This window comes from Pristiophorus japonicus, chromosome 14, assembly GCF_044704955.1.
Source record: "Pristiophorus japonicus isolate sPriJap1 chromosome 14, sPriJap1.hap1, whole genome shotgun sequence".
NCBI classification, from domain to species: Eukaryota; Metazoa; Chordata; class Chondrichthyes; family Pristiophoridae; genus Pristiophorus; species Pristiophorus japonicus.
In genome coordinates this window covers 158,921,858-159,498,573 of record NC_091990.1, presented here as the reverse complement: position 1 = coordinate 159,498,573, position 576,716 = coordinate 158,921,858, and the positions used below count along the sequence as shown (strand labels likewise).

At 45.5% G+C, this 576,716-nt stretch overlaps 2 protein-coding genes and 2 pseudogenes across 7 annotated transcripts; 3 read left to right on the top strand and 1 right to left on the bottom strand.

The window, feature by feature from the left end:
- Window positions 1-45,319: 45,319 nt before the first annotated feature.
- Window positions 45,320-45,520, top strand: LOC139280320 (U2 spliceosomal RNA; annotated as a pseudogene).
- Window positions 45,521-197,143: 151,623 nt separating this feature from the next.
- htatip2 (HIV-1 Tat interactive protein 2) lies at window positions 197,144-231,537 on the top strand. The gene is made up of 6 exons (XM_070899718.1): window positions 197,144-197,298; window positions 200,947-201,136; window positions 202,354-202,461; window positions 210,586-210,723; window positions 220,676-220,737; window positions 226,697-231,537. Exons 1-6 carry the CDS (start codon window positions 197,174-197,176, stop codon window positions 226,920-226,922), a joined length of 849 nt encoding a protein of 282 aa, XP_070755819.1. The 5' UTR covers window positions 197,144-197,173; the 3' UTR covers window positions 226,923-231,537.
- On the bottom strand, window positions 197,955-198,133 carry LOC139280482 (U2 spliceosomal RNA; annotated as a pseudogene).
- A 14,898-nt stretch (window positions 231,538-246,435) lies between the features above and the next one.
- Window positions 246,436-570,084, top strand: prmt3 (protein arginine methyltransferase 3). 6 transcript variants are annotated; one of them, XR_011596499.1, is made up of 17 exons: window positions 246,437-246,669; window positions 263,944-264,067; window positions 292,785-292,867; window positions 293,047-293,096; window positions 303,934-304,036; window positions 312,577-312,748; window positions 315,900-316,044; window positions 321,490-321,555; window positions 346,531-346,652; window positions 357,680-357,779; window positions 422,408-422,486; window positions 438,189-438,376; window positions 448,493-448,579; window positions 492,437-492,487; window positions 496,601-496,688; window positions 568,565-569,147; window positions 569,782-569,828. XR_011596499.1 is itself a non-coding variant. In XM_070898648.1 (16 exons), exons 1-16 carry the CDS (start codon window positions 246,654-246,656, stop codon window positions 543,833-543,835), a joined length of 1,509 nt encoding a protein of 502 aa, XP_070754749.1. In that variant the 5' UTR covers window positions 246,436-246,653; the 3' UTR covers window positions 543,836-543,850. The 6 variants fall into 6 exon arrangements, 5 of the variants coding, with proteins under 5 accessions (XP_070754749.1, XP_070754750.1, XP_070754746.1 ...); XM_070898648.1 differs by lacking the exons at window positions 568,565-569,147; window positions 569,782-569,828 and adding an exon at window positions 543,801-543,850 and having other exon boundaries at window positions 246,436-246,669; XM_070898649.1 differs by lacking the exon at window positions 568,565-569,147 and having other exon boundaries at window positions 569,759-569,797.
- The last annotated feature ends 6,632 nt before the right edge of the window (window positions 570,085-576,716 follow it).

The window sequence follows — 576,716 nt, the reverse complement described above, 5'->3', positions numbered from 1 at the left end:
ATTCCAACTGCTTCATGTTCACTTTTGCTGATATAGGTTGGAGCTCTGTGGTCCAGCACTCTTGGGACCTGACCGGTGCCGAAACAGAGGATTTTTCCAACCACGGGAAATCACGCCTAGCCTAGGCTTACATGTAGCTGTAGACAGTACCCGGGCTCCTGAACATCTCCACCACGCTCCGGCTCAGGCCGCAAAACTGTGGCCTCGCTCTCTCTCTCTGTGAAGAAATCTCCCAGCCACATTTATTAATTAACGCACTGGTTTGGTGCTCTTTAGTTTTTATAAACCCTCCTCCCCTCAGGCCCAGCTTCTGTGCCTCAGTCAGCCAGCCACCTGTCATTCCCTTTCCTTGCCAGGCCTGGTTACCTCGCTGAACACTGATAGCCAGGAAGCGCGGGAAACCGAGACTAATGTCGAACCACGGATGTTTCTGGACCAGAGAGGTCCAACCTGTTCCAGATTTTTATTTCCAGGTTTTTTAAAAACTGAACTTAAATTCTCAAACTGTCATGGTGAAATTTGAACTCATGTTCTCTGGGTTATTAGTTCAGGTCTATGGGTTGCTATTCCAGTAACATAACCAATACACTAGCACCGTACAGTAATAATGGCCGGAATGTGTCCAAACGGCACACAACCATTATGCAGGCCATACAATATTAAACCCTTCAAACTTTATTTGCATCCCTAATCCCAATAAAATGGTTTTTACTAACTTGTGTAAATCGCCTCAGATCAAAACAACTGCCCAGATCCAGAATTCTAAGGGTTACTATTAACATGTTTGGTTTGAGATCAAACCAGTAATCTTCTTTCATCTTTTTTTTTCTGTTTTATACACAGAAGCCACATCAGGGAGCAGCAGCTCTCCTGCATGTGCCTGATTGACATTGAGTATTATATGGGCCAAGATGCCTGCTGACTTTTGGGGGGGTGAAAAGCAGTGTGTGCCTTTTGCTATTCTCTGTTTTTTTGTTTGTTGAGGAATAATCACAAAAGTTAATCCCACTTTCTGATCGAGTTCAGTGCTCTTCATATCTTGATGAGGTGGGAAAAGCTTTGGTCAGGTTGGGTTCCAGCTGCCTCTGTTTGAAACCATGGCAAAAGTTGATCTTTTTTGTATAGAATTAAAGTGGGATAGGTCATTATATTTTTATCTCCGTAATAACGTTATTCTTCGTTTGTCACATTTGATGCTTTAACATCGTTAGGACACAGACCCATATGTTTCTGTCAATTTAAATTCAAATCTATATTAAGCCTTTGTTGATTTTCTGCAAAAGTTGTTCTTGATCATTCTGCTTTCAAAGCTTTTGAAACGTTGCAGTTATTTTCTTATTTACAGGATCACCCAAATTAACCTCAGTGCATGAAAATTGCTGATGGTTTCATTTTGATTTCATGTAGTGTGTTTGAAATTGAAGTCAAGGCGATCGGATGCTGCATTTTTATATTTTCAGAGGAAACTTTTGTTTTTGCTGGGCAATATTGTGATACTGTTTCCCCAGATGTGGCATGGCCTGATTCTCAACAAACCTTGAGGCTTTCTGATGGGATCGACCTACTCTGTAGAAGTAGTTATCGTGTCAATAAAAAAGAATCAGGCTTGTAATTTTCTAGGAGATGTTTCCACTCTAATATAGTGTCACATAATGGACTACTGCTCCATCTAGTGGACTACTGTGGTAATGCAGCCATTGCTGTTTACAAGAATAAAAGCATCAGGTGACACGTCACCTGACAAGTTCCTGAGTTAACAGCCATCTTTGGAGTCTGTGTGTTGTGAGGTCATGAGGAATATATAACATTGGCGATTAAGGATGGGTTAATTGGATTCCCTCGCTGAAATTTTTGTTGGTGGATGATTCCAGCCAAACAACAGAGAGACTAAAGAGGTCCTTTGTTTGCAGAACAGCTAAAAATCCAAGGTAAACTATAAGTACACTTGGCTGAACTGCCAGAGTCCAGATGGCCGTGGCTATGGGAATAATAGGGTGCTTGGGTGAATTTCATCATAACCGTGAGACTTTCGGAGCATATGTGGAGCGGCTAGAAATGTTTTTTACTGCGAATGGTATCATCGAAGTCCCCGATGATGATCAGCCGAGAATAAGTCTAAGTTCGACACCATGTTTGGAAGGTTCTGTTCGAGAGCAAAGGTATCCGCTTCGAAACTGAAAACTAGTGATTAAGTTTGATTTGTAAATATGGCACAATAAGTCCATATCTTTTGTTATGTATAACCATGCAATTTATGTATGATGATTGCTTGTTATAATTACTTCTTCATTAAGGAGGGAGATGTTTAATATAGTTCCACCTAATGGACTACTGCTCCACCTAGTGGACTACTGTGGTAATGCAGCCATTGATGTTCACAAGAATAAAAGCATCAGGTGACAGGTCACCTGACAGGTTTCTGCGTTACCAGCCATCTTTGAAATCTGTGTGTGTTGTGAGGTCGTGAGGAATGTATAACACACTCCTCTGCTATTACTTCGCCAGAAGTGCGGTGAAGTTATGGCGATGGAGCAGGAGCAACTCTGAAGGAATTCACAGTACAGAATGTTACGGACAGAAGGAAGCCATTCAGCCCATCGGGCCAAGTTATGGCAGAGGAGTGGAAACATCTCCCAGAAAATTACAAGCCTGCGATTCTTTTTTATTGACATGATAACTACTTCTATAGAGTAGGTCGATCACATGAGAAAGCCTCATGGTATGTTGAGAATCAGGCCATGCCACATCTAGGGAAACAGTGTCACAGCATTGCCCAGCAAAAACAAACGTTTCCTCTGAAGATATAAAAATGCAGCATCCGATCGCCTTGATTTCAATTTCAAAATCAAAATTAAACTACAGGTATCAGCAATTTTCGTGCACTGAGGTTAATTTGGGTGATCCTGTAAATAAGAAAATGAATGCAACATTTCAAAAGCTTTGAAAGCAGAATGATTAAGAACAACTTTTGCAGAAAATCAAAAAGCTTAATATAGATTTGAATTTAAAAGAGCTTTGTAAGAGTTTGAAAGAGCTATCTACTTGGTCCCCTGTTCTAAAATGAAAGTAGAACACATACCAATGGAGGAAAAGAGAGCTGATCTCATAGAAATATCTGATTTGTTCATTTGCAAGTGTAGATTTTAGTACTTGCTCGAATATGTGGTTATACCGTGTTTTACTTTTCACTTGCTATTGGATCCAATCTAGCCTTCTCACCTTGTTCATACTTAATAAATTCCCTTTAAAATGATGATGTACTATATTGAAATGTTTCTCAAAATGTTAATTTTCTGATGCACACACTGTTCAGAGTCAACTCAAGAAGAAAGTCATAAGGCTAAAAATTCAGTACAGCCCGGTTTGAGGTGGCGGCACTGCCTGGTCACTAACTTTAGTGCCAGGTGATATTTACTGCCTCCAACCGGGATATTCATTTTTAGTGCCCCTAGAGAGGAGAGGAGCACTAACTGAAGAATTCCACACTCCTCTTCGGGCACTAATGGGGCGGGAGCGTGGAAGTGCTACTGAAGTTGAGGTGCTAGGATACTGGCATCCTAACTGATAAAGAGGAGGTGAGGTGGAACAGGCAAAAACTGCAAGGAAATGGAAGAAACATTAGCAAGTGTGTTCTAGAGGTCAGAAAGGTAAGTAACTGTAAATAAAGTACAATCCGAACACTTACCTGGTCAGTCCTTCAGATATCACCCCGGGGTCCTCTTTGCAGTGTCTGCCTTCCCTTTCTGTGAACGCAGCGCTATGGGGGCATTGCACGTGCGTGACGTGGGTGGCGCTAGAGTGTGCAGAGCTAAATGACAGCGCTGCCGCTAAACCAGCAATAATATTCGCGCGGCACTCGGGCGGTAGGTGCTTAGCGGCCCGTTAGCGTCGCTCCCTGGCACTAATGGGTGGCGCAAAGCCAAGGAAATTCTAGCTCATAGAATCATAGAATGGTTACAGTACAGAAGGAGGCCATTCGGTCCATTGAGCCCGTACTGGCTCTCTGCAAGAGCACTTCAGCTAATCCCACTCCCCCTGCCCTCTCCACGTAGCCTTGCTAAATAGAATCATAAGTCAGTGTTGTAAACATCTGCTTTATCTCATATTTTATCATGTCTCTGATTTGCATTATACAGGTGTACAGACAATAAATATGGCTAAAATATTTCTGATTAGCATTTATCTCTATCAGACAGCACTTAACTTCTAATGCTTCATCACCAGGAAAGTGCAAATTTAAATGTAAATTAGGAAGATGTTTAACCAATTAGCACCAGCAATGGCGCAATGTGGATGGCACTCAGTTTCGCGAGAGGACTCAGCGCTATTATTCTCAGGGGACAAAGACAGTTCGCGTCATACTCAAGTCAAAGACAAAAGCATGTTTCAGCAGGTGCTAATGGGTGAATGTTCTACCCTTCAGCCAGTAAAGGTTCCCCTATTTGTACGGGCACATTATATTTCAAAAGGCTCATCCAGTAGCATTATAAAAAGTAAAGCATTTTCCAATGTTTTGACTGATAGGCTTTTTTGGGGTGAGAAAGTGATTAAGAAAAATATTTTTTTTTAAAACATGCTTAAATAGGAAAGTTGCTTTAAGAACTACGATGAATCAAAAGTATTTTCAGTTACACATTCTTAGCAGTGTGCACGTTGTAGATGAGATTTTAAAAACTTGGAATCATCCCTTAATAGCCTGAAAAAAAGGTAGTCAAGTATTTGGAAATATTGAATCTGGTTTAGAGTTTAATTTGTGCTTGTTTCACATGTCCAAAACATGCCCATTAAAAATAAATGGAGATTATCTTTTTTGTGTGTGAAGAATTGAAGTGAAATTACATTAAAGTGAAAAGAAAAGCAACTAGCTCATTCAAAAATTCATAATCGCAGAGTAAGAAAACCCTTACAAAAGGACCTCTTGAGTTAATTTACTGAACAGTAATCACTGGTAAATAAAGGGAACAATAGTGGGGAAGGTGTAGGTATAACAGGGTGCAAGGAAAGATAGATGAGGTTAAAGGCTTCAGATCATCTTTTTAGACTTCAAGAAGGGAGCAGCCACACTGCTTCAGTGGCATTTGCTCCTGCTCTCAATTGGTCAAGTCCGGGGGCAGAAAGGTCTCAAACATTCAGTCAAGACCTTTTGAACTCTGACCACTCTATAAAGATTTCCTTTGAATGGCGCAGTTCATTCACCAGTCCCTTAGACAGGACTGATACTAAATTAAGGCTGTAAAACCAATTGGCTACTGTCTTTGTCCACCTCTCTCTGTTGTCTCACTCTAAACAAGGGGCCCAATGGCATCTTCCTCCCGTTTCAAATGGCAATAAAATGGAGTGCAGACCAGATAAACTATCTGCTTGCTTTTTTTCCAAGTGAATTCAGCGGGTACACTTTCTCTCTGTCAGAATCCGCGGAGGGAAAGCCTCCAGGATGGCTTTGCACAAAACCCATCCATGAGTGAAGGGGGAGCTGAACACTTGGCCTCTCCAGCTGTCTGTCAATGAATGGCTTTTCCGAAGCACTGAATGGTCTCTGTCTTCTTGCATACAATGTAGGTGTTACTGCACTGAGCGAAAATAACAGAAATACTCACTTGAAGGGGTAGAGCTCAATCTTTTAAGTGTTTTTCATTTTCAGTCAGTCATGAAATCATGCCTCATTCAAGATAAAAAGAGAGAAACTATATCAGAAAAAAATCCTCAAAAGAGCACATAAGACATCGAGCAGTGCTGTTTCCCGGAATAGAGGTTTTCTGTGCTCTTTGGCGATTTTTATTTCAAATGTGATCTTGACTTAAAATGTGCACTTTCGTTCCCTTCGCGTTGTATTTAGTGAGTGGTTCACTCGAGATCATGACAGCAGCGTTTTCAGCAGATTAAAAAAAAGGGAATGAGTTGAATAGCCAAGAGAATTTATCTCCTGGCAGTTAGAGGCAAAGGAAGTAGCGTTGCTTGTTACTGGAGTAATTAAGCAGATTAGGGCAAGGTTTAGAAAGTTTACTCAGTGCGATAATATTCTGTTGGCGATTTTGATAGTTGGCTTTCAGGTCCTATTTGCATAACTTACTTGTGGCTTGGGGGGCTTTTAGGTGGCTGAGGACAAAAGGGTTAGTTGCGGGGCCTTCTGTGGCAATAAACCCTTGCTGGGTCACAGCAAAATCTGAGCTTTATAGGACCACAGCCACACAAAGGGTTTGTGGGGGGAAATTGTAAAAAGGAAGCCTTTTTTTCTTTGGGCTGAATGCAATGTGCAGATTAAAAGTTTCATTTGAGATTTTGCTGTATTCATAATACCACAGCTCTGAATGGGCTCAAGTAAAAGCCCACAGTGGTAGTGTGCCCTTTTATTCTTTGCCACATTTTCAGACACAGGTTGTTTTGCACTTGAAAGAGGTGAATGAGGGAAACGTGGGATTTTGACAGCTGATATTGGCCTCCAAGCTCTTGATGGGGATTTTCTAATTAACTCCGAGGGCCCATCAGGTGGCCCGATTTCAGCAATTTCTGTCAAAAAGGCCAAGAAGTTGGATTTTGTTTCTGTTTCAGTTGTTGCAAAACCACAAATGAGAAAGTAAGTGCAGAGGTATAGCAGCAAAGTATTTGTGTGCGCCGTTTGTGTGTGTTTGTCTGTGTCTCTGTATGTATGTCTGTGTCTGTGTTTGTGAAGATATATCAACCTCGAAACTGTTCTACAGTCATAAAATTGGTGTCGAGGGGTCCAATATGGCGGATGGCGTGTGCGCGCTCATTCAGCGCCAGAATTGGCGCCGCCCGCCATATTGGTAAAGGCTCCTCCCTAAGCATCCAGGGCGCACGTCTGAAACGGGCAATTGACCCTTTGCATATGCAAATGGAGGAGAGGGGTGGGGAGGTCATAATGCCTGTATAAGGCCCCCTTTGCAAAATCCGATTGCACATGAACGCAACAGGCCCCGTCCATGCTGCGGTCAGTCTCTTCCTGTGTCTGGCCATGAAAGGGACTGCTGGAGGCAAGTTTAAAAGGTAAGTTTGAACTTCCCAGCTCCATGTTGTAACCTTGGGTCGCTGCCGACCACCGCTCGCCCCCTCCCGGACTCTCTTAAGGGCCTCGCCGGCCGAACTTGCTGTCTCCCCCCCCAGGTCTGGCAAGCTGCCTCTGGGGCCGCAGCACCTGGCGCTCACAGTTCGCCGGTAACGTGAAACCGACCGACCAATTTGCCGTAGTCTTGCCACCAGCCTCATTAGGCGAGTGCCACAATTTGGGTGCGATCTTATTCCGAGACCACAGTTTTTAAACTTCACCAAGTCAACTGCTGCACTTCAGCATTGCAAGAATCAAATCTGCTACGGATATCTTGTTCAAATGGCATAACCTTTTGAATACAACTCCTTGTAATTTTTCAAATATTCATTTTATTCCGCAACACAAGTTCCCTCAAACTTGGATATTAGATTTAGTGCTTTTTATTATTTGCTAAAATTGGTTTCCTGTAAACTGGTTTAACCTAAATAGCTTTGAACATTATTGAAGGCGCTGGGATATGTAAACGAGTCAGGTTGTGCCCTGAAAGCTGAAAGATTTAAACTCTTGTGTTTAAATTACTTAAATGCCATCCATGTTTTTAAAAAAAGTCACTAAGTTGTATCACCAAATATTTGAAAGCACCCCCAGTATAAATACCGTTTTACGACATGTCGCTGCTGTCTAACGACAATGGTAATGCAACCTCGCCTCCACTCATTGAAATTCTCTCTGGGGTCACCGTGCTTTATTCATCTGCCAGTCCCCCAGTGAAGAATTTCACCTGTTGAAAACTGCCACCAGAATGCTTACAGATGCAGACTAAAAACCAATTTGTTTTGTTTCCCCCTCTTTACTCCATGAACAGACTGTAATTTTATCAATTTTTCATGCCTTTAGTTTTCATGAATGCTTGACATTTCCACATCTAAGCATTGACAATAAGAAATTTCATGGCTGCAAGTTTCATGAATAATGCCCTCTGGTTAAAAAAGGGAAACATATTGGCCACACAATAAATGATGAGTTTTACAGTACTAGTTGCATTGGTAACGGCTAGTGTGACAGTAAAGTTTGAATGGGAATTGTTCATTGTAACCTTAGGCCCCAAATCAAGAATTTTACAGTTTTTCATCTGAAAGAATTAAGAGCAAATGTATAGTTACACTTATATTTTGTAACAATTAAAGACGAAAGTTAGCATTTATGCTGATCATGCAAAGTTGATCAATAACAAAAGCTGATCTATGCACATCTTAATTCAAATTTGCAATGTTAGGTTAGAAAGAAAGACTTACATTTATATAGCGCCTTTCACGACTACCGGATGTCTCAAACAGCACTACAGCTAATGAAGTAACTTGTTGGAGTGTAGTCACCATTGTAATGCGGGAAACACAGCAGCCAATTTGCGCACAGCAAGCTCCCACAAAAAACAATGTGATAATTGACCAGTTTTATTGATGTTGATTGCGGGATAAATATTGGCCAGGACACCAGGGGAGAACTCACCTGCTCTTCTTCGAAATCGTCCCATGGGATCTTTTACGTCCACCTGAGAGAGCAGATGGGGTCTCGGTTTAACGTCTCAGCTGAAAGACGGCACCGCCGACTGTGCAGCACTCCCTCAGCACTGCACTGGAGTGTCAGCCTAGATTTATGCGCTCAAGTCCCTGGAGTGGGACTTCAACGTACAACCTTCTGACCTGGAGGCGAGAGTGCTACCCACTGAGCCACAGCTGACACTTATGCATTGTAATTTTTAGAAGTCAATTGAGATAAATGTGTGCATTATTGGAAAATGTTCAATAATCCAGAGAACATGAATTGAAATCCCAGCATAGCAGTTTGAAAATTTGAATTCATTTTTTTAAAATCTGGAAATATAAAGCTGGTCTCAGTAACAGACCATGAACCTGTCAGATTGTCCTGACAAAAAAATGCTGTATTTTACACCCCATTCCCAAATAGCACTACTCTCTAAACGCATTTAAGGGATTCTTAAAGTTACACTTCTATTTCTCCTGTCATTCCATTGTAAAATAATCAATTTACTATCAATCCTATCACACAATTCCATGCAAGAGGATGAAGATCAGCTGACACCACAGCTGGATTGTCCACACTTACCCATTATGCCATCAATGGATCAACAGGTCCAGGCACGATGTCCTGGTAATGGCAGAGGGATCAGCAGAGAGTCAGTTGCAGACCTGTGTAATCTGCTGCAAAATGGCTTGCAGCCTCCTCCATATAGGGACAACAATGCCATTGGCACTCAAAGCCATCTCCACCCTCAACCTCGATGACTTTATCTCCTTACATATTCGCACAGGTATTCACAGAGTCAGTCATATCTCCCATCCACAGATGTATCAAGTGGGTAACTGATGCACTGTTGAGTGGGGCCAGACTTTGACCTTTCCTTCCGAGGCCCCATCTGCTCTCTCAAGTGAACTTAAAAAATCCCATGGCACTATTTTGAAGAAGAGCAGAGGAGTTAACCCCGGTGTCCTGGCCAATATTTATCCCTCAATCAACGTAACAATAAAAAAAGTGATTATCTGGTCATTATCACATTGCTGTGTGTGGGAGCTTGCTGTGTGTAAATTGGCTGTCCCGTTTCCCACATTACAACAGTGACTACACTCCAAAGGTACTCCATTGGCTGTAAAGTGCTTTGAGACGTCTGGTGGTCGTGGAAGGCACTATATAAATCCAAATCTTTCTTTTGTTCCCACTGAAGAACAAGAGCACAACACGACTGTCCAATGTCATCACAATGCTGGATTTCCGAAATTACAGCGGGCAATTGATGGCATCCATTAGACCATCTAGGTTCCAGATTCCTGGTCCTCCTCTGGCATCACCACTTGCTTGTCCTCACCTGTGATTCACCAGGTCTTACCTCCTCAAACTCACTATTTGTTCATGTGAGGTGTGTCTAGCTGTGCTGCTGCTTTCTAGCAATAGGGAGGGTAATGCAGGGCATCGTGAAATGCTGGCTTGCTCGGGGTCATTGGAAATTCCGGCAGGTCTATAATGACAGAAAACATGGGTATCTGCAGAATCAGTCAGTTTCCTGGCCACAGCTGTATAAAATGTACTTACATCTCCCTTCAAACAGGGTCGGTATGGAGAGAGACAAAAATTAAGGAGCATGGTATTTGTTGTGCATCTGTAAAGCATGCATTCCCATGTTCCGCCACCAGGGAGTGCATCCCCTGAAGTCCCAAGGGATCCCAGCATCCCTTGGGAGCACTGTATATAAGCCGACCCCTAAGGCCTGTTCCTCACTCTGGAGTGTCTTAATAAAGACTGAGGTCACTGTTACTTTAACCCCCTGTGTGCAGTCTCATCTGTGTTAGGAACACAATAACTGGCGACGAGTATACGAATCCAACGCAAAGATGCAGCAAACTGTGGGCATCCTGGAGAAGTTCTCAGAGGGTGAGGACTGGGAAACCTATGTCGAACAGCTAGACCAGTACTTTGTAGCCAACGAGCTGGACGGAGAAGGAAGCGCTGCAAAAAGGAGAGCAGTCCTCCTCACGGTCTGCGGGACACCGACCTACAGCCTCATGAAGAATCTTCTGGCTCCGGTGAAACCCACAGATAAGTCGTATGAGGAGCTGTGTACACTGGTTCGGGAGCATCTTAACCCGAGGGAGAGCGTGCTGATGGCAAGGTATCGGTTCTACACGTGCCAGCGATCTGAAGGTCAGGAAGTGGCGAGCTACATCGCCGAGCTAAGGCGACTTACAGGACAATGTGAGTTTGATGGCTACTGGAGCAAATGCTCAGAGACTTTTTTGTACTGGGCATTGGCCACGAGACCATCCTACGAAAACATTTGACTGTAAAGACACCGACCCTCAGTAAGGCCATTGCGATAGCACAGGCGTTTATGTCCACCAGTGATAACACCAAACAAATCTCTCAGCACACAAGTGCTAGCAATGTTCATAAATTAACTGGAACTGTGTTTGCGAGCAGAAATGTACAGGGCAGAACCCACGAGTCTGCAACTGTCAGCAGGCCTCAGGTGACCCAGATGACACAGAGTCTGCAACAAAGGATGAATGCATGGCAATTCACACCTTGTTGACCTGGTGGAGGCTTCCATTCAGCCTATTCATGCCGCTTCAAAGGGTATGTTTTCAAGAGCTCTGGAACAATGGGGCACCTCCAACGAGCTTGCAGCTCTGCAAAACCTGCTAACCACCACGTGGCAGAGAAAGATCGGTCCATGGTGGATCAAAGCAATTTCAAGCCTCAGAGAGGAGGCAGATGCTGAAGTACATGGGGTGCACACATTTTCGATGAAATGTCCACCTATAATGCTAAATGTAAAATTGAATGGCTTACCCATAGCCATGGAATCGGACACTGGCGCTAGCCAATCCATCATGAGTAAAAAGATGTTTGAGAGACTGTGGTGCAACAAGGCACTCAGACCAGCCCTGAGCCCCATCCACATGAAACTGAGAATGTATACCAAAGAGCTTATCACTGTCCTGGGCAGCGCCATGGTCAAGGTCACCTACAAAGGCATGGTGCATGAACTGCCACTCTGGATTGTCCTGGGCGATGGCCCCACACTGCTTGGAAGGAGCTGGCTGGGCAAAATCCACTGGAAGTGGGATGACATCCGAGCGCTATCACATGTCGATGAGGCCTCATCTACCCAGGTTCTTAACAAATTTCCTTCCCTTTTTGAGCCAGGCATTGGAAACTTTTCCGGGGCGAAGGTGCCAGAGGCACGACCCATTCACCACAAGGCACGAGCGGTACCTCACATGATGAGGGAGAGAGTGGAAATCGAGCTAGACAGACTGCAACGCGAGGGCATCATCTCCCCAGTGGAATTCAGCGAGTGGGCCAACCCGATTGTTCCAATACTCAAAAGTGATGGCACAGTCAGGATTTGCGGCGATTATAAAGTAACTACTAATCATTTCTCGTTACAGGACCAATACCCGCTACCTAAGGCAGATGACCTATTTGCGACGCTGGCAGGAGGCAAGACATTCACCAAGCTCGACCTGACTTTGGCGTACATGACGCAGGAGCTGGAGGAGTATTCGAAGGGCCTCACCTGCATCAACACGCTCAAGGGACTGTTCATCTACAACAGATGCCCGTTTGGAATTCGGTCGGCTGCAGCGATCTTCCAGAGAAACATGGAGAGCCTACTCAAGTCGGCATCACGCACGTGGCTTTTCAGGACGACATATTGGTCACGGATCGGGACACCGACGAGCACCTACAAAACCTGGAGGAGGTCCTCCAGCGACTGGATCGCGTAGGGCTGCGGCTGAAGAGGTCGAAATGCATCTTCATGGCAACAGAAGTGGAATTTTTGGGGAAAAAGATCGCGGCGGACGGCATTCGTCCCACAGACGCCAAGACAGAGGCTATCAGGAATGCACCCAGGCCACAGAATGTCACGGAGCTGCGGTCGTTCCTGGGACTCCTCAACTAATTTAGTAACTTCCTACCGGGGTTAAGCACCCTCTTAGAGCCCCTACATGTGTTATTGCGTAAAGGTAAGAACTGGGTATGGGGAAAAAAACAAGTAATTGCTTTTGAGAAAGCCAGAAACATTTTATGATCCAACAAGCTGTTTGTATTGTATAACCCGTGTAAAAGACTTGTGCTAGCATGTGATGCATCATCGTACGGAATCGGGTGTGTATTACAACAAGCTAACATTGCGGGGAAGTTGCAACCTGTCGCCTATGCCTCCTGGAGCTTGTCTAAGGCCGAGAGGGCCTATAGCATGATTGAGAAAGAGGCATTAGCGTGTGTGTTCGCAGTAAAGAAAATGCATCAGTACCTATTTGGCCTCAAATTTGAGCTGGGAACCGATCACAAGCCCCTCATATCCCTGTTCGCTGAACTATGGGTGAACTTTAACTATGCAATCAATAGCAGTTTCATAAAAGCGTTGTACCCAGCACAACATATTGCTCACAACATTTGGATTAATCCATGAAATCTAGTGTAACAAACAATATGACATGGTCTTAAGCACTTAACAGCACTTCTAAATACATAACATTGCAATTTGATTGGCATTATGTGGATAACTGTTTTCCTTGGAGCTAGTGGCGCGCTTTCTTTACTTGCATGCCTTTAATCAGAAGCATCTGTTTGACGCTGTCATTCATAGAATGGAACAGCTCTGTTTACATTGGGACAGACTGGCTGGAAAACCAGTGTACTGTCTTCGATGGATTTTGAATAGTGCTTGATTTTTAGTACTAATCAAACCGGCTGTAGGAGCTTAAAGTAACACTTAGTACAAGCTGCGGCATCGAACGATTCAAATTTGATGGAAAAACGAATGAATCAAGTATTATGCTGACTTTTTGTGTGTGAATGGAGAACTCACCATCTGTGCAGTGCAGGATATGGTTTTCAGATCATTTTTTTTCAATCAATTTTGTTCGGATGAGCATTAAAAGGAAGGCTTACTGAATCCCAAGACAATGCATTGTTAATTTGAAAATGTTTCCTTACAAGTTCCAGTCATTCACGTTAGTTTCCTTCCTCTCCTGAATGCACTGGCACTTGATGGGTTACAGATTCACAGGTGTATCAGCCCTCCAAAACTTTGAGCAAATGAGAACCCTTCATGGGTTAATCTGGACAACAGGGTACTCAACAGTGGAGGTTATCACAACTGAGGCTGATTTTTTGCTAAAAATCAGAAATCTGATGATGTGCTTGGTTTGGATGGTTCAACTATATGGAGAATCCTTTGAGGAGCTATGAGGAAAGACTGGATCAGCTGGGTTTGTTTTCTTTGGAACAGAGGAGGCTGAGGGTAGACCGTATTGAGGTGTATTAAATTATGAGGGGCTTAGATAGAATGGGTAGGAAGGACCTATTTTCCTTAGATGAGGGAGTAACAACCAGTGGGCATAGATTTAAAGTAATTGGTAGGCGGTTTAGAGGGCATTTGAGGGGACATTGTTTCAACCAGAGGGTGGTGGGGGTCTGGAACTCACTGCCTGAAAGAGTGGTAGAGGCAGAAACTCTCACCACATTAAAAAAGTACTTGGATGTGCACTTGAAGTGCTGTAACCTACAAGGCTACGGACCAAGAGCGGGATTAGGCTGGATAGCTCTTTGTCGGCTGACGCAGACACGATGGGCTGAAATGGCCATCTTCCTTGCTGTAAATTTTTATGATTCTATGACTCTTTGCTTCAATTTTAAAACTCTCATCCTTGTTTTCAAATTCCTCCATGGCCTTGCCCCTCCCTATCCTTGCAACCTCCTACAACCCTCTGAGATCTCTGCGCTCCTCCAATTCTGGCCTCTTGCGCAACCCCGGTTTTAATCGCTCCACCATTGGTGGTCGTGTCTTCAGCTGCCTTGGCCCCAAGTTCTGGAATTCCCTCCCTAAACCTCTCCGCCTCTCTAACTCTCTCTCCTCCTTTAAGGTGCTCCTTAAAGCCTACCTCTTTGACCAAGTTTTGGTCACCTGTCCTAATATCTACTTATGTGGCTCGGTGTCAAATTTTGTTTGATAATGCTCCTGTGAAGTGTTTTGGGATGTTTTACTACATTAAAGGCACTATATAAATGCAAGTTGCTGTTGTTGTTGCTTGGAACAGGCTGTTAAAAGGAAGTTTAAACAAAGTTGGAAAGTGTGAGATTTAAAAGTAATACTGCTTGAAATGTGACTATGGCCGGGAAGTTAGCGTGAGTGATTTTATTGTACAAATGCTCATATTTAATTCTTCTCGCCAATGTTTCAAGGGGGCATTAGCATATTTTAAATGGGTTAACACCTTTGTTAAAATAGTAGAGAGAGGAATTTAGTTTGAATGCATTAAGTCTTTGAATGATATCATCGTTTAAATTCCCAGGCTTATGTGTGCACTTACAAAATTAGAAATGAGCTGGACTGAATTCTTTGCTTTATCCTTGATTTGTCTGTCCTATCCTCAATTTAACAAGACCATACCAGGTTCAAACGTCATTTCTCAGTTGTAGAATGCTTGTAAATTTACTGTGCTTGCTTCTCTGTAATGAACTCTAGAGGAATCACGTTGTCTGTCGCCTCTTTTTCTCAGCCTCCCAACTCTGGAAGCTTCACAGTCATATAAACAGGAATGTTGTGTCCAGACAGGCGCCATGAATCTCAAGAGGCACTGCACCAAAATGACAGTGGTCTCATTATTCCAGTGAGCCGGTGAGTTTATAAATCACATCAAGCCAAAGATAAAGTAGACAACAGAAAATGGGAACGAAAGCCACAGGACAAAAAAAAAAATCCTCCCAAATTATTTTGGAGTTTGGTTTCCCTTTAACAATCTGATCGGAGCGTTGCCTTTTCATGCTCTGCGATTTCCTTATACCATCTTGTGTAGACAACTGACAGTTTTTAATTTTAGTTCCTTTTAAAAAAAATGCATTTGGGTTTGCTTTCGATGCTTTGGCAAAAAAATACTGTATTAGCAGTTAAAGAGAGTTCAGTAAAGATGTGAAATATGAAGACCAAGATAAACAAAGGGGCTATTGTGTCGATTTTGTTGTTGAATGGTTTGAGATAATTAATACATCCAACATTCACCAACAAATGGAAAACTGCTTCTTTAATGTTCTTCTGATGTGCAATAAATTGGTCAAGATGCACTTACTTCAAAGATGTCCTATAATTGTAGTTCTGTAGTGCGCTCGCTAGATTGTATGTGGAGAGCATGGAGGGGATTGATATGTGTTTTTAATGACTTGCGTTGAGTGCGGCAGTCAGCAGAGAGGCTTATCAATTCTATGAGGCAAGCATATCTGTTGTAATTATTTTTACACCAGTAGAGACACATTTCATCTATACAGCACGCTTTTGTTTGCTGCTTTACATTTGGAAACAGATTTAGGTATTAAGTGTCTAATGTCTGGGCCAGGGAATCCTTTCCAGAATTTGTAATACTGACCAGAACAGACTGCATTACACTCTCCAAATGGTGCAGTTTTGCATTTGAATGTCCGAATTATCCTGGTTTCTTGGAGACAGGCACAACACCAACATCTTAAATCCTCAAAATATTGTCAGCTTCATTGAATGCTTGTGATCTAAGCATATGTGTAATTATTCTGTAATTCTTCCCAAAATGTGATTTCTTGGGTTAGCCAATGGATTTTCATCATTGTAACACAGATGATTGTTTCTTTGTGACAGTTCTTTAAAAGGTAACAATCGAGACTGTGTCCACCACGTACATATTGACAATTTACATATTGACAATTTTTGCCCCCCCCTTCTCCTTCTGAAAGTGCTTGATTTGTTTGAGGGGGCACAGCACGGTCATGAAAGACAACTTAAGATAGGATGCATTGAACAGCAACTCTCACAAAATGGACCTAATGTCACGTATAATAGACTTCTAGCAAGTCATGTATAAGTAATTAGAATCTGCAGTTGTTGCGAGGCCTGTTATTGGCAACGGATGCATAGAACTGGTTGCTACAAAGAACTCAGTGTGGTCAAACAGAGCTAGTTCCAACCCCAGTAGTGAGTTGACATGGCACTGGTATTAAGTCATTATTATCCCTGCAGTTTTACAGACAAAATTATTACATCACCTTTGCTAAACTTGGTTCCCTTAGTACTTGTAATTCAAAGGTACTGAGTAAAGAAGGAACCGACCAAGAAAGTCATTGGCAGGGTCATAGAAAATATGGATTTTTATAATGATATAAAGGTTTCTAGTGCGCAGCAAAGAAATATGGGAAAGAGACAGATTTTCTTTTCTTTTGTTATTGACCTTGACCCAAGGGTCCTTGGGCCTCAGTGAGAACTTAAGCAAGCTTAGATCAAGGAAGGATTTTAAAATTGAATTTATTCGGTTCAACAAAACCTTCCATGAGAGGATTTACTCTGAACAAGCTGTTGCCAGGTTGGAACCTTCTTAACTCCTTCAAGACTGGTGATGTTGGATACACTTTATACTTGTTAACTAACTTGTGGTATTCGTAACAAATATTGTGTTGCAAGGAGACTTCTTCTTTCAATTGGTAAATATGCTGTTGGAAATTGTTCCAAACCAAATTTTTTGTAAATCTCGAAGAACAAACGGGAAATGGGAATTGTTTAACAAAAATGTGTCACGCAGAATGAGAACTCCCAACCTTTAAGGGGTTAATGGGGAGTTGAGACTCTGTAATTTGTGATCATGGTTCTAAAAATTTCTATAACTTTCTCAAACACATTTTACTTATTTTTAAGGTAGAACTTGTCTGTACATGTGAAAATAAGCAATTTTGAAACAATGGCACGTGACATTTTCTGAAACATGGACTGAAGTGGTGTGCCTTTATATATAAAAAATTGTCATCATTCTTCAACCAATTTATCAGAAGCATAACTGTCTGCATTTGTATGATAAACTTTATAACTCATATACATACATTAAAAAGTACTATGCTGGAATAAAATGATGTGACATATGTATCTAGTGAACAGACTGTGTATTCAATTTGGTAAGCGTGTCTTTGATCAGCAATAGGAATTTACAATATGTATGGGACATCACTGTAAGAAAAGATTCACACTGTGCTGCTGCTGGTATGGAGCCATTAGCCTTTTCATGCTGATGGGTATCACTGCACACTGTGTACTATCATTCTAGTATTAGCTATTTCAAAAACAAAAAAGTCTTAATCTTATGGGATTTTGTTGGCATTCAAATATGATGTGATTCAGCAGACATGCACCGACTTAGTTCTACTCAAAGATTCTTTCAGTTGTCAAAGTAAACATTTCTTCGCTTATTATCTGAATTATTTAAGATAATTGACAAAAGTGCCAGAGATGAGATGAGGAGAATTTTGTTTTACACAGCGAGTTGTTATGATCTGCAATTCATTGCCTGAAAGGGTGGTGGAAGCAGATTCAATAGTAATCTTCAAAAGGGAATTAGATAAATACTTGTCGGGAGAAAATTTTATGTGCTATGGAGAAAGAGAAGAGGAGAGGGATGAATTGGATAGCTCTTTGAAAGAACTAATACAGGCATTGTGGGTCAAATAGCCTCCTTCCGTGCTGTAAGATTCTATGATTCTATAAAATATATATAGCTATAAAGAAAGACTTGCATTTATATAATGGCTTTCATAACTTCAGAACGACCCAAAGTGCTCTACAGCCAATTAAATATTTTGAAGTGTAGTCATTGTTGTAATGTAGGAACTGCAGCAGACAATTCGTGCACAGCAAGCTACCATAACCTGAAAGCAATGAAATAAATGACCAAATCATCTGTTTTTTAGGTGTCGGTTGAGGGATAAATGTTGGCTCGGACACTGGGAAGAACTACACTGCTCTTAAATAAAATAATATGTAAGACTTGGATTTATATAATGCCTTTCACAACCCCAAGACATCCTAAAGCACTTTACAACCAACCCCTCACCCCTGTCTCCACCACACTCACCTCCAACAACAAGTGTGAGGAGCTCATGGACTTCTTTGTATCAAAGATCAAAACCATCCGATCAGCTGCCTCTGTGAATTCCCTTCCTTCACCGAGCTCACAGGACCGAACTTCACCTGATGCTCCCACCTGCTCTAACCCTAAACTCATATAATTCTCCAGTTTCTCTTTGATATCCCCTCTTAATCTCTCCAAACTCATCTTATCCATGAGACCCACTTCCTGCTCTCTTGACCCTTTTCCCACTAAACTGCTGACTATACAACTTCCTTTTCTGGCTCCCATGTTAGCCGGCATTGTTAATGGTTCTCTGTCCTCAGGTTCTGTTCCCCTATCCTTCAAATCTGCTGTCATCACCCCTCTCCTCAAAAAAATAACCCTTGACCTCACTTTGCTTTCTAGCTATTGTCCCATCTCCAAACTCCCTTTCCTGCCCAAGTACTTGAATATGTTATCGCCTCCCAAATCCGTGACCATCTTTCCATGAATTCAATGTTTGAATCCCTTCAATCTGTTTTTTGGATAGATTATCAGATTGCTTGTCCGATATCCACTACTGGATGAGCAGAAATTTTCTCCAATTAAATATTGGGAAGACCGAAACCATTATCTTTGGTCCCCGCTACAAACTGTGTTCCCTAACCACTGACTCCATCCCTCTCCCTAGCATCAATCTGAGGGTGAACAAGACTGTTCGCAACCTAGGTGTCATATTTGACCCTGAAATGAGTTTCCAGCCACAGTATAACTAAAACCGCCTTTTTCCACCTCTGTAACAGTGCCCGCCTCCGTCCCGCCTCAGCTCTTCTGCTGCTGAAACCCTCATTCATGCCTTTGTTACCTCTAGACTTGACTACTCCAACTCACTCCTGGCTGGCCTCCCACATTCCACACTATGTAAACTTGAGGTCATCCAAAACTCAGCAGCCTGTATACTAACCCTCACCAAGTCACAATCACCCATCATTCCTGTTCTTTCTGATCTACATTGGCTCCCAGTTAAACTACAACTCGATTTCAAAATTCTCATCCTTGTTTACAAATCACTCCATGACCTTGCCCCTCCCTATCTCTATAATCTTTTTCAGCCTCACAACCCCACAAGATGTCTGCGCTCCTCATATTCTGGCCTCTTGAACATCCCTTATTATAATCGCTCAACCATCGGTGGCCATGCCTTTAGCTGTTTGGGCCCTAAACTCTGGAACTCCCTCCCTAAACCTCTCCGCCTCTCTACCTCTCTTGCCTCCTTTAAGATGCTCGTTAAAACCTACCTCTTTAAACAAACTTTTGGTCATCTGCCTTAATTTCTTCTTTTGTGGCTTGGTATGAAATCTATCTGTTTTGTCTGTAACACTGTTGTGAAGCGCCTTGGGACATTTTACTACGTTAAAGGCGCTATATAATTAAAAGTTATTATAATGCTCCTGTGAAGCATCTTGGGAACGTTTCCTTCTTCAAAATAGTGTTGGGGTATCTTTAACGCCCACCTGAGAGTGCAGATGATGTCTCGGATTAACATCTCATCTGAAAGACAGCACTTCCAATGGTGCAGCACTCCCTCAGTACTACATAGAATTGCAAGCCAGGTTTCTGAAGTATAAGTCCCACTCCATGGACTTAAGCACAAAAAAATCTAGGCTGAGGGAGCGCTGCACTGTCGGAGGCCGTCTTTCGGATGAGATGTTACACCGAGGCCCTGTCTGCTCTCTCAAGTGGATGTAAAAGATCCCATGACACCATTTCGAAAAAGAGCAAGGGAGTTATCGCTGGTGCCCTGGCCAATATTTATCCCTCAATCGACATAACAAAAAAACATATTATCTGGTCATTATCACATTGCTGTTTATAGGAGCTTGCTGTGCGCAAATTGGCTACCGCGTTTCCTACATTATAACAGTGACTACACTTCAAAAGTACTTCATTGGCTGTAAAGCGCTTTGAGACGCCCGGTGGTCATGAAAGGCGCCATATAAATCCAAGTCTTTCTTTTTATTTTATATATATATATGTGAAATAGACCTCATCAAAATAAAACTACCAACTTTTCTCAAAAAATGATGAATTAAAACCAATGGCTCTGTGCCCCTGCTCCCTTTGGCTCTGTGGCTACATAACTGCTGAAATTAAAGTAGCTCTATTGTCTGAGCACTGCTACCACCGGCCTGCTAACTATTTAATGGGAAATGCCTCCGGTGCCCCTCTGCCTCAAACTGAGTGCCTTATAAATCACAAGGTCCTGCTTCCGCTTTGTTTCTAACTTTAAATACCCCACGACTGAACTGAATGGCTCTGCAACTTCATCCGCGCTCCTGAAGTTTCATTAAAAACCCACCAACTCCACCCAAACAGCTTGTCCTTTCATTTACTATCACTAAGGCAACTACACTTACACTTACTTACAAAACACAGTATCATCTGAGCAATGTCACAGGAGATCTACGAATACATACAGCTCACATTTTATCTGGACTACATGCCCACGTAAAAAGTTAATTTCAGTGTCGTAATGTGTGCACCTGTGAGTATGCTCACAGGTTTGTAGAGCTGTTGAACCCCAAAAGAGTTGTAGAGCTGTTGAAAAACCATGGGCGCGGACGGGGCCTTATCAAAACCAGAAAAACTTGAGTTGCGCCGGCTCAGAACGTTCCTCGCTGGGTTGATCAGGGAGTGGAGGTCATCAAACGACTCTGCTCCCCCTCCCACAGTAGTTTAAGTTAGAGGTTGCACTATGCTTTTGCCATGAAGATACCCATAGCCAGCCTCAACATCAACGGCGGCAGAGAGGCACGCCGTAGATTTAACAATTTTTCGCTCCTGCGGGAGGGGAAATATGCGGGGTGCTTCCTGCAAGAAACCCACAGTTTTCTGGGAGATGAGGCCACGTGGCTCCTGGAATGCCAAGGAGAGGTCCGCATGAGTCACCGCACTGCCACTTCTTGTGGGGTGGCTATCTTGCTGGCCCCACATTTTCAGCCAGAGATCTCGGGGGTCGAGGAGCCTGTGCCAGGCCACTTGCTCCATGTCACGGTTCGCCTGGGGGACGTGCCACTCCATCTCGTGAACGTGTACTCCCCCCAGCCCGGCCCGCAGCAAGTGCGCTTCTTTGAAGAAGTGTCGACTGTTCTTGGCTCCATTGACGTCGGCAACTGCATTGTCCTCGGGGGGGGGGGGGGATTTTAACTGCACCCTCGAGGTGAGGGACCGCTCCGGTGCCCCGAGAAGTTGAGGGACCTGGTCGGGTCCTTCGACTTGGTGGACGTCTGGCAAAATCTCCATCCCGACTCCAGCGCCTTTACTTGGGTGAGGCCTGGAAGAGGATGGTTCAAAATCGACCGCCTTTACATGTCTTGGGCGTACGTCTCCTGCATTCCGGCGGCTTCCATGTGGTCAGCGCGTGTTCGGACCACCACCTGGTGTGGCTGGAGCTTGCTTTGCTGTCCTACAGGAATTGAGCACTAGTCATAAACCAGCTAGTGTCTGCTATGCTGTGGTACCGGCTGGTCACTTTGACCCCTCGCCCTGCGTTTGTCGCCAAGATACAGAAGAAGCTGGTGGACTTCTTCTGGAACAACAGGAAGCACTGCTACGGTTTTGAGTCTCCTGCTTAGGGAGGGCAGTCAAGCGTTGCTGTCTGTCAGCATTCAGCATGCGACATTCCGTCTTCAGACCCTGCAGAGATACCTCTACATTGAGCACTCTCCTAGGTGGTGTGCGCTGGCAAGGTATTTCTTCCGCCAGCAGTACAGCCTCAATTATGACACGCAGCTCCTGTTTGTGAGCTTGGGGAGCGTCAGGACCGCCATGCGGAGGCTGCCTGTCTTTTACCAGGATCGAGAGCAGAGTCTCCACCAAGCGTAGTTCTCCCCCATCTGGAGTGGCGGCTGTCCTGCAGGAGCCGCTGCTCGGGAATCCGTACCTCCACGACCGCGGTTTTAGGTGGCAGGCGGACGAGAGGGCTGTGGCTGGCGAGGTGACCAGGGTCGGGGTCCTGCTCGATGGTGGAGGAGCGGGCTGGATGGTGCCAGACATGCTGGCATGGCACCTAAACTGGGCCGACGTCCGGCGCGGGGCCAATACCATCGAGTCGCTAAAAACAGCACTGGCCCCTGACTCCGTTAGGTGTGTCAAGGAGGCTCAAGCATGTGGGGCGATCCCGTCCAAACTCACCCCCGTCCGGATGGAATTCCTCATCGGCGCCAGGCCCCGAAACCTCCCTCGGGAGCCGGGGCCTCATGACTTGAGCCTCCTCGGGGAAATCCCCTCCGTGCCTTTCAGTTCTGCGCGGAGGGGATTCCTGTACGGGCTGCTCTTGCACACTCTCCACATTGCCATCCTCGTCTGCCGTCGGGACACGCCATGGCGCACCATCTTGCCGTCCGGAGGAGGCGGGGGTCCCCAGTGAGTGCACTCTATGCGGGAGTCCTCGCCCTATTTATTGGGGACTTGGCCTGGAGGGTGGTGCACGGAGCAGTCTTGTGCAATAAGTTTTTAAGTCAGTTCACGGGCTCCCAGGCCGCCTGCAATTTCTACGGTCTGGAAGAGTCCGTGTTCCACGTTTTTATTGAATGTGCGAGGTTGAAGCCCCTCTTCCAATATTTGAAGGGGCTGCTCCTCAAATTCTGGTTGCACTTCAGTCCCACAGTCCTGATCTTTGGGCACATAAGAACATAAGAATTAGGAACAGGGGTCGGCCATCCAGCCCCTCGAGACTGCTCCGCCATTCAACAAGATCATGGCTGATGGCATCCAGTGCGGAGTGAAGTGGGCAGGTTGCAAGGCCTCCTCATAGGACTGCTCCTGGGCACGGCCAAGGGGACCATCAGCTGGTCCAGACAGCGGGCGGTCGAGGGGGTCGTTCAGCCCGACTTCCTGCCTCTCTTCCACGGTTACATCTGAGCCAGGGTGTCCCTGGCGATGGAGCACGCGGCATCCACCAGTACACTCACGGCGTTCCGCGAGAGGTGGGCGCCAGAGGGACTGGAGTTCATCATCACCCCCGGCAACCAAATTTTGATTTGATTTAATGTCCAAAATTTAAATTGTTTATTGTGTCGTTTTTAGTGCCCCCCCTCCCCCACCCCCCTTTTAGGCAGGGGGCACTTGTATAATTTGTGTGTTTGTGCCCTCAAAAAAAAACAAGGGGGCACTTGTTTGAAAGTTTCTGTTTTAGTGTTCTTCCCCTTTAATCAGGGGACATTTGATTTGACGATTTATGCTTTAACAGAATACAACAAAATAGTTGTAGAGCTGTTGAGTTGGGAGTGACTCAGCCAGTCATGTGATGTTTACAAGACTCAATAAAACCCCAGCCAGTTGAGTTTGGGGAATCCACGATGAGGCCGGTGGTTGTGAGCCTGGTGGATGAACTGGTAATGTGTAGTGTGATTGTTAAATCTTTTGCTAATAAACCAACTTGTTCTTAATAGCAATGTGTTGCTATGAATTCTTAAGCAAAGATCCTATGGAGCAAATACATTACAAGTGTGACACGTTAACTAAAACCCATTAAAAGAAATAAAGGCAGTCACTTAATGCTGGGTCTTTGTAACTTGCAGTCTGAAACTTTCAAACAGTTGACTCAGTGGCAGCTTGGTTCGGTTGGTAGCATTCTTCCCTCTGAGTTAGACGATTATGGGTTCAAGCAGGAGTGAAGCACATTTTCTAGGCTGACACTTCTGTGCAGTACTAAGGCAGTGCTGCCATCTTTTGGGTGAGATCTTAAACTGAGGCCACATCCGCCTGCTCAGATCGATGTGATAGGTCCCATGGCATTATTTGAAAAAGGAACAGGGAGTTCTCCTGTTCTTCCCTCAACCAACACCGCCATAAAGAAGTTATCTGGCCATTCAGTCCATTTGTTGGATCTTGCTGTGTGTGCGTTTGCTTGCATAACAACAGTGACTGCACTTCCAAAGGTAATTGGGTTAGCCAGATGATATAAACAGCGCTCAAGAAAGGCAAGATCTTCGGCTTACTCATTTGTAAAGTGCCTGCACCAAAAGCACCAAAAGCAGGGTCGACCTGAGCCTGTGCTTATTTAACAACAATTAGACTTTATGACTTTAAAGCCACTTTAGCAGTAGGATAATACATTGGGCATTACAAGGTATAACACTCATCTCCATGCAACACAATTCATTCTCGTACTTACTGTGAGCAATGCCACTGGAGATCTGCCAGTATGAATATAAGTATCCGTCACACTTTAAATGCCATACTTCAAGGTGTGAAAAATATAAATAAAAGAAAAAGAAAAGTAGCCAGCTGATATTAGTTACATCTGATCTGAAGCTGGAAATATACTGGAAACCTTCCTTTGAAAAAGCAATTGAACTCCAATTCACCACAGTATATTTAATCTGCAGCAATTAGGCTTCATGACTTTAAAGGGACAGGTCACTTAAAGCTTAACTTGACCACATTGGCCAATTATTACAATTTTGTTGTTCGATTGCAGTTAGTATATCCAGTTTTAGGCGTCCCATTTTAGGAAGGATGTCAAGGTCATGGAGAGGGTATAAATGAGGTTTACTAAGACGTTTTCAGGATTGAAAGGCTCTAATTGTGAGAAAATGCAGAAGAAACTGGGGTTCTCTCTCGATAAGACAAAGAATATAAAGATATGATAGAAATATTCAAACATTTGAGTGATAAATCAGTTTAAAAAAAACTATTTCCACTGGTTGATGTGCTTTCTATATTTATTCTCGAAATGTGGGTGGCACTAGTCAAGTCACAGTTATTACTCCTTCCAGGTGAAACAGCAATTTACTTGTACTTCTTTCAATTTAGTATACTGTATTCGCTGCTCATGATGTGGTCTCCTCTACATTGGTAAGACCAAACGTAGATTGGGTGATCGATTTGCGAAGCACCTCCATTCAGTCTGCAAGTGTGACCCTGAGCTGCCGGTTCTCCACTCCATTCCCACTCTGACCTCTCTGTCCTTGGTCTCCGACACTGTTCCAATGAAGATCAACGTAAGCTCAATGAACAGCACCTCATCTTTTGTTTTGGCACTTTACAGCCTTCTGGACTCAACATCGAGTTCCAAAATTTCAGCGCGTAACCAGTGCTAATCTTTGGCTCCCTTTCCGCCCCGCCCCCCCCCCCCCTCCTCCCAGAACCTGTTTCTTTTTCTCTCCTTGTCTCGAATGGCAGTTGGTCATTATCCTACCATTCACATCCTATCTTGACTAATGTTTTTCTAATTCCTGGCATTACCATTTAAATTCGGCCCATCATCCCATTTGTCTCTCTAATCTCTCCTGTCTTCCAATCTATCACAGACCTTCCTTTTTGTTCTTTCTTCCCCTCCCCCTTTCAGTGCTTGTGAAGAATCTGTTCTTTTTGAACACTCTCCAGTTCTGACGAAGGGTCATCAACCCGAAACTTTAACTCTGCTTCCTCTCCACAGATGCTGCCTGACTTGATGAGATTTCCAGCATTTTCTGTTTTTATTCCGGATTCCAGCATCCGCAGTATTTAGCTTTTGTTTTACAGTTATTTCTCATTCTGAGTTGACCTGAGAAGTGATGTTGGGCCTTCTCCAGGAACTATGATAGTTCTTGTGCTGCTGATGTTAGGTAGGAAATTCCAGGAATTTGACCCGGCAAGGATATACATCCAATTCAGGATGGTGTGTGACTTGGAGAAGCAATGGGGCTTCCATGATCTAACCTTGTCCTTGGTGATAGAGGTTGCGAGACTCAGATGTGATGTTTACGTGAGCTCAGTGCTTAGTTGCTAACTAGAGGGCATAAATTCAAGGTCAGTATCAAAAGAATGAAGGGATAGGTTAGGAGAAATATTTTTACATCTGGAGCTGTTGGGCTATGGCGTGTTCTACCAGAAATAAATGGTGGAGGCAGAATCTGTATTAGCATTTAAAAGAGAAATGGATAAATAGTTTAAATAAAAATTCAAAAGGGTATGGAATGGGCCAAAGAGGAGACATAGCACACGTTCTGACTGGCCTTCTGTGCTGTAAAATTCTATGAAACCGGCATATCATCTAACTTACAGGAGACCTACTAGTCTGAAATTTTAAAAAGTGAAGGTTATATTAACATCACGGTTTCTCAGTGCTGTACGGCAGACATTACAGTTTTGTTGTATGGTGACAATATTCAGCAGTTCTCGTTATTTTAAGACAAATGATTAACTTTCATCAATATTTTAGACAGTTCCACACTAAGAACAAATATCCATGCCTCATCTGTTATTTTATTGTGCAGAAATTCATACAATTCTAGTTAGTAGATGCTGAACTGTTTCAAATCATCTTATTACGAATTATAGTGACATATTTAGGCTAACCTGTTTCACTTTTTGAAAGATTAACTTGCCGACCTGGGCAGCACAATGAGCCAATTAGCTAGCTTGAGGTTAGCTGGACAAGGAGCCAAGATAGCTGACCAAAGCTGCTTAAATGAGAAGTGTTTTCTGTTGAATTGCCACATAATCCTTAACTGTTGTAAAGGGAGAAACCTGACCACTTAATAGTGCTTCCTCAGTCTTTCACAATTGTTCTGATTCATGCTTTAATTTTGGAGCAGACATTTTACACAGCATTCTCTCTTCCGTGGCATCATGATTTGGAAGTTCTCTGCCTTCATCCACGGTGTCAATGGACAGCAACTTCATCATCATGTCATTGAACAGAGCATTGCACGTTGCACGCAAAATATCTGCTCCCATATATGATGCCATTCAATTAGATGACCATATTTCCCACTTCACTTTGCTCTTCTACTCTGCAGAGAGATTCTTAAAGCTTGGCTCTCGGCATTCTTCTTAGGCAGTCCCTCGGAGTCGAGGATGACTTGCTTCCACACTAGTATGAGTTCTCAGGTGACTAATGAGTCCAATGCGGGATATACAGTCTCTGTCACAGGTGGGGCAGACGGTGGTTGAAGGGACGGATGAGTGGGGTGCTTGAGTTATTGTGTGCGCCTTCCGCTGTTTGCGCTTCGCTGGCGCGTGCTCCCGGCGAAGAGACTCGCGGTGTTCGCCGCCTTCCCGGATGCTTCTCCTCCACTTTGAGCGGTCTTGGGCCAGGGATTCCCAGGTGTCGGTGGGGATATTGCACTTTTTCAAGGAGGCTTTGAGGGTGTCTTGAAATGTTTCCTCTGCCCACCTGGAACTCACTTGCCATGTCGGAGCTCTGAGTGGAGCGCTTATTTTGGGAGACTAATATCGGGCATGCAGATGATGTGGCCCGTCGATCGGAGCTGATGGAGCGTGGTCAATGCTTCGATGCTGGGGATGTTGGCCTGAGCAAGAACACTGATGTTGGTGCGCCTATCCTGCCAATGGCTTTACAGGATCTTGCGGAGGCAGCGTTGGTGGTACTACTCCAGTGCTTTGAGGTGCCTGCTGTACATAGTCCATGTCTCTGAAGCATATAGGAGGGCGGGTATCACTACTGCTCTGCAGACCATGAGCGTGGTGCTGGGTTGGAGATCCTGGTCTTCAAACACCCTCTTCCTCAGGTGACCAAAGGTTGCACTGGCACAATGAAGGTGGTGTTGGACTTTGTCATTGACGTCTGCCCTTGTTGACAGTAGGCGTCCAAGGTATGGAAAATGGTCCACGTTGTCCAAGGCCTCGTCATGGATCTTGATAATCGGGAACAGTACTGTGTGGTGGGGGCAGGTTTGTAGAGGACCTTTGTTTTACGGATGTTTAGTGTAAGTTCCATACTCTCGTGTGCTTCGGTGAAGGTGTTAATAATGGTTTGGAGTTCGACCTCTGAGTGTGCGCAGAAGCAAGCGTCATCTGCTTACTGTAATTCAGTGACAGAGGATGGGACGACCTTGGATCTGGACTGAAGGCGATGGAGGTTGAACAGTTTCCCATTTGTTCTGTATATTAACTCCACTCCAGCGGGGAGCTTATTGAGGGTGAGATGGAGCATTGCAGCAAGGAAGGTCGAGAAGAGCCTTGGTGCGATGACACAGCCTTGCTTGACCCCAGTCTGCACGTGTATTGGGTCTGTGGTGGATCACTTAAAGACCCCTCTTGGCATTAGTTCTCTTTTTAAATCACAATAATGATTCATTTAACTATTTATTTTTCTGTGTCTTGGAATTTTTTTGGTTGAAATAGTAAGAGTGAGAGTCTCACTTTAAATAAAAATCTCACCATTATTTCAATCTTCAGCTAAAAGCTGGAACAGAGAGTGTCAGAGATATTTGTACATCACTCATTTCTCCAGCATCGGTGTTCCCCTTGGTGCTTCACGGTCGATCATGGAAGTCATTATCATCATAGGCGATTAGTGATTGGAGCGCGGGCAGGTACAGCAGGAGTGGCGAGGTCGGGGCGAAGGAGGGGCAAGAGTTCATAGAGAGATGTGATCAGGACACAGGAGAGGCGTGAGTTTGGGACCCAGAAGAGGCGAGGGCAACACGAGGATGACTTGCTTCCACGCCAAAAAAAGGGATGAGTTCACTGGTGTTTCAATGAAGGACCTAATATTCCAGATCCCAAACTACATCTTGAAGGGTGGAAGATGCCTGTGCGGGGATTTTTTTAACGTGCGGTGGCCGTTGCACACCAGCCACCACATGGGCTTCACAGAGCTTGTTCTTGGTCCCGTGCAAGGATTAACCAATGCGACTGGCGACCAGAGCTCTGCTGCACGGATATAGTGCACACACATATCTCAGTGTGGGCTGGCCCGTGCTACCCTCACTTCTCCTGGGTCCCAAACTCACGCCTCTCCTGGGCCCCGATCACATCCCTCTTCGAACTCTTGCCGCTCCTTCGCCCTGACCTCGCTGCTCCTGCTGTACCAGCCCGCGCTCCAATCACCAATCTGGATTTGGGGGGGCGGCCCAGCCCAGAAATCGGCGCGGTCCCAGCCTGCAAAAACAATCATGGAAGTAAGCTGGCAGCGTCAGAAATATCCTCACAGTCACTGATGCCAACACACTTGGGTCAGGGAATGATTTGGGCCATTTTTCTTGGCATATCAAACACTGTGCTTCAAATTGGAATCCCATTTTCAGATAGCTAACTGAGGCGAGCAGACGTGGGAGTAATTTTAACTTAACCTGCCCGGTGGGAAACTTATGCAATCACACCCCATGCCCGTTTTCACTTTCCACTGACTTAAAATCGGGTGGTGTGTAAAATGCACAGCCGACTTGATCGAGTTTCTCCTTGGGCGGCAAAGGTTAAGATTTGCTCCGCAGTAGCGGTTAGCTGCCCTCAGAGTCAACTAGATTGTTACAAGGAATGAGGATCTTAAACTATCTGCTGTCTCATCATCAGATGGTTCTACTTTATTCAGTGAGCTGGTATTGTCAGCAACTGCTGTCCAAACAATTGAAAGAAAGTGCTTGGGAAGAAATGAGTGGAATAACAGTGCAGCACAATATTTTTCTGGAAGTACAGGCCTATATCATAACTTTTTTTTAACAAAAAGTTACATATAATTAGACTTCACATTTCTGTGTGCTCAAATTTAGACATGGAAAAGCTGCTCTCTAAATAAAAGCAGACATCCACATATCGACAGAAATGATGAGAAATGCAAGGTTTTGAGATCGTTAGGAAACCTGTTAGTGGCACCATTAAGAACCAGAAGTTTTCTCTTAAGTTCCCTCATGTTGCATAATGTGCAGTAAGCTGGGATAATCCGCAGTGCATATTAATCGGAGAGATCAGACAAGCAGATAGATATGCATTATATTTATTTTGGAGTAACCAGTTTGAAAATGGAAGAATGTGTAAAATGATAATCTTCCACCAATTAATTTTCCTAACTATATAAGTAAGAAAGAACAACAATTAAAAAAAATTGTCATTAGTATGTCTGGAGTGACCGGTCCCAATTACTCATATATTGGTACCTTGAATTTGTCTATGAAAATGCAGAAAATATATTCTAAAAGAAAGCAATTTTATTTTAGCAATATGGCGGTTAATGCCTCAGTACTCAGTACCTCAGTACTGACAAAATAGTTTTACATAGGATTCCATAGCATAGGAACAGGCCATTCGGCCCAACTAGTCCATGGCGGCATTCATGCTCCACTCGAGTCTCCTCCCGTCTTTCTTCATTGAACTCTATCAGCATAACCCTCTATTCTCTTCTCCCTCCTATGCTTATCTAGCCTCTCCTTAAATGCATCTACACTATTAACTTCAACCACTCTTTGTGGTAGCGCATTCCACATTCTCACTGTTCTCTGGGTAAAGAAGTTTCTTCTGAATTCCCTATTTGATTTCTTGGTGACTATCTTATATTGATGGCCTCTAGTTATGCTCTTCCCCACAAGTGGAGACATTCTCTCTGTATCTACTCTATCAAAACCTCTCATAATTTAAAAGAGAAAAGCGATGCAAGCCTGTTTGTGCTTTCCTGCTATGTATACCCTCGCATTTCTGGTATCATCCTAGTAAATCTTCTCTACCTCTCCAGTGCCTCTATAGCCTTTTTATAATATGATGACCAGAACTGTATACACTACTCCTAATGCGGTCTAACTAAGATTTGATACAGGTTCAGCATAACTTCTCTACTTTCCAATTCTATTGCTCTAGAAATAAACCCGAGTGCTTGATTTGCTTTATTTATCGATGTAACTATTTGTACTGCACTTTTTTTGACAGACAGGTGTCTGTCCAGCCCTGCCCCCCTATGCCCATACTGCACTTTTTTTGACAGACAAGCGACAAGCCCCGCCCCGACAAGCTCCACCCCCCCTCCCGGCCCGAAACATTCCATCCACGTGGTGCCGAGAAGCAGGACCTGAGCCTCAGACTCTCTTCACCCGCTCAGGCCCTCTCCCCCTCCGACTCTTCCCCCCCCCCCCCCGCCCCCCCCCCCCGCCCACCCTGGCGCGCCTGGGGCCGAGAGCAGCAGGCTGGGGCCGAGAGGGAGAGAGAGACTGGGGAGAGAGAGAGAGACTGGGGAGAGAGAGAGCGAGGCTGGTGGGGGGAGAGAGGCTTGGAGAGCGAGAGAGACCCTGGGGGAGAGAAAGAGATGCTGGGGGGGGGGGACAGAGAGACACAGGTGGGGGGGGTGGGGGAGAGACACGGGTGGGGTTGGATCAGAGGGGAGAGAGGGAACTCAAGGAAGACGGATCATGTTCTTCCAACCCCTACAAGGGACATTGTTGGAGTGGATAATATCCAGAAGTCATGACACTGTCACTATTCATTTCATACCCAATAAATCTGTTAACAGTCCGTACACAATGCCCCATCTATGGTGGGATGGGAGGGGGGAAGGATGCACTTGCGCTGGGGTAAGGCACTTTGGTTGGGGGAGGACAGATGCAGTATAATGTGGATAAATGTGAGGTTATCCACTTTGGGGGCAAAAACGCAAAGACAGAATATTATCTGAATGGTGGCAGATTAGGAAAAAGGGAGGTGTAACGAGACCTGGGTGTCATGGTTCATCAGTCATTGAAAGTTGGCATACAGGTACAGCAGGCGGTAAAGAAAGCAAATGGTATGTTGGCCTTCATAGCTAGGGGATTTGAGTATAGGAGCAGGGAGGCCTTACTGCAGTTGTACAGGGCCTTGGTGAGGCCTCACCTGGAATATTGTGTTCAGTAGTCTCCTAATCTGAGGAAGGACATTCTTGCTATTGAGGGAGTGCAGTGAAGGTTCACCAGACTGATTCCTGGGATGGCTGGACTGACATATGAGGAGAGACTGGATCAACTGGGCCTTTATACATTGGAGTTTAGAAGGATGAGAGGGAATCTCTTAGAAACATACAAGATTCTGACGGGACTGGACAGGTTAGATGCGGGTAGATTGTTCCCGATGTTGGGGAAGTCCAGAACCAAGGGACACAGTCTTAGGATAAGGAGTAGGCCATTTAGGACTTCTTCACTCAGAGAGTTGTTAACCTGTGGAATTCCCTAACGCAGAGAGTTGTTGATGTCAGTTCATTGGATATATTCAAGAGAGAGTTAGATATGGCCCTTACAGCTAAGAGGATCAAAGGGTCTGGAGAGAAAGCAGGAAAGAGGTACTGAGGGAATAATCAGCCATGATCTTATCGAATGGTGGTGCAGGCTCGAAGGGCCAAATGGCCTACTCCTGCACCTATTTTCTATGTTTCTATGTTTACTTGGACTGGGGTAAGGCACTTTGGCTGGGGGAGGGATGGACTTGGACTGGGTAAGGCATTTTGGCTGGCCCTTGCTGTCTTCTGGGGAGCTCTATCCACTGTCGCTTCAGGAAGTCAAAGTGGATCGAGTTACAATTTGCAAAGTCAGTGAGACCTTGGGATGGGCGGTTCCAGTTACATATTCCAGTGAAACTCCAGGGTGTGGCTTATCCTCTAAGGGGTCCAATCATAGGCAAAGAGTGGAGCATGGTGGCCATTTTTGCAGTACAAATAAGCACGTCCTTTTTTTATGGCCTTGTTAACCTGTGTCACTACTTTTAGTGATTTGTGTATTTGTACTCCGAGATCCCATTGCTCCTCTACCCCACCTAGACTTGTACCCTCCTGGGAATGTGTGATCTTCCTATTCTTCCTACCAAAGTATAACACCTCACATTTATCTGTGTTGAACATCACTTGCCACTTATATGCCCATTCTGCAAGTTTATTAACGTCCTCCTGTAATTTGTTGCAGTCCTCCTCAGTATTGAATATTAAATAAATTGAAGGTAAAACTTTAAGCATTAGTATTTCTCATGACTATACCGCATTCAAATAAATTCAAAGTCTGAATACTAGTGGCCAATATTTAAGTTCTGACGCGGATCATTTTTTTTCGGTTGTGATGCTGAAAATACACTTTCATCTCATTGCAAGATGAATTTTGAAAGGTCTTGTTCTTGATAGGCTGTGCAGCATGTTGTATCTATTATCTGTTCCGATCATGGCAGCATTGGCACAGGTCATCCAACAAGAAAGGAGCAACTTAAGGTATGCATTTGAATTTTCCAACATTTGGTTTCATTAAGATAACAATTAGCCACTAGATGTATGAGCAGGTCACTGTTAAATCGGGGATTTGCTTAAAAAAATATAGGACAAATGTAGGAAATCTATGAATATGTAAAATGTTAAGTATCCAGCTCTTTTCATGGGTTCGTATCCCTAATGTCTTGCCATCAATCCCTGGTTGCCTTCTTTTCTCTTCCTGCTCTAAGCTCAATCTGTTAACGAAGATTCCTTATGTTATCTGTGCAATAAAACTGAAAGAAAATTGGTTCTTCTTTATTGGCGACATATTGAAGACACATTGAAAAATAATTCAAAACAAAGTTTGTTCTTTTTATCTTTTTTAAAAGCAAATGCCTTGATAGGACGTTAAACTCTTTTGGGAACCATGCAGGTATTAAGCTGTTGTAAGCAGTGTCTTGCAGTCAGCATTTTGTATGCTTCACTATAAAGGAGTCATAAGGAGAGTGTTACACAGTTTCAGAAGGCATTATCAGTGTGTTACAATGAGGGGCTACTGTAACATGGCCTTTCAGATTGATGTTGAAAGTCTGATTTGTAGCACGTAACATAACGCACCATCTTTATGCAAATAATTGCTTTTCTGTCCAAGCTGTTTATACAGCTAGTAATTCACATAGATGTGAGCTTTGTTAACAGCTTGAGCAGGAAGTCTTTATTACCATAAAGTATGTACAGGAGGCACAATGGGGAATAGTGGAATAGTGAGCTTTGACCACAAGGGAAGAGGACCTCATAATGAATAACCTGATGAGTTATAAATTATTTAACATGAGCAGAATAATTTTAACTTGGTGTCCCCACAATTATCCATTTAAAGTCATATTGTGTACCATGAGGAAAGTTAAGACACCAATTAGTTTTAGATTTGATACAACGTAGATTTCATATTTTAAATGGACAGATGATGGGTCAATGACATTCAATTGGATTGTTATGGTCTCCCAAATCGTGATCTAATCTTGACTAGAAGATATAAGGAAAAGGTACCAGGTAAAGTGCTTTCCGAGAGAAAAATAAAGGAAATTTTAGCTATTCTTTTGTGATTCCTATTAGTCAGTTGGAGAGCAATATTAGCAAAGGCATGGAACAGGTTGTTTATCGGTTGACTTGGTTGCAAATCTGCAGGCCATGGGATTGGGGAGAGTAACCTTAAGAAAAAGAAAGACTTGCATTTATATAGCGCCTTTCACGACCACTGGATGTCCTAAAGCACCTTACAGCCATTGACGTACTTTTTTGGGGGGGTTTAGTCATGGTTGTAATGTAGGAAACACAGCAATTTACACACAGCAAACTCCCACAAACAGCAATGTGATAATGATCAGATAACCTGTTTTTGTTATGTTGATTGAGGGATAAATATTTGCCAGGACACCAGGGATAATTTCCCTGCTCTTCTTCAAAATAGTGCTACAGGATCCTTACATCCACCTGAGAGAGTAGACGGGGCCTCAGTTTAACATCTCATCTGAAAGACAGCACCTCCGACAGTGCAGCACTACCTCAGTACTGCACTGGAGCGTCAGCTTAGATTTTTGTGCTCAAGTCTCTGGAGTGGGACAATGAACCCACAACCTTCAGACTCAGGGGTGCGGGTACTACCAACTGAGCCACTGGCTGACAAGGAACATGAGGGAGAGTCCATGACACAATGGCATTTATTGTCATATCATTAAGCATTGTTGCTTTCATGTTGGATATGACAAGGTGCACGATTATAATTTACTGCAACAGAAACGAAGTAATTTGCAGATTGAGCCTGCCTTGGTCATAATCCAATAAATCGGATAAGATAAGCAGATCTTTACAAAACAGTTGCCCCTACTGCCTCAAAAAGACATTAGTTGCTGCTGTAAGGCTTATGTTGAATGTTAGCTTGGCTCAGTTGCTGGCATTCTAACTTCTGTATTAGCAGATTGCTGGCTCAAATCCTACTCTATGACTGGAGCATATAGTTTTGGTTGACAATCTAGTTAGTGTTGAGGAATGTTGCATTATTCAGGCAGATATAAAAGATCTCATTTGAAGGAATGATTTGAAGAAAAGCTGGGTGGTGTGGCAACATTTCTCTTCCCATTGTTAAGCCAATGAATTACTTTTTTTTTGGAGTGTTGTCACTGTTGTAATGTAGGAAACGTGGCAGCCAATTTCTGCACAGCAAACTCCCACAAACAGCATCATAGGCAGTCCCTCGAAATGAGGATAACTTGCTTCCACGCCGAAAAGGGATGAGTTCACAGCTGTTTCAATGAAGGACCTAATATTCTGGATCCCGAACTATATCTTGAAGGGTGAAAGATGTCTGTGTGTGGATTTTTTTAACGTGTGGTGGCCGTTGCACACCAGCCACCACACGGGCTTGACAGAGCTAGGTCTTGGTCCAGTGGCAAGGATTAACCAGGATGACTGGAGACCAGCTCTGCTGCACGGACCTAGTGCGCACACATATTGCAGTGTGAGCCTTCGCCTCTTCTGGGCCCCGAGCTCTCGCTTCTCCTGGGCCCCGATCTCATCCCTCTACGAACTCTTGCCTCTCCTTCGCCACAAACAACAATGTGATAATGACCAGATAATCTGTTTTAGTGATGTTGATTGAGGGATAAATATTGGCCACGACACTTGTGGGATCTTGCTGTAAGCAAATGCCTGCCTGCAGAACAACAATCACTGTGTTTTAATTATATTTTATGTACCTGGCGATGCTATATAAATACAAGTTTCTCTTCAATTAGCCTCATCACAAAATTATTGTTTGAATCACTACTTCAATGTTTGAACAAAAGTTTCCAATCCCAGTCCAGTAATGCCGAACAGCCTAGTATCTCCCTTCATATTCCAATGACAAGGTAAAACGTTTAGAGGGTATATTTCCATGGGGTTCTCCCGCTCATCCACTGGAAACATTCATGATGTTTTTTCAGATTTTCCACATCTTTTCCACCTTGGACGAGCAGGAAATTCACCCTCATCATTTTTAGTGTAAGTTTATATGTAATATATTAATATTAGGGCAACCATATAGAAAATCATTGATTGAATAAACTCTCTGCCACTTACTGTAGAATGGCCGACTGTATTATTTATTTACAAAAGTGTCTGGAGCTCTAAATCTTCTTGTGTGATTCTGTTTTTAATGAATTGTTTATAGTGTGTCAGCTGTGGCTCAGTGGGTAACACTCGCACCTCTGAGTCAGAAGGTTGTGGGTTCACATCCCACTCCAGAGACTTGAGCATAAACATCAATGTGGACACTCCAGTGTCGTACCAAGGGAGTGCTACACTGTCAGAGGTATTGTCTTTTGATGAGATGTTAAACCGAGGCCCTATCTGCTCCCTCAAGTGGATGTTAAAGATCCTGTGGCACTATTTTGAAGAAAAACAGTGGAGTTATTCCCGATGTCCTGGCCAATATTTATCCCTCAATCAACATCACTAAAACAAATTATTTGGTCATTATTATATTGTTGTTTATGTGAGCTTGCTGCGCACAAAATGGTTGCTGCATTTCCTACAGTACAGCAATGACGACACTACAAAACAACTTTGCTGGCTGTTAATTGCTTTAGGACATCCAGTGGCCATGAAAGAAGCTATATAAACGCAAATCTATTTCTTGATATGTTTCTATTCTATCATAATCCATTTATTTATATGATTTCTTTACTTTTTTTATGATTAAGTGACAACAGCTTTATTGCATTTTTTTTGCAATAAATTTGATGATTGGCCCCTTTCAAAGCCCCACTGGGGTGATAGACAGAGATGTAAGAGTTGAAGGGACATAAGATAGTTCTGACGAAAGGTCATCAACCTGAAACGTTAACTCTTTTTCTCTCTCAACAGATGCCGCCTGACCTGCTGAATATTTCTCGCATTTTTTTGTTTTTATTTGAGATAGTGTGGGAACTGGGTCAGCTGAGCATGAAACAAATATGCTGCTTCAATACCTTGCACTGATGTCCTTGCATTGTAAGAAATAGAAAACCAAATGTAAAACTGACCAATTTTTATTTTCACAAATCAGGCTTGAAGATCTCAGATTTTTAAAAAAGGAGGGAGAGAGAAAACAGGGAATTACAGACCGGTCAGCCTGACATCGGTAGTGGGTAAAATGATGGAATCAATTATTAAGGATGTCATCGCAGTGCATTTGGAAAGAGGTAATATGATAGGTCCAAGTCAGCATGGATTTGTGAAAGGGAAATCATGCTTGACAAATCTTCTGGAATTTTTTGAGGATGTTTCCAGTAGAGTGGACAAGGGAGAACCAGTTGATGTGGTATATTTGGACTTTCAGAAGGCTTTCGACAAGGTCCCACACAAGAGATTAATGTGCAAAGTTAAAGCACATGGGATTGGGGGTAGTGTGCTGACATGGATTGAGAACTGGTTGTCAGACAGGAAGCAAAGAGTAGGAGTAAATGGGGACTTTTCAGAATGGCAGGCAGTGACTAGTGGGGTACCGCAAGGTTCTGTGCTGGGGCCCCAGCTGTTTACACTGTACATTAATGATTTAGACGAGGGGATTAAATGTAGTATCTCCAAATTTGCGGATGACACTAAGTTGGGTGGCAGTGTGAGCTGCAAGGAGGATTCTATGAGGCTGCAGAGCGACTTGGATAGGTTAGGTGAGTGGGCAAATGCATGGCAGATGAAGTATAATGTGGATAAATGTGAGGTTATCCACTTTGGTGGTAAAAACAGAGAGACAGACTATTATCTGAATGGTGACAGATTAGGAAAAGGGCAGGTGCAAAGAGACCTGGGTGTCATGGTACATCAGTCATTGAAGGTTGGCATGCAGGTACAGCAGGCGGTTAAGAAAGCAAATGGCATGTTGGCCTTCATAGCGAGGGGATTTGAGTACAAGGGCAGGGAGGTGTTGCTACAATTGTACAGGGCCTTGGTGAGGCCACACCTGGAGTATTGTGTACAGTTTTGTCTCCTAACCTGAGGAAGGACATTCTTGCTATTGAGGGAGTGCAGCGAAGGTTCACCAGACTGATTCCCGGGATGGCGGGACTGACCTATCAAGAAAGACTGGATCAACTGGGCTTGTATTCACTGGAGTTCAGAAGAATGAGAGGCGACCTCATAGAAACGTTTAAAATTCTGACGGGGTTAGACAGGTTAGATGCAGGAAGAATGTTCCCAATGTTGGGGAAGTCCAGAACCAGGGGACACAGTCTAAGGATAAGGGGGAAGCCATTTAGGACCGAGATGAGGAGGAATTTCTTCACCCAGAGAGTGGTGAACCTGTGGAATTCTCTACCACAGAAAGTTGTTGAGGCCAATTCACTAAATATATTGAAAAAGAAGTTAGATGAAGTCCTTACTACTAGGGGAATCAAGGGGTATGGTGAGAAAGCAGGAATGGGGTACTGAAGTTGCATGTTCAGCCATGAACTCATTGAATGGCGGTGCAGGCTAGAAGGGCCGAATGGCCTACTCCTGCACCTATTTTCTATGTTTCTATGTTTCTATGGTGACAGCTGAACTAGTTTTATGCCGTGGATTCATTTATTAGTTTATAGGATGTGGGCATCGCTGGCAAGGCAAGAATTTATTGCCCATCCCTAATTGCCCTTGAAAAGGTGGTGATCAGCCACCTTCTTGAACTGCTGCAGTCCGTGTGATGAAGGTACTCCCACACTAACTTGGTCGTAGTGGTTTGGTACAACTGAGTGATTCGTTAGGCCATTTCAGAGGTCAGTTAAGAGCCAACCACATTGCTGCGGGTCTGGAGTCACATATAGGCCAGACTGGGTAAGGACGGCAGGTTTCCTTTCTAAAAGACATTCGTGAACCAGTTGGGTTTTTCTGACAATCGGTAGTTTCATGGTCACCATTACTGATATTAGCTAAAGTGGAGCAGCGCAGTGATTACATCAAGTTCTCACATGAGCTTTCCCACATCTGAGTAACAAACAACCTCTCAAACCACTGTGGTTAATAATGGTGCTGAATAGACCGGTGGGTATTGCTGAAGGAATATGGGGCTAGGCTTTCCACTTCACATCGCCCATCTATGGCCCATCTATCGCCCAAAATGGACTTCTGTCGCCCATTTTGAGCAAAAAGTGGAAACTATGCCCAAAATATCGCCGGAAAAATAGCCCCCCAAGTTTCCACTTTGATTACTGAGATGATTGCCCAAATGATCGCCCACACAAGGCCCATCCCAAGTTTCAGCACTTAGCATGCACTTCGCTGGACCGATTCAAGGCTCAAAAGAGTGCTCAAAAATAGTTGCATTTTCAGGGCCTTAGGGAGGGAAATGGGCACTACGGACGCCATTTTTAGGCTCTGAGGAAGGGTGGAGAATTGTTCTGAGTTATTTAGAGAGTAAAATTGAACCCAATTGTACTCAGAAATTTGGGACAGGGAATATAAATAGGTATTATCACATTATCTATGCTAAATAGATCTCATTGGAATTATTTAATAAATGGTTTTTACACACTGAAGTTATGTAATGATATTCTGTGGTGAAACAGAATAAACAAACAAATCTGCATGAAGAACTGTATATTGTAAAACTTATGTAAATAATAGAAAAGGTACAAAAGTTGTAGAAAGTTTTTTTTATTAACAAAAATATATATTTTTTAAGAACTAATGAACAACACCCTCCCTCCAACCCCCCACCCCCCGCACCAACCCACCCTTCCCTCAAAATCCCCAAATCGTTAGAAGAAGAATAAATTGAACATTTTAAAGAACGAGTGGCCATTTCAGTCATGATAACAAGTGACCATTTCAGTCAAGACAACAAGTGACCATTTCACTCATGATAACAAGTGACCATTTAAGTCATGCTAACAAGTGACCATTTCAGTAACGATAACAAGTGACCATTTCAGAAAGAATGGAAAGTGAACAGTTAAGTAATGATAACAAGTGAACAAGTGAACATTTACCTATTGAATACAATTGGCCAATTTAGTAACAATAACTAACAATAACAATAACAATAACAAGAGTATACTAGATTGATAACAGCAAGTGAACATTTTAAAACAAGTGAACTGTACAGAAGGACTCCCCCCTCCCTACCTGCGGCCACGTTTCCCTTCAGATCCTGTCCCACCCCGTGTTCGCAACCCACCCGCCCGCTTTGGTCTACGCAGACCGACACCAAGACATCGTGCAGAGTGGGATGTCAGGACTTCCTGCCGTGGTGGAGGTGACGGAAAGGAAGCCGAAGCCTGAGGCTCTTCTTCTGAGTCCGGAGGAACTTGTGCCCTCTGTACTCGCTTGTGTGCTAGGGGTCTCGGTGCGAGCAGACGCGACACCTTGGGGTGCAGCGCCGTGTCCAGCCAGCAATGCTTGCCGTCGGGCATTGGTTGCGGCTGTCTGCTGCCGAATAGCCTCCAAGTCTCCCTTGCAGTCAGTGACTGCTCAGAAGACCAGTTGGAGAAGTTCTGGCAGAACTCGCTCCAGGATGCTGGAAACTCGCTCCAGTTCGCAGAGAATCCCTCGAACCCGTGGATAAGGTCGCGACCAATCACGACCGTCTCCCTGCACAGGGAAATCAAGCTCTCTGTCTGGCCCTCCAAGGCAGGCGATTGCTCACCACGCTGACCAGACCTCCGTGGGGTCGGCGTTTGCAATATGACGCGCCTTGGCGTCGCCACCTGCACACCGCTTGGTCCTGGTGCTTCTTCCATCTCAACCGAGATGGCCGCAGGTTGTTCACCCCCCGCAAAAAAAATCTCTTCTTTCGTCTCCGTCTCCTCCTCCTCCTCCTGCTAAAACACAGCAGCAGGAGTCTGTAGTGGTTCCTCTTCATCTCCAGCCTCCTGTGATACTGGAGACGGTTCAGTGGTAGTGGACTCCACTGACTCGATGACCACTTGACCTTTAATTTGATAAACAACGATTAACTATTCAAATTATTGCATTACAATTTTTCTAGAAGTCAAACATTGCAATGTTTTCCTTTACCCCATAAGCACAGGTGATCACAAGCTTTAACATGACCTAACATGACCTCATTCAAACATCAATAGCACATCACCATTATATACCAGATTATATTATAATTACATAAAAATACATTGTAATTGCATAACATTACATGCGTAACTACGATATTTTCAGTATTTACTAATGATTCACACATTGAACAATGCACATTTCTCATTACTCACTTGTCTCAAGGGTGGGTTTGGCCACACCACGGCTTTCTGACCCCACCAAGGCCACCGCGAGATCCCCACCGCGAGATCCTCGTCGGCAGATAGAGTTATCATCATGGCAGAGCCCCCGCCCGTCCTTCGTGGCTCCCGATTATTGATCGAGATCTTCCTCTGTAAATGATCCGATAATATTGCACGGCATAAGCAAATGGAGCAGGCGATTTAAGACATTGAAGACATTTAAAACTGACAGATTAAAATGTTCTATTACAAATTAGCATTACGTCGCATATTTCACATTGCAACATTTAACTTTATACTGGGTTGCATAAATTTATTAATAATTTAGTTATGTTTAAATGCAAACAAATAACATTGCAGATTCTTGTTACTATTTGGATCATTATAAATTTCAACTTACTCTCGCAGCTGCAAATAGGCTGCTCCAACGTTTGCGGCACTGGTCCGGTGTCCGGGATCATGTCAGCAATCTCTGCCCATGTTTTGTGGCATGAATTTTGCTTGTATGGAAAATGCTCAGTGTAAAATTAGTGCGTAGCAGTTATTTCAGGAAGGAAAAGAAACTCAATAGACATGAAGTTGGTGACGAGTTTTTGCGGTCTTCCTCCAGACTTTGTACCACTCTCTTCCATAATTATGTGTTGGGGGAGCGGGCAGGGAAGTGGAGCTGAGCCCAAGATCAGGTCAGCCACGATCGTATTAAATGGTGGAGCAGGTTCGAAGGGCCAAATGGCCTACTCCTGCTCCTATTTCTTATGTTCTTAAATTCTTATAATTATCAACAGTGAGAGTGCTTTAAAGTTCAGCACACATCTCCGTGCCGGCTCTCAGATAGTCCTCACACCCCTGCCCTTTCCCCGTAGCCCTGCAAATATTTTTCCTTCAGATACTTATCCAATTTCCTTTTGAAAAATAAGATTGCATCTGCCTCCCCCACCCTTCCAGGCAGTGCATTCCAGATCTTAACCACTCGCTGCGTAAAAATGCTTTCACTTACGTTGTTTTTGGTTCTTTTGCCAATCACGTTAAATCTGTGTCCTCTGGTTCTCGACTCTTCCACCAATGGGAACAGTTTCCCTCTATTTACTCTGTCCCGACCCCTCATGATTTTGAACACCTCTATCAAATCTCCTCTCAATCTTCTCTGCTCCAAGGAGAACAACCCCAGCTTCTCCAGTCCAAGTCCAAGTCCTACACCCATGCCCAAGTCATTAATATATATCAAAAAAAGCAGTGGTCTTAGAACACCACTGTATATCTTCCTCCAGTCCGAAAAACAACTGTTCACCACTACTCTCTATTTCCTGTCACTTCGCCAATTTTGTATCCAGGCTACCACTGCCCCTTTTATTCCATGGGCTGGCAAGCCTATTATGTGGAACTTTGTCGAACGCCTTTTGGAAGTCCACGTACACCAAGTCAACTGCATTCCCCTCATTAACCCTAGATGTTGCCTCATCAAAAAACTCGATCAAGTTGGTTAAACACGATTTGTCTTTAACAAATCTGTGCTGGCTTTCCTTACTTAATCCACCCATACCCGAGTGACTGTTAATTTTGTCCCTGTTAATCTTCGTGAGTGGGGATAAATGACCAAATGTGTGGGGCCACCTCGGTCCCAGGGTGTACCACAGCAAAGATCCCTGCAGCTAGTGCGGTTTTAGCAGCATGACTCTGTGTGTAAAGACAAAGAGATTTAAATAGCCTTTTTTTGTAAACAGAGCCCACTGCACTGTAGAGGGCTTGCTGCTTATGGGATTGAAACAGTGAAAATCCATTCTAATTCTGCACAGTAGGTGAAACTCCAATTTGAAATCCTTTCTCAATGAATGCAGCTTCTATTTGGAGATAATTGAAATATAATATTTCAGTTGTTGCTCTTTAGTTCTTTTAATGTGTCATTAAAAGGGTTTCAATCCGATTCCATTCTCTGGGATTATTACTGTACTTTGTTTTACGATGATGATTCTTCTTTCATCTTTAATGAATTTAGAAGAGAATGCTACAGACCGGATAACCAATTGTGGGTATCTTGTGGACATGTTCTACCATACTGTTATTCAAATTCATAATTTAAATAGCAGAAGTTTTGGCCACTTCTGTCATAAGTGAAGTATACAATGGAATAAAATCCCAACAAAAAGCTGAAGAGGGGAGGTCTTTATTTAGCCCAGTATCTCAGGACATTTTGTCACATTATATTAACAAAGAACATGAGACTAATTGGTAGAAATGACCATTGTTCATGGTATTTGACACTTTGACATAGTCCTATGTTGGAGAAAAAATGAGGTCTGTATTTTCTATTTAAATTACTAAAGGGATAAACATGCCTCATTTTTATGATAAGGGACCTCCTACAAAACAAGTTTATTATTATGTTTAATGATCCCAGCAAAATAGTTTAACATTTTGCCTTAGAAAGCTTCCAAGTTGAAAAAGACTTTTGTTTCAATGCAATGACAATTGAAATCCATTGATTGAAAGGTTTTACCTTACAGCTAAACCAGGCTTGGTCTTTTGTTGTACAAAGTCAATTTAAAAATAAAGTTTGTGACTTTTGTCATAACAGTTGAATCTATTTTAAAGCAAGGGTTGCTGTCTCAAGCAGCTTTTTGGGCATTTTACTTCAACAAGGTTTAAATTGTTGACAGACTGGTATCTTTACATACAAGTGTTAATGGAGAGTGCATTTGATTTAGGATGAATGAGGAAGCAGGCCAAAATGACTTTCAGATTAGCTGTAACAGATGGAGAGGTCACAGTTGAACAACTTTACACAGCAGCATAAAGAGGATGTTCAAGTGAAGTTCATTGCCTGTAACAGATAGTGTCAATCAAAGGTAGTTTAGTCCCTCAGTGAACAGTCAGCCAGGCCTCAGACATGGTGTCATTCAAAGATTTTAAAAATGCATTGTGAGGCAAAGTCTGAAGTCTATCTGTTCTCTGTCAAAGCATAAATTATACAAAGCAGCTCCAGTGAGTATCAAAGAACACTGCGGCTTATGGACATTGCAGGTAAATTACAACAGAATGTACCGTTCTAATTTTCTCTCCGATTACCTGGTCAATTATCTAACTTCTTGTTTATGAGACCTTGCTGTGCGCAAATTGGCTGTCATATTTGCCTCCATAACAACAGTGACTGCACTTCAAATAAGTAATACATTGGCTCTGGGATATCCTCAGTACATGAAAAGTACGATGCAAATGCCAGTTCTTTCTTTCTTTCTTGTATGCAACATATGTTTTGAAAATTTTTTTGTAACTTGATTTATTTAAGGATTGACCAGTTATTGGGAACTAACTTGTATTGTGGAGTTTTTGTTCCTTTGATAAAAAAAGTACTTTATAAAAACAAACTATGGTGAAATCTCTAATTCAATTATTTTTAATTCTTGAGTCTGGTCTTAATTACTTTTGTGATTTATATCAAATCACAGGATGCACATCATATATTTCCTTATATTATCCAGTTCTATCTTGCAATCTTTGTAGATGATATATTATTCAAAATGGATGCAGAAAAGGACATTTTAGTTGTGAAAAAATTAGTCTGTTTTTGATGTAGGACAGTCCTTGGGTTTTTAAAAATGATCAGTAACAAACAATTATAGTTAAAATAAGTATGAAATGTTTTTGGCCCCCTGATGTTCCAGTGAATGCTCTACATGATATGATACTGAATCACACAACCAACTAGGTCCCTGGTCTGTGCTAAAATAGCTGATCTGAGCCAATGGTCTCAGTGTCTTCTCGGCCTTTTGGCTAAGATCATGCGTAACTGACCTGACAGGGGAGTAACCATGACCAGAAAGTGGTTCTCCCTGGATCAGGAAGGTGGTTCTCCTATGCTTTTTGGAAATAGGAGGTGGGTGGGGGGCCTGCCCCGTCCACCTCCATGGCACGAACCTGGTATTGCAGTACTTCCAGGAACGGTGCAGCTTTGGCTCTAGGCCTTTTGGCTAAGACCAAAATCATTGGCGCAGAGTGATCTTTGATGGGTGCAAGGTGACCTTTGGCGTTTATGATCTGACAAGTTGATCTGACAAAGAATTGGAAAGATTGGCAACGAATAAAACATTAAAAAAAAAATTCCTTAAGCTAGAGAAGGGAAAACATGAAGTTCCTCACTTGATTGTTGTCCCGAGATGACTACAGGTTGGACCTCTGTGGTCCGGCACCCTCGGGACCTGACCGGTGCCGAAACAGAGAATTTTCCCAATCACGGGAGGTCATGCCTAGCCTAGGCTTACCGGTACCTGTAGACAGTGCCCCGGTTCCTGAACGCCTCCATCACACTCCGGCTCAAGCTGCGAAACTCTGGCCTCGCTCTCTCTCGGTATGTAGAAATTTCCCAGTCACATTTATTAATTAATGCACTGGTTTGGTGATTTTTTTTTTATAAACCCTTCTCTCCCTCAGGCCCAGCTTCGATGCCTCAGTCAGCTGCCTGCCCTTCCCTTTCCTTGCCCGACCTGGTTACCTCACTGAACACTGAGAGCCAGGAAGTGGGGAAACTGGGACTAATGCCGAACCACGGATGTTTCCAGACCAGAGAGTCCCAGACCAGAGAGGTCCATCATCAACATCACAGGCAGTCCCTCGAAATCGAGGAAGACTTGCTTCCACTCTTAAAAATGAGTCATTAGGTGGCTGAACAGTCCAATACGAGAACCACAGTCCCTGTCACAGGTGGGACAGATAGGCGTTGAGGGAAAGGGTAGACGGGACAGGTTTGTCGCATGCTCTTTCCGTTGCCTGCACTTGATTTCTGCATACTCTCGGTGACGAGTCTCCCAGATGCACTTCCTCCATTAGGGCGGGCTTTGGCTCGGGACTCCCAGGTGTCAGTGGGGATGTTGCACTTTTTCAGGGAGGATTTCAGGGTGTCCCTGTAATGTTTCCTCTGCCCCCCTTTGGCTCATTTGCCGTGAAGGAGTTCCGAGTAAAGCGCTTGCTTTGGGAGTCTTGTGTCTGGCATGCGAACGATGTGAAAGAGGTCCAATCTGTAGTTGGAAATGCATATGGAATCGGGCATGGTTAAGCTCGACTGTATTATTCCGTATGATCAAATTACCAACTAACATTCACTTTTGAGGTTCACATGCCAACAGTGGGACAGTGATCCCTTGCTCCTGTCACGTCCCTTACCCCATTCATTACCCTATTATCTTGTTCCATTCCTACCATCCACTCACTCTTCCCCTTTGAACTGTCCACCTCCTTTTTGTGCTGTCGCTGATCTTACCCCATATCCATCTCTCCACTCCTATTCTTGACCCCAAGGGTGGGTGATGAGAGGCCAAACCCTATCGTCCTATCTATTTCTCTCAAAGAGATGTTGTTTGCTTTCAAAATTCAACTTGCTTGTTATTTTTTTAAGAAATCACGTTAGAATGAGGAATGATACTGTCTGTATGTCTTTCTCCCTCTCTCTGCCTCAGAGGTGTTACCAGTTAGGATCTCAGTCTCACAGGATAAGGGATACATTTTCTTAGTGTCAGCAAAGCATAGGTGTACTATTAATTGCAGAACATGAAGTCTCCGCGGATAATTTTAACTTTTGCCGATAGTGTAAAACAGGCGATATTAGATTGGCCGTCCGTTATATACCTCTCCCGATTTTCCTTAAATGAAAACAATCTTTAAACCAAATAGAACTTTATTGGGTCCAAATATGCATAATAGATTTAAACTTCAATAATCCTTGCATTACAAAGTCAGGATTTATCCTAAGACAATCTCTTGGGCACAGTCACTTCCATAAGTAGGCAAAAAACAAAAAGGGCCACTGAATACAAAGGGGCTGCAGGAGGGGTCAAAACTAAAAATCACGGTTTAAAAACTAGTATTAAAACACTCTACCTAAACGCACGCAGCATTCGAAATAAAGTAAATGAGTTGACGGCACAAATCATTACAAATGGGTATGATGTGGTGGCCATTACAGAAACGTGGTTGCAGGGTGGCCAAGACTGGGAATTAAACATACAGGGGTATCTGACGATTCGGAAAGATAGACAAGAAGGGAAAGGAGGTGGGGTAGCTCTGTTAATAAAGGATGATATCAGGGCGGTTGTGAGAGACGATATTGGCTCTAATGAACAAAATGTTGAATCATTGTGTGTGGAGATTAGAGATAGTAAGGGGAAAAAGTCACTGGTGGGTGTAGTTTATAGGCCCCCAAATAATAACTTCACGGTGGGGAGGGCAATAATCAAGGGAATAATGGAGGCATGTGAAAAAGGAACGGCAGTAATCATGGGGGATTTTAACCTACATATCGATTGGTCAAATCAAATCGCACGGGGTAGCCTGGAGGAGGAATTCATAGAATGCATACGGGATTGTTTCTTAGAACAGTATGTTACAGAACCTACAAGGGAGCAAGCTATCTTAGATCTGGTCCTGTGTAATGAGGCAGGAATAATAAACGATCTCCTAGTAAAAGATCCTCTCGGAATGAGTGATCACAGTATGGTTGAATTTGTAATACAGATTGAGGATGAGGAAGTAGTGTCTCAAACAAGCGTACTATGCTTAAACAAAGGGGACTACAGTGGGATGAGGGCAGAGTTGGCTAAAGTAGACTGGAAACACAGACTAAACGGTGGCACAATTGAGGAGCAGTGGAGGACTTTTAAGGAGCTCTTTCACAGTGCTCAACAAAAATATATTCCAGTGAAAAAGAAGGGCGGTAAGAGAAGGGATAACCAGCTGTGGATAACCAAGGAAATAAAGGAGAGTATCAAATTAAAAACCAATGCGTATAAGGTGGCCAAGGTTAGTGGGAAAATAGAAGATTGGGAAAATTTTAAACAGCAGCAAAGAATGACTAAGAAAGCAATAAAGAAAGGAAAGATAGATTACGAAGGTAAACTTGCGCAAAACATAAAAACGGATAGTAAAAGCTTTTACAGATATATGAAACGGAAAAGAGTGACTAAAGTAAATGTTGGTCCTTTAAAAGATGAGAAGGGGAATTTAATAATGGGAAATGTGGAAATGGCTGAGACCTTAAACAATTATTTTGCTTCGGTCTTCACAGTGGAAGACACAAATACCATGCCAAAAATTGCTGGTCACAGGAATGTGGGAAGGGAGGACCTTGAGACAATCACTATCACTAGGGGGGGAGTGCTGGACAGGCTAATGGGACTCAAGGTAGACAAGTCCCCTGGTCCTGATGAAATGCATCTCAGGGTATTAAAAGAGATGGCGGAAGTTATAGCAGATGCATTCGTTATAATCTACCAAAATTCTCTGGACTCTGGGGAGGTACCAGCGGATTGGAAAGCAGCTAATATAACGCCTCTGTTTAAAAAAGGGAGCAGACAAAAGGCAGGTATCTATAGGCCGGTTAGTTTAACATCTGTAGTGGGGAAAATGCTTGAAACTATCATTAAGGAAGAAATAGCGGGACATCTAGATAGGAATAGTGCAATCAAGCAGACGCAGCATAGATTCATGAAGGGGAAATCATGTTTAACTAATTTACTGGAATTCTTTGAGGATATAACGAGCATGGTGGATAGAGGTGTACCGATGGATGTGGTGTATTTAGATTTTCAAAAGGCATTCAATAAGGTGCCACACAAAAGGTTACTGCAGAAGATAAGTGTATGCAGAGTCAGAGGAAATGTATTAGCATGGTTAGAGAATTGGCTGGCGAATAGAAAGCAGAGAGTCGGGATAAATGGGTCCTTTTCGGGTTGGAAATCGGTGATTAGTGGTGTGCCACAGGGATCGGTGCTGGGACCACAACTGTTTACAATATACATAGATGACCTGGAAGAGAGGACAGAGTGTAGTGTAACAAAATTTGCAGATGATTGAAAGATTAGTGGGAAAACGGGTTGTGTAGAGGACACAGAAATGCTGCAAAAAGATTTAGATAGGTTAAGTGAATGGGCTAAGGTTTGGCAGATGGAATACAATGTCGGAAAGTGTGAGGTCATCCACCTTGGGAAAAAAAACAGTAAAAGGGAATATTATTTGAATGGGGAGAAATTACAACATGCTGCGGTGCAGAGGGACCTGGGGGTCCTTGTGCATGAATCCCAAAAAGTTAGTTTGCAGGTGCAGCAGGTAATCAGGAAGGCAAATGGAATGTTGGCCTTCATTGCGAGAGGGATGGAGTACAAAAGCAGGGAGGTCCTTCTGCAACTGTATAGGGTATTGGTGAGGCTGCACCTGGAGTACTGCGTGCAGTTTTGGTCACCTTACTTAAGGAAGGATATACTAGCTTTGGAGGGGGTACAGAGACGATTCACGAGGCTGATGCCAGAGATGAGGGGGTTACCTTATGATGATAGATTGAGTAGACTGGGTCTTTACTCGTTGGAGTTCAGAAGGATGAGGGGGGATCTTACAGAAACATTTAAAATCATGAAAGGGATAGACAAGATAGAGGCTTAGAGGTTGTTTCCACTGGTCGGGGAGACTAGACCTAAGGGGCATAACCTCAAAATACGGGGGAGCCAATTTAAAACCGAGTTGAGAAGGAATTTCTTCTCCCAGAGGGTTGTGAATCTGTGGAATTCTCTGCCCAAGGAAGCAGTTGAGGCTAGCTCATTGAATGTATTCAAGTCACAGATAGATAGATTTTTAACCAATAAGGGAATTAAGGGTTACGGGGAGCGGGCGGGTAAGTGGAGCTGAGTCCACGGCCAGATCAGCCATGATCTTGTTGAATGGCGGAGCAGGCACGAGGGGCTAGATGGCCTCCTCCTGTTCCTAATTCTTATGTTCTTATGTTCTTATAGGCTGAGTATCTGATGTTTAGGGATGTGCCCATACTGCCCTATATCTAGCTATACAAGAGTGCAGCCCAGGGGTGTAACAATGTGATCTAAACTGGATAGTAATGTCTTTCACTCATTAAGGGTGGATGAGGAAAACATTTGATGAGACCAGGCTAGCTACGAATTGTTATGTTGCATTTTTTCACAGCAACTGAATATATAGAGCAACATTTATACTCAGATTTACTTTGTTCAATAATACAAAATAATGAGAACATAATGGGGCCAAAATTGTCTCTTTCTTTAAGGCCTATTACCACCGGGAGCAGCGTGGAGGCATGCCACTTCAGGGAACAGCATGAGCTTGTTCAGTAGGGCTATGGCAGCGAAGAGTGACGTCATCAAGGCCCAGGTCAGTGATTGGAGCGTGGGCAGATACAGCAGGAGCGTGAGAGACGGTGGAGGGATGTGATCGGGGCCCAGGAGAGGCGTGAGTTCGGGACCAGGAGCCCTGGGGCAGCACGGGCCCAGCCCACACTGCGATATGTGTGCGCACTAGGTCCATGCAGCAGAGCAGGTCTCCAGTCATCTTGGATAACCCTTGCCACTGGACCAAGACCTAGCTCTGTCAAGCCCGTGTGGTGGCTGGTGTGCAACGGTCACCACACGTGAAAAAAATCCACGCACAGGCATCTTCCACCCTTCAGGATGTAGTTCAGGACCTGGAATATTAGGTCCTTCATTGAAACACCTTTGAACTCATTCTTTTTGGTGTGGAAGCAAGTCATCCTCGTTTCGAGAACTACCTGTGATGATGATGGTTACCACCGGAAATTGGCGGCCATGCTGCGGAGTGCAATGGCTGCCATTATCAAAATACCGCTCCTGCGGTATCCCGGCTGTGACGTGCTCTCCCCCACCACTCCACTGCTGCCGATCCATCCTAAGTGCACCATCAGAGTGTGCACCGCCGATGTTCCCCTCCCCCGATGGCGAAGTTCGCCGTGAAAATCTTCCTCCTGCTGGGTGGTGCCAAAAGCTACTTTTTTCAGACGGTGCACTGAGGCTGCGGCCTTCTGAAATGGTGGTGCGGCTCCCATTAAAGGGGAAACGCACTGACGTAGCTGTCGGCCGACAATTATGCCTCCTGACCCGACCAAAACCCTCCTTGGTGGCCCAGTGGACTGAACTTTAAAAATTGCGCAGGCTCTCCCCTTTAAGTGAAGGGGCGAGCCATGGTGACGTTATCAGCGCTATGCTGATAACTGAAGACGGTGAACACTACCACCCCCCCCCCCCCCCACAACTTCCGCCCCTCTCGTGTGTTCACCACCGTATAGCCGCCCCCATTGTGAGCGACTTCCGGTCCGCCGAAAAAAAAGAGCCATAGAGCAGAATTTCGCTCAAGAGGCCACCGCATCCACCACGGCGGTAAAAACACTAGAAACGCAGTGTGTGCGCCCCGTTTCCAGTGGTGGGCAATTTCGGCCCCTATGTCTTGCCACATTAGTGGGTTGTCTTGCTCAATTTATACAGAATAATTCCTAACTAACCTCTTGCCTGGTCAAAGCCTAGCAGCTTTCCCTTTGCAAACCTGATCGACTCCTGAACTAGAAATTCGATCACGCCACACCTGTTTTTCAGGCATTAAAAGGACACTGAGTCCGATATGGTGAATGGCGCGTGTCTGCCTGTCCGTGCCAGAAGTGCAACAACACCTGCCATATTGGATCTTGCACCTCCACAGGCATCCAGGGCAGGTACTGAAACTTCTCAGGCAGCCTATTATAATATTTAAATAAGGGTCCCAAGCTGGTTGTAAGATCACATGGCAAGATTAGTTTATCCCAGTGCCTGAATTGCCACGTGATAAACTTGGCAAAGCAACTCATGGCTAACAGTCAGCAAGGACCTTGCAGGAATACTATTTAAAGGGTTCCTCCCCTCCATACAAGCTAGTCACTGGTTTGTTCCCTTAAATTCGATCTTTTCTTTAACACTGCCTGTTCACATCCAGAAGTAACTAGGGTCTTCTCAACACAATGGGTATGAGGTGTGCAATGATTGCCAAGACAGGCTAACAAGTCGTTTATTATTTAGTCTATAGGTAACAATGTCAAAGCTTAACTCATGAGCATTTAAACCACTTACTGTATCAACATTTAAAAGTAACTATTTTTTCCCAAATCCTTTCTGACGAGAAATGGTCAGAAAATTCATAACGTTCCACCTTGATACCTGATATTAACAGAGAATCAATTGAGTCTCAACCTCAAAGTGTGTCCAATTGGATGTTGGTATGACAAAGCTTTGCAGAGGGCAAGATCGGGCACTGACTTCCAACATCACAGATTATACAGTGTGCCAGCAGATTTTAATAGGATAAACATTACAGTCACTATGTTGAAGAACAACAAGTTACAGAGTACTTCCTGTCCTGAGCCACACTGAGCTTTTGGTCTCGGTGCATTTTGAACAGAGATAAGATGGATCTTATTTGAAGCCTGTTGTTTATTTTCATTATCTTTCGCTGTGCTAATCAGAACTGACCGTGAAAGTTATTAGTTATTGCACCATTCCTCCTTCAATTTAATTTAAACATTGAGGTATTGTCCATCACTTGGGTTCCTACATTACAACAGTGACTCGACTTTTAAAAAAGTACTTCATTGGCTGTAAAGCACTTTGGGATGTCTGATGCTTGTAAAAGGCGCTATATAACTGTAAGTCTTTCTTTTTCTTCTGTCCTTTCAGCAATATTCACTTTTCAGAAAATAAACTACATTAAATTAAATGTTTTGTTTCGTGGCATAATGCAAATATATGAAGCTTATGATGTTTCCTAACATTCATAACAGTGCACTGTGAACCATAATACTGGCAGGTATCCCATCTGGGCAGCAGTGTATGTTAATACATTTTCTTTTCTTAAGTAGCTACACAAAAGCTTGGTAACAGTCAGCTTCTGCCACAGCGAAAGAGGATCAAATAGCTCCTGATGTGACTTCCTAATCCAGCGACCATGTCTCTTTGACAATTTAGTATCTGTCAAAACTGATCAAGATAATGAGGTGTGACTGTCACACAGCATTTTGGTAAATTAAGTCAAATAACACATTAAATAAGAATCAAGTGTACATTTCAATAACAGCATGTTAGAGTCAGGTCCCTTGCACTTACTAATATTTCATCTTGAACCACGTTCGATTTTTTACCAAGTCTTCAGTCCTCGATCGACTTAATCACTCAGTTATGATATATTATTATGCTGTATCCATATCAAAGATATTATTAATTTTCAACAGAAATATTATATTTTTATTTAGAAGTGTGAACAGTCAATTTCAACATTGTTACACAGATTTTAATATCTATCCATCCATGTATGAGAACCAACCTATTTTGTTTGCTTATTCGATGTTCATAGCCATGTATAGCTTTATTTCAGTTCTTGGTTTGCAGTACATTATAACACCATCTTAAAACAGCTGTTCTGTTAAGATCAATATGCAGTCAATTCAACATTTAATAATCTTCTTAGAGGAAAAATCAATATCATTTGGTCAACTTAAAACATCTATATACATAAAAACAGTTGAATCAAATTCCTATTGAATGACCTGACTTTATAGTTTAAGGATAAGCTGTGGAAACTATTAAAATCCAAACTGAAATCAGACATTCTTTTACCATATCTATTGAGACTCGTTATCAGGAATTGTTGACATAAAACAACTCATTTTGCAAAACAATAGTAGCCTTCAAAAGGGAATTGGATAAATACTTTAAGGAGAAAAAAGTGCAGGAACATGGGGAAAAAGCAGTGGAGTTGGACTAACTGGATTGCTCTTTGAAATAGCCGGCGCAGAGTCGATGGGCTGAATGGCCTCCTTCTGTGCTATACTATTCTATGATGCTATGAGAAATCACAATCGCGTTACAGACAGATTTTCAAATTGTTTTAGAATCTTATGTTCTGATACCCTAATTCATATAAAGGTATGGATTATTGATTAGCCAGCAGATTAAATGTTAAAGAGCGGTATGTAGCTGAGCTGTATGGACCAGAAGATCCCACATTACATTTTCAGTCTGTACCACATTATCTGATCTCAGCTTTGAAGGTGGTTAGTGTCATGTATCTCACACTACTGTATATAACTGTATCTTACCATGCTATACATGACTGTAACTGGATATGACCTGTAACCACAAGCATACTTTACCACCAGGGGTGCACTTGCAGGAGACACTGCATACCTGTTCCACACAGGTATATAAAGGCAGGTCTCAGGCAAGTGTGGCACTCGAGAGCTGTGAAATAAAGGTGCAGGTCCAGAGTGACCTTGACTTCAGCATGTGCCCCGTGTAAATCTATACTGCAGGGTCAGGACTTTACAGTTAGCACGAAATATAAAAACAGATAGCAAGAGTTTCTATATTAAAAAGGAAAAGAGTGGCAATTGTAAATGTTGGTTTCTTAGAGGACGAGACCGGGGAATTAGTAATGGGGAACATGGAGATGGCAGAAACGCTGAACAAATATTTTGTATCAGTCTTGCATTAGAGGACACTAAAAATATCCCAACAGTGGATGTGATGTATTTGGACTTCCAGAAGGCATTTGATAAGGTGCCACATAAAAGGTTGCTGCACAAGATAAAAGTTCACGGGGTTGGGGATAATATATTGGCATGGACAGAGGATTGACTAACTAACAGAAAACAGAGAGTCAGGATAAATGGTTCATTCTCGGGTTAGAAACATAGAAACATAGAAAATAGGTGCAGGAGTAGGCCATTCGGCCCTTCTAGCCTGCACCGCCATTCAATGAGTTCATGGCTGAACATTCAACTTCAGTACCCCATTCCTGCTTTCTCGCCATACCCCTTGATCCCCCTAGCAGTAAGGTCCTCATCTAACTCCTTTTTGAATATATTTAGTGAATTGGCCTCAACAACTTTCTGTGGTAGAGAATTCCACAGGTTCACCACTCTCTGGGTGAAGAAGTTCCTCCGCATCTCGGTCCTAAATGGCTTACCCCTTATCCTTAGACTGTGACCCCTGGTTCTGGACTTCCCCAACATTGGGAACATTCTTCCTGCATCTAACCTGTCTAACCCCGTCAGAATTTTATATGTTTCTATGAGGTCCCCTCTCATTCTTCTGAACTCCAGTGAATACAAGCCCAGTTGATCCAGTCTTTCTTGATAGGTCAGTCCCGCCATCCCGGGAATCAGTCTGGTGAACCTTCGCTGCACTCCCTCAATAGCAAGAATGTCCTTCCTCAGGTTAGGAGACCAAAACTGTACACAATACTCCAGGTGTGGCCTCACCAATGCCCTGTACAACTGTAGCAACACCTCCCTGCCCCTGTACTCAAATCCCCTTGCTATGAAGGCCAACATGCCATTTGCTTTCTTAACCGCCTGCTGCACCTGCATGCCAACCTTCAATGACTGATGTACCATGACACCCAGGTCTCTTTGCACCTCCCCTTTTCCTAATCTGTCACCATTCAGATAATAGTCTGTCTCTCTGTTTTTACCACCAAAGTGGATAACCTCACATTTATCCACATTATACTTCATCTGCCATGCATTTGCCCACTCACCTAACCTATCCAAGTCGCTCTGCAGCCTCACAGCATCCTCCTCGCAGCTCACACTGCCACCCAACTTAGTGTCATCCGCAAATTTGGAGATACTACATTTAATCCCCTCATCTAAATCATTAATGTACAGTGTAAACAGCTGGGGCCCCAGCACAGAACCTTGCGGTACCCCACTAGTCACTGCCTGCCATTCTGAAAAGTACCCATTTACTCCTACTCTTTGCTTCCTGTCTGACAACCAGTTCTCAATCCATGTCAGTACACTACCCCCAATCCCATGTGCTCTAACTTTGCACATCAATCTCTTGTGTGGGACCTTGTCGAACGCCTTCTGAAAGTCCAAATATACCACATCAACTGGTTCTCCCTTATCCACTCTACTGGAAACATCCTCAAAAAATTCCAGAAGATTTGTCAAGCATGATTTCCCTTTCACAAATCCATGCTGACTTGGACCTATCATGTCACCTCTTTCCAAATGCACTGCTATGACATCCTTAATAATTGATTCCATCATTTTACCCACTACCGATGTCAGGCTGACCGGTCTATAATTCCCTGTTTTCTCTCTCCCTCCTTTTTTAAAAAGTGGGGTTACATTGGCTACCCTCCACTCCATAGGAACTGATCCAGAGTCAATGGAATGTTGGAAAATGACTGTCAACGCATCCACTATTTCCAAGGCCACCTCCTTAAGTACTCTGGGATGCAGTCCATCAGGCCCTGGGGATTTATCGGCCTTCAATCCCATCAATTTCCCCAACACAATTTCCCGGCTAATAAGGATTTCCCTCAGTTCCTCCTCCTTACTAGACCCCCCGACCCCTTTTATAACCGGAAGGTTGTTCGTGTCCTCCTTCGTGAATACCGAACCAAAGTACTTGTTCAATTGGTCCGCCATTTCTTTGTTCCCCGTTATGACTTCCCCTGATTCTGACTGCAGGGGACCTACATTTGTCTTTACTAACCTTTTTCTCTTTACATATCTATAGAAACTTTTGCAATCCGTCTTAATGTTCCCTGCAAGCTTCTTCTCATACTCCATTTTCCCTGCCCTAATCAAACCCTTTGTCCTCCTCTGCTGAGTTCTAAATTTCTCCCAGTCCCCAGGTTCGCTGCTATTTCTGGCCAATTTGTATGCCACTTCCTTGGCTTTAATACTATCCCTGATTTCCCTTGATAGCCACGGTTGAGCCACCTTCCCTTTTTTATTTCTATGCCAGACAGGAATGTACAATTGTTGTAGTTCATCCATGCGGTCTCTAAATGTCTGCCATTGCCCATCCACAGTCAACCCCTTAAGTATCATTCGCCAATCCATCTCAGCCAATTCACGCCTCATACCTTCAAAGTTAGCCTTCTTTAAGTTCTGGACCATGGTCTCTGAATTAACTGTTTCATTCTCCATCCTAATGCAGAATTCCACCATATTATGGTCACTCTTCCCCAAGGGGCCTCGCACAACGAGATTGCTAATTAATCCTTTCTCATTACATAACACCCAGTCTAAGATGGCCTCCCCCCTAGTTGGTTCCTCGACATATTGGTCTAAAAAACCATCCCTTATGCACTCCAGAAAATCCTCCTCCACCGTATTGCTTCCAGTTTGGTTAGCCCAATCTATGTGCATATTAAAGTCACCCATTATAACTGCTGCACCTTTATTGCACGCACCCCTAATTTCCTGTTTGATGCCCTCCCCAACATCACTACTACTGTTTGGAGGTCTGTACACAACTCCCACTAACGTTTTTTGCCCTTTGGTGTTCTGCAGCTCTACCCATATAGATTCCACATCATCCAAGCTAATGTCCTTCCTAACTATTGCCTTAATCTCCTCCTTAACCAGCAATGCTACCCCACCTCCTTTTCCTTTTATTCTATCCTTCCTGAATGTTGAATACCCCTGGATGTTGAGTTCCCAGCCCTGCTCATCCTGGAGCCACGTCTCCGTAATCCCAATCACATCATATTTGTTAACATCTATTTGCACAGTTAATTCATCCACCTTATTGCGGATACTCCTTGCATTAAGACACAAAGCCTTTAGGCTTGTTTTTTTAACACCCTCTGTCCTTTTAGAATTTTGCTGTACAATGGCCCTTTTTGTTCTTTGCCTTGGGTTTCTCTGCCCTCCACTTTTCCTCATCTCCTTTCTGTCTTTTGTTTTTGCCTCCTTTTTGTTTCCCTCTATCTCCCTGCATTGGTTCCCATCCCCCTGCCATATTAGTTTAACTCCTCCCCAACAGCACTAGCAAACACTCCCCCGAGGACATTGGTTCCGATTCTGCCCAGGTGCAGACCGTCCGGATTGTACTGGTCCCACCTCCCCCAGAACCGGTTCCAATGCCCCAGGAATTTGAATCCCTCCCTGCTGCACCATTGCTCAAGCCACGTATTCATCTGAGCTATCCTGCGATTCCTACTCTGACTAGCACGTGGCACTGGTAGCAATCCCGAGATTACTACTTTTGAGGTCCTACTTTTTAATTTAGCTCCTAGCTCCTTAAATTCATTTCGTAGGAACTCATCCCTTTTTTTACCTATGTCATTGGTACCAACGTGCACCACGACAACTGGCTGTTCTCCCTCCCTTTTTAGAATGTCCTCCACCCGCTCCGAGACATCCTTGACCCTTGCACCAGGGAGGCAACATACCATCCTGGAGTCTCGGTTGCGGCCGCAGAAACGCCTATCTATTCCCCTTACAATTGAATCCCCTATCACTATCGCTCTTCCACTCTTTTTCCTGCCCTCCTGTGCAACAGAGCCAGCCACGGTGCCATGAACTTGGCTGCTGCTGCCCTCCCCTGATGAGTCATCCCCCTCAACAGTACTCAAAGCGGTGTATCTGTTTTGCAGGGGGATGACCACAGGGGACCCCTGCACTACCTTCCTTGCACTACTCTTCCTGCTGGTCTTCCATTCCCTCGCTGGCTGTGGACCCTTCTCCTGCAGTAAGACCAACTCGCTGCACGTGATACTCACGTCATTCTCAGCATCGTGGATGCTCCAGAGTGAATCCACCTTCAGCTCCAACTCCGCAACGCGGACCGTCAGTAGCCGGAGGTGGACACACTTCCCGCACATGTAGTCGTCAGGGACACTGGTGTTGTCCCCGTGTTCCCACATGGTACAGGAGGAGCATATCACGTGACCGAGCTGTCCTGCCATGACTTAACCCTTAGATACACTTAAATTGCCGACAACAATGTTAAAAGTTACTGACTAATAAAGAAAAAGAAAAACTACTCACCAATCAGCAGCCAATCACTTACCACGTTGGCTGTGACGTCACCTTTTGATTTCCTTCTACTTCTTTTTTGCCTTCTCTCCCAGCTGGAGCTGCACCGCTACGCCTCTCTGGACTCCCGCCTCTCTCGACGCTCCCCGGACTGCTGAGCCTTTTATAGGCCGCTGCCTCTCTGGACTCCCGCCTCTCTCGACGCTCCCCGGACTGCTGAGCCTTTTATAGGCCGCTGCCTCTCTGGACTCCCGCCTCTCTCGACGCTCCCCGGACTGCTGAGCCTTTTATAGGCCGCTGCCTCACTGGACTCCCGCCTCTCTCGACGCTCCCCGGACTGCTGAGCCTTTTATAGGCCGCTGCCTCTCTGGACTCCCGCCTCTCCCCGGACTGCTGAGCCTTTTATAGGCCGCTGCCTCTCTGGACTCCCGCCTCTCTCGACGCTCCCCGGACTGCTGAGCCTTTTATAGGCCGCTGCCTCACTGGACTCCCGCCTCTCTCGACGCTCCCCGGACTGCTGAGTCTTTTATAGGCCGCTGCCTCTCTGGACTCCTGCCTCTCTGGACTCCCGCCTGGCAATCAGTAACTAGTGGGGTGCCGCAGGGATCAGTGCTGGGACCCCAACTATTTACAATCTATATTAATGACTTGGAAGAAGGGACCGAGTGTAACGTAGCCAAGTTTACTGACGATACAAAGATGGGGGGAAAAGCAATGTGTGAGGAGGACACAAAAAATCTGCGAAAGGGCATAGACAGGCTAAGTGAGTGGGCAAAAATTTGGCAGATGGAGTATTATGTTGGAAAGTGTGAGGTTATGCACTTTGGCAGAAAAAAAATCAAAGAGCAAGTTATTATTTAAATGGAGAAAGATTGCAAAGTGCTGGAGTACAGCGGGACCTGGGGGTACCTGTGCATGAAACACAAAAGGTTAATATGCAGGTACAGCAAGTGATCAGGAAGGCCAATGGAATCTTGGCCTTTGTTTTAAAGGGGATGGAATATAAAAGCAGGGAAGTCTTGCTACAGTTGTGCAGGGTATTGGCAAGGCCACACCGGAATACTGCATGCAATTTTGGTTTCCATATTTATGAAAGGATATACTTGCTTTGGAGGCATTTCAGAGAAGGTTCACTAGGTTGATTCTGGAGATGAGGGGGTTGACTTATGAAGAAAAGTTGAGTAGGTTGGGCCTCTACTCATTGGAATTTAGAAGAATGAGAAGTGATCTTATCGAAGCATATAAGATTATGAGGGGGCTTGAGAATGTGGATGCAGAGAGGATGTTTCCACTGATAGGGGAGACTAGAACTAGGGGGCATACTCTTAGAATAAGGGGTCGGCCATTTAAAACTGAGATGAGGAGGAATTTCTTCTCTCAGAGGGTTGTAAATCTGTGGAATTCACTGTCTCAGAGTGCTGTGGAAGCTGGGTCATTGAATAAATTTAAGACAGAGATAGACCGTTTCTTAACCGATAAGGGAATAAGGGGTTATGGGGAGCAGGAAGGGAAGTGGACCTGAGTCCATGATTGGATCAGCCATGATCGTATTAAATGGCGGAGCGGGCTCAAGGAGCCGTATTGCCTACTTCTGCTTCTATTTCTTATGTTCTTATGTTCTTATGTTCTTATGGTGTACTCCTCAGTACATTTTGGCTCGTGAGGTAAGCTGTCCCAAGCAATAGCCTGATATCGTTGTACACACAGATTCATATCTATTAGCCCACATTCTAGACCCCTTTATCACCATCCCTGGGGTTATACTCTCGCATGGGCAAGATAAGCTGATCAGAGGTGGGGGAATGGTTGGGCACCTACTGCCCCTCTCAATTGACAAATCAATACTGCTCCATGTCGAATAAGGGAAACAAAGGCACAAAATGTACACTGCGTGGGGGAGTTGAGTGTTCAATGTTCATCACTAAGTGTGGTTTGGTAGTACCAGCACTGACTGAGCTGCTGAATCAAGTAATGAAGAGCGACCGCTGTCAGATCCAAACAGGATGGGTCAATGTAACAACAGTACTGTCATGATATTTTCTGCTTCTGATCACAACAGCTCATTTTTAATTGTCGAACGAGATGGAAATAAGATGAGGACTGTTACATTTCTAAGTTTATTGAAGATCAGATTGAACTTAACCAAATTCAGGTCGTCTGCAGATTTCAAATAAGAAAGGCTTGGATTTATATTGCGCCGTTCACAATCACTGGACGTCTTAAAGCGCTTTATAGCCAATGAAGTACTTTTGGAGTGTGGACATCGTTGTAATGTTGGAAATGGGCAGCCAATTTGCACACAAGCAAGCTTCCATAAACAGCAATGTGATTATGACCAGATAATCTGTTTCTTTTTGTTAAGTTGATTGAGGGATAAATATTCGACAGTATACCAGGGATTTATCCACTGCTCATCTATGAAATAGTGCCACATGATCTTTTACACCCACTTGAGAGAGCAGATGGGGCCTCAATTTAACGTTTCAGCCAAAAGGTGGCACTTCCAACAGTGCAGCAGTCCTTCAGCACTGCACTGGAGTGTCAGCCGAGATTTTTTTGTGTTCAAGTCCCTGAAGTGGGATTTGAACTCTCAACCTTCTGACCTAGAGGCGAGAGTGCTACCCACTGAGCCACAGCTGCCACTATGATGAGCTGAAATAAGTCCCATGCTGCATTTGATCTAACATCATGACATTCCTTTTATAACGCAGTTCCGCACTGTTCTCAGTGTTGCATACAGGGCACCCTTCTATCTTTCTTATCATCATTTGGGACGCAATAGATTTTTGTTCCAGGAACATGTCCAATTTCTTGTCAGAGAAGTGAACTCATTCTCACCACAGAAGGAATACTTGCTCACTGTGATCAATCTGTGAAAATTCGATTAAACCAAGAAGTGTAGTTTGTGAAGCAAGGCTAATGTTTAGCTTAGCTGTTCTTTTTGTTCCTTTTTATTTATGCTATGTAGCTGCATGAGCTACTCAATCATTATCTCATTAAACACAGTCTGTCACTAGCGTTTACGAGTCATGCTATATTGGACTGATGGTGATTAGCACAAACACCTTCAGAAAGCTAGTTCTCAGAGTTTAGTGAAAGAATTGAAAGCTAACACATGTCATGCACTGCTTCTAGCTGGACTGGCAGAGAGGAATTATTTTAAACAGCGTGCTGTACATTTGTTGGAATGCACCTAATTCTTGAACTTTACAAAAATCATCAGCGGATTCCTTATTGTAAAAGAATAATGGGCATTGATGCACGATAAAGCCCTGAATTTCAGATTAAAAGCAGTACCATGCAAGATATTAAGCTGCTACAATTAACTTATTCTTGTACTTAAACCTATCTATTCATAAAAAATTTCCATGTGTGTTTAATGCCAGAATAGAGGACTCTCTGTCCCCTGTTCCAAAACAAACCTGACTGGAAGATTCAACAACAACAACAACAACTTGTATTTATATAGCGCCATTAAAGTAGTAAAACGCTCCAAGGCGATTCACAATATTTATTATAAGATTTTAAAAAACTGACACTGAGCCACATAAGAAGAAATTACAGCAGAAAGAGATAGGTTTTAAGGAGGAAATAGAGATAGAGAGACGGAGAGGTTTAAGGAGGGAAGGGCCCAGGTAGCTGAAGACAGGGCCACAAAAATCTAGGCTGACACTCCAGTGCAGTGCTGAGGGAGTGCTGCACTGTTGGAGGTGCTGTCTTTGGGATTAGATGTTAAACCTGGTGTTAAACAAGAGTCTGCTCTCTCGAGTAGATGTAAAAGATCCCATGGTATTATTTCAAAGAAGAGCAGGGCAGTTATTCCCCAATATTCATCCCTCAATCAACATCACTAAAACAAATTATCTGCATATTATCAAATTGCTGTTTGTGGGAGCTTGTTTTGCACAATTGGCTACGCATTTCCTACATTACACTTCAAACCATCATCATAGGCAGTCCTTCAAAGTGAGGATGACTTGCTTCCATGCCAAAAAGAAATGAGTTCATAGGTGTTTCAATGAAGGACCTAATATTCCAGATCCCGAACTACATCTTGAAGGGTGGAAGATGCCTGTGCTTGGATTTTTTTAAAGTGTGGTGGCCGTTGCACACCAGCCACCACACGGGCTTGACAGAGCTAGGTCTTGCTCCAGTGGCTTCATTGGCTGTAAAGTGCTTTGGGCTGTCCTGAGACCGTGAAAGACGCTATATAAATGGAAGTCTTTTTAAGTTTTTCTTTCATTGCGAGTCGAGAGACGGGTGATAGCGAATCAGTAGCTCGTTTTAGACCTGGTTTTCTTTTCTGTTGTGGTCAACTCTGTGTGTAGGGCTCTGCTCCAAATCTCTGACCATCCTCTGCGCCCCCCAGTCTGAATTGAGGCTTTCTGCCCTCTCCAGCCTCAGGAATTTCAGGGCCAAGAGGGTGCATCAGCATGCCTCAAAGTGTCACACCTATCATTGTCGAAGTGCAACACATGCAAAGTGTATATTGCACCAAAAGCCACAAAAAGGTCCTGGGTTAACCGTCCTCAGTCTGTCATGAGCTGGCCAACTTCAGTTGGGATGGTGGTAGGGGAATGACAATTCAGCCTTGGTGCCCAGAGTCAAAGATGTGAATCGGCCAAGGTTCCTGCTCCTGCTTGTTATTCAGTGACTTTGCTGTGTGTGTGGGAATGTTGTTGAGAAGAGAATCAAGCTTGGCTCTGTTTCCCGCTGCAGTGGAATAGACTTCCAGTGCTCCTCAGCAAATTTCACAATGGATAACAATTATTTGATGAGGGTGGGAGCACCCCACAGGCCAAGTTTTCGAAAGGAGGGGAGAAAGCCATGGAGGCAAAAAAAAATAATTCTTTGTCTTCGTAGCCTGCAGAGAAACAATTAAGTGGAGCGTCCAATTTAGAGCTTCAAGGATCCTGTACTACTCAACATAATGAAAATTGTGTGATCTTATGCAATCTACAAAAAGAAAGTATTTTTGTAAATGATCAGCACCGCGAGTGACTTTGGTGAACTGTCCCCAACAGAGTCTTTCAGGTAAAACTCTTTGGTAAAATGGATAGGATGTAGCACTGGAGGTAAAATCAGCCATCCTTCATAATGCTGTCTTCTGGATGAGACGTTAAACCGAGGCCCCGTCTGCTCTCTCAGGTGGGCGTAAAAGATCCCATGGCATTATTTCGAGGAAGAGCAGGGGAATTATCCGCAGTGTCCTGGTCAATATTTATCCCTCAAGCATAACAAAAACAGTTTAGCTGCTCATTATCACATTGCTGTTTGTGGGAGCTTGCTTGTGCACAAATTGGCCGCCGCATTTCCCACATTACAACAGTGACTCCAAAAGTACGTCATTGACTGTAAAGCGCTTTGAGACGTCTGATGGCCATGAAAGGAGCTTTATAAATGCATGTCTTTCTTAAAGCATGCAGACAGTGCTTACATTTTCCACGTGTACAAATTGTAGGTTTAAATTCTGCCCAAAGTTTAGCACACCAGCAACACCAATTTATATTTATACAGCACCTTTGGCGTAGTAAAACGTCCCAAGACACTTCACGGGAGGGTTATCTAATACAATTTGACCGAGCCACATAAGACGATATTAGGGCTGAGTAAGTTTTAAGGAGCGTCTTAAAAGAGGAAAGAGAGGTAGCGAAGTGGTTTAGGGAGGTAATTCATGCACAAGTTTTAACAATTTTATATAACCACCATAGTCGCAAAAGTAATAGCACCTATCCGACATTCTCCATATAGATTCATCTGTAGATAGGATTTTTTTTGCTGTTTCAATTTCATTTTGAAGCACATCTGTGTAAATTGGCACTGGAGTAACAAATATAGATAAGGGCAAAACCCTTTGGATTGCAGAAATTTGGATGAGCTAAATCCGAATCTGAAGTCCATTAAAAAAATAAATGCTGATGGTGGGAAGTGTTTGGGACATTGTGCGAGTGTATGATCCTTTCACCTCAGGGACCTGGATTTAAGTCGAGGCCAGGCTAATCCGAGGAAAGTCGCCTCTCTCTGATTGTTGTCCCTTTGGACAAATAGCCATTTCGTCCAGCAAACAACTGAACACCTTCGAGAAATAGTCCCCTGGGAGTTGCACAACTCGGCATGTCAGAGAGATAACCATTTGGGAACCGATCAGCTCAGAAGGATCGCCCATTCATCGAGCAGGGAATTGAACACCTGAGCTACATAACCGCATGACTACATAACTACCAGAGACTTGTGTACCGCAGACACATATGGCTGGCTTCTCCTGCGCACCCCTTCCCAAAATGGGGTGCGATCTCAGTGGTCAATGAAGCAAAGCCTGGCAGTGAGGCCTACAACCTCGTTACTGTCGTGACCTGGATTTGCCTCTTCCTGACCCTACTGGAACAACTTGTACAAAAGCAAAATACTGCGGATGCTGGAATCTGAAATAAAAACAGAAAAAGCTGGGAATCTCAGCGGGTCAGGCAGCATCTGTGGAGAGAAACAGAGTTAAAGTTTCAGGTCGACAACCTTTCGTCAGAACTAGCGAATGTTCGAAAAGAACAGTTTCTTAAGGAAGTGCAGGGGCACTGAAAGGGGGAGGGGAAAATGGAACAAAAGGGAAGGTCTGTGATCGGGTGGAAGGCAGGAGAGATTAGAGAGACAAAAGGGATGATGGGCCGAACTGAAATGGTAATGGTCGGAGTTAGAAGAAGGTTAATCTAGATCGGGTGTGAATGGCGGAATAATGACCAGCTGCCATTGGAGACAAAAAAAAACATAAGCTCAAGGGACGGGGGAGGGGGGTGGGGGAAGGGATCCAAAGATGGGCAGAGGTTATGCTCTGAATTGTTATTACTACTGGAACAGCTGCTGGCTGCCCCTTCCCCACCTCATCTCCTGAAAACGGCAGCAGAAGAGGAGGGAGGCTGGGATCTTCAGTGGATTTTTCTGATATCAGCCCGAGGTGATTGCCACTTCCTAATTGCTGTTGCTGTTGTTCATGTACACGTGTGCAGACCATCTCAGCCTGGTGAGAAGGAAATGGGGGGATGGGATATCTTAGCTTTTTAAGACTTTAAGAGCTAGAAAGAGACCAATGAGTATATTTTGCTCAGTTACGACATTAAAGGCGCTATATAAATGCAAGTTGTGCTTATCAAGGACAGGGATATTTGCACTGGGAACTGCAATATGTTAGCATTAGTCACAGGCAATATGTAGTGGTCCTTCTCCACTCTCCACCAACTCCTAACTTGTAATTGATGGAGCCAATTTATTTGCTCATTTTTACTGCTGTCAAAACATGCACATCTCACCACCTCCTCAAAAAATGTGACTTTTATGTTGCCGTCTGTTAACACAGGTCTACTGGTGATTTCAGCTGGAAATTCACCCTCGGCACTTGCATTGGTTGGAAAATGTGACACCTCCCAGTGGATGAGCTGAATTGAGACAGCTACAACAAAACGTCTGGTTGGGATCGCATTCAGTGCCAGACAAGGGTAACCCAATGCAACCTATCTCGAGCAGAAAGTTTAAATGGGGCTTAAATACTGGTTACCTCTCGAAGGTTTTATTGAATGCTGCGTCTGGGATGCATCACGATGCATATGCATGGATGATGTAATCATGAGTCGCACTGTCCATATGTCAGTCGCTGAGGGGAGAAAAAAAATCCAGTTTAAATACATGCCCTGTGTAAACAAGGAGGCGAATGTAGTGAAGTTAATTAATTAGGATCATGCCAATCCGATTCATAATTCGATTTCCTTTGTAAATAAGGCTAAAGAGCAGGAAAAGGTTGATATAGCTTGTATATGGCCTTTGTATATGGCACAATACCATCTTTGCGATTCTTAAAAGCCTATTATTTTCACCTGAAAGAAAGAAGTGATCGCAATGAGGAGGTCTTGGCATAAACAGCGCACTTCCAAAAGATTCACGGTGCGATTAAAAACTGCTGAAGCCAGGCATTCGCTTCACCTGCTGAAGAAAGTGCGATGATCTGAGGATGGGCCCTTTTTTAAAATCCTGGCTCTGGTTTTGTCTATGTGTTGTAAGGAGGGGTGGGGTTGTTCGTCTTTGATTTAGAACAGGGATGCATTCAACAGCATCCTCTTGCCAGGCTGAGAGCTGTTCACATCCCCGGAAAATTCAGTGGGAGAAAAAGTTTATGGAAGCGAGTAGGAGTTTATTCACGAGTGTCTGCTGCTTTTCAGAGTTGTGACTGAGTGTCTATAAGGGGGCAATCAAGCATAGGGTGGGAATTATCTCTACTGGTTGCTTACCTGTGACAGCTCTTCAAGTGCAGCTAAGAGGTTCATTCACAGCAATAGAACAATAGCTGAAGGGGACAAACAATTCTGAGGAGTCTATCATTCTGTATGGTGTTATCTTTAGCACTGAATAAACCGGAGTTCCCCCTTTCTGCCTCATAGTCAGCAGCATTTTCAGAACCAATGGCACTTTCAACTTTCTTTCAGCACTTTTTAACAGGTTCACAAGGGCACGAAGTGCAGTATATAAAAAAAGGATAATAACATCAGCTGGCTGTGGGCAACAGCCCAATGCAAGTGAGCAGCCAGGCTTGTGAAGGAATAAAGAAACGGAGGACTTTTTTTTTTGTTAAGAAGTAACTGTACACACACACACACAAAAAAATGTTTATTTCAAATGCTCAGAATGAGTGAGAAAAATTAAATAACGGAGAAATATTCTTGGCCTGAAAGAAAGTGAATTTGTCACTAAGTCTGAAATTGCAGTCGGTCAATGATCACAGAATTCCTCTCAGTGTATTCAGTCTTTTTCAAGTGTAAGACACGGATGACAAAAAATGGTAATTTCGGTATTTTAGTTGTTTTTTTCTCTCTCTTGTATCGAGGAAAGTTTAAAAGTTGCCTTTTGTGTGAAATGCACAGTAGAACCCTCATTATTACAAACTCTCTTATTGTTGCCCTGTGCTGGTAAAACTTTCCTCGGGTTTGATCGGAAGATCCAGCGTGTCAGTAGAGGAGCTGAAACATTGATGAGGTGAAGCGCTGGTAAGAAGGATATTACCAGCTTGTGACGATGAAATTCAACTGTGTGAGAGTAAGATGCCATTTCTTTAAAGAGTGCAAATTAAACAATGGCAAATGAACCCTATGTGCTGTATTAATGGCATTATCTTTGCAGATGAAATAAAACAACATTATTTTATTGCTGGGACTAGCTTTTTAAGTTTAATGCTTATACATTTTAAATACGTCTCTCTGTTCAATAGATAGGATGAAGTACAGCTTTAATCAATAATTGTAAGTTGTATGAAATTAATAGTAAGTCCTGGTTGTTATCTATCACTGCTTTAACCGTCAATTATTTTCTATCTAATTAAATATTAACACTCTGTATAAGCATCAATGTAATCTCTCTGGCCTATAAAAATGTTAACCAATACTCTATACTGATGACTTCAATGGTGTGTGTGTCCAGTGATTTAAATGACAGTTTAAACAGTTCCTACATTCCCTTGGCCACCAGAGTTTACCTCACAGATGCAGGGCCCCGGCCTGTGGGAAAGAGGAAACCATGACTTATCTGAACATATGGTTTCTTAATTCAAGTTAAAATGTCTGAACCCTGTTGCATCTGGTGCCGTTTTAGTTTGTTAAAAATGCCACACAAGGCTGTGACTAAAGGAGAAGAAACCGAGAAAAAAATACAGTTATTACACACTCAAGAGCAGTTTTGCGGCTCATTAACCAGTGGCCTCCGTGACTAATTAGGGTTTTGTCACCAACGCTGGGTCATTATACCTTAATTTTTTTGCATAGCTATTCAGCCGTCACAGAGGAAAAATGAAGAAGAGGAATAACTCCCGGAATCAGTCAGGCTAAAACACCAGGCCCCAAAAAAAAAAGACCGAGCACCCTAAACTGATGAAATGATCATTTTCTACAAAAGGACAACAGAGTGTTAGTGGATTAAAGCGATGCTCCTTTATACAGGAGCAAAGAGCTTTATTGACCAGTAGAAGGCACAATTCTGGGTGGAAGATAATTAACTTTGAAGTCAGTCATCCAAAGATAATGTTGTTCCTTGTCTATTGTTCGTAGTCTGGCCTCCTCAACCCTGCTTTAACTCATCCTTGAAAACGGCAGAGAAATGTGTCATAAAAAAAAAAGGCCCTGGCTTTGGCTTTTGCTTTTGCGACCCTCAGAGGCCCTCAGTCTTGGTTAATTTTCCAAAAAAAAGGACAGAAAATTGGGAACAACATGTAGAACCATAGCCCTAACTCAGTGGTTCCTGTGTAACTAAATGGACCCATGGGGCGAGGGAAACACTGGTGTCAATCACAGGCACAGCCTCCACAAAGGCCAGTAATTGGCGTTGGCCCACCTTTCACTTCTGTCCCGCTGAGACTGCAGCCCAAGGCCCAGTCTTTAGCTCCGTCGCTAACAAGTAAACAATTTATCAGGGGAAGAACTCCTGCGGATTCCCCCATCATGCACTCCATTCAAGGCCTTTCTACCCCCTCCCCTGCCAGCACCACCACACACAAAATTTACGTATACCGTGCAATTTGTGGCAGACGCACCATGTAACAACAAATTTACAACAGGCAAACCATGAAAATGGCTGTGTCAATATAACGACAAACTGCGGCAGCACAGCAGCTGACACGACTGCAGGGAACCCATCAGAAGGTCATTCCGCTTCTTCATACACCAACTCAGCCATTGCTGATAACCGTGATTTGTTCAAAAGCGTCTTTTAAATTTGAAACAAGTTCTTTGTTTTCATAATTTCTGGGTAGCGCTTTTTTTTTGCGAGCAGAGAATTTTGTTCAGTAGGCGTTGTTAGTAGGTTATTTATTGTTGACACCATCTTCTTTTGTGCAGCACAGAGTCTCAGTGCAATTTTTGGTGACAAACATAATTGCAGAGTTATATTATTGCAATGTGGTATCAGAAGCTCTGTGGTTAGTTATAGCAAAAAACCCACAATTTGTCCTTTTATTACAGTTGCTTGGCAATAATAGCTAATTAATTGTTTGTTTAATTCCACTTATCCTAATATCTCATAGTCTGCGATTTAATTAGTGTATGATAGAATTGACGATGTAAGCAACACCAGTTATTGCAGTAGAATTATATGAACACACTTCTTGTATGGCTTTAGAGAATGCGTAAGGTCACAGTTACACTGCCTGCTTCACAGTGCTTCAAAGCAGTTTTGAGTGTGCACTGATGCAAAGTTGGCAATATAGCTCTGAGTCATATTCTGATATGATGCCCAAGTACTCTAAAGCCCCCTCCAGGTGCCCATTTCACACAGGTCTGAGTTCTCACGGGGTGCAGTATAACTGCAACACAATGCGCAGCCTCAAGCGTGGGACCACCTCGGAACTTGGAAAACTTTGTACCTAATCCTTTTAATATTGGAGAGAACGAATGCTCTCACCCACCTGCTCTTTGCTAACATTAAACGTTAGCACCTTGGGTAACAGAGCTCTATACGTGTCCACACATTCACGGAGCTGTCTTGTGGCTGACCTTACTGTGACCTGGAACATAGCACTCTGGTGTGATGGCTGTGCATTGTAAGAAAGTGGTTGAAGCGAATAGTATAGATGCATTTAAGGGGAGGCTAGACAAGCATATGAGGGAGAGGGGAATAGAGGGTTACGTGGATAGATTTAGATGAGGAAAGACGGGAGGAGGCTCGAGTGCAGCATAAACGGCGGTATGGACTGGTTGGGCCGAATGGCCTGTTTCTGTACTGTATATCCGGTGTAATCTTACGTAAAAGTACTTGCATTCTTATAAAGAAAGAAAGACTTGAATTTATATAGCGTCTTTCACATCTCAAAGTGCTTTATAGCCAATAAAGTACTTTTGGAATGCAGTCACTGTTGCAGCATAGGATACGTGGCAGCCAATTTGCACACAGCAAGCTCCCACAAACAGCAATGTGATAATAACCAGATAATCTGTTTTTGTTATGTTGATTGAGGGATACATATTGACCAGGACACCGGGGATAACTCCCCTGCTCTTCTTCGAAATAGTGCCATGGGATCTTTTATGTCCACCTGAGAAGGCCAAGATGACTTCGGTTTCACGTTCCATCTGAAAGGCAGCATCTCCGACTACATTGACTTTAAAGCGCTTTGGGACATCCTGAGGTCGTGAAAGGCGCGATATATATATGAAAGTGTTCCTTTCTTTCATAAGGAAATCTCTCTTCACCTCTCTCCTTACTCTTTTAGTGATCATTTTAAATCGCTGACCACCTCCCCCCTCGTCCCCAACTCCCCAACCAGAGGAAATTGTCTTTCTCGATTTAACTTTTCAAAAGCCTTCCGCCAGCTCACACTCCCCCTGCCCAGTGCAGTGCATCTCTTCCGTGATCAGCTCAGAACCACGACAGCAGTCGTTTGTAGCTGCGTTACTTTTTTCACCATCTTATAGAATAGAATCATATCAATAGAATCAGAAGAATAGGAGGAGAACTTGGGTGTTTTTGCGCCTCCTGTTAGCGCCCCCAGCTTTGCGACCGGGCGCGGCGCTGACATCGACTCCCGCCATATTCGGTGGGAGATTTGCAGCGGCGCTACGGCGTTGCGCCCTGATCTCCTGCGCTCGGAGATCGTGATGTCATCGTCGTGAGCATCGCCCCGGTAGCGCCCCGGAAACTAAATTGAAGTCTGCCCTCTACTGCAGTGCTGCGGGAGCAAGCAGCACCGGCAGCTGCAAGAGGCATACATCAGGCAGCCGGCAGCTTCGGGGGCGATGATTAAAGACGAGGTGACATTTCTTGTTGCCGTTTTTTTTGCCCGCGATCGTTCAACCCGGCCGTCTGCTTGAGTGCCAGGCTGATCCTATGGGTTCGCCACTCGCTGGGTGGTCCGATTAGGCACCTTTTTATATTGCGGAGCCTGCAGCCATGGGCCTTCCCTTTAAAGGAGGTAAGGACCCTTTGAATGTGGCAGCGTTGCTGAAGTCTCTGCCCGCCTGCTGCCATTAGCGCTCGAGGAAGGAAGTGTCGTGCTTGATTTAGCGCTCCACTTGCTTCTTGGAGCACAAATGGCAATTTAAAAAAAAATTTGATATCGTTAGTGCCTGCTGCTAACTTTTCAAACTGTTTAAAAATTAACGCCTCAAACGGGCAACAGTGAATTTCTTCCCCATAGAATCTTACAGCACAGAAGGCAGCCATTCGGCCCATCGTGCCTGTACCGGAACTTTCCAATAAGTCCCACTCCCCTTCTCTTTCCCCATAGTCCTGCAATTTTCTCCCTTTCAAGTATTTATCTAATTCCCTTTTGAAAGTTACAGATAGAATTAACAGAAAATAACTCCTTTTCCCAATGTTATACATTCTGTAGCTTTTCTCTTTCAAAAGCAGTGATACCTTCAGTGAATACAATGGTGGTCGAACTGCCTTTCTTCCTTTAAGGATGTCTGTGAAATAAATTTCAAAATTGAAATGGGAATTAGTGAAAATTGCAATAATATATATTAGTACATTTTCCTTCGTGAAATTAAAGCCCTGATTTTAACTTGGTACGTGGGGTGGGGGGAGCAGGGGTGCGGTTGGGTGGGTGAATGCGAGAGGCAAGTGGCAAAACATCCTGACCTCAGCAGTCTGAGACCAGGGAGATTTAAACTCCCGAGCCTCAAGTGCATAGCCTCAGTCAGTCTCCCGCCCAAAACCAGCAGGAGGCGGCAAGTGGCTGGCAGGTAAGAACGGAATATCGGGTAGCAGGAGCCATCACCGGGGCTGAAGGGATGGTCGGGGCTGGGGAGGGGGAGGCGGGGGTCTGTGGGAGTCGGGGTGTGGGGAGAGGCCTAATTTAGCCTTTTGGAGGAGAAAAGTCCATAAAGTAAAATGATTTATCTGTTTTCAGGCCTCTTATGGCCATGGCTGCTCTTCCCGCTAGGTCGACCTGGAAGGAAAGCCACAATGGCTTTCGCACACAGGTTTCTGGTTAAAATAGCAGTCAAGCCCCACTGACGTCATTGGATTCCCGCCCGACCTCTATATTTAAAGGGCTCTGCTGGTTTCTGGTGGGTATCCTACCCACCTGTTCAGAAAAGCAGGTTAAAATCGGAACTTGTGTGAGCCCCACAGGCGATTTTATCTGCTCGCCTCTTAATTATTAGCTCTTTCAGAGAGCTGTTGTAAGCAAGGTGAGCTGAAGGGAGTCCTTCAATGCTTTAAAATTCAACGGCCAAGAATTTCCTGAGAGCTGCTCCCAGTCACCCATCATAATTTCGCTTGGGAGTGTGACGGAGGTCCCATTTATGTGTATCAACGGAATTCAGCTGCACTCCCGCTGGAGCTGAGGCAGGAGCAACACCAAGGAAATTCCAGGCACTACTTGCCTCACTTGCTCCAATTTAGCCCATGGATCTATTTCATAAATACAATATAGCGTCATATTCCATGTAAGATTTTTGCTCTGCCAGGCATAAGGTTATACAAGAGCTGGAGCGAGGTTATCATGACTATAAGTATGCCTAGTTCAGATTTGGCAGCTTGTAAACATGAAAATAGTCCAGTAATCTGCTTCCCTTGCCTTTGGAACTTCCATGGTGGAAAGTATACCTTGCTGGTTTCTGACCTCAGTCAGTGTTTGTGAGACAGTCGTGGCCAACATGGCTGCTCTACCAGGGGACCCAGGTGGGCAGAGGAAATGTTTCAAGGACACCCTCAAAGCCTCCTTGATAAAATGCAACATCCCCACCAGCACCTGGGAATCCCCGGCTAAAGACTGCCCTAAGTGGAGGAAGAGCATCCGGGAGGGCGCAGATCACCTCGAGTCTCGTCGCCGAGAGCATGCAGAAATCCAGCGCAGACAGCGGAAGTGGCATGCGGCAAACCTGTCCCACGCACCCTTTCCTTCGACCACTGTCTGTCCCACCTGTGACAGAGACTGTAGTTCCCATATTAGACTGTTCAGTCACCTGAGAGCTCACTTTTAGAAGCAAGTCTTCCTCGATTTCAAGGGATTGCCTATGATGATGATGACCAGGAGAGGATCTGCCCCAGGCCATGGTGAAGTCATCCATCCCTGGTATTGGTAATGCAATGAGCAATTGATGCCCATTTCATCTCCCTGGTAGACATCTGCAGTGCAACAGTACTCTCCCCTTCTCCCACATGCTCACTAACTCAGCTGGCAAAAACCAGTCTGATTCACTAACACCCTCAGTGGGTGTACCTGGGTTGGTTCTGAGGCAGATAAGGTGCTGTGACACATTTGCTGAGCATGACAACATGATGGGGACCTGAGAGCAAAGGTTGGCAGTCAAGCCATGCTTGTGGCTAGCCAGTGTCTGGACAATCGATAATCCTTTCCAATGGTAAACACGGGTGGAACACATTCAATCAACTTTTCGAGTTAATGATGACAGGTAACTTTGGGCATCTTTTAAAGTGATTATAACACTGGCCTGAAAATTGCTAGGCTCCTGCTCTGCAGCACAGCACGGCCCTTGCCCGCTCATGCCCAAGGCCAGAGACCTTGTCCCAAATCCGAGGAATGGGATAAATTGCACATCCAGGGTGGATCGCCAATGCCTGCAAGGCTGCCCTCACCCAAAAACTGATTCGCCCATCTAAGGTGGAGCAGGGTCCTCCTGAGGCCCCCAAACCTTTACATCCGACAGCGCCACTCAGAGAAGGTAATCAAGCATTTCCGGGATGAATTACTTTACTCGAACAAAGGAAGGAATTTTCCGGGCAAGCCTGGAAGCCAATCCCACCATACCCACTTGTTGAAATGGGGCACCGATGGAAGATTCATGCATGCCACCATCCCCCGCCTCCCCTCGACTGGAATCTAAAAGTCCCATCTAAATGGGACAGAATCCTATCAGGGTCATGAGCCATCCCATATTCCGGCAGTTCTCCCTCCACATTATGGGCAAATTGGTCTTACACCCTCTCCAGTCCCAGGAATTACAGGGCCATTATGTTAGTCATACAAGGGGTGTTTTTTAATAATACCAATTTCCAAAATATTCAGTAAGATCCATTGGTTCAATCTTTTTCATCAGAAATGAGTTTGTTTTGGCAATATCTGTAGAGAATGCATGCTGCCTGTGGTTTGTTTATAGTTTCATCAGTCAGTACTGCAGCTGTTTTTACCATTGGGCAGTCCATGACAATGTTTTAAAAAAATAAAGTGTAAAGAAAATTGGTTTGTGACTGCAAGCAATTAAGAAAGCAAATGGTATGTTGGCCTTTATTACAAGGAGATTTGAGTATAAGAGTAAAGGGAGTAGAAGTTGCCCCCCGCCCGAAACGGAGCACTCCCACCCCGTTGCGATGGTTTTTATAGCACCGGCGGTTCAGGTCAACTCTTGCGTGGTATTCGGCTCTTTGTTTTTTTTTCCCATGCATCCAAAACTCGATCATAATGGGAGCGGTGACAACACTTGAGGGGCAAAGACGCAGCAGTGACGGCAACTGAGGGGTGGAAGTTGGTGGCGGAGCGGAGTGACTGCCGCGATGATGCCATCACGGCGCCGCGTCACCACGGTCCCCCCCCCTCCGCTTAAAGGGGAGAGCCTCCGCGATTTTTAAACTTCGGCCCACTGGTCCACCAGGGAGGGTTTCAGCCAGGCCAGTGGCTGGGCATCCAAGAGGGGGCGTCAGGCTGCCTGTTGGTGGCCCGGTCGAACCCGGAGGCATAATTGTTTGGCCAACTTGGCAGTCGGCCAACCAAAAAAAAACATGGCGGGAGCAGCAGTGCGCCCAGCCCTTTAAGGGAAGCCGCACTGCCGTTGCAGAAGGCCACAGCCTCACCGGACCATCAGGTGAAAGCTTGTTTTGGCACCGCCGGCAGGCAGAAGATTTTCAGAGGGGAATGTCGCCCTCGACGGGGGGGGGGGCTGAGAGGGAGGGGGGTAGATCGGTGGCATGCACAGTGATGACGCGCTTAACACGGATCAGCAGCAACGGAGTGGTAAGGGGGGATAGAGGCACTGCCGGGAACACTCAGGAGGGCAATTGGGCAAGCAGCGGCCATTCCACGAAAAGTCGGTAGCCACTTCACCGCAGCGTGGCCGCCGATTTGTGGTGGTAACAGGCCTTAAGGAGAGGGGCAATTTTGGCCCCAAGATGTCTTACTACAATTATATAGGGCCCTGGTGAGGCCACACACCTGGAGTATTGTGCACATTTTTGGTCTCCTTACCTAAGGCAGGATATACTTGTCATAGAGGGAGTGCAACGAAGGTTCAGCAGACTGATTCCTGGGATGGGAGGATTGTCCTATGATGAGAGATTGAGTAGACTAGGCCTATATTCTCGAGAGTTTAGAAGAATGAGAGGTAATCTCATTGAAACATACAAAATTTTTACAGGGCTTGACAGGGTAGATGCAGGGAGGATGTTTCCCCTGGCTGGGGAGTCTAGAACCAGGGGTCACAGTCTCAGAATAAGGGGTCGGCCATTTAGGACTGAGATGAGGAGAAACATTTTCACTCAGAGGGTGGAATTCTCTACCCCAGAGGGCTGTGGAGGCTCAGTTGTTGAGTATATTCAAGACAGAGATCAATAGATTTTTGGATATGAAGGGAATCAAGGGATATGGGGACAATGCAGGAAAGTGTCGAGGTAGAAGATCATCCATGATCTTATTGAATGGTGGAGCAGGCTCGAGGGGTCAAATGGCCTACTCCTGCTCCTATTTCTTATGTTCTTAAATGCAGTGGCTGCTGTGGTACTGAGCCACATAGGTCAGGAAGATCCCAGTTTCGATGTCTGAGTTGGACGATCAAAATCAGGGTCGGGGTAGGGACAGTGCAATTGGACTTCGACCCCAAGAGTGGGGAGTGGGGCGGGGGGGGTGTCAGCCAAAGTTCCTTCTCCTTGCTATCCAGTCATTCTAGCTGGACAGTGTACGTGTCTGGGCATTGTTTGTGTGTAAGGACAGGATCAGACTCAGCCATCATGCCCCCAGCAGTGGAATAGCTTGGTGCTGTCTAACCTCCAACATGCAGAATATTGACTTGGCATGAAATCAGAAGACTGCCAACGTCCAAGGGATTTTGACCAAGCACAGGTCACCATCTTTTGGAAAATAGAAGAGACTATTCGAAAAAGATTGTGCCAAGAGTACATATCATGGTAAATCCAACCATAGTAAAAAAAAAAATGTATATCCAGCAAAGTAGACCGAGTCGGCAGCAAAAAAGAAAGACTTGGATTTATATAGTACCTTTCACGACCTCCGAATATCTCAAAGTGCTTTACAGCCAATGAAGTACCAATGAATACATGTGGCAAGGAAAATAGCACTTTAAAGTGGGTGGTGGTACACACAGCACTTTCTATTAGGCAAGCTGGTGCACATAAAGGATTACTGTTTTCAAACTACAACTTCTCCAATGAGCAATGAATATTACCGCCCTTACGCTTTCAACAAGAATAATGTTTGTCCATATTGCGCACAGCGTTTTTGCAGTTCCAAGAAACAGGGTCCTGCTGAAGAAGATGTGCATGAAGAATGTTTAAAACATTCGCGTGGCACTTAATAGGCTTTTTTCTCGTGTCGGGTCTCTGTGGTTTGTAATGGGGTCTGACACTAATAGGGTTAATGTAAAATATGCCATGCTGCTTACAAAAAACGATATTTGCATTGGCTTTAATCTCATTTGCCGAGCTGAAAGACTGACAGTCAAAAGTCAGCGATCTTTTATACATCTGTTGTGTACGAGAGAATTGATGCTGCAATCAATATTCTCAATAAGTTTAAATAAAGCGGATCATTATCCGTGGCAGCATTATGCCAGAAAGTAGCAGCATAAAAGTGATCGGCCATATCAATGAAAGAATAGCGAGCAGCTTTATTAACAAATGATTTATCAAAATGAAAAGATCTGTTTAACACCCCCAACTAAAAAAAAACACAATGAATAGGCTGGAGAGAATAAAGGAAAGATTCATTCCGCAAAGAGAATTTCTACGACTTTGTGACTTTACAAAACATTGAGTAAATTGGAAGACAGATCAAAGGTCAGCTGTCTTGAAGTAGAACAGTTGTGAGGGAGGGGAGCAGTGGCAGGTTGGGACAGGGCAGAGCAGCAGTGCCCCTTTTGCTGACAGGGCCCTGCTTAGACACACCACCTGCTCCTCCATTCTTCCAAGACCAACCGATCATGACAGTGTGTGCAGACAGCCATTAACTTCAATACTCCTGACACATGGCACCAGACGGTGCTGGATGAGTTAAGAAAAGAGAAATTAAGTGGTCAATAATGAGGAAGGTCAAGAGGAGCTCTTTACCAGTAAATGATGGCAATAGACCAGAAAATTCTATCAAAGCCGATGAATTAGACTCTTTTGTGCTCTGAGGTGGAAAATCTGAGATAGAAACAAATTATTACTGGTGTCGACAGAACAAAAAGTGACTGTTGCACTATTCGCAGAAGTTGCTGCACTTTTTACCGAAGTTGTTGCTGATATACAGATGAGTCATAAATAATTGTAGCACTATTGCTGGTGATGGAAATATTGCATGTCTTAATGAGGTCCAATATCTGAGTCTTAGTCAAAACCCAATTTTTACCAATAAGGGGTACTACCTTTAGAAAATTGTTTGTTAAGATGCCTGCTACATTTCTTACAGGCACACAATGCACGGAGACCACATTATCATGTAACCTATGTGTGATAACATCATGGTGTAAATAACGCAAGGCTCTTCCCCCTCCACAAAAAAAGAAATTGTCAAAGATCTTTTGCGAAGATGGAAGCCCTTTTGTGGTAAAAACTTCCTGTGGTAGTGTAATCGGGATGTTACGCCCGTTCGTACGCCAGTTTTGCCAATGCTAATTTACACAGAAATTTCCTGTACACCTAATTAGACTACACCAGAGCATAAATAACCGGCGTGATAAATAAATGCGTTCTGCTTCTGTGATACATCAGATGGTTGCAACTCTTATTGAAATTGAATCTTGGAAGGAATCAACTCATTTATCCCATTACACAATGTTGTTTAATAATGAATTAATAAAATTGTTAATACGAGGGTTGAATTAAAGGAGTTACCATTTAGTTTAACTATGTAAATGTTCGGGGCTTATAGTTCAGGAATGGTTGGATTTGCAGAATGTACAATACTCCATTCTCGAATGTAAATTTGGTCCTATGTTTGCACCTTATTTAATTAATTACCAAGAAATTTTTGATATTTTAATTAAATACTGGGCAAGTCTATTGTTGATCTCCCATCGGAAGCCAATGTCCTAATGGAAAGAAAAGTATACACTACTGTCATTTAATTAAATATACATGTAACAAAAAAAAAATACACAGAGTAATTATTTTGAATTGCATCTGGATCAGGTGAATGACTGCAAGTGCCTGCGCACCTGAAATGCTTGGCCTAGTTTTACGCCTGTTCTGAAGCAGTGTAATTGCAGGAAATTTGATTTTCTTTAGCCTGCGGGCGGAGACACTATAATGAGCTATGATGTATCCGGGTGCAGGGCTCAACAAACAGACTTAAAATATTGAGGCAATTCAGGCATAGCGCAAGTGCGTGCGTAACACACATGCCCGAATTTCCTCAAACTTTTACCCCAGGAATTGGCTTTATGCGGCTTTGAGCACAAGATCACAGGAAAATCTGTCCCACCACCATGCAAAATTGGTATGGTTCTAATTATATGTAATGGCCTTGGTTTAACATCTTATCTGAAAGACCGCACCTCTGACAGTGCAGCACTCCCTCAGTACTGCATTGAAGAGTCAGCCTAGATCATGTGTTCAAGTCTTACCTGCGAGTTTGTGTTGTCTGGCCTCACTGTCGACATTATCATATTCCTGGACCAAGAGCTTTCTGGCACTGTCCAGACTACACCTTTCAGCAGAGTAAGGCTAGATTCCAAATATATTTGTTTGATACTTTCTAAAGTTACTTCAGTGGTCAGTTCGGAATAGCCTCCTGAGGCCCAGTTATGTTGAATGGTATGTTGAACTCTGTACAATACAGTAATTATATTAACTGTACTAATACAGGTTACTACCTCCATACATCCCTAATACTAGACTTGTATTCCCTTAAGTTTAGAAGATGAAGGCATGATCTAATTGAGTTGTATAAGATGAAGAAAGGAATTGATACAGTAGATAGAGAGAAATTATTTCCTCTGCTGGGCTGGTCCAGAACAAAGAGCATAACCTTAAAATGAATCCAAGGCTGAACAGGGGTGATGTCAGGAAGGACTTCTTCACACTAAGGAAATCTGGGACTCTCTGTCTAAAAGCTGTTGAGAAGAGGTCAATTGAAAATTTCAAAATAGAGAGCAATAGATTTTTGTTCGGCAAAGGTATTAAGGGTTATGGAACCAAGACAGTCAGATGGAGTTGAAATATAAATCAGCCATGATCTCATTGAATATCAGTATAGACTTGAGGGGCTGAATGGCTGACTCCTGTTCAAACGTTCCTAGGTGTCTGCTGCTACTTTAGCCTGTCTCCTGACAACTGTAAACTTCCTGCTGTCCTGCCGACACTAAAAGGGGTCTGAGCCATTTTGTAACTTCTGGGATTGTGCTTGATTCGGGATGGATTCTGTTTGTCCCATACTGAAGCTGACTGCCGAACTGGAAGAAACAATGCATGTGGAAATACAACTTCTCAGGCTGACCTGAGTGAGGAAAGCTATACCTGGCATTCTTCAGAACTTGACTTTACAGGCCATCCTTCTTCTGATTGCTGAACTCAGATACACAAGTCATCTAGTTTTCCACTGTCCTTTCCAGCTGTCTGGATCCACGTCCATGAGGGTGGAGGAAGCAGATTCATTAATAACTTTCAATAGGGAATTGGATAAATACTTGAAGGGAAGAAAATTGCAGGGCTATTGGGGAAAGAGCAGGGGAATGGGACTAATTGGATAGCTCTTTCAAAGAGCCGGCACAGGCACGATGGGCTGAATGGCCTCCTTCTATGCTGTAAGATTTTATGATTTTGTGAAAAGTAATCTATTTTGAATTTAAAATTGTGAATGTTCCTGAATTGCATTATCTACTATTTAAAGTTGATCTTTTACGTTAATTCTTTGAATAACTAACAAAAAGAAAGAAGGACTTGCAATTAAATAGCACCTTTCATTACTTCAGGATATCCCAAAGCATTTTACAGCCAAATGAAGTATTCTTCAGAAGAACATAAGAAATAGGAGCAGGAGTAGGTCATTTGGTCCCTCGAGCTTCCACCATTCAATAAGATCATGGCTGATCTGATCATGGACTCAGCTCCACTTTCCTGCCCACTCCCCATAACTCTTGACTCCTCTATCATTCAAAAATCTGTCTATCCCTACCTTTAATATATTTAATGGGCTAGAACCTCCATTTTATTTTGCATGCTTAACACCCACTTAACGCCCATTTTACCGCTGAAATGACGCATAACGGCCATGTATCGCCCATTTTGGCACAAAATTGAAACTGACGGGCATTTCCAGTGAAAAAGAAGGGTGGTAAGAGAAGGGATAACCAGCCGTGGATAACCAAGGAAATAAAGGAAAGTATCAAATCAAAGACCAATACGTATAAGGTGGCCAAGGTTAGTGGGAAACTAGAAGATTAGGAAAATTTTAAACAACAGCAAAGAATGACTAAAAAAGCAATAAAGAAAGGAAAGATAGATTACGAAGGTAAACTTGCGCAAAACATAAAAACAGATAGTAAAAGCTTTTACCGATATATAAAACGGAAAAGAGTGACAAAAATAAATGTTGGTCCCTTAGAAGATGAGAAGGGGGATTTAATAATGGGAAATGTGGAAATGGCTGAGACTTTAAACAATTATTTTGCTTCGGTCTTCACAGTGGAAGACACAAAAACCATGCCAAAATTTGCTGGTCACAGGAATGTGGGAAGGGAGGACCTTGAGACAATCAATATCACTAGGGGGGTAGTGCTGGACAGGCTAATGGGACTCAAGGTAGACAAGTCCCCTGGTCCTGATGAAATGCATCCCAGGGTATTAAAAGAGATGGCGGAAGTTATAGCAGATGCATTCGTTATAATCTACCAAAATTCTCTGGATTCTGGGGAGGTACCAGCGGATTGGAAAGCAGCTAATGTAATGCCTCTGTTTAAAAAAGGGGGCAGATAAAGGGCAGGTAATTATAGGCCGGTTAGTTTAACATCTGTAGTGGGGAAAATGCTTGAAACTATCATTAAGGAAGAAATAGTGGGACATCTAGATAGGAATAGTGCAATCAAGCAGACGCAGCATGGATTCATGAAGGGAAAATCATGTTTAACTAATTTACTGGAATTCTTTGAGGATATAACGAGCATGGTGGATAGAGGTGTACCGATGGATGTGGTGTATTTAGAGTTCCAAAAGGCATTCGATAAGGTGCCACACAAAAGGTTACTGCAGAAGATAGAGGTACGCGGAGTCAGAGGAAATGTATTAGCATGGTTAGAGAATTGGCTGGCGAACAGAAAGCAGAGAGTTGAGATAAATGGGTCCTTTTCGTGTTGGAAATCGGTGGTTAGTGGTGTGCCACAGGGATCTGTGCTGGGACCACAACTGTTTACAATATACATAGATGACCTGGAAGAGTGGACAGAGTGTAGTGTAACAAAATTTGCAGATGACACAAAGGTTAGTGGGAAAGCGGGTTGTGTAGAGGACACAGAGAGGCTGCAAAAAGATTTAGATAGGTTAAGTGAATGGGCTAAGGTTTGGCAGATGGAATACAATGTCAGAAAGTGTGAGGTCATCCACCTTGGGAAAAAAAACAGTAAAAGGGAATATTATTTGAATGGGGAGAAATTACAACATGCTGAGGTGCAGAGGGACCTGGGGGTCCTTGTGCATGAATCCCAAAAAGTTAGTTTGCAGATGCAGCAGGTAATCAGGAAGGCGAATGGAATGTTGGCCTTCATTACGAGAGGGATGGAGTACAAAAGCAGGGTGGTCCTGCTGCAACTGTATAGGGTATTGGTCAGGCCGCACCTGGAGTACTGCATGCAGTTTTGGTCACCTTACTTAAGGAAGGATATACTGGCTTTGGAGGGGGTACAGAGACGATTCACTAGGCTGATTCCGGAGATGAGGGGGTTACCTTATGATGATAGATTGAGTAGACTGGGTAAAATGATGGAATCAATTATTAAGGATGTCATAGCAGCGCATTTGGAAAGAGGTCACATGATAGGTCCAAGTCAGCATGGATTTGTGAAAGGGAAATCATGCTTGACAAATCTTCCGGAATTTTTTGAGGATGTTTCCAGTAGAGTGGACAAGGGAGAACCAGTTGATGTGGTATATTTGGACTTTCAGAAGGCTTTCGACAAGGTCCCACACAAGAGATTAATGTGCAAAGTTAAAGCACATGGGATTGGGGGTAGTGTGCTGACATGGATTGAGAACTGGTTGTCAGACAGGAAGCAAAGAGTAGGAGTAAATGGGTACTTTTCAGAATGGCAGGCAGTGACTAGTGGGGTGCCGCAAGGTTCTGTGCTGGGGCCTCAGCTATTTACATTGTACATTAATGATTTAGACGAGGAGATTAAATGTAGTGTCTCCAAATTTGCGGATGACACTAAGTTGGGTGGCAGTGTGAGCTGCGAGGAGGATGCTATGAGGCTGCAGAGTGACTTGGATAGGTTAGGTAAGTGGGCAAATGCATGGCAGATGAAGTATAATGTGGATAAATGTGAGGTTATCCACTTTGGTGGTAAAAACAGAGAGACAGACGATTATCTGAATGGTGACAGATTAGGAAAAGGGGAGGTGCAACGAGACCTGGGTGTCATGGTACATCAGTCATTGAAGGTTGGCATGCAGGTACAGCAGGCGGTTAAGAAAGCAAATGGCATGTTGGCCTTCATAGCGAGGGGATTTGAGTACAGGGGCAGGGAGATGTTGCTACAGTTGTACAGGGCCTTGGTGAGGCCACACCTGGAGTATTGTGTACAGTTTTGGTCTCCTAACTTGAGGAAGGACATTCTTGCTATTGAGGGAGTGCAGCGAAGGTTCACCAGACTGATTTCCGGGATGGCGGGACTGACCTATCAAGAAAGACTGGATCAACTGGGCTTATATTCACTGGAGTTCAGAAGAATGAGAGGGGACCTCATAGAAACGTTTAAAATTCTGATGGGTTCAGACAGGTTAGATGCAGGAAGAATGTTCCCAATGTTGGGGAAGTCCAGAACCAGGGGTCACAGTCTAAGGATAAGGGGTAAGCCATTTAGGACCGAGATGAGGAGAAACTTCTTCACCCAGAGAGTGGTGAACCTGTGGAATTCTCTCCCACAGAAAGTTGTTGAGGCCAATTCACTAAATATATTCAAAAAGGAGTTGGATGAAGTCCAAGGGGGATCAAGGGGTATGGCGAGAAAGCAGGAATGGGGTACTGAAGTTGCATGTTCAGCCATGAACTCATTGAATGGCGGTGCAGGTTAGAAGGGCCGAATGGCCTACTCCTGCACCTATTTTTTATGTTTCTATGTTTACTCATTGGAGTTCAGAAGGATGAGGGGTGATCTTATAAAAACATTTAAAATAATGAAAGGGATAGACAAGATAGAGGCAGAGAGGTTGTTTCCACTGGTCGGGGAGACTAGAACTAGGGGGCACAGCCTCAAAATACGGGGGAGCCAATTTAAAACCGAGTTGAGAAGGAATTTCTTCTCCCAGAGGGTTGTGAATCTGTGGAATTCTCTGCCCAAGGAAGCAGTTGAGGCTAGCTCATTGAATGTATTCAAGTCACAGATAGATAGATTTTTAACCAATAAAGAAATTAAGGGTTACGGGGAGCGGGCGGGTCAGTGGAGCTGAGTCCACGGCCAGATCAGCCATGATCTTATTGAATGGCGGAGCAGGCTCGAGGGGCTAGATGGCCTACTCCTGTTCCTAATTCTTATGTTCTTATGTTCTTATTTTCTTATGTGTGTGTGCAGCTCAGACATCAATGGTGCCTTCACCTTGGTGCCAGTTAAAGTTTACATTGATTGATGGTAAGTTTTATTTAACCCTTTCACGTTAAGGAATCAACAGTGTGTAATGGTACAGCTATCTGAGACAATGCGCAACAAGCTTATGTTCAATAACAAAAATTTTATGCCAACATTGGTCTGAAATCATAAGTATCACAGCCAATCACACCCAACCCCTGCCCACACCCCACTTTTTTCACCATTGACAACAATCAAATGTTCAACATATCCAGCAACACAGAATACAAAGGCAAAGCAGGAGGGTGGTCTCTAGCCCCCCATACATTAAACAAATTGCATACACCCAGATGGAGATATAACACAGCCATCACCTGCGGACATGCACCTCACTTTCCTCCCTCCCTCTCCTTCTTCTCCCCACCTCTATCCCTTCCCCTCCTCGCTCCACAGTGCCTGGCCGAGGAGCTCCTCAGGCGGTGCCTCATTGGGGGGGGATGAAGGCAGATGCGGTCATTGCACGGGTACGGGAGCGGGGGACTGTGGGGTTGCCGAAGGGGCAACATTCTCTGATGCAGAAGTAGGATCTTGGTCCTTGCTCTCATCTGTCGTTCGCAGTGGTGGTGCGGCACCTAGGGGTGGAATGCCGCCCCCAGGGGTGGAGTGCCGCCCCCAGGGACCACTGGGAGGCCTGTGGCAGCAGTGTTCCAGGGCCTCCGCCATCCGCGGAATGTACTCGGTCATGGTGGCCAGCTGTCGGGATATGCCCCCCAATGCTTTGATGAGCTGGTCACCAAAGTCTACAGTCCCCCTGGACAACTGTACCATCTCTCCGCTGCCTACACCTGCACCTATTTTCTATGTTTCTATGTTTCTATGTTACATGTGGCGTTGGTGGAACAGACCTGCCACGTCCACGAGATCTCCGCAGGGTCGGCGCCGTCCTGGGGACAAATGGGGTGCCCTGTGGCGAGGTGCTTGGGGCCGGTACTTCCAGAGTGGAGGCGGGAATGACCGGAGGACCACTATATGGTCTTGGGGTGGAATGGCTTCTGGAGCGTGGCAATGCAGGTTCCTCGAAGTCCCGCTCTCATCCGTGGAGAACAGACCCAGCGAATTGACGGGCGAGAATCGGAGCTCCTCAGCACCAGATGTAGGATCGTCCGGAGAGTCGGGCCCCACGCCCCCCACCTTCTAGCCTCTGTGGTCTTGCCTTGGGACGTGCTGCTGGCTGAGCTGCAAAACACAAATGAGGTTATTAGAGGAGAAGTGGGTGCTCGGGTGACAAGGTGAGTCCAGCGCTACACACAGCATATGCACGACAAAAGCACCACCGCTCTCAAAATCAGCGCAGACATCACATTTCATGACCATCAACGTATTTGCATTGTAATGATTTTCATTAGGCCATCATTATTTATATGACAATTTTAGAAATCATCTGTCATATATGATTGTTCGGATATGAGTGGGTGTGGCATCTATTGACTTGACATCATGCAATGGTGTAAGCTTTACTCATGTGGCATCACTTCAGGGTCTGCAGATGTGTCCGTGGTTGTCCGGGGGTACTTCCCCACGAGTGTGAGCACCCGCTCCTCCATCTCAGTGATGTCGCTGGGGACTGGTGGCCCCCTCACCCGTTCGCCTCTGCACGGACCTCATCCCCGATAGCTTCTTCTGTAAAAGGTGACAGGACAACATGGCATGAGATCATTGTGGGAATCATTGCTGGGTACTGTCACAGACACTGATACAACACATAACCGACAGATGTAATCATGATTATTATGAAAATTATCATTCTTTACCTGAAGACATACACCGTGACCGCAGGCTTTGAGTAAAACATTCCCGGTAAAAGTGGAAGACCTCACATCTACTGATAGTCACTCATGACTGTTACAAATCAAATTATATAAATACATAAGTACATGCAAATAAATGTAATACTTACTCTTGCGGATCCCACAAGGTCGTTCCATCGCTCACGAACCTCGTTGGTCGCTGACGAGACCACCTCTGCTATCTCGGTCCATATCCTCTGGTGTACCTTTTGGGATGGGCTTCCCACACCCTCCCTCAATCACCCCAGTGTGACTCGACCTCCTGCAGGAGGGAGGCAGTTGCCTCGTCCGAGAATCTCCTGGCTCTTTTGCGTCCTCCAATGTGCTCCTCTCCCACCTCACTGCTCTCTCCAGCGTCAGTCTCCACAGCGTGCTGTGATACCTCCTCCTCTTTCTCCATTATAGGCCAAATTTGTGCAAATATGTGGCTGGTAACAGCTACTTTTTGTTTGCCTACTTGCTGTGAAGCTCTAAAGTCTCCCTCCTTCCTCCCAAAGCAGCCACACCACACCCAGACACGCCTTCAGTCCCTCTGAGCTCCATCGCTCACTGTCTCCTCTTCTGCGCATGTCATGATGACCCTTGACCTCCTGAATCGCGGGAATCAAGTGTTGCTGCTAAGGATGGCCACACTTTACAGCAGGAGGTCAAAAAATGTTAACGCTACCGCCCATTTTATATCGCTCGCGGTAACGCCCATTTTCAAAAATGGAGACTAGGTGCTTTGAGAATGGGCAAGAAGCCGGCGATCTGAAAACCCTTTTTTAATGCCCACACCGGAAATATCGCCCATTTTTGAGCGAGAACCACAAAAGTGGAGCTTCTAGCCCAATGACCCAGCCTCCACAGCTCTCTGGGGTAGAATATTCACTCTTCAAGTGTAGTCACCTGTTGTAATGTAAAAATACATAAAATTAGTAATTCATTGGTTCCCTGCACATTTGTTAACAGTGAATGATTCCATTTTAACTATTTATATCTTCAGCGGTGTCGATATTAACCATTCGAGTGATTCCATTGTAATATGCAGCAGGAATGAGGATTTGTGTTTCTGCAGGGATTTTGAGGTAATAAAAGTTGAGTAACCACAAAGCCAAATCGGGAATCCAATTCCAATCCCACCTACTAATGTCCAAGTGTCTATGGATAGATTTCACCGTCACTACCACCAACTCCCACCACACAGCTGGGAAAGGCAAGTGGATTAATACACCAGCAGGGTTCTGTATTTTCTTAGATCTGCCTGCCAATACATCACATAAAATAGATACACATTCCACCATTAGACCATCAGGGAGATGACAAAAGTAAAAAAATAATCGGGTATAAAAATAAAATCCCAGTGCTGCTTCAGCTCCAGCCACAAATGGCAACCATGTTGCACAGTAGAGCAAAAAGCCAGACTTGCAAAATTTCTGATGCTCCTATGCAACGGATTATTTTTGTCCCGCTGTGTATCTATGGCAACAATTTTAACATAAATAGAAGCAAATTTATGGTTAAGCCTAAATGGTCCAATTTATGTTGCTTCTGATCCGATGTGTGTTTGGGCAATTTATCCTTCGTAAGCACCGGTGCAAAGATTCAAGGGATCTCGCAAAATTGTATCTCAATTTGTGCGCATTAGAAGAATTACATTCGTGTAATAGTATGAAGCTTGAAGAGAATAAATGGCATAATATTGTAAATGGTGAAAACAGGTAACTCAGTACCTCTGCATATTTATTTGCACCACTGTTTGTTGTAGAAATACCATTATGGTTTAATGGGATGAGTGATGAATGGAATGATCCTACCCACCCCCTATCCCCACACTTTCCTATGCCTTGAATTGAAAATCACATTCCAGAATTTCCACAACCTTGTCACAATAACTACACACCTGCAGTTTGGTTCCCTTATCAAACAGACGTTCTTGGATTTCCCCAGCTCAGCTGAGTGTTGGATCTGTCCAGCATTTAGATGGCACTGTGCTATCACATTAAGTACACACACCAACTAAACCCTTTGCTCAAGTTGCTGTGGAGAACTGGAAATCTGCTAAAAGTGTTTGGCTTTTTGAAAGGGGCCATGATTATGTGTCAAGAAATGCAAGTACAGTGTTGTCCAAAGTTTACTTGTAAATCAACTGGATACAGGTTGTATTACTGAGGGAAAATGTAACCTTTGCTTAGAAATTCTGGCCTGTTTATACATAGAATTACATAGAAATAGATCATTCACCCAACCAGTCCGTGTCAGCATTTACTCTCTGCACAAACACATCATCGAAACACATTTATCCACCCTGTTCCCTTATCCTTTCATCTCCTTCACCTTCAGCCACCTAGTCAATCTAATCTTGAATGTTGACATAGTTTCTGCCTCAGCCACTAACCCTGGAAGTTCCACAGCCACACAACTCTCTGTGTAATGAAGTTTCCCTTAGTATCTGTTCAAAATCAATTACATTTAATCTTCTGTTTATGACCCCTTGTTCTAGGCCCCACAACAGATAAAACCTAGAATTCCATTAGCTTTATCAGACTTTAATGTCCTGTTTGTCTGTGCCACTTTCTGCAGCATCCACAACCTCTTTTACCAATATTGTCATTCCATAGGGCTGGACTGGCCATATGGGAAATCAAGAGATTTCCAGAGTGCCCTCACGGATGGTTCCATAACGCTGTATTATGCTCCAGTGCGCCAGCGCAGCCTTCAGTCGCCTGAGGAAGAGAGTGTTCGAAGATCAGGCCTTCAAATCTGGCACCAAGCTTATGGTCTACAGGGCTGTAGTGATATCCGCCCTCCTGTATGGCTCAGAGACGTGGACAATATACAGCAGACACCTCAAATCGCTGGAGAAATACCGCCATTGATGTCTCTGCAAGATCCTGCAAATCCACTAGGAGGATAGACGCACCAACGTCAGTATTCTCGACCAGGCCAACATCCCCAGCATCTGACCACGCTCGACCAGCTCCGTTGGGCGAGTCACATTATCCGCATGCCTGACACAAGACTCCCAAAGCAAGCACTGTACTCAGAGCTCCTACACGGCAAGCGAGCCCCAGGTGGGCAGAGGAAACATTTCAAGGACACCCTCAAAGCCTCCTTGATAAAGTGCAACAGCCCCACCGACACCTGGGAGTCCCTGGCCAAAGACCGCCCTAAGTGGAGGAAGAGCATCCAGGAGGGCGCTGAACACCTCGAGTCTCGTCGTCGAGAGCATGCAGAAAGAAGCGCAGGCAGCGGAAGGAGCGTGCGGCAAACCAGACGCTCCACCCACCCTTTCCTTCAACGACTGTCTGTCCCACCTGTGACAGAGACTGTAATTCCCATATTGGACTGTACAGCCACCTGAGAACTCACTTTTAGAGTGGAAGCAAGTCTTCCTCGATTTCGAGAGACTACCAGTGATGATTATGGGTACGTCCCCTTTTTTGTGACAATCCTGAAAAATTCCGTGCCCTTTCAGGGGAGCCAGTCCAACCTCGCCATTCCATCTCCTTCCCTAACTTTTCTATCCTTCCTAAATATGTTGCAACCCGATATATCTATTTTCCATTCTTTTCCAGTTTACTGCCAAGTTACGGTTACTAGTATTAAGTCTAGATAATCCTGTAAAATAATTGCTTCCAGTTATCTCCATTTATTTCTCACACTCTGCACATTGCTATACCTATTTTTGCATTTTTTTTGCAACAGTAAATATACTAAGCTTTTTTCTCGTGATTTTTTTTTGTCCAAGTTACTTCCAATCTTGTCCATTTGGTTTGATGACACTGCGCTGTATCTCTTTTACTGAATTGTTTTCTGCATGAATATTGTCAACATCTATTTCTCCCTTTGCTATTAACTGATCCTGGTTGCTTTTATTTTCCCAGTGCCCCCTCGTAGTTTAAATACTTCACATTGGATCAAACTGCATTTGTAAAAGGGAATTATTTCCCTAATTTTCTCCCCTACTTTCCTCCAAGGCTTTAACCCATGTTGTGGAACAGTTGTGTGAGTGACAGCCTCCCTCTGGTATTTTGCCCATTCTTCATGTGTGAGCCTTGACGTTGAGGACATCATAGTAAGCATTAATCCTCACAAGCTTGGTTTTCAGCCGAGGCTACTGGACAATGATCAGATGTGTGACCTTTGGCTTATTTATTCCCTCCCTAGCCCAGCAAGAACCAAGGCCAGTTACAGTACCCATACTGCTACCCTGCCCTGGTCACCTGGCCCTCAATGTGGAACGAACCTGCAGCCTTCGGGATTTGAATGGCTTAATAGCACATCAGGCCATTGGGGAGACATGGGGAAATAATCTTAAATCCAGCTTTGTTAATGCCTGAACTGCAGTCATTATTTTTGTACAATTTAACAATACTGAAACGTGTCATTGGTATCTCAATCTGTTTGTGTGGCACAGTTTCAGGTATATTGCCAGATTGCCATTTTGTTCACTTTGCACCATCGGCATCAGAATCCTTTGATACTGTAATTCCTCCAATGCCATGCACAAATGCCAATAAATAAAATGTACAGAAATATCGTTGTGAGTCCCACTCCTGATACAGATCAACCATGACAAAATCAACAACAATAACAACTCGCATTTATATAGCGCCTTTATCATAGTAAAACGTCCCAAGGTACTTCACAGGAACGTTGTCAAACACTGACATATTTGACATAAGGAGATTTTAGGACAGATAATCAAAAGCTTGGTGAAAGAGATAGCTTTTAAGGAGCATCTTAAAGGAGAACATAAGAACATAAGAATTAGGAACAGGAGTAGGCCATCTAGCCCCTCGAGCCTGCTCTGCCATTCAACAAGTTCATGGCTGATCTGGCCGTGGACTCAGCTCCACTTACCCGCCCGCTCCCCGTAACCCTTAATTCCCTTATTGGTTAAAAATCCTGAGGGGTGGAGACGCGGAGATGTTTAGGGAAGGAATTCCAGAGCTTAGGGCCGAGGTAGCTGAAAGCACGGCCGCCATTGGTGGAGCGATTAAAATCGGCGATATCGAAGGCCAGAATTGGAGGAGAGAGGTCTCGGAGGATAGTAGGGTTGGAGGAGATTACAGAGATAGGGAGGGGCGAGGCCATGGAGCGAATGGTGGAACATACTCGAAAGGCTGAATAGCCCACTCCTGCACCTATGTTCCTATGTGCTGCATCAGTGCTGCCATTTTGAATATGGGCGAGCTGAGTAGACCACAGCTGCTCATTGCCGCTCTCTTGCAAGCTTGACCCCATTCCCTATGCAGCCTGTGCTACCGTGACAGATTGCGGCCTCAGCTTTCATTGCCTGAAGCTAAATGGTATTGTGCTTGATCTCTCCAGCCGACTACGAGATGGGCTCGAAGAAAGTGGGATCAACTGGATTATGAAATTGGTTGTCTAATTGTAAAAAGATAAAAAAATAATATACTTTAGTGAAAAATAAAACAAAATTGAAAGAGAGATGTAAAACTCATTTAATAGGCAGGGTATTAGAAAACTGGAGGAATTAACAATGTTCTTAACAATGGGATTTTTTTTGAAACAGGTGCTGTATAAATGGCCCAATTAGTGAGGGTCCTCAGACCAGCTGCAGTTCGGTTTGATGCTTCATCTGGATGTGAATGGGATAAAGATCCAAAATTTAAAGCCAGAAATGGGTTAGAAGCAAAATGAAAATGACTTCACTATTGCAACTGATATACATGACATATGGTATTGCTTTGCCCTACCGGCACTGTGTAACAACTACACACTTTCCCACATCATGTGGATTTTCACATCACTCCGCATTTTTGTTTTGGCAAGAACTCAGGATTGTCTCATTGATCTGCAATTCCTTTGAAACTTAACCATAGCTGTGAAGCCCATTTCTGGCTTGATGTGTCTTCACTGACCTTGGTTATCTGCACATCTGGAGCAATGAATACAATGGCAGGAATGTTTTTTGTTGAAATGTGTTTAAAGGGGTATGCGCTGCAACATATACATCCCATCCAGTCAGAAAACATCTTTTTTTTAATGACTTGCAATGTCCCAATCTCTGCAATCTCCTCCAGCCTCACAACCCCCCACAACCCCCCCCCCCCCCCAAGATATCTGCACTCCTCTAATTCTGTCCTCTTGAGCATCCCTGATTATAATCGCTGAACCATCGGTGGCTGTGCCTTTTGTTGCCGAGGCCCTAAGCTCTGGAATTCCTTCCCTAAACTGCTCCGCCTCTCTTTCCTCCTTTAAGACACTCCTTAAAAGCTACCTCATTGACCAAGCTTTTGGTCATCTGCCCTAATTTCTCCTTATATGGCTCGGTGTCAAATTTTTTGTCTTATAATACTCCTGTGAAACTCCTTGGGACGTTAAAGGCACCATATTATTGCAAGTAGCTGTTGTTGTTGCAATGCACTGAGGTGCATCTGCCTGTGATTTGAAGACCTTTTAGATAAGTGATTTAATCTTAGGTACTGGTGTGCATTTAAACAGTCCAGTGAACTTGACATCGAGCTCAACTAACTGTTGTTACAAAATCTGTTCACCATTGGTGAGAGATTGCAATCCTTCTACAGATTTATCATTGATGCTATTTTTGACGAGATCAAGCAGCGCAATGGTCACATGTAGAAGCTTTTATAGGAACTTCACAATATTATCAACACGGCTCTACAAAATAGTACTGTTGCAAAGATTCTGATGAACGCTTTATTATTTCAGGGTCGGTAATACCAGGTGTTGGGTTTCTTTACATTTGGAATTTATCCTTTGCATGCTAGAAATTTCTTAAGAGGATACATGGGGAACATGAACAGTTGGACATAAGAAAGAAAGATATACATTTGTAACACCTTTCCCTGGCCACTGGACGTCCCAAAGCACTTTAAAGCCAATGGATCTCTTTTCTCTTGAAAAAGGAAGGCTGAGGGTTGATCTAATAGAGGTCTTTAAAATTATGAAATGTTTTGATAGAGTGGATACAGAGAGAATCATAGAATCCAAGAATAGTTACAGCACAGAAGAAGGCCACTTGGCACGGCGAGCATGTGTTGACTCTCAGCTACTCACACTCCCTGCCCTTTCCCCGTAGCCCTGCAATTTATTTTCCTTCAGATCCAACTCCCTTTTGAACGATAAGATTGAGTCTGCCTCCACCACCCTTTCAGGCAGTGCATTCCAGAACCCAACAACTCGCTTACATCGCCTTTGGTTCTTTTGTCAATCACCTTAAATCTGTCCCCTCTGGTTCTCAACCCTTCTGCCAATGGGAACAGTTTCTCTCTATCTACTCTGTCCACACCCCTCATGATTTTGAACACCTCAATCAAATCTCCTCTCAGTCTTCCCTGCTCCAAGGACAATAGTCCCAGCTTCTCCAGTCTATCCACATAACTGAAGTCCCTCATTCCTAAAATCATTCATGTAAATCTTTTCTGCACCTTCTCTAAGACCTTCACATCCTTCCTAAAGTGTGGTGCCCAGAATTGGACACAGTACTCCAGTTGGGGTCAAACCAGTGTTTTATACAGGTTCACCATAAATTTCACACTTTTGTACTCTACGCCTCTATTTATGAAGCCTAGGATCCCGTAAGCCTTTGTAACTGCTTTCTCAACCTGCCCTGCCACCTTCATAGAAACATAGAAATATAAAAATTTATAGCACAGAAGGAGGCTATTTCGGCCCATCGTGTCCACGCCAGCCGACAAAGAGCCACACAGCCTTTGGTCAGCAGCCCTAAAGGTTACATATAAACCTATGAACAATGATGTAAAGGCAAAAAGCACCCAGTCCAACCAGTCCGCCTCACACAACTGCAACACCCCTTATACTGAAACATTCTACACTCCACCCCAACCGGAGCCATGTGATCTTCAAAGATTTTTGAAAAGAAAGAAAGGCTTGCATTTATATAGTGCCTTTCACAACCACCAGACGTCTCAAAGCACTTTACAGCCAATGAAGTACTTTTGGAGTGTAGTCACTGTTGTAATGTGGTAAATGCGGCAGCCAACTTGTGCACAGCAAACTCCCACAAACAGCAATGTGATAATGACCAGATAATCTGTTTTTGTTTTGTTGATTGAGGGATAAATATTGGCCAGGACACCGAGGATAACTCCCCTGCTCTTCTTCGAAATAGTGCCATGGGATCTTTTACGTCCACGTGAGAGAGCTTCGGTTTAATATCTCATGCACACATACCCCAAGATCTCTCTGTTCGTGCACCCCCTTTAGAATTTGTACCATTTAGATTATATGCCTTTTTCTCATTCTTTATTCCAAAATGTATCACTTTTCTGTGTTAAATTTCATCTGCCACGTGTCCACCCATTTCACCACCCAGCCTAGCTATGTCTTCCTGAAGTCTATCATTCTCCTCCTCACTGTTCACTATACTTCCAAGTTTTGTGTCATCTGCAAATTTTTAAATTGTGCCCTGTACACCCATGTCCAAGTTATTAATATATATCAAGAAAAACAGTGGTCCGAAAACTGATCCCTGGAGAACACCACTGTGTATAGAAACATAGAAACATAGAAAATAGGTGCAGGAGCAGGCCATTCAGCCCTTCTAGCCTGCACCGCCATTCAATGAGTTCATGGCTGAACATGAAACTTCAGTACCCCCTTCCTGCTTTCTCGCCATACCCCTTGATCCCCCGAGTAGTAAGGACTTCATCTAACTCCCTTTTGAATATATTTAATATATTGAATATATGTATCTTCCACCAGTCCGATAAACCACCGTTCACTACTACTCTCTGTTTCCTGTCACTTAACCAATTTCGTATCCATGCTGACACTGTTCCTTTTATTCCATGGGCTTCAACTTTGCTGGCAAGCCTATTATGTGGCACGTTATCAAACACCTTTTGGAAATCCATGTACACCACATCAACTGCATTGCCCTCATCAACCTTCTCTGTTACCTCATCAAAAAACTCGATCAAGTTGGTTAAACACAATTTGCTTTAACAGATCCATGCTGGCTTTCCTTAATTAATCCACACCGATCCAAATGACTGTTAATTTTGTCCTTGATTACTGTTTTTAAAAGCTTCCCTGCAACCGAGATTAAACTGACTGGCTTGTAGTTGCTGGGTTTATCTTTACACCCTTTTTTGAACAATGGTGTAACGTTTGCAATTCTCCGGTCCTCTGCTCCACCCTCCTCCATATCTATGGAGGATTGGAATATTATGACCAGTACCTCCACAATATCTGCCCTCAATTCCCTCAGCATCTTAGGATGCATCCCATCCGCTCCTGGTGATTTATCTACTTTAAGTACAGCCAGCCTTTCTAATATTTCTTCTTTAGCAATTTTTATCCTATCAAGTGTCTCCGCTACCTCCTCCTTCACTATGTCTATGGCAGCAACCTCTTCCTTGGCGGACAGATGCAAAGTACTCATTTAGTACCTCAACCATAGCCTCTGCCTCCATGCATGGATCTCCTTTTTGATCCCTAATCAGCCCCACCGCTCCTCTTACTACACGCTTACTATTTATATGCCTATAGAAGACTTTTGGATTACCTTTTATGTTGGCTGCCATTCTATTCTCATACCCTTTCTTTGCCCCTCTTATTTTCTTTTTCACTTCTCCTCTGATCTTTCTTTACATAGCCTGACTCTCAGATGTATTTTCAACCTGACATCTGTCATATGCGCGCTTTTTCTGCTTCATCATATTCGCTATCTGTTTCCTCATCCAGGGAGCCCTGACTTTCGTTGCCCTGCCTTTCCCCTGAGTGGGAATATACCTCAACTGTACCTGAACTGTATCCTTTTTAAAGGCAGCCCTTTGTCCCACTTGCGGGGAAGAGCATAACTAGAGACCATCAATATAAGATAGTCACCAAGAAATTCAATAGGGAATTCAGACGAAACTTCTTTACCCAAAGAGTGGTGAGAATGTGGAACTCCCTACCACAGGGAATAGTATAGATGCATTGACGCGAACAGTATAGGTGCATTTAAGGGGAGGCTAGACAAGCATATAAGGGAGAAGGGAATACAGGGTTAAGCTGATAAATTTAGATGAGGAAAGACAGTAGGAGGCTCGACTGGAGCATAAATGCTGGCATGGGCTGGTTAGCCTGAATGGCCTGTTTCCGTGCTGTATATCCTATGTTATCCTGTGAAATACTTGGAAGTGTAGTCGATATTATAATGTAGCGAATGCGACAGCCAATTTGCACACAGCAAGCTCCCATGAACAGCAACATGATAATGGCCAGAATAATCTGTTTTTGTGATGTTGATTGAGGGATAAATATTGGCCAGGACACCAGGGATAACTCCCCTGCTCTTCTTCGAAATAGTGCCCTGGGATCTTTTATGTCCACCTGAGAGAGCAGACGGGGCCTCAGTTTAACGTCTCATCCGAAAGACAGCACCTCTGACAGTGCAGCACTCCCTCAGCGCTGCACTGGACTGTCAGCCTGGATTTTTGTGCTCAAGTCCCTGGAGTGGGACTTAAAAATAAAACATATTCAAAAAACCTAAAATTGAAACTTGGTTGGAGATGCCTGTGTGTCCATTTGCTCTTCAGTTCTTGGAGTGATCTTGATGGATGTCATATCAGTCGATATTTAACTCCTTTTCAGATGCAACCAATGGTACATATACAAAATCAGCAGGACTCATCCATATAAAGCGCACAATCACAAATGTAATATTTCCCGGTGATGTAGTGCATGTTTGTTATACAAAAATGCAATGATTTGGCTGACTTGAACAAAAGCCTCGAAATTAGGGCAGAGATTATGCTGCCACTTTTAGGCTGCTATGAAGCAAAGGTGACAATGTAACTCCAGAACCATTAAGGTGATCTGATTCCTTCAGGCAGCTGCATTGAAATAACACCCTTCAGTCTGGACTGCAAATGTGACATCCAGGTCACATCACAAGCTGTGGTTAACTCAGGTTTCTACGAGTTCGGTTGCATCTGTTGAACACAATGCATCACGATGTGGGGAAGGCATGATCTTAAGGCCATTAGAAGCACTACACAGCACTACACAGTTGTCTGTTTCCCTCTCAAATGTTCCAGATAAAGAAAAAAGACAAGCATTCATATAGCACCTTTCCTGACCTCAGGATTTAGAATTGTAGTCACTGTTGTAACGTAGGAAATGCAGTAGCCAATTTGTGCACAGCAAGCTCCCACAAACAGCAATTTGATAATGACTAGAATAATCTGTTTTTGTGATGTTGATTGAGGGATAAATATGGTCCAGGACACCAGGGATAACTCCCCTGCTCTTCTTCAAATAATGCCAAGGGATCTTATACGTCCACCTGAGAGAGCAGATGAGAGGTTTAATGTTTCATTTGTCTGACAGTGCAGCACTCCTTCAGTACTGCACTGGAATGCCGACCTAGCTTTTTGTGCTCAAGTCTCTGGGGTGGGACGTGAGCCCAAAACCTTCTGACTTAAGTGCGAGACTGCTGCCCACTGAGCCACAGTTGGCACACATCAACAGTACGTACATGACCTCAGTCCTGTAACTGCCTTTTTCAAACTCAACGAAATAAAGAGAGCAGAGTGGCTTTATAACTCCAGCCTGTACAGGTGCTGCACATTCAAAGGACAATTTCTCCAACATTCTTTCTGTATTTTACAAGAAGGATTTGTGTTCAGGCTTTCTAATGTGCCTAAGCTTTCTGGTTTAGCGACATTCGTAGGATTCTTCAAAATACATCAGTTCTGCAGAGAGGCATTGTTAGTCGGCGTGTCCAATATTGTGATATTAAACAGTCCGTGACAGCTAAAAGGTTTAATAAAAGAAATGGAAGAAAGAACTAAAAGGAAAGAAATCAAAGACTATTTGATGACATCTGCTAAAATGGGTCAAATAAAGACGTGAGCATGAGAAGGTTGAAGCAGTGCTGCAGAACAGGTGTGAAGGGATTAAAGGATTAACTCAATGGTTTAGGGTTATTCAGATGCTGATGTGCTCATGAGGAGAATGATCAAGAAATTCACATCTAGGCCAGGTGTGAAAAACTGAGGCATGTTGCATAATCAACTTCCTCCCGATGAGCTGCAACGCTTTAACCATAACAATGGCCTGGTGATGCAGGATATTGGTGCTTTAACATGCTGTGTCATGGACTCTGAAGATACAGGTTCGAAACCACATATCCAATCTTGGCCATGATTTCAGGTGCAGGCATCACGTGTAGCTAATGAGCTTTCCTATAAGCAGGAAAGGGGTGAAAAAATGTCATGGTCAAGTCTACCAGCAACAACTTGTATTTCTATAGCGCCTTTAATGTAGTAAAACGTCCCAAGGCGCTTCACAGGAGTGTAAAACAAAATTTGACACCGAGCCATTTAAGGAGAAATTAGGGCAAATGACCAAAAGCTTGGTCAAAGAGGTAGGTTTTAAGGAGCTTCTAAAAGAAGGAAAGAGAGGCGGAGAGGTTTAGGGAGGGAATTCCAGAGCTTAGGGCCGAGGCATAATTTCTGCAGGCCAGTTGCAATGGCTTCTGATTTTAAATGCCTGAGGTGAGACCGCTATAAATATAGTTTATGAGTCTTATTGCTGCCACTATGTGCTGACCCATTCTTCTGAAGATAATATGTTTTTGTTTGATTCATCAAAAGAAAAATTCTGGATTCTGCGATGTTACCAATATTGTCCTGCTTGCAATATTGTATGTTCTTTCTTTCCCTCAATTAGTTACAAGGTGAAGGTTTTTTTCTTTCATCTATTTATCAAGAGCGTTATGTTAGTCACACTGCCTGTGTCACAGTATGACTGTCACACTTTGGTTGGGTTGGAATAAAACAGCAGCCAATCAGAACTGAAGAAATAGGGAACTTATGAATCAAAGATGAGAAAAATGGCTGAAAAACTGCCAGTGAGAAAGTATGGAAAACTTAAGAAAACAATTAATCCTAGTGGAGCAGTCATGATTATTTTGAGTTGTAACAATAGAAAGAAAAAAGACTTGCATTTATATAGCACCTTTCATGACCTCAAGATGTTCGAAAGTGCTTTTCAGCCAATGAAGTACTTTTGATGTTTAGTCACTGTTGTAATGTAGGAAACGTGGCAGCCAACTTGCGCACAGCAAGCTCCCACAAACTATAATACAATGAATCTGGGGTTTGTCCAATCCCACAGGATAAAATATCACTACAAGTGCCCTCTTTCTGGTGTATCCTGCATATCCTGAACCTGTAGATAAAAATCTTAATGAGCAGTCGGGGAAGGAAACTACCAGGAACAAAAAAAGGTAAACAAAGCCAATCACTCAAAATCATTGCAACATTTATGTTTTGCAAAACGATTTGGAGAAAAACCAGGACTAATTTCCAAAGCTTTATTCAGGTATAGTTAATTAGAGTTTATTTTCTTGTCTCATTATCACCTCCCTGTGCCTTGCATCATCATCATTGCTGTCATTGAATCCCTTCCCCCGATCACAGACCTCTTCCTGTCGTTCCTATCCTGTGCCCCATTCCCCTGGCTCTGTACTTGCTTAAAAGCCGTTCATCTCGAACATCTTCTGGTTCTGATGAAAGATCATTGACCTGAAACGCTAACTATGTTTCGCTCTCTGCAAATGCTGCCTCACCAGCTGAGTATTTCCAGCATTTTCTGTTTTTATTTTAGTCTATTAAAGGGTTTTGATGAAACAGAGAAGCTGTCTGCATGTATGAGAGAAAGACAAACCAAAACAGGCGGTGAAGTATGACGGGCTGTACTGATTACTCGCCAGTTTAATGTTCAAAGGATAAACGTTCTACTATTTATTTTTCCTCGTGCAAAATTCGAATCGGGTTTTGAGGAAATTCAACATTGTTTTGTGCTATTTTTGGCCATAACATAAAGTATGGGGGATGAATTTCAGGTCCCGATATCCTGCATCCAATGTCCCTCGGAAATACGGCAGCCACCAAATTGGAAGCTACCAACTTTTAGCTGTGCAGGGCATCCAGCTGAAATAGGTGCTGTATACCCTGCATATGCAAATAGGTATCCTAATGCCACGTGTAGGACCTCAATTGAAATTTGTGTACAAATGTGTGCAGCTTACATTAGGGAATCCTAAAAAACATAGCCAGAAAACTTTGTACAAGTGCTCTTTTTAGAAAGGCTCCTCTTGGCTCCACAACAAAAGTCCTGGCCACTGCCGGCCTGGGGTTCGCCTACCTCCCCCCACTCCCGGCCCCTGCCAATGACCGACCTACAGGCAGGCTCGGTGTCGGAGCCGGCCGGAATTGGTCAGGACCCGACCTGCATCAGGACACTCATTTGGCATCCGCAACTCGTCTGTTTAATGCAAATGGGGCCCAAGGCTGCATGTTGATTGGGCCTCAGGTTATCGGGGGACCAGTGAGCAAAGTGATCGCTTTGTTGACTTGACGTCCGATTTCACCTGGTGTCCAATTTCTCTCTCTTTGTGCATAATATTATTTCAATTAACGCATTTTTGAAGACGATTTAAATAAAATAACTACATGATTGTTTATAGTGCTGTAATGTAGTAAAAATGTCCCAACGCACTTCACAGGAGCATTATCAGACAAAATTTGACAACGAGTCACATAAAGAGATAATGGGACCGGTGACCAAAAGCTTGGTCAAAGAGGTAGCGATTTAAACAAGGAGAAAGAGGTAGAGAGGCAGTGAGGATCAGGGAGAGAATTCCAGAGCTTGGGGCCTAGACAGCTGAAGGCACAGCCACCAATGGTGGAGCAATAAAAAATATGTTTGCGCAAGAGACCAGAATTGGAGTAGTGCAGAGAAACTGTTCAATGAATTTGAGTACGTTTACAACTCAACTTTTAAATATAAGCTAATGGGCTTTGTACGAAAGCCTCCGACCCGAAAAAAATTCTACAAAAGTACCTGGTGGTCTCGGAGGAATGCAAAATCCCGATCAGAGGCCTAGGTTCGATGCGCAGTGCATGGGGAGATGCCTTTCAGGTACATAAGTCCAAGTTGGAGTCACGTGGGCCTGGCCAACCAATCACGATGTGCGAATTCCCATTACTGTCAATGAGAAAACCCCCTAAAACATCCGAAGACAGCATAATAAATAAATAAAATACCTTACGTATTTGAAATTAAATGTAATTAAATGTTTCAGAAAAAATAAAAATATTTTTTGGATTTTTTAAAAATGTGTTTTAATAGTGTTAAAAATAAACTTACCTTAATGGACAGGGTTTTTATTCTAGAAATGTGCATTTAAATTTAATTTTTATATAAGTTTTAAAACTCTTACGCTGGTAAAAGTAAGCTATTCACATGCTTTTACCAGGCGTAAAAGTTTGAAGGACATTCGCTGGGCATGAGTTTGGCAAATAGTCCAATCTCTCCCACGTAGATGTCCTTCTCCCAGGGATGCGGAGGATCTGCCAAGAGAAATCATTGACAGTTCTGAAAAGTTGGTTTTCGGCGCATGAGCATAGCGCCCTGAAAACCGGCTTTTGCGAGGCCTCGCCGGGTCGGTGCACACTTTGTACGGGCCCGACGAGGCTGGAATTTTAGGCCCATTCAGTTTTTACTTCAGAAAGCCAGTCAAGCTAAGACAGAGAAATGGCGAGACACACACACACTCAGAGGGAGAGATATTGAGGAAGACTTTGATGTTCCTTTGCCTGGGGATAATGGACAGAAAAATGAGTGGGTTCCCTTCATGCCGTAAGCTCCTGCCCTCCTGATTTTCCTCTCTCTGCTGCCGTGATGCAACCAGGTGTAGATATTGCTGGATCTGCCTTATACACAGCAGATCCAGCAATATCTACAAAGAGGAAAAGCAGGTTAATGTTTTCGATGTACAGAAGTTTGGACTTGACAATGATGCCTCAAGAGTCAAATGGTCTGCCATCTTTGGTCAGCAACTTAGGTGAGAAACTGAAAAACCACAAATACCGATGGAACTGTAACCTCCTAGATAAACAATCACCATCATCATCATAGGCAGTCCCTCATAATCGAGGAAGACTTGCTTCCATTCCAAAAGTGTGTTCTCAGGTGACTGAACAGTCCAATACAGGAATTGCAGTCTCTGTCGCAGGTGGGACTGACAGTCGTTGAAGGAAAGGGTGGGTGAGGGGTCTGGTTTGCCACACGCTCCTTCCGCTGCCTGCGCTTGTTTTCTGCATGCTCTCGGCGACGAGACTCGAGATACTCAGCGCCCTCCCGGATGCTCTTCCTCCACTTAGGACGGTCTTTGGCCAGGGACTCACAGATGTCGGTGGGGATGCTGCACTTTATTAAGGAGGCTTTGAGCGTGTCCTTGAAACATTTCCTCTGCTCACCTGGGGCTCGCTTGCCGTGTAAGAGTTCCGAGTAGAGTGCTTGCTTTGGGAGTCTTGTGTCCGGCATGTGAACAATGTGGCCCGCCCAATGGAGCTGGTTGAGTGTGGTCAGTGCTTCGATGCTGGGGATGTTGGCCTGATCGAGAACACTGACGTTAGTGCGTCTGTCCTTCCAGGGGATTTGCAGAATCTTACGGAGACATCGTTGGTGGCATTTCTCCAGCGATTTGAGGTGTCTACTGTATATGGTCCATGTCACTTAGCCATACAGGAAGGCGGATATCACTACAGCCCTGTAGACGATAAGCTTGGTGACAGATTTGAGGGCTTGATCTTCGAACACTCTTTTCCTCAGGCGGCCGAAGGCTGCGCTGGCGCACTGCAGGCGGTGTTGAACCTCGTCGTTGATGTCTGCCCTTGCTGAGGTATGGAAAGTGATCCACGTTGTCCAGGGCCGCCCCATAGATCTTGATGACTGGGTGACAGTGCTGTGTGGTGGGGTCAGGTTGGTGGAGGACCTTTGTCTTACGGATATTTAGAGTAAGGCCCATGCTTTCGTATGCTTCGGTGAAGATGTTGACAATTACTTGCAGTTCAGCCTCTGAATGTGCGCAGACGCAAGCATCATCCGAGTACTGTAGTTCGACGACAGAGGATGGGACGGTCTTGGATCTGGCCTGGAGACGACGAAGGTTGAACAGGTTCCCACTGGTTCTGTAGTTTAGTTCCACTGGGGGGGAACATGTAAACGTTGGAGGAGGAGAAAATCCATTGCATTGTTTTGTTTTACATGTGAACTGTGTTAATGGTGTAATAAATCCTACATTTCAATTCTTATAATCTTCAATTCTTAGATAAACTAAACTGATTCCTTTCATAAGAACAATAAGGGAAAGACACTGCCAGCTATAGTGGCATTTCCACAGATGTGCTCGTTGTTTATTAAAGTACGTAAAATGTACAGATAGTTGCAAAAAAGCAAACTGTTTGCAAACACATGGATTAGACTCCAAGATAGAGTAGTGTTGTGAAAACCCTGGGACCATTTTAAGAAACAATTGAAGGGCTAGAAATTCGGTATTGCCCATTTTGAGGCGTTAATCCTATCGGGGTAGTAACTATAGCGTTCCTTAAAAGTTTGTGCCATCTACCGCGAAATTAGGTTTCTGCACCCCAATCGTTGCACAATTCCCTTAAGCTGGTGGAACCAAAAATATCAGCGCTAAATTCCAGAAGGAATGCGCTTGGTGCGAATGTCGGCATACCTCGGTGGAAGAGCCAACGTTCCTGGGGTACGAAGATTCTGAGGTTCCTGGCCCTAGTGGCCTGAAGCAATGCCCAACACGAGGGGTAGCTCAGGGGCCAGCTCCCTGGAGGGTGAGTCAGTCCATGAGCCCTGCTATCAGACATTCAGCTGTGGATCTGGACTTGGAGGCTATGTCCAGAAAGCCCATGCAAATGCATTCGAGCTTATGGGTGCATTGCAAAGGGTCCCGTAGAGCATGGATGCACTTGCTCTGAGGTTGGGGGAGGCCGCCTCAAGCATTGTTCATGCCTCTCAGCAGCACAACAAGCCCATCCTTGCCCGGCTACAGAGGGAGATGGACTCAACGTGTGACAGTGGAGTGCCAGAAGTGATGGTGTGTGCCATGGTTGACATGGCAGCAGCTATCACATCACAAGCCGATGATGTGATGTGACGCAGTCACTGATTGCTGGCACCAATTCTCAGACTGCTGCATTTCAGACTTAGTGTGCTGTGAGTCAGTCTTAGATGGATGCCATGCAATCACTGACTGCTGCCATCCTCTCTGTGCTCCCCACAGTCTAACGGGGAAGTGACGGCGCCGAAGCAGGCCAGTAATCTGTGCTCCCACAGATTGCTCCAGATGCTGAGGCTCCGCCCCGGGGGAGGAAATGGAAGGTGCTATCCTTGCTCAAGATGACAGCATTCTGACTCCTACCACTGTCACTCCGCCTTTTCACCTGCCGCGGTCTACACCCCAGACATCCGAGACTGCTGCCGCCAGTGGTGAGGTGGTGCAGTCTGCAGCCGGGCCTTCCAGGCCTAGGGCTGGTCCAGGGCATCCGGCTAGGCCATCTGTAGTGTCTGCCCTACAGACACAGCAGCCCTCAAGCAGCCTTGCTGCAGGCACTGCGACCACATTAAGGAGGAGCAGTAGGCGTGGGAGGGGGTTTAAGGAAAGGGGTGGCAAATCGCTGAACAAGTCTCAGTAAAGGCTTTGCCCACCATGGAGAGATAGTCTCATCCTGTAAATATCATTGTAAATATCTTGTTGCTGTTGTTTGATACCTGCTATTGGTCTATGGGTCTGCGCCTAATATGACACATGGAAGCTGATGTGGCATTGCAAATGGCAGTGGCGTTTGTATATATATTGCTGAAGTTGATTGTGTGTTCTGCTGTTTCAAGGGGCATTTATTATATTTTTTTTCATTCCTGGTGAGGGGATGTTGGTGTGATGTTTGAGACGAGACTTTTGATGCCACTAACAAAATGTTATTTTGACTGTTTGCATTCCCGTCTTGTGTATTTATGTTTAATTTCACCGAGATGCGCCATTATTGTAGCACATAGCCTGGCCAATATCAGCTGCATCCGTCAGCTTCCTCCATTTTTTTTTTAAATTCGTAGCCAATCTTTCCAATTCTTTGTCAAATCACAAACGCCAGAGGTCACCTTGCACACATCAAGGATCACTCTGCGTCAATGCTCTCAGCCAAAAGGCCTAGAGCCACTGCACCATTCCTGGAAGTACTGCAATACCAGGTTCGTGCCATGGAGGTGGATGGGTCAGGCCCCCCACACACCTCCGTGGAGGTGGATGGGTCAAGCCACCCCACCCACCATTGAAGAGAAGCAATGCATTATGAGCCACTGTTGTGTGGCCCTTGCAGCAGCAGCATTGTCACGGTGCTGCCGCCGTAGCTGCTGCTCCTCCTCTTGGTCTGGCTGGCCATTCGGCCTCGGCAGGCTCCTCTTCCTCTTCCTCTTCCTCCTCCTCCTGAGGCAGGGCTGCTGTTACTGGCAATGCCTGGGCCCTCATAATGGCCAACTTGTGCAGCATGCAGCACACCACAATGAATACACCACAGTGAGTGGGCAAAAATTTGGCAGATGGAGTATACTGTTGGAAAGTGTGAGGTCATGCACTTTGGCAGAAAAAAAAATCAAAGTGCAAGTTATTATTTCAATGGAGAAAGATTGCAAAGTGCCGCAGTACAGCGGGACCTGGGGGTACTTGTGCATGAAACACAAAAGGATAGTATGCAGGTACAGCAAGTGATCAGGAAGGCCAATGGTATCTTGGCCTTTATCGCAAAGGGGATGGAGTATAAAAGTGAGGCCACACCTGGAATACTGCATGCAGTTTTGGTTTCCATATTTATGAAAGGATATACTTGCTGTGGAGGCAGTTCAGAGAAGGTTCACCAGGTTGATTCCGGGGATGAGGGGGTTGACTTATGAGGAAAGCTTGAGTAAGTTGGGCCTCTACTCATTGGAATTCAGAAGAATGAGAGATGATCTTATAGAAACGTATAAGATTATGAGGGGGCTTGACAAGGTGGATGCAGAGAGGATGCTTCCACTGATGGGGGAGACTAGAACTAGAGGGCACGGTCTTAGAATAAGGGGCTGCCCATTTAAAACAGAGATGAAGAGAAATTTCTTCTCTCAGAGGGTTGTAAATCTGTGGAATTCGCTGCCTCAGAGAGCTGTGGAAGCTGGGACATTGAATATATTTAAGACAGTTTCTTAAATGATAAGGGGATAAGGGGTTATGGGGAGCGGGTGGGGAAGTGGAGCTGAGTCGATGATCAGATCAGCTATGACCTTATTGAATGGTGGAGCAGGCTCGAGGGGCCGTATGTTCTTATGTTCTTTTAGCGACACCCGTCGAAGGCAGAACTGAAGGCTGCCTCCAGAGCGGTCCAGGCATCAGAAACACTGCTTGAGCAACCCTATTGTCTACTCGATGATGTTGCGGGAGGCCGCATGGCTGTCATTGTAGCAATGCTCCGCTTGGGTGGTGGGGCCTAACAAGAGCATGTAGAAGGCGATGCTGGCGTGCTAGTAATGCAGCTTAACTTGGTAGGAACCTGTAAGGTCAGATAAATCTGCCGCTGCCAAGTAAGAGGTTCACGCACCGTGCTCTGTCGAAATGTTGCACTCACTGTGACCTCCGATTAATTTGGTTGCTCCTCCCTTCAAATAGCCTCCAGGTATTGCCTAAAGAAGTTGGGACCGCCTGGTTTCTTCGGCGTGTTCAGTGGCGGACGCTAAATGAGGCGGAGATACCTAATTTTGCAAGCGGGGCACTAGCGGGTTGTTGCACGCGTACTGACATCATGATCTGACTGAAATTACACGGCGAGGCAATAGCGAAATGCGCCGCCGGTAAACCTGAAATAAATTTCCCTGTGGGGCACTCCAACCTGTGGGAACAGATGGTGAGCCATTCGAGGCGCATTACTGCCCCTCGGGGCGCTAACTGGTCTTTTTCAATGGATAAAATAAGAAATGCCAAATAGCCTTGTTCATCTGCAATAACCGTATAATTTTTGTTGTGCTCCCTGAATTATTGCGTAATCTTGTTACAATAAAGTATGATCCTTCCTACATTATAACTGTGACTACACTTCTAAAAATGTACTTCATTGGCTGAAAAGTGCTTTGGGATTTCCAGTGGTCATGAAAGGTGCTATATAAATACAAGTCTTTCCTTTTTTAATCAAAAAGATTTAAAAAAACAGGAATAGTGATTAGCAGTAGATCTCCAAATTGATGTACAGTGCTGTTAACTCGTATTGCTTTAAGTAAAGAAAGCTATAAATCATAATGGGGGGAAAATTGCGGTCGGAGGCTTCTTTTGGGCGAACGCCTCCGACTGGTATTTTTTTAACGACAATACCTGGTGATCCTGGAGGAAAGTAGGATTGTGGTCAGATAGGCTGAATGGCCTACTCCTGTTCCTTATGGGCTCAAATTTTCCCAGGAGTTGCTCCGTTTTTTTTTGAGCAACTTGATTTTTCTGGAGTATCTTTTTACTTGCAATTCTGGCCATTTGCAATAGTGTAAGTGAGTTCGTTTTTTTTTAGTTTCGTTTCTTTCTCAAAAGTGGGCGTTACCAGTCACTTACACCTATTTTGGCCATTTAAGCAAGTTTAGCCAGCTAAAAGTTACTCCAAACTAACTTAGACCAGCGTAAGTGGGCACTCTTGTACGTTCAGAAAAACCTTGCGGTGACTTAAGAAATCAGTACAGGCAGCCAGAGATAGCGGGGTGGGGGGGAAGGGGACCTTGCAAAGCACTAAACACTTTCACAACAACATTAAAGAAGCATAAATACATTTAAAGCACCAAGCACTAAACAAAACAGTACATTTGCACCAAGCACAAAAAGTAATAAGCAATTAATTAACAAATAAAAAATAGAAGGAATCCTGCACCTAAAGCACCAAGACCAAAGTAATAAGCAATCAATCAATCAATAAATAACAAATAAAAAATAGAAGTCCTACCATAGGGAATGCAGTGGGCCGCCGATGAGGGAGCCCAGTCGGCCAGGGCGAGGGACGGCGTGCTTCGGGCTCCTCCCACACAGCCTGCAGCACGCAGTCACAGATTCGGCCTGCCAGGAGCTACTGCACATGCGCACAGACTCTAGCGCGCATGTACAGAGGTCCCGGCACTGTTTTCAGCGCCGGGACCTGGCTCCGCCCCCAATCCACTATGCCACCACCGAGGAGAGGCTGGGGAGCGGCCAGAATCGGGAGGAAGATTTTCGGCACGCTTGGAGGCGGATAAAAGCGGTGCACCTTGGGTGAGGCTGCCAGAAAAAGGGGTTGGGGAAATTTGAGCCCATAGTTTCTATATTGTGTATGCTACAGGAACATGTCTTCCAGGTATGTATTCATATCCTGGGATCACGTGGGCCTGGACCACCAATGAACATCTAGGGGCCGAAATTGTCCCTCTCCTTAAGGCCTGTTACCACCGAAAATCGACAGCCATGCTGCAGAGTTGTGTGGGAGCTGACTTTACGTGAACTGGCTGCTGCTGCTAGCCCAATTGCCCTCCCAAATTTTCCCGCCGGTGCTCCGATCCCCACCCAACCACTCTGCTGCTGCCGATCCATGGTAAGTGCGTCATCATTGCCTATCTACACACTCCCCCTCTACCGGCGGCGACATTCCCCTCCGAAAATCTTCGGCCTGCCCGGTGGTGCCAAAACCTGTTGTTTCCCAGTGATCCAGTGAGGCTGTGGCCTTCTGCAGCGGCGATGTGGCTTCCCTTAAAGAGGAGGACGCACTGCCGCTATCGGCATGTTTTTTTGTTGTCGGCCGACTGTCAGGTTGGCTTGACAATTATGCCCCCCGGTTCGGCCAGGCCGCCAACAGGCAGCCTGGCTCCCCCTCTTGGGTGGCAGGCTGCTGGCCCAGCCGAAACCCTCCCTGGTGGCCCAGTGGGTCGCAGTTTTAAAATCGTGGAGGGTCTCCCCTTTAAGTGGCGACGCGGCGCCATGATGTCGTCATGGCGGCGGTCACTCCACATCGCCCCCAACTTTCGGCCCTCACGTGTTGCCACTGCCCCGTATCTGCCCCTCAAATGTTGTCACCACCCCCATTAAGAGCGACTTCTGGAGCCAAGGAAAAAAAACAAAGAGCCGAAAGTCGCTCAAGAGGCAACCTGAACCGCAGCTGCGGTAAAAACCATCGAAATGGGGTGAGGAGGAATTTCTACCACTAGTATTCTCATTGATAATAATAGAAGCTCAATTTGTACAAGCTCCCATTGCTATCAATGAGAATGCCCCCAAGAACAAGAAACACAACACAATAAATAAAAAAACACCTCACTTATTTAAAATGAATTGAAATTGAATGTTTTAGAAAAAAAAATATTTTTTTGAATCTTTTTTTAATGTGTTTTGATGGGGTTAAAAATAAACTTACCTTAATGGACAGGGTTTTTAATATAAAATTTATTGATTAAATTAAGTTTTTCTATGTTTTAAAACTCTTATGCGGGTAACAGTAGGCTATATGCCTGCTTTTACCAGGTGTAAGAGTTTGAAGGGCATTCACTGGGCAAGAGTTGGGCAAATAGCCCAGTCTCTGCCCCGCGTATATCCTTCTCCCGGGGATGCGTGCGATCTGTCAAAGGAAATGTTGACAGATTCTCGGCACATGCGCATCGCACGCCAAGAACCAGCATTTGCGAGGCCTCTTCGGGTGCATTCTCACATAGAAACATAGCAAATAGGTGCAGGAGTAGGCCATTCGGCCCTTCGAGCCTGCACCACCATTCAATAAGATCATGGCTGATCATTCCCTCAGGATCCCTTTCCTGCTTTCTCTCCATACCCCTTGATCCTTTTAGCCTTAAAGGCCATATGTAACCCCCTCTTGAATATATCCAATGAACTGGCATCAACAACTCTCTGCGGCAGGGAATTCCACAGGTTAACAACTCTCTGAGTGAAGAAGTTTCTCCTCATCTCAGTCCTAAATGGCCTACCCCTTATCCTAAGACTATGTCCCCTGGTTCTGGACTTCCCCAACAATGGGAACATTCTTCCTGCATCTAACTTGTCCAGTCCCATCAGAATCTTATATGTTTCTATGATATCCCCTCTCATCCTTCTAAACTCCAGTGTCTAAAGGTCCAGTTGATCCAGTCTCTCCTCATATGTCAGTCCAGCCACCCCGGGAATCAGACTGGTGAACCTTCGCTGCACTCCCTCAATAACAAGAATGTCCTTCCTCAAATTAGGAGACAAAACTGAACACAATATTCCAGGTGAGGCCTCACCAAGGCCCTGTACAACTGCAGTAAGACTTTCCTGCTACTATACTCAAACCCCCTAGCTATGAAGGCCAACATACCATTTGCCTTCTTCACCACCTGCTGTACCTGCATGCCAACTTTCAATGACTGATGAACCATGACACCCAGGTCTTGTTGCACCTCCCCTTTTCCTAATCTGCTGCCATTCAGATAATATTCTGCCTTCATGTTTTTGCCACCAAAGTGGATAACCTCACATTTATCCACATTATACTGCATCTGCCATGCATTTGCCCACTCACCTAACCTGTCCAAGTCACCCTGCAGCATCCTAGCGTCCCCCTCACAGCTCACACCGCCACCAAGTTTAGTGTCATCTGCAAACTTGGAGATATTACACTCAATTCCTTCATCTAAATCATTAATGTATATTGTAAAGCGCTGGCGTCCCAGCACTGAGCCCTGCGGCACTCCACTAGTCACTGTCTGCCATTCTGAAAAGGACCCGTTTATCCCGACTCTCTGCTTCCTGCCTGCCAACCAGTTCTCTATCCACGTCAGTACATTACCCCCAATACCATGTGTTTTGATTTTGCACAGCATCTCTTGTGTAGGACCTTGTCAAAAGCCTTTTGAAAGTCCAAATACACCACATCCACTGGTTCTCCCTTGTCCACTCTATTAGTTACATCCTCAAAAAATTCCAGAAGATTTGTCAAGCAAGATTTCCCTTTCATAAATCCATGCTGACTTGGACTGATCCTGTCACTGTTTTCCAGATGCGCTGCTATTTCATTCTTAATAATTGATTCCAACATTTTCCCCACTACTGATGTCAGGCTAACTGGTCTATAATTACCCATTTTCTCTCTCCCTCTCTTTTTAAAAAGTGGTGTTACATTAGCTACTCTCCAGTCCATAGGAACTGATCCAGAGTCAATAGACTGTTGGAAAATGATCACCAATGCATCCACTATTTCTAGGGCCACTTCCTTAAGTACTCTGGGATGCAGACTATCAGGCCCCAGGGATTTATCGGCCTTCAATCCTATCAATTTCCCTAACACAATTTCCCGCCTAATAAGGATATTCTTCAGTTCCTCCTTCTCACTAGACGCTCGGTCCCATGGTACTTACGAAAGGTTATTTGTGTCTTCCTTTGAGAAGACAGAACCAAAGTATTTGTTGAATTGGTCTGTCATTTCTTTGTTCCCCATTATAAATTCACCTGAATCTGACTGCAAGGGACCTACGTTTGTCTTTACTAATCTTTTTCTCTTCACATATCTATAAAAGCTTTTGCAGTCAGTTTTTATTTTCCCGGCAAGCTTCCTCTCATACTCTATTTACCCCCTCTTGATTAAACCCTTTGTCCTCCTCTGCTGAATTCTAAATTTCTCCCAGTCCTCAGGTTTGCTGCTTTTTCTGGACAATTTATATGCCTCTTCCTTGGATTTAACACTATCCTTAATTTCCCTTGTTAGCCACGTACGCACCTGGAGAAGCCGCAATTTTCGGCCCAATATAATAACTTTCAAAAAACTGAAGCAAAATCTATTAGAGAGGCGTCTCTTTAAAACATACCATAGGGATTCAATGTGCAGATGGAGGGGCTGAATGGCCTACTCCTGTTCCTATGTTCCTATATTGTGTATGCTATTATTTTAAAGGGCAAACATTTTGAATTAATTGGTTAGATTTAATTTGGAAAATTAATTCTGTGAAATAGCTAGTTGAAAAGAAACAACCAAAATACCACAACTAAATGATAACCCTTCCTGCAGAAAGCACCACCTGTGTTCCTGGTGGAAGCTCATCCAACTGAGCTCAACAGTGAGAGTCCGTGCTTCCACTCGCCAGGTGTCTGACTGATGAGCAATACTATCTGTCAGGGCATTCTGTGAATCAATCATTAAACTCTCTTCTGCCACTTCTTAGTTACCTGCCGTGCAAAAACCACAAAATTCTTCACCTGATAGAACTTGTAAACCCTGCTTTTACTTTGTTGAGTGGAAGAGAACATCATCGCAAGTGGTGAGGTGAACGCGATTGCCCTCTAGAATGTGATAATGCTCCGAAAGGAACTATTATGTTGTTGCAAACCATTACTAAAGCTATTGGCCTGTGTGAAAATAGTTATTTATGGGAGCGATAATAATAAATAATGCTGCCGATTACAGCTGATTTTTGGTAAGTGCATGCAAATCTAAGCAGAGCCCCTAGAATTATTCCCGGACTCCTGCCTAATATTTATCCCTCAATTAAGATCACTAAAAAACAGATTATCTGGTCATTGCAGGAAGGGTTATCATTGCTGTTTGTGGGAGCTTGCTGTGTGCAAATTGGCTGCAGTGTGTCCTACATTACAACAGTGACTACACTTCAAAAAGTACTTAATTGGCAGTAAAGCGCTATGGGACGTCTGGTGGTTGTGAAAGGCACAATATAAATGCAAGTTTTTCTTTCTTTACAATTCTGAACCAAGCATAAAATTCCAGTTCACCATATCATTTCCTATCCCTTAAAGAACACTTAACAAATGCTTATAATTCTGAACCCAGGATAGCATTTTGTACAGTTAGTTATTTATGTTTTTATTTTGGCAGAATCTTAACCTTGTAGACTGTGTTGTTTTCAATTAGATTCACCGACTGAGTGAAGGAAGAACACTTTGGGGAACTTTGAAGGTGTCAGGAGAGGTTGATAAGACTGTTAAAAAACACACCGGTTCCTTGGCTTTATAAATAAAGGTCTTGGCGCATAATTTGAATTAAAAGAAAATGTAGCGCCCGGCGAGATGGGCGCCTAAATCACGCGGAATTGGGGTCTTAGAGCAAAAAAATGTATGGGGCGGTTACGGGATGTGATGACATCAGCGCGGCACTGACATGTCACAACATCCCTCCCCTTCTTTTAAAGGGGAGGGCCGCTGCGAACTCTGCAGCCACTTTAGCAGCACCCACTGCGCCACCAGGGCAGGTATTAGCCGGGCCAGCCAGCCGGCACCCAAGAGGAGGTGCTGGGCTGCATGTTGGCGGTCCGGCCACACCAGCAGCGCCATTGTTAGGCCGACTGAAAAATTGTCCGACACAGAAAAGATGAGGGCGGCAGCGCTAACACCGCCCCTTTAAGGACGGCCAAGGCGGCCCAGCCACCACAGCTTCTCGCCCCAACATTGCATCACGCGAGGCAATTTCACCCGCGGGTCGAAAAGGGGTCGGCGTGGGGCGATAAGGGGTCGGCACACACGACGATGACATCATCCTCGTGCTTGTGCCACGCTGGGCCGCTAATCGCGGGGCGCGCTCGCAAAGCCCTTTTCACACACCAAGCCCCAGGGGCAATTCCGAGAGGGTGGCGGGGGTGTGTGCACGGGCAAAAACCCTTTAGCGCCGCCCGGAGGTACTTTCTCAGAGGGGCAATTTCGGCCCCATAGAGTAGAAAAGCAAGAAAGTTCTGATAAACCTTTATAAATCACTGTTTAGGCTTTACCTTGAGTACTGTGTCCAATTCTTGGCACCATATTTTTGGAAGGACGTCTAAGCCTTGGAGAGGGTGCAGACGAGATTTGCTAGAATGATACCAGAGATTTATTAGAATGATATCAGAGTTATGTGTAGAGACTAGAGAAGCTGGGATTGCTCTCATTAGCGTAGAGAAAGTTAAGGGAGATTTGATAGAGGTGATCAAAATTATGAAGGGTTTTGATAGAGTAGATAGGAAGAAACAGTTTCCACAGGCGGGAGAGTTGACAACCAAAAGGCCCCAATTTTAAGATAATTGGCAAAAGAACCAGAGGAGAGATGAGGAGAATTTTTTTTTTAACACAGCAAGTTGTTCGTGATCTGGAATGCACTGCCTGAAAGGGTGGAGGAAGCAGATTCAATAGAAAATTTCAAATGGGAATTAGATATATACTTGAAAAGGAAAAAGTTGCGGGGCTGTGGGGAAAGCGCATGGGAATGGGACTAATTGGTAGCTCTTACAAAGAGCCTGTACAGGACGATGAGCTGAATGGCCGCCTTCTGTGCTGTTATGATTCTATGAAGTAAATGAGTTTCTAACTTGTAAGAAATTAGCACCATATCTGATGTGTTTATTTTACCTACATTAAGCTTCTGAAGAAGAGAGCTGACAGTAACAGCATATAATGAGCAGAATGTGCAATGGAATTGACCAGTTCTCTGCTTTTTCCAAGACTATTGCCTCTTTTAAATGTATTTTTCTGCCCTCAGTAGGGCCCTTTGGACAATGAATCACGCACTCGTTGAGAGAATGAGCAGGCAACCAGGAAGAAACTAGACTGAATGGATTCAAACATGCGTCGTGGGGCAGGTGAGCATGAAGCTGGGTGACGATGATGTGTTCACGTAACGAGGAGAGGTAAGTTTAAAATTAGAGACAAAAAAGAACTTGCACCTCCCTACATTACAGCAGTGACTACACTTTATAGCTACTTCATTGGCTGTGAAGCACTTTGGGATATCCTGAGGACATGAAAGGTGCTATATAAATATAAGTGCTACCCGTGGCTAGGTGGTAGCGACCTCGCCTGTGAATTGCAAAGTTATAGGTTCAAGTTCAAGGGATGGTCTGAGGTTGTCAAAGGTGTTAAATGAATGAAAGTTCTTTCTTCTTTCTTTTATTGGTACCTGTCACATGCTCGTGACATCCCAAAACACTTTACAGCCAATGAAGCACTTATGAAGTGTAGCCATTGTTGGAATGCAGGCAAATGTGGCAACCATTTTATGTACATCATGGTCCCTGAAACTGCAATGAGATAAATGGCCAGCTAATCTCTTTTAGTGATGTTGGTTGAGGGATAAGTGTTGGCCATGACACTGGGAGAACTCCTTTGTTCTTCTTTGAATAGTGTCCTGAGAGTTTAGATGGGATCTCCGTTTTAACATCTCATCTAAAGACGGCACCTTCGACAGTGCAGCCCTCCCTCAGTACTGCACTGGAAGTATCAGCCTGGATTATGTGTGCTACTCTGTGGAGTAGAGCTTAAATCCACAACCTTTTGATTGCAAGGCGAGTGTGCTGCTACGAAGGCAAAACTAAAGTCTAATTTGTTCTTGAATATTTCACTCGGAAATTTAAAATGTAATCTACCCGATGAAAGGTGAAAGCTAAAATGTTACAGAATAAAAATATTTCATATCTAAATTGAAGTTATGTATAACAACAGTAACAACTTGCATTAATATAGCACCTTTAACGTAGTAAAACATCCCATGATGCTTCACAGGAGTGTTTTAAGACAAAACAAATACATTTGATACCGAGCCACATAAGAAGAAATTACGGCTAATGGCCAAAAGCTTGGTCAAAGAGGTAGGTTTTAAGGAGCGTCTTAAAGGAGGAAAGAGAGGTAGAGAGGTGGAGAGGTTTAGGGTGGGAGTTCCAGAGCTTAGAGCCCAAGCAGCTGAAGACACGGCCACCAATGGTTGAGCAGTTATAATCAGGGATGCTCAAGAGGGTAGAATTTGAGGAGCGCAGACAACTCGGGGGGGGGGGGCGGTTGTGAGACTGAAGGAGATTACAGAGATAGGGAGGGGCAAGTCCGTGAAAGGATTTGTAAACAAGGATGAGAATTTTTGAAATCGAGGCGTTGCTTAACTGGAAGTTGATGTAGGTCAGTGAGCACAGGGGTGATGGGTGAACGGGACTTGGTGCGAGTTAGGACACAGGCAGCCGAGTTTTGGATGATCTCAAGTATACGTAGGATAGAATGTGGGAGGCCAGCCAGGAGTGCGTTGGAATAGTCAAGTCTCGAGGTAAAAAAGGCATGGATGAGGGCTTCAGCAGCAGATGAGCTGAGGAAGTGGGCGATGTTATGTAAACAGAACAAAGACAGGTTCCATGGGATCTCAGATTTGTACCCCTCTTGTATTGTTCAAAACACAAAAGAATTGTAGCTTCCCTCCTGCAATGATTCGTTTCAAGAATTCCGGCAAAACTGTATAATTGTTACAGACCCAGTAACTACACCAGCTGTGTAAATAATAAGGGAAAGACTGGCACAAAATTATTCAGCTTTCGTAAATCTTCTGAGAATCCCATCCCCTTCTAAAGAATTATAAATCTTTCAATTTTCTTGTGAGTAGATGGCGGCGTTTTTGATGCCAGGTCTGTCGGCCTCAAAGTAAAGAACTAATAAAAAAGGAAAAAAAGGCTCCAGAGGTGTTTATGGATTTCAATTATCTCTTGCTTTCTATCCCAGGATTGAGATAGGTCTGATTGAGTTGCCCTCAAGAGGCCCTTGAGACAAGACTGCATTTTTACTCACTGTCTTGCAATGGGTAAGTCGTCTTTTTTTTAGTACAATCTCCCATAGTTTGGTCAGTGTACAGAGTGCTCAGGGCTGGCCCAGACAAAGCAGGCCTACTTAACAAAAGTAAGGAGCCAAATGGAAGCAAAATTGGAAATCCAGTACCCAACTCTAGAGCAAACAGAAAAAACTAATGGATCCGCTATTTCTCCTCCCATCCAATTACTGTTATCTAGTGGAGAGAATATGGTCGAAATGGTTCACACAAATTCTAATGCCTTTAATCCCTTCCATACATATAAACCTCACAGTCACTTTCATTACTTCATTACCGAACCACCCAGGCAGCCGCGTGAGTGCTGGAATGGGCCCACCAGCTGCGAAACCTGGCTCCTTCAGGTTTAATCAGCTAATGAGGGATATGTAAATGAAAAGCTTATGGGATTACTGCTTGTCCAACAGCAGTCCACCCCACAGTGATACAGCACTAATACAGGTGTTAGCAAACGGGCATTAGGCACCGGCTAATTTAGTTCCATTCATGCTGTGATTGTACACTCAGCCCTTCTATTTGCAGCAGTGTTCTGGCCCAGTGGGAGCCCAGTTTAGTGCTGTGGTGGGTCTGACATGACTCGTTTTACAGTAAGCATGCAGTGACGTCCTGCTCTGGGTATATGACTGACAGCTCTTGTGAAGGTTTCTGAGTTGAACCGCCACCTCACCCACTGAAACAACTGATAAAGTACCCATATCATTAAAATCAGATGCTCGTATAAGTGTTAATTACTTAGAATTCAATTATCTGCGCAATGCTTTCTCTTTTCACTGGTTACGGCCACAAAGAGATTTGATCAAAAATGCCTTCAGGAAAAGAATTCCCCCCGTGGTTTTGTGAGATTTATTTTCTTGTGCAATCCACACAGCACGAGCACATGAAACTTGTTCAGTTCTGTGAAGCTTTTAACAGAATCACAACATAAATTCAGACAACTGTGAATTAATAGTAAACTTTAACTGCATTCGCCACAATTTAGCACTGTTCTGAGATCTTTTGCATAAAACAATTTTGCACTGAAAGTTTAGTTAAGTAATGGGGGTTTAAAGGAACATTAACCACGCTTAGTACTGTTAATAAATTCACACAGGAACTACTGGGTGTATTTTGCTCTGCTGCAGATTAAAATGTTCGAATTATCACCTAGTTCTGATGGTTTATTAGAACAACAATTGTGAGTGGAAAGTCGAATGAGGGAACAAGTGTCGGCCATGTTGCTGAAAATAATATTTATTTATTGCAAGCGCCCCTTCCCTCCCAATGCCATTTGAAAATGCAAGCAGACTCCTGCCCTACAGATGTCAGGATTTCTGCTGTACCCAAGAGGAGAATGACTGGTTTAAAAACAAAAATCGGTGGACTGGAAATAAGGCCAACTTTACCTTGGCTGAACTCCTGAAAAATGAGAAATCAGGAGCCACTCAATGAACCAGCTGCACTGCCCCTAATGTACGGTATGGTAGCATAGTGGTATTGTTACTGGACTAATAATCCAGAGGCCTGGATAAATGGTCTGGAGATGTGAGTTCAAATCCCACCACGGCAGCTGGGGAATTTAAATAGAGTTAATTGAATAAATCTGGAATTAAAAAGCTAGTATCAGTAATGGTGACCATGAAACGACCTGATTGTTGGGAAAAACCCAACCCGGTTCACTAATGTCCTTTAGGGAAGGAAATTTAGATAGTTGCTTTTCAACTGGCCTATATGTGACTCCAGACCCAGTGATGTGATTGACACTTAACTGCCCTCTGTAATGGCCTGGCAAGCCACTCAGTTCTGCCAAACCACTGCAACAAAGTCAGCACTGAGGGAGTACCTTCACCACCTTCTCAAGGGCAACTGGGATTGGCAATAATACTGGCCTTGCCAGCGATGCCCATATCCTGTGATCAAATAATTAAAAAAAACTCCTCTCCATTGTTGCACTTAACTGCTGTTACCAAGTAAAACGCTCAGTAGTTGCAATGGGTACCTAATGGAAAATATGGGCCCCAAGAGCTTTCCATGTCAGATTAATATATTCAGTCATGTCAGATGACTGTGAGTGATTCATCTGGATGAAAATGATTAGCGTGCAGATTTAACATAAAATATTAGCACAGGTTTAGTCGAGTTCAACAATTGAAGCTTTATAAATGGTAAAGGAAAAGGCACAAAAAATAATATTTAATAGCAGAAACATGAAAATTACATTTATGTGGTTGTCAAGAGATGTCCTGAATTCTGTGAGTGATCCAAGAATGACCTGTTAAGCTGATACTACTTGTGCAAAATATCAATCTGTCTCGCTTTTTTAACAGTGCACTTCTTCAAAAGCAATGAGCATAAAGATTGCACCATAAAACAATTATTATTTTAACGAGCGCAGCGACTAATTATCTGCACATAGAATTTCCTCTCATGGATTTGTTTTGCAATACGATACTCGATGAATGTAACAACAGAATAAATATTCAGCCAGCGTGTGCTGGCACTGTTAGCTTTTAATTGAAGGTTTGATTGTTCAAGGTACCCATATTGTTTACATGGTGCTTAGCTTCTATTTACATCAAATGTAAATAAAAAGATATTGCTGATTAAATGAAAAAGCACTCAGGCATCACATAACATTTGACTTTATTTCAAGACCCTGTTTGAATATGTATAACAAGTCATTCCATTTTAGCTGTGGTATGATGATGATGATGCTGATGATGATGATGTTTGGATTCAAGTTGGAGTGAAGTCACATTGGAAAGTAGTGTTGAAGAAATAATAGTTGTATGTCTCCCTCAATCTGCTGTATCTCATATCTGCTAATTAAGAGATACTTTTTGTGTGCACGAATTGGCTGCCGCGTTTCCTACAGTGACTACACTTCAAAAATTCTTCATTGGCCGTAAAGCACTTTGGGACGTCCTGAGGTCATGTAAGGAGCTATATAAATGAGAATTCTTTTTTTCTTTTACTTGACATCTGCAATCATAAAGAAAGAAAGACTTGCATTTATATAGCGCCTTTCACGACCACCCGACGTCTCAAATTGCTTTACAGCCAATGAAGTATTTTTGGAGTGTAGTCACTGTTGTAATGTGGGAAACGCAGCAGCCAATTTGCGCACAGCAAGCTCCCACAAACAGCAATGTGATAATGACCAGATAAACTGTTTTTGTTATGTTAATTGAGGGATAAATATTGGCCAGGACACCGAGGATAACGTCCCTGCTCTTCTTCGAAATAGTGCCATGGGGTCATTTACATCCACCTGAGAGAGCACGTTTCATCAGCACTGCATTGGAGTGTCAGCTTAGATTTTATGTGCTCAAGTCCCTGAAGGACATTCTGACTCGCAGGCGTGTGTGCTACACACTGAGCCACAACTGACACAGACGTTGACTGCCTGTTCTCCTCGTATGGTGAGTGCCCATAAAGTTGGTGAGAGATTCAAAAAATTAACTTGTTAAATAAAAAGACTGTCTTGTAAGACCTGAATTTGTCCATTCCCTCAAGAATATATGCAGTTAAGCTGTACCGGACACTAAATATATGGGGTGGTTTAGGTCTAATAAATGCCCTGAGAATCTGCACGATGATCTTGACTTGTTTTGCCTACCCTCTGCCCAGGAATAATTGAACTTAAATAATATACTAAAATGTTCACAGACATTATCATGCAGACATAAATGGCTACCGGTAAAAGTTTTAGTCAAACCTAAATCATCTGCCCAATGTATTACCCCATCCAGTCATAAGTAAAGTAAACCTTAAAGCTCCAAACCGAGTGGTGTCTTTTTTTATTCTTTCATTTTGTTCTATCACACCACAGATGTCTGAATTGGCCTACATCTTTCCTTATCGGCTAGACATTCCCAGGGCAAACTGAGCAAAAAGTTGGAAACAATACTGAAAGAGAGAGAATTGTTTCAAAATAGATACAAAAAGTATCACCTATCATGAAGGATAGCCTGGGCTTAATGGTCATGACTGCAACAATTGATTTGAGAAATAAAGGCTGAAAGGGCTTTACAAGAAGAGTTAGCATGGCAATATAAAGGTCAAAGGTTAATTGCCAACAAATTTGCTAAGCATGAATATAACTTATTTTTTAGTGCAGAAAGGGTATTTATTGAAGGACATTAGCAATACAAAGAAATAATGACTCCTTTCAACAGGCGAATACAAGCTTTTAATCTGCAAACAGTATTCTAGGTCATAACTAAACATATGTAGATCTGACCTCTTTACATGTATATAGTGTTAAACTATCCCTTTTTCTCATGGGGTCGGACTATTTGCTGTTAGATTGTCTACATTTACTTCTCACTGCTAATTGTACCTAAAGGGGTTGCAGATCTGAAATGGATTGATATAATTGATGTGGAACTGTGTTGTGGATCAAACAACAATGGGGGAGCAGGTTAAAGGTTTTCAAATAATTATATACTTTTAAAAGGGAAAATTAGTCTAAAAATATCATCTTTTCTTAATAATTCCCTTATAACCACAACTACAAATGTACTTTCCAGTAACATGTTTTCCATCCATTGGAATAAAAGGTATTGTATATTACTATGCTATGACAATCATTGTAAATGGAAAATACAGAAAGAGTTGTGGAAAGGGCATAAGGATTATCACAAGGAAGATTTTAATTATTGGAACTGAGCTAACCAGACAATACTTTTTACTTCTGCAAGAAGTAACTAGTCATCAAAAGAATCTCAAAAGAGGATTACAATTTGTTTTTGGGCTAGGCATATCAAATGATCAATAATCAATTTAAGTTTAATAGTGAAAACATAAATCAATAGGAAGGGAGGGGTCCCTTGATCTGGGACATCTGAATTCAAACTCCATTCCCAATTACTGTCTATGTTTGTGCATCTCCCAGTCAGCACGTTTCTGATCTTAGCTGATGCAGCACCAGCAAAGTCATGGGGGTAGAATTTCCTCACAACCCGCCAGCGCCCGATTGCCGCCTAAAATACCGCTAAGTTTCCCAACATTATTGCCGGCGAAAGATTCCCCCCAAAAAATAAAAAAATCCGCCCAGCGGAAAAAATGAGCGTTGCACCCCGATTCTCAGCGAAATAGTGGAATATTGGCCCGATTGGGCTGTTCTTAAAGAAAATGGGCGATAATTCATAAATTTACTAAAAATTTAAACCGAGGTTGCAGGTTGGACCTAGGAGGAGACAAACACAAACAATATTTTTTCAAAAAACATAAAATAAAAAATCATAAAAACATTCTCAGGACCCTTTTCACTTAAATCACTACAAGAAAATTGAAAAATAATTAGTAAAAAACCAATTACTTACCTTTTTCTTGCAGGGCTAATCACCTACCGCCCAGCTCCGCTGATTCTCGTGGGCTTTTTTTTTAATACTTATCTACGGGTCACCACTGAGCCAAAAATCGTGCCAGGGCGATCTGTGGACAGTGCACGCCGGCGGTCCGCACCCCAGCGGCACTTCGAAACCGCCGGCGTAACTCAGCTGGGGAATTTCTCACCAACCCGGTTATCGCCCAAAACAACAAATACCGCCGCGCAACCGGGTGGTGAACCACTGGAAATTCTAGCCCATGGTTCCTGGTCAATGGAAGTGGGGGGGGGGGGGGGCGGGTGCGGGGGAGTGACTGAGCAGGAGTTTCACTATGGGTCAAACAGCCGCAATCACATTTCCTGGCCAGAGAGTACAGAGGCTCACTTTGGTCTGCAATCCACCCTGTAAGTCAAGTGGGAACTTCATTAATAATATTAAAATAAAACTGGAATGATTTCAGTTTGTCCTGTATGTTATTTCCTGATGTTTGTGTGAGCAGGACATTGTGTGATCTCAATGCTTATATGTAATGGGTATCCAGGGCTGGTAGGAAATAAGTTGTATACCAAAGTAAGTTTAAAGGTTTCAGTAAGAAAAGCCAGTGAAGAATTTTCAGGACATTTAGCACTTTTTCGCTTGGAAATTTCCCCCTTCTACCACTTAGGTTTTCAGGAGCCTTTTTGGCAATTGTGCTGCTGCTGCTTTTTGTTTCCTACAACTGCACTAGTACCCTCATGGAACATAGGAACAGGAGTAGGCCGTTCAGCCCCTCGGGCCTGTTCCAAAGGGTTCCTAATGGATTTCCTAATGGGGCTCACTTGATATGAATCTTTTAGGGGAATAAGTGGATCAGTGGAAAGATGCCAGGCAGATCAGACATTGTTCGAGTTGTCTGTGCCTACCTACTAGTGCCCTCCTGCCCACGGCCACAGACAGAGGTGCACAAACCTTGCCTTGCCAGGGAATTAGTACATGTGGAGGTTCCAATTCCCAAAGGAGGCTTGGCAGCTGATGTGGTGGTGCAAATATAAGATGTGCAGGTTCAACGTTGGATGGCTCTTCAGAAACACCCCAATCACAGTATGTAAGTGGATCTTCATGGAAGATGACATGCCAGGGTGATCAACAGCGGCAGAGCCTGAATGACCACACCTGCCTTCAGATGCCACCAACCACACCTGCAGAGCTGGCATAGCTACGTGCCAATGACCACGGGGAGCTGCCTTCACAGGTTGCAGATCAGCAGAAATCTGCCTGCAGACAACTTGCACCATAGGCCTGGCGCAACCAGTGACCGTAAAGGTCAGCTGCGGGATCAAACAGCCCCCACCTTCTCCCAGGCGTGTCGCAATGCGCTCTTGATTGGCAAGCTGGGCCATCCCCTTTGCAACCACCTCATGCAGCACAACAATAACAGAAGCACCCCCTCCACCTCACCAGCCACAAACAGGAGGTCAGGTGCCGAGTTCCTCTTTCACAGTTGTAATAGAGCTCCCCCTAGTGGATTACGGCACCGCCTAGTGGATTATTGATGCAAATATAATAAAAGGCTCATGTGGAAAAGTCACATGATGACAGTTTCTGCTGAAGAGCCATCTTGTGTGTGTGCTGTATTAGTGATGTCATAAGAATATATCACAACAATGGTTTTCCTTTTACTTCATTTTTGCCTGACATTTCTTTTGCTTCTGGCCTATCAACCTTGCCAGAAGCTGCGAACTCATTGAAATGACTGTTAAGTCTTTCCAAAGGCTCTAAGAGACGTTGACTGCTCGACTAGCCTTTACCTTTAAGTATCCAATCTGAATGGCAATTTCCTGTCCCACCATTAATCTACCAACCTGCAAACATCCAAAGTTGGAACTGGAGCTGAGAATAACTACGCCAATGAGCTGACCCCATAATTATGTGCTGTTAACTCACTGCACATCTGGCCACATTTGGAACATAAGAAATAGGAGCAGGAGTAGGCCATTCGGCCCCTTGAGCCTGCTCCGCCATTCAATAAGATCATGGCTGATCTTCTACCTCAACTACCTCAACTACACTTTCCTGATATCCCTTTATTCCCTTAATATTCAAAAATCTATTGATCTCCATCTTGAATATACCCAAAGATTGAGCTCCAGTTCTCAACCCTTTGGGCTGAATTTCACCATCAAGATGGCGACAGGCACCCACCTCTTCCCCTCTCCCCCTAAATTCTCTTTGCCCGTGACTTCTCCTTCTCGATTTTACCTAATGACTTGCTGAGATTGCTCTTTCCTCCTCTCTGCATATTGAAGGTCAATCCCTCTGCATTGTCTCTGAGATCCATATAATTGCTCTGCGTTTCTGAGGTCCCTCATTTTATGAAGTTCAGTATTCCCAAATCATGACCAGTCCTTTCCTGTGTAAGAAAGAAAGAAAGACTTGCACCATTCATGACCACTGGACGTCTCAAAGCACTTTACAGCCAATGAAGAACTTTTGGACTGTAGTCACTGTTGTCTTGTGGGCAAGCTCTCACAAACAGCAACGTGATAATGACCAGATAATCTATTTTTGCAATGTTGATTGAGGGCTATATATTGGCCAGGACACTGGGAATAACTCTCCTGCTCTTCTTTGAAATAGTGCCATTGGATCTTATATGCCCACCTGAGAGAGCAGACAGGGCCTCGGTTTAACGTCTCATCCGAAAGATAGCCAATTCCCTTCGGATTCATTGGAATGTCAGCCAAGATTTATGTGCTTAAGTCTCTGGAGCAGGACTTGAACCCACAACCTTTTGATCCAGAGGCGAGTATGCTACCCACTGAGCCACAGCTGACATAACTTGTGTATGTGAAAAGGGCATTGTAAACAATGTTAAGACTACTGGAAACCAAAATTCATTCAAATATGAAGGATCATAAACATAAGTAATTCGTATATCAACTATTTTTACCTAGCATTCAACAGATTTGCTTTCTTGAACCATTATATGACCTATATTGTTATTTGAATTTCAAATTAAAAATGAACCTGAAAGGAAATTAACAGAAATTTGGAAACTATTTATTCTTGGGATGTGGGTGATGCTGCCAGGACAACATTTATTTCCCATTCTGGTTAACCGTGCTCCATAACTGGGTAGGCCAATTCAGAATATCGTGAAGAGCTGACTACGCAGTGTAGGACTGAAGTCACGTGAAGGCCAAACCAGTTAGGTGTGTTGGGTTTCCTTCCTTGAAGGACATTACTAAATAAGTTGGGAATTTACAGCAGTGCTGCATCTTTCATGGTCCTCAAATGATGATGTACTGAATTCAGTGTCACAACTTGCGATGGTGGGATTTGCACTCATGGGGAGAATTTTAACATGATACAACAGGTGGGTTGGGGCGGTGGGGGCAAATTAAAATATTAAAAATCTAAATCCCGACCCCAACCTGCCTCCAACCCGCCCACTTTTGGCTTTTACTCAGGCGGGAAGGGGGACGAGTTGTCATTTTAAATATGGTAATGAGGCCATAAAGCAGCTGTTTTAAGCTGCTGTGCAGGTATTATGGTGGCCGGCTGGAGTTCCCAGGCCTCGGGATTCCCGTTTGCTGCAGTGAGGCAAGGACAGCCTCGGGGAGCAATCCTTGTGGGCCAGGACAGGCAGGAGTGCTTCCCCCCGGCCCCCCAAGCTCACCCACCATCAACCCGCCCCATACAAACACTACCACTCCCCCCACCCCTGGGGTAGGGGATCAGACCCCGCCCCCCCGCGGGCTTGGAACCGCTCAGCACCCCCCACCTATCTGTCCTGTCCAGCATTCCCTGCCCGACTGGAAGCCAACCTGTCAATCAGACTGGCTTCTAGGCAGGGACCCTGCCCATGACGTTAAAACTCCACAGCTCGTGGCGCTCTATCACCCCCAGCATCCCCCCCACCCTGTTCCGGGCGGATCAGAAACTTCAAAATCCCGGCCATGACCTCTGGAGTGCTAGTCTAGCACCATAATCACTACATTACAGTACCCATGAAAAGGCAAAAACAAGCAACAGTGTGCTGCTTTACAAAGCATGCTTCACAAAAGTTATTTCAGTTATTCTGTTACTATTGGTCCGAGACTATGATATTGCTGCATGTTTAGAAGCTGATAAAGGCGTTTCACACAACTCTTCAAGAAGACAGTTTAGGGTCAGCTTGACGGCTCACCTCTTCACTCCTGCAGATACTTAGGGGGCTGAGTTTTACACCTCGCCACCAACACCCCCTCCCTGGAAGGAATCCTTGCACCTCCCTACACCAGCATCTTTTTGGACACCGCCCAAGCACTCACCTTATGCCAGGGACCATTTCCTTTGGTCTCTGTTGGCAGCCAGCTCCTGCCCCAATCCCCGTTCCCACCCATCGGCTTTGACTTCATTCCAATCGGCCGGGCAGCAGAACGACTTTAAGTATTGAAATGTGACCCGGCAGCTAACATCAGTTGGAGGAAATTACAGCTCATCTAAGGCCGGCTGTGGAACAAACAGTTAGATAACGGTGGGGCAGTGGCGGTGTCGAGCGCAGTGGTGGAGGTTTAAAACTGGGTATCGTTGGCATACATTATTGTTGTGAGGGGCCAGCCGGTAGAGGAGCAGGCCAAGGATGGCCACTTGCTGGATCCCTGGGGTTTCGATGCTGGGGTGAGATGAGAAACCATTGCTCGAGGTGTTGTCGCTACAATCGGACAGATAAGTGACATCAAGTGAGGGCACTTCCACCGACCTGGCGACAGAGGAGAGGTGTTGGAGGATGATGTGATTGGCCGTGTTGAAGGCTGCAGAGAGGTCAAGGAGGGATAACATCATTGATGGTCACTGTCACCAAGAATGTCATTCGTGAAGGTTTCTCAAACTGATCAGGTACAATATACAAATTCACAGAAAAGCTAAGGTGCCACCATGGAATAAATCGACTGTAATTTTTTTTCCTGAAGATGATTTATTTTCATAAAATATGCTTTTAGAATAGGACTAGCTAAATGACTAATACAAAATGATACACTTTTGAGGCTGTTATTAAAATATTAAGTTCTCATTAACTTCCTTTTGTATTCTATGGACTGGATTTTCGGGTCTTCTGTGCTTTGTTTTTCACCCCACTGCGGCAGCAATGGCAGCGGTGAGGTCTTCTGGGCGGCTGGTCAGCCTTCAGCGCCCGGCAGCGATCCTCGGGTCCGATTTTGTGGCGGCGCGGAGCAGCACCGCCTGGTGTGCAACGTCCCTGGTTGCAGGTTTGAACTCCTGCCGGAACCGCCTGCCCCGAAGCGTGCCTTGCAGTGACCGCCCGGGGAAATCAGGGCGGTCCAACCATCCTGTCGGTGAAGAGGTGAGAAATGGACTCCTAAAGTAAGTGTGATTGTTTTTGGTTTTAATTCTTTTAGCGCTTTATGTTGTGGTGTGGGCAATGTTTTGGGAATGTTTTTGTGGCGTTATTTTTAAGATTCCCCCCCCCCCCCCCATCCCCATCCCGCAGACATCTCTCGGTGCGCTCCCGGGCCGGTTCTTTAGTTCACGAGTTTCCCATCCGAGCACCAAGTGAAGTGTACAACGCCCCCCTTACTGCTGCGCTGGGCCCAGTTGCCCAAACTTACATACTGAGGCGCAAACTATTTCTGGCTGCTAACTTTCCCGCCCCGCCGCCATTATTGCCGCAAAAAACATCAAAGCATAAAATCCAGCCCTATAGCTTTGGTTGTCAGATGGCCTAGAAATGTGGTCTGCCTGCTGATCAGCTCAGGTATGTATCTGAAGCCTCTGAACGTTGCACTCAATTCTTCTTGCTGAATTGATGAAGTTATTGTTCTTGAATAATGGAAGCCTAAACAGGCCGCATCCGAGATCAGCAGAGTGGTCAGTAGCTAAAGTGTCGACATCAGGGACAGATTTAGCAAAGCTGCTTGAATCGAAAGCTTAGCTCGTGTGTATTGGCCCTTTCTTCTGGATCCGACTTTCACCCCAGGCTTCCTCTTAGATCCTTGTCCACTGCAGACTTTCACTGACCACAGGGACTGTCCAGACCTTCTGGATTAAATGACAATAAAAAACAAACTGGCCGCTGTGAATCCTGCAAAGAACAAACTGAATGCAGTGAACATCTGCTCATGGACCCCATACAGTTTCTCTTGACATGCCCAATTCCCCTACATTACGAGATATTAAAAGAGACAAATATCTGTATTATTGGCCTTAGCTTTATATCAAAAAGAATAAAATTATCTCAAGATAACAAAGACAGTGAAGTAATCATAGAATCATCGAATAGTTACAGCACAGAAGGAGGCCATTCGGCCTGTCGAGCCCATTCCGGCTCTCTGCAAGAGCACTTCAGCTAGTCCCACTCTCCCGCTCTTTCCCTGTAGCCCCGCAACTTTTTTTCCTTCAGGTACTTATCCAATTCCCTTTTGAAAGCCACGATTAAATCTGCCTCCACCACCCTCTCAGCCAGTGCATTCCAGATCAAAAAGTTTTTCCTCATGTCGCCTTTGGTTCTTTTGCCAATCACCTTAAATCTGCGTCCTGAGGATTACTAACTGCCTCACTGAATTGTTAATGCCAGATTCATTGATAAATAAAATGTAGCTAATTTGTAACATACATATTGATAAACACAGTATACATGACTAGCACATTGGTTTAATTCATCAATGACCACCCTGTGACTGTAAAATCATAGAATTATAGAATGGTCACAGAATGGAAGAAGATCATTCAGCCCGTCAGACCCGTGCCATCTCTCAGCTAGTCTCACTCCCCCACCCTTTCCTGCAATTTATTTCCTTCAGATACTTATCCAACTCCTTTTTGAAAGATAAGATTGAGTCTGCCTCCACCATTCTTTCAAGCAGTGCATTCCAGAACCCAACCACTCGCTGCGTAAAAAAGTGTTTTCTTATGTCACCTTTGGTTCTTTTGACAAATTCTTAAATCTGTGTCCTCTGGTTCTCGATTCTTCTGCCAGTGGGCTCAGTTTATCTCTATTTACCCTGTCCAAACTTAGCCAATCACGTGATCTTCACAAGATTCAATAAAACCCCAGTCAGTTGGGTCTAGGTCATCCATGATGAGGCATATGGCTGTGAACCTAGCGGATGAACTGGTAATGTGTAGTGTGATAGTTAAACCTTTATTAATAAATCAACTAGTTCTTAATAGCAATGAGTTGCTATGAATTCTTAAGCAAAGAACCCATGAAGCAAATACATCGGGGATAACTCCCCTGCTCTTCTTTGAAATAGTGCCACGGAATCTTTTACATCCATCTGAGAGGGAAGACGGGGCCTTGGTTTAACGTCTCATTTGAAAGATGGCACCTCCGACAGTGCTGTACTCCTTCAGTACTGCACGGGAGTGTCAGCCTGGATTTTTGTGCTCAATTCTCTGGAGTGGGACTCGAACCCACAACCTTCTGATTGAGAGGCAAGAGTGCTACCAGCTGAGCCATGGCTGACACTTAAGTTAATATTGAGGAGCATGCCTGGGATTTACATAATTTCTCCTCAAAAAGTAAGGTCTAGGTTCCTCTGTGTGTTTTGCAGTATTCCCAAGGAAAGGTTTATTAACAATTCCTGATGTGCTGCTTTCTACAGAAGCATGGTCCGCTGGGCAGGTCACATTGTCCACATGCCAACCACGAGACTCCCAAAGCAAGCGCTCTACTCGGAACTCCTTCATGGCAAACGAGCCAAGGGTGGACAGAGGAAACATTACAAGGACACCCTCAAAGCCTCCCTGATAAAGTGCGGCATCCCCACCGACACCTGGGAGTCCCTGGCCAAAGACCGCCCTGAGTGGAGAAAGTGCATCCGGGAGGGCGCCGAACGCCTCGAGTCTCATCGCTGAATGCATGCAGAAAACAAGGGCAGGCAGCGGAAGGAACGCGCGGCAAACCTGTCCCACCCTCCATTACCCTCAACGACTGTCTGTCCCACCTGTGGCAGAGACTGTGGCTCTCATATTAGACTATTCAGCCACCTAAGGACTCATTCTAAGAGTGGAAGCAAGTCTTCCTTGATTCCGAGGGACTGCCTATGATGATGATGGTATTACCTGAGAATACAGACCAACTTAAAGGAAATGTATGGAAAGAACAAGAACAAGTAGATATCAATGAGATTAACAAACTCCTCATGATCCTATCTTTGATCAATACCTAAATGTTAAGAAACAATCATTGCATGGTATTTATAGGCAGTGAAAAGTTAAGTGAGTATTAGCATTTTACCATTGTAATCCATACGTTTTAAATATATTAAATTGTTCTCAGAATGTGGGCAATGCTGGCATGGCAAAAGTTAGTGTCCTGAGAAGGTGGTGGGCCTTGTCCTTTATGTGATGGTGTTCCCACAGTTAGGAAGGGAATTCCAGGACAGTGACAAAGGAATGGCAGTAAATGTCCAAGTCTGGATGTTGTGTGACTTGGAGTCGAACTCGCAGGTGATGGTGTTCCCATAATGTTGCTGCTTTTGTCCTTTGTGGAGGTCAGGGGATGGGAAGTGCAGTGGAAGTAAGCTTGGTGAGTTGCTGCAGTGCACTCTGTAGATCATGTCTACTGAAACCATAGTGTACTGGTGGTGTAGGACTTAGATACTGACGTCAGTGGTATGGTGAGCTGATCAAGCTTTGTCTTGGATGATGTCAAGCTTCTTGGGAGTTGTCGCTGTTGCAACCATCTAGGTGAGTGGTGAGTATTTCATCACACTCTTACTTGAGCCTTGCAGCTGATGACGAGGCTTTGAGGGGGTCAGAAGGTGAGACACACGTCTCAGAGTACCCAGCCTCTGCCCTGCAATTGTAGCCACGATGTTGATATGCCTGGCCGAGTTAAATTTCTGTTCAGTGGTGACTCCACCCCCCTTCCCACCTGCCCCCTGCCTACCACCACCCCACCCCTCCCCCGCCCCCTCCTCAGGATGTTGGTGAAGGTGAAACTCAGCAATGGAGCTCCCCTTGAAGGTGTTTGGCTTTTCTTGTTTGAGATGTTCACTGCCTGATATTTATGTTACCTGTCACTTATTAGACCAAGCTTCAGTGCTGTCTAGGTCTTGCTGTAGGCTGTTTTAAGGCAGCATGAAGCTCGGCTTGGTCGCAGGTACGCGGGTGTAATGTATTTGCTTCAAGGGTTCTTTGCTTAAGAATTCATAGCCACACATTGCTATTAAGAACTAGTGGGTTTATTAACAAAGGTTTAACAATCACACTACCCATTACCAGTTCATTCACTAGGCTCACAACTGCATGCCTCACCGTGGACGATCTAGACTCAACTGGCTGGGGTTTTATTGAGTCTTGTGAACATCATGTGCAGTCTTAACCACTCCCAATTCGCCAGCTTCACAAACCTATGAGTATCCTCACAAGTGCATACATTACACAAGGATGTTGCTTAACACACAGTAACAATTAGTTCTAGTTATTGTGATCTAGATATCATGGATACTCATGACCCTCTATGTTTCTGGCAGTGCAATTGGTACACTGGTATATATGTATTTTCAATACCCCAGGATTATCAAATATTGGACAGGAATATGAAAATGCTTTTTTTTTTCCAGTGCCTCATGATCTACATTTTGGAAAGTTTTTCACAGGTTCAAGCTTTGTCTTGCCTGAAGTGTTTCCTAAGTTGCAGCCCAAGAATCATCAAACTTGGAGGAGTCAAGTTGACTCACAGTTAAAGTTGTGGTACGACATGATTGACCTGGTTGCTTTAGAAGACTGGTGTTCAGGTTCCAGCAGGTTATTTCAAACAACAACCACAATGACTTGTATTTATATAGCGCCTTTAACATAGTGAAACGTCCCAAGGCGCTTCACAGGTGTATTATGAGATAAAAATTTGACACCGAGCCGCATAAGTAGAAATAAGCGCAGGTGACCAAAAGCTCACGGAGGTATGTTTTGAGGACCAGCTTGAAGGAGGAAAGAGAGGTAGAGAGGTGGAGAGGTTTAGGCAGGGAGTTCCAGAGCTTGGGGCTGAGGCAGCAGAAGGCACGGCCACCAATGATCGAGCGAATATAATCAGGGATGCTCACGAGGGCAGAATTAGAGGAGCACAGACATTTCGGGAGGTTGTGGGGTTGGAGAAGATTACAGAGATAAGGAAGGGCAATGACATGGAGGGATTTGAAAATAAGGATGAGAATTTAAGTGTCTGCAGAATTTAGTTTTTCATTGGTGCTTCACAGTGTTTACTCCCCATTTTTCTGTGGTGGAATAATGCATGCTTGCTGGTTGTCCAACAGTAGACATCATTTCACCCCGGATTTTCTGCCCTCTTGCTGAGGTACAATTTAATTGGTGCTGGACTGCCTCCAATACCTCGTATTTTGGCCATTTTATTTTGTGTGAATGTCGACGGCCTATTTGCCTGTGGAGGGCATCGGAGCGGAGGCCAATATTCCCCTTACCTGAGATCTACATACTCACATCTTTCAGCAAGAGTCACTGGATAATGATTTTTTTGACCAATTTTATTACCCCCACACTCTCCCCTGAGACAAACTGAAGTTAAAGAAAATTAAAATCGGCAGAGAGGCATAATGCCCAAAGTCAAAATTATTGCCACTGCTTTCTCTGACTAAAATTCAACCTATTGAACCCTTTGTCATGTCTTTGGTCCAGCTTTATTTGTTGTAGTTCTCAAGAAAGTTAAGCAAAATACTTAAGAAATTAGTTCAATTGAAAATTTCACATTGCAACTAAGTTTTAATGTTAAATTTAGATTGAATAGTTTTGAAGCATATTCCCTACAAACGGTTAGTTCTACAAATACTGACAGATCTGTGTCATCAATTGAAAGATGTCTTAAAATGTCACAACCACTTTAAAAGCCAGATGACCAAACAGCGCTCATATTTATGAAATCCCATTCAATATAATAAATCCTTTCTCAGTTGCCTTTGAAGACAAAGAGTCACACTAATTAATCTAATCCTTGCTGTTTGAGTGAGGGGATCATCTGTACACAGACCACCTCGCAGCAGGCTCTCATTTACACCAATCTGTCTCCCATCACCTAAAGCCAGTGAATGCGATCAGTAGCTGCCTCTTATAGAACAATGTGAAACAGATTGTTCTGTCAGGCCCCATTAATAACTGTCATTAGTATTCCAGCATGGAAACAGCAAGTCCCTCCTAACTCCTCAATCCAGTCTTTTCTTCTTCATTAAAGGTTATGTCCAGCTGGCAAAATTTACAGCTCAAACAGGGTCACTGTGGAGGTCATGTTCACAATCTACAGTGTTAAACTTAGTCCTTTCGTGAGCACTTTGATGCAGAGGTGTAGCATTGGCCTTTTTATAAAATGAAGTTTGCTGTGGATGTCATTGTTAAGCATATAACTGTAAATTAGTTCAGCATTTAAAAAATTATAGCTCTATAATTCAGCGTACGTATTTGAAAAATGGTACAGAAAGTGTGGCCTTGTCATATCTTATGCCTGACAACAATATATTCGATGTGCTGAAACTATTATGTTGCCTTGGTTTTATTTTTGGCTCTTTTCTACCCCTCTTTTGCTGGGGTATGGATTCCCAACCACGCCTTCACGAACTGAGCCAAGTGCTCACGGGTTTGTGTGTAAATCTAAAGATTATCAGCAAGCTGTTGTATGGTGGGAGCATCCTGGCTCAACCTGCCCCTGTCCTCACCTGAATTAACACGAAAGGATCGGAAGATGGTGATAGGGGCAGGGAAGCCATGGATAATCTTTCCTTTCTGTGCCCCCTAGAGGTACTGCGGCTAGATCGAACCAAGGAACTTCCAAGGCTACAAGGGTCAGTCTCACACTGAGCAGTGCACTGATAAGCTGCCATCATTTTCTAAAGCAACCGCCCAGTGGCTGGTTTAAGAATAACATTGATAGAAGCCCGGCAGCAAGTTAGCTGCCTGATCGCTTGGACAGGAATGAAAGAAAACATAAAAATAAAAAAGGAAGAAAGACTTGCATTTATATAGCGCCTTTCACAAAGCGCTTTACAGACAATTATGTACTTTTAACATGTAGTCGCTGTTGTAATGTGGGAAACAGCCAATTTGCACACAGCAAACTCCCACAAACAGCAATGCAATAATGACCAGATAAACTGATTTTGTTATATTGATTGAGGGATAAATATTGGCCAGAACACCAGGGATAACACTCCTGCACAATAGTGCCATGGGATCTTTAACATCCATCTGAGAGAGCAGACGGGCTCGCTTTAACATCTCATGCGACAGCTGGCACCTCCGACAATGCAGCACTCCCTCAGCACTGTACTGGAGTGTCAACTGAGATTTATGTGCTTAAGTCCCTGGAGTGGGAATTGAACCCACAACCTTCTGACTCAAAGGTGAGTATGATACCCACTGAGCCACAGCTGACACAAAATGAAACAGAAATGAAACAAAGATGATTTACCTCTAAGTGAGAAAATCAAAAATATGCCAAAATATACCATCAAGTGGCATTGCTTGTAGAAAACAGCATTATTTCCACATCCTGAAAACATCAGGGAGGAAAACCACAAAAAATGTGGAGTGAAATAAGATAAGGGGTACTGAAGTTGCATGTTCAGCCATGAACTCATTGAATGGCGGTGCAGGCTAGAAGGGCCGAATGGCCTACTCCTGCACCTATTTTCTATGTTTCTATGCGGCAATAGAGCTAGACAGTGGAGAGATCGAACTGGATAATGGATAGTGGAGAGGTAGAGCTGGTTAATGTAGAGGTAGAGCTAGTTAATGAAGAGGTAGAGCTGGGTAATGGATAGTGGAGAGATAGAACTGGATAATGGATAGTGGAGAGGTAGAGCTGGTTAATGTAGAGGTACAGCTAGTTAATGAAGAGGTAGAGCTGGATAATCGATGGTGGAAAGGTAGAACTGGATATGGATAGTGGAGAGGTAGAGCTAGGTAGTGGTTAGTTGAGAGGTACAGCTGATTACAGGAGAGGTAGAGCTGGATAATGGATTGTGAAGAGGTAGAGCTGGATAGTGGAGTAGTAGAACTGGGTAATGGATAGTGGAGAGGTAGAGCTGGGTAGTGGAGAGGTAGAGCTGGGTAGTGGAGAGGTAGAGTTGCATAGTGGAGAGGTAGAGCTGGATAGTGGAGAGGTAGAGCTGGGTAGTGGAGAGGTAGAGCTGGATAGTGGAGAGGTAGAGCTGGATAGTGGAGAGGTAGAGCTGGGTAATGGAGAGGTAGAGCTGGATAGTGGAGAGGTAGAGCTGGATAATGGAGAGGTAGAGTTGGTAGTGGAGAGGTAGAGCTGGATAATGGAGAGGTAGAGCTGGGTAATGGTGAGGTAGAGCTGGGTAATGGAGAGGTAGAGCTGGATAGTGGCGAGGTAGAGCTGGATAGTGGCGAGGTAGAGCTGGATAGTGGAGAGGTAGAGCTGGGTAGTGGAGAGGTAGAGCTGGATAGTGGAGAGGTAGAGCTGGGTAATGGAGAGGTAGAGCTGGATAGTGGCGAGGTAAAGCTGGATAGTGGAGAGGTAGAGCTGGGTAGTGGAGAGGTAGAGCTGGATAGTGGCGAGGTAGAGCTAGATAGTGGAGAGGTAGAGCTGGATAGTGGAGAGGTAGAGCTGGATAGTGGAGCGGTAGAGCTGGATAGTGGAGAGGTAGAGCTGGATAGTGGAGAGGTAGAGCTGGGTAGTGGAGAGGTAGAGCTGGGTAGTGGAGAGGTAGAGCTGGATAGTGGAGAGGTAGAGCTGGGTAATGGACAGTGAAAGAGGTAGAGCTGGGTAATGGAGAGGTAGAGCTGGATAGTGGAGAGGTAGAGCTGGATAATGGACAGTGGAGAGGTAGAGCTGGGTAATGGAGAGGTAGAGCTGGATAGTGGAGAGGTAGAGCTGGGTAATGGAGAGGTAGAGCTGGGTAATGGAGAGGTAGAGCTGGGTAATGGACAGTGGAGAGGTAGAGCTGGGTAATGGAGAGGTAGAGCTGGATAGTGGAGAGGTAGAGCTGGGTAATGGACAGTGGAGAGGTAGAGCTGGGTAATGGAAAGATAGAGCTGGGTAGTGGAGAGGTAGAGCTGGGTAGTGGACAGGTAGAGCTGGGTAGTGGAGAGGTAGAGCTGGATAGTGGAGAGGTAGAGCTGGGTAATGGAGAGGTAGAGCTGGGTAATGGACAGTGGAGAGGTAGAGCTGGGTAATGGACAGTGGAGAGGTAGAGCTGGGTAATGGAGAGGTAGAGCTGGGTAATGGACAGTGGAGAGGTAGAGCTGGGTAATGGACAGTGGAGAGGTAGAGCTGGGTAATGGAGAGGTAGAGCTGGGTAATGGACAGTGGAGAGGTAGAGCTGGGTAATGGACAGTGGAGAGGTAGAGCTGGGTAATGGAAAGGTAGAGCTGGGTAATGGAGAGGTAGAGCTGGATAGTGGAGAGGTAGAGCTGGGTAATGGACAGTGGAGAGGTAGAGCTGGGTAATGGACAGTGGAGAGGTAGAGCTGGGTAATGGAAAGGTAGAGCTCGGTAGTGGAGAGGTAGAGCTGGGTAGTGGAGAGGTAGAGCTGGATAGTGGAGAGGTAGAGCTGGATAGTGGAGAGGTAGAGCTGGGTAATGGAGAGGTAGAGCTGGATAGTGGAGAGGTAGAGCTTGGTAATGGAGAGGTAGAGCTGGGTAGTGGAGAGGTAGAGCTGGATAGTGGAGAGGTAGAGCTGGGTAATGGAGAGGTAGAGCTGGGTAGTGGATAGTGGAGAGCAATGGTTCCCTTTAATTTTATCTGGGTGCATGGCCCATTCTATATACCGTGCATGCACAGTTTTTGCTATTTAAAAGCCGGTGAGCTGACTACACTGGAGCTGCAGAGCGCAGCTTAAAGGGATTATTGGTAGAGAGGTCGAGCTGGATGCTATCAGTGTACATGTGGCAACTGCCCCCATTTTGGTAAATGATGTGGCCATGCAGATGTGGAGGAGGAGTGGGATAAGGATGGCCCTTTGAGGGAAGGTCATGGAGTGAGGGACTATCATTGGAAGAACAAGTAGGAAATGTTATTTTCTATAAGTAATGCCATAGGAGACCAACTAATTCTTTTACATTTCATTTGAAATAAGTTTGCCTTTTCAAAATGTAGCCAGTTTCTTTGAAAATAAAGTGTTTCTGTTCTCAGGCCAGTTGTCAACCCTTATTGAAAACAACCAAAAGTCAAACTGATTTATTTGATTTTTTTTTGTCCTAGAATCAACATTGATTTCTGATTCGATTATATTAATTTGAACTTGGTGAAATAGGGAGACAGCATCTTTACATATTTATTTAGAAAATAATGCAGTTTTTCTCTTTTTGATTAAACATGATCTTTGGTAAACCCATTCCTCACTTTCTTTGGATAAATCTGTTATATTTTGAAGTTCATAGAACAAAGCTGAAGTAATAAAGTTAACTTTAAAACTTTCAATAAAGAAATTCAGTTTTCAGTAGGAAGTTTTATTTTCTGCAGAATAATTGACCAAAATGTTATTAACGATGATGCAGATAGGTATAATTTGTAAACCAATGAGATTAAAAGGTGCATCACGTTATTATAGACTGAAGAATTTCAGTCACCAAAGCTATTTTCAAAAACAAACTTGGTGTTCCTGACTGAAATCTGTTAGCTTGAGAAATGTTTCTCAAAAAACTAGCAAATTAAATGAAATAAATGCACACCACAGTGTTAAATGGACCATTTCAGACTGATGCAGATAAGCACTAACTAAATATTATTACATCAACAAACACACTAAGTAGACAAGAATTTCACAGGGTTGAGTAAGATGAGAATCAGCGTTCTAAATCCTCAACTGTTTACGGCTTCAAAAAGCAGATCAAAACCAACAACCTTTGGTCTCTCCCAATTCTGTGAATCAGTCTTTTCAGGCACTAAGGATTGTTAACCGTATTGGATAAATCAACAAACTTAGAGTGTAACGCACGTGCATTTATCAGTCCACTCATTTCAAAGCAAGTATGAAAACATCTCTTTGAATGTATGGTTATGACAGGAAGGTCATGCCTTGTGTCATTATCTAATCCCAATAGTAAATACAAGCTGGCTGTACTGATCAATGCTGCAATCCTCTGTCCTATTCTACAAGTAATGTGAGGAAACAATTTGCCTTTCATCCGATGCAGGTTGCAAAGCTTACACTGCTGACTGGAGAAGCTGTCAATAGACCTTGTGCGCACCTGTGCAGTGAGCATTTGAGGCTCTGGTAATTCTTGGTCATGTCGGAGGAAGCTGTTAATGACATTTCGGGGCTTGTTGTCATACATAGGTAAATATGACAAAGGTAATTTGATTACCAACAGTTAACTGCTCTTTGGTGCTTAAAATGCGCTTTAGATATCCTGAATGATAAGTCCTTATAATTTCTATATGATCACAAGTAACAAATTAAAGGATCAAAAAAGTTATAAACTATTCTGAAAATTATTTAATTAATTTTGAACATGACACTTCACCAGAAGGCACTTCAGTCTCAGATAAGTATTTAATACACGTGCAAGGATACAAAATGCAATTCACTTGAAAATAATTTCAACTAATATTGTATAAAGTAGTTTGTAGCTGTAAGACACAATAAACTATATACAGTGATTTAGAGCACCAAAACTGCTTCCAAATTTATAACAAGAGCTGCAAAGTCTTTGGGCTGGATTTTCAGGTCCTTTGTGCTCTGGGTTTAGCCCCGGAGCGGTGTGAAAGGTGGCGTTGAGGTCTCCTGCGCCCCGTCGTGATCCTCTGGGTCCCATTTTGCGACAGCGCTGAGTAGCACCGCCGGGAAGTGCTGCACCGGGTGTGCAGCACCTCTCACCGGCAGGAGTTTGGACTCTTGCCCGATCCATCCGCCTGGAAGTGCATCTGCAATGACCGCCTGGGAAATCAGTGTGGTCCAGCATAGCCGGCGACGCAGAGAAGGTAAAGTACTCCAAAGGTTAGTGTGAGTGTTTGTTCTTTTGATATTTTTTAGCGATTTTTGTTGTGGTGGCGTGGGCAATGTGTTGGGAATGTTATTGTGTTTTTTTTTTAAGTTCTCCCCCGCCACCCCCAGGCCTCTCTCGGAGTGCACACGGCCCAGCAGTTTAGTTCGCGAGTTTCCCATCCTTGCACCACGAAAAGTGTACAACGCCTACCTTTGCGCTGCGCCCCCTGACGCAAGGCCCAGATGCCCAAACTTCCATACTAAAGCGGAAACTATTCCCGGCCAGTAACTTTCCCGCCCCACCGCCATTAGTGCCCCAAAAAACAGAAAAGCCTAAAATCCAGCCTGTAGTGTGTCACAGAATAAGCTTTGGGCTGGATTTTTGGCTATTTTGCACCTCGTTTAGCACCCTGATGGGGTGTTAAATGCTGTTTCTGGGCGCGATGTCAGGAATCCAGGATTTAGCGCCCGGCTGGAAGATTTGGCTATTGGTTTGCACCAGGGCAAAAACTTACCGCCCTGCCCTCCGTTTTCAGTGTGATTATGACGTAAATCATTGTGGAATGCTGCACTAGCACCCCAGATGGAACTTTCAGCCTGAACACCTCATTTAATGACCGCCCCAGGAAACGCTTGAAAAAACCAGGCAGCAGCAGGCGCTACTGGCACCATATTTAAACGGAGGCTGGAGGATTTTATATTGCAGTTGTCAATTATTGTTACGGTTGCGTGCAGAACTCTCAGAAAGCGCGAGAGCCTTGTAAGCAAAATGTCGCTTTAATGAGCCATGACATTTTGCTTACAAGGTCAGTGAGAGATTTCAATAGGGGCAATACTAATTCACCAGCCTATCGTGCTGGATGCTATTGGCTGGCGGCTTCAAGCTGGAAGAAGGGTTCTTGGCCATGTTGGGCCATGGATTCAAAGAGGTCGCAGTTGTATGGGGAGGAGGCCTTACCCTCTATGAGTTTACAGGGAACATCACTCATACCTCCACATCTCTGAGGCACAATTCGTTAGAAGGCTGTGCTTCCGAAAAGAAGTGCTGACAGAGATATGCCAGCTCCTACAGCCTACCAGTGCTGCTCGTCGAGGTGAAGGTGATTGTGGCGATGGCCTTCTATGCCTTCAGCTCCTTCCATCAGCAGCAGGGGACATATGTAGCATCTCTCAGCAAACTGTACATTGCTGCATTCGCCAGGTTACAAGGGCACTGTATGCACACAGAATGGACTTCATAAAGTTCCCAATGGGCAGGGACAGCCAGAATGAGAGGGCTTTTAGGTTTGGACACTTTGCTGGCTTCCCCAAGGTTTAAGGTGCCATTGACTGCACACACATCGCCTTGCGAGCCTCATTACACAATGCAGAGGTCTTCAGAAATGGAAAGGGATACCACCCCCTAAATGTACAGCTGGTCTGCGACCACATTCAGCGCATCTTCACACTATCCAGCGCACTATCCAGGCAGCACACATGATGCTTTCATCTTGCGTGAGAGCAGCGTCTCATGAATATTTCAGCAACAAAGACAAGGCCAGAACAAGGCCAGAGGATACGGCCTGGCTACCTGGCTCATGACTCCCCTCCGGAACCCTCAGACAGAAGCCGAGCATTGCTACACCGAGCAGCAACCACCTACAACATCATCGAACAGACAATTGGTGTGCTTCCAATGCCTGGGCCGCTCTGGAGGCAGGCTTCAATAGTCCCCTCAACAGGTCTCCAAATTCATTGCAGTGTGCTGCATGCTACACAACTTATCCATCGTGAGGGGCCAGACATTGCCAGTGGGGATTGCAGGACCACCTCAGGAGGAGGAGAAGGAGGACGACGAAGAGGAGCCTGGCGTGGAACCCATTGCAGTGAGATCACAACCACATGGGGAGGCAGCATGGAGATGTGGGCGCAACAAGAGCCTTATGTCGGCAGCTCTTCATTTGCTTGAATGGGGAAGGTGGGGTTGCAGCGTTGACTCGCTACGCTATGCCACCATGCTGGCTAATCTGCACTTAATTCTGCAATGAGACACAAGATACCAATGGCAAAGGCCAAATAAACATTTTTATGCACATGAATAATTAACAATGTTCCCCCCACAAAAACCCAAAACTATGCAATGGGTAAAGTAAGACTAAATAAACACAAAACTGTTTCCTGCAGTAAACAAAATGTAAATAAACAGTAAACTGCTTCCTGCAGCAAGACAGTTCAAGATATCACAGAACTATGTAATTTTTACAATACTACATACAGCCATGTGCACCCCCTTTGCCTTCAACCCCCTCCCACGCCTGCTGCTCCTCCTCAATGCGGCCTCAGTGCCTACAGCAAGGCTGTTAGAGGGCTGCTATGTGCAGTCAGTGTCTGAGGATACCCTGGACCAGTTCTTGGCCTGGAAGGCCCGGCTGCGGACTGCTGCACCTCATCATCGGTGGGAGCAGTCACTGGTGGCAGGGGTGTCAACCGTGTATGGTGCATGGCTGTAGTGGTGGGAGCCAGAATCCTGTCATCCTGAGGAAGGACAGCACCTTCCATTTCCTTGGAGCCACTGACTCTCCAACGGGGCTGGGCCTCAGCATCCGGAGCACGATGTGTCTCCATAACTTGCTGGTCTGCTTCCGCATCGTCCCTTCCCCCGTTGAACAGTGGGGAACGCAGAGGGTATGGTAGCAGACATCGACTGCATCACATGACCAAGCTGAAGCATAGCTTGTGCCTGCGATGCTCCCAAATCTGCGACGTGATCAAGGGCACGCGCCACACACTCTGGAACGCCGCTGTCGGTGCTCGAGGCCACCAGCCTCTATGTGTGGGCAATGATGGCCTCGCTGGACTCCCTAGTCACACTGGCAATCTGTGACGCTGCCTCTGCACCAGTCACAGTAAGCTTGTCGATACTCTCTGAGATCCATAAGCTCATTCCTGTGGTTTCCCTGGACATTTCCACCAAGTCCAGTTCCATGTCTGCCTGTTGTTGAGCAGACCGACTTTGCCGACTCACCCTCCAGAGAGCTGGCCTGCAAGATTCCCCTCTTGCACTGTGTTGCTGTATGCAACTGGGGCCAGGAGCCCCCAACTCCTCAAACCCCAGGAAATCCCCTTTAAACGCGGAGTTTTTGAATGTAATGTTTTCAAATCGTTTTTGACTACACAGCACATTACATGGAAAACACTGGACAGCAAATTGATTTATTTTCATTATCCTTGGTTCATTGGAAAATCTGGTGAAACCAATAGTGAATAGGAATAGTCTTACTTGAATAAAAACAGAAAATGCTGGAAGTATTCAGTGGGTCAGACAGTGGAGAGAGAAACAGAGTTAACGTTTCAGGTTGGTAACACTTCTTACTTGAAACTGGCTTGAAAAACAATTCCATTGAATTATTAGCAAAAATGAATTATTTTTCTGATGTTCTGGCACTATTTGTTAACATATTTGTTAGATATCGTAAATAAAGAGAAACTGTTTGCAATGGCTGAAGGTCGATAATCAGAAGACACAGATTTAAGGTGATTGGCAAAAGAACCAGAAACGACATAAGGAAAACTTTTTTACGCAACGAGTGGTTCGGATTCAGAATGCACGGCCTGTTAGAGCGGTGGAAACAGATTCAATAGTTCCTTTCAAAAGGGAATTCGATAAATACTTGAAGGAGAAAAAATTGCATGGATACGGGGAAAGAGCGGGGGTGAACTGGATTGCTCTTCGAAAGAGGAGGTGCAGACTCAATGGGCCGAATGGCCTTCTGTGCTGTTCTATGATTATGTTGCATCATTTAACGCATTAAGAATCGAGCATTAATAGCATGAATGCCTTGTTTGCAGTATTTATTACTGTTAGTTCAGTAATTTAATCTTGAAAATGTAGCACCTTTGGGGATGGACGCTCCTTCAGTTCGACCGACCACCCACCCACCCATTTAAAATAACTCTTGACATTAAGACCTGAAATTCCCTCGTGATCAGGTGGAATAGCAGCAGGAACATTGGCTGTGGAGGCTCCCTGCTCCAAACTTAAATCACACCCCCCCACCTACAAAAATAAATGATTACTTACACAGATGTTTTAGCATAAATCTGTTGTGATTGTCAAGCAATGTGACCCGATTTGTTACATATCCATTAAACTAAGTAAAAACAGAGTAGGTAGCTCTGTGGTAGCACGTTCACCTCTGGGTCAGAAGGTCATGGGTTCAAGCTCCACTTCATGGACATGAACACCAATCTGGGCTGACGGTACTGAGGGAGTGCTGTACAGTTCTCATCGGATGAGATGTTAAACCGACACTCCGTCTTCCCTCTTAGGGCACTATTTGAAGAAAAGTAGGGAGTTCTCCCGGTGTCCTGGTAAAGATTTATCCCTCAGCCCAAAAACAAATTATCTGCTCATTCATGGGACTGCTTTACAAGTACTTAATTGACTGTGAACCGATTTGGGGCGTCCTGAGATATTAATGTAACTTCTGTGAATCCGCCTGCCACCCTGACCCTGTCATGAGCCGGCCCAGTTTCTTGGGTCAGGAGCCATTATGTCTCCACGGTGGGCTCCCGGCAGGATCCCCATCAGCAAGCTGGAGCCTGCCAGTGGCCCCAAGGAAAATCCAGGTGTTCCTAAGTGGGCCCACAACTGCAGCAGCAGAAGAGCTGGGAAGCCAAATAAAGGGGCAGAGGACTGCCGACACAAATCTTCTATTCAAGGCCGGAGCGAGACTAAGGCCTTCAGCAGGTAAGGGATCAGGCCGAAATAAAGGGAGAAGAGGCTGTCATTCGGCCCTCTTCCTCTATCAGTCATAAGATCATAAGAAATAGGAGCAGGAGTAGGCCATTTGGCCCCTTGAGCCTGCTCTGCCATTCAATAAGCAACATGGCTGATCTGATCATGGACTCAGCTCCACTTCCCTGCCCGCTCCCCATAACCCCTTCACTCCCTTATCTCTCAAAAATCTGTCTATCTCTGCCTTAAATATATTCAATGACCCAGCCTCCACAGCTCTCTGGGGCAGAGAATTCCATAGATTTACAACCCTCTGAGAGAAGAAATTTCTTCTCATCTCAGTTTAAATGGGCAGCCCCTTATTCTAACTCTATGTCCCCTAGTTTTAGTTTCCCCTATGAGTGGAAATATCCTCTCTGCATCCATCTTGTTAAACCCCCTCATTATCTTATAAGTTTCAATAAGATCACCTCTCATTCTTCTGAACTCCAATGAGTATAGGCCCAACCTGCTCAACCTATCCTCATAAGTCAAACCCCTCACCTCCGGAATCAACCTAGTGAACCTACTCTGAATAGCCTCCAATGCAAGTATATCCTTCCTTAAATACGGAGACCAAAACTGTATGCAGTACTGTAGATGTGGCCTCATCAATACCCTGTACAGTTGTAGCAGGACTTCTCTGCTTTTATAGTCTATCATCCTTGCAGTCGAATTTTAGCCCCTCCCACCACTACCCAGGACCTATTGCCAGGCTTCAGTAAGCGGCAATAGATGGGTGGAGAGGAGGGAAATGTGGCAGCAACCCAGACCCTGCTTCTCAGGTGGCATTTGCAGTGGCAGGCATGAAAGGAGTGGCCACCAGCAGTTCTGGCAGCAGCGGCAGGGGTGAAATTAAATTTGGGGCAGGGAGGCAGCAATAGGCCTTGCTGCCTGATTCCCACCACTATCTTGCACTATTTGGAGGAAAGTCCAGGCCTTGCTGCCAGTAGTTTATTTTGAATAGGGAATCATTGAACTCAGAGAGTTCAAGATATCCTGGCCCTGAAAATCTGTGAAGTAATTTACTGGTAGTGAGGGACTTCCACCTGCCAGTAAAGCACATTGCTGATCCTGCCAGAATTCACAGGCCATGTCATTACCATATTGGACATTGGGCCAGAAGCATAACTCCCGTGTTGCATGGAAGCAAATCACCAGAGTTGGTGGGGAGGATACTTGAAAGGAAGAAGGACTTGCATTTATATAGCACCTTTCAATGACCACCGGATATCTAAAGCTCATTACAGCCAATGAAGTACTTATTGGAGTGCAGTCACTGTTGTAATGTAGGAAATGCAGCAGTCAACTTGCGCACAGCAAACTCCAACAAACAGCAATATGATAATGACTAGATAATCTGTTTTTTTCTGTTGATTGAGGGATAAATATTGGCCAGGCCACCGGGATAACTCCCCTGCTCTTGTTCGAAATAGTACCATGGGATCTTTCACATCGGTTTAACATCTCATCTGAAAGACAGCACCTCCGACAGTGCAGCACTCCCTCAGTACTGCACTGGAGTGCCAGCCTAGATTTATGTGCTCAAGCCCTTGAACCCACAACCTTCTGACTCAGAGGTGAGAGTGCTACCCACTAAGTCACAACTGATAGACACTTGCTGCTGCAGGATTTAAAGCAACAACTTCCTGGAAGCACAGCTGGTAATTGGCGTGAGTTTGGTCCTCCAGCTTTGCGAGGATGTTCAGCTGCAGTGGGTTTATTACCAAAGGATTCCTTTGTGGTTTCTCCAGGCTTCTACTTCACACATTGGTGGCCCGCAAGGAAGGTCCTAGGCAAGCGGTGGCAGATCCCGACCAATGGATCTTCTTGGATGGGATCTGCCAGAGGAAAAGGTCACCTACAGGGCTCACAGGGAAGGAGGCCACCTGAATCGGTCACTCGAGCCACCTGGAGGGAAGTGGCAGTGGTGCTGGGCGCCACATCTCTCACCCGCATGAGAGCGGAACACTGCCACAAAAGTTATAGTGACCTTGTGAGGGCCGGCAAGGTAAGAGAACCTCTACCTTCGCTGTTCCAATTTGGCAGCAGGGGACCCCACACACTGACCACTCATTTCTAAAAGGGAATGATGTCTTCATTCAGTGCCTTGACTTGCTATCTCACCCACCAGTATTAGGAAGTCCCCTTTCAAGTCCTTCTTTCATGTGACCAACTCCAACCTCTCATGTTACAAGGTCGTTATAGCAGTTATTACATCAGCTGTCTGCTGCCACTTGAGCGAGACATGCTTCACACGCTTGCCTTCCACCTAATGCTGTTAATATTGTTCTGGGAGGAGCTGAAATACAACGACAACTGCAACACCTTGCATTTATACAGTGCCTCTAACGTAGTAAAGTGCCCCAAGGCGCTTCACAGGAGTATTACGAGACAATGCATTTGACACTGTGTCACATAAGGAGAAATTACAGCCGATAACCAAAAGCTTGGTCGAACAGGTAGGTTTTAAGGCGCGTCTTAAAGGAGGAAAGAGTGGTAGAGAGGCGAGGAGGTTTAGGGAGGGAGTTCCAGAGCTTAGGGGCTAGGCAACAGAAGGCATGGCTATCAATGGTTGAGCGACAATGGCCAAGAGAAGCTGGCCACTGGTGTGGGGGAACACCAGGTATAAGGGGCCGCACTGATTTTTGGAGTAGGCAATTGAGCTCCTGGGGAGGTAAAGCCTCTTTGCCAGTTGGCAATGGTGAGGTTGCTAGGCCAGTGCCAGCTGCAGGTGTGTAAGTACAAAGCAGAAGATGCACCTGCTAAAACTCTTTAAAGACCTAAGCTGCAATTGAACTCCAGAACTGTCTCGAGGTTATCATCCTCCCTGGGTGCACGCCAATGTTCCCATTCATTTTATTTTAGGTGCGCGGCCCCTTTAAGGAACTGCATGGCCCATTCAAAATATAGCGCATGCGCGTTTTTCTCAATTTAGAAGCTGGCTGCGCAGGAGCGGCAGAGCACCGCGCGGCCGGGCAGCTTCAAGGGAAAATTGCTGCACACTCATCATTACAGGTTGAACCTCCCTTATCCAGCATCCTTGGGACCTGGTCTGTGCCGAATAAGGGATTTTGCCGGATGAGGGGAGGTCGGCGCCCCGGGCAGGCCCGAAGTGTCGGCAGGGCCCTCGGCGGGCTGAGTGTCGGAGTGGCTCCAGCGGGCCGAGTGTTGGTGCGGCCCCAGCGGGCTGGTTGTCGGAGAGGCTCCAACGGGTGTCAGCGCGGCCCCAAAGTCGGGGTGCAGGCCGGCCGCGTTCTGCACATGCGCCCCCCGGCCACTGGAATCATGCCGGATGAGGGGTGGTGCCGGATAAGGGATTCCTGGATAAGGGAGGTTCAACCTGTATTTTGTTACTTCTTCCGCAGGTCGAGCACAGCAAGAAGTAAAGAAAGAACTTGCATTTATATAGCATAGGATGTCTAAAAGTGCTTTTGTAGTCACTGTTGTAATGTAGGAAACGCGGCAGCCAAATGGCGCACAGCAAGCTCCCACAAACAGTAATGTGATAATGACCAGATAATCTGTTTTAGTGATGCTGATTGAGGGATAAATATTGGCCAGGACACTGGGGATAACTCCCCTGCCCTTCTTCAAAATAGTGCCATGAGATCTTTTCTGTCCACCTCAGAGGGCAGACAGGGCCTCGGTAGTGAAACTTGAACCCATAACCTTGCAATTCAGAGGTGAGAATGCTACCACTGAGCCACAGGTGACACCGATATTTATATGGTACCTTTCATGTCCTCATGATTCCTAAAGTGCTTCACAGCCAATTAAGTACTTTTGAAGTGTAGTCACCTTTGTAACATAGGCAACAGAACAATCTTTACATAATCAGACATACTAGCATGTTCAGGATGTAATTTCAGGTCATAGGTTAATAAGGGAGTCTGTAACTGCAACTTAATACACTCCTGCAGTTTGACATACAGCCTTTCCAAGCTGAAGTCCCATTAATAAGAATATAAGTGTTCCAAATATAATGCTTTTTTTTATTTTAAGGAAACAGACTGCAACACAAGTGCAAACATTCAAATAAGTAAACAATTTTTACTTGCCACAGTATATTAACCAATTTTATCATATCTCTATGTGATTGTAATTGTATTGATATCCATATTTTTTTTAAGTCATGCCTTTAATGTGTGATCTGCTCTTCCAATCTCATCAAAGGAGGACTTAAAAGCTGGAAGGTCATAATATAAACAGCCAAACGATATTTTAATGTACATTTTAGGATTCATTAAGCTGAAGTTAATGTATTTAAGGTATTAGTGAGGCAAGTAATGAAGGAGGACAGTGTTTTGTATTGAGGAAAATAGAATAAAGAAGGTTTGGCCTATTGGTGATTGACCTGTACCAGTGACCTGGGAGTTGCTACAAAGCAGTGCACCACCACCTGTGGGCCCCATATATCAGTGAGCTCAGTTATGACTCCATCGTGAGATATCAAACAAAAGCCAGATCTTTCCATTCCCATAGGAGTCCCAAGGTCACAAGTTCCCGATCTCTGTCGGATAACGTCAAGAAATGAGGAGACGAGAAAGCCGGAAGACCTAGTCAACTCATTTTGGAGACTCCCCAAAGCAATACCCGTGTCACTAAGGAGCAGTTTCTCCGTCAGAGCTGAGAGCATGATAGATGGGACGGAAAGTAATAAAGAGGATCAAAGTACTTGAAAACAAGACTAAATCAATAAATAAAATAACATTGCATTAAATCAAGCCAAGAATCACTGATTCAATAATGCTGTAAAATTGCCAGGTGGTATTTCTAAATATCAACCTGGTTCTAATGATAAAGATGTTCTTGATCTAAAAAATTTTTAATTCCATTCATTCAGGAGGATTTGAGCGCACATAAAAATCGCATTGTTATTTGGTAAAGAAGGTGTAGAAGGTTTCCCAACTGACTGACTTAGTTAAGGCCATGAGTAACTGAGCCATTGAGACCAATTTCCACCCTTCCCTCACCTTCACATGATCCATCTCTGACTCTTGCCTTCCCTTCCTCGACTTCCCTGATTCCATTTCTGTGGATAGACTATTGACAAACATTCACGATAAGCCCACTGACACCCGCAGCTATCTGGACTACACTTCCTCATCCTGTAAGGACTCCATTCCATTCTCTCAGTTTCTCCGTCTCTGTTGCAACTGCTCCGACGACGCCATCTTCCAAACTAGTGCCTCCGATATGTTTTCCTTTTTCCTCAACCAAGGATTCCCCTCTGCCGTGGTTAACATGGCCCTCAACCATGTCCATTCTATTTCCCACACCTCTGCTCTCACCCCTTTCCCTCCCTCTCAGAACCATGACAGGGTTCCCCTTGTGCTCACCTTTCACCCCACCAGCCTCAACATTCATAAGAACATAAGAAATAGAAACATAGACATAGAAACATAGAAAATAGGTGCAGGAGCAGGCCATTCAGCCCTTCTAGCCTGCACCGCCATTCAATGAGTTCATGGCTGAACATGAAACTTCAGTACCCCCTTCCTACTTTCTCGCCATAACCCTTGATCCCCCGAGTAGTAAGGACTTCATCTAACTCCCTTTTGAATATATTTAGTGAATTGGCCTCAACTACTTTCTGTGGTAGAGAATTCCACAGGTTCACCACTTTCTGGGTGAAGAAGTTTCTCCTCATCTCGGTCCTAAATGGCTTACCCCTTATCCTCAGACTGTGACCCCTGGTTCTGGACTTCCCCAACATTGGGAACATTCTTTCTGCATCTAACCTGTCTAAACTCGTCAGAATTTTAAACGTTTCTATGAGGTCCCCTCTCATTCTTCTGAACTCCAGTGAATACAAACCCAGTTGATCCAGTCTTTCTTGATAGGTCAGTCCCGCCATCCCGGGAATCAGTCTGGTGAACCTTCGGTGCACTCCCTCAATAGCAAGAATGTCCTTCCTCAAGTTAGGAGACCAAAACTGTACACAATACTCCAGGTGTGGCCTCACCAAGGCCCTGTAAAACTGTAGCAACACCTCCCTGCACCTGTACTCAAATCCCCTCGCTATGAAGGCCAACATGCCATTTGCTTTCTTAACCGCCTGCTGTACCTGCATGCTAACCTTCAATGACTGATGTACCATGACACCCAGGTCTCGTTGCACCTTCCCTTTTCCTAATCTGTCACCATTCAGATAATAGTCTGTCTCTCTGTTTTTACCACCAAAGTGGATAACCTCACATTTATCCACATTATACTTCATCTGCCATGCATTTGCCCACTCACCTAACCTATCCAAGTCACTCTGCAGCCTAATAGCATCCTCCTCGCAGCTCACACTGCCACCCAACTTAGTATCATCCGCAAATTTGGAGATACTGCATTTAATCCCCTCGTCTAAATCATTAATGTACAATGTAAACAGCTGGGGCCCCAGCACAGAACCTTGCGGCACTCCACTAGTCACTGCCTGCCATTCTGAAAAGTACCCGTTTACTCCTACTCTTTGCTTCCTGTCTGACAACCAGTTCTCAATCCACGTCAGCACACTACCCCCAATCCCATGTGCTTTAACTTTGCACATTAATCTCTTGTGTGGGACCTTGTCGAAAGCCTTCTGAAAGTCCAGGAGCAGGAGTAGGCCATTTGGCCCCCCAAGCCTGCTCCACCATTCAATAAGATCATGGCTGATCTGATCATGGATTCAGCTCCACTTCCCTGCTCGCTCCCCATAACCCTTTACTCACATCGCTCAAAAATCTGTCTATCTCCACCTAAAATATATTCAATGACCCAGCCTCCACAGCTCTCTGGGGCAGAGAATTCCATAGATTTACAACCCTCTGAGAGAAGAAATTTCTTCTCATCTCAGTTTAAATGGGCGGCCCCTTATTCTAACTCTATGTCCCCTAGTTTTAGTTTCCCCTATGAGTGGAAATATCCTCTCTGCATCCACCTTGTCGAGCCCCCTCATTATCTTATAAGTTTCAAGAAGATCACCTCTCATTCTTCTGAACTTCAATGTGTATAGGCCCAACCTACTCAACCTATCTTCATAAGTCAACCCACTCATCTCCGGAATCAACCTAGTGAACCTTCTCTGAACAGCCTCTAATGCAAGTATATCCTTCCTTAAATACAGAGAACAAAACTGCATGCAGTACTCCAGGTGTGGCCTCACCAATACCCTGTACAGTCAATGGATCATCCTCCACCATTTCCGCCACCTCCAGCATGATCCCACCACCAATCATATCTTCCCTTTCCCTCCTCTTTCAGCGACACCCTTGTCCATTCCGCAGTCATCCCCAACACCCCCACCCCATCCCACCGCACCTTCCAATGCAAGCGCAGGAGATACAACATCTGTCCTTTTACCTCCTCCCTCCCCACTATCCATGGCCCCAAATACTCCTTCTCGGGGAAACAGCGATTTACTTGTACTTCTTTCAATTTAGTATCCTGTGTTCACTGCTCATGATGCGGTCTGCTCTACATTGGGGAGACCAAACACAGATTGGGTGACCGTTTTGCGGAACACCTCCGTTCAGTCCGTAAGCGTGACCATGAGCTTCCGGTCACCAGTCATTTTAATTCTCCGCTCCGGTCCAACTCTGATATCTTCATCTTTGGTCTCCTACACTATTCCAATGAATTCTCAACGCAAGCTTGAGGAACAGCACCTCATCTTTCGTTTAGGCACTTTACAGCCTTCTGGACTCAACATTGAGTTTAACAATTTCAGACCATAACCTCGGCCCATATTTTTCTCCTTTTCCTTTTCTTAATCCCCATTTCCTGATCTTATATAGTTTCCTCTCTGTTTCCCATGGCAGCTGGTAATTATTCTGCCATTCATACCGTATCTAGACTAATCTTTTTCTACATTCACCCATTACCACCTCAAGTCATCCCATCACCCCTTTTGTCTCTCTAATCTCTCCTCTCTTCCACCCTATCACAGACCTTCCCTTTTGTTCTTTCTTCCCCATCCCCTTGCAGTACCCCTTCAGAATCTGTTCATTTCGAACTTTCATCAGTTCTGACGAAGGGTCATCGACCTGAAACGTTAACTCCGTTTTGTTTGTACCTGTAAAGCATGCACTCCCATGTTCCACCACCAGGGAGCGCATCCCCTGAAGTCCCAAGGGATCCCAGCATCCCTTGGGAGCACTGTATATAAGCCGGCCCCTAAGGCCTGGTACTCACTCTGGAGTGTCTTGATAAAGACTGAGGTCACTGTTACTTTAACCTCCCTGTGTGCAGTCTCATCTGTGTTAGGAACACAATAACTGACAACGAGTACACGAATCCAACGCAAAGATGCAGAAAACTGTGGGCATCCTGGAGAAGTTCTAGGAGGGTGAGGACTGGGAAGCCTATGTCGAACGGTTAGACCAGTAATTTGTAGCCAAGAGCTGGACAGAGAAGGAAGCGCTGCAAAAAGGAGAGCGATCCTCTTCACTGTCTGCGGGGCACCGACCTACAGCCTCATGAAGAATCTTCTGGAACCCACAGATAAGTCACAGATAAGTCGTATGAGGAGCTGTGTACACTGGTTCGGGAGCATCTTAACCCGAGGGAGAGCGTGCTGATGGCGAGGTATCGGTTCTATACGTACCAGCGATCTGAAGGTCAGGAAGTGGCGAGCTATGTCGCCGAGCTAAGGTGACTTGAAGGACAATGTGAGTTTGATGGCTACCTGGAGCAAATGTTCAGAGACCTTTTTGTACTGGGTATTGGCCACGAGACCATCCTACAAAAACTTTTGACTGTAGCGACACCAACCCTCAGTAAGGCCATTGCGATAGCACAGACGTTTATGTCCACCAGTGATAACACCAAACAAATCTCTCAGCACACAAGTGCTAGCAATGTTCATAAATTAACGGGAACTCTGTTTACGAGCAGAAATGTACAGGGCAGAAACCACGAGTCTGCAACTGCCAGCAGGCCTCGGGTGACCCAGCTGACTCAGAGTCCGCAACAAAGGATGAATGCAAGGCAATTCATACGTTGTTGGCGTTGTGGAGGCCTATTCATGCCACTTCAAAGGGCACGTTTGCAAGAGCTGTGGAACAATGGGGCACCTCCAACGAGCTTACAGACGAGCTGCACGCTCTGCAAAACCTGCTAACCACCACGTGGCAGAGGAAGATCGGTCCATGGTGGACCAAAGCAATTTCGAGCCTCAGAGCGAGGAGGAAGATGCTGAAGTACATGGGGTGCACACATTTTCAATAAAATGTCCACCTATAATGCTAAATGTAAAATTGAATGGCTTACCCGTAGCCATGGAACTGGATACTGGCGCCAGCCACTCCATCATGAGTAAAAAGATGTTTGAGAGACTGTGATGCAACAAGGCACTCAGACCAGCCCTGAGCCCCATCCACACGAAACTGAGAACATACACCAAAGAGCTTATCACTGTCCTGGGCAGCGCCATGGTCAAGGTCACCTACGAGGGCATGGTGCACGAACTGCCACTCTGGATTGTCCCGGGCGATGGCCCCACACTGCTTGGAAGGAGCTGGCTGGGCAAAATCCGCTGGAACTGGGATGACATCCGAGTGCTATCACATGTCGATGAGGCCTCATGTACCTAGGTTCTTAACAAATTTCCTTCCCTTTTTGAGCCAGGCATTGGAAACTTTTCCGGGGCGAAGGTGCAGATCCACTTGGTCCCAAAGGCAAGTCCCATTCACCACAAGGCGTGAGCGGTACCTCACTTGATGAGGGAGGAAGTGGAAATCGAGCTGGACAGGCTGCAACGCGAGGGCATCATCTCCCCAGTAGAATTCAGTGAGTGGGCCCGCCTGATTGGTCCAGTACTCAAAAGTGATTATAAAGTAACTGTTAATCGTTTCTCGCTACAGGAAAAATGCCCACTATCTAAGGCAGACGACCTATTTGCGACGCTGGCAGGAGGCAAGATGTTCACCAAGCTCGACCTGATTTCGGCCTACATGACGCAGGAGCTGGAGGAGTCTTCGAAGGGCCTCACCTGCATCAACACACACAAGGGACTGTTCATCTACAACAGATGCCTGTTTGGAATTTGGTCGGCTGCAGCGATCTTCCAGAGAAACATGGAGAGCCTACTCAAGTCGGTACCACACACGGTGGTTTTTCAGGACGACATATTGGTCACGGGTTGGGACACCCTTGAGCACCTACAAAACCCGGAGGAGGTCCTCCAGCGACTGGATCGCGTAGGGCTGCAGCTGAAGAGGTCGAGATGAGTCTTCATGGCAACAGAAGTGGAGTTTTTGGGGAGAAAGATCGTGGCGCACGGCATTCGGCCCACAGATGCCAAGACAGAGGCTATCAGGAATGCGCCCAGGCCACAGAACGTCACGGAGCTGCGGTCGTTCCTGGGACTCCTCAACTATTTTGGTAACTTCCTACCAAGGTTAAGTACCCTCTTAGAGCCCCTACATGTGTTATTGCGTAAAGGTGAGAACTGGGTATGGAGGAAAAACCAAGTAATTGCTTTTGAGAAAGCCAGAAACATTTTATGCTCCAACAAGCTGCTTGTATTGTATAACCCGTGTAAAAGACTTGTGCTAGCATGTGACGCATCGTCGTACGGAGTCGGGTGTGTATTACAACAAGCTAATGTTGTGGGGAAGTTGCAACCTGTTGCCTATGCTTCCAGGAGCTTGTCGAAGGCCGAGATGGCCTACAGCATGATTGAGAAAGAGGCATTCGCGTGTGTGTTCGGGGTAAAGAAAATGCATCAGTGCCTGTTTGGCCTCAAATTTGAGCTGGAAACTGATCACAAGCCCCTCATATCGCTGTTCGCTGAAAACAAGGGGATAAATACTAATGCCTCAGGCTGCATACAAAGGTAGGCACTCGTGCTATCAGCGTATAACTATACCATCCACCACAGGCCAGGCACCGAGAACTGTGCGGATGCTCCCAGTCGGCTACCATTGCCCACCACGGGGGTGGAAATGGCGCAGCCTGCAACCTTGTTGATGGTAGCGCAGCCCGCAGACTTGTTGATGGTCATGGAAGCATTTGAAAATGATAAATCACCTGTCAGGGCTCGCCAGATTAGGACTTGGACCAGCCAAGATCCTCTGCTATCCCTAGTAAAAAACTGTGTACTGCATGGGAGCTGGGCCAGCATCCCCGTTGAAATGCAAGAGCTAATCAAGCCGTTCCCGCGGCGAAAGGACGAGCTGTCCATTCAGGCAGATTACCTGTTGTGGGGTAACCACGTAGTGCTACCCAGAAAGGGCAGGGAGACATTCATCTCGGATCTCCACAGCACACACCCGGGTATAAGTAACGATGAAAGCGATAGTCAGATCCCACGTGTGGTGGCCCGGTATCGACTTTGACTTAGAGTCCTGTGTACGGCAATGTAGCGTGTGTGCTCAGTTGAACAACGCGCCCAGAGAGGCACCACTAAGTTTGTGGTCCTGGCCCTCCAGACCAGGGTCGAGGATCCATGTCGACTATGCAGGCCCGTTTCTCGGTAAAATGTTCCTGGTGGTGGTGGATGTTTTTTCAAAATGGATTGAATGTGAAATAATGTCGGGAAGCACCGCCACCGCCACCATTGAAAGCCTGAGGGCCATGTTTGCCACCCTCGGCCTGCCTGACATACTGGTCAGTGACAGCGGGCCATGTTTCACCAGTGCCGAATTTAAAGAATTCATGACCCTCAATGGGATCAAACATGTCACCTCGGCCCCATTTAAACCAGCCTCCAATGGGCAGGCAGAGCGGGCAGTACAAACAATCAAACAGAGCCTCAAACAAGTCACAGAAGGCTCACTCCAAATCCGCCTGTTCCGAGTACTGCTCAGCTACCGCACGAGACCCCACTCGCTCACAGGGGTGCCCTACTCATGAAAAGGACACTTAAAACCAGACTCTCACTGGTTCACCCCAATCTGCATGATCAGGTAGAGAGCAGGCGGCAGCAACAAAATGTAAATGATGGTCGTGCCACTGTGTCACGGGAAATTGATCTGAATGACCCTGTGTATGTGCTAAACTATGGACATGGTCCCAAGTGGATCGAGGGCACGGTGATAGCTAAAGAAGGGAGTAGGGTGTTTGTAGTCAAACTAGACAATGGACAAATTTGCAGAAAGCACCTGGACCAAACGAGGCTGCGGTTCACAGACTGCCCTGAACAACCCACAGCAGACACCACCTTTTTCGAGCCCACAACACACACCCAAAGGATCAACGACACCACGCCGGACCAGGAAATCGAACCCATCACGCCCAACAGCCCAGCAAGGCCAGGCTCACCCAGCAGCCCTGCAGGGCCAACAACACGCCAGCCCAGCGAGGGCACAGCCAACACACCAGAACAGACATTTGTACCGAGGCGGTCCACCAGGGAAAGAAAGGCTCCCGACCACCTCACCTTGTAAATAGTTTTCATTTCGGGTGGGGAGTGACGTTGTGTATCTGTAAAACATGCACTCCCATGTTCCGCCACCAGGGAGCTCATCCCCTGAAGTCCCAAAGGATCCCAGCATCCCTTGGGAGCACTGTATATAAGCCGGCCCCAAAGGCCTGTTACTCACTCTGGAGTGTCTTAATAAAGACTGAGGTCACTGTTACTTTAACCTCCCTGTGTGCAGCCTCATCTGTGTTAGGATCACAATATGTTTCTCTCCACAGATGCTGCCTGACCCGCTGAGATTTCCAGCATTTTCTGTTTTTATTTCAGATTCCAGCAGCCGCAGTATTTTGCTTTTATATTATTATGACTAGTCTGTGTTGAGTTAGCTGATCAACTGGGTCAGTGGCAAGCGGGCGACAATTAGCCTCAGCTACTGGGTTACAGAATCCTGATGGAATTTTTAAAGACGTGGCTGTAATGCCCCCTGTGGTCAAATAGCTTGTTGCAGTCACTCTCCAGGATCACGCATAAAGGAATAGCCACGAGGAGGGTATTGGGCATGGGTGAGACCGTACTGAAGCAAGGAGAAGAAGATGGGAGGTGAGAAAATTGCCACATAAAGGAGGGTCGGGAATGGGGTGGTGTGGGGGGAGGGGAACTATAAGTGTGGTCTCATCTCTAAAGGCTTAATAGGCCCGATTCCTCAATTCCATGGTCTCAGCAGGGAGACACACTCACAGGGAGTGAATCGCAGGAAATTGCAGCCTGGAATTTTTAATTTATTAATTTTACTAGGATGAATATCACAGGCTGAGTTGAGATGAATAGCATAGATGCATTTAAGGAGAAGCTAGATAAGCACATGAGGGACAAAGGAATCGAAAGATATTCTGATAGGGTTGGATGAAGAAGGTTCCTGTGGAGCATAAACACCGGCATAGACCAGTTAGGCTAAATGGCCTGTTTCTGTACTGTAGTCTCAATGTAACTTTATGTGCTGAATGGGAGCGAGGGTTTGGTCCTCATGAATAAATGCACTGCACAGTGCAATACTGAGCCATGCAGTCCAGGTTCAGTCCCTGGTCTGTCTGGGATAGCCATTCTCAACCAGGCAATGGAATAGGAGCTGCACTTGGCCTGAGTATCCAGCTGATCAGGATAGGAAACATCCGTCTAGTGCACCATTACAGATTGGTGTCTTGTCCGATCTTTGCTGGAAAATTCCCTGGGAGGACAGATGCATCAACATCAGTGTGCTCGATCAGGCCAACATCCCCAGCATCAAAGCACTGACCACACTCGACCAGCTCCGCTGGGCAGGCCACATTGTTCGCATGCCCAACGCGAGACTCCCAAAGCAAGCGCTCTACTTGGAACTCCTACCACGGTAAGCGAGCCCCAGGTGGGCAGAGGAAATGTTTCAAGGACACCCTCAAAGCCTCCCTGATAAAGTGCAACATCTCCACTGACATCTGGGAGTCCCTGGCCAAAGACCGTCGTAAGTGGAGGAAGAGCATCCGGGAGGGTGCTGAGCACCTCGAGTATCGTCGTCGAGAGCATGCAGAAAACAAGTGCAGACAGCGGCAGGAGCGTGCAGCAAACCAGACTCCCCACCCACCCTTTCCTTCAACCACTGTCTGTCCCACCTGTGACAGAGACTGTAATTCCCGTATTGGACTGTTCAGTCACCTGAGAACTCACTTTTGGAGTGGAAGCAAGTCTTCCTCGATTTCTAGGAACTGCTTATGATGATGATGATGCTGGAAAGTGTTGATGTACAGATTTGGGGTAGCAGCTGATTGTGATAAAACAGCATAGCCGCGATCACACCTGGAAAAGATGGGTGAGTGAGCGAAGGAGTCCCTGGTATTCATGGAATTTTAAACCATCACCTTTAGGATAGGAGGGATTGGGGAAGAAAAATGGAGGGGAAAATTATGTGGTTAGGTGACAGATAACAATTAACGGATGTGTTATCATAATTCTGGAGAAGAATTATCTGTTAAAGAAGAAATTAATCACGTCTTCCCACCACTTGAGTTAATTTTTGTTCCTATAACAACATTACCGTTTATTTGCCCGAATCTCCCAAGTACATTCTTAGTTCTACCTTATATATGAGCTGCATGGATTGGAGAACCAACACTGAATTTTCAAGATGATTTGGAGCTTCTGTAGATGTAGGCGCCTGTTAAAAGAATGTTATTTGTGCTTGTCCATCGAGTGTGTAGTCTGGCCTGCCCTCTAGAGAGTGTAAACTGCAATTGCAAGTCTATTTGTTACTTGGAATAAGCCACTAAACTGAACATTCACTTTCTGTTTTCAAAATGTCCTGCACTGCCAAATCAGAATTTGATGGTGTTCTAATGTAGTCAATGTACTGTAGATGTGCAAATAAGATAAATTCTGTATAATGTAAAAGCTGTGTTGGATATCTCAACACAAGACCATCAGGTAGCACTGCACCCCTATGGAGTTTGGTACCCACATTTTAATTTCTCTATTTTTTCCATCTTTTTTAATTTAAAAAAAAAATCACAAAAATAAAGCTTTCAATTACCATAGACATGCTGGCCCTGAATTTACGGTCAGAGGCTTCCCGCGGGGAAATGCCACCGATCCACAAATAAAACGTGGTCCTGGGCCTCTCCGGGTATGCACGGGAAGAGGCCCACTTCGGTCATTCGCTGGGCTGACCCACATGATCCCGGGGCGCAGGTGATTTGTGAGCGTCCCTGGGATCACGTGGGTCAGCCCAGCGAATGACAGAAGGGGATCCTCATTCATGGTTATGGGCATTCCGTATGTAAGGAACCCCATAAGTATGAATGGGAATACCCCAAAATACCTCTACATTTCAAATAAATTTAAAAAAAACCATCACGTATTTAAAACTAATTAAAATGGCATTTAATTAAAATATTTTAAATGAAATTTTAATTTTTTGAAAATGAATTTACATGTTTTAAAGGGGCTAAAAATAAATTTACCTTATTTCACAGGTTTTTAAATGTATAAATTATTGATAAAGTTTTCTGTTTCTGTTTTTTAAAACTCTTATGCTGGTAAAAGCAGGCCTTATGTCTGCTTTTACCAGGCGTAAGAATTTCACGGGCATTCGCCTGGCAGAAACTGGGCAAACAGCCCACCTCTGCACCCGCAGAGGCCCTTTATCTGGGGATTTGTACAATACAGCACATACCTAAACCTGGAACTTGCCTGGCTCTTACGGGCACATGCACACCTCTTCATAGAATATATCATAGAATGGTTACAGCACAGATGGAGGCCAGTCGGCCAGTTGAACTCGTGCCGGCTCTCTGCAAGAACACTTCAGCTAGTCCCACTCCCCCGCCCTTGTCCTGTAGCCCTGCAAATGTTTTTCCTTCAGGTACTTATCCAATTCCCTTTTGAAAGCCACGGTTGAGTCTGCCTCCAGCACCCTTTCAGGCAGAGCATTGCAGATCCTAACCACTCGCTGCGTAAAAAAGTTTTTCCTCATGTCGCCTTTGGTTCTTTTGTCAATCACCTTAAATTTGTGACCTCTGGTTCGCGACCCTTCCACCAATGGTAGCAATTTCTCTCGATCTACTCTGTCTAGACCCATCATGATTTTGAACACCTCTATCAAATCTCCTCTCAACCTTCTCTGCTTCATGGAGAACCACCGCAGCTTCTCCGGTCTATCCATGTAACTGAAGTCCCTCATCTCTGGAACCAATCTTGTAAATTTTTTCTGCCCCCTCGCTAAGGCCTTCACATCCTTCCTAAAGTGCGGTGCCCAGAATTGAACACAGCACTCCAGTTGAGGCCAACCAGTGTTTTATAAAGGTTCAACATAACTTCCTTGCTTTTGTACGCTTTATGAAGATCAGGATCTCCTATGCTTTTTTAACCGCTTTCTCAACCTGCCCTGTTACCTTCAACAATTTGTGCCCATATACCCCTAGATCTTTCTGTTCAGGCAACCCCTTTAGGATTGTACCCTTTAGTTTATATTGCCTCTCTTCGTTCCTACCACCAAAATGTATCACTTCGCATTTTACTGCGTTAAATTTCTGATCCGTGTCCGCCCACTTCAGCAGCCTGTTTATGTCTTCTTGACGTCTATCACTATCCTCCTCACTGTTCACTATACTTCCAAGTTTTGTGTCATCTGCATATTTTGAAATTGTGCCCTGTACATCCACGTCCAAGTCATTAATATATATCAAGAAAAGCAGTGATCCTAGTACCGAACCCTAGAGAACACCACTCTATACCTTCCTCCAGTGTGAAAAACAACTGTTCACCACTACTCTCTGTTTCCTGTCACTTAGCCAATTTTGTATCCATGCTGCCACTGTCCCTTTTATTCCATAGGCTTCAACTTTGCTGGCAAGCCTATTATGTGGCACTTTATCAAACGCCTTTTGTAAGTCCATGTACACCATGTCAACCGCATAGCCCTCATCAGCCCTTTCTGTTACCTCATGAAACAACTCGATCAAGTTCGTTAAACATGATTTGCCTTTAACAAATCCATGCTGGCTTTCCATACTTAATCCACACTTGTCCAAGAGATTGTTAATTTTGTCCCTGATTATTGTATCTAAAAGCTTCCCCACTACCGAGGTTAAACTGACTGAACTGTAATTGCTGGGTTTATCCTTACACCCTTTTTTGAACAAGGGTGAATATTTGCAGTTCTCCAGACCTCTGGCACCACTCCTGCACCCAAGGATGAATCGAAGATTATGGCCAATACCTCCACGATTTCCACCTTCACTTCCCTCAGCATCCTAGGATGCATCCCCTCCGGTCCTGGGGACTTATCTACTTTAAGTACAGCCAGCCTTTCTAGTACCTCCTTTTTATCAATTTTTATCCCATCCAGTATCTCCTCTACCTTCTCCTTTACTATGTCTATTGCAGCATCTTCTTGGTGAAGACAGATGCAAAGTGCTCATTTAGTACCTCAACCATACCCTCTGTCTCCATGCTTAGGTCTCCTTTTTGGCCCCTAATCAGTCCCAACCCTCCTCTTACAACTGCCTCTAGCTAGTCCTATTTCCCCAGTATTGCTCATCTAAAGTAATTGCAGATCTGATAAATGGATCAGGAAGCAAGTATCACGATACAGACTGTATCAACAAATGATGTACGGTAGTGTAGTGGTTATATTACTGGACGAGTAATACAGAGGCCTGGACTAATAATCCATAGAACATGGGTTAAAACCTGATCTTAAGAATTTGAACTCTGTTTAAACAAAATCTGGAAATAAAAAAAACAGTACAGGGGTATCAGTAAAAGTGTTGATGAAGCTGTTAAAAACCCAACTGGTACACCCATGTCCTTTAGGGAAGAAAACCTTCCGCCCTGGTCTGGCCTATATGTGACTCCAGTCTCACACCAGAAAGGCTGGCTGTACTTAAAGTCATCATCATAGGCAGTCCCTCAAAATCGAGGAAGACTTGCTTCCACACCAAAAGTGAATTCCCAGGTGATCGAACGCGAATTACAGTCTCTGACACAGGTGGGACAGACAGTTGTTGAAGGTAGGGTGGGTGGGGAGTCTGGTTTGCTGCACACTCCTTCCGCTGTCTGCGCTTGTTTTCTGCATGCTCTCGGCGACGAGACTCGAGGTGCTCAGCATCCTCCCGGATGCTCTTCCTCCACTTCGGACGGTCTTTGGCCAGGGTGTCGGTGGGGATGTTGCACTCTATCAAGGAGGCTTTGAGGATGTCCCTGAAACGTTTCCTCTGCTCACCTGGAGCTCGCTTGCCATGTAGGAGTTCCGAATAGAGCACTTGCTTTGTGAGTCTTGTGTCGGACAAGTGAACAATGTGGCCCGCCCAACGGAGCTGGTCGAGTGTGGTCAGTGCTTCGATGCTGGGGATGTTGGCCTGATCGAGAACACTAACGTTGGTGTGTCTGTCCTCCCAGGGGATTTGCAGGATTTTGCGGTGACATCATTGGAGGAAGTGCATCCGGGAGGGCGCTGAGCACCTCGAATCTTGTCGTCGAGAGCATGCAGAAAACAAGCGCAGGCAGCGGAAGGAGCGTGCGGCAAACCAGTCCCACCCACCCTTTCCTTCAACGACTGTCTGTCCCACCAGCGACAGAGACTGTAATTCCCATATTGGACTGTACAGTCACCTAAGAACTCACTTTTAGAATGGAAGCAAGTCTTCCTTGATTTCGAGGGACTGCCTATGACGCTGATGATGGTGGTAATTCTCCAGCGATTTGAGGTGTCTACTGTATATGGTCCACGTCTCTGAGCCATACAGGAGGGCAGATATCACTACAGCCCTGTAGACCATGAGCTTGGTCAGATTTGAGGGCCTGATCTTTGAACACTCTCTTCCTCAGGCGGCCGAAGGCTGTGCTGGAGCACTGGAGGCGGTGTTGAACCTCGTCGCTGATGTCTGCCCTTGCTGATAATAAGCTCCTGAGGTATGGAAAGTGGTCCACATTGTCCAGGGCCACGCCGTGGATCTTGATGACTGGGGGGGCAGTACTATGTGGCGGGGTCAGGTTGGTGGCAGACCTTTGCCTTACGGATGTTTAGTGTAAGGCCCATGCTTTCGTATGCCTCAGTGAAGATGTTGACAAAGACTTTGAGTTTAGCCTCTGTGTGTGCGCAGACACAAGCGTCGTCGCGTACTGTACTTCGGCGACAGAGGATGGGACGGTTTTGGATCTGGCCTGGAGGCGACGAAGGTTGAACAGGTTCCCACTGGTTCTATAGTTTAGTTCAACTCCAGCGGGGAGCTTGTTGAATGTGAGGTGGAGCATTGCAACGAGGAAGATCGAGAAGAGGGTTGGCGCGATGAAGCAGCCCTGCTTGACCCCGGTCTGTGGTGGATCCGTTGGCCAGGATTGCATGTCGTCGCTGTTAAACGCTGTTAAAAAGCCAACTGGTACACCAATGTCCTTTAGGAAAGAAAACTTTCCGCCCTGGTCTGACCTATATGTGACTCCAGTCTCACACCAGAAAGGTGGCTGTACTTAAAGTAGATAAGTCACCAGGACCGGATAGGATGCATCCGAGAATGCTGAGGGAAGTGAAGGTGGAAATCGTGGCGGTATTGGCCATAATTTTCGATTCATCCTTAGGTGCAGGAGTGGTGCCAGAGGACTGGAGAACTGCAAATATTCACTCTTGTTCAAAAAGTAATGTAAGGATAAACCCAGCAATTACAGGTCAGTCAGTTTAACCTCGGTATTGGGGAAGCTTTTAGAAACAATTATCAGGGACAAAATTAACAATCTCTTGGACGAGTGGTTGATTCTTATGTGTCACTGGAAGTAGCAAGCTACTCAGTTATATCGAACTGCTACAAAGAAAAAATGATCTTCACCACACGGACTGCAGCGGTTCAGGAAGGTGGCACACCAGCACCTTTTTAGGGCAACGAGGGATAGGCAATAAATTCCAGCGATGCCCACATTCAGAGAATGAATAGAAAGGGGTACAACTTGCCCCCCCCCCCTGCCTGAAACCACCCCGTTTCGGTGGTTTTTACCGCAGCTATGGTTCAGGTCGACTCTTTTGCGAAATTGCGCTCTTTGGGGTTTTTTTTTTGTTTCCATCCGGATGTCGGTCATAATGGGGGCGGTGACTCCACCTGAGAGGCAAAAACGCGGCAGTGACAGCAACTGAGTGGCGGAAGTGGGGGCAGTTCAGTGTCACTGCTGCGATGACGTCATCATGACCCGGCATCACCACGGCTCTCTCCTTCACTTAAAGGGGAGAGCCTGCGCGCTTTTAAAACTTTCCACCCACTGGGCCACCAGGGGAGGGTTTCGGCCGGTCCAGCGGCCTGGCACCCAAGAGGGGGTGCCAGGCTGCCTATTGGCAGCCCAGCCGAACCCAAGGGCATAATTGTCGGGCCAACCTGGCAGTCGGTCGACAAAAAAAAAAAGATGGCGGCAGCGGCGGCAGGCGGCAGGCATTCCCTTGTAAGGGGAGCTGCACCACCGCTGTAGAAAGCTACAGACTCACTGCACCACCGGGTGAAAGCTTATCTTGGCACCGCTGGGCGGGCCGAAGATTTTCGGAGGGGAATGTCGCCGTCGGGGGGTTAGATCGGCAGATCGGCAGCGGCAGAGTGGTAAGGGGAGGGGGATCGGAGCATCGCCAGGAAAACTCGAGAGGCCAATTCGGCTATCAGCAGCCATTCCACCAAAGATCGGAGGCCACTCCACTCCGCAACGTGGCTGCCGATTTGCGGTGGTAACAGGCCTTAAGGAAAGGAGCAACTTCGGCCCCAAAATCTTCTTTGCAGTCCTGGGCATTCATTTTTGCTGGCTCTACTGTATGACAGTTGTGACAACGTCATTTGGTACCGATTTATACCGTAGTTTCTCAATGTTAAATGTTGAAAACCCGTAGCACAGCGTGGTAATCAGACTCCTGAGAAGCCGTTTGCACGGGAAAAGTAGAAAGAAAGAACGACTTGCATTTATATAGCACCTTTCATGACTACCGGATGTCCCAAAGTGCTTTACAGCCAATGGAGTATCTTTGGAGTGTAGACACTATTGTAATGTAGGACGCGTGGCAGCCAATTTGTGCACAAGCAAGCTCCCACAAACAGCAGTGTGATAATGACCAGATCATCGATTTTTTAGTGATGTTGATTGAGGGCTAAATATTGGCCAGGATACCAGGGATAACACCCCTGCTCTTCTTCGAAATTGTGCCATGGGATCTTTTATATTCACAGAGAGAGCAGACGGGGCCTCGGTTTTAACAGGCCAACAATTCCGGCCTCCCCGGCTCCGTACGGAATTCCTATGGACCCGGGAAGGCATTGGAAATGCCAGTTTCCAGCGCACAATGCGCATGCACTGGAAGCCAGCATTTCCGATCTGTCACGTTTCTGGCTTGACGGATGGCCGCATCTCGGGAGTGAGGACATTTGTAGTGGAACTTTCCGATATTTACGCTTACAAATGTCCTCAAAAATCTTGCGCCTGAAAAAGCAGGCGCATAGCCTACTTTTGCAGGCGCAAGTGTTTTAAAAAACACATATAAAAATAAAGTTATTAAAACATATTTTATCATTAAAAACCCTCCCCACAACAGTAAGTTTATTTTCAAAAACTTTTTTAAAAATCTGGAATTTAAAAAAAAACATTAATTTAAATGAATGTAGTGTAATTATTTTCTATTTTTTATTAGTGTTTTGGGTGTTTGGGGCTGTGTTTTGGATGTTTCGGGTTCTATCACAATCATAGTAATAGGAGTTTAGGACCCTGTGGAACTCCCATCACTATGATACTTTACCTGATTGGCTGCCCAGAGCCATGTGACTCCAGCTGTAGGCCTGCGCATGAGGCGACGTGCACGCGCTGTGACTGGCAGTCAGGAAAGGCCTCAGCATCGGAAAGTCGAACGTGGGCAGCAGCTTAAGGTAGGTGCGTATTTTTTCCCTAAAATGCTCGCGGGAAGGCCAAAATGGAATTTCAGGGCCAACGTCTCATCCGAAAGACAGCATCTGTGACAGTGCAGCACTCCCTCAGTACCACACTGGAATGTCAGCCTAGGTTTTTCTGCTCAAGTGTCTGGAGTGGGACTTGAACCCACAACCTTCTTACTCAGAGGCAAAAATTAGATAACACATAATACACAACTATATGGAATTACTCCTGCATTGATGAATTTGTGAACGAGTTTAAGATACCAGAGCCTAGAAATTACAGTTGGTAACATTAGTAGACAAATTCTCAACACATTTTTACATGATATTTCTCTGTCCGCCAGTTGAATGCAGGTTTTTATGCCCATTTATTTTACTTGTCAGGCTGTGTTTCACTGTAACACACACAACTGCCAACAAAATGAACACAAAAGCTGCCACCGCATGCAACACGCGCAGTTTGCACTGTGGTTGTTTGTGATACTAATCACCCATTTTGAAAGGGTTATGACTCTCATTAAATAGATGACAGAGGAATGTCATACATCCACATGAAGCTTGTGTCTACTAATATTGCTAACATAATTCCTAGGCTCATCTACCAGAGGCTTGAATCTATATACACTGAAATATTTTTTTGAATGAGCTTATATTTGACTAAGTTGGTATTACCATTTTGGGGTTTATATGTTAGATATTCTCCTTGGGTTCACTGACTATCCACTGACTAAGCAGAGCACACATCCCCGACAAAGCAGAGTAAGACCTGCCCAATATCTAGGTAAATGTAGGTGAACCGAGAGCCCTGGTCACCAATGTCCCCTGTAAGCCGCATTGCCTCCGACATGGCCTGCCTCCTCCAATGCACGGCCCATTCAAATTTCTGCGCATGCATGGCATCTACAATGTACAAGCTGGTGAGTGGCCTGCACGGGACCTTGCAGATCACTGCACGGCCACGCAGCTTAGCGGGAACATTGATTATCAGTGTACTGTGGTTTATTGGAATACATTACGTTCTCCTTGACTTCAGACAGCAAAAGAATATGTGGTCTATATGGCTCAGGCAATAAGCTAACAGACAAATTTATTGAACATTAAACTGGTAAACGATCAGTACACGGAATAAACAGTGCATTCACAATAATTACAAACCACTATTCTCCTCTAGGAACAGGAGAAGGCCATTCGGCCCCTCAAGCCTGTTCCGCCATTCAATTAGATTGTGGCTCATCTGTGTCTCAACTCAATTTGTCCACTTTGGTTCCATACCCTCACCATAAAAATCATTTATGAATCACAACGATGCTGTTGCCTGAATTTATGTAGCGATTTGGTGTGGTAGCATTAACGCATTGTTGATCATGCTCCGTCGACTGAATCAGTTTAACGCACATCAACACACAGTTATGCTGATAATGTTTTTTTTTTAACTTGTTAAGGGCTTGTTATCATCAATTAAAAGTGAATGTCCAAATGTACTCATGTTTCCCTTCCAGACCACAGTGCTATGAAGGTAGCAAAGAGAGTCAGAAGCATGGAGCAAAGCAGAAGATATTCTAAAGAGCTACTTGACAGTTTCAGTGCACACAGCAACATGGTATTTCAGCAAGTCTTGCTTTTCTGGAAGTATTCAGAAAAGAGGAGCAAGATAATGATGAGGGCAAGCCGCAGAAGAGGGCCAGTGAGGATCAGGGTCAATGCAAGGGGACCACCAGGCAATATGTCTCATGCAGGTGACAAAGCTACCTAATCTTACTGAAGAACAATGTTTGAGGAGGTTCTGCTTTACTGAAGACCATAGGTGAACTGTGTCACCTGCTGGAATCAGATCTGCAATCAAGGCCAAACAATCAGCACTGCAAGTAACCTCGTCCTCACCAATCTACCTGTCGCAGATGCATATGTCCATGACAGCATTGGTAGCAGTGACCACCGCACAGTCATTGTGGAGATGAAGTCCTATCTTCACACTGAGGACACCGTCCATTGTGTTGTGTGGCACTACCACCATGCTAATTGGGATAGCTTCAGACCAGATCTAGCAGCTCAAAGCTGGATGTCCATAAGGCGCTGTAGGCCATTAGCAGCAGCAGAATTGCATTCCACCACAATCTGTAACCTCATGACCCGGCATATCCCTCACTCTACCGTAACCATCAAGCCAGGGGACCAACCCTGGTTCATTGAAGAGTGTAGAAGAGCATACCAGGAGCAGCACCAGGCATATCTAAAAATGAGTACCAATCTGGGGAGGCTGCAACACAGGATTACATGCATGCTAAACAGCGGAAGGAACATGCTATTGACAGGGCTAAGCAATCCCACAATCAACGGATCAAAAAAAAGAAAGAAAGACTTGGATTTATATAAGTCTTTAACGACCACTGGACGTCTCAAAGCGCTTTACAGCCAATGAAGTACTTTTGGAGTGTAGTCACTGTTGTAATGTAGGAAACACGGCTACCAATTTGCACACAAGCAAGCTCCCACAAACTGCAATGTGATAATGACCAGATAACCTGAGTTTTTCTTTGCTATGTTGATTGAGGGATAAATATTGGCCAGGACACCAGGGATAACTCCCCTGCTCTTCTTTGAAATAGTGCCATGGGATCTTTTATGTCCACTTGAGAGAGCAGATGGGGCCTGGGTTTAATGTCTCATCCGAAAGACGGCACCTCCGGCAATGCAGTGCTCCCTCAGTATTGCACTGGAGTGTCAGCCTAGACTTGTTTTTTGTACTCAAGTTCCTGAAGTGGGACTTGAACCCACAACCTTCTGACTCACAGGCAAGAGTGCTACCCACTGAGCCACTGCAGATGGTCACTCAAAGATCAAAGCTCTCCAGTCCTGCCACATTCAGTCGCGAATGGTGGTGGACCATTAAACTACTAATGGGAGGAGAAGGCTCCATGAATATCCCTATCCTCAATGACGGTGGAGCCCAGCATGTGAGTGCAAAAGAGAAGACTGAAGCATTTGCAACCATCTTCAACCAACTTGCTGAGTGGATGATCCATCTCGGCCTCCTCCTGAGGTCCCCACCACCAGTCTTCAGCCAATTCGATTCACTCCATGTGATATCAAGAAACGGCTGAGCACACTGGATGCAGCAAAGGCTATGGGCCCCTACAACATCCTGGCTGTCGTGCTGAAGACTTGTGCTCCAGAACTAGCCATGCCTCTAGCCAAGCTGTTCCAGTGCAGCTACAACACTGGCATCTGTCTGACAATGTGGAAAACTGCCCAACTATGTCTTGTCCATAAAAAGCAGGGCAAATGCAATCTGGCCAATTACCGCCCCATCTGTCTACTCTCAATCATCAGCAAAGTGATGGAAGGTGTCGTCAACAGTGCTATCAAGCAGCACTTGCTCACCAATAGCCTGCTCACTGATGCCCAGTTTGGGTTCTGCCAGGACCACTCAGCTCCAGGCCTCATTAAAGACTTGGTCTAAATATGGACAAAAGAGCTGAATACCAGGGGTGATGAGGTGAGAGTGACTGCCCTTGACATCAAGGCAGCATTTGTCAATGGGATCAAGGGGGAAAACCCTCCACTGGCTGGAGTCATACTTAGCACAAAAGAAGATGGTTGTGGTTGTTGGAGGTCAATCGTCACAACCCCAGGACATCGCTGCAAGAGTTCCTCAGGGCAGTGTCCTAGGTCAGTATCATATTCCTCGGGGCAGTATCATATTTAGCTGCTTCATCAATAACAATCCTTCCATCATAAGATCAGAAGTGGGGATGTTCGCTGCTAACTGCACAGTGTTCAGTGCCATTTGCAACTCCCTAGATAATGGAGCAGTCTATGCCCGCATGCAGCAAGACTTGGATGACATTCAGGCTTGAGCTCATAAGTGGCAAGTAACATGCGTACCATACAAGTGCCAGGCAATGACTATCTCCAACAAGCGAGAGTCCAACCACTACCCCTTGACATTCAATGGCATTACTATTGCTGAATCCCCCACCATCAACATCCTGAGGGTCACCATTGGACCAGAAACTTAACTGGACCAGCCACATAAATGTTGTGGCAACAAGAGCAGGCCAGAAGCTGGGTATTCTGCAGAGTGTCTCACCTCCTGACTCCCCAAAGTCTTTCCACCATCTGCAAGGCACAAGTCAGGAGTGTGATAGAATACTCTCCACTTGCCTGGATGAGTGCAGCTCCAACAACACTGAAGAAGCTCGACACCATCCAGGACAAAGCAGACTCGCTTGATTGGCACCCCATCCACCACCTTAAACATTCACTCCCTCCATCACCGTGTGTATCATCTACAAGATGAACTGCAGCAACTTGCCAAGGCTTCTTCGGCAGCACCTCCCAAACTCGCAACCTCTATCACCTAGAAGGACAAGGGCAGCAGGTGCATGGGAACACCACCACCTCTTGGATGAAGGAACTGAGTGTAATGTAGCCAAGTTTGCTGATGATACAAAGATGGGTGGGAAAGCAAATTGTGAGGAGGACACGAAAAATCTGTAAGGGGATATAGACAGGCGAGGTGAGTGGGCAAAAATTTGGCAGATGGAATATAATGTGGGAAAATGTGAGGTTATCCACTTTGGCAGAAATAATAGAAAAGCAAATTATAATTTAAATGAAGAAAAATTGCAAAGTGCTGCCGTACAGAGGGACTTGGGGGTTCTTGTGAATGAAACACAAAACCTTAGTATGCAGGTACTGCAAGTAATCAGGAAGTCAAATGAAATGTTGGGCTTTATTGCAAGGGGGATAGAGTATAAAAGCAGAGCAGTTCTGCTACAACTGTACAGGGTATTGGTGAGGCCACACCAGGAGCACTGCGTATAGTTTCGGTCTCCGTATTTAAGGAAGGATATACTTGCATTGGAGGCTGTTAGGAGAAGGTTCACTAGCTTAATGGGGAGGTTGACTCATGAAAATTGGTTGAGTAGGTTGGGCCTAAGCACAGTGGAGTTCAGAAGAATGAGAGGTGATCTTATTGAAACATATAAGATAATGAGGGGGCTCGACAAGTTGGATGCAGAGAGGATATTGCCACTCATAGGAGAAACTAAAACTAGGGGACATCAGCTTAGAATAAGGGGCCACCGAATTAAAACTGAAATGAGGAGGAATTTCTTCTCTCAGAGAGTTGTAAATCTATGGAATTCTCTGTCCCAGAGAGCTGTGGAGGCTGGATAATTGAATATATTTAAGGCGGAGATAGACAGATTTTTGAGCGATAAGGGAGTAAAGGGTTATAGGGAGCTGGCAGGGAAGTGGAGCTGAGTCCATGATCAGATCAGCCATGATCTTATTGAATGGCAGAGCAGGCTTGAGGGCTGAAATGGCCTACTCCTGCTCCTATTTCTTATGTTCTTATGTTCTTATGTTCTCCACGTTCCCCTCCAAGTCACACTGACTTGGAAGTATATCGCTGTTCCTTCATTGTTGCTGGGTCAAAATCCTGGAACTCCCTCCCTAACAGCACTGTGGGAGTACCTTCACCACACGGACTGCAGCGGTTCAAGAAGACAGCTCACCACCATCTTTGCAAGGGCAATTAGGTTTTGGGCAAATAAATGCTGGCCTTGCCAGCGACACCCACATCCCATGAATGAATTTCTTTTAAAAGGGACAATGCAACTCATTATCGTGCTTCTTCAGGAAGTAAAATGGGGGCAGAAGCAAAAGATAGAAAGAAGAAAAGAAAAAGTGGAGGGCAGAGAACCCCAAGGCAAAAATCAAAAAGGGCCACATTACAGCAAAATTCTAAAAGGGCAAAGTGTGTTAAAAAGACAAGCCTGAAGGCTCAGTGCCTCAATGCGAGGAATATTCATAACAAGGTGGACGAATTAACTGCGCAGGCAGCTATTAACGAATATGACATAATTGGGATTACGGAGACCAAGGGTGACCAAGGCTGGGAACTCAACATCCAGGGATATTCAACATTCAGTCAGGATAGACAGAAAGGAAAAGGAAATGGGGTAGCGTTGTTGGTTGAAGAGGAAATTACCGCAATAGTAAGGAAGGACATTAGCCTGGATGATGTGGAATCTGTATGGGTAGAGCTGCGGAATACCAAAGGGCAGAAAACGCTAGTGGGAGTTGTGTACAGAACACCAAACAGTAGTAATAAGTTTGGGGACAGCATCAAACAAGAAATTAGGGATGCGTGCAATAAAGGTACAGCAGTTATCATGGGTGACTTTAATCTACATATAGATTGGGCTAACAAACTGGTAGCACTACGGTGGAGGAGGATTTCCTAGAGTGTATTAGGGATGGCTTTCTAGACCAATATGTCGAGGAACCAACTAAAGGGCTGGCCATCGTAGACTGGGTGATGTGTAATGAGAAAGGACTAATTAGCAATCTTGTTGTGTGAGGCCTCTTGGGGAAGAGTGACCATAATATGGAAGAATTCTTTATTAAGGTGGAGAGCGACAGTTAATTCAGAGACTAGGGTCCTGAACTTAAGGAAAGGTAACTTCGATGGTATGAGACGTGAATTGGCGAGAATAGACTGGTGAATGATACTTAAAGGTTGACGGTGGATAGGCAATGGCAAACATTTAAAGATCACATGGATGAACTTCAACAATTGTACAAGAGATTAGTGTGCAAAATTAAAGCACATGGTATCGGGGGTAATGTATTGACTTGGATATAGAACTGGTTGGTAGACAGGAAGCAGAGAGTCGGGATAAATGGGTCCTTCTCAGAATGGCAGGCAGTGACTAGTGGGGTGCCGCAGGGTTCAGTGCTGGGGCCCCAGCTATTTTCAATATACATCAATGATTTAGATGAAGGAATTGAGTGTAATATTTCCAAGTTTGCAGACGACACTAAGCTGGGTAGCAGTGTGAGCTGTGAGGAGGATGCTAAGAGGCTGCAGGGTGACTTGGATAGGTTAGGTGAGTGGGCAAACGCATGGCAGATGCAGTATAATGTGGATAAATGTGAGATTATCCACTTTGGTGGCAAAAACATGAAGGCAGAATATTATCTGAATGGTGGCAGATTAGGAAAAGGTGCAATGAGACCTGGGTGTCATGGTACATCAGTTATTGAAAGTTGGCATGCAGTTACAGCAGGCGGTGAAGAAGGCAAATGGCATGTTGGCCTTCGTAGCTAGGGGATTTGAGTATAGGAGCAGGGAGGTCTTACTGCAGTTGTGCAGGGCCTTGGTGAGGCCTCATCTGGAATATTGTGTTCAATTTTGGTCTCCTAATCTGAGGAAGGACGTTCTTGCTATTGAGGGAGTGCAGAGAAGGTTCACCAGACTGATTCCCGGGATGGCGGGATTGACGTATGAAGAGAGACTGGATCGACTGGGCCTGTATTCACTGGAGTTTAGAAACATGAGAGAGGATCTCATAGAAACATATAAAATTCTGATGGGACTGGACAGGTTAGATGCAGGAAGAAAGTTCCCGATGTTGGGGAAGTCCAGAACCAGGGGACACAGTCTAAGGATTGGGGGTAAGCCATTTAGGACCGAGATGAGGAGAAACTTCTTCACTCAGAGAGTAGTTAACCTGTGGAATTCTCTACCGCAGAGAGTTGTTGATGCCAGTTCGTTAGATATATTCAAGAGGGAGTTAGATATGGCCCTGGCAGCTGAAGAGATCAAGGGGTATGGAGAGAAAGTAGGAAAGGGGTACTGAGGTGAAAGATCAGCAATGATCTTATTGAATGGTGGTGCAGGCTCAATGGGATGAATGGCCTACTCCTGCACCTATTTTCTATGTTTCTGTTTAAATCCCTGTCTGGAGTAAAAATAAAACGGAGAAGGTGGTTCAACCGTGGCTAACAAGGGAAATTAGGCATAGTGTTAAATCCAAGGAAGAGGCATATAAATTGGCCAGAAAAAGCAGCAAACCTGAGGACTGGGAGAAATTTAGAATTCAGCACAGGAGGACAAAGGGTTTAATTAGGAGGGGGAAAATAGAGTATGGGCCCAAGTTTCGGCCTCAGTTGCTCCTGATTTTTTTGGAGCAACTGGTGTAGAACGGAGTATCTTAGAAATTCAAATTCTCGGCATTTAGTTTGCTCCAGTTCTAGTCAGTTAGAACAGTTTCACTTTGGAACAGAATTTTTTTTTCAAAAGGGGGCGTGTCCGGCCACTTACGCCTGTTTTCAAAGTTTTGGCAGTGAAAACTTACCCCAAACTAACTTAGAATGGAGTAAGTGAAGATTTTTGTACGCTCGAAAAAACCTTGTCTACACTTTAGAAAATCAGGCGTAGGTTACAAATCAGGTGTAGGGAATGGGGGGAGGAGGGTTTAAAGGGAAGTTTACAAACATTAAACACTTCAGTTTTACAAATAAAGAGCCATCAACAATAATAAATGATAAAAACATCAATAAATCAAACAATAAAATCAAAAAAAATTAATAAGAAATAATTTTTTTTTTTAAATCAATAAATAAAACATTTTCTACTTACCGACTGCAGCACCAGGAGCCCTCCAACAATGTGCTGGGATGCCCCCCCCCAGTGTGTCTCTGTCAGTGTCTCTATCTCTCTCTCTGTCTGTCTGTGTGTGTCTCTCACTCTCTGTCTGTCAGTGTCTGTGTTTCTGACAGCGAGGGGTGGAGGGGAGGGGGAGGATGGGGAGGGGAGGGGGAGGAGGGGTGGAGGGGAGGGGGAGGAGGGGTGGTGGAGTGGGGAGGAGGGGTGGAGGGGAGGGGAAGGAGGGGTGGTGGAGTGGGGGAGAGGGGGTGTAGTGGGGGAGAGGGGGTTGGGGGGAGGGGGGTGACAAGGGAGGGAGGGGGAGGGGGGTGACAAGAGAGGGAGGGGAGAGGGGGGTGACAAGGGAGGGGGGAGAGGGGGGGTGAGAAGGGACGGGAGTGGGGGTGAGAAGGGAGGGAGGGGAGGGGGGATGAGAAGGGAGGGGAGGGGGGGTGAGAAGGGAGGGGGGGTGAGAAGGGAGGGGAGGGGAGGGGGGTGTGAGAAGGGAGGGAGGGGAGGGGGGTGAGAAGGGAGGGAGGGGAGGGGGGTGTGAGAAGGGAGGGAGGGGAGGGGGGGTGAGAAAGGAGGGAGGGGAGGGGGGAGAAGAGGTAGGAGGAGAGAGGGGAGGGGGGAGAGAAGGGAGGGAAAGGGGGGGTGAGAGAAGGGAGGGAGGGAGGTGAGGGGGGCAAGAGGAGGGAGGGAGGGAAGGGGGGCAAGAGAAGGGAGGGAGGGGAAGGGGGGAGAGAAGGGGGGAAGAGAGAGAAGGGAGAGAGAGAGAAAGAAAGGAGAGGGAGGCTGAATGGGCCGTGCCCGGCCGGGCCCAAGACTTCGAGCTTAGACTTACCGGATTGACAGGTAGGTGGCGTCGGGTCCGGGGTCCGGGGGGATCGGGAGCACGGATCGGGGGCGGAGATCGGTCGGGGGGGGGGGCAGAGATCGGTCGGGGGGGAGGGGAGATCGGTCGGGAGCGGAGGTCGGTCGGGGGGGGGGCGGCGGGGGAAGGTCGGGAGCGGGGGAAGCGGAGGTCGGGTCGGGGGGGAGGAGGGGAGGTCGGTCGGGGAGGGGGAAGGTCGGGAGTGGGGGAAGCGGATGTCGGGTCGGGGGTGGGGGGAGGGGCGGTCCGGTGTGGGGGGTGGGAGTGGGAGTCAAGTCGGGTTCGGTCGGGAGGAAGCAGGAGCTGGGCGTGGGAGGAGCCTTATTCACGCAGCCCCAGTGAGGCCATTCGGCCAGGGCTTGGGGCTGCGTGCTTCGGGCCCCTCCCACACAGTTTTGGGCGCCTGGAGCTACTGCACATGCGCGCCCACTGTAGCGCGCATGTGCAGAGGTCCCGGCACTGTTTTCAGCGCAGGCACCTAGCTCCGCCCCCCACAGCTCGGGCTGCGCCGCGCCATAGAAACATAGAAACATAGAAAATAGGCGCAGGAGTAGGCCATTCGGCCCTTCTAGACTGCACCGCCATTCAATGAGTTCATGGCTGAACATGAAACTTCAGTACCCCATTCCTGCTTTCTCGCCATACCCCTTGATCCCCCTAGTAGTAAGGACCTCATCTAACTCCTTTTTGAATATATTTAGTGAATTGGCCTCAACAACTTTCTGTGGTAGAGAATTCCACAGGTTCACCACTCTCTGGGTGAAGAAGTTCCTCCGCATCTCGGTCCGAAATGGCTTACCCCTTATCCTTAGACTGTGACCTCTGGTTCTGGACTTCCCCAACATTGGGAACATTCTTCCTGCATCTAACCTGTCTAACCCCGTCAGAATTTTAAATGTTTCTATGAGATCCCCTCTCATTCTTCTGAACTCCAGTGAATACAAGCCCAGTTGATCCAATCTTTCTTGATAGGTCAGTCCCGCCATCCCGGGAATCAGTCTGGTGAACCTTCGCTGCACTCCCTCAATAGCAAGAATGTCCTTCCTCAGGTTAGGAGACCAAAACTGTACACAATACTCCAGGTGTGGCCTCACCAATGCCCTGTACAACTGTAGCAACACCTCCCTGCCCCTGTACTCAAATCCCCTTGCTATGAAGGCCAACATGCCATTTGCTTTCTTAACCGCCTGCTGCACCTGCATGCCAACCTTCAATGACTGATGTACCATGACACCCAGGTCTCTTTGCACCTCCCCTTTTCCTAATCTGTCACCATTCAGATAATAGTCTGTCTCTCTGTTTTTACCACCAAAGTGGATAACCTCACATTTATCCACATTATACTTCATCTGCCATGCATTTGCCCACTCACCTAACCTATCCAAGTCGCTCTGCAGCCTCACAGCATCCTCCTCGCAGCTCACACTGCCACCCAACTTAGTGTCATCCGCAAATTTGGAGATACTACATTTAATCCCCTCATCTAAATCATTAATGTACAGTGTAAACAGCTGGGGCCCCAGCACAGAACCTTGCGGTACCCCACTAGTCACTGCCTGCCATTCTGAAAAGTACCCATTTACTCCTACTCTTTGCTTCCTGTCTGACAACCAGTTCTCAATCCATGTCAGTACACTACCCCCAATCCCATGTGCTCTAACTTTGCACATCAATCTCTTGTGTGGGACCTTGTCGAACGCCTTCTGAAAGTCCAAATATACCACATCAACTGGTTCTCCCTTATCCACTCTACTGGAAACATCCTCAAAAAATTCCAGAAGATTTGTCAAGCATGATTTCCCTTTCACAAATCCATGCTGACTTGGACCTATCATGTCACCTCTTTCCAAATGCACTGCTATGACATCCTTAATAATTGATTCCATCATTTTACCCACTACCGATGTCAGGCTGACCGGTCTATAATTCCCTGTTTTCTCTCTCCCTCCTTTTTTAAAAAGTGGGGTTACATTGGCTACCCTCCACTCCATAGGAACTGATCTAGAGTCAATGGAATGTTGGAAAATGACTGTCAACGCATCCACTATTTCCAAGGCCACCTCCTTAAGTACTCTGGGATGCAGTCCATCAGGCCCTGGGGATTTATCGGCCTTCAATCCCATCAATTTCCCCAACACAATTTCCCGGCTAATAAGGATTTCCCTCAGTTCCTCCTCCTTACTAGACCCCCCCGACCCCTTTTATAACCGGAAGGTTGTTCGTGTCCTCCTTCGTGAATACCGAACCAAAGTACTTGTTCAATTGGTCCGCCATTTCTTTGTTCCCCGTTATGACTTCCCCTGATTTTGACTGCAGGGGACCTACGTTTGTCTTTACTAACCTTTTTCTCTTTACATATCTATAGAAACTTTTGCAATCTGTCTTAATGTTCCCTGCAAGCTTCTTCTCATACTCCATTTTCCCTGCCCTAATCAAACCCTTTGTCCTCCTCTGCTGAGTTCTAAATTTCTCCCAGTCCCCAGGTTCGCTGCTATTTCTGGCCAATTTGTATGCCACTTCCTTGGCTTTAATACTATCCCTGATTTCCCTTGATAGCCACGGTTGAGCCACCTTCCCTTTTTTATTTCTATGCCAGACAGGAATGTACAATTGTTGTAGTTCATCCATGCGGTCTCTAAATGTCTGCCATTGCCCATCCACAGTCAACCCCTTAAGTATCATTCGCCAATCCATCCCAGCCAATTCACGCCTCATACCTTCAAAGTTAGCCTTCTTTAAGTTCTGGACCATGGTCTCTGAATTAACTGTTTCATTCTCCATCCTAATGTAGAATTCCACCATATTATGGTCACTCTTCCCCAAGGGGCCTCGCACAACGAGATTGCTAATTAATCCTCTCTCATTACATAACACCCAGTCTAAGATGACCTCCCCCCTAGTTGGTTCCTCGACATATTGGTCTAAAAAACCATCCCTTATGCACTCCAGAAAATCCTCCTCCACCGTATTGCTTCCAGTTTGGTTAGCCCAATCTATGTGCATATTAAAGTCACCCATTATAACTGCTGCACCTTTATTGCACGCACCCCTAATTTCCTGTTTGATGCCCTCCCCAACATCACTACTACTGTTTGGACGTCTGTACACAACTCCCACTAACGTTTTTTGCCCTTTGGTGTTCTGCAGCTCTACCCATATAGATTCCACATCATCCAAGCTAATGTCCTTCCTAACTATTGCCTTAATCTCCTCCTTAACCAGCAATGCTACCCCACCTCCTTTTCCTTTTATTCTATCCTTCCTGAATGTTGAATACCCCTGGATGTTGAGTTCCCAGCCCTGCTCATCCTGGAGCCACGTCTCCGTAATCCCAATCACATCATATTTGTTAACATCTATTTGCACAGTTAATTCATCCACCTTATTGCGGATACTCCTTGCATTAAGACACAAAGCCTTTAGGCTTGTTTTTTTAACACCCTCTGTTCTTTTAGAATTTTGCTGTACAATGGCCCTTTTTGTTCTTTGCCTTGGGTTTCTCTGCCCTCCACTTTTCCTCATCTCCTTTCTGTCTTTTGTTTTTGCCTCCTTTTTGTTTCCCTCTATCTCCCTGCATTGGTTCCCATCCCCCTGCCATATTAGTTTAACTCCTCCCCAACAGCACTAGCAAACACTCCCCCGAGGACATTGGCCAGAGGACCAGCAAGGAGCCGGAGAATCTGAAAGTTTTTTTTAGGCGCACTTTGTGGCGCGAAAAACGGGGCATCCAGGTCGGGGCTGCGCCATTCTAGGCGCGTCCCGAAACTTGGGCCCCTGTGAGAGTAAACTTGCTGGGAACATAAAAACCTGATTGCAAAAGCTTCTATAGATATGTGAAGAGAAAAAGATTAGTGAAAACAAACGTAGGTCCCTTGCAGTTAGAATCAGGTGAATTTATAATGGGGAGCAAAGAAATGGCAGACTAATTGAACAAATACTTTGGTTCTGTCTTCACGAAGGAAGACACGAATAACCTTCCGGAAATACTTGGGAGCCGAGGGTCTAGCGAGAAGGAGGAACTGAAGGAAATCCTTATTAGTCAGGAAATTGTATTAGGGAAATTGATAGGATTGAAGGCCGATAAATCCCCAGGGTCTGATAGTCTGCATCCCAGAGTACTTAAGGAAGTGGCCCTAGAAATAGTGGATGCATTGGTTATCATTTTCCAACAGTCGATCGACTCTGGATCAGTTCCTATGGACTGGAAGGTAGCTAATGTAACACCACTTTTTTAAAAAGGAGGGAGAGAGAAAATGGGGAATTATAGACCGGTTAGCCTGGCATCAGTAGTGCGGAAAATGTTGGAATCTGTTAGATCTCTTAATTTCCAATGAAATACGAACTCCGATTGTAGTTTTAACTTCTTTATTTTTGGCAGACAGCAGTAACAAGTTCTTGGCTTTAAGCCAGGTCTTTGTCCTTCTGAGACCACATGGTCAAAATGGCTGTACTTATACCTGGATCAATTTACAGAAAAGAACTCGCCTTCTTTGACCTTATTGGCTCAATTGATAGTCTTTTAACCTTTTAATTGGCTGGCTACCCAAGGGTCCTCAAATGTCAAGTTGATTGATGACTTAATGCAACATGCTACCACTCACGTAGCATCTCTGACTTGTTGTCTGTGAATTTTCACAGCCTGTCTAAATGCAGCCTGTTCGAATTCTCTATCAATCCCCCCTTTGATTCTTTTACAAACTGAATCATAAAACATCAGGTATCACTGGTTAAACATTCTACAAAATAATTTCATACATGTTAATATAGTTTCCTTCTAAAATTTGTTGATGTGTTTCGCCACATGTCCGGACTAGTAGCTTCCACACAAATTTACACCAACCCGAGTTCCATCGTGGCCACAATGGAAGTCTGGTTTTAGTAGGTTTATTAACCTGATTCCAATTTAATCCAAATCAATATCTTAGTTCAACCAGTAAACAACCTTCCCTTAAGCATAATATACCCTTGTGCCACGTACAGACGGTCTGCTGGGACCTGCAAGGTGTCTCACCTGCGGGACAGCAGCTACAACCGCCTGGTCACAACAACATTTAATCAACATAAACAAACAATATAAAAGTAAAACAATTACAACAAATAGAATTAAACCTTCCACCAATGAAGTTCCTATTGAACCTAGCCATTCAGTGGCTCCGCTCCACAAAGTGAATGATGGGGGTTGCTTAAGTTTTTCTACCTCCTTTTGGATATGCTCCGCTAAGTGGGTAATTTTTTCGGAGCTATCTGGGATATACGTGCAACACTCAGTTCCGAGTAGGGTGCAAGTACCTCCCTTTTCAGCCAGGATGTAATCAAGGGCCAGTCTATTCTGTAGTGCTACTGTGCGGATTGCTACCATATCTGCATTGATTTTAACTAGGGCCTCTGAGGTATCATTGGCTACCCGTTCCACAACGGATGCCATTTTAATGGATTCCCTTGCCAGTCTGGCGGTCCCATACCTGGTGATCCGAATGGCAAAGAACCTCTCTGTTTCTGTGATAGCTCTCTTAGGATGGTGTAAATGTTCCAACAGTGACTTTATATGATACATATAAGGCACAATTTAGGCTAAATAGCAGGATCCCATCTAATTCTGGGGCAGCCAAGGGTAGGCCTTGTGGCCACACACCCAATAGGTGTCATTATAGGCAATGAAGGTTAGCTGTTTCTTTGTCAGCAACACTGCGGGTCCTGTCCAGGCTTTTCCATCTGTTTTATTCAGAATCCCCGTTACGTTAAGAATTCCCACATCGGCCCAGTTTGGATGGTTCCGTGGCTTGATTATATTATAATTCCGGGAGCAGTTACTGTACCCCATATTTTGGCCTCCTTTGATGTTTCTAATCAGACAGACTGATTCCCCCGGTCTTTCTATTCCCGTTGTATTAGTGATAACAAAAAATGGGGGCCGTTTGGAATTATTGTAGCACGGTTGGTATCCCCCTTCAAAGGTAGTCAGATTGTAACCTACTGACTTCCATTTACCTGCCCAGTTTTCCGTATCCTGAAACGCATTGCCTGTTTTGTTTTGATTAATTATCCACTCAGCCATTTCCGAGATATTCAAGGGAACTGGCCTCAAGGGAATCCCTCCCTTTGAGTGAATAGGAATATGCGCACACACCCAACAACTAGAAATGTTACCTTGTTTGGCATAAATGTATGACATATATAAAAAGGTATTTACATGTAATTCCCTTGCTACCCTACTATTTCCCTTTGGTGCAGAAGGTCGGCTAGTAAGAAGTAGGCCTATGCCTAGAATACCTACAATCAATAATACAGTAAATTTATACATTTTCGCAAAAAGTAATTGTCCTTATTAGATTTCAGCTTCAGTTACGGGTGCTCGCTTAAAATGTGAAGCGTGGATCCAGGCTTTCTTTCCTTGGACTTTAACAGCTGCCTGGGTGGTCAATAACACTTGATAAGGTCCCTCCCACTTGGCACCCAAAGGTTCTTTATGCAACTTTTTCACATACACCCAGACTCCCGGGATGATGTCGTGTCCTCCTTCCGGTGGATTACCCCAAGCTACCAATAGCTGTCGGGAAACAGAACTAATAGCATTGGTTAAGTTCTGACAGTATGATAACAAAGTGTCACTCATTAAGTGAACATCAGCTTTCCGTAAATCGATAGTTCCTGGCAGCGACATAGGTCTTCCTGTTATAAGTTCAAATGGGTTTAGACCTGTTGTTCTGTTCGGGGTTGCGCTAATGCTACATAGCACTCGTGGTAGTGCCTGGGGCCATGGTGTTCCTTCTTGGTGATATTTGGCAAGCCGTTGTTTCAGAGTTCGATTCATTCGCTCTACTTGTCCTGATGATTGTGGATGATAAGAACAGTATAAATCCCACGTAATGTTCAGTAACCTACAGACTTCTTGGCAGACAGCACCTGTGAAGTGTGTTCCCTGATCTGAGTCAATGTTACTCGGGACTCCCCATCGGGGAATGTAATCCTTACACAAGACCTTTTCAGTGTGATTGGCTGTGGCTCTTTTAGTTGGGACAGCTTCGACCCATCTAGAGAATCTGTCGACCATGACAAGAATGTTAGTGTATCCTTGGCATGAAGGAAGAGATATATAATCAACCTGCAGATGCTGGAATGGTCCGACAGGGGTAGGGGGCCTCAGTTGGGGCATTACCGTGATGGGTCCAGAATTATTTTTCTGGCAGACCACACAGCGGTCTGTTACCAGCTGGGCATGTTTTTTAAATCCCCGACCCCACCAGCTTTTCTGTAACTCTGCCGTCATCTGTTGTGAGGCCAAGTGTCCCCACGAGTGGGTCTGTTGGGCTTAAAAAAGGCATAAGCGCTTGTGGTGCGACTGGCTTGTCGGTAACTCTTTGTCTCCAGACACCATCTTCACATAGCTTAATTCCTGCCTCAATCCATGTCCATTTTTCCTCTCGGGAGCACTCGCCTTGCATTGTTTGAAGGTCTCGTGTCAGAGTCCTGAGTGCTTTCAATCTGCACATCTGTGTTGGTTCTTCTGGAGGAACGCCTTGTGAGGCGGCATCTTTAGCTGCCTGGTTGGCTAGGGCATTTCCCTGTGCTTCCGTGGTATTTTCCTTGGTATGGGCCTTACACTTCAGGATGGACACTTCCTGAGGCCTCCAGTAAGTCTCGGACTTCTTTTCCATTTCGGATAGATGTACCAGCAGCAGTGAGGAATCCTCTTTTTCGCCATAACATACCAAAGTCGTGAGCGACTCCAAAAGCATAACTCGAATCTGTGTAGACATTAGCTGTCTGTTCTTCTGCTATTCAACATGCTTCTGACAGGGCCCGTAACTCGGCCTGTTGTGCTGACGTTCCTGAGGGTAAACATCCTTTTGCCACGACCTCATATAAGGTTGTAACTGCCCATCCTGCTTTTCTGGTACCATTGTCAACAAAGGAGGAACCATCTGTAAACAGGATGAGGTCTGGGTTATGCAGAGGCTCCTCTGCTGCTAAGGCTGCTTCTTCTGTTTCTTTTAAAATCTCCACGCAGTCATGCTCTTCACATTCTCCCCGCTCTTGCTCCCTCGATTCTGACATCGGGAGCATAGTTGCGGGATTAACCGGGCTGGCCCGGACGATATGGAGATTAGGAGCTTCCAAAACTGCTGTCCAGCGGGTCCATCTTGCTGCCGTCACCTGAGACATTCTATTCATAGACAGCAAAGTGCGTACGGTGTGGGGACACTTGACAATCAGCTTTTGGTCGAGGACTCGACCCGCAGTGGTCATTACCGATCGAGATGTAGCTACCATGGCCCTTAGGTAACTTCCCCATCCGAGTGCTACCGCATCCAGTTTTGCCGAATAATAGCCAATAGGTCTTTGCCAATCCCCATGTTCTTGTGTCAGTATAGCTGTCATATATCCTTCTTTCTCATGGACAAACAGGGTAAATGGCTTACCACTGTCGGGGATTCCCAGAGCCGGTGCCAAACACAAAGCCTTTTTCAAACTCAGGAAGGCCTCTTGTTGTTCCTTAGTGAGGGTGATGGCTTCTTTAGAGGCACGTTTCCCTTTTAAAATATCATTCAGTGGCTGAGCAAGCTGTGTGAAGGAGTGAATCCAATTTCTGTCAAAGTTACACAATCCCAAAAAAGACCTTAGTTCCTGAATAGTGGTGGGTTTTTAGCAGCCCGAATGGCTGCAGTTCTATCCTGGGTAAGTTCTCTCTTTCCTTGTGAAATCTTTTGTCCAAGATATACAACCTCTTCTTGGGATATTTGTGCTTTGTCGATGCTGGCTTTATGTCCTTTCAGCCAAAGGTGGTCCAGCAAAGCTCGTAAATCTTGTTCATGCTGTTCTTCCGTGTTTGAAGCTAGCAGGATATCATCTACATATTGGATGACTGTGGATGACAGGGGAGGTAATTCTCGCAAATGGCTTTGTAAAGCCATGTGGAATACCGTAGGGCTGTTGTGGAAACCCTGCGGTAACCGGGTCCAAGTATACTGTTGTCCTTGGACCGTGAAAGCAAACCACTGTCGAACCTCCGGTGCCAGAGGCACCGACCAAAATCCGTTGGCCATATCTATAACCGAGAAATATTTATGTTCCGGTTTGAGGGCATTAAAAATGGTGGAGGGATCTGTGACCAAAAGAGCTTTTTGATCAATACACTGGTTAGCTTTCCTATAATCGACAGTCAAACGCCAAGTCTCATTAGATTTCTGTACCAGCCACACGGGGCTATTGGAGGAGCTATGCGTTTTAATAAGCACCCCTTGTTTCTCCAATTGCTGAATAACCGGTAAGATTCCTGCGATGGCAGTTGGACTGATGGGATACTGTTTAGTGCATGGAGGCTTGGTCCCGGTAAATGATGCAGGCTCCATCTGGAGTAGGCCACAATCGTTCTTATCTTTAGCCCATATCGGGTGTTCCTTCAATTCTTCTTTCTTCAAAGTTCTAATTGACCATGTCACCCGACCATCCTCGAAATGCAACGATGAATCTATTTGGATTAGAACGTCCATTCCCAAAAGGGGTTGATCTACTGGGCCTGTCCAGACCGGCGTGGTTAGTTCATGTGGACCCAGCCCTATAAGTACCGGTGTTGTCCTTTTAATTTCCATTTTATGGCCCCCAACTCCATAGGCTGTACGTGCCCTACCATCCAACGGCAAACAGTCTCCATATTGTAGGGGTAAGCATGTTAATTCCGCCCCTGTGTCTAAAAGACAGTCCACATCCTTATCGCCCATCCTCACAGTTATATATAGCCCATCTCCCCTTTGTTGTATTAGTGCGAGGAGGGGGGCCAGGGTGGGCTCTAACCGTTTTTTGCTATCCCAAGTAACTCCTTCTGTTGTTGTATTGTCAGTCGCTTAAATGCTTCTATGAGGTCATTATCTAGTGACAAGCCTGGTTTGTTGGCTGAATTGTATCCCTGGCTGCGTCCTCTTCCCCAGCCACGACCTTTCTGTTTTGCCCTGCACGTCTTGGTCCAGTGACCTTCTCTCCCACAATAATGACATTTTCCGGGTAATTTTCCTAATGACTGTTTATCGGAATCCTGGGATTTCCATCCCATAGCCTGTACAGCTTGGACTTTAGCTCCCATATCCCGATCTAATTGGTTACATCGATCCACCAATGCTGCAAAGGTAGTTCCTCTACCTTCCCAGTCCGGTAACACCATCTTCAGCATTTTGGACAGTTCTGGCTTTAGACCTGCCACGAAAGCTGCTTTCAGGGGTCCAAACACTTGTTCATCCATTTCCTCATCCGTATTATTCATACCCGAATGTTCTAGCCACGTGCATCTAAACCGCTCGTCATACTCCAGGACCTCCTCTGTTCCTTTCTGTTGGCAGGCTGCAATTTTTCCCCAGTCTGTCTTAGCTGGACTGAAGGCTTGCAGCCAGTGTTTAATCGCCTCCCATCCTGCATCTAAATCTTGCTCATCCTGCCCCAAAGCTTCTTCTACCTTGTCGTGCAATTTTCTTCCCTATGTTTTTGGCACCATTATGGTCAAAATTTGCACTCCGTCCCAGGGATGAAGTTGATATATATTTCTTAAGCGGTCCAATTGGTCCCACATTTTTACTCCCCCTTTCTTTGGATTGGGCAATTTCTTGGACCATTTATCAATTTTCTCTGGGTCTGCCGGATCATGAAATAAGTATTTATCGTACACCCTTTTATTTGTTTTTTTGGTTCCGCCCTCATCCGCAGTCTCTTCTGATTTGACTGCAACTCGTCTTTTTTTAAATGGGGCAAAGCGCACCCCTAATTCGTCATCCTCCGACACTGTATTGTCGGAGGATTCAGAATTCGTATCTATTCCTCGGTCGTGTCTTCGGGTTTGCGCTTTTAATTTATCCAAACATGGGTATCCTGGGAATTGATCGATACATTTTCCTTTTCCTATTACTGTCTCTTGACCTAATGATTTTTTCCATTCTTTAATTTCACCTTTAAGATCTTTAACTTCCGCTTCCAACTTTTTAAGTTCAAGCTTTTTCTGTCGCAGCTGCATACAAACTGCTTGCAATTAATCCTTTGTACTGGTCAGTTCTCGATCATGTTGGGAACGCATTATAATTTCATTCCGGTTTCGGATCTTTCCCATAACTGCTAGGGACCATCTAGTTCGCTCTTTATTTTTCATACGGGTCGTTTTTCCCCAGAACTTTTTAATCTCATCCAAGGACCATTGTCCTTTGGAGGTTCCGTACTTTTGTTCGATCTTAATACAGGTTTTAGATAAGTTGAATTGTTGCTCTATGTATTCTTTCAACTGTTGGAGAATTAAATCTAGCGAAACTTCAGGTGGTGCCTGCCCACCTTTAACAGTTGTAGGCAATTCTTTGCTCTTATCTCCTGCTGCCATAATACTGATTTCTTTACTGGGGTCTCGAGTCGTAGGCTTTCTAGCCGATCAATAGGTCGGTGATTAATTAACTAACACACCGCTGAAGTTTAGACGTCTATGGGACCTCGAGCCGACTACCAACCGGAGGGTTCGCAAACCGGAGGCTTTCGGAATCGCGTAGAAGGAGACGCGAATTTAGACTTTTGACCAAGGACTTTTTAAAAAGAGGTGTCCTTACCTCAGTATGTAGGTCCGATGTCCAAAATTCAGTTTCTTTCCTCAGCGATCGTGTTCGTGACGCCAAAATTGTTAGATCTCTTAATTTCCAATGAAATATGAACTCCGATTGTAGTTTTAACTTCTTTATTTTTGGCAGACAGCAGTAACAAGTTCTTGGCTTTAAGCCAGTCTTTGTCCTTCTGAGACCACATGGTCAAAATGGCTGTACTTATACCTGGATCAATTTACAGAAAAGAACTCGCCTTCTTTGACCTTATTGGCTCAATTGATAGTCTTTTAACCTTTTAATTGACTCGCTACCCAAGGTCCTAAAATGTCAAGTTGATTGATGACTTAATGCAACATGCTACCACTCACATAGCATCTCTGACTTGTTGTCTGTGAATTTTCACAGCCTGTCTAAATGCAGCCTGTTTGAATTCTCTATCAGAATCAATTATTAAAGATGAAATAGCAGCGCATTTGGAAAGCAGTGACAGGATCGGTCCAAGTCAGCATGGATTTATGAAAGGGAAATCATGCTTGACAAATCTTCTAAAAATTTTTGAGGATGTAACTAGTAGAGTGGACAAGGGAGGACCAGTGGATGTGGTGTATTTGTGGTGTATTCAAAAGGCTTTTGACAAGGTCCCACACAAGAGATTAGTGTGCAAAATTAAAGCACATGGTATTGGGGGTAATGTATTGACATGGATAGAGAACTGGTTGGCAGAAAGGAGCAGAGAGTCGGGATAAACGGGTCCTTCTCAGAATGGCAGGCAGTGACTAGTGGGGTGACGCAGGGCTCAGTGCTGGGACCCCAGCTATTTACAATATACATTAATGATTTAGATGAAGGAATTGAGTGTAATATCTCCAAGTTTGTAGATGACACTAAGCTGGGTGGCGGTGTGAACTGTGAGGAGGATGCTAAGAGGCTGCAGGGTGACTTGGACAGGTTAGGTGAGTGGGCAAATGCATGGTAGATGCAGTATAATGTGGATAAATGTGAGGTTATCCACTTTGGTGGCAAAAACATGAAGGCAGAATATTATCTGAATGGCAGCAGATTAGGAAAAGGGGAGGTGCAACAAGACCTGGGTGTCATGGTACATCAGTCATTGAAAGTTGGCATGCAGGTACAGCAGGTGGTGAAGAAGCAAAGGGTATGTTGGCCTTCATAGCTAGGGGATTTGAGTATATAATGCAGTTGTACAGGGCCTTGGTGAGGCCTCACCTCAAATATTGTGTTCAGTTTTGGTCTCCTAATCTGAGGAAGGACGTTCTTGCTATTGAGGGAGTTCAGCAAAGGTTTACCAGACTGATTCCTGGGATGGCAGGACTGACGTATGAGGAGAGACTGGATTGACTAGGCCTGTATTCACTGGAGTTTAGAAAAATGAGAGGGGATCTCATAGAAACATATAAAATTCTGATGGGACTGGACAGGTTAGATGTAGGAAGAATGTTCCCGATTTTGGGGAAGTCCAGAACCAGGGGTCACAGTCTAAGGATAAGGGGTAAGCCATTTAGGACCGAGATGAGGAGAAACTTCTTCACTCAGAGAGTTGTTAACCTGTGGAATTCTCTACCGCAGAGAGTTGTTGATGCCAGTTCGTTAGATATATTCAAGAGGGAGTTAGATATGGCCCTGATTGCTAAAGGGATCAAGGGGTATGGAGAGAAAGCAGGAAAGGGGTACTGAGGTGAATGATCAGCCATGATCATATTGAATAGTGATGCAGGCTCGAAGAGCCGAATGGCCTACTCCTGCACCTATTTTCTATGTTTCTATGTGTCAACCTTGGCTCAGTGGGTAGCACTCTCACTTTTGAGTCAGAAGGTTCTGGGTTCAAGCCCCACTCCAGAAATTTGAGCAAAAAATCAAAGGGCTGAAATGTCCCCTTCCCATAAGGTCACTGGCTGCCTTAACATCTGCAGAGGGGCAGCCATTTTGGAAATTGCCCTACCTCAGTTTTGGAGCGGTGTCGGGGACCGCTCTGCCCATTCCTCCGCCGTGGCATGCATGCGCCAATCCCTTAGCGACTGGCAGGGACCCCTTTGCGAAATTGCCCTGTCAGAGTGGCCCAGCCGCAGGTCGGTGACCCCGACAGCTTTTGGTTAACAATTATGGCCGTCTGGCACCTCCTCTTGAGTATGCTCACAGGTTTGTAGAGCTGTTCCATGTTTGTTTGGAGTGTATGAGGTTGCAGTCCCTGTTCCAACATTTGAAGGGGCTGCTCCTCAAATTCTGGTTGCACTTCAGTCCCACACTCCTGATCTTTGGGCATCCTGTGCGGAGGAGAGCAGGCAGTTTGGAAGACCTCCCTGTAGGACTGCTCCTGGACATGGCCAACGTGGCTATTAACCGGTACAGGCAACAGGCGGACGAGGGGGTCTTCCAGCCCAATTGCCTGCCTCCTTTCCGTGGTTACATTCCAGCCAGTGTGTCCCTGGAGATGGAGCACGCGGTGTCCACTGGTACGCTTGCGGACTTCTGCGAGAGTTGGGTGCTGGAGGGACTGGAGTACATCATCATCACCGTCAACCAAATTTTAATTTGATTTTATGTCTAAAGTTTCATTTGTTTAATTTGACGGTTTTAGTGCCCCCCTCCCCTTTTAGCCAGGGGGCACTTGTATAATTTGTGTTGGTGCCCTCAAAAAAAACCAAAAAAGGGGCACTGGAAAAATTTTTATTTTGGAGTGTGACCCCCTTGCAGGGGGCATTTGTTTCAGGTGCACAACTAAAATAGTTGAACTGGTAATGTGTAGTGTGATTGTTGAACCTTTGTTAATAAACCAACTAGTTCTTAATAGCAATATGTTGCTATGAATTCTTAAGCAAAGAACCCATGAAGCAAATGCATTACCACCGTAAAGTTTAGGTGATACATTGGAAATAATAGTGAAGGCGTACTGTGTGTTTAATATCATATGCCACTCTGCTTTCTCTTTTGTGCAATGTGAACTAATGTGGCATGATAATTTGACTATTATTCCAAAGTGACAGGTCAGCTTTAGATCCGCTTGTGATTCACCTGCCTGCTCACTTTGACATGCGGCAGAGCCAGATATCAGGAACAACCTATCCTGCTCTGGTTCAGAGAGGGGCTTGCTTGCTTTAGGGTTTCTCGCTGCCACTTGCAGACAATTCTAAAATTGAGTAACTGATACTCAACATCTCAACTGTTTATTCTCATAAAAACATTTATTTATATTATAAGGTTTACTTGAGTTTAAAATATTGTTTATCTACTAAATACGCTCAACAGATAAAAGTATCAACATAAGACAACACCTAATGTGTTAAAAGCTAGACTGGTTGGTGTAAGGGCAAACTTGAGAGCCCTTAGTAGAACACCAGCAAATCATGTCCCTGCCTGTTAGCAGAAATGCTATGGCTGAAACCTCTATAGCAGTTTTATTATCTGCTTTTATCCAAATGCAATGATGGGAAATAATTGGAAAAATTCTGGCAAAATATCAATCTTGAAGAGTAAATTCATAACTTGGAACAACTTTAATCTCTCATAAAAGCTGCTTGTTCAATATATAATGCAGGATTCAACAATAAATCAAGTGCCAAGATTGTGGTTTTCAATTATTTAAAATAAATTTCTTATAATTAATGTTTGTGTTATTCCTTTGTAAATGAACCTTGTGTAATATTTGTCCATGTAAGAAAATGCTGAAAGATTTATAGTTGTAAGAATTTGCAGTCTCAAGCAGATAGAGATTAATAGAAGGCTATTTCAGTCGCTAAATGAATGACCCTAGTGAACAGAATTCTGGTGTTGTTTCTTTATTTATTTTATTCATTAATTCACAAGATGTGGATGTCCCCACTGTTATGTCCATAATAAAGTAATGTGATTGAGTACTGTAGACATGAGTAAGTGTGACCTTAGTCTCTTTATTCTAACTCCAGAGTGCTGGTACAGCATGGGAGGCCTGCTTATATACAGTGCTCCCAAGGGATGCTTGGATCCCTTGGGACTCCAACAGATACGTCCTCTGGTGGCGGTAGAATGCTGGTTACATAAGGTTGTATACATAACATCACTCCCTCCCAAAGTCAACAGTACACTTATTTACAGGATGAGACGATCTGGGGCTTTTCGCTCCCTAGTCGATCGTCTCGGTACAAATGCAGGTGCAGGTGAGTTGGTTGGTTCTTCGTTGGGCTGCTGCGCAGCTGGCCTTGCTGGGCTGCTGGGGATGATGAGTTCAGCTTCGTGGCCAACTGTGATGTTGGTTGCCACTTGTGTGTATGTTGGAGGGTCAAAGTTGGTGGTGTCCTCTTCAGGTTGTTTGTGGCTGTCCGTGAATCGCAGTTTGGTTTGGTCCAAATACTTTCTGCAAGTTAGTCCATTTGCGAGTTTGACCTGAAACAACCTACTCCCTTCTTTGGCTATGACAGTGCCAGCAAGCCATTTGGGACCATGTCCATAGTTGAGTACAAATACAGGGTCATTGACTTCAATATCGTGTGACAAATTTGCGCGATCATGGTACATGCTTTGTTGATGCCGCCTGCCCTTGATGTGATCATGGAGATCAGTTGGACTGTCTTTTGTGGGGTAATCGCGTGGTTTTGCCCAAGAAAGACAGGGAAACGTTCATACGTGACCTACACAGTACCCACCCAGGCATAGTAATGATGAAAGCTAAAGCCAGATCCCATGTGTGGAAGCCCGGCATCGCCCTTTTCATGAGCAGTTCAGCTGGGGGAACCCCGGTGAACCAGTGGGGTCTGGTGCAGTAGCTGAGCAGGATTCGGGATGGGCGGGTCTGCAGGGAGCCTTCCGACACGCATTTCAAGCTTTGCTTGATGGTTTGGACTGTTCGTTCTGCCTGGCCATTGGATGCGGGCTTGAACGGGGCAGATTTGACGTGCTTGATCCCATTGCGGGTCATGAATTCAGCGCTGGTGAAGCACCTGACAAGGACATCAGGCAGGCCGTGCGTGGCAAACATGGCTCGGTAGGTTTTCGATGGTGGCAGTGGACATGCTTACATACATTGTTACACTCAATTCACTTTAAAAAAGCATCCACAACAACCAAGAACATTTTGCCTAGAAAGAGGCCATCGAAGTCAACGTGGATCTTAGGCCACGGTTTGGAGGGCCATGACCACAAACTTAGCGGTGCCTCCCTGGGTGCATTGTTCAGTTGAGAGCAAGTGTTGCATTGGTGCACGCAAGACTCCAAATCTGAGTCGATGCCAGGCCACCACACATGGGATCATTACTATGCCTGGGTGGGTACTGTGTAGGTCATGTATGAACGTTTCCCTGCCTTTCTTGGGCAAAACCATGTGATTACCCCACAAAAGACAGTCCGCCTGTCTGGACATTTCGTCTTTACGCCGCTGGAACAGCTTGATCTCTTCATGTATCTCCGCTGGGACGTTGGACCAGCTCCCATTGAGGACACAGTTTTTTACAAGGGACACTACAGGATCCTGGCTGGTCCAGGTCCTGATCTGTCGCGCCGTAACGGGTTGACTTTTCGTTTTCAAATGCATCCATCACCAAGAGCAAGTCTGCAGGCTGTGCCATTTCCACCCCAGTAGTGGGCAATGGTAGCCGACTGAGGGCATCAGCACAGTTCTCTGTGCCTGGCCTGTGGCGAATTACATAGTTATATGCAGACAGCGTGAGCGCCCATCTTTGGATGTGAGCAGAGGCATTGGTATTGAGATCTTTGCTCTCTGAGAATAGCGATATGAGCGGCTTATGGTCAGTTTCTAACTCGAACTTAAGCCCAAACAGATACTGATGCATTTTTTTTTTACGCCGTAAACGCATGCTAGAGCTTCTTTTTCAATCATGCTGTCGACCCTTTCATCCTTGGACAAGCTCCTGGACGCATAAGCGACCGGTTGCAATGTTCCCGATTCATTTGGTTGTTGTAACACACACCCGACCCCGTACGACGACGCATCGTAAGCTAGCAACTAAACGTTTACAAGGATCATACAGGACAAGCAGTTTGTTGGAACATAACAGATTTCGGGCTTTCTCAAAAGCTGTCTCTTGTCATTTCCCCCATACCCAGTCATCTCCCTTGCGTAGCAACATGTGTAGAGGTTCTAGCAAGGTGCTTAATCCGGGTAGGACATTACCAAAGTAATTGAACAGGAACTACCACAGCTTCGTCACGTTCTGTGGTCTCGGTGAGTTCTTGATGGCCTCCGTCTTGGCATTGGTAGGTATGATGCTTTGTGCCGCGATTCTTCTCCTTAAGAACTCGACCTCTGGCGCCAGGAAAACACACTTCGAGTGTTTCAACCTGAGTTCCACATGATCTAGCCAACTTAGAACCTCTTTCAGGTTCCGCAAGTGTTCGATGGTGTCCCAACCTGTGATCAATGTGTCGGCCTGGAAAACCACAGTGCGCGGAATCGACTTTAGCAAACTCTCCATGTTCCTTTGAAAAATAGCCACGGCCGATCGAATCCCAAACGGGCATCTATTGTAGATGAACAGATCTTTGTGCGTGTTGATGCAGGTGAGGCCTTTCGAAGATTCCGCCAGCTCCTGCGCCATGTAGGCCGAGGTCAGGTCCAAGTTGGTGACCGTCTTCCCTCCTACCAGCATCGCAAATAGGTCGTCTGCCTTGGGTAGCAGGTACTGGTCCTGCAGCGAAAAACGGTTAACCGTTACTTTCTAGTCCCCGCAAATTCTGACCGTGTCATCGCCCTTGAGAACCGGAAAAATCGGACTGGCCCACTCATTGAACTCCACCGGCGTGATGATGCCCTCTCGTTGCAGCATGTCTAGCTCGATCTCCACTTTCTCTCGCATCATATATGGCACCGCCCGTGCCTTGTGGTGGATGGGTCGTGTACCGGGAATCAAGTGGATCTGCACTTGCGCCCCTGAGCTACTTCCAATGCTTGGCTCAAACAATGACGGAAACTTGCTCAGAACCTGGGCACATGAGGCGTCGTCAATGGACGAAAGCGCTCGGATGTCGTCCCAGTTCCAGCGGGACTTTTCTCAGCCAGCTTCTGCTGAACAGTGTGGGGCCATCTCCTGGTACTATCCATAGTGGGAGTTCGTGCACTGCTCCATCATAGGAGACTTTTACTGCTGCACTGCCAATTACAGGGATCAGCTCTTTAGTGTAAGTTCTCAGCTTGGTGTGAATGGGGCTCAGCTTGGGCCTGTGTGCCTTTGTTGCACCACAGCCTGTCGAAGGTCATTTTGCTCATGATGGACCGACTCGCAATCGTGTCCAATTCCATGGATATTGGAATTCCATTCAGTTCAACTTTTAACATGATCGGTGGACATTTCGTGGTGAAAGTGTGTACCCCGTACACTTCTGCCTCCTCGGTTTGAGTCTCTAGTTCAGTTGATCCGCCAAGGATCGGTCTTCCTCTGCAACGTGGTGGTTTGCAGGATTTGCAGCTTGTCTGCACATTTGCTGGAGGTGTCCCATTGTTCCACTACCTTTGCATTCATAGTGTTTGAAGCGGCATTGATGGGCTCGATGATCACCTCCGCAATGCCAACAAGGTGTTAACTGCCTCACATTAACGCTTGATGGTGGACTCTGGGTCATCTGAGGTCATACAGCTGCAGGCGTGTACGTTCTGCCATATGCATTCCTGCCTGAAAACGACGTTACTTTGTGTACAGTACTTACCGAAACATCTTTATGCTGTAAAATTTGTTTGGTGTTATCGTTGGTGGACATAAATACCTGGGCTATCGTTATGGCTTTGTTCTGGTTCAACAGTCAATAGTTTGCGAAGGATAACCTCATGCCCAATGCCAAGCACAAAAAAGTCTCTTAGCATTTGCTCCATCAAATTCGCAATGTCTTGTAAGGCACCTTATTCGGCGATGTAGCTCGCCACTTCCTGGCCTTCAGATTGTTGACATGTGTAAAATCGATACCTTGCCATCAGATACCTTGCTCTCCTTCAGATTTAGGTGCTCCCGGACCAGCGTACACAGTTCTTCATACGATTTGGTTGTTGGTTTTACCGGAGCAAGAAGATTCTTCATGAGGCCACAGGTTGTTGCCCCACAGACGGTGAGGAGGATCGCCCTTTGTTTGGCAGTGTTCTCATTCCCTTCCAGCTCAATGACCACAAAGTATTGGTTGAGACGCTCCACGAAGGCCTCCCAATTGTCCCTTCTGAGAATTTCTCCAGGATACCAAAAGTTCTCTGCATTTTCGCGTAATGGTTTGTTATCTCGTCGCCAGTTGTTATGTCAATAATAAAGTAATGTGATTGAGTACTGTAGACATGAGTAAGTGTGACCTTAGTCTCTTTATTCTAACTCCAGAGTGCTGGTACAACATGGGAGACCTACTTATATACAGTGCTCTCAAGGGATGCTGAGATCCCTTGGGACTCCAACAGATACACCCTCTGGTGGCGGTAGGATGCTGGTTACATAGGGTTGCATACAGAACACCCACAAAGCCAGCATTTATTGCCCATCCCTAATCGCTCACCACTACCTTCTCGAATGCAATTGAGTGGCTTGCTATGCCATTTCAGAGGAGCAGTTACGACAATTTCCTACATTACAACAGTGACTACACGCCAAAAGTACTTCATTGGCTGTAAAGCGCTTTGAGACATTCAGTGATCATGAAAGGTGCTATATAAATCCAAGGCTTTCTTTTTTCCTAAGAGTCACGCTGGTCTGGACTAACATATATCAGACCAGGTAAGAACAGCTGGGTCATTGAATAAATTTAAGACAGAGATAGACAGTTTCTTAACCGATAAGGGAATAGGGGTTTATGGGGAACGGGCAAGGAAGTGGAGCTGAGTCCATGATCGGATCAGCCAGGATCGTATTAATTATTGGAGCAGGCTTGAGGGGCCGTATGGTCTACTCCTGCTCCTATTTCTTATGTTCTTATTTCCTTCCCTAAAGGACATTAGTTCTGGATGAGCGAGAATTTTCTCCAATTGAATATTGGGAAGACCAAAGCCATTGTTTTCGGTCCCTGCCACAAACTCCGTTCCCTAGCCACTGACTCCATCCCTCTCCCCAAGTTCTGTCTGAGGCTGAACCACATTGTTCACAACCTTAATGTCATATTTGACCCTGAAATGAACTTTCGACCACATATCTGCAGCATAACTAAGACCGCCTATTTCCAGCTCCATAACATCGCCCGTCTCTGCCCTTGCCTTAGCTCATCTACTGCTGATACCCTCATCCATGCCTTCGTAACCTCTAGACTTGACTATTCCAACGCACTCCTGGCTGGCCTCCCACATCCTGCCCTACGTAGACTAGAGGTGATCCAAAACTTGGCAGCTCTTGTCCTAGCTCGCACTAAGTCCTGTTCACCCATCGTCCCTGTGCTCGCTGTCCGACATTGGCTCCCTGTTAAGCAATGCCCTGATTTCAAAATTCTCATCTTTGTTTTCAAATCCCTCCATGGTCTCACTACTCCCTACGTCTGTAATCTTCTCCAGCCCCACAACCCCCCCAAGATGTCTGCGCTCCTCTAATTCTGCCCTCTTGAGCATCCCTGATTATAATCGCTCAACCATTGGTGGCCGTGCCTTCTTTTGCTTGGGCCCTAAGCTCTGGAAATCCTGCCCTAAACCTCTCCGCCTCTCTATGTCTCTTTCCTCCTTCAGTACGCTTCTTAAAACCTCCCTCTTTCACCAAGCTTTTGGTCACCTGCCCTAATTTCACCTTCTGTGGCTTGGTATCAATTTATTTCAGCTCATAATACTCCTGTGAAGTGCCTTGGGACATTTCACTACGTTAAAGGCGCTATATAAATACAAGTTGTTGTTATAGTGAACCAGATGGGTTTTATAATGACAATGTAGTCGTTACATGGTCACCATTACTGATACTAGCTGTTTTAAATGTTATTTAATTAATTAATTGAATTCCCAGGCTGCTGTGGTGGGATTTAAAACTCATGATTCCAGATCATTAGTCCAGGTTCTGGTTGACTGGTCTAGTATCATAGCCACTATGCTGCCATACATATCATGCTTATGAGTAAAAAGGTTTTGGATAAATGTAGTCTTGGAACATTTTATAGTTTTTTTTTTAATTGATAAGAACTCTTGTAAGGCCTCTTACAGCGAATTCCTGTGAAAAGTTGATGAAAATGCTGCATTGTGCCTGTGTTTGAAGGTGTTGGTTGTTTGGTGGGCGGTTGCAGTTCCCACCAAGCGTGTCCTCCGGGGCAGGGGGCAGCACCGCTGACGTGCTCCAGACCCGGAAGTGCCGTGTTTGCCCAGTGAATGCCTGAGAGCGGGGGATGAAAGTTGCTGGAGTCAGTGGCTGTAATGCGGTGGTGCTATTGCTGAGCGCTGTGGTGCTTTCTGTGGCCTACGTGCTGTATCGGCTGGAGAACCCTGATCCAGGAGCTGTGCTCACTTACAGGTAAAACCCTGCAACAAGATAGTGTGGAATAGCAGGAACAAGGGGGCCCAGTGGCTCCCTTAGATTGTCACTACAAGTGTCCTATAATATTGTGTTGAGCTGCAGCGAGTGGTCGGAGCCCGGCACTCTGAAAGCTTCCCCTGGATACACATGGCCTCAAAGGATTAGAGCCCTCTTTTTCCCCTCTCATCTCATTCCCTCCTACCCTGAAGGTATTGGCTGTGGACACTAGTTGACCTCTCGTACTTTGCTCAAATGGTCAATAATCTTCAGTGTGTGAGCCCAGTCAGGGAGTGTCAGCTGTTTTTTTTTTGACTGATGCCTGTGACACTCCCTCCCTCCATTTCCATCTCCCGTGTAGTCATCCTCGACTCCGAGGGACTGCCTCAGAAAAAGAAATTGAGAAGGAACATGTGGTGCCCACCACATCACAAGTGGTGGGCATAGCAGGGGATTCATTGTATTGTAGATCAGTGCTGCACTGTACAGGTGTAAATACCTAGAAACGTTTTTAGATTAGGTAGGGTGTTTGGAGTTGCATGCGAGAGAAGAGTACTGGTGTTTTTTTTTAATGTCCAATTTCTTTCCAGATCAACTCTAACGCCAAAGATCACTTTGCGCCAATATATTTGATCTTAGGCCAAAAGGCCGAGAGGCGAAGTTGCACCGTTCCTGGAAATATTGCAATACCAGGTCGGTGCATGGAGTGGACGGGGCAAGCCCCTGATCCAGCTCCCTGTCCAAAAATCAATTCAATATCATGTCCCCATAGGGGATATTAAACTGATAAGAACAGATACTACACTTGATCTTAGCCAAAAGGAAGAGTACTGGTGTTAGCGTACGTGCGGAGGCCCGACCTGCGAGGACCATCAGCAGGTCGGGGCCTCCAAAGGAGCGGCGTGTGGAGGCATACCACTTCAAGGTACAGCTGGTGCAGGAGAGCGACGGCTGTGAAGAAGGCTGGTTTTAGTGCCCAAAAACCCCCCACAAAAAAGGGCCTTGTAAAATGTTTGGTGTGTCCCCCAGATCGGGGAGGCACTTGATTTAATGTTGATTTTGTTTACTCCAAAAGAGTTGTGAAGAAGGCTGGATTGGACGTCACCATAACCCAGGTCGGTGATTGGAGCGTGGGCAGGTACAGCAGGAGTGGCGAGGTCAGGGCGCAGGAGCAGCGAGAGATCGTGGAGCGATGTGATCAGGGCCCAGGAGAGGTGTGAGTTCGGGGCCCAGAAGAGGCGAAGGCCCTGGGGCAGCACGGGCCAGCCCACACTGCATCATATGTGCGCACTAGGTCCTTGTAGCAGAGCTGGTCTCCAGTCGTCTTGGTTAATTCTTGCCACTGGACCAAGACTTAGCTCTGTCAAGCCCGTGTTGTGGCTGATGTGCAACGGCCACCACGTGTTTAAAAAAAGCCATGCACAGGCATCTTCCACCCTTCAATATGTAGTTCGGGACCTGGAATATTAGGTCCTTCATTGAAACACCTTTTTGGCGTGGAAGCAAGTCATCCTCGATACGGGGGACCGCCGATGATGATGATGATATTGTGTTAACTGTTCTGTATCTGTTTTATTGGCAGCAGTTAGTTGACAAATGTGTCGCTCTTTCCTCAAAGAGTCGTGTGGACCAATTTAAAACATTACTTAACATTATTTAAAATTCTCATCCTTTGTTTTCAAATCTCCCTCCATGTCCTCGCCCCTCCCTATCTCTGTAACCTCCTCCAGCCCCACAACCCCCTGACATCTCTGCGCTCCTCGAATTCTGGTCTATTGAGTATCCCCAATTTTAAATGCTCCACCATTGGCGGCCGTGCCTTCAGCTGCCGAGGACCTAAGTTCTGAAATTTCCTCCCTAAAGCTCTCCTTAAAACCTACCTCTTTGACCAAGGTCTGCCCTAATATCGGCATATGTGGCTCGGTATCAAATTTTGTTTAACTTTCCTGCGGAGTGCCTTGGGCCATTTTACTACGTTAAAGGTACTATATAAGTACAGGTGCAGCGTCGAGAGTCCGGAATGTTCCGGTATCCGGACTCCGGATCGATCGGTGGCAAGGTTGTTTGGAATCCGGACCCGCCGACGCTGTCCGACCTCTGGGCCCCGGAGTTTCCCGGCCTCGGGTCTTGCCTCGTCCCGCTCGCCGCTGCTGCCCTTATCTCGGGGCCTCTTTGCCAGCCCGCCTGAACACCTCCTCCGTGACTGGGCCGGCCAGCCCGAACAGCTTCTCGGTGGGGATCGCCCCCCCTCCCCTTTCTGACGTTCTAAAATGCGGAAGTACTCTAAGGCTGTTTCTGGAAGTGGCTCCACTCTGAAAATGAACCTGTTTAGTAATCCAGCTAATTGATAGCGGCTGTTTTACCTGGTCACTGCTTTGTACTGAATGAACACTTTTCTACCTGGTACCCCTTGAATTGTTATCCAGACTGCTCTTAAGAACTGATTTCAACGTTCTTTGTGTGGGGGCAGGACTGGGTGTATTTGCAGCCTGTGGCAGAGTGGTCCCAGGTGTGTGCCGGAGTTTAAAACGATGGTAGTGCCAATGAGTAAGTGTGAAAAGAAAGTCTTGTATTTATTTATATAGTGCCTTTCATGACCTCGGGATGTCAATTAGTACTTTTTGAAGTGTAGTCGCTGTTGCAATGTAGGAATTGCGGCAGTCAATTTGCGCACAGCAAGGTCCAACAATATTGGCCAGAACATCGGGGATCACTTCTCTGCTCTCATTCAAAATAATGCGATCTTTTACATCCACTTGAGAGAGCAGACGTTTAACGTTTTATTGAAAAGACAGCACCTCTAGCAGTGTAGTGCTCCCCTCAGTACTGCACTGGAGTGTCAGCCTAGATTTCTGTGCTGAAGTCTCTGGAGTGGGACTTGAACCCACAACCTTCTGACTCAGAGGTGAGAATGCTACCCACTGAGCCACAGCTGACACCTGAGTCTATTTGAGTCTATTGATGTAATATTGACTCTGGGAAGGGAACGAACAGAAAGTACTTCTGTCCTCAATCCAATGCTATGCTTTTAATTTTAATACTTTCAATGTTCAAATGCAGAAATCCAGATGGCCCAAGGTCCATCCTCTGCCTTTATTGAGTTAGCTGATCTGAGCTAACCGTTGGTGTTGGGAATGCTACAATTGGCCTCGGAAGGAAAACGCAGCCGGTGTTACATAAGAACATAAAAACATAAGCAATAGGAGTAGGCCATTTGGCGCCTCAAGCCTGCTCTGCCATTCAATAAGATCATGGCTGATTCAATAAGATCATTGGCCTCAACTCCACTTTCCTGCCTGTTCCCCATAACGCATGACTCCTTGACTCCTGGTCCTGATCACTATCCAGCAACCTTTGCTGAAAGTGGATAAGGCCAGGGATTGGCAGTGCTGGGATAGGATGTGCTTCATGCTCACAAAAGCCTGGGTATACTATTCAAGCTCGTACATGAAAAATTGGCCACTTAAGGCAAAGTATTGGCAGGAGGCCAGTGCCTTTGGAACTATAGTCTAGCATGATCCATACTTTCAGAAGAGGTAAAGGGAGAACTTTTACTAATCCATTATTTTTCTCTTAAACTGTTCATTTTATAATCTCAGAGAAATAATTAATGTTTACCATTCCTTAATTTTATTTGTTTTGTTCCAGAATGTCTCAGGATATAAATAATCTCCAAGAAATGTATAAGACACTAAATAAGTCCTGCTTCATTCTTGGAGCTTCAGGGGAGACAGGCAAATTGTTGCTGAGGGAGATTGTGCAAAGTCAACTCTTCTCCAAAGTCACGCTGATTGGCCGTAGAAAACTAACCTTTGAGGATGAAGCATATGAGAATGTGGTAGGTTTTAATCGGACTTTATAATGGTATGTGTAATGTATTTGCTTCATGGGTTCTTTGCTTAAGAATTCATAGCAACACATTGCTATTAAGAACTAGTTGGTTTATTAACAAAGGTTCAACAATCACATTACACATTACCAGTTCATCTTCTAGGCTCACAGTGGCATACCCCATCATGGATAACATAGACCCAACTGACTGGGGTTTTATTGATGCACAGGCCAGGGGTGGAGGGGAACACAAAGGCCAGGGGTAGAGGGGAATACACAGGCGAAGGTTAGAGGGTATGGTCTCCATTGCAAACATAAATGCACAGATCAGGAATAGATTTATTCTGGCACTGAGGAAAATTAGATCATTTAAATTTTTCCTTTTTTATAAAAATAATCCTGAAAGGACTAGCTGCACAATTGCACAGGACATTGGCACTCCAATGAACTATGCTACAGAGTGGTCACTGGTTGGACCACTCCTGCACTGTCTCCCATCAGCAAACTCTCTTTAGTTTGGCAGGGAGAGGCACTGAACAGCTGAGCTACTCTTTAACTTTCAAACCCCTGCTGCTGCCAGAGAGGCAAAGATCAGTTGGCTAACTGCCAATGTCTTGTCCTCGACTTGAGTTGTATATTTTTTTTTAAATGTTGTCAAAAACTATCTGCCACCTCCTTTTAGATAGGAGTCAGTGTGCAAGGGTGGCAGGCAGCAAAGAATGACTCGTGAACCATCAGTGAATGAGAGGGTGCAGAGGACGATACAGCAACAACAACTACTTGTATTTATATAGCGCCTTTTAACATGGTAAAACTTCCCAGGGCGCTTCACAGGCGTGTCATAAAACAAAATTTGACATCGAGCCACACCAGGAGAAATTAGGGCAGGTTGGTCAAAGAGGTAGGTTTTAAGGAGCGTCTTAAAGGAGGAGAGCGAGATGGAGAGGTTTAGGGAGGGAATCCCCTACAGCCTAACCTCAATCAGCTATTTATTTTCAGGGAAATCTCCTGAAAAAGGTACTTCTCTCAAAAGACAGTTTGCTCATGACTAGAAAGCTGATAGTTATTTTTTCTCAGTAGCTGCTGTTAAATAATTTGAACTTTAATTCAATGTTTTAATTTGCTGTTGGTGCCTTTTTAAATAGACTTTTTGACAATCAGTTTAATAAACTCCGTCTTACATACGTAGAATTGATTTATATATTTTTTTCAATTTTTAAATAGATCCAGGAAATTGTAGATTTCGAGAAATTAGATGAATATGCATCTGCTTTCCAAAACCATGATGTGGGATTCTGCTGCTTGGGGACAACCAGGGCCAAAGCTGGTGTGGTAAAGAGAAGTATTTTCTTATTTATAATATTCTTCAGTAAAATAAATTCTGGTATTGGGGCTGATTCAACAGCATGAACCTGCTATCTGTTACTGTGCAACAACAATGTTGGCAACAAAAGAATGATTCTGGTGTTTTTTGTATGTGTGTACTATTTTTCTCATCAATTTAATTTCCCCTGTTCTCCCCCTCCTGCTAAGTTAACTGCAGGTTGGGGTACGTGTCCGTAGTATCTATTGCACTCTGATACCTGACTTCATTGGCTGTTATTTGTGAGTGAGGCTTTCACAGTAAGCGTCATCAGGTGAATAGCCTGATCCTTTCATCACCCCCCATGCCAAGACATGTTCACTTCTGTCAGTTGTTGCGAGACAGCCGTCAAACAACAACAACTTGCATTTATATAATGCCGTTAACCTAGTAAAACATTCAAAGTTGCTTCACAGGAACAACATTTGACACTGACCCACATGATATATTAGGACAGGTGACCAAAAACTTGGTCAAAGAAGTAGGTTTTAAGGAGTGCCTTTAAAGGAGGAGAGCGAGATGGAGAGGCTCAGGAAGGGAATTTCAGAGCTTGGAGCCTAGGCAGCTGAAAGCACGGCTGTCAGTGGTGGTGGAGTGGTTAAAATCAAGGTGCGCGAGAGACCAGAATTGGAGGTGCACAGAGATCTCGGTGGGTTGTAGGGCTGGAAGAGGTTAGAGATATGGAGAGGGCAAGGCCATGGAGGGATTTAAAAACAACGGTGCGAGTTTAAAAATTGAGGCGTTGCTGAATCGGGAGCCAGTGTAGGTTAGTGAATCCAGGGGCAATAGGTGAACGGGACTTGGTGCGAGTTAAGACACGGGTAGCTGAGTTTGGGACGACCTCAAGTTTACGGAGCGTAGCATGTGGGGGGCCAGCCAGGAACGCGTTGGAATAGTCAAGTCTGGAGAAACCATGGCATGGATGAGGGTTTCAACAGCAGATGAGCTGAGACGGGCGAATATGGGCGATGTTACGGAGGTGGAAGTAGGTGGTCTTGGTGATGGAGCGAATATGTGGTCGGAAGCTCATCTCGGTCAAATAGGAACAATAGACTGTGTGTTATACTATACAGGTTAGCTGCACAATAGAGCTCCTCTTTCCCCATCAGCTTTCTAAATGCAGTGTTTGCTTTTAATATTTAGCTAATGTAATATTAATATGTTTCAGTCACAGATTATGAAACACATCGCGATCCTGTTGTCCTTGAGGGGGAAAATAAACTACTGCTCTGGTCCAAACTGCACATACACTGCCTCTGAATTTACAGGAGTTAAATACTCCCATTAAGAGGATTTTCTATAGTTTGGAGACTAAGCATATTTAATAGGATTTTGGGTTAAAGAGGAAATCTAAAATCTGGAAAATGCTTTTGAAGGAATTAGTTAGCGGATTTGAAGTATTTATGGGGGGCCGGGGGGTGATGGCGGGGGAATTGATTGTCGTGAGGTTTTTTAGTTAACGGTGATGTGCCAGAGATGGGAGCGACTGACTGCACCTGAGTGCTGTCATAATAAATAGGCAGGCTTATGAAGCTTGTCCTCTTAGCAATTCTTCAGGGGTTAAACCTGTAATCTTACTAGTCTTTATAGCTCCATGCTGTGCAGCATTGCATGTTTAGCCTTGGACTTATTACATAGTGGCCTAGAAATCCCGGTCGGCTGCTTCTTGTGGGTGATCGGGTAAAAAAGCTTTAAAAAGATGCGCGCTTACCTGAACCTGCTGTGCCCACGAGAGATCCCGGTCCTGAGGCCTCCACTCACTGCGCGTCGGAGCGCGTGCACGTCAGGACGTTCATAAGCTGGAGCTGCAGTCACATGGCTCTGGGCAGCCAATCAAGGTAAAGTATGCTCTCATTCATCATAATGGGAACTCTGTAAGTTGGAGTTCCCATTATTATGATTGAGAAACTCCCCCAAACATGCAAAACACTAATTAAAAAAAATTAGAAAAAATACACCACATTTCTATTAATTTAAATTAGTTATTTATGTATTATAAAAAAATATTTTCTTGGATTTAAAATTTTTTTTAAATTATGGTTTAAAATAAACTTGCCATAGTGGGGAGGGTTTTTAACAATAAAATGTATTTTAAAAACATTTTTTTTTGTGTATTTTAACTTATGCCTGTAAAAGTAGGCTATGTGCTTGCTTTTATCAGGTGCAAGAGTTTTCAGGACATCCGCTGGGTAAGATATGGGTAAATCCCGAAATCTTGCCCATGCGAATGTCCTGGATGTGGAGATGCGGAGGATCTGTCAAGCTCCAGCTTGATGGATCGGAAAAGCCAGTTTTCAGCGCATGCGCATTGTGTGCTGAAAACCGGCTTTTGCGATGCCTTCCCGGGTCCATACACACTCCGTATGGACCCGGGAGGCCGGAATGTCTGGGCCAGCATTTCCAGCACAGAAACTGGCCATTCCATGGCCTCACCCCTACCTATCTCTGATCTCCTCCAGCCTCATTCCCTCCTGCCCCCCGAGATGTCTGTGCTCTTCTAATTCTGCCCTTTTGAGCATCCATGATAGTAATCACTCAACCATTGGTGGCTGTGCCTTCTGTTGCCTAGGCCCCAAGCTCTGGAACTCCCTGCCTAAACCTCTCCGCCTCTCTTTCCTCCCTTCAAGACGCTTCTTAAAACATACCTCTTTGACCAAGCTTTTGGTCACCTGCGTTAATTTCTACTTGTGCGGCTCTGTGTCAAATTGTTTTAATCTCATAATACTCCTGTGAAGCGCCTTGGGACATTTCACTATGTTAAAGGCGCTATATAAATACAAGTTGTTGTTCAGCCCAACTGGTCTGTGCTGATGTTTATGCTCCACATGAGCCTCCTCCCATCTCTCTTCATTTAACCCCATCTGCAGAACCTATTCCTTTCCCCCCTCATGTACTTCTCTAGCTTCTCCTTAAAGGCATCTCTGCTATTGGGGAAATTCCTTAAGAATTGTTTTAATTTTATTTATTTATGAAAAAAAAAATAGATTTGTATTCAAAATAGATCTTTTATCTCTGCTGAGTTCTGATTAGCAGAATAACTCCACCTATTCTACCCACCAACTAAAGACCCTGAAGGGTATTGAGCAAGGGTACATGAGGTGGTAGCATGCGTTCTTCCTAATAGGAAAGTGGCTATTCCTTATTAGTAGCAACCCATTCTGAGACTGTCTCTGCCCACAACATTGACCTGCCACTTACCTTGTTGGATGATGCCAGTCCTGCTCTCCATTTCCAGCGTTTTCTGTTTATTTTTAATTTGTGTTTAGTTTTTTTTTAATCCCTTCATGTCTCGAAGAATAAATCAAAATTTGTCTCCAGAAGCCTGAAGGTGCCCCTTGAGGAGTAACTGCCATGGATGAGCATAGCTCCATTTTATTTGAGTCATTCTCTTTTATTGAAATTGTCCCCTATGAAGTTGTGTTTTTAGTCACCTAGGGAACCCTAAAGCAAGCTCCTTTTTTATTGTTGTTGAAAATTTCAGGATTAAGTCTATTGGCTGCTAATAAGACAATATTTTGCTTTGTTCAGGGCAGATTCATTTAAAAAAAAGCAGCAAGGCAACTTGTCAACTGGGAGCTATTGAGAGGGGCTGATGGCTGAGCGAGCGTGTCGGAGGTGGTGGCGTGGGCTCTTGTTTGTCGGCAAGGAGTTGCTCCTTGTTAGTAGCACTTCTGAATGAGGGACGCCAGCGTCTGTTGCCTGGGCTGGCATTGATGTGGTGTAGCTGTGTAATCGGATTTAAAGTGAGCTCCAGTATTTGTGTCAGTTCAGTTTTCGTCAAGTGACCATTGTGGGCCTCTGTCAACCGAGCTCCGTTTTAGAACATTGACCAAGAACTAAGGGCAGAGAAATCGAGCGTTGTTTAATTCAAGCGTTGGAGCTATCGAATAATTGACTTGTATTTTTGACACTTTTGAGGCTTTAAAGTTGTTCTGCCGTGCGTGTGTCTGCTTGTCTGTAGCCTTTAACATAAGCTATTGGCATATGGGTGAGGCAGGCAGGGGAACTGAAATAAACTCAGCTGAAATCAATGTGGCACCAAATGCCATTCAACATTTCCATAATGGCACCAGATAAAGAAAGGGTCTGAAAAATCAGCGTGGGAGGTAACTTAATACACCTATTTTAAAAAAAAAAATACAAATTTAAAATGTAATTTTAGCAGCAGAGCAGTTATGGACCTGATTATTTACAGGCTACTGGCAGATAGCTACAAACATTTTAATATATTCTGTCTCCATATTTAAAGAAAGCTCTTTCCTCTACCTTTAAAATAAGTTACAATATCTGAGGCAGGCTTTTGGTGAATTTAGATGGTAGACCTGGTGGTTTAATTTGCTTTTCCGGAGCCTTTGAGAAAAGTAAACGAAATGGAGGATTTAAACTTGTTCAGTAACATTAGGGGGCTGAAATTGGCCTGTTGTGCGCCTCCGTTAGCTAACGGGACGCTAACGGGGGGGTGGGGGGCACTACCGACTCCCGCAAAATTGTACCGGAGTTAGCGGAGGCGTGAAACCAGTAGTGTAGTGCCCTACAGCGATGAGGTCATCGTCATGCACGGCAACCCCTTTTCGCCCCGTGGCAGAAGTTGGGCAGTGCCCTGCCCGGTGAGGCTGCAGCGGGCGATGTCAGCGCAACCTCGCAGATCATGAACTGGGCCCCACCCTGCTCGCGGGGCGAAATTTACAGGGGAGGTGCGAGCCACTGCGCGCCGCCATTTTATTGTTTTTGCTGACTTACCAGTCGGGACTTTCTCTGACAATTTTGCGGGGTTCGTGCTGCAATTGTGCAGCTCGGCACTCTGTGTTTCAATGCCCCATATCCCTGGTGGCCTGATGGGGCCCATCAAGTGCCTTGCAGAGCTTGCAGTGACCCCCCCTTTTAACGGAAGGGAAGGGCCCGTAGAAGGCATCAGCGCTATGCGGTGAGGCCATGTAGCGCTCCGCGTTGCATGCGCTTCCGAGTCGACCTTGAGAGGAAGTGGAGGGTGTGACACTGCGCTCGACTTCCTGTAAGGGGCGATAAGCCAATTTCGCTTCCAGGGCAGGACTTCTGCTCCGGATGCAGAATGTCCGACCTTGGAAAGGTTACAGCCCCTAAACGGGGCGCTCCGGAATTTCGCGGCCTCGGTATCCACTTAAATTGGGGAAATGGTAGCAAAGTGGTTACGCTATTGGACTATTAATCCAGAGGCCTGGACGATTGATCCAGAGACGCGAGTTCAAATCCCACCACGGCAGCTGGGGAATTTAAGTTCAGTTAATTAAATAAATTTAGAATAAAAAGCTAGTTTCAGTAATGGTGATCATAAAACTACCGGTTGTCATTAAAATAATACACCTGGTTCAGTGTTGTCCTTCAGGGAAGGAAATCCGCCGTCCTTACCTGGTCTGGCCTATATGCGACTCTAGATGCACAGCAATGTGGAATTCCTTGACTAAACCTCTGCACTTCTCTTTCCTCCTTGTAAGATGCTCCTTAAAATCTGCCTCTTTGACCAAGCTTTTGGTCACCTGCCCTAATTTCTCCTTATATGGCTCGGTGTCAAATTCTTTGTCTATTATTCTCATGTGAAGCGCCTTGGGACATTTTTCAATGTTAAAGGCGCTATATAAATACAAATCATTGTTGTTGACTCTTCGGCCTCTGAAATGGCCAAGCAAGCTACTTATTCAAGAAGGTGGCTCACCACCACCTTCTCTAGGACAATTAGGGATGGGCAATAAATGCTGGCCTTGCTGGCAACGTCCACATCCCATAAATGAATTAAAAAAAAAAAAAAAAAATTATTCCTTAATGGATGTGCAATACTTGAATTCTGTGAACATGAAGAAAAGTAATATTGCCACTCCAAATCTTTTTGACTGGAGCTGCATTGCTTTTCAAGATCTGTTTTTAAAATTTTGTACCTTGAACAATTAAAAAAAAAAAATTGACACCACCTGTGCTCAGCCATATAATATTGGTAGCAGTAAGAGGTATCACATTGTCTTCATAAAGCGTAAGTAAAGAAAGACTTGCATTTATATAGCGCCTTTCATGACCACCAGACTCTCAAAGCGCTTTACAGCCAATGAAGTACATTTGGAGTGTAGTCACTGTTGTAATGTGGGAAACGCGGCAGCCAATTTGCACACAGCAAGCTCCCACAAACAGCAGTGTGATAGTGACCAAGTAATCTGTTTTTGTTATGTTGATTGAGGGATAAATATTGGCCTGGAAACCGGTGCTAACTCCCCTACTCTTCTTCGAAATAGTGCCATGGGATCTTTTACATCTACCTTAGAGAGCAGACTGGTCCTCGGTTTAACATCTCATCTGAAAGACGGCACCTCCGACAGTGCAGCACTCCCTCAGCACTGCACTGGAGTGTCAGCCTGGGTTTATGTGCTCAAGTTCCTGGAGCGAGACTTGAACCCACAACCTTCTGACTCCGAGGCGAGTGAGCTACCCACTGAGCCACAGATGACACTTTCGTACAAAAAAAGATGTTCAGGAGATGTGCACATTTCAAGCTTTTGGAGTTTGAAATTGGGAGCATTGGTCTGAATATTAAAACAACTCCTTTAATAACATTCACTATTATTTATCTGCTCCATCACAAAAATTGCCTACTTCCTGTAAGATCACCCGCTACAGCCCATCTGCCACTGAAACCCTAACCCATGCTGTCGTCACTTCCAGACACTGTTCCAATGCTCTCCTCTCTGGCCGCCCACTCTCCATAAACTTCAGCTCATCCAAAACCCTGATGCTCACATTGTATCCTGTCCCAAGTACTACTCACCCGTCACCCATTTCCTTGCTGACCTACATTGGCTCCCGGGCCCACAATACCTCCAATTTAAACAAATTGATCCTCGTGTTTAAATTACTTTACGACTTCCTCTCTTCCTAGCGCTCTAATCTCCTGTATCCCTTCCACTCTTCTGCAGGACCTTTGTGTTCCTCCGAATCTAGCTTCTTACGCATGCCCCCTTCACATCACCTCACCATTGGTGGCCGTGCCTGTATCTGTCTATGCCTTATGCTGTAGAATTCCTCTCTTGGAGAACGATTGCAAAGTGCCGCAGTACAGCGGGACCTGGGGGTACTTGTGCATGAAACACAAAAGGATAGTATGTAGATACAGCAAGTGATCAGGAAGGTCAATGGTATCTTGGCCTTTATCGCAAAGGGGATGGAGTATAAAAGCAGGGAAGTCTTACTACAGCTATATAAGGTATTGGTGAGGCCACACCTGGAATACTGCATGCAGTTTTGGTTTCCATATTTACGAAAGGATATATTTGCTTTGGAGGCAGTTCAGAGATAGTTCACTAGGTTGATTCCGGGGATGAGGGGTTTGACTTATGAGGAAAGGTTGAGTAGGTTGGGCCTCTACTCATTGGAATTTAGAAGAATGAGAGGTGATCTTATCGAAACGTATAAGATTATGAGGGGGCTTGACAAGGTGGATGCAGAGAGGATGTTTCCACTGATAGGGGAGACTAGAGCTAGAGGGCATGATCTTAGAATAAGGGGCTGTCCAATTAAAACTGAGATGAGGAGAAATGTCTTCTGTGAGGGTTGTAAATCTGTGGAATTCGCTGCCTCAGAGAGATGTGGAAGCTGGGACATTGAATAAATTTAAGACAGAAATAGACAGTTTCTTAAACGATAAGGGGTTATGGGGAGTGGGCGGGGAAGTGGAGCTGAGTCCATGATCCGATCAGTCATGATATTATTGAATGGCTCGAGGGGTCGTATAGCCTACTCTTGTCCCTATTTCTTATGTTCCTCTCCACCTTCCTTTCCTCCTTCAAATTCCTCCTTTAAATTTGACCTCTTCGACCAAGCGTTTGGTCACCCTTGTATCTCCTACTTTGCCTTGGCATCCATTTTATAGTTATGCTTTGAAGTGACTTGGGATGTTTTTCTATGTCAGAAGTGCTATATAAATGCAAGTTATATTTTGAAAAAAGCAAGAGATACAGGAGACATCAGCAGTATAAAACAGCAGTGAGGAGAACCGTGATCTTGTGTCCGTGTGAATCATAGTGGTGATTTAATTATAAACTCTGTATAGAATCTTTATTCTACTTGTTTTGCAGGAGGGATTTATTCGAGTGGATTATGATTACGTATTAAAGTCAGCCCAACTAGCAAAAGCTGGGGGATGCACTCACTTTAACTTGGAGTCCTCAAAAGGAGCAGATAAGGACAGTTCAATGCTGTATTCAAAAATTAAGGTAAGAAAATCTTGTGTAATATTAATTTTGGAGTCCAAACCTCGCACTTGTCTGGTGATTCTGCCCTGGGGTAGTGACAACGGCTTCTGCCAAACCTTCCCTATAACACTGTCACTTCTGTCTCATCAGTACAGCGACTCACTTAACTACTTGAATCACACTGCCTGAGAGCAGCACGCATCGAGGATCACATTTGGAAGTTAGAATCATAGTACAGCACAGAAGGAAGCCATTCGGCCCATCGAGTTGGCGTCGGCTCTTTCGAAGAGCAATCCAGTTAGTCCCACTCACCAGCTCTTCCCCATACCCCTGCAATTTTTTCTCCTTCAAGTATTTATCCAATTCCCTTTTTGAAGGCTACTATTGAATCTGTATCCACCGCCCAATAAGGCAGTGCATTCCAAATCCGAACCACTCGTATTAAAAAAAGTTTTCCTTCATGTCGCCTCTGGTTCTTTTGCCAATCACCTTAGACCTGTGCCCTCTCGCTATTCTTCAGCCACTACAAACAGTTACATAGAAACATAGAAAATAGTTGCAGGAGTACGCCATTCGGCCCTTCGAACCTGCACCGCCATTCAATAAGATCATGGCTGATCATTCACTTCAGTATCCCTTTCCTGCTTTCTCGCCATACCCCCTGATCCCTTTAGCCATAAAGGCCATATCCGACTCCCTCTCGAATATATCCAACGAACTGGCATAAACAACTCTCTGCGGAAGAGAATTCCACAGGTTAGCAACTCTCTGAGTGAAGAAGTTTCTCCTCATCTCGGTCCTAAATGGCTTACCCCTTATCCTTAGACTGTGTCCCCTGGTTCTGGTGTACTAGGGCACTATGACGAGATTGAAATAGAAAGCTAGGATCAAGATGAAACAAAGAAGACATCACACACTGTGCACTTCCAGCATCTAACTGAAATATGATTTTCACAGCTATATTTTGTGAGCCATAATGATTCAATAAATATATTTATTCAAAGGGCTAGAAATTCGGTTCCCCTTGATAATGGTATTTTTTCGCCAAAATTACTGTTATCTGGCCTGAAATTCAAGCTTTAATTTGCGCAGCGGTAAAAATCAGCGTTGCACTAGGACGCAAACCGCTAATTTTGGTAACTTTAGTCAGAGGCCGATACTGCTGCGAGTTGGGCCAAGGGAGGACGAAAAGACATCTAAAAATAAATTGGAAAAACAAAAACATTCACAAAACATTTACATGACACTTATCTAACGAATTGCTGCAAAAGAATTGAAAAATAAAAACGTTAACTTACCTTTGGTTGCACGTCTCCATACTTACCGCTGCAACGCAGTTTTTTAGATGTCGGTATTTTTCATGCTAAATACGGGTGCACTCAGAGCCTTTTGGTGAAAGAGATATTTCGAGTCTTGCACGGCGGCGCTCCTCTCCAGCGGTATTTGTAAACTGACGCCGCAAAACATCACCGAATTTTCGCTAAAAAAGGTGAAATAGCACCAAAAACCCGGTCGCAAAATCACCGAATTTCGAGCCCAAAGTGTCAAGGCAGTGTAGAATTAGAGTAAAGTTTTATGCAAGTAAATAGTACTTGGGTACTAGTTTTTAGCGCTTCATATACCCTGTACAAGAAAATGTTGCTGTTAAGTGAGGAGAAACACGACTAACCCAAGGAGGAGGCCATTCAGCCCCTCGGGCCTGCTCCGCTAATCAATTAGATGCACTCTGTTTTCCCACCTTTGCTCCAAATCATTCCATACCCTTATCTCACAAAAATCTACCTGTCTCAATCTTGAAAGCTCCAATTATCCTAACATCCACAGCCTTTTGAGGGAGAGAGTTCCAAATTTCTACCAACCTTTGTGCGGAAAAAGTGCTTCCTGATTTTTTTTTTCTCCTGAATGTACTGTTTTAAGACTATGTCCCCTTGTTCTTGATTTCCCCCACCAGAGGCAATAGTTTCTCCGTATCTAAGCTATCAAAGCCTTTTACCATTTTTAAACGCCTCAATCAGATCACCTATACTCCAGGGAATACAAGCCGAGTTTATGCAACCTTCTCTAATTTAAATCCATCTAATTTAACCATCTAAGCCCCAGTATCATTCTAGTGAATCTGAACTGCACTTCCATCAAAGCTATTGTGTCCATCCTTGGGTGCGTGCCCAAAACTGAACGCAGTACACTAGATGGGGTCGAATAGATGAATAAGTGGCTTGAAGAGTGGTGCAGAAGGGAGGGATTCAAATTCCTGGGACATTGGAACCGGTTCTGGGGGAGGTGGGACCAGTACAAACCGGACGGTCTGCATCTGGGCAAGACTGGAACCAATGCCCTAGGGGGGGTGTTTGCTAGTGCTGTTGGGGAGGGGTTAAACTAACATGGCAGGGGGATGGGAACCTATGCAGGGAGACAGAGGGAAGTAAAATAGGGGCAGAAGCAAAAGATAGAAAGAAGAAAAGTAAAAGTGGCGGGCAGAGAAACCCAAGGCAAAAATCAAAAAGGGCCACATGGCAGCAAAATTCTAAAAGGGCAAAGTGTGTTAAACAGACAAGCCTGAAGGCTCTGTGTCTCAATACAAGGAGTATTTGTAATAAGGTGGACGAATTAACTGCACAGGCAGCAATTAATGAATATGATATCATTGGCATCACGAAGACATGGCTCCAGTGTGACCAAGGCTGGGAACTCAACATCCAGGGGTATTCAACATTCAGGAAGGATAGACAGAAAGGAAATGGAGGTTGGGTGGCGTTGCTGGTTAAAGAGGAAATTAACACAATAATAAAGAAGGACATTAGCTTGGATGATGTGGAATCTGTATGGGTGGAGCTGCAGAAAACGCTAGTGGGAGTTGTGTACAGACCACCAAACAGTAGTAGTGAGGTTGGGGACAGTATCAAATAAGAAATTAGGGACGCGTGCAATAAAGGTTCAGCAGTTATCATGGGCGACTTTAATCTATATATACATTGGGCTAACCAAAATGGTAGCAATACAATGGAGGAGGATTTCCTGGAGTGTATTAGGAATGGTTTTCTGGACCAATATTTCGAGGAACCAACTAGAGGGCTGGCCATCCTCGACTGGGTGATGTGTAATGAGAAAGGACTAATTAGCAATCTTGTTGTGCGAGGCCCCTTGGGGAAGAGTGACCATAATATTGTAGAATTCCTTATTAAGATGGAGAGTGACACAATTAATTCAGAGACTAGGGACCTGAACTTAAGGAAAGGTAACTTCGATGGTATGAAACGTGAATTGGCGAGAATACACTGGCAAATGATACTTAAAGGGTTGACGGTGGATAGGCAATGGCAAACATTTAAAGATCACATGGATGAACTTCAACAATTGTACATCCCTGTCTGGAGTCAAAATAAAACGCGGAAGGTGGCTCAACCGTGGCTAACAAGGGAAATTAAGGATAGTGTTAAATCTAAGGAAGAGGCATATAAATTGGCCAGAAAAAGCAGCAAACCTGAGGACTTGGAGAAATTTAGAATTCAGCAGAGGAGGACAAAGGGTTTAATCAGGAGGGGGAAAATAGAGTACGAGAGGAAACTTGCCAGGAACATAAAAACTGACTGCAAAAGCTTCTACAGATATGTGAAGAGAAAAAGATTAGTGAAGACAAATGTCAGTCCCTTGCAGTCAGTTTCAGGTGGATTTATAATGGGGAACAAAGAAATGGCAGACCAGTTGAACAAATACTTTGGTTCTGTCTTCACGAAGGAAGACACAAATAACCTTCCGGAAGTACAAGGGGACCGAGGGTCTAGTGAGAAGGAGGAACTGAAGGATATCCTTATTAGGCGGGAAATTGTGTTCGGGAAATTGATGGGATTGAAGGCTGATAAATCCCCGGGGCCTGATAGTCTGCATTCCAGAGTACTTAAGGAAGTGGCCCTAGAAATAGTGGATGCATTGGTGAATATTTTCCAACAGTCTATAGACTCTGGATCAGTTCCATGGACTGGAGGGTAGCTAATGTAACACCACTTTTTAAGAAAGGAGGGAGAGAGAAAATGGGTAATTATAGACTGGTTAGCCTGACATCAGTAGTGGGGAAAATGTTGGAATCAATTATTAAAGATGAAATAACAGCGCATTTGGAAAGCAGTGACAGGATCGGTCCAAGTCAACATGGATTTATGAAAGGGAAATCATGCTTGAAAAATCTTCTGGAATTTTTTGAGAATGTAACTAGTAGAGTGGACAAGGGAGAACCAGTTGATGTGGTGTATTTGGACTTTCAAAAGGCTTTTGACAAAGTCCCACACAAGAGATTGGTGTGCAAAATTAAAGCACGTGGTATTGGGGGTAATGTACTGACGTGGATAGAGAACTGGTTGGCAGACAGGAAGCAGAGAGTCGGGATAAATGGCAGGCAGTGACTAGTGGGGTGCCGCAGGGCTCAGTGCTGGGACCCCAGCTATTTACAATATACAGCAATGATTTAGATGAAGGAATTGAGTGTAATATGTCCAAGTTTGCAGATGACACTAAACTGGGTGGTGGTGTGAGCTGTGAGGAGGACGCTAAGAGGCTGCAGGATGACTTGGACAGGTTAGGTGAGTGGGCAAATGCATGGCAGATGCAGTATAATGTGGATAAATGTGAGGTTATCCATTTTGGGGGCAAAAACATGAAGGCAGTATATTATCTGAATGGCGGCAGATTCGGAAAAGGGGAGGTGCAACAAGACCTGGGTGTCATGGTACATCAGTCATTGAAAGTTGGCATACAGGTACAGCAGGCGGTGAAGAAGGCAAGTGGTATGTTGGCCTTCATAGCTAGGGTTTTGAGTATAGGAGCAGGGAGGTCTTACTGCAGTTGTACAGGGCCTTGGTGAGGCCTCACCTGGAATATTGTGTTCAGTTTTGGTCTCCTAATTTGAGGAAGGACGTTCTTGCTATTGAAGGAGTGCAGCGAAGGTTCACCAGACTGAATCCCGGGATGGCTGGTCTGACATATGAGGAGAGACTGGATCGACTGGGCCTTTATTCATTGGAGTTTAGAAGGATGAGAGGAGATCTCATAGAAACATATAAAATTTTGACGGGACTAGACAGGTTAGATGCAGGAAGAATGTTCCCGATGTTGGGGAAGTCCAGAACCAGGGGACACAGTCTAAGGATAAAGGGTAAGCCATTTAGGACTGAGATGAGGAGAAACTTCTTCACTCAGAGAGTTGTTAACCTGTGGAATTCCCTACCACAGAGAGTTGTTGATGCCAGTTTGTTGGATATATTCAAGAGGGAGTTAGATGTGGCCCTTATGGCTAAAGGGATCAAGGGATATGGAGAGAAAGCCGGAAAGGGGTACTGAGGTGAAAGATCAGCCATGATCTTATTGAATGGTGGTGCAGGCTCGAAGGGCTGAATGGCCTACTCCTGCACCTATTTTCTATGTTTCTATGCAACAAGATCTCTATGCTAAGGCATTACAACCTCCCCTTTATATTCCAGCCCCCTTGAGATAAAAGCCAATGATCCATTAAGCTCTTAAAATTCTTCTTGTACTTTTAATGATTTGAGTTCTTGCATTCCCAAATCTCTCTACTCCTCTACAGTCCCTAGTTTCTCATCATTTGTAAAATACTCTAATTTATCTGTCTTGGGTGCTAAGTGGTTGAACACCTGTTTTTGGGTCAACATAAAGTATACATAATTATACTTAGTATTAAACCAAACTATATGTACAGAAGGTTGATCAGCTTCCAAGAGTGTAATGAGTGTTTTGGGTGTGAATTCCTCGCTCCATGAGCAGTGTAAATTACACTTGCAAGAACATCGTTACCACACAGTAATGGAGTAAGACTTGATCTATTTTTCAAGTTTTATGAAGTTCAGTGTATCTGAACTAATCTACTGACTGACAGCTTTGCTTTTGGGTTCCATAGAGATCTTTTAGGGAGTTTTTATTGTTTGGCAATGGAGTTGTTTAGTTAGACTGTCGGAAGGTTTTGTTACATGACTTGTGAGTTGACTGTATGTAATGATTTTCAAATTGGAATTATGTCCGTCAAACATTATTTTCTCCGGTTTCTTTTTTTTGTGGTTGTGCAGGGTTTTTGTGGATTGGGAGAGAACATAAGAACATAAGAAATAGGAGCAGGAGTAGGCCATTTGGCCCCTCGAGCCTGCTCCCCATTTAATAAGATCATGGCTGATCTGATTATGGACTCGGCTCCACTTCTCTGCCCGCTCCCCATACTATCGTTCTAAAATCTGTCTATCCCCATCTTAAATATATTCAATGACCCAGGCACCACAGCTCTCTGGGGCAGAGAATTACACAGATTTACGACCCTCCAAGAAGAAATTCCTTCTCATCTCGGTTCTAAATGGGCGACCCTTTATTCTTAAACTATGCCCTCTAGTTCCCCGAGGTGTGGAAACATCCTCTCGGCCATCTACTTTGTCGAGCCCCCTTAGTACCTTTATATGTTTCAATAAGATCACCTCTCATTCTCCTAAACTCCAATGAGTATAGGCCCAATCTGATCAACCTTTCTTCATAAGTCAACCCCTTCATCTCAGGAATCAACCTCGTAAACCTTCTCTGAACTGCCTCCAATGCAAGTATATCACTCCTTAAATAACGAGACCAAAACTGTACACAGTACTCTCGGTGTGGTCTCACCAATACCCTGTACAGTTATATCAGGATTTCCCTGCTTTTATACTCCATCCCCATTGCAATAAAGGCCAACATTCATTTGCCTTCCTGATTACTTGCTGTACCTACATACTAACTTTTTGTGTTTCATACACAAGTACCCCCAGGTCCCTTTGTACTGCAACATTTTGTAACCTCAATTTAAATAATTTGTTTTTTTTATTTTTCCTGCCAAAGTGGATAACCTCACACTTTCCCACATTATACTCCATCTGATACCCTCATTCATGCTTTTCTTACCTCTAGAATTGACTACTCCAACTCGTTCCCGGCTGGCCTCCCACATTCTACACTACGTAAACTTGATGTCATCCAAAACTCAGCAGCCTGTGCCTTAACTCTTACCAAGTCACGATCACCCACCATCCCTGTGCTTTCTGACCTACACTGGCTCCCGGTTAAACAACGCCTTGATTTCAAAATTCTCATCCTTGTTTACAAATCACTCCATGGACTTGCCCCTCCCTATCTCTCTAATCTTTTTAAGCCTCACAACCCCACAAGATGTCTGCACTCCTCAAATTCTTCCCTCTTGAACATTCCGCATTATAACTGCTCAACCATAGGTGGCTGTGCCTTCAGCTGTTTGGGCCCTAAGCTCTGGAACTCCCTCCCTAAACCTCTCCGCCTCTCTACCTCTCTTTCCTTCTTTAAGACGCTGCTTAAAACCTACCTCTTTAACCAAGTCTGTCTTAATTTCTTCTTTTGTGGCTCGGTGTCAAATTTATCTGTTTTGTCTTGTAACACTGCTGTGAAGCGCCTTGAGACATTTTACTATGTTAAAGGTGCTATATAAATAAAAGTTGTTGTTATCTGCCAGATGCTTGCCCACTCACTGTCTATATCCCTTTGCAGATTATTTGTGTCCTCCTCACAACGGGTTTTCCCACCCACCTTTGTATCATCAATAAACTTGGCTACATTACACTCGGTTCCTTCATTCAAGTCATTAATATAGATTGTAAATAGTTGAGGCCCCAGCACCGATCTCTGTGGCACCCCACTAGTTACTGTTTGCCAACTGGAAATTGACCCATTTATCCTGACTCTCTGTTTTCTGTTAGTTAGCCAATCCTCTATCCATGCTGATATATTACCCCCGACCCCATTGAGCTCTTATCTTATGGAGTAACCTCTTATGTGGCACCTTATCGAATGCCTTCTGGAAATCCAAATACACCACATCCACTGGTTCCCCCTTATCCACCCTGCTCCAGCAAATTTGTCAAACATGATTTCCCTTTCATAAAACTATGCTAACTCTGCTTGACTGCATTATGATTTTCCTAATGTCCTGCCACTGCTTCCTTAATAATGGACTCCACAATTTTACCATTGACAGATGTTAGGCTAACTGGTCTATAGTTTCCTGCTTTCTGTCTCCCTTTTTTTTAAAATAGGGGCGTTACATTTGCAGCTTTCCAATCTGCTGGGACCTTTCCAGACTCCAGGGAATTTTGGTAGATTGCAATCAAAGCATCCACTATCTCTGCAGCCACTTTTTTTAAGACCCGAGGATGTAGGCCCTCATGTCCAGGGGACTTGTCTAACTTTAGTCTTGTTATTTTACCGAATACTTTTTCTTTAGTGATAGTGATTGTTTTAATTTCCGCCCTCCCTATAGTGCCTTGATTATCTATTATTGGGATGTTTTTATTGTGCAGACCGATACAAAATATTTGTTCAAAGGCTCTGCCATTTCCCTGTTCCACATTATTAATTCCCCTTCAGGATCAATGTTTACTTTAGCTACCCTCTTCCTTTTTATATATCTGCAGAAGCTCTTGCTATCTGTTTTTATATTTCTTGCTAGTTTACTCTCACAATCCACCTTCTCTCACTTTATTATTTTTTTAGTTTGTAGATGTGTGGCATGTGTGCAATGAACTGTTTACACCCAGCGGTCTAGTCATTGTCAAGCAGTGATCAAAGCTAACAGAATGCTAAACTGACTTACTAATTCAGAATACATGTCTGAATTCATCACGCTGAAACTGAACAGGCGATTTCAAAGAAGAGCAGGGGAGTTCTCCCCAGTGTCCTGGCAAACATTTATCCCTCAATCAATATCACTAAAACAGATTATCTGGTCATTATATCATTATCGAATTGCTGCTGCGGGAGCTTGCTGTGCAGAAATTGGCTGCCTCATTTCCGACATTACAACAGTGGCTACATTTCAAATATACTTCATTGGATGTAAAGCATTTGGGACGTCCTAAGGTTGTAAAAGGTGCTATATAAATGCAAGTCTTTTTTTTCTGTGGTCAGACTGTACATCGGGCATGGTTTGGCTCTGGTCGTTTGAGACACAGGCAAACACTGGAGCCTTGATGGTGCACAGAAGGACCACAAGCCTGAACCCCAGTCAGAATATTGAGTTACGAGGAATGGTTAGAAAAACTTGAACTCTTCAGCCCTGAAAGGAGGTGAAGAAGAGGAGACCCTATAGGTATTCAAGAACAAATTTGTTTTTATATAGACCATTTTATCAATGTCCTCATCATCTCAAAAAGCAGCAGTCATTATGCACAGAGCATGGTCCCACGAATGTTAAATGAGATGATAGTTGACCTGCATTTGATGGTGTTACTGAACGCTGGCCAGAATGCCAAGAGTACTTCTTTGACTATTGCCGTGGGAACATTTATACCCAAATTAGGCAGAGAGGACCTCTGTTTAACATCTCATCCAAAAGACCACACCTCTGAAAGTGCAGACCTCCCTCAGTATTGCACCCAGTATTATGTGCTGAAGTCCATAGGGGGGCTTGAACCGACAACCTTTTGACTGAGGTGAGACTGGAGTAGAAAAGATAACTGGAGCATTATTTTAAGTTAAGCCATAACTGCAGAATAAGGGGACATAAATGGGTAAAAGGCAAGTCCTGGACTAAAGTCAGGAAATATTTCTTCATGCAAAAAGTGATTAGTGTTTGGGTAGGATAGTGGAAACAAAAACTCGAATCACTGAAGAGGTAGTTCGAAGCTGTGATGGAGAAATCGTAGGTTTCAATGGAAGGATGAACGAGATGGGTTGACTAGCCTCCCTCATCTGTACTTGCATATTACCTAATGACTATCGACTGAGGTTACTTCAGATTTTCCTAGCTTGGCTCAGTAATGGCTCTATGCCCTATCTCTTGCTCATGCTATCTTTTTAAATTAAATTTAAATGAACAAACCTGGATTGGTAAGAACAGACGGTTGCTAAAGAGAATTAATAGTAACTGATATTAAACAAGTAACACTTTTGATTCTATAGATTAAAATTCTTTACTTTTAATCAGGGTCAAGTGGAAGCTGCAATTGAAGAGCTGAATTTTGACAGATATAGCATCTTTCGTCCCGGGTAAGTACATTTCCTTAATTGATACTGTGTTAATTTGTACGCTTTCTGTATTTCAAACCATTACAAAGTGCCTATCTACATTTTCATCTCCGGGACAGTAATGAGTGCGAGTCCCAGCACATGGATGCTTGTTTCTGAATCTTGCTGTGGTTCTTTGTGTATTTCTTCAAGGTTGCTCCCAGTGTTTCTGTGTTTAGTATTTCTCCCGTTTCCTTTTTAATTGCTGCTTTCAGTGGGTTTTTTAAAGCTGGCTCTGCTGTTTCCTTTTAGTCACGCTGTCGGTGTTTGCGTGTTTTTAATTGTGGGATCAGATATATATTGTTTCAGTGCTGTTCTAGGTAGATGTTGCTACAGTTGTACAGGGCCTTAGTGAGGCCACACCTGGAGTATTGTGTACAGTTTTGGTCTCCTAACTTGAGGAAGGACATTCTTACTATTGAGGGAGTGCAGCGAAGATTCACCAGACTGATTCCTGGGATGGTGGGACTGACCTATCAAGAAAGACTGGATCAACTGGGCTTGTATTCACTGGAGTTCAGAAGAATGAGAGGGGACCTCATAGAAACGTTTAAAATTCTGATGGGTTTAGACAGGTTAGATGCAGAAAGAATGTTCCCAATGTTGGGGAAGTCCAGAACCAGGGGTCACAGTCTGAGGATAAGGGGTAAGCCATTTAGGACCGAGATGAGGAGAAACTTCTTCACCCAGAGAGTGGTGAACCTGTGGAATTCTCTACCACAGAAAGTAGTTGAGGCCAATTCACTAAATATATTCAAAAGGGAGTTAGATGAAGTCCTTACTACTCGGGGGATCAAGGGGTATGGCGAGAAAGCAGGAATGGGGTACTGAAGTTTCATGTTCAGCCATGAACTCATTGAATGGCGGTGCAGGCTAGAAGGGCTGAATGGCCTGCTCCTGCACCTATTTTCTATGTTTCTATGTGGATTTTTGCGTCACTCTTCAGTACAGGTTGGACCTCCCTTATCTGGAACTTCCTTATCCGGCACTACCCCACGTCCGGCACGATTCCGGTGGCCGGAGGTGCATGTGCAGAATGTGGCCGACTTCCATCCCGACTTTGGGGCCGCTCCGACGCCCGTCCCACTGGGGCCGCTCCGATAGCTGTTGGGGTCGCGCCGACACTTCGGGCCTGCCCGGGGCGCCGACCTCCTTCCCTCTTTCCCCCCCACCCCCGCCCTCCCTGACCTTGGGCCGCTGACCTCCCCTCATCGGGCAAAATCCCTTATTTGGAAAAGGCCAGGTCCGAGGGTGCCGGATAAGGGAGGTACAACCTGTATAGCTTTCCTATTTTTAAGTTCTGCTCCTAGTGTTTCTGTTTCTCTTGCTCTAACTTCTACTCCTGGTGTTGATATTTTCCAATGACAATTGTTTGTTCTTTTATAAAGAAAGACTTGGATTTATATAGCCCCTTTCACGACCACCGGCCGTCTCAAAGCGCTTTAGAGCCAATTAAGTACTTTTGGAGTGTAGTCACTGTTGTAATGTTGTAAATGTACTAAAGTGACCATCCTTTTGTTCTTCAGCCCTACTCCTGTTTTGGGGCTTTTGGTTTAACAAATCCGCACACTCCGAACACCCCCGCTCCCCCCCCCCCCCAAGAAGCCCAACCTCATTAGTAATAAATTTATTTTTTAGATTTGCTCCCTACTTTTCCCTTGCCATTATCTTCATAACTGATCTACCTCTTTTCTTGCTCAGACCTCATCTCACTCGCCTCTTTCTGCTCACCACCTGCCACCCCTATCTTCTCAAAATCTTCTACGTGCCCCGTCACTCACCCACTTGCCTCTCACTGTCACAACCTCTTTCCTGCGTTCCACAGCCTGACTCTTGCCTCCTCTTTCCTTACCTCACGTTTCGTAACACCCCATCGCTCAGTCCCCAACCTACCCCCCCCCCCCAGCCACCACAGATCCAACTTCACATTTGCTCTTGAATCGCCATAGAAAGTGATACTTGTGCAAGTAGAAAACAAAATACTTTTATTGTATGATTTTGATGTACAAAATCTTCCATTCAATGGGCCCAAGTTTCCACATGATTTGCGCCTGATTTTTAGGAGCAACTGGTGGAGAATGGACTATCTTAGAAATCGCAATTCTCCACATTTTTTTTTCTGCAGTTCGAGTCAGGTAGAGCAGTTCTACTTTGGAACAGAATTTTTTCTTCAAAAGGGGGCGTGTCCGGCCACTGACGCCTGATTTGAAAGTTTCCACAGTGAAAACGTACTCCAAACTAAAGTAGAATGGAGCAAGATTTTTGTAGAACTGAAAAAACCTGTTCTACACATTAAAAAATCAGGCGCAGGTTACAAATTAGGCGTCCAGAACGAGGTGGGGGGGGGGGAGGGGGGAAGGGAACTCATTAAATTCGACAATAAATTCTTATTTATACTTCTACAAATATTATACAAATAAATCCAACCTGAATAAACAATTATAAGCCAAGAAAAGATTAAATAAACCATCTTCCTACCTGTGTGAAAGTGCTTCAGCCAGGGAGAATTCTGCAGCCGTTCGTGCCGCTGAGCGAGAGAGGGAGGGAGAGAGAGGGAGGGGGAGGTCAGATCGGATCCAGTCCGGGAGCGGGAGTCGGGTCCAGTGGGGGGGGGCGGGAGCGCGGGTCGGGTTGGGTCCAGGCGGGGGGGAGCGGGAACAGGAGCGCGGGTCGGGTCGGGCGGGGGGGAGCGGGTGTCAGGTCTCGGGTCGGGGCGGGGGGGGGGGGGGGGGGAGCGGGTGTCGGGTCTGGTCCGGAGACAGGGGGGAGCGGGTGTCGGGTCTGGTCGGGGCGGGGGGAGCAGGAGCTGGCCGTGGGAGGAGCCTTATTTACGCAGCCCCAGTGAGGCCATTCAGCCAGGGCTAGGGGCTGCGTGCTTCGGGCCCCTCCCACACAGTTCGGCGCCTGGAGCTACTGCACTTGCGTGCCGACTGTAGCGCGCATGTGCAGAGGTCCCGGCTCTGTTTTCAGCGCAGGGACCTGGCTCCGCCCCCCCACAGCTCGTGCTGGCTGCGCCGAGGGCCAGAGGATCTACAGGTAGATGGAGAATACCGAGGATTTTTTAGGCGCTGCGCGCCCGTTTTTTTTCTTGTGGAAACTTGGGCCCAATACTTCACACACATTATGGAAACACTTCTATACTGTTTTGATATAATATATGTACAGGTGCAGCATCCAAAATTCAGTCTGTAATGTTCCGGAATACTGACTCCGGGACAATTCGTGGCAGGGTCGTCTGGACTCCTTAAAATGTTCCAGAATCCGGACCCGATGACCCTGCCCATCCTCTGGGCCTTAGCACGGGGCCTGCTTGCCAGCCCGAGCGAACACCACCTCGGCGGGGCACCGCCTGACGATGACGTCCTCAGCGGGGCCCGGTCCGACAACATCCTTCGTGGGGCCGGCCCCACGACGACCTTGGCAGGCCCTGGACGGCCCGAACAGCTCCTCAGCAGGTACCCCCACCACCCCTTGACGTTCCGGAAATACTCAAACCTGGGCTTGGGTGTTTCCGGATTCGTGACGTCAGAAAGACGTTCCAAAGTCCGGAAAAACACGAAATCCGAATGGCCTCGGTCCCGAGGGTTCCAGATTCGGAACGCTGCACCTGTATACAGCTTACCATACACTGTTATGTATTTCACATTCATATATTCATAATGGGGAACAAAGAAATGGCAGATCAATTGAACAAATACTTTGGTTCTGTCTTCACTAAGAAAGACACAAATAACCTTCAGAAATACTAGGAACAAGGGTCTAGCAAAGGAGAAACTGAAGGAAATCCTTATGAGTCAGCAAATTGTGTTAGGGAAATAGATGGGATTGAAGGCTAATAAATCCCCAGGGCCTGATAGTCTGCATCCCAGAGTACTTAAGGAAATGGCCCTATTGGATGTGTTGGTGATCATTTTCCAACATTCTATAGACTCTGCATCAGTTCCTATGGACTGGAGGGTAGCTAATGTAACACCACTTTTTAAAAAAGGAGGGAGAGAGAAAACAGGGAATTATAGACCGGTCAGCCTGACATCGGTAGTGGAGAAAATGTTGGAATCAATTATTAAAGATGTAATAGCGCATTTGGAAAGCAGTGACAGGATCGGTCCAAGTCAGCATGGATTTATGAAAGGAAAATCATGCTTGACAAATCTTCTAGAATTTTTTGAGGATGTAACTAGTAGAGTGGACAAGGGGGAGCCAGTGGATGTGGTGTATTTAGACTTTCAAAAGGCTTTTAACAAAGTCCCACACAAGAGATTAGTGTGAAAAATTAAAGCACATGGTATTGGGGGTAATGTACTGATGTGGATAGAGAACTGGTTGGCAGATAGGAAGCAGAGAGTGGGAATAAACGGGACCTTTTCAGAATGGCAGGCAGTGACTAGTGGGGTACCGCAAGGTTCAGTGCTGGGACCCCAGCTATTTACAATATACATTAATGATTTAGAGGAAGGAATTGAATGTAATATTCCAAGTTTGCAGATGACACTAAGCTGGGTGGCAATGTAAGCTGTGAGGAGGATGCTAAGAGGCTGCAGGGTGACTTGGACAGGTTAGGTGAGTGGGCAAATACATGGCAAATGCAGTATAATGTGGATAAATGTGAGGTTATCCACTTTGGTTGTAAAAACAGGAGGGCTGATTATTATCTGAATGGTGACAGCTTGGTAAAGGGGGAGGTGCAACGAGACCTGGGTGTCATGGTACATCAGTCATTGAAGGTTGGCATGCAAGTACAGCAGGTGGTGAAGAAGGCAAATGGCATGTTGGCCTTCATTGCGAGAGGATTTGAGTATAGGAGCAGGGAGGTCTTACTGCAGTTGTACAGGGCCTTGGTGAGGCCTCACCTGGAATATTGTGTTCAGTTTTGGTCTCCTAATCTGAGGAAGGACATTCTTGCTGTTGAGGGAGTGCAGCGAAGATTTCACCAGACTGATTTCCGGGATGACCAGTCTGACATGAAGAAAGACTGGATTGACTAGGCTTGTATTCACTGGAATTTAGAAGAATGAGAGGGGATCTCATAGAAACATAAAATTCTGACGAGATTGGACAGGTTAGATGTAGGAAGAATGTTCTCGATGTTGGGGAGGTCCAGAACCAGGGCTCGCAGGATAAGGGGTAAGCCACTTAGGACTGAGATGAGGAGAAACTTCTTCACTCAGAGTTGTGGGCATGTGGAATTCTCTACCACAGAAAGTTGTTGGGGCCAGTTCGTTAGATTTATTCAATAGGGAGTTAGATATGGCTCTCATGGCTAAAGGGATCAAAGGGTATGGCGAGAAGGCAGGAATAGGGTACTGAAATGCATGATCAACCATGATTATATTGAATGGTGGTGCAGGCTCGAAGGGCTGAATGGCCTACTCCTGCACCTATTTTCTATGTCGCATTTCCTTTTTTTTTTTAACTCCGTACAATGATATGAAAAGTTCCAATTTACAATATTATCACACATTCCAATTGTTTACATTATTATTTTGATATATCTCCATAATTACACATTCTCCATACTACCACGTAATTCTCTCATTCTTTTAAGTCCTTGGATAGATCAGTGGATAAGTGCACCTTGTGATGTAATGCTGAGCTACAGACACCAGGAAAATCTCAGTTTCATTCCCTATCTATACTGAACTAGCTGATCTTAGCTAGGTGGTGTAGCAGAGCCACCAGTATCTCTGGCTAGAGAGGCGGGTAAAGCTGCCATGGTTGGGCTTCAGGTTTCTGTGTGGGCATCGGGCAAGTTCAGAACAGGTTGTTCAGTGTCCAGGATCACCATGACGTGGGCACTGATTTGTTGCCCGTGTCATCTGACCCGAGGAGAGCATCTGCTTAATAAAACATAGCTACAAAGTTCACATTAAATGCGGTAGAAAAATGTTTCTCCATAGTCGCTAATGTATTTTTTTTTTCTTTTCTTAATTTTGACTTCTAGAGTTCTGATGTGCGACAGGCAAGAGTCGAGACCAATGGAATGGATGGCAAGAAAATTCCTTGCCCCTGTGGCTTACATGTTTCCAACTGCAATAACAACCCCTGTCTCAGTGGTTGTAAAGGCCATGATGAAAAATGTTGTACTGTCGTCTGACAAAAAAATTGAATTGTTTCACAATAAGGATATTGATGTGCTTAGTAAACTTGGAGAAACTAAAGATAAGTAGTTTTTTTGTGTTTCATAAGGACATAAGAAATAGGAGCAGGAGTAGGCCATTTGGCTCCTCGAGCCTGCTCCGCCATTCAATAAGATCATCGCTGATCTGATCTTTGGCTCAACTGTACTTCCCTGCCCGTTCCCCATAACCCTTGACTCCCCGTAGTTCAAAAACATGTCCATCTCCAGCTTAAATATATTCAATCACTCAGCCTTCCACAGCTCTCTGGGGTAGAGAATTCCAAAGATTTACGACCCTCAGAGAAGAAATTCCTCATTTCCATTTTAAAATGGCGAACCCTTATTCTGAAACTATGCCCCCTAGTTCTAGATTCCCCCACGAGGGGAAATATCCTCTCTGCATCTACCCTGTCAAGCCCCCTCAATCTTATACATTTCAATCCAATCACACCTCATTCATCTAAACTCCAATGAGTATAGGCCCAACCTGTTCAACCTTTCTTCAGAAGACAACCTTTTTTCATTTTGTAAGAGCACCCATTTCTCCCTCATGCGCCATCTCCCCCCTCCCCCAGAGCTGTTTTCCCCCTTCTCCTCGGGGCTCCACCATCACTGACGGAAGGGTGTAGAGGCAAGCTGATCCAAGCTCCCTGTTCACGTTGCTGCGTGACAGCTGCCCGGGAGGTACGGGGTGGTGACTCAGTCAGGAAACATCTGCTTTCTGCTTGCTCCTTCCCCAACAGTGATCTGAAAGTCAGCAGTGGGAAGATGGCAGATGTGAGTGAGTTGTCCTGTCACTCCATGATCCGTTGCTTTATGGCTGTGGTGAGCTGGGTCACCAGATGCATTTTTATTTAAGCCTCACAAGGGGAATTATTTACCAGTTACTCCACCAGTTGCAATTTTTACCTCTATTTACTGATTTGAGATTGAGTGAAATATTAATTGCCAAAGGCTTGCTTTTGTTTTTCCCCTTGTTGTTCTGGACTAAGTATCAGCTGTATAATTATGTAACCAGATTATGTGAATAACTACACAAACACGATACATTTTCACCAATACTTGTTTTTCCTGCCACCTGAAAAATATAATTTTCTTTAAACCATTTAAAAAAGTTTTTTTAATAAGTAGAGCAAGGATAGAAAAGAAAACAGGTGGTAGCCTACATTGTATAGAATTATAAGATTAATACAAGTGGAATAAGATGGCTTTTATTTTCATATACTCTGCTCCATTACAAGTGTCTTGGAATTAATTTAGTTTGGTGTTGTATATTTGCTTGTTTGAATACTACCTGGTGGCTTTGGCAACTTAATTTTTGATGGGTTTTAATTTTAGCAGTGCCCTTCCCATATCAGACACTGGGTTCTTTAGAAACATCCAACTGTTATATTTGAACATTTAAAAAAATATATATTAGAATTGTAGTTTTTTTTTCTTGTTTATGTCTGATGAGGGTTTCACATTTATTTAACTGTCAGACTTGGCTCTCTTGCTTCTGAGTCAGAAGGTTGTGGGTTCAAGCCCTACTCCAGAGACTTGAGCATTTTAATCCAGGCTGATACTCCAGGGCAGTGCTGAGCGAGCGCCGCACTGTCTGAGGTGCCAACTGAGGCCCTGACGACCCGAAACGTTAACTCTGCTTTCTCTCCACAGATGCTGCCTGACCAACTGAGATTTCCAGAATGTTCTTGTTTTTATACCAGATTCCAACATCTGCAGTATTTTGCTTTTTGTGTTTGAGTTATCCCCGATGTCCTGGTCATTATTTATCCTCAACCAACATCACTGAAACAGATTAACTGGGTCATTTATCTCATTATTTGCGGGACTTTGTTCGCCCAAATTGACTGGTGTCTTTCCCTACATGACAACCGTAACTCGACGTCAAAGTACTTCATTGGCTGCAAAGCACTTTGGGATGTCGTGCTATATAAATGTACTTTTTTTTGGCAGTAACCTGGAAAGGTTTGCCAATCACTCTTAAAATTGATCCTAACCAATCCCGTTGATGGAATTGTTACATACTGAACTTGATTTCTTCCCGATGGACTTCAATATGACTGCTCCTCTGAAACACAAAGAAAAGAAAGACTCACATTTCTATAGCTCCTTTCATGACCACTGGACATCCCAAAGTGCTTTACAGCCAGTGAAGTACTTTTTGAAGTATAGTCACTGTTGTAATGTAAGGAAAATAATTGACGAAAAGACGGAAGTAGATTTTCAACACACCACATGGGTGGAAGCCTGGCGTTGGGCATCAGGTCCCTGTTACAGTTACTGGCCACCTTTTATTTCCACTGATTTCAATGGGTAGTTTATATAACATCTTCCAATCTGCATCGCAGGTTTACACCTGGGTGGCAAGCTGAAAATCTACCTCATACTTTTGTCTAGTTTTACTTCAAACATTAAAAAGATTATGGACTAAACGAGTGTTGTCTTTACATGTTTAGTTTTATGAGTACAGGTGCATTGCTAGATTTGAATAACTCTCTAAACAGGAAGAAAAAAAATACAACAGTAAGTAACAGTAAAGGTCAGAATTTTACAATTATCGGCATAACATTTTGCAGGTACCAAACTCTCCCAAACAGCAATGTGATAATGACCGGATAAATTTGTTTTTAATTATGTTGGTTGAGGGATAAATATTAGCCAGGACACCGAGGATAACTCCCCTGCTCTTCTTCGAAATAGTGCCATGGGATCTTTTACGTCCACCTGAGAGAGCAGACGGGACTTCGGTTTAACATCTCATCTGAAAGATGGCATCTCCGACAGTGCAGCACTCCCTCAGTACTGCACTGTACTGGAGCGTCAGCCTAGATTTTTGTGCTCATGTCGCTGAAGCGTGACTTGAACCCACAATCTTCTGACTCAGAGGTGAGGGTGCTACCCACTGAGCCACAGCTGATACATGACACTAAATGATTTCTGCAACCTGCTCTGCCCTTTTTCTGAGGAGGGGAGGGATTGGGGTGGGGGCAGGAGAGGTGCAGAAGACTTTATTCTCCCTTCTCGCCATTCCTTGGGTGAGTGGCTGGGCATAAGATCTCTTTCAATCCTTTCTGTTCAAGGTGCTGAGCTGTTGATGGGTTTGCCAGAATGAGCTCACTGGGTGGGAAATTGCAAGCTTGATTCTCTCCTGTTACTCAGTGTCCTGTTTTGCATTCATTTCTCATTTTGCTGGTGCATTAACCATTTTAAGTGCTGAACTTGTATTCTCAGGAAACCCATTGTTGTCCAACTGAAGAAATATGGTCATCTTGATCTGTCTTCAGTTTCTAATTCGTCTGGTTTAACCATAAAGGGGAAACAAATACTTGTACGTTTAACATATGCATTGTCCTGTCTCAATGTTCTTACATTGTTGCACATCCTGGAATGTGATGCCTGTTTGTGTCACCCTCATTCTTTAGTTATTAAAAGGGAAAAATTCTCTCAATGTAGAGTATACTTTGCCTAAGATTAAAAATAACTGGAATTGTAGGGAACAAGGGATTCTGCCTTGAAGGTAAAACAGCTTGCTGGATATCTGCTATGGTGGCTCTCGATCATCATAAAGCACATCAATGAAAATAATGGTCTTTTAGTGACTGGTTAGTAATTCCTGTCAGCAAAGAATTGAAATGATAAATGGGTGGGGAACGAATAAAAACCTCCGCTTGCCGTGTCCTGTAATCGGCTCGATATGTGCTGCCTGAATCTTGTATTGCCTTAATTTGCTTTCTACTTCGCTCATAACCTCGTACCTCAATTGATTTTGATTTTGTTTGCAGTCACTTAATGTAACAGCTTTGCGATTAATTTGTCAATCTAATTTTCAGAATTCTGTACGAATGTTGGGGAAAAGATGGCTTTTAGTCAGTCATGTTGATATTTTTCCTAGGTTTGCTGTGACCTTATTGTGCCTGCCAGTGTTTCACCAAATTAGAGACTTATTCACAAGTCTGTCAACTTTGTCTGTCTCATCCCTGTGGATAACTAAGGTGTGCTTTGTTGAGTTGCACAGAACTGCAGCACGGGTGGTGACAAGATTGTAACTGTGCTTTTTGTTTTTAAACCTTGCTTTAAAATTTCGGTACAGTGTCACCCTAGACATGCTGCAAAACCCTACGCTGTTTTCCTGGCAACTGAGGGCACAAGGGGTAGACAAATTTAATAGAAAAATACTGTTAATTTTAAAAAGTGCACTAATTCTTTCAATGAGCCAAAGCACGAGGTTGGATAAAAGCTGCCTCGGCATGGTTGTGAGGAGTTTTGAAAGCGGGGCGAGGTGGTGAGAAGGAAGGAAAAGGGAAATGGGAACTATCGTACTCTCTCGAAGCCAATGGCAATCTCCCAACTCTTTATTACAAAATATCTCTAGGCCAATCTGGGACTCTGTGTATAAGCTGCAAATAGCTCTGACATTTCTCTCTTTAATTATTGTCATGTTTCTAATGTCAAGGTGCTACAATTTGGTAGTTGTAGAAATTTCGGACTTTTTAAAAATTTGCAGCATTAGCATTTTATAACCGGTAAAAATATCAGGATCACATTGTCGATTGTATTACTTGCGTCCGATTGCATAAGAAACTGCTCTACAAGTGAATGTAAATGCAATTTGAAATTGTTTTCAAAGTTACTTTCAATAAATTCAAAAATCTTACACCAAACTGACCGTTGCATTCCTTTCATAGCTTTAAAAGTGACACATGTCATTTGTGTGTTGGGATTCTCTCGTTGCTAAATTCGGCTCCATAGCGCCCGGTTTCCCGGTGCTACAGGTGCCAATTTGGATCCAAAATGGCATCCGAGGAGCACGTGCGCACTTCTGGTGCAAGCCATGCCATTTTAGGTAGGTCGTCAGCGCTGGGAGCATGCGCCAGAGTATGCAGAGTTACGCGGGCTGATTTTACGCCAGCGCTGCCATTTTCAACTTCAACATTGGAGCGAATGCCCTCTCTTAACCTCGCATAGCTGAACATGCATTCAGCAGCAGAAAGGACCCCACCGCCCCCCACCACAAGTGCTATTTAAGGGGATCATCAACTATTTTCAGGTTAGATGCTGATTGATTTCTACTGACTCTTGGTGAGTTTGTACAAGTGTTTGGTGGTTTGTCGTCATGACGATGCTAAAGTGTCCAGGGAGTGGTGCGGCAGGTTACTTCAAGGCTTCTGCGCAGACCAGTTGCTCCCAGATATCGTTGCAGTCGTTTGTATCCACCTTGTCCTGCGAGAGAGGGGGAAATACGTCCGTGAGTGTGGTGTAATGTGTTTGGCTGATGTGCCTGTCGTGGTTGAATAGATGCAATGTGTGCAAGCTGTGAGATGTGGGTGTGAAGCTTCCAGGAGTGCTAAGTGTGAGGGTTGGGTGAAGCTGTGAATGTGAGGTATGAGTCATGGTTGATAGAGATTGTTGGTAAGTGGGTTTGTGGGGGATGGTGAATTGAGCAGTGTGTGAGCCTCGTGGTTCAGTTGTAAGGATATGGCATTTCAAAATGAATTCACTGACCGGGAGATCTTTATTAGTCGGGAAATTGATGGGATTGAAGGCCGATAAATCCCCAGGGCCTGATGGACTGCATCCCAGAGTACTTAAGGAGGTGGCCTTGGAAATAGCGGATGCATTGACAGTCATTTTCCAACATTCCATTGACTCTGGATCAGTTCCTATCGAGTGGAGGGTAGCCAATGTAACCCCACTTTTTAAAAAAGGAGGGAGAGAGAAAACGGAATTATAGACCGGTCAGCCTGACCTTAGTAGTGGGTAAAATGATGGAATCAATTATTAAGGATGTCATAGCAGCGCATTTGGAAAATGGTGACATGATGGGTCCAAGTCAGCATGGATTTGTGAAGGGGAAATCATGTTTGACAAATCTTCTGGAATTTTTTGAGGATGTTTCCAGTAAAGTGGACAAAGGAGAACCAGTTGATGTGGTATATTTGGACTTTCAGAAGGCTTTCGATAAGGTCCCACACAAGAGATTAATGTGCAAAGTTAAAGCACATGGGATTGGGGGTAGTGTGCTGACATGGATTGAGAACTGGTTGTCAGACAGGAAGCAAAGAGTAGGAGTAAATGGAGACTTTTCAGAATGGCAGGCAGTGACTAGTGGGGTACCGCAAGGTTCTGTGCTGGAGCCCCAGCTGTTTACATTGTACATTAATGATTTAGACGAGGGGATTAATGTAGTATCTCCAAATTTGCGGATGACACTAAGTTGGGTGGCAGTGTGAGCTGCGAGGAGGATGCTATGAGGCTGCAGAGTGACTTGGATAGGTTAGGTGAGTGGGCAAATGCATGGCAGATGAAGTATAATGTGGATAAATGTGAGGTTATCCACTTTGGTGGTAAAAACAGAGACACAGACTATTATCTGAATGGTGACAGATTAGGAAAAGGGAAGGTGCAACGAGACCTGGGTGTCATGGTACATCAGTCATTGAAGGTTGGCATGCAGGTACAGCAGGCGGTTAAGAAAGCAAATGGCATGTTAGCCTTCATAGCGAGGGGATTTGAGTACAGGGGCAGGGAGGTGTTGCTACAGTTGTACAGGGCCTTGGTGAGGCCACACCTGGAGTATTGTGTACAATTTTGGTGGTCTAACTTGAGGAAGGACATTCTTGCTATTGAGGGAATGCAGCGAAGATTCACCAGACTGATTCCTGGGATGGTGGGACTGACCTATCAAGAAAGACTGGATCAACTGGGTTTGTATTCACTGGAGTTCAGAAGAATGAGAGGGGACCTCATAGAAACGTTTAAAATCCTGACGGGTTTAGACAGGTTAGATGCAGGAAGATTGTTCCCAATGTTGGGGAAGTCCAGAACCAGGGGTCACAGTCTAAGGATAAGGGGTAAGCCATTTAGGACCGAGATGAGGAGAGACTTCTTCACCCAGAGTGGTGAACCTGTGGAATTCTCTGCCACAGAAAGTGGTTGGGGCCAATTCACTAAATATATTCAAAAGGGAGTTAGATGAAGTCCTTACTACTCGGGGGATCAAGGGGTATGGCGAGAAAGCAGGAAGGGGGTACTGAAGTTTCATGTTCAGCCATGAACTCATTGAATGGCGGTGCAGGCTAGAAGGGCTGAATGGCCTGCTCCTGCACCTATTTTCTATGTTTCTATGACCACTCGTGTCAGGTCATTAAACTTCTTGCGGCACTGCATCCAGGTCTTCGGGTCTACACTGCTGGCATTGATTGCCCGTATTGCCTTCTCTCAGTTTGTCTGGACGGCCTCCTTGCTCCCTGTGGATACAGGACCTCTCTCCTCACGTCCACCTCCTGCACCAAGGCCTCAATGAGCTGCATCAGATCATTTGGGAGCCCTATCTGCCATGTTGCGCCTCCTTCACTCTTCCTCTAGGTCGCACACTCCTCCTCCCAGTACCTGCTGCAGGCAGAATCCCCTTTAAAAGATGCAGGCTGGCTTTAAGCACTGGAGGCGAGCTTTAATTGGTGCTAATATAAAAGCAAATTACTTGGACGGAGTGTTTGGGGCCCTGGACATGGGAAGGAAGGAGGTAAAGGAGCAAGTGCTGTATGTCCTGCGCTGGGAAGGGGAGGGGGCGATTATGGAGTGGACCAGGGTGTCGCAGAGGGAGCATTCCCATCAGAATGCGGGGAGGGGAGGGAAAGATGTGATTGGTGGTGGGTCCCGCTGGAAGTGGCGGAAATGGCGGAGGCTGGTGGGGTGAAAGGTGAGGACAAGGAGAACTCTGTCGTGGTTCTGGGAGGGAGGGGAAGGGATGAGAGCAGAAGTGCGGGAAATAGAACGGACATAGTCAACGGCCATGTTAACCACAGTGAAGGGGAGTCCTCGGTTGAGGAAAAAGGAAGACATGCCCGAGGCCCAAGTGTGAAAGGTGGCATTGTCAAAACAGATACGATGGAGACGGAGAAACTGGAGGAATGGAATGGAGTCCTTACAGGATGCAGGATGGGAGGTAGTGTAGTCAAGATGGCTGTGGGAGTCAGTGGGCTTATAATGAATGTTTGTCAATGGACTACCCCCAGAAAAAGAGACACAGATGTTGAGGTAGGGAAGAGTTGGAGATGGACCATGTTAAGGTGAGGGAAGGGTGGAAATTGGATGCAAAGTGAATGAAACATTTAGTTCAGGACAAGAGCAGGAAACAGTGTCGATATTGTCATCAATGTATTGTAAAAAGAGGTGAGGTAGGGGACCCGAGTAGGACTGGAACAAAGAATGTTCCACATATCTCACAAAAAGGCAGGCATAGCTCGGACCCATGCGGGTTCCCATAGCAACACCTCTCATTTTGAGGAAATGAGTGGAGTCAAAGCAGAAGTTCAATGTGAGAACAAGGTAGCCAGGCAGAGGAGGATGGTGGTGGATGGGGTCTGGTTGGGCCTCTGCTCGAGGAAGAAGTGGACGCCCTCAGGCCATCCTGGTGGGGGATGGAAGTGTAGAGGGATTGGACGTCCATGGTGAAAAGGAGATGGTTGGGGCCAGGAAACGAAACTGTTAAAGTGTCGGAGGGTGTCGGAGGAGTTGCGGATGTAGGTGGGAAGAGACTGGACAAGGGGAGTAAAAAAAGAGTTGAGATAGGAAGAAATCAGTTCCATAGGGCAAGAGCAGGCTGAAATGACGGGTCTACTGGGGCAGTCCTGTTTGTGGATCTTGGGAAGGAGGTAGAAGCGGGATTGGGGAACCATGAGGTTGGTGGCTTTGGAGGGAAGATCTCCAGAGGCGATGAGGCCAGTGACGGTCTGGGAAATGATGGCTTGATGTTTGGTAGTGGGGTCATGGTCCAGAAGGATGTAGGAGCAGGTGTCAGAGTTGGCGATCAGCCTCTGCAAGATAGAGGTCGGTTTGCCAATCAACAACAGCTCCACCCTTCTCAACAGGTTTAATGACAATTTACTTGTACTTCTTTCAATTTAGTATACTGTATTTGTTGCTCACGATGTGGTCTCCTCTGCAGTGGGGAGACCAAATGCAGATTGGGTGACCACTTTGCAGAAGACTTTCATTCAGTCCATAAGCATGACCTGAGCTTCCAGACACCTGTCACTTTAATTCTCCACTGCACTCCCACTCCCACTCTGACCTCTACGTCCTCGGCCTCCTACACTGTTCCAATGAAGCTCAACGCAAGTTCGTGGAACAGCACCTCATCTTTCATTTAGGCACTTTGCAGCCTTCTGGATTCAACATCGAGTTCAACAATTCCAGACCATAACCTCTGCCCATATTTTTTCCCTTTCCTCTTTTTATTTTTTACAAATCCTCATTGTTTCTCTTTCCTGTGACAGCTGGTGATGATTCCGCCATTCACACCCCATCTAGATTCATCTTTTGTTTCTTAACTTGTTCCATTACCATCTCATTTTTGCCCATCATCCCTTTTCCACCCTATCACAGACCTCCCCCTTTGTTCTCTCCTCCCCTCCCCCTTTCACTGCCCCTGCACTTCCTTAAGAATCTGTTACATCTCCAACTTTTCCCGTTCTGATGAAGGGTCACAGACCCAAAACGTTAACTCTGTTTCTCTCCACAGATGCTGCCTGACCCGCTGAGATTTCCAGCATTTTCTGTTTTTATTATTTAATTAGTGCTCGCCTCGCACGAACTTGGACTTCCTGCTGAGGTGTGCCACCACTCAGCAGTGTGCTCAGTGCTGGGCTGCATGCCTCAATCATTATAATTAGCAGGCAGCACAAAGTTTGCGTGCTGCCTGCATTACTATGAGTAGGTTGAGTGCGCATCACGATCCCTGTGCCTATTTTCGTGGGCAACTGAATTTTTAGTCCTCTGTTTGTCTTGCACTGTTTTAAACAAGACATATGTAAGATCTGTGAGATCTGATACAAGAGACCTGTCCGTGACCACAACAGACCATGCTGGGTACTGTAAGGGTCGAAAATCCAGTGCTTCACTATAAAAAAAAAAGGGCACCTGGCAACAAGGAAACAGAGCATGGGATCATCCTCTAATCGAACTTTGGCCAAGGCAAGCCACAGGAAGAAAGGTAGGCTGGGAAGGATGTCTGTGGCCAGACACTTTGTGATTTCGAGGGTCACAGGCAGGCTGAGAAGCCAGCCAATCCCGGGAAGGTGCATCCTGGGCCGGCCAATCAGTGAATCGAGCCAGGCCAGAAGCAGGGAAATCGTCGACCAATGGGGAATACGCGGCCCATTTTGTAAAGAACAGCTTACCTGATCTAATCAAGGAGATGGGACTATTACCAGCCCATTACCCATGTACATAAAGACAATAGGAAAGCCTCACACCTCAGTACATCCAGACCCTGACACAATAGCCAGCCAGATGATTAGGCAGCGAGGTGCACAAGAAACAATGCTTTACATTTAACACCTCATCCCCACCTCGACTCAAACAATAAGACATTGATTCAGTTTGGGCGCAAAAGGGGCCGGAACCGAACCAGATATAAAGGCAAGAGCAAGAAGGACACACAGGCGGAGATGGAACGCACACAAGAAGGACACACACTCGGAAGGAGACACACGCAGACAGAGACAGAGACCCGATGACACCTCGAAGGAAGAGAGAGGGACTCAGCCTCGCAGCAGATAAAACCTCCGAGGACGACTGGAGAAGCCCGATTTACATAAGAACATAAGAATTAGGAACAGGAGTAGGCCATCTAGCCCCTCGAGCCTGCTCCGCCATTCAACAAGATCATGGCTGATCTAGCTGTGGACTCAGCTCCACTTACCCGCCCGCTCCCCATAACCCTTAATTCCCTCATTGGTTAAAAATCTATCTATCTGTGATTTGAATACATTCAATGAGCTAGCCTCAACTGCTTCCTTGGGCAGAGAATTCCACAGATTCACAACCCTCTGGGAGAAGAAATTCCCTCTCAACTCGGTTTTAAATTGGCTCCCCCGTATTTTGAGGCTGTGCCCCCTAGTTCTAGTTTTCCCGACCAGTGGAAACAACCTCTCTGCCTCTATCTTGTCTATCCCTTTCATGATTTTAAATGTTTCTATAAGATCACCCCTCATCCTTCTGAACTCTAACGAGTAAAGACCCAGTCTACTCAATCTATCATCATAAGGTAACCCCCTCATCTCCGGAATCAGCCGAGTGAATCATATCTGTACCCCCTCCAAAGCTAGTATATCCTTCCTTAAGTAAGGTGACCAAAACTGCACGCAGTACTCCAGGTGCGGCCTCACCAATACCCTATACAGTTGCAGCAGGACCTCCCTGCTTTTGTACTCCATCCCTCTCGCAATGAAGGCCAACATCCCATTCGCCTTCATGATTACCTGCTGCACCTGCAAACTAACTTTTTGGGATTCATGCACAAGGACCCCCAGGTCCCTCTGCACCGCAGCATGTTGTAATTTCTCCCCATTCAAATAATATTCCCTTTTACTGTTTCTTTTTCCAAGGTGGATGACCTCACACTTTCCGACATTGTATTCCATCTGCCAAACCTTAGCCCATTCGCTTAACCTATCTAAATCTCTTTGCAGCCTCTCTGTGTCCTCTACACAACCCGCTTTCCCACTAATCTTTGTGTCATCTGCAAATTTTGTTACACTACACTCTGTCCCCTCTTCCAGGTCATCTATGTATATTGTAAACAGTTGTGGTCCCAGCACCGATCCCTGTGGCACACCACTAACCACCGATTTCCAACCCAAAAAGGACCCATTTATCCCGACTCTCTGCTTTCTGTTAGCCAGCCAATTCTCAATCCATGCTAATACATTTCCTCTGACTCCGCGTACCTTTATCTTCTGCAATAACCTTTTGTGTGGCACCTTATCGAATGCCTTTTGGAAATCTAAATACACCACATCCATCGGTACACCTCTCTCCACCATGCTCGTTATATCCTCAAAAAATTACAATAAATTAGTTAAACATGATTTCCCCTTCATGAATCCATGTTGCGTCTGCTTGATTGCACTATTCCTATCTTGATCTCCCGCTATTTCTTCCTTAATGATAGCTTCAAGCATTTTCCCCACTACAGATGTTAAACTAACTGGCCTATAGTTACCTGCCTTTTGTCTGCCCCCTTTTTTAAACAGAAGCGTTACATTAGCTGCTTTCCAATCCGCTGGTACCTCCCCAGAGTCGAGAGAATTTTGGTAGATTATAACGAATGCATCTGCTATAACTTCCGCCATCTCTTTTAATACCCTGGGATGCATTTCATCAGGACCAGGGGACTTGTCTACCTTGAGCACTACCCCCCTAGTGATAGTGATTGTCTCAAGGTCCTCCTTTCCCACATTTCTGTGACCAGCAATTTTTGGCATGGTTTTTGTGTCTTCCACTGTGAAGACCGAAGCAAAATAATTGTTTAAGGTCTCAGCCATTTCCACATTTCCCATTATTAAATCCTCCTTCTCATCTTCTAAGGGACCAACATTTACTCTTCTAAGGGACCAACATTTACTTTAGTCACTCTTTTCCATTTTATATATCTGTAAAAGCTTTTACTATCCGTTTTTATGTTTTGCGCAAGTTTACTTTCGTAATCTATCTTTCCTTTCTTTATTGCTTTCTTAGTCATTCTTTGCTGTCGTTTAAAATTTTCCTAATTTTCTAGTTTCCCACTAACCTTGGCCACCTTATACGCATTGGTTTTTAATTTGATACTCTCCTTTATTTCCTTGGTTATCCACGGCTGGTTATCCCTTCTCTTACTGCCCTTCTTTTTCACTGGAATATATTTTTGTTGAGCACTATGAAAGAGCTCCTTAAAAGTCCTCCACTGTTCCTCAATTGTGCCACCATTTAGTCTGTGTTTCCAGTCTACTTTAGCCAACTCTGCCCTCATCCCACTGTAGTCCCCTTTGTTTAAGCATAGTACGCTCGTTTGAGACACTACTTCCTCACCCTCAATCTGTATTACAAATTCAACCATACTGTGATCACTCATTCCGAGAGGATCTTTTACTAGGAGATCGTTTATTATTCCTGTCTCATTACACAGGACCAGATCTAAGATAGCTTAATCCCTTGTAGATTCTGTAACATACTGTTCTAAGAAACAATCCCTTGTGCATTCTATGAATTCCTCAAGGCTACCCCGTGCGATTTGATTTGACCAATCGATATGTAGGTTAAAATCCCCCATGATTACTGCCGTTCCTTTTTCACATGCCTCCATTATTCCCTTGATTATTGCCTGCCCCACCGTGAAGTTATTATTTGGGGACCTATAAACTACGCCCACCAGTGACTTTTTCTCCTTACTATCTCTAATCTCCACCCACAATGATTCAACATTTTGTTCATTAGAGCCAATATCGTCTCTCACAACTGCCCTGATATCTTCCTTTATTAACAGAGCTACCCCACCTCCTTTCCCTTCCTGTCTATCTTTCCGAATTGTCAGATAGCCCTGTATGTTTAATTCCCAGTCTTGGCCACCCTGTAACCACGTTTCTGTAATGGCCACCAAATCATACCCATTTGTAATGATTTGTGCCGTCAACTCATTTACTTTATTTCGAATGCTGCGTGCGTTTAGTTAGAGTGTTTTAATACTAGTTTTTAAACCATGATTTTTAGTTTTGACCCCTCCTGCAGCCCCTTTATAGTCATACATATTGTCCCTTCCTATCACCTTGTTATCACTTACCTTAGTGCTACTCTGCTCTGTTGCCTCCTGCCTTTTGCATTCTTTCTTGGGATCCTGTTCATCTGAGCTCTCACCCATTCTAACTAGCTCAGAGCTCTCTCCTGTGTTCCGAATACTCCTTGAGACACCGAGCTTTCATGCTTGCCTTTTTATTACTCTTTGACCCTTTAGAATTTTGCTGTACAGTGGCCCTTTTTGTTTTTTGCCTTGGGTTTCTCTGCCCTCCAATTTTACTCATCTCCTTTCTGTCTTTTGCTTTTGTCTCCTTTTTGTTTCCCTCTGTCTCCCTGCATTGGTTCCCATCCCCCTGCCATATTAGTTTAACTCCTCCCCAATAGCACCAGCAAACACTCCCCCTCGGACATTGGTTCCGGTCCTGCCTCGGTGCAGACCGTCCGGTTTGTACTGGTCCCACCTCTCCCAGGACCGGTTCCAATGCCCCAGGAATTTGAATCCCTCCCTGCTGCACCACTGCTCAAGCCCATTTGAGCTATCCTGCGATTCCTACTCTGACTTGCACATGGCACTGATTTAAGGTGAGACCCACTATACCTGTCAAAAGGAAAACTGTGAGCATCATCCTGGAGTCTTTTCCAAACTGTCAGCTTAGGCTAGTTAGGTGCAAAGGAGGGGGTGGGTGATAGAGTGGGTGTAAGGATTTTAAACTTGTGTAAAACTTTCCATGTGTCCGTTCCTCCCATAGACCTTTTCTTAGTTCAAGGTGGTTCAACAAGCCAGTGCGTCGACCTTGTATTTCACTTGGTCCACACTTTGGGGGCTCGTATGAAATATACATGTCTGTATTAGCCTTTGTGCTGTTTTAGCAATGTAACCTTGTTTAAACGCTCACCTGGGTTTTAATAAAGTAGGACTTACCTGAATTTTCCAGGAACATTTCTTGTCTTTTGCATCTCTGAGTGTTTTATTGTGAGAAGCTCACTATCCACCTAAATTCTGAGGTCCGGACGCCTCAAAATCTGTAACTGGATATAAGCAGCCTCAGTCATATTGGTGGTATCAAACATATCACTAAGCTGTAATTGGGTATAAGCAGGAAAAAGAAAAGGTCCACTGGTGATAGCAACTCAAATCACCATAGTCTGAAGGTTGCGCCCGCTCACCAGCAACCGTGGAAGGAAAAACCCCTACGGTACAGGTATATTGTAAATCAGCACAACAGATTTTGTTGAGTAGTTTACTTCCAGTACAAAGAAATAATACTTAACAAGGCGATAGTCGACAGTCTGTTCCTTGAAACCTCAACGAAAGCCCACAGAGTGTCCGTGACGCCGTCTCTTGCTGTATTCTGTTGACTGTAGTCCTCCAGTTTTCCTTGGTGTTCGCGCTGCTTCCAGAGTTCAATACTGCTACTCTTATACCCTTTTCTTCCCATTCAAATGCTGTAAAAGTTTGCAGCTGTTGAAGCCTTACATTATTCTCAAACTTCTGCCTTTGACCTATGTTATCTCTATCTTCCCTTCCTTCACTTCTCCTCTGAGAATTTTTACACAGACTTCATTACTGAGCTTGGCTTTACAAAATTATAAGAAATGGTACATGCTGCATACCTTTATCTTACTGATTAATATTCTGGCCTTGACCATTCTATTTCTAAATAAAGCTTGTTTCAGCAGTTACAAAAAAATGGTTAACATAAGAATGGCTCAATTTACCATGATGCTTTGCTTCTCAGTTTTTACCATGGTTAGGTAAGCTTACACACATTTTACTTACTTTTATCATATAACAGTTAAACAAAATCATTATTGAAACACTATCACAACATACAGGTAAGTTTTATCTTACACATACTGGTGTCTATTTTGACTTTGAGTGGCCAACTGTTGGAGCTTGTTGGCAGGCTGCCTGTTCCTGTGGCGAAGAGGCAGTCATGATTTTGAGGCCTTGGCCTCATTTTAATTTAGCAGGCGAGCTGTGGGTCACCAAAGCGGCTTCTATTGCAACTCTCTGCCCTATGACCTCAGCAAAGTTGGCCCCTAGGTAGGTGCCCGGAGAGAGGGAAGGACATGCGATGACATGAGGAGGCAGGGCCAGCAGTGGCCTGTAGTATTTTTGTGGAGCCAGGAGAAACACTCCTATTGCACGTTTTATCTATAAAAAAAGAAAAATCAGTTTTTGAGGCGTTTCTGGCTATTACCTGATCAGAACACCAATATAAATGGGAGGGGTTTTCGCGTCACTAGCTCCACCCACGTGTCCTTGAAAATTGCAATCGGGGTCTTTTTTGTACACAGTGAATCCAGGGGTCTGGGGATAGGGCGGGGAAGTGGATTTGAGGTAGAAGATCAGCCATGATCTTTGAATGGCGGACCATTTGCGTGACACAAGTGCCAGGCAATGACCATCTTCAACAAGCGAGAGTCTAACCACCTCTCCTTGACATTCAACGGCATTACCATGGCCGAGCCCCCCACCATCAACATCATGGAGATCACCATTGGCCTAAAACCTAACTGGATCAGCCACATAAATACTGTGGCTACAAGAGCAGGTCAGAGGCTAGTTATTCTGCGGTGAGTGATTCACCTCCTGACTCCCCAAAGCCTTTCCACCATCTATAAGGCACAAGGCAGGAGTGTGATGGAATACTCTCCACTTTCCTGGATGAGTGCAGCTCCAACAACACTCAAGAAGCTCGACACCATCCAGAACAAAGCAGCCCACTTCATTGACACCGTTCAATCCCTCCATCACCGGTGCACCATGTCTGCAGTGTGTACCATCTACAAGATGCACTGCAGCAACGTGCCAAGGCTTCTTCGACATCGCCACCCAAACCCGAGACCTCTATTGCCTAGGAGGACAAAGGCAGCAGGTGCATGGGAACACCACCACCTCCAAGTTCCCCTCCAAGTCACACACTATCCTGACTTGAAAATATATCACCGTTCCTTCATTGTCGCTGGGTCAAAATCCTGGAACTCCCTACATAACAGCACTGTGGGAGTACCTTCACCACACGGACTGCAGCGGTTCAAGAAGGCGGCTCACCACGACCTTCTCAAGAGCAATTAGGGATGGGCAATAAATGCTGGGTCAGCGACACCCACATTCCGCGAATGAATTAAAAGAAAAAACAGGCTCGAGGGGCCGTATGGCCTACTCCTGCTCCTATTTCTTATGTTCTTATTAACTGTGCCATTAGGATCCCAATTTGCATAGAAATGTGATTATTGCTCGTTTCAGGCTGGTGCTTCAGCCCACTGCTCTGCCCCAGGCGGTCGGCCTCTGAAAGTTAGTGGGCCGATCGCTGGAGTTAACAGGACAGAAAGATTACCAACCCCATTCTTAGACCATTAATGTTGTTCATTTCCCCCCACCCCAAGGTGATTATTGTTTTTTAAGGATCGCCTTTTGAACCCAGAAGCTACAGTGGGTGAATTTAATGTTGGGTGATTTGATGGCAACCCCATGGAGAACATTTGCTAATGTTCTGATTTGTTTTAAAAGATGGTCAGCATTTTATAAATTAGAACAAAAATTCAAATCTAAAGCATGCACTGTGACATCCAATTAAAACTGATAATCTTGAAAACAGCACCCTCTACTGTCCTATGATCAAAGTATACGAGACTTGAGCACAGCATTTATGTACCCTGAACTTCATTGTCAGTCCTATTGCATTTTGAATGCTGTTTCAGATTATATGTTTTGAAAGCCAACACCAATCAAATTCCTGATTTTGGGGAAAGAATTGTAATATTTACTGTTCATCAGTTACATAAATAATCTTTCCACCATATCTATATACTGCAAAAAATCAAATGATATTCTGGCTGTTTTTGATATCGAATAATGACAATATACTAAAGCTCTTGCATTGGGTTACATAGATTTACACTGGAAATACAACATGGAAACGAGCCGTTCGGCCCAAACATTCTGTGCTGGTATTTATCCTCCATATGAGCTAGCGTCCTAATCTCATACGTCGCATGCTCCCTTTTTAAAAAAACTTTATCCAACCCAAGTCCCGGCCAGAATTGAGATGATTGAATAATTCCCCATCAATCAGACCTGACTATCGCTGCTCTAAGTGACTGGGATTGATTTACGCAGATAGTTTGTAATATGCAACCATCCTCCACTCACTCCAGTGCAGTACTGAGGGAGGGCAGCAGAGGAAGAGGGGTTACACAGGCCAGGGTTAGAGGGAATACACAGGCCAAGGTTAAAGTGTGTCAGCTGAAGAAGAGCAGGGGCGTTCTCCCCTGGTGTCCCTGAATCAACATAACAAAGGCAGATTATCTGGTCATTATCACATTGCTATTTGTGGGAGTTTGCTGTGCGCAAATTGGCTGCCGCATTTCCCACATTACAACACTGACCACATTCCAAAAGTACTTCGTTGGTTGTAAAGCGCTCTGAGATGTCAGGTGGTCGTGAAAGGCGCTATATAAATGCAAGTCTTTCTTTCACTGCATCTTGCTAGAGAAATGAAACCACAAGTCCCGCCCCACATTCCAAAAGTACTTAATTGACTGACACAGTGGTGTCAATATTCACTCTGAATCTTAAATGCTGACATGGTCTCTGCTATTACAACTCTGGGTATGCATTCCACAGCGCCACAACCAAACAAAAAGCAGTGCCCTTGTAAAAATGTTTATCGATTCTACCCATTAATAACGTCTTGGTTGAACAGTTGGCAAGTGATTTTTCTTGGTTCCATGAGAGTATCTGCAGTAAATCTTGTATGAACACTTTTGAAAACATTTCCACTTAGTCCAAATATCTTACTGTTTTACATAAAGCGAGCACCAAAAGTGTTATAATTTCACGATAATCTACAACAATTACTTGTATTTTTATAACGCCTTTAATGTAGTCAAACATCCCAAGGTGCTCTACAGGAACGTTATGAAACAAATTTGACACCGAGCCTCAAAAGGAGATATTAGGGCAGCAGTTTGGTTAAAGGGGTAGGTTATAAGGAGCGTCTTAAAAGAAGAAAAGAGATAAAGAGGTGAAGAGATTTAGGGAGGGAGCTTCAGAGCTTAGGGCCTTGGCAGCTGAAGGCATGGTCACCAACGTTTAAGCGATTATAATCAGGGATGCTCAAAAGGCCAAAATTAGAGGAGCACAGATAAAGTTGTGGGACTGGAGGAGATTACAGAGACAGGGAGGGGTGAAGCCATGGAGGGATTTGAAAACAAGGACGAGAATTTTAAAATCGAGGCGCTGCTTAACCGGGAGCCAATGTAGGCCAGCGAGCACAGGGGTGATGGGCGAGATAGGACACACACAGCAGCGCTTTGGATGACCTGAAGTTTATGGAGGGTAGAACGTGGAAGTCGGCCAGGAGTGCGTTGGAATAGTCACATCTAGAGGTAACATAGGTATGGATGAGGGTTTCAGCAGCAGATGAGCTGAGGCAGGGACGAATTTGGACAATTTTAGGCGTGTTAGGCAGTGATGGCGCGGATGTGTGGATAGAAGCTCAGCTCGGGGTCGGGTGTGACGCTAAAGTTGCGAACAATCTGGTTCAGCCTCAGACAGTTGCCAGGAAGAGGGATGGAGTCTCGGATAAAAATACGGTGTGGCTGGGCTAACTGCATTTGTTGCGGTGGGATAGTTGAAATATTTTTTAAAAATTGAACTTTGCAACATAAGCAGAAAATGCTGGAAATACATTTTTACCTGTTATTTCCCTTCGCCTTTGTTTTGTTCAGTTAAAGGGATTTGTTTACAATTCTCACCAGGGGTCTTCATCTGTATATTTATTAATTCAGGTGTTTTTTTACTGGAGTTATTTGATTGCTCTTTTAGAAATTGAGATTGCCTGAAGATAAACCTCTCGCCTGACAAATGTTATTGCTGCTACGGCCCCTTTGGTTTGATCAGTTTATCCAAACATTGTAAATTCTCGGTGACAGCACTAGATGGAGCTATAAAAAAAAAGCGCCTTTGATTTAGGGATTGTAATGAGAGACCAGTTCTAATATGAATTATGATTGAATAGGGATTTCAGTGGTAGATCTAATCTGGGACACCCCGCATTGATTTTAAAAGATATGAATGGAGAGAGGGTTTAATGAACTCATTTAAAAAAAATATGTACAGATATACTTCCTATTTCCTCAAATTGAACCGTCCCACTGACCTGGAAGTGGATGGTGGAGTGAAGAGGTTTCTTTTGGACCTTGCAGATTGAACATGGCCGAAAACAGAGGTAAACACACGTGGGTGAGCGATGAATGAAGAATGAATGTGAAATGCAACATTAAGTAACAATGTGAAGTGCAACAATGTAGCGGGCCCCGGACTCGCGCTCCCCGCTCTGTCTGTGAGTTTGGGTCGGTGTGGACTGCAGCGAAGCTGGACCCTTCAATTGTACATTGAGCGCCGCCGCGTACACACGCTATTTCTGTAGATAAAGTATTGCAAGGCTTGCTCTGTTGATCATTAGCTGGCTGTGGAAGCCGTCGCGTTAAGCGACGGCGACTGGTTTGAAGTCTGTACACCGTGCGGTGAAGGGTGTGCGGGTAATCGACATGGCTTGTCAGTATCCAGGGAAATGTTGGGAGTGCAACTTATATATCCATATAACCAATCCATTTAAACAAATGGAGCTGTGTTTACTTGTGCACTCAAACCTCCAAAAGGCTCCACAGAAATTAATTGAGCTCAAATTGTGGGATTCAGGGCAAAACGTGCGTGTGGATAAGAGAGGTAATATGATGGGGATGGGGGATAGAGACTGAGGGGAAGGGGAGAGAAAGAGTAGGGTGCCTTGAGTTCAGGGTTTCTATTTACAGCTTTGATTCAGTGTAAGATTGGTTACATTTGTCGGTGATACCGAATTAGGAAGGGCAGTGGAATTGAAGGTGGCAGCCTAGAAACAACAGAATGAGCTAAACAAAATGTGAGTGGGGTGAGCAATGGCAGGTGAAATTAAATACCAACAAATGCAAAGTGAAGAATGGGGGCTATGCAAAATGAATGGTGTTGAACTAGCTATGGACGAAGTTGAAAGAGACATGGGACGCTTCGGCCCGGATTTTACGGGGCCTATGACCATGAAAGCAGTCGTAAGATGCGCATGCGTGAAAACCCAGAACTTGCAATCTGTCAAGTTTCAGCTTGACCGATCGTAGGAATGCGCAGGAAATGGACATTCACTCGCGGACAGTTGAGCTATTTGCTCAACTACTGCCCAGCAAAGGCCCACAAAACTCTTAAGCCTGGAAAAGCAGGCGTAGGGCCGCCTTTTACCAGCGTAAGGGTTAAAATAAATATTAAAATATAATTTTTAAAGTCATTTAAACATTCAAATTTCTTTAAACTTAGTTTAGGTTATTTGGGCCGCTTTAAAAATGTTTTTTCAAAACATGTTATTGTTTTAAATGTTTAATAACATTTTATTTTAATTCATTTTAAACGTGATGATTTTTTAATTAGGTTGTGTGAAAATGTATTTTTTATGTTTATGGAGATTCCGTACGTAAATGGAATTGCCATAAGCATAATGGGAATCCTCCTTTTTGGTTGGGCCGGCCCACGTGATTCCAGGGAGGCTTGCAAACCGCCTGTGCCCCTGGGATACATGGGCCTTTATGCAGGTGTGCGCCTGCAGGCCCAGGACCGCACGATTCGGAAGATACGGAGGCACCATACTGCATACTTTTCTTGCGGATCGGAGGCATTCGCCCGCGAGAAGCCTCCGACCACAATTTCAGGTCCTTGGTCAACTCCATGTTTGTCTACCTGTGACCCAGCCAGCAATCGGGTAGGTTTGTGGCAGAAAATGAGTGCGGTAAGACCCACTGCTAAGTGACTGTCCCGATTGTAACTTCCCTTCCCCTGTCCCCTCCGGGATTGGCACTGGCCGCTCCTTCCTGCCCACCATATGCAAAGTGATGGCAGGGGTCCCAGTCTTCCCCACTTCCTGCCACTTGCTAGCGCTGCCCATGTAGAGGTCGGCGGTAGGGCCCTTCAGTGGGAGCCTTGATCTTTGGGGAACTTCTGCACCTTTAAAGAAAGAATGGAGGACTTGGATTTATATGGAGCCTTTCACGACCACTGGACATCTCATAGAAACATAGAAACATAAAAAAATAGGTGCAGGCGCAGGCCATTCGGCCCTTCGAGCCTGCACCACTATTCAATATGATCATGGCTGATCATGCAACTTCAGTACCCCACTTCTGCCTTCTCTCCATACCCTCTGATCCCTTTAGCCGTAAGGGTCACATCTAACTCACTTTTGAATATATCCAACGAACTGGACTCAACAACTTTCGGTGGTAGAGAATTCCACAGGTTCACAATTCTCTGGGTGAAAAAGTTTCTCCTCATCTCGGTCCTATATGGCTTACCCCTTATCCTTAGATTGTGACCCCTGGTTCTGGACTTCCCCAACATCAGGAACATTCTTCCTGCATGTAACCTGTTCAATCCCGTCAGAATTTTATATTTGTCTATGAGATCTCCTCTCATTCTTTTAAATTCCAGTGAGTATAAGCTTAGTCGATCCAGTCTTTCTTCATATATCAATCCTGCCATCCCAGGAATCGGGTTATTTGTGTCTTCCTTAGTGAAGACAGAACCAAAGTATTTGTTCAATTGGTCTGCCATTTCCTTGTTCCCCATTATAAATTCACCTAATTCTGACTGCAAGGGACCTAATTTAGTCTTCACTAATCTTTTTCGCTTCACATATCTATAGAAGCTTTTGTAGTTAGTTTTTATGTTCCCGGCAAGTTTCCTCTCGTATTCTATTTTCCCCCTCCTAATTAAACCCTTAGTCCTCCTCTGCTGAATTTTAAATGTCTCCCAGTCCTCAGGTTTGCTGCTCTTTCTGGTCAATTTATATGCCTCTTTCTTGGATTTAACACTAGCCCTAATTTCCCTTGTTAGCCAAGGTTGAGCTATCTTCCCTGTTTATTTTTACACCAGACAGAGATGTACAATTGTTGTAGTTCATCCATGTGATCTTTAAATGTTTGCCATTGCCTATCTACCGTCAACCCTTTAAGTATCATTTGCCAGTCTATTCTAGCTAATTCATGTCTCATACCATCGAAGTTACCTTTCTTTAAGTTCAAGACCCTAGTCTCTGAATTAACTGTGTCACTCTCCATCTTAATGAATAATTTTACCATATTATGGTCACTCTTCCCTCAAGGGGCCTCGCATGACAAGATTGCTAATTCATCGTCTCTCATTACACAAAACCCAGTCTAGGATGGCCTGCTCACTCGTTGGTTCCTCGACATATTGGTCTAGAAAACCATCCGTTATACACTCCAGGAAATCCTCCTCCACAGTATTGCTACCAGTTTGGTTAGCCCAATCTATATGTAGATTAAAGTCTCCCATGATAACTGCTGTACCTTTATTGCACGCATCCCTAATTTCCAGTTTGATGCCATCCCCAACCTCACTACTGCTGCTTGGTGGTCTGTACACAACTCCCACTAACGTTTTCTGCCCTTTGGTGTTTCGCAGCTCTATCCATATAGATTCCACATCATCCAAGCTAATGTCCTTCCTTACTATTGTGTTAATCTCCTATTTAACCAATAATGCTGGCCCACCCCCTTTTCCTTTCTGTCTATCCTTCCTGAATAAAACACTTTACAGCCACTGAAGTACTTTTGAAATGTAGTCACTGTTGTAATGTGGGAAATGCGGCAGCCAAATTTCACATAATAAACTCCCACAAACAACAATGTGATAATGACCAGATAATCTGTTTTTGCTATGTTGATTGAGGGATAAATATTGACCAGAACATCGGGGATAACTCCCCTGCTCTTCTCCGAAATAGTGGCATGGGATCTTTTACGTCCACCTGAGAGGGCAGAGGGGACCTCCGTATAACGTCTCATCCAAAAGATGGCACCTCTGACAGTGCAGCACTCCCTCAGCACTGCACTGGTTTGTCAGCCTTTATGTGCTCAAGTTCCTGGAATGGGACTTGAACCCACAACTTTCTGACTCGGAGGCGATTGTGTTACGCACTGAGCCATGGCACACACTAAGGGTCCTTAAGACACTAAGGGCTAGAAGCTCCACTTTGGTGCTTATCGACCAAAAATGGGCATTATTTCCGGTGTGGGCGGTAAAAAAGAGTTTTCAGATCGCCAGCTTCTCGCCCATTCTCAAAGCATATCGTCTCCATTTTTGAAAATGGGCATTACTGCGAGCGATATGAAATGGGCGGTCGCGTTAAATTTTTTATGACCTTCTGCCGTAAAGTGTGGCCGTCCTTAGCAACGGTATGGCAACGCTCGATTCCCGCGATTCAGGAGGTCAAGGGTCATTATGACATGCGTAGAAGTGGAGACAGAGAGAGAGGGAGCTCAGAGGCACTGAAAGCATGTGTGGCTGTGGTGTGTGCTTGTCTGGCTGTTGTGGGAGGCACGAGGGAGATTCACCAGCAGAAAAAAGCCTACTAAGCACCAAGAACATAGTTGGCGCCGAGTTTTTGTCCAACAAATAAGATATAACATGGAAGGGATGGAGGAGGCCCTGGAGCTGGTAGCCAGGAACACTGGTGGCAGAGGGCTCCCAGTGGTCCCGGAGCAGGCACTGCACCCCAAGGTGCCGCACCCCCATTGCCAATCACACATGAGAGCCAGGAGCAACATCTTGCTTCTGGCTCGGAGCATGTTTCCACCTCTGGACCGTCCTCTCCCGTATCCGTCCAAGCAGCGGTTCGGCCGTCATCCCCCCCTCCCCCTCACCCAATGAAGCATCGCCTGAGGCACTCCTCAGCCAAGTGGCTTGGAGTCAGGTGGGGAAGGAGTGGAGGTGGAGAGGAGAAGCTGGGGCGCGGGCGGAAGGGTTGGTTTGTACAGAAATACTGATGATTTCAGACTAATGTTCAGTTCAAATGTTTTTTATTTAACAAAACCTTGTAGCGCAATGGCTCAGATAGCTGGTGATTCCTTAACATCAAAGGGTATAATTACACTTAACTTCAATCAGCTTAAACTTTAACTGTCACCAAGGTGATGTCCACCATTGATGTATGACCTGCACACCCAGCAGTGTATCAGCCTTGTAAATAACACCAACGTTCTTTCAGGCAAAGCGCTCATTGATGAGCTCCTGACCGTAAGGCTCGTGCAGCTATCATGCCACCATGGGCCTTTTCATGTGGTCTACGGGGGGGCGGGGGCATGGCTTCAGCATCAGTCAGATTGCCTGGGCCGATGTCAGCGTCCTCCCCTTCCTCTTTCTGGTGAGGTGGACTGTCAGACTCATTAGGCAATTCTTGTCCCCTCCTGATAGCCAAGTTGTGCAGCATGGAGCACACCACCACGAATTGAGCTACCTGCTCAGGGTGGTATTGGAGCTCGCCTCTTGAGTGGTCCAGACATCTAAAGCGCTGTTTCGGCACTCCAATGGTTTTATCCACGATATTGCGAGTTGCTCTGTGGCTCTCGTTGTATTGCCTCTCGGCTTCGGTGTGGGTGTCACGCAGGGGGGTCATCAGCCAGGTGGCGAGACCATATCCTTTGTCACGAAGCATCCAGCATTGACCTTGTGGCTGATTGTTAAACAAGCCAGATACAGTGCTCTCACGCAAGATGTGAGCATCATGGATGCTGCCCGGAAATTGAGCATTCACTGCCAGTATAATTTGCTGGTGGTTGACAACCAGTTGGACATTCAGTAGTGGAATCCCTTGCGGTTCCTGAAAAACCTCTGCATCCTGAAAAGGTGCCCGCATCGTGATGTGTGTACAGTCTATTGCTCCCTGCACCTTGGGGAAGTTTGCAATTCTGGAGAATCCTAGAGCCCTCTCACTCTGTGCCTCCCTGGTCATAGGGAAGCTGATCCTCCTGCGTGCTACAGGACTTCAGTGACCTGTCTAATGCAGCGATGCTGAGAAAGTCCACAAATGTTTCCAACTGTGGCCTGAAAAGAACCCGAGGCATAGAACGACAGTGCCGCGGTAGTTTTGACCTCGACAGACAGTGCAGTACTGATGGTGCTGGCAGGCTACAGATCTGCCCTTATCAGTTGGCATACCTCAGTGATAACCCCTTTGTGGAAGCACAATCTCCGAAGGCAGGTGGTGTCGGGCAAGTCGAGGTAAGAATGTTTCTCCTTGTACTTGTTGGGGGTGTAACGTCTGGTCCTCCTCATCCGTCTGTCACGTCTTACATTGGGCACAAAGCAGTGGAGTGTTCCTTCGGCGATGTCGAGTCTGCTGCATGTAATTGGTCACCAAGAGAGGGTGAGAAAGGACAGGCCCCATTGCAGTAGCGCTCTGTTTTCCACTGATGGGTCACAAACAAGGAATGTCCCGACGAAGACACCTATTAAATTCCAATCGGTCACTGTATGGTCAAGATGTTTGTAGAGATGTTCACATAAACTCCGACGACCTCCAGAGTACATCCGAACTCCGCTGAGGTTGAAGCACAGCAGCCTTTTAAAGGATGCGACATGTGATCTAGAACATGGCGTCCATAACGCTGTGATTAGTTCCGGTTAGTTCCACTTTTTGTGGGCGTTTTTTTGGGCGAGCGATATTGTGGGCGATATGTGCGAGGTGGTGAAATTGACGCTGGGATATCTCATGGCCGCTAGTTTCAGTAAATATGCTCTTTACGACATAAAACAGTGGGCGGGCGTTAATATTGAATCTCGGCGTTAAATCAGTGTGGAAAGTAATGCTGGGCGATATTATAGGTGTTGATTTCGCCCCAAAATATTGAGTGGACGGTAATATTTTTTCTCGCCGTTAAGCACATGGGGTAAGTAACGCTCTGCGATAAGTTCCTGAAAAATGCCCGTCAGTTTCAATTTTGTGCCAAAATGGGCGATATTTGGGCGTTATACGTCATTTTCAGCGGTAGAATGGGCATTAAGTGGGCTTTAGGCATGCAAAAAAAGTGGAAGTTCTAGCCCCAGGACTTTAAGGGTACTGCAGAGGAGTCCCTGCTACTGCACTGCTGCTCTTCTCAATCTTCCTCGCTGCCATGCTCCACCTCACAGTCAACAAGCTCCTCGCTGGCGTGGAACTAAACTACCAAACCAGTGGGAACCTGTTCAACCTTCGCCGTCTCCAGGCCAAGTCCAAGACAATCCCAACCTCTGTCGTCGAGCTACAGTACGCGGATGACGCCTGCGTCTGCGCACATACAGAGGCTGAACTCCAGGACGTAGTCGACGTATTTACTGAGGCGTACAAAAGCATGGGCCTTACGCTAAACATCCGTTAGACAAAGGTCCTCCACCAGCCAGTCCTCGCCGCACAACACTGCCCCCCCCAGTCATCAAGATCCACGGTGTGGCCCTGGACACCGTGGACCATTTCCCGTACCTAGGGAGCCTTTTATCAACAAGAGCAGACATTGACGACGAGATTCAACACCGCCTCCAGTGCAGCCTTCGGCCGGGTGAGGAAAAGAGTATTTGAAGATCAGGCCCTCAAAACTGCCACCAAGCTTATGGTCTACAGGGCTATAGCAGTAACACCTGCCCTCCTGTATGGCTCAGAGGCATGGACCATGTACAGTAGACACCAAGTTGCTAGAGAAATACCATCAACGATGTCTCCGCAAGATCCTACAAATCCCCTGGGAGGACAGATGCACCAACATTAGAGTCCTCTACTAGGCCAACATCCCCAGCATTGAAGCACTGACCACTCTTGATCAGTTCCGCTGGGCAGGCCATATTGTCCGCATGCCAGACACGAGACTCCCAAAGCAAGCACTCTACTCGGAACTCCTTCACGGCAAACGAGCAAAAGGTGGGCAGAGGAAACGTTACAAGGACACCCTCAAAGCCTCCCTGATAAAGTGCAATATCCTCACCGACACCTGGGAGTCCCTGGCCAAAGACCGCCCTAAGTGGTGGAAGTGCATCCGGGAGGGTGCTGAGCACCTCGAGTCTCATCGGCGAGACCATGCAGAAATCAAGCGCAGGCTGCAGAAAGAGCGTGCGGCAAATCTGTCCCACCGTCCCGTACCCTCAACGACTATCTGTCCCACCTGTGGCTCTCGTATTGGACTGTTCAGCCACCTAAGGACACATGTTAAGAGTGGAAGCAAGTCTTCCTCGATTCCGCCCTTGCACTGGCTGGCTCTGTCCAGGTGGTGGGAATTCCATTGGGAGCCTGTCTGAACCTTGACCCAGGAAGGCAGGTCCGGGTTGATTCGGAACTCCGTTCCGAAGAGGTGAATCCCTGCAAACATGTCCAGCCAGTTCAGAGCAGCAAAGATAAAAGATCTATGTAGCTAAACCAATAGAATACAAGTCAAGGGAACTATGATCAAACTATACAGTGCTCTGGTCAGACCATACCTTTAGTTCTGTGCCCTGTTCTGGTCACTGAGAAATAAGAGAGACATTCAAGTGATGGAGGCAAAAATCCTTAAGGCTAATCCCCTGTGTCAGAGGTCTGAGTTATCAGTCTGAAAAGGAGGCATTTGAGAAGTGAGATTATAGAGAGGGATGTATATGATAGTAAATGGTATGGTGTTGGATAAATTTGGATGAATGGAAAGGGTTAATCTGGGTGACAACAGTATTTGATGCAGTCTGCTAATATCTGTGTTTTGTTTATCTATGTATGATTGTAACTGCAAGTTTAGCTTTTCATTTGAGAAACATAATACAGTTTCCTTACAGTAGCTTTAAACCATAATACTTCGAAATAGCTGACCAATGTCTGGGGCGTTTGGAACAAAGCCTGCTTGCATTGAATGACACAGAATTTTACAGCGCAGAAACAGGCCATTCGGTCCAACAGGTCACGCTGGTGTTTATGCTCCACACGAGCTTCCTCCCACCTTAATTTGTCTAACCCTATCAGCATATCCTTCTATTCCTTTCTCCCTCAAGTACTCATCTTGCTTCCCCTTAAATGCATCGATGCGATTTGCTTCAACCACTCCATGTGTAGCGAATTCCACAATCTCACCACTCTCCTGAATTCCTTCTTGGATTTATTAGTGACTATCTTATATTTATGGCCTCTAGTTGAGAATTTCCCCGCAAGGGGAAATATGTTCACACGTCTACCTTATCAGTTCATCTCTCAGCCTTCTCTTTTCTAGTGAAAAGAGCCCCAGCGTGTTCAATCTTCCTGATACTTGTATGCTCCCAGTTCTGGTATCATATTTGTAAATCTTTTTTGCACTTACTCCAATGCTCCTATATCCTTTTTGCAATATGGAGACCAGAACTGTGCACAGTACTCCCAAGTGTGGTCTAACCAAGTTTCTATATAAATTTACAGAAAAGCTTTTAAACTCTCTTCCTCTAGAAATGAACCCTGGTGCTTTGTTTTCCTTTTTATTGCTTTGGTAACCTGCATTGCCTCTCTTAATTATTTGTGAATCTGTACCCCTAGATCACTTTCCCCTTTACCCCATTTACTTTCCAAGGAGTAGATGGCCTTCTTATTCCTCCTACTAAAATGCACCACCTCACACTTAATCGATGTTGAAATTTATTTGTAATTTATATACCCATTCTGTCAGTTAATGTCATGTATTTTGTCGCAGTATTAACGACACCCCCTAATTTGGTTTCATCTGCAAATTTTCACATTGTACTTCTGGCTCTCGAGTCCAAATAATGTCTTTCAGATGAGACATTAAACCAAGGCCCCGTCTGCTCTCTCAGGTGGGCGTAAAAGATCCCATGGCACTATTTCGAAGAAGAGCAGGCGAGTTATCCCTGGTGTCCTGGCCAATATTTATCCCTCAATCAACATAACAAAAACAGATTATCTGGTCATTATCACACTGCTGTTTGTGGGAGTTTGCTTTGTGCAAGTTGGCTGCTGCGTTTCCCACATTACAACAGTGACTACACTCCAAAAGTACTTCATTGGCTGTAAAGCACTTTGAGACATCTAGTGGTCGTGAAAGGTGCTATATAAATGCCAGTCTTTGGGCTGTATTTTCGGCTAATTTGCGCCCCGTTTAGCACCTGGGCGGGGCGCAAAAACAATTTTTTTTTGAGTGAAACAAGGCACACAAGAATTTGCGCCCAGGCAGAACTTTCGGCAATAGTTTTGCAGTGGCGCTAAAACTTGGCACCCGCCCACTGTTTTCACCGTTTGGATGGCGTAAATCGTCATGCATCGCTGCGCTAATGCCCCGAGTGGAATTTTTGAAACATATCACCGATTTAGTGTCTGCCCGGGAACTCGCCAGCAAATACCAGTCACACCCCAGGCGCTAACGGCGCCATCCTGGAAACGGAGGAGAAAGTCGGAATTCGGAGTGATTAAAATCATTGGGAGGGGAACGCTGCATTACTGCATACTTTTGATTGTGAAGTTTATGTAAGTTTATAGTTTTTAAGGACATTTTAAAAAATGGGGCTGTACTACGTCAGCCATTATTCCTGGCTGCTATATTTATATGGCGTCAAGCTGCAAAAAGGCTGATTGATGATCATTTTCAACATAATCAAAGAGGTCGCAGACGTATGGGGAGGAGGCCTTATCCCCAACGACTTTATAGGGAACACATGCAGCTCTCTGAGGCACAGTGCGTTGGACAGCTGCGCTTCTGAAAAGAAGTGCTGACAAGAGATATGCCAGCTCATACAGGCAGACCTATAGCCTACCAGCAGCAACAGGACTGCACTGCCCATCGAGGTGAAGGTGACTGTGGGACCTGCTCCCCGTGCCTCCGGCTCCTTTCAGGCCTCAGCGGAGGACATATGCTCCATCTCGCAGCATGCTACACATTGCTGCATTTGCCAGGTGACTACTCTACGCACGCAGGATGGACTTCACAAACTTCCCAATGACCAAGGAGGCCCAAAATAAGAGGGCTGTAGGTTTTGGATGATTTGCTGGCTTCACCAAGGTTCAGGGTACCCTTACTGTATGCACTTCGCCCTGCGAGCACCTTTACAGAATCCAGACCTTTACTGAAACGGAAAGGGATTCCACTCCATGAACGTACAGATCGTCTACGACCATACTCGGCGCATCATGGCAGTCAATGGCCAATATCCAGGTAGCATCCATGATGCTTTCATCTTGCGTGAGAGCAGTGTCTCAACGCATGTTCCAGCGTCAACCACGAGGCCAGAGCTGGATGCTCGAGGACAAAGGTTACGGCCTCGTCACTTGGCTCATGAGCCCCCTCCTCCGGAACCTTGCGACAGAAGCCGAGCATCGCTATAATGAGAGCCATGCAGCCACACGCAACATCGTCGAACAGACAATTGGAGTGCTCAAGCAGCGCTTCCGATGCCTGGACCACTCTGGAGGCTGCCTGCAATACTCCCCTCAGCAGGTCTCTGAGTTCATTGTGGTGTGCTGCATGCTACACAACTTAGCCATCATGAAGGGACAGGAATTACCAATGGGGACTGCAGGACCACCTCAGGAGAGAGGGTGGGTGGAGGAGGAGGAGGAAGAGGAGCCTGGTGAGGAACCCATGCCACCACCACCCCTATCACAACCTCAGGGGAGGGAGGCATCGTGGAGATTTCCCTGCTGCAAAAGCTTACGACAGCCGCTCATAATTAAACGGTTTGCTTGAAGAGTGAACGGCACGTTTCACCATTGCCTGGCCACTCTATCCCACCATGTTGACTATTCCCCCTCTTATTCTGCAAATGAGACACTGCACAGGAATGGATAAGGTGAACAAAAGAATTTCTGAAACTTTGTAAACTTTTTTATAATTTTGCCAACATCATTTGCAAATGTTGAAACTTTAAAATAACAAATTATCTGCATCCAGCAGTGTGATTAAACAACAACATAACCATCACCCCTGCCCCATTGTCTTTTACCATGGGCTTTCCCCCTCCCCTCCCCCCCCCCCCCCCCCCCTGTCTGCTCCTCATACCCAAAGTGGCACTATGATGGCGTGCAGCAAGGTTGTCATAGCGCTGCTGTGTTGTGGGGAGAGACAATGGAGACGCCTCCTGGGAAGACAGTGGACGAGCTCGTGACATGGAAGGCGCCGCTTCTGACTGGCGAGCGTCCTCATCGGGATCTCCAGTCACAGGTGGTGTGGGGGTGTGTCTGGGTGTCACACTGGGGAACTCAGAAAGGCTTCTCGCCACACTCTCCGGGACTCCAGTGTGACTGGTGGAGGCCACCAGCCTCTGGTGGGCAGTGATGGCCTCGCAGGTTTCGCGGCTCGCACCGACAATCTGCGACCCTCCCTCCGTTAAGGTCGCAGTAAGACTCTCGATGGTGGCGGGAATCCTACCCAGGACATCAAAGAGCTGACGGGTGAGCTGGATGCTGTCCCTGGACAGTCCCACCATGTCCAGTTCTGTGTCTGCCTGTCTGTCAGCAGACCGACTTTGCCGACTCACCCTCCGGAGAGATGGCCTATGGGATTCGACCCCAGAACTGCGTTGCTGCACGCCACTAGGCCCAGGAGCCTTGGAGGTCTCAAAACCCGGGAAAGTTGCATCATCCTCGGACGGGGTGTTTGCCGGTGGGGGAAAAAAGGTGTAGAATACATCTGACCCCCCCCCGGAGTTGGCTGCTCTGTGAATTCCTCTTCCTCCTTTTCCTCCTCCTCCTCCTCCACATGATGGTCTGATGTGGAGGGTTGACTCGAGGGATACGGCGCCTGTGACTGGTCATCTGGAAGTAGAAAGCAACAGACAACTGGTAAGCAGCAGGGGAGGGGGCAGGGTGACCTGAGTAAGGTCACATGGCACAGGCTCATTTGCAGGACCGCTGCTACTCCATTATATCAAGTCCAGAGACACTGCATCACATTGCCCCAACCCTAGTCCACAGACACTGCATCACATTGCCCCAACCCAGCCCAGGCAGTGTGCAGGACTTGCCCTCCCTATGCAAGCGGGAGTCAGCGTCATCACTAGCAGTTGCCTGACCTGAGATGCCAATGAGGCCTGCCGCTCATTCCTCCAGGTCTGTAAGTGGCAGGGTCTGAGGCGGACCGCCGCCTGTTTGCACCTGTTCGCAGCGGTTATGGGACTTCTTTGCCTGCAAAGATAAAAATGGGAATGGGAGGGTCCTTCTGCTCTCGTGGCACACACAGCCACCAAAGCACTTATACGATACTGTCTGAATGTAATACAATCCTCCTGTTTAATGGCATTGGAAGCACGTGGTTCATCAGGAGGACATCAACGTGCGGAAACATCTTATGAGATCTCAGAAAGCAATCTTAATAATGTGTAAAGATCATTCATGGCAAATAGGGTGCCACACTAAGCCTACCTATGCGTCATGCATTTTAGGAGGCAGCCCACAGAGTACTGAGAGACAGCAACAGCATGAGAACAAATAGTATGTCAGATTTATAATTGAAGTAATGAAGGAGTGCATCAATAAAAATTGTACTCACTCTAACGATCCTCGAAAGGTCATTAAACGTTTCCCGGCACTGCTTCCCACTCCTGGCCACTGTGTCTGAGGCGGAGACCTGCTCAGCAATCTCCATATCCTGTTAAAAATGGGTGGCAGGATTCTAGATCCACCCCTTCTGTGTAATTTCTGCCATCTCCTCTCCACAACCTCCACAAGAGCTTCGTTAGCCTCTTGTCTAGCACACTGTCTGCTATCCTCCTCCTCCTCCTTCATCTCCATCCTCAAAATTGAATAATAAAATGGCTGATTCAGCCCTGGGTGTACTGCGCATGTGTGTGGCCGCACCCTGCATTAGTGTTTGTGATCGGACAGCAGACCAGAAGTGTGGGAAGAAAAAAAAAATTCCCGCATGTGCAGAACGGCCGATTTTTTTTTTTTAGGGCCGGAACTTTCGGCTCCGCTGCACAAATTCTGTGGTGCGACGCTGGAGTTAGTGCTAACACGTGTCGTGAACTTTCATTTGACGAAAGTTGCGTGCTCTGGCGCTAACGCTAATCCGGCACTAAAGTTTTTATTTCGCCGCGATTTGCGCCCAGAAACGGGCGAAATTGCAAAAAGCTGAAAATCCAGACCATTCTTTATGTAAATGGTGAGCAACAGTGGAACGCTACGTCCCACGATTCCGTCAGTCTGAGTGAGTACCTTTAACCTATACTCTCTGTTTTCGAGAACAGATCAAGTAGTGTGCATCTGCTTCTGAGGTGAAATGCCAAGGTTGGATGCATGAAAGGGATCTTTGGACATGACTCCTAAAGTTGAATGGCCATCAGAAAGGGAAACAATATTCCGGATGAAAAGTAGTTGATGTTTGCCAGTGATAATTGCAGGGACATCAGCAGCAAAGGGGTTGCCATCTGCTCCGACAAGTGTAATAACATTCATGTGAAAGGCTTGGGCAGCAAAAGAGAGTTGCAGTAGAGCTGTCACGTAGCAGTGATAATAAAGGGTGTAGAGGAAGAGAGTCTACACCTCGATGGGGATGCCACGATGAATCCTCCACCGGGGAATGCAAACCTTGTTTGGCGTAGTACCCAGGACAGAGATAATCACTGTGTCCTGTTGGTAAGCTTGCCCCATAGTGGGAATGTAGTGCAGTGTCTTCTTACTGTTATGCTCCTGTTGCTGCTTTGCTAGTATATTTGAAGTCACATCAATAAAGATGAAATTGATTTATTTTAAATACACACATTTATGTGCGACAGGCCTGAACCCAAATGATATTTAGAGACACGGTGACACTGCACATTATTTGGCAAATACTGGTTAATCTGGAATACTATTTTAAATTTAACAGTGGGAGTAGACAAGGGGGGCACAGGCTCAAACTAGTAAAAGATAACTTTAGAACTGAGATTGGGAGGTTCTTCATTCAGAGAGACTGATAAACACTTGAAATGAACGTCAGAGCACAGTGGCACAGGTGAAAACAACAACAACTTGTATTAATATAGCGTCTTTTACTTAGTGAAATGTTCCAAGTTGCTTCACAGGAGTATTATGCGATAAATATTTGTCACCGAATCGCATAAGTAGAAATTAGTGAAGGTGACCAAAAGCTTGGTCAAAGAGGTATGTTTTAAAGAACATCTTGACAGAGAACAGAGAGACAGAGAGGTTTAGGCAGGGAGTTCCAGAGGCTTGGGGCCTAAGCAACAGAAGGCATGGCCACCGATGGTTGAGCGATTTTAATCAGGGATGCTCAGGAGGCCAGAATTAGAGGAGCGCAGACATCTTCGGAGGTGGGGTGGGGGGGGGGGGGGCAGTGGTGCGGGGGGTGGTAGTTGTGAGGATGGATGGGATTACAGAGATAGGGAGAGGCAAGGCAATGGAGGGATTTGAAAATAAGGTGGAGAATTTTGAAATTGAGAGGTTGCTTAACTGGAAGTCAGTGTAGGTCAGCGGGCACAGGGTTGATGGGTGAGCGGAACTTGGTGCGAATTAGGACACGGGTAGCCGAGTTTTGAATCACCTCTAGTTTACGTCGGGTAGAATGTGGGAGGCCAGCCATGAGTGCGTTGGAATAGTCAAGTCTAGAGGTAACAAAGGCATTGATGGGGGCTTCAACAGCGAAAACCTTGCATCATTGAAGAAACAATAAGATGTTGCAGTGACCAGAGTGTAGCGTTGCTGTGGATGGATGTATTAAGAAGGGCTGAATGTCCTTCCTCACCCATGGGCATCTTTTGAAATTTGTCACCTCCGATTGGTGTGACTTGGCCTCTTGGAGGGCTCTCGCACCTCACGGCCTTCGAGTGCTTTGTGGTCTTCTGAGTTATACTGTCACTGGTGCATTAATAACCAAAACCACTTTGCATTGACACACGAGGGCTGATTTTAACCATGCTCATCCAGTGGAAAATGGGCAATTAAAATGGCTGCAGCGGTTTGCCCCCTGTGATCCAGCTGCCATCCAGCTGCCATTTTAACCTACTCTTGAGCAGGTGGGTAGGACACCAGCTGGAAAGATGGTTCGGTCCTTCTTTAAATATGCAGATTGGGGCTCCAATTACGTCATTGTGACCCAAGTATACTATTAACTCGAAGTCTGCTATGGGAAGCCCTTGTAGGCCAACCTGGTGGCCTGCAGGTCTGAGGCCAGAAGAGGCTCGAAGGTAAGTAATTTTAAGTTTTTCTTTGTTTTCTTGTGGACCACACAGGAACAGGAATGCATGCCACCGACTCCATCCCCCGCCTTGGCCACTGTCTCGGGCTGAACCAGACTGTTCGCAACCTTGGCATACTATTTGACCCTGAGCTGAGCTTCCGACTTCATATCCTCGCCGCCGTAAATGATTGCTGTCTTCCGCCTCCATAACATCGTCCGTCTCTGCCCTTGCCTCAGCAACTTGGCAGATAAGGAACAGGAGTAGGGCATTCAGGCCGTCGTGTCTGCTCTGCCCATCAATTAAGATCCTGGCTGATCTGCACCTCCACTACATTTACCTGCCTTTGCTCCATATCCCCTGATATCGTTACCTGAAATCTACCTATCTCAGTCTTGAAAGGTCCAATTGACCCATCGTCCACAGCCTTTTGAGGGAGCGAGTTCCTCGATTTCTATTGTCCTCTGTGTGGAAAAAGTGAATCTTGAATGGCCTAGCTCTAATGTTAAGGTTATGGCCCCTTGTTCTTGATTCCTCCACTGGAGAAAATCATTTCTATCAAACATTCTCTCAACATTTTAAAGATCTTGATCAGATCACCCATCACTTTTCTATATTCCAGGGAATATAAGCCAGGTTTATGCAACCAGTCCTCAAGATTTAGCCCTCTGAGTCATGGTATCTGTAGAATATGCACTGCTTGCTCTCCCAAGGCAAAACATATTCTTCCTGAGGTTGGTCCCGAAAACTGAACGCAGTGTTGCAGCTATGACTAAAATATAAGTTCCTTTTCTTTGTATTCCAGCCTCCTTGGAGATAAAGACCAACATTCCATTAGTCATTAGCCATCTGCTGCTGAAAGTCCGATCCTTGCTTTTGTGACCTCTATTCCAACACACTTCTGGCCTCCATAATTTAAGCTCATCCAAAGCTGATGCCCATATCCTAACCCGCACCAAGTCCTGCTCACTCATCACTCCTCTGCTTGCTGGCCAGCGTTGGCGCCCAGTCCAACAAAACCTCAAATTTAACATTCTCACCCGTGTTTTCAAATCCCTCCATGACCTCTCTGCTCCCTCTCACTCTGTAACCACTTCTAGCCCTACAACCCACCGAGAACTCTCTCTTCCTCCAACTCTGGCCTCTTGCGCATCCCCTACTCTCTTCGCCCCACCATTGGCGGCCATGTCTTTAGTTGTCTAGGCCCTGAACTCTGGAATGAGCTCCAAAAAACTCCTTCAGACTCCTTAAAACCCACCCCTTTGACCAAGCATCTCTCCTAATATCTCCTTTTTTGGCTCAGTGTCAGTTCCGGTGTGATAGTGCTCCCGTGAAGCATCTTCGGAAGTTGCTCCACATATAAACGCAAGTTGTTGTTGCTGTATGTCACAAATAGTTGATAGGATGTTTATGATGCTCGGTTTTGTAGCTGGATCTTGCAATGTCATTACAAAGCTCAGTTTTTTTTGTGTGTGAGATTTAAGCTGTTCTTTATAATTCAACCACGCCGTCTGTGATATCGTTTCTTTTTTTATGCTAGACTGCGGAGATATTACTGATGAGATGCCTGAACTGTCGGACTTTGATGATGAGGTGTGGTGTGACTGGGATGAAGATGATGAGACCAAGGGAGAATTGCAAGTTCGCTGCCTATTTTGCGAGAGGTGCGTTCGCTTTGTGTTTATAATGCTTTACAAAATTGAAACAATCTGCAGAGATTTGTATTTTTTATTCATATTAATGGTTAGTATTGCCCTGTCACAAAAGTTTGACACTCCAAAAATGTGCACATAATCTATTTCAGGGTACTTTTTCCCCAGGTACATTGGCTTTCTGCTACTTGATTTTGTCCAGTCCTGTTGGGAGTGAGTTTTTTTGTCAGTACTGACTGAACTGTTACATAAAGCACCAGGCTGTGGTGGGATGCTTCATCCGAAGGAAATTTGGCATTTTTATTCCTGGGAGAAATAATGAGGAATTGAGTATCAATCTTAAGCAACAGCCAATGTGTGCATCATAATGTGGTGGGACACCGATTCATATCAGAAGACCCTCTTGTTGAGGTTATAATCTAAACTATGCCATGTAGAGAAACATTGAATGGAAGCTGGGTGTCTCATTAATAGAAAAGGAGAGGAAGTAGAGAGGAAAGATTCTAATCTGGCTGCTGTTGAGTACATTCAAGGCTGAGATAGATAGACTTTTGGACTCTAGGTGAATCAAGGGATATTGAGATTGGGCGAGAAAGTGGAGATATGGTTGAAAGATCAGCCACAATCTTATTGAATGGAGGAGCAGGCTCGAGGGCCCTTATGGCCTAATCCTGCTTCTAATTCTTAGGTTCTTATGTTCTTCCTGGAGGCTCGTTCAAGAGTTGCATAATCAAAGATCTAGGCGTGAGGTCAACCGTCCCCTTCCTTCTTGGGCGCAGTTGATGCTATTGACCAGATGACATTTCTCCCTTACCCCCCACCACCTCCCTAAAAGAAAAAGAGAGAATTGGTAGTCATGTACTGGGACAAGTGCTTGAGCCGTTAAACAATCTGATTTTACAAAATCCTGGAGTATTATCCTACAGCAGGCAACCCCAGCACATTGGCCATCCAGTCCAAAGGCTACAACGGAGGTTCGTAATGCGTTGCAATTGGCTTGCGGGCCACGTAATGAGTAGTCGTGTAATTTATCCCCACCATTGTTCTTGCCAAGCCACCCACCAAGGCAGATGGGGGTCTGCTTCCAGACTACTGCTGATTGATGAGGAAAGCAGACAATGGTAATCTTCATCTTGGCTTTCGTCCTTGTCCTTGGCAAGACACCTTGGGGTCGAAGTTCACCGTCCCCGAAGGGACGACTACCGCTGAGTTTGGGCTGAGATCGGCCGCCGCGGTCGGATGACTTTCCCTTCCCAAGCCATATTCAGTTCGGGGGGGATTTGAGCAGTGTGCACTTCCGCCAGAAACGGAGAGCTCTGCAGTGTGCGGGCCGCTGAAAAGCCACCAGGACCGCGATTTTCAGCTGCAAAAACGTAAGCCTTTTCCCAGCGGTGCCCCCGCGAGGTATTCGAGTCGATGCTCGAACGGGACACCGTTGGAATGTTGCCCTTTGGTGGGAAAATCATTTTATTAATTTTAGTATTTTTATTTAAGATTACAGCATCCACTGTATTTATCTTTTAATAGTTTTATTAATTGTTTTGCCACCATTCAACCTGCTGAGTGCTGTTCAGAGGTTTGCACATATTTTTGTACAACTTTCAGGTTTGAATCTTTAGTGGAGTCCTGTGGGCTGCAGAGACCTGCTTGGCAGTGTTCACCCTGAGGATGGGAGGAGTGTTGGGAGGGTAATATCTGGTACACCTGGTCAGGAGCAGGGCGGCACGCAGGAGAAGCATCGCCATCAGCACCAGGCAAAGGAGGCAGCAGCCATAATTCGTTCATTCTGCGCCAGACCAGTGTGCCCACAGTCTTCACTGGCCTGTATCAGGATTGCGGTTGGCTGCTTGGGGACAAGGGATATCCCCTGTCCACTTGGCTGCTCACTTCTCTGTGGAACCCCAGGACAGCGCCAGAGCATGCATACAATGATGCTCATTGTGCCACCAGGTACACCATCGAGCAGTGCATAGGCATCCTTAAGCAGAGATTCCGGAGCCAGGACCACACTGGTGGCACCCTACAGTACTCTCCTCAATGGATCTCCATAATCGTCGTGGTCTGCTACATGGTGCACAACCTGGCCATCATGAGGGGACAGCCGCTGGAGGTCGAATGGCAGTAGTACCTGAGGAGGAGGAGGATCCCCGTCACCCCAGAGATAGGAGGCGTCGACCCATCGCCACCCTGGAAGGGACGAGTGCAGACTGGCTAGCACCCTCCTGGGAAGGTGCGTCCTCACATATATGGAGGTGCCTGACACCTCCCCTTCAATCTCCCTCCATGTATTATGTACTGCCTGTCTGCCAGGTCTTCCCACGTCACGATACAGTATTCTTCTGTCCTCCACACCATCCATCAGTTTCTAGTAACTCCATATCAGTGAACATGTTGGCTCTCCTTTAAAAAGGGCAGGGGGCAGCTGGCTCATTAGAAACCCTTACCTGCATGCTGAATTTCTCAGTGGTGATAACGCTCAAATTAAGACAGCCACACCACTGAAAAATTCACTTTGGAAGCGTTCATTTGCGCTGGAACCCATTTGTTCTCTTTTTTGGAGCTGAATATGGGGTGGCCCAGCCACGAAAAAATTTCGGCATTAATGGCCACAAAAAGGTGGGGGGGAGCACCAGCTTTCCAGCGGTACTGAATTTCAGGCCCCTTGCCTCTGTTTGGTGCCTCCCTGTGTACCAATGGCTGAGTTTGCCAACTGAGTGAAAAGAAGGATTGAATCCTCCCAATCGCTGGTAAGAACATGGGAACAGGAGTCGGCCATTCAGTGCCTCGAGCCTGTTCCACCATTCAATCAGATTGTTGTGTATCTGTAAAGCATGCACTCCCATGTTCTGCCACCAGGGAGTGCATCCCCTGAAGTCCCAAGGGATCCCAGCATCCCTTGGGAGCACTGTATATAAGTCGGCCCCTAAAGCCTGTTCCTCACTCTGGAGTGTCTTATTAAAGACTGAGGTCACTGATACTTTAACCTCCCTATGTGCAGCCTCATCTGTGTTAGGAACACAATAACTGGCGACGAGAATGCGAATCCAACGCAAAGATGCAGCAAACTGTGGGCATCCTGGAGAAGTTCTCGGAGGGTGAGGACTGGGAAGCCTATGTCGAATGGCTAGACCAGTACTTTGTAGCCAACGAGCTGGACGGAGAAGGAAGCGCTGCAAAAAGGAGAGCCGGCCTCCTCATAGTCTGCGGGGCACCGACCAACAGCCTCATGAAGAATCTTCTGGCTCCGGTGAAACCCACAGATAAGTTGTATGAGGAGCTGTGTACATTGGTTCGGGAGCATCTTAACCCGAGGGAGAGCGTGCTGATGGCGAGGTATCGGTTCTACATGTGCCAGCGATCTGAAGGTCAGGAAGTGTCGAGCTACGTCGTCGAGCTAAGGCGACTTGCAGGACAATGTGAGTTTGATGGCTACCTGGAGCAAATGCTCAGAGATTTTTTTTGTACTGGGCATTGGCCACGAGACCATTCTATAAAAACCTTTGACTGTAGCAACACCGACCCTCAGTAAGGCCATTGTGACAGGCGTTTATGTCCACCAGTGATAACACCAAACAAATCTCTCAGCACACAAGTGCTAGCAATGTTCATAAATTAACTGGAACTGTGTTTGCGAGCAGAAATGTACAGGGCAGAACCCACGAGTCTGCAACTGCCAGCAGGCCTCTGAGTCATCTGGGTCACCTGAGTCCCCAACAAAAGATGAATGCAAGGCAATTCACACCTTGTTGGCGTTGTGGAGACTTCCATTCAGCCTATTCATGCCGCTTCAAAGGGTATGTTTGCAAGAGCTGTGGAACAATGGGGCACCTCCAACGAGCTTGCAAACGAGTTGCAAGCTCTGCAAAACCTGCTAACCACCACGTGGCAGAGGAAGATCAATCCATGGTGGATCAAAGCAATTTCGAGCTTCAGAGAGAGGAGGCAGATGCTGAAGTATACGGGGTGCAAACATTTTTGACGAAATGCCCACCTATAATGCTAAACGTAAAATTGAATGGCTTATCCGTAGCCATGGAACTGAACACTGGCGCTAGCCAATCCATTATTAGTCAAAAGATGTTTGAGAGACTGTGGTGCAACAAGGCATTCAGACCAACCCTGAGCCCCATCCACGCGAAACTGAGAACGTACACCAAAGAGCTTATCACTGTCCTGGGCAGCGCCATGGTCAAGGTCACCTACGAGGGCATGGTGCACGAACTGCCACTCTGGATTGTCCCGGGCGATGGCCCCACACTGCTTGGAAGGAGCTGGCTGGGCAAAATCTGCTGGAACTGGGATGACATCCGAGCGCTATCACATGTCAATGAGGCCTTGTACCCAGGTTCTTAACAAATTTCCTTCTCTTTTTGAGCCAGGCATTAGAAACTTTTCCAGGGCGAAGGTGCGGATCCACTTGGTCCCAGAGGCACGACCCATTCACCACAAGGCACGAGCGGTACCTCACATGGTGAGGGAGAGAGTGGAAATGGAGCTGGACAGGCTGCAATGCGACGGCATCATCTCCCCAGTGGAATTCAGCGAGTTGGCCAGCCTGATTGTTCCAGTATTCAAAAGTGATGGCACGGTCAGGATTTGCGGCGATTATAAAGAAACTATTAATCGTTTCTCGCTACAGGACCAATACTCACTACGTAAGGCAGATGACCTATTTGCGATGCTGGCAGGAGGCAAGATGTTCAGCAAGCTCGACCTGACTTCGACCTACATGACGCAGGAGCTGGAGGAGTCTTCTAAAGGCCTCACCTGCATCAACACGCACAAGGGACTGTTCATCTACAACAGATGCCCGTTTGGAATTTGGTCGGCTGCAGCGATCTTCCAGAGAAACATGGAGAGCCTACTCAAGTCGGTACCACACACGGTGGTCTTTCAGGACGACATATTGGTCACGGGTTGGGACACCGCCGAGCACCTACAAAACCTGGAGGAGGTCCTCCAGCGACTGGATTGCGTAGGGCTGCGGCTGAAGAGGTCGAAATGCGTCTTCATGGCAACAGAAGTGGAGTTTTTGGGGAGAAAGATCACGGTGGACGGCATTCGGTCCACAGACGCCAAGACAGAGGCTATCAGGAACGCGCCCAGGCCACAGAACATCACGGAGCTGCAGTCGTTCCTGGGACTCCTCAACTATTTTGGTAACTTCCTATCGGGGTTAAGCACCCTTTTAGAGCCCCTACATGGGTTATTGCGCAAAGGTGAGAACTGGGTATGGGGGAAAAAAACAAGTAATTGCTTTTGAGAAAGCCAGAAACATTTTATGCTCCAACAAGCTGCTTGTATTATATAACCCGTGTAAAAGACTTGTGCTAGCATGTGACGCGTCGTCGTACGGAGTCAGGTGTGTATTACAACAAGCTAACTTTGTGGGGAAGTTGCAACCTGTCGCCTATGCTTCCAGGAGTTTGTCTAATGCCGAAAGGGCCGACAGCATGATTGAGAAAGAGGCATTAGCGTGTGTGTTCGGGGTAAAGAAAATGCATCAGTACTTGTTTGGCCTCAAAATTGAGCTGGAAACTGATCACAAGCCCCTCACATCCCTGTTCGCTGAAAACAAGGGGATAAATACTAATGCCTCAGCCTGCATACAAAGGTGGGCACTCGCGCTATCAGCGTATAACTATACCATCCGCCACAGGCCAGGCATCGAGAACTGTGCGGATGCTCTCAGTCGGCTACCATTGCCCAACACGGGGGTGGAAATGGGGCAGCCTGCACACTTGTTGATGGTGGCGCAGCCCGCAGACATGTTGATGGTCATGAAAGTGTTTGAAAATGAAAAATCACCTGTCACGGCCCGCCAGATTAGGACTTGGACCAGCCAAGATCCTATGCTGTCCCGAGTAAAAAAAAACTGTGTACTGCATGGGAGCTGGGCCAGCATCCCCGTTGAAATGCAAGAGCCAATCAAGCCGTTCCAGCGGCGAAAGGATGAGCTGTCCATTCAGGCAGACTGCCTGTTGTGGGGTAACCGCATAGTGCTACCAAAAAAGGGCAGGGAGACATTCATCTCGGATCTCCACAGCACACACCCGGGTATAGTAATGATGAAAGCGATAGCCAGATCCCACGTGTGGTGGCCCGGTATCGACTCTGACTTAGAGTCCTGTGTACGGCAATGCAACGTGTACTCAGTTGAGCAACGCGCCCAGAGAGGCACCACTAAGTTTGTGGTCCTGGCCCTCCAGACCATGGTCGAGGATCCATGTCGACTATGTGCGCCCGTTTCTCGTTAAAATGTTCCTGGTGGTGGTGGTGGATGCTTTTTCAAAATGGATTGAATGTGAAATAATGTCGGGAAGCACCACCACCGCCACCATTGAAAGCCTGAGGGCCATGTTTGCCATCCACGGCCTGCCTGACAGACTGGTCAGTGACAACGGGCCATGTTTCACCAGTGCCGAATTTAAAGAATTCATGACCCGCAATGAGATCAAACATGTCACCTCGACCCCGTTTAAACCAGCCTCCAATGGGCAGGCAGAGCGGGCAGTACAAACCATCAAACAGAGCCTTAAATGAGTCACACAAGGCTCACTCCAAATCCACCTGTCCCGAATACTGCTCGGCTACCGCACGAGACCCCATTCGCACACAGGGGTGCCCCCGGCTGAGCTACTCATGAAAAGGACACTTAAAACCAGACTCTCGCTGGTTCACCCCAATCTGCATGATCAGGTAGAGAGCAGACGGCAGCAACAAAATGTAAACGATGGTCGCGCCACTGTGTCACGGGAAATGGATCTGAATGATCCTGTGTATGTGCTAAACTATGGACATGGTCCCAAGTGGATCGCGGGCACGATGATAGTTAAAGAAGGGAATAGGGTGTTTGTAGTCAAACTAGACAATGGACAAATTTGCAGAAAGCACCTGGACCAAACGAGGCTGCGGTTCACAGACTGCCCTGAACAACCCACAGCAGACACCACCTTTTTCGAGCCCACAACACACACCCAAAGGATCAACAACAGCACGCCGGACCAGGAAATCGAACCCATCACGCCCAACAGCCCAGCAAGGCCAGGCTCACCCAGCAGCCCTGCAGGGCCAACAACACGCCACCCCAGCGAGGGCACAGCCAACACACCAGAACAGACATTTGTATCGAGGCGGTCCACCAGGGAAAGAAAGGCTCCTGACCGCCACACCTTGTAAATAGTTTTCACTTTGACTTTGGTGGGGAGTGATGTTGTGTATCTGTAAAGCATGCACTCCCATGCTCCGCCACCAGGGAGTGCATCCCCTGAAGTCCCAAGGGATCCCAGCATTCCTTGGGAGCACTGTATATAAGCCGGCCCCGAAGGCCTGTTCCTCACTCTGGAGTGTCTTATTAAAGACTGAGGTCACTGTTACTTTAACCTCCCTGTGTGCAGCCTCATCTGTGTTAGGGACACAATAGACATCATGGCTGATCTGCGACCTCACTCCATATACCTGCCTTTGCCCCATATCCTTAATACCCTTTGTTAACAGAAAGGTATCAATCTCAGATTTAAAATTAACAGCTGACCTAGCATCATTGGTGTTTGCAGAAGAGAGTTCCAAACTTTTACCACCCTTTGTGTGTAGAAGTGTTTCCTAACTTCACTCCTGAAAGGTATGGCTTTAATTTTTAGACTATGCTCGCTAGTCCCAAACAGTAGAAATAGTTTCCCTTGATATCTTGAAAACTTTGAGCAGATCACCACTTAACTGTCTAAATTCTAGGGAATACAACCCTAATTTGTCATCTCTACTTGTAACTTAACCTATGAACCTACACTGCACTCCCTCCAAGGTCAATATATCCTTCCCAACGTATGGTGTCCAGAACTGCTGACACTGCTCCAAGTGTGGTCTAACTCGGATTTTGTGCAGCTGCAGCATAATTGCTACACCCTTGTATTCTAGCACTATGGATATAAAGGCCAGCATTGCATTCGCCTTTTTGATTATTTTCTGTACCTATTCATGACTTTATGGGCCCAAGTTTCGGCCTCAGTTGCTCCTGATTTTTTGGAGCAACTGGTGTAGAACGGAGTATCTTAGAAATTCAAATTCTCGGCATTTAGTTTGCTCCAGTTCTAGTCAGTTAGAACAGTTTCACTTTGGAACAGAATTTTTTTTTCAAAAGGGGGCGTGTCCGGCCACTTACGCGTGTTTTCAAAGTTTAGGCAGTGAAAACTTACTCCATACTAACTTAGAATGGAGTAAGTGAAGATTTTTGTACGTTCGAAAAAACCTTGTCTGCACTTTAGAAAATCAGGTGTGGGTTACAAATTAGACGTAGGGAATGGGGGGGGGTTTAAAGGGAAGTTTACAAACATTAAACACTTCAGTTTTACAAATAAAGAGCCATCATCAATAATAAATGATAAATACATCAATAAATCAACCAATAAATCAATCAAAAAAAATTTATAAATAAATTTTTAAAAAATCAATAAATAAAACATTTTCTACTTACCGACTGCAGCACCGGGAGCCCTCCAACAGCATGCTGGGACGGCCCCCCCAGTGTGTCTCTGTCAGTATCTCTATCTCTCTGTCTGTCTGTGTGTGTGTCTCTCACGTTCTGTCTGTCAGTGTCTGTGTTTCTGACAGCGAGGGAAGGGGGGGGAGGGGGAGAAGGGAGGTGGGGGGGGGGGAAGGGAGTGGGGTAAGGAAGAGGGGGAGGAGAAGGGAGGGAGGGGGGTAGGGGGGGAAGGGAGGGGGGTAAGGAAGAGGGGGAGGAGAAGGGAGGGAGGGGGGTAGAAGGGGGAGAGGGGGGGAGAGGGGGAGATGGGGGGGGAGAGGGGGGAAGGGGAAGGGGGGGTAGAGGGGGAGAAGGAGAGAGGATGTAGGGAGAGATGAAGGGAAGGAGAGAGGATGTAGCGCGCATGTGCAGAGGTCCCGGCACTGTTTTCGGAGCAGGGACCTGGCTCCGCCCCCAATAGCTCGTGCTGCGCTGCGCCCGGCTGCAGAATACCTGCAGGGAGCTGGAGAATAGGGACGTTTTTTTTAGGCGCACTTTCTGGCGTGAAAAACGGGCGTCCAGGTCCGGGCTGCGCCGTTTTAGGCGCGTCCCGAAACTTGGGCCCTATATTACTAACTCATTGTTATTATGAGCTAGTGCTCCAGCGCCAGGTATCACTGCACTAATAACCTGCCCAGTGTTAAAATAGTGCGTCATATTTTTCTGTCAAAATAATGCTAAGTCTAATGACGCTCACTCTCATGCATAAATTATACAGCAACTTCAGGCAATGGCCAGATGCGTGGTTAAATGGAAATATCCGAAAGTCGTTGTCCGAATTGCCCCACTCTGCCATTAGCTTCGCGAAAACAGAATTTTGTGTTTGCCTCAGCATTAACATGCATTAAACAGCATGAAGTAACTGTATTTGTATAGTAGATACAAACTAAACCCACTACAGATATTGAGCTAGCAGTTACAAGTGTAAGTACCCTTTTAATAACGTGATAAATGTTAATGACTGCCAGTCAACCTTGAAAATTAACTATTGTAATTGTGGAGTCTCATTCCTTGAGGTTGTGAATTGTTTATGGAGAATTAAAAATGTAAACTGTTTAATTTTTTTACTTTTTTTCTTGCTTTTCCTTTCTGTCTCTCTTTCTTAATCTAGTCTTCCTTTCCCTCTCTTCAGTTCTCTTTCTGTACCTGGTTTTTTTGAAGTCACCCACTTTAATTCACCCTTCTCAGTCCTTCCACTGTTTATTTCTCAATCCTTGAATCTCAGTAAAGAGATACGCTGTTCTGGTCACTCAGGTCCCAGATGCCCTGTTTCCCTCGCTGCGTCGTTATTGGCTCACACTTTCAGCAAGTTAGTGGGCAAACGTTTGTTGAGCTGAAGGGTGCAGAGGCAAGTCTAACTAATGGCAGATGCCGTTCGATGTCCATCTGCAGCAAAATCTGGCCCACGTCTTCATGACCCCTCAGTGAAATTGCATTTGGTGAGCAGATGATAATGGGTGCATCAAATTCAGAAAGATGGAGAGAGGCGCAAGCTATTTGTCCCTCATTTGAAAGTTTCAGGCGGCAACGTGGCTGCAGGTGAAGAAGAGGCTGCCATTTGGAGAGTCTATAGTTAGGATGTACCAAGGCCGAAAATGTGTATCTCGTTGCAGGTTCTCAGCTTGAGCGGACAGGTTTCTAAATATACTTCATGAATTTGACTGATCATGAAACAGCTTGAGAGTGACATACCAAATAGGAACTAATAACGACTCCAAAGGAAAAGAATGAATTGCCTGTTGACTAGTGTTGACACTGTGTGAGTGTGATGAACAATCCCACATATCCACGTCCTATGGTTCGCATGCCTCTGCTATTGCTTATAGCAAAATAATAATGCATGTGGAAGGCCCATCTTCGTTCATCCATCTCAAAGCATCCTGAAGCCCTCCCCCACGCCCCCCCCCGCCACCCGCCTCTCTAGTAGCATTCAGTTGTTAAATTATTATACTATTCCTGAACATTTTCCTCTCTTCCACATGTTAATCACTCTTTATGTGAAGAGGAATTTCCTGATAACATTCCTAAATTTACCCGTTATTAGTTTGAACTTGTGTTCCCTTTCGAAACAAAGAAACATAGAAACATAGAAAATAGGTGCAGGAGTAGGCCATTCGGCCCTTCTAGCCTGCACCGCCATTCAATGAGTTCATGGCTGAACATGCAACTTCAGTACCCCCTTCCTGCTTTCTCGCCATACCCCTTGATCCCCCTAGTAGTAAGGACTTCATCTAACTCCTTTTTGAATATATTTAGTGAATTGGCCTCAACAACTTTCTGTGGTAGAGAATTCCACAGGTTCACCACTCTCTGGGTGAAGAAGTTTCTCCTCACCTCGGTCCTAAATGGCTTACCCTTTATCCTTAGACTGTGACCCCTGGTTCTGGACTTCCCCAACATTGGGAACATTCTTCCTGCATCTAACCTGTCTCAACCCATCAGAAATTTTAAACGTTTCTATGAGGTCCCCTCTCATTCTTCTGAACTCCAGTGAATACAAGCCCAGTTGTTCCAGTTTTTGTTGATAGGTCAGTCCCGCCATCCCGGGAATCAGTCTGGTGAACCTTCGCTGCACTCCCTCAATAGCAAGAATGTCCTTCCTCAGGTTAGGAGACCAAAACTGTACACAATACTCCAGGTGTGGCCTCACCAAGGCCCTGTACAACTGTAGCAACACCTCCCTGCCCCTGTACTCAAATCCCCTCGCTATGAAGGCCAACATGCCATTTGCTTTCTTAACCGCCTGCTGTACCTGCATGTTAACCTTCAATGACTGATGTACCATGACACCCAGATCTCATTGCACCTCCCCTTTTCCTAATCTGTCACCATTCAGATAATAGTCTGTCTCTCTGTTTTTACCACCAAAGTGGATAACCTCACATTTATCCACATTATACTTCATCTGCCATGCATTTTCCCACTCACCTAACCTATCCAAGTCGCTCTGCAGCCTCATAGCATCCTCCTCGCAGCTCACACTACCACCCAACTTAGTGTCATCCGCAAATTTGGAGATACTACATTTAATCCCCTCGTCTAATTCATTAATGTACAGTATAAACAGCTGGGGCCCCAACACAGAACCTTGCGGTACCCCACTAGTCACTGCCTGCCATTCTGAAAAGTACCCATTTACTCCTACTCTTTGCTTCCTGTCTGACAACCAGTTCTCAATCCATGTCAGCACACTACCCCCAATCCCATGTGCTTTAACTTTGCACATTAATCTCTTGTGTGGGACCTTGTCGAAAGCCTTCTGAAAGTCCAAATATACCACATCAACTGGTTCTCCCTTGTCCACTCTACTGGAAACATCCTCAAAAAATTCCAGAAGATTTGTCGAGCATGATTTCCCTTTCACAAATCCATGCTGACTTGGACCTATCATGTGACCTCTTTCCAAATGCACTGCTATGACATCCTTAATAATTGATTCCATCATTTTACCCACTACCGATGTCAGGCTGACCGGTCTATAATTCCTTGTTTTCTCTCTCCCTCCTTTTTTAAAAAGTGGGGTTACATTGGCTACCCTCCACTCGATAGGAACTGATCCAGAGTCAATGGAATGTTGGAAAATGACTGTCAATGCATCCGCTATTTCCAAGGCCACCTCCTTAAGTACTCTGGAATGCAGTCCATCAGGCCCTGGGGATTTATCGGCCTTCAATCCCATCAATTTCCCCAAAACAATTTCCCGACTAATAAGGATTTCCCTCAGTTCCTCCTCCTTACTAGACCCTCTGACCCCTTTTATATCCGGAAGGTTGTTTGTGTCCTCCTTAGTGAATACCGAACCAAAGTACTTGTTCAATTGGTCCGCCATTTCTTTGTTCCCCGTTATGACTTCCCCTGATTCTGACTGCAGGGGACCTACGTTTGTCTTTACTAACCTTTTTCTCTTTACATATCTAAGGAAACTTTTGCAATCCTTCTTAATGTTCCCTGCAAGCTTCTTCTCGTACTCCATTTTCCCTGCCCTAATCAAACCCTTTGTCCTCCTCTGCTGAGTTCTAAATTTCTCCCAGTCCCCGGGTTCGCTGCTATTTCTGGCCAATTTGTATGCCACTTCCTTGGCTTTAATACTATCCCTGATTTCCCTTGATAGCCACGGTTGAGCCACCTTCCCTTTTTTATTTTTACGCCAGACAGGAATGTACAATTGTTGTAATTCATCCATGCGCTCTCTAAATGTCTGCCATTGCCCATCCACAGTCAACCCCTTATGTATCATTAGCCAATCTATCTTAGCCAATTCATGCCTCATACCTTCAAAGTTACCCTTCTTTAAGTTCTGGACCATGGTCTCTGAATTAACTGTTTCATTCTCCATCCTAATGCAGAATTCCACCATATTATGGTCACTCTTCCCCAAGGGGCCTCGCACAACGAGATTGCGAATTAATCCTCTCTCATTACACAACACCCAGTCTAAGATGGCCTCCCCCCTAGTTGGTTCCTCGACATATTGGTCTAGAAAACCATCCCTTATGCACTCCAGGAAATCCTCCTCCACCGTATTGCTTCCAGTTTAGTTAGCCCAATCTATGTGCATATTAAAGTCACCCATTATAACTGCTGCACCCTTATTGCATGCACCCCTAATTTCCTGTTTGATGCCCTCCCCAACATCACTACTACTGTTTGGAGGTCTGTGCACAACTCCCACTAACGTTTTTTGCCCTTTGGTGTTCTGCAGCTCTACCCATATAGATTCCACATCATCCAAGCTAATGTCCTTCCTAACTATTGCATTAATCTCCTCTTTAACCAGCAATGCTACCCCACCTCCTTTTCCTTTTATTCTATCCTTCCTGAATGCTGAATACCCCTGGATGTTGAGTTCCCAGCCCTGATCATCCTGGAGCCACGTCTCTGTAATCCCAATCACATCATATTTGTTAACATCTATTTGCACAGTTAATTCATCCACTTTATTACGGATACTCCTTGCATTAAAACACCAAGTCTTCAGGCTTGTTTTTTTAACACCCTTTGTCCTTTTAGAATTTTGCTGTACAGTGGCCCTTTTTGTTCTTTGCCTTGGGTTTCTCTGCCCTCCACTTTTCCTCATCTTCTTTCTGTCTTTTGCTTTTGTCTCCTTTTTGTTTCTCTCTGTCTCCCTGCATTGGTTCCTGTCCCCCTGCCATATTAGTTTAACTCCTCCCCAACAGCACTAGCAAACACTCCCCCTAGGACATTGGTTCTGGTCCTACCCAGGTGCAGACCGTCCGGTTTGTACTGGTCCCACCTCCCCCAGAACCGGTTCCAATGCCCCAGGAATTTGAATCCCTCCCTGCTGCACCACTGCTCAAGCCACGTATTCATCTGCGCTATCCTGCGATTCCTACTCTGACTAGCACGTGGCACTGGTTGCAATCCCGAGATTACTACTTTTGAGGTTCTACTTTTTAATTTAGCTCCTAGCTCCTTAAATTCGTTTTGTAGGACCTCATCCCTTTTTTTCCCTATGTCGTTGGTACCAATGTGCACCATGACAACTGGCTGTTCTCCCTCCCTTTTTAGAATGTACTGCACCCGCTCCGAGACATCCTTGACCCTTGCACCAGGGAGACAACGTACCATCCTGGAGTCTCGGTTGCGGCCGCAGAAATGCCTATCTATTCCCCCTACAATTGAATCCCCTGTCACTATTGCTCTCCCACTCTTTTTCCTGCCCTCCTGTGCAACAGAGCCAGCCACGGTGCCATGAACTTGGCTGCTACTGCCCTCCCCTGATGAGTCATCCCCCTCAACAGTACTCAAAGCAGTGTATCTGTTTTGCAGTGGGATGACCACAGGGGACCCCTGCACTACCTTCCTTGCACTGCTCTTCCTGCTGGTCTTCCATTCCCTAGCTGGCTGTGGACCTTTTACCTGCGGTAAGACCAACTCGCTACACGTGCTATTCACGTCATTCTCAGCATCGTTGATGCTCCAGAGTGAATCCACCCTCAGTTCCAACTCCGTAACGCGGTCCGTCAGGAGCTGGAGACGGATACACTTCCTGCACACGTAGTCGTCAGGGACACATGGTACAGGAGGAGCATAACACATGACCGAGCTCTCCTGCCATGACTTAACCCTTAGATAGGCAACAACAATGCTAAAGTTTACTCACTGTTATAGAAGAGAAAAAAGAAAAACTACTAGCCAATCACCAGCCAATCACTTACCCCCTTGGCTGTGACGTCACCTTTCTGTTTCTTTCTACTTCTTTTTTGCCTTCTCCCTGTAGCTGCACAAGTCCGCCTTTTATAGGCCTCTCCATGCACCTCTGACGCTGCTCCCGACTGCCGCCGACGCTGGGCCCCGGACTCCCTGCTGTGCCTTTTATAGGCCTCTCCATGCACCTCTGACGCTGCTCCCGACTGCCGCCGACGCTGGGCCCCGGACTCCCTGCTGTGCCTTTTATAGGCCTCTCCAACGAACTCCCGACTGCCGCCGACGCTACATTTACTTTTACTTTTTTCATTCCCTTCACAAAATGATATATGTCTATGAGCACCTCTTGGATGTCTCATTTCTGGACGGAAAAGCATATAGGCTGGATTTTTGGCTTTGATGATTTCGGGGCGGTAATGGCGGCGGGGCGGTGAAGTTTGTGCCCGGGAACAGTTTGCGCTTCAGTCAGCAAAATTAGGCGGATGGGCCGTGAGTCTGGAGCGCAGTGCTAAGGGAGGTGTACACCTCACTTGGGGCGTTAGCATGGGAAAATCCCGAGCTAAAGAGCCGTCCGGCAGCATTCCGAGAGACACCTGGAGAATAAAAACCCTGAAAAAACTCACAAAAACATTCTCAATACGTAGCCTACGCCACCACAACATAAATCTAAAAAAAATTAAGAGAGAGAACACAATCACACTTACCTTAGGACGGCATCACTTACATCTCTGCAGTCGGTATAGGTTGGCCCGCCTGATTTCCCAGGCGTTCGCTGTGGGTCGGGCGGGAGTCAAAACGTGCGCCGGTATCGTAACCAGGGTGTTGCATACCAGGGCAGCTCTTCCGGGCGGTGATGCTCCACGCCGCCACAAAACCGGCCCCAAAAACCCCTGCGGGGCGCTGGAGGCTGACCACCTGCCCAGAAGACATCACCGGCACCACTGCTGCTGCTCCGGGGCAAAAAACGGAGCACAAAGGATCAGAAAATCCACCCCAAATGTCTCCAGTCACTCCTCGTAACCCAGAGCCCTAGGCCAAAGGATCAGCCTTGTGGGCTCTTTTCTTTGCCTCTGGTACTTGAATAACTGCTTTGTTTCTTGGCGACCAGAACTGGATGCAGTCTTCAAGGTGCAATCTGGTCAGAGCAATCCAAGTTTGCTTGCAGTCTCCTCTGACTTATGTTCTACTGTTCAGGCTCTGTAATTCAATAGTCTGTTTGCTTTGTTGACAGTACTGAATATGTTTAGCGTTCAGTTGACTAAGACTCCCAAGTCTTTCTCGGCTTCATCCTTGGCTATTTTACCACCATTCATGGAGTACCTATCTTAATTATTATGCACCCACTTACATATTCTATCAAACACATTCTGTAATTTCTGGGCTGGTTCTTCCACTGTCCCTCCTAGTTTGGTATCATCTGCAAGTTTGACCACTTGTATTTTGAGTCCAGGTAATTTATGTAAACGAGAAACAGAAGCAGTCCCAATATATGAGCCCTGAGGCCACCGTATTCAGTATGCCCTCCCCCTCCCCCACTCTGACAAAAGCCTCTGGAAGTCCAGATACACTGAGGTACACCGTATCATGGGGCTTTCCACAGTCCACTTGGGATGTTATTTCCTCAAAAGTTGAGGAAGTGGATCAGGCTGGATCTCTCCACTTCTGATTCCATGTTGACGGTTGTTTACTAGATTAATGTTGTACAAATGATCCTCAACTTTACTCCTGATCATCGATTCCATTATTTTACATACATTTATTCTTACTTCCATTCTATCATGCAACTACCAGGATAGTAGAAGGCGAACTAGATATTGTTTTTCCATCTTTATTTGTCCAGCAATTTTTGTGTTTCTAGTGTATTTGCCTGTGCCTGTTGTGTCGCTCCATTTGTCTTTAGGCACCATGTTTGTCTGTTTCTAATCTATTGGTACCTCTCCAGTTTTTGACTCCTTTATAATTATTGTCAGTGCCTCACAAATCTCATTCATCATTCTGTCACCACTCTGGGATAAATACTGTCAATTCCCTGGGAATGCATTTGTTTTGAGTCCCTTTAGCCTTTGTAGGACTTCCAACTAATTTATATCAGTCATTGATTTTATCCAGGGTCATTTTGTTTGTAGAGGGCATGTGGCTCATGTCTTCCCCTTGTAAATACTTGGAGGAAGCTCCAGCTCGCTACCATTTCTCTCGACCCCTCCACGGTCTCTAAATTGTCAGACTGCTTGTCCGAGGATGAGCAGAAATTTTCTCCAATTGAATATTGGGAAGACCGGAGCCATTATTTTCTGTCCCCCGCCACAAACTCCGTTCCCTAGCCAATGACTCCATCCCTCTCCCCAACTTCTTTCTGAGGCTGAACCAGACTGTTTGCAACCTTGATATCATATTTGACCCTTAAATGACCTTTCAACCACATATCCACAGCATAACTAAGACCGCCTATTTTCAGTTCCATAAACATCACACATCTCCACCCTTGCCTTAGCTCATCCGCTGCTGAAGCCCTCATCCATGCCTTTGTTACCTCTAGACTTGACTACTCCAACGTACTCCTGGCTGGCCTCCCACATTCTGCCCGATGTTAATTTGAGATCATCCAAAACTCGGCTGCCTGTGTCCTAACTCGCACCAAGTCCTGCTCACCCATCACCCCTGTGCTTGGCTTCCGGTTAAGCAACGCCTCGAATTCAAAATTCCCATCCTTATTTTCAAATCCCTCCATGGCCTTGCCCCTCCCTATCTCTGTAATCTCCTCCAGCCCCACAACCCCCCGGGATGTCTGCGCTCCTCTAATTCTGCCCTCTTGAGCATCCCTGATTGTAATCACTCAACCATTGGTGGCCGTGCCTTCTGTTGCTTATGCCCCAAGCTCTGGAACTCCCTGCCTAAACTCTCCGCCTCTCTACCTCCCTTTCCTCCTTCAAGACGCTCCTTAATATATACCTCTTTGACCAAGCTTTTGGTCACTTGCGCTAATTTCTATTTATGCGGCTCGGTATCAAATATTTATCGCATATTACACCCATGAAGCGCCAGGGGTCCAGAGAAGTGGTAGTGAGGTAGAGCTGGGTGTCATCAGCATATATGTGGAAACTGTCACTGTGTTATGGAAGATGTCACCAAGGAGCAACATGTAGATGAGGAAAATGAGTGAGCACCCACAGCCCTTTGGGGCAGAGAATTCAAGAGATTCTCAACCCTCTGAGTGAAGAAATTCCTCCTCATCTCAGTCTTAAAAGGGCGACCCCTTATCCTGAGACTGTGACCCCTAAATCATTATTGCTGTTGTGGTACTGAAATAATAATTTTTGCATTTGACCTCCAGTGCCATGCTTTTTTCGAGGTCTCTCTTTGCCCCATCTTATCATTTTCTTAACACTTTCCAGCATTTTCTTGTACTCATTCCAGTGAATCTCATCCTCCGAGGCTAATTTCCTTTCAGTCTTTTGTTTCATTTGTTTGTTGATCCATTCAGGGCTACACCTGTTTTATTCTGTTGGTTTTGGGTATGGATTTATCTTGCGTGCTCAGCTCAGCATTATACCTTTAAAGATGTCCTAGTTGTTTCCTCCTGAAATATTGTTAGTAAACCTCCCCCCCCCGCCAACGTATTTTCTCATCATTCCCTCATTTAATTGAATTTAGCCCTTTTTGAAGTTATGTTTCTGGCTCTAGGTCTTAGTTATTTCTGACTCCCATCTCATGTTAAAGCTGATCATTATGTGGCCACAGTCTCCCCAGGGAGCTATAACTTCCATCTGGTGTACATTTTCTGGGTCATTAGCGAAGCATAGATCAGGATGAGCATTGCCTCTTGTGGCTTCCTTGATGCACTGGCACGAGTGTAATACATGAGTACTCCTTGAAGTAGTCATGTAATACATTTGCCACTTCTGACTGTAAACCACTTGGGTATTCCGCGTTTATATTTGGTTGCTTGAAATCCCCTATTAAAATAAGTGTCCAGTTTTTTCATACCCTTCTCTTCTGCTCATAGAGCAAGCACATTGCCCTCCTTTGAAACATAGGGTAGATCCAAGCTGACATTATTAAATCCTTTTAACATTTTAAACATTTTGATCAGATCATGCTCAATCTTCTACACTTGAGGGAATCTCAGTTTATGTAACCCGTCTTCATAATTCCTAAGCTCGCTCTCATTCTGGTGAATCTGTGCTTGCACCCGCTTCGAGGCCAACATATCTTTCTTTAAGTTGAATGCACAAAACTGAACACAGAGCTGAAGATGGGATTTGACCAAGGTACTACACATGGAAGCAGAGAAAAATAGGTGCAGGAGTAGGCCATTCGGCCCTTTGAGCCTGCACCACCCATTCAATAAGATCATGGCTGATCATTCACCTCAGTACCCCTTTCCTGCTTTCTCTCCATACCCCTTGATCCCTTTAGCCGTAAGGGCCTTATCCAACTCCCTTTTGAATATATCTAACGAACTGGCATCAACAATTCTCTGCAGAAGAGAATTCCAGGTTAACCACTCTCTGAGTAAAGAAGTTTCTCCCCATCTCGGCTTACCCCTTATCCTTGGACTGTGACCCCTGGTACTGGATCCCCCAACATCGGGAACACTCTTCCTGCATCTAACCTGTCCAGTCCCGTCAGAATTTTATGTGTTTCTATGAGATCCCCTCTCATCCTTCTAATCTCCAGTGAATACAGGCCCAGTTGATCCAGCCTCTCCTCATATGTCAGTCCTGCCAGCCCGGAATTAGTCTGGTGAACCTTCGCTGCACTCCCTCAATAGCAAGAACGTCCTTCCTCAGATTAGGAGACCAAAACTGAATACAATATTCCAGGTGAGGCCTCACCAAGGCCCTGTACAGCTGCAGCAAGACCTCCCTCCTCCTATACTCAAATCCCCTAGCTCTGAAGGCCCACAAGCCATTTGCCGCCTTCACCGCCTGCTGCACCTGCATGCCAACCTTCAATGACTGATGTGCCATGACACCCAGGTCTCGTTGCACCTCCCCTTTTCCTAATCTGCCGCCATTCAGATAATATTCTGCCTTCGTGTTTTTGCCCCCAAAGTGGATAACCTCACAACTTAAGAATAGCTTCCTCGCCTTTGCCACCATTACATTAGCCTTGTTGATTACATTTTGTGACTCTGCTCGAGCTTTTGGAGATTTGTGTACATAGAAACATAGAAATTTACAGCGCAGAAGGAAGCCATTTCAGCCCATCGTGTCCATGCCGGCCGACAAAGAGCCGCACGGCCCTTGGTCAGCAGCCCTGAAGGTTACACATAAACCTATGAACAATGATGGAAAGGCAAAGAGCACCCAGCCCAACCAGTCCGCCTCACACAACTGCGACATCCCTTTATACTGAAACATTCTACACTCCACCCCAACCGGAGCCATGTGATCTCTTGGGAGAGGCAAAAACCAGATAAAAACCCAGGCCAATTTAGGGAGAAAAAATCTGCGAAAATTCCTCTTCGACCCCATCCAGGCGATCGAAACTAGTCTAGGAGATCACCGTGACCGTATTTGATTCCCTGCAGTACTTACCATTATATCTGTGCCGGCCAAAAAAAGGTCATCCAGGTCTAATCCCAATTACCAGCTCTTGGTCCGTAACCCTGCAGGTTACAGCACTTTAAGTGCCCATCCAACCATCTCTTAAAAGTGGTGAGGGTTTCTGCATCCATCATTCTTCCAGGCAGCGAGTTCAAAATCCCCACAACCCTCTGCGTAAAGAAGCCCCCCCCCCCTCAAACCCCCTCTAAACCTTCCACCAGCCACCTTAAAACTATGCCCCCTTGTAATAGACCCCTCCACCAATGGAAATAGGCCCTTACTATCCACTATGTCCAGGCCTCTCAATATTTTGTACACCTCAATGAGGTCTCCTCTCAATCTCCTCTTCTCCTCTGTTCCAGTGAAAACAAACCCAGCCTATCCAATCTGTCCTCGTACCTAAGATTCTCCATTCCAGGCAGCATCCTAGTAAATCTCCTCTGCACCCTCTCCAGTACAATCACGTCCTTCCTATAATATGGCGACCAGAACTGCACGCAGTACTCCAGCTGTGGCCTAACCAAAGTATTATACAATTTAAGCATAACCTCACTGCTTTTATATGATATGCCTCGGCCAATAAAGGCAAGCATTCCGTAAGCCTTCTTAACCACCTTATCCACCTGGCTTGCTACTTTCAGGGATCTGTGGACAAGCACTCCAAGGTCTCTTTGTTCATCTACACTATTAATTGGCCTACCGCTTAATGTGTATACCCTTTCCTTATTAGCCCAGGAAGACATCCTTGCTTACTACTTGCGAAGCCTTGTTTCCTCTGTCTTACAGATTCACTTATTAGATTCTTGCTATCCAATTTCTGCTTTCCTTCCCTATTGAATTTGTTCTCGGGTTTCCATCCCCCGACCAAACTAGTTTAAACTCTCCCCAACAGCACTAGCAAAACTCCCTGCGTGGATATTGGTCCTGGCGCTGTTGAGGTGCAACCCATCTGGTTTGTACAGGTCCCATCTCCCCCAGAAACAGTTCCAATGCCTCAAAAATTTAAAGCCCTCCCTCCGACACCAACTTTCCAGCCACGTGTTCATCCTCTCTATCCTTCTAATCTTGTACTCATTAGCACGTGGCACTGGTAGTAACCCGGAGATGACTACATTTGAGGTCCTGCCCTTTAATTTTCTTCCTAGCTCCCTGACTTCTGCCTGTAGGACCTCATCCCTTTTTTTACCTATGTCGTTGGTCCCGATATGGACCACGATCTCTAGCTGTTTACCCTCCAGCCTCCCCCGTACCACGTATCCATGTAGCTCCCAGCCTCTTGGATGCACCGTATTAACTCCACCCGCTGCTCCAGCTCCGAAACACGGAGCTCGAGTAGTTGAAGCTGGAGACAGCTCCTGCACACGTGGTTGTCTAGGCCGCACGCAGCGTCCACGACTTCCCACATGCCGCAGGATGTGCACTCCACAAGACTGAGCTGCCCTGCCATCCCTCTAGTTAGACTTATCTAGTTTACAATCTAATTAAAAAGAAATAGAGATAAGAGTGATATTTACCGACTCACCTCACCGACATCTGTGGCCTCCCGACCACAACAATCTCCGTGGCCTCCCGGCCTCCGAACTCCCGGCCTCTCGGCCTCCGGCCTCCGAACTCCCGGGCTCCAAACTCCCGGCCTCCAAACTCCAGAACACCTAAATCCCATTGCTCCATCTCAAAGTCTATCACCATTAAGAAAGTATTTAAATTTATCTTTATTGAATCCAAAGTGGATAACCTCACACTTCCCACATTGAAGTTTGCACATTCACTGTCTATGGGCCCAAATTTGGCCAGGAGTTGCTCCGTTTCTTTGGAGCAACTTGATTTTTTTGGTGCATCTTAAAAATCGCTATTCTGCACATTTCATTTGCGCCAGTGTAAGTGAGTGGGTTAGGATTTTTTTTAGTTTATTTTTTTCAAAAGTGGGTGTTATCAGCCACCTACGCCCGTTTTGGTCATTTAAGCTAGTTTAGACAGCTAATAGTTGCTCCAAACTAACTTAGGTCAGTGTATGTGGCCACTTGTGGCCTGCACAGAAAAGTCTTGCGGAGAGTTAAGAAATCAGCGCAAGGTAAGTACATTTAAAATACCAAGCCTAAACAAAGCACAAAAAGTAATAAGCAATTAATTAACAAATAAAAAATAAAAGGAAACCTGCACCTAAACCACCAAGACCAAAGTAATAAGCAATCAATCAATCAATAACAAATAATAAATAGAAGTCCTACCTTTATGCGAAGGGAAGGCAGCAGGCCACCGATGAGGGAACCCATTCGGCCAGGGATAGGGGCGGTGTGCTTCGGGCCCCTCCCACACAGCCTGCAGAGCACACTCACAGATTCTGGGGGCGAGGAGCTACTGCGCATGCGCGCACACTCTAGCGTGCATGTGCAGAGGTCCGGGCACTGTTCTCAGCGCTGGGACCTGGCTCCACCCCTGAATCCAGTTGCCATGCTGCGCCACCATTGAGGAGAGGCTGGGGAGCGGCCAAACTTGGCCTGAAGATTTTTGGCACCCTTGGAGTTCTACAAAAGCGGCGCACCTCTGGTGAGCGCGCCAGAAATCTGTACTGGCCAAATTTGGGCCCTATGACTCTGTCCCTTTGTAACTTCCTGCTTCCAGCTGCACGACTTATGACCTTGAAATCTACAAAGTTGAATATGCAACACTCTATTCCTTCATCCAAGTCATTAATACACATGGTGAGAAGCTAAGGGCCCAGTACAGATCCCTGGGGAATACCACTTGTCACATCCTGCCAATTGGAGAATATTCCATCTACCCTTACTCTCTGTCTTATCCCTCCCAACCAATAACGAACCCAATTCTGTGTGCTTTCATAGAAACATAGAAAATAGGTGCAGGAGTAGGCCATCCGAGCCTGCACCACCATTCAACATGATCAAGGCTGATCATGCAACATCAGTACCCCATTCCTGCTTTCTCTCCATACCCCATGATCCCTTTAGCCGTAAGGGCCACATCTAACTCCCTTTTGAATATATCCAACAAACTGGCCTCAACAACTTTCTGTGGTAGAGAATTCCACAGGTTCACAATTCTGAGTGAAGAAGTTTTTCCTCATCTCGGTCCTAAATGGCTTACCCCTTATTCTTAGACTGTGGCCCCTGGTTCTGGACTTCCTCAACATTGGAACATTCTTCCTGCATCTAACCTGTCCAATCCCGTCAGAATTTTATATGTTTCTATGAGATCCTTTCTCATTCTTCTTCTAAATTCCAGTGAATATAAGCCTAGTCGATCCAGTCTTTCTTCATATGTCAGTCCTGCCATCCCAGGAATCAGTTTGGTTAACCTTTGCTGTACTCCCTCAATAGCAAGAATGTCCATCCTCAGATTAGGAGACCAGAACTGTACACAATATTCAAGGTACAACTGCAGCAAAACCTCCCTGCTCCTATACTCACATCCTCTCGCTATGAAGGCCAACATGCCATTTGCCTTCTTCACCACCTGGTGCACCTGCATGCCAACTTTCAATGACTGATGTACCATGACACCCAGCTCTGGTTGCACCTCCCCTTTTCCTAATCTGTCACCATTCAGATAAAATTCTGCCTTCCTGTTTTTGCCATCAAAGTGGATAACCTCACATTTATCTACATTACACTGCATCTGCCATGCATTTGCCCACTCACCTAACCTGTCCAAGTCACCCTGCAGCCTCTTAGCATCCTCCTCACAGCTCACACTACCACCCAGCTTAGTGTCATCTGCAAACTTGGAGATATTACATTTAATTCCTTCATCCAAATCATTGATGTATATTGTAAATAGCTGGGTCCCAGCACTGAACCTTGCCGTACCCCACTGGTCACTGCCTGCCATTCTGAAAAAGACCCGTTTATTCCTACTCTTTGCTTCCTGTCTGCCAACCAGTTCTATCCACGTCAATATATTACCCCCAATACCATGTGCTTTAATTTTGCACACTAATCTCTTGTGTGGGACCTTGTCAAAAGCCTTTTGAAAGTCCAAATACACCACATTCACTGGTTCCCCCTTGTCTACTCTCTTAGTTACATCCTCAAAAAATTCTAGAAGATTTGTCAAGCATGATTTCCCTTTCCTAAATCCATGCTGACTTGGACCGATCCTGTCACTGCTTTCCAAGTGCGCTGCTATTACATCTTTAATAATTGATTCCAGCATTTTCCCCACTACCGTTGTCAGGCTAACCGGTCTATAATTCCCTGTTTTCTCTCCCTCCTTTTTTTAAAAGGTGGGTTACATTAGCTACCCTCCAATCCATAGAAACTGATCCAGAGTCTATCGAATGTTGGAAAATGACCACCAATGCATCCACTATTTCTAGGGCCACTTCCTTAAGTACTCTGGGATGCAGACTATCAGTCCCTGGGGGATTTATCGGCCTTCAATCCCATCAATTTCCCTAACACAATTTCCTGACTAATAAGGATTTCCTTCAGTTCCTTCATCTCGCTAGACCCTCGGTCCCTAGTATTTCCAGAAGGTTATTTGTGTCTTACTTCGTGAAGACAGAACCAAAATATTTGTTCTTTGTTCACCTGATTCTGACTGCAGGGGACCTACATTTGTCTTCACTAATCTTTTTCTCTTCACATATCTATAGAAGCTTTTGCAGTCAGTTTTTAAGTTCCCTGCAAACTTACTCTCATACTCTATTTACCCCCTCCTAATTAAACCTTTTGTCCTCCTCTGCTGAATTCTAAATTTGTCCCAGTCCTCAGGTCTGTTGCTTTTTCTGACCAATTTATATGACTCTTTCTTGGATTTAACACTATCCCTACTTTCCCTTGTTAGCCACAGTTGATCCACCTTCCCCGTTTTATTTTTACACCAGACAGGGATGTGCAATTGTTGAAGCTCATCCATGTGATCTTTAAATGTCTGCCATTGCCTGTCCACCATCAACCCTTTAAGTATCCTTCGCCAGTCTATCTTAGCCAATTCACGCCTCATACCATTGAAGTTACCTTTCTTTAAATTCAGGACCCTATTCTCTGAACTAACTGTGTCACTCTCCATCTTAATGAAGAATTCTACCATATTATGGTCACTCTTCCCCAAGGGGCCTCACACAACAAGATGCTAATTAATCCTCTCTCATTACACACCACCCAGTCTAGGATGGCCAACTCTCTAGTTGGTTCCTCGACATATTCTTCTAGAAAATCATCCCTTATACACTCCAGGAAATCCTCCTCCACCTTATTGCTACCAGTTTGGTTAGCCCAATATATATGTAGATTAAAGTCACCCATGTTAACTGCTGTAACTTTATTGCATGCATCCCTAATTTCCTGTTTGATGCCATCCCCAACCTCACTACTGCTGTTTGGTGGTCTGTACACAACTCCCACTAATGTTTTCTGCCCTTTGGTGTTCTGCAGCTCTACCCATACAGATTCCACATCCTCCAAGCTAATGTCCTCCCTTCCTATTGCGTTAATCTCCTCTTTACCCATCAACGCTACCCCACCTCCTTTTCCTATCTGTCTATCCTTCCTGAATATTGAATACCCCTGTATGTTGAGTTCCCAGCCTTGGTCACCCTGGAGCCATGTCTCCGTAATCCCAATTCCATCATATCCATTATCAGCTGTCTGTGCAGTTAATTCATCCACCTTATTACGAATGCTCCTCACATTTAAACACAGAGCCTTCAGGCTTGTTTTTTTAACACTCTTTGTCCTTTTAGAATTATGTTGTAATGTGGCCCTTTTTGATTTTTGCCTTTTATTTCTCTGCCCTCCACTTTTACTTATCTCCTTTCTACCTTTTGCTTCTGCCCCCATTTTACTTCCCTCTGTCTCCCTGCATAGATTCCCACCCCCCTGCCATATTAGTTTAAACCCTCCCCAACAGCACTAGCAAACACTCCCCCTAGGACATTGGTTCCGGTCCTGCCCAGGTGCGGTTTAGAAACATAGAAAATAGGTGCAGGAGTAGGCCATTCGGCCCTTCTAGCCTGCACCGCCATTCAATGAGTTCATGGCTGAACATTCAACTTCAGTACTGGTCCCACCTCCCCCAGAACCGGTTCCAATGTCCCAGGAATTTGAATCTTTCCCTCTTGTACCATTCCTCAAGCCACGTGTTCATCTTAACTATCCTGCTATTTCTACTCTGACGAGCACGTGACACTGGTAGCAATCCTGAGATTACTACATTTGAGGTCCTACTTTTTTAATTTAATTAAATTCAGCCTATAGGACCTCATCCCGTTTTTTACCTATATCATTGGTACCTATATGCACCAGTTGTACAGAGCCTTGGTGAAGCCACACCTAGAATATTGGGTTCAGTTTTGATCTCCTAATCTGAGGAAAGATGTTCTTGCTATTGAGGGAGTACAGCGAAGGTGCACCAGACTGATTCCCGGGATGGCAGGACTAACATATGAGGAGAGACTGGATCAACTGGGCTTATAATTAGAAGAATGAGAGGGGATCTCATAGAAATATATAAAATTCTGACGGGATTGGACAGGTTAGAGGCAGGAAGAATGTTCCCGTTGCTGGGGAGTTCCAGAACCAGGGGTCACAGTCTCAGAATAAGGGGTAAGCCATTTAGGACCGAGATGAGGAGAAACTTCTTCACTCAGAGAGTGCTGAACCTGTGGAATTCTGTACCACAGAAAGTTGTTGAGGCCAGTTCGTTGGATATATTCAAAAGGAAGTTAGATATGGCCCTTACGGCCAAAGGGATCAAGGGGTATGGAGAGAAAGCAGGAAAGGGTTACTGAGGTTGAATGATCAGCCATGATCTTATTGAATGGCGGTGCAGGCTCGAAGGGCTGAATGGCCTGTTCCTGCACCTAATTTCTATGTTTCTATGACAATTGGCTGTTCACCCTCCCCCTCCAGAATGCCCTGCAGCCGCTCCGAGACATCCTTGACCCTTGCTCCAGGGAGGCAACATACCATCCCAGAGTCTCGATTGCGGCCGCAGAAACGCCTATCTTATTCCCCTTACAATAGAATCCCCGACCACTATAGCTCTCCCACTCTTTTCACTGCCCTCCTTTGGGGCAGCAGAGCCACCCATGGTGCCATGAACATGGCTACTGCTGCATTCCCCTGATGAGCCATCTCCCCCAACAGTATCCAAAACATTATATCTGTTTTGGAGTGAGTTGACCGCAGGGGACCCCTGCACTGCCTTCCTACTCCTGCTCTGCCTGATGGCCACCTATTCCCTATCTGCCTTTGTAACCTTTACCTGCGGTGTGACCAACTCACTCAACCTTCTATTCATGACATCCTCAGCGTCGCGGATGCTCCAGAGTGAATCCATACGCAGCTCCAGTGCCGTCATGCAGTCTAACAGGATACACTTCCTGCACCCGTAGTAGTTAGGGACACTGGAAGTGTACCTGATTTCCCAAATAGCACAGGAGGAGCATGACACGGGTCTGGGCTCTCCTGTCATGACTTAACCCTTAAATTAACTTAATTTGGCAACAATGCCAAAGGTTTCTTATTGATAAGAAAAAAAAAGATCAAATACTCACCAATCCACCAGCCAATCACTTACCTGCTTGGCTGTGACGTCACCCTTCGATTTCTTTTTACTTCTGTGTTTACTTTTGTCCCTGCACCAGCTGCCGCTGCCGACAGCCGCTCCCGAACTGTTGCTGCTGGCCTTTTATAGGCCTCGATTCTCGACTTCCCGCTCCCGACTGCCACTCCCGAACTGCTGCTGCTGGCCTTTTATAGGCCTTGATTCTCGACTTCCCACTCCCGACTGCCGCTCCCGAGCTGTTGCTGCTGGTCATTTATAGGCCTCGATCCTCGACTTCCCACTCCCGAACTGTTGCTCCCGAACTGTTGCTGCTGGCCATTTATAGGCCTCGATTCTCGACTTCCCGCTCCCGACTGCCGCTCCCGAGCTGTTGCTGCTGGTCATTTATAGGCCTCGATCCTCGACTTCCCACTCCCGAACTGTTGCTCCCGAACTGCTGCTGGCCTTTTATAGGCCTCGATCCTCGACTTCCCACTCCCGAACTGTTGCTCCCGAACTGTTGCTGCTGGTCATTTATAGGCCTCGATCCTCGACCTCCCTCTCCCGACTTCCTTTTTACGAATGATCTCTTGTCCAAATCCTTCTCAAATGTATTCTGGAAGTCCATGTAGACAACACCCATAGACACTCTCTTGCCAACCAGATTCCTTAAAATAATTCAACGAGATTAGTTAGGCACGACCTACTCTTCACAAATCCACGCTGACATTCTTTGATCAGCTTGTAGTTGTCGAAGTGCCCAGTCATGCTGTCTAGTAAACACCTACAACACATGAGGAAACAGGAGTAAATACTGGTGAGTTTAATTGGTAAAGATAAAGGAGAAAATAATATTTTCCTTATTGACAAATTACATGACTGAAATTTAAAATGTTGCAGTTATATGTGGTAATTAATCTTTACGTTTCTCTGAACTTTAAAAAAAACATGTATGTGATTGGAATATTATTTTTTCTACATACAGGTTATTCAGTTCAGCTCAAGCTATCTTTTCTCACTGTACAGCAGAGCATCAGTTTGATATTACCCAAATAGTTCGCAAGCAAGGTAAGTCCTTCAGTCCTAGCACTTAACACGATGGCAGTACATTTAGGGCCATCATTGTTTCCATATTAAGACATTTTTTTTGCAAAACAAGTAAAAGTTTGTGAGATTTAGAGATTTAAAAAATTTTTAATATTTCATTCAACGTCTATTTTGACAGAAAATGTATTTTCCCTTTTCAGGTCTGGATTGTTATGGGTACATCAAGCTCATCAATTTTATTAGAATCACAGTAAGTTTTGATGACAATTCTTTGCCTATTTTTCTTCTCGTGATCTACGTATTTTTGGACATTCCTTGTAATCTTTTACACAAAGCACAATGTGATATAATTCAAGTAAAGTCACATAAGGCAGTACTTATGGTCATCGATTATTGCAACTGCTTTTGTGTAGTTCATGTAGATTAGGAACCAAACTTCCATTGTTTTTGTTACAGCAGATGGGGAAAATAACTATTTGGGTATTGGAGACTTGCAACATTTATTCCTTCATATAGTCATAGGATATCTGCCAATCAACAAAGAAATATAACTGAATAGAGATAGCACAACGTAGAATGTACAGAGGAAAAGGAACACACATTGGTATGTGGGAGGAAGTGCTGTTAAATGGGTGGCACATATTTTACTTGGCAATACAAACCATTTTCATCCATGGCCCAGGATAGAGAGAGAATGGATGAGGTATAATGTGTTCAGTGCATTGTTTTGCAGTCCATACCCTCATTGACACCATTCTAAATACAAATATCACCATTTTAAATACAAATATGGACCATGAAATCATGATAAATGTTTGCCAAGAAATTACGCACTTGGACCAAGATTTCTATGAACTCGAGAGAAATATTGGCTGTTTATGAATCTTTGTATTGCAGTCTAATTTTAATTGCCTATTTGTACTAATCACTCAGCAATTCACTCTGAACAAAACCCTATATTTTAAACAGCACAATATTGCTGTCACTGTGAAATTTGCCAAGAGTACATTGGCTATGTTTAGTGCTGACTATTAAGGAAGTGACAATGAAGGGAGCTATTTTATGCTTGGATCAGGAATTTTATATAATAGGAATGGAAATGGGTACATTAGCAATTCTATGCTGTGATCAAGTGTTCAACCACTGCGAACATCAATGTCTAAATGCTTAATGTTGTCCAAAGCTATTCAATTGTAAAACTGTATGTACACAAATACATTTTTGTTGCAAACATCATTATAAATCCATCTTAATTTCATACAAATTCTGTGCTTAAAAGTGATGCCCTGGACTAGAATCAAGGTTTTGTTTAGCCACCTGAATTCGAACATATTGAAGTTTTTAAAAACTTACTTTCAGCAAAGCAACAGTGAGTGGGTGAAATAAATCTTTTGTGTTTTTCGTGTCGTGCTTTACACTTCACTGAACAAATGTTCCACAAGTAGGACTTGCTTTGTGCAGTAGGTTTGAGTATCTTTTTAAAATATTGTTGAGCCTGACTATTTAAAAAAATTAATTCTTGGGATGTAGGCATTGGCAGCAGTGCCAACATTTATTGCCTATCTCAAGTTGCCCTTGGGTGAGCTGCCTTCCTGAACCACTGCAGTCCGTGTGGTGAAGGTACTCCCACAGCAATTTGGCGCAGCAGTTTGGTACAACTGAGTGGCATGTCGACCACATTGCTGTGGGTCTGGAGTCACATGTAGGCCAGACCAGGTAAGGACGGAAGATTTCCTACTCTAAAGGACATACGTGAACCAGATGGGTTTTTACGATAATCCAGTAGTTTTCATGGTCACAATTACTGACACTAGCTTTTTATTCCAGATTTATTTAATTTACTGAATTTAACTCCCCCAGTCGCTGTGGTGGGATTTGAATTCTTGTCTCCAGATCATTAGTTGAGGCCTCGGGATTACTAGTCCAGTAACATAACCACTATGCTACCGTTGCCGTAGCGCCTGCTGCCCTTGTCCTTCTCGGTGCTGGAGGGCATGGGTTTGGGAGGTGCCCAATGGAAGCAGAATTTAAAGTCACTGCTGTTATTCCAGAAATGTGCAAATTGCATTTACTCAGCTTAAACAAGAACTTGGAGGAAGTGAATCGAACATACGTCTTATGGAAGTTGAATAGGCAGCTGCTGCTTTCTGACACTGCTACACATGTGGACAGAATTATTATAGTTATGGTTTCCTGAAAAGGCAGATCAGAATGAGAATAAAAGTTTTTTTTTAACCAAAAGAGTGCAAGAGAAAATGGATGGAGAGAATATTATAAGGAAGAGCTGAAATGTAATTTGAGAGTTAGAAGAATGGTATCAAGTGGCTTTACCTCACCATCCTCAGTATAGTGGGGGAGAGTCTCTCTGGACGGTTCTTACAACAACAACAACTTATATTTATATTAGATTTTAAAGTAGCAAATGATCCCAAGACACTTTACATAGAGGTAGCATTGTATAGGATGTAAAGCAGTATAAGAAAATAAATAGCTAAAAAATGGGAGGGTGGCATTTTATTTTTTTTTTAATCTATATATCTCAAGCAACTGGAGTATGATGGAATGCTCAGCACTCGTTTGGACGACTGCTGCCACTGCAACGATCAAGAAGCTCAACACCATCTAAGACAGGGCAGTTTGCTTGATCGAAGCCCCTGCCATTTAACTCAATATCCATCTCCTCCATCACTGGCGCACTGTAATATGCACGAGTTTCAATGATTCACCAAGGTTGCTTTGACAGCACCTCCCTTACGACCCCTACCACTGAGAAAGATAGAGCAACAATGTTCGGCAACACCATCGTCTCAAAATTCCCTTCCAAATAACATGCATCGCCATTCCATCATTGTCGCTTGGTCAAGGAAGTGGCATACAAATTGGCCAGAAATAGCAGCGAACCCGGGGACTGGGAGAAATTTAGAACTCAGTAGAGGAGGACAAAGGGTTTGATTAGGGCATGGAAAATGGAGTATGAGAAGAAGCTTGCAGGGAACATTAAGGCGGATTGCAAAAGTTTCTATAGATATGTAAAGAGAAAAAGGTTAGTAAAGACAAACGGAGGTCCCCTGCAGTCAGAATCAGGGGAAGTCATAACGGGGAACAAAGAAATGGCAGACCAATTGAACAAGTACTTTGGTTCGGTATTCACTAAGGAGGACACAAACAACCTTCCGGATATAAAAAGGGTCAGAGGGTCTAGTAAGGAGGAGGAACTGAGGGAAATCCTTATTAGTCGGGAAATGGTGTTGGGGAAATTGATGGGATTGAAGGCCGATAAATCCCCAGGGCCTGATGGACTGCATCCCAGAGTACTTAAGGAGGTAGCCTTGGAAATAGTGGATGCATTGACAGTCATTTTCCAACATTCCATTGACTCTGGATCAGTTCCTATCGAGTGGAGGGTAGCCAATGTAACCCCACCTTTTTTAAAAAAAAAGGAGGGAGAGAGAAAACATGGAATTATAGACCGGTCGGCCTGACCTCAGTAGTGGGTAAAATGATGGAATCAATTATTAAGGATGTCATAGCAGCGCATTTGGAAAAAGGTGACATGATAGGTCCAAGTCAGCATGGATTTGTGAAAGGGAAATCATGCTTGACAAATCTTCTGGAATTTTTTGAGGATGTTTCCAGTAAAGTGGACAAGGGAGAACCAGTTGATGTGGCATATTTGGACTTTCAGAAGGCTTTCGACAAGGTCCCACACAAGAGATTAATGTGCAAAGTTAAAGCACATGGGATTGGGGGTAGTGTGCTGACGTGGATTGAGAACTGGTTGTCAGACAGGAAGCAAATAGTAGGAGTAAATGGGTACTTTTCAGAATGGCAGGCAGTGACTAGTGGGGTACCGCAAGGTTCTGTGCTGGGGCCCCAGCTGTTTACATTGTACATTAATGATTTAGACGAGGGGATTAAATGTAGTATCTCCAAATTTGCGATGACACTAAGTTGGGTGGCAGTGTGAGCTGCGAGGAGGATGCTATGAGGCTGCAGAGTGACTTGGATAGCTTAGGTGAGTGGGCAAATGCATGGCAGATGAAGTATAATGTGGATAAATGTGAGGTTACCCACTTTGGTGGTAAAAACAGAGAGACAGACTATTATCTGAATGGTGACAGATTAGGAAAAGGGGAGGTGCAACGAGACCTGGGTGTCATGGTACATCAGTCATTGAAGGTTGGCATGCAGGTACAGCAGGCGGTTAAGAAAGCAAATGGCATGTTGGCCTTCATAGCGAGGGGATTTGAGTACAGGGGCAGGGAGGTGTTGCTACAGTTGTACAGGGCCTTGGTGAGGCCACACCTGGAGTATTGTGTACAGTTTTGGTCTCCTAACTTGAGGAAGGACATTCTTGCTATTGAGGGAGTGCAGCGAAGATTCACCAGACTGATTCCCGGGATGGTGGGACTGACCTATCAAGAAAGATTGGATCAACTGGGCTTGTATTCACTGGAGTTCAGAAGAATGAGAGGGGACCTCATAGAAACGTTTAAAATTCTGACGGGTTTCGACAGGTTAGATGCAGGAAGAATGTTCCCAATGTTGGGGAAGTCCAGAACCAGAGGTCACAGTCTAAGGATAAGGGGTAAGCCATTTAGGACCGAGATGAGGAGAAACTTCTTCACCCAGAGAGTGGTGAACCTGTGGAATTCTCTACCACAGAAAGTAGTTGAGGCCAATTTACTAAATATATTCAAAAGGGAGTTAGATGAAGTCCTTACTACTAGGGGGATCAAGGGGTATGGCGAGAAAGCAGGAATGGGGTACTGAAGTTACATGTTCAGCCATGAACTCATTGAATGGCGGTGCAGGCTAGAAGGGCTGAATGGCCTACTCCTGCACCTATTTTCTATGTTTCTATGTAATAACTGGAGTTTCTTATCTAATACCACTCTCCGTACTGTAGCTTTTCAAGATCAGAGCCTACCAGCGACTTCAGAGTAACTAGGGATGGCCTATAAGTGCAGCCTTGCCAACATCATCCGCACCCTGAGAAATATAAAAACAAGTTTAACAAAATGTTTTATTCGCTCGTGGGATATGGGCATCACTGGCAAGGCCAGCATTTATTGCCCATCCCTAATTGCCCTTGTGAAGCTAGTGCTGAGCTGCCTTATACAACTGAGAAGGCAGTTAAGAGTCAACCACATTGCTGTGGGTCTGGCGTCACATATGGGCCAGAGCAGATAAGGATGGAAGATTTCCATTCTGAAAGGAGGATTAGTGAACCAGATGGGTTTTTATAACAATCTGGTAGTTTCATGGTCACCATTACTGATAATAGCTTTCTGTTCCAGATTTTTAAAAATGTAATTAACTGAATTTAAATTCCCCAGTTGCCGTGGTGGGATTTGAACTCGCTCACCATCCAGATCATTCGTCCAAGCCTACAGAATTACTCGACCAGTAACATAGCACTGTGCTATCGTACCCGAGAGTTGCATTTTGTTAAAATTGAAAAACATCTTCAAAATAAAAGTAAACCAGTCATTGGCCCTGGAGGCTGAAATGTAAAAGCAGTTACAACTTCCCTGATCGATCTCTGCACTGTATAGGTAACTGCAAATACCAGGATTTACCTATTTGGTGCTGCCATCTTAATGGAGTCAAGTTTCGGCCTGAGTTGCTCCTATTTTTTTGGAGCAACTGGTTTAGAATGGAGTATCTTAGAAATTGCAATTCTAGGCATTTAGTTTGCTCCAGTTCTAGTGAATTAGAACGGATTCATTTTGGAACAGATTTATTTTTCAAAAGGGGGGCGTGTCCGGCCACTGACGCCTGTTTTGCAAGTTTAGGCAGCGAAAACTTACTCCAAACTAGCTTAGAATGGAGTAAATGTGGATTATTGTATGCTCAGAAAAACCTTGCCTACACTTTAGAAATCAGGCGTAGGTTACAAATCAGGCGTAGGGAACGACGGGGTGGGGAGGTGGAAGGGAAGTAATTAAATTCTACAAGCATTCAACAGTCTCACTTATACAAATAAATAGCCATCTTGAATAAAAAATTATAAACAAAGCAAATAAAAAATATTGAATATTGCTACCTGTGTGAAGCAGCAGCAGCCTTCGAGCTGCGGTGCTTCAGGCAGGCCTTCTATGTTGGAGACGGGTGGCGTCAGTGACTCGACGGCAGCCGAAGAAACAGGAAGCAGCCTTCGAGCTGCGAAGGAGGCTGAGACCATTCGGCCAGGGGACAGGGTCGGCGTGCAAAGCACCGGGAGGGAGAGCCAGTCAGCCAGCCAGTTTAAAACTTAAATTTGGAATTCAAGTATGGGTGCTGCATTGTCAACACCACGGATTATGCAATGGTTCGCCAGCAATTCACTGCATAGTGGAGAATCGATTAGAACTCACCGCACCAGGAACGTCGTAGCCCGTAGGCTGATGGGCAGGAGGCCTTACCCAGGTCGACAATATCGTACCTGGACATGAGCGAGGCTGATTGTGTCAAAAGGCTGCGTTTCCGCAGAGAAGTTGTCGTTGAGATCTGTGAATGCTGAGAGCAGATTTGAGCCCAGAAGCAGAACGCCAACTGCCTTGTCTGTTGAAGTGAAGGTAACAGCTGCACTTGCCTTCTATGCCTCGGGATCGTTTCAGGCTACAACTGGAGATGTGTGCGCCATCTCTCGATGTGCATTACATGCCTGCGTTTACCAGGTCATGGCTGCACTGTATGCGCGGAGGAATGACTTCATCAATTTCCCAATGACCGCACAAGCGATCCATGAAAGGGCTGTGGGCTTCTTCAGGACTGCTGGCTTCCCAAAGGTACAGGGCTGTATTGATTGTACCCACATAGCCTTGCGAGCAGCTGTGGAGGATTCCGAGCAGTACAGGAATAGAAAAGGATTCACTCTATCAATGTGCAGCTCATGTGTGACGACAAGCAGCGCATCATATCAATCGATACGAGATACCTGGCAGCACTCATGATGCGTTCATCCTACGCGACAGCATTATATCTGACATGTTTGAGCAGCAGCCAGAAGGGCAGAGCTGGCTACTGGGAGACAAAGGGTACGGCCTGGCCACCTGGCTCATGACGCCCCTACGCATGACACGGATGGAAGCTGACCGTCAATACAACATGGCGCACATTGCGACGCGCAGCATCATTGAGAGGACCATTGGCATATTGAAACAGCGATTCCGATGCCTGGACCATTCCAGAGACCACTTGCAATACTCTCCTCAGATTGTCGGTCACTTCACTGTTGTATGCTGCATGCTGCATAACTTAGTCATCATGAGGCAGCAGGAGCTGGTCGTGGAACCAGAAGACCCACATGAGGGGCCAGTGCCCGATGATAGTAATTTGGAAGAGCAGGATGAGGATGATGACTATGATCAGGAAAGCATGCAAGTACCTGATGCCGGAGCACGAGGTCGGAGGAGGGCCGTCCATCGTGCTCCTTTAACGATTGCTCGAGCCCTGCACCAACAGCTGATCCGAGAACGCTTCAATTACTGATGCCTGAGGGCTCTGCGACCACTGTTGCGCATGGACATGTTTATTCTTTGCAGTTGTTCCTACGTTGTGTTGTGTTAATGGAAGATGATTCAGTTTTAATGAAAAAATATTTTATTGAAAAGTTAACATCACTGTAATAAAATATTTGTTGTATCAAACTTTACTTTTTAATATGACTCTTGAAGATCACTTAAAAACTTTAAGATCACTTATAAACTTGTGAAGTTACAAAACTTACAAAACAATTTCAAATTGAAAAATCTTACACTCTCTTAAGATCACTTAAACTTCAGGATCACTTTTTAGGTGCAAAATTAAATAAGATACAAAATGTGAAAGCATTTACACTATAACATCACTTAAAAACCCTAAGATCACTTATAAGTTGTAAAGTTACAAAACTTACAAAATGATTTCAATTTCAAAAACGCTACTACAGCTACATCAAGAACAAGAACAAAAGCAGCAAAGAAAGGCTGCAACAATGTCTCATCCATATCTCAGTGAATGTTCACTTCTTCATGGGGGTTTCATTTGATTGGCGGGGCTGTGTGGCCTTATTGCAGCAGCTATCTCCATGAGGGCCTGTGCCATCACTTGCATGCCCTCCCTGTCAGCCTGTGCCGTCGATTGCACTCCCTCGGACATTCCCTCCCTAAGTTCCCGTGTCATTACTGCTATTTCTCCCGTCAGGACCGTCACCTTTTCATCCACTGCACTGACGCTACCGATGAGTGATCGGGTAAGCTCATTGGTCTCCATACCCAATGCCACAACCTGAGCCGCATCTGTTGCACGCTGCATCTCAGGAGAGTGTGAATCCAGTCTCTTTCTCCTCTGCCTGGGTCTGCCTCGCGGCATCACTACACTGGGAGGCGCGGGCACGGACAGTGGGACGCTCGGTATTCCAGACGGCACCACTACACAGGGAGGCGCGGGCTGGGACAGTGGGACGCTCGGTATTCCAGATGACAGCACTACACTGGGAGGTGCGGGCTGGGACGGTGGGACGCTCGGTGTTCCAAACGGCACCACTACACTGGGAGGCGCGGGCTGGGACGGTGGGACGCTCGGTATTCCAGACGACAGCACTAGAGTGGGAGGCGCGGGCTGGGATGGTGCGGCCCTGGGTCTTGCATCCGGCACCACTCGAGTGCGAGCCGTGGGCTGGGATGGTGGGTGAATGGGTGTACACTGCTCCATTATATCACCAGCACCACTGGACCCGCAACGTCGGAATCAAAAGCATGGAAGGTGGAACCAGAACCTATGCAAGGGGTTGAAACTCTGATGCCCCTTAATGTGGGCTCATGAACATTAATTTGGAAGGTCTCCCCTGTAGACATTTCAGTCATCACCGCCAGCATCAAGTCTGGATCGTCCGCATCTGGTTCTACTGGTTCTTGTTCTGGATCTTCAGGGTTTGGTATCATCATCATCATCATCATCATCATGTTCTGCAAAATATATCAGAACAGTCAAATGTTTAACAGCAAGGGAGGGGACAGGATGGTTGGCATGAGTACTCTCACACTTAGCAGGCCAGGCAGCAGGTTGATTTGAAGGTCCACGATGCATTTTCAGGACTTACCCTCTTCCTCGCGTGTGAGCCCAGCTTGTGCTGTACTGATTGCTTTTCTCCATGTACGACTCATCATAGCAGCTACCCTTTGTTCCAAGGGTGTCAGTGGATGCAGATTGGGCATGCCTCCTCCTGTCCGAGTTGCCTCCCTTTTGTTGTGGGTCAATTTCTTCTGCAAAGAGTAAAATATAACTTTTGGCAAAGTGCAGGGTGGGACATACAGATAGTCACATGACAATTACGATTACATTAAAAAATGAAAATATTACTTACACTAACTACTTGACCAAGGTCGTGCCATTTCTTTTTACACTGGCTTCCAGATCTCCTGGTATACACCACTGCGAAGTAATCTTCTGCAACTTGGTTCCAGCGTTTCTTCTTTTCTTTAGGTGGCACTTTTATGCGACCTCTGTTGCTGATATCCAGCGCCTGCCATCTCTGCTCAATGATGTTTACTAATATCTTCACTTCCTCATGCAACAAATTCTTTGTTCTTTGTGGACGTTGTTCCATTGCTGTAATGAATTGACACTTATTTTTCAAAACACACAGTCCTTATTTTGCATGCACCTATGCAGCACTTGTTCTGGAAGTTTAGCAGCAAAAAGCAGCACTCACTGATTTCAGCAGGTGATTTCTTCAACAGTGCTGCTAAAAGCACTCCTTCAGGCACAAAAAAATCACCAAGATCCAATCCCAAGCCTTTCCAGAGGTCCACGAAACAAATCAGCACTTTTCTTCAAGTTACTTTAAAAATGGCCGAGTGCCAATGTTTGTGACCTACTGCACGTGCGCGCGCGCGCACCAGTACGCACGCGCAGGGCTGCCGGCACGATGTCCTCGCATCTAAGTTAGCCCCGCGCCCCCCCCCTGCAGTTCCAGAATCAGCGCGACGCTGTGGCCCCGCCCCCTGCTGATCTCTGCACGCCGCGCCGAGCTCCGAGGGTCCTACAGGGAGGCCGAGAATTCCAAGGTAAGTTTTGGGCGCGAAAAATGGGCGTCGATGTCGGGGCTGCGCCGTTCTAGGCGCGGCCCAAAACTTGGCCCCAATGACACTGGCGAGATTAACAGCTCAGCATCAGGACAGTGCATCAGACCATGACCACCCAATGCAACAGGACAGCAGCTTGGATTAAAACACAAGGGTTGGCTTAAAAATACAAGTGTCAGCTGTGACTTAGTGGGTAGCATACTTGCCTCTGAGTCAGAAGGTTGTGTGTTCAAGTCCCACTCCAGGAACTTGAGCACAAAAATCTAGGCTGACACTACACTGCAGTGCTGAGGGAGTGCTGCACTGTTGGAGGTGTTGTCTTTTGGATGAGACGATATACGGATATCCTCTCAGGTGAAAATAAAAATCCCATGCCACTATTTCGAGGAAGAGCAGGGGAGATATCCCCAGTGCCTTAGCCAATGTTTATTCTTCAATCAATATAGAAAAAACATTATCTGGTCCTTATCACATTGCTGTTTGTGATAGTTTGCTGGGCGCAAGTTGGCTGCCACGTTTCCCACATTACAACAGTGACTACACTCAAAAGTACTTCATTGGTGCTTTGAGACGTCCGGTGGTCATGAAAGGTGCTATATAAGTCCAAGTCTTTCTAATAACTCTATGTAAATAAAGAGCGCTGAAAATATTGTTGCAGTCCCAGCCTCTGATATTTTGTCTGACTGTCATGAGTGTGGACGCAGGCTTGTATTCTATTTTGATGAATGCATAGATGGTGAATTCCTGAATACTAGTTCTGGGAGGGGCCTTCAAGCATAGAAATAAACTCTTTTTTTTTTGCCTTGTCCTTTTGTGAATGCTGTGATGACAGCACTGAAGAATGGCATTATTAGGGGAAGTCACTGAGTAAAATTGAGTGAGGGCAGTAAACAGTTTTGAATCAAGTGTGAAATTGGATTGAACTGAGAAAACATTAAAGTGTTTTTATTGCAGTGAAATCTATTTAGAATGTTGCATTGCACTCAACGCAATAAAACAACGATAGTAATAGTTACTGTTACTTCTTTTACACAGAATCCCTCTACAGAATCTTTTCAGTCCATCTTGGACCAAGTACCTTGGGATAAAGACGAATATATGAAACCATCCTCCATGAATGATCCTTTACTCCAATTTGGTATATCTCATTTTAATCTTCATTTGCATTGTGATAAAATTGAATTTAATATTTTGTGTGCTGTCTCAGTCCTTAGTTTTTAAAATAGATCTTGCCATCAGTATCCTATTTAGAAATCAATGGGAAAGGATCGGTATAAAACAGTGGTTAGCAAACATTTCTCTCGAGGAGCTGCCCTGTGAGTATTGATGCACTCTTGGAGATGTTCTGACCTGCCTGAGTTCTGGAAGACTATGTCAAACGCCATCATGATACCTGGGCTGAAAGAGTTAAATTATGAGAACTGCTGGTGAGCTTGGATAATAAACCGACAAGCGAGATCCTGCAGGAGTAGCAGGCCAGCTGTTCCATTTCCTGTGAATGCATGGGGAAAAAAGAGACACACAGTCAGTTTTTAGAGGAGACTATGAGGTGCAGATATGGGCCTGGAGCTGGAGGCTATGATGCAGGAGTCAGATTTTGCAATTAGAATCATAGAATGATACAGCACAGAAGGAGGCCATTTGGCCCATTGAGCTTGTGTTGGCTCTTTGAAAGAACTATCCAATTAGTCCCACTCCCCTGCTCTTTCCCCATAGCTCTGCCATTTTTTCCATTTCAAGTATTTATCCAATTCCCTTTTGAAAGTTATTATTGAATCCGCTTCCACCGCCTTTTCAGGAAGTGTATTCCAGATCACAACAACTCGCTGTATAAAAATATCGCGCCTCTGGTCCATTTGCCAATTTCCTTAATCTGTGTCCTCTGGTTATTGACCCTTCTGCCACTGGAAACAGTTTCTCCTTACTTACTCTATCATGATTTTGAACACCTCCATCAAATTTCCCCATTACCTTCTCTGCTCGAAGGAGAACAACACCAGTTTCTCTAGTCTCTCCACATATCCTCATCCCTGGTACCCTCTCCAAGACGTTGACATCCTTCCATTAATCCGGTGTCCAGAATTGACAACAACCCTCTAGCTGGGGTCCAATCAGTGTTTTATAAAGGTTAAGCATAAGTTCCTTGCATTTGTACTCTAGAACGGCGCAGCCCCGCGAGCCACGCCTGATTTCTGCGCTCAAAACCGCGCCGAAAACTTACCTCTGTATCTTCCACTCCCTCAGGTCGATCCAGGCCCTCGGCGCGGCGCAGCACAAGCTGTGGGGGGAGCGGAGCCAGGTCCCTGATCTGAAATCAGTGCTGGGACCTCTGCACATGCGCGCTACAGTGGGCGCGCATGTGCAGTAGCTCCAGGCGCCCGAAACTGTGTGGGAGGGGCCCGAAGCATGTCCAGCTCCTGCTCTGGCTGTGGCTCCAGCTTCCTCCCCTGTTCAGCTCATGCTCCCTCTGGCTCTTTCAACCCCCACACAACCCCCCATCTCCCGCTCCGCTCCCCCCCCATCTCCCGCTCCACTCCCCCCCTAGCTCCCGCTCCACTCCCCTCCCCACCCCTCCAGCTCCCGCTCCCCCCCCCCATCTCTCGCTCCACTGCAGCTCCCGCTCCGCTCCGCTCTGCTCCAGCTCCCCCGGCCACCTACCTTCAACTCCGATCCACTCCCTCTTCCTTCGGCGGGTCCCGCCCGCCCGGCATCTTGCTGGGGGCGGGTCCCGCCCGAAGTCTTGGGGCCCGGCTTCTTCACGTCGGCCGGGCGCGTTCAGCCTCCTCCCTCTCCTCTCCCCCTCCCTCCCTCCCTCCCTCTCCTCTCCCCCTTCTTCCCTCCTTCTCTCTTCCCTCCCTCTCCCTTCCTTCCCTCCTCTCCCTTTCCCTCCCTCTCCTCTCCCTTTCCCTCCCTCTCCTCTCCCTTTCCCTCCCTCTCCTCTCCCTTTCCTCCCTTCCCTCCCTCTCCCTTCCCTCCCTCTCCCTTCCCTCTCTCTCCCTTCCCTCCCTCTCCCTTCCCTCCCTCTCCCTTCCCTCCCTCTCCCTTCCCTCCCTCTCCCTTCCCTCCCTCTCCCTTCCCTCCCTCTCCCTTCCCTTCCCTCCCTCTCCCTTCCCTCCCTCTCCCTTCCCTCCCTCCCCCTCTCCCTTCCCTCCCTCCCCCTCTCCCTTCCCTCTCCCTTCCCTCCCTCTCCCTCTCCCTTCCCTCCCTCTCCCTCTCCCTTCCCTCCCTCTCCCTCTCCCTTCCCTCCCTCTCCCTCTCTTCTCCCTTCTCTTCCTATCCTCTCCCTTCCCTCCTCCCCTCGCTGTCAGAAACACATAGACACTGACAGACAGAGAGCGAGAGACACTGACAGAGACACAGAGAGAGACACACTGTTGTGGGGGGGGGGGCATCCCAGCACGCTGTTGGAGGGCTCCCGGTGCTGCAGTCGGTAAGTAGAAACTGAATTTTTTATTTATTGATTTTTTTTATTTTTTATTAATTTTTTTTGATTGATTTATTGGTTGATTTATTGATGTATTTATCATTTATTATTGATGATGGCTCTTTATTTGTAAAACTGAAGTGTTTAATGTTTGTAAACTCCCCCCCCCCCCGTTCCCTATGCCTGATTTGTAACCTACGCCTGATTTTCTAAGTGTAGGCAAGGTTTTTCTGCGCGTACAAAAATCTACACTTACTCCATTCTAAGTTAGATTGGAGTAAGTTTTCGCTGCCTAAACTTTCAAAACAGGCGTAAATGGCCGGACACGCCCCCTTTTGAAAAAAAAAACCTGTTCCAAACTGAAACTGTTCTAACTGACTAGAACTGGAATAAACTAAATGCTGAGAATTGCAATTTCTAAGATACTCCATTCTAAACCAGTTGCTCCAAAAAAATAGGAGCAACTCAGGCCGAAACTTGACCCCTATACCTCTATTTATTACGCAAAGGATCCTGTATGCCTTTTTAACAGCCTTATCAACTTGTTCTGCCACCTTCAAAGACTTGTATACATACACCCCCCCCCCGCCCCCCAACCCAGGTATCTCTGTTCCTGCACACCCTTTAAAACTGTACCATTTAGTTTATATTGCCTTTCATGATTCTTCTTGCCAAAATGTATCACTTCGCACTTCTCTGCATTAAATTTCATCTGCCATGTATCTGCTAATGTTACCAGTCCGTTACTATCCTCCTCACTGTTTACTACATTTCCAAGTTTTGTGTCAGCTATAAACTTTGAAATTATGCCCCAAGTCCAGGTATGTCAAAAAGAGTAGTGGTTCTAATAACCCCACCTTGGGCACACCACTGCATACTTCCCTCCAGTCTGAAAAACAACTTTTCACTCTCTGCTTTCTGTCCTTTACCCATTTTGTATCCATGCTGCCACTGTCCCTTTAATCCCCTGGGTTTCAATTTTGCTAACTAGTATATTATGTGGTACTTTATCAAAACTTTTTAAAAGTCCATATACGCAACATCAACCGCACTACCCTCATCAACCCTCTCCGTTACTTCATCAAAGACTTCAATTAAGTTAGTCAAACACAAACTGCCTTTTAAGGTTTATTTATAACAGTTGCTCTTGTTCACTTGCTCTCTATCTAAAATAAAACATTTAACAATTTGCATCATCTCACTAAAGTGTTCCTCAGTCCACTGACTGAAAGATTAATGATGCAGGCATGAGGTCACATACAAAATACACATTGGCAAGTTTAAAAAAAATTAATTTACGGGATGTGGTCATCACTGGCAAGGTCAGCATTTATTGCCCATCCCTAATTGCCCGTGAGAAAGTGGTAGTGAGCTGCTTTCTTGAACTGCTGCAGTCCGTGCGGTGAAGGTACTCCCACAGATCAGATATGCTGCCATATAATTAGATATTGGGCAGAGAGGCTCACTCCTGAATGTTAGATGCTCGGACTGGTTAAAAGGCAAACCCAAAGCTTGGAACCATGCTCTTTCTGAGGTTGGGATCTAGCAGTGTTGTGGGGATCCTACTGGGTGCTCTGAGATGCATTTCACTTGTGTGTTTGACCTCTTAAGTGCTTCTTATTGTCATTTAGTACAACAGCACTCCATTTATTGTATTGCCATCCCTTGCCTTGAGCACACATATACAGAAAAATGAGAATTTGACACATTTTGTACTAGTGCCTCCAAATGCTTCATTACAGTCATTACATTTAATGCAGAACAGCACATTTTAAATACTTTGTAAACTGATGGAACAAATTTTCGAACCAATGGCTGTAACGTAACGGCAGTATATAATAAATTATGCCCTGCAGCCACACATTGGGCGAGTATTTTGGAACATCTAGGTATTACGGTAAACATAATTATATCATCCAGTAAATGTGGCACGAAAACTTAATTTGTAAAATCGTTGTCAACAATTTCATCTATAATTCTGGCATAATAGACCAATGTTGCACCATTCTCAAACAGCAAACTGATTTTGAATTGGCATTTATAATAATTGGGGTTCTCAAAGAAATGGGTGGGGGAGGAAATTTGTTCCCAATCGCTTCTTTGGAAGAATTGTTTGGCTTAGTACAGAATTAAAGGCATCGTGTCAGTCTTAGCTCAGTGGGTACCACTTTCGCCACTGAGTCAGAAGGTTGTGGGTTCATAGTCCCACTCCAGAGACTTGAGCACATAAATCTAGGCTGACACTCCAGTGCACTGCACTGTCGGAGGTGCCGTCTTTCGGATGAGACGTTAAACCGAGGCCCTGTCTGCTCTCTCAAGTGGACGTAAAAGATCCCATGGCACTATTTTAAAGAGCAGGGGAGTTCTCCCCGGTGCTCTGGCCAATATTTATCCCTCAATCAACATAACAAAAAACAGATTATCTGGTCAATATCACATTGCTGTTTGTGGGAGCTTGCTTATGCGCAAATTGGCTGCTGCGTTTCCTGCATTATAAGAGTGACTGCACTCCAAAAGTACCTCATTGGCTGTAAAGCGCTTTGAGACATCCGGTGGTCATGAAAGATGCTGTATAAATCTAAGTCTTTCTTTAAGTTAATTATTGGGTAGTTATAAGAACTTCTATAATAATGCCTGTGGGGGCCCCAAAAAAGGCTCTGATAATAATACGGAGCATTATACAACGGATCAGCAGCTGCAGTGAGTAATGTACATTTTTCCATGCCTGTTTTAGTTAGGGATGTAGTGCCTGCCATTTGAGCCAAAAGGTGATGCCTGAATATACAGAAATGTGCCAGTTAAAAAAATGCAGATGTATAATTTTGCATCTCTTTTGGGATTAGTGTTGAATGTCTCTGCCATTGTTAATTTATGACTGTACACGGATTCATAGAATCATAGAAATTTACAGCACAGAAGGAGGCCATTCGGCCCATCGTGTCTGTGCCAGCCGAAAAAGAGCTATCCAGCCTATTCTCACTTTCCAACTCCTGGTCCGAAGCCTTGTAGGTTACGGCACTTCAAGTATGTATCCAAGTACTTTTTAAATGCAATGAGGGTTTCTGCCTCCATCACCCTTTCAGGCAGTGAGTTCCAGACCCCCACCGCTCTCTGAGTGAAAAAAGTTCCACTCAACTCCCCTCTAATCCTTTTACCAATTATCATTAAGGCATATTATCTGACTATTGCTGTTTGTAGGAGCTTGCTGTGTGCAAATTAGCTGGAGAATTTTAGATGTGCGGAAAGATTGGATAGGCTGGGGTTGTTTTTCTTTGGAACAGAGGAGGCTGAGAGGAGATTTAATTGAGGTGTATAAAATTATGAGGGGCCTAGTTAGAGTGGTTAGGAAGGACCTATTTCCTTTAGCAGAGAGGTCATTAACCTGGGGGCACAGGTTTAAAGTAATTGGTAAATGGCAACATCCTCGTAAATCTCCTCTCTACTCTCTCTAGCACAATTTTGTGTAATGGGTGCCGTTTTACTTTGTTTCATCAGCCTGACAGCCTGAGGCATCTCATGTTCTATTAGGGATGGACAATAAATGCTGGCCTTGCTAGCGACGCCCAAATCCCATGTCCGAATAAAAAAAAATATAGCATTTTTGCAGATATGCTTTCACCTGACCAGTCAAATGACTCTACGTCTGTTCATTTAGGCTAATCTAGGTGTTAGCTGTGGCTCAGCAATGGCACTCTTGCATCTAAGTCAGAAGGTTGTGGGTTCAAGCCCCACTCCAGAGACTTAAGCGCAGAATCCATGTTGACTTGTGCAGTACCGAGCGGCTACTGCACCTTTGGAGGTGTCGTCTTTCTGCTGAACTGTTAAACCGAGGCACCGTCTGCGCTCTCAGGTGGATATGAAAGATTATCCTATGGCATTATTCACAAAAGAACATAAGAACGTAAAATAAGAAATAGGAACAGGAGTAGGCCATACGGCCCTTTGAGCCTGCTCCGCCATTCAATAAGATCATGGCTGATCTGATCATGGACTCGGCTCCACTTCCTCGCCCGCTCCCCATAACCCCTTATCCCCTTATCGTTTAAGAAACTGTCTATTTCTGTCTTAAATTTATTCAATGTCCCACCTTCCACAGCTCTCTGAGGCAACGAATTCCACAGATTTACAATCCTCTGAGAGAAGAAATTTCTCCTCATTTCTGTTTTAACTGGGCGGCCCCTTATTCTAAGATCATGCCCTCTAGTTCTAGTTCCCCCAATCAGTGGAAACATCCTCTCTGCATCCACCTTGTCAAGCCCCCTCATAATCTTATACGTTTCGATAAGATCATCTCTCATTCTTCTGAATTCCAATGAGTAGAGGCCCAACCTACTCAACCTTTCCTCATAAGTCAACCCCCTCATCCCCAGAATCAACCTAGTGAACCTTCTCTGAACTGCCTCCAAAGCAAGTATATCGTTTCGTAAATATGGAAACCAAAACTGCATGCAGCATTCCAGGTGTGGCCTCACCAATACCCTGTATCGCTGTAGCAAGACTTCCCTGCTTGTATACTCCATCCCCTTTGCAATAAAGGCCAAGATACCATTGGCCTTCCTGATCGCTTGCTGTACCTGCATACTATCTTTTTGTGTTTCATGCACAAGTACCCCCAGATCCCGCTGTACTGCAGCACTTTGCAATCTTTCTCCATTTAAATAATAACTTGCTCTTTGATTTTTTTCTGCCGAAGTGCATGACCTCACACTTTCCGACATTATATTCCATCTGCCAAATTTTTGCCCACTCACTTAGCCTGTCTATGTCCTTTTGCAGATTTTTTTGTGTCCTCCTCACACATTGCTTTTCCTCCCATCTTTGTATCGTCAGTAAACTTGGCTACGTTATACTCAGTCCCTTATTCCAAGTCGTTTATATAGATTGTAAATAGTTGGGGTCCCAGCACTGATCCCTACGGCAGCCCACTAGTTACTGGTTGCCAACCAGAGAATGAACCATTTATCCCGACTCTCTGTTCTCTGTTAGCCAATCCTCTATCCATGCTAATATATTACCCCCAATCCCGTGAACTTTTATCTTGTGCAGTAACCTTTTATGTGGCAGTGGTATCCCTGCTAACATTTACCCCTTGATCAACACCACTAAAGCATGTAATCCGGTCATTGCTGTTTGTGGGAGCTTACTGTGCATAAATTGGCTGCCGCGTTTCCCACATTACAACAGTGACTACACTTCAAAAGTACTTAATTGGCTGTAAAGCGCTTTGGTTCATCCTGAGGTTGTGTAAAACACTGTATCTGTATTTGCTTTTTTCATATGAGGTAAACATTAAAGAGATTTTTAAAAAACAAAGATTCCAAGTTGAACATAAGAACAAAAGAAATAGGAGCAGGAGTAGGCCATTTGACCCCTCGAGCCTGCTCCGCCATTCAGTAAGATCATGGCTGATCTGATCTTGAACTCAATTCCATATCACTGCCCGCTCCTCGTATCCCTTGACACCCATGTCGTTCAAAATCTGCCTATCTCCACCTTAAATATATTCAGTGACCCCAACCTCCACAGCTCTCTGGGGTAGATAGTTCTGAAGATTCATGACCCTCTGAGAGAAGAAATTCCTCCTCATCTCTGTTTTAAATGGTTGACCCCTTATTCTGAAACTATGCCCCCTAGTTCTAGATTCTACTATGAGGGGAAACATCCCCTCTGCACCTACCCTGTCAAGCCCCCGCAATCTTTTACGTTTCAATAAGATCACCTCTCATTCTTCTAAACTCCAATACCTATAGGCTCAACCTTGCTTCATAAGACAACCCCTTCATTTCAGGAAGTGGGGTGGTGGGCTCATAAATGATACCAGTGAATAATGTATGGCAGATCGATATTGCTCAAATGGTATCTGCATATATGTATAGCAGTACAGGTACAAACCAAAAATCTTCTTTAGTAACCTTCTTTCCACAGCTGTGAACCAAGTTGCCATTACTTTTCTTCCATATGTACCTCCCTCTGATTGTGAAAGCAAACTGCGTTTCACCTAATATTTTAGCTAAATGGACACAAAACATGAAAAGGGATCAAACTTTCCCATTAACAACAACAACTTGCATTTGTATATCAAAACAAAACCTGTCGCTGTTCACTTTAGCGTTGCTGAGCTTCTGTACCACATTCCTGGCCAGACTGTAATCCAGCACCTCCAAGGGGATGACGGCCATAGATCTTGTTTCTTAGCTTTCATGGTCACCCTGCTTGGCCAGTAGGCCTGCTCACTTGGGATATTTTCTTTACAGATGTGGATGAGATCTGGGAGAGTATGGAGCAGCAACCGTGTTCATCTGAGCAGGTGGCTGGGGAGAGCCAGGTCCAGGCTGCCCACTTTCAGCGCTTGCAAGGAGCGGAGAAGCGAGCTGAGGTCGCAGAAGCAGCCGTTGAAAGGATTAGGGAAGATTTTGAAAAAATGAGGTGCGAGAGTTGAAAAGCAAAATCCTTCTTGTTCCAAAAATATGAATTAAATGGGTCAACAAGAGAAAGGCAAGCTATTAGAGCTAATTAAGGGCAGGTGACCAACAGTCTGAACTTGTGCTCCAATTGGACAGAATTTGAAAAGACGTGCAAGGCTACAGTCATTTTGTCGTGAATGCAGCTGGTGTTATCGCATGGTGACCCTGCGAGGCTAGAGTCAAAACCACATTGGTGCTCCAGTTTGTATACCGGCTGCTTTCAATTCAAACGCATTTCTATACTGTTTAAATAACACAATTGTTGGATTTTAATGTTCAAAGTCGCTAACAATACAGAACGTAGCCAGCAGAGGCTCAATTAATAAGAAATCTAACAGTTCGAATTAATTCTAACTTTTTGTGTAGATCAATGGCGAGGCAGAATTTGGAATATTGTGTGTAGTTTAGGGCTCCTTGTCTCCATCGTGATCACGATATGTCTGAAGTTTCAGATGATTCCAGGGAGCACAGAGGGTTCACTTGATAGCTCTGGTTGATCCAGTGTCAATCCAGTGAGTCATTGTAATAAAGTCTCTCTCTCTCTCTCTCTCTCCCTCCCTCTCTCTCTCTCTCTCTCTCTCTCTCTCCCTTTCTCTCTCTCTCCCTTTCTCTTTCTCTCTCTGTTTCTCTCTCTTTCCCTCCCTCTCTCTCTCTACTCCTCTCCTCTCTCCCCCGCCCTCTCCCTCCACCCCGCCCTCTCCCTCCACCCTGCATTCTCGATCCACCCCCCGCCCTCTCCCTCCACCCCCCGTGTTCTCCCTCCCCCCCCCCGCGCTCACTCTCCCTCCCCCCCCCCGCGCGCTCTCCCTCCCTCCGACCCCCTGCACCCTCTCCCTCCCCCCCCCGCGCTCTCTCTCCCTTCCTCCCCTGCGCACTCTCCCTCCCTTCCCCCCCCCCCCCGCGCTCTCCCTACCCTCCCCCCCGTGCTCTCCCTCCCCCCCACGCGCTCTCCCTCCCCACCCCCGCGCTCTCCCTCCCCCCCCACGTGCTCTCCGTCCCCCCCCCTGCGCGCTCTCCCCCCCTCCCCCCCCGTGCGCTCTCCCTCCCCCCTCCCCCCTCCCCCCTCCCCGCGCGCTCTCCCTCCCCCCCCCGCGCGCTCTCCCTCCCCCCCCGTGCTCTCCCTCCCCCCGCGCGCTTTCCCTCCCCCCCGCGCGCTCTCCCTCCCCCCCCCGCGCGCTCTTCCCCCCCTCCCCCGCGCGCTCTTCCCCCCCTCCCCCGCGCGCTCTGCCTCCCCCTCCCCCCCTGCGCGCTCTCCCTCCCCCCCCGCGCGCTCTCCCTCCCCCCCCCGCGCGCTCTCCCTCCCCCCCGCGCGCGCTCTCCCCCCCCCCCGCGCGCTCTCCCCCCCTGTGCTCTCCCTCTCCCCTCCCCCCCCCGCGCTCTCCCCCCCCCCGCGCTCTCCCCCACACGCTCTCTCCCCCCCCTTCCCCCCGCTCTCTTCTCCCCCCTTCCCCCCCCACCCCGCGCTCTCTCCCTCCCCCCTGCCCCTGCTCTCCCCCCCCCCCCCCCCCTCCAGGTAGGCTGGTATTGGACTTGACTGTTAACTGCTGTTGCTGACTCTCTGTCTAGACTTGTGCATGAAAAATAGCCATTTGGCTGAGGTATTGAAGAGTAATTGGTACCTGCTGCACTGTACAGCTAGCAAGCTGTCTACACCTTAAGGACTGGGGAAAGTGGATGAAAAAATGGGGCGGAGGACAAAACTGATCTTGTTTTCATTTGGAAAACCTGAGCGATGTTATCCAGGTTTTAAAAAGCTGAGAGGAATGGATGATATAACTTGGAACATGATGATTATGTGGTTAAAAACTTGTAATGTTTTCTTAAGAAAGATCCAGATAGCTGGTTGTCTATCTGGTTCGAAGCAATGTTGATGGCTATGAGAAGAGGACCAGGTAGTGATGTTCTAATACAGAGCAGAGCAGAGCAGGTACTCCCTTTCTAGCACCATGACAATGTCACATCAAGAAATTCAACTGGCTAAACATGTGTAATATTAGAAGTAAGGTTAGATCGATATCCTGTGCCATTGAAATCATGTTGTGCGATGTTAATACATTAACACATTCATCTAAAATTCATCTAAAATTCCGCTGTCTGCTATTTTATGGGAACAGTTTATGAAATATTCATTTATTCTCACTATCTTCCTTGTTCCTTCTCACTGAAATAAGTGTGTTTCTAATATTGCACGAGACACTGGGCTTTCACTGAGTTATCTTTGGGAATGGGTTAGGACAATTTCAATGAGTTGGGTAGAGAGCCTTGACAGAATGGATAATAATGGTCTGTGGAAGGAATGGATCTGCTGGGCTAAATTTTGTGTGAGAAAGAAGATTGTGAGAACAAATGAATGTTTCATAAACTGTTCCCATACAAGTCTGAGTTTCAAATGGGGCCAAGTTGATATAAAAAATATATATATATATTTGTCTTCGGGTCCATGAGGAGAAATGGGCTTCTCTAGGCAGCTAGATGAGTTGGGCAATATAGTGCAGGACATAATACTCTGGTATTTAAAATACTTCTGAGGAAATTGTTCCAATCTAAGCAAGGTTGCTTATGAGTTTAATATCCTATAATGTTCCTGCAGTTGATTCGTTAGGCAACATGAATTGTATCAACCTATCCTTTCTTTATGAACAAAGAATATGTTAAACACTGCGTCCCCCCCACCGCAGGTGCAGCCTGGCTCTGTTCATGCAGGCTCTGTTTCCACGGATAAAATTGAATCTGCCCTTGCTAGGTCTGCACTACATCCGAGACTGCACGTGGGTGAAAATGTTGTTTTCTCTCTCCCCTCAATGTATTTATGACAAGATAAACTTGCACAAGACTTTATGCTGTGACTGAATTCCGTAGCAGCTGTTGCGTTGTTATGAGATTTGTTGGAACAGCTGCTTTGATTGCAATTAAGATTTGCAAATCCTTTGTGCAGGGATCCTGTGAGCCAGCCGATAATTGGTCGTGACTGGGGAAATCTGTAACTTCGCTTGCTGACCAGCAGAGGGAGTCAGAGCATTAAGAGGCTTGGTGTTTATTGGAAAATTCCATTGTTGTAGAATTGTCATGGTTCAGTGAGTGTGCCTCAAGGGTGTGTTTTAAATTGATTACAGACAATATGTGCAGGATTTCGTGATAAATGCAGATGCCAGAACTGGTACATCAACCACAAACACTATAACAGACCTGCGGCAGGATGAGGACAGTGTCTACTTCAGTTCTTACGGGCATTATGGTATACACGAGGAGATGCTAAAGGTGAGGTTACAATCGAACAGTCCCCACTGGGTTAAATCTTCAAATGGAAGCAATTGACATAGCTAATGTCTTCCTTGGCCCATGAAATAAACAGCAAATGCTGCATTTTTAACCCCGTTGTGACTGCCGTTCTTTTCCATCCCCTGCACAAGGTATCTTAAAACCTTTCCGATCTCTCGGAATTAGCTCCTGACTTTTGTGAGAATAATCAAGAGCTTGTTGGGACTAATTTTATTTGCGTAGGTACAACCATTTTGTGAATGCAACAATTTGTTCAGGTGGAAAAGTTGATTCCAGTTTCATAAATTACATTTTTGTAATGTTTCATCTTTCTTTGCTATTTTAATATACTAAGTGGAGCAGAATCTTTGAGGAAAGATTGGTAAAGAGCGGCAGTGCAAATAGTAATGCCAGTATGTAACATCTGGTTGAGAGGTATGAGATAATGAGTTAGGGGTAAAGGGAATGTTCTCTAATTGGCAGGATGTAACAAGTAGTGATCCCCAGGAATCTGTACTGGGGCCTCAATTTTCCAACATATATATGAATGACTTGGATGAAGGAATAGAGAGTTGTATATCCAAGTTTGTAGATGACACTAAATCAGGAGGCACAGTGCCTCATGTAGATGGGAGCAGTAGGACATAGACAGACAAAGTGAGTGGGCAGAACTGTGGCAGATGGAGTACGATGTGGGCAAGTGAGAGGTCCGTGAAAGGCAAATCCAAATATTTTCTCAGTGCCGAGAGACTAGGAGCTGTGGAGGAGCAAAGGGATTTAGGTGGCTATATCTACAAATCATTAAAAGCGAGTGCACAGGTACGAAAAGTAATTGTTAAAGGCGAATGGAATGTTGGCCTTTATCTCAATGCGTAGGAATACAAAAGTGAAGAAGTGAAGCTTCACTTGTACGGAGCCTTGGTCAGACCCTGCCTGAAGCACTGCATTCAGTTTTGGGCACCGAACCTCAGGATTGGCTTTGGAAGAGGTGCAGCGCAGATTCACCAGAATGATGCCAGAGCATAACAGGTTAAATTGTGAGGATAGAATGAGTAAATGTGGCTTGTATTCTAATCTGATGGTGATCTGATCAAGATTTTCAAAATGATAAAGGGATTCGATAGGTACAGAGGAACTATTTCCTCTGGGGGGCATAATCTTAAAGTTAGAGCTCGGCCATTCAACAGTGAAATCAAGAAGCAAGTTTTCACGCACACAGCCGTGGAGATCCAGAACTCCCTTCTCCCAAAAGACTAGGTGCTGGGTCCCATTGTGGTTTTCAAGACTGAGACCGACAGATTCCTATTGGGTAAGGGCACCGAGGGATATGGTGGGTTAATGGAGTTGAGGTACAGATCAGCCGCAATCTCATCAAATGACGAAACAGGCTGGACGGCCCACACGGAGTCCTTAAGACAAATCGTAGTTAAGTGGCCAAATGCATCAATGTTTTTTGTTTCTGGAGGTGCTGGGGAGGAAATGAAATGGTTTCTCCCTTGATTTTTTTTAAAGTGGAAGAAAAGCAAATGACGGCTGTGGAGCACTGGTGCCTGAATTCACATCAAGGGCTGTAATTGATTAAGTTCAGGCAGAGCTGAAGGTTGAGGACTCTGAGCTGTGTATGCCCGATCAATTTCCAACCCAGTGCCTCCACGATTGACACGGAGCCTTCTGCCTCTGGATGTCTGAGCAAAATGCAGCTGCCAAACGGTGCTCTTCTGGGACTGTTTTAAAATTGCTGTGCCTGTTCTGATGCTAGCTTCACTTGCTGTCACCTATTTGTAATTTAACTGTTAAATCCAATATAATTCACTGAGTGTCTCATTTTATCTAATTACTAGCGTAATCCTTTAGCATACAGTATACAGCAGGGCAAAAAAACCTCCCTCTTACATAAGAACATAAGAATTAAGAGCAAGGGTAGGCCATTTGGCCCCTCGAGCCTGCTCCGCCATTCAATAATATCATGGCTGATTCTCTACCTCAACTCCACTTTCCTGCTCTATCCTATATCCCTTGATTCCCTTAATATCCAAAAATCCATCGATCTCTGTCTTGAATATACTCAACAACACAGCCTCCACAGCCCTCTGGAGTAAAGAATTCCAAAGATTCACCACCCTCTGAGTGAAGAAATGTCTCCTAATCTCAGTCCTAAATGGCCGACCCCTTATTCTGTGCCCCCTGGTTCTAGACTCCCCAGCCAGGGGAAACATCCTCCCTGCATCTACCCGGTCAAGCCCTGTTAGAATTTTGTATGTTTCACTGAGATCACCTCTCATTCTTCTAAACTCCAGAGAACACAGGCCTAGTCTACTCAATCTCTCCTCAGATTACAATACCCTCATTCCAGGAATCAGTCTGGTGAACCTTCGTTGCACTCCCTCTATGGCAAGTATATCCTTCCTTGGTTAAGGAGACAAAAACTGTACACAATTCTCCAGTTGTGGTCTGACCAGGGCCCTATATAATTGCAATAAGATGTCTTTACACCTATGCTTAAATCCTCTTGTAATAAAGGCCAACATACCATTTGCTTTCTTAATTGCTTGCTTTACCTGCATGTTAACTTTCAGTGATTCATGTACAAGGACACCCAGGTCCCTCTGAACACCAACATTTCCCAATCTCTTGGAGGACAAAATGCCCTGAATGTTATATGCTTTACCTCTCCTGCACCTTTTCTTCACAACTAAAATATCCTCCTTCATGGAGACATCCCAAGGCATATATCAGTGCCATCCTTTTTTGGTCAGTCCAGGTATTGTTTTCCCTCAGATGGCCCAACAAAATACGCAAACTTGGTCAAGACTGGGACTCGACCTCTGACTGCTCGGAGGGTTGCAGGAGACTTCCTTATCTGGGGTTAGGTCACCTAAAGCTAGTCTCCAGGCTGGCCCGAAGGCTATTCCCCATTGCAGTGATTGGAGTAGCTCTCGAGGAAGCCTTGGCCTCCTCCGTGTAGCTGGCATCAAGGAGCGGCTGAGACGGGATTGCGGACCCCAAAATGACTGTTGCACCAGCATCGATTTCTCATGGTTAACAAATGTATATCTTAATATATATATAAATATTTTAATCAAAAATTGGTTACTGTTAGATTTGGAAGTGAATCATGTTTGACATAAGAACATAAGAAATAGGAGCAGGAGTAGGCCATTTGGCCCCTCGAGCCTGCTCCACCATTTAATAAGATCATGGCTGATCTGATCTTGTGCTCAGCTCCACTTCCCTGCTCGGACATAACAAACTGTAATGTTCAAACGAAAGGTAATCGACCTGAAATGTTAAGTCTGTTTCTCTCTCGGATGGTGTCTGACTTGCTGTGTATTGCCAGAATTTTCTGTTTTTATATATTCTGAAATTAATTTTTTCCTAGACCAAACTAAGGTGGGAATGCTTTAAATAAAAATACATGTCCTAGACCTTCATTCCCTTTATCTAATTCATATTTGTGAAACTAATTGTTAAGGAAAGTGCTGTTTTGATCAAAGACAGGATACGTTTACATTTGGATGTGGGCCACCAGTTTCTGAACACAAACTGCACCAAATTCAATTATCTCTTGAGGGATATATCTGCTGGTGACACCTCTCAGTGACATCAGCTGTCTATAACCTGCTGCCAAGGATGAATTTATGAAGGGGAAGTCATGTTTGACAAATTTGCTGGAATTCTTTGAGGATGTAATGAACAGGGTGGATAAAGAGGAAACAGTGGATGTATTTGGACTTCCAGAAGGCATTTTGACAAGATGCCATGTAAAAAGTTACTGCACAAGATAAAAGTTCACGGGGTTGGGGGTAATATATTAGCATGGATAGAGGATTGGCTAACTAACAGAAAACAGAGAGTTGGGATAAATGGTTCATTCTCTGGTTGGCAACCAGTAACTAGTGGGGTGCCGCAGGGATCAGTGTTGGGACTTGGAAGAAGGGACTGAGTGTAACGTAGCCAAGTTTGCTGATGATACAAAGATGGGAGAAAAGCAATGTGTGAGGAGGACACAAAAAATCTACAAAAGGACATAGACAAGCTAAGTGAGTGGGCAAAAATTTGGCAGATGGAGTATAATGTTAGAAAGTGTGAGACCATGCACTTTGGCAGAATAAAAATCAAAGACCAAGTTATTATTTAAATGGAGAAAGATTGCAAAGTGCTGCAGTACAGCGGGACCTGGGGGTACTTGTGCATGAAACACAAAAGGATAGTATGCAGGTACAGCAAGTGATCAGGAAGGCCAATGGTATCTCGGCCTTTATTGCAAAGGGGATGGAGTATAAAAGCAGGGAAGTCTTGCTACAGCTATACAGGGTATTGGTGAGGCCACACCTGGAATACTGCGTGCAGTTTTGGTTTCCATATTTACGAAAGGATATACTTGCTTTGGAGGCAGTTCAGAGAAGATTCACTGAGTTGATTCTGGAGATGAGGGGGTTGACTTATGAGGAAAGGTTGAGTAGGTTGGGCCTCTACTGATTGGAATTCAGAAGAATGAGAGGTGATCTTATCAAAATGTATAAGATTATGAGGGGGCTTGACAAGGTGGATGCAGAGAGGATGTTTCCATTGATAGGGGAGATTAGAACTAAGGGAAGATTAGAACTAGAGAGAATAATCTTAGAATAAGGGGCTGTCCATTTAAAACAGAAATGAAGAGGAATTTCTTCTCTCAGAGGGATGTAAATCTGTGGAATTCGCTGCCTCTGAGCTGTGGAAGCCGGGACATTGAATAAATTTACGACAGAAATAGACAGTTTCTTAAATGATAGTGTTATGGGGAGCGGGCAGGGAAGTGGACCTGAGTCCATGATCGTATCAGCCATGATCGTATTAAATGGCGCTGCAGGCTCGAGGGGTTGTATGGCCTACTCCTGCACCTATTTCTGATGTTCTTATGTCACACAATCGGTCGCAGGCTAGCAGATAAGAATTACTTGAACAACCTGCCGATATTTGATAGTACACACTTCCCACTGAAAGAACTTCCCCCAATGATGACCACCTTTAAACAATGAATTTGAATATTTGAGCTTTTTTTTCAATGTAGGAATCCTTTGGTGCAAGCACTTAAAAAAAAAAAAAAAAAAAAATTACATTAAATTTCCATACACGCCCTGGTCTTATGAGGGGGAAATTCACTTTAGGACATTTCTTTTAAAAGTTAGTACGTTTCAAGTATTTCAGTGTGGTTACTTCTGGGTCGAGGAAGCCTTGGTTTTTGGGATAAAATGTGTAGTAGAATAGGGCACAAATTCCGAGCTAATAGTCGGGCTTAATTTTTCATTTATTAAATGCATATAGCAAACAATCGGAGATTATAATAGTTACTGTCTTTTTGTAATAACGGTAAAGTAAAAGGTTATGAATATTTTGGAAATGCTGTCACATGATGCAGTTTAGATTCACTTTTTAAACTGACCGTTTGCTTGATTAAATTCGCAGGACAAAGTGCGGACAGAGAGCTACAGGGATTTCATGTACTGCAACCCGCATATTTTCAAAGACAAGGTAAGTGCAGCACAACCAGTGGTGCAGTGGTGCAGTGAGGGGTTAGTGGCCTCCAGAGGTAGACAATCACTAGCAATAGACTTTGCCTGTGAGAGGGTTGGATTTAATATTCCTGGAGTTTATTACATGTGAATCTATTTCCAGTGAGTAGAGATTGGAGTGTGCTGATAACGCAAGTACAGATCATTGTTGTCATTGTATTGTTCCAGAATCCCATAACTGTTCGCTGTTACATATAATGGGACAGCTGGGGAAAGCAATTTTGAGCTGTTTATTTGCACCTTGCCCGTAGAACCGATAAAGTACATAGAAACATAGGAATGTACAGGGCTGCAGTCCATCTGGCGGATTGCAAAAGTTAAAAAACACATTATACTCCCACTTCTTATACTCTGCGACAGTGCCACAAGACACTTTAGTTCCCTCTTGAATTTGCGGCCTTCTCTGTCCTCGGGGCAGTCTTAGCCACTCTCTGTGTGAAGTATTTAAATCTGAACCGTCTGTTTACCTTCCCTTTTACTGAGTTGGAGTTGGTGTTCCCCAGCGACCTTTTGAGGTTGCATTTATTTGCGTTCAGTTACCAATACTATTTAGAATCTTGAGATCTTCAATCAGTTCTCCCCTGAGCTGTGTATTGTGTAAACATTCCCCGCTTTCATTGCCTCTCCTTGTAGTTCAGGTGCTTTGCGCTCGGCATCCGTTCAGTTGACTTTCTCTGCAGAATTTCCGAAGCCAGGTTGTCCCTACAGTGGCCAAAATTGTGCACCATACTCAAGTAGAACCAGACCTTTTTGAAGTCTTGGTCCTGTTCAATCCAGATTATGTATGTGCATCACCCAAAACCGCTTAGTTCCACCTCTAGAGTTTAGAAGAATGAGAGATGATCTCAGTACAAAATTCTTACAGGATTTGACAGGGTAGATGCAGGGAGGATGTTTCCCCTGGCTGGGGTGTCTAGAACCAGGGGTCACAGTCTCTGAATAAGGGGTCGGCCATTTAGGACTGAGATGAGAAGAAATTTCTTCACTCAGTGGGTGGTGAATCTTTGGAATTCTCTACCCCAGAGGGCTGTGGAGGTTCAGACGTTGAGTATAGTCAAGGCAGAGATCGATAGATTTTTGGATATTACGGGAATCAAGGGATATGGGGATAGTGCAGGCCAGTGGAGTTGTGGTAGAAGATCAGCCATGATCTTATTTGAATGGCGGAGCAGGGTCGAGGCACCAAGTGGCCTACTCCTGCTCCTAATCCTTGTGTTCTTACAACATCACCCGCCTCCTTCCCAGCACTGCTGCTGAAACCATTATAAACACACTCTTGTTGCTCACGACTCAATGTCTCGCCTGTCCTCCTTGCCGACCTCCCATCCTCTACCTTCATCAGACACCCAATGTATTTAAAAACGCCGCCTCCCCCAACTTGCCTTCTTTCCATACCGGGTAGCCAAAGATCAGAAATCTTGTGCTAAAATGGAGCCAGAAATTGAGGAGCAGTCCCCTTTGCAGGGCAAAATCAAGCTGTGTTATTCTCTATTGCCACCTAGTGAAGTTAACAGTAACAAGTTATCTGCAACATTGCTCACAAAACAAGGCCACCAATTTTACAGTTTTCATCGGAAAATAGGCAGAATTGTGGAATGCCATCCGCAAAATACTGGCTGAATGTCCTGGAATCCCTCAGCATAAAAGCAGAATTTGATTATTAAATTAATGTGAGCCAATGGTCCTAATTGTAAAGAGACAAACACCGAGCAAAGTCCCCAACAGCCTGGTAGAGCTCCTGGAATCTAATGTCAGTAAAGCAAAATTTGACTGATGCAGTCATCATAAATCGGTGGGCCTACTCGTAAATGATCAATCTTGTTTGAACGTTCTATCACTTCTATCAAGCCAGTGGGGATCCGTGTCCTTTTGAAGCCAGATTATGTTGTTGATAGTACCTCATGTTGAGATGCTGGGTAGGAAGTACAGCCCCAGTAGATCAATACAAAGAACATTGTTTCAATGCTGGCAAGGCAGCAAGGTATTTGGAGTTAGGTCACGGATCAGCCATGATTTAATTGAATGGCGGAACAGCCTCGAGGGGCTCAATGGCCGACTCCTGTTCCAATGTTCCTAAAGGCTCCATTTATTGCCTATCCCTAGTTGTCTTGTTTAATATTAAATGCAGTTTATGATCTGTATTGGATATTTAATAATATGCTGCACTGATTTATTATTTGTTTGGTAAGATTTTTTTTAAAAGCTTAGTATAGACACAGCTTCCTGGTCAGAATGTGCAATTTTGAGTTCTGAATGAATCTATGATGTGTTTTTCAACACATCAGTGATTGTGAGTTTTGTTTTGGCACCAGTATTTGTGCAAATCGAAGTTCTTAATGCGCTACTCAATATTGTTAAAGATAGTATGTAAAGGTCAGTGGAGCCAGGAGAGCAAATACTTTGGGCTAGACTTTCCACTGATGATCACCGGGCTATCGCCCATCTATCACCCAAATAGGCAGGCTGTCGCCCATTTTAGCTTAAAAGTGGAAAGTTGGGCCGGAACATCGCCCACTGATCGCCCGCCGATCGCCCGCCCAACTTTCGGCACACATAAATCTGCTATCACCGAGGTGATCGCCCACCGTAACTTTCGCAACATCGCCGGGCTGATCGCTTGCCGAGTAGATTGCTGGCGATCGCTGGAGAAAAGCTTCTCTCCATTGGCACTACTCGGCAGAACTCGGCACGACGGACGCCATTTTGAACGTCGGAGGAACTGAAAGAGACTGCTTCACCTTGGAGCTTATGAGGAGATTTAATTTGAGAGTGATTTTAAGGGCCTTATTGACTCTTGGCGATCTTCTAATCACATTTAAGTGTTGAAGACAAATCTAAGGGCATTTAGAGTGATTTATAGTGATGGGGTCTGTAATCTCTCTACCAGTATTGGTCAATAATCACATGCTGCAGACTGAAGATGGGAGAAGGTATGTTGAAAAGTATTATGTTTGACTCTCTCAATGGCCCAAACCATCTCCAATTCCAGGGTGATCTTGGACAGCAAGGATAATCCCGAACTCCTCTCCGTTACAACACATTTGCCTCCTTCAACTTCCATTCCTTGCCTTCTCCATCTACACCTAATGTAAAGAACTTTTCTCTCACATTTTGAGTCTATCTGTTTGGTTGCCTGTATTGCCAGCAGGCCCCTACCTCCACCCCACAGCACTCTGTAGCTTTTCTCCCGTTCTGTTAAGCATTATTCGAATTAGGCCTTTCCACTTGCTCCCTCATTCCATTCCTGATTTTGTTGCTCAGTACTTAACGACTCAGCACAACATTGTCCAACATCATCAAACACTCTTTATAAGAACATAAGAAATAGGAGCAGGAGAAGGCCATTTGGCCTCTTGAGCCTGCTCCACCATTCGATAAGATCATGGCTGATCTGATCTTGGCCTCAACTCCACTTCCCTGCCCGCTCCCCATAACCCTTGACTCCCTTATCTGCCGATATTGTTTTTCCCATCCCTCCCATCAAAGCCGCTATCATCACTCATTATTAATAAAGCCTTCGCTTTGACTCCTCTTATCTTCTGAACTGCCACCCTATTTGCAAGCACCTTTTCCTCTCAGGCCCTGGCACGTGTCATCGGCACTTAATTCTACAACCACCCCTCCAACCACTCCTTGTTCAAACCCTTTCAGTTTTGTTTTTTATTCCATTCACAGCACTGAGACTTGATTAAAATCACCAACAACATCCTTCCTGACAGTGGCATGTTTCTGCTCATGCTGTTCAACCTTTGCACTGCATAGAATTATAGCAATTTACAGCATGGAAAGAGGCCATTTTGGCCCATCGTGTCCGTGTCTACCGACAAAGAGCTATCTAGCCTAATCCCACCTTCCAGCTCTTGGTCTGTTGCCTTGTAGGTTACAGCACTTCAAGTTCACATCCAAGTACTTATTAAATGTGGTGAGGATTTCTGCCTCCACCACCCTTTCAGTGAGTTCCAGACTCCCACCACCCCCTGGGTGAAAACATTTCCTCTCAAATCCCCTCTAATCCTCCTACCAATTACTTTAAATCTATGCCCCCTGTTGACCCTCTGCTAAGGAAAATAAGTCCGTCCTATCCACTCTATCTAGGCCTCTCATAATTTTATACACCTCAATAAGGTCCCCCCTCAGCCTTCTCTGTTCTAAAGAAAATAACTCTAGCCTCTCCAATCTTTCCTCATAGCTGAAATTCTCCAGTCCAGGCAACATTCTCATAAATCTCCTCTGCACCCATCTGATGCGGCAGGGGGGAGAGAGAGAGAGAGCAGTTGACCGTGCAGAGTTTCCTCCTCCTTGGCACTATTTTCTCTGTGATCTATTTCCATGCCACCACACTCTCTGGGTTTCATTGACTGTGCTGTAACTGGCATTAGTTTGTCTCTTCAATGGCTTCCTCTCCTGTGCTTACACACTCACCTCCGGTATGCCCAAAGGTTCCACTTTTGGCCCCCTCCTATTTGTCATCCCATATGCTGATGCTTGGCTGCATCCTCCAGAAATATTGGGTCTGCTTCCATATGTAGATACTCTAGGACTCTTTTCACTGACTCCTCTCCCCATCTTCCAAAGCCTCTCCAGAACTTGCCTCTTTTGGCTGTGCTTGTGGTCACCTCTGCTGATTTCTCCCCTACTTGCTGCATGGTGTAGAGCTTTGAGGCATTTTATTCTGCATTGCTTGGATAATAACAGTGACTGCACATCAACAGTAATCCATTAGTTATAATGTGCTTTGTGATGTCCTGAGGACTTGATATGGTGCGATATGAATGCAAGGCCATTCTTTCTGTCTGTCTGAAAGAAATGATAGGAATGGCCATCTGTACAGCTGCATCCTCCCTGTCATCCTTCTCCCAGCCTCCCGTCAGCTCGAACTCCTCTCTTCTTGCAGTTTCTTATCCATTTCCTCCCACTTGCCCTCTCTCTAAGCTTATCTTATCCGTGAGATTTTAGTAATGGCTTGTCTTTCCTCCCGCCCCCGTGACACCATCACCTCCAGAACCTCCAATGGATCTATCCTTAACTTTCATCTCTGCTTGATCTACATACTACTGTCCTTTGGGAATATCATCCGCAGCTGTTCTCAGCGTTGCCTCTCCAACACTTCTCTCAATCCATTGATTGCCTTTGTGCTGTTAGGTTGCTTCTCCAAATCAAGTCTTGGGTGAGTTACAATTTATTCTAGCTCGGGACAACCAAAGCCATCAATGCAAACCTTGCCATTGATTCCTTCCCCCTCCCTGACCGCTGCCTTATGCTGAATCAGGCCGTTCATAGTCTTGACCTCCTGGTTGAACCTGAACTGAAATTTAAACCCCACATCTTATCCATTGCCAAAACTGCAACTGCTACAACAACAACAACTTTTATTTATATAGCGCCTTTAACATAGTAAAACGTCCCAAAGAGCTTCACAGCAGTGTTATAAGATAAAACAGATAAATTTGGCACCGAGCCAAATAAGAAGTTACGGCAGATGACCGAAAGTTTGGTTAAAGAGGTAGGTTTTAGGGAGCGTCTTAAAGGAGGAAAGAGAGGCAGGGAGGTGGCGAGGTTTAGGGAGTTCCAGAGCTTAGGATCCAAGCAGCTGAAGGCATGGCCACCGATGGTTGCGCAGTTAAAGTCAGAGATGCTCAAAAGGACAGAATTTGAGGAGCGCAGACATCTTGTGGGGTTGTGAGATTGACTTGCATCTCTACACATTGACTTCCTCCACCAATAAAACCCTTATACATGCCCTTGTCATCCTCACACTTGACTACTGTAACTCTTTCATTGCTGGTGTCTCATCTGCCACCATCTATAAACTCCCAACTTATCCAAAACTGCTACATGTATGCTGTCCCGAATTAAGTCGCGCTCAGTCGTTACCCCCATCCTCATTAACCTATATCCCACTTAAATGCTCCACTCCCTTCATTCTTACTGTCTGATGCTCCCTGCCTAAACTCTTGATCCCTAAAACCCTTCCTCAACCTTTGAAAACCTCTTCGACCAAGCTTTTATCACCCCTTCTAATATCTCTCGCTGTCTATTTGTGAAGTGACTTCGAATATTTCTTTATAATAAAGGCGCTATATAAACGCACTTTATTGTTGTGCCATACAGTGATATAAGGCTGTTCCTTCCGTCAACTTTAAGAACATAAGAATTAGGAGCAGGAGTAAGCCATACAGCCCCTCGAGTCTGCTCTACCATTCAATAAGATCATGGCTGATCTTTGACCTCAACTCCACTTTCCCACCCTATCCTCGTATCCCTTGATTCCTTTAGTATCCAAAGACCTATCCATCCCTAGCTTGAATATACTCAAAGACTCAGCATCGATAACTCTTTGGGATAGAGAATTCCAAAGATTCACAACCCTCTGATTGAAGAAATTTCTCCTCATCTCAGTCTTAAATGGTCAATCCTTTATCCGGAGACTATGCCCCCTAGTTCTCGACTCTCCAGCCAGGGGAAACAATCTCTCGGCATCTACCCTGTCAACCCCCCTCAGCATCTTGTATGTTTCAATGCGATCACCTCTCATTCTTCTAAATTCCAGAGAATATAGGCCCAATCTACTCAATTTCTCCTCCGAGGATAATCCCCCTCAATCCAGAAATCAATCAAGTGAACCTTCGTTGCACTCCCTTTAAGGCAAGTATGTCATTCCTTAGGTATGGAGAACAAAACTGTACACACAAAAGCCCTGTTCAGTTGCCGCAAGACTTCCTTACTCTTGCAAACAAACCCCCTTGCAATAAAGGCCAACATACCATTTGCCTTCCTAATTGCTTGCTGTTCCTGTATTTTAACTTTGTGTTCCATGTATAAGGACACCCGATTCCCTCCTGAACACCAACATTTAATAGTTTCTCACTGTTTAAAAATATTCTGCTTTTATATTCTTCCTACCAAAGAGAATAACCTCACATTTCCCCACATTATATTCCATCTGCCACCTTATTACCCACTCACTTAACCTGTCTTTATCCCTTTGCAGACTCTGAGGGGCTGAAATTGCCGCTTTCGCGAGAGCTGTTTGTGCCTCCGAGGCGCTAACGGGATGCAATATAGAATTCGCCCGGGAGTGCCGCAAAAATCACCCCCCCCCCCCCCCCCGGTATAGGGTGGCTATATTGCGGAGGTGCTACAAGCGCCTGCTTGGCAGCGATGATGGCGACATCATCATGCGCATCGCCCCCATACTGACCTCGGAAGTGAAATTTCCACATGCAACCGACCTTAGTACCTGGCGATGACAACGACAGCGTGAGCTGTCGAGTTGCAGTCAGGAACCACCAGCACTGTTTAAAAGCGCCATCTTGGAAAGCTTTTTCGGTCGGCTATTACTTATTTCTGGTTTCCAGCAGTTAAGCAGAGTGCTGGTGGACCGATAGCAGCGATTTTTTTTTTACTCAAAGATTCTTCTGCCTCCTACCTTTCCCCTGTATCATTCACGGCACTTTCGCCATTCAACCATTCTGTCGCTTCATGGGGGCTATGCTGGCACTCGACCGCCTGCTCCGACTTCACTGTCAGACAAAGGCACTGCCAATTACAGAGCGAAAGGCATCGAGAGAGGGAGAGAGAAAGGTTATGACAAAGAGAGAGAGCACCACAGGGAGAGGGCCATGGAGAGGCCCATGGAGCATGCCACAGGGAGAGGGAGATGCAGAGGGAAAGGGAGAGGCAAGGGGACAGGCACAGACAACCGCATCCAGCAGCACAGGGACAAGCACATCAAGATGTTGCCAGAGGAAGAGGGCACCACAGGGCTGGCAACAGAAGGCCTTACTCTCCCTGGGTTTTCCAGCAGCAGTTCTCTCACATCAATTTCATTGAGGAGCAGTGTGTGTGAAGGCTCCGTTTCACCAAGGATATGGTCACAGAGTTCTGCCATCTGCTACAACCAGACCTCGAGCCTCAGACCAGGGTGAGGACGGCTCTCTCAGTGACAGTCAAGGTCACCATCGTTCTCAATTTCTACGCCAACATCTCCCAGTTTGCCATCCATTGCTCCATCCGCGAGGCTACAGATGACACAAAGATTAGTGGGAAAGCGGGTTGTGTAGAGGACACAGAGAGGCTGCAAAGAGATTTGGATAGGTTAAGCGAATGGGCTAAGGTTTGGCAGATGGACTACAATGTCGGAAAGTGTGAGGTCATCCACCTTGGGGAAAAAAACAGTAAAAGGGAATATTATTTGAATGGGGAGAAATTACAACATGCTGCGGTGCAGAGGGACCTGGGGGTCTTTGTGCATGAAACTCTTTTGGAGTTTACCTGAAAAAACATAAACATTAAACCGTGCCACCCGCCCTGGATGACACACCAGCCATTTACAAGGCCCTTTTTTTTCTTTTTTGTGGTTTATTTTTGTGTTTTTCTTTTTTTTTTTTGGGCACTAAAATCACATTTTTCCTCCAGTGCCCCCTATAAAAGGGGAGGGGGACACTAAAAGCACCGGCAATTAAAACAAATTAAACTTTAAAACATAAAATCAAATTAAAATTTGGTTGCCGGGCGTGACGATGCACTCCAGTCCCTCCGGTGCCCACCTCTCGCGGAAGGCCACGAGCGTACCGGTGGACACCACGTGCTCCATCTCCAAGGACACCCTGGCGCGGATGTACGCGCGGAAGAGAGGCAGGCAGTCAGGTTGAACGACCCCCTCGACCGCCCGCTGCCTGGACCGGCTGATGGCACCCTTGGCCGTGCCCAGGAGCAGTCCTACGAGGAGGCCCTCGGACCTACCCGCTCCCCTCCGCACAGGGTGCCCAAAGATCAGGAGAGTGGGACTGAAGTGCAGCCAGAATTTCAGGAGCAGCCCGTTTAAATAATAAAACAGGGGCTGCAACCTCGTGCATTCCATAAAAACATGGAACACGGACTCTTCCAGACCGCAGAAATTGCAGGCGGCCTGGGAGTCCGTGAACCGGCTTAAAAATTTGTTGCACGGCACTGCTCCGTGCACCACCCTCCAGGCCAAGTCCCCGATGAATAATGGGAGGACTCCCGCATAGAGTGCCCTCCATCGGGGACCCCCGCCTCCTCCGGACGGCAAGATGGTGCGCCATGGCGTGTCCGGATGGCCGGCGAGGATGGCAAAGTTGAGTGTGTGCAGGAGCAGCCCGTACAGGAAACCCCTCCGCGCGGAACTGAAAGGCACGGAGGGGATTTCCTCGAGGTGGCTCAAGTTGTGAGGCGTCGGATCCCGAGGGAGGTTCCGGGGTTTGGCGCCGATGAGGAATTCCGTCCGGACGGGGGTCAGTTCGGACGGGATCGCCCCACGTGCTTGAGCCTCCTCGATGCACCTAACGGAGTCAGGGCCCAAAGCTGTTTTTAGCGACTCGATGGCTTCGGCCGCGCGGCGGACGTCGGCTGAATTTAGGCGCCGCGCCAGCATGCCTGGCGCCATCCAGCCCGCTCCTCCGCCATCGAGTAGGTCCCTGACCCTGGTCACCTCACCAGCCACAGCCCTCTCTTCCGACCACCAAATAAAACCTCGGTCGTGGAGGTACGGATTCCCGAGCAGCGGCTCCTGCAGGACAGCCGCCACTCCAGCCGGCGGAGAGCTGCGCTTGGTGGAGACTTTGTTCCAGACCCTGATGAGTTCCTTGTAAAAGACAGGCAGCTCCTGGAGGGCGGTCCTGACACCCCCCAAGTTCACAAACAGGAGCTGCGTGTCGTAATTGAGGTCGCGCTGCTGGCGGAAGAAATACGTCGCCAGAGCACACCACCTAGGAGGGGGCTCGACGTAAAGGTATCTCTGCAGGGTCTGAAGATGGAAAGTCGCGAGCTTGGGCGCTGACGCACACCAACGACTGACCGCCTTCCTCAAGCGGGAGACTCAAGACCGCGGCAGAGACCCAGTGTTTCCTGTTGTTCCAGAAGAAGTCCACTAGCTTCTTCTGTATCTTGGCGACAAACGCAGGGGGAGGGGTCAAAGTGACCAGCCGGTACCACAACATTGCGGCCACCAGCTGGTTTATGACTAGCGCTCGACCCCTGTAGGACAGCACTCGGAGCAGTCCTGTCCAGCGCTCTAGGCGAGCGGCGACCTTGGCCTCCAGCTCCTGCCAGTTCGCCGGCCAGGCTTCCTCGTCGGGGCTAAGGTAGACTCCCAGATAGAGGAGATGGGTCGTGCTCCAGGCAAAAGGCCTGAGCTCCACCCGCCACTGACCCACCAGGAGTCCGGAACATTTTTCCCAGTTGATCCTGGCGGAGGATGCGGTCGAGTAAATCTCCTGGCACTCACGCATCCTCCGCAGGTCAGCGGGATCCTCTACCGCGAGGAGCACGTCATCGGCGTAAGCCGAGAGGACGACCTCCACGCCCGGCCCTTGCAGAGCCAGTCCCGTCAACCTCGTCCGCAGGAGGCGCAGGAAAGGCTCCACGCAGATGGCATATAACTGGCCGGACATGGGGCATCCCTGGTGCACCCCTCTCCTAAAGCGAAGGGGCGCCGTCAAGGACCCGTTAACCTTAATCAGACACTCCGCGGCGGCGTACAAAAGTCGGATCCGGGCGACGAAATGCGTCCCGAACCCGAAAGCGCGCAGAGTTCCGAGCAGATAGTCGTGATCCACCCTGTCGAACGCCTTCTCTTGGTCGAGAGATAGGAAGGCGACCGACAGACCAGCCTCCTGGGAATGATGGATGAGGTCCCGGACCAGATGGATGTTATCGTGGATTGTCCGGCCCGGGACCGTGTAGGACTGGTCGGGGTGGATCATGTGGTCCAGCACGGTGCCAAGGCGAGCAGACATCGCCCTGGCGAAGATTTTGTAGTCCGTGCTGAGGAGGGAGACCGGGCGCCAGTTCTTAAGAAGGCGGAGATCACCCTTCTTAGGCAGCAGGACGATGACTGCCCTGCGCCAAGAGAGGGGCATCTCCCCGGTCGCCAGACTTTCCCCCAGGACCCGCGCGAAGTCGCTCCCCAGGACGTCCCAGAACGCCCTGTGGAACTCCACGGTCAGCCCGTCCAGCCCCGGGGATTTTCCCCTCGAGAGCCAGTCGAGGGCACCGGTCAGCTCCGCCAGGCTTAGCGGAGCTTCCAAATTTTCACCGCCCTCCGGGCTGACTTTCGGCAGGTCCTCCCACAAAACTCTACGCGCTTCCTCGCTGGACAGATCCGGAGAGAACAGAGCCCCGTAATATTTACGGGCCCTGTTGTTGACGCCCTCCGGATCCGAGACGAGAGAGCCGTCGTCGGCCAGCAGCGTCAAGAGCTGCTTACGGACACTCTGCCTTTTTTCCAGCGAGTAGAAGAAGGGGGAGCCGCGGTCCAGATCCCGCAGGAACCGGATCTGCGACCTCACGAACACGCTTCGGGACCCGACGAGCTGCAGGTCCTTCAGCGCGGCCTTCTTAGCTTCGTACACCGTCCGCAGGGTCGGGTCCTCGACGACTTGACCGAGACGGGATTCCAGGTCGAGCACCTCTTTTTCTAGGCGCCCGACTCCGGCCGCCCGCCTCTTGGCCGACCCCCTCGCTTACTCTTGACAGAAGACGCGGACGTGAGCCTTGCCCACGTCCCACCATAGCCTCAAGGAGGGGAAGCCCCCCTGCTTCCTTCTCCAGTCGGCCCAGAATCGACGGAACGAGTCCTGAAACCGCTCGTCCTCCAGCAGCCGGTTGTTAAAGTGCCAGTACCCGGACCCCGTCCTCGCGCGGAGCGAAGTGAGCTCCGCCCACACCAGGTGGTGGTCCGAATACGGCACCGGCCGCATGGAGGCCGCCGGGACGCAGGAAACGTACGCCCGAGACACGTAAAGGCGGTCGACTCTGGACCATCCAACTCCAGGCCTCACCCAAGTAAAGGCGCTGGAGATTTCGCCAGACGTCCACCAAGTCGAAGGACCCGACCAGGTCCCTCAACTTCTCCATCGCCATCATGCTCTGCGGGGCACCAGAGCGGTCCCTCGCCTCGAGGGTGCAGCTAAAATCCCCCCCGAGGACAATGCAGTCGCCGACGTCGACGGAGCCAAAAAGAGCGGACACTTCTTCGAAGAAGCGCGCCTGCTGCGGGCCAGGCTGAGGGGCGTACACGTTCACGAGATGGATCGGCACGTCCCCCAGGCGAACCGTTACGTGCAGCAAGCGGCCTGGCACGGGCTCCTCGACCCCCAAGATCTCCGGCTGAAAATGCGGGCCCAGTAAGATGGCCACTCCACTAGAAGTGGCGGTGAGGTGGCTCATGCGGACCTCTCCTTGCCATTCCAGGAGCCACGTGGCTTCGTCTCCCGGAACGGTGTGGGTTTCTTGCAGGAAGCACACCGCATATTTCCCCTCCCGCAGGAGCGAAAAATTGTCAAATCTACGACGTGCCCCTCTGCCGCCGTTGATGTTGAGGCTGGCTATGGTTATCTTCATGGCAAAAGCATAGTGCAACCTCTACCTTAACCTATTGTGGGGGGGGGGAGTGGAGTCTTTTGTTGACCTCCACTCCTTCAGCAGCCCAGCGAGGAACTTTTTGTGCCGGCGCAGCTCAAGGCCTTGCGCCCTTGATAAGGGCCCGCCCGCGGCCATGGTTTTAGCGGCGGCGCGGACGGAAGCGATGAGCAGCCCCGGCTCGGACCATCTTTCCCGGGCCAGATGGGCTCGGTTGCGGAGACCCTGGCTCTCGACCAAAAAGTCCCGGAGATCCTCTACGGGAATGAGGGGGGACTCAGCGGCGGGCACGAGGAGATCCACCGCCTCACTGGCGATGGACTCGAGATCTTCACCCGCGTCCTCCACCGAGTCCCCGTCCTCCTCCGGGAGGTTGCCGCTAGCAGCCGGCCCGTCGACCGCACGAGGTACGGCAAACGGCCCGGCCGCTCCATCCGGCCCTGGCTCTGCCCCAATCCCACCCCCAGGATCGTCAGCAGAGGAGTCCCCACTGGGCTCTTTTAGAATAGGTGCTGGGTCGGGAAGCGACAGCGGAAGGGGTTCCTCCTCCGCCCCAGGAACCGGGGAACAAGGAGAGACCCGGCCATAGAAAATCCCCAGGCGCTCCAGCTCCAAAGTAGGGGGCGAGGGTGGGTGTTCCTCCCCCTCCCCGCCGCCACCTCCTGGCCCAGCGTGTACAGATTCATTAAAAGTGTTAATACTTTGTATTTCTGCCGAGTCGAGCAAATCCCGGGGGAAGTTGGATATTGGCTGGGCGGGCTCAGGTTCGGCCTTTTCGGCCCCGCCCGCCTCAGTCCCCGGGACGCTCGACCCGGCGGCTACGCATTCCTCCGCTGGCCCCACGCCCCCCACGACAGGCAGATCTTTCACACCATCCCCGGGAGGCAGCGGCTGGGCAGCCTCGACTGCCTCACCCTCCCCGGGGACAGATTCCTCGTGCCTACGGCGCAGTTTGGGGGCGCCGGTGGGGGACGCAGGACACGCGGCGGGCACCGACTCCTCCGCGGAGGGATGTTGTTCCCCCCCCGCCTCATTGGAGCGGCGCCTCCTTTTTTTCCTGGGGGGGCACGGAGACAGGGAGACACCCATGTCTGCCGAGGCCTCCCGCTCCACTCCCCCCTTTTTCTTATCTTGCCCGCGCCCGAACCCCTCTGCGGTATTAGTCAAGGGCTCGGGCACGGGCTCATGGCACCCCGCGCTCGCCGGTGACGGGGTTGGGCCGAGCGCGGTGAACAGCTTGTCTGGCGCACTAAGGGGACCCGCCTCTAGGTGTTTCGCCTTCTTCTGCGCCTTCTTTCCGGCCGGACGCTCTCCCTCCCCCCGACCGGAGGCCGTGAAAACAAAGGCCTCCGACGATGCCCGCGCACCGACGGCTCCCGGCACGCGGACGCTACTAGGGGGAGGGGTGGCGGCGGCGCCAGCCTTGTCCGCCCTCGGTAGTTTGGTGGCTTTGGAGGCGGGGCAGTTCTTGCGAACGTGCCCCACCTCCCTGCAAGCATGGCACCGCACGCCGTCCGACGTCCAAAAGACGCGGTAGGCAGTCCCCTCGTGCACCACATTAAAATTGCCCTCTGTCGTCTCTTCCCGCGCCAGCCGGACAAAGAGCTGGCGGCGGAAGGAGAACATATGGCGCAGGCTGTTATCCCTGAGGCCAAGCGGTATGGGGTTGATCCCCGACCTTACCTCCCCCAGTTGGTGTAGGTGAGGGAGGAGGAGCTCAGCGGGAACAAAGGGCGGGACGTTTGATAGAATGACCCTCTGCGCGGTGGCCTCGAGAGTGTCCACCGGCAGGAACGCCCCGCCCACCGTGAGCCACTTTTCAATGGCCAGGGACACCGCCCGCTCCGACCCCAGGAAGAACACGGCGTTCCCAGATATCTTGGAGGCTGCGACAATGGCCGAGGGGCCGACTACCCCAGCCATCGTCCGTACGCACTCCTCAATGCTCATTGTGGGGTAAGTGTAGCTCTTGACCCCGTGTTTCGTAGTTATAAGTCTGAATGGTGGCAGGGCAGCAGGTGGCGCAGGAGGTGCCGTGGATGTGGATGCCGCCTGCGCATAAGTCCTAGCTGGCCCTGCCACCGGCGTAGATGGGGTCACCATCACGGGGTCCCTTTAAGGGCTACACCCATCCCAAAGTCACAGGCCTTAATGGTCTTTAAATGGCCTCGTTTAATAGACTGAGCAGAGGAGCTCTTAACGAGGCACACCTCTCCCCTAGTTGACAATTGGGGAGGGGCCTTGCTCCCTCTGCTCAGTTGTCTTAATTGTTTTATATTTTTCCAATCAATTTGGGAGGAAAAGGGCTCTGAGAGAGAGAGGGGAGAGACAGAGAGTAACAGAGAAAGAGAGAGGGGGGTGGGAAGGTGGGAAGGGGGGAAACTGCGAGGGCAGGTCTCCCCTCGCAGCTGTGGGTGGGTGCAATCCCCAGATGGCAAACAAAAATAGTCTTTGGGGTGGTCTTCGGGTGAGGGGAGAAGATGTCTTCACCTGGTGCAGCTGGAGCCACACAGGCACACACTCCCAACGATGTTTAATTAGGGTGGATTAATTGTTTCTTCAGCCTGGTAGCTCCAGCTATCCCAGGCTAGGCAATGGGGGAGGGGTGCTTCAAAGGTGTGTGGGGCCTAGTTCTAAGCAAGGCCCCCACACACACTTCCACACATACACACCCCCCGCAATGTTCCGGCCCCCGACTGGTCTTCTTTCCTCCCCCCACCGATACAGCAAAGTCTTTTAGGGACTGCACCAATACACCCACCTGTAGAATGGTAGAGTCTCCCTCCTTCCACACTGGATGTTGTTGTTGGTTTTTCCCCCTCTCTCCAACTCTTTGTAGAAATGGTGAAGTTGTTCAAGTTTTCTGCTTTTTCCTCCTCTCCCTCTGGGTGAAAGTTGGTGGTGAAGCCCCTTCCTTCCTTCCTGGGCTGATTCACAGGCCCAGCCTGGAGCAAAAGCAGCAGCTCCTTCTCTCACTGCTCACAGCTCCAACTGTTTAGGCCACGCCTCCACTGCTCCACAATTGGCCCAGGTGCAGCAGCTAATCAGGAAGGCGAATGGAATGTTGGCCTTCATTGCGAGAGGGATGGAGTACAAAAGCAGGGAGGTCCTTCTGCAACTGTATACGGTATTGGTGAGGCCGCACCTGGAGTACTGCATGCAGTTTTGGTCACCTTACTTAAGGAAGGATATACTAGCTTTGGAGGGGGTACAGAGACGATTCACTAGGCTGATTCCGGAGATGAGGGGGTTACCTTATGATGATAGATTGGGTCTTTACTCGGAGTTCAGAAGGATGAGGGGTGATCTTATAGAAACATTTAAAATAATGAAAGGGATAGACAAGATAGAGGCGGAGAGGTTGTTTCCACTGGTCGGGGAGACTAGAACTAGGGGGCACAGCCTCAAAATACGGGGGAGCCAATTTAAAACCGAGTTGAGAAGGAATTTCTTCTCCCAGAGGGTTGTGAATCTGTGGAATTCTCTGCCCAAGGAAGCAGTTGAGGCTAGCTCATTGAATGTATTCAAGTCACAGATAGATAGATTTTTAACCAATAAGGAAATTAAGGGTTATGGGGAGCGGGCGGGGAAGTGGAGCTGAGTCCACGGCCAGATCAGCCATGATTTTGTTGAATGGTGGAGCAGGCTCGAGGGGCTAGATGGCCTACTCCTGTTCCTAATTCTTATGTTCTTATGTATAGATGTTCTGTACAGAAGGAGGAAGGACTGCAACTCCTTCAGCACGAGCGTGCATTTGGCTTTGCCATGATAGCGAACTTCCCCATGGTGTAGGGTGCCATTGACTGCATCCACGTCGCCTAGAGGGTACCGCATCACAATCTAGAGATCTTCCACTACCACTCATCATCATCATCATCATAGGCAGTCCCTCGGGATCGAGGAAGACTTGCTTCCACTCTAAAAATGAGTCCTTAGGTGGCTGAACGAGTCCAATATGAGAACCACAGTCCCTGTCACAGGTGGGACAGATAGTCGTTGAGGGAAGGGGTGGGTGGGACAGGTTTGCCACTCGTTCTTTCCGCTGCCTGCGCTTGATTTCTGCATGTTCTCGGCGACGAGACTCAAGGAGCTCAGAGCCCTCCCGGATGCACTTCCTCCACTTAGGGCGGTCTTTGGCAAGGACTCCCAGGTGTCATTGGGGATGTTGCACTTTATCAGGGAGGCTTTGAGAGTGTCCTTGTAACGTTTCCGCTGCCCACCTTTGGCTCATTTGCCGCGAAGGAGTTCCGAGTAGAGCGCTTGCTTTGGGAGTCTCGTGTCTCGCATGTGAACTATGTGACCTGCCCAGCGGAGCTGATCAAGTGTGGTCAGTGCTTCAACGCTGGGGATGTTGGCCTCATCGAGGACGCTAATGTTGGTGTGTATGTCCTCCCAGGGGATTTGTAGGATCTTGCGGAGACATTGTTGGTGGTATTTCTCCAGCGATTTGAGGTGTCTACTGTGCATGGTCCATGTATCTGAGCCATACAGGAAGGCGGATATTACTACAGCCCTGAAGACCATGAGCTTGGTGACAGATTTGAGGGCCTGGTCTTCAAACACTCTTTTCCTCAGGCACTGGAGGCGATGTTGAATCTCGTCGTCAATGTCTGCTCTTGTTGATAAGAGGCTCCCGAGGTATGGGAAATGGTCCACGTTGTCCAGGGCTGCGCCGTGGATCTTGATGACTGGAGGGCAGTGCTGTGTGGCAGGGACAGGTTGGTGGAGGACCTTTGTCTTGTGGATGTTTAGTGTAAGGCCCATGCTTTCGTACGCCTCAGTAAATATGTTGACTATGACTTGGAGTTCAGCCTCTGTATGTGCGCAGACGCAGGCGTCGTCCGCGTACTGTAGCTCGACAACAGAGGTTCGGGTGGTCTTGGACCTGGCCTGGAGATGACGAAATTTGAACAGGTTCTCACTGGTTCTGTAGTTTAGTTCCACTCCAGCGGGGAGCTTGTTGACTGTGCGGTGGAGCATGGCAGCGAGGAAGATTGAGACGAGGCGATGACGCAGCTCTGTTTGACCCGGTCCGGATGTGGTCCTGATTGGGTCTGTAATGGATCAGTTGGTAAGGATCACGGCCTGCATGTTGTCATGGAGCAGGCAGAGGATGGTGACAAACATTTAGGGGCATTCGAAACGGAGGAGGACGCTCCATGGACCCTCGCGGTTAACAGTGTAAAAGGCCTTTGTTAGGTCGAGCAAGGCCATGTATAAGGGCTGGTGCAGTTCACTGCATTTTTCCTGCAACTGTCGCGCTGTAAAAATCATGTCCTTTGTGCCCCGTAGGGGACAAAATCCGCACTGTGACTCCGAGAGGAGCTCCTCAGCCACAGGGAGAAGATGGTTGAGGAGGACTCTAGCGACGACTTTCCCAGTAGCTGATAACAGGGAGATTCCTCTGTAGTTGCCACAGTCGGACTTGACACTTTTTTAAAGATGGTCACGATCACTGCATCTCTCAGATCTCCCGGCATGCTCTCCTCCCTCTAGATGAGAGAGATAAGGTCATGCATTCATGCCAACATGATGGCTCAAGATGGCCGCTGGGGTGGCAGTTCCCTCGAGAGCTCCCCTGCCAAATCAACTTTCATCTTCCGCCATCCAACAACCTTTCACCCTCAACCTCCCCCCTCCCACTGTCTAAACTTCCCTTAGCCCTATTAGACCCTAATAGGGAGTGCATTTCCTTAAATCTTTACTTTAAACTCCAATCCACAAATTCGGGCCTACCTCAGGCTTCTTTCCAAACCTCCGCACCACTCATCGACGACGACGACGACCAGACTACCAGCAACGACCGAGTCTCCTGCAGTGACGACCTGGAGCTGGACCTCTTCGCCCCCCCCCCCCACCCCCCTTCGGCGACGACCTCCTTCAATACCGACGTCGACTCAGCTACCCCACCCGATCATCGATCCTCGAGCCAGGTGAGCCTCCAACCAGGCGATCAGGCTTCCACCCTTCCAGCGGCAATCGGGTCCCCTCCAACGGTGACCGGGCTTCCTCCAGCGACGCTCGCTACCACTCTCTGAATGTACAGTTGTTGTGCGACCACACTCGCAGAATAACGACCGTGAATGCCCGCTATCCTGGCAGCGGCCATGATATCTCCATCCTGTGCCAGCCCTCAAATGAAGCTCGTGGCTTGCTGCTTGGAGACGAGGGCTATCCGCTATCCATCTGGCTCAGGACCCCCCTCCGCAAACCCACCAGTCCTGCCCAGCATTCGTACAATGAGAGCCATGCCGCCACCAGGAAGATCATTGAGCAGACCATCAGAGTGCTGAAGCAACGGTTCCGCTGCTTTGACCGCTCGGGAGGATCCTGCAGTACTCACCTGAGCGGGTGTTCCTATTCATCGTCGTCAGCTGCATGCCGCACAACCTAACCAGGAGGAGGAGCAGCAGCAGGAGGATGAGGAGAAGCAGGAGCAGCAACAGCCACGAAGGAGGAGGCAGCGACTCCCTTCGCAATTCTGCAACGGCGGTCTGTGACTAGCTCATCACAGCTCATTTCCACTGATTTCCATCCCACTTCCTGGTTCCTCTGGACGTCCCCATAACCACATCAATTTGCCCTTCCATACGAAAGCCCCAAGACTGAAATGAGAGACAACAGCAAACATTAAACATTCCAATCACCATTTATCAAACAACAATAAAATGTGTAACTGTATTTAATCATCACCCTTGTGCATTTCCTTATAGCCCCTTTTTTGTCCACCTATTCGACCATGCCTTCGTAGTGTCTCCCCTGTCCATATGGCTGGTGGAAGGCTGATGTGTGTCAGGGCCAGAGATGGCATTGTAGGATGGCATTATAGGATGTCCTTGACCAGCTCCGGGCCTGGAAGGCCCGGCTGTAGACTGCACCACCTCAGGCCGGGCGGCGGCAGTCTGGGCTGGCTGGCTGACCGGCATGGACAAGTTCAATGGCGGAGTGGCAGTGGTGGGATCAGGAATGCTGTAATCCTGAGAGAGGACAGCAGGTTCCTGCTCCACTGACCCACAGTCACTCCCCCCGGGGCAGCACCTCAGTATCCCCACCAGTCTGATGCAGGACTGATCGCTGGGCTGTTGCGACACCGTGTGATCCCTGGTCGACTGTGGTGGACCCAGCGGCGATGGTAGCTGTTAGAGCACGTGTGGAATGCAGCTGAGACTGCATGACATCACCAAGATGTTGCGTGGCATCAAGCTGAGATTGCATGAGAGCAGTCTGTGCATTCGTGCGAGCAACCATTGACTCTATTGCAGCACCAAGACATTGTGTTGCTTCCGCCTGTGCCGCAATGGAAGCTGCCACATCGCCCATGACATGCGTCATGAGTTCTGGATCCGCACGGTCTGTCGGGATTCCACCATCATCTGCATATGATGGGCTCCATGGTGTGTGCAGAGCTGTGTACAATGCGGGAGGCGGACTCCTCCACACTTAGCACTTGCGACAGGCTCTCGGGCACCCTCGTCATTGCACCTATCATGTCGGAGTGCGTGGTCATCACCCTTTGTGTGAACGCCTTCCCATCGAGATCCTCATCTGAGTCCTGTGCAGCAGAACTCCTGTGCGAATTCGTCCTCCGGTATGATGGCTCCTGAGCTTCCCTTTCTTCTTGACTGTGCTGCAGCCCGCTAGGCCCCGGTGCATCACCCAGTGCAGATCCCTGCCCTAAGCTAACCTCTAAGGACCACGGAGTGCCAGTATCTAAGCTGGTGCCTGCGATTGAGAGAAGCAGTGATGCAGTGCTTGGCTCCTCCTCCCCCTCCTCATCCTCCTCCTCCCCCCCCCCCCCCCAGCCTTCTCCCTCATGACTGGGTTGGGGGGGCTCTCGGGCACAGGCTGCTCAACTGCTGGCTGATTATCTGAAAGCATAAATGGCAGAAGGGTAGGGGGTCAGGAATGGAGCAAGGAAGGCAAACAGAATGAGGAGGTGGAAAGTGATGAGGGATTCTGGTTTTAATGGGAAAGTGGGATGAGAAGAGGGGATAACGATACTGTTGTTGCCCCCAGGGGACTTGACGTCTCCGGTGGCTATGGGGTCCACTACCTGTGGGTCAATGAGCCGCTGCACTTGCTCCTCCAGGTCAGAAAGCTCACGCAGTTCAGCTTCCCATCTCCAATCCACTGCTGCTCTCTTCTGTTGTGTACCATCTTGGCCTGCAAAAGAAAGGAAACTGTGTGAGTAAGAGCCCAGTTATGTACATGGAAGATATGCCTGCCATGGTTAAATAGCTGTGAATGTAGACAAGGAGTGAAATGAGGCTGTGACTGTGAGTAGGTACAGATGATTGATGGTTGCATGCTGAGTTAAGTGCTGAGTGCACAGTGTGCACAGACACAGACTCGGAGGCTGGTATGTAAGGGTTGTGGAAACATGTACTAATCTTGACCACCCGAGTGAGGTCATTGGCCCTGAAATTCCGGTTTGGCCTTCCCGCGAGCATTAGAGAAAAAATACGCACCTACCTTAAGCTGGTGCCCACGTTGGACTTTCCGATGCTGTGGCCTCCTTCGACTGCGATTCGCAGCGCGTGCACGTCGACGCGTGCGCAGACCTCGAGCTGGAGTCACATGGCTCTGGGCAGCCAATCAGGTAAGGTATCGTAGTAATCGGAGTTCCGCAGGGTCCTAAACTCCTATTACTATGATTGTGATAGAGCCCGAAACACCCAAAACACTAATAAAAAATAGAAAATAATTACACTACATTCATTTAAATTAAAGTTATTAATGTCTTTTAAAAAAAAGAATTTCCTGATTTTTTTTTTAAGTTTTTAAAAATAAACTTACCGTTGTGGGGAGGGTTTTTAATAAAATATGTTTTAATAACTTTATTTTTATATGTTTTTGTGTTTTTTAAACACTTGCACCTGTAAAAGTAGGCTATGCGCCCGCTTTTACAGGCGCAAGATTTTTGAGGATATTTGTAAGCGTAAATATCGGAAATTTCCACTTACAAATGTTCTAGCTCCCGAGATGCGGCCATCTGTCAAGCCAGAAACTTGACTGATTGGAAATGCTGGTTTCTGGAGCATGCGCATTGCGCGCTGTAATCCGGCATTTCCGATGCCTTCCCGGGTCCGTAGGAACTCCGTACGGACCCGGGGAGGCCGGAATTTCAGGGCCAGTGAATTTTTTTGCAACACTCTACGGGTTCTATCCACAACCGTGCTGACCGACACTTCTGCAGCCACCTCTTCCCACATGGCCCCAAAAACCTGTGGAGTTGGCCTTCTCCTAGATGAAGATAACAGTGTCTCCCTCCTTCTCTCCACTGCCCCCACCAATGTCTCCAATGCCAGGGCATTAAACTGAGTGGCCCTTGCATGAGCTCTTGGAACAACCATCGCAGAGCTTCCTTACAGCTCAGTCAACTCCAGAAATGATGGGAATGACCAGGTGCTGCCTGAAATGACATCCCCTTTAAGAACTGGAATGAACAGCAGGCTGATTATCAGTGAATGAAAGTCAACTGAAATTGGGTGCAATCCCGGTAATAGTGCCCCTGCAGCTATTAGTATCTCAGATACCGCCTTGTTGCATTTCTGAGGGAAAAGTGCCCAATTGCCCACAATTTTGCAGCCCATCTCGCCAGGCGCTAAATGGTCAATCATGTAAAACTTAGCGCCCCAAATGCGGCACTAACGAATTTTGCCCCCATTGTGTCCTCCCAGCTTTCTCTCCCACCAAACTTTGTATCGTCAGCAAACTTGGATACATTACACTCGATCCCTTCATCTTAGTCATTAATATAGATTGTAAAAACTTTGGAGAATGAAAAGCTGTGATGTTTATTTATTCAGTATTCTTTTAACATAAAACAATTATCTATTAAAAGAGACTAGGAGAATACCCTAAGGCCCAAAGCAGTTCAGGGTTAATGGCAGACATTCATTATTTTTAAAATCTGTGCTTCCAAAATGTATTTGAAGATTCATTCTTATCTGCTGCATTAGAATGAGCTGAATCAATTTTGCATTGACAGTATTTCCCATGAAGAACACACGGATGAACAGAGCTTCTGATAAAAGCCTGTTTGTTACAGTTCAGTGCAATCATAGTAAACGTGATTCCATATTATTAGCTTTATCAATGGTCCCCTAGTTACTGTCATCAGAAATCTCAAAGGAACATTAACTGAAAGATATGAAATTTATGGTAATACATCATAATCTGTTAAAATGAATCAAATCCTACGGCTAAACATCATGCGAGTGATTCAGTTCTTGAATTTTTAACTGTTCTTAAATTTAGGGTTGATTATGCATTTTGACCAATTATATATTTAAATGAACGAATATAAATGATAGATTAAATGAATTTTCACCTCATCGTGTAGAGATGGTGCAGTGTTCTGCATGTATTTGATCCAGTTTTCTTAGGCCCTGTTTTACATGAGATTGAACATCATTGTGGGAGAGGGGATGATGGGAATTACTGACCTCCTCAGTAGCTGGGCACTGCTCTGTTTTGAATAGGAATAAATATAATGGCTGTGGTTTATTCATTGTGACTACAGCACGTTACTGAGCAGTGTTTTATCATCAAAGTGTATCATGTGATAATTTAAAATATCAAAATATTAAATTCATTCTTGGCATTCTATCAGAAAATATAATTTTGGATCTTATTTTGAGGCAGCAAGGAAGCAGACTATTTTTATCTTTCAAAATATACAGTTTCAGCTATTGGTTTAATGGCAAACACAATATTTTATGAATATTCCTGAAGGAGTGTTTGCTGTGCATGTACAAGACACCAGAGATTTTTTCTTATTGCCCTGCTTGGTAGAAAGTAACAATGGGTACCTAATTTTGGGAAGGGAAATAAAAGTTAGTACTAACTCTTCAAAAAAAATCCCTCACCTTTTTTCTCCTTTCCTTCACATAAGAAAAAGAAAGACTTGAATTTGTATAGTGCCTTTCACGACCACCGGACATCCCAAAGCTCTCTACAGCCAATAAAGTAGTTTTTGAAGTGTAGTCACTGCTGTAATGTAGGAAATGCGGCAGCCAATTTGCGCACAGCAAGCTCCCACAAACAGCAGTGTGATAACCAGATAATCTGTTATTGCTGTGTTGATTGAGGGATAAATATTGGCCAGGGATAACTCCCCTGCTCTTCTTCAAAATAGTGCCATGGGATCTTTTATGTCCACCCGAGACAGTAGACTGGGCCTCAGTTTAACATCTCATCCGAAAGACGGCACCTCCAACAGTGCAGCACTCCCTCAGTATTGCACTGGAGTGTCAGCCTAGATGTTTGTGCTCAACTCCCTGGTGTGGGACTCTAACTCAGAAGCGAGGTTGCTACCAACTGAGCCATGGCTGACATAACATAAAACACCACCACAAATAATTTAAGAAACCTAGCCATCATCAATACTTTTTTTTTGGATTAAAAAGCATCGGCTGACATTTTTAGTCTCCTGGTTTGATGTCAAGATTTTTAAAAAATCCAATTTACAACAAAAAAAATCGGTGTTCACTCATTATGCCAAAGTGGGCCTACAATCTCGAGCTGCTGTTTGTACAGAATTCAAATGCAGTTAATATAATGACTGAATCTCTTGGACAGCACGGTTGGGATTGGGGACGGATGGTGGGGAGTGGGGACAGTATGTTGGTGCACTTTTAGGCTATGCCATGGGGCGATCGTTACACCTGCAATTCCTCAGTATTAAAGTTCACACGTTTCAGTGACCTTGGGCAGGGGAGGGAAAATATTAGGCCCAGTCCGATGGTTGTCCAATAAACTCTGTTGGAATTGAATGTTGGTGGACATTGAGTGACAACAACGGGTACGGTATCATAGTGGTGATGTTACTGGACGAGTAATCCGGACTCTGATCTGGAAACATAAGTTCAAATCCCTTCACCTCAGCTGGGGAATTTAAATTCAATTCATTAAATAAGTCTGGAATAAAAAGTGAGTAATGGTCACCATGGAACTACCGGATTGTCGTAAAAACCCATCTGGTTCACTGACGTCCTTTAGGGAAGGAAATCTGCCATCCTTACCCAGTCTGGCCTATATGTAACTCCAGACTCACAGCAATGTGGTCGACTCTTAACTGCGCTCTGAAATGGTCTAGCAAGCCACTCAGTACCACCAAACCACTACGACAAAGTCACTGTAAGTGGGAGTACCTTTACCACATGGACTGTAGCTGTTCAAGAAGGCAGCACACCACCACCTACTTGGGGCAAATTAAGAATGGACAATAAATGCTGGTCTTGCCCATGTATGAATTTAAAAAATAGAATTGCACTAGCTGTGATAGAATGGCCTGCAATACCCATTGTGTAGGTTCACACATGAGGGGTGACCAGGAGGCTGGTATTTAATGGAATCAGAATCCAATAAAAGTCAGTTGCTTCACAAGAACCCAGCAATTCATGAGAAGAGAGAAGAAAAAATATATATATATATATTTTAAAATGAACACATTTTAAGTTGTTTACACTTTTCCATAGCTGTGATTTTTTTTAATATACCTCAGCTACTCTTCAATTGAGTCTTAATGTGTTAAAATGACTTCCAGGTAATCTTGGATGTTGGATGTGGTACTGGGATCCTATCCATGTTTGCAGCTAAAACCGGGGCCAAGCACGTGATTGGAGTGGACCAATCTGAGATCATTTACCAGGCCATGGATATTGTAAGGTAAAAGGAATCTCACACTCTTGCTTTCCTCCCCGAGCTTCCACGGCTATTGTTTCAGGCATTGTCCTCAAAATTACCGTTTTAATGAGATCGTTCTTTTGCCTTTCAAGGCAGGCAGGAGACTGATTGGGGATGCTGGGAGACTGAGATAACAGAAAGGGACAGTGATAAGGATCACACACTGGAAATACATTTTACCAGCTTGAGTAATTATTCTGTCCAGTGTAACATTCGCTGTCATGATAATGGCGTATTCAGGAAGATGGATATGGTGCATGGTGGGGCAGAGAATCATTAAAACTTGAGAGTAAAAGTTGCCTGCTGATTGGATTTCAGTGTTTGCAGCGAAAGGTTCACAATACACAGCAGTGAGTGGAGAGACACAGCACAGAGCTGGCGCTGATGCTGGCTCATGCCCCGCCACTTCTGCCACAGACAGTGGCTGCTGAATTAACAAGATTGCTGGCGAAATGCATTTCATTGAGACAGAATAAAAGACTTTCAGTTTAAAACAGTACTGGGATTATCAGATTAGCAAGATCTGCAGGGTTCAGTGGCCTCGTACACCCCGAGACTTTAGATGCTGGGAGAAATTGTGCATGTCTGTTTGATTGCTGCTAGTGAGATGGTTGTCATGCAACAGAAATCTAAGGTGGTAAAAGTAATATTAAAATAGTAAAATATATTAAAAGTAATATCCTGTTTACACTTGTTCTTGGTACTGTTGATCTGAATCTTAGGCTGTTCTGTGTAATAAATGAAGCAGTTTGTCCCAGACCTTGGATTGCTGCATTTCAACCCTGCTAATTATTCACTGATTTAGTTATTCGTCTGCAGTGTGTCCTTTCACCTATTGACTGGAGTTGTCTCGTGAACAAACCTTTTCTACGTTTCATGGGGGCAACTGACTATTAGAGAGTTGAATTAATGTCCTGTAATTGCAGTAGTTAACGAGCTTCTCTCTTCAGTGTCGTGTAGAATTCTTGCCTGTGCTCTCCCCCTTTTTTGGTTCATCCCTTGCAGCCATTTCTAAGTTGGAAGCAGAGCAAGGGGACTCCTCCCAGACCTCTGCAAGTGCTGCTCTCACATTGGTCACCAGATGATGCACATAGTTTGATTTACATTCTGCTTATATTTTCTCTCGTCCTGCACGAAAGCTCCATTTTCAGGCTCAAAACATCATTACCGAGGGATGATAATAGCTTTCAGTTAATCTCAGCTGCATTGTCCATGGAGATAACAGAATGGGGGAAGAGAGGGAATAGAGATGATTCAAACAGTAGCAAGCAGAATAATTCCAGCGCTTTCAGAGAAGTGGAATTGCACTAATGCATTGCACGATGAACGATGGAATGTGACAGATGCTTTTCATAGGATCATAGAGCTCAGAAGGAGACCCATTCGGCCCATCGTGCCCGTGCTGGCCCTTTGAAAGAGATATCCAGTTAGTCCCACCTCCCTGCTCTTTCCTCTGATCCTTGTATTTTTTTCCTTCTCAAGTATATTTCCAATTCCCTTTTGAAAGTTACTATTGAATCTGCTTCCTCCAACCTTTCATGCAGTGCACTCCAGATCCCAACCAATAGCTGCATAAACATATTTCCCCTCATCTCCCTCCACATTTTTGCCTGTTATTTTCCATAGGCCGAGTTCCTGCTCCCGATCAGTATGTTGCCGATGTGCGCAGTAAAGACTTTCTTGGTGAGAGAGACAGAGAAATGGGAAGGCTAATTATCCCGTGCTGTTGCAGTACATATACTATGGGCCAAACACAAGAGAGTGGTATTTTTGTTTAGCCTGGAAGCGGATGCCTGTCTGTCATCTTGAGTGGGTTATGGTGCAATACAAACAAACTGTTGACAACATTATTGGCTGTTAATGATTTAATAGGTGAATCCTTTATTAACATGCTACCAACTGAAATGACTACAAGAACCAGTTATCCCATTGCCTGAAACCCCATGAAATATTTCAAGTATGATTTTGTTTTAACCACCTCTGTTTTTCCATTTCCCCGTTCCCTTCTCCCCGCAGACTTCCGAAATGAACTGAAGTTTTGTTTTAACCGCCCTGGTATTCCCGATTGTTCTTCCCTCAGCTCGCGAACGCTCCAACCTTCACTGGGTTATCATTCTTTGCCATGGTCATCGTTGGCATCCATTAGCAAGGAGAGCTGGAACCTGTTCTCCCCCTACTGTTTGCATGCACGTATTCGAGCAAAGGTGGCTGAATAGCACTCGGGGACCAGGAATTCTGGTTTCCCAACCCTCGCCACCCCCTACCTTCCTGGCCTAGCAATACCAGAAATTCCCCTGTTATGCGCCTCCCGTTATGGCCTCTGGAAGGTCGCTAACTGGGCGTGAAAATGTTTTCGCCCGGTGTGGGCGTGGAGGGGTGCGCTTGCAGCTCCTGTGAAATTGCGCAGGAGTTAGGGAGGCACGAATCCAGTAGCGCATGCCCCTGGTAGCACGCTGGTCCGCTGTGCCTCCAGTGATTATATCGCCGTGTGTGCTGACCCCTTTTTGCTCCGCGATGTCCCAGTTCTGCCCTGCGGCGGAAATTGGCCAGCACCCTGTGAGGCCTTCGCAGGCAATGCCTGCGCTAGCCTCGCAGTTGAGAATCGGGCCGCGCACCGATCGCGGGGCAAAATGTAAAGGGGAGGTGCGCTGCGCCAAGCGCCGCCATTTTCTTTTCTCCGGCTCACTGGTCGTTCCTTTGTCCAATGCTGCCATGGGGGTCCGGGCCATGTTCGTGCAATCCGGCCCTCCGTTTCGGTGCCGGGCTGCGGCCACAGCACCCCTCATTCCCGGTGCTCCAGTGGAAGCCAATCAAAAGGCCTGCACAGCTCATAGCATCCCTCCCCTTTAACAGAAGGGGAGGGGCATTGAAACGTACCAGCTCTACGCAGGGAGCATGCGTAGCGCTCCGCGATGCACCTGGATAGCGTTCCCAATCCTGCCCCAAGAAGTGGAGGGCGCGACATTGCACTCCACTTCCTGTGAGGGGTCCTATCCTAAATTTCGTTTCCGGGGTGGGACTTCTGCGCGGGGCACAGAATGTCCGGCCTCAAAAAGGTTTCCGCCCCCAACCGGGTCGATAGCCAATTTTGGCTCCTGAGTATCAAACTTAAGAATGGTGGAGCAGTAGTCGGCCATTTTGGCCCCTCGAGGCTGCTCCGCCATTCAATAAGATCATGGCTGATCTGATCTTGGCCTCAACTCCACTTCCCTGCCTGCTCCCCATAACCCTTCACTCCCTTATCATTCAAAAATCTGTCTATCGCCACCTTGAATGTATTCAATCATCCAATCTCCACAGCTCTCTGGGGTAGAGAATTTCAAAGATTCACGACCCTCTGAGAGAAGAAATTCCTCCTCATTTCCATTTTAAATGGGCGACCCCTTATTCTGAAACTATTCCCCCAGGAGGGGAAACATCCTCTCCTCATCTACCCTGTCAAGCCCCCTCAGAATCTTATACATTCTTCTAAACTCCAATGAGTATAGGGCCAACCTGCTCAAACTTTCTTCATTCTGACTTGTCAATTATATTGCTCCATTCCTTTTATCAATGTGAGGGGGAACATTTGTGCAGAGAATCGAAGAAACTTTTAAGTTGGAAAAATTAGATCCATTTCACAATCTCATTAAAAGTAATAGTAGTCTAAATGGATTTTGGCGCAGATTTTGGTACACTTCCCTACAGACTTTCTGTGGGCTTTTGTAATGAACACTGTGGTGATTCGAACTTACTAGCTAGGCCAACATTCAAAGCTCATTCCCAGTTGTCCTTGAGAAGATGGTGGGGAGCACCTTCTTGAATCGCTGCAGTCCATGTCGTGAAGGTACTCCCACAGTGCTGTTAAGTAGGGAGTTCAAGGATTTTGACCCAGCGACAATGAGGGAATGACGATATATTGCCAAGTCAGGATGGTGTGTGACTTGGAGGGGAACGTGGGAGGTGATGGTGTTTCCATGCCCCTGCTGCCCTTGTCCTTCTAGGTGGTAGAGATCGCGGTTTTGGGAGGTGCTATCGCAGAAACCTCGGCGAGTTGCTACCTTAATTACGTATTACAATAATGTGAATGAATATTGAATGCTAGAGAGTCATGGAAGTGTATAGGATTGAACAACTGTACTGTGACTACCCTCTGTCTTTGTGTCTTTCTTTTAAGCAACATTGCATGAAACTGTTTGAATATAAGTGCACATAAAAAGAGGTATGATTTAAAAGGAAAAAAAACTTTGCAAAAATGATAACTTTAAACCTATTCAGAAAACAAGTAAATGTGCAGGATCCAGTAATTCCTACCAATCCGAGAGCTGTTTGCAGCTTGGGAGCAAAGGAGCCCGAGAAGCTCTGAATAGACTTAAAACCTGGGAAGGTGAAATGTTTGAGGTGACCTGTTAATTTTTATATTAGCCTCTTGGTTCTGAAGTAGTTCAGGGAGATCTACGTGTACTGTCAGGTTGAAGAAAAATGTCTTTCACTTACAGAGTGGAAATTATTTTCCATAGAAATTACACCATAAATTTTCACTGAGATGTCCTGTGCATACCATATGCCGAAGGTTAACAGTGGTTTGCCTCAAACTATTTGGAAGAGTTAATTAATCTGCTCTAAACCTCCTCTTTGATGTGTACAAAATAATACACTCGTTTATCCGCTGTGTTGATGCTTGCAGACAAAATAAAAATTCTCTCTATCCCTGAACCTGCCTCTCTCCTTCGTTCACCCTCCAGCTTGTTTTGTGCCCTTTCTTTGTTATCCTTTTCTCTTCCACTCCTTCTCTCATGCACATTCTAAAATTCATGTTTCTCTGCCTCTCTGCTTATCTCTGCTGTTCATTCTTCCCATTTTTTAAATCACTTTTCCCCTACTCCACCTTTCTCTTGTCTCCTCTGTGTGTGTCTCCTGCTATCTCAGTGTGCACCAGATTATGTTGCTTGACTGAATTTTCAGGACGAGAGCCAAAACGCACTCGATCAGAGTTGCCAAGCAGGCAGAGGTATCCAGGTGTAAGAGGAACTGGGGGTCTAGGACGGCAAAGCAATTCATGTAGGTAGGAGAGTAACTGGTCGAGGCAGGAGCAGCGATCTTGGAGCAGGGAGGCTGTGGGATTTGAGGGTAAATAAAGGTCGGGGCTTTAATTTGGGATTGAATAGGGTGGGATCAGGATGTAACATTGGAGCTGGAAAGTAGTAGAGGCAGTGTAGAATGGGTAAAATTCCCAGGGTCGAGGATTAACGGCAGTGGGGGGAGTGAGATGGGGAAAACGTCAGTTGAGATTTACTTTCCAATTATTTGATTAGTCTGTGGTATCATAGGATTACATAAGATATACAGCACAGAAACAGCCCAACTCGTCCATGCCGGCGTTTATACTCCACTCGAGCCTCCTCCCGTCTTTCCTCATCTATCAGCATAACCCTCTATTCCCGTCTCCCTCATATGCTTATCTAGCTTAAATGCATCAATATTATTCACTTCAACCACTCCCTGTGGTAGCGAGTTCCACATTCTCATCCCGCTCGGTAAAGAGGTTTCTTCTGAATTCCCTATTGGATTTTTTGGTGAATATCTTATATTGATGGCCTCTATAGTTATGCTCTTTCCCATAAGTGGAAACATTCCCTCTGTATCCACCCTATCAAAACTTTTCATAATTTTATAGACCTCTATTAGGTCATCCCTCATCCTTCTCTTTTCAAGAGAGAAGAGACCCAGACTGTTCATCCTTTCATGATCTCTTTTGCACCCTCTCCAGTGCCTCTATATCCTTTTGTTAATATGGCGACCAGAATTGTACGCAGTACTCCAAGTGTCATGTGGTTAGTGTGGACCAATGTTGAAATCTGAATGGCCTGTGGGATCACCTGTTGCAGGCTTACTTCAAGATTAGCCATTCAGTGTTGCAGACAGGCTGACGACTGATATGACTAAATTCATTTTATTTTTGTGAGCAAGCTTTTGGCCAGCTGTCCTACTGTCTCCTTTGGCTTGATAAATTTTTGTCTGATAACGCTCCTGTGACACGCCTTGGGAACTTTAACTACGTTCAAGGATGCTATATAAATGCAAGTTGTTGTATCCACCACAAAAGCATTCTTAGGAAAGTAACTAAAGGCAACTAGCCTTATGAAAGCGAACTAGCACGAAATATAAAAACAGATAGTAAGAGTTTCTTCAGGTACATAAAAAGGAAAAGTGAGGCTAAAGTAAATGTTGGTCCCATGGAAGATGAGACTGGGGAATTAATAATGGAGAACAGAGAAATGGCAGAGATGTTCAACAAATATTTTGTATCGGTCTTCACGGTAGAAGACACTAAAAACATCCCAATAGTGGATAATCAAGGGGCTATAAGGAGGGAGGAACTTAATACAATCACAATCACTAATGAAGTAGTACTCGGTAAAATAATGGAACTAAAGGCGGACAAGTCCCCTGGATCTGATGGCTTACATCCTAGGGTCTTAAAAGAAGTGGCTGCAGAAATAGTGGATGCATTGGTTATAATCTACCAAAACTCCCTGGATTCTGGTCCCAGCGGATTGGAAAACTGCAAATGTAACGCCCCTATTTAAAAAAGAAGGCAGACAAAAAGCAGGAAACTATAGACCAGTTAGCCTAACATCTGTCGTTGGGAAAATGCTGGAGTCCATGATTAAGTAATGGGACATTTGGAAAAGCATGATTCAATCAAGCAGAGTCAGCATGGTTTTATGAAAGGGAAATCATGTTTGACAAATTTGCTGGCGTTCTGTGAGGATGTAACGAGCAGGGTGGATAAGGGGGAACCAGTGGATGTGGTGTATTTGGATTTCCAGAAGGCATTCGATAAGGTGCCACATAAGAGTTTACTGCACAAGATAAAAGCTCACGGGGTTTGGGGTAATATATTAGCATGGATAGAGGATTGGCTAACTAACAGAAAACAGAGAGTCGGAATAAATGGATCATTTTCCGGTTGGCAAACAGTGACTAGTACTACTTCATTCACGATTAAGTTCCTCCCTCCCTATAGCCCCTTGATTATCCACTATTGGGATGTTTTTAGTGTCTTCTACCATGAAGACCGATACAAAATATTTGTTCAACATCTCTGCCATTTCCCTGTTCACCATTATTAATTCCCCAGTCTCATCCTCCAGGGGACCAACATTTACTTTAGCCACTCTTTTCCTTTTTACTCCTGTAGAAACTCTTACTATCTGTTTTTATATTTTGTGCTAGTTTACTTTCATAATTTATCTTCCCTCTCAATCATTTTTTTAGTCGTTCTCTGCTGGTTTTTAAAAATGTCCCAATCCTCTGGCCTCCCACTTGTCTTGGCCACATTGTATGCCCTTGTTTTCAATTTGATACCCTCTTTTATTTCCTTAGTTAGCCACAGATGGTTATCCCTTCTCTTACAGTCTTTCCTTCTCATTGGGATATATTTTTGTTGCGAGTTATGAAATATCTCCTTAAATGTCTGCCACTGCTCATCAACTGTCCCATTACTTTAATCTATTTTCCCGGTCCACTTTAGCCAACTCTGCCCTCATACCTTTGTAGTCTCCTTTATTTAAGCCGAGGACACTGGTTAGAGATCCAACTTTCTCGCCCTCCAACTGAATTCAACCATGTTACGATCACTCATTCCTAGAAGGTCTTTTACTACGAGATCATTTATTAATCCTGCCTCATTACACAGCACTAGATCTAAGATAGCCTGCTCCCTGGTTGGTTCCACAATGTACTGTTCAAGGAAAATATCCCGGATACACTCTATGAACTCCTCCTCAAGGTTACCCTGGCCAATTTGCTTTGTCCAATCAATATGAAGGTTAAAATCACCCATGATTATTGCCATTCCTTTATTACAAGCCTCCATTATTTCTTGATTTATACTCCGTCCAACAGTGTAGCTACTGTTAGGGGGCCTATAGACTACACCCACATACAATGTTTTCCCTTTATTATTCCTTATCTCCACCCAAAGTGATTCAACATCTTGATCCTCTGAGCCAATATCGTTTCTCACTAACGCACTGATCCCATCCTTTATTAACAGTACTACCCCACCTCCTTTTCCTTTCTGTCTGTCCATCCGAATTGTCAAATACCCCAGAATATTTAGTTCCCAGTCCTGGTCACCTTGCAACCGTGTCTCTGTAATGGCTATCAGATCATACCCATTTGTATCTATTTGTGCCATCAACTCATCTATTTTGTTACAAATGCTACGTGCATTTTGACAAAGAGCTTTTAAACTTGATTTTTTTTTACCCTTTTTTCCTGCTTGTTTCCTCTGTCCCTCACTTTCTACATTTTTGCTTTCTAATCCCAACTTTACACCCCTCCCTACTGAATCTATTCTCAGGTTCCCATCCCCCTGCCAAGCTAGTTTAAACCCTCCCCCAGAAGTGGTCCCAATGCCTCAGGAATCTAAAGCCTTCTCTCCTGCACCTTCTCTCCAGGCACGTATTCATCTGCTCTATCCTCCTATTTCTGTACTCACTAGCCCGTGGCACTGGGAGTAATCTGGAGATTACTACCTTTGAGGTCCTGCATTTTAATCTCTCTCCTAGCTCTCTAAACTCTGCCTGCAGGACTTCATCCCTCTTTCTACCTATGTCATTGGTCCCGATATGGACCACGATCTCTGGCTGTTGACGTTCGCCCCCCAGAATGCACTGCAGCTGCTCGCTGACACCCTTGACCCTGGCACCAAGGAGGCAACATACCATCCTGGAGTCACGTCTGCGGCCGCAGAAACGCCTGTCTGCTCCCCTGACTATTGAATCCCCTAACACTATAGCTCTTCCATTCTTCTTCCTCCCTCCCTGTGCAGCTGAGCCACCCGTGATGCCGTGGCCTTGGCTCTTGCTGCACTCCCGGAGGCATCGTCGCCCCTACCGGTACTCAGAAGAGAATACCGGTTGGAGAGCGAGATGGACTCAGGGGACTCCTGCACTATCTGCCTAGTCCTCCTCTTCTGCCTGGCGGTCACCCAATCCCTCTCTGCCTGCACACTCTTAAGCTGTGGGGTGACCACCTCTGGAAACGTGCTATCCACGTAGCTCTCAGTATCCCGCATGCACCACAGTGACTCCAGCCCCAAAATGCGGAACTCGAGTTGGTGCAGCTGGAAACGTGGTTGTCCTCGCGAAGCATCCAGGAATTCCCACATGTCACAGGATGTGCAATCCACGGGACTGAGCTGCGCTGCCATCCCTCAAGTTAGACTCAACTACCAAGCAAAAATAAACTCTAAACCTTAGCAAAACACAACCAACAACTGCTCAGCAATCAGCTGATTTAATTAACCTTTATTTAAGGACTAAGTATTAACTTAACAGAGAAAAACAAACACTCACCAATCAGCTACTTCCCTTGTGCCGACGTCACTTTTAAACTCTGACGTCCCTCTCGAATGTTGCCTGTTGAGCCTTGCCTTTTAAGCCTTCACCTCTGCCTCACCTCCCGCTGCTGTTCCTACGCACGTCCGCTGCCTCTGTGAAATATCACTTATCTATTTGTAATGTTTAAATTAATTTTCCCCTCTTCTTTGAATTCCCTCTCTTTCCAAATTCCTGAATAACTCACTCCTTTTAAGACCTCTCTGTGCAGATCACTCTGTGCTCTGAAAAACTGTTGACTTTTAAACCCTTATAGATTTGCTGGAGGTCTTTGAGGATGTAACGAGCAGGGTGGATAAGGGGGAACCAGTGGATGTAGTGTATTTGGATTTCCAGAAGGCATTCTGGTTACTGCACAAGATAAAAGTTCACGGGGTTGGGGGTAATATATTAGTGTGGATAGAGGATTAGCTAACTAACAGAAAACAGAAAGTCGGGATAAATGGGTCACTCTCTAGTTGGCAAACAGTGACTAGTGGGGTGCCGCAGGGATCGGTGCTGGGTCCTCAACTGTTTACAATCTATATTTATGACTTGGATGAAGGGACCGAGTGTAATGTAGCTAAGTTTGCTGATGATACAAAGATGGGTGGGAAAGCAAATTGTGAGGACACACAAAAATCTGCAAAGGCATATAGACAGGCTAAGTGAGTGAGCAAAAATTTGGCAGGTGGAGTATAATGTGAGAAAGTGTGAGGTTAGCCACTTTGGCAGAAAAAATAGAAAAGGAAATTATAATTTAAATGGAGAAAAATTGCAACGTGCTGCAGTACAGAGAGACCTGGGGATCCTTGTGCACGAAACACAAAAAGTTAGTATGCAGGTACAGAAAGTAATCAGGAAAGCAAATGGAATGTTGGCCTTTATTGCAAGGGGGATAGAGTATAAAAGCAGAGAAGTCCTGCTACAACTGTACCGGGTATTGGTGAGGTCACATCTGGAGTACCGTACGGTTTTGGTCTCTGTATTTAAGGAAGGATATACTTGCATTGGAGGCTGTTCAGAGAAGGTTCACTAGGTTGATTCCGAAGATGAGGGGGTTGACTTATGAGGATAGGTTGAGTAGGTTGGGCCTGTACACATTGGCCCAACCCACTCAAGAAGAATGGGAGATGATCTTATTGAAACTTATAAGATAATGAGGGGGCTCAACAAGATGGATGCAGAGAGGATATTTTCACTCATAGGGGAATCTAAAACTAGGGGCCGTGCATTTAAAACTGAGATAAGGAGAAATGTCTTCTCTCAGAGGGTTGTAAATCTATGGAATTCTTTGCCCCAGAGAGCTGTGGAGTCTAGGTCATTGAATATATTTAAGGCAGAAATAGACAGTTTCTTAAACGATAAGGGGTTATGGGGAGCGGGCAGGGAAGTGGAGCTGAGTCCATGATCAGATCAGCCATGATCTTAATAAATGGCGGAGCAGGCTCGAGGCGCCAAATGGTCTACTCCTGCTCCTATTTCTTATGTTCTTATGTTATGTTCAAACAACAAACCTGTGTAATCGATTCAGTGACTGCCAATTGGATGATGGATTCCAGTATTAAGTTACATTCTCTCATAGATCGTACACAAGAAATATGTTTTTTTAAAACAAGCTCTTACTATTTATACTACTAGGGAAAATAAACTGGACGGTGTTGTCACATTGATCAGAGGAAGGATTGAAGATGTAGAACTCCCAGTTGATAAAGTGGACATTATTATTTCGGAGTGGATGGTGAGTTTAAATAAATACGTAAGGTTGCCACAGTATTAATTTTCAACAATGTAATTACTTGAATATAGCAACAATATTTTTGAATTTTGTTCTTTCAGATGCTAAGTTGCAATTTGTTTTCGAAATCCTTTCTAAGAAAATAAGAAATAGGAACAGGAGTAGGCCATAAGGCCCCTTGAGCCTGCTCCGCCATTTAATACGATCTGATCATGGACTCAGGTGCACTTCCCCGCCCGCTCTCCATAATCCCTTAACCCCTTATCGTTTAAGAAACTGTCTATTTCTGTCTTAAATTTATTCAATGTCCCAGCTTCCACACCTCTCTGAGGTATTGAATTCCACAGATTTACAACCCTCTGAGAGAAAAAATTTCTCCTTATCTCGGTTTTAAATGGGCAGCCCCTTATTCTAAGATTATGCCCTCTAGTTCTAGTCTCCCCTATCAGTGGAAACATTCTCTCTGCATCCACCTTGTCAAGCCCCCTCATAATATTATATGTTTCGATAAAATCACCTCTCATTCTTCTGAATTCCAATGAGTAGAGGCCCAACCTACTCAACCTTTCCCCATAGGTCAACCCTCATCCCCGGAATCAACCTCGTGAACCTTCTCTGAATTGCCTCCAAAGCAAGTATATCCTTTCGTAAATATGGAAACCAAAACCGGGCAGTATTCCAGGTGTAGCCTCACCAATACCCTGTATAACTGTAGCAAGACTTCCCTGCTTTTATACTCCATCCCCTTTGCAATAAAGGCCAAGATTCCATTGGCCTTCCTGATCACTTGCTGTGCCTGCATACTATCCTTTTGTGTTTCATCCACAGGTACCCCCAGGTCCCGCTGTACTGCAGCAGCCTGCAATCTTTCTCCGTTTAAATAATAACTTGCTCTTTGATTTTTTTTCTGCCAAAGTGCATGACCTCACACTTTCCAACATTATACTCCATCTGCCAAATTTTTGCAGCCTCACTTAGCCTGTCTATGTCCTTTTGCAGATTTTTTGTGTCCTCACACATTGCTTTTCTTGCCATCTTTGTGGTCGTCAGCAAACTTGGCTACATTACACTCGGTCCCTTCCTCCAAGTCGTTAATATAGATTGTAAATAGTTGGGGTCCCAGCCCTGATCCCTGCGGTACCCCACTGGTTACTGATTGCCAACCAGAGAATGAACCATTTATCCCGACTCTCTGTTTTCTGTTCATTAGCCAATCCTCTATCCGTGCTAATATATTACCCCCAACCCCGTGAATTGTTATCTTGTGCAGTAACCTTTGATGTGGCACCTTGCCAAATGACTTCTGGAAGTCCAAATACATCACATCCACTGGTTCCCCTTTATCCACCCTGTTTGTTACATCCTCAAAGAATTCTAGCAAATTTGTCAAACATGACTTCCCCTTCATAAATCCATGCTGACTCTGCCTGACCGAAATTTTGCTTTTCCAAATGTCCTGCTACTGCTTCTTTAATAATGGACTCCAACATTTTCCCAACTACAGATGTTAGGCTAACTGGTCTATAGTTTCCTGCTTTTTGTCTGCCTCCTTTTTTAAATAGGGGCGTTACATTTGCAGTTTTTCAATCTGCTGGGACCTCCCCAGAATCCAGGGAATTTTGTTAAATTACAGTCCCTGCCGCTACTTAAAATTCTGATGGATTTAGACAGGTTAGATGCAGGAAGAATGTTCCCAATGTTGGGGAAGTCCAAAACCAGGGGTCAGAGTCTAAGGATAAGGGGTAAGCCATTTAGGACTGAGATGAGGAAAAACTTCTTCACCCAGAGAGTGGTGAACCTGTGGAATTCTCTACCACAGAAAGTTGTTGAGGCCAATTCACTAAATATATTCAAAAAGGAGTTAGATGTAGTCCTTACTATTGGGGGATCAAGGGGTATGGCGAGAAAGCAGGAATGGGGTAATGAAGTTGCATGTTCAGCCATGAACTCATTGATGGCGATGCGAATGGCCTACTCCTGCACCTATTTTCTATGTTTCTCTTAAGAACCTAGGATGCAAGCCATCAGGTCCAGGAAATTTATCCGCCTTTAGTCCCATTATCTTACTGAGTATCACCTCCTTAGTGATTATGATTGTGTTAAGTTCCTCCCCCTTGTAGCCCCTTGGCTATCCACTGTTGGAATATTGTTAGTGTCCTGTACTGTAAAGGCTGATACAAAATATTTGTTCAGAGTTTTTGCCATCTCCATGTTCCCCATTACTAATTCCCCGGTCTCGTCCTCTAAGGGACCAACATTTACTCTAGCCAATCTTTTCCTTTTTATATACCTATAGAAACTCTTGCTATCTCTTTTTATATTTCGTGCTAGTTTACTTTCACAGGGCCCAAGTTTGCCCCCAGGGTTAGAACGGCGTACCTCCGTGTGGTGCGCCGACTTTTTAGAACAGAAACGGCGCCTATTATTTACCTTCATATTCTCCCCGCAGTCCGGTCGATCCAGGCCGTTGGCGCAACACAGCAGAATGTCCCAGGTCCCGGCGCTGAACCTCTGCTAGAGTGTGCACGCATGTGCAGTAGCTCCTCGCAGCCCGAATCTCTGCAGGCTGTGTGGGAGAGGCCCGAAGCACGCCGCCCCTAGCCCTGACCAAATGGGCTCCCCCAATGCCGCGTTCATGTGAGCAGGCCCACGATGGCCCTAGCAGCATTATTTCAGTGGCTGTGCCTGTGTGTGGGCGCACGCTTTGATTTAAAGTATCTTGAATATTTTATGACCAGATTGGGACCTTTACAGCATAACTTGCCGAAGGCCTTATTGGCAACCAGCAAATCAAAGGCAGGAGATGCTCAGCAACAGGGTTAATGTGCGTGTGGGGCGCATGAAGCATTCAGAGAGCGGGGACGGCTGCATGCAGCATGTGAAAGCGAAGGGACAGGCCGAGAGGGGGCGAGGCAGATAGGGACCTGGCTCGAACTGAGTTACCAAGCTGGCTGAGGCCAGAAAAGCAAACTTTGAATGAACCAAGGCAAACAACCAACAACTGCTGGCACCAATCCAATATCGGTTCGTGGCATTATTTTGTTGACCAATTCGAATACATTTCGTGCGTGTGTGTGTGTGTATCTCTCTCTCTCTCAAAAAATACCCCCTCCCCCCTCCCTCACCTCCTGGTAAGATGGCACGTTGAGCCTTCTCCCTCCCCCCCCCCCCCGTTCTGATACCGCCGTTCTCCCTCCCCTATCCCAGGCCGAAGGGACTCCCGCACGGTCTGCCGCTGCCGAGTTTAGTTGAAGGTAGGATTTACTTCAGTTCTTTATTTGTTAATTTAATTATTAACTTAAGTTCTTTATTTTTTATTGAATGCTTATTACTTTTTGTGCTTTGCTTGGTGCTTTAAAAGTAGTTACTTGCGCCGATTCCTTATCTCTGGGTAAGGTTTTTCTGTGTGGACAGAAGTGGCAACATACGCTGGCCTAAGTTAATTTGGAGCAACTATTTGCTGGCCAAACTCGCTTAGATGGCCAAAACAGGCTGGAAACGCCCCCTTTTGGAAAAAAAAACAAAACTTAAAAAAAATCTAACTAACTCACTTACACTGACGCAAATTAAATGGCCAGAATTGCAACTAAAAAGATACTCCAGAAAAATCAAGTTGCTCCAAAAAAAAACGGAGCAACTCCTGGGGAAATTTGGGCCCAGAGTCTACCTTCCCTTTCTTAATCATTTTTTTCGTCATTCTTTGCTGACTTTTAAACGCTTCCCAATCTTCTGTCCTCCCACTAGTTTTGGCCATATTGTATGCCCATGTTTTTAATTGGATACCGTCCTTTATTTATTTAGTTAGCCACGCATGGCTATCTTTTCTCTTACACCCTTTCCTCCTCACTGGAATATATTTTTCTTGAGAGTTGTGAAATATCTCCTTAAATGCACACCACTGTTCATCAACCATCCTACACTTTAATCTCTTTTCGCAGTCCACTTTAGCCAACTCTGCCCTCATACCTTCATAGTCTCCTTTTTATTTAAGCTTAGTACACTGGTTAGAGATCCAACTTTCTCACCCTCCATCTGAATTTGAAATTCAATCATGCTATGATCACTCATTCCAAGGGGATCCGTGACCAGGAGATTGTTTATTAATCCTGTCTCATTACACAGGACCAGATCTAAGATAGCCTGCCCCCTGGTTGGTTCCGTTACATACTGCTCAAGGAACCCGTCCCTTATGCACTCTATGAACTCTTCCTCAAGGCTACCCTGACCAATTTGATTTGTCAATCAATATGGAGGTTAAACTCACCCATGATTATTGCTGTTCCCTGTTTACAAGCCCCCACTATTTCCTGGTTTATGCTCCGACCAACAGAGTTGCTACTGTTAGGGGGCCTATAGATTATGCCCACCAGTGGCTTTTTCCCTTTATTAATCCTTATCTCCACCCAAACTGTTTCAACATCCTGATCATTTGCGCCAATATCGTTTCTCACTATTGCAGTGATTCCATCCTTTATCAATAGAGCTACCCCATCTCCATATCCTTTCTGTCTGTCCTTCTGGATTGTCAAATACCCCTGAATATTTAATTCCCGGTCCTGGTCACCTTGCAAACACGTCTGTGTAATGGCTATCAGATCATACTCATTTGTCTCAATTTGTGCTCTCAACTCATCTATTTTGTTAGAAATGCTACGTGCATTTCGACAAAGTACCTTTAAATTTTTTTTTTTTACCCTTTTTTCCTGCTTGTTTCCTCTCTCCTTCAAGCTCACTTTCTTTATTTTTGCTTTCTAATTCCAGCTTTAATCCCCTCACTACTGAATCTATTCTCAGGTTCCCATCCCCCTGCCAAGCTAGTTTAAACCCTCCCCAACAGCACTAGCAAACCACCCCCCCCCCTCCCCCCCGCGAGGATATTGGTCCCGGTTCTGTTGAGGTACAACCCGTCCGGCTTGTACAAGTCCTAACTCCCCTAGAAGCGGTCCCAATTCCTCAGGAAACTAAAGCCTTCCTATTGGTACACATTCCTGCTAAACCCAGGCTTAATAACTAGTTTCAGGAAAATGCATTTGTGTATCTTACTCCTTCCTTTTCCTAAGTTTCTCACATTTGCCACGGACAGCCCGTGATTGGTGCGGGCCTGATAATATAGGCTGTGGTCACTGCTTCTCTGGATGGAACAGGTCCTGCTCTCACCGCTTTCAAAATTGCTAAGGATGGTGCTGTCACTGCATGTTTTATCTGGTTGAGAAGAGAGACCAAGTTGAGATTAGGGTTTGAACTTGAGCACCCTGCATACACTTGGTGTAAATGCACCAAGAAAGGAAAGGAAGGGAAGCAATGACATTCTTAAAATTACACTCTTGATGTATGTTTACTCATGGATTAACAATGTTTTATTAAACGGCTTCTCTTTCCTTTACTGTTCCTTTGCATGATATTCATTGCTGATTCTGTCATTTCTGCTATTTCGCTGGTTGTCCTCTGCTGTCCGGTTCAAATTTAGGTCTGTGGTAACTTTCTTCTGCCCTTGTTGATGTCTCCGCTCTCCATCTCCCTTCTCCGTCTCCCCTATCCGTCTTCCCTCTCCGTCCCCCCTCCCCATCCCCAATCTCCGCTCTCCCCTCTCCCCTCCCCCACTCCTGTCTCCCCTTTCCATGCTCCACCTCCCCTATCCGCTCTCTCCTCTCTCCACTCTCTCCTACCCCCTCTCTCCTCTACTGTCTCCCCTCTTCCCTCCCCTTGCCCCCTTTTCCCTTCTCCCCTCTCTCCTCTCCCCCTCCCATCTCCCCCTCCTTCCTCCCACTTCCTTTCCTCCCACTTCCCTTCTCCCTTCCACCCCTCCCCTCTCCCTTCCACCCCACTCCCTTCCTTCCCTCTCCCTTTCCTTCCCTTCGCCCCTCTTGTGCTCTCCGTCCCTTCTCCCCTCTGCCTCTCTGACCCTTCTCCCCCTCCCAGTCCCACACTGTCCCTCTTCCCTTCATGCTTTTCCTTTACTGCCTGTCTCTTCCTGAGGCCTTGTATTTGGTAAGATTCTATTCTTTGTGCAGTTCTGAAGCCACCATGCCCATTCCAAGCTACTGATGCCAGTGTGTTCCATACCCTTTCTCGGATGGAGTCACGATACACACCAGCCAGGATCTAATTGAATGGCGGAACAGGCTCAGGCGGCTGAATGGCCTCTTCCTCTTCCTATGTTCTATTTCTGTCAAGTCTATCTGCCTATTCCTGTCAGATACTTAGGCCCTGATATTTTCTCGGGGCTGGGAAGAGAGCGGTGGTTGGGTGGGGGTCTCTTTGACTGGAAATCCGGAAATCAAAGAGCAAGTTATTATTTAAATGGAGAAAGATTGTAAAGTGCTGCAGTACAGCAGGACCTGGGGGTACTTGTGCATGAAACACAAAAGGTTAGTATGCAGGTACAGCAAGTGATCAGGAAGGCCAATGGAATCTTGGCCTTTATTGCAAAGGAGATGGAGTATAAAAGCAGGGAAGTCTTACTGCAGTTGTACAGGGTATTGGTGAGGCTACACCTGGAATACTGCGTGCAGTTTTGGTTTCCATATTTACGAAAGGATATACTTGTTTTGGAGGCAGTTCAGAGAAGTTTCACTTGGCTCATTTCCGGAGATGAGGGGGTTGACTTATGAGGAAAGGTTGAGTAGGTTGGGCCTCTACTCATTGGAATTCAGAAGAATGAGAGGTGATCTTATCGAAACATATAAGATTATGAGGGGGCTTTACAAGGTGGATGCAGCGAGGATGTTTCCACTGATGGGGGAGACTAGAACTAGAGAGTATTATCTTAGAATAAGGGGCCGCCCATTTAAAACTGAGGACACATTTCTTCTCTCAGAGGGTTGTAAATCTGTGGAATTCACTGCCTCAGAGAGCTGTGGAAGCTGGGACATTGAATAAATTTAAGACAGAAATAGACAGTTTCTTAAACGATAAGGGGATTAGGGGTTATGGGGAGCGGGCGGGGAAGTGGAGCTGAGTCCATGATCAGATCTTATTGAATGGCGGAGCGTGCTCGAAGGGCCGGATGGCCAACTCCTGTTCCTATTTCTTATATTTTAAGTGAGGGTTTCCCGCACATCCTGTAGAAATTAACCGCAGGACGGTTTTAAAATATTTTCAGCAGGTCTCCCACCCAACAGCAAGCCGGATTGACAGGCTGACTGCCCATTGGGTGTGAATGCAGCCAGGGAGCGGATGTCTGGTAAATTGGATATCGTTGCCTTCCATTACTGTTCCTTCATTCTTGGCATACGAGCAAGAAAAGGAGAAAGTTGGTGTGAGAAGGAAAAAAAGAGATGGTTGCAATTTACATGACCGGGAGAGAGACCAGAACAGGCTGGAGAGCAAGGTCAGGGCTAATTGTTGGACTGGAGAGGGGGACAAGGGAATACATCATTCTGGAGAGGTATACGGGGAAGTATAGCAGTCTGGAGAGGGGAACAGAGAAGCACATTGACTGGAGAGGGTGATCGGGGAATACATCGGTCTGGGGAGGGGGATAGGGGTGTATGGTGGTCTGTGGTGGGGTGTTTGGTGGTCTGTGGAGGGGGTTGGGGGTGTATGGTGGTCTGGGGAGGGGGATGGGGGTGTATGGTGGTCCCGGGACGTGGGAGGGGGATGTATGGTGGTCTGGGGAGGGGGATGGGGGTGTATGGTGGTCTGGGGAGGGGGATGGGGGTGTATGGTGGTCTGGGGAGGGGATGGGGGTGTATGGTGGTCTGGGGAGGGGGATGGAGGTGTATGGTGGTCTGGGGAGGGGGCGGGTGTGTATGGTGGTCTGGGGAGGTGGGTGGTGGTGTATGGTGGTCTGGGGAGGTGGGTGGGGTTGTATGGTGGTCTGGGGAGCGGGGTCGGGGTGTATGGTGGTCTGGGGAGGGGGGTGGGGGTGTATGGTGATCTGGGGAGGGGGATGGGGGTGTATGGTGGTCTGGGGAGAGTGACAAGGAAGCACATTGGGCAGCTTTCCTCTGGAGTCAGGAGTTTTGTTTTTCCAATTTTCTCCAGGTCAAAAACTGCTGGATGCCAGAGTTCCCAAAGGAACGGCACCAGTGGTGGAGCAGCTGGGCTGTGACAATCTAATGTAGTGGTGAATGCACGATCTGTATAATAACACTGCAGTATTACTCATTTATTATGGTGTTGCTGCAGTGAAGAAAATCTTTGTAAATTATTTCTTTTGTGTGGGTCGTAATATTTTTTCTCTGCCTTGAATCACTGCAGTTCGCTGATCTGTCTCAAAGTTAAGTTCTTTTAAAGGTCACTGTGTAAGAATGTATTTTTGGAAATGTCTGCATTAATTAGGCCAGGCTCTCGAAATTGCTGATAAATACTGAGCGACTGTTTAATATTCATTATTTCACCCCAGCCACTTGTAAAACAATGGGTACACCAAACAGTTTTATAAGCTAATGGTTTATTCTCTGAACGGTAACAGCTCACTGGTTGCGTATTAAAATGAAACGAGTGTTTGTTCCTGCTCATATGACTCGTCGCACAGTGTCTTGTGTTGGACAGATACTGCAGGAGCGTGGAGCTAGTGATCAGTCCCAATGCCCTATCCGTGGAATACACTCATCACATTTAAAAAGTACTTGGATGTACACTTGAAGTGCCGTAACCTACAGGGCTACAGACCAAGAGCTGGAAAGTGGGATGAGGCTGGATCGCTTTTTTATTGCCAGCACTGACACGACGGGCCGAAATGGCCTCCTTCTGTGCCGTAAATTTCTATGATTCTATAAGTGCAGAGGGGAGTGACTTGATAATAAAAATGCAGAGAGTACATTTAGGACATTGAACATTACTATAAATTTTAAAAGTTCGGCAATTAGCAATTCGACTCAAGATTTACTTCAGCCGTTCAAATGAATATAACCCTCTTGGCTTTGTTTCAGTCCAGCATGAATGAAAATGCACCTTTAGTGTTCCATTTTGGAATGGATTTTTATTTTTAGATTAATAATTTTTAATTCTTTGCTGCAGTCTTGATCATTTATGGCAGTATTGTTAATATTACACTTGGGTTGGTTTGACTTTCCGCACTATTGAGAGAAGACTAAAATCATTCATCATGGAAACGTCTTTGAGGTATAAAGTCCAATCAAAACTCTGATTGTGTCGCTTTAAAATGAATAGGAAACAATGATTTATTTTTGTAATTGAAAATCATTTTAGTGGACTATTCTTTGACGACTTATATCAAGAATGTGAGCGAGGATTTGCATCCTCATTTATTCATTCTCCATGCTGAAGTAGAATTATGCATCACCTTTCATGGGGGAGCTTCATTGTTCTATTAGGACCTAAACTTACTAGCCTGGTTGGGTCGTATCTTTCCCTTCCTTCCCCTTCCCCCCTTGCCCACTTTGCATAAGCTGGAATGCACTGCCTGAAAGGGTGACAGAAGCAGATCCAACGGTAACTTTCGATAGGGAATCGGATATACACTTGGAAAAGGAAAAAGTTGCAGGGCGATGAGGGAAGAGCAGGGGAGAGAGGCTAATTGGACAGCTCTTTTAAAGAGTCAGCACAGCCACGATGGGCCGAAGGGCCCCCTGTGCTGTATGATTCGAAGTGGCCTTGTTGTGACACCTCTCCGTTGACTTTTTCCTGTTGTTGGTCACAGCGTCACACTGCTGTCTTTACAGACAGCAGTGCTGTTGCTCCAGAGGATACTGTCAGACTTAAGGCAATTGTAACACCATCTGTTGCTGGGACTCGTGGGCCCACAGGTACTTCATGTATGCCCGATGATGCTGTTGAAACCTTTGGGAATATTAAGAGGCATCACGGAATGATTTAGAGAGTCAAATACTCTTTGCTGACCTTTCTGGCACCAGCCAATGACTGGCCAAAACGCCTGCTAACAACAAGGTTATGAGCACTTCCTCTGCTATTCTTTGCCAATTCGGGTGTGAAATTGCATTATTTAACTTTTAGATGTGCCGTAAAGTTGGACAGCAGCTTCTTTCCTAGTTATTAAGGACCTGTCATGGATTTCATTGTTGGTCAAATCCCTAGTGTCTCCTGAGGAGCTCTCCAAAAAGATTAGGGGGCCAAAATTTCCTATCGCCCCGATAACCTCTCCGAGGCTGGATATTCTGCGCCCGGCGCTGAAGTCCTGCCCCGGAAACGAATTTTGGATTACTGCCCCTCACAGGAAGTGGCGCGCAATATCGTGCACTCCACTCCCTCTCGGGACGCGATTGGGGGTGCCACGCGGCCTCGCCGTGAAAAACTGGCAAGTTTCAATGCCCTCTCCCTTCTGTTTACGGGGAGGGACACTGTGAGCTGTGCAGGCCCTTTGATGGCCGATTTCCACCACGAGGCGGAACGGGACTGCCGCGCATGGCAATGATATCACTGCCGGAGGCGCATCGGACCTGGGCACTACCAGCGGGGCACGGCACTACTGCATTTGTTCCACCACTAACTCCCGCACAATTTCGCAGGGGCCGGTAGCCTCCCCCCCCTTCCCCACCCCCACTACTCCCGGGCAAAGACACTTTTGTGCCCCATTAGCGCCCCCTGGAGGCCATAATGGGAAGCACACAATGAGGGAATTTTGCACCCTCCCCCCCCCACCCCCGCTTGTCCAGAACTTCAAATGAGTTTATTCAGGTAAACAAGGTGATGTTCCAACACTAGAGTATGTCTCTGTGCAGGATATGTCAGGCCCCCTGTTTGGGATTATTGGCTGCACTCCATTATCAAATTCCTGAGTTATCCTTTATGATGCAGTGTTCTCTGTCTACACACTGTTGTGCCACCAGTACATTTTCACCTTAAAAGGCAGCAGAGTGGCGCCTCCTATTTTGGGCCATTTTAATTGAAATCAAACCACTTCAGATGCCTCTGCTTTTTGCATTGTGCATTGTGAAATGTCTTCTCTGGCTCTCCTTACTTGTCTTGAAACTCATGCTGTAGTAAAGAGCTAAACGTACTCTGGGGGGGTGCAGTGCATGGAAAAAATGAAGGATTTTTATAAAATTTTTCACATATTAACTGCACTTTTGAATGTTACATTTTTTTTACTTTATTAGCAAATTGTTCTTAAAATTATATTGATTCTCCCACCACCAATATAAATAAAATCCTATCTGAAACGTCTCAAGGAATGCCCCAGTGGCCGTCTAGTAAACACACGGCCTGGCGTAACCTGAAGGCTTCATTTGCATTGCAGCAAAGTGGTTTTGCTTTGAGTTGCCGCGAGGGATTGCTCTGACATCAGAGTAATGTGCAAGAGTCTTGATGTGCTTTGGAGTCCGTTCTAGTCTCACAATTTACACTACATTCGTTTAATGTCATTGCAAAGCAAATCCTGGGTTTGATTCTCCTCCACTCCGTTTCTACCCCAGGGGGCTGTGGATGCTGAATCGCTGAGTATATTCAAGGCTGAGATAGATAGATTTTTGAAATCAAGGGATATGGGGATTGGGCAGGAAAGTGGAGCTGAGGTCGAAGATCAGCCATGATCATATTGAATGGCAGGGCAGGCTCGAGGGGCCGAATGGCCTACTCCTGCTCCTAATTAAGCAACAACAGCAACCTGTATTTATACAGCATCTTTAACGTAGTGAAATGTCCCAAGTATTATCAGACAAAAAATTTGACACCGAGCCACAGCAGGAGAAATTAGGACAGAGCTTGGTCAAAGAGATAGGTTCTAAGGAGCATCCTGAAGGAGGAAAGAGAGGTAGAGAGGTGGAGAGGTTTAGGCAGGGAGTTCCAGAGCTTAGGGTATTGGCAACAGAAGGCACGGCCACCGATGGTTGAGCGATTATAATCAGGGATGCTCAAGAGGGCAGAATTAGAGGAGCGCAGACATTTTGGGGGTAGGGCGGGGAGCGGGGCTTTGTGGGGCTGGAGGAGATTGTTATGTTTTTATGTTCTTTACCTCTTTTGTAAAGTGCAAGTGTGTGGGCGAGATGGGCTCAGGCTCCTGTTGGCAGTCTATTCCACTGAGGGGCGTTACTGATTAAGCTGATCCGCGTCCAACGCCCACCCACTTGTGCTTTCCAGCAGGGACGCTGGATGATTATCGATCCCTCTCTTGCCCAGGGACTCTGAAGCTGTTGCTTCCGAGGCTGAGAATTAAACCTGGAGCCATGACTTGCTATCCTACCATGTTCTTAAAATTATATTGATTCTCCCACCAACAGGTAGGAAGCCAATGTGGGAGTTTGTCGGCTCGATTGTGACAAATTAGTTTGACCTGATTGGCCAAGTGATGCAGCAGGTCAGAATTGTTAGGATGAGCCTTGGGAATGGATCTTAAAAAAAAATTATCTTTTGGAATAAGTGTAAAATAACAGGAGTTAGATAAGCTGCATTCTGTCACCGGTTTTTGCTATTGGATTTAACTGCATTCTAGGAAGTGCAATAAATAGCGGTATCCTTGTTTTGAAATGGCTAAATAGCACTTGGAGCAAGGCAGAAATTGGTCAGTGCCTGTTATTAGGCCTGAAACAGTTTCTGTATAGGAAGCACGTGCCCCAACTGAGGGGTCTCACTAACATTTTATGCGAGAGCTGCACGATCTGTTGGGCCTTCACGGAGAGTTTGCAGATTGCGAATGCTGAATGTTGGGCTGCTTGCCTTGCCGGCAGGAGCCTAAAGGTAGGTTCTGGGAGGGCGGGGGGCGGGTTTGGACTGAGCGCAACGAGTCCCATGAGATAAATAAAGTTAAAATACTTGCTCTCATTTTTGTCATCTTTTGATGAAAATCATTGGGGGTGGGGGGGGGGGAATAGTGCAACTGAAATAAAATAGCCAAAATAAGTATAAAAAATATGGGGAAAAAAACACCAAAAATCATTGAACCTAACTAACGTACAGGAAGGGTTACAGTAGATTCAGTCGTGAACTGTCTGGTTGCAGTATCTGCTGGTGCAAAGTGCACATATTCTGCTTGTTCTGTCGTACCTCAGTTAATTTTTCAGAGTGTGGAATGACCTGGACAGGATGTTGGTGATGTCTAGAATTATAGAAGGAGTGATGAAAATGGAAAGTTTGTGTACAGGTGAATCAGTAGAATTTCAAAAGCATTGCTGAAGTGAAAAGATCTGGGTGAGAAACCGATAAACTGGTGAAGTAGTTCTTAAAAAAAAAAAAATAACCTTGGTTGTGTCATTTAAAGAGAGCAATTCAAAAACTCTCGATGAAGAAATAAAAATTTGGAATCCGTTGTACTTTAAAAGAAAGAATTTATCAAGACTGTAGATTTTGTGATTGAGCATTAATCATCATCATCATAGGTAGTCCGTGGCGGTTGGACACCAGCCACCACACGGGCTTGACAGAGCTAGGTCTTGGTCCAGTGGCAAGGATTACCCTGCTCTGTTGTATAGATCTCCAGTATACATCATGTTTGATATAATGAAGATAACTGATAAATTTTGAGTGAACCCAGTAAAATGACTGCTTCATTTTTTCATTTTCTTTTTCTTTATTTGTTCCTGGGATGTGGGCATCACTGGCAAGGCCAGCATTTATTGCCCATCCCTAATAGCCCTTGAGAAGGTGGTGGTGAGCCACCTTCCTGAACCGCTGCAGTCCGTGTGGTGAAGGAACTCCAACAGTGCTATTAAGGAGGGAGTTCCAGGATTTTGACCCAGCGACGATGAAGGAACGACACTATTTTTTCAATTCAGGATGGTGTGTAACTTGGAGGGGAACTTGCAGGTGATGGCGTTCCCATGCGCCTGCTGCCCTTGTCCTTCTAGGTGGTAGAAGTCGGGGGTTTGGGAGGTGCTGCTGAAGAAGCCTTGGCGAGTTGCTGCAGTGCATCTTGTAGATTGTACGCACTGCAGCCACGGTGTGCCGGTGGTGGAGGGAGTGAGCTTCCCTTTCCCCAATAAAGCTGCTGCTTTGTGCTAATACAATTGGAAAGATCGCGGGAAAATTACATGGGCATGAATTTCCGCAAACACCGTTTGTGCCAATTTTCTGATGTTTTCGAGGCTCTCCTGCTGAAGTTACAGCCACTACGGAAATTCACTCCGTAAATGCCTTTTTTAACTTGTATTTGGGTGGATGTGCTGCATAGTTAATGTGATCACATGACATTCCAGCAAATTATTTCTGACACTCCTCAATGTGGACTCTAGATTTTCAACAAAATTAATTGGGGTAAATGTTACGGTTTGTGCTTTTTCCCAACATCATCCCCTCCAGCAAGTGGACTGTAGTCTTTTCAATTTGAAACTTATGCCTTTCACTTTCTGTTGCATCGGCTTAGCTTAGCTTAGGGCTAACAGTTATCCTACTTAGCAGTAATGCTGTGCACTGGAACTTTAGCAGGATTACCTTTGCATCTTCTGTCTATCTGGATGGTGGGAAGTATCTCATGCTTTAATCCATTATCTACAGGCTAAAACTACTTATTATTAACTAGATTTTCAAAAACAGAGACGGACAAAATATACAGCACGAGTCGTAGCTTGCAATAATACTCAGATGACTATTTAAAATAAGCTTTGTTCTTTAATATTTGGTCTTCAGCGAGATTTAGGTGTCCTCGTACAGAAAACTTAACATGTAGAAAAGTTAACATGTAGGCACAGCAAGCAATTAGGAAGGCAAATGGCACTTTGGCAATTATTGCAAGGGGGTTGGAGTACAGGAGTGAAGGAAGTCTTACTGCACTTGTACAGGGCTTTGGTGAGACCACACCTGGAGTAGTGTGTGCAGTTTTGGCGGCTGAAATTGTCCCTTTTTTTAAGGCCTGTTACCACGGCGGGAAGGCCTTTCCGATTAGGGGCAGGTGGATGGTGCGACTCATGCCGAGCCCCGCCCGGTGCTCTGATCTCTTGTTGGCCACGCGCCGACTCCGTACTGCCCCGCGAGGAAAATTGCCCCGCGGGAGCAGGGCCGCCGCCGGTCTGTGCCCCCGACAGCTGTGTGTGGCGGGAAGCTGCCAGTGGCTGGGCGGTGCGGCCGCCTTTAACGGGGAGGGCGCACTGCTGTGGCCGCCATTTTGTTTTACTTGTCGGCCCGGCTGAAACCCTCCTTGGTGGCCCAGTCGGATTGACGTCGGCTTCGCAGCAACCCTCGCCTTTAAGTGAAGGGGAGGGATGTTACGACACGTCAGCTGCCCCCAACATCGCCTCGTTCATTTGGGTAAACCAAAGTGCCTAGTTTCCCTCTATTCCCCGCCCCATCTGTACTGGCGGTAATTCGCCACTTAATTCGAATTATCCGCCCCAAACGGGACGAAGGGCGATTTCGGCCCCATGGCCTCCTTATCTGAGGAAGAACGTGCTTGCCTTGGAGGCAGTGCAACGAAGGTTCACTAGATTAATTCCTGGGGTGAGAGGGTTATTCTGTGAGGAGAGATTGAGTCACTTGGGCCTACAGAGGCCGAAATTGATGGCCTTACCGCCCACTGATGGACTGCCGCCGACGTTCCTCCTCGAGTTGCGCCCAGTGCCACTTTCGATTTGGGCTGGAGCGGGCGGGAGGGGAGAACCGCTGGGAACCGCCCGCTGACATCAGCGGACGGCCGAGTTGGCGTAAGCGGACTCCTGCCCGCCGAGTGCCATATTGATGCGGGTGAGAGTCGGCACCAGAACGGGGGTGGATCGCTGCGAGGCGGCTGGTCCGTCCCCGATGGTGAGTATGAAGAACCTGGAAAAAAGGTGAGTAAACATTTTATAATGTTTTTTCTTTACAGGGACTCGCCTGGACGGGGTCCCCTGAAGCTCTTATGTTGTTTTTTTTTAATGCTTTTCCTTTTCAGGTCTTCGACCCTCCATGGGCTCAACTCCATCCTCGGCGGCACTTGGGCGGCAAGCGTCTTTGTTGCCGAGATTGGGAGCTCCCGCCCACTGATGCCCAGATTGGCGGCGTAAGTCCCTCTTTTGCCGCCCGCCGACCTTTTAAGAACTTAAAACCCCGCCTAAAGTACCGTCGGGTACCTCGGTGGCCATCAGCGGTCCTTTGAGCAGCAATTGGACAGGTGGGGGCCCCAGTGTCTCTGGAGTTTAGAAGAATGAGAGGTAATCTCATTGAAACATATAAGATACTGAGGGGGATTGACAGGGTAGATGCTGAGATGTTGTTTCCCCCGGCTGAAGAGTCTAGAACTAGGGGGCATAGTCTCAGGACATGGGGTCAGCCATTTAAGACTGAGATGAGAAATTCCTTCAATCAGAGGGCTGTGAATTTTTGGAATTCTCTACCCCAATGTGGCTGTGGACGCTGAGTCATTGAGTATATTCAAAGCTGAGATAGACTCTCGGGGAAATCAAGGAATCGGGTGGGAAAGTGGAGTTGAGGTTGAAGATCAGCCCTGATCTTATTGAATGGCGGAGCAGGCTCGAGGGGCCGTATGGCCTACTCCTGCTCCTATTTATTATGTTCTATTTTATCCCGTGATAATATTGCAGTTACGTAATGTTTCGTTGAAATTCGAACACAGTGTTATAGGGTCAAGCTGTCGGTGGATGAAATCGTATACGTTTAAAATACAGCAGCCTGATTTCCAGTAGAATTGGCACTTATGCTGACCAACAATACCCTGCAGATCTTCATGATCACTGTCTTCATCAAGGAGAGCCTTCATCTCGATGAATTCTCAATCAAAGAGTTCTGTGCCGGTCAGAAACACCGTGTAACCATTTCCGTTTTCAATAAGCCAAGTGGCCACCGCTGATAGCGGGTGCATTGGTGCGAACACGATAACCTTCATGTTCCAAAGAAAGAACTGAAATATCAGTGAAATAGAATTAATCTAGGTAGCTGCACTCAGAAAATTGAGAAATAATTGATAAGGGAAGTACAGTTGTAAGGGAAGGCAGTGTGGCGGTTGCACTGAAGTGGAGATGAAATTGCCAGCGGATTTGCCAGCTGTGTTTTACTTTGGACCTTAAGGAGGTGTTATTTACTTTGTTGGAGTCAGTGCTGCATACCGAGGGTGGGAAGCAAGGAAACCAAAGGTGGCAGAGGAATTTGCATGGGGAAAATCAGACATGGGAGGAACTTTGATTCCATCAGATTCCCAATACCCAATCTCCCACTATCCTCCCAACTGCCCTTAGCCCCCCGACACTGCATCCCCCATTCTGTAGTCGCCCTCTCTCCACCGACTCTCATTGCCCAATCTCTCCATCACTCCATGTCCTAATCCCCTGACCTCCTCCAGTCCACAGTCATCCATTTCCCCCGAGCCTCAGTTCCCTGCGCTCCAGTCCCTGTTCACCCTACCCCGCACATCGCCCTTCTCTGCTCGCTCTCTCTCTCTCTCTCTCTCTCTCTCTCTCGTTCACGTATGAGGCAGTGGCTCCATTATCGGAACTCATAAGAACATAAGAAATAGGAGCAGGAGTAGGCCATTTGGCCCCTCAAGCCTCCTCCGCCATTCAATAAGATCATGGCTGATCTGGTCATGGGCTCAGCTCTACTTCCTGCCTGCTCCCCATAACCCTTTATTCTGTTATCGCTCAAAAATCTGTCTCTGTCCACCTTAAACATATTAAATGACCCAGCCTCCACAGCTCTCTGGGTCAGAGAATTCCACAGATTGACAACCTTCTGGGAGAAGAAATTCCTCCCCATTTTAGTTTTAAATGGGCGACCCCTTATTCTAAAACTATGCCCCCAAGTTCTAGATTCCCTCATGAGTGGAAACATCCTCTCTGCATCTACCTTGTCGAGCCCAGTCATTATCTTGTATGTCTCAATAAGATCACCATTTATTATTCTGAACTCCAATGAGTACAGGCCCAACCTGCTCAACCTTTCTTCATAAGTCAACCCCTTCATATCAGGAATCAACCTTGTGAACCCTCTCTGAACTGCTTCCAACGCAAGTATATCCCTCCTTAAATAAGGAGACCAAAACTGTACGCAGTACTCTTGGTGTGGCCTCACCAATACCCTGTGCAGTTGTAATAGGACTTATCTGCTTTTATAATCCATTCCCCTTGCAATAAAGGCCGACATTCCATTTGCCTTCCTGATTTCTTGCTGTACCTGCATACTAACTTTGTGTGTTTCATGCACAAGCACCCCCAGGTCCCTATTTCTGCAGCATTTTGTAATTTTTCTCCATTTAAATTATAATTTGCTTTTTTACTTTTTCTGCCTAAGTGGATAACCTCACACTTTCCCACATTATACTTCATCTGCCAAATTTTTGCCCACTCACCTTAGCCTGTCTATATCCCTTTGCAGATTTTTTGTGTCCTCCTCACAACTTGCTTTCCCATCATCTTTGTATCATCAGCAAACTTGGCTACATTACACTTGATTCCTTCATGCAAGTCATTAATATAGATTGTAAATAGTTGAGGCCCAGCACCGATTCAACGTGGCACCCCCTAGTTACTGTTTGCCAACTGGAAAATGATCCATTTATCCCGACTCTCTTTTCTGTTAATTAGCCAATCCTGTATCCATGCTAATATATTACCCCAACCACATGAACTTTCATCTTATGCAGTAACCTTTTATGTGGCACCTTATCGAATGCCTTCTGGAAGTCCAAATACACCACATTCACTGGTTCCCCCTTATCCACCCTGTGCGTTACTACCTCAAAGAACTCCAGCAAATTTGTCAAACATGATTTCTCTTTCATAAAACTATGCTAACTCTGCTTGACTAAATTATACTTTTCCAAATATCCTGCTACTGTTTCCTTAATAATGGACTCCAGCATGTTCTCAACGACAGATGTTAGGCTAACTGGTTTATAGTTTCCTGCTTTCCGTCTGCCTCCTTTTTTAAATACCTTACATTTGCGGTTTCCCAATCCACTGGGATCTCCCTAGAATCCAGGGAATTTTGGTAGATTACAACCAATGCATCCACTATCTCTCAGCCACTTCTTTTAAGACCCGAGGATGCAAGCCGTCAGGTCCAGGGGACTTGTCCACCTTTAGTCCCATTATTTTACCGAGTACTACTTCTTTAGTGACAGTGATTGTTTTAAGTTCCTCCCTTATAGCTCCTTGATTATCCATTATTGGGATGTTTTTAGTGTCTTCTACCGTGAAGACTGATACAAAATATTTGTTCAAAGTCTCTGCCATTTCCCTGTGCCCCATTATTAATTCCTTAGTCTCATCCTCTAAGGGACCAACATTTACTTTAGCCATTCTCTTCCTTTTTATATACCTGTAGAAACTCTTACTATCTGTTTTTATATTTCTTGCTAGTTTACTTTCATAATCTATCTTCCCTCTCTTTATTTTTTTAGTCGTTCTTTTCTGGTTTTTAAAAGTTTCCCAATCCTCTGCTCTCCCACTAATCTTGCCCACTTTGTATGCCATTGTTTTCAATTTGATACCATCCTTTATTTCACGGATGGTTATCCCTTCTCTTAAAGTCTTTCCTTGTTATTGGAATATATTTTTGTTGAGAGTTATGAAATATCTCCTTAAATGTCTGCCACTGCTCATCAGCCATCTTACACATTAATAGATGAACTGACGGCACAAATAGATTCAAATGGGTATGGTATGATCTGATAGCCATTACAGAGACCTGGTTGCAATGGCTATCAGATCATACCATATCTGGTTGTAATGGTTATCAGATCATACCATATCTGGTTGTAATGCCTATCAGATCATACCATATCTGGTTGTAATGCCTATCAGATATGGTATGATCTGATAGCCATTACAACCAGGTCTCTGTAATGGCTATCAGATCATACCATACCCATTTGTATCTATTTGTGCCGTCAGTTCATCTATTTTGTTACGAATGCTGCCTGCATTCAGATAAAGAGATTTTCATTTTGTTTTTTTTAACCATTTTTCTCTGCTTTGACCACACTTGCTGATACACTCATGTTTATACATTCTGTCCCTTCCTGTCACGCTGTGGTTATTATTTTCCCCAGTGCTACCCTGCTCTATTGCCTTCTCCTTGCTCTTTGACTTTTTACATTTTCGCTCACCTGAACCCTCCGCCCCCCCTCCCCCACTAATTAGTTTAAAGCCCTCTCTACAGCCCTAGTTATTTGATTCACCAGGACCCTAGTCCCAGCACAGTTCAAGTGAAGCCCATCCAATCGGAACAGCTCCCTCTTGCCCCAGTAGTGGTGCCAGTGCCCCATGAACCAAAACCCATTTCTCCCACACCAGTCTTTGAGTCATGTGTTTAACTCTCTGATCATATTACCCTGTGCAAATTTGCTCGTGGCTCAGGTCGTAATCCAGAGATCATTACCTTTAGAGTTGTGCTTTTTAATTTGGCCCCTAGCTGCTAGTTCTCCCTCTGCAGAACCTCTTTGTTTGTCCTACCTATGTTGTTGGTACCCACATGGACCACGGCAATTGGATCTTCCCCCTCCCACTCTCTGTTTCTCTCCAGCCCTGAAGAGATGCCCTTAACCCTGGCACCGGGGAGACAACACAGCCTTCGGGACTCGTGCTCTCGGCTGCTGAGAAACGTATCTATTCCCCTAATGATACTGTCCCCTAACGCTACAACATTTCTTTTTATCCCCGCCACTTGAATGGCCCCCTGTACCACGGTGCTGTGGTCAGTTTGCTCATCCTCCCTGCAATCCCTGCTTTCATCCACACAGGGAGCAAGAATCTCGTACCTGTTAGACAATTGCAAGGGCTGAGGTTCCTCCAATACTAATTCCTGGGTCCTCATACCTGCATCACTCATAGTAATGAACCTAAAGGGTGAGACTGCCTCATGGAATGCAGCCTCCAGGTAACTCTTCCCCCTCCCTGATGAGTCGAGGTTTTTGCAGTTTCCGCAGCTCGGACTCCAGCTCATCAACGCGGAGCTGAAGATCCTCGAGCTGCAGACACTTGCTGCCGATGTGGTCGCAACGGACCTCAATGGTGTCCACCAGCTTCCACATGTTGTGGCAGAAACTCCGGCAGCCTCTGTTTGAGACTTTGACCACTTTAAGCCATTATCCCAGCGTTGCCCTTGGCTCTGCTTTCTGCTCGCCAAGGGAGCAAGCCACATTCTGCATTTCAAAGACATCGCATCAGTAACTTGAATGGGACCAGTTCACTTTTTTTCCATTACCTGAGTTCCTGTATAAAATGGTACTCTAGGTTCCATTTGCTAAACAAATCATGGTATCAGCTCTCTGCCTTGCACCTTCCAAATCTGAGAAATTTGTTAATGTGGATTCCAAGTCTTCTGTTGTAACATTGCTAGGAATTGTTGCCCTAAATTATGGGACAAAACCCCAGGGTGCCAAAATTGGCTCTTTTTATAGCATCGTTAGTGCCTTCGGGGGGCGCTCATGAGGCATAATGTTTTTGCCTGGGGCAGGGGGGTCGCCTCTGGGGAAATTGCCCTGGAGGTTTTGGGGGCGCTGTGCCGGTAGCCCCACGATTAGCGCCCCAGGCAGGCGCACAACCAGCGATTGCACCATCGCCTTGTGTGGCGACCACTGGACTCAGTGCCACGCTGCTGCCCCAGGAGCGCCCCTGTAAGGAAGCGGAACGCTGAAGACAGCGCTCCACTTCCTTTGAGTGGCACATGGCCCAAATCCACGTCGAGGGCGGGACCTCCGAGCCGGGCAATAAATGTTCCGGCCCGGAAAGTTACTGCCCTCTATCGGGGCGAGGGGCAATTTCGCCCTCCAGGGCTATTCCCAATGTACCCTCTAATTTCTTTGGGGGGGTCCGTGCGGCCCCTTCAAAGTTCCGCCCAGGTGCAGTTATTCCCTTTTGAAAGCCGGTGAGCCTGGCTCCGAGGGACGTTTGGAGTGCCAGGCCGCCGTGTGGCTTAAAAGGAACATTGGCTATCCCAGTGTTCAGAGATTAATTCAATCTCTTGTCAACTGCACTCTACTAGGTTTGCTAGCTCGTGAGCTGTCTTCTTCTTCTTTCATATCGTAGTCGCAGAAAACAAATTAATTAACAATATCTAAGTCAAATATCCAGAGAGCAATGATTCCCTTGATGCCATCCGGGATTTTTTGCCAGTGCAGCAGTGACGACTTCAAATATCTTCAGATAAGCAACATTCTTAAGAAATGTGCAAGGCAGCAATCTGTACACTATCACCAGAAACAGCTGCTTCTATTTAATGTATGCACAAAATCGCTCTTTTCAACATCCTGTACTGTGGGCTTTGGGTCTAGATTTCTCAATTTAAAACACTTCCTCCACACAAGATACTAAAATAAGACAATCACTTGCGTATAAAGAAAGACTTGCATTTATATCGTGTCCTTCATGACCTCAGGACATCTCAAAGCGCTTCACAGCCAATCAAGTGCTTTTGAAGTGCAGTCTCTGTTACAATGTAAGGAAATGCAGCAGCTAATTTGCCCACAGCAATGTACCAGAAAAAGCAATGTGATAATGACACCAGATAATATGTCTTTTAAATGATGTTGGTTGAGGGATAAACATTGGCCAAGACATCTGGGATAACGCCCCTGCTCTTCTTCGAAATAGTGCTGTGGGATCTTTTACATCCACCTGAGAGGGCAGACGGGGCCTCAGTTTAACATCTGGTCTGAAAGACGGCACCTCCGACAGTGCGGCACTATCTCAGTACTGCACTGGAGTGTTGGCCTATATTTTGTGCTCAAATCTCTGGATGAATGTGGAATATAACTGTTATTTGATGAAGGAAGGCTACTGCACCAAAAGATAAGTGAAGCACATTTTTGCTACGGCTTAAATCTCATAATCACATGAGCTAAATGCTCCACCGAAACTGTATCACTGGAAAATGCTTTTATTTGAGAATTAGTTATAAATTCTGCCACCCTAGTCCAAATATATATTTTTCTTTCAGATCTAGCACACTAGAGACTTTGTGCTTGGAGGCAGATTGTCCGAGTGTATACATTTGTGCTGCTGGAGAATTCTATTACTGTTCATTAATAATCCAGCCACAGGAGACAGTACGATTGGCTACTTAGCAGCAACATACAGTCTCTTTTGTGTTGGAGCAGTTTAGCTGGTTATGCTCAGGGGTCATTTTTTTAAATATGCAGAAGATTTATATTTTTCTTGCTTTCAGTATTTTGGGGGTCTTAATTTTAGGGTGAAATTATCACTTATTAGCTATCCATTGTCGAAAGAAAATGCTCCACAAAATATTTAAATGAAAATACCAACTTAAGGTTATCAGCTGTGGCTCAGTGGATAGCACTCGCCTCTGAGTCAGAAGGTTGTGGGTTCAATTCACACTCCAGAGACTTGAGCACATAATTCAGGCCGATGACATGCCAGTGCAGTACTGAGGGAGTGCTGTACTGTCGGAGTCGCCATCTTTCAGATGAGATGTTAAACTGATGCCCATCAGCCCGCTGAAATCACAGGAGTTTTTTTCTCTCCTTAGCGTGCGGCCTGGTTTTGAACCAGATATCCTTTCTCCTCATTAAGCTGAACTTCCCATTAGAAGAGTAAAGTAATTGTGGCTCAGAGGAGGGAGGGGGAAATACAATAAAATTCAAATGTAGTCGGGTGCCTGATAATACTGGACTAAAAATGACTACTGATGCTGCCCCTTTGAAGATCCCGTGACACTATTTCGAAGAAGAGAAGGTGTGTTCTCCCTGGTGTACAGGTCAATATTTATCCCTCAAAAAAAACTATTAAAAACGCAGATTATGTGGTCTTTATCACATTGCTATTTGTGGGAGCTTGTTGTGTGAAAATTGGCTGCTGCGTTTCCTACATTACAACACTTCAAAGGAACTTGGCTCTAAAGCGCTTTGAGACATCCTGAGGAAAAGGTGCTATATAAATGCAAGTCTTTTTAACAGCAGCCAGCTTTAGTATGCAACCAAGATGACTATTTTCAGAAGATGGTTTGTGATTATCTTACATACATTAGATGAAAGTTGTTCCATTTAACTAAACATAAAATTGGCTGCCACTAATAAGTTGCACATTGCTATGTGATTGGTTCAGTTTGTATATGACTAGCGGAGCTTTTTAAAGTTTGAATGTTGAGATATTCAAAAACCAGGGAATGCTAGGTTCACTTTGATGTCACTGCATTAAAAATGGTTGCAACTAGTAATGGTTGAACTTTAATTCTCCTCTCCACTCCCATTCTGACCTCGGACTCCTCCATTGTTCCAGTAAACCTCAACGTAAGCTCGAGGAACAGCACCTCATCTTTCGGTTAGGCACTTTACAGCCTTCTAGACTCAACATGGAGTTCAACAATTTCAGACCATAAACCTCTGTCCATATTTTTTTTCCTTTTACCGTATTTTTTTTTTTTTACAACCCCTCCTTTTTTTTCTCTTTTCCATGGCAGCTGGTGATGATTCCGCCGTTCACACCTCATCTAGACTTATCTTTCCTTTCTTAACTTGTTCCATTACCATCTCATTTTTGCCCATCATATTTTTCCACTCGATCACAGACCTCCCCCTTTGTTCTCTCCTCCCCTCCCCCTTTCACTGCCCCTGCACTTCCTTAAGAATCTGTTACATCTCGAACTTTTCCCGTTCTGATGAAGGGTCACAGACCCGAAACATTTACTCTGTTTCTCTCTCCACAGATGCTGCCTGACCTGCTGAGATTTCCAGCATTTTCTGTTTTTATTTCAGATTCCAGCATCCGCAGTATTTTGCTTTTGTATTAATGGTTGAATACTTTTGGTTCTAAGTCGACCCTTGAATTTAGTACAATGTAAATTCTGCACATTTCTTCTACTTTCCGTATGGTAGTCGCAAAGCAAATAAAATGTCAATATCTAAGTCAGAATTGTGCACAGGACACCATATTTGCACAAAAATAGTGGAGACCAACCATGTAGATGTATTTTCTGTCACAGTTATTAATCCCATGAGGAGATTTTTAAACAATGACCTTGGACTCCTGCGTTTCTGTGAGTTACTTCCCCTGAAGAATGTCTATGAATCCTGCTTCAGAGAGCATCTGCAAAGGATTAGCTTTTGTTTGCAATGACTGTCAGATATCAGTCGCACCAGTTAATTCACGATTCAAGCGCGAGTATTCATCAGCTTGAGGTTCACACACCCCTCTCTTTCCCCCCCCCCACCACCAAATAAAGTCAGCTCTTACGATGATCATTGTGGTGCTGTCACTGTGATGGAGTTCCTTCTGTTAAGGCTGCTAACTCGCTGTTCTTCATCTTGACAAACTGCAGAAGGCAGAACTGCTGACTAAGCTAACATTCAGATCAAAGCCATGTGTTGCTGTTAACATGCATCTGTTACTACTCCGATGGAAAGGATTTGTAGCATTCCTCCCTCCCCCCGTGCCCACCCACCCCTGCCTCGCTGGTTTGTCATCTTGTGTGACTTTAATTTAAATCTTTTGTGCATTGTATTTCCATAAAATGAAACTGAAATGGTGAGAATTTACTGTTAAATGATTAAAAATGGAAGTCAGAAGAGAATCAGCTCTCACCACTAGACTTTAGATGCACTGTATAGACCTGGCACGTCCCAGGCTTGACCCACATAGCTTGTGCTGATTTTTCTGAACCAGTGACAGTGAACGAGTGCTTGTGACACAAAATGAGGTATGTGTGTAGTTTTGATTGGGTGGCTATTTTCTTAAATCTAGCTGCTTGTTTCGATACAAGTTTCATTGCAGGCTGGAGAGAGGAATCATTCAAACTTGCACATTGCTGTGTGATTGAGCTGGAATTTGCTGGCAAAATAAGAACATAAGAAATAGGAGCAGGAGTAGACCATTTGGCCCCTCGAGCCTGCTCCGCCATTCAATAAGATCATGGCTAATCTTCTACCTCAACTCCACCTTCTCACACTATTCCCATATCCCTTAATTCCCAAAAATCTATCGACCTCTGTCTTGAATATATTCAACAACCGAGCATCCACAGCCCTCTGCGGAAGTGAATTCCAAAGATTCACAACCCTTTGAGTAAAGAGATTTTTCCTCATCTCAGTCCTAAATGGTTGACCTCTTATTCTGAGACTGTGACCCCGTGTTCTAGATTTCCCAGCCAGGGGAAACATTTTCTCAGCATTAACCCTGTCAAGCCCCTTAAAAATTTTAAATGTTTCAATTAGATCACCTCTCATTCTTCTAAGCTCTAGGGAATCTTGGCCAAGTGTACTCAATCTCTTTTCTCATAGGGCAATCCCCTCATCCCAAGAATAAGCCTAGTGAACCTTTTCTATACTCCCTCTAAGGCATGTATGTCTTTCCTTGAGTAAGGAGACCAGAACTGTACACAGTACTCCAGGTGTGGTATCACCAATGCCCTGTATAATTGTAGTAAGATTTATTTACTCTTTTACTCTAATCCCTTTGTAGCAAAAGCTAACTTACCATTTGTTTTTCTAATTACTGGTTTTACATGCATGTTAGCTTTCTGTGATTCACGTACAGGGACACATTAAAATGGCGAGTTTAATGCGCATGCCATTATTAATGTGTAAATCGTCCAGCGATTTGCGGCGACGAAGAGATACCCTGTGAGTTACGAATCATCACAAGTTGCTGACCGATATGCATCTCAGCCTTTTAGCTTTGCAGAAACAGCAGCTCACCCTCAACCTCCCCGTGAGTTTTAAAAAATGACTACGTTTGCGTATTAATTACCAATTAAACTCGCTGCAGAAAGTTAGAGCTGGTGCTTAACTGCGCAAGTACCCGTTTAATGATGATATTTATGCTCCTGTAATGCCACTCAACCTCTCCAGCAATTGAAACTATGGAGTATCATTCCTGCAGGTAGTAAATTATTCTTAAAGATTTAATTTTTTTTTTAATTTCTTACTTTTCCTTTCTCTCTCTTAATCCAATCTCTTTATTTCTTTTTCTAGTCCTGATTTGTCTCTAATTCACCCTATATTTTTCTCCTTTGATCCTCTGTTTCTTTGTCAATCCATAAATCTTACTGGTTAAGGAGCTAGACTGTTGGTCCTATCGTCCACTAAGGACCCTGGTGCCCCGTTGGCCTTTCACCTTCCACCATTATCAGCTGACAATTCCAGCAATTTGCGGTGTCTAAACTTTTCGAGCTGAAGGGGGAGGGAAAAAGTCTTACGAACGGGCGGGAGATGCTCCGCACCAGAAACTTTTGGGCTATTTGTTCAGTTTCTCCATGACTAACGCATCCTTTTTAAAAAGAAAGAAAATAAATACTTGCATTTATATAGCACCTTTCTCGACCACTGGACGTCGCAAAGTGCTTTACAGCCAATGAAGTACTTTTGAAGTGTAGTCACTGTTGTAATGTGGGAAATACAGCAGCCAACTTGCGCACAGCAAACTCCCACAAACAGCAATGTGATAATGACCAGATAATCTTTTTTTTTTTGTTATGTTGATTAAGGGATAAATATTGGTCAGGACATCGGGGATAACTCCCCTACTCTTCTTCAAAATAGTCATCATCATCATAGGCAGTCCCTCGAAACGAGAATGACTTGCTTCCACGCCAAAAAAAAAGGATGAGTTCACAGGTGTTTCGAATGAAGAACCCAAACTGCATCCTCAAGGGTGGAAGATGCCTGTGATGACCATTGCACACGAGCCACCACACGGGCTTGACAGAGCTAGGTCTTGGTCCAGTGGCAAGGATTATCCAAGACAGCTGGAGACTTACTCTGCTGCATGGACCTAGTGCGCACACATATCACAGTGTGGGCTGCCCCTGGGCCCCTGGCCCTAAAATAGTACCATGGGATCTTTTACGTCCACCTGAGAGGGTAGACGGGGCCTCGGTTTAATGTCTCATCCGAAAGACAGTACCTCTGACAGTGCAGCACTCCCTCAGCACTGCACTAGAGTGTCAGCTTAGATTTTATGTGCTCAGGTTCCTGGAGTGGGACTTGAACCCAAAATCTTCTGACTCAGAGGTGAGTGTGCTACCCACTGAACCACAGCTGACACTTTAAGTTTGAATGGTGACAAATTCAAAATCAAAGAAGTCCTGGGAACTCTTTTCTCAACCATTAAATAAATTAATATTCCGTTTAAATTGAAGCGTGAACTTGGAGCTTCATTGAGAGAAGGAACCGGTCAGTTGGAAACTCGCTGGAGGAAAGTCAGTTTGAATTTCCAGGAAAACTGTTTAGATTAATTAGGTATTCACAGTGACGAGACATTTTAAGAGAAATTCTCTGTTCTATTTAAAAGTGTTTTTTTTAAACAAAGGAATATCTTTGTTCTTATGATTTTATGACTTTGCCCACTTGAGTTAGATGGAAGGATGTCTACTGTAAATGTAGAACTATTATATAATTGTTACTTATTTGCTTGTTTATCTTGTCAATAAATGCACTTAAGCTTAAAACATGGCCTGAAGTTATGCTGCTCTATTCGCTCGTTGAAGACCAGATAAATTCTATGAATGTACAGGATAAGTCCAGTAGCTAAAATCAATCAACTAACGGGGATTTCTATTTTGTTATTCGAGAAACTTGTTTAGTTCTCAAGAGTTTCTGCGATGTAGAGTAGGGATGTGGGCATAGTCTTAGAATAGGGGCTGCCTATTTAAAACTGAGATGAGGAGGAATTTCTTCTCTCAGGGGGTTGTCAATCTGTGGAATTCTCTGCCCCAGAGAGCTGTTGAATATATTTAAGGTGGAGATAGACAGATTTATGAGCGATAAGGGAATAAAGGGTGATAGGGAGCGGGCAGGGAAGTGGAGCTGAGTCCATGATCAGATCAGCCATGATCTTATTGAATGGCAGAGCAGGCTCGAGGGGCCAAATGGCCTACTCCTGCTCCTATTTATGTTATTATGTTATTAAATTGGCCAGAGTTCCTGTTCCTGATGACTAGCTAACAATTCTTACTGATAATGAATGTCTTTGGACTTTGGATTACGCATGTAATGAGTACAGTAATGGACCAGCAAATGTCCTCAAAACTGCTTTTACCAGCACAAGAGTTTTAAAAGATAGAAAAACTAAATTTTAATACTAATTTTTATATTAAAAACTGTAATAACTCAAGAGTCTTGTTACTGTAAACTGCCTCAGGTGTAAGCCTGATCCAACTTTATTCGCGCCCAAAGTACCCACGTGACATGGTACCCACCCTTATCTACCAGTGACCGCGCACACGCGTGTACAGCCCGATGACCTCCAACAGTGGTGACCCCAAGCATCAATACATAACAAAAACCCTGTCTATTAAGGTAAGTTTATTTTAACACTATTAAAATATAAAGAAAACATTTTTAAAACATTTAATTGAATTAAATTTCTATTAATTTTAAATAATTGAGGTGTTTTTTTAATTTATGTATTGAGTTTTATTTGTTTTTGGTGGTGTTCCCATTCATAGTAATGGGAGCTCCGTACAAACAGAACTTACCATTACTATCAATGGCAATACTCCCATTTTCATTGGTGATCCAGGCCCACGTGATCCCAGGATGCGCTTACATTCCTGGGATGTGTGGGCCTTTGCGCTGGGCTGCGCATCTAGGCCTCGGAGCGCAAGTGTTCGTTCCCCTGTCACCACCAGGTATTTTTGTATTTTTTTGTGGTCGGAGGCATCTGCCTGTGGGAAGCCTCCGACCGCAATTTCAGACCAATAAATATAGAAATGCATACTGCTTTCAATTCATGGAATCATGGAAACTTACAGCACAGAAGGAGGCCACTCGGTGCGTCGTGCCTGTGCTGGCTCTTGGAAAGAGCAGTCGTGCTCAGTGCTATATCCCTCAAAAATGGACTAGTCTGGGAGTTAGATCAGTGATGTAGAATAGAATTGGGTTTAAAAGGCACTGTTCAGTGACTTTTGTCTTATTTGAGAATCATCTTCTTTAAAAGAAAATGGAATTGTGCATTTATGATAAAATGGGTCAGAAAAACTAGCAGACGAAGTACTATTGCACTATAAATGGAAAATAGATCTGAATGTGTTGATAACAGTGGCGATGGGAGTAGGGCAGGTTTGCTGCAAGATCATCCTGATAGTTATCCTGTTGTATCACCAGGACAGCCTGACCTGCTGTTCTGCAGCTGAACCACTCACCCCGAAAGTCCTTGTGCTGCCGGAGCAGAAGGGAGTCTGGGGGACAAGAATGATTATTATCAAGATAAAATGAATGAATATTCTGAACTTGGTGTGATAACCGTCAGGAATCAGGGCAGGGTGGTGTGTTTATGTAGAACTTTGAGACCGCGTAATACAAAAGCAAAATACTGCGGATGCTGGAAATCGGAAATAGAAACAGAAAATGCTGGCACTACTCAGCAGGTCAGGAAGCACCTGTGGCGAGAGAAACAGGTTTCAGGTCGATGACCTCTCGTCAGAAGTTCTGAACATTCCGACCTGAAACGTTAACTCTGTTTCTCTCGCCACAGTTGGTGCCTGACCTGAGTTTTTCCAGCATTTTCTGTTTCTATTTGAGACCACGTAGATGGGGGTCAATTTTGTGATATGGGAGATGACGCATGACCAGTGGAAGGACTTGTCATAACGCGGCATAACTAAAACCGCCTACTTGCACCTCCGTAACATCGCCCGCCTCCGCCACTGCCTCAGCTCTTCCGCTGCTGAAACCCTCATTCATGCTTTTGTTACCTCCAGACTTGACTACTCCAACGCACTCCTGGCTGGCCTCCCACATTCTACCCTACGTAAACTTGAGGTCATCCAAAACTCAGCAGCCCGTGTCCTAACTCGCACCAAGTCCCACTCACCCATCACCCCTGTGCTCGCTGACCTACATTTGCTCCTGGTTAAGCAACGCCTCGATTTCAAAATTCTCATCCTTGTTTATAAATCGCTCCATGGCCTCGCCCCCCTCCTGATCTCTGTAATCTTTTTCAGCCTCACAACCCTACGAGGTGCCTGCACTACTCATATTCTGCCCTCTTGAGCATCCTGGTTATAACTGCTCAACCATCGGTGGCCTTCAGCTGCCTGGGCCCTAAGCTCTGGAACTCCCTCCCAAAACCGCTCCACCTCTCTACCTCTCTTTCCTCCTTTAAGACATTCTTTAAAACCTACCTCTTTGACGAAGTTTTTGGTCATCAGCTGTAATTTATGTGGTTCGGTGTCAAATTTACCTGTTGTGTCTCGTAACACTGCTGTGAAGCGCCTTGGACGTTTTACTATGTTAAAGGCGCTATATAAATAAAAGTTGTTGTTGTTAACAAATTTCTCATTCTATATTTTCCTATGCATCAGTTTTTAACTTCCTAACCACCACTCTCTCCCCGCCCCCCCCCCCCCCCCACACAGTGCATTAAAATATCATCCAGGACTATATCTTCCAGCTGAAATCATTTTTAATTCAGTTTTACATTGATTAATTATTTTGTCTAAAAAGAATTTAAGTTTGTGAAGGACATAAATGAACTTAAATCATATTATTTGTGAATAATCCTGCACCATTACTATTGCTCATTACTTCCATCATACTATATGATAGTTATGTTCTCTTCCATGGGAAATACCGTTCGATTCAAACTCTTTTTCTGGACTGTAATGAAATTAATACATGCTACATGAAGCATTTCATATTCATTTAAGTTTCTGTAATTTTTCTCAACCCAAAAGTAATTTTGTTTTACTGAGTAGCAGAAATGTGCAGAACCTTTGAGGGAAGCGAGTTTCTGTCTGCTAATGTTATTGTTGAAATGGGTTTGCTCACAAGCAGAACCACAATCATTTTTCTCCCCCTTTGGAACGCATGGCAACGATGTTTTACAATGATTAGAACACTTGTAAATACTATCAGCTTCCTCTGTGAACACAAGTCAGGATTAAAAGCACATACTACTAATATTGTATCATGATGTATGGTAGGATTATTTTTGACATCATTTATGTTTTATGTGGTTGTTTGTTCATTTTCCATCAGTCAGCATAATTGTATTTAAAAAAAAGTGAGTAGCCACCTCCTATAACATGACCAATGTTCCCTATAAGCTGAATGGCCACGCAGCTCTCTGCTGGTCCCGTGCAGTCCGGGACCGGCTTTTGCAATGTTAAAGTCCGCGCATGCACAAAACTGTGAATGGACTGATCAACCCCTTAAAGGGGCCACGCACCCCAAAAAATTTATGTGGAACATTGAACATAACTCATTTTTATTCAACTTACTGTCAAATTCAGAATAATTATCAAAAGTGAGAGAATATACAAAATATGATGCTGTCATATACTTTAAAGTTTTTTTTAATTGTTAACTACTCATCTTCCATCTGTACTGAATTGCTTACACTGGACAGATCATTCGGAAATGCTTATTAACTGTCAAAAGTTTATTGTTAAATTGTCCATTAATTCCTCTGGTCTAAATGACGAAGTCCTGTGAGGAGGATGCTAAGAGGCTGCAGGGTGACTTGAACAGGTTAGATGACTGGGCAACTGCATGGCAGATGCAGTATAATGTGGATAAATGTGAGGTTACCCACTTTGGGGGCAAAAACACGAAGGCAGAATATTATCTGAATGGCCGCAGATTAGGAAAAAGGGGAGGTGCAGCGAGACCTGAGTGTCACGGTTCATCAGTCATTGAAAGTTGTCATGCAGGTCCAGCAGGCGGTGAATAAGGCAAATGGTATGTTGGCCTTCATAGCTAGGGGATTTGAGTATAGGAGCAGGGAAGTCTTACTGCAGTTGTACAGGGCCTTGGTGAGACCTCACCTGGAATATTGTGTTCAGTTTTGGTCTCCTAATCTGAAGAAGGACGTTCTTGCTATTGAGGGAGTGCAGCAAAGGTTCACCAGACTAATTCCAGGGATGGCTGGACTGACACATGAGGAGAGACTGGATCAACTGGGCCTTTATACACTGGAGTTTAGAAGGATGAGAGGGGATCTCATAGAAACGTATAAGATTCTGACGGGACTGGACAGGTTAGATGCGGGAAGAATGTTCCCGATATTGGGGAAGTCCAGGACCAGGGGACATAGTCTTAGGATAAGGGGTAGGCAATTTAGGACTGAGATGAGGAGAAACCTCTTCACTCAGAAAGTGGTTAACCTGTGGAATTCCCTGCCGCAGAGAGTTGTTGATGCCAGTTCATTGGATATATTCAAAAGGGAGTTAGATATGGCCCTTATGGCTAAAGGGATCAAGGGGTATGGAGAGAAAGCAGGAAAGGGGTACTGAGGGAATGATCAGCCATGATCTTATTAAATGGCAGTGCAGGCTCGAAGGGCTGAATGGCCTCCTCCTGCACCTATTTTCTATGTTTCTATGTTTCCTGTGGTCCCCTGGGGTGCTCTTCAGGTGGTGCCGGGGGTGCTTGGCTCATGCCAACGCCTCACTTTCATCCTGCCTGCGATCCCTACTGACTCATCTCGCCTTGTTCTACCTCAAGATTCCCGGGGCTTGACACTATGGGCCCAAGTTTCGAGCTGCGCCTAGAACGGCGCAGTCCCGACCTGGACGCCCGTTTTTCGCGCCACAAAGTGCGCCTAAAAAAACCCTCAAGTTTCTCCACCTCCCTGCAGGTCCTCTGGCCCTCGGCGCAGTGCAGCAGGAGCTGTAGGGGACGGAGCCAGGTCCCTGCGCTGAAAACAGTGCCGGGACCTCTGCACATGCTCGCTACAGTGGGCGCGCATGTTCAGTAGCTCCAGGCGCCCGAAACTGTTTGGGAGGGGCCCGAAGCACGCAGCCCCTAGCCCTGGCTGAATGGCCTTACTGGGGCTGCGTGAATAAGGCTCCTCCCACGCCCAGCACCTGCTTCCTCCCGACCCAACTCGACTCCCGCTTCCCGCCTCTGGACCGGACCCGACACCCGACACCCGCTCCCCGCCCCCGGACCGGACCCGACACCCGCTCCCCCCCATCACCCCCTGCCCCCGGACCAGACCCGACACCCGCTTCCCCCCCCCCCGCCGCCCCCAGACCGGACCCGACACCCGCTTCCCCTCCCCCCCCACCCGCCCCCGACCGAACCCAACACCCGCTACCCCCCCCCCTGCCCCCGGACTGGATCCGACCTGACCTCCCTCCCCCCGACCTGACCTCCCTCTCCCTCCCTCCCTCCCCCCGACCTGAACCGAACCGACCTCCCTCCCACCACCCCCCCGACCCGACCCAACGCCATTAACTGTAAATCTGGTGCTGGGGACGAGCCCTGCCCGAAGTCTCGGGCCCGGCCCATTCATCCTCCCTCCCCCTTCTCCTTCCCCCCCACCCCCCCCATTCTCCTTCCCCCCGCCCCAATCTCCTTCCCCCCCCCCAATCTCCTTCCCCCCCAATCTCCTTCCCCCCCCCAATCTCCTTCCCCCCCCATAATCTCCTTCTGCCCCCCCCATCTCCTTCCCCCCCCATCACCTTTTCCCCCATCTCCTTTCTCCCCTTTATCCCCTTCTCCCCCCTCCCCCTTCTCCCCCATCCCTCCCCCTTCTCCCCCATCCCTCCCCCTTCTCCCCCATCCCTCCCCCTTCTCCCCCATCCCTCCCCCTTCTCCCCCTTCCCTCCCTCTGCTTCTCCCTCTACCCCCCCTCCTCCCGCTCCCCTCGCTGTCAGAAACACAGACACTGACAAACAGAGAATGAGAGACACACAGACAGACAGAGAGATAGAGACACTGACAGAGACACACTGGGGGCATCCCAGCACGCTGTTGGAGGGCTCCCGGTGCTGCAGTCGGTAAGTTGAAAATGTTTTACTTATTGATTTTTTTTGATTGATTTATTGGTTAATTTATTGATGTATTTATCATTTATTATTGATGATGGCTCTTTATTTGTAAAACTGAAGTGTTTAATGTTTGTAAACTTCCCTTTAAACACCACCCCCCCCATTCCCTACGCCTGATTTGTAACCTACGCCTGATTTTCTGAAGTGTAGACAAGGTTTTTTCGAGCGTACAAAAATCTTCACTTACTCCATTCTAAGTTAGTTTGGAGTAAGTTTTCACTGCCGAAACTTTGAAAACAGGCGTAAGTGGCCGGACACGCCCCCTTTTGAAAAAAAAATTCTGTTCCAAGATGAAACTGTTCTAACTGACTAGAACTGGAGCAAACTAAATGACGAGAATTCCGATTTCTAAGATACTCCATTCTACACTACTCCTAAAAATCAGGAGCAAATCATAAGGCCCCAAGTTTCCACACGCGGCAAAACAGGCGCCCCTCCGAGCTGGGCGCCTGTTTTTCGCGCCGAAAACGGCGCCTGAAAAAAAAACGCGCTATTCTCGAGCGCTTTGCAGCTCGATCTCTGCTTGGCGCGGCGCCCAGGGGGCGGAGCCTACCACTCGCGCCAATTTTGTAAGTAGGAGGGAGCGGGTACAATTTAAATGAGTTTTTTTCGTGCCGGCAACCCTGCGCGTGTGCGTTGGAGCGTTCGCGCACGCGCAGTGTAAAGGAAACATTGGCACTCGGCCATTTTAAAAAGTGCTGCAGAAAAAGTAAAAATTTGTTTATTGAACCCTTACAAAGGCTTGTAGTTTAATTTTCTTGATATTTCTGTGTGTGAGGGTGAGGGAGTGCATTCTGTAATTAAAGATAGACTGTGATAAACGGGACACATGCACTTGTTTGAGACTATTCAAATTCTTTGTAGCTGTTCAATTTTTAACATTTTTTAATAAAACCACATTGCCCTTCCATGATCAGCACTGAGGCTTCTTGCAGCTTTCTCCCCCTGCCGTCGGTCGGTCCTGACGGCAAACGGCTGCCTCAAGTACTGAGGCTTCCTGCAGCTTTCTCCCTCCCTCCCCCTGCCGTCGGTCGGTCCCGACGGCAAACCGCTGCCTGAAAGGCCTGCCTGAAGCACTTTCACACAGGTAGGAACATGGTTTATTTAATCTTTTCTTTGCTTATAAATTTTTATTCAGGTTGGATTTATTTGTATAATATTTGTATAAGTATAACTAAGGATTTATTGCAGAATTTAATGACTTCCCTCCCCCCCCCCCCCCCACCTCGTTCCCGACGCCTAATTTGTAACCTGCGCCTGATTTTTTAATGTGTAGACAAGGTTTTTTCAAGCCGACAAAAATCTTCACTTGCTCCATTCTAAGTTAGTTTGGAGTACGTTTTCACTGTGGAAACTTTCAAATCAGGCGTCAGTGGCCGGACACGCCCCCTTTTGAAAAAAAAATTCTGTTCAAAAGTGAAACTGTTCTACCTGACTAGAACTGCAGAAAACTTAAATGTGGAGAATTGCGATTTCTAAGATACTCCGTTCTCCACCAGTTGCTCCTAAAAATCAGGAGCAAATCATGTGGAAACTTGGGGCCTCTGTTTCTAATTTCTTTTGAACCATTTTCTGTGTAAAAATGAGTTTCCCGAAGAAAATAGTCCACCAACTCAATACCTCAGTCACTGAAATCAAGGTCCATTCTTCTTGAGATGCAATGACCTGCATCATGATTTTCAGATATAAAAATGAAAAGACTTTCATTTATATAGCGCCTTTCATGACCTCAGGATGTCCCAAAGCGCTTTACAGCCAATTAATTACCTTTGAAGTGTAGTCACTGTTGTAATGTCCTTAAAGATGGCACCATTTATCATTTCCCAGTTTCATACCTGCCTCAGGTGATCACACAGATCTACCAAGGTTAACACCTTAGTTAATTAATCTTTGCAAAATATAGGATAGTACATAATCTTTAATATGAGAGGCAGTAATATTATCAAGGTTGATATGATTCACACCGTACCACTCTTGGAAGATGTGTTGATGTATGGGAACTTGCTTGAGGTTGTGTTGCTCCTCATTTTATATATATTTATATATGCATGAAGATTTTTTGCCTTTTTCTTTCACAAATTATCATCATAGGCAGTTCCTCGAAATCGAGGAAGACTTGCTTCCACTCTAAAAGTGAGTTCTCAGGTGACTGTACAGTCCAATGCGGGAATTACAGTCTTTGTCACAGTTTGGAAAGAGAGTGGGTGGAGAGTCTGGTTTTCAGCATGCTTCTTCCACTGCTTGCGCTTGTTTTCTTCAGGCTCTTGGCAACGAGACTCGAGGTGCTCAGCACTCTCCTGGATGCTCTTCCAATTTGGGGGCTCTAGGGCCAGGGATTTCCAGGTGCCAGTGGGGATGTTACTAGGAGCTAAATTAAAAAGTAGGACCTCAAAAGTAGTAATCTCGGGATTGCTACCAGTGCCACGTGCTAGTCAGAGTAGGAATCGCAGGATAGCGCAGATGAATACATGGCTTGAGCAGTGGTGCAGCAGAGAGGGATTCAAATTCTTGGGGCATTGGAACCGGTTCTGGGGGAGGTGGGACCAGTACAAACCGGACGGTCTGCACCTGGGCAGGTCCGGAATCAATGTCCTAGGGGGAGTGTTTGCTCGTGCTGTTGGGGAGGAGTTAAACTAATATTGCAGGGGGATGGGAATCTATGCAGGGAGACAGAGGGAGACAAAAATGAGGCAAAAGCAAAAGACAGAAAGGAGATGAGGAAAAGTGGAGGGCAGAGAAACCCAAGGCAAAGAACAAAAAGGGCCACTGTACAGCAAAATTCTAGAAGGACAAAGGGTGTTAAAAAAGCAAGCCTGAAGGCTTTGTGTCTTAATGCAAGGAGTATCCGCAATAAGGTGGATGAATTAACTGTGCAAATAGATGTTAACAAATATGATGTGATTGGGATTACGGAAACGTGGCTCCAGGATGATCATGGCTGGGAACTCAACATCCAGGGGTATTCAACATTCAGGAAGGATAGAATAAAAGGAAAAGGAGGTGGGGTAGCATTGCTGGTTAAAGAGGAGATTAATGCAATAGTTAGGAAAGACATTAGCTTGGATGATGTGGAATCTATATGGGTAGAGCTGCAGAACACTAAAGGGCAAAAATCGTTAGTGGGAGTTGTGTACAGACCTCCAAACAGTAGTAGTGATGTTGGGGAGGGCATCAAACAGGAAATTAGGAGTGCATGCAATAAAGGTGCAGCAGTTATAATGGGTGACTTTAATCTGCACATAGATTGGGCTAGCCAAACTGGAAGCAATACGGTGGAGGAGGATTTCCTGGAATGCATAAGGGATGGTTTTCTAGACCAATATGTCGAGGAACCAACTAGGGGGGAGGCCATCTTAGACTGGGTGTTGTGTAATGAGAGAGGATTAATTAGCAATCTCGTTGTGCGAGGCCCCTTGGGGAAGAGTGACCATAATATGGTGGAATTCTGCATTAGGATGGAGAATGAAACAGTTAATTCAGAGACCATGGTCCAGAACTTAAAGAAGGGTAACTTTGAAGGTATGAGGCATGAATTGGCTAAGATAGATTGGCTAATGATACTTAAGGGGTTGACTCTGGATGGGCAATGGCAGACATTTAGAAACCGCATGGATGAATTACAACAATTGTACATTCCTGTCTGACGTAAAAATAAAAAAGGGAAGGTGGCTCAACCGTGGCTATCTAGGGAAATCAGGGATAGTATTAAAGCCAAGGAAATGGCATACAAATTGGCCAGAAATAGCAGTGAACCTGGGGACTGGGAGAAATTTAGAACTCAGCAGAGGAGGACAAAGGGTTTGATTAGGGCAGGGAAAATGGAGTACGAGAAGAAGCTTGCAGGGAACATTAAGGCGGATTGCAAAAGTTTCTATAGGTATGTAAAGAGAAAAAGGTTAGTAAAGACAAACGTAGGTCCCCTGCAGTCAGAATCAGAGGAAGTCATAACGGGGAACAAAGAAATGGCAGACCAATTGAACAAGTACTTTGGTTCAGTATTCACTAAGGAGGACACAAACAACCTTCCGGATATAAAAGTGGTCAGAGGGTCTAGTAAGGAGGAGGAACTGAGGGAAATCTTTATTAGTCGGGAAATTGTGTTGGGGAAATTGATGGGATTGAAGGCCGATAAATCCCCAGGGCCTGATGGACTGCATGCCAGAGTACTTAAGGAGGTGGCCTTGGAAATAGCGGATGCATTGACAGTCATTTTCCAACATTCCATTGACTCTGGATCAGTTCCTATCGAGTGGAGGGTAGCCAATGTAACCCCACTTTTTAAAAAAGGAGGGAGAGAGAAAGCAGGGAATTATAGACCGGTCAGCCTGACCTCAGTAGTGGGTAAAATGATGGAATCAATTATTAAGGATGTCATAGCAGCGCATTTGGAAAATGGTGACATGATTGGTCCAAGTCAGCATGGATTTGTGAAAGGGAGATCATGCTTGACAAATCTTCTGGAATTTTTTGAGGATGTTTCCAATAAAGTGGACAAAGGAGTACCAGTTGATGTGGTATATTTGGACTTTCAGAAGGCTTTCGACAAGGTCCCACACAAGAGATTAATGTGCAAAGTTAAAGCACATGGGATTGGGGGTAGTGTGCTGACGTGGATTGAGAACTGGTTGTCAGACAGGAAGCAAAGAGTAGGAGTAAATGGGTACTTTTCGGAATGGCAGGCAGTGACTAGTGGGGTACCGCAGGGTTCTGTGCTGGGGCCCCAGCTGTTTACATTGTACATTAATGATTTAGACGAGGGGATTAAATGTAGTATCTCCAAATTTGCTGATGACACTAAGTTGGGTGGCAGTGTGAACTGCGAGGAGGATGCTATGAGGCTACAGAGTGACTTGGATAGGTTAGGTGAGTGGGCAAATGCGTGGCAGATGAAGTATAATGTGGATAAATGTGAGGTTATCCACTTTGGTGGTAAAAACAGAGAGACAGACTATTATCTGAATGGTGACAGATTAGGAAAAGGGAAGGTGCAACGAGACCTGGGTGTCATGGTACATCAGTCATTGAAGGTTGGCATGCAGGTACAGCAGGCGGTTAAGAAAGCAAATGGCATGTTGGCCTTCATAGCGAGGGGATTTGAGTACAGGGGCAGGGAGGTGTTGCTACAGTTGTACAGGGCCTTGGTGAGGCCACACCTGGAGTATTATGTACAGTTTTGGTCTCCTAACTTGAGGAAGGACATTCTTGCTATTGAGGGAGTGCAGCGAAGATTCACCAGACTGATTCCCGGGATGGCGGGACTGACCTATCAAGAAAGACAGGATCAACTGGGCTTGTATTCACTGGAGTTCAGAAGAGTGAGAGGGGACCTCATAGAAACGTTTAAAATTCTGACGGGTTTGGACAGGTTGGATGCAGGAAGAATGTTCCCAATGTTGGGGAAGTCCAGAACCAGGGGTCACAGTCTAAGGATAAGGGGTAAGCTATTTAGGACCGAGATAAGGAGAAACTTCTTCACCCAGAGAGTGGTGAACCTGTGGAATTCTCTACCACAGGAAGTAGTTGAGGCCAATTCACTAAATATATTCAAAAGGGAGTTAGATGAAGTCCTTACTACTCGGGGGATCAAGGGGTATGGCGTGAAAGCAGGAAGTGGGTACTGAAGTTTCATGTTCAGCCATGAACTCATTGAATGGCGGTGCAGGCTAGAAGGGCTGAATGGCCTACTCCTGCACCTATTTTCTATGTTTCTATATTTCTATGTTACACTTTATCAAGGAGGCTTTGAGGAATTCCTTGAAGAGTGTCCTCTGCCCAACCGGGGGCTCACTTGCCGTGTAGGAGTTCTGAGTAGAGCACTTGCTTAGGGTGTCTCGTGTCAGCCATACGGGTGATGTGGCCCGCCCAATGGAGCTGATCGAGTGTGGTCAGTGCTTTGATGCTGGGGATCTTGCGGAGGCAGCGCTGGTGGTACTTCAGTGCTTTGAGGTGTCTGCTGTATATGGTCCACTTCTCTCAGCCATGTTGGAGGGCAGGTATCACTACTGCCTTGTAGACCATAAGCTTGGTGCCAGATTTGAGCTCCTGGTCTTCAAACACTCTCTTCCTTCGGCAATCGAAGGCTGCGCTGGCACACTGGAGGTGGTGTTGGACCTTGTCGTCGATGCCTGCCCCTGCTGATAGTAGACTCCCGAGGTATGGAAAATGGTCCACCTTGTCCAAGGCCGAGCTGTGGATTTTGATGACTGGGGGGCAGTGCTGTGTGACGTGGCGGGGTCAGGTTGGTGGAGGACCTTTGTCTTATGGATGTTTAACGTAAGGCCTATGCTTTCATACACCTCAGTAAAGGTGTTGACGATGGCTTGGAGCGCGGCCTCTGAGTGTGCGCAGACACAAGCGCCATCCGCATAATGTAGTTTGATGACAGAGGATGGAATGACCTTGGACTCAGCCTGGAGGCGACGAAGGTTGGACAGATTCCCATTGGTTCTATAGTTTTCTTCAACTTCAGCAGGGAGCTTGTTGATAATGAGATGGAACATTGCAGCAAGGAAGATCGAGAAGAGCATTGGTGCAATGACGCAGCCCTGCATGACCCTGGTCGTGACATGGATTGGGTCTGTGGTGGATCTGTTGGTTAGGATCATGGCTTGCATGTTGTCGTGGAGCAGGTGGAGGATGGCGACAAACTTTTGGGGCCAGCCGAAACGGAGGCAGATGTTCCATAGTCCCTCACGTTGACAGTGTCAAAGGCCTTTGTGAGGTCAAAGAAGGCCATGTAGAAGGGTTGGTGCTGTTCCCTGCATTTCTCTTGCAGTTGTCGCGCGGTGAAGGTCATGTCCGTGGTACCCCTTAGTGGACAGAATCCATATTGTGACTCTGGGAGGAGATCTTCAGGGAGAAGACAATTGAGGAGGATTCTTGCAATGACTTTCCCAGTGGCCGACAGCAGGAAGGTTCCTCTGTAGTTGCCGCAGTCAGACTTGACCCCTTTTTTTGAAGATGATCACGATTACGGCATCTTTGAGATCTCCTGGCATGCTCTCCTCCTTCCAGATGAGATAGATGATGTCATGCATTCATGCCAGTCATGCTTCTCCGCCATACTTTAATGCCTCAGTGGGGATTCCATCGGCTCCTGATGCCTTGTTGTTCTTGAGCCGACGGATGGCCTTTTGTACCTCGTGCAGGGCTGGGGTTTTGCTGAGATGGTGGTGCGTAGCATGCTGCAGGATGGAGTCGAGGTCACTCGTGTTGAAGACAGAATCTCGGTTAAGGAGATCTTCAAAGTGCTCCATCCAGTGGGCACTGACTGCCTCGATGTCCTTAATGAGTACCTCTCCATTCTTGGCCAGCAGTGGGGTGGAGCCTTGGGTGCTTGGGCCATAGGTAGCCTTGACTGTGCTGAAGAATCCTCGCTCATTATGGTTGTCGGCTAGCTGCTTGATCTCCTGTGCTTTTTCGACCTGCTATCTATTCTTTAGGTCGCGGGTTTTTTGTTGGACCTCGGCCTTCGGCCTTCAGTTGCCTGTAGAGCTGCTTTGCTATTCCCGAATTGGGCTGCTGCTTTAGGTTCAGACATGCCTTGCGCTTGCGACTTATTAGCCCTGGATCTCCTGGTCGTTCTCGTCAAACCAGTCTTGGTATTTCCTGGTTGAGTGATCGAGCATCTCTTCGCAGGATGGGGAGGCCTTGAGGGCCGACCAGGCATTTTGGGCACTCTGCATCTCGGGGTCATCGAGGGTCACCAGGTTGGCAATGAGGCGCTGGATGTATAGGGCTTTCTTAACTGGAACTTTCAGTGCCCCGATGTTGATGTCCACGTCAGAATGCAGAGCGTCCGCTTTCACCAATAAGTCTATCCCGTATTGAACTCATTTTTGGAGTGAAAACGAGTCTTCCTCGATTTTGAAGGACTGCCTATGATGATGATGGATGCAGTATACAAAGATGTGAGGAAAAGCAATGTGTGAGGAGGACACGAAAAATCTGCAAAAGCACATAGACAGGCTAAGTGAGTGGGCAGAAATTTGGCAAAGTTGTAATAATGTTGTAAAGTGTGAGGTCACGCACTTTGGCAAAAGAAAATCAAAGAGCAAGTTATTATTTAAATGGAGAAAGATTGCAAAGTGCTGCAGTACAGCAGGACCTGGGGGTTCTTGTGCATGAAATAGTATGCAGGTACAGCAAGTGATCAGGAAGGCCAATGGAATCTTGGCCTTTATTGAAAAGGGGATGGAGTATAAAAGCAGGGAAGTCTTGCTACAGCTATACAGTGTATTAGTGAGGCCACACCTGGAATACTGCGTGCAGTTTTGGTTTCCATATTTACGAAAGGATATACTTGCTTTGGAGGCAGTTCAGAGAAGGTTCACAAGGTTGATTCCGGAGATGAGGGGTTTGACTTATGAGGAAAGGTTGAGTAGGTTGGGCCTCGACTCATTGGAATTCAGAAGAATGAGAGGTGATCTTATCGAAATGTATAAGATTATGAAGGGGCTTGACAAGGTGGATGGAGAGAGGGTGTTTCCACTGATGGGGGAGACGAGAACTAGAGGGCATGATCTTAGAATAAGGGGCCGCCCATTTAAAACTGAAATGAGGAAAAATTTCTTCTGTGAGGGTTGTAAATCTGTGGAATTCGCTGCCTCAGAGAAGCTGGGACATTGAATAAATTTAAGACAGAAATAGACCGTTTCTTAAATGATAAGGAGATAAGGGATTATGGGGAGCGGGCAGGAAAGTGGAGCTGAGTCCATGATCTGATCAGCCATGATCTTATTGAATGGCGGATCAGGCTCGAGGGGCCATATGGCCTACTCCTGTTCCTGTTTATTATGTTCTTATATCAAAATTCAAAAGGAAAAGCCTTCTGCTTGTCTCCATGTGATTTGACAAGCAGTAATATTCGGCAGTTAGCTATATAATCCTGGGGATTATTATTAACTGTGTATCGTACAGCAATTGAATTAAACAGGAAATAAACACATTATATTGGGATACTTTGGTTTCATTGCTTCTTGTTCTGTACATTTTATGATATTCCTCTGGTCAGCCATTGAAGGAACCAGGGCCATTTGCTGCCATTAGAAAATGGTGGACAAGTTGTGTAATTTGTGTATGTGTAGTAATTATGTTTTTCTTGTAATAGCTAAACTAACTTAATGGGATTTACACAGGTTCTATGAGTCCATAATTAACACCATTTTCACATTATCTTTACCTCATTATCTTCAATGTCCCACGTGTAAATGGATGATCTACTTGGGGAAAGTTTCAGCGGTATAACAGTGGCAAACCTCTCATGGCATTGCTTATGATGAGTCAAAGATTGCATTGTTGCAAAAGGCACAGGGGGTGCCTGCAAGAGTTATCTTCAGAGGCAGTGAAGTAATTGGATTTTGATTGGTCCCGAGAAGGAAATAAATATAATGTTTCCTAATCCATTACAGATAGATAAATAAATAATTAAATGTGTTCCCTTCACAGGAGGCAGCAGCTCTTTTCCTCAGATACAAAGCAGACACTCTCTCCTCCAACGTAATTGGAGTGCGACTCCTGATAAGAGCATAAGAATTAGGAGCAGGAGTGGGTCATTTGGCCCCTCGAGCCTGCTCCATTATTCAGTAAGATCATGGCTGATCTTCTATCTCCACTCCACTTTCCTGTGTTGTCCCCATATCCCTTGATTACCTTAAGATCCAAAAATCTGTCGATCTCTGTCTTGAATAAAGACTGAGTCTCCAGAGCTCTCTGGGGTAGAGAATTCCAAAGATTCACCACCCTCTGGGCGAAGAAGTTTCTCTTCATCTCAGTCCTGATCGTGCATCACTCCTGTCCTCGCTGATCTACATTGATCTTAGGTTTATTATGCTCTTCCTTAGCTTCAAAGCCCACCTTGGCCTTACCCTAACACACCTTACCCAAGCTTTACAGCCTCCCCTCGCCCTATATTTCTGCCCACCCCTGCCCTTACACTTGAGTCTGACCTCTTGTGCATCCTCTTCCCCTTTCACCCTACCTCACCATCAGTGGCAAGACCTTCTGCTCCCTCCGTCCTTCTCGCTTCTATGCTCTGCCTAAACCTCTCTGCCTTGCCACCGGTCGATATTCTTTTTTTTTTAATGTTAAAGGTACTGTAAAAATGAAAGCTGTCGTTGAATTTTTATAGCGAGGGCCAAGGAATATAAAGTTTAACGCCAACAACTGATGCATTTTATATCGCAAATCTAACATCACAAAATGTTCCAAGGACACCGAACCATTGTAGGAGAGTTCGAAGAAGTGAAAAACTTGGAAAAGAAATGGAAGTTGAGCAGGATTTTAAAGGCGGGCAGAGAAGTAGAAAGACAAAAACCTTTCGAGAGGTAGTTCCAGAGACGAGGGCTGAAGGCTCTGCCACCAATGTTGGAGTGAAGAAATGGGGGATGCGTACCGTAGATCGGAGTGGTGAGATCAAAGGCTAGAAGAGGTCGTAGAGGTAGATAGGGTGCGGCCATGGAGAGGTTTGGAGAGGAGGGCAAGTTCTTCAATTCACTGTTTTGCAGAAGGTGAAATCAAAGAGGGTGTGGGTTGTGCGTGAGTGGGACAGGCGGCCGAATTTTGTGATATTTCAATTTGTGGAGGATGGGAAACTGGCGAGGAGGGCTTTGGAAAAAAATCAGTCCAGAGATGATGAAAGCATGAGGATCCCAGCAGTTGTGGAAATGAGATAGGGAGTGGAGATAAAAATAAGTGGTTCTGGTGATGAATAGAATATTTGAAGCTCAGCTTTGGGTCAAAAAAGATACTGAGGTTTCACACTGCCTGTTTCAGCCTGAGCATTCAGCTCGGGAGAGGATTGAGCCAATAGCAAGGGAGTAGAATATGTGGCAGGGACCGTAAATAATGGGTTCGGTATTCCCAACGTTCAGTGGAAAAAATTATATATTCTACTTTCTCACACCTATGAGACAGAAAAACAGACAGCTTTTTCCCCATTTTAATTTGATTTTTTTAAATTAAAAAATGTTGAATTTTAAAAGCAAAGAAATCCTAAGTGAATGAACTATGGGTTTCAGTTCGGCCGCCTGAGGAAAAGAGTGTTCGAAGACTAGGCCCTCAAATCTACCAAGCTCATGGTCTACAGGGCTGTAGTAATACCCGCCCTCCTGTATGGCTCAGAGACATTGACGATTTACAGAAGATACTTCAAATTGCTGGAGATATGTCACCAACGATGTCTCCGCAAGATCCTGCAAATCCCCTGGGAGGACAGGCGCACCAACATCAGTGTCCTCGTCCAGGTTAACATCCCCAGCATTGAAGCGCTGACCACATTTGATCAGCTTTGCTGGGCAGACCCACATAGTTCGCATGCCAGACACGAGACTCGCAAAGCAAGTGCTCTATGCAGAGCTCCTTCATGGCAAATGAGCCAAAGTTGGGCAGCAGAAACGTTACAAGAACCCCATCAAAGCCTCCCTGATAAAGTTCGACATCACCACTGACACCTGGGAGTCCCTGGCCAAAGACCGCCCTCAGTGGAGAAAGTGCATCTAGGAGGACGCTGAGCACTTTGAGTCTCAACGCCGAGAGCGTGCAGAGGTTAAGCGCAGGCAGCGGAAGGAGCGTGCGGCAAACCAGTCCCACCCACCCCTTCCCTCAATGACTGTCTGTCCCACCTGTGACAGAGTCTGTGGCTCTTGTATTGGACTGTTCAGCCACTAAAGAACTCACTTCAGGAGTGGAAGCAAGTCTTCCTCGATTCCGAGGGACTGCCGATGATGATGATATTCAGTACTAGGACCACTGCTGTTTCTTAAATACGTTAATGACTTAAATTAAGGGTACAGGGCACAATTTTGAAATTTGCAGATCACACAAAATTTGGAAGGGTAGTAAACAGTGAGGAAAATAGTAATAAACTTCAAGAAGACATAGATAGGTTGTTGCAATGGGCACACACACGGCAGCAGAAATTCAACGAGGTGATGCATTTTGGTAGGAAGAATGGGAAGGGACAATACAACGTAAATGGTACAATTTTAAAGGGGGTGCAAGAACAGGGAGACCTGAGCGTGTATGTGCATAAATCATTGAAGGTGGCAGGACAGGTTAACAAAGCGGTTAATAAAACATATGGGATCCTGCGCTTTATAAATAGAGGCATAGGGGCAAATAATTAACCTTAAAAAAAAAACACAAGTGGGTTTGGAGCGTGGGGGTGTTTACATTGTTAAAAATGGAATTCCCGACTTGATCCCGCCTCCAACCCACCCACTTCCAGTTTATACGGGGGGTGGGGGGGGGGGGCAATAGGGGCAGGGACTAACCCGCTGCCAGGGGGCAGATTGTCAATTTAAATATTATAATGAAGCATTTTGTTTTTAATTGCATGTGGATAGGTTTCACACGATTCGTGAAATCGAGCAGTTCCAGCAAGGCGGAGACCGCTGGATCCACGAGATAGGTGCCTTTAAACCTCCCTCCGGGATCCAGGGTCCCTGCCTAACCTACCCTCCAGCAGACTTTCGATCACCCCCACCCCCTAGCGATGATGCTGAGGCCGGCCACGATCCTTATCTGTCTGGCCCCGATCTCTCTCTACCCCCCCCCTCCGCCAACTCCCCCAGCGATCCTCCGGTCTTGCCTTCTCTTCGCCCCCCCCCCCCCCCCACCCCAACCCCCCTCCCTGACGGCAGGAAACCGAGGCCTTACATGCGAGTCAGGCCCTGCCATTAAAATCGGCCTCCCGGATTTCCCGACCGCCTCGGAACCTCCCCACCCGCAACCCGCCCTACTCAAAATCCCAGCTAAAGAGTACAAAAGCCAGCAAGTTATGCAAAACCTAGATAACACACTAGTTTGACCCCAGCTGGAGTATTGTGTCCAATTCTGGGCACCACATTTCAGGAAGGTCGTGAAGGCTTTTGAGAGGTTACAGAAGAGATTTACTAGAATGGGATGAGGGATTACAGTTGCGTGGATAGACCGGAGAAGCTGGAGTTGTTCTTGGAGCTAAGAGGATATTTGACAGAGGTGTTTAAAATCATGAAGGATTTAGATGGAGTAAAGAGAAACCGTTTCCAATGGCTGAAGGGTCGCTAACCAGAAAGCACAGGTACAAGGTGATCGGCATAAGAATTAGAGGCGGTATGAGGAAAACCTTTTTCCACAACGAGTGGTTCGGATTTGGGATGCACTGCCTGATAGCATGGTGGTCACAGTAGTAGCCTTCAAAATGGATTGGATAAATACTTGAAGGAGAAATAATTGCAGGGATATTGGGAAAGAGCGGGGGAGTGGGACTAGCTGGATTGTACTTCGAAAGAGTCGGCTTATGGCAAATGTTTAAAAATTAATTCATAATTCGCAATGAATATACATTTCCTGAAGGAATAAATGGTCCAACCGTGGCTCATGAGAAATTAGATTAAAGGAAGAGGCTTATAATGTTGCCAAAAAAAGAGTAGTAAGCCTGAGGATTTTAGAATTCAGTAAAGGAGGAAATTGATGAAGAGAAAACAGAATATGAGAGTACACTAGCGCGAGACATAAAAACAGACTGTAAGAGTTTCTATAGGTACGTAAAACGGAAAAGATTAGCGAAAGTAAATGTGGGTCCCTTACAGGCTGAGACAGGAGAAATTATAATGGGGAATAAGGAAATGACGGAAGAAGACGCAAAAAAAACCTCCCGGAAATAGTGGAGAACGAAGGGTCTCACACGAATGAGGAACTGAAAAAAATGAGTATTAGTAAAAAAAAAAGTACTGGAGAAATTAACAGGACTGAAAGCCGATAAATCTCCTGGGCCTGATGGCCTACATCCTAGGCTTTTAAAAGAGGTGTCTATAGAGATAGTGGATGCACTGGTTGTCATCTTCCAAAATTTCATCGATTCTGGAACGTTTCCCGCAGATTGGAAGAAAGCAAGTGTAACCCCGCTATTTAAGAAAGGAGGGAGAGTGTTAGATCTCTTAATTTCCAATGAAATACGAACTCCAATTGTAATTTTAACTTTTTAATCTTGGCAGAGAGCAATAACAAGTTCTTGGCTTTAAGCCAGGTCTTTGTTCTTCTGGTACCACATGGTCAAAATGGCTGTACTTCTCCCTGGATCAATTTACAGAAAAGAACTCGCCTTCTTTGACCTTATTGGCTCAATTAATAGTCTTTTAACCTTTTAATTGGCTCGCTACCCAAGGTCCGAAAATGTCAAGTTGATTGATGACTTAATGCAATGTGGCCTGTGTTTTTTCACAACCTGTCTAAATGCAGCCTGGCTGCAGAGCTTGAATTCTCTATCAATCCCCCCTTTGATTCTTTCACAAACTGAATCATAAAACATCAGGTATCACTGGTTAAACATTCTACAAAATAATTTCAGACATGTTAATAGAGTTTCCTTCTAAAATTTGTTGATGTGTTTCGCCACATGTCCGGACTAGTAGCTTCCACACAAATTTACACCAACCCGAGTTCCATCGTGGCCACAATGGAAGTCTGGTTTTAGTAGGTTAATTAACCTTATTCCAATTTAATCCAAATCAATATCTTAGTTTAACCAGTAAACAACCTTCCCTTAAGCATAACATACCCCTGTGCCACGTACAGACGGTCTGCTGGGACCTGCAAGGTGTCTCACCTGCGGGACAGCAGCTACAGCCGCCTGGTCGCAACAACATTTAATCAACATAAACAAACAATATAAAAGTAAAACAATTACAACAAATAGAATTAAACCTTCCACCAATGAAGTTCCTATTGAACCTAGCCATTCAGTGGCTCCGCTCCACAAAGTGAACTCATTGAATGGCGGTGCAGGCTAGAAGGGCGGAATGGCCGACTCCTGCACCTATTTTTTATGTTTCTATGTTTCTATGAATGATGGGGGTTGCTTAAGTTTTTCTACCTCCTTTTGGATATGCTCCGCTAAGTGGGTGATTTCTTCGGAGCTATCTGGGATATACGTGCAACACTCGGTTCCGAGTAGGGTGCAAGTACCTCCCTTTTCAGCCAGGATATAATCAAGGGCCAGTCTATTCTGTAGGGCTACTATGCGGATTGCTACCATATCTGCATTGATTTAATAGTCTTTTAACCTTTTAATTGGCTCGCTACCCAAGGTCCGAAAATTTCAAGTTGATTGATGACTTAATGCAATGTGGCCTATGTTTTTTCACAACCTGTCTAAATGCAGCCTGGCTGCAGAGCTTGAATTCTCTATTAGAGAGAGAAAAGTTACCAACCGGTTTTCGCTCCTGATTCAACCGATGCCATCCTGAAGGGAGCGACCACTTGGCCGTTGGCGTGTCTGCCTGTTTCAGGTGGTAGGTCCTTTCACTATGCAAATCAGGGTCCGATGACAACCATATGACTCCGATTCCCATTGAGGGAGATAACTGGATGGACATTCACCCCCTCACCCCAGGCTTGCTGTGCTGTCGGCATCTGGGCTGCCTGATATTAGGCTGGCCAAGACCTAACGGGCTGCAGCCAGGCACCAGTTTAGCACTCGCAGCCTGCCGGCACCATAGTAACGAGGCTCAGCCGAAAATGTGAACTGGGCCTCCCGCATGCGTGCACAGCCTGTTGACCAATCGACAGCCAAAATCTACCTAATGCCTCTTGCACCTATTTTCAGAAAATCTTTAAAATTAATAAAATTTATCTAAATTTTCTGGGGCAGGTGCTGGATTAAATTTTTTCCCCCTGATTTATTTTTTAAAACCAGTTTGTTCAATGCCCCCCTCAACCTGTGAATACCATTTCTGTCTAGTTTAACTTGAATGACCGGTGTTACAGTATGCTTGTCACTGGCCATTGTACCAACAGCTACCTGGTGGGCAGCACCACACAGATTCAGTTTGTCAACTTGTCCATCTTGAAAATTCTCTCCCCTCCGAGGGTGGAGGGAGTGTTTATTTGTTAGAAATTAATTACAATTTTTATTTCAAATTGCTATTTTTAATGCGTTTTTTTTTGGCAATAGGTTTTCACTGATGGTGATTCGAGCAGCGATATTGCCAATTAATGGCATACTGCTTGATTTATGCAAACCTAATTTGCATAGATATCGTAAACCACATTCCTGACGCAACCCATAATGGCACACTCACTTCACAGAGTGTAGATTTCTTTTCCTGCAGATGTCTTTTTACATCAACCCACTGTGATATCAAATAAATGTAAGCTCCTAGAAATGATTACTCCAGCGTTTATTTTTTGGTTGCGGGGGGGGGGAGTAGGGAGAATGCCTTCTGGTTGGTGCATTTAAAAGATAGTCATTTGTGGTTTTTCATGTAACTTGAGCCATAGGTATCAGTAATGTACACCAAGAATATATGCCCTAAGCAATTGACCGAATCTTAAATCGTTCTGACTTGCAGTTTTGCTCTTGCGTCCTTCCTTCATTTTTTCTGTGCATTTGGCATTTTTCTTCCCAATACTTGACAGTTTCACCACAATTGGATATGATTGAAGAATTTGTATGATTCCTATTTTTGTATGCGTACACGAATGAGTTGGGGCCAAAATATAACTCTCTTTTTATCTTGAGTCTATGGTGCTACTTTACTGATGGTTGTTAAAAATTGTCCAAGTTATACTTTGCTTTGGTAAAATGAACCATCTACTTCGGTTATTTACTCCTCCAGGAAAAACGCTTCTTATTAATGTGTTTCTTAAACAAAAAAATAATAATTGAACGATTGGATTTTTAGAAAGTCTGAGGCAAAACTTTTCCTTTGCACGAAATCTGATTCAGTACATGACCAAATACATTGTGTTCTTTTCACTTACTTGTTCTTTACGTGTGTGCTGCAGTGTGAAGCCCTTGCACGTCACGCAGACTAAATTTATTTCCTGTTGCATTACCCTCACCTTTTGTAATTCTGAGGTAATGTGGTTGGTGTTTTTATTGACAGGTTAAATATATGACCTATGAAATGTTCAGTAAGCAATCAACATGCTTATTACCCCTGACGCATTTGCTGCAGTACATCAGCTTTCATCAGCTTTCATCACTCTGCTCGTACATCACACCTCAGAAATCACAGGGATTTTTTCAACATGAATTCTTAATTTCAGACTGCCTGATGCAGCGTCTGAGCTTCATGTTATCAGAGCGGAAAACTTTTCTGCCTGCAGTGTTCTGATTTGGCATTTGATGTAAAAAGAAAAAATTGTGCTGCATTACGGTGCTTTAAATTAACATTCGAATCCACATTCCAGCTGAAATTCTCTTGCTATTTTTCTGTGGCTATAGTGGAGGTAAAGCTTGCTTTTGCTGAGCAGAAATAGCACCCGTTTGATTTTTGCCTTCAACCAATACCTTCAAATCCAATTGTGTTTGGGACGTGTCTTTTTTTTCTACCGACCAGATGCTTTATCCACTATCTCGGGCTCTGAAATTTATAGGACTGCTCGAATTTATGCAATGCGGCACTACTTCACACAGAGGCTATCAGAGCTAGGAGGAGGAGGAGGAGGAGGGGGAGGGAATAGGCCACATGTTATTTTAATATCTGTGGTACGCTAAATAAATTTCAAGGAAATTGTGTAAATTTCCTCATTGTCTATTTTGCTTTGATGAGAAATATGGAAATGTGGACCACTCTCAACGCGAAGCACTAAGTTAATAGCTTTATCAGCCTGAACTGTTAAAATTAAAATGGCTTTATTCATGCACAAGGCTAGAATTCATTAGTTGTACACTAAAAAGAATTTGTGGACAGATTCAATCATTCTGAAGGTGCTGTTTCACAAAACGGAGTCCACCCGAGACCCTGAAAGCACCATGGGCGTAGTGGAGACCATGACAGGTATAATTCTCTAGCCAGATGGCACCCGTACAGGTGAGGCAGTGGCCTGTGAAATTACATTCTAAATTACTCTGCAGATGAGCCCAGTGCACAAGTGCAGAGAGCTGATTGTTCAGATATCCGTTATAAATTACACGATTCAGCACCAAGGACAGCGCCATAACGAAGGGAAAAAGGATGGGGGGAGGGGGGGCGGCTGGGGTTGGATTTGCGGGAGGAGCATCAGAGTGGAAAAAGGTCAGCCAAAGGACAATGGCCCAAGGAAAATAATGAAGCTGTGCCAAATTCCTGGGAAAAGGATAATGTTTGCACATTGAGGTTTTTTTTTTGAAGGGATGAGGCAAAACCCACGACAGATTATAGACACTTGCAAAGCTTGATGGAGTTTTCCTTACACTGGAGAGCCCCCATCTGTATACAATTAGGAATCTAAACAATCCTTCAGCGATTGTGAAAAATGTTGAGCCCCGAACATTTCGAACAACTGGTGTTTGCACAAGTCATGCAGTTTGATAATTGTTTTCCTTTTGATCTCTGTGTGAGAGCCACAATAAAAGCTGCATGTGCAAGTACTTACATTTCTTTGGCGTTTAAATTAGATCAGGGAACAAAGCAGCTTAAGTTGCGCATTTGTGTTTTTGGATATAATTTTGCTTGGAAAGAGTCTCTGTGCTTGGAATTAATTTGTCGCAGAATAAACACACTATTTCCTCATTATTGTGACTGCATGAGGGTTACTTTTCATGCTGCTTGCATGCGGGTTGCTGCCATAGCAACTATATCTGTTGGGTGTTGATGGGATTTGGTGAATCCTCTCAAATCATCCAGGTGCAAGTCTTTGTGCACTTGATTGGCACTTGACAAGGGTGCATTTCCACAGCAACAAATTGTATTTATGTAGAATCTTTAACGTACAAAGTGTCCCGAAGCAGTTTGTAGAGTAGTACAGAGGAACAGAAATGGGTTATTCAGCCCCATGAGCCTGTTTTGCCATTCAGTTGGATCATAGCAGATCTGTAATTCAACTCTATTTACCCGACTTTGATCCATATCCTTTAATACCCTTACCGAATAAAAATCTGTCAATCTCAGTCTTGAAAACTTCAATCTGGAACTCTCTCCCCAGTATACGGAGCCTTTTGGGGAGAGAGTTCCAGATTTCCACAACCCTTTGTGTGGAAAAGATGCTTCCGGATTTCATTCCTAAGTGGTGTAAGATTTCTAAATCTCTGGCATTAAATTGATAGTGAAACTGATTATTTTAAAACAATTCGGAACAGTTTATTAAAACACATACACATGCACACTTATCAGCAAGCGTCGGCTATCCTACAGATCTTACTTAGTTACAAAAGATACAATGTTACAATAATGATTTATAAAAAGGTAAACGTCACTTTCCTCTGGCTGGCTGGACACACGGCCTGCTGTTTCGGCTGGTCTTTGAGCGGGCGTTTTGCCGTGTGCCCAGGAGAGAAGGAGAGAGCGAGCTGCCTGTGCTTGGGTTTTTATATCCCTTAAGTCCATTGTTCCTCTGAAAGCCTCAGCTTTGGACCTTGGTTCCAGGGCAGTTCCTTATTGGCCCTCCTCACTCATGTGTCTGCTGGACTGGCCCAGCCATCCCTTGATTAAGTTAATGGCTTTCCAATTAAGACAATACACAAACACCATGTTGGAGGTCTGTGAGCTTCCATTTTGAATCTTTCAAAACTGTCTTTTTGTATAGTCTACACTTTCAACATTTATACATACACAGAATCAGTTTTATTACTGAGCACTTTTATTCTTTCAAACTCCCCACCTTCTGGGGGAAATATCCTTATTGACTCCTCATATGGTTTACCTCCTCAGGGCTCACATAATCATAAACATTGAGAGGGTTCTGATAGCTCTGCTGTTTGAGTTTTAAACTTAGAGAGAGAGAGAGAGAAATGTGGATGGCCTGACTTGGTCCCCACCTGGTAAGGTGTAGGCCATAGTAGGGGATTTACTATAGTACAATAACATCTGCAGTGGAGACTCTCCCCTTCCCGTATCTTCAGTGCACTGTTGCTTCTCAAAGCACATTGATGATTGATGCTGTTCGTGAGTCATGCTGCAGCTCCCACTTCTCCATCTTCCCTCGGCTTCGGCCGTGACCAGTGTCGTCCTGACAATCGTGAGGATCCGTAACATGGTCTGTGGGAAACAAGATCAGTGCAGTATTTACTCTTTGGTAGTTTTTAATTGATTAATGTGAAACCACTTCTTGTACTTAACACCCTTTTTCCCCAGTAACTGAATCAAATAAACCGCAGGGTTCAATCGGTCTATAATCTTATGTGCTCCCCACCACCTGGGCTCAAATGCAGCTTCTTTTTCCCATAATTTGGAATCATTACTGAGTCTCCCACCTCGTATTCAAAGGGACGCACTTTCTTGTCAAAGTACCTTTTAAGTTGTCTTTTTGACTTCCCCAATTTGGTGGCCACAAATCGATTGATCTGATCGGTGTGATCTACCACTTGTTCCAGCCACTTAGAACTACATGGTTTCATTGTCAGGGGACTCATCCGTGTTAGTGTTAGCTGGCCTGGTGTTCTCATGAGCCTCCCCGTCATGGCCTGATATGGGGAGACCCCTGTTGTTCTGAGGTGTGGATCTCATTGCCATTAAGCACATTGGCAGCATGTTAGCCCATTGAGTGGGATGGTCCGCATACAATTTTTTTAACATTAACTTGAGGGTCCTGTTCCCCCTTTCGACCCCTCCGGACGACTGGGGGTAGTGAGCAATATGTAATTTGTGTTTTATGCCCAACATTTCCTGCAGGTGGGTAAAAATTTTACCAGTAAAGTGTGAACCTTGATCGCTGTCCACTTGTACTGGTACTCCCCACCTACAAAACACATGACTCAATAGTGTTTTGTCTGCTGTGATTGCAGTGTTGGAGCGGCAAGGGAATGCTTCAATCTATTTAGTGAATTGATCCATCACCACTAGGGAGTGCTGAAAATTGCCTTGCGCCTGTGGAAGTGGCCCAATGAAGTCTATCTGGAGGTGAGTTCATGGCCCTTGAGGTGGATGTGCGCTTTGAAGCAAGGCTCGGTTAGTGCATGCGGGAGGATTGTGCTGCAGGCACGGTAGGCATCGTGCCACGTATTGGTTGAATGTTTCCCTCATGGAAGGCCACCAAGCTGTGGATATTACCTTTATAGAAGGTTACCAGAGCCGAATAGTGGCCTGCTGTAGGATGGGAGTGAAAGAAGGAGAGCAGTTCCTGACCCACCTCTGGTGGAACACACACCACCGGGCAGGCGTTTGGCTTTCTTTTGAACATCAGCAACTGCTCATCTGAGTCAGGGGCAATGGCTAGTATGGTATTGGGAGCCCAGGCTGTTGGTTGAGGAAGGGGTCTGCCTTCCTCGTGCCAGGTGCTTACAACAGCATATGACCAGTATTGCTGTTGCAGGGATTTTAAGTCTAGGTGATCTGTTGGGGAGGCCTTGCTAACAGCATTGCAGGGCTCAACAACTATATCCTCTATCTCCCCATCAATCCCAGCATCCTTGGCTGCTCTGGAATTTCCCTCACTATGTGGACCCCCTTTTCTATGGGCTGCTACCTTTCCGATGAAGCAGGGCTGGGATCGCGGTTTAAGGTATGACCAGAGCAGGCGTAACCAGGGCCCATGGACCAGGGCCTTACCGTCTATCATACAATAGTCATTTTTGTGGTATAGGGGCAGGGAGAGCATGGTGTTTATAGCATAGGCACCATCGGACCAAATATTCACCGGTCTATCTGAGGTTTCCTTCACAGCAGTTAGAAGTGCGGCGATTTCTGCATATTGTGAAGACTGTCTGTTGCATCTTCGCTGGATGGTTCTTTCTGTCAATACCACAGCATACCTGATATGAGGACCCATCGATATAGACATCTTTATGGACTCTTTCTGCACAGGATGGGTCTCAAAGTTAATCAGGGGTAAAGGACATTTATGCGGGTCCCCCTCATAGATCAGAAATTGTGGCAGCAAGATTGTGGGTTTGGAGATGGTATCAATGTCTCTTTCCATAAATTCCAATGTCCATTTGCTGAGGCGCTGCGAGGAAACTAGCGACTCTCGAGGTTTCATCAGTAGTTTCAGAGGTGTATGCCCGCTGTGCAGGATTGTAGCCTGTAACCCAGTAATAAAGGTAAAGTGATGTACCGACCAGAAGACGGCCGGTAGGTGGCGCTCGCATGCGGTATACATCTTCTGCCCCCTGCAGGATTTGAGACGCACATGCAATGGCCTGTCGTCGATCAGCCAGTATTTGGCACAGAGCTGCAGTGAGGCTTTGTTCTGTGGCCCCGACTTCCAAATGGAAGGGCTGCGTGGGATCAGGAGTGATCAGACATGCGGCCTGTATTACTGCAGTTTTTAATTTAGCCACGGACTGGGTGTGATCATCAGTCCCCACCAAACCCAAGAACGATCGTAGGGCTGTTTTGGAAGTGGGTAATGGCAGTCGCTGTATTATCTCCACCTTGTGAGAGTCGGGGCATGATCCCTCTGGAGAAATGGACACTCCTAGAAAGGTGACCCGTTCTTTTACTAATTGAGCCTGACGGGGATTCACCTTTAGTCCCACCTGAGCCAACAATGTCAAAAGTTCATGCAAAAGGGACAGATGCTCCTCCATGCTGTCGGTTGCCAGCAGTAGGTCGTCTATGTACTGCAGCAAGCAGGTAGGGTGGGAAAAGTCTTTTAAAATTGCAGCCATTCTTTTGTGGAATATCGTGGGGGCATTGTGGAACCCCTGGGGTAAGCATGTCCAGGTGTAGCTCTGGTCCTCACATGTGAACACAAATTTGTACTGGTCTTCCCTCTTAACAGGGATATTCCAGAATCCATTGGCGATGTCAAGGGTCGAGAAGTACTTGCAACCAGCAAGAATTTGAGATAATATGGTGGGAGTTTCTCGTACTACCGATGAGCAGGCTGGTGTTACAGAATTTAACTTTCTGTAATTAATAATCAGTCGCCAGCTGCTATCGGGCTTTTTAACCGGCCATGCGGGTGAATTGGTCGTGAAAGTGCCTGTCCTAAGAACACCTTGCTCGACTAGGGATTTTATGGTGTCTCGGATATAAGGGTGACTGTCCCTTGGGATGGGGTACTGTTTAGTGAATGAGTGGGGGGGGGATCCCTCAATAGATTCCTCATCTGCCATTTTTCCACAGTCATGCTTGCATGTGGCAAACACCGCGAGGTGTTCCTGAATTAGTTTTGCCACGGCTTCATTTTCTCTCACTGGAGGGTCATACTCAGAGGGCTTTTTAATAGCAAAAACCGAATGAGCATCTGAAATTTCTATCACTCCTGCCTTATCTCTCAATCCCATCCAAACACAGTCCTGATTATAATCTATCATCGCACCATACTGATCCAACACATCAATCCCTAAGATTCCCCTTCCGTCGGGGGTGGTCATCAGCATCGGCGCTGGGACCTTACAGCTGACGCCTCCCAACTGAAGTTCAGTGGCCTTCTCTGTATATGTGCTGGTTGTATCACCGTCAAACCCTTTAAGGGTCATACAACCCTTGCCTGCCACTGCATGGCATTCAGGGTATGGGGTGTGGATGATGCTAACGGCTGAGCCAGTATCAATAAGCATAATCTGCTGCCTGCCCCCTTTTAAGACAACAAGGACTACTGGTCTCCCGCTACCATCACATCGGAACCCCACTTCCGACCAATCTTTGGGGGCCGAACCCTGTTATAGGGCCAATCCTTGAATGGGTCTCTCTAATGTGTGTACATCGGCGATTGTGTGCACCGGTAAATGATTTTGCATCCTCCCTGTGGCAATTTGGGTTTGTATGAGGGTTATCAATTGATCCAATCGTTGATTTGTCCCAGAGGGCTTGGATTCATCCCTCGGGAGGTAGCTATGCATTGCATCATAGTTCTGTGCTGGTCTGGATCTGCTGCAGTCTTTTGCTAGGTGGCCTACCTTCTTACAATTAAAGCACTGTCCCTTAAAGGGGTAGTTTCGAGATCCCTTGTCAAATAAATCATTGACACTGATTTATTTGCAGTGGGTGGTGACTTCACCTTTAATTGGTCTTTTACCATCTCCCAGGCTATTTGAGCGCTGGTCTATATCTGTCCACTGATTGGTGGGCCTCATGGCTATTCCCAGGGTGGTTTTAACTAGACATAGAAACATAGAAAATAGGCGCAGGAGCAGGCAATTCGGCCCTTTGAGCCTGCACCACCATTCAGTATGATCATGGCTGATTATGCAACCTCAGTACCCCACTCCTGCCTTCTCTCCATACTCCTTGTTCTCTTTAGCCGTAAGGGCCATATCTAACTCCCTTTTGAATAGGTCCAATGAACAAGACTCAACAACTTTCTGTGGCAGAGAATTCCACAGGTTCACAACTCTCTGGGTGAAAAAGTTTCACCTCATCTCGGTCCTATATGGCTTACCCCTTATCTTTAGACTGTGACCCCTGGTTCTGGACTTCCCCAATATCGGGAACATTCTTCCTGCATCTGACTTGTCCAGTCCCATCAGAATTTTATATGCTTCTATGAGATCCCCTCTCATTCTTCTAAATTCCAGTGAGTATAAGCCTAGCCGATCCAGTTTTTCCTCATATGTCAGTCCTTCCATCCCGGGAATCAGTTTGGTGAATCTTCGCTACACTCCCTCAATAGCAAGCACGTCCTTCCTCAGATTAGGAGACCAAAACTGCACACAATACTAAAGGTGTGATCTCACCAAGGCCCTGTACAACTGCAGTAAGACCTCCCTGCTCCTATACTCAAATCCCCTCACTATGAAGGCCAGCATGCCATTTGCTTTCTTTACTATCTGCTGTACCTGCATGCCTACCTTCAATGACTGATGTACCATGACACCCAGGTCTCTTTGCACCTTCCCTTTTACTAATCTGTCACCATTCAGATAATAATCTGCCTTCCTGTTTTTGCCACCAGTGGAGTTGGGTCAGGAACATCGATTTAAATTGTTCCTGATTCTTTCCTACTGTAGCATTTGCGGATGCCTGGTTCTGCGTGCGTTGATAGATATTGTACAGACGATTACTGAAGGTTCTAGGGGTCTCTTCTGGGCGCTGCTTGGTCTGATTAAGCAAAGCCACTAAGTTCAAGTTTCGGATCCCTAAATGGTTTAGGATCTCAGTCATGAGTGCATCGGCCGCTGAGGCTGGCTGAAGGACTGCGTCTGGCAGAATATCTCTTAGAGAAGTGGAACAGGCCAGGAAGAGGACTCGTATTAAGTCTCTCTCTTCCAACTCGGGGTGACCCCTCCTGAAATTTGCCCACCTCCTATTAACTTCCAGTGGGTCGTCCCCATCATTAATGGGCCCCAACTCGTGGCTACACATCATTATGGGCTCCAGCACCAGATATGGGCCGTGAGTCGGTATGGTTACTGGTGATATGACCGTGCGTCTTACGTTGTAAAGAAGTGGTTACTATGGCTACGATTGACTCTTGTGTCTCCAAGGTATCCCATCCTACATCACCCTCCTGGGGAATTATACTGACTGCCTTCCTCTTACCAATCTGTCTCCCCCTTGTCCCCTTTTTCTGTCTCTGTTATGGCTCCCCGTGTTACTGCGGATACCGGGGCCTGCTGCTCCCCTAACTTACTTTTTAGCCTAGCTATTTCTAGTTGGCACTGGGAGTGATCTGCCTCCCTATGTGGCTTCTTACTTACTTCCCTTAATGCTCCCCTAGCATCTTCTATATCTTGTTGGAGCCTCAAGTTTTCCAATTTATATATTTTTAACTCTAATTTGTTTTCATTTACTTCAACAAAGCCTCTGTGGCATTTAAATTTGAGAGGCTTTGTTGTAGCAATGAAGCTGCCTGTTTAGCCCTTCGTTCGAATCGCTTAATACTGTGGTTTAATCAACCAATTTCTTGTCTTAAATGCTGTATTTCTCCATCTTTTAACTGCATCACAAGTTGGAGGCCTTCTTCCTTATGTTGTTTTATACCTTCAATCTCTCTTTTTTTTTTAGTTGAATCTCTTTTACTTGCAATTCTTTTAAATCTTGTATCACTTTGGGTTCCTGCCTTATTAATTCCTCATCTCTCCGGGCACAATAAAATGCATTGAATGCCACAAGACCGTTTGCCGATTTGGCCTTAGCTCTCCTTTTATCTACTCTCTCCTGAATAATTGCCACCAGCTCCCTGAAGGACACAGGTTGACCCTTGTGGAGGTACCGTGCCTGTGCCTTTAACTCTTCTATGTCTTGTATCAGGAACTTTTTGGACAACTTCTCCTAATAAACTAGCTCAACATTTCTTTTTATTGTTGGCTTTCTGTTCACGACCGATCCCTTCATCCTGTCTTTTAAATATAACTACTGGTGGGTCCCCACTTAAACAGTTCCAACTATCGAGATGACTGCTCCTTAAGACACAACTCTCCCGATCCGCTTAATCGTTTATAAGTTATACTTCGCAACATAGGTTGGAATCGCAACTCCAGAAATTTCCAGTTGTTCAAAAGAATCATCAACAAGCTGTCTCACCAGATGCCCGCATTCTCCACCAATTTGTAAGATTTCTAAATCTGGTATTAAATTAACAGTGAGACTGATTCTTTCAAAACAATTCAGAACAGTTTATTCAAACACACACACACTCACATTTATCAGCAAGCGTCGGCTATCCTACAGATCTTACTTAGTTACAAAAGATACAATGTTACAATAATGATTTATAAAAAGGTAAACGTCACTTTCCTCTGGCTGGCTGGACACATGGCCTGCTGTTTCGGCTGGTCTTTGAGCGGGCGTTTTGCCGTGTGCCCAGGAGAGAAGGAGAGAGCGAGCTGCCTGTGCTTGGGTTTTTATATCCCTTAAGTCCATTGTTCCTCTGAAAGCCTCAGCTTTGGACCTTGGTTCCAGGGCAGTTCCTTATTGGCCCTCCTCACTCATGTGTCTGCTGGACTGGCCCAGCCATCCCTTGATTAAGTTAATGGCTTTCCAATTAAGACAATACACAAACACCATGTTGGAGGTCTTGAATCTTTCAAAACTGTCTTTTCGTATAGTCTACACTTTCAACATTTATACATACAATGAATCAATTTTATTACCGAACACTCTTATTCTTACACTGGTCTGGCTCTAATTTTAAGATTATGCCCCCTTTTATGGATTCCCCCAGCTGTGGGTATTATTTCACTGTATCTAACTCATCGAATGCTTTTATCATTTTAGAAACCTCCATTAGGTTATTCCTCAACCTTGTAAACTCAAGGGGCTACAAACCACGTCTGCGCAACCTATCCTCATAATTTAACCTATGAAGCCTTGGTATCATTTTAATGAATCTGCACTGTACCTTCTCCAAGGCCAATATATCCTTCCTGAGGTGTGGTGCGCAAAACTGAACGCAGTGCACCAGATGGGGTCTGACCAAGGCTTTGAACAACTAAAGCATAACCTTCTCACTTTTGTATTCCAAACCCTTGAGATGAAGGCCAACATTCAGTTAACCTTTTTATTACCGTTTGTACCTGTACACTAGCTTTTAATGATTTGTGTACATGGACACCCAAATCCTTTTGCTCCTCCACAGTTCCTAGTATCACGTCATTGAGAAACACAGTCATTCAAGGTACAAATAGCAAACCTGAAGGGAGCAATAAGTTGCATTTCTGTGCCGAGTCATAGCCTTGAGCAAAACAGCTTTGTTTCTAAACTCTTTGTTTCAGGCCCCCATTATTTTGTTGCATGTATCTATTTACCAGTTAAAAATATTTGTGTCTGACATGATCACGGTCTGTGTGGCTGTAGATGGAGTGTTCCGTCTTTTGTTTTGTTTTGGTTCATTGTAGACTTGATATTTCAGCTTTCTCATTTATCTGAGATGTTTCATTGACAAGGTAATTGAATGATGAAGTGGGAGATTTGATGGCGGTTTCGTTCTCTGTGTCATGTCTGAAGTTTTTTTCATTGGTTTGACATGTTGCAGTTACAGGGCTAATGAAGCGGAACAACCCAATAAATCTGAGACGGTTGATAGAGGCCCAACCAGTGGGAATGGTTGGCGTAGTCACCTTTTTTTTAAAAAAAAAGGTTTCAGTCACCCTTACAGTGCTGGCAAATGAGAGATTTTCTGTAGCCAGACATTAAACTTGAGAAAGCAGTTAAACGCTCAAATGCTTTATTATTCAAGCGAGTGCAATTTAAAAATTATTTCTGGAAATAAAGAGTCACTTCTGAGAAGCTTATATCTTGAGACGCATTCGACTACATTGATTAAACAAAATTACAAAGATACAAAAGGTACCACCTGCTCAATGAATCTCCATTTTAAACAAGTCATTTTACTTTTTAATGTTGTCCATGAGCAAAGCCATGGTAGATGTACTGGGACATAATCAAATTTGTTAGCAAAAGTTTGAGCGCAATACCCGTGTGTCCAATACTTGCAAATACAGGCTGAACCTCTCTTATTCGGGACTCTTTTATCTAGCACCGCTCCTCGTCCGGCATCATTCCCAGCCACCGGGTGGCGCATGCACAGATAAATTTTCTTTGTACTCAGCAATATTCTCTGCTCTCCTGAAGATGGAGACTCCTTCCTCGGTCCAGTTCCGAAGGCACTGATTGCCTAAGTGGTCTTGACGGTGGGTATTCAGGTCGGTGGGGGTGGGGGGAGGGGAGAGGTTCAACCTGTACTACTAATAATTATATTTTGAATTAAATTATAAATAAAATCTTGATAAAAGTTATTTTCTTTTAAAAGAAATATGTTTTAACCCCCTGGCTAGTTTTTTGCTTTCCCGCAGCCACAGAACCGCCATAGCTCCACTTACATTGGGCGGGCTTGCTCTTAACGCGATCCCGGCTCAGCACACGGATTGCACTGAGTCCCATTGACCTGCCTCCCACGCCGTGTCCGGGGTCGGGCCGGCAGGCTGCGTTATCGGGCCGGCCTCCCCTCCCTGCCCTCGGCGCTCCCTCCGGGATTGGTCCAGTGAGCCGTGTCCTCGGGCCAGCCGCTCCTCCCCTCCCCGCTGCCCTCCGCACTCTGCCAAACAAAAAGAAAAGACCGCTTCATTACTTTGAATGTCCTAGGAGTGAGTCTTGGAGACGCGCACGCTGGTATATCCTGTGGGTTAAGTCATGACAGGGCAGAGGGAGGTCACGCGTCGCCGAGGCACCGAAGCTGGGCCTGCAATGCTGACCTCCTCTCGTCCGGCAAAATCCCTTATTCGGCACAGGCCAGGTCCCGAGGGTGCCGAATAAGAGAGGTTCAACCTGTACTGACATTTTCCAAGTATTGGCTCTATACGTTAGTTTGCAAAAAAAAATCTTTAGTACTCCTGTTTGATTTCATAGATGCTCAGACACTATGGGGTAGATTTTCATCTTCACCACCTGGCCAGTAGATTGACTATGTGGATTGCCCGCTATATTTAGAACCTGCCTGATTTACGTTCCATTGAAAATAATGGAATGAAAATCGGGTGGGTTCCATAAAGTGTGGGTGATTCATTTCCGGGTGATGAAGACAGATACATTCTACCCCAATATCTTTGATCGATATGGACCAATAGGCCAATATTGAAATTAAACCAAAAGTACTTGGTTCGAAATTTTCTTTGAGGCCCTATATATTTTTATGTACACTGTATGCGTAAAATGCTGTTATGTTAAAATCATTGGAGATTGATTCTCTATTCTAGTTTGCTTTATCTCATTTTTTCCCCCAGCTTAAGTGGAGATATGGAAACCGTAGAGAACACAAAGTATAAGGCCACATATGAGTCAATCTGTAGCTCCAGTCTCCTCAGCCTCAAAATGATGGCTCTGGCAGGCCATCAGCAATGTTGCTGTACCTGCCATTGATCTACAAAAGGCAGGGCAGATTGTTGGCCGTAGACTTGCAGCATGAGCGATCTTAGTGATGCAATGCACACAGCTAATATAAGCATACACTCATCCTGTCGCGATATTTTGTCAAAGGAAAATCGCGCATTGGCTACATTCTAAATAAACAGATGAATGAGAACAAGATATTGCAAGCTCTGAACTTTTACACTAATTAATGTTTGCTGCAGGTTATGTTCCCAGTCAAGCCTTTGAAGTAATTGTAGTTATCAAAATATGTGTTTAAATGTCGTCTTCAAAGTATTGTAGTCTGAAATGGTTAAAATGATCATCGTGGCGGGTGCACACGTTGTGATATTCTCGTGACTTGGGTTTCTTCTAGGTGTTTGGACTGGTGTGAATTGATTATTTTTATCTAGATAAACTGTTGTGATTTTGTAATTATACTTACCATTTGTTAACCATTTCCCCACTCTTTTTACACAGGGTTATTTTTTGTTGTTCGAATCCATGCTCGACTCGATCATCTATGCACGGGACAAGTACCTGACGGAAGGCGGCTCAGGTTTGTGTTTGGGCAGGGGAACAAAAATAACAAAAAATAAATCTTGTCGCAGTCGATTCTTGGAAACCATATGTGCGCTCCTCTCGTAATGTGCTACGCATCACTGAGAAAGTTTCCACTAGAAATGAAATATGCCCCCATTACTGGCAGCTCACAGGCATTCATTTACTTTATTAGTTTTCAAGAGGAGGCCACATTAAGTGTCACTTTTGGTGATTTTATAGGGTTGAATTTATGCATTCTTTATTCTAAAGGCCTGCGAAGCTTACAAAGAATAATTAGCCATGATTGCCTTTCGAGTTCATAGAATGCAGAAGTTGTTGGTGCAGACTTTTATCATTTAGTATAATAATTGGCTGCCGTTGAGGATTATTGCCAAGTTGGGTAACAGGTGGCTTGTAGTGTTATAAGGTAGTAACTCCATTGAGTAGTTGTGATGATGTCACTGATTGCAAGACTGAAGCTGAAGTTTATGACCACCAGCTAGCTATTGCCTTAACCTCACCACCGGCTATTGAAGGGTGTTTGTTAGATCTCTTAATTTTCAATGAGATGCGAACTCCGGTGATAGTTTAACATAACTTTATTCTGGCAGCTGCAACAAACTGCTGGCTTTATGCCAGGTCCTTTGTCCTTCTGAAACACATGGCAAAAAATGGCTGTACTTATCCTGGATCAATTTACAATCATGACCTCGCCCCCTTTGACCTTATTGGCTCAATTGATATGTTGTTAGCCCATAAATGGCTCTGTGCCAAAAGTCCTGAAATGTCAAGCATGAGTTATAGCTCAATGCAATGTGCTAACTCTCACGCAGGCTAGGGTCTGTGTTTTCTCAACTTTGCAGCCTATTTGAATTCTCTATCAATCCCCCCCTTTGAGTCTTTCATAAACTGAATCATAAAACATCAGGTATCACTGGTTAAACATTCTACAAAATAATTTCATACATGTTAATAGAGTTTCCTTCAAAAATTTGTTGATGTGTTTCGCCACATGTCCGGCCTAGGAGCTTCCACACAAATTTACATCAACCCGAATTCCATCGTGGCCACAATGGAAGTCTGGTTTTAGTAGGTTAATTAACCTCATTCCAATTTAATCCAAATCAATATGTTAATTCAACCAGTAAACAACCTTCCCTTAAGCATAACATACCCCTGTGCCACATACAGACGATCTGCTGGGACCTGCAAGGTGTCTCACCTGCGGGACAGCAGTTACAGCCGCCTGATTGCAACAACATTTAATCAACATAAACAAACAATATAAAAGTAAAATAATTACAACGAATAGAATTAAACCTTCCACCAATGAAGTTCCTATTGAACCTAGCCATTCAGTGGCTCCACTCCACAAAGTGAATGATGGGGGTTGCTTAAGTTTTTCTACCTCCTTTTGGATATGCTCTGCTAAGTGGGTAATTTCTTCAGAGCTATCTAGGATATATGTGCAACACTCAGTTCTGAGTAGGGCGCAAGTACCTCCCTAGTCAAGGGCCAGTCTATTCTGTAAGGCTACTGTGCGGATTGCTACCATTTCTGCATTGATTTTAACTAGGGCCTCTGAGGTAAGATTGGCTACCCGTTCCACAACGGATGCCATGTTAATCGATTCCCTTGCCAGTTTGGCGGTCCCATACCCGGGGATCAGAATGGCAAAGAACCTCTCTGTTTCTGTGATAGCTCTCTTAGGACGGTGTAGATGTTCTGACAGTGACTTTATATGATACATATATGGCACAATGTAGGCTAGATTAGACTGGCAAATGATACTTAAAGGATTGACGGTGGATAGGCAATGGCAAACCTTTAAAGATCATATGGACGAACATCAGCAATTGTACATCCCTGTCTGGAGTAAAAATAAAACGGGGAAGGTGGCTCAACCGTGGCTAACAAAGGAAATTAAGGATAGTATTAATTCCAAAGAAGAGGCATACAAATTGGCCAGAAAAAGCAGCAAATCGAGGACTGGGAGAATTTTAGAATTCAGCAGAGGAGGACAAAGGGTTTAATTAAGAGGGGGAAAATAGAGTATGAGAGGAAGCTTGCTGGGAACATAAAAACTAACTGCAAAAGCTTCTATAGATATGAAGAGAAGAAGATTAGTGAAGGCAAATGTAGGTCCCTTGCAGTCGGATTCGGGTGAATTTATAATGGGGAACAAAAAAATGGCAGACCAATTGAACACGTACTTTGGTTCTGTCTTCACAAAGGAAGACACAAATAACCTTCCGGATGTACTAAGGGGACCGAGGGTCTAGTGAGAAGGAGGAACCGAAGGATATCCTTTTTAGGCGGGAAATTGTGTTAGGGAAATTGATGAGATTGAAGGCCGATAAATCCCCAGGGCCTGATAGTCTACATCCCAGAGTACTTAAGGAAGTGGCCCTAGAAATGGTGGATGCATTGGTGATAATTTTCCAACAGTCTATCGACTCTGGATCAGTTCCTATGGACTGGAGGGTTGCTAAAGTAACACCACTTTTTTAAAAAGGAGGGAGAGAGAAAACGGGTAATTATAGATCGGTTAGCCTGACATCGGTGATAGGGAAAATGTTGGAATCAATCATTAAGGATGAAATAGCAGCGCATTTGGAGAGCAGTGATAGGATTGGTCCAAGGCAGCATGGATTTATGAAAGGGAAACCATGCTTGACAAATATTCTGGAATTTTTTGAGGATGTAACTAGTAGAGTGGACAAGGGAGAACCACTGGATGTGGTGTATTTGGACTTTCAAAAGGCTTTTGACAAAGTCCCACACAGGAGATTGGTGTGCAAAATCAAAGCACATGGTATTGGGGACAATGTACTGACGTGGATAGAGAACTGGTTGGCAGACAGGAAGCAGAGAGTCGGGATAAACGGGTCCTTCTCAGAATGGCAGGCAGTGACTCGTGGGGTGCCGCAGGACTCAGTGCTGGGACCCCAGCTCTTTACAATATATATTAATGATTTAGATGATGGAATTGAGTGCAATATCTCCAAGTTTGCAGATGACACTAAACTGGGTGGCGGTGTGAGCTGTGAGGAGGGTGCTAAGAGGCTGCAGAGTGACTTGGACAGGTTAGGCGAGTAGGCAAATGCATGGCAGATGCAGTATAATGTGGATAAATATGAGGTTATCCATTTTGGGGGCACAAACACGAAGGCAGAATATTATCTGAATGGCGGCAGATTAGGAAAAGGGGAGGTGCAGCGAGACCTGGGTGTCATGGTTCATCAGTCATTGAAAGTTTGCATGCAGGTACAGTAGGCGGTGAAGAAGGCAAGTGGTATGTTGGCCTTCATAGCAAGGGGTTTTGAGTATAGGAGCAGGGAAGTCTTGCTGCAGTTGTACAGGGCCTTAGTGAGGCCTCACCTGGAATATTGTATTCAGTTTTGGTCTCCAAATCTGAGGAGTGATGTTCTTGCTATTGAGGGAGTGCAGCGAAGGTTCACCAGACTGATTCCAGGGATGGCTGGACTGACAGATGAGGAGAGACTGGATCAACTGGGCCCTTATACACTGGAGCTTAGAAGGATGAGAGGGAATCTCATGGAAACATATAAGATTCTGACTGGACTTGACAGGCTAGATGCGGGAAGAATGTTCCCGATGTTGGGGAAGTCCAGAACCAGGGGACACAGTCTTAGGATAAGAGGCAGGCCGTTTAGGACTGAGATGAGGAGAAACTTCTTCACTCAGAGAGTTGTTAACCTGTGGAATTTCCTGCCGCAGAGAGTTGTTGATGTCAGTTCATTGGATATATTCAAGAGGGAGTTAGATATGGCCCTTATGGCTAAAGGGATCAAGGGGTATGGAGAGAAAGCAGGAAAGGGGTACTGAAGGAATGATCAGCCATGATCTTATTGAATGGTGGTGCAGGCTCGAAGTGCCGAATGGCCTACTCCTGCACCTATTTTCTATGTTTCTAAATAGCAGGATCCTGTCCAATTCTGGGGCAGCCAAGTGGCCTTGTGACCACACACCCAATAGGTGCCATTATAGGCAATGAACGTTAGCTGTTTCTTTGTCAGCAACACTCTGGGGCCTGTCCAGGCTTTTCCATCTGTTTTATTCAGAATCCCCGTTACGTTAAGAATTCCCACATCGGCCCAGTTTGGACGGTTCCTTGGCTTGATTATATTATAATTCTGGGAGCAGTTACTATACCCCATATTTTAGCCTCCTTTGATGTTTCTAATCAGACAGACCAATTCCCCCGGTCTTCCTACATCCGTTGTATTAGTGATAACAAAAAATGGGGGCCGTTTGGAATTATTGCAGCACGGTTGGTATCCCCCTACAAAGGTAGTCAGATTGTAACCTGCCGACTTCCATTTACGTGCCCAGTCTTCCGTATCCTGAAACGCATTGCCTGTTTTGTTTTGATTAATTATCCACTCAGCCATTTCCGAGATATTCAAGGGAATTGGCCTCAAGGGAATCCCTCCCTTTGAGTGAATAGGAATATGCGCACACACCCAACAACTAGAAATGTTACTTTTTTTGGCATAAATATATGACATATATAAAAAAGTATTTACATGTAATTCCCTGGGTACTCTACTCTTTCCCTTTGGTGCAGAGGGTCGGCTAGAAAGAAGTAGGCAAATGCCTAGAATACCGACAGTCAGTAGTACAGTAAATTTATACATTTTGGCAAAAAGTAATTGTCCTTATCAGATTTCAGCTTCAGTTACGGGTGCTCGTTTAACGTGTGAGGCGTGGATCCAGGCTTTCTTTCCTTGGACTTTAACAGCTGCTTGGGTGGTCAATAACACTTGGTAAGGTCCCTCCCACTTGGCACCCAAAGGTTCTTTTTGCAACTTTTTCACATACACTCAAATGCCCGGGATGATGTCGTGTCCTCCTTCGAGTGGATTACGCCAAGCTGCCGATACCTGTTGGGAAACAGAACTAATAGCATTGGTTAGGTTCTGACAGTATGATAACAGGGAGTGTCACTCATTAAGTGAACATCAGCTTTCCGTAAATTAATAGTTCCTGGCAGTGACATGGGTCTTCCTGTTATAATTTCAAATGGGCTTAGACCTGTAGTTCTGTTTGGGGTTGCCCTAATGCTACGTAGCACTATTGGTAGTGCCTGGGGCCATGGTGTTCCTTCTTGGTGATATTTGGCAAGCCGTTGTTTCAGAGTTCGATTAATTCCTTCTACTTGTCCTGATGATTGTGGGTGATAAGGACAGTGTAAATCCCACGTAATGTTCAGTAACCTACAGACTTCTTGGCAGACAGCACCTGTGAAGGTGTTCCCTGATCTGAGTCAATGCTATTCGGGACTCCCCATCGGGGAATGTAATCCTTACACAAGACCTTTGCAGTCTGATTGGCTGTGGCTCTTTTAGTTGGGACAGCTTCTACCCATCTAGAGAATCTGTCGACCATGACAAGAATGTTAATGTATCCTTGGCATGGAGGGAGAGATATATAATCAACCTGCAGATGCTGGAATGGTCTGACAGGGGCAGAGGGCCTCAGTTGGGGCATTACCGTGATGGGTCCAGAATTATTTTTCTGGCAGACCACACAACGGTCTGCTACCAGCTGGGCATGTTTTTTAAATCCCTGACCCCACCAGCTTTTCTGGAACCGTGCCGTCATCTGTTGTGAGGCCAAGTGTCCCCACGAGTGGATCTGTTAGGCTAAAAAAGGCATAAGCCTTGTGGCGCGACTGGCTTGTCGGTAACTCTTTGTCTCCAGACACCATCTTCACATAGCTTAATTACTGCCTCAATCCATGTCCATTTTTCCTCTCGGGAGCACTCGCCTTGCATTGTTTGAAGGTCTCGTGTCAGAGTCCTGAGTGCTTTCAATCTGCACATCTGTGTTGGTTCTTTTGGGGGAACACCCTGTGAGGCGGCATCTTTAGCTGCCTGGTCGACTCGGGCATTTCCCTGAGCTTCCGTGGTATTTTCCTTAGTATGGGCCTTACACTTCAGGATGGACACTTCCTGAGGTAATTGTATGGCCTCTAGTAAGTCTCAGACTTCTTTTCCATTTCGGATAGGTGTACCAGCAGCAGTGAGGAATCCTCTTTTCCGCCATAACAGACCAAAAGCATAACGCGAATCTGTGTAGACATTAGCTGTCTGTCCTTCTGCTATTCGACATGCTTCTGACAGGGCCCGTAACTCGGCCTGTTGTGCTGACGTTCCTGAGGGTAAACATCCTTTTGCCACTACCTCATATAAGGTTGTAACTGCCCATCCTGCTTTTCTGGTACCATTGTCCACAATGGAGGAACCATCTGTAAACAGGATGAGGTCTGGGTTGTGCAGAGGCTCCTCTGCTGCTAAGGCTGCTTCTTCTGTTTCTTTTAAAATCTCCATGCAGTCATGCTCTTCACATTCTCCCCTCTCTTGCTCCCTCGATTTTGACATCGGGAGCATAGTTGCGGGATTAACCGGGCTGGTCCGAACGATATGGAGATTAGGCGCTTCCAAAACTGCTGTCCAGCGGGTCCATCTAGCTGTCGTCACCTGAGACATTCTATTCATAGACAGCAAAGTGTGTACGGTGTGGGGATACTTGACAATCAGCTTTTGGTCGAGGACTAGACCCGCAGTGATCATTACCGTTTGACATGTAGCTTCCGTGGCCCTTTGGCAACTTCCCCATCCGAGGGCTACGGCATCCAGTTTTGCCGAATAATAGCCAATAGGTCTTTGCCGATCCCCATGTTCTTGTGTCAGTATAGCTGTCATATATCCTTCTTTCTCATGGACAAACAGGGTAAATGGCTTACCACTGTCGGGGATTCCCAGAGCCAGTGCCGAACACAAAGCCTTTTTCAAACTCAGCAAGACCTCTTCCTGTTCCTTTGTGAGGGTGATGGCTTCTTTAGAGGCACGTTTCCCCTTTAAGATATCATTTAGTGGCTGAGCAAGCTGTGTGAAGGAGTGAATCCAATTTCTGTTAAAGTTACACAATCCCAAAAAAGACCTTAGTTCCTGAATAGTGGTGGGTTTTTTAGCAGCCCGAATGGCTGCAGTTCTATCATGGGTAAGTTCTCTCTTTCCTTGTGAAATCTTTTGTCCCAGGTATACAACCTCTTCTTGGGATATTTGTGCTTTGTCGATGCTGGCTTTATGTCCTTTCAGCCAAAGGTGGTCCAGCAAAGCTCGTAAATCTTGTTCATGCTGTTCTTTCGTGTTTGAAGCTAGCAGGATATCATCTATATATTGGATGACTGTGGATGACAGGGGAGGTAATTCTCGCAAATGGCTTTGTAAAGCCATGTGGAATACCGTAGGGCTGTTGTGGAAACCCTGCGGTAACCGGGTCCAAGTATACTGTTGTCCTTGGACCGTGAAAGCAAACCACTGTCGAACCTCCGGTGCCAGAGGCACCAACCAAAATCCGTTGGCCATATCTATAACCGAGAAATATTTATGTTCAGGTTTGAGGGCATTAAAAATGGTGGAGGGATCTGCGACCAAAGGAGCTTTTTAATCAATACACTGGTTAGCTTTCCTATAATCGACAGTCAAACGGCAAGTCACATTAGATTTCTGTACCGGCCACACGGGGCTATTGGAGGAGCTATGCGTTTTACTAAGCACCCCTTGTTTCTCCAATTGCTGAATAACCGCTAAGATTCCCGCGATGGCAGTTGGACTGATGGGATACTGTTTAGTGCATGTAGGCCTGGTCCCGGTAAATGACGCAGGCTCCATCTGGAGTAGGCCACAATCGTTCTTATCTTTAGCCCATATCGGGTGTTCCTTCAATTCTTCTTTCTTCAAAGTTCTAATTGACCATCCTCGAAATACAACGATGAATCTACTTGGATTAGAACGTCCATTCCCAAAAGGGGTTGATCTACTGGGCCTATCCTGACCGGCGTGGTTAGTTCATGTGGACCCAGCCCTATAAGTACTGGTGTTGTCCTTTTAATTTCCATTTTATCGCCCCCAACTCCATAGGCTGTACGTGCCGTACCATCCAATGGCAAAGAATCTCCATATTGTAGGGGTAGGCATGTTAATTCCGTCCCTGTGTCTAAAAGACAGTCCACATCCTTATCGCCCACCCTCACAGTTATATATAGTCCATCTCCCCTTTGTTGTATTAGTGCGAGGAGGGAGGCCAGGGTGGGCTCTAATCGTTTTTTGCTACCCCAAGTAACTCCTTCTGTTGTTGTATTGTCAGTCGCTTAAATGCTTCTATGAGGTCGTTATCTTGTGACAATCCTGGTTTGTTGGCTGAATGGTATCCCTGGCTACGTCCTCTTCTCCGGCCATGACCTTGCTGTTTCGCCCTGCACGTCTTGGCCCAGTGACCTTCCTTCCCACAATAATGACATTTTCCGGGTAATTTTCCAAATGACTGTTTATCAGAATCCTGGGATTTCCATCCCATAGCCTGCACAGCTCAGACTTTAGCTCCCATATCCCTGTCTAATTGGTTACATCGCTCCATCAACGTTGCAAAGGTAATTCCTCTACCTTCCCAGTCCGGTAACACTATCTTAAGGATTTTGGACAGTTCTGGCTTTAGACCTGCCACGAAAGCTGCTTTCAGGGGTCCAAACTTTTGTTCATCCATTTTCTCATCCGTATTATTCATACCCGAATGTTCTAGTCACGTGCATCTAAACCGCTCGTCATACTCCAGGACCTCCTCTGTTCCTTTCTGTTGGCAGGCTGCAATTTTTCCCCAGTCTGTCATAGAAACATAGAAACATAGAAAATAGGTGCAGGAGTAGGCCATTAGGCCCTTCTAGCCTGCACCGCCATTCAATGAGTTCATGGCTGAACATGCAACTTCAGTACCCCATTCCTGCTTTCTCACCATACCCCTTGATCCCCTTAGTAGTAAGGACTACATCTAACTCTTTTTTAAATATATTTAGTGAATTGGCTTCAACAACTTTCTGTGGTAGAGAATTCCACAGGTTCACCACTCTCTGGGTGAAGAAGTTCCTCCTCATCTCAATCCTAAATGGCTTACCCTTAGACTGTGACCCCTGGTTCTGGACTTCCCCAACATTGGGAACATTCTTCCTGCATCTAACCTGTCTAAACCCATCAGAATTTTAAACGTTTCTATGAGGTCCCCTCTCATTCTTCAGAACTCCAATGAATACAAGCCCAGTTGATCCAATCTTTCTTGATAGGTCAGTCACGGGAATCAGTCTAGTGAACCTTCGCTGCACTCCCTCAATAGCAAGAATGTCCTTCCTCAGGTTCGGAGACCAAAACTGTACACAATACTCCAGGTGTGGCCTCACCAAGGCCCTGTACAACTGTAGCAACACCTCCCTGCCCCTGTACTCAAATCCCCTCGCTATGAAGGCCAACATGCCATTTGCTTTCTTAACCGCCTGCTGTACATGCATGCCAACCTTCAATGACTGATGTACCATGACACCCAGGTCTCGTTGCACCTCCCCTTTTCCTAATCTGTCACCATTCAGATAATATTCTGTCTCTGTTTTTGCCACCAAAGTGGATAACCTCACATTTATCCACATTATACTTCATCTGCCATGCATTTGCCCACTCACCTAACCTATCCAAGTCGCTCTGCAGCCTCATAGCATCCTCCTCGCAGCTCACACTGCCACCTAACTTAGTGTCATCCGCAAATTTGGAGATACTACATTTAATCCCCTCGTCTAAATCATTAATGTACAGTGTAAACAGCTGGGGCCCCAGCACAGAACCTTGCGGTACCCCACTAGTCACCGCCTGCCATTCTGAAAAGTACCCACTTACTCCTACTCTTTGCTTCCTGTCTGACAACCAGTTCTCAATCCATGTCAGCACACTACCCCCAATCCCATGTGCTTTAACTTTGCACATTAATCTCTTGTGTGGGACCTTGTCGAAAGCCTTCTGAAATTCCAAATATACCACATCAACTGGTTCTCCCTTGTCCACTCTACTGGAAACATCCTCAAAAAATTCTAGAAGATCTGTCAAGCATGATTTCCCTTTCACAAATCCATGCTGACTTGGACCTATCATGTCACCTCTTTCCAAATGCGCTGCTATGACATCCTTAATAATTGATTCCATCATCTTACCCACTACCGATGTCAGGCTTACCGGTCTATAATTCCCTTAGCTGTCTTAGCTGGACTGAAGGCTTGCAGCCAGTATTTAATCGCATCCCACCCTGCATCTAATTCTTACTCATCCCACCCCAAAGCTCCTTCTACCTTGTCGTACAATTTTCTGCCTTGTGTTTTTGGCACCATTATGGTCAAAATTTGCACTCCATCCCAGGAATGAAGTTGATATATATTTCTTAAGCGGCCCAATTGGTCCCACGTTTTCACTCCCCCTTTCTTTGGATTGGGCAACTCCTTGGACCATTTATCAATTTTCTCTGGGTCTGCCAGATCATGAACTAAGTATTTTTCATACAGCCTTTTCTTCATTTTTTTTGGTTCTGCCCTCATCCACAGTCTCTTCTGGTTTGACTACAACTCGTCTTTTTTTAAACGGGGCAAAGCGCACCCCTAATTCTTCATCCTCCGACCCTGTATCGTCAGAGGATTCAGAATCCGTATCTCTTCCTTGGTCGTGTCTTCGGGTTTGCGCTTTTAATTTATCCAAACATGGGTACCCTGGGAATTGACCGATACATTTTCCTTTTCCTATTACTGTCTCTTGACCTAATGATTTTTTTCCCTTCTTTAATTTCACCTTTAAGATCTTTAACTTCCGCTTCCAACTTTTCAAGTTCAAGCTTTTTCTGTCTCAATTGTTCACAAACCGCTTGCAATTGGTCCTTTGTACTGGTCAAGTCCCTATTATGTTGGGAACGCATTATAATTTCATTCCGCTGTCGGATCTGTCCCATAATAGCTTAGGACCATCTGGTTCGCTCTTTATTTTTCATACGGATCGTTTTTCCCCAGACCTTTTTGATCTCGTCCAAGGACCATTGTCCTTTGGAGGTACTGTATTTCCGTTCAATCTTAATACAGGTTTTAGATAAGTCGAATTGTTGCTCTATGTATTCTTTCAACTGTTGGAGGATTTCGTCTATCGAAACCTCAGGTGGTACCCGCCCACCTTTAACAGTTGTAGGTAATTCTTTGCTCTTATCTTCTGCTGCCATAGTACTAATTCCTTTACTGGGATCTCGAGTCGTAGGCTTTCTAGCCGATCAGTGGGTCGGTGATGAATTAACTAACACACCGCCGAAGTTTAGACATCTATGAGACCTCGAGCCGATTACCAACCGGAGGGTTCGCAAACCAGAGGCTTTCGGAATCGCGTAGAAGGGGAGGTGAATTTAGACAATTGACCCAGGACTTTTATAAAGAGGAGTCCTTACCTCAGTATGTAGGTCCGATGTCCAAAATTCAATTTCTTCCCTCAGCGATCCTGTTCGTGACGCCAAAATTGTTAGATCTCTTAATTTTCAATGAGATGCGAACTCCGGTGATAATTTAACATAACTTTATTCTGGAAGCTGCAACAAACTGCTGGCTTTATGCCAGGTCCTTTGTCCTTCTGAAACACATGGCAAAAAATGGCTGTACTTATCCTGGAACAATTTACAATCGTGACCTTGCCCCCTTTGACCTTATTGGCTCAATTGATATGTTGTTAGCCCATAATTGGCTCGCTACCAAAAGTCCTGAAATGTCAAGCGTGAGTTATAGCTCAATGCAATGTGCTAACTCTCACGCAGGCAAGAGTCTGGGTGTTTTATCAACTTTGCAGCCTATTTGAATTCTCTATCAGTGTTGTAAAGAATATACGACATTCCAATCTCTTCCTTACTGCTGGTGTGGACACACTGAATGCAGTATAGCATGATGCAAGCAAACGGATAATGAAGGTCACATAGTGACCCACATAATGAAGGTTTACGACAGCGAATGACATACAAATAGCATTGAGGGTTTTTTTTCCCTTCCTTGAAACTGGTCATCAATGAACGCTTCAGTATAATGTGTATGGTACAGATGTTAACAGCTGGCTTAGGAATATGTTGTGAGCGAAGCAATGGGGCAATAGACCAGATTTAGCACATGGGGCACAACAAAGAGCATCAAGAGTTTGAGGCATGGTGAGGGCTGGGGAGGCAAATACTCAGTTAATAACACTATTATTTTTCTGAATTAGTAAGTCCCAGATTCAAACATTGCCTTTTGTCACTTAGCCATCTGTATCACAGCTCCTAAATGCTGGTCTTGCTCCTTATTCAAAACAGTTTTGAGGTTAATTTAATTCAGGAGAGAAATTTGCATCCCTACTTCTTCAATCAATAGGGCTGAATTCCAAATGTGAGGCATGTTTAGACTAGTGGGGAGGCAGTTGTAAGGGATCTCCTTCCCTTCCCCCTCCCCGCCCCTAGCATTTTGCATATGGTGTCAGAGGAACTGTGTCCTAATCAATTTGTTCCACCCTGGGTCGGAACTTGCTTTTGGAATACCGTGATGAACTGGGATCAATCTCACCTACCAGAGATCTTTCAATATTAACCCAAATATAAATATAGCTGGTGATAATTGGATATGAGTAATAAATAGGTTTTAAAACTTAGGGTAAAGATCTTTGGAAGATTTGTAAAAGTGCATCCTTTTGAAGCCTACATGTTACAAGCCGAGCTTTTCTCTCATGAGGTTTTACCCTTTCTCACCACAAAAGTGAACTTCCATTGGCAAGCCCATGCTTCCTATTAATGGAAACCTTTACATGTTAAGTGCACACTATACCAGGCCACAGGGTGTACAATCTATCATTATCTTGCTGAGGTTTGCACTGAAAATTGTATATGTTGCCAACCATTCCTTCTGATCTCTCTGTTAAGTAGCAAAACATCATGCCAACAGACTATATAGCTCAGGCTAAAATGACAAATGAAGTTTATTACAATAAAGAAATATACACAGAAGAAATTTAAATCAGAAGATAAAAATATCAACGTAGTACTTAACTTTTGCTAGAACTTTTTCAAGCATCATTAAAAGTTCTGGGGGCCGAAAATCAGGATCTCAGAAAGACCTGTTATTGCGCGTTTGCGGCGGCCAAGTGTTAGAATCCCGTGGCTGCTGCTTTGTGGTCAACTGGCCGCCCCGATCCAAATTCAAGTTGGGGACTTTTTGGCCTGGACCTGATTCTGCCACAATGCTGATGACCGCCACAAGCCCGAAATTCAGCAAAATAGATCGACCCGCCGCCACGCGGTGCCCCCAACAGCTTTCTGTGTCAGTGTACCGTATCCGCAGTGAGTGCGGCCCGGCAGCACAGCAGCGCTTCAAGGGGAGGGCCCACTGCCGCGGCTGCCATGTATTAATTTTTGCCGACTTCCCGATCGGCCGGCAAGATAGTGCCCACGGATTCAGCCGGGCTGCCAACAGGCAGCCTGGCACCCCCTCTTGGGTGCGAGGCCATTGGTCTGGCCGAAATCCTCCCTGGTGGCCCAGTGGCCGAAGATAAAAGCTGACAGATTCTCTCCCTTTTAACTCGCATTGTGACTTCACCACTACTCCACCGCTAATTGACAGCGTCGGAGTCCCGGTCCCTACCAAACGTCAGTCCCTTCCTGTCCATCTCCCGCCCCCACTATGACCGACTTCGGTGGGACTTTAAAAAAATTTCAAAGTCCAGAAAATCGATCATCGGACCACCTCATGGATCCCAGCAGTAAAAGCAGGTAGGAAACTCATAGGTGCGCCAACTTTCTTGCGCAAGTGAATTTCGGCCCCCTGAAATCTTAACAGTTCTCATGTGTAATTGTTGAACGTGAATGCAGAATGAAAAAGTTTTCTGGGTAATTAATTAATCCGATCAACCCACCCAGGCAGCAAAATAGGAAAACTGAAGAGCATGGGGCACGAGCCTGTTCATTTGTTTCTGTTCATTGAAGCCTAAGCTAGCACAATGATCAAATAAAGTTGCAAATGAGAACAACTTCAACAAAGAATGCTCGGTCAAACAAGATTCAACTTAATTAGATTCAGATCCTGAGAACTTTATGTATTTTTTATGTGTGCTAAGTAGATAAACTATTCTATGTTTATTTCAGATGCTTTTCTACATAATAATAATGCCACATCAAATAGCAGTAGTCAGAGTATGTTGCTAGTACATATGTTCAAATGTTCCTCAGACACAAGGTTGGCAACAAAATGTGCACTGAATGAATTCTTCCATAGCTATATTTGCATGCTTAGTTACCGCATTTTTAAAAAATTGTGCTTTACTGGAAGTCACGTTGTTGAAAAAGGATGCTACTTTGACTTACAATCGAGGAATGAGATTGATCTTCACCAAGGCTGGTTGCACTGCAGTGCTGATGTGTGAGCTGGAAGCACAATGCCACATGACTATTTATTCAGTACACTGCTCATAACAATAAGGCAGATTTTTTCAACAAAAAACAGCTATGCTCAGTCTGCAGCCCTAGTTTCTCAGAATAAAATTTGATTGGCAACTGAAGAGGAAATCAGTGTGTATGTATTCTCTTAGTCAGATACATTAGTCAAGGTTGGCTAATCAGCAACCCAGCTTGCTTTCAAAGCTCAGTTGTGACAGGCCGCTACTTCATTTTTATTTCCTAAGGCAATTTTTTATTGGTGGAAAATTACAGTTGTGAGACAGTGCTGGGTTCTGAGCAGTTAATGTTAGTATCTGCTGATCTCCGCATTTTTCGTATGGAAGATATATTAAAAATCACATTTACTGTGATCATTAGCTTGGATGTACTTTGCTGAGATCTTTTGGTTATTACGAAGGGGTTCTTTTTCCACCCACTTAAAATTTATCCTCGCTCCAAAATCAGAACTAGACCTTATAAAGAGTAAAACAGGAGATAATACCTCCCTTACAAATACAGCCCGGATCTATCAACACACAGAAAATGAGGAATGTTTTCCCAAAAAAAATCATGAAGAATGTGCACTTTATGGTGTGCTGGTCATAATGCTGATACAAGGGCACACTTTGCGTAACCCAGAAAATTAACCCCTTTTAATTTGCGACGTTCTGTAGTTTGCGAGCCATTACGATAGTACAGAGTACATCCCATGTTGCCAGCCGGACACGTGAGCTGCTGTGAAAGACAAAGTGGCTTTGGGCAGCGAATCGAGAAGGACACAGATGTCATTGCCGTGAATCTTTGTAAGCAGCCAAGAGAGCTCTTGCTCCCCGTCCAATCAGCACTTTGTTAATTTCACCCGTGTGCAGTAATAATTATTCAATTACTGCACTAATAAGAAAAGAATGAAGTGACAAATATGTCGTGTCGGGAAGTTTAAAGGGCATTGAAGCGGAAGCAGTGGGGTGACTGATAGCATCTCTTGCTGCTTTCAAAGCCTGGACATAACCATTTCCAAATATAGACTCAAATCGTGATTTTTTTTTTAAACCTATACTCATCCACAACACAGACATGAGAGCAGCATAGATTTCCTTTGAATCTCACACTCTGCTCATGAAAGCCTGCTTAAGATTGGCAGAGGAAATGCTGCAATAAGCTTTTGCTGATCGCAAACACAAGCCTGGACAAAATTCCTGCTGCATGGTATTACCTTTTGTATGTATTAGTTTGCACCTTTTGTTACGTACAATCAATGACATTTATCCTTTCGGTTGTTTTCCACTAAATTCATTGCCTTTGAGACCCAATAACTTTGAGTGTGAATTCGCAAGAGTCCAAATCTAATGATCTGGTATCTTTTTTCCTCCGAAGCCAAGTTAATGCACTTAATACTTTCTTGCAGTGTACCCCGATATCTGCACCATTAGCCTGGTAGCAGTGGGAGACAAGAAGAAACATGACGAGCGAGTTGCTTTCTGGGACGATGTGTACGGCTTTAAGATGTCCTGCATGAAGAAGGCAGTTATCCCAGAGGCTGTGGTGGAAGAGCTAAACCCAGACACCCTCATTTCAGAGCCCTGCGTCATCAAGGTACGTATGGCCAGCTAGCCAGTGGTATTTTCATCACATGAAGAGGGGAAGGTGCTGGTGGTGCAGTCAGCGGCGGATTAATCATGGGGTGGATGGGGCTGCAGCCCCAGGCCCACTAATAACACGTCCACCAAATAAATGTTGGAACAAAAATATAACACCTCCCAAATAGGCTGAATAGAATAGACAATAAGAGATGAAAAACAAGACAGAGGAAAATAGATTCACTTGTTTATACCTATATACAGAAGTACCTATATACACTAATGTACCTATATACAGAACAGAATATGTTTTATTTCACATGTTATTGAGAGAAATTTGCATATACATATAGGAATCTAGTATTGCAATGTTACCAGAACTAGAATATGTATCTACTTGATACAGAATATATGCTTTCATTGTTGAATATAGTGGCCTATGTTTTCATACTCACAATCAGAATCATATACATAATGTAATGGACACGAACAAACATAACTATAGGCCCATTTGGATTAGTTTGCCCCAGGCCCTTAATCCGGCCCTGGGTACAGTCGTGCTTTTCATACAAATCAGAAATAAATGCAGATAGTCGAGATCCCAGAAATGTGGCACTGTCATTGTAAAAGTGGAACTGGTTAAAGCTGATTGAGCAGCATCCTGCTGAAGTCCTGTGTTGGAACATGAAGTGCCAGGTAGCGCCAAGCTCTGCTGAGCACCCAGAGTTCTCGCTTTGTGTATCGTGTGATGATCTGTCACCTTTCAGTGTGTGTCTGAGAACAACCGGTCACAGAAATTCCGGCGTATACACAGGCTCTTGCACAAATATCAATGAAGCATAAAGATGGAAATTGATTCATGCTTACGGCAGCATTATGCTATGTTGAAAGCAGTTGAGATTCCAGAAAACTATGTTTGGGAAATATTACAGTGCTGCATTGAAAATAAATTGGAATTTCAGTCTTTGCTGTAAAACTCTCATTGATAAGCCACAAGTTTAAAGAAAAAAGATTTGAATGATTACCAAGTCAAAGGATCAGGGAACTATTCTGATTAAGCCATTATCCAATTCCCTTTTGAAAAGCTCTCATTGAATCTGGTTCTGCCACCCTTTCAGGCAATGCATTCCAGATCATCATAACTCGCTGCATTAAAAAATCCTCCTCATCGCTCACCCCCATGGTTCTATTGCCAATTACCTTACCTCTGTGTCCTCTGGTTATCGGCCCTCCTACCACTGGCAACAGTTTCTCTCTAACTAGTCTATCAAAACCCTTCATAATTTTGAATACCTCGATTTTGTTTTCTTGTTTCTCTGTCTGCTGGAAGCATTATGCCTCTGGTTTGTGCCCACCACCTCTGCCCACCCCCCCACCCGTGGTCATGTTACGACAGGGTGCACTGCCAGTGTGTGGCGTTGCAATGGGAACCCAATGACCTATAATTCCATGGTACAGCATGTGTCTCCGCAACAGGTTGCTGTAACTGTTTAAAAATAAAAACTACTGTACAAACTTGTGAACATAAGAAATAGGAGCAGCAGTAGGCCATATGGCTCCTTGAGCCTGCTCTGCCATTCAGTAAGATCATGGTTGATCTGATCTTGACCTCAATTCCACTTCCCTGTCTGCTCCCCATAACCCTTGACTCCCTTATCCTTCAAAAATCTGTCTATCTCCACCTTAAATATATTCAATGACCCAGCCTCCACAGCTCTCTGGGGCAGAGAATTTCAAAGATTCATGACCCTCCTCATTTCTGCTTCAAATGGGCGACCCTTATTCTGAAACTATGTCCTAGATTTCTTCATGAAGGGAAACATCCTCTCTGCATCTACTCCCCTCAGAATCTTATACGTTTCAATAAGATCACCTCTCAGTCTTCTAAACTCCAATGAGTATCGGTCCAACCTGCTCAACCTTTCTTCATATGAAAACCCCTTCATCTCTGGAATCAACCTTGTGAACCTTCTCTGAACTACCTCCAATGCAAGTATATCCCTCCTTAAATAAGGAAACCAAAACTGTATGCAGTACTCCAGGTGTGGTCTCACCAACCATTGTATGACTTGCAAGTGGTCTGACAGTATTTTACTTGTCTGTCACTTGCTGTAACAGTTACTTTTACATTGCACTGGACTTTGATAGGTGCTTAATAAAGAAGGATTATTCCCAGCAGAAATTCACTCTACTCCTTTAAGGAGGCTCAATATAATCCTTTTGGAGATTACATAGGATATGCAGCACAGAAACAGGCTATTCGGCCCAACCAGTCCATGCCAGTGTTCCTCCCGTCTTTCCTCATCTAACTCTATCAGCATAACCCTCTATTCTCTTCTCTCTCACATGCTTGTCTAGCCTCCCCTTAATTGCATCGAAACTATTCGCTTCAACCACTCCCTGTGGTAGCGAGTTCCACATTCTCACAATTTTCTGGGTGAAGTTTCTTCCGAATTCCCTATTGGATTTCTTGGTGACTATCTTATATTGATGGCCTCTAGTTATGCTGTTCTGCACAAGTGGTAACATTCTCTGTATCTACCCTATCAAAACCTTTCATAATTTTAAAGACGTCTATTAAATCACCCCTCAGCCTTATCTTTTCAGGAAAAAAGAGACCAGCCTGTTCATCCTTCCCTGCTAGGTATACCCTCACATTTCTGGTATCATCCTTGTTAAAAAAAAATGTTGCACCCTCTCCAGTGCCTCTATATCCTTTTTATAATATAGCGACCAGAATTATATACAGTACTCCAAGTGTGGTTCAACCAAGGTTCGATACAGGTTTAACATAACTTCTCTACTGTTCAATTCTGTCCTTCTTGAAATAAAACAGAGTACTTGGTTTGTTTTTGTACGGCCTTATTAACCTGTGTCGCTACCTTTAGTGATGCTGTTTATTTTTTTAAATTCCAAATTGTTAACCTGTATAAAACCTGAAAATATGCCCCAAAAGCCTATAATCAGGTTCTGCACAAAATGCTGCTGCTTAAGCTTAAAGGAGTGGAGATTCAAGGCAACAATCTTTAATGGATAAGAAATTGGCTGATAGATGGGAAGCAATGGATACTTGTTCATGGAGTGATACTTGGGTGAGAGGGAGGAGTGCTGAGTGGAGTGCCCTGGGGTTCGGTGTTGGATTCCTACTATTTCTAATTTATATTCATGATTTAGATTCAGCAGCTCACAGTCATCTGGTCTGATTCCGAGAGAGGAGAGGGGCAACACTTAGAATCTGAGGGGCCTACGAAATGAGCTGCATAAAATGTATAAGGAAGAAAGAACTTGCATCTATATAGAGCCTTTCACATCCTCAGAATAGTTTACAGTGCTTTACAGCCAATGGATTGCTTTTGCAGTGTCGCCACTATTTTGCAGCAAGCACACCAGCCAACCTGCACTCAGCGAGGTCCCAGAAACAGCAAATGAATGTATTAGGCTGGATTTTCTGGTGATGTCTCTCTCTGTTTTTTGCCCCGGAGGGGCGGCAAAGGCGGCGGTGAGCATTTCTGGGTGGACGGTCAGCTTCCAGCGCTCCGCAGGAGTTTTCGAGACCGGTTTTGCGGGGGCCCGGAGCAGTACCGCCCGGAAGAGTTGAGCTGGTGTGCAATGTGCCTGGTTGCAACACCGGCTCGCTTTTGGACTCCCACCCGACCGTTCGCCCCGCAGCAGCCCTGCTGGGACCGCCTGAAAATACGGGTGGTCCAACCTATACCGGTTGCCATGAGGTAAGTAATGTCCATCTCGGGTAAGTGTGTTTGTTTTTTCTTTTATTTATTTTTTGCGATTTATGTTGTGGTGGCATTATATTATATTTTGGTGGGGGTTTTTTCCCCCAGGCCTCTCTTAGAGCACTCCCGGGCCTTCTCTTTAGTTTGGGATTTTCCCATGCTCAGCCGGCCTAGCGCCCTAAGAGAGGTGTATCCTTTAGCCTCCCTTAGCGCTCTGCCCTATACTCCGCCCAGCTGCCAAATTTTTATGACTGAGGCGTAAACTACAGTATAAATTGACCTAAAGTGGAGTGGAGTTGTATGGTGATTTTCATGTGTGCATGAGTTTAATAAAGGAGAAAAGGATCTCTTTTTCATCAATGTGAGCATCACTTTTTTGGTGCTATGAGTGGACATTTATTGGTTTATATCTGGCTCTGAGACTTGATACAGTCTACTATAAGGAAACCAGATTAAAGTTCACTAAATATTGATAGAAACAGCATGGAGGTAAAAATATGGGCAGTAGTCTCTGGGTAGTTTATTACATACGCTATTTCACACTCTGCAGCACATAAACATTTAATGGACAGTGGTTTTATAATGAATGGAAAGTCAGCCAGTGACATTAAGGCTAGGGTACTTCCACATGCTTACTTGCCCAAAGATACATTTTCCTTGTTTGTATTCCTTACAAGTACGTACTCCTTGAAGTGTCAGAAAATAAAAGTGTATATATTGTTGGCTTTCATTTGCTCAATTGAATGCTTTTTACCATAGCATAGACGCTCCGTAAATGATGTTCAAGTGGCTGAATGATGCAGAGATTGGTGTAGAACTCTTATCACTGTTGTAGAAAGCAGTCATCCGCATAGAAGGCCTTTAGGGAATGTTTCGCAGTTCTATGAAATCCAATTTCATTAGGTTAAACATCAAACGGAGGCAATTAAAGAAAATAACCTGTAATTCTCATTTAATATGTAAATCAAATGAATCTAAAATAAGATTAGTTGTCCTTTTGTTTGGGAACTGTTTGATGACCAAGCTGATTCACATTATGCTTCAAATTGTGTTTCTTTAATCTTTAACCATGCAGCAGCTCTAATGAAATTAAGTAGATAGAATCATACAACACAGAAGGACGCCATTCGACCCATCGTGCCTGTGCTGGCTCTTTGAAAGAACTATCCAATTAGTCCCACTCCCTGCTCTTTCTCCATAGCCCTACAATTTTTTTTCCATTGCAAGTATCTATCCAATTCCCTTTTTGAAAATTACTATTGAATCTGCTTCCACCAACTTTTCAGGCAGTGAATTCCAGATCATCATAATTCGTGGCCTAAAAACAATTGCTCCTTATCTCCTCACTGTGTCTTCTGCCAGTTATTTTAAATCTGTGCCCATGGATGAGCAAGCCTCCTTCCAGTGGAAACATTCTTTCCCTATCTACTTGTATCAAAACCCTTCATAATTTGAACACCTTCATTAAATCTCCCCATAACGTTCTCTACTCTAAGGAGAACAGTCCCAGCATTTCTAGTCTCTCCACATAGCTGAAGTCCCTCATCCCTGATAACATTCTAGTCAATCTCTTCTGCACCCTCTTCAAGGTTTTGATATCCTTCTTAAAGTGTCTGCCCAGAATTGGGCACAATAACCAGTGTCTTATAAAGGTTCAGCAAAACTTCCTTGTTTTTGTACTCTATAGGCCTAGAAATTGGCCAGCCATGCGCCCGTTTTTTCAGCGATATTTCGCCTTTTTTGACGGAAAAAGGTGTTCACCGAAATTGGCCAAAGTTGTGCGCCGGTGGATTTGAAATACCGCTGAAAAGCGGACCGCCGTCGTGCAAGACAAAAAAAAAACGACATCGCTTTAAATTGGCGCACCCGTACTCTGCATGAAAAAGACACCCGAGAAAAGCCTGCGCTGCAGCCCCAGAGACAACAGTAAGTATGAAGATCTGCAAAAAAGATAATTTAAATGTTTTTATTTCTTAATTCTTTGTTAGCGATTCGCTAGAGAAGTGTCTTGTGAATGTTTTGTGATTTTTTTTTTTGTGTTTACCCCCTTCCGGGGCCTGTCCTTCTAGCGGTAATCAGCCTCGGACTAAAGTTGTCGAGGACCGCGGTTTCCACCGCAAATCCTCGTGCAACATGATTTTTACCGTTGGGCGCATTTTGTTGCCAATTTCCTGGCTTTTAAAAAATAGCAGTATTTTTGGCAAAAAATGCTGAAAAGATACCGCTAAAAGACCAATTTTGAGCCATATGCCTCTATTTTTAAAGCTAAGGATCCCAGATGTTTTATTTCAACAGCTTTCTCAACTTGTCCTGCCAGCTTCAAAGATTTGTGTACGCAAACCCCCAGGTGTCTGTCTCTCTTGCAGCCTCTAAAAAAATTGTGTCATTTAGTTTACATTGCAACACCTCATTCTTCTGTGTTAATGACTGCTTTTCACAACAGTGATAAGTGAGACTTCTACACCAATCTCTGCATCATTCAGCGATTGAAACATCATTTTAATAGTGCCGTAGTTTGTACTCCATCAGCTGGTAGTGCTTATGCTGTCTTTGTTTTATGGTCACCAGACAGTTTTGCACATGACCGCTTGAGTTTAAAGTTAATTTTAATTTTAATGTTTGCAAAAATCTGCAAAATTAATTTTCTTCTGAGGGAATGAGACTCCGTACTTACAAAATTAATTTTTCAGGGTCAGAGAGGTTGTTCCGCAGTAATTATGACACTACGCTGTTCAAACCACAGTTACTCCTGATTGAACATGGCTTAAGATTTTCATAGGCTAATTGCCCACTATTATCGCATTAAGTTCACACCTTAACAGTGCTCTCTGTGCAGATTCTATGGGCGAAGATTGCAACAGCGCAGCCTGCGGAGGAGCAGGGTATCACTGACAGCAACTTCCCAATTTCCAAGTTAACTGCGCGTGTGCGGACGCCAGGAGTTGCTGTCAGTTTTACCTGGTAATAACGGTGAGCGCTGACAGCTTCGGCTTTTATTGGTACAGCAACACCCAGGCCATTGTATCCCATGCCAGTGAAGTAGAGCATCTCAGAGCATCTCGGAGACCAGAAGGGCAATTTCCATGAGGGAGAGCTCTGACGCTCTCATGTTGCTGTTCATTCGTGTGCATGAGTGGGTGTTTTGCTTGAAAGGGATGTGTGATCTCGGGAATTGATAGTAGGAAACTGTTTGTAACTGCAAATAACTAACGACTGCCGAGGTTCGGCTACCAGAGTTTCGGAAATTATGTTGACTACTCCTTATGATCTCTGCTCTTAATTAAGACTTGCATTGTGTCTTACAAAAGTAGTGTTCAGTATTTTGCCCTGGTTCAGGAAAAGCATCTAGAATAAAAGAATTGTTTCTATCAAATTTCCAGTTTTGTCTATATCATGTATCACATTTTAATTATGTTTTGTTTCCTTTGGAAATACAGGGCCTCTTTGTACAAATGAGGAAGGGAGATTCATAGTATAATGTTAATTTACCTCACAAATGCCTTAACGTGGAGCAAGTGATTGAGATTCTCCTTATTAATAATCTGGCCTAACTATGCAGCATATGTTTATGTTGCTTTATTTGAGTTAAATGATCTTTCGATATGTATTTGGTTTTAGATATCCATTGCTACTGCAGTCCTAAAATATGTATATTGCATCTACCAATACACTGTATGTACAGAACTACAGAACCAGTGGGAACCTGTTCAACCTTCGCCATCTCCAGGCCAGGTACACCCCAACCTCTGTCGTCGAGCTACATTATGCGGACGACGCCTGCATCTGCGCACATACAGAGGCTGAACTCCAGGACATAGTCGACGTATTTGTGTACAAAAGCATGGGCCTTACGCTAAACATCAGCAAGGCAAAGGTCCTCCACCAGCCTGTCCTTACTGCACAGCACTGTCCCCCAGTCATTAAGATCCACGGCGCAGCCCTGAACACCGTGGACCACTTCCCATATCTCAGGAGCCTCCTATCAACAAGAGCAGGCATTGATGACGAAATCCAACACCGCCTCCAGTGTGCCAGCGCAGCCTTCGGCTGACTGAGGAAAAGAGTGTTTGAAAACCAGGCCCTCAAATCTACCACCAAGCTCATGGTCTACAGGGCTGTAGTAATACCCGCCCTCCTGTAAGGCTCAGAAACATGGACCACGTACAGTAGACACCTCAAGTCGCTGGAGAAATACCACCAACGATGTCTCCGCAAGATCCTACAAATCCCCTGGGAGGACAGATGCACCAACATTTGCGTCCTCAGCCAGGCCAACATCCCCAGCATCGAAGCACTGACCACACATGGGGCCCAAGTTTCGGGTGGAGTTGCTCCTAGTTTTTTGGAGTAACTAGTTTAGTTTGGAGTATGTTAGAAATTGCAATTCTCGGATATTAGTTTGCTCCAGTTCTAGTGAGTTAGTTTAGTTTGGCTTTAGGTAAGGTACTTTTTTTTCAAAAGCGGGTGTGTCCAACCACTCAGGCCAGTTTTGCAAGTTTCGGCAGTGAAAACTTAATAGAAACTAACTTAGGATGGAGTAAGTGTCCACTTTTGTAAGTTCTGAAAAACCTTACCTAGCGTTAAGTTTAGTGCAGGCACAGCCAGAGACGGCGGGTGGGAAGCATTAAACACAAAGGACACATCAACATCACAACAGCGGGGGGTAAGGGAAGTTAGAGGATTGTCCATAAACACCTTCACAACAACATTAAAGAAGCAAAGTACATTTAAAGCACTAAACACTAAACAAAGCAGTACATTTGAAGCACCAAGCACTAAACGAAGCACAAAAGTAATAAGCAATTAATTAATAAAAAATAGAAGGAACCCTGCACTTAAAGCATCAAGACCAGAGTAATAAGTAATCAATCAATAAAAAATAGAAGTCCTACCTTTATGTGAAGGGAAGGTGTCTCTGTCAGTGTCTCTCTCTGTAGTGTCTCTCTCTCTGTATCTGACAGTGAGGGGTGCGGGTGTGTGCCTGTGTGTGTGTATCTGCATGTGTGGGAGTGGGGGGGGGGTGTATATGGGAGGGTTGGGGTGTGTGTGTGTGGGAGGGGTGGGGTGTGTGTGTGTGGGGGGAGGGTGTGTGTGTGTGTGGCGGCTGTGCGTGTGTGTGGGGGGGGGGGTGGGGGGAAGAGGCTGGAACGAGGCACCCCTGCTCTCTCCGGCCCTTCAATCATTGAGTGCCCCTCAACCCACGCTCCTCCATCCCTGTTGCCACGCTACCCCCCTCCCCACCCCAGTTGCCACGCGCCCCCTTCCCGGTATCCACATCCCCCGTCCTCCCCCCCCCCCCCCCCCCCCGGTATCCACGCCCCACGCCCCCCCTCTCCCCTCCCGGTATCCACATTCCCCACCCCCCCTCCCCTCCCGGTATCCACGCTCCTCCTCCTCTCCCCCCGGTATCCACGCTCTCCCAAGCCATTGCGCAGGCGCGCATGCTCCAGCGTGCCTGTGCAATGCTGCCGGCTCTGAGAAGAAGGCATGATCCCTAGCCCCGCCCCCCTGCAGGCAGGCTCCTCCCCAGGGAGACTACGCTGCGCCACGCCACGCCATGGTCCAGGAGGACCGGAGAATTGCTGCAGAATATTCCGGCGCACCTTCGAGCCCAGGCAGGTCACGTAAGTCTCGGAGGTGCTCCGTTTTCACCAGATGCCGAAAATTCGGCCCTTGATCAGCTCCGCTGGGCAGGCCACATAGTTTGCATGCCAGACACGAGACTCCCAAAGCAAGCGCTCTACTCGGAACTCCTTCATGGCAAACGAGCCAAAGGTGGGCAGAGGAAATGTTACAAGGACACCCTCAAAGCCTCCCTGATAAAGTGCAACATCCCCACTGACACCTGGGAGACCCTGGCCAAAGACCGCCCTAAGTGGAGGAAGTGCATCCGGGAGGGCGCTGAGCACCTCGCGTCTTGTCGCCGAGAGCATGCAGAAATTAAGAGTGGAAGCAAGTCTTCCTCGATTCCGAAGGACTGCCTATGATGATGACACTGTGTGTAATAGTAAAACAGTAGTGCATTGATTAAATATATTCCAACGCCTGGAATATAAGGTATCAAAAGTATTCCTTCCAAGTTGAAGCACTTGATGAACATCAAAGCTGTGGTGGAAAAATATTGGGTCATTAATAATGAAGACCTTAGTCGCTAAGGAGTCAGTATTTTATAATACACAAATTGAAGGGATATGTCATTAGAAACTGGGCAGTGCAGTTTGAAATACTATTTCTGCAATTTCTGCGCGGTATAGTTACGGAGGAAAAGAAGTTGATGTTAAATGCTGTGAGAATATGGGGAATGCGATGGCCTGTTTGTTGCAGCCTAAAATGGTTTGTTTGTTCTGTTGTCCCGGTGTATTGATGAATACTTTTCTGGAAACCTCTCCCTTGTTTTCCAGATGATAGACTGCAATACTGTAGGAATTTCAGCTCTGGATTTCGCCTCTGAATTCTCGTTAAAGATAACAGAAGATCACGAGTGTGTGGTGAGTTGGCTGACTTCAACTGAAAGCTAAATCTGATCAAGAAATCAGTATCTGAATTCGAGAATAGTTGCATACTGAAATGGATTATTGTTAAAAATGTAAAAATTTGGCTATTTGCTTTATTCATTGGGCAGTTGTACTTCTTTACCAGACAATTTTCCCCAGCAATTTGCGCTGTTTTTTTTTTTGGTGCGTGTCGCCTTTTTGGGCCTAAATTTAAAAATCTAAGTTTCCCCAAACATTGTTAGTTACAATTTTTTTAGGATAGTTTTTTTTTGCATAATAGGGGGGTCATAACCTGATATCTCTGCCAGTTTTTCACAATTATGCAAGTTTGGTCAACTTACAATTCTCCAAGGATGGCATATGTGACCATTCCCGAAAAACCTTCTGGGCGCTTGAGGAAAACCAATGCACATCAAAAAAATCAGTGCAGAAAGACGTCATTGTTTTTAAGCAAAGTTTGGGAGGGAGTTTTGCATCTTCAAGCTTAAATTTTTCAAACTTAAAACGCAGAAAATGGAAGTTTCATGGAATTCTTTAAGTTTTGATTGTTTTTAAAAGTGCCATGCCACCACCGAACATCTCCAAACCAGGCTCAAGGGTCGGAGCGTCGGCCGGCAGAATTGGTCCCTCGCCCGGACACTGGCTCAGGGCTCGGCTTGAAAAGAAGCCCCAGTGGAGATAGGGATGTGTGGAAGGCAAACTGAAGGCATGAGAAGCCTTGCACTATGCATCAAATGAAGTCCGGGAAGGAGGGAGTGTTTCCCGATCATTGGGCATGCTCAGACCTGGGTGTGGTCCATACTAGGGCGTCGACCTGGGGAGAGAGAGAAAATGAAGAACCTTGTCCTGCCTGCCGTTTTGAGCTTCTTGCAAAGGTACAATTCAATCATGAGGGCAATACTGACAATGCCATACCTTGTGCAAGCCTTCTGCATGATGGTGCTGCGGAGGAGACAATTGATTCGACATCATCGCATGAGGAACTTCAGAGCACTTAGGATGATGGGCAGGAGGCCTTACCCACATCGGGTTCATCAAGACAGACATTCGTACCTGCACCTGAGTGAGGTAGACTGTATCAGAAGGCTGTGTTTTCCACAAAGAAGTTGTAACCGAGATCTGTGAGTTAGTAAAAGCAGACCTGCAACCTAGAAGTGTCAGGAGGACTGCTTTGAGAGTTGAAGTGAAGGTTACAGCTGCACTTTCATTCTATGCATCTGGATCATCCCATGCCACAACTGGGGATGTGTGCACCATTTCTCAACATGCAACACATATCTGCATTTGGCAGGTGACTGCTGCACTATATGCCTGGAAGAATGACTACATAAAGTTCCCTATGACCGACCAGGCAACGCGTGAAAGGACTATGGTCTTCTCCAGGATTGCTGGTTTCCGAAAGCTACAGGGCTGCATTGATTGTACCCACATCGCCTTGCGAGCACCTTTGGAGAATTCCAAGATGTGCAGGAACAGAAAAGGCTTCCATTCCATGAATGTGCAGCTCCTGTGTGACGACATGCATCGTATCATGTCAGTCCATGCAAGATACCCTGGCAGTACCCATGATGCATTCATTCTACACGACAGCGTTATATCTGCCATGTTTCAGCAGCAGCAGCCAGAAGGGCAGAGCTGGCTACTGGGAGACAAAGGGTATGGCCTTGACACCTGGCTCATGACGCCCCTATGTGTAACCCGGACAGAAGCTGACTGTCAATACAACATGTCGCACATTGCAGCACGCAGCATCATTGAGAGGACCATTGGCATATTGAAACAGTGTTTCTGATGCCTGGACCATTCCGGATGCTACTTGCTGTACTTCCCTGAGATTGTCGGTTAGTTCACTGTTGTGTGCTGCATGCTGCATAACTTAGCCATCATGAGGCAGCAGCACCTGATAGTGGAAGACCCACCTGCGGTGAGAATGGCTGATGATGATGATGTGGAAGATGCAGGTGACGAGCAGGAGGAGGAGGAGGAGAATGAGGACGATGAGGATGAGGAAGCCATGCAAGTGCCTGAGGCCGGAGCACAATGGCAGAGGAGGGCGGGCCGTCATGCCCCTTTAACGATTGCTCGAGCCTTGCACCAGCAACTCATCCGTGAACGCTTTTCTGCCTAATGGCTCAGCGTCAACTATTCCAAATGGACCATGTTTACTGTTTGGACCTGTTGTGTTGTGTTAATGGAACAAATGATGGAAATGATTCTTGTTTACTTAAAAAGTTGTGTGAAAAATGGAACAAATAATGTAAATGATTCAATTATAATGTAAAATATATTTTATTCAAAAGTTTAACAAACAGTTCTTTGTACTTAATATTAATAAAATTATTCTTGTATCAAACTTTAAAGTTTTCAGTTAAGAGCACTTACAAACTTTAACATCATTTACAAACTCGGTAAGATCGCTGAAAAACTTTAAGATCACTTACAAACTTTTAAACTTGTAAATTTACATAACTTAAAAAATACTTTTAATTTGAGAACAGCTACAACAGCAACAACAATAATAACAACAACAGCAGCAAAGAAAGGCTGCACCCATCTCTCCTCCACCTTATTCTAAGACTGCCCGCTACACTTGATCTTGTTGACTCCACCCCTGCCTGCAGGCAGTGGCGCAGCGTTTCTCGGGTTGGTACCAAGCTTATTCTTTCGAACATCTCGGGTAATGCGCACTTCTTGATAGGGTGGGGGTGCAGGCGGTAATGTGGAGGGCCAGGCTTGGGCCTCTTCAGAGGCTGGTCTGGGGATTGGAGTGGGAGTAGCAGTTGATTCTGTCAATGGCCACAAGTGCTGGGCATGTTCCCTTATTGCAGCAGCTAACTCCGACATTCCCTCCCTCATGCACCCTGACAGTGTCTCAGCTACCTCTGACATGCCCTCCCTCATGTTGAGCAACAGTGTTTCAACTACCTGAAACATTCCCTCCCTGATGTTCACTGACAGCGCAACAGCTACTTGTGACATTCCCTCCCTCGTGTGCACCGACAGTGTTCCCATTTCTCGTGAGAGTGTTGTTACTTCTCCCGACGGTTCCGATACCTCATCACGCACTCCTGATGGTGTCCCGGAGTGATCACGTAAGGACAATGCTCTCTGCACTCATTGTCATCATTTGAACCACATCTGTTAGATCCTGCACCGCTGGACCTCAGGAGAATGCTGTCGATCTCTTCCCCCCCCCCCCCCCCCCACACCCTCCTCACCCTGTGTGTGGGTCATTGCATCCCACGGGGACCTGCAGCCTCGGATGATGGGGCCCTGGCTGTGCCTCACTGCACCCCACTTGGACCCGCAGCCTCAGACAGTGGGGCCCTGGGTGTGCCTCGTTGCACCCCACTGGAATCCCCAGCCTCGAACTGTGGGAAACCATGGAATGTCCCAGCAACACTCGTCCCACTCAGGAAAGGGGCTGGCACCTCAATGGGCAGCACCTACACCTCCTCCAAAATGAGTACAACAGTGGGAGGGGGCTTCATCCATCACCTCCCCCTCCCCCTCAACCCCATGCTCTTGGTTTGTAAGGCAGGATTGGAAGATGTTCTCCTCATGTCTGAATCATCTTCTACATCGTCAGGGTTGGCCTCAAGTTCTGCAAAATATAACAGAACAGACAAATGGTTAGCAGCAGAGGAGGGGCAGGGTGGGTGGCACGAGTAGGCTCATGCAGCACAGGCAGCAGGCTGATTTGAAGGACCATGATGAATGATAGCACATTGCATCAACCGAAGTGTAGTTGACGTAGACATCGCCATGAACCGAAGCATGGCTAGCCTGCGCAGTACTTAACAATTAGCAAAGCCAGACTCTGGAATTTGCAAGACTTACTCTTTCCCTCGAGTGTGCCCAGCTTGTGCAGTGATGGTTGCTTTTCTCCAGGCAGGACCTATCAAAACAGCGACCCTGTCTTCCAAGGGTGTCAGTGGGTGCAGATTTGCAGGGGGCTCCTCCTGTTTGTTGGGTGCCATCTTCCTCTGCAAAGATGAAAATATAACTTTTTAGAGAGGGTGTCTTTCTGCTGGGTGGTACATATACAGATGGTCACATTTACAATTGCATTTCCATTGAATAAATTAAAATATTACTTACACTAACTGCTTGACCAATGTCCTGCCACTTCTTTTGGCACTGGCCTTCAGACCTCGGGGTGGTCACCATTGCACAGTAATCTTCTGCAAGTTGGTTCCAGCGTTTCTTCATTTCTTTTGGTGAAACTTTTATGTGACCTCTGCTGGTGTCCAGCTCGTGCCATCTGGCCTCAATCACAGTAACTAGTGCCTTCACTTCATCCTGTAAGAACTTCTTGGTCCTTGAGCCGTGTTACATATTGTATTGCAGCTCTGATTTTTCCAATGAAAATTAAAGTTCTCACACACAACTGGCTCTTTAAAAATGGCCGAATGCAGACCGGGAGCTGTACTGGACATGCACGCCCATTGAAACCATGTCAAAAATGTCATTTTTTTTCATGCATGCGCAGAAGGTGGGCATCATTTTTTCGGAGCAGACATTAGGCTCCACCCCCGAAGCTACAAGGCAGGCTGCGCAGCGCCAAATTCAAAAAATAGAATGGGGAAACTTGCTAGTTATTTTCTTGGAGTAAGTCTTGGACCAAGAAAAACGTGCGTAACTCTGGCAATACGGCAAAAAACGGAATTGGGGAAAATTGAGCCCAAGGATATGTCAGTTTGTTAATTCCATAACAACAACATGCACACAAATGGTAGATATGGTTAAGAGTCTGTTCACAATATTTCTTCTTCTTTGACATTTTGTAGTTGTTTTAACTATTTCCTTAATATTTATTACAATTACATAATATTACAATTACATTCCCAGCTAGTCACAGGTTGGTAATTGATGAATTAGACCAGAGTGCTATTCATGTATACTCTGCTTATTAACATGTATGTTATTGATTATTTACATTTTATTTGTCAATGAATCTGGCATTAAGACTTCAGTAAGGCAGTTAGTAATCCTTAGGTTGTGCTTCCCCAACCTCCCCACTCTTTTTAAAAAAAAATGAACTTTTATTTTGAATCTTTATTGATCAGTATTAAAATTACAGGATGTGTGGCTCGTGTATATTCATGATCTTTCACCTGAAGTCAGTGCTAATTAAACCAAATATATATGATGCCAGCTAAAGTACATGAGCGACAACTTGTATTTATATAGTGACTTTTAACGTCGTAACACTGTTAGAAATAACCTCTTTACGGCTATCTCTGTTCACTTTAAAGAATTAGGTTCGAGTGCAAACCAATATGGTCAGTATATTGTGTTTAATCAGAGTTTAAGACGGAATATAACACATTCATTATACAGCAAAAACATACGACCGTGACAAGTAGCTGGTACCGATCCAGTCGGACAGACGGTTGACACACGTGAGCAATTCTCTGAGCAGCTTCTCTTTCTTTCGTCTAGAGCCTCCTTCTGTTTCCTCCATCTGAGAACAGGCTTTCAGGAGGTTACTTTTATTCTATTTTTAAAGGTGGGCCTGAAACGGGATATTGACAAGACCTTTTAACCTATAGATGTTCCCCCAAAAACTTAATACCCAACAGGGCTTCGAGTTCTTTGTCTTGATTCTCGAAACAAAGCCCGCCCTATAGATGTTTCATGATCTTGTTCACATGTCTTTTTCTGTTTATACTGACTGAAAGTTCTTCCTTTGGAATTTGTCTTATCTCTCTCATCCCTATCCTCTCGGGCATCATTAATACAAGGCCTAGCCTAGTACTCTTTCAATTATGAGGCCCAAAGCAGAGCTATGTAACACTTTAATCAGTCATTATCTGTCTTTATGACCTAGCAAATTGCTCCTTTCTGAGATTGTTTACGCTAACTTCCCCAACTGCCTTCCATTATCTTCGCAAGCAGTTGTGTTAAGCTAACTTAAATTCCTACCTTAGCACTATACATAAAATGCATAAACAAGGTTCAAGTCTCAACTTAAAAACAGCAGATAATCGCTTAGCAGCAGGAAGATTGTATATAGTACAGAATACTATACCCTCCGCAGAAAACCAAAACAATAACACTTCTAAGCATCTATCTAGTCTGAGGAGATTTTTCGTCACAATTTAAACACAGCATTCTTCACGTCACAGTTTGTAGTCACATAACCATATACATTTTTAGGTATCTTTGGTTTTTAACAAAACAGCCCAAGGCGCTTCACAAGAGCGTTATAAAACAAAATTTGACACTGAGCCACATAAGGAGATATTAGGACAGATAACCAAAACCTTGGTCAAAGGTGTAGATTTAAAGAAGCGTTTTAAAGGAGAGCGTATGGAGAGGCGAAGAGATTTAGGGAGGGAATTCCAGAGCTTAGGGCCTCGGCAGCTGATAGCATGACCGCCAATTAAAATCGGAGATGCATAAGAGGCCAAAATTGAAGGAACGCAGAGATCTCAGAGGAATGGTAGGGCAGGAGGAGATTACAGTGATAGGGAGGGCAAGGCCTTGGAGGGAATTGAAAACAAGGATGAGAATTTTAATATTCCATTGCTGGACCGGGAGCCGATGTACATCAGCGAGCACAGGGGTAATGGGTGAACGGGACTTGGTGTGAGTTAAGATATGGGCAGCAGAGTTTTGGGTGAGCTCAAGTTTAGAAGTTGCCTAGGCTCAAAGGTCTGGAATTCCGTTCCTAAACCTCTGCTTCTCTACCTCTTTTTCTCCTCCTTTAATATGCCCCTTAAAACCTACCTCTTTGACCAAGCTTTTGGTAATCTGTCCTAATTTCCAGTATTACAATAGTGACTACACTTCAAAAGTACATTAAGCACTTTGGGACATCCTGAGGTCATGAATGGCACTATATAAATGCAAGTTCTTCTTTAATATCTCCTTTTGTGGCTCAGTGACAAATTTTGTTTGATAACACTCCTATAATAAGGTGCAAATCTGAAGCCATTCTCTTTAGGGCCAGCACTAGAAATTGCTGAGATCTAGTGCCATTGATGCACCTAACTGGTAGAAGCTAGATCATATCATCAATGCCATCAAGCAAGTATATTCTGATGTGGAGGCAACACCCACATCGCGTAAGATGTCATAATCAAAGGAAACCTACCGTGATTTGATAGCAAGAAAGCATTTGGCAAAAACTGCTGCTTGAAAACTACTCAGCAGTGGAGTGCACCTCTTGCAGTATTTCAGAGGTTAACAACATCCAAAGAGATATGGACCTATTCCCCTCGTGGGGGAATCTTGAACTAGGGGGCATAGTTTCAGAATAAAGGGTCGCCCATTTGAGACGGCGCTGAGGTGGAATTTCTTCTCTCTGAGGTTATGAATCTTTGGAATTCTCTACCCCAGAGAGCTGTGGAGGCTGAGTCATTATATATATTCAAGGCTGACATAGGCAGATTCTTGAACTATACAGGAGTCGAGGGCTATGGGGGGAACGGCAGGAAAGTGGAGTTGAGACCAAGATCAGATCAGCCATGATCTTATTGAATGGTGGAGCAGGCTCAAGAAGCCATAAGGCCTACTCCTGCTCCTATTTCTTATGTTGTTATGTTCCTATTTAAATGGATGAGATATATTTAATAGCGGAAGGATTTTAACGTAGATAAATGTAAGTTTATAGACATGGGATCATGAGCTGTGTAGCTGATGGAAGTTGTTCATTAGCAAAGAGTTGTGGGTGATTACGGATCATTCGTTAAAAGATTTCAGGCAGTGTCAAGTTTCCTGTTTCACTTTGAGACTTTATAATGAATGATTAAAAGGATAATCATATTCTTGGATGCATTTCGGGAGCATTCAATCATCAGCTGGAACAAATGATTGTAACTCGTATAGCTAATTAGTGAGGCCACATATTGAAATATTGAGGCCTGTATAATAGTGGTGGCCACTCTCTGCATTACTGTACAAGCTGCGTGCTCGGCTCATTAGAGCACTGACTATTATTTTAATTTAAGCATCCAGCCCAGAGTATGGCTGGAGCACTTACACAGTACCTATTTGGACTGGGCACTGAAAGGGAACCCACCTTTCAATTAAAAAAAATTAAAATGGACACATATATCTCCCATTTCTGGTGCCCCCCCCCCCCCCCCATGACTAGTGCTCTTTGAGGTATGCGGTATCTCCCTCTCTATTGGTGGGGAAGTGTCCTGCACACCAACAGTCCTTCGCTGCCTGCTGGTGCTTGATAATGCAGCTTTATTACCTCAAAGAGGAAAAGATTATGAAGCGACTTGGCCGGGATTTTAAATGTTGAAAGGAATGAATAGTGTCAATGCAGGTGGCTTATCTGACATGTACCATGAGCGCAGAGCTAGAGGACACAAAAGATGAAACCAGCAAGGCTCGACAATATAAAGAATCTTTTTCAACCCAGTGCGTGGACAAAAGCAAAGTATTGCGGATACTGGAAATCTGAAATACACACAGAAAATGCTGGAAACACGCAATAGCTCATAGAATGGTTACAGCACAGTGGGAAGCCATTCGGCCCATTGAATCTTTGCCGGCTCTCTGCAAGAGCACTTCAGCTAGTCCCAACCAGGCCAGGCAGCATTCATGGAGAGTGAAACAGAGTTAACATTTCAGGCCAATGACCTTTCAGAACTGAAAACTGTTAAAGATGAACAGGTTTTAAGCAAGTGGATGTATCGAATAGGTTCCAAGCTTAGGCAGTTAAAGCTGCATTGATTAGCAGCTTTAAAAAAGAAGCCAGCTGATTGGTTTGGAATGTTGTAAAGATAAGTATAGAGGTGAACCAGTGTTGTATGGGTTTGAAAGTCCCTAAGTTTTTGAGACCATGAAAATGTCTCATTGAGTTAAACAGCCAAAGCGAAAAATAATGTAAGACGTCCGTTTAGATATTCTGGATTACTTTTGATTTGCCTTTGGGGTGGGGTTGAAGGGCACAGAGACATTGCACAGTACCGTTCCTTGGGAGATTAAAAGCGTTGGGTCAAGTTCATGAGAAAGTGAATGGGCCGAAAATTCCGGCCTCGCTGGGCCCGTACGAAGTGCGCACAGACCCGGCAAGGCCTTGCAAAAGCCGGTTTTCGGGGCACGATACGCATGTGCCAAAAAACAGCTTTTCCGATCTGTCAAGATTTCTCTTCACAGATCCTCCGCATCCCTGGGAGAAGGACATCCACGTGGGAGAGATCGGGCTATTTGTCCAACTCATGCCCAGCAAATGTCCTTCAAACTCTCATGCCTGGTAAAAGCAGCCAAATAGCTTACTTTTACTAGCGTAAGAGTTTTAAAACGTATAAAAATTAAATTTAAACACACATTTTTATATTAAAAACCCTGTCCATTTAAGTTTATTTTTAACAATATTAAAACACATTAAAAAAAATTCCAAAAAATATTTTTTTTTCTAAAACATTTAATTACACTTAAGTTCAATTAATTTTAAATATTTGCGGTGTCTTATTTATTTATTATGCTGTGTTTCGGTGTTTTAGGGATTTTCTCATTGATAGTAATGGGAGTCCATACAAACAGAGCTCCCATTTTTATCAATGAGAATACTGCATAGTGATTGGTGGTCCAGGCCCACGTGACGCCAGCTTGCCCGTACGTCCCTGAAAGACATCACCCCGTGCGCTGCGCAGTGAATCTAGGCCTCCGACCGGGACCCTATGTTCCTCCCGGACCATCAGGTATTTTCGTAGATTTTGTTTTGGTCGGAGGGCCTCCAACTGTAATTTTCCCTCCAATGTTTTGTGGAAAGAATGAACTCGGTGAGCAACATGTCCCGTGCTTTCTAACTTTCCTAACTTTAACGGGGGAAATGAATACGGAGAAACAATAATTCCAATTAATTGGTTGTGTAGCTTGTGCGTGAGATGGGTAAGAACTGCAACACATCATAAAAGTTCAAAAAGCATCCAGAAAGCCATGAAAGAAGCTGTGAAATATTGGGAGATGAAGGGACAGATACAGTCGTGCTGCTTTGTTTTTAAGCTCAACAAAATCAATCTTTTTACTAATTATTTATCAGCTACTGTATGAGGCCAGAAGGATTTGAACTCCAGTATTTAAAACTCAAAGTAACTTGACAATATAGAGTGGTGTTATCTTATATTGGGTGTTGTGTCCAGTCTTGGACATTAATCCTATGTTATGAATAGCCATTCTTTTTTGTACTACAGATCAATACTGCATTAGATTATGACCGGCCAAGTGAGCTCCCATTATTGATTTGTTGGGTTGTACTCCAATTTTAATGGAACTGACAACTTCTCTTCTTCGGTAGTTATTTTAACAGTGTAATAATATAAGCAAATGTGCATAAAGCAGTACTGATAGCTCCCTGATAGCTAAGCAGACTTGTACACTCAGAATCTGAGCGGTTAGGCAACGGCTCGATTTCAAAATTCTCTTCATTATTTTCAAATCCCTCATGGCCTCGCCCCTCCCTATCTCTGTAATCTCCTCCAGTCTCACAACCCCCGAGATGCCTGTGCTCCTCTAATTCTGCCTTCTTGAGCATCCCTGATTATAATCGCTCAACCATTGGTGGCTGTGCCTTCTGTTGCCTAGGCCCCAAGCTCTGGAATTTCCCTGCCTAAACCTCTCCACCTCTCTACCTCTCTTTCCTCCTTCAAGACACTCTTTAAAATATACCTCGGTCACATGTGCTAATTTCTACTTATGCGGCTCGGTGTCAAATTTATATCTCATAATACTCCTCTGAAAGCGCCTTAGGACGTTTCACTCCTTTAAAGGCGGGATATAAATACAAGTTGTTGTAAAGACTGGAAAGCTCCCAGGTGTGATTCTCTGGCCTGTGCTGAGATTGCTAATCTCAATCAAGAAGGGGAGCTACAACTGGCTCACCCAACACTTGGCTAGGGACAGGGAACGATATCGGGGTTTCTGATAGTTATCCAGTGCTGGAAGTGTGCGCGGATGCCGGGTGCTGCCTGGTTTGGGCGTTGCCATGGTGCCCCTGCTGACACTCACGATCAAATCTCACACATGAGTGACGGCCACGTCGGTGAGGTGTTGGTGAGCGACTGACAGCCATGGATCTGTACCCCACATCCCCTTCAGGGGAGGAGAGAAATTAGTAAGGACTAAAAAGGATCTGCTGATATTTTCAGTTTAAAAAAAAAAAAATGTTCTCGCAAATTAGTTGTGGTTATTTTCTACGTAACATTACCAAATGTTGGCGTGAATGCCTGGTACATTTTTTTTAAAGAAACTCGTTTTCTTGAAAGATTTTTGCCTGAAAAATTTTGCTCGTAAAATTCTGATTTTAGTAGCATCAATTGGGGATCTTTGTAATTTGTGTTTTGGTGCGTTTGACAAGTTAATAAAGTCTGTACAGGGTTTTATAATTGAATCATCTTTTGTTTTGACTTTGAGGCTTCATTGATCCATTGCGGCAACACATCTAACCTTGCATTGCATGAACATAAACCACATTTATAGCATCCTGGTATTCATTTAAAGATGCTGTTACGAGCAGTGTTTTTTGACAAGTGGTATCCACATAGTTATAACACTTTCAGTTATTGTCATCTCCATTTTTTCAGTTGATGCTATCTGTTGAGCCAAGGCCAAAAACAGACGAGCCAGCTCACTGTTCAATGATGGAAAAGGCCAGATTATTTTCATTTTGTGAATTTTGGATGCACTAACACCAATCAAAATAACAAAAACAGATTATCTGGTCATTATCACATTGCTGTTTGTGGGAGTTTGCTGTGTGCAAATTGGCCGCCGCATTTCCCACATTACAACAGTGACAACACTCAAAAAGGTACTTAATTGGCTGTATAACGCTTTGAGACGTCCAGTGGTTGTGAAAGGCGCTGTATAAATGCAAGTCTTTCTTTCTCGTTATATCATTGGTATGAAGCATTTTTGTTTTATATTGATGTAATGTAGTTGCAGCCTGAGTCAGGACCCGGCCTGACATCAGAGTCAAGGAGAAGGGTGTCCGATCAGGCCCTGACTTTGCATTTGAACGACACAAGTTTATTGGACTGACTGCTTTGCACCAACGTTAAACTCGGAGTGTAAATCCACTCTTGCACAAAGAGCAATTGGAAAGTTGCTGAAGCAAATTCGTGGCACAAAGCATTGTTTCTAAATCCTAATTATGTCGGATGGAGTCAGCATTAGTTAGCAGCCTGTCTGGATTCATCACTGTCTTTTGGATTTGTGTTTGTTCCACAGTGATGGGATTGAAGTTTTGTCTTTTGATTGATTTTAAAACAATGCGTTTGGCCACCGAAACCTAATTGATTGGCACCTGGATTCATTCGATGCATTAAAAAGGTTCCAGTCAGTAAAGTTTGTGTATATCAAAAACAACCTTATTACAACAACAACTCCTATAGCGCCATTAACACAATGAAACTTCCCAAGGCGCTTCACAGAAATATTATGCGATAAAAATTTGACATCGAGCCGCATAAGTAGAAATTAGCGCAGGCGACCAAAAGCTTGATAAAAGAGGTATGTTTTAAGGAGCGTCTTGAAGGAGTAAAGAAAGCACAAAATATAAAAACAGATAGTAAGAGTTTCTACAGATGCATAAAAAGGAAAAGAGTGGATAAAGAAATTGTTGGTCCCCTAGAGGATGAGATTGGGGAATTAATAATGGAGAACAGGGAAATGGCAGAGACATTGAACAAATATTTTGTATCGGTCTTCACAGTAGAAGACACTAAAATCATCCCAATAGTGGATAATCAAGGGGCTATAGGGAGGGAGGAACTTAATACAATCACGATCACTAAAGAAGTAGTACTCGGTAAAATAATGGGACTAAAGGCGGACAAGTCCCCTGGACCTGATGGCTTACATCCTAGGGTCTTAAAAGAAGTGGCTGCAAAGATAGTGGATGCATTGGTTATAATCTACCAAAATTCCCTGGATTCTGGGGCGGTCCCAGCGGATTGGAAAACCACAAATGTAAAGCCCCTATTTAAAAAAGGTGGCAGACAAAAAGCAGGAAACTATAGACCAGTTAGCTTAACATCTATCGTTGGGAAAATGCTGGAGCCCATTATTAAGGAAGCAGTAGCAGAACATTTGGAAAAGCATAATTCAGTCAAGCAGAGTCAGCATGGTTTTATGAAAGGGAAACCATGTTTGACAAATTTACTGGAGTTCTTTGAGGATGTAACGAGCAGGGTGGAAAAGGGGGAACCAGTGGATGCAATGTATTTGGATTTCCAGAAGGCATTCGATAAGGTGCCACATGAAAGGCTACTGCACATGATAAAAGTTCACGGGGTTGGAGGTAATATATTAGCATGGATAGAGGATTGGCTAACTAACAGAAAATAGAGAGTCGGAATAAATGGGTCATTTTCCAGTTGGCAAACAGTGAATAGTGGGGTACCTTGGGGATTGGTACTGGGGCCTCAACTATATACAATCGATATGAATGACTTGGATGAAGGGACCGAGTGTAATGTAGCCAAGTTTGCTGATGATACAAAGATGGATGGGAAAGCAAATTGTGAGGAGGACACAAAAAATCTACAAAGGGATATAGACAGGTTAAGTGAGTGGGCAAAAAATTTGCAGATGGAGTGTAATGTGGGAAAATGTGACGTTATCCACTTTGACAGAACATAAGAACATAAGAACACAAGGAATTAGGAACAGGAGTAGGCCATCTAGCCCCTCGAGCCTGCTCCGCCATTCAACAAGATCATGGCTGATCTGGCCGTGGACTCAGCTCCACTTACCCGCCCGCTCCCCGTAACCCTTAATTCCCTTATTGGTTAAAAATCTATCTATCTGTGACTTGAATACATTCAATGAGCTAGCCTCAACTGCTTCCTTGGGCAGAGAATTCCACAGATTCACAACCCTTTGGGAGAAGAAATTCCTTCTCAACTCGGTTTTAAATTGGCTCCCCCGTATTTTGAGGCTGTGCCCCCTTGTTCGAGTCACCCCGACCAGTGGAAACAACCTCTCTGCCTCGATCTTGTCTATCCCTTTCATTATTTTAAATGTTTCTATAAGATCACCCCTCATCCTTCTGAACTCGAACGAGTAAAGACCCAGTCTACTCAATCTATCATCATAAGGTAACCCCCTCATCTCCGGAATCAGCCTAGTGAATCGTCTCTGTACCCCCTCCAAGGCTAGTATATCCTTCCTTAAGTAAGGTGACCAAAACTGCACGCTGTACTCCAGGTGCGGCCTCACCATTACCCTGTACAGTTGCAGCAGGACCTCCCTGCTTTTGTACTCCATCCCTCTCGCAATGAAGGCCAACATTCCATTCGCCTTCCTGATTACCTGCTGCACCTGAAAACTAACTTTTTGGGATTCATGCACAAGGACCCCCAGGTCCCTCTGCACTGCAGCATGTTGTAATTTCTCCCCATTCAAATAATATTCCCTTTTACTGTTTTTTTTTCCCAAGGTGGATGACCTCACATTTTCCGACATTGTATTCCATCTGCCAAACCTTAGCCCATTCGCTTAACCTATCTAAATCTCTTTGCAGCCTCTCTGTGTCCTCTGCACAACCCGCTTTCCCACTAATCTTTGTGTCATCTGCAAATTTTGTTACACTACGCTCTGTCCCCTCTTCCAGGTCATCTATGTATATTGTAAACAGTTGTGGGCCCAGCACCGATCCCTGTGGCACTCCACTAACCACCGATTCCTCTGCTTTCTGTTAGCCAGCCAATTCTCGATCCATGCTAATACATTTCCTCTGACTCCGCGTACCTTTATCTTCTGCAGTAACCTTTTGTGTGGCACCTTATCGAATGCCTTTTGGAAATCTAAATACACCACATCCATCGGTACACCTCTATCCACCATGCTCGTGATATCCTCAAAGAATTCCAGTAAATTAGTTAAACATGATTTCCCCTTCATGAATCCATGTTGCGTCTGCTTGATTGCACTATTCCTATCTAGATGTCCCGCTATTTCATCCTTAATGATAGTTTCAAGCATTTTCCCCACTACAGATGTTAAACTAACCGGTCTATAGTTACCTGCCCCCTTTTTTAAACAGAGGCGTTACATTAGCTGCTTTCTAATCCGCTGGTACCTCCCCAGAGTCCAGAGAGTTTTGGTAGATTATAACGAATGCATCTGCTATAACTTCCGCCATCTCTTTTAATACCCTGGGATGCATTTCATCAGGACCAGGGGACTTATCTACCTTGAGTCCCATTAGCCTGTCCAGCACTACTCCCCTAGTGATAGTGATTGTCTCAAGGTCCTCCCTTCCCACATTCCTGTGACCAGCAATTTTTGGCATGGTTTTTGTGTCTTCCAATGTGAAGGCCAAAGCAAAATAATTGTTTAAGGTCTCAGCCATTTCCACATTTCCCATTATTAAATCCCCCTTTTCATCTTCTAAGGGACCAACATTTACTTAAGTCACTCTTTTCCATTTTATATATCAGTAAAAGCTTTTACTATCTGTTTTTATGTTTTGCGCAAGTTTACCTTCGTAATCTATCTTTCCTTTCTTTATTGCTTTCTTAGTCATTCTTTGCTGTTGTTTAAAATTTTCCAAATCTTCTTGTTTCCAACTAACCTTGGCCACCTTATACGCATTGGTTTTTAATTTGATACTCTCCTTTATTTCCTTGGTTATCCACGGCTGGTTATCCCTTGTCTTACCGCCCTTTTTCACTGGAATATATTTTTGTTGAGCACTATGAAAGAGCTCCTTAAAAGTCCTCCACTGTTCCTCAATTGTGCCACCGTTTAGTCTGTGTTCCCAGTCTACTTTAGCCAACTCTGCCCTCATCCCACTGTAGTCCCCTTTGTTTAAGCATAGTACGCTCGTTTGAGACACTACTTCCTCACCCTCAATCTGTATTACAAATTCAACCATATTGTGATCACTCATTCCGAGAGGATCTTTTACTACGAGATCGTTTATTATTCCTGTCTCATTACACAGGACCAGATCTAAGATAGCTTGCTCCCTTGTAGGTTCTGTAACATACTGTTGTGAGAAACAATCCCGTATGCATTCTATGAATTCCTCCTCCAGGCTACCCCATGCGATTTGATTTGACCAATCGATATGTAGGTTAAAATCCTCCATGATTACTGCCGTTCCTTTTTCACATGCCTCCATTATTCCCTTGATTATTGCCTGCCCCACCGTGAAGTTATTATTTGGGGGCCTATAAACTACGCCCACCAGTGACTTTTTCCCCTGACTATCTCCATCCACAATGATTCAACGTTTTGTTCATTAGAGCCAGTATCGTCTCTCACAACTGCCCTGATATCATTCTTTATTAACCTCCTTTCCCTTCTTGTCTATCTTTCCGAATCGTCAGATACCCCTGTATGTTTAATTCCCTGTCTTGGCCACCCTGCAACCACGTTTCTGTAATGGCCACCAAATCATACCCATTTGTAATGATTTGTGCCGTCAACTCATTTACTTTATTTCGAATGCTGCGTGCGTTTAGGTAGAGTGTTTTAGTACTAGTTTTTAAGCCATGATTTTTAGTTTTGACCCCTCATGCAGCCCCTTTATATTCAGTGGCCCTTTTTGTTTTTTGCCTTGGGTTTCTCTGCCCTCCATTTTTACTCATCTCCTTTCTGTCTTTTGCTTTTGTCTCCTTTTTGTTTCCCTCTGTCTCCCTGCATTGGTTCCATCCCCCTGCCATATTAGTTTAACTCCTCCCCAACAGCACGAGCAAACACTCCCCCGAGGACATTGGTTCCGGTCCTGCCTAGGTGCAGACTGTCCGGTTTGTACTGGTCCCACCTCCCCCAGAACCGGTTCCAATGCCCCAAGAATTTGAATCCCTCCCTGCTGCACCACTGCTCAAGCCATGTATTCATCTGAGCTATCCTGCGATTCCTACTCTGACTTGCATGTGGCACTGGTAGCAATCCTGAGATTACTACTTTTGAGGTCCTTGGTTTTAATTTAGCTCCTAGCTCCTTAAATTCGTCTCGTAGGACCTCATCCCATTTTTTACCTATATCGTTGGTACCAATGTGCACCACGACAACTGGCTGTTCACCCTCCCTTTTCAGAATGTCCTGCATCCGCTCCGAGACATCCTTGACCCTTGCACCAGGGAGACAACATACCATCCTGGAGTCTCGGTTGCGACCGCAGAAACGCCTATCTATTCCCCTTACAATCGAATCCCCTATCACTATTGCTCTCCCACTCTTTTTCCTTCCTGCCTGTGCAGCAGAGCCAGCCACGGTGCCATGAACTTGGCTGCTGCTGCCCTCCCCTGATGAGTCATCCCCCTCAACAGTACTCAAAACGGTGTATCTGTTTTGCAGGGGGATGACCACAGGGGACCCCTGCACTACCTTCCTTGCACTGCTCTTCCTGCTGGTCTTCCATTCCCTAGCTGGCTGTGGACCCTTCACCTGCGGTAAGACCAACTCACTACACGTGCTACGCACGTCATTCTCAGCATTGTGGATGCTCCAGAGTGAATCCACCCTCAGCACCAATTCTGCAACGTGGTCCGTCAGGAGCTGAAGGCGGATACACTTCCCGCACACGTAGTCGTCAGGGACACCGGAAGTGTCCCTGAGTTCCCACATGGTACAGGAGGAGCATATCACATGACCGAGCTCTCCTGCCATGACTTAACCCTTAGATACACTTAAAGTGGCAACAACAATGCTAAAGTTTACTCACTGTTATAGAAGAGAAAAAAGAAAACCTACTCACCAATCACCAGCCAATCACTTACCCCCTTGGCTGTGACGTCACCTTTCTATTTCTTTCTGCTTTTTTGCCTTCTCCCTGTAGCTGCACAAGCACTCCTCTCCATGCACCTCTGACGCTTCTCCCGACTCAGCGACGCACCGCCCGAACTCGCGGCCTTTCATAGGCCTCTCCACGCACCTCCGACGCTTCTCCCGACTCAGCGACGCACCGCCCGAACTCGCGGCCTTTTGTAGGCCTCTCCACGCACCTCCGACGCTGCTCCCGACTCAGCGACGCACAGCCCGACCTCGCGGAGACAGAAATAATAGAATAACAAATTATAACTTAAATGGTGAAAAGTTGCAAAATGCTGCAGTTTCGAGGGACCTAGGGGTCCTTGTGCATGAAACACAAAAAGTTAGTATGCAGGTACAGCAAGTAATCAGGATGACAAATGGAATGTTGGCCTTTATTGGAAGGGGGATAGAGTATAAAAGCAGAGAAGTCCTGCTACAACTGTACAGGGTATTGGTAAAGCCACACCGAGAGAACTGCATACAGTTTTGGTCTCCGTATTTAAGGAAGGATATACTTGCATTAGAGGCTGTTCAGAGAAGGTTCACTGGGTTGATTCCGGAGTTGAGGGGGTTGACTTATTAAGATAGGTTGAGTAGTTTGGGCGTATACTCATTGGAGTTTTGAAGAATAAAAGGGGATCTTATCGAAACACATAAAATAATGAGGGGGCACGACAAGGTGGATGCAGAGAGGATATTTCCACTCACACGGAAGCTAAAACTAGGGGACATAGTCTCAGAATAAGGGGCTGCCCATTTAAAACTGAGATGAGAGGAATTTCTTCTATCAGAGGGTTGTAAATCTTTGGAATTCTCTGCCCCAGAGAGCTGTGGAGGCTGGGTCATTGAATATATTTAAGGCGGAGATAGACAGATTTTTAGTGATAAGGGAATAAAGGGTTATGGGGAGCGGACAGGGAAGTGGAGCTGAGTCCATGATCAGATCAGCCATGATTGTATTAAATGGCGGAGCAGGCTGGAGGGGCCAAATGGCCTACTCCTGCTCCTATTTCTTATGTTCATATGTAGAGAGGCGGAGAGGTTTAGGCAGGGAGTTCCAGAACTTGTGGCCAAGGCAACAGAAGGCACGGCCACCAACAGTTGAGCGATTATATGCAGGAATGCTCAGGAGAGTAGAATTAGAGAGCGCAGACATCTCGGGGATTACAGCGATAGGGATGGGCGAGGCCATGGAGGGATTTGAAAATAAGGATGAGGATTTTGAAATCGAGGCGTTGCTTAACCGGAAGCCAATGTAGCTCAGCCGGCACAGGGGTGATGTGTGAGCGGGACTTGGTGCCAGTTAAAACATGGGCAGCTGAGTTTTGGATCACCTCTAGTTTACGTTCAGAAGGATGAGGGGCGATCTTATAGAAACATTTAAAATAATGAAAGGGATAGACAAGATAGAGGCAGAGAAGTTGTTTCCACTGGTTGGGGAGACTAGAACAAGGGGGCACAGCCTCAAAATACGGGGGAGCCAATTTAAAACCGAGTTGAGAAGGAATTTCTTCTCCCAGAGGGTTGTGAATCTGTGGAATTCTCTGCCCAAGGAAGCAGTTGAGGCTAGCTCATTGAATGTATTCAAGTCACAGATAGATAGATTTTTAACCAATAAGGGAATTAAGGGTTATGGGGAGCGGGCGGGTAAGTGGAGCTGAGTCCACGGCCAGATCAGCCATGATCTTGTTGAATGGCGGAGCAGGCTCGAGGGGCTAGATGGCCTACTCCTGTTCCAAATTCTTATGTTCTTATGTTGCTGGATCAAAATCCTGAAACTCCCTCCCTAACAGCACTGTGGGAGCACCTTCCCCACATGCACTGCAGCGGTTCAAGAAGGCGGCTCACCACTACCTTCTCGAGGGCAATTGGGTATGGGCGGACTTGCCAGTGATGCCCATGATTGACCCAGGAACAAATGTAAGAAAACATGATCTCCTGCACCTACCTTGTGTAAAACCACAGGCCAGAACATAGCACTTGTTCATTTTGGAAGGTTCTTTGCAATTTGCGTCACACATGAACAATACCCTGAAGCTCAGAGCATTTTTAAGTAAGGATAAGTATTTTCTTTTACATTTTCTTTTGCTTACTTTTAGTGCCTTTTACCTATTTTATTAGATTTGATCAAATTCCCTTTCAGCTCTGGGTTTCTCAAATGGAAATGTCCCTCGAGCTGATTTGAATCTGTTGTAAGCTTGAGGAAATCCAATGACTCTTAATTCATGTAAAATCTCTGCACAGAGCAAAGAGTTTTATTCAGAAAACAGTTATGCTCTCAACAGGAAAGACATCAGAAGGAAATAAATACCCATGGCCCTTGAGAATGTAATTGGGGGCTACTTGTGTACTAAAAAAAAACTTCTCTTTTTGAAAAGTAAAAGCACTTAACTGTTTGGATGGTACATAATTTTCCCACCAAAAGACTTTGGCTACATCCTTTTGGATTCAGACACCAGAAAAAGCAGAGCACAGAAATTCAGTTGAGTTCCTTGGAGCTTACTCTACACGCATAAGCAGCAATAACTTGCATTTAACACACAAGCCATCTCAAAAAGCTTCACAAGGCATAATGAGACAAAAATGGACACTGAGCCAAAACTAGAAATATTCGAAGGAGTGACCGAAAGCTTGGTCAGAGTGATCTGTTTCCTGTTTTTGTTAGGCAAGGGTAGTAAAGGTTACGGAACCAAGGCGGATAGATGGGGTTAAGATGCAGATCAGCAATGATCTCAGAACAGGCTCAAGGGACTGAATGGCCCTAATCCTATTCTTATGTTCCCATATACCTATGATTCTGTGAGCGCTTTAAAGGAGAAAAAGGAAGTGAAAACAGGTAGGGGTTGCGAGAGGGAATTCCAGAGCTTTGGGGCCCAGGTAGCTGGAAGGGCTGCCAAAGGTGAGGTGAAGGGAGGTGGGTATGCACAGAAGTCTAGATTTGAAGAATCTGGACGTGTTGAAGGGCTGCAGGAAAGTATGTTGGTTGAGGGCCCTAACTTGAACACAACCTAAAATATCGAACAACTTGCAATTCCACAACAACTTGCATTTCTATAGCACCTTTAACATAGTAAAATGTCCCAAGATGCTTATTGTCAGGGATTGGTCTCTGGTATGTATATCTGAACAGACCCTGACCCGTATATGTCGGAGAGCGATGAATTCCTACACCCAATTTCTGGTTGCAGTCGGGATGTATCGCTACCAAGCCACCCAGCCACAGTACACTTGCAAGTGGGTGGATAATTCATTTGGTCACTGAGCTATTTTTGATGGGGCAGGTAGAAGGAGTTTTTTTTTTCGAAAAAAGAACAGGATGTTGTGGCTGGGGTGATCTCTGGTACACCAGGCTGATTGACATCCAAGAAATACTCAATCCTGTGACTACAAAATATTTAGGTAAGAAGAGAAAATAGCTACTGCCTCTGCGAACAAAAGCTTTATAAGCATTGTAAAAATGCAACAGTCTTGCATCGCAGATCATAGAATCATAGACGTTTACGCCACGGAAGGAGGCCATTTGGCCCATCGTATCTGTGTCGGACGGAAAAGAGCTATCCAGCCTAATCCCACAATTCTATGACTACGGCAACTACAGAGGAGTCTCCCTGCTATCAGCCACTGAGAAAGTCGTCACTAGAGTCCTTCTCAACCGTCTTCTTCCCATAGCCGAGGAGCTCCTCCCGGAGTCACAGTGCGGATTTCGTCCCCTACGGGGCACAACGAACATGATTTTTGCAGCGCGACAGCTACAGGAAAAATGCAGGGAACAGCGCCAGCCCTTGTACATGGCCTTCTTCGACCTCATAAAGGCCTTTGACACTGTCAACCGCGAGGGTCGATGGACCACCCCAACCTCTGTCGTCGAGCTACAGTACGTGGACGACGCCTGCGTCTGCGCACATCCATTTCAGATGCCCCCAAAAGTTTGTCAACATCCTTCGCCTGCTCCACGACGACATGCAGGCCGTGATCCTTACCAATGGATCCATCACAGACCCAATCCACATCTGGACCGGGGTTAAACAGGACTGCGTCATTGCCCCAACCCTCTTCTCAGTCTTTCTCGCCGCCATGTTTCACCTCACAGCCAACAAGCTTCCCGCTGGAGTGGAACTAAACTACAGAACCAGTGGGAACCTGTTCAACTTGCGCCGTCTCCAGGCCAGATCCAAGACCACCCCAACCTCTGTCGTCGAGCTACAGTACGCGGATGACGCCTGCGTCTGCGCACATACAGAGGCTGCACTCCAGTACATAGTCAACGTATTTACTGAGGCGTACGAAAGCATGGGTCTTACGCTAATCATCCGTAAGACAAAGGTCCTCCACCAGCCTGCCCTCACCGCACAGCACTGCCCCCCAGTCATCAAGATCCACGGCGCGGCCCTGAACACTGTGGACCACTTCCCATACCTCGGGAGCCTCCTATCAACAAGAGCAGGCATTGACGACGAGATCCAACACCGCCTCCAATGCGCCAGTGCAGCTTTCGGTCGCCTGAAGAAAAGAGTGTTTGAAGACCAGGCCCTCAAAACTGCCACCAAGTTCATGGTCTACAGGGCTGTAGTAATACCCGCTCTCCTGTGTGGCTCAGAGACATGGTCCATGTACAGTAGACACCTCAAGTTGCTGGAGAAATATCACCGACGATGTCTCCGCAAGATCCTACAAATCCCCTGGGAGGACAGGCGCACCAACATCAGCGTCCTCATTCAGGCTAACATCCCCAGCATTGCAGCGCTGACCACTCTCGATCAGCTCCGCTGGGCAAGCCACATCGTTCGCATGCCAGACACAAGACTCCCAAAGCAAGTGCTCTACTTGGAGCTCCTTCACGGCAAACGAGCCAAAGGTGGACAGCGGAAATGCTACAAGGACACCCTCAAAGCCTCCCTGATAAAGTGCGACATCCCCACTGACACCTGGGAGTCCCTGGCCCAAGACCAACCTAAGTGGAGGAAGCGCATCCAAGAGGGCGCTGAGCACCTCGAGTCTCAACGCCGAGAGCATGCAGAAATCAAGCACAGACAGCCGAAAGAGCGTGCGGCAAACCAGTCCCACCCACTCCTTCTCTCAGCGACTATTTGTCCCACCTGTGACAGAGTCTGTGGCTCTCATATTGGACTGTTCAGCCACCAAAGAACTCACTTCAGGAGTGGAAGCAAGTCTTCCTCGATTCCGAGGGACTGCCTATGATGATGACTTTCCAGCTCTTGATCTGTAGCCCTGTAGGTTACGGCACTTCAAGTGCATATCCAAGTACTTTTTAAATGCATTGAGGGTTTCTGCCTCCACCATCCTTTCAGGTAGTGAGTTCCAGACCCCCACCACCGTCTGGGTGAAAAAAGTTCTCCTCAACTTCTCTCTCATCCTTCCACCAATAACTTTAAATCTATGAATATAAGAGTACCCCATATTGTGGTTCTACAAAAGCTTATCCAGTCAGTTGCCAAATTTGCATTGCTTTCTCTTGCCAGACTTGTCTATTCAAGAAAATGTTGGAATTAAATCAAAATTAAAACAATTTGCTGTGTACGTCACGTTCTCCTTACTTTGGCATCTCCATTCAGTGAAGCACGCTGTCACGCCTACAGCTGTGTACTTGCACCACTAGATGGAACTTGGTATGCTCCAGTCGCTGCAGATTCTATACCTACACATCGTATCACTAATGGTCTCTGAGGGGAATTCACCATGTTCTGACTTTCCATGGGCAAATCCATGGGAGATCCACAAGTCAGAAGCTTAATCCGTTTAAAAAATAAGTATCAGAAATGGCTTGGTTCTGACAATTATCTAATGTGAAAGATTACAATTTGATTCTTGGGAAGATGTGATAGACAGTTTGTTGGCACAGTTCCTCACACACGTTCCTGATCTCAGTAGCGTCATCAAATGAAGACACAAATCAGATTGTAGTGCACTTTCCTAAAAGGTGGTGGGCGGGGCGGGGGGGAGCAGAAAATGAAAAGAACTCTCCTCAGGACATTTTCGTATCTCCCTGCCGTGACGCATCGGGTAGCTTGGGAGTGTATTAAATTGCCACTTACTGTTGGAGAATGGTGCATGGAGTGGAGAGAGCCAAGAGAAAGGAATAATTAAACATGGGGAAGGGCGTTGAATAGAATTTAAAATATTGCCTCTTTTCCCACAAGTTAAATAATGCAATCAGGTGATAAGTGCTGGAGATGGAATGATTCTCTGCTAAATTGTTGGGGAATACAGCTGGCCTGTGTAACTGCTTGAAACATGTGCCCCTGTTGTTTCATTGTGGTTCTCAAAATTGTCAGGTCTTGAACTGGATTGGCCTCCTCTACGTTTTATCTTGCTAGTTTCATCTGTCCCGACTGCTGCAGTGTGACTCATTTCAGGAAGGCAAACACTGTAACTTACAACAGCTGAGCAGAATATTTGCTACAATTTTAAAGCTAGATGCAGCGTGTTTTGTGCAGAAGATGGGCCTAACCCACCCGCACCGATCGTGAGTGTTTAATCTCCACGCTTGGATAAACTCCATCAAAAGCACATTATCCTCCCACTCTTGTGACCAGCTGCCTAATTGTATTGGGTCCGAACACACGGTGTTGAAGCATGATAGGAGCGAAGAGGGAAAAAAAGAGATAAATTACATTGTGGTGATGATGGCAGTGATGATGATAATTATTAATGCTTTCACTACGTTGAACACTGGCTGCCATTTCCTTTGCTGGTGTCTCGATATTAATGAGCCCTGTCTGTTTGCCTATCCACTTCACAAGATCTATGCGAGTCGTTGCTTTGACTTTCCTTGAGTGGTGTATTGCTGACAGCTTCCAGCATTTCCACTGACAGGGTGAAGGCTAAAAATGCTAATTAAGTGAACAACCCCCCACACTTTAACCAACCTCTTTTGGATGGAAATGCTGTTCAGTTGTTTCAGATATACTTTGGTGCTGCTCTCAATAGCTTTGACTGTTCATTATGTGTTCTAATCAGATGTTCCAAGACCGTCCAGCACTAGATAGCATAACTCGGTTAACCAACGTTATCAGCTGAATATGTGCGGCGTCAATCAACCGGCCAGTTCTGGAGATTCGCATCTTTTAATCCACAGAATTTGCTGGCCGATTTGCACATTAACAAGGGTGTGCGTTGTTAACACCATTATTTTTACAGCAAGGTCTGGCCCATTGTAGTTATTGCAGTGAATGAATTACTTTGTGGATCTGGTATCATCACCAGCAGCTCTGAGGCTGTGTTAAAAGATGATAGATAATATCCATATCCACACATGCAACTGATAAAAGTGCCCCGGGGGGGGGACTTCCATTCAAAATCTTAAAATACTCCTTCCTCTAAAAGAGCCTTGCCAAATACTGCAGCAGTAAATTAATTCATTGAAATAGCTTCATTGTTTTGTGGATTGATGCTTGGCAATGAAGAAATTTCCCTCGTCAATCATTGTTTGCACTGCTTCAATTGTCTTGAGTAGTTGCATGGCAGTTCCACTGTTCGCTATGGCGATACGGTAAAATAATATTGTTTTGCTCTGCCATGCTGCCAGAGTGATTTGAAGAAAATGGTCAGGAATTGTTTAGAATACAAGGGTAAGGTGTCAAAGTTTGGTGTTGACAATACTATACAGTGTACAAACCTCCGTAGATTGTAAATATTCAGTTTCACAGACAGAAGATTGATATAGTGCTGAGCCAGTGGACATTATATAAAGGGCACAGCATCTTAAGAGAGAAAAAAATTCTGACAAGGTTTTATAATTCACACAAGCTGAATCGGACATCTATTTCTGAGGGTGTCGGTGAGGAATTTTCCAGAGTTTTCCCCCCTTTTTTCCCCTATTTTTTGCCTCTCGCAGGAGATTACGTGGCTGGGCAGTGTAGGGAGGCAGTGGGGAGGGAGAGGTTGTGGTTAGAAGTGTCTAGTCATAATGCACCAGGCATCATGAGTGTGGGTCAAGCTTGATGGGCCAGCTGGCCTATCGCAAAAGGGGACATACAATAGTTCCTGCCCGTCATCATTGTATGTCCCCTTTTGCGATTGGCCATGATAATTCCTGAGGGCTGAGTATGTGAATTGGGACTGGCATTTCTGCCTCTAAGGTCACATTATCTGCAGCGGCTCTTCCTTGGAAGGATACTTATAACTAAACTCATAAGTAAGAAGGGGAACAGACCAGCTAGTCCAGATTCTGACCGTGTCTGGTCTCTATCACCTCTGACAATCCAGATAGACCTGGGAACTGGTGTCTCAAAGTGCTTGATTTTTTTTAAAAGGTGAGTGAGCCTTTCATGAGGCATTGGAAAGGGAGCTATCATACAAAAATGTTGACTCTACTAGCACATAACATGCGGCCAAACCATCTCTGAGCACCGTCACAAGGTACTTTATCTCAATGTTTGTTATTTGGAATGACTCTGCTTTCTACGTTACACTGGTCTGTTTCTTTGTAGAGCTGAGTACAGGTTGCACCTCCCTTAACTGGCACCCTCGGGACCTGGCCTGTGCCGAATAAGGGATTTTGCCGGATAAAGGGAGGTCAGCCCGGGGGTGGGGGGGTGGCCCGAGATCGGGGAGGGTGGAGGAGATCGGTGCCCCGGGTGGGCCGAGTGTCAGCATGGCCCCAGCGGGCCGAGTGTCGGCGGGCCCCAAAGTCGGGGTGTAGGTCGGCCACGTTCTGCGCACGCGCCCCGGAACCAGAATCATGCCGGATGAGGAGTGGTGCCGGATCAGGGACGTCAAACCTGTATTGTGAAGTAATATCCTAGCATGCTTAACAAAAAAAGCATGATGGAGATGTAAATGATGTCATCGGTTGGCAGAAGAGCATTAAAAAAAACATGTGATTATATGTGCAAGCGCCTGTAAGCTAGCTGGTTGCTGCAGTGTGGTGCAAGGTTTGAGTTGTTGGATTTTATTTTTGCTGGTATACAGCACAGAATTTTTATACATGGATTCATTATGGTGAATAATTAAAGCTGCACTGAGGAAAATTGACAAAAACTACCACCTAGTGTGTCCAGTTCGGCTGACTGAAACATGTCCTTAACAGAACTGCAGGGGACCAAACGTTGACAGGATATTGAAAATATATTCAAGAGGCACAGCTTATCTGTATTTTCCAATTTACTGAAGCAAACATTCAGGTTGCAGAGCACAGTTAGCTGAATAAATTCATCACATATCATTTTTTAATGGAACATGAATGGCAGTATTTGCTTTTCTGTGAGTGTGTTAGATTCAAATATATGCAAAGTACCCCTTTTAAAATAAAAAAAAAAGCAATTTAATAATTTTAAAGGTGAAGATACGTTGGAGTGAGATGCAAATTTCAGAAGCTTGATTTCCATTTAGCCATCAGAGCATGAAACGAACATGCAATTCTTTTTTTCTTTTCTTGTTTCTCAAAGTTTATACCACAGGAGGTTTATTGAACATGGCTATTTGCATGCACAGTCCTGTACATTAGTAAAAATTAAACGTGCGGTTCGGTTGGCTAGTTGCAGGTGAAGCCAATGAGGCCGCATTTAATCTCCCCCCTTTGTCGAGCTGAGAACGTGATGGTGGGCTGCCTTCTTGAACCACTGCAGTCCTTATGGTGATGAAGCTCTCACAATGGTGCTGAGTAAAGAATGACAGAATCTTGACTGAACGGCCGGTGTTCTGTCCTGGGACGGTGTTGAGCTTCTCGAGTATCGTAGCTGCTGCTCTTCAGGTGAATGATGAGTATTCCATCGTGCTCCTGATTTGAGCCTTTTAGGTGGTGGAGAGGTATTGAGGGGTCAGAAGGAGATGAGCCACTCATTAGCGGACCCAGCCTCTGCCCAACTCTTAATATGATTGGTCCAGTTAAGCTGCTGATCAGTGATGATGGCGCCCCACCACCCCCAACCCCCACCAGACTCTGAGGTGATGGTGCTGTGAAAGTCAGCGGGAGGAGGTCATTTGAGCATTTAGATTTTGGCGATGGTCATTGCCTGCCACTTAAGTTTACCTGCCACTTGTCAGTCCAGGCCTATATGTTGTCCTAGTCCAACTGTACGATGTAATGAGCTACTTCATTATTGCAGAACTTGCTTTACTTCAAATGACATTGATCAGTATTATGTGTGCTAGTTCATGTGTCTATTAGCTTGGGTTAGGTGCTGGTGCACGTGACCATTTGTGGCCCACCGAGTGTCAGATTGACTTATTTGGCAGCATTCTTGCCCCCGAGTCTCAAGATTGGGTATTCAAGCCTTGTGAAAGACTTGAGGACATAATCTAGGCTGACTAGAGTGAAGTGTTGCTTTGTCAGAGGTGCTGTCTTCTGAATGAGGCATTCAACTTGGGCCCAGCCTACCTGAGGTTTGCACAATAGACCCTATGGCATTATTCAAAGAAGAGCATGAGGTTCGTCTGGTCTCACTGCCAATATTCCACACTCACCCAGTGCTACCAAAACAGACTTTCTAGTCATTTATTTATTTGCTATTTATGGGATCTTGCTGAGTGCAGATTGACTGCTCCATTTGCCGAAATAACAAAAGTTATCTGTTATTTGTAAAATGTGTTGTGATATCCTGATTAGGCACTGTATAAATATAAGTTATTTCTCTATCACATATATGGATAAAATTGGGTGAAATCATCATTTTTGGTGTGTAACTGTAAAGAAAGAACTTGAATTTATATAGCGCCTTTCACGACCTCAGGGTGTCCCAAAGTTCTTTACAGCCAGTACTTTTGAAGTATAGTCATTGTTGTAATCTAGGAAATGCAACAACCAATTTGCACACAGCAAGCTTCCACAAACAGCAACATGATAATGACCAGATAATCCTGCAGAAGGTGAATGTAGCAGAATAATTGGTTGGATTCTTCAGTTTTTACCTTAGCGTCAGTAATCATTCTTCTTGCTATAGAACCAGTGTTATTGATGTCAGCCAACTATTTGTGCGTCATATTTAGGTGTGTGCACATATTCTAGAAAATTGGAGGTATCAGTAATAGGATTCTTGCTAGCACAGTTTGTGAATGCTTAACTTTATAGCCTTAGCTCAGTAGTAGCACTCTTACCTCTGAGTTAGAAGGTTCTGAGTTCCAGCTCCACTCCAAAGACTTGAGAACAAAATCTAGGCCGACACTTCAGTGCAATACTGAGGGAGTGCTGTCACTATCTGAGGTATAATTTTTCAGGTGAGTTGTTAAACCGACGCCCTGTCTGCCCTCACAGGTGGACTTAAAAGATCCGATGGCACTATTAGAAGAAGTTCTCTTGGTATCCTGGCCAACATTTATCTCTCAACCAACATGACCAAGAATAGATTATCTGGTCTTTTATCTCACTGCTGTTTCTGGGACCTTGCTGCATGCAAATTGGGTGCTGCATTTCCCTATAGTATGCCGGTGACGACACATCAAAATACTTCATTACTTCTTTCACCCATCTGTCCTAATTTCCTATGTGGCTCGGTGTCCATTTTTTTGTCTTATAACGCTGCTGTGAAGTGTCCCGGAGCAGTGTACTACGTTAAAGGCACTATATAAATGCAAGTTGTTGTTGTGAAGCCCTTTGTGACATCTTGAGATCATGAAAACTGCTATACAAGGGCAAGTTCTGGCTTCCTTCCTATATTGTTACATTTAATTGGGATTGTATGCGTTTGGCTTATAATCGTTCTGCTGTTACCTTGGGCCCAAGTTTGCCCTCCTGGTTAAAATGGCACACCTCATGACTTTCTACACTAAAAATGGCGCCGAAAACTTACCTAGGTATTCTCCCCGCTCCATGGAACGTCGCAGGCCTTGGTGTGGCGCAGCACAAGCAGTGGGGGGCGGAGCCAGGTCCCGGCGCTGAAAACAGTGCCGGGACCTCTGCACATGCGCACTAGAGTGTGCGCGCATGTGCAGTAACTCCTCTTCTCTGCAGGCTGTGTGGGAAGGGCCCGAAGCATGTTGACCCTTGCCCTGGCCGAATGGGCTCCCTCATCGGCTTTCCCTGCCGCGTTCAGCCTCTTTTCCCCGCTTCCCCCCCCCCCCCTTTACCAATGCCCCGTTCAGCCTCCCCGTCCCCTCCTTTACCGATACCACGTTGAACCTAGCCTCCCGGTGTGCGTCTTACTGCCCCGAGCCCTGCCCAAATGGGCACCTTCATCAGCGGCCAGCTGCGAGTGTTCTTCTGCAGTAAAGCTTTGCTGAAGGTAGGATTTCTATTTTTTATTGATTGATTGATTATGTGGTCCTAAATTCTTGTTTGATTCACATTCAAGTTTACTCTTCATCTGCTTTCAAAAGGAATTCTGTAAAATAGTTTGGCTGAAACTCTTATTTACAGAACTTGCGATAATGTATTTGCTAGTTTACCAATCCATTTTTAATCTAGTTGTTTAGTGATTTGTAAGTCTTGGTGCTAGGTGCAGGTCCTCTCAGCTTCCTTGTATTTTTATTTGTTATTGAATGCTTATTTTTGTGCTTTGTTTAGTGCTTGGTGCTTTAAATGTACTTAGCTGCGCTGATGTCTTAGCTCACCGCAAGGCTTTTCTGTGCGGCCACAAGTTAGTTTGGAGTAACTTTTAGCTGTCTAAACTTGCTTAAATGGCCAAAACAGGTGTAAGTGGCTGGTAACGCCCCCTTTTGGGGGAAAAAAAAACAACTAAAAAAAAAACCTAACTAACTCACTTACACTGGAGCAAATTAAATGGGCAGAATTGCGATTTTTAACATACTCCAAAAAAATCTAGTTGCACCAAAAAAAAATAGAGCAACTTCTGGGCAAACTTGGGCCCATTGTTCTGGATACTTTTTTGATTATAATTTATCATTTATTTCTGTGTTCTGTATCTCCCAGTTTGAGAATATAACATCTCGTCACAACATACAAACCAAAAGATGTGTATTAGTGAACTGTAAAGTTTTTCCTGAGATGCACAGTGTATGTTGGGACTGTTCAGAGAGCTTTTTTGTCTTCGATGCACGTTTGTCCGCTGTCTTTTCTTTTGAACTATGTGCAAATTACTTGTTTCTGTTTGGGTTTAAGATAGTGTTGTGTTCTATTGAAGCACTTGGGGTTGTAATTGAGTAGCGCTAGTTCTTTGCACTGCATGCAGTTCGATAGACAAAAATTGAAGGGCAGTGTTGGTTGATATTCTTCCCCTGAGCTGATTTGTATAGAAGGACAAAATCTACTGAGAAAAAATAGAAGAGTGTTTCTTTTGTGCGTTCGTTTTCAGAATATTTTGAATTAACAGTTTTTTTTTAAATTTGTACTTGGGATGTGCGCAAAACTGACAAGGCTGGCATTTATTGCCCCATCCTTAGTTGCCCTGTCACTTAAAACAATTATCTGGTCATTATCACATTTTGCTGTTTGTGGAAGCTTGCTGTGCTTAAATTGGCCGTCGCATTTCCTACATTACAACAGCGACTGCACTTCAAAAGTGCTTCATTGGCTGTAAAGCGCTGTGGAACGTCCGGTGGTTGTGAAAGGAGCTACCTAAATGCAAGCTTGTCTTTTTCTTTTGCTGAGAAGGTGGTGGTCGGTCTTCCTGAACTGCGGCAGTCCTTGTGGTGCTCCCACAATGGTGTTCAGTGGGGAATTCCAGAGTAATTGACCCATTAAAAATGAAATGTCTCACGTTTGCATCTATTTAATTAATTCTACTTCTTACAATTTCAAATGTACAGAAAATTACATCACTGTATAATGTCTGATAGAATCCGAACATTTGCGGTTCGAAAGAAAATGGAATATTTATGAGCTAAAAAATCAGACTTCATTTAAAGCTTCATGCTCAACAAAAAATATGAATGCTTAACTTTCTTCACTTGTCAGAAATTGTTAATTTTTATGGATTTCTTGTCTGCTCCTAGTAGAAGGTAGCAGGTGGTCTTTTTTTTTAGACGGGGATTCATTTATTTTAATTTTTATGGAAGATTAACAAGAGTCTTTAGTAACTGCTGCAGCTGTTGGCTTTTAAAGATTTCAATTTATTTGTCCTTGACCCATGCTGATTGCCATGACGAGGTATTTATTGGGAACAAAAGACTGAATTACCCCCAAAATTGCGACGCCTCCCACCCAGTCCCATTTTTATGAACTGTCTTGTCAGCATTCAGCTGCATTTATTTATGCTTAGGTGCCCGGTAGTCACCACTTCCTAGTTTATGTTGCTCAGAAAGGGAAGGACAACTGATAAGTATAGTCAGATAGCTCGAGTCCATCAGCCATGCTCTCCAGGGAGCTGTGCAAGTGAAAGTACTACAGACCGCAGTCACTTGTCTCTCATTTTCCTCGCTTAATGTTTACCATGGGGGACTGTCAGTGCAAGAGCCTGCGGTACATTATAGACTGCCGTGGCAGCGGACATGATCTGAGTGAAGATGCTGTGTGTGAGAGGGGGGGTTGGAGGGCATTGTGTATTGATCACTGTAGTTCTGTAACTGAGAATAATAACTGGTGCTTTTCAGACACGATTAGAATTCATCAGCCTCTGTCATACAATTTCGCTCAATTGTGTTGCACAAACCTTGTTCAATCTGACTTGTCCATGTCAATGTACACTGATTTGCATTAATCTGTTCTGTAGGTGAATTAGCAAGCTCTGCTGTGATTAAAAGGAACGATCTGTAGGATGTAAATGTATAACAATTATATGAAGTGTGGACCTCAACCAGCGAGGATTTCATCTACTTCAGTGTTCTCACTCCAGCATATTTCCTTATATACATGGTATTTGGCACAGAAGCTGCATATTCTACGTGATTAAATTTAAAAGCATAAATATAATTTCCAGTTAGCTTAAATGAAAGCAACAAAGTTACAGTCTGAAAGATTGTCAAAAAATATACTAGCTCTAAATTTCTTCCTCCTCGTTTTCACAGGAGGCTTGCTTTCCCAGTACGTCAAAGATGGTTTAATATCAGTGAAGCTTCTGATTGCACTGGATAACTTGATTAATTTGAACAAATACCCTGAAGAGTAAAGCAGAAGTGATTGGCGCTACTCAGAAGAGTTGATTTTAACTCATTCTGCGCAGAATAAACGGACCGAGTGCGCAGTTAAAATGATTCCAAAAACCCACTGCCTCATTCACGCTCGTTGCTGCTTCAACTGGCCATTTTTATAGGCGGCCAAGGTGCCTGCCTGACTCGGGCAGGGGCCTCATTAATACGTGCAAATTGGACTCGGTAAAACCTGAAGCGGAGGCTCTAAAATGCAAGTTTTAAACTTATCTTTGTGGGGCCATGAGGAGCAGGAGTGTTCCTCACCATCCCCCCTCCACACACAAAGAACATCTGAGCCTCTGCTACCCTGGGCTCCCCTCCCTTCCCCCCGCGACTTACCTGAGTGCTGGCTGGCAGCCTCTGGGCCACCTGATATTCGTCTGCCAGTAGGCAGCCGGCTACCTTTTTCAGCATGTTTCTGGTGGGCAGCTGGATGGAAGGATGTAAATGAGGCCCCATAGTTAAAGTAGCCCAAGCTTCAAACCGATGACACTGACGGGGGTGGATGATGTTCGCCTTGTCCACCCAAAACAGCTCCCAGTTTAAATCCCCTCCCCTCTGTCTGCCGTAGAGAATCTGGGACCTGGAAGAATTAATTATATCCCATTAAATACTATATTTGTATCTCTAGCAATGGCTTCTCTTCCTGGTCCCACACAGTCACCTCCAGAGTCCTGCAGGGATCTGTCTTCACCCTATCCTCTTCCTCATCTTCGGCGACATTGTCCTCAACCATGGAGTCAGCCTATGTGCTGATGACACCCAGCTCTATCTCACTATTCCCCTGGCCACCTCCGTGCTGTCCAACTGCCTGCCTGACATCAGATCTTGGACGAGTCAAACTTTCCTCCGGCTAAACATAAGGAAGCCCAAAGCCGTTGTTTATGTTCTCTGCCATAAACGTTTCTCCCTTGCCACTGATGCCATTCACCACCCTGATCACTCAATCAAGCGGAACAAGACTGTGCAAAACCTTGATGTCCTGTTCAACTGAGAACTGAGCTTTAAACCCCACAATCTGTGCATCACCAAGAATGTTTGCTTCCATCTCCAGACTATTGCCTGCCTCTGACACTACTTCAGCTCCACCTCTGACAAAATTCTTTTGTCACCTCCAGGCTCAATTTTCCTCAATGTTCTTCTTGCTGGTTACCCATCCTCTACACTCCATAAGCTCCAATGCTTGTATGCTGCCCCACACTATCACCAGTCAACCCCCTCCTCCTGTCCATTCTGATCTGTATTGGTTTTCTGACCCCCGATACATTGAGTTTAAAATCCTCCTCATCTACTATTGCTTCACTCCTGGATCTTGAGTACACAAATCTAGGCTGACTCTCCACTGCAGTGCTGAGGGAGTGCTGCACTGTCTGAGGTGCCGTCTTTCAGATGGGACATTAAACCGAGGCCCCGTCTGCTCTCAGGTGGGCATTAATGATCCCATGGCACTATTTCGAAGAAGAGTGGGGGAGTTCACCTCGGTGACCCGACCAATATTTATCCCTCGATCAACATAACAAAAACAGATTATCTGGTCATTACAACTTCAAAGAGTACTTCATTGGCTGTAAAGCGCTTTGGGATATCCTGAGGTCGTGAAAGGCGCTATACAAATGCAAATCAATCTTTCTTTTCTTCCTGCGCCCTCTGGTATTTCAACTCTGGGCTTTTGAGTATTTCCCCCTGCCCCCACTGTCATTACCACACTATTGATGGCGCAGAGCCTTTAGGTAACTCATTCCTATTCCCTACTGTACCCTTTGGTCCTCAAATTTTAGCCTTTTGTGCATCCACCCGTTTCCCCCGCCGCCCCCCCCCTTCCCTCTCCCACAATTGATGGCAGAACCTTCAGGCGCCTCACCTCCATACGCTGGACAAAACTTCTCCATTTCTCTCTCCATCTTCGAGGAGCCCGGCTTTTTGAACAAGTTCTTGGTAATTTTTCCTAACTCTTCTATTCTAGCTCATTGTCTGTCCCATCATACCTTTCATCTGTTTCCCCTCACCCTTCTGTAAAGCTCCCTGGGATGTTTTCCATGTGGAAGATGCGATTCCACATAGAAGCTGTTATTGTACATTTCACTCTCCTCAAAAGAAATTGAGATGCCCAGTATTACAAAAATAATATGAAGGTGAAATGAAATCTCAATTCATCACTGTTCAACAAAATTAATGGAAAATTAGCACCATTCACCTGAATCCAATCTCTGGATTCAGATGAATGCCAAACCTCTGAATTGTATTCTGTGGTTTATGTCATTGCCTAAAATGCTAATGGATTCCAATATAATCATAAGCACAATACAACAAGAAACGCAAAGATTATCTAGAACAGTTATGGGGCTATGGCGAAAGAGCAGGAGTGGGATTAATTGTATAGCTCTACCAACACGAGGGGACCAGTGGCCTCCTTCTGTGTTGCATCTTTGATATTTGTAACTGCTTGAATCTCAGGAATACGCATTTACTGATAACTAATCAGTGCAGTATTTTGCTTTTGTTCGTTTGCATTAATTCATCATTGTCCAGGCCAATATCTATCCCTCAATCAGCATCACTAAAACAGATTATCTGGTCATTCTCACATTGCTATTTGTGGGAGCTTGTTGTGCACAAATTGACTGTGAAGAGCTTTGGGATGACTGGTGGTCGTGAAAGGCGCTATACAAAGGCAAGTCTTTCTTTCTTTAATTGCTTAGTTTAAAGTATATTCTGGATATGCATAAAGGTTTTACTGATCAGTTTAGCAAAAATTAGAATTGGACGACCAGACTGAAAAATGTGCCCGTGTTTTCAGAATGGCTACCGCAACGTGCATCTACAGCGTGACAGCTTTGGCCTACGCACTGCTGACATTCTCAGTCTGGTTCCAGTGGGATAGCTGGTGCAAAATCCATAGGGTCACAAAGCTCATTGACCCCCTGATGGAAGGTGGACATTTCACCGTCCAGCTGAAATTGAGTGGCAGAGAGAGAAAAGTGCCTCTGTGTTCTGCAAATGGGGTGCAAAGCAGTGAACCAAATCAAAACTCACCAAAAGAGTTAGAAAGAGGAATCGACCAAATCATCTGGAAGGTTGAAGGAAATCGGTAGCTTATTGACCGGCGCTGGTGCACAATCCCTCCCAATGACGAGATAATTAGATGTTAACACTTTGGAAACCGAACTTTAATTGAGCCGAGCAGATTGGAAGCAAATAAAACAAAAAGTGAAAATACACAGCAGATTAATCAGTTCTGGTACAGGAGAAAAGACAGATCGAAAGACTTGCATTTATATAGCGCCTATCACGTCCACCGGACATCCCAAAATGCTTTACAGTCAATGTACTTTTGAAGTGCAGTCACGGGTGTAATGTAGGAATCGCGGCAGCAAAATGTGATACTGACCAGATAATCTGTTTTTGTTATGTTGATTGAGGGATAAATATTGGACGTGCTTATTTGTACTGCCAAAATGGCCACCATGCTCCACCCTTGGCTCTGATTGGTCCCCTTGGAGGATAAGCCACACCCTGAAGTTTCACTGGAATGTGTAACTGGAACCGCACATCCCAAGGTCTCACTGACTTTGCAAATTGTAACTCGATCCACTTTGACTTCCTGAAGCAACAGAGGACAGAGCTCCCCAGAAGACAGCAAGGGCGAACCAAAGTGCCGTACCCCAGGCCAAGTCCATCCCTCCCCCAGTCAAACTGCCTTACCCCAGTCCAAGTGCATGTCTCCAACAGCCAAAGTGCTTCACCCTTGGCCAAGTACATCCTTCCCCGCTACCCAACCTTCCTCCCCCCCACCCTTCTCCCGGCCACCCCACCATAGATGTGGCAGGCATTGTGTATGGATTGTTAACAGGTTTATTGGGTATGAAGTGAATAGTGACAGTGTCGTGACTTCTGGATATCATCCACTCCAACACTGTCCCTTGTAGGGGGTTGTAAGAACGTGATCTATATTCCCTGAATTCCCTCCCCTCCAATCCCCTCTCCCCCACCCACCCCCACCCGTATCTCTCTCTCCCCCAGCCTCTCTCTCTATCCCCCAGCCTCTTTCACTCTATCCCCCAGCCTCTCTCACTCTCCCCCCAGCCTCTCTCACTCTCCCCCCAGCCTCTCTCACTCTCCCCCCCCCCGCCAGCCGCTCTCAATCTCTCTCCCCAGCCTCTCTCTCTCGGCCCCACGCCGGCTCCCTGCAGCCGCTCTCGGCTCCTGGCTGGGGAGGGGGGGGAGGAGAGAGTCAGTGGGGGAGAGGGCCAGGACCATGATCTGAGCGGGCAAAGAGAGTCAGAGCCTCAGGTCCTGCTTCTCAGCACCACGCGGAGGGAATGATCCGGGGCCCGGGGGGTGGTTTTTCGCATGCCGGTCACAAAAAAGTGCAGTACGGGTATGGGGGCGGGGCTTGGCGGACGCCTGTCTGTCAAAAAAAAGTGCAGTAGAAATCGTTACATCGATAAATAAATCAGGACACCGGGGATAACTTCCCTGCTCTTCTTCGAAATAGTGCCATGGGATCTTTTATGTCCACCTGAGGGAGCCTTCAATGAGAGGTTTAATGTTTCATCCAAAAGTTGGCACCTCCAACAGTGCAACACTCCCTCAGCACTGCAGTGGAGTGTCACCCTAGATTTTTTTATGTGCTCAATCACAACCTTCAGAGGCGAGAGTGCGACCCACTGAGCCACAGCTGGATTAATGTTTCAGACACTGTCCCCTCTTCGGAACTGAAGAGATGGAACAAGCATTTTAACAGAGTCAGAAACAAAGGGGAACAAGCAAATTGAGGAGGGTGAGAAGAGGAAAAGTACATAACTTAACAATCGAAGCACTCGTACTACATTGGGCATTGGGTTGGGTCTGGGGAGAGTGGCTTGCATGTGCCACTGTCGTGTGTTTTTGTGTTACATTGAAGGCGGTCTCTCGTGTTGACTGGCTCCCACGTGATAAACTTGCTGACTCTGCACACGTGCCAGGATTTAGACACCTTGTCCATTGTACATGCACAAAGCAATGGCCCCTGTGGGTGGAATCAAGGCGCCCGTACACACAAGGATGATGCAGACTCGGCGAGTTGCAACTCTTACTTACAAGTGGCCGATCAGGTGACCCAGACAAAAGCTGCCAGCGGACTTGTGACGGTGGGTACGTTTACCTTTAGTAACAGTAAATTTTAGAGATGAGTGTCAGCAACAGTACCACAGTGTAAAGGCACGGAAAAGGCGCTACGACAATGCATTTCTGTGCTGTCACGGCCAGTTTGATTGGAGTGGGTGTGGAGCGAGGCACCAGGCCAGGCTTGACTATTTATGCAGAACATTCATTGAGCAGATAACTGCACAGGGGCTAGAGTCCATGATAGGGTAAATATGGCCCCGACCTACGAGAAACCACCAGCCACAGGTCAGGGCCATAAAAGGAGCGGAGGCGCGGTGGCCCGGGAGCAAGGTGGAGACATGCCATTTCAGGGAGCAGCACGAGCTGGTGCAGGAGGACAACGACTTGGAGAAGGGCGCCTGGATTGGACGTCACCAAAATCAAGTTAGTTGATTGGAGCGTGGGCAGGTACAGCAAGAGAAGCGGCAAGCAGCAGAGGAGCGGCGAGAGATTGCAGAGCGGCATGATCGGGGCCGAGGAGAGGCGTGAGTTCGGGGCCCAGAAGAGGCATGGGCCCAGGGGCAGCACGGGCCAGCCCACACTGCAACATGTGTGCGCACTAGGTCCGTGCAGCAGAGCTGGTCTCCGGTCATCTTGGTTAATCCTTGCCACTGGACCAAGACCTAGCTCTGTCAAGCCCATGTGTTGGCTGATGTGCAACGGTCACCACACGTTAAAAAAATCCACGCATAGGCATCTTCCACCCTTCAATATGTAGTTCGGGACCTGGAATGTCAGGTCCTTCATTGAAACACCTGTGAACTCATCCCTTTTTGGTGTGGAAGCAAGTCATCCTCGATACGAGGCACCGCCTAAGAAGAAGAAGCTAGAGTCCATGACAGGGTAAATAGTACAGAGTATGGATATGTGGAAGAAGTGATGGGAACCTGGATTCTTCTCCTGGCTGGAGCACGCCCCAGCTGCTAGATTATAACTTAACATGTACTCAAGATACATTTTTATACCATTAACTATGAATAGGTGGAAAAGCAGGCTTTGTGATGGTAGGAAAAGTTCAGTGTCAGCTGTGGCTCAGTGAGTAGCACTCTCGCCTCTGAGTCAGAAGGTTGTGGGTTCAAATCCCACTCCAGAGACTTGAGCACAACAATCTAGGCTGATACTCCAATGCAGTGCCGAGGAAGTTCTGCACTGTTGGAGGTGCATCTTTCAGATGAGATGTTAAACCGAGGCCTTGTCTGCTCTCTCAGGTGGACGTTAAAGATCCCATGGCACTATTTCGAAGAAGAGCGGGGGAGTTATCCCCGGTGTCCTGGCCAATATTTGTTCCTCAATTAACATCACTAAAGCTGATTATCTGGTCATTATCACATTTACTGTTTGTGGGAGCTTGCCGTGCACAAATTGGCTGCTGCATTTCCTACATCATAAAAGTGACTACACTTCAAAAAGCACTTCATTGGCTGTAAAGCACTTTGGGATGTCCTGAGGTTATGAAAGGTGCTATAGAAATGCAAGTCTCTTTTTTCTAAATCCTCTGTACTTAACCAGTCTTGGACAAAGCCTTTGGCTTCAGCTATGACTGATTACATCACTTACCAAATGTATTTATACACATGGGCCATATATACGTATCCAGATATTTGTTCATTCATGCAACCTGCACTTACAAATTGGACATTGCTGTCCCCATAATGCCTAATTTTGACGGTTCAACGGGTAACTGTGTTGCATAACATAATGCGGAGCGACACAGACCACAGAGGTTCCAGGTTTGGTTCCTGGTCTCTACTGAGTTATTGTTTATATATTTAGTGCATCTGTAGCCTAGGTTCCAGGAGAGCATTTCACAGTGGGGAGCCGATCTTTGGACACGCTGCACTGCGCTTTTATACAGGTCCCCATAGACTACAAGCAAACAAACTGGCTCCTGTTTTTATATTACTCTCCCTTATCCCAACATCAGAATCATGGACCCAGGTTTTTGTAAGTCTACAATGGTGTTGAGATGAGGAGGCGTGATTCGCTTGCAGTGTAGAATGCAGTTGAGTGCAGGTCTCCCTGGCCCAACCATATAGTGTACAAGAACTGTGAGTTGACCTAGCTGGGGAGGCACTAAAATTGGCTTTAATGTCCCTACAATAGGGAGGGGGAAAGAATATCCCCTCCTTATGGTCTCCGGATCATAAATTGTGACCCATGCTAGAAAGTGTGGACACAATTGGGTTAGACTCCCAACTGAATAACCCTGTGGCCACATAAGTGGTGATTTCAACCCTGCCTGTCCAGCGGGAGTCGGGCGAGCGGGCAGTTAAAATTGCCCGTGGGACTACACCGATCCCAGAACCTAGCTGCGGCCTTCGTTCAACGTGCAAATTGTACTTGGCCAACATCATTGGAGCCCGACTGCTGTTAAAGGTGGGCCTGAATGGGGATACGGCTGTGGTGTTACTGGAGTCGGGGGCCAGAAGAGGCCCCAAAAGGTTGTACTATTTTTTTAATTTCCTTTCAAAATTCTTACAGGGCTTGACAGGGTAAATGCAGGGAAGATATTTCCTCTGGCTGAGGAGTCTAGAACCAGGGGTCACAGTCTCAGAATAAGGGGTCGGCCATTTAGGACTGAGATGAGGAGAAACTTCTTCACTCAGGAGCGTGGTGAATCTTTGGAATCACTACCCCAGAGGGCGGTGGAGGTTTAGTCTTTGAGTATATTCAAGACAAGAGATCGATATTTTTTTTTATAGTAAGGGAATCAAGGGATATGGGAATAATGCAGAAAAGTGGAGTTGAGGTAGAAGATCAGCCATGATCTCATTGAATAGTGGAGCAGGCTCGAGGGGTCAAATGGCCTCCTCCTGCTCCTAATACTTATGTTCTTATGGGACCAGCCAGCAGAAGTGGGATTACACCCGGGACCCACAAGAAAAGTGTAGTCCTCCCCAATGTTCCCTTTAAGCTGCCCAGCCACTCTCGCTCGAGGATACCTGTACAGCCGAATTTTCAATGCAAAAAACGCATTTGAATGGTCCGCTGAGCCTCTTAAAGGGGCCGTGCAGCACCAGAAATAATCACAGGCAACATTGGTTCTTCCCTGGCTGGTCTCTGGCGGCTGGCAGTGTGTTCACTCCCGCCAACCCACCACCGCTTCCTGCCGGTTTTTGGGCAGCAAACTAACCGGGGACATGTAGACGAGGCCCCGGAGTTAAAATCTCACAGGCCTCCCACTGCCGAGGTCCGGAGGGTTTGTCGCCCTTCTCAAGCACGTCCCACCAGATTCGCGGCCCAAGTTAAAATTGGGGCTTTACTGTTTCTGCCCTCTCATGAAGCAGGGCCACTTTGGACTAGGCACTGGAGGGCTGCCAGCAGCAAAATTTGTATGAAACACCGCTTTCAAGAGGGGGAGAGAAATATGGAGATTTATAGCCTTCTCTGTATGTGCAGTCTTGTTGTCTGAGAGTGTGTGTATGTATAACACTTTTACAGCCTCTCGGTTCATCAGCAGCATCAGTTTGCTGTCGTCTTCCGCACCAACAGAAGTCTGTTTTCATCCTTTGTTATTTTTGTGCTCGCTGAATAATTGCGTAGATTCTTCTTTTTGAGCTCAATGGACAAGACGTTTTCAGCCAATTTTGTTGACTTCTCTCGCACTCATACTGCTTTCATTCAGGTTTTGTGACCATTGTTATGTTTGCTGGAAAGAGTGGAAAGTCTGAGAATTGTCCCTGATACAATGTTGTGCGGCTTCAAAGTGATTGACTCAGAGTGGAAGCGATGGATGCCGAGAAGAGGGTAGATGGCCTCCCCTGCTCCAGGTTGAGTGCCGCCTTGCGGATCAGTGTCAAAATATTTTGGACATATGCAGGTTCTTAAATCATCTTTGTTGCATTCCAAAATAGTTGTCGGTTCAAGCCCTACTCCAGAGACTTGAGCCCATAATCCAACACTCCAGTGCAGTGCTGACGGAGTGCTGTAGTGTCGGAGGTGCCGTCTTTCGAATGAGATGTTAAACCGAGGCCCTCACAGGTGAATGCAAAAGATCCCAAAGCACTATTCCAAGAAGAGCAGGAGAGTTCTCCTGGTGTCCTGGTCACATTTATCCCTCAACCTACACCTAAAACAGATTGGGGCCGAAATTCACCCCCACCAGAGAAAAGGGGCGCACCTATCATGTTTGAGCTGCTTTCACCACCACAGTGGACGCGGTGGCCCCTCGCGCGAGAGAAGAACATAAAGAAATAGGAGCAGGAGCAGGAGTAGGCCATTTGGCCCCTCGAGCCTGCGCCACCATTTAATATCATGGCTGATCTGATCTTGGGCTCAGCTTCACTTCCCTGCCCGCTCCCCATAACCCTTCACTCCATTATCGTTCAAAAATCTGCCTATCTCTACCTTAAATATATTCAATGACCCAGCCTCCACAGCTCTCTGGGGCAGTGAATTCCACAGATTTACAACCCTCTGAGAGAAGAAATTCCTCCTCATCTCAGTTCTAATTGGGCCACCCCTTATTCTTAAACTATGCCTCCTGGGAGCAGGGGTGGAGACGAGAGAGGAGTGTCTGTCAAACTGGAGGTGGAGGCTTGGGCGGGCGCCGTGTCTGCCGCTGTCAGTCATCAGCGTAGCGGTGCGATTAGTTTAGTTAGGTCCACTGGGCCACCAGGGAAGGTTTCGGCCGGGCCAGCAGCCTGGCACCCAAGAGGGGGTGCCAGGCTGCCTGTTGGCAGTACCGGCCGAACTCGGGGGCATAATTGTCGAGCCGACCTGGCAGTCGGCTGACTGAAAAAAATAAGATGGCGGCCGCGGCAGTGCGCCCTTTCCTTTAATGGCAGCCGCGCCACCATTTTACACACACTGCAAACACCGTGCACCGGCAGAAAAAGCTGTCCGGGGAACCGAGCGGCAGGCCGAAGATTTTTTGAAGATAAATTTTGCTTCGGGGTGGGGGGTCGGTGGTGCGCGCGCTTTGGTGACGCACTGAGGAGGGTTTGGCGACAGCGGGTTGGAAGTGGGAAGGCCGGAAAAACCGCCGAGGAGAATTTCGTGAGCAGCGGCTATTCGACAAAAAATCGGCGACCATTTGACACCGCTGTGTGGCTCCCGCTTTCCGGTGGTAACAGGTCTTATCGGGAGGCTGAATTTTGGCCCCATTATCTGGTCATTATCACATTGCTATTTGCCTTGCTGTGCATAAAGTGGCTGCTTACATTACAACAGTGACCACACTTGAAAAGTACTTCATTGACTGTGAAGCAGTTTGGAGTTTCCTAACGTTATTAAAGACGCTATATTAATGCAAGTTCTTTCTGGCAAAAATGAAAATACGGTTAAACTGTCATTCAGACACGTGCTAAAAAAAGTCACTAATTTCTTGACTGCAAAACACATAACTGTGGGTCCTGTTATATTGCTCAAATCAAACCTCAGTTAAAAGATTTTACGGTGTGTTGGTCGAAGATAGGGCTACAACCCTTCAAGAACTCTGCCTTCCTCCAATTCTGGCCTCTTGCCTATCCTTGATTTCCTTCGGCTGATCATTGGCGACTATGCCTTCAGCTGCCTAAGCTCTGGAATTCCCTCCCTAAACCTCTCCACCCCTCCGCACCGCTCTCCTTTAAAACACTCCTTTAAACCTACTTTCCTATCCTCATATCTCCTTACGTGGTTCAGTGTCAAATTTTGTCTGATAACGCTCCTGTGAAGCGCCTTGGGAAGTTTTACTATATTAAAGGCGCTATATAAATGCAAGTTGTTATTGTAGGGGCTGAAAGTTGCTCCAGGAAGATATTATTCTGCGGCTGACTATACATTTACCATTTTTATTACTCCATTGGAAAAAATGTCATATTAAGGTGATGTACTACTATATTTGTGATAAAGGTTTATTGCAGCTATGGGAGAAATAAGTTTTTAAAAAGTAACAAAATCCAAGTCTCAAAATGAATGCCAGCATCAACTGACCACAAATGTCTTGTATCTGCTGTCACATTATTCAGAGAATTGTACATATTTATGCCTTTTGATTTTGTGTTTTTTCAGGCAATTTCTGGCCACTTTGATGTCTTATTTGAGAAGAATTGCAGCAATAAGGTAAGTGCCTCGGCTCTGCAGAGTGCATGTACACAAGTATCAGAATAGGATGCTTGACAAATTAGTTGCCAAGTAATTTTACCTGAAGGCAAATCTGTCAGAATCATAGAGCACAGAAGGAGGCTATTCGACCCACTGTGGGTGTGCTGGCTCTTAGAAAGAGCAATCCAATTAGTCCCGCTCCCCTGCTCTTTCCACATAGCCCTGCACATATTTCCTTCTCAAGCGTATATCCAATTCCCTTTTGAAAGTGATTAGGTCAAAACCTGTGCTCCGTCCTCTTGTGTCAAATTGGATGTACTCGATGTGTGTTTTTTGAAGCATCAGAACATCGACGCTGTGTTTCCTCAGTAACGTTTCGAGATATTTGAGCGAGAGATGCCTTCGATGTTACGTTGGCATATTCGGATGGCTCGGCCTACATGTAGTTTTCTTTGGCGAGGACTGTTCGATTTGCTTGGTTTACTATTGTCACCGAGGTGGATTTAACAATAAGTTCGGTGTCATGTGAGATGACATTAGTTGTGATCTAAGAGCTAAGATCCCGTAACCGGGTGGGCCACGAGAAGTTTTGAAAGCTACTATTGAATCTGCTACCCCCACCCAATCAGTCACCTCATTCCAGATCATCATAACTCGCTGCCTAAAAAAAAAATTCGTCTCATCTCTGTGATGCATTCTTTATGACATCACTAAGCACACTCATCATCATAAGCAGTCCCGTGGAATCAAGGAAGACTTGCTTCCACTCTTAACATGAGTTCTTGGATGGCTGTACAGTCCAATATGAGAGCCACAGTCCCTGTCACAGGTGGGACAGATAGTCGTTGAGGGAAGGGAAGGATGGGACTGGTTTGCCGCACGCTCTTTCCGCAGCCTGCGCTGGATTTCTGCTGCCCACCTTTGGCTCGTTTGCCATGAAGGAATTCCAAGTAGAGCGCTTGCTTTGGGAGTCTCGTGTCTGGCATGCAAACAATGTGGCCTGCCCAGCGGAGCTCATCAAGTGTGGTCAGTGCTTCAATGCTGGGGATGTTGGCCTGGTTGAGGACGCTAACGTTGGTGCGTCTGTCCGCCCAGGGGATTTGTAGGATCTTGCAGAGATATCATCGGTGTTATTTCTCCAGCGACTTGAGGTTTCTACTGTACGTGGTCCATGTTTCTGAGCCATACAGGAGGGCGGGTATTACTACAGCCCTGTAGACTATGAGTGTGGTGACAGTTTTGAGGGCCTGGTCTTCAAACACTCTTTTCCTCAGGCGGCTGAAGGCTGCACTGGCGCACTAGAGCACACTCATCATCATCATCATCATCATAGGCGGTCCCTCAAACGAGGATGACTTGCTTCCACATGAGTTCACAGATGTTTCAATGAAGGCCCCGATGTTCCAGTCCTGAACTCCAATTGAAGGGGTGGAAGATGCCTGTGCGTGGATTTTTTTAACGTGTGATGACCATTGCCCATCAGCCACCACATGGGCTTGACAGTTAGGCCTTTATCCAGTGGCAAATTAGTGCAGCCACATGACTTTTCAAGTCAATCATTTCATCTTTCATTTTATAACTGAAAAATGAAGCTTAAACTCCACGTTTGGCACCTTGATGGGGCTTTACAGAAATAAACTCTGATTCATTACTCTGATGGGATTGAAGGCCAATAAATCCCCAGGGCCTGATAGCCTGCATCCCAGAGTACTTAAGGAAGTGACCCCAGAAATAGTAGATGCATTGGTGGTCATTTTCCAACATTCTGGTTCAGTTCCTATGGATTGGAGGGTAGCTAATGTAACCCCACTTTTTAAAAAAGGAGGGAGAGAGAAAACGGGTAATTACAGACCGGTCAGCCTGACATCGGTAGTGGGGAAAATGCTGGAATCAATTATTAAAAATGTAATAGCAGTGCATTTGGAATGCAATGACACGATCGGTCCAAGTCAGCATGGATTTATGAAAGGGAAATCATGTTTGACAAATCTCCTAGAATTTTTGGAGGATGTAACTAGTAGAGTGGATAAGGGAGAACCAGTGGATGTGGTGTATTTGGACTTTCAAAAGGCTTTTGACAAGAGATTAGTGTGCAAAATTAAGGCACATGGTATTGGGGTAATGTATTGACGTGGATAAAGAACTGGTTGGCAAACAGGAAGCAAAGAATGGCAGGCAGTGACTAGTGGGGTACCGCAAGGTTCAGTGCTAGGATCCCAGCTATTTACAATTTATATTAATGATTTAGACGAAGGAATAGAATGTAATATCTCCAAGTTTGCAGATGACACTAAGCTGGGTGGCAGTGTGAGCTGTGAGGATGATGCTAAGAGGCTGCAGGGTAACTTGGACAGGATAGGTGAGTGGGCAAATGCATGGCAGATGCTGTATAATGTGGATAAATGTGAGGTTATTCACTGGTGGCAAAAACAGGAAGGCAGATTATTATCTGAATGGTGACAGATTAGTAAAAGGGAAGATGCAACAAGACCTGGGTGTCATGGTACATCAGTCATTGAAAGTAGGCATGCAGGTACACCAAGCAGTAAAGAAAACAAATGGCATGTTGGCCTTCATAGCATGAGGATTTGAGTATATGAGCAGGGAGGTCTTACTGCAGTTGTACAGGGCCTTGGTGAAGCCACACCTAGAATATTGTGTTCAGTTTTAGTCTCCTAATCTGAGGAAGGACGTTCTTGCTATTGAGGGAGTGCAGCGAAGGTTCACCTGACTGATTCCTGTAATAATGGGACTGACATAGGAGAGAATGGATCGACTGGGCCTGTATTCACTGGAGTTTAGAAGGATGAGAAGGGATCTCATAGAAACATATAAAATTCTGATGGGATTGGACAGGTTAGATGCAGGAAGAATGATCCCGATGTTGGGGAAGTCCAGAACCAGGGGTCACAGTCTAAGGAGAAGGGGTAAGCCATCTAGGACCGAGATGAGGAGAAATGTTTTCACCCAGATAATTGTGAACCTATGGAATTCTCTACCACAGAAAGTTGTTGAGTCCAGTTCATTGGATATATTCAAGAGGGAGTTAGATATGGCCCTGATGGCTGAAGGGATCAGGGGGTATGGAGAGAAGGCAGGAGTGGGGTACTGAAGTTGCATGATCAGCCATGATCATATTGAATGGTGGTACAGGCTCGAAGGAACGAATGGCCTGCTCTTGCACCTATTTTCTATGTTTCTATTACCAGTGCAGTTAATTTCCTGTTGTTAAATTCTGTCAAATAGTAGATCCCTAGTTCAGACGTTATAATGGTGAAAGGCTTAAGGTTCTGAATATTTATGGAAGTGACCGGGGCTCAGGAGAGGCGTGAGTTTGGGGTTCAGAAGAGCCGAGGACCAGGGGTAGCACGGGCCAGCCCACATTGCGACATGTGTGCGCACTAGGTTCGTGCAGCAGAGCTGGTCTCCAGTCATCTTGGTTAATCCTTGCCACTGGACCAAGACCTCGCTCTGTCAAGCCCGTGTGGTAGCTGGTGTGCAACAGCCACCACACATTAAAATAATCCACGCACAGGCATCTTCCACTTTTCAGGATGTAGTTCAGGATCTGGAATATCAGGTTCTTCATTGAAACACCTGTGAACTCATCCCATTTTGGCGTGGAAGCAAGTCATCCTCGATACGGGGGACCGCCCATGATGATGATACTGGAGCACACTGCGCACAAGATGGCGCTATAGGAACTTGTCACATGATCCTTTATTGTATTTACATCAGAAGTTGCATTACCGCAGTAGTCCACTAGGGGGAGCTCTATAATTACAATCTCCCCTCTGGTTCCTTGGCCAATTTCTGAAATGTAACACAGAAAGATCGAACAAAATCTCGTTTCTTTTCTCCCCACTTGCTCCTGTGTCGTACGGTGAGGAGACATTAGTTGTTGGGATGAAATCTTTGCTGAACTTTCAACAGCAGCGTGCAGGGAATGCTGGAAATACACAGCAAGTTGCGTCTGCATTCATGCGAAGCCCCTTCTGTATGAACCGGTCACCTCACTGTTGTAAGCAGCTATGTGAATTTTCGTGAGGTGGTATTTCATGTGATAGGGTGTGGGCCGGTCCATCAGAAATATTCTTTTTCATCAGGTACCTTTTGAACTCTGTTTTTTAGGTCATGTTCTCCACTAGTCCAAGAAGCCCCAAGACACACTGGAAACAAACTGTGTTTCTTCTGGAGCAACCGGTCCCAGTCAAAAAAGGTAATTGATTTGTCCAGCGTGCACCCGTATACAGAGGTGAGGCATTCATAAAGCACATGGCTTTGGGGAAAGCTGATTCTGTCTGGTGCAGTGATAAATAATTTAAAAAAATCATACTCAGTGCTGCCTTTAGTTATCTTTTTTGTCAAGTGTCAGCTATGGCTCAGTGGGTAGCACTCTGAGTTAGAAGGTTGTGGGTTCAAACCCCACTCCAGAGACTTGAGCACATAAATCTAGGCTGATACTCCAGTGCAGTGCTGAGGGAGCGCTGCACTGTTGGAGGTGCCATCTTTCGGATGAGACATTAAACCGAGGCCCCGCCTGTTCTCTCAAGTGGACGTAAAAGATCCCATGGCACTATTTTTGAAGAAGAGCCAGGGGAGTTATCCCCGGTGTCCTGGCCAATATTTATCCCTCAATCAACATAACACAAAAACAAATTATCTGGTCATTATCACATTGCTGTTTGTGGGAGTTTGCTTGTGCGTAAACTGGCTGTTTCATTTCCCACATTGCAACAGTGACTACATTCCAAAAGTACTTCATTGGCTCTAAAGCGCTTTGAGACGTCCAGTGGTCGTAAAAGACGCTATATAAATGCTAGTCGTAATTTTTCTATCAATTATTGTGAGTTTTAAACATCGGTCTTATGTGAATTTGATGGGTAAGATAGCACACACATTTGATACTTTTCATAAATGACAGCAACAAGAATAATGGCAGCAGTGCACACAGAATTATGAGCCATGACTATCCAGTGTGTATTCAAAGATTAACCTGAGTCTATGCCAGTGGTTCGATTGAGCCAGCTGCCCTCCACTTTGAGTTTTACCTTGAAAAATCTTTGCATTGCATCAAATGAATTAAAGAGGCAGATGTTAACAGGCCATATTCCCTCTGGTAAATAATTTAACCTGAAGGGAAAGCAGCATTGTCCTTTTCAACCACACCAAATGTGAGCGCCTGAAAAACCTTGGCTGAAATTAGGCGGGTTCCATCTGTTTAAATTGCGGTAAAAAGCTGACTAAACAATCATAATTGGAAATGAATGCAGCCTAATATCTGGCTGAGTATAATTAACAATCGTCAGCTCCTGATCACAAAAGCAAAATACTGCGGATGCTGGAAATCTGAAATGAAAACAGAAAAGCTGGAAATGCTCAGCGGGTCAGGCAGCATCTGTGGAGAGAGAAACAGAGTTAACGCTTCAAGCCGATGACCTCTCGTCAAAACTGGAAAAAGTTAGAGATGGAACAAGGTTTTAAGCAAGCCATGATCTAATGAAATGGCGGAAATAGCTTGAGTGGCATTGTGCAGTCATTCCTTTTGTCATTTAATCTTTCCTACCTTCTACCCGATTACAGACCTTCCCTTTTTTCTTTTTTCCTCCCCTCCCCCCTTTTTCCTGCCCCTGCACTTGCCGAAGACTTTGTTGTGGGCTCAGTTTTGGTCCACCCCTTTTTTCGGCGCACTTACCAGAGATGCGCCACTTTTCTCCGTTGAGAATAGCGGCGAAAAATTCCTCCCCACATTGGCCGCTGTCCGGCCTCTCCCAGGTCGTTGCGTAGCGTGGCCAGTCGAGTCAGAGGTGGAGCCGGCATCCTGCGCTGAAAACAGTGCCGGGATGTCTGCACACCCGCTGTGGAGTCGGGTCGCGATGTCCGCGCATGCGCAGTAGCGCCGAAATTTGGCAATCGGCCCAGCCTCTCTCACCCCACAGATGCCGCTGCGTTCACTCGCTCTCCTCCTCCTACCCCCACCACTCCCCCCCGCCCCCCGGTTCATTTGAAGCCCAGCCTCTCTCCCCGTGGAATACAGATGCCGCGTTGAATCCCGATGCTGATCGCTCCCGACCCTAGTCCAGGCCGAGTGGCCTCCCGGTGCGCGTTGTCATGCCGCCCCTAGCCCAGGCCGAGCGGCCTCCCGCACAGGCTGGCCCACTGCCTTCCGGGGCCGAGTTTTAAGATGAAGGTAGGACTGACTTCAATTTTTTATTAATTAATTCTTAGAACTTTTTGTTTGCAAGGTTTGGTGGTTTGTAAGGCTTGGTGCTTTAGGTGCAGGTCCTCTTCACCACTTTTATTTTTGTAGGTTAAGCTTCCATGAATGCTTCTGTTGTATAGTAAATTAACTTTGCGAAGTTTGTCAAACGATGTCCTGTCTAGCTGTTTGATCCTATTGACATTCTTTAGTCATTAAGTTTATTAGTGACCAAATTAAATTTTAGTCTTTTGAAACTCACTCGGCCAGGGCTAGGGGCGGGCGGGCAGCAGAACTGATAGAAATCATCCAGGCAGGAGCATAAGAACATAAGAAATAGGAACAGGAGTAGGCCATACAGCCCCTTGAGCATGCTCTGCCATTCAATAAGATCATGGCCGATCTGATCATGGACTCAGCTCCATTTCCCTGCCTGCTCCCGATAACCCCTTACCCCCTTATTGTTTAAGAAACTGTCTATTTCTGTCTTAAATTTATTCAATGTCCCAGCTTCCACAGCTCCCTGAGGCAGTGAATTCCACAGATTTACAACACTGAGAGAAGAAATTTCTCCTCAACTCTGTGTTAAATGAGCGGCCCCTTATTCTAAGATCGTGCCCTCTAGTTCTAGTCTCCCCCATCAGTGGAAACATCCTCTCTGCATCCACCTTGTCAAGCCCCCTTATAATCTTAGACGTTTCGATAAGATCACTTCTCATTCTTCTGAATTCCAATGAGTAGAGGCTCAACCTACTCAACCTTTCCTCCATAAGTCAACCACCTCATCTCCGGAATTAACCTGGTGAACCTTCTCTGAACTGCCTCCAAAGCAAGTAAATATCGCACTATCAGTTCTCCTGCTCGCCCCTAGCCCAGGCCGAATGGCCTCCGATGTACCTACCTGCGCTGATTTCTTAACTCTCCGCAAGGGTTTTCTGAAGTGGCCACATATGCTGGCCTAAGTAGATTTGGAGTAACTATTAGCTGGCCAAAGTTGCCTAAATGGGCAGAACTCACGTAGGTGGCTGGTAACGCCCCCTCTTGAGAAAAAAAAACGAAACTTAAAAAAATTGTAACTAACTCACTTACACTGGTGCAAATTGAATGTGCAAAATGGGGATTTTTAAGATATGCCAGAAAAATCAAGTTACTCCAAAAAAAAACGGAGCAACTCCTGGCCCAAATTTCCCCAGGAGTTGCTCCGTTTTTTTTGGAGCAACTTGATTTTTCTGGAGTTTCTTTTTAGTTGCAATTCTGGCCATTTAATTTGCGCCAATGTAAGTGAGTTAGTTAGGGTTTTTTTTAGTTTAGTATTTTTTCAAAAGGGGGTATTACCAGCCACTTACACCTGTTTTGGCCATTTAAGCATATTTAATCAGCTAAAAGTTTCTCCAAACTAACTTAGGTCAGCATAAGTGGGCACTCTTGTCCATCCAGAAAAACCTTGCGGTGACTTAAGAAATCAGCGCAGGCAGTCAGAGATGGGGGGGGAAGGGGACCTTGCAAAGCACTAAACACCTTCACAACAACATTAAAGAAGCATTAGTACATTTAAAGCACCAAGCACTAAACAAGGCAGTACATTTGCACCAAGCACAAAAAGTAATAAGCAATTAATTAACAAATATAAAATAGAAGGAACCCTACACCTAAATCACCAAGACCAAAGTAATTAGCAATCAATCAATCAGTAAATAACAAATAAAAAATCGAAGTCCTACCTTAGGGAATGCAGCAGGTCGCCGATGAGGGAGCCCATTCGACCAGGGCTCGGGACGGCGTGTTTCGGGCCCCTCCCACACAGCCTGCAGCCCGTATTCACAGATTCAGCCTACCATGAGCTACTGCACATGCGCACAGACTCTAGCGCGCATGTGCAGAGGTCCCGGCACTGTTTTCAGCGCCAGGACCTGGCTCCGCCCCCAATCCACTGGGCCACATTACGCCACCACCGAGGAGAGGCTGGGGAGCGGCCAGAATTTGGAAGAGGATTTTCGCCGCACCTCGGGTGAGGGCGCCAGAAAAAGGGATTGGGGAAATTTGAGCCCATTATCTCTAACTTTTTCCAGTTCTGATGAAAGGTCATCAACCTGAAACGTTAACTCTGTTTCTCTTACCACAGATACCGCCTGACCTGCGGAGTATTTCCAGCATTTTCTGTCTTTATCTCATCTCCTCATCAATCTTTTAGTGCCTCGATTGATGTTCCTGCTTAGAGTTGCACATTATGGGCTCAAATTTTCCCAAGAGGTGCCCCGTTTTTTTTTTGGAGTAAGTAGCTTTTTTTGGAGAAACTTAAAAATCGCAAATTTCCTCATTTAACTTGCTCCAGTGTAAGTCAGTTAGTTAGGTTTTTTTTCTAGCTTAATTTGTTCTCTCCATAAGGGGGCGTGACAAGCCACTTACGCCACTTCTGGCCATAGAAGCAAATTTGGCCAGCTGAAAGTTACTCCAAACTAACTTAGGCCAGTGTGTGTGGCCACTTTTGTAGGCACAGAAAAATCTTAGCTACATTTAAGAAATTAGCACAAGTAGCCAGAGATTAGGGGGTTGGTGGGGGGGGAGTTAGAGGATTCTAAAGCACTAAAGACCTTCACAACATCAGCACAACATCTTCAGCACAACAGCTGCACAGCATCATCAACAATAAATGAAAGATAAATCAGCTACTAAGAATAGAGCAGTCCTACCTTGCCGATTGCGGATACTCAAACGCCACTCCTACTTCAATCCACGCACCAGCCACCGGTCAGACCCAAACCGGTCCCCCAATTCCCCCCACCACTATCACCGACCTAGGGCTAGGGGCGGAAGGCACGTATGACTGTAGGGGTGAGGGATTTTTACTTTTTACAGTTGTCTCTAAATGTTGCATGGTTCTAATGGAACATGATTCAGTTTTAATGCAAAATATCATTTATTGGATATTTTACAGTGCACTTCACGACAACAATAACAATAGCAGCAACAACAGCAAAAAAGGGCTGTATCCATCCTCACCCACATCTCGGGGAAAATGCACTTCCTCATAGGGTCAGTGATAGTGGTGGGGGGAATTGGGGGACCGGCTTGGGTCTGACCGGTGGCTGGTGCGTGGATTGAAGTAGGAGTGGCTTTTGAGTATCCGGCCTTTGTGCCCTTATTGCAGAAGCTAGCTCCCTCATGGCATCTGCCATCGTTTGCACACCCATCTCAGTGCTGAGATTTCACCCGACTGTGTCGCTATCTCATCACGCATCCCACTGACGGCCGCCACAAGTGATCTTGTGAGGGCATTGGTCTCCTCACCCAATGACAGAACCTGATTAACCTCTGCTGAGGGCTGCATCTCAGGAGAGGCTGGTCGGCTTCTCCTTCCCCTCGCCGTGGGTCTGCCTAGTGGCACCCCTCCAGTGTGAGGCGCAGGCCGGGACGGTGGGGGACTGGGTGTCCCAATATGCATTTCATGACCGCCACTGGAACCCACGACCTCAGAAGGTGTGAACCCATGGAATGTAGCCGAGGAGCTCATGAGGTTTCTGGCAGTGTGATGCCTTGTACTATGGACTGATCCATATCGCAGTCAACATTCTCCCATGAACACATTTCCATGGACCCCTCCTCCTCCCACCCACCTTGGTCTGGAGCGCACACATCCGGATCCTCTGGTGGGTCTTCAGGATGTTGAGGAGTGTCTTCTTCTGCAAAATACAACAGAACAGTCAAATGGTTAGCAGCACAGGAGGGGGCAGGATGGGTGGCATGAGTAGTTTGACGCGTAGAAGGCCAGTCAGCAGATTGATTTGTAGGGCGACTATGCATTTTAATGACTCACCCTCACCCTCGCGTGTGGGTCCAGCTTGTGCAGAGCTGATTCTTTTTCTGCCGGTGCGACTCAGCAAGGCAGCAATCCTCTGTTCCAGGGGTGACAGTTGGTGCAGATTTGGCGTATCTCCTCCTGTTCTAAGTCTTTCCCTTTTGTTGTGGGCCAATTTCTTCTGCAATGATGAAAATATTATTTTTCAGACATGGTGTGCTCCTGATGGGTGGGACATATACAGATGGTCACATTTTCAATTGCAATTCAATTTAAAGATGATGTTGTTACTTACACTCACTACTTGACCAACGTCCTGCCATTTCTTCTTGCACTGGCTTCCAGATCTTGCGGTACTGACCCCTGCGGAGTATTCTTCTGCAGCTAGGTTCCATCTTCTTCTCATTTCCTTGGGTGAAACTTTTGATGGACCACTCTTGCTGCTATCCAGCTCCAGCTATTACTCTTCAATGACAGCTACTAGTTTCTCCATTTCCTCATGGAGGAAATTCATTGTTCGTGTTGCACGCTCTTGCGCCGTTCGTGTATTGGACTTACACTCAGGTAATGTTCAAAAATCACAGTTCTCACCTTTCTTCCACCTATCCAGCACTCCTTTCCACTCCCTCAGCCATACAAAAATCAATATTTAAACCTTACCTTTATGTTTGGTCCATTACCAATGATACTGAGGACGCTCTCCCTTTAATTGGCCAATTGCCAAGCTTCCTATTGCACTGCGCATGCACGCACGCTGAAACGCCCATTGTGCATGCGCGCACGCTCAAACAAATAGGCGTCCCCCTGCTGGCACTCTACAAGACGTTGGGACCAAGCCCCGCCCCCCCTGCCGGCCGCTGAGCAAGCGCGGCCGCAGCTTCGCCCCCCGCAGGCTCTGCAGCGCCACGTCGATGGATCCGGACGACAAGGGAGCGGCCAAATTAACGGGTACATTTTCCGCATTTTCTTTGCACCAAACAGTCGGCGTGCCACCCCTAACTTCGCTGCTCTAGGCGGCTGGGGAAATTTGGGCCCTATGTATTATATAATAAGTATATTGTGTGTACTGTTTGTGAGTCAAATTGTATTTGCTTTTTGGTGCAAAAGATATACAAATCTGTCTTATTATCATGGCTTTGTTCAACAAGATGACGTTAAATTTGTCAAAGGTGGATTTCCCTTTTAAGACCCTTTCGGTTGCAACTATGTCATCCCCTTCTCATGCATGTGCCTATAACTAACTTGGATGTGTCAACCTCCCATTTGTTTTCTTCCATCATCAGTCTCGTTTGTGCTGCTAACGAGTGACCATTTTCTTGGGGCAATGTTTCATCCATTTTTGGGCTTCAGGCTTGGAAATATTTTTAAATTGAGAGATTTGTCGAGTGGAAAATGAGCGACGACCCAAAGTGTGAATGTGGCCATGAGTCTCAGACCATGGAACAGATCAAGTCAACCTGCCCACTAAGATCTGTTGTGGGAGGCATCTCATTTCTCCACTCGGCATCTCAGGAGGCCATCGAATGGAGAGCCAAACTAGGCATCCCATAATAAGCTTTTGCCATCGTGCACAACAACATTCATATGGAGGTAAAATGCGATTTGTGCCAAGATCTGTCTTCAATGTGTGTCAATCACAGGAAGGCCTTTTCTCTGGCAGAGGCCAGTAATGCTTTGTAACAGGTAGCAACCAGCAGTTCAAAGGACATGGGCCAGAGTGCCCTGCTACTAGATTAACTCGCATTCTCGCCAGAAGTCCGATCTCTGATAATTCATCTATAAGAATGCATAAGTCACGCTCCCACATTCATTGCTCATTGAAGGTAGGATAGTATTTAAGAGTATTCAGCATTTTTAAACTGTTTTTTAAAAAAAATAGTGGCTGCAAATTTTGTTTAATTATTTGGCACCAAGGAACAAGCCTTTTGATGGCACCAAAATGTCTTGTGATGCACACATGATAGTTCTTGACTTTAGTGGCGGTAAGGCTTGTTGGCAACATGGTTTTAAAATGGTATGCTTCCTGCTGCCCTCTAACTGAAGCATGTCACAGGCCAGAAATGTGAATTGACAGAAGCACTAACTGCTGGATTTAAGAAATTGGAGCAGATATTACAATTGAAAGTGGTGTTACACACCGAAATAGCCAGACATCTAAAATAATTTCCTTCTGATGTTTAAAAACAACAACAACTTGTATTTATATAGCACCTTTAACATAGTGCAACGTCCCAAGGCGCTTTGCAGGAGCGTTGTGAGATAAAATTTGACACTGAACCACATAAGTAGAAATTAACGCAGGTGACCAAAAGCTTGGTCAGAATGGTAGGTTTTAAGGAGCATCTTGGCGGAGGTAGAGAGGCAGAGAGGTTTATGCAGACAATTCCAGAGCTTAGGGCCCAGGCAACAGAAGGCACAGCCACCAATGATTGAGCGATTATAATCAAAAGTCAAATGCTTGCAACGCATAACCTAAAAAAGGAACTAGGTGTCACGTGTACCATGTTGCTGTTTAATATTTTTCTTCTCTGTGGACGGAATATTTAGTTCCCATAGCTCGCCACCTCTAGTAAACAGTGCAGTGTTTATTGGTTCTGAAATAAGGTGCAGTATAGTTTGAACAGATGTCATCTTAAAAACAGTCAAATAAAATGGGGAAGTAGCTGCATTATAATACTATATATTCAGTTATTTTCATGATGAGCCTATTTTTTTCCCTGTATCAGCTATCTGGAATACATAGTAAAGATTCATGAATAATCAGTCAGCATTAGTTAATAAGGAGCAAATAACATGATCACTGTTGTATCCCTTTTTTGCTACATTCTTTTATTTGACATTGAAAATTTTGTTAACGCATTTTTTGTCCAGTCTTCTTGCCTTTGAACGTGCATTTTCCGTGATATAATTATAGAGCGAGCTTTAAAATTGTACTCGTCCACTGCAAGTATCCTTTTCCACTCTAAAGCACAGCTTTGATCTGAAAATTGTCTCTTGTGGCATTAGGCATTTAATTGAGATTTTACGTCCTTCATTGGCTTTCTGCCTGCTCAGTGCCTCGGTTAAATCCCTGCTTGCAGTAAGATCCCAATAGCCCTTGTTTAGCGATGCATATAAAGTGTTCTCTGTAATACTATTTTTCATCCATTGATGCTTTGGCAGAGCATTTTGCGTGAAGGTCTCTTAACAGCCTTCGTCACTCTGGGAGAATGAGAGACGTTTTTTGCTGCCCTAGTGAGCAAATTTAACAAACCAGTGCCGTCTTTTTAATGAATTTCAATTCCCTATTAATCTGCATGCAGCAGTACAGTGCAGTGTACTTACTGCCGAAGGTGTACGATAAGACTGGGGTGACGCAACTAAGCCCAAGCAAGACTCTGCACTCCTGCATACGGGAGCAGCAGAGCTGCAAAAAAATATCAGTCATGTTAGATCAAGATGACATTGACAAATTGTTCTACTCAGCCCTGATATTATGCAGGTCCTGTTAAATCTAGCTCGGAGGATACCTTCTGGAAATGTACTAGGCAGCCAGATCCAGGGAGCAGATGATGTTGCTTTGTAGCCAGCGCATTCGTCCATGATTGTTTTTTATCCAGTATTTTTCCATTAATTCAAGTTGAAGGGTGGAGTTCTACCGAAGATAAATGTGCTTTCCTCTCCAGCCCTGGTGATCACACTGTCACAACCTGAAAGTAGGGAATTAGTATTTTAATTGCATGCATTTATTGTACTTGAATTCTTAACCTGAAATTCAACTTTGACACAAGTTATGATTCTCCTCCTCCCCACCTCCCCCCCCCCGCCCAGTGTATATTGTATATATTATTTGTAATTTCACATTGAAACTCTCTGAAAGACAATCTCACATTGTCCTTCACACGTCATTGCAGGAATCGTAGGCAAATGTTCGAAACTTTTGTCTTGAAGGACCAATCACTTTAGATTTAATGCGTTTATTCAAAGATTTTGATGAATGCTGACTTGCAATTGATCAGGGCCTTTGATAATCCACATCAATTCTACACGCATGCAGCGGTTCCTGTGTGTCATTGAGAGGCCCTTCTACTGCAGTAAAACTGATGTCGTGAACCTTTTCAGCTCAGGATAATTTCTGAGAGCACGGCTGCAGCAACTGGGATTGCTGGTGATTTGTGCTCCTTCCAGTCGACACTGCTGACCATTTCTTTCACTTCAAAGGCCAATATAACATTCTTTGAACTTGTATCTGTTGCTGAAATCAAATGGGGGTTTACTGGGGTGTGTTGAACAAGGAGCACTATTCAATGGAATGATCATGCTCACATGGCATAATTTATCTGAAGAATATGGCTCCTCTGTAGCACAGCTGTAAGCAATAGGGGTTGATCTGACTCACTTAGCCGTGCAGGGTAAAATGAACCTCAATGGAGATGAGCTTAAGCTACCCATGATTTTGGTATCTTTAAAACATGATTGTTAAATACCATAATGTCTGTTTAAGAACATAAGAAATAGGAGAAGGAGGAGGCCATTCAGCTCCTCGAGCCTGCTCCGCCATTCAATAAGATCATGGCTGATCTGATCTTGGCCTCAATTCCACTTTCCTACCTGTTCCCCATAACCCTTGACTCCCCTATAGTTCAAAAATCTATCTATAATATCTGTCTATATTTGGACTTGATAAACTGTTTGGGTCAATTGCGTGAATTACTAACATACTGGCCCCTTCAGCCTGTCTGATCTGAACAGTGAGCAGCCTCCTCACAACATCATCCCAGTCCCTACGATCTCCTCGGAGAGGCGAAAATAGCATCTTAAGCTAATTTAGGGGAAAAGCTCTCGGTATTTCCTCTCCAAACTCCAAAGGCAATCAAGTAACCTTATCAATAATTACAGCTGCCCCTCACCTTCCATAACTTCAGTTCTCAGGAAATCGTCCGGCTCCCTTTTGAAGGGATTGCAGTGAGTCGATACTTGCCCCCGATGTTCCCGTTAAGCTGTGCAGCCGTGCGGCAGTCCGGAGATACCACGCAGGCCACTCACCAGCTCTGAAATGCGAAAACCGCGCATACACAGAAATTTGATCGCGCTACGCAGCCCGTTAAAGCAGCCACACACCAAAAAAAATTAGAGGAAACATTGCTTGCCATGTATTTTGATTGATGTCTCTCTCTCAATAGAAATAGCTCCTGGCATCTAACCTAACTTTTGTTGATCTTTCTTTGACATTTCTTGTCATGAAGGATAACCGTATGAAATACAGGGCCGTTATTGTTTGCAGTGCTGCTGAAGCACATTTGCACTATTGTGGTATCGCAGTGCAACTATTTTGAGGCGTCACCAATATAAATTCTGTACTGCTTGGTATACTTTAACCCCCCCCACCGCCCCTCCCTTGCAAGTAAATTTATATTTTCTGGTTGCCAAAATGGTTTTGCTGGTGCTTCAAGTCCCTCAGTCAGTCTGGCAGTTATTTTTATCTTTTGAAAAGATGCAACATTTATTCAGCAAAATTGAAACAATCATGATTTATTTTAAAAACAAGTGGGATCAGCCTGTAGACCAGCCGAGTTGTAATAATGCACATGTTACAGAACACAGAACAGCAGTATTAATACATGTGCCACTATGCAGTACATAATGTTGCCTTGACACTGCATTGTAGGCAAATGCCCTTGGGCTGCCTGTCTTTTCAACTTTACCTTAACATAAGAACAGGAGTAGACCATTTAGCCTTCGAGCCTGTTCCACCATTCAGTGAGATCATGCGATCTAACTCCATCTACTCACCTTTGTCCCATATCCCTTAAAACCTGTAATTAATAAAAATTTATCAATCTCAGACTTAAAATTAACAATTGACCGAGAAGCACCTGCTGTGTTTGCTGAAGAGTTTCAAACCACACCACCCTTTCAGTGTAGAAGTTTTTTCAAACTTCACACCTGCAAGGTCTGGCTCTATTTTTTAGGTTATGTCCCCTAGTCCTAGACTCCCCAACCAGCAGAAATACTTTCTCTCCGTCTAACTAATTAGTTGCATAAGAACATATGTTTGTGTAATCTCTCCTCGTAATGTAGCCCTTGAAGTCTGTGTATCATTCTTGTAAATCTATGCTACACTCCCTCCGAGGCCAATATATCCTTCCTAAGGTGTAATGACCAGAACTGCTCACAGTACTCCAGGTGTGGTCTCGGCAGGAATTTGTACAGCTGTAGCATAACTTCTACCTCCTTGTATTCTAGTCCTCTAGATATAAAGGCCAGCGTTCCATTAGCCTTTTTGAATATTTTCTGTACTTACCCATGGCATATTAAAGATCTATGTACATGGATCCCCAAGTCTCTTTGGAACTCCACTGTTTCTTGCTTTTCACCATTTAGAAAGTACTCTGGTCTATCCATTTTTGGTCCAAAGTGGATGACCTCACACTTGCTTACATTGAAATCCATTTGCCACAGTTTTTCCCATTTACTTAATATATTCCCCATCATCGAGCCAACCATCCGGCTTCCAGAGTGGCCATAACTACTGCAGCCAAGAGGTAGCTTTAACAACGCACATGAAAGCAGGCTTCCAGTGTCAGCTCAAAACCACCGTAGCACTCGTGGACCTCTCAGCAGCACATGACACAGTATGAAAGCATGGACTGCTTTTCAAGCTCTCCACCATTTTATCCTGCAGTACAACGATCCATCTTCTCAACTCCATGCCTAGCAACAGACGCTTCTGTATATATACTGGCACCCAGAAGAGCAGGTATAGGACATTGAACAACAGAGTTCCACAGGGTTCGACCCAAGCACCCATGTTATTCAACGTTTACACCGGTGACCTCCCCGAAACAGAGTCCCGCAAGTTCGTATGCGCTGATGACGACATTGCCTTGGCCCCGCAAAATATGAATCTGGCCATCGCCGAGGAGATCCTGACCAGTGATTTACAGAGGATGGAGGTGTACTTCCGCCGATGGTGACTTCGGTCAAACCTGCAAAAGACTGTCAACTCGTCATTCCACCTCAGCACCCATCAAGCAAACCAAGCTTTGAAAGTCTCCTTTTGCGGCACAGAAGTAAACCATGCCAAAAAAACACTTGATCGCACCCTATCATGTAGACAACATCTCCAGAACCTCAAAGAAACTAAAGAGTAGTGTCAACTTGATCCAGAAACTCGCTGGATCCACATGGGGAGCAGACGCTCAAACCCTCCGTATGGCAGCACTCGCCCTGGTGTACTCTACAACGGAGTACTGCTCTCCGGCATGGCTATCAAATCCGCGTGTCAATTTCATTGATGTCCACCTGAATTCTACTCTGAAAATTATCACCTGTACACTTTTATTGACACAAACACCTTGTCTGCCTGTGCATGCAAACATCGCACCACCACCCCTATGCCGCGAATATGCAGTCTCCAAAGTATACAACCGCTCACCAGCAAAGACATGCCGATCCAGGCCGACTTGAACAAACTACCACCAACCCGTCTCAAATCTAGAAGGCCTTTTTTGAACCGTCACCGAAGCCTTTTAGCGATCTTCCCCTAGCCTTGATGACTGATGGCGAAATGCTTGGAAGAGCTGTGAGATATGGAATGGTTTCCTTATAGAGGATCCCACAGTACAATCTGAAGGATCAAACCTTCCCCGCAAACAGTGGACAACCATCAACCGCCTCAGAACCGGTAATGGTCGATGCTGCCACCTGCTCCATAGGTGGAAGATTAAAGCATTCCCATCATGCGACTGTGGAGCCCCGGTGCAAATTACTGAGCACTGCCCTCAGAGAAAATTCTCAGGCAGCCTACAAGATATCCACGCTGTTACACCAGAAGCTTTGACATGGATATCTGACTTGGATATTGACATTTGATTTGCTTTGCTACGACTATATGAAAGAAGAGGAAGATTAATATCTCTTTGTAATTCTATGCTTCCATCTACACTGCTTACAATTCTGCCTATCTTTGTGTCATCGGCATCTTGGAAATGTAGCTATCGATCCCCTCATCTAAGTCATTAATAAATACAATAAATAGTTGAGGCCCCAACACACATCCCTGTTGGACACCACGATTCATATCCTGCCAATTTGAGTACCTGTCCATTATCTCTCACCTGCCGCTCAGCCAGTTTCCTAACCGGGTCAATAATTTGCCCTCAATTCCATGAGCTTCAACTTTAGCTAACATTCCCTTATGAGAAACTTTATCGAATGCCTTCTGGAAGTCCATATAAAAAACATCCTTAGACATTCACCTGTCCACTATTTCAGTTACTGCTTCAAAAAAATCAATCAGGTTCATCAGGCATGACCTATGCTTCACAAATCCATGCTGGCTCTCTCTGATCTGCTGAAAAATTTCAAGGTGTTCAGTCACTCCATCCTTCATTATAGACTCTAGTAATTTCCCGACAACAGACGTTAGGCTAACTGGTTCATACTCCCTCGTTTCCCTCTTTCACCTTTGTTAAATAGCACTCTGTACAGCAAGGTTTAAGCTTGGATATGTGGAGGATAGCTTTTAATATTATCAGAGGGGGCAGGTGGTATTTCAGAACATTAAAAAGGTTCCATCATAAGAACATAGCATAAGAAATAGGAGCAGGAGTAAACCATAGCATAAGAAATAGGAGCAGGAGTAAACCAGCCCCTCGAGCCTGCTCTGCCATTAAATAAGATCATGGCTGATCTGATAATGGACTCAGCTCCACTCATAACCCCTTAATCCCTTATCGTTTAAGAAACTCTCTGTTTCTGTCTTAAATTTATTTAATGTCCCAGCTTCCAGAGCTCTCTGAGGCAGCGAATTCCACAGATTCACAACCCTCTGAAAGAAGAAATTTCTCCACATCTCAGTTCTAAATGGGCGGCTCCTTATTCTAAGTTCTAGTCTCCCCCACCAGTGGAAACATCCTCTCTACATCCACCTTGTCAAACCCCTCATAATCTTATACATTTTTATAAGATCACCTCTCATTCTTCTGAATTCCAATGAGTAGAGGCCCAACCTACTCAACCTTTCCTCATAAGTCAATCCCCTCATCTCCAGAATCAACCGAATGAACCTTCTCTGAACTGCCTCCAAAGCAAGTATATCCTTTCGTAAATATGGAAATCAAAACTGCATGCAGTTTTCCAGGTGTGGCCTCACCAATACCCTGTACAGCTGTAACAAGACTTCCCTACTTTTATACTCCATTCCCTTTGCAATAAAGGCCAAGATTCCATTGGCCTTCCTGATCACTTGCTGTACCTGTATACTATTCTTTTGTGTTTCATGCACAAGTACCCCCAGGTCTCACTGTACTGCAGCACTTTGCAATCTTTCTCCATTTAAATAATAACTTGCTCTTTGATTTTTTTTTCTGCCAAAGTGCATGACCTCACACTTTCCAACATTATACTCCATCTTCCAAAATCATACCCACTCACTTAGCCTGTCCATGTCCTTTTGCAGCCTCTTTACGTCCTCCTCACACATTGCCCTTCCTCCCATCTTTGTATCATCAGCAAACTTGGCTACGTTACATTCAGTCCCATCTTCCAAGTCGTTAATATAGATTGTAAATAGTTGGGGTCCCAGTACTGATCCCTGCGGCACCCCACTCGTTAATGATTGCCAACCAGAGACTGAATCACTTATCCCGACTCTCTGTTTTCTGTTTGTCAGACAATCTTCTATCCATACTAATATATTACGCCCAACCACGTGAATTTTTATCTTATGCAATAACCTTTTGTGTGGCACCTTGTCAAATGCCTTCTGGAAGTCCAAATACACCACATCCACTGGTTCCCCTTTATCCACCCTATTCATTGCATCTTCAAAGAGTTCCAGCAAATTTGTCAAACGTGACTTCCCCTTCATAAATCCATGCTGACTCTTCCTGACCAAATTTTGCTTTTCCAAATGTCCTGCTACTGCTTCTTTAATAATGGACTCCAACATTTTCCCAACCACAGATGTTCGGCTAACTGGTCTATAGTTTCCTGCTTTTTGTCTGCCTCCTTTCTTGAATAGGGGCGTTACATTTGCAGTTTTCCAATCTGCTGGGATCTCCCCAGAATCCAGGGAATTTTCGTAAATTGCAACCAATACATCCACAATCCCTGCCGCTATTTTTCTTAAGACCCTAGGATGCAAGCCATCGGGTCCAGGGGATTTATCTGCCTTTAGTCCCATTATCTTACTGATTGTGATTGTGTTAAGTTCCTCCCCCCATAGCCCCTTGACTATCCACTGTCGGAATATTGTTAGTGTCCTCTACCATAAAAACTGATACAAAATACTTGTTTAGAGTTTCTGCCATCTCCATGTTCCCCATTACTAATTCCCCGGTCTTGTCCTCTAAAGGACCAACATTTACTTTAGTCATTCTTTTTCTTTTTATATACCTATAGAAACTCTTGCTATCTGTTTTTATATTTTGTGCTAGTTTACTTTCATAGTCTATCTTCCCTTTCTTAAACATTTTTTTAGTCATTATTTGCTAGCTTTTAAAAGCTTCACAATCTTCTGTCCTCACACTAGTTTTGGCCACTTTGTATGCCCTTGTTTTTAATCGGATCCCGTCCTTTATTTCTTTAGTTAGCCATAGATGGCTCTCTTTTTTCTTGCACCCTTTCCTCCTTACTGGAATATATTTTTCTTGAGAGTTGTGAAATATCACTTTAAATGTACGCCATTGTTCATCAACCGTTCCACACTTCAATCTGTTTTCCCAGTCCACTTTAGCCAACTCTGCCCTCGTACCTTCATAGTCTCCTTTATTTAAACTTAGTACGCTGGTTAGAGATCCAACTTTCTCGCCCTCCATCTGAATTTGAAACTCAATCATGCTATGATCACTCATTCCAAGGAGATTGTTTATTAATCCTGTCTCATTACACAGGACCAGATCTAAGATAGCCTGTCCCCTGTTTGGTTCCATTACATACTGCTCAAGGAACCCGTCCCTTATGCACTCTATGAACTCCTCCTCAAGGCTACCCTGACCAATTTGATTTGTCCAATCAATATGGAGGTTAAAATCACCCATGATTATTGCTGTTCCCTTTTTACAAGCCCCCACTATTTCCTGGTTTACACTCAGACCAACAGAGTTGCTACTGTTAGGGGGCCTGCATACTACACCCACCAGTGACTTTTTCCCCTTATTATTCCTTATCTCCACCCAAACTGTTTCAACATCCTGATCCTATTGCAGTGATTCCATCCTTTATCAATAGACCTACCCCACCTCCTTTTCCTTTCTGTCTGTCCTTCTGGATTGTCAAATACCCCTGAATATTTAATTCCCAGTCTTGGTCGCCTTGCAACCACGTTTCTGTAATGGCTGTCAGACCATACCCATTTGTCTCAATTTATGTCGTCAACTCATCTATTTTGTTACAAATGCTATGTGCATTTAGACAAAGTGCCTTTAAATTTGTTATTTTACCCTTTTTTCCTGCTTGTTTCCTCTCTCCTTCAAACTTACTTTCTTTATTTTTGCTTTCTAATTTCTGCTTTTCTCCACTCCCTACTGAATCAACTCTCAGGTTCTCTGCCAAGCTAGTTTAAACCCTCTCCAAAAGCACTAGCAAACTCCCCCACAAGGATATTGATCCCTGCTCCGTTGAGGTGCAACCCGTCCGGCTTGTACAGGTCCCACCTCCCCCAGAAGCGATCCCAATGCCTCAGGAATCTAAAGCCCTCCCGCCTGCACCATCTCTCCAGCCACGTGTTCATCTGCTCTATCCTCCTATTTCTGTACTCACTAGCTCATGGCACTGGGAGTAATCTGGAGATTACCACCTTTTGAGATCCTGCTTTTTAATCTCTCTCCTAGCTCCCTAAACTCTGCCTGCAGGACCTCATCCCTCTTCCTACCGATGTCATTGGTACTGATATGGATCACAACCACTGGCTGTTCGCCCTCACCCCCCAGAATGCCCTGCAGCCGCTCAGTGACATCCTTGACCCTGGCACCAGGGAGGCAACATACCATCCTGGAGTCACGTCTGTGGCCAAAGAAACACCTGTCTGCTCCCCTGTCTATGGAATCCCCTACTGCTATAGTTCTTCCATTCTTTTTCCTCCCCCCCCTTTGTGCAGCTGAACCACCCGTGGTGCCATGGACTTGGCTCTGGCTGCACTCCCCAGAGCCACCATCGCCCCCACCGGCACTCAGAAGAGAATACCAGTTGGAGAGCAAGATGGGCTCAGAGGACTCCTGCACAACCTGCCTAGTCCTCCTCTTCTGTCCAGGTGTCACCCCTCTCTGCCTGCACACTCTTAAGCTGTGGGGTGACCGCCTCTAGAAACGTGCTATCCACGTTGCTCTCAGTCTCACGGATGCACCGCAATGACTCCAGCCGCCGCTCAAGCTCCAAAACACGGCGCTCGAGTTGGTGCAGCCGGAGACACCTCCTGCACATGTGGTCGTCCTGGCTGCACGAAGCATCCAGAATTTCCCACATGCCACAGGATGCGCAATCGACGGGACTGAGCTGCACTGCCATCCCTCTAGTTATACCCGCAACTATCAAGTAGAACTAAACTCTAAACCTTAGCAAAACACACCCAGAAACTACTAAGTTTATAGAGTTCTGCGAGTTGCCTGGGCACTTTTAAACTGAGGATTTTGTCTGCTCTCTTGGGTGGGTGTAAACGACCCCACGGCACTACTTAGAGAAAAGCAGGGGAGTTCTCCCCAGTGTACAGGACAATATTTATCCCTCAAGCACTATTACCTAAATAAACAGATTATCTGATCATTATCACATTGCTATTTGTTGCGTGCAAATTAGCTGCCACGTTTCCCACATTGCAACAGTGACTACACTCCAAAAAGTACTTCATTGGCTGTAAAGTGCTTTGGAACATCCTGAGGTTGTGAAAGGTGCTATATAAATGAATGTCTTTCTCTTAATGTGTGTCTTTGGACTGAGTTGGAGTTATATTATGCCTGGCGTGAAATCTAAGCAGTTTGAGGCAACTTACCAAGAGAGAATCTCCCACCTTCAGTTCACTCTAGAGACAGACGGGCACTCCAAAGTCATACTGCTCACTTGCATCCATGCGCATCAGAAACTGCTTTGCATCAGTGTGCAAGTGGCAGTATAATAGTAACCTTCGTGCCCCTCTAAAAATCAGGCCATTAGAATAATGCATTCTTAACTGTAGTCCCCGCAGCTATCAAAGCTGCTGCAAGCACAGAAATGTCATCTAAAGGTATTTTTTCCTTTTACACTGTCTGTATATTCACATCATGTAAACTTTTATGGGGGTTTCATAATGATTGCACTTGACAGTAATCTCTTACAAATTGTATAAATTAAGATTTATTGACCTCCACCAATAATTGTCATGCTTCAAAGTCTGCTGTAATTACTAATGGCCTGTTTATTCCCTAATTTTAAGGTGATTTTCTCTTAATTAAATCCCACTTAAATGTTTATTTTGAATAATTTGCAGAGATGCAGAAGGTATTGAGTGGACAGAGCAGCTGCTGCTTTCAGCCACTATTTTTTTTTAAGTTAGTTCTATTGATTTATCCACAGTTGCTTAATGATTGAATGTTAGCACGAGGTCTTCTGGCCCTGTCAATTTTTCGGCCCTGGAGGCAGAGTTCAACTACCACCTTTGTGAGAAACTCGCCCAGTCAAACAATGAAGAGGAAACATTCCCCCTTCCTTCCATTGATGATCTATTGGTTTCCTGTGGGAAGGGTGTTGGGGTGCTGGTGTTGGTTGGATTACTAGGCTAAGGCTTCCAACTGTTAGTCTAGATCTCTAATTACTGGAGGAAGAAACATTAATTTTTGTGTTGTCTGTGTATTTTAGGTTTTGAAAATGACATTGAACTGCTGAGCAATTTTATCTCTTACCCCAAAACCCTGCTATAAAAGTGCACAAATGTACACACTACGCCTGTACTTCAGACCTCCAATCTCTGGAAAAATAAACTGCATGGCTTTTTGATTTTATTGTATGCTGCGGACTCCTCTCCCCCAGCCCCCCCCCCCCCCCCCCCCGGACACACACGCACGTGCGAGCACATAATGGCCTACATGAGCACTAGAACTGCTATCATGCCCCACTCGCCGAGTATTTATAATTCCTCTGCTGACATTGCTTTCTCTTGGATTGACCTCTCACGAGTCAAATAATTCTTCTCCCACTTAATTTTATGGTCTATTGGTGAGACTGGCCCTGAGGCTGTTGAATTAATTTCAGATGGCACCTTGTTATGGGATTGAATGCCGCCATTTGAAAGTGGAAACCTTGCCAGGAACCTAGATCTGACGTCAATCCGTGCAGTTTGCTTCTTCCAAATGAAACTTTAAATGCAACTTCACGTAACCTGCATTCAAAGATTCAATCCTTTTTATTGGCGTTTTTGAGGAAATTTGATATTTTCATTTGGCCTCCCTTCAGCATACTGAAATAGCAATACATAACAATATAAGAGTTCGGAACAGGGGTAGGCTATACGGTCTCTCGAGCCTGCTCTGCTATTAACAATGAGTGGCACTGTCAGGCCTCTCAATGAGCAGGAGATGCACAAGCGAACAATGGATGGCCAGAGTAATCTGGCTTGTAAGCCTTTGCTATAGCACAGACTGTGCATTATTAATCTTCATCTACAGTACTTCAGATGATCTCCAACTGCTCTGACCTGAATTTTTATTGCACCTGCAATCTTTGGGTCATCTTTGAAACTCTACCAATCTCATGCTGAATTTGAGCAGTTTTGTGCTGTGGATTTATACCCACTTGGAACCGAATTGAAACTACCTTTACTCATTTCACACAGCATTTTTTCGTTACATCAGATGAAGCTGGATTTGGACCCAAGACCCAAAAGCGAGAGAACAGAATCGTAATACACTAAATCACAGCTCCTACTCGAGTAAAAGCAAGCCTAATGCCTTAGACTTGGCTTTGGCCGGAGCAAGTGTGCCAAAAGTGATCTTTATGATTTATTGTGCTTGTCTGAGAAGGATGAGATGTTGGTCAATGTAGACTATGTCAATGTACACTTTACATTGGCACTCACATGTGTGCCGCATTTTCAACCGACAAAGGAATATGCACTGTTAGTGAAAATAAATTCACATAGACTCTGGTAAGGTAAGAGAGACAACTTTATTGCTAACAGAGCTCTGGGAGAAGAGTTGAGGTCCCGCGACCTGCGAATCACCTTCTCCCCGAGTGCCTTGTGCTGCGGGGTTATAAGCAGTTTACAGGGGGCGGAATACAATCATTTAAATTCATTTACATACAACCAATCAATCCATATGGCAACGCAAATCATTTACATACAACTTTTTAGTCTTAGTGAAACCTGATAGCATGGCGCGAGTTTGGGGGCCCTTCCTCTGTATCTTCTTTTGTGGTTAGTTATTCTGTTGCAAAGCTTTCTATGAAACAGTGGCCTGCACCTGGCCAGGAGTCACTTGTTGCTGCAGAGTTCATATCAGGGACAGCAGATAGGCTTCTTGGTACAAAGTTCATTTAGTGGAAAGGCAGATAGTTGGCTTACCCCATCATGCTTTGCTATGTCCAAAATTCCACTCCAACAGTTCTCCCTGTTGGTCCTGGAGGATGTTCACGAAATCCAGATGGCCACAATGAAGGTGGCTCAGTGCCTACCTTCGAGGCAAGTTACTTCCCTGCCTTGCCTGTAGCTCTAGCCTACCCTTCATAGGTAGTGGTCTGTGCCTGCGTCGTCCGCTCCGTCTTCCTCGGCGTCTCCGGGTGTTCCCATCAGATATTCTTTTCCGGTGATCACGCTGGCAACCGACACTATTCGGACCATCATGACTTTACAGCAGATATTAAAACATCCGATAATCAAGCAACAAGTAATTATTATTACAACAAGAATAACTACTCCATGCGTTATATAGGACCCCCAGGATACCCCTAATAGCCAGTCAAGCCAGCTATTCCCCTGTTTTTGGCCTTGTCTGAACTCGTCAAGCTGCTTTCTTATGGCATCAATGGCTTGGGTGATATTGTATGATTCATCCGCAACATGCGTTATACATTTGTCTCCTATTTTTGGCACTAATTACCCCCGCTGATCCCCCCCCCCACACAGACAGGGCCCCGAGGAACCCGTGGCCGAGTGATGATCCCAGCGTGATAGGATCCTCCCAATCGGCACAGAACTCTTTGTTGATGGCCCGTGTTACTATCCTTCTCCGGGTATGCCCCCTTTGGGGGCATGGAACAGTGAGTGATCCTATAGTTCTTACTGCAAAGAGGACCGGGAGGGTCGGTGTTGTGGTCTTGAAGGTGCCATTGAGGAGGAACATGAATCCCTCCTTAGCTCTATAACACTTTACGTCGGTGTTGCTCACACTCGTGAACTGCTTATACCACCAATTGCTCGGTTCCCTTGAATTTGAGCCCGATCCTACCAATTGGTAAGCATCAAACGGGTATGCCCATGTTTCTGAGCTGACATGAGTTCCGTTGCACTGACTGCAGATAACTTGCCTCCCTGAGGTCACGTTCAGGCATCTTTGCTCGTTACAGGTGCAAGTAAACTGGCCTCTATGCACTCGACAGTGCTGACGGGCACACTGCGTCTGCACACAGGTGGCGTTCTCGGGGACCAGGGCATATACACACCCCCATCCTTGCCCCGAGAAGCAAAGCGGGTAGCTTGCATTGTCTGAGCATACCGTTTCGTCCTTTCCCCGGGACCCCCTGCACACAGGATCTGTGGGATTTATTAATTCCACGCATCTTCCCTGTGTACCCCTTCTATATTCGCCTGTTTGTCCCTCACAGGGTGCGTCCGAGGTATCCGCCGTATATAAGTCATGGGGTGGTCCAATCGGGTGGCCACGACCAGGGCCTCTACTGATTGGGCTAGTGGGTAACACACGGTTTGATTGCCGTGTAAACGTATATGGGTCTTGAAAAACAAGTTATCTTCTAATCCTATTAGCTTTACAACCGTGACAACATAGAGTAACGCGATTATATACGCTATCTGAGACATGTTTGTTACGCTCAAACAATACAATATTTTCACATTAGCAGTAGCCATAATTTGGACTTGCTTGCAGTCGTCACCTGTTCGGGGTGCATAAACAAGTATCCTGGTTACATTATCGTGAATCACATGTTTTATGTTTACTCATTAGTTTCTTTGTATAATTTCAACTGGGTCCAATGTTTCCATACACTCTTCCCTCTTATGTTCAGACAGGCATAGGTGTCTCCACTGATTATGACCTCGTATGGGCCATTCCATTTTGGTGCAAACCCTGGTTTTTCAGGTAATGTTTTTACCATGACGCGACATCCTGCCATCAGGACGTCAGGGAGCCTTTCAAACTCTTTCTGAGCGTCTCTCTCTTCCTGATTGGCTCTTACTAATTTACGTATCCCTTTGAGTTGAGTGCTTATTTCCAAAACATCCCGTTCAATTTTGTCTTTTAATTGGCCTACATCGGCCCCACCTGTTATGATGCTTTCTGGTAATTGCATCGCCCTTCCTGTCATTAGTTCATAAGGGGTTAGTCCGGTTTACCGTGGCTCTTAACTTCATTAATATAATAGGTAATACTTCTGTCCACATTCTTCCTGACGTTTGCATGGCCTTTGCCAGGGCGTTCTTCAGGGTACAGTTCATGCATTCTACCTTTCCAGAACTCTGCGGGTGGTAGGGGATGTGGAATTTTTGTTTTATGCCCATCAGCTGGCATACTGTTTTTACAGTCTTCCTGGTGACGTGGGTGCCTTGGTCGGAATCTATCTGAAGACGCACTCCCCATTGGGGAATCACCTGCTCGGTCAATATCCTTGCCACTGTTGAGGCAGTGCAATCACGTGTGGGGAAAGCTTCCACCCACCAGGTAAATTGATCTATAATCACTAGGCAATATCTTTTTCCATGGGATGGGGGCAAAGGACCTGTGAAATCAATTTGTAAATGTTCCCATGGCCCCCGTGGACGGGGCTGGTGTCCCATTTGAATTTTAATGGGCCTGCCTGGATTATATTGTGCGCACGTAACTCATCGATGGCAATGTTTGGCAATATCTCTCCCCATCCCCTTCCACCACCAATCTCTTCCAAGACTCCCGGTCATGGCCTCTCGTCCCGAATGGGACAGGCCATGGTGCAACTCCAATAAGGTATTCTGTATGGATTCAGGCGCCATTACCTTGTCGTTTCGTCTCCAAACGTTATCCTTTCCTTGCGTTGCGCTCTGCTTTGTCCACATACCCCTTTCTTCCTCAGAAGTGTCCTGGTGTAGTTTCTCGATACTTATCTGTTCATCTCGGACCCCAGCGGCGCTGACTGAGGCTTCCTCACACTCCTCTTGTTCTAATGCCTCTTGTGCAGTTAAGTCCGCAGCTTGATTTCCCTGATGACTCAGCCAATCTGGACTGGTTCGGTCCGGTTCCCTTTGGTGGGCTTTAATTTTAATGACCATTACCTGTTTTGGTTTATTACTGGCTGCTAAGAGAGCTTCTATTCTCAGCTGATGCTTTATGGGATGTCCGCTGGTTGTGATAAAAACCCTCCTCCCCCATGCTGTCATATAATCGTGTACGACCCCAAATGCATATCTACTGTCTGTATAGATATTAACGATCTTACCCTCTGATAGTTCCAGTGCCCGGGTGAGGACTACCAATTCTGCCACCTGAGCTGACGACCCCCCACTAATTCGCCCTGATTCGACTGTCTCTAGATCCTGGTTAACTACAGCCCATCTGGTACGAGGTAGTCCCTCTACGTATTTTCGCGAGCCGTCCACAAACAAGGTTTGTTCTGCGGTTTGAAGGGGCGTGGCTTTTATTCTATCCTCTTCCATGTCCATATTCACGTCCCCGCAATCGTGGGGCTTTCCCTCTTGCACTATGCCCTCCGCGGGGTTTTCCCCTACATCTCTAATTATAGTTACTGCTTTGTTGGGTGGCAAGAGGACTGCTTCCCACTTTGCCCGTCTCATATTAGAAACGGTTCTCAGTTTTCCTGTGTTTAACATTTCTACCAACATGTGTTTGGTGTGGAGAATGATGTTTCCGGTCATTACCATGGGCTCGCTTATTTCTACTGCCCAAGCTGCACAGTCTAGTGCAGCTATGCATCTGGATAACCCGGTCACCACCAGACCTTCGGAGGTGGAGTAATAGGCTATAGGTCTCCTTTTATCCCCGTGATCTTGGGTGACCATGGCCATAGAGAACCCCTCTTCATTGGTACAGTGGATGTGGAAATCTTTACCCATGTCAGGCAGTCCCAATCCCGGTGCGGAGACTAGTTCTGACTTGAGTTTACTATACGCATGTTCTTGTTCAGGGCCCCACTCTATAAGGTCTAGGGCCAGTTTTCCTCCCTTTACTAGTCTTTGTATAGGCTCGGCAATCTTTGCAAACTCAGGGATAAAGTTCCGGCTGTAATTAAAGAGACCCAGTACCTTCCTCACCCCCCTTACCGTTACTGGTCTAGGCATGTCCTTGACAGCCTTTTTCCTATCCGAGGGCATTTCTTTCAACCCCTTTGAAAGGTAGTGCCCTAGGTACAGAACTTGGGTTTTCCCTACCTGGGCTTTCTTGGGGTTGACCTTAATGCCTGCCTTCTCCAAAGCTCGAAACACCAGGTATAGGGTTGCCTGATGTCTCTCCTTGGTTTCTGGAGATATTAATATGTCGTCGACATATTGTAAAATACTATTTCCTGCTGGTACATCTATTTGTTTTAGTATGTCGCTCATGACTTGGTGAAATATGGCAGGACTATTATGGAACCCTTATGGTAATCGGGTCCAAGTATATTGTTTATCCTCCACCATGAAGGCGAATTTCTCTTGTGATTCTGGGTCGAGGGGAAGTGCCCAGAAGCCATTGGCTATGTCCAGGACTGTAAAGATTTTATGTTCAGGGGATAATCCATTAAGGATTGTGGAGGGACTGGCCACTATTGGGTATAGTTTGGGGGTGACCTTATTAAGGGCGGTGTAGTCAATGGTTAGTCTATAACTCCCATCTGACTTCCCTACTGGCCATGTTGGGGAGTTAGTGGTGCTAACAGTTTCTCTTAAGATATCTTTTTCCACTAGTCCCTTTACTATTTCTACAACTGCTGTTCTGGCTTCGGGTCTTTGCCTTATTAGGATAGCCATTTTTACTGTAGCAGGTCGCGTCTAAATGTCCCTTTTTGCTGCAATATGTGCATTGTTTTTCCATGCGTTTCCCCTTACATTCTTTGGCAAAGTGACCCACATTCCCGCAGTTATGGCATGTCCCCTTTTTCTGTCCTCCCCCCATCCCTGCTGCAAAAACCCTTTCTTGTTTTATCTTTGTTTGGGATTTTTCATCGCTCCCCTCCTTGGACGCCACTAGCCCACTCGACCAGTTCATCATAATCCTGGGTTACAATTACTCCCATTTTTATAATGGTCTCGTGTGCAGCGGATAGTCCGTCCTTAAATGCCTGGATAAATGCTCGGTCACCGTGGCCCGGGTTTCCCTGTCCAGAGCATTCTTGATATATCTGGAATAATCGTTCCCCATGCTCTGAGGCTCCTTCCCCCTTTTGTTGTTTGGTTGTAGTAATTTTATTCCAATTAGTAGGGGCATTACCTAAAGTGTAGTTGGTGGCCCACCCAAACTGTATCCAGCTCTGCCTAAAATTTGGTATTCGCACACCGGGGTTGTAATTTACCCAGGGATGCCATTATCTGCTGTCTCTCGCCAGAGGTAAATGGTTTATAGATTGCAGTGGGATTCGCTGCAGTTCCTCCCCTGGTGACTGGCGCCGCCGGGAAGGTTTCTAGATCTTCCTGACCCGGAGCTGTTGCCTCACCTTGGTAATCTTCGTAAGGGGGCAGTGAGGCTGTTTCTCCCCCCATTGGGAACGGTTCTGAATCTGTTGTTCTAACGCCAGGCATTTCTTTTCCCATTCCCGACATTTTCCTTGTGCCTGACTTAATTGATTACTTTTCTCTTCCCTTTTCTCTCTAACGTCCTTTACTTGCTCAATTAGTCCTGCTAACTGATGTACTAGTAATACTCCGGCCTTTTTGGTTTTATCTTTCTTTTGTTTTGCCATCCAATTTCGTTGTTGTTCTAATGTCTGGGATACATCCCAGCCGTCTTTCTGCATTTTTTTAATTAAGACTTGTCGATCGGTCATGTAAGAGTTAATTAGGGACCCGGGCGGTCCACATTTTATGTCCATTTCCTTATCTGTCATTGAAGATGTTTACTCTATGTTCCTGTATTCCCCTCTCGTTGATGGAATTTCCGAACTTAAATACTCATGGCCACGATTCACCTCGCAGAGACCTCTTGTCTTGCTCGCGAAGATTAACGTGTTTCCTTACCACCGGAGTCTTGGTTGGAGTGATCAGCTCCCTTCCGCACCGATTTCTATATCACCTTCTATGAACATTGGACTAAAATAATCAACCCCCGCATCACTAATTACTTTACTTTCAGTCTGCGTTGTACGCCACTACATTCTGAATTTCTTAACTCTTATCACATACTATCAAGTTATGTCTCTTTCCTCACTTAATCTATTTTATTAGTTTGATACCACTTCGCCGGCCAGCCGCTTCCCCCAGTATAATTTCTGGGTGGTCAGAAATTGACTACTGTCCCGTTCTACTGGGTCATACGACTATCCAGCTCCGCGGTATCCTGTTCATGACGCCAATTTGTTAGTGAAAATAAATTCACATAGACTCTGGTAAGGTAAGAGAGACAACTTTATTGCTAACAAAGCTCTGGGAGAAGAGTTGAGGTCCCGCGACCTGCGAATCACCTTCTCCCCGAGTGCCTTGTGCCGCGGGGTTATAAGCAGTTTACGGGGGGCGGAATACAATCATTTAAATTCATTTACATACAACCAATCAATCCATATGGCAATGCAATTCATTTACATACAACTTTATAGTCCTAGTGAAACCTGATAGCATGGCGCAAGTTTGGGGGCCCTTCCTCTGTATCTTCTTTTGTGGTTAGTTATTCTGTTGCAAAGCTTTCTATGAAACAGTGGCCTGCACCTGGCCAGGAGTCACTTGTTGCTGCAGAGTTTATACCAGGGACAGCAGATAGGCTTCTTGGTACAAAGTTCATTTAGTGGAAAGGCAGATAGTTGGCTTACCCCATCATGCTTTGCTATGTCCGAAAATCCACTCCAACTTGCAACATAAAAAAATGAACATTTTCAATGTTTTCATCTGTTTATTTACACAGAAAGCAACTATTAATAAAAAGTTAGAGCAGGATTTTCCGCTTGTTGCTGCCCCTAATTTTGCCCTGGAGGGGCGGCAATGGCAGCGGTAAGCTCGTCTGGGCAACCTGCTGGGGTTTTCGAGACCAGTTTCGGCGGGGCATGGAGCATTACCGCCTGGAAGAGGCGAGCCTGTGTGTAACGCCCCTGGTTGTGACACCGGTTCCATTGTTGACTGCTGCCTGACCCGTAGCGCTGTGTAGAGCGCCTGCTGGGACCACCTGTGAAAGCTAGCGGTCCCGAGCTGTAGCGGCTGCAGTGAGCTAAGTATGAGTGTTTTTTATTTAATTTTTTTTGCGATTCCTGTTGTGGTGGCGTGAGTTACTTATTTGGAAAGTGGGATTAGGCTGGATAGGCTCTTGTTGGCCGGCACGGACACGATGGGTTGAAATGGCCTCCTTCCGTGCTGTGAATTTTTATGATTCTATAATTCTGCCCCTCATTTTCCCTTGAATATCTTGAGGTGCTAGGCTAATAATGGTGGCAGACTGAGATCAGGTGCTCTTATCTAGGTAATGGACATAAAATTGTGTCCAGACTCTCTCAAGCACCTCAGCGATGTTTCACTATGCCTCCTAAAAAATATTGCTAAACCATGTAACTCTCTCAACCATATTTTATATTCAAGTGAACATTTTGCAATAGCTAAGCCAACCCAAATCTGGTATAAATGGAAAGAACATTCCACATTGCTTCACAACCAATAAATTACTCTTGAGGCGTAGTTACACTTCTTCCACGGGTAACTGCGGCAACCAATTTCCGTACAGCAAGGTCCCAAATCAACAACACCTCGATTTTTAAATTCTCATCCTTGTTTACAAATCCTTACATGGCCTCGCCCCTCCCTATTTCTGTAACCTCCTGCAGCCCTACAACCCTCCGCGATCTCTGTGCTCCTCCAATTCTGGCCTGTTGTGCTGCAGATCCCCGATTTTAATCGCTCCACCATTGGTGGGCATGCCTTCAGCTGCCTGGACCGTAAGCTCTGGAATTCCATCCCTTAACCTCTCTACCTCTCTCTCCTCCTTGTAAGACGCTCCTTAAAACCTACTTCTCTGGCCAAGTCACCTGTCCTAACCTCACCTAATCAAATTGTGTTTGATAACACTCCTGTGAAGCGCCTTGAACATTTTACTATGTTACAGGCGCTATGTAAATGTAAATAGTTGTTGTTGGGGGACAACCCAGCTCTGCCGAGATTCTACACTTTCAGAGATTCTCGAGCAAATTCCGAGGAAGATAGTTGGCGGGCACCTGTTCTGCCTGCCTTCTGAATCCCAATCACCTTTTGTAGGCGTGCGTGGGGGGGTGTTCCCCAGCTACCCCAGGAATCCCACCAGATATGCCGACATTGGGCCAACTGTGCCTACTTCCGTAGAGAGCAATAACCCATTTGATTCAGCAAAGTAACGTTGAGGTAGAGAAGATTGTGACAAGAATCTTGCCATTGGATGTTTAGCCCGACTGTGCTGTGGCTCCTGCTCTGGGAGCAACAGTGTGATATTTTGATGGTTATGCTGGGTGGGAGCCCCTGATGTGCCACCACAGGCCTGGCACCTGCCCGCTAATAAGGTAATGGTGCCCTTCCCTGGATTTGGGATGGGGTCACAGCAGTTCCAATGTCCAGGTACTTGGTGTGGTACTTTTGGTTATTAATTAGGGCTGGAATTTCAGCTTTGCTCATTTCGGGGCGGTAATGGCGGCGCAGCAATAAAGTTTGCGCCTCAGTCAGCAAAATAGAGCATCTGGGCCCCGTGTGTGGGGCGGAAGGCTAAGGGAGGCGTTGCACACCTCTCTTAGAGCGCTAGGCCGGCTGAGAATGCAAAAATCCTGAGCTAAACAGCTGGCCTCGGAGCGTTGTGAGAGAGGCCTGGGGAGGAGAAAAAAAAACACGAAAAACATTCCCAATAAGTAACTCACGCCACCACAACATGAATTGCAAAAAAAATTAAATAAAAAACAATCATACTTGGCTCACTGCAGCCGCTACAGCTCAGGACCGCTAGCTTTCACAGGCGGTCCCAGCACGCGCTCTACGCAGTGCTGCGGGTCGGACGGCAGCCAGAATTTCAGCCGGTGTCACAACCAGGGGTGTTGCACACCGGCTCGCCTCTTCCGGGCGATAATGCTCCGTGCCCCGCCAAAACCGGCTCCGAAAAAACCCCAGTGGACCACGCGGACGAGCTTACCGCCGCCATTGCAGCCCCTCCGAGGCAAAAACAGAGGCAGCAACAAGCAGAGAATCCAACATTTTATAAATAGTTGCTTTCTGTGTAAATAAACAGATGAAAACATTAAAAATATTCATATTTTTATGTTGCAAAGTACATATTCCTTAGTTGATTGAAAATGCGGCATACTGCTTTGTGAGTGCCAATGTACAGTGTACATTGGCATAGTCTACATTGACCAACATCTCATCCTTCTCAGACAAGTATAAAAATCATAAAGATCACTTTTGACACACTTCCGGCCAAAGCCAAGTCTAAGGCATTAGCCTTGCTTTTACTCATAGAAACATAGAAACTAGGTGCAGGAGTAGCCCCTTCGGCCCTTCGAGCCTGCACCGCCATTCAATAAGATCATGGCTGATCATTCACCTTTCCTGCTTTCTCTCCATACCCCTTGATCCCTTTAGCCGTAAGGGCCATATCTAACTCCCTCTTGAATATATCCAATGAACTGGCATCAACAACTCTCTGCGGCAGGGAATTCCACAGGTTAACCACTCTCCGCGTGAAGAAGTTTCTCCTCATCTCAGTCATAAATGGCCTACCCCTTATCCTAAGACTATGTCCCCTGGTTCTGGACTTCCCCCAACATCGGGAACATTCTTCCCGCATCAAACCTGTCCAGTCCCAACAGAATGTTATATGTTTCTATGAGATCCCCTCTCCTTCTAAACTCTAGTGTATAAAGGCCCAGTTGATCCAGTCTCTCCTCATACGTCAGTCCAGCCATCCCTGGAATCAGTCTGGTGAACCTTCGCTGCACTCCCTCTATAGCAAGAACGTCTTTCCTCAGATTAGGAGACCAGAACTGAACACAATATTCCAGGTGAGGCCTCACCAAGGCCCTGTACAATTGCAGTAAGACCTCCCTGCTCCTATACTCAAATCCCCTAGCTACGAAGGCCAACATGCCATTTGCCTTCTTCACCGCCTGCTGCACCTGCATGCCAACTTTCAGTGACTGATGAACCATGACACCCAGGTCTCGTTGCACCTCCCCTTTTCTTAATCTGCCGAGTAGGAGCTGTGATTTAGTGTATTACGATACTGTTCTCTTACTTTTGGGACTTGGGTCCAAATCCAGCCTCATCTTATGTAATGAAAAAATGCTGTGTGAAATAAGTTGAGGTAGTTTCAATTCGGTTCCAAGTGGGTATAAATCCACAGCACAAAACTGCTCAAATTCAGCAGGAGATTGGTAGAGTTTCAGAGATGACACAAAGATTGCAGGTGCAATGAAAATTCAGGTAAGAGCAGTAGTAGATCATCTGAAGTACTGTAGATGAAACTTAATAATGCACATGGTCTGTGCTATAGCAAAGGCTTACAAGCCAGATGACTCAGGCCATCCATACTATGGAAGATGGGCGCTGTAAGATTCTCTATCATTAATTGTGAAATCCCAGCGTTTATGTTGCTAGCCCTGATTCCCAACCAGTGCCATCTACAGCAACCATGGTGAAGTACCTGAAAATGAAACCAATCTCTGAGGTATGGTGACCTTGTGTATTTGCCCTTGATCTAACAGGAGAAACATTATTAAATAGCTTAGAGAGAGTAACATGCTCCACAGTAATCATGTTTATCGTAACATTAGGCCAGATAATTGATTCACGACAACCTTTGGTTTTATTGAACAAACTAGTTGGTAATAAATGATGTTATTTATCCCTCAAAGTACTGCTACTATAAATTTTGGTAAAGTTCAGCTTGTCATAATATGCGAAGCAATCACTGTAAATATTTTGTCTTTTCATTTCTTGCTTTCAGTAAGCAGTTGCCTTTCAATTACAAGATTATCAAGCGGATCAGCCTTATTTTTCCGTATAAAGTTACATTTAAGTACATTTCAGTCATTTGAATTGGATCCAAACAGGTTAACATTAATGATTGTGCTTAATGTAGCGAGATGATCTGTTGACTACCTTGTTGAATTGGCGCTTGGCCATTGTTTGAAGCCAAGTGGCTTTAATATTTCAGAATACCACCTCAAGGTATAATGATACTGGCCAATATAAACATCTGGTCAGTAAACTGTTAGCTGATCTGCTTTGAAAATGAAATGAGTCCAAACAAATTTGGGAATGCATATATCTGTTACTGAACATCTCATTTAGCTAGAATAAATATGACATGCTGACCATTTCAATCTGTTGAATTAAACTGCAGAGCCAATACTGAATTTAACTTGGAGAAGTTGCTGAAACCCTCATCCATGACTTTGTTTTCTCTAGACTTGTTTATTCCAATGCTGTTCTGGTCGGCCTCCCACGTTCTGTCCTCCGTAAACTTGAGGTGATCTGAAACTCTGCTGCCCATGTCCTAACTCGCACCAAGTTCCGTTCACCCATCACCCCTGTGCTCGTTGATCTCCATTGGCTCCTGGTTAAGCAACGCTTCGATTTCAAAATTCTCATTTTTGTTTTCAAATCATGGCCTTGCCCCTCCCTATCTCTGTAATCTCCTCCAGCCCCACAACTCTCTGAGATATCTGCGCTCCTAATTCTAACCTCTTGAGCATCCCGGATTTTAATCGCTCAACCATTAATGGCCGTGCCGTCAGCTGCCTCGGCCCCAAGCTCTGGAGTTCCCTCCCTAAACATTTCTGCCTCTCTTAACTCTCTTTCCCTCCTTAAGCTTTTGCTCATCTTCCCTAATGTCTCCTTCTGTGGTTCAGTATCAATTTTTGTTTTATAACTCTCCTGTGAAATGCCTTGGGACATTTTACTACGTTAAAAGTGCTATATAAACTCAAGTTGTTTGGATGACAGTTCTTTTGTGAATTAACGCCATTCAACTCTCAGTGATGTTCACACCCTTTCTGTAAGGATGTGGGGGTGGGCTGCAAATATTCACACAGTCCCAGGGCATCCCCCCACCCCTGCCCTGATCCTATTTTTCAATAGACAATGTCAACTACCCAAAGTGCTATATTTAACAGAAAAAGTTTGCTGTTCATTTGTGTCCGCAGCATAGAAGCAAAATGCCCATAATCGAATAAATACAGAAAAATATAGTGCAGAGAAATCTTGGTGCTGTGCCCATTCTACATCATATGCCTGTCCAGGCGGCAGTAATCTGATGCCCTCACAGAAATCTGGAATCGTCTCAGGTCCATGGACTCCTGTTTTAAATCATGTGGTTTTAGACTTGAGATCTTCTCTCCGCTCAATCTGGATGAATGAGCATTATACGTGCTCAGATATTATCCAATGAAACATATTTTTGCGGAATTATTTTAACAGAATTGCATCATAGAATGTTTCAGTGTAGAAAAAAGGCCAAAGGTATAATCCTTGGATCAGTGGTAGCATTCTCGACTCGAGTCATAAGATTGTGGGTTCAAATCCCGCTCTGGAGCCTTGAACACATAATCCAGGCTGACACTTGAGTGTAGTACTGAAGGAGCGCTGCACTGTTAAAAGTGCTGGCTTTCAGTTGGGCTTCAAATCTGTCTGTCCTCTCAGGTGGATGTAAGAAATTGAAGTGATTATCTGCACGAACATTTTTGTGTCCTTCTGCGCATGCGTGCGCTGGACCCCATCCCTTTTTGCACACGTGCGCACTCGATCGATCGCGCATGTGCAGTGCGATATATGATTATATTTCACATATTTCACCCTGAAATGAGTTTCCAGCCACATATCCGTGGCATAACTAAAACCGCCTTTTCCCACCTCTGTAACATTGCCCGCCTCTGCCCCTGCCTCAGCTCTTCTGCTGCTAAAATCCTCATTCATGCCTTTGTTACCTCTAGACTTGACTACTCCAACTCACTCCTGGCCAGACTTCCACATTTCACACTACGTAAATTTGAAGTCATCCAAAACTCAGCAGCCCGTGTACTAACCCGCACCAAGTTAAGATCACCCATCACCCCTGTGCTTTCTGACCTACATTGGCTCCCAGTTAAACAACGCCTCGATTTCAAAATTCTCATCCTAGTTTACAAATCACTCCATGGACTTGCCCTCCCTATCTCTGTAATCTTTTTCAGCCTCACAGTCCCACAAGATGTCTGCACTCCTCAAATTCTGGCCTCTTGAACATCACTCATTATAACTGCTCAATCATCGGTGGACGTGCCTTCAGCTGCTCCCACCCTCCCTCCCTAAACCTCTACGCCTCTCTACCTCTCCTCCTTTAAGACGCTTGATAAAACCTACCTCTTTAAACAAGCTTTTGATCATCTGCCTTAATTTCTTCTGTGGCTCGGTGTCAAATTTATCTGTTTGTCTGTAACACTGTTGTGAAGCGCCTTGGGACATTTTACTACTTTACAGGTGCTACATAAATAAAAGTTATTTTTTATTATTATTATTATTACATGAGGAAGCCGGAAGTGGGGCCGAACCAAGTTGCCGAGCCTGGAGCTCATTGCTGCTCGGGCCTGAGCCCGCTAGTGGGGCTTTCGAAAATCAATGACTACACTAAAGGAGCCTCCAGGACTTTTGCCTAGAATATCACTGTGATTATCTACATAAACTTTTTTGCGGCCTTCTGAGAGAGAGGAAATCGGAGGTAGCAGAGAGAGTGGGGGGTGGGGGGGGGGAAGACAGTGTGGGAGAGAGAGAGAGAGAGAGAGTCAGTGAGAGAGAGACTGCGGCAGAGGGGGAGAGAGAGAGTGAGAGAGAGATTGGGGCAGAGAGTGAGAGAGAGAGAGACTGAGAGAGAGACTGGAGCAGGGAGGGGCAGAGAGAGACAGGGAAGAGGGGATCAGAGGGGAGAAAGAGAGGGGAGGGGAGAGGAAGTCAGGAATTCAGTGGGGCGGGGGTAAAGAGCACGGAAAGTAGAGTGGGGATGGGAGAAGAACGTGATCCAGGTCTAAAGGGCGGGTTAAGAACGAGAATCTGATCCAGATGGTAAGACGAATCACGTTCTTCCAACCCCACCCCCTTTACACCCTCACCATGTTCTCCCTCTCCTCCCACTACACCTGGTTGATTTTTCGGCAAGCTCAGTGCATGTGTGGCAAGTGACATCATTGGACTGGACGAAATCCGGAAGTCACGATAGTGTCACTATTCACTTCATAATCCATGACCCTCACACAATGCCCCATCTATGGTGGCGGGGTTAGGTCAGGAACTTGTTGGGGGGAGAAGGTTATGAATCCTTGGGGGAGGAACTTGGGCGGGGAAGAAGGTCAGGAACCCGAGGTTGGGGGTGGTGGGGGGCAGACGGTGGTGCTGTGGGGGAAGAAGGTCAGGAATTTTGGCAGGGGGAGAATGTCAGAAACTCGGGCAGGGGAGAAGAACAAGAACTCGGGTGGTGGGGGGAAGGAGGTTGGGCACTTGGGCGCGGGGTGGGGGCTGATGTCAGACTTGGGGGTGGGGGGGCGGAGATCAGAAATCTGGGCTGGGGAGAGGGGGTCAGGAACTTGGGAGGTGGGGGCAGGAGATTCTTTGGGAATGGGAGAAGGTTTTAACCCGTGAGAGTGAGCCCTGCCTGTTCCAAGTCTGTCTGGAGTCGGCAGTCAGAAGGGTTCGAATTACACTTTGCAAAGAGAAACTGCTGGGTGTGTCTTATCCTCCAAGGGGACCAATCAGCAATCATGACTTGCCATCAAGGGGCCCAATCAGAGCTTAAGGTGTTGCAAATTAACACATCCATAAGAAATCCCGTGGTACTCATGGTAATATTCAAAGAACATCAGGGGAGTTCTCGCCGGTGTGCTGGCAATATTTATCCCTGAATCAACATCCTAAAACAGGTTATCTGGTCATTATCTCCTTGCTGTTTGTGGGAGCTTGCTGTGTGCAAATTGGATGTCATGTTTCATACATTGCAACAGTGACTACACTTAAAGTACTTCATTGGCTATAAAGCGCTTTGGGACGTCCTTGGATCGTGAAAGGTGCTATATCTTTCTTTAGCTCTTTCTTTATTTGGTGCATCAAGTGATCTGAAAAACATCTGATGGTGCTTTTCTCAAATGAACCACCGGGTTTTATCCCGCTATGTTGCTCACTTCCTTAGTGTTCCTCTTTTTCAAACAACTAGAATTGAGAAAAAGATTACCAGCAGTACAGGGCAGAATTCCTCACAGGATAGGGGATACAGGGCTCTTCGTTCTAGAATCACAGTAAGGAGGCTAATGGATGGTTTGGAAGGGTGAATCATAGTCTTTGATCTTCCTTTGCCCAAAACATAACTATGTTGCTGCTTTTCAGCCAATTTTGTAAAATTGAGTCGTTCACCTGAAGCCATCAGAGGGAGAAAGATAGGTCCAAGAAATATTCTAGATGATGGTCAAGAACGTCGCCTACATATCATCATCGTCATCATGATAGGCAGTCCCTTGGAGTCAAAGATAACTTGCTTCCACTCTCAAAGTGAGTTCTCAGGTGACTGGGTAGTCCAATGCGGGACCTACAATCCCTGTTACAGTTGGGGCAGACAATGGTTAAAGGAAAGGGTGGGTGGGGAGCCTGGGTTGCTGCACCCTCCTTCTGCTGCCTGCACTTGTTTTCTGCATGCTCTTGGTGACGAGACTCGAGGTGCTCAGCGCCCTCCCGGATGCACTTCCTCCACTTAAGGCGGTCTTTGGCCAGGGATTCCCAGGTGCCGGTGGGGATGTTGCACTTTATCAAGGAGGCTTTGAAGGTGTCCTGAAAGCGTTTCCTTTGCTCACCGGGGCTCGCTTGCCATGTCGAAGCTCCACGTAGAGCGCTTGCTTGGCATTCTCGTGTCAGGCATGCGGACGATGTATTTCTCTTATCTGGAAAGAGGAGACATGCCAGTAGATCTCAGGGACACCATAATCATGACCATCTTCAAAAAAGGGGATGTCCGACTGCGATAACTACAGAGGAATCTCCCTGCTGTCAGCCACAGGGAAGCTCATCGCAAGAATCCTCCTCACTCGTCTTCTCCCTGTGGCTGAAGAGCTCCTCCCAGAATCGCAATACGGATTCCGTCCACTAAGCGGTATAACGGACATGATCTTCACCACACGACAACTGCAAGAGAAATGCAGGGAGCAGCACCAACCCTTGTACATGGTCTTCTTTGACCTCACAAAGGTCTGTGACAAAGTCAACCGTGAGGGACTATGGAGTGTCCTATTCCGTTTCGGCTGCCCTCAAAAGTTTATCATATGTCTAGGTTCATACTGGGGGACCTTGGCCCTGAACTCCCACGAGCGTTGTCCCAATCTCGAACCATAACTTTGATAAAAGATCAGCAGAACCGCAGTGTGAACATTTTCAGCCATTAATGCCTTTTCTCTAGGGCTTCAGCAGAAATCGGGCATTGTAGTTGAGCATAGCTGACGTGACTGTTTTCTATTTTTCTGAGGAAGAATAGTTCAGCGACAGTGTCAGTGCGACCTTTCTCTGACCCATTTCATGTGTATTGAATGGCAGTTTTCGCCTACACCACAGTCTAATGAAACAGAAACAGAAAATGCTGGAAATGCTCAGCAGCATCTTCCTTTCCAAAATTGTCTGCTTTCAATTATTTTCTCTTCAGCTAGCTTACTGAGTAATTTCTTCTTTGATTAAAGATGCCAAAAATGTTCCCCACCGCAGACGTTGAAATAACTGACCTGTAATTACTCAGGTTAGCTCTTTTTCCCTTTTTGAAAATGGGTTTTTACACCAGTCCCTCTCCATTCCTCTCGCACACAACCACACTCAGTCGAACCCTGAAATATTAGCCCTGAATTTCCTCTACAGTTGTGTCCAAAAAAAAACGGCGTAATTGTAGCGCACTGCCAATTTTTGTCACAAAAGATTGAGGAAATTCAAATGTAAACAACTTGCACCCATGCCCCAATTTCCTTGATGTTTTGCGCTGGTTCGACGAGACCTTTGCCTGACCCTCTGCTGCACATTAATTAGCAGCATCTTGCCCTATCTGAACAAGCGTACAATGCAAATTTCCTGCAATTTCGCAGGAACGGGTATAAATTTGTCTCCAAACATTCAGGCTTGCTTTGAATTTACGCTTTCTTCAAAAGAGATTGGCAGAGGTAATCTCAGTCCTACAATTCACACGGTCTCATTTTATACGGCTTTCTCACAGTATTGCTGGCCATAGAAAAAGAAGATATTGCAGTTTAAACTTACGTAGAACTAGCATTCACACTGTTTTATAAATTTAATATAGATTGCAATTATATTTCAACTGTTCACTTGTTCCCTTGATTGCTCTCCTGAATCGCTGGGTTGGTAAAGTTAGTTAATCCGGCAATCCCCATGAGTAGCATGAAGAAAAGCATGACACCTAAAAAAAAAAAAAACCCTGATTCAAATTTTTTCCATCTCAGCGTTACAATCATCAGTTAAGCTCTGATCGTGGAGAACATTGATTTGAGGTGAATTTAGGCCTAATTATCTGGAGATGAGAATTTGGATCTTAACGGATTAAAGAATCGTCCAAAATCTGTGTCTCCGACTGATTTAATTTGTCTGACTGCATTTAAAAGAATTAAATCTGTGTGTTTAAAATAGTCAAATGTGATTTGATTCGAACCTCATTAGAATTTGCTGAGTAAAGTTAAGTTAGCTTGCTGGTTATGTGATATTTGTTTTCTCTCTTCAATAAGAAAACAATTTTAATTTCTTACGCACCAGGTATTCACTGTAATTAAAATTCAAACCCAAATCCCATACATCTGCTTCGTCTTTGCCAAATGAATTGGAGAGAAAATAAAATTGCATTTAAATTCCAGATGGGTGCAGGTTTTGGAAGAAATCTGAAAAACACCACTGTCCAAATCTTTAGCCTTTGGTGTTGTATTGGACTTCGTTATAAGTGTTCCACTCAGGTCCTAAATACCGCAACCATTTTGATGTCAAGAGTGGCCAGTTCTAGATGTTATAAGAAGCTAAAGAGGAAGAGCAAAATAACGAAGCAATAATTTTGCTACTTAGTTTGCACGGCAGGGAAGCCGTTCCGTGTAGCGTAGATGTTTACCATACAAAAGCAATATACCACGGAAGCTGGAAATTTGAAATAAAAGCAACTGGAAATACTCAGCGGGTCAGGCAGCATCTATGGAGAGAAAAACAGAGTTAACGCTTCAGGTCAATGACCTTTCATCCCAGTTCTGACAAAAGGTCATCGACGTGAAATGTTACCTCTGTTCCTCTCTCCACAGATGCTACCTGACCTGTCGATATTTACCATCCCTGGCAGGGTTTTTGACGGATGTTGCAGAGTGGGGAGGAGGTAGATGCAGCTGCCAGAGCAACTGCAAGCTGTGATCCTGACCAACGGATCCACCACAGACCTAATCAACCGGGGTCAAGCAGAGCTGCATCATCGCGCCAACCCTCTTCTCGATCTTCCTCGCTGCAATGCTCCACTTCACACTTAACAAGCTCCCCGCTGGAGTGGAACTAAGTTTATAGAACCAGTGGGAACCTGTTCAACCTTCATCGCCTCCAGGCCAGATCCAAGACTGTCCCATCCTCTGTCGTCGAACTACATTCCGCGGACGACGCTTGCGTCTGCGCGCATTCAGAGGCTGAACTCCTAAGTAATCATCAACATCTTCACTGAGGCGTACGAAAGCATGGGCCTTACACTAAACATCCGTAAGGCAAAGGTCCTCCATCAACCTGACCCTGCCGCACAGCACTGCGTCATCAAAATCCATGGCGCGGCCCTGGACAACGTGGACCACTTTCCATACCTCGGGCGCCTATTATCAGCAAGGGCAGACATCGACGATGAGGTTCAACACCGCCTCCAGTGCGCCAGCGCAGCCTTCGGCCACCTGAGGAAGAGTGTTTGAAGATCAGGCCCTCAAATCTAGCATCACGCTTATGATCTACAGGGCTGTAGTGATACCCGCCACTCCTGTATGGCTCAGAGACATGGACCATATACTGTAGTTCCCGTATTGGACTGTACAGTCACCTGAGAACTCACTTTTAGAGTGGAAGCAAGTCTTCCTCGATTTCAAAGGACTGCCAATGATGATGATTATCAGATTTACAGCCCCAGGAGGAATACAAAGGGTTAGAGTAAAGGCAATCGTGGACAACTAAACTTCAAATTAATGATCTGGAGTTCAACATAAATATCATGAAAAACCATACATCAATGTAGCTATTAACTCAAAACAATATACAACTCTAATTAGGTTTACAATTAAAGATGTTTAATTTAAGGCATAATCTGAAAAATTATAAGCCTTACTTTGATTTTTACTGAATGCATTTTAGCATATGTTTAGTTTGGACTTGTATATGCTACAATAAAACTTTACATAGTTATATCATTTGATATTTCAATTCATGAAGGGACAGTATTGTATAAAACTTTAAATTTGAATACCTTAATCATAATCCATCATACAAACTAGAAACATTATGATTATAAATACATATTTCCTCCATAATTGCTCTGTACTTTCACTTATGTTTATATTTAATTAAATGAATATTACTGTATACTTTTCTTTCCATTTGGGCATAGGCTTCCAATGGGAGATCAGTAGCTGTTCATTTGAAGTGAAAAATTAGCACTTAGATACCCCAGTGTGTTGCCGTATCCAGAATTTAATTAAAATACTTGGTAATTAATTTGATGAGGTACAAATAAAGGTAAAGACAAGGTACAGTTTTACATTTGAGAATGGATTATTGCACATTCAGCAAAGCCAAGTATCCCTGACCTATAAGTTTTGAAATTTTACATAGTACAAACTTAAAAGTATCACCTTTAATTCACTGCTTGTTTTAACAATTTAATTAATTAATTCATGATATTGTGCAGTGTGATAATGCGTTACTTTCAAAATCCAATTTCAATGAGTTGGAACAACATTGGAACCATTTGATATATCAAGGAAGCAGAGGGCATTACTTTGTTACATTTAAATCACACTGGGCCCGAACTTGGTCAGAGCCAAGGGCCGCCGAGAGACTGGGCGGTACTTTGCCAGAAAGATCCTTCAAAAAGAAGGGTGGCAAAATGACGGCTTACGCCGTCAATCTGGGCGGCAGCGGGCGGGAGCTCTCAATCTCGGCGGCAAATGCAATCCTCGCCAAAATGCCGCCGAGGATTGAGTCGGGCCCAGGGAGGGGGGGGAAACACTAAAAAATAAAAATCTTCACAAAAAAAACCACCGGAACACCTTCAAGGGACCCCATACAGGTAAAACGCTGAAAGAAAAAAATTAAAACATGTTCACTAACCTTTTTTTGTGGGTCTTCGTACTTACCGTCGGGGTTAGGCCTGCCTCCACGTAGCGCTCCTTCCCCCTGCTGCCGCTGACTCCCGCAGACACCAGCCTGCACCAATATCGCAGCTCGGTGGGCGGGAGGTCACTTATGCGACTTGGCCGTCAGCGGGTGGTCCCAGCAGTACTCCCCTCCCGTCGGCATCAGGCCAAGAGGAATCTGTCACCGAGGCGAGGGCGGTGAAAAAACTCGGCGGCAGTGGGCGGTAAAGCCACCAATTTCGGGGCCGCTGTTTATTTACATTCCAGCATAGTCAAATTAGGTGCACAGGAAATTTAAGCGTAAATTGACGTTGACAAAGTCCGCATGTGAGCGGAAGCAAATTCGAGCGCATCCTACCAATTACATAGCTGCAGGAAATTCTACCCTGCAACTTCAGGGGCCTCCCCTATTTCTTCCCCCATTTATCTCAAAATCTTTGCACGTATCCTGTCAGGTCCCAGCACATTGTCCTCCTTTACCTTAAATAACTTCTCCAATACATTCCTTTTATTATTATAATATCTTCCGCCTTGCTTTTAACCAATTCAGGATTTACCACTACCTCAATATCTATTTTGAGTAAAGACCTAAAAACATAACTTCATCAGGATGTTCCAAAGCACTTCACAGCTAACGAATTACTGTTGAAGTTTAGTGGCTGTTGCATGCAGACAAACCAAGTCAATTGCACACAGCAAAATCTTATCAGCTGGGTCTCAGTAGCACTCTCACCTCTAGTCAGAAAGTTGTGGGTTCAAGTTTCACTCCAGAGACTTGGATACATAATCCACACCAACACTTCAGTTTAGAACCAGTTTTTGTATCCCATATATTTAGCCATGATAGATACAAAGCAATAATGAGATAACGTTTAAATATTATTACAGAATTAATGGAAAGAGATCAACTATATCGGACATCAAAATGCTTATCGGATCTTGTATGTTCTCAACTCAGGTGTCCTATAACAGTGATGTGACTTATGCACTGATTACCATACGATGATATCACAGTTTAAATCATCTCTTAATGACTATTAGTTTTGTAATGTATTTTTTCAAAGCAATCTTCATGTTTCAAGCACTACATATAAATTACTACTGTGAAGCTTTAACTAACACATCTCCTTACTGATGTATTGCTTTCATTAATTCTCCATGATGCTGATTTCCTTCATGAAATCTAAAGACATTTATCATTCGCTTGCAGTCAACAACTGAAATGGCCTCTTTGTCAGAGTTGCTATTAGTCCATGTTTCCCCTTCAAAATTTTCCCTTTGCTCCTTCTCTTGTAAACAAGGTGGCTCGTCCTGAGAGCCATTGGTCCCCAGGTTCCTTGTAGAAATGCCCATTCTTCCTGTGTGAGCCTCGACACTGACTGTTGAGCTATTTGACTCTAGACAACATTTCTGTGAAACCCAGTGTTGTCCAGACATGCACACATACGTTGGATAGCATAGCAAGAATTTAATTGAAAGTTTCTGTGCTAATTTTTTTTTAATGTTATGTCAATTTGAAAAGAAAACCAAAAATAATTGACGCCCAAGTGTAATAAACTGAATGCTAAGTACCTACATTTTGTCATATGAAAGCTTCGTGTCACAAAGCTGACTATCTTACGAGTAATTCTGTCACTTAGGAATTATCTAATCTCACCACGATCTTAATTCACAGGAGACATTGCCCTCTTTTGTTACTCATCGCTTGAGCTCTGACTTCCAGGCTGACTTTAAAAATGAATTTCATCAATGTGCAGCTGCCAAATGCAGATTTGTTGATGGGAAATCTGAAATTCCATTTAAAGTTCGAAGAACCTCAAGCCCAATTAAGCTGAATGTTTTAGTGCAATTGCTACCAAACGCCAAAGTTGTACGCATTTCTAATGTTCATACGGACATATTAAAACGAAGGACTGGAAAACACAACTGGCCCCATCAAGGCTGTCCCACACTATCATGGTGCAATTTATGACACAGTAACTCCTCGCATCTCTCTCTTCCAACACCCCCCTCCCCCAACCAATCAGCCATGCAATCTCCTGAGAAGCGAATAACAGAGAAAAAACCCTAAGTCAATTCTGGGGTAGAAACTCTGTGAAAATCCTCTCCAACCCTTGAGGGCAATCATACAAGTTCCAGGAAAGCACCGTGACTGGGGGAGACATCCCCCAATAGCTCACCTACCTTGTACTTGAAGTGATGCTAGCCACAGTCACGAACCTGTCCACTTTTGAATGTTTGCAGAGAATCCACACTCATTGCAAAATCCAGAAACTCATTCCAGAGGTCGACGCTAGTTGGAATTAGAGAAATTAAGAGAACTACAAAATATTCATCTATGCACTCATCAATTTTTTTTTAAACTCGTGTCTCTCTGTACATTAGAATTTATTGAGATAATGAGCCCACATACAGAGCTGCAGTATAACCGAAATCAAAGTAACATTGGTGAAGTTATTTTTTTAAACTTAGAATTTTATTTCTCCCATCCACTCCTGAAGATACCAATTACACGCTGATGCACTGTCACATGGGGATGCTTCATCTCCTTGCATGAGCGTTGGCTGTGAACTTCAGCATGGGTGCATCCCAGCTGAGCCCAGTCCACACTTCCAGTACGTTTTGCTACATTGAAATCTAGGAGGCCTGGTGGATTCCCCCTCGCTCATCCCTAACCCAATTGAGGACAATTGTACTGCCGTTGCTGCTGCCCCAGTTGTGCCAGCGCAGCCTTTGGCTGCCTGAGGAAGAGAGTGTTCGAAGATCAGACCCTCAAATCTGGCACCAAGCTTATGGTCTACAGGGCTGTAGTGATACCCGCCCTCCTGTATGGCTCAGAGATGGGGACCATATACAGTAGAAGCCTCAACTCGCTGGAGAAATACCACCAACGATGTCTCCGCAAGATCCTGAAAATCCCCTGGGAGGACAGACGCACTAACATTAGCATCCTCGATCAGGCCAGCATCGAAGCACTGACCATACTCGACCAGCTCCATTGGGCAGGCCATGTTGTTCGCATGCCCGACACAAGACTCCCAAAGCAAGCGCTCTACTCGGAACTCCTACACGGCAAGCGAGCCCCAGGTGGGCAGAGGAAACATTTCAAGGACACCTTCAAAGCCGCCTTGATGAAGTGTAACATCCCCACCGATACCTGGGAGTCCCTGGCCAAAGATCGCCCTAAGTAGAGGAAGTGCATCCAGGAGGGCGCTGAGCACCTCGAGTCTCGTCGCCGAGAGTATGCAGAAAACAAGCGCAGGTAGCGGAAGGAATGTGCAGCAAACCAGACTCCCCACCCACCCTTTCCTCCAACGACTGTCTTCCCACCTGTGACAGACTGTAATTCCCATATTGAACTGTTCAGTCACCTGAGAACTCACTTTTGAGGTGGAAGCAAGTCTTCCTCAATTTCGAGGAACTGCCTATGATGATGAGGTCAAGCAACTCGGCATGTTCCAGGGATCACAACTTGGACATTCCAGCCTATGCAGCAAAGCACATTTTGTAACAATGACAAACCCAGAAAGGTATCACAAAGCATGTTCAAATTATTATGATAATGTATGGAGTTGAAACATTTTCATGAGTGTCAAAACATAATATAAGAGGGGAAATTTCCAGTTGTGCCAAATACTAAAGTTAAGATGTTCACTTCGCTCCTCCTCATCATCATCATCATCATAGGCAGTCCCTCGGAATCGAGGAAGACTTGCTTCCACTCCCAAAGTGAGTTCTTTGATGGCTGAACAGTCCGATACGAGAGCCACAGACCCTGTTACAGGTGGGACAGACATTCGTCGAGGGTAGGGTGGGTGGGGCTGGTTTGCCGCATGCTCCTTCCGCTGCCTGCGCTTGACCTCTTCATGCTCTTTGCGTTGAGACTCTAAGAGCTCAACACCCTCCCAGATACACTTTCTCCACCTTGGGCGGTCTTCGGCCAGGGTCTCCCAGTCCAGGTGTCGGTGGTGATGTCGCACTTTACCATGGAGGCTTTGAGGGTGTCCTTGTAACATTTCCGCGACCCACCTTTGGCTCGTTTACCATGAAGGAGCTCCGCATAATGCATTTGCTTAGGGAGTCTCGTATCTGGCATGCGAACTGTGTCCAGCAAAGCTGATCGAGTGTAGTCAGTACTTCAATACTGGGGATGTTAGCCTGGGCGAGGACACTGGTGTTGGTGCGCCTGTCCTCCAAGGGGATTTGCAGGATCTTGCGGAGACATCGTTGGTGATATATTTCCAGTGACTTGAGATGCCTTTTATACATCGTCCATGCCTCAGATCCATACGGAGGGTGGGTATTACTACAGCCCTGTAGACCATGAGCTTGGTGGTAGATTTAAGGGCCTGGTCTTCGAACAATCTTTTCTTCAGGCGGCCAAAGGCTGCACTGGCGCACTGGAGGTGATGTTGAACCTCCGCATCAATGTCTGCCTTTGTTGATGAGAGGCTCCCAAGATATGGGAAATGATCCACGGTGTCGAGGGCCGCGTCGTGAATCTTGATGATTGGAGGGCAGTGCTGTGTGGCGGAAACATACTTATCAAGGACACCGAGGCTGTCAGGGCCCGCTGGAAGGAACACTTTGAAGATCTCCTCAATCGAGACTCTGCCTTTGACGCGAGTATTCTCGACTCCATCCCACAGCATGCGACCCGCCACCAACTCAGTGAAATTCCTACATTGCACAAGGTAGGCAAAGCCATAAAACAACTCAAGAATAACAAGACTACGGCTGCGGATGGAATCCCTGCTGAGGCGCTAAAGTATGGCAGAGAGGCGCTGTTGGCGTGGATATATGACCTCATCTCTCTCATCTGGAGGGAGGAGAGTATGCCGGGAGATCTCAGAGATGCAGTGATTGTGATCATTTTTTAAAAAGGGGACAAGTCCGACTGCGGCAACTAAGGGGGAATCTCCCTGCTATCAGCCACTGGGAAAGTTGTCGCTAGAGTTCTCCTCAAACGTCTTCTCCCTGTGGCCGAGGAGCTCCTGCCACAATCTCAGTGCGGAATTCATCCCCTACGGGGCACAACGGACATGATCTTTGCAACGCGACAGCTGCAGGAAAAATGCAGGGAGCAGCGCCAGCCCTTATACATGGCCTTTTTCGATCTTGCAAAGGCCTGTGACACTGTCCACCGTGAGGGTCTATGGAGCGTCCTCCTCCGTTTCGGATGCCCCCAAAAGTTTGTCAACATCCTTCGCCTGCTTCACGACGACATGCAGGCCGTGATCCTTACCAATGGATCCATTACAGACCCAATCCACGTCCGGACCGGGGTCAAACAGGGCTGCGTCATTGCTCCAACCCTCTTCTCAATCTTCCTCGCCGCCAATGATCTATGTTCTCATTGAAACATCAGAAGCAGAAGATTTGTAGGAGAAGATTTGTTGCACTATCTGTGGTAAACTGATTCACTGTAATGGCTTTTAAGTGATTTCGAACAACATATTGCTACATTAGGGGGTTCAAATTATACAAAACTATGAAAAAAGCTTCCGCAAGGAGTTAAAAGTAATTCATTATCCTACGATAATTAAGCAATTATCTCAGCAGACTCTTGCTCGCTGGTATGTATTTTGTTGTCCCCATATGATTCTGATAGCCATCTGTTTATAAGCAGTAATAGTGCATATAATTTGCTTGTATGAATTGCATTTTGTTTTTCATTTCAGGCGGAAGTCACAGTAAAGCGATACAGACACGGTAGAAATTTTACATGATGCATTTAATTAAAACTGATGATGGTGGCAAATGGTGATGTTGCATTGCCAATAGACTTGTAAACAAAGATCTGTGGAATTTTACAGTACCAGAATTTCATTTTATGTATCTGTCCTACCAACTGGGGCAAACAAATTTCAAGGGTCACTATTTCATTTTGTCATATGATCATAATTAATGGATGTTTGTTACGACATTTAAGTTACCATTTTTTGCTGTGGCCGATGAACCCAGAACTCCAAATGTGACCGTGAATGGAGACTGCCCCAGCCAAAGAACCAGACAGCTACTATCTCAGTGCCAGCTGTGGCTCAGTGGGTAGCACACTCGCCTCTGAGTCAGAAGGTTGTCGGTTCCAGTCCCACTCCAGGAAACTTGAGCACATAAATCTAGGCTGATACTTCTGTGCAATGCCGAGGGAGTGCTGCACTGTCAGAGGTGCCGTCTTTTGAATGAGACGTTAAACTGAGGCCCCGTCTGCTCTCTCAGGTGGACGGAAAGGATCCCATGGCACTATTTCGAAGAAAAACAGAGGAGTTATTCCCAAAGTCCTGGCCAATATTTATCCCTCAATCAACAAAACAAAAACCAGATTATCTAGTCATTATCGCATTGCCTTTTGTGGGAGTTTGCTCTGTGCAAGTTGGCTGTCACGTTTCCCACATTACGACAGTGATTACACTATTTAATTGGCTGTAAAACACTTTGAGACGTCTGGTGATCGTGAAAGGTAGATAAATGCAAGTCTTTTTATCGAAAACTGTTCAATCTGTTGCACAGAGGATAATTGTTAGGATCTCATGGGATGTAGTGGTTACCCACAAAGCAGGTCTCACTGAATAGCACTACTATTGGTTAAGGATTGTAGACAATGGGTCTCTGATGTACTTTGATTTATTTTATTGATGTAAAAAGAGTTAAGTATAAATTATAAATGTTGTGATGAACAACAGTAGTAGCAACTTGCATTTATATGACACCTTTAATGCCATAAATGTTCTACGGCGCTACACAGAAGGAAAAAAAGCTGAGAAGTGTTGGAAGAGTTGGGAGAGGTGAACAAAAGCACAGCCGACAAGATTGATTTTGAGGAGGTTTTTAGAGGATGGTGAGAGAAATAGCGAGGCGGAAGGGGTCAGTGAGGCAGTTGCAGAGACTACGACTAATATGGCTGAAAGCAGTGTCATGGGTGGTGTAGCTAGAGTGGAGGGACTGTGCAGGATCCCAGAGCTAAAGAACCAAAGAGCGGAGGCTGTGATGTAGGGTTAGAGAAAGTTGCAGAAGTAGGGTATAATGAGGCCACAGAGGGATTTGTAACTGAGAACAAGGATTTTGAACTTGTTACATTGGGAGTTAGTGGAGGCTGGCAAGGAGAGATGATGGGGGAAGTGACTTGGTGTGGGGCAGGCAGCTGCATTTTGGAGAAGTTGGAGTTTATACACTGCCCTGTGATTTGCTGTTCAATGAAGCCTAAGTAATAATATAGTGAAGTGTTTATTCTACTACCTTCTGAAATTGAGGAAAACTACATGAAGGCGTATGATATAAGCAGCAAGTTGAAGTACATTAAGAGGATTCACTGTTCAATCCTTCGATGTCTACAAGTGACCTAGATGATGGGCAGGAAACATAGAACCTAGGTGCAGGAGTAGGCCATTCGGCCCCTCGAGCATGCATCGCCATTCAATAAGATCATGGCTGATCATTCCCTCAGTACTCCTTTCCTGCTTTCTCTCCATACCCCTTGATCCCCTTAGCCGTAAGGGCTATATCAAACTCTCTCTTGAATATATCCAATGAACTGACATCAACAATTCTCTGCGGCAGGGAATTCCATAGGTTAACAACTCTCTGTGTGAAGAAGTTTCTCCTCATCTCAGTCATAAATGGCCTACCCCTTATCCTAAGACTGTGTCCCCTGGTTCTGGACTTCCCCAACATTGGGAACATTCATCCCGCATCTAACCTGTCCAGTCCCGACAGAATCTTATACGTTTCTATGAGATACCCTCTCATCCTTCTAAACTCCAGTGTATAAAGGCCCAGTTGATCCAGTCTTTCCTCATATGATAGTCCAGCCATCCCTGGAGTCAGTCTGATGAACCTTCGCTGCACTCCCTCAATAGCAAGAATGTCCTTCCTCAGATTAGGAGACCAAAACTGAACATAATATTCCAGGTGAGGCCTCACTAAGGCCCTGTACAACTGCAGCAAGACCTCCCTGCTCCTATACTCAAATCCCCTAGCTATGAAGGCCAACATACCATTTGCCGCCTTCACCGCCTGCTGTACCTGTAAGCCCACTTTCAGTGACTGATGAACCATGACACCCAGGTCTCGTTGCAACTCCCCTTTTCCTAATCTGCCGCCATTCAGATAATATTCTGCCTTCGTGTTTTTGCCCCCAAAATGGATAACCTCACATTTATCCACATTATACTGCATCTGCCATGCATTTGCCCACTCATCTAACCTGTCCAAGTCACCCTGCAGCCTCTTAGCGTCCTGCTCACAGCTCACACCGCCACCCAGTTTAGTGTCATTCGCAAACCTGGAGATATTACACTCAATTCTTTCATCTAAATCGTTAATATTTATTGTAAAGAGCTGGGGTCCCAGCACAGAGCCCTGCGGCACTCCACCAGTCACTGCCTGCCATTCTGAAAAGGACCCGTTTATCCCGACTCTCTGCTTCCTGTCTGCCAACCAATTCTCGAGCCACGTCAGTACATTACCCCTAATACCATGCGCTCTGATTTTGCACACCAATCTCTTGTGGAGGACCTTGTCAAAAGCCTTTTGAAAGTCCAAATACACCACTTCTCCCCTGTCCACTCTGCTAGTTACATCCTCAAAAAACTCCAGAAGATACGTCAAGCATGATTTCCCTTTCATAAATCCATGCTGACTTGGTCCGATCCTGTCACTGCTTTCCAAATACGCTGCTATTTCATCCTTAATGACTGATTCCAAAATTTTCCCCACGACTGATGTCAGGCTAACCAGACTATAATTACCCGTTTTCTCTCTCCCTCCTTTTTTAAAAAGTGGTGTTACATTAGCAACCCTCCAGTCCATAGGAACTGATCCAGAGTCGATAGACTGTTGGAAAATGATCACCAATGCATCCACTATTTCTAGGGCCACTTTCTTAAGTATTCTGGGATGCAGACTATCATGCCCCGGGGATTTATCAGCCTTCAATCCCATCAATTTCCCTAACACAATTTCCCGCCTAATAAGGATATCCTTCAGTTCCTCCTTCTCATTAGACCCATTGTCCCCTAGTATATTCGGAAGGTTATTTGTGTCTTCCTTCGTGAAGACAGAACCGAAGTATTGGTTCAATTGGTCTGCCATTTCTTTGTTCCCCATTATAAATTCATCTGAATCTGACTGCAAGGGACCTACGTTTGTCTTCACTAATGTTTTTCTCTTCACATATTTATAGAAGCTTTTGCAGTCAGTTTTTATGTTCCCTGCAAGCTTCCTCTCGTACTCTATTTTCCACCTCTTAATTAAACCCTTAGTCCTCCTCTGTTGAATTCTAAATTTCTCCCAGTCCTCAGGTTTGTTGCTTTTTCTAGCCAATTTATATGCCTCTTCCTTGGCTTTAACACTATCCTTAATTTCCTTTTTTAGCCATGGTTGAGCCACCTTCCCCGTTTTATTTTTACTCCAGACAGGAATGTACAATTGCTGAAGCTCATCCATCTGATCTTTAAATGTTTGCCATTGCTTATCCACCGTCAACCCTTTAAGTATCCTTTGCCAGTCTACTCTAGCCAATTCACGCCTCATACCGTCGAAGTTACCTTTCCTTAAGTTCAGGACCCTAGTTTCCGAATTAACTCTCCATCTTAATAAAGAATTCTACCATATTATGGTCACTCTTCCCCAAGGGCCTCGCACAACAAGATTGCTAATTAGTCCCTTCTCATTACCCAGTCTAGGATGGCCAGCTCCCTGGTTGGTTCCTCGACATATTGGTCTAGAAAACCATCCCTAATACACTCCAGGAAATCCTCCTCCACCGCATTGCTACCAGTTTGGTTAGCCCAATCAATATGTAGATTAAAGTCGCCCATGATAACTGCTGTACCTTTATTGCACACATCCCTTATTTCTTGTTTGAAGTCCCCAACCTCACTACTACTGTTTGGTGGTCTGTACACAACTCCCACTAGTGTTTTCTGCCCTTTGGAATTCCATAGCTCCACCCATACCGATTCCACATCATCCAGGCTAATGTCCCTCCTTACAATTGCATTAATTTCCTCTTTGACCAGCAACGCCACCCTGCCTCCTTTTCCTCTCTGCCTATCCTTGCTAAATGTTGAATACCCCTGGATGTTGAGTTCCCAGCCTTGGTCACCCTGGAGCCATGTCTCCGTGATGCCAATTACATCATATCCGTTAACTGCTATCTGCGCAGTTAATTCATCCACCTTATTCCGAATAGTCCTCGCATTGAGGCACAGAGCCATCAGGCTTGTCTTTTTAACACACTTTAGAATTTTTCTGTAATGTGGCCCTTTTTGTTTTTTGCCTTGGGTTTCTCTGCCCTCCACTTTTACTATTCTTCTTTCTATCTTTTGCTTCTGCCTCCATTTTATTTCCCTCTGTCTCCCTGCATAGGTTCCCATCCCCCTGCCATGTTAGTTTAACTCCTCCCCAACAGCACTAGCAAGCACTCCCCCTAGGACATTGGTTCCGGTCCTGCCCAGGTGCAGACCGTCCGGTTTGTACTGGTCCCACCTCCCCCAGAACCGGTTCCAATATCCCAGGAATTTGAATCCCTCCCTTCTGCACCACTCCTCAAGCCACGTATTCATCTGAGCTATCCTGCGATTCCTACTCTGACTAGCACGTGGCACTGGTAGCAATCCTGAGATTACTACTTTTGAGGTTCTACTTTTTAATTTAGCTCCTAGCTCCCTAAATTCGTCTCGTAGGACCTCATCCCGTTTTTTACCTATATCGTTGGTACCAATGTGCACCACGACAACTGGCTGTTCACCCTCCCTTTTCAGAATGTCCTGCACCCACTCTGAGACATCCTTGACCCTTGCACCAGGGAGGCAACATACCATCCTGGAGTCTCGGTTGCGGCCGCAGAAACGCCTATCTATTCCCCTTACAATCGAATCCCCTATCACAATAGCTCTCCCACTCTTTTTCCTGCCCTCCTGTGCAGCAGAACCACCCACGGTGCCATGAACATGGCTGCTGCTGCTCCCCCCTGATGAGTCATCCCTCTCAACAGTACCCAAAGTGATGTATTTGTTTTGCAGGGGGCTGACCGCAGGGGACCCCTGCACTACCTTCCTTGCACTGCTCTTCCTGCTGGTCACTCATTTACTATCTGGCTGTGTACCCTTTTCCTGCTGTAAGACCAACTCGCTAAACGTGCTATTCACGTCATTCTCAGCATTGTGGATGCTCCAGAGTTCATCCAGCCGCAGCTCCGGTGCACGCGCAGTTGGAGGTGGATACACTTCCTGCACACATAGTTGTCAGGGACACTGGAAGCGTCCCTGACTTCCCACATCGTACAGAAGGAGCATAGCACGTGTCCAAGCTGTCCTTCCATGACTTAACCCTTATATTACTTAATTTGGCAACAACAATGCTAAAAGTTACTTACTGATATAGAAAAGAAAAAGAAAAACTACTTACCAATCACTTACCCCTTTGGCTGTGACGTCACCTTTCAATTTCTTTCTACTTCTTTTTTGCCTCCCCGTTGCAGCTGCACCGGCTGGGCCTCCTCGACTCACCGACTGGGCCTTTTATAGGCCTCAGACGCTGCCCCGGACTCCCGCCTCCTCGACTGCCTCCTCGACTCACCGACTGGGCCTTTTATAGGCCCCTGACACTGCCCCGGACTCCCGCCTCCTCGACTGCCTCCTCGACTCACCGACTGGGCCTTTTATAGGCCCCTGACACTGCCCCGGACTCCCGCCTCCTCGACTCACCGACTGGGCCTTTTATCGGCCTCGGATGCTGCCCCAGACTCTCGCCTCCTCGACTGCCTCCTCAATTCACCGACTGGGCCTTTTATCGGCCTCGGACGCTGCCCCGGACTCCCGCCTCCTCGACTGCCTCCTCGACTCACCGACTGGGCCTTTTATAGGCCCCTGACACTGCCCCGGACTCCCGCCTCCTTGACTGCCTTCCCGACTCACCGACTGGGCCTTTTATAGGCCTCGGACGCTGCCCCGGACTCCCGCCTCCTCAACTGCCTCCGACTCACCGACTGGGCCTTCTATAGGCCTTGGATGTTGCCCCGGACTCCCGCCTCCTCGACTGCCTCTCCGACTCACCGACTGGGCCTTTTATAGGCCTCGGGTGCTGCCCCAGACTCTCGCCTCCTTGACTACCTCTCCGACTCACTGCCTGGGCCTTTTATAGGCCTCGGGCGCTGCCCCGGACTCTCGCCTCCTCGACTGCCTCTCCGAATCACTGACTGGGCCTTTTATAGGCCTCGGACGCTGCTCCGGACTCCTGCCTCCTCGACGAGGTGAAGCACACTCTGGGTCACAGGGAGTTAGGGCTTACCTGTGGGAGTGGTCTCAGATGAATATCTAAAGTTAAGACCCACGAATATAACTGTGAAAAAGAAAGAAGGACTTGCATTTATATAGTGCCTTTCATGAACACCGGACGTCCCAAAAGGCTTTACAGCCAATGAAGCACTTTTTGAAATGTAGTCACTGTTGTAATGTAGGAAACGCAGCAGCCAATTTGCGCACAGCAATCTCTCACAAACAGTAATGTGATAATGACCAGATGATCTGCTTTAGTGATTTGGTTGAGGGATAAATATTGGCCAGGTCACTGGGAATAACTCCCCTGTTCTTCTTGAAATAGTGCCATGGGATCTTTTACGACCATCTGAGAGGGCAGACGGCGCCTCGGTTTAATATCTTATCCGAAAGACAGCAGTGCAGCACTCCCTCCGTACTGCACTCGTGTCAACCTAGAATTTTGCGCTCGTCTCTGAAGTGGGGCTTGAACCCACAACCTTCTGACTTAGAGACAAAGGTGCTACCAACTGAACCACTGGCTGACACTGTGAGCAGGACAACAGTGAGAAAAGATATCATTCACAGACCAAAAGGGTATTCAAACTTTTTTACATTTAGACTGAGCTGTTCAGTAACAAATAGCGATAGCCAAAATGTGTACAAGGGCACAGAATGCAGATAGAGAGCTGAAATGAGCCCATTTAGCTGTTGGGAAAACAGCAAAGGAACAGGCAAACCAGCTTTAAGTACTGAAACTGGAGAAGAGAATGCTGTATGGTGACATGCTGTATGGCTAATTAGAATGAACCAGTGCAGAGGCCAGATAGAGTATCAGGAGAAATAGAGACAGCACAGAGAAGCTCTGTGAATAGGAAAAGGAAGGATCAATAGCTGTGGAGCTGGTGGTGGAAGGCACATCAATCGCAAGTCTCCTATATAAAGGCAAAGATGATCTAGCCCACAATTCTCAGCTGAATAATGCCACTAAATCTAACCTGATACCAAGTATAAAAGAAGAGAACAGCACAGGACTTTTCAATGATCAACAAACCACCATAAGTGGAACAAAGAAGCTTGTGTTAGTAATTAGTTATAAAGCCAGAGGAGATTTGGAGATTGTGGCTTGAGGGGGAAAAGAGGCTGTGCTGATTGCTGTTATGGGATCAATTTCTGGAAGTGGTTCCAGGTGATAGGATATGGTTGTTTGTCCAGCAGTTTACAGATCCTCAGGTGGTTAGATGGTTTAGCTACTCGCTGTGAAACAGCAAGGGATCCTGGTGACCAAATGCATGGTCAGATTCTTCCCACTGGTCATCCAGGTCAAAACCACCCAGCTGGGTGTGATCCACAACCCTGAGAGCCAACGGGTACACTGCAGAATAGAACCCCTACAGGTGATGCAAGAGATCCCAAGTAGTCCAGCTGTAGTAATGCGGGGAACAATGCGGGAAATTGTTAGTCGAGCCGACTCGGCCGTTTTGAGGCACGGGTATGCAGCAAGCACTTGATACAAGAGATGTTACAGCATTCCTGTTCACAGTCAGTAAATGGGTGGCCCACCAAAAGGTTACATGATGCACTGCGTTCACTAACACTAGTACAACTGTGCCTGGTGCGGAACAGTAACCTAACTGGTAGAACAGCCCACACTTATGGTCTCGCTACACTGAGTCAGTGGATGAACTGCTGGCTGAAATACCATCTGCAGTATCACACGTGATCAGGTGTCAAAGAAAGAGGAGTGTCTGCTTCTCCCATTCAAGGTTGTGCCAGGGAAAAACCTGAATAATAGTCGTTATAGATAATATGATTAAAGAGGGAAAAGTAGAGGTGGTCACTAGGGCTGCAATTTCACCTATCGAGGCAGGTTCAGTGCGGCCGGGGTCAATAGCGGGGTTCAAATCCGCTGCTGGCTGCATCCCGCTCTGTTGAAGTGATTTTACATTGATGGGGATTGTTAAGCCCGTCCAGCAAGGTTTACATCCAATTAAATGGAAGCGGGTCTAGTGACGCCATTTGATGACTCGTCATCAGTTGGTTTCCTTAAATGGACAATGTCCAAATTAATTTTGACAGTTGTGCTGTCAGTGTTCTACAGCATTGAGCTGCTGCAAACACTGACGATCACTGCATAGAGGTGCAGGGCTGCACCCTGACTCTCCCAAGACACTCCCCCCCCCCCCCAACCCCCAGATGCTTATGGAGGGAGTCACAGCATGCAGCGAGGTTCTCTTCCCTTACAAATGGGCTGAAGAGACCTCCCCAGGAGACCAACCGAGCCTGTTGCTCATTGCACAGGAGGGCACAAGCAGGAATATCGTCAGGAGGACTCGGTTGCAGTGGCGCAAACCTTTCAATGATCTCAGTAGATCACAAAACATTACTGCAAAGCCACACTCAACCTCATCCTGCTGTGCCACTCATTACATCCCCATCACTCTGCCTTCCTTACCCTACTCCTGCACATCTTTACTCACACCAACTTACTTTGCCCCTCCACCCATCCCTCTCTCTCTATCTACAGTATCACTTCCCCATCTCATCAGCCACCCCTCACACTCACCTTCATCCTAGTCCAATCATACCAATTAACAAATCACAAGGGTAGGCACTTGGGTGTTTTCACCAACGTTCATGTAAAGTTTCTGCTAATGTATTGTCAAAATTTGAAATCTTTATTTTCAACACTCTGTTCTTGGACAGATTTGTGTACACCTTGGAAGTGGTGTAGTGAGTTGCAGTGAATGGTGAGACAATGGTGATAAAAGTGAAAGGAATGGCATCGTAGGGATGTTTTTTGGTGTTGGTGTGGGGTGGTGCCAACTTGGTGCATCATGTGGCAGCTAGGGTGTACAGCGTGAAGAAAATCTGGCCATGGTGAGGCCATCCCTGGCGTCCCGGGCAGCAATGTACTCAGGTACTGATGCCGCCTGCCTTCTGCAGTATCAGTTGATTGCGGAGAAGGTTGGTGTTGGTGATGCTGGTGTTGGGATTCTGAGGACCAAGGTGAGATTTTTTTCAAGGGCACCGTGCTGATGGAATAGTTGGCTGGTGAACTCGAGATGACAGAAGCGATCTGTCAATGGTGAGAGAGGTTGTTCCAATGAGATGACACTGGATAGAGAGTTTGATCCAAACACTTGCAAGTTACATAAAGCTCAATTGATGCAGTAAGCAACAGCTTTCTAATCTGTAAGCAGTTTTGATCCTAGCCCAATGGCTAGATGGAAGGTTCGAATCGCACCCGCCTTATGAGAATTCTATACCCGGGAATTATTATTCAGAGTGTAAATGAAATAAGTCACGGACAGGAATGCTTCGGTGAAAAATCGCACATTTATTTGGTCTAGCATACACTGGCTAAAACATGCACTACTAAACGAAATCACTGTCTCTGTGGAGAATAAAATCAAGGTTAAAACAACATACAGTACAAAACTGAGGACCGGTGAAATGCAGTAATTTCCTTGTTGTTATGGTGGAGTCTAACTCCCCCCTTTCAGCGAATTACCCAGTCGCATGAAGCTCCCTCCCCAGAATAGTCTGAAAAAGCTTCACTTCCAAGAAAACTCTAAGCCCTTTACACCCCACACAGCTCGCCTGGCGCTCTGGTTACCAGCTTGGGACACTCGCGACCATGCTCACCAGTTGGTCTCGATCACTCAGCTGGTCCTTCTTGTCGCGTCAGTCTTAGTGGAGAGAGAGAGAGAGAGAGAGAGAGAGGGGGAAAGCTCGAATGCTGGAGAACGCTCCAGAATGCTAGAGAATGGTGAAAAAGAGTCTATCTTTAAAGGAGTCCTGCTACCTTTACCTCTCCTGCCAATCTTTGAAATCCTTTTGCTTCTAAGTACTCCGGTGCTTAGTTGGTGATGGGCCATTAGACCCATGTGTATTGCACTGATGTCACTGGGTCTGGGACATCTCTCGGCTTTTGTGTAGGGAAGAACTGGCCCCTCTTGGTCTGGCCAAGCTAGTGGGTCCATTGTTCTGCTTCTCTTCTGAGATGGAGGTGAGAAGTGCCTTTGCATATTAGAATGGTTTTCCAATAGTTTATGCATGCCTCAGATATCTGAGCCCCTTTCCTTTTGCTAGGGCGAACCCTTACATTCTGGATGACTGACAGGTCTTTGTCACAGCCAACTGCCATGCGGTCTCTGGAGTTTTAACAAACCAGCCTTTTCACGTATCTGCACATGGTGACCCCATCACAGGGAAAGTACTCCCAGAGAAAAAAAACCCACAAAGTCCACAAAATATTCTCGACTGAGTCCATTCTTTAAACAGAGACATTGCAATCTCTTCAGTCCCCGTTAGATGCTTTTTCTTTCCATTAATCATCACTCGACAAGAGAGCAAAGGCAAAAGTCTCCCACAAGTGAAGCTGTTCCCCTGATTTCACGTTTTAAAACCCCAGAACTATACCTCTTCTGGCATGTCACAGTTCCCTTCTACAGAGTCAAAACATAAGAAAACGGCTTCTTCACACATAAGATCAACAAGACGTTACCAAAAAAAAATCACCGCGCACGTCACCCAGGTGGTGACATATTACAAAAACTACAACAGCGCACATCGCCAAATTATAGCCAGAATATAATACACTTGCTTACAGAACTTTGGTACATTACAAGTTTTGGCAGGGAGAAACCATCGTCAACAATTACACCTCTCCGAGTCGATCTAACATCCCTTGCCCACTGCATTCGGAGCATCTGGCTCCATCGCCTGCGGCTGGTGTACAAAAAATAGCTCACAAGCAACAATTGTATGATGACTAATGCATGGGAACAGACGCGGATCCAGGGAGGAATCTCTACACTCAAACCGATATCCCACCACGGTGGCGAGACAACCCCCTTGATCTCCTCCCCCACTTCCACTGTCTTTTGCTCTAAAGTGTAAAAATGTTTCTGGGAGAGCTCAGCGGTCTTTATTAACTCAGTGAGGTGCTCCGGCAGAAAAGGAATCGGGTACCCGAAAAGCTCCACATAGTCCTTCCTGGAGATGCGTGAAGGTGTTGTTCACAGTGAGGTGAATGGTCGAGGGTTCGCGGATGGGAGTAATTCGCTCTTGTGCCTTGGGTTTGAAACAAAAACTGCAGTCGCTCACCGCACACCACATGTCCTGGCTGTACTGGTAGCGGAGCGCACTTGTGGTGACACAGTATGTCCCATTCCCCACGTTTGCTACCTGTGAAGGCACGTGATCTGGTGCCATCACTTCTATGGTGCAATTGATAGGTTCCACGACTGCAGAAGCAAACCCACATGCTGATCGAGCAAAAGCATTCAAGTGCTGGGGGCACAATATTACGTGTGCATCCGGAGAGGTCAGTGCCCGTCATAGCATGCTCCCACTTTATGACATACGGTGGGACCGCTTTAAAACGAACATGCACTCCTCCACGAATGACCCCGACATTCTCAACCTTGTATACCGATGCTGGCCGGGATGGCCCGCCCATTACCGGCATCCTCACTACAATTCCCATCACTGTATGATTGGACCGCCCGCAATCTACCGGGACAGGGTAGGCTTCAGAGGCTAAACGAAGCTGGCACAGGCTCAACAAATTGATATACGGGTGCAGTGCAGCGAGATGCTTGTTGCTTAACCATGAAGGGACATGACCTTGCCTCAGGCCCTCCAGGGTGCTGCGGCCCTCGCCCAACAACCCATGCTCCATACAGCACGCACACCTCATTCTGTGCAGCCTGCTCCGAGGCGATCCTGTCCTCCCGTATCAAATCATTAACAGTTTTAGCATGCCTCTCCAGCTCCGCAATGACCTCCTTTAAATGAACGGTCATTGCCTGGTCCTCATGAAGCTCTGAACCCACCACTGTGTTCTCTTTCCCTAGAATCTTATGCAGTTGGTTCTTTAACCCAGTGATCTGCATCTGGAGTTGTACATCATCCATACTATTAACAACACCCATTCCTGTACTGAGCACTGTGGCTACGTCGTTCCAGGTCCCTCCTCTCTGCCTCCCAGACCCCACACTATTCCCAACATTCCAATCATAAAGCTGTTCTTTATCTACATTTCCATAGTCCAGTTCATAAAACCCCTCGAACATCACTTTTAACAGAGCTTCTTAAAGATTCTCCGTCTTCTTCGGGCACCACACAGGCAGGTGGTCTTCAGTCCGGTTCAGGATCACGGATGACACGGAGTAGTGCACGTTCTGAAACAAAACTTTGTCAGTGGGGATTAACACCAACCCATTCCCTGGACCCCTGCTGGTGGTGGGACACCTATCTACAGTCATCTGTACCGTCGAGGCTCTGGGCAGAGACTTCCTGGTGTATGAGATGAACTCTGTGGCGTTGATGGTGTTCAGGGGATTTGGGATCTCAGGAGTCCACACTTCGCTCCCAACCAATCCCACCCCCAGCATCCTGCCACCGCCTGCTAAACGCGATCGACATACCAGTGGGGTGGATCTTTTCCGACCCCCACATGCACACACAAATCCCTTCCTCGGTTTCCCACCTCTTATCCCAAACCACATTCACTCCTCCCTGACAACCCGTGATCATCCGGTACGTGCCGTTACTTAGTCTTTCACAGTCAGCTGTCTGGTGCCCTAAGCCACCACCACCTGCAGTGGAATGTGTCTCTTACAGCTAAGGGACACCCATTTACCCTCCGTTACCCTAACCCGGGAGGTGGTGACCCCTATTCTCGGGCATGGGATGGACGCTTCACCATAGGTGAACTTGTCATGGCTGAAATATTGGGTGGAATTCAACCCCAGCCATCCTGGCCATCTCCCCTTGTGGAGATAGACGCTCGCCCCATCCTTCGAGCCACCCCCAGTAGTCATGGTCGGTCCGTCTCTGCAGATGCAGCCGAAAACAACCGATTCCTCGGTGTCGCCCCTGCGACTCGTGCTGGCTTCAATCATGACGATCAGGGTTACTATGACTGACTTCATCTTGTTCTTGGGCGTTCCCTGAAAACACACAGAAAACAACGTTGTCCTTGGAGTGATGCCTCACCTTTCCAGACGCAGCTACACACGATTACATTTGGTAACCGGAATATACAGACAAGCTAAGGCAACAGACAGGAGAGAAAGAAGTTATGTTCAGCGTCACCCGTCTCCGGGTGGCCACACTAGGTCTCCTCGACCCTGGGCCTCTTATGATTCCGGCTTCCTTCGTTCATCGGTGTGTAAGGAGGCGTCCACAGCTCCCTTGGCCATGGGATCCTGGCACTCCTCCTCAATCCTGCCCCCACAGGCGGAACGGCTGGTCCCACTGTGGGCTCCTCACAGTGTCAGATTATGGGCTGGAGACCCACACCTGTAGCGCAGCTCACCACTCCCTGCTGTTTCTTCCTCTTATCAGCTCTTTCTCCAGGGTTGAACAGCTTGCACTGATTGATATGGAAACCACTTCGTGTGTCGGGGCATTTTGACCACATATACCATTGGACTTGTCTTATCCACGGTACTGTATGGTCCCATGTATAGCGGTTCAAAAGTCCCTACCTGGCGAAGTTTCTGACCATTACTTGATCTCCGACCTTCCACTCGTGGTGCCTCTGAGGCTCAAGCAATAAACGATTTCTACGACGTTGCTTCCCCATGTTACTGGCAGCCTGCCAATGGATTTGTTTGAGATGCTCAAACAGATTCTTAACAAACCTTTCCCGGTTCACCTCTCTCAACTGACCTTCCATGAGAACCGGTGCCAGTACATGGCTGGGCGTTCTCATGACCTGCCAGTCACGAGCTCATCCGGGGAGTACCCTGTGCTTCTCAACGGGTTGGCTCGAATCCCCATCAGAACTAACGTCATGACCTCCACCCATTTTCTCGGCGAGACTCCCGTTTCCTTTCGTAACCTTTCCTTGATGGTCCTATTCATTCGCTCCACAATCCCCGATGACTGCAGATTGTGGGCGATGTGCCATTTACCCTCTACACCTAGCATCTTCAGAGTCGCCTGCATGACTGCCCCTGTGAAGTGACTTCCCTGATTGGACTCCACATACTGTGGTAGCCCCCACCTAGAGAACAGTTCTCTCACTAGAATCCTTGCGGTCCCCAAAGCTGTGGCTGTTCGGCAAGGGAAGGCTTCTACCCATTTAGAGAACACATCCAACAGGACCAGGCAGTACTTGTAACTCCCCTGCGCGGTGGGCAATGGCCCGATATAATCGACCTGTATGGACTGCCATTCTCCTAGTGTGTCCCATGGATACCTTCCTTTTCTGGGGGTCAGGGTTGTTTGTTTGCAGTGCACACCAAGCAATCTGCACAGCAGTCGTGGACGTCCTCCCTCGTTGCGGCCATCACCCGGCCTGTTCCACCCATTGCCAGGTGGTCTCCGGCCCGGGATGCCCCGCTCCTGGACCCTCATGGGCCGAAGGAATTCTCTCCGGTGCTGCTGCGGGACTTCCCACTGTTCCCCTCTGTAAACCATCCCTTCCTTTACCGTAATACCTGCCACTCCGTATGGACCCTCTACCTTATCTTCCTCAGCCAAAGTCTCCAAAACAATCTTTAGGGCGGAATCCTGTGTCACGACGATCTTTAGGTCCAGGGCCAATGCTACCCCTGCACTCCCTTGTGTCCCACTTCTGTCTCTGATCGCAGCTACCAGACTCGACCCATAAGGATCCCAAAACGTGCCCGTTCGAGCACCTTCCTTGTCCAGTACATCGGCCTGCTGATTGCCTCCGCAGTGGGTTCTGTCTTAGAATGGGCCTTGACTTTGTGGATATAGAAATCCCTCTGGGTTCCTATCGATGTTATGATCTGTTGCAACAAAGGCTTGGTTGCTAGGGGTTTACCTTCTGCAGATGAGAACCCACGACGAGACCAAATGGTCAAATAATCTGTACATGAATTGCAAGTGAACATGCTGAGCGAGCAAATCATGTAGGATGTAGGGAACTCTTCGGGGTGAGTAACCACATACGCCACCGCCGACAGTTCAGTGTGCTGGGCGCTCATGGTGCTCGGGAGTTTAATGGCCTTGGCAATGCCTGCCTTTGGGTCAAAAATCCTGCATCCAGTGAGTCGCTCTCCTACCACCACTGTACTGGACCCGTCTACATAGATCTCGCGGCCTGTGGGATGGATCCTAGTCCGAAACCCTATGTCTACGTCCCATACTCCTTCAACAGAACATTTGTGAGCCACCCCTGGGCAGATCAAATTTGTGGCGAGCTTGGGCTCACAGGGGCCTTTCACGCTCAAATTCATCTGCTAGAGCAATAAAGTCCAGCGAGCAAAGCGTGCACTGCTCACCGTGCCGTCCTTTATCCTCCCATCCAGAAGCATCTGAGTGGGCGTATGATGGGTTAAGAGAGTTATCGGGGACACCCCTGTGAAGATTTGTGATCTCTTCATGGCCCAATGTGTGGCGAGCAGGTGCCTCTCACAATTGGAGTACCCCCTCTCAACATCTGTGAGGATTCTTGATGAGTATACCACAGGCCTCAGCTTGCCATGCTGCTCCTGGAGCAGCACTGCGCTTACGCTGTCTCCTGTGGCAGCTACCACCAAAAAGAACTCTTCTCCCCCATACTCCCAGCCAACTCCCTTGTGGAGGAGCCAGGGTAGAGGGGCTGCCATAGCGGAATAGTCCTCTCTGAAATCCCTGCAGTAACCTGTGAGTCCCAGGAAGGAACTTACCCCTGTTACCGTGGTCGGGGCTGGTAGCTCCTGTACTGCCTTCCTCCTCGCCTCATTGATGGCCCTCTCCGCAGCACGCACAGTCAGCCCAAGGAATTTTACTTCCTGCTAGCCGATCTGTGCTTTCCTGGGATTGACCTTGAACCCAGCTTCCTTTAACAGGCTCAGCAGCTCAGCCAGCAGTGGGCCATGCTCCTCCCCCTCGTCGGAGAACAAAAGCAGGTCGTCCACATACTGCACAAGCTGCTGTGGTCTGCTGAACCCTTTTAAACAGTTGGCCATACATTGGTGGAAAATAGAAGGACTGTTATGAAATCCTTGGGGAAGGCAGGTCCATGTGTACTGCTGACCCCTGAAAGTGAATGCGAACTTATTCTGGTACTCCGTTTTGAGAGGGATAGACCAGAATCCGTTCGAAATGTCCAGCACCGTGAATGTTTTCGCGGATGCAGGGATACTCTCGATCAGGTCGGCTACGGCTGCGATGGTGGGGGCACAGGCTGAGATGTTCTTGTTAAGAACCCGATAGTCCACAGTGGCTCTCCACGAATTGTCCGGTTTCCTAACCGGCCAAATCGGAGAGTTCCTATGGGTCTCAACACACCCTGCTCAACCAGTGATACCAAAGCCATCTCTAAAGCTGCCTCTGCCTCTCTGGATAAGTTGTACTGTTTCTGTGGTCGGGCTATGGGGTCTCCTTCTACTCTGACCTCCACCCCTGCTACCCTCCCGCAGTCAGTCGTGTTTGTGTGTACCGAATGCCACGAGGTTGGCTCGCACATCCGCTCTGTACTCTGCCGGGGTAGAAGTGACCAAAAGTTCAAGGTCATAACTACCCTTGGGCTTCATTGTACGCGCGGTTCCCTTACCTTGCTTCCCTGGTATAATTACCACCTCCTTCTCCTTTCCCGTGCATACTGCCCCCCATAGACAGTGATTCCGGAAATCCACCAATATCTTGTGGGCCAGTATGAAATCTGCCCCCAAAATGCCTATTCCCTACCGCTTTCACCGCATCAGGACACATTTCCACTCCGTATGGAGTGTCCCCCCAGATCGATGGCTAGCAGAATGGAGAAAGACCCCGTTCGTTCGTTCCCGGTGAACCCTACTAAGTTTGATAGAGGTGATGTGGCCGGGTTATCTGCATAGACAATAGCGCTTGAAGCTCCAGTGTCCAGCAGATAGGATCCTTGCATCTTCTCCACCCCCATCTTCACGCACGGTCTTTTCCAAGCATCATAATTTAGTGAGCACAGGTAAACGGGCTGAGAAGCCCCTAGTCATGGGTCGGGATTGTTCGGGGCGGATGGGAGTACGCTGCCTACTGCCACGTCCACCCGACCCTGCCCTGCCGGATAGACTGCGCGGAGAGCAGCCACTAATACCGCGAATGGATCAGTGCTGCTTCCCGCCACAGCTGCGGCTTTCCACGCGGGCGCTGGGGGATCCCCTTTCCCGCTCCCTCTGTCAGGGACTGGGCAGTCTTTCCTCCAGTGCCCTTTACTCCCACACCCATAACAACCCTGCTTCTTCTCTGAGCTACCCCCTTCCTGGCGCCACTGTTTTCTAACGTTGCCTCCACTGGGCTTTAACTCGTGCACTCTGCCCTTCGGGTTGTCATCCTCACCCCTACCATTCTTAAAAGAGAGCGTTAACTGCCGGATCACCCCCTCTTCTGTGGTCTGGGGATCCCTGGAATTGACCCAACCCTCTGCTTTGGCCTTGAGCCTAGGCAGGCTGTTCGCCACCAGGGTCCTCAGCCAGTGAGCCCTAGGCTCCCCCTGCAGCTGCGCCCGGTCGGGCACTCCCGCGCAGGCACTCCGGTAGACAGGCCAAAGCTTGTCCGTGAAAGCCTGCAGTGCCTCCCCAGCTAACTGCAGTGTCCTCTCCATCATTGGGGCCCAATAACCTCTAGGATGTCATCCTTTATCCCCTCTAAAGTACCCTGCCCCCTCTTGCTACCCGCTGAGAGCAACTGGTACAACCTACTATCCAGGGAAAACAAAAGTAATTTGGCTGACTCAGCTTTGTTACAATTATTGATCCCCCCCAACCTGCTCCACATCCATAAAATGGACAGATGGGTCCCCTTTGCTGGTCAGTTTGGTCAGGTTAGAGACCATTGCCTGCAGCTGGGAGGTCGTATACGGGACCACGAAGTCACTCTGCAGTGGGCCTTGTTCTTGGTGCACCCGTAGGCAGTCATATTACCGCTGCCGGACAGGGCACTTGGGTCCTGGTTCCAGCACTTCGGGCGGTGGTCAAGCGTCCTTCTCTGCCTCACAGTGCTCCTTATCTTTCTCCTGCTCTTCCTCATCTACCCGGGCCATTCCTGGAGCTACCAAACAGACCATCCCTTTGGCCTTAGATCGAGCATCGGTTAAATTCTGGATCTGCTCCTGGCAAGGACCATGATTACCCGTATCAAACCCTCTAGTGCTGGCGGCTCTGTATGCCACCTGAATATCCTTCACCTGCTCTTCCAGCACCTTTACCTCACTTGACAAGTGAGCGTTCTCCTCCCTAACCGCCCTCTTGTTCCCCTTTGCCTCAGTTACCTGGCATTGAAGGAAGTCCTTATGGTTATGGAAGGTTTCCTCCTGGCTTATTCTTCCCCTCTTCTCATCCCTTAGCTGCGTGCATAACCTGCTCCCTACTACAGCCCTTGCGTCTGACTGTGCCTCGGACTCCCTGAGCTCTGCCTCTGACTTACCAGCCTGCTCATCTAGCAGTTGGACTTGCCTTTGTAGACAGACGAGCCATATCGCCATTTCAATGCTGCGCCTATGCTCCTTGCCCACCGTCCATTCTGCCGCTGCGTCCGCTGGACGCTCAGCATGCAACAAGCCTAGCACCCATTTCTTAGTGATGTTAACCTTCTTAAATACATATGAAGAAATCCCTTCCTCCATTTGGGATTTTTTGCCAGAAGTGCTGTCCATGACTGATTTACACTCTTTTAACGCAGATCCCTTCGTGGTCGCCATGAGATGTAAGCGGTTTTGATCCTAGTTCAATGGCTAGATGTACGGTTCGAATCACCCCTGCCTTACGAGAATTCTATACCCGGGGATTATTATTCAGAGTGTAAATGGAATAAGTCACAGACAGGAATGCTTCAGTGAAAAATCACACTTATTTATTTGGTCTAACATACACTGGTTAAAACATGCACTACGAAACAAAGTCACTGTCTCTGCGGTGAATAAGATCCAGGTTAAAACAACATACAGTACAACACTGAGGACCGGTGACATGCAATAATTTCCTTGTTGCTATGGTGGAGTCTAACTCCTCGCTAGCAGCAAATTACCCAGTCGCATGAAGCTCCCTCCCCAGAACAGCCCGAAAAAGCTTCACTTCCAAGAAAACTCTGAGCCCTTTACACCCCACACAGCTCGCCTGACGCTCTGGTTACCGGCTTGGGATGCTCACGACCATGCTCACCAGTTGGTCTCGATCATTCAGCTGATCCTTCTTGTCATGTCGGTCTTGGTGGAGAGAGAGAGGGGGCAACGCTCAAACGCTGGAGAATGCTCCAGAATGCTAGAGAATGGTGAAAAAGAGTCTATCTTTAAAGGAGTCCTGATGCCCTTGTCTCTCCCACCAACCTTTGATATCCTTTTGCTTTTAAGTATTCCAGTGCTTAGTCGATGATGGGCCATCAGGTCCATGTGTATTGGACTGATGGCCCTGGTCTGGGACATCTCTCGACTTTTGTGTAGGGAAGAACTGGCCCCTCTTGGTCTGGCCAGGCTAGTGGGTCCATTGTTCTGCTTCTCTTCTGAGATGGAAGTGAGAAGTGTCTTTGCATATTAAAGTGGTTTTCCAATAGTGGATATCTGAGCCCCTTTCTTTTTGCTAGGGCAAACCCATACATTCTGGATGACTGACAGTTCTTTGTCACAGCCAACTGCCATGCGGTCTCTGGAGTTTGAGCAAACCAGCCTTTTCACGTATCTGCACATGGTGACCCCATCACAGGGAAAGTACCCCCAGAGAAAAAAACCCCAGAAAGTCCACAAAATATTCTCGACTAAGTCCATTTTTTAAACAGAGACTTTGCGATCTCTTCAAACCTTGGAAGCTGAACACCTATGAAATGGGAGTTTTTATGGAGCATTTGTAGCTGTCAAGTTAAGAAATCATCCTATGCTGACACAACACCCGACTTCCTTACCCGACATGATCCCCGAACAGCGGGGAAGCCGTTGGCGAACTCTTACAATCTAAAGTTACCTTAAAATACTTTTTAAGTGCCTGTTAACAAGCTCTTAATTGTCTCCCCGCCACTTGGTGTCGGGTCTGTTCAGCGCTGACAGACCGGACACCTGGGAGATTAGCGTGGAGGCGGGTTGACAGCTGGGTTCCGCTGTCAATCATTTCACAGCTGGCCCGCCTCCGATCCTTTCCTCGCCGCACCGGTAAAATTCCAGCCTAGGAGTCAGGCGACGGCAGTGGAGCTGAACGAGACTGATGCAGTAGCACTGATGCAATGGAAAGCTCAGCTCGCACAACACCAGAGGCAATAGTCTTAGATACTGGGGTGAGGCTTTGTGAGGAGGTGTTGTGAGGAGGCTTTTGCAGCAAGAGCATGCGAGGGGAGCAAGGTCTACCTGCACAGTATCTCAGCACCAGGGAACCCTGGTGGTCCTGATTGACATGAGCTGGGAGAGACTCAGTGAATTGAGGCAGTATTACAGGGTGCACAAGCCCAGGGCATTGGGAACTCAATGGTATAGTTACAAGGATAGGCTTTTGATCCGGTATTACAAACCAAAGCCAACTGAGAGACAAAATCGGAAGGATTCTGGCAGCTAGTGATACCACTGATGTAGCAAAAATATATTCATGGTAGACTAAGATGTGTCTCTGGCAAGACGTGAAATAAACACCTTAATACCTAAAGGACAGACTGTTGCACCTCTTTCATTGGCCCAGCATCGCTAAGGATCAGGCTAAATGTCAGCATATGGGTAAATCAGGGTATCGCAGAAAAGCTTAGTTGAAACCAATACCCATCATTAATCAGTCTTTCAAGAGGGTGGGCATAGATATCATAGGTCCCATATTTGTCAGGAGTCAGTTGAAGAAATGCTATGTGTTAACAAAGGTAAACTATGGAAGGGATTTTAGACTTCCATCCATAACGGGCGTGAATACAGCAGCCACCATTGGAAGGCCCGGACCAGGTTCAGGTTCAAGCCTTATTTAAATACCACTGGCAAGCTGCAGGTATAAAATACCAAGCCAGCTATCAGGTTGGATCGGGGTTGGGGGGGGTGCTGATTCCGGAAAGGGTCAGGCACTGGCCAGCAGCGGGCCACAGTGGCATTTCTCCCTGGCCCTACAAGAATTCTCTCGTCTCTCCCCCAAGACAATATTGGCCCAGAAATTGCAGTCGGAGGCGTCCCGCGGATTTCTATGAACTTACCTGGTGGTCCGTGAGGTTCGGAGACTTGCGGTCCTGGACCTCTATGCAAAGGCATGCGTAGAGGCCCACATATCTCAGGGGTGTAGCTGCTTCGCACGTGTCCCTGGGATCACATGGGCCGGCCCAACCAATCAAAGTCGGGTTATACTTGTGGTGAGTAGCCACAAACAGTTGTTTTAAGGACCGCCAGTTAGGCAGTCACCACCTGATACAAATGGGCGGGGCGTGTGCTGTGCAGTAACAACTGCTTTGATAAAAACAAACAAAAATCATAAAAACTGCCAATGCTGGAAATTTGAAACAAAAACAGAAATTGCTGGAGTCGGTCAGCAGGTAAGTCAGCATCTCTGGAGAGGGGAACAGAGGAGCTGACATTTCGGCTGAGTTTTGACAAAGGGTCCAATCCTGGAAACGTTAACACCTCTGTTCTCTCCACTGTCGCTGCCTGGCCTGCTGCGTATTTCTTGCGAGGGGTGTATAATGGGGAATTTGGGTGCATGCCTCCACCACCCCCCTCCCAATTTTCTGAAATGGACAAAATCTCGACAGGTGCTCCTGAGGGGCGAAACTATGCGTTGGGAGTGAGAGTTCATAAAATGACCCCGATTAATAAACACTTGAATGAACATAAAATTAATGAAATTAGCAAATGTATTCCTTTAACGATACATTGACAGTATACCATGCAAGTCACTTATTGCCAGCACTTTCACTGGAGTATATAACATTGCCCCACATATTTCGTATCTTTTGAAATGATTATGACTGTCACGAAAACAAAAGCAAAATACTGCGGATGCTGAAAATCTGAAATAAGAACAGAAAAATGCTGGAAAGTACCCAGCATGGTCAGGCAGCATCTGCTGACAGAAAAGAAAAAAGACTTGTATTTCTATAGCACCTTTCATGACCACCAGACTTCTCAAAGCGCTTTACAGCAAATGAGGTACTTTTGGAGTGTAGTCACTGTTGTATATGAGAAATATGAGAAACACGGCGGCCAACTTGTGCATAACAAGCTCCCACAAACCGCAACGTGATAATGACCAGATAATCTGTTTTTTTTTTTGCTATGTTGATTGAGGGATAAATATTGTCCAGGACATCAGGGATAACTCCACTGCTCTTTTTTGAAATAGTGCCACGGGATCTTTTACGTTCACTTGAGAGAGCAGATGGGGCCTGGGTTTAATGTCTCATCTGAAAGATGGCACATTTCACAGTGCAGTGCTACTACTGCACTACACTGGAGTGTCTGCCTAGATTTGTTTTTGTGCTCAAGTCCCTGAAGTGGGACTTGAACCCACAACCTTCTGACTCAGAGGCGAGTGTGCTCTCCACTGAGCCACGGCCGACACTGATAGAGAAACAGAGTTAACATTTCAGGTTGATGACCTTTCTTCAGAACTCTTTGATGACTATCATTTCTTTTGCTTTGAATTAAATTAATTGCTTGACAGTATGAGGGATATTATATGCCCAGCATGCCCCATTTTACAGGTTATTTGGGAGAACGGTATACATTGCCAACATCCTCACTAGAAAGAGGTACCATTCTCAGAATGAATATTTAAAACATGCCTGGTATTTTATTTCTCTTTGAAATGCTCCTTTCCTGGATCTCAGATTCACAAGGAATTAACCTAAGCAATTCCTCCACAATGTGCTCCCCTTGATATGAGATACATGAACAGCCCGTAGTTTGTGGTCAGCGGTGAAGCAAAGGCATTTGCCGCTGGCTCTGACATAAGCTTCCCACAAAGTTCTCGCGATCTCTGTGGCGAGAAGTTTGGCTTTTCGACATGCAGTTGGAATCAGTGCAGTTTAATGGGAATCCCACAGTGCGAGCTGCTGTGATGTCACACAAACTGTCTAAGCAGCCAATCACAATGCCGAATTCTCCCAGGCTGAGAACCAGGAAGTGAGCAAGTTCCTTTGATTCTAATTTTTTTTAAATATTGCAGAGAGCAAAACAAAGATTGGGGCTCTCACATTGGGAACAGCTAAACCTGAAATAAAGATGAACAAACGTTTGGGCTGGATTTTCGGGTCATTTGCGCGCTGGGTTTTGACCTCCTGTGGCAAAAATGGGGCGGTGAGGTCTTTTGCGTCCGGTCGCGAACCCCCAGTCGGGTTTTGCGGTGGTGCTTAGAAGCACCGGCAGGGAGAGCTGCGCCAGGGTGTGCAACGGCTCTCGTTGAGACACTCGCAGTAATTTCGACTCGCACCCGACCCGTACGCCTCAAAACGCGCCCCGCTTTGACTGCCAGGGGAAACACAGCTGTGCCAGCAGCGGTGGTGAGGTAGATAAACTGCAAAAAAGGTAAGTTCCAGTGTTTGTTTTTTTTTTTGTAGCGATTTGTGTCGTAAGGACGTGGGCAGTGTTTTTTGAATGTTTTTGTGAATTTCTTTTTTTTAACCCCCTCCCAAGGCCTCTCTCGGAGCGCTCCCGGCCCCGCACTTTAGTTGGCGAGGTTCCCATTTTTGCGCCGCAAAAGTTGTACAATACCTCCTTTTGCGCTGCACCCCGGCGCAGGGCCCAGGTGACAAAAATTACTCCACACACTGCAAACATTTAATTGGGTGGTAACTTTCCTGCCCCGCCTCCGTTTTCACCCCAAAAACGGCAAAGCCGAAAATCCAGCCCAAAGCTTCTTAAAACTTTTAATAAAAATGGATACAGTTGACACTCCTCAAAATTATTTTTAGTTTTTCAGGGCCATAACGTTTGTTTACCAGTCAATGTACTGCTAAAAACCCAAGTTACACCTAATTCAAAAGGATCTAATTTTTAATGGGTATTATCACGGAAGAGCCGAAGTTTTCATTGTTTTCCCGGATTGACTGATTACCAGCTGTGGGCAGGGGGGCGGGAGACGAGGATGGGAGTGGGTGGGGTGGGGGTGCACCCACAGAGCAATCAGTGTCAGAGCAGTGAATGACTGACCGCAACTTCAGGAGCTCCGTGTCAGGATGCACACACGCTAAATCCTGAATTTGTGGTCCATTTCAAAGGGGTAATAACAGCAAATGCTGCTCTTTCGCTGTCATTACCTAGCACAAATTACAGGCCATTATTTCTCTCTTAACTTCAGCTGTGCATTCCTGAGGTCGTGCGCAAGAATGGACCTTGGCAGCGTACATGAACAGGATTGTTGTCATCAGGTTCCAAAGGCTAACCCTCTTCAGGCAGCGATGGACAACTACAATGAGTTGGTTAATCAGGGGCAGCCTGTGGTCATACAATCCTTCAAGGACGATCCTCTGCACCCCCCCCCACAATCCCTGCTTTAATGCTTATTTCACTCAGTCATTCAAATAAGATAACTGCTGTAACATCATATCTAATGTATGACCTGCAACAATTCTTTGTGTAATTCCCTGTATAAATTTATCGAAGTACAGTGTAAAAAAAGAAAGAAAGACTTGGGGCCCGAAATTGGTGGCCCTGCTGCCTGCTGCTGCCGGGTATTTTCTGCGGTCTCCCCTCCGTGACAGATTCCTCTTGGTCTGATGCCGGTGGGGGAGGAGTGCCGCAGGGAACCGCCTGCTGACGGTCGCTGGCGGCCAAGTCGCGTAAGTGGCCTCCCGCCCGCCGAGCTGCCATATTGGTGCGGGCGGGAGTCGGCGGCACCAGGGGGAAGGACCACTGCGTTGGAGGCAGGTCTAACCCCGACGGTAAGTACCAAAACCTGCAAAAATGGTTAGTGAACATGTTTTCATTTTTATCTTTCAGCGTTCTACCTGTATGGGGTCCCCTGAAGGTGTTCCGGTGGGTTTATTTTTTGCGAAGATTTTTATTTTTCAGTGTTCCTCCCCCCCCCCCCCCCATCACTGGGCCCGACTCAATCCTCAGCAGCACTTTGGCAAGGATTGCATTTGCCACTGAGATTGAGAGCTCCGGCCCGCTGCCGCCCAAATTGATGGCATAAACCATTATTTGGCTGCCGGGTGGTACTGCCATCTCCTTTAGAGGAACCTTCCTGGCAAAATATCGCTTGGTCTCTTGGCGGTCCTTTGGGCGGCACTTGGGCAGTTCTTGACTTTCACCAAGTTCGGGCCCTTGGATTTATATAGCACCTTTCACGACCAACGGACGTTTCAAAGCGCTTTATAGCCAATGAAGTACTTTTGGAGTTTAGTCACTGTTATAATGTGGGAAATGTTGTACTGTGTACAACAGTGGTGCAGCATATATTGGCTTATTCCAAAATCCTCATTTTATTAAGAGGGGAAATTAGCTTTTTAGTACACAATTCCCCCATTAAGTACTTTTTCTATATGCATAGAGTAATATGTTTGTTTTTCATAGGTGACGTCATACAAGGAAAGATTGCCTGTTGCAAGAATAGAAAAGATCCTCGGGCACTGATTATATCAATATCAATTAACAACATGAAGCAAACATACAGTCTTCAGTAAAGGTTCTGTCCTTCAGTCCCACAAGGTCTGCATCCAACTCTTCGTTACGTTTGAACATTTCCACTTCTCAATATGTGTGATAGTTTGAATATTGCAATTGTCATTGAAGTATATCTAAATGAAGTACAATCTATGAGGTCCTATGGTCTACAATTATTTTTTTTGATAAATAAAGCAACTGAATAAATTTGAATGCTGTGAGTCAGTCATGGGTCAGTTTATGAATATCAGACGATTGCAGTACGAGTCCTACTGATTACACTATGAATAATATGCAAACTTGAGTGTTATTTTGGAACTTGTTTGTCCTGAGTTAATTCTAATGGCGACCGTTATGAATGCAGAGGGTAGTTTTCAAACTGTCCGCAGGGTGACTGTACCTCATGCCCCTCGAGAGCTAATTGACCAGTATCTGGAAAATTTCCAAAGAAGGAATAATGTAGGAAATTTTTTAATTTTTCTAAACTCCAGCTGTAAGTTGCATCACAGAAAGACTGTGACTTACAAATGCAAAACATTAAAATGCAGGTTTAAGTTTTATTTTAACTCACTGTATAGAAATATATTCCACGTAAGGGGCCACAATGCCACAACAAGCCCTTGTGTGTAACCTAGAGATTTAGCAATGACATTGCCAATATAATTTGCATTTAGAAGATAAGAACATAAGAAATCGGAGCAAGAGTAGGTCATTCGACCCCTCAAGCCAGCACCACCGTTCAATGAGATCTTGGCAAATCTTCTACCTCAACTCCACGTTCCTGCACTATCCCCATATCCCTTGATTCCCTTAATATTCAAAAATCTATCGATCTCTGTCTTGAATATACTCAACGACTAAGCATCCACAGCCCTCTGGGGTAAAGAATTACAAAGATTCACCACCCTCTGAGTGAAGAAATGTCTCCTTATCTCAGTCCTTATTCTGAGACTGTGACCCCTGGTCCTAGACTCCCCAGCCAGGGGAAACACCCTCCCTGTACCTACCCTGTCGAGCCCTGTAAAAATGTATCTTTCAATGAGATCACCTCTCATTCTTTTAAACTCTAGAGAATATCGTCCCAGTTTACTCAATTTCACCTCATAGGACAATCTCCGCCCCCCTCACCATCCCAGGATTCAGTCCAGTTCACCTTCGTTCCACTCCCTCTGTGGTAAGTATATCCTTCCTTAGATAAGGAGACCAAAACTGTACACAATACTCCAGGTATGGTCTCACCAGGGCCCTATATAATTGCAGTATGACATCTTTACTCTTATACTCAAATCCTCTTGTAATAAAGGCCAACATACCATTTGCTTTAATTGCTTGCTGTACCTGTTTATTAACTTTGTGATTCATGTACAAAGACACCCAGGTCCCTCTGAACACCAACAATTCCCAATCTCTCACCATTTAAAAAAAAAATCAACTTTTCTATTTTTCCTGCCAAAGTGGATAACTTCACATTTCTCCATATTATGTTCCATTTGCCATGCTCTTGCCCACTCACTTAGCCTGTCTATATTCCCTTGAAGCCTCTTTACACTCGCCTCACAACTTGCATTCCCACCTACCTTTGTATCATCAGCAAACTTGGATATACAGGTACAACATCTGAAATCTGGTATCCTCGGGACTGAGTCCGTGCTGGTTTTTGGGTTTTGCTGGATTTCAGACAAGAAAATCAATAATAAAAACAGAGAATGCTGGAAATCTCAGCGGGTCAGGCAGCATCTGTGGAGAGAAAAACAGTGTTAAGTGTCAGAACTGCCGAATGTTCGAAAAGAGCACGTTCTAAAGCACTGAAAGAGGGAGAGGAAGAAAGAATCAAAAGGGAAGGTCTGTGACAGGGTGGAAGGCAGGAGATATTAGAGAGACAAAAGCAACGATGGGCCGAATTGAAATGGTAATGATAGAGATTAGAAAAAGGTTAATCTGGATAAGGTGTGAATGGCGTAGTAATGTTGAACTCGATGTTGAGTCAAGTAGGCTGTAAAGTGCCAAAACGAAAGATGAGGTTCTATTCCTCGAGCTTGAGTTGAGCTTCATTGGAACAGTGGAGAAGTCTGAGGACGGAGATATCAGAATGAGAGTGGAGGGGAAGCTGAGAGGGGAGGGGAAGAGGTGATTGGTGGTGGGATCACGCTGTAGGTGGCGGAAAAGGCGGAGGATGATCCGTTGAACGTGGAGGCTGATGGGGCGAAAGGTGAGGACAAGGAGAACCCTGTCGTGGTTCTGAGAGGGAGGGGAAGGGGAAATAGAACAGACACGGTTGAGGGCCATGTTAACCACGGCGGAGGGGAATCCTTGGTTGAGGAAAAAGGAAGACATGTCAGAGGCACTAATGTGAAAGGTGACGCGGTCAGAGCAGATGCGACGGAGATGGGGAAAGTGGGAGAATGGAATGGAGTCCTTACAGGATGCAGGATGGGAGGAAATGTAGTCCAGGTAGCTGTGGGAGTCAGTGGGCTTATAGTGGACACTGGTCGAAAGTCTATCCCCAGCAATGGAGACTAAGAAGTCGAGCAAGATAAAGAAAGAGTTGCCGATCGACCATGTGAAAGTGAGGGAAGGGTGAAAATTGGATGCAAAGTGAATTAAATTTTCACGTTCAGGGCGAGATCAGGAAATGGCACCGATACAGTCATCAATGTACCGGAAAAAGAGGTGAGGGAGGGGACCCGAATAGGACTGGAACAAAGAATGTTCCACATATCCCATGAAAAGGCAGGCATAGCTATGACCCATGCGGGTTCCCATAGCAACACCTTCAGCCAGACGGAGGAGGGCGGTGGTGGATGGGGTCTGGTTGGGCCTCTGCTCGAGGAAAAAGTGGAGCGCCCTCAGGCCATCCTGGTGGGGGAAATCAATAGTCTGAAATCCAGAATCTTCGGGACTGAATCCGTGCCTGATTTCGGGTTTTGCCAGATTTCGGGTTTTGCCAGATTTCGGACCTCGCCACCTGCTCATCCTCCGCTCCTCGCTGATTCCCGCCGATTCTGACCGCTCGCTGATTCCCGCTACTCCTCCGCTCACCGATTCCCTCCGCTCCTCACCGTCCGCCAATTTCCGCGGCCTTCCGGCACTTTTTACCGGTTTCCTCGTCCCTCGCTGCCCGATGTCACCATCTTGGCCGTCTGAAAAATGTCAGGTTTTCGGACAATTCTGGTTTTTGGGATTCCAGATGTTGTACCTGTCCTACATTTGGTCCCCTCATCCAAATCATTGATATAGATTGTGAAAGCTGAGGCCCAAGCTGATCCCTGCTGTACCCCTCTAGTTTCAGTCTGGAAGAAAGGAGAAGGTTGAAAAACTAAATGAGACCAATCCTGGAGTTTATTTGTCCTTTGGACAAGTAATTTACAGAAATAGGAACTGATCTAAATGCCTTCAAAGCAAACAGATGGATAATCGTGGTTCCTGATTTGCCACCATATGGGTTGAAGAAAGGGCACTCTATGCATGTAAAAAATAGGTTTACTCCACACATTTTATGCTGAGTAAATAAGTCATCAGTTGCACATGTTTGGAGATGAGCACAATCTGTAAGAATTCTTAGGCGGTCTCTCGTATCGAGGATGACTTGCCTCCACATCAAAAAGGGATGAGGTCACAGGTGTTTCAATGAAGGACCTTATATTCCAGGTCCGGAACTACATAGTGTAGGGTGGAAGATGCCTGTGCATGGATTTTTTTAACGTGTGGTGCCCTTGCAAACCAGCCACCACACGGGCTTGACAGAGCTAGGTCTTGGTCCAGTGGCAAGGATTAACCAAGACGGCTGGAGACCAGCTCTGCTGCACGGACCTAGTGCACACACATATCGCACAGTGTGGGCTGGCCCGTGCTGCCCCTGCGCCCTCGCCTCTTCTGGCCCCGAACTTGTGCCTCTGTTTTGTTGGATAGCAGATGTTTTGAATGAATTCCTTACAGTGAAGTTAAATGATTTACTAAGTGGTTGAAATCAAACTCAGCATAAAGCATTAGATCAGTCGCCAACAAGCTTTCAGTTTCTGCTTTGTGCTTTTCTAAAAACACAAACTCGGATATTTAACTACAAATTGTGCATTACTATATCTAGAATGCAAGCTGGGTCAAGAGAACATGGCTAGCTAAATATTCATGAATATAGAAAAATGCACAGTAGGATCGCTCTCTAATGTTTTTGTATTGAATGCCATTAGAGTCTCATTATACAGGAGCTTTCTGAGTGTTGATAACTGTACTTGGTCTTTTGAAAGTTTTCATTATAAAAGACATTCCATTTTAATAAAGTTCCATTGTAGTGCTAGAGCCATTTTGGGAGTTCCTGCAGTGAACCTGTCAGATCATGAGGAAATCAAGCAGAGCTGTGTAATAGTTTGAGAAGATATCTATTCTGAGCTTATGTTGTGGCTCAACTGAAATTAATATAAGGAATTGCTAAAAAAGCAGACAGAGCAAATATACATAGTCAAGAGATTTTACAAGCAGAATTTTAAAATGTTATTTATTTCTTCATGAGATGTGGGTGTTGCCGGCAGGGCCAACATTTATTGCCCATCCCTAATTGTGCTCGAAAAGGTGGTGGTGAACTGCCATTTCAGAGGGCAGTTAAGAGTCAACCACATTGCTGTGAGCCTGGAGTCACATGTAAGCCAGACTGGGTAAGGACGGCAGATTTTCTTCCCTAAACGACCAGATGGATTTTTACAACAATCCGATAGTTTCATGGGTCGCCATTACTAATACTAGCTTTTTATTCCAGATTTATTTAATTAACTGAATTTAAATTTAGAATTACGCCCTTGACAATCACTTATTGAGAAGATCAGTTTAAAATAATCTGTATAAAAAGTTTGGAACAGAGCTTTCAAAGTCTCATGTGATCTAAATTTTATGCTGAAATTCAGCATGATCACTCATTACCACACATTGGCTCAATGAGTAAATAGTTTAATATTGACCCATTTTAACCAGGACATGCTCAGTCCAGACCTACGCTTAATTAATACATCTCAGATACATCATCATCATAGGCGGTCCCTCGAACAAGGATGACTTCCGTCCACACCAAAAGGGATGAGTTCATAGATGTTTCAATGAAGGACCCGATATTCCAGTTCTGAACTCCAGGGGTGGAAGATGACTGTGCATGGATTTATTTAACGTGTGGTGACTGTTGCACATCAGCCACCACACGGGCTTGACAGAGCTAGACCTTTATCCAGTGGCAAGGGTTAACCAGGGCGACTGGAGACCTGTTCTGCTAGTCCGCAAACATATCGCAGTGTAGGCAGGCCCATGCTGCCCCTGGGCCCTCTGCTCCTCTGGGCATATATATATACATATGCACACACACCATCATATATATATATATATGTATATACTCACACTATCACACATATATATATATATATATCCACATCAGACACAGATATATACACACATAATTAATATAGAATACATACACATATAAAAAGTTGTTTATTTTAATTAATTCATCAGATGCTGTTTCCAGAAGTAGAAAGCACCAGGGGATACATTTGAATTTTCCACCGCGGTGTTGCAGGTAGATTACGCCCTTATCGAAACCGCCCAATTGTCATCAACATTCGATTCACCTCGAATACACTGACCATATGAATATCACAATTGGCCTCAGCCTTACAAAGGATATAATGGGGCCATGGCACCTAGTTCTCAGAGCTGCCGAGGAACTACTTCTAGAAATGCATGTATATGGATCATGAGTTGGAAAAGGATTGGTCTGTGTTATGATGCCCCTCACATAAGAAATAGAAGCAAGAGTAGGCCACTTGGCCTCTTGAGCCTGCTCTGCCATTTAAATGGCTGATTTAATCATGGACTCCGCTCCACTTCCCTGCCCACTCCCCATAACCCTTTATTCCCTTATCGCTCAAAAATCTGTCCATCTCCGCCTTAAATATATTCAATGACCCAACCTCCATAGCTCTCTGGGACAGAGAATTCCACAGATTTACAACCCTCTAAGAGAAGAAATCCCTCCTCATCTCAGTTTTAAATGGGCGACCCCTTATTCTAAGACTATGCCCACGAGTTTTAGTTTCTCCTATGAGTGGAAATATCCTCTCTGCATCCACCTTGTTGAGCCCCTCATTATCTTATATGTTTCGAAAAGATCACCTCTCATTCTTCTAAACTCCAATGAGTATAGGCCCAACCGACCCAACCTATCTTCATAAGTCAACCCCCTCATCTCTGGAATCAACCCAGTGAATCTTCTCTGAACTGCGTCCAATGCTAGTATATTATTCCAGATTTATTAAATACGGAGACCAAAACTGTATGCAGTACTCTACGTGTGGCCTCACCAATACCCTGTACAGTTGCAACAGGACTTCCCTGCTTTTATACTCCATCCCCCTTGCAATAAAGGCCGACATTCCATTTGACTTCCTGATTACCTTTTGTACTTGCATACTAACTTTCCGTGTTTCATGCACAAGGACCCCCAGGTCCCTCTGTACTGCCGCACTTTGCAACTTTTCTCCATTTAAATTATAATTTGCTTATCTATTTTTTCTGCCAAAGTGATCATGAACTCAGCTCACCTCATATTTTCCCACATTATATTCCATCTGCCAAATTTTTGCCCACTCAGTTAGCCTGTCTATATATCTTTGCAGATTTGTTGTGTCCTCCTCACAATTTGCTTTCCCACCTATGCTTTATCATCAGCAAACTTGGCTACATTATACTCAGTCCCTTTATCCATCATTAATATATATTGTAAACAGTTGAGGCCCCAGCACTGATCCCTGTGGCACCCCACTAGTCACTGTTTGCCAACCGAAAAATGACCCATTTATCCCGACTTT

Excerpts from the sequence above, each read along its gene's own strand:
- htatip2 (XM_070899718.1), top strand. The coding sequence starts at position 197,174 with ATGAAAGTTGCTGGAGTCAGTGGCTGTAATGCGGTGGTGCTATTGCTG. Across the intron at positions 197,299-200,946 it reads GGAGCTGTGCTCACTTACAG|AATGTCTCAGGATATAAATA; the intron begins GTAAAACCCTGC and ends GTTTTGTTCCAG. Across the intron at positions 201,137-202,353 it reads ATGAAGCATATGAGAATGTG|ATCCAGGAAATTGTAGATTT; the intron begins GTAGGTTTTAAT and ends ATTTTTAAATAG.
- prmt3 (XM_070898645.1), top strand. Across the intron at positions 346,653-357,679 it reads CAGGCCATGGATATTGTAAG|GGAAAATAAACTGGACGGTG; the intron begins GTAAAAGGAATC and ends TTATACTACTAG. Across the intron at positions 448,580-492,436 it reads CAGAAGATCACGAGTGTGTG|GCAATTTCTGGCCACTTTGA; the intron begins GTGAGTTGGCTG and ends GTGTTTTTTCAG.